The following is a 576,716-nucleotide window of genomic DNA, read 5'->3' on the forward strand; positions in this document are numbered from 1 at the left end:
AATTCTGTTTTAATACCTGTGTTGGAACAAAGGAGTCCATCAGGCATTGTTACCGGTACTTCTGTAAATCCCGAGAGCAAAGTAAGCTACTCCGGTCAGAAAGAATATTCTATTGCATGTCGCTAGCTACGACACATTACGGGTTAAACCACTGGCTTCGCTAACCAGCAAAAAAACCCGCGTTATAGTTTCTGCACAGAACAGAAACAAAAGATCCGCCGTGATCTCTCAAGAATTTATTTGCAGTGTAATTTATGTGTTTGCAAAAGGTCTGCGTGACCTTTTTAAAGAATTTAGTTGCAGTGTGATTTTTTTTGTGTGTTTGTAAAAGGCCTGCACGCGTGAAATTGCGATTGCTGAAGTCAATCCTACAGGCGTGTATTGTTCTCATGTTTTAAATTTACCACCTCGTGTCTTTGTTCCGCGTAAGCGCAACACTGCCACCGCGTGGTTGACGACGGGGTAAACACCCGTCGGCCATTTCCTTCCGCCTTGATTTTTGGTGATAAAAAATAAATAAATAAATTCGCGGTCGTAAGTATCTAAGACGCTGTTTAAATACATATTTGTATTTACAGCTCGCTAAGTTCGTTTAAAACAACCCTTGTATTTTGAACTGAGACATTTTATTGTGAATTTAGATTCCCAGAAAGGAAACCGGAAATTATAGAGTGTCTCAATCCAAAAGCACTGATAGTTCACCCGGAAGAGGACAGTGCCCCACGTGGCCACACCCCTCCAGGTCAACTATCCCTCTTCTCCTCGGGGTCACTATACCCTGCTGTGTTTTCCACTTTTAAATCTACATTGATGATTCTGTTTGGGTTTACTCCCGTTTTTAAATAATCATTTAATAACGACTTCAATGTTATAGTGATTATTTTATTTTGTTGTTGAAATCCTTCCATTTCTAAAAGAAAAATTTTTTTTTTTTTTTTTTGTTATTTCCAATCATCATACCCCTGAGAAAGACAGAGCCCCCTAGTGGAAGCTCCCTGTCCAAGTCAGCTTTCTACAAATTTACTCTGTTGAATTTCATTCCATAGATGCTGATTTCGAATGATTAGTTTGTAATCATTACAAAATAACTTAAGTGTTGTTTGATTGTTATAAATCCCAGTGTGATCCAAGATGGCGCCGTTCAATGGCGACTCGGTACTACTCTCTGTTTTGGTTGTTTGTTTGGTGTTGTCCTGCACGTTCCTAGAACCCAGCCTTGGTATTGTTCAGTATGACAGATTTGCATTACTTCATATTCGGGACAGCATGCCCGTTTTCCTGCCCGATCTACCGCCGGATTGCCAACTACATAAGGAGCGGCTTAAACAATGCTGGAAGACTCGGAAGCGGGGTGTGAGGGGTGGCACTCTTGTCCGGCTTAGGCGTCGCATCTACCGCCCAGCTCTACCTAGCCTGATTCTTTCCAATGTCCGCTCCCTAGCAAACAAAATGGATGAACTTTCTATGCTCATTCGTACACAGAGAGACTTCAGGGACGCCGCCGCTATCTGCCTGTCTGAGACCTGGTTGGTTGAAAGTTTCCCGGACTCCATGGTACAACTAGCCGGCTTTTCTCTGCACCGTGCAGACCGCACTGCGCGCTCACAAAAACTACGTGGAGGTGGGGTTGGCTGCTATATCAATAGCAACTGGTGTTCGGACTGCAAAAACTTGTCACAAACCTGCTCTCCAGAGTTGGAATCTCTCACTGTGATGTGTAAGCCATTCTACTTGCCTCGAGAGTTTTCTTCTGTTGTCCTGATGGTTATTTATATTCCGCCGGACGCTTCTGCTCCGGCTGCTCTGCAGCAACTTGTGGATAATATCACGGAGGTTGAAAACAACAATCCCGACGCTGCCATGTTTGTGCTGGGTGATTTCAACCATGTTTCCTTGAGGAAGGCACTCCCCAGATACAAACCCCAAATCCAGATCGCTACCAGGAAGGATAAAACACTGGATCAATGCTATTCTCCTATTCCTGAGGCATATCATGCTGTAGCCAGGGCCCCTTTGGGTGAGTCCGACCACAACACTATTTTTCTTATACCAAAATATCGCCAGAAACTTAAGATGGCGAAACCAACTGTCAAACTTTTTAGGAAATGGTCCCCACAAGCCATAGATACATTACAGGACTGCTTAGACTCCACGGTATGGAGTAATTTTTGGTCTGATGGTCAGGATATTAACAGCTTTACTGATACCGTCACATCCTATATTCAATTCTGTGAGAGTGTTTATATTCCTACAAGAGCTGTTTATGTATTTAATAACAGTAAGCCCTGGTTCAATAATGTAGTGAGAGTGCTATGTAAGAAAAAACAGGCTGCTTTTAAGAGTGGTGATATGGTACAATACAAATTGCTGAAATATGAATTTCAGCGAGCTGTGTTGAAATCCAAGGCTTCCTATAAAGCTAAGCTTGAAAATAAACTATATGCAAATGACATCAAAGGTGTCTGGCGTGGGCTGCAGGACATTACTGACTATAAGATCAAACACCATGCTCCAGTTAGTGACCCCTCTCTTCCTGGGAGGCTTAATGACTTCTACTGTCGTTTTGATAGTGGAAATCACCTGCCCCCCCGCTACAGAGAGCAGGGTGACCCTTCACCCATTATCTCTGAGCATGCTGTAAGAATCTTGCTCCGTCAGCAGAACATCAGGAAGGCGGCGGGGCCTGACGGCATAATGACTGCCACTTTAAGACACTGTGCTGATCAATTAACATCTGTCCTAACTTTCATCTTTAACTGGTCTCTCCAACTTGGTATTGTGCCTGCTTGTTTTAAATCTGCTTTGATCATTCCAGTTCCGAAGAAAAATATAATTTCGTGTCTTAATGATTATAGGCCTGTGGCCTTAACCTCTGTCATTATGAAAGTGTTTGAGCGTTTGATATGTAAACACCTGTCCAGTATTTCACTTGACCCCCACCAATTTGCTTATAGAGCAAATAGGAGTGTTGATGATGCAGTTTCACTTTGTTTGCATTCTATTCTTCAACATCTGGAGTTAAAATCTACATATGTACGTGTCCTCTTTGTGGACTTTAGCTCTGCGTTCAACACCATCGTTCCTGTGAAGCTGATCAACACTTTACAGGAGCTAGGTGTTAGAACATCACTTTGCAAATGGATTTTCAACTTTCTATGCGATAGGAAGCAGGTGGTTAAAATGGGTGATTACGTCTCACAGTCAAAGTTTTTGAACACTGGCGCCCCTCAGGGCTGCGTCCTTTCCCCACTTCTGTACTCTTTATACACACAATTCTGTCAATCACACACCAGTTCAGTTTTGTTGTTTAAGTTTGCTGACGATACCTCTGTAGTTGGTCTTATTACTAACGGAGATGAGTCTGACTACCGCAGAGAAGTGGAGGGGCTGGTGAAATGGTGCGAAAGCTATAACTTGATTCTTAACATCTCAAAAACCAAGGAACTGGTTGTGGATTTTAGAAGGACCCCTAGTCCCCTCCCTACGCTCTCCATTAATGGGGTGGAGGTGGAGAGGGTCACTTCCTTCCAGTTCTTGGGGACCACAATCCAGGAATCCTTATCATGGGAGCTCAACACTAATTTTAAGATCAGTAAAGCTCACCAGCGACTCCACTTTCTGCGGCAGCTTAAAAAGTTTAGAGTCAGTCGAGTTGCCATGACCCACTTTTATAGGTCAACTATTGAAAGCGTGCTCACTTTTTCCATGCTTGTCTGGTTCGGTCACACAACCGCTCAGGACAAAACTAGGTTGGAAAGAGTAGTACGCAGAGCATCAAAAATTATAGGCTGTAGTCTCCCTTCACTTTCTTCACTTTTCTCCACCAGAATAATCAGAAAGGCTAAAAACATCATAGCGGACCACTCTCACCCTGCTTACCATCTCTTTAATCTCCTTCCATCAGGAAGAAGATATAGGAGCATTAAGACCTCCACATCACGTTTTAGAGACAGCACTTACCCTCTGGCTATCCGACATCTGAACTTGCACTGACTGGTAGCAGCACTCTATCAACTGTATGCACTGTGCACTTTCTCTGCCGAGGGGTATTGTCTTTTTTCTGCGGGGTTTTGGTCTAATGTCCTACTGTTTGCTGGGTATTGTTGCTGAACATTGTCTGTTTTTTTTTTTGTACTTATGATGTTTGTCTTTTAGGTTATTTATGTCTGAGAGTTGTACCAAGACAAATTCCTATCAACTTGTTGACATGGCAATAAATTTATTGAATTGAATTGAATTGAATTGAATAAATAACCATTCGAATTCTCTGTTAAGGTACCCCAGGATTATTTGGATTTGATTTTAAGCCAATTTTGAATTAAAAGTTTAAGTGTGTCCAACAGTTAAGGCGAACCGACGAGAGGAAGAGCGCCCCCTAGAGGCTCTATTAAACCACTACAGTGGTCTACCGCACCGCTTCTCCTGTTTCCACCTACATCGAGAAACCGCTAACCTTCTTCTGTTTCACCTTTAACTGACAAGACCATACACCCTTTTTAATTCGGTTTTTCCGTTTCAAGGTTGGTTTAATTTTACTTTGTTTTTTTTTCTCTCTGCGAAGTTTTACCTTGTTATTATTGTTTTACCACATAACCCATTTGGTGTAAGCAAGAAATCTTAATTCACTCTAGAGTCCCTTGTTTCACTCCATGTTGTGGCTTTTATAGGCAAGAATCTCAGCACTTGCAGTGGACCACAGGAGTCCCGGTTCGCCCCCTGTGGGTGAGTCTCCCGACTGACGTTTCCGACACTGACCGTGCGGTGACCCTTGAGTTTCTCTTACCTCTGCCACGGGCGACGGCACGCAGTGCGTGACCTCAGCAATCCGGTGCTTCGGAGTGTCAGCCATAAAAACCGACGCAAGAGTCAATTGTTGGGACCGCTGCGCAAACACTAGGCAGACCCTGCCACCGTTCTGTGACGCACCCACCTTTGCATTGCGTTTGGTTGGTTGATATCTCCGGAACTACTAGGATTGTGTTAAAAGTCACCCTGTTTGAGGGGTCGTGTCCGTGAGCAGAGTAACGGAGAATCCAAGGTCACGGCGGCCAGGTGTTCGGGGCGCCAGGAAGGTTGACCGCGCTCGGGGAGGGCCGGCCGGGGCGACCTCCGTCCATTTCAGGTAAGACTAAATCATTTGGAAAAAAAAAAGAAAACTCTGCCTCCCACTATAAGCCACATAATCTTAAATATCTCCCCCAAGGCACATCCTTTGTGCTATTAGTGTCCAAATTACAGCTCAGATCAAATCACTGATATTTTTTGTTTTTGTTTTTGTGTTCAATTTCTGTTTCTTCCTCCCCTTTAAATCCTCGCCTACTCGTGCCTTGCATGTTCTGTGGTAACTTGTTTTTCAGTGCACCAACGAGACCCCAAAAAGCTAAGTAATAGAGGGACAACTGAACAGTCTCTATTCCGGGTCCTATGCTGACCCGCCTAACTGTCTAAAGTCAGTTAGCCCAAAGTTCTATAGACGGCATACCGTCCTATAGTTTATTAGCTTCACGACACGATTGCATTGGCCCTTCTTGTGTGTGTGTGTGTTGTGTTTTCTCTCGCCTACAGTGAGTCAACATGTCGCGCTCATCCAGCCCTGCGGCTCACTGGAGTAGCCTAGAAGCTTGGCTGTCCGCCATGACTTCCGGATGTCTATCCAAAGACTTCGGTGACCCAAAACTCCTGACCCAACAGGAACTGGACAACAACGTGGACCAGATCATGTCCCAGGACCCCACGCAGGCCTACAGTTCAAAAGAATGGAGTCGCCTCATCGGGAGTCTCTCTCACTACCTGGTGTCCCAGGCACGTCTGCTGGAGGAGGACAAAGCCCAGCTGGAAAAGGACAAAGCCAAGCTGGAAAAGGACAAAGCCCAGCTGGAAAAGGACAAAGCCAAGCTGGAAAAGGACACCGCTGGACTAAAGACTCAGCTAAAGGAGGCCTGCAAACAAAAGGAGCTGGCACAACAACAACTGGACGAGCTACTTCTGGGAACTGAGGAGGAAACACACCCGGAACTACAACAGGAAGTGGAAAGACTGCAACAGGAAGTGGAAAGACTACAACAGGAAGTGGAAAGATTACAGCAGGCCCTGGAGGACCTGCGTCTGGACACGGACAGGACAGTGGAGGCGGAGAAACAGACCACGGCTGCCCTAAATTCCAAGCTGCTACGTGGAGAGGATCTGCTAGCAAGAGCACGCACAGAATTAACGGACAGAGACGCTAGAGTCAAAGTTTGTGAAACATTTTTGCAGAAAGCCCGAGCTGAAATTGACGAGCTCATCCAACAAAGACATGAGCTTAAGGGCGAGCTGGACATGGTCCACTGTGAACTCAAACATGTGTACGACCTACAAGATAAGCGGGAGGGGGAGACACACACCACCCCGTCTCTCCTCACCCGCGAACCTGCACTTCACAGACAAACTATTAAAGCTAAAGAAGAAGAGGAAAGCCCACGCCCTGACACTACCTCACCTGCTGGCCCCGTCCCGGAAAGACGAGCCACCAGTCACCGCACAGCCTCTAAAGAACTGGACAAGCTGGCAAGAAACATCCCTACATTCAACCCAAATCCAGCAGGTGGCAACGACGTGCACTCTTATTTAACCGATATTGAATTTCACTTGCAAACTGTGGACAATGTCACGACTTGGGACAAGTTATATCTCCTTCGGACCACTTCTGGGCGCATCGTGAGAAGTTTCCTGGATCGCCAGCCAGAATCCGTTAAAACGAACTATCCACAATTACGACAAGCCCTGATCCGTGAATTCTCTGATCCAGACTCGGACCAAGGCATCATTGCGGCAATGGACCTCAAACAAGCTCGTCTGGAAACACCGCAAGCCTACTACGAACGTCTGCGGCTCGCCTACTTCGGACCGAGGAATGAGGCACACATGGAAGAGGACGTGAGTTTCAAAACGCTTTTTCTGCGGAATCTCCACCCAAGTCAAAGTGCGCACCTGGGCGTTCTAGTCTGTCCACGGACCCTGTCAATTCAACAGTTACGTGACCTGGCCCACAAAGCGTACGTAAAACAAAAGACTGTGTCTGAAAAACCTGTAAAATACCCCACAGTGTGTGCCGTCGCTGCGCCCGGTCCAGAACTTGCCCTGGAGGGTGCACAGCCTGCCAACTACGAACCCGGCAACAAACAGTCCCGACCGTTCCAAGCCGGCAGAGGACAGCGAAACCGGGGAGGTGTCCGCCCAAGGCCGCAAAATGATAGTTTCGGTGGATCCTGGGACCGGCATCGCTTCCCCCACAACCAAAAAGGCGGAGTCAGCTGGGAAGCCGACCGCAACCCCAGAAGGGGCCGACCCCGATCTCCCCGAACCACAAGCCCAGATCAACGGCCAAGGGACCCATCTCGACATGACAACGGTAAAGTCAAAATGGAGCCCACACCCGACAGAAACAGTGCAGCCACGCCCGAAGAAGCAGAACTCATAAGAGCACTGAGAAATCTTGTCCAAAAGAAACCTCACAAGGAAGACAAAGATAAACCAGACACCGCATGACTAGCCCACAGGCCTGAAACCAATGCTCCTCACGCTGACAGCCCACCTGAAACTAGTGTTAAACCTCAGACTGCTGAACTCGCTGTCACATCACAAAATGACAGCTCCACTCACTCCCTCAAACTGACAGCCCCGCAAAACACTGCTGTCAAACCAAAGACTATCGAACTCGCTGTCACATCACAAAATGACAGCTCCACTCACTCCCTCAAGCTGACAGCCCCGCAAAACACTGTTGTTAAACCTCAGACTATCGAACTCGCTGCTGCATCACCAAATGACAGCTCAACTCACTCCCTCCAGCTGACAGCAACACTTCCTGCACAAGACTGCAGCAGCTCTCACAACAAAATGCCAGACAGCGCTGTCCTAGTAATCTGCACCAACAACGAGACACTAGAGACCTACCCCCACTGCTTGTCAATCAACACACAAGAGCCCATGCCACAACTCCTGGGCAACCTCATTGAGAGAGGAGTGGCACGAAAACTGTACTTAACCATCACCTTAGAAAAGGAAATGCAGCTCGAAGCCCTGGTGGACACAGGTTCTGACCTAACGCTAATTTCTGCTCAACTATTTCAAAAACTCAAGTGTGAAGCGCAAAGACAAAACCGAACTCTTAAATTCCACACTTGTGAGCTGAACGTGCAGTCATACAGCCAGAACGACATCCAGCTAAAGAACTTAGCTCCCATTCACCTGGCAATCGGTCCTATGAGCGTAGTCCACCCTGTGTATATTTCCCCTGTGAACACTTATCAATTTCTCATAGGCAAGGACCTGCTGGACCGTTTTGAACCCTTGTTGGACTTCAAGCATCTACAAATTTGGGCTCAGGTGCGCGAACCCCTCCCCCTCCAGCCGCACAAATCCATTGAGCCAAAATGCCAAGCCACAAGGATCGTGGAAATTTCCTCAGCCAGACATGAGGATGAAATCCCCACAGCTGTTCAGGGTTCAAGTTCGCTACTCTGCACGTTCAGAACAACGCCAGACTCCGATAATTACTGCCCCCAGGTAAAAACTCCCCTGCAGCTGCAGGACGTAACCGCAACAGACATTATCCTGGCACTATGGGCAGACAACTCAGCTATAAGCTTGTCACTATTCAATGCAATTCTTGAACAGACTCCAGACCTGCCCTACACCTGTAAACGCACCCGTTTCCCTTTGAACCCAGAACCAACCTCATTGACATCTGCCAAAGGGATCTGTGCCTTGAACTTGACATGGAATCACCGGCACTTGACCCATTACTTCCTGATCCTGGAAGACCCAGCTCACGACGTCTACATTGGAGCAGACATCTTGATTCGCCTCAAGGCTCATGTGGACATGTTTAATGAGGTTGTATGGGCCCCATTGATTTCACTGCCACCTGTTCCCATCAGTCATGACAATCTACTGTCAGGTCAGACCATCCCTGAAGTCTGCACCCTCATCAACGAACAAGGAACAGTTGTACCTGCTTACACGAAAGGCGTCGCCGTGCGCCTCAACCTGCGACAGGGCCAAACCCTAAACCACACACTGGCTTTCTTCCAACCTTCACCTGAATGTGTAGAACTCGGACTCACCCTCGAAGCCACACCCCTCACTGAAGTGTCATCTCGGGTAGTCTACATTCTGTTCAACAATTGCACAGCAGCTGACATCAGCATCCCCAAAGCCTACCGACTGGGATGGCTAGTCAGTAATGACTTTCATGACTTTGAACTGATACTACCCGTAATAGGGCCCATTCCACCTGCACTGATACCTGAGGGACATACTGACAATACATTGTTCACAGCACCCTTCCAATTCATTGCCATCACATCTGTCATGTCGGTAGCCAAACACCGTGTGTGCAGAACAGAGCTGACAGAGGATCAACACCTCACAGTGTACACAGTCTCCCACCAGCCCGTCAGTGAAGCTGACGCACCTGCCATGCCGGTTGAAACCAACCCGACTGATGACAAACCAACAGAGGAACCATACCAAGGTTTCGAATTGCAAGTGCAACAAATTCTACAGGATGCTGATGCCCTTCAGGATGATGCAGACCGCCAAAGACTAAAACAAGTCCTATACAAGTTCAAAGAATCATTTGCGAAAGACTCTTTAGACTGTGGTCTGACGGACCTCCACACAGTGCGTATCCCCACGCACCCTGAGGCTCCGCCCACCTTTGTCAAGCAATACAAGATTCCCATCGCCTCACACGAACCGGTGCGGGAAATCATCGAATCAATGCTTGAGAAAAATGTCATTCGAGCCTGCAACAGCACATACTCTGCGCCACTATGGCCTGTTCTCAAGCCTAATGGAAAGTGGAGACCAACCATCGACTATCGCAAATTAAATCAACAGGTGCCATTGTCACGATGGCCCATGACTCAGCTGGAACAGGAAATCCCACAAATCAGAGGAGCCACCATCTTCTCTACACTCGATGTGGCCTCTGGATTCTGGACCATTCCAGTACACCCTGACGACCAACACAAGCTGGCATTCACGTTCGGCAACCGACAGTACACCTTCAACAGGTGTCCGTTCGGATATGCAAACTCACCAGCTGAATTCAACATATTCCTGAACAAAGCATGCCCAGACGCCAGGATGAGAGGTAACCTGATTTACGTCGACGATGTGCTTATGAAAAGCACGACGGTGGCAGACCACCTAAAAGAAATTGACTATGTTTTAAACCAGTTATCTGCTGCCGGCGCCAAAATAGCCCTCCACAAGGGACAATGGTGTAAAAGCAAGGTCAATTACGTTGGCTTGCTCATTGGACCACATGGCATTGAACCACAATCAAACCGTATTCATGCCATTCAAAACATCAAGCCTCCCACTAACGTCTCAGAACTTCGAAGCTTTCTGGGAGTTTGCAACTACTCCCGACAGTTCATCGAAAACTACTCAGACATCGCCAGGCCTCTAACGACTTTATTGAAAAAGGACTGCCCTTTCGTCTGGTCAGATGCTCAAGAACACGCTATGGTAGAACTAAAAAGACATTTATGCACAGCTCCATGCCTTGCTTACCCTGATCCACAGAAAGAATTCCACCTGGAAGCTGGGTTTTCAAACCAATGTCTCAGTGCTGGCCTATACCAACAACATGACCAAGACAAGAAGGTAGTCGCATATGCCAGCAAGACACTTCTCCCTCCAGAATGTAAATTCTCAGACTGCGAAAAAGCTTTGCTCTGTACAGTGTGGGCAATTCAGCGCTTCTCCAACTACATTGGTGCACAGAAAGTCATCATAGAAACATGCCACCAGCCCGTCATGTTCCTCAATAGCCAGCGAATCCGCGACGGCGTTGTCACTAATTCACGCATTGCTACATGGCTAATGGCTCTCCAAGGACGAAACGTCGAGGCAAGATATGCACAAAACCACAAATCCGCTCTAGGTAACGGCTTGGCGGCCTGTCAAAACTGCTCTGACAACTCTCCTGCCGCAACGCTGAACACACCTGAGCCCCAAGAACCACCACTGACCTGCCACAGGTACTTTGACAAGAATGCGTGCGAAGGCATGCCCACAGCCTACGTGGACGGATGCTCCTACAACAGCGAGGGCATCCTAAAAGCAGGTGCAGGGGTACTGTGGGTGAACGACCACCCATGCCCACCACAACACTTCAAGCTAGGCCCCAAGTCATCACAGTATGCAGAAATCGCGGCAATTCTCATAACTCTGCAAATCGCAGCATCAAACAACATCAAAGAACTTCTCATCTGCACAGACTCTAACTATGCCAGACTCAGTTTTGTATGCCATCTCCAGACCTGGAAACAGAATGGTTTCAAAACTGCTAACAACAAGCCTGTAAAACACCAACACCTGTTCCAGGAATGTGATAACATCACAACGACACACGATCTCGCCGTGTACTGGAAAAAGGTAAAAGGACACTCCAAACTCCCAGGCCAAGACAAAGACTTCAATGACCACACTGACGCCCTCGCAAAAGCGGGCGCCCTACACGGTGAACCGTGGAATTCCCCGAAACCCTCACCCACCCCCGATGTAGCAGTGCTAACCCGAAGCAAGAAACCATCACCTGCTACCGCACCTGCTTCGCAGATGCTGTCACTAACCCCACAAATTTCAAACAATGACCTTGCAGAAATGCAAGGCTCGGACACTGCCATAAAGACTATGATTCTCCACCTCAAAGACCCCTCCACCAACCCAATCGCACCGTCTGACACCACTGATAACTCAGATCTCAGACACTTACACAACAGCAGACACATGCTGCGTGTGCGGGACGACATTTTATGGTTTGTCACCGATGACACCACTTCGCCCAAGCTTGTCGTGCCCCGATGTCAAAGGGGGGAGATGATAAACCACGCCCACAACGCACCTTACGCGGGGCACCACGGTACCAGAGCCACGTATGAGACACTTAGACAAGTGGCATACTGGCCAGGTATGCAGCAGGATGTGGCAGAGTATGTGAGAGAATGCCTGGTCTGTTGCCAGTTTCACCCAACAAACCTGACTCACAGAGCCCCGTTGCAACGCAGAGGAATCACATTTCCCTGGTCAGATCTCCAAATTGATTGGGTGGGACCGCTGCCCAGATCGAGCAGAGGTAACAAATACTTTCTCACGGTGGTGTGTCAGTTTACCAAGTGGGTAGAGTGTTTGCCAGCACCTAACGACACCGCCCAAACAACGGCATATCTCCTGATGAACCACATCTTCTCCCGATTCGGGTTGCCACTGAAAGTCAATTCAGATCGAGGTACCCATTTCACCGCAGAGATCATGCAAAAGATCTGGAGAATTCTAGGGGTACAAGCCAAACTTCACATCAGTCACCATCCGATCTCATCCGGACAGGTAGAAAGGTCTAACCGAACGGTGGTCGCCATGTTGAGAAAATATGTGTCGGCTAACCAGAAAGACTGGGATGTGAAACTTCCCCTGGTGCTGATGGCTATCCGAGCCACACCACAGGAATCCACCAGAGTGGCTCCATTTGAACTCATGACTGGGAGGCAGATGACTCTGCCCTTACACCTGTTGTACCAACCAGGAGACAACAACCTCGTCACCGCCTATACCACGTCCCAATATCTGGACGAGCTCCATAGACACTTGAAAACAACTTTCGCTTTCGCTCAGCAACACCTGAAAACCAGCGCTGATGGCCAGAAAGCATACTATGATCGAAAGGCATCCCACCAAGAACTCAGTGTGGGCGACAAAGTCCTGTACTACAGTTTCGCCTTGCCACCCAAGCAACTGTCAAAAAAGTTTCTGCCTCACTGGACTGGACCACATGAAATTGTGAACAAACTCTCTCCTGTAGCATACCAGATCCAGCTTAAACGGGGACCAAGAGAACCCGTTCTCAAATGGGTCCACCGAAATCAAATTAGAAGATATGTGGCCCGTAGTAGGGACAGACAAGAAGAGGCCAATACGAACTAAACTCAACCGCCGTCCCTACAGGAAAGAAGACTGTCCCATCCCCCGGGACAACCCTCGCTGACCTATGACCAACACGACACTGCTACACGTGTCAGCCTGCTCAACCAAAGCATGTGGATTCAAGTCCCACGAGGAGCCATCCTCCACCTAGAGGACCTGGCCTCGTACCACCTCCCAAGTGAAGAGTACCAAGCCGAACTAGAAATTCTGTCTTTCTTCAAGAGCCGCAATTTCACTCTAGATCCCGAACTGGAAGATTGGATTGCAAAAAGGGGGTCACAAGTCATCGACATAGCTCCCCTGGACTCAGCCCTTCAAGCATTGTCTCGACTACCCATTCTGAACACTTCACCTGTGGTACAAACATGGACAGCCGCTGATACCGCACTGTGCATTACCAACATCCTCGGACACGCCCTAGCTTTGGGTTTGGCCTATATCCTGTACAGAAGGATCAACGCAATTCGAACCTCCACAGCCAAGCTCACAGAGGCAGTCTCCGTCGGCTTCAGGAGAAACCTCCGGAAGGATGACTCCCCACTAGAGCAAGCTGAAGACCTCATCGAGCTCACGCTGCAGTCCTAAGCAACACCCGTGTGCAGCCTCCGCCCATCCATGCACCTGCCATCTGACCGTTGTTACCGTGATGACTCGACTAGGCCCATACACGCCCGGTCGACTCATCAAAAGGGGGAATGTAACGGAGAGCAGATCACCAGTTGCATGGTGATTAAATCAAATTAATTAATGCAGTCTAGATCTACAAAACCCCTGTCTCGCTCTGACTCAAGCTATTCTCACATTCCAAAGCACTCTCATTTACGACACCTCTGTTGTTTTGAGATTGCTCAGCGCAAGACGTGCAGCCCAAACGGCGCCGAAAAATGGTGTAAATCACCATTCTCCCTCTCACTCTACATGATCTCTTACGTCTAAACCAACAGAGACCGTCTGTTTATGGCCGGAGAGCCTGACGCTGACCAATGAGAGCGATCCCGAAAGCGCCCCCCCCCCCAGGGAGTCTCTCGGACACTGATTTACACATAGACACCAATTAACTCTTCACGACAATAAAACAGTGTTTTAGAGACCAGATACCCAAAACATGTGGTCTGTGCCTAATACATCAATCCAAGGACTCAAACGCACGTACACACATTTACACCCTCACCCTCCCCGGCTCGGAAAGCCAAAAGTTCAACGCATGGTGTGAACTCTGTTTGACACCACACTCACACACACACACACACACAGAAACGCACGCAGGCCCACCACGTGGGACTAAAATCCTTGTATAAAACATTTTAAGTGTATTTTCTTGATGTGTATGATCCCCTGTCCCAAATATTATGCCTATGAAGTTTGTTGGCTTGTAAATCACCCTGTGGTGCCCACAATTACAAGAAATGATGTACCTCCTTGATTTTAGATATTAGAACTGTCATTCGCGGTATTGCCGTGTTCCACCAACCCCAACGATGCTGAATCTTTAACACAAAATATCAGAGAATGCATTGTTTTATTAAATACCAGTGTTAGTAAGTTATGGACGAATTCATCGTTTCAAAACCCCGCGGAAAGAAGGCGTATAGACCTCAAAACGTCAGGAGGTGGGCCCATACGTTGTTAAAGACGATTGGCCCACGTACGTGAGGGAGGCGTGAGTTTAGCCCTTTAAAATTGCGCGCCCCCTTTCCTCTCATTGCAGTCCGCCAGAGAGAAAGAAGACACGCCTCCTTCCCTCAAGGAAGCTCCGCTCGCTTTTATTTCCCTTTTATTTCCAAGTCTTTTCTTAGAACTACCATTACTTCAGTATAGTCTTCTGAAACCAACCCACAAAACCAACTTAAGGCTAAAGATAATCTTTGCTGAGTCTTCGCTCGCTTCAAGTCGCCATAGCAACCAGAACGCTGTGACCACGTGATCCAGGTGTCTTTTCCAACACAGACGAACGCACCCACAGAAGGCCGATCTTTCAAACAGAGTAACGTAGATCTTTTAAATTTGCAATCTGAAGGAAATGCTGTTTAAAGTTGCCTAAATATTACTGAGAAACGTTGGGGTTTTGTGGTGAATGACTAAAACTGTTTCTATCTCTCTCTCTAAATTCTCTTTCACACACACCAACATATACGTTCACACACACACACACACACACATACTCTCACCCACGTGTGCCGAGATAAACACACTACCACGTGCTCACGGAGCGACACACCCACCTTACAAACGCTACCATCTCCACCTTTCACACACACACCTAAAATCATTCGTATCTCAACTATTAGTTTCCTCTCGCTGAGTTTCTCTCTCTCTCTCTCTCTCTCTCTCTCCCAAATCTCTCTCTAAAACCTTTTTATTTTGTTGTATTTCTGTATTACGATCGTTATATTGCCTGTTTTGTTTATGCATTTTTACTCCTGCGTGATTTAAAATAATTGTGTAATCGCTAGCCTGTTTAAATAAACTTTGTTAAATCATTTGAATTAAGTTTGCCTGCTTTGTTTCAAATTCTGAGTCCCTGATGAGTGCAGATTTTACCTTATAAGCTCTACGATTGGTTACTCTTAAAAGAAACCTAAAATTGTCTAAAACACGGAGATAATTATCTTCTTTGTGGCCACAAGAAAGTGTTATCTATCAGTGTTAAAGACGCCCGATTTCTGTTCATAAAGAATACATTCTGTCCGCTGGACGGCCAGTCTGCATGGTAAATGAACAAACTCAACTTCTACCTCAAATTCCCCCAAATTGAGTAAATGCTACCCGTCTCTATCAGTGATTATTACAAGTAATTGTGTAATCGCTGATACAAGCCGAGATTTTGACCTATTCCCTAATTTGAATAAATTAATTTATGGAAGCAACAGATGCATATTCACATTGATGAATATTACCGCTAATTTGAGCTAATTAATTCCCCAACACAAAGTCATTGTTGTTACAGTGGTCAATTTAAAAAGGGCAGATTCTCCCTTTAAACTCAGATGATGATTGAAGAGTCTGTGATTTGTGTCTTTTGTTCAGTTTCAGTGTCATCATCATTATCATCATCATCTTCATCATCATCATCCTCACAGACTGAGATCAGTCCAGGCCGCTCTGTGACTCTCTCCTGTCCGTTGTATTCAGATGCTGGATTCTCCTGTGTTGATTTGGTTCGTTCTGTGGGAGTTGAGCTGTTGTGGGTGAATCAGGCTGGTGTTGATCTGAAGACAGACTCCAGATATCAGATATTATCATCATCAGATCAATATCACTGTAACATCACTCTGACTACAACACTCCTGAATGAAGATGACAACAGAGAGTGGAGATGTCAGCTTACTCACAGAAATCAACTCAAGACCTCAGTCAGATACACTGTCAAGTATTCAGGTGAGAAAACAGTCTCATGAATCAGTGTTAGAAGTTATCCTGTGTTAACTAGTTAACATATGATGATAATATTGTACAGTATGAATCATCTGAACAAACATTCATCCTTTACAGCTCAAGCTGATTCAACGACAGCAGTGAATCCTTCTACACAAGGTACATGATGATGCTGATGCTTTTACGCCATTGATGATGTTATTCACAGAATAATCTCTATTCTAGAATAATTCACAGCTCGATCTCTTCTTCAGTCATAGTGATTTCTGTCGCTGCAGTCGCTGTTCTCCTTCTTGCTCTTCTCTGGCTGATCTGTAGAAAAAGAGCTGGTGAGTTTTCAGATTTACTCCTTTACAACAATTAAAAACAGTTCAGATGAGCAAAAAAGCACATCATGTTCAGACTGTAAGTATCATAGAAACGTGGATTATATGAAATTCTCAAACAGAAGTTTATTCCTGCTAAGTATTCCTGTAAAGTGAATATCACAGCGTTATCAAGTGAAACAACAATCGTTCCCTTTCGAAGCGTTTACTCGTATTGCGTCTTTGCAAGACACTAAGGAGGAAACTCCTTTTCTCCGAATTTTGAAGCCTTTAACCTGATAAGCTTCACCAGTGCACTGACGCACTGAATCGTAGTTCAAAGTTAGATTTAATGTTATTACCTTGACAAACTATACATCATTAAAAAGATATAAGATTCAAGTTTCAGTATTTGACCACTATTGTATTCTGAGAAACTTATAGGGACAGTTATGTCTTAATTTGTGTCAGGAGTTATGTAATGAAAAAATGAGTCGATACCTTTAATATGAATTATGACCGTCAGTTGCTCCCATTCAGAAAAAAACTCCTGTGCGGTCGTCATGACAGCGCTTGACAAAACAACGTCCCTCAGGGCCTTTAGCTCAAAAATGTGCAGATTTGGAGAAATATTGATAGATTATCATAGGTTTATGTCAGATTTCTATAGAGAGGAATAATATTTATTGAATTTATACCCAAAATGGGCCAATATAATCAATATGAGTGCTGGATACTCTGATGTACTGTGTTTTCAGTCCACACTGGCAGCCTGAGGACGCCCTATGCACATTTAGTCCATATATGGAACACATGAAGAAGAGCCATAATCATGTGACATTCCAGGAAGTCCCTGACATAAACAGAGATCACTGTAACAAGCAGATAAAGGTGTTTTGGAGACAATAAACATGATTGCAACGATATATGATTTATCTGTGTTCTTCGAGCCATGTCAGGTATTTTCATAATAATAGATTATATTTATAATGTAATGCTAATCGATATAGACTTTATCATTGTGCAGAATACTATAAAATAATAGATTTTTTGATTTTTTTATCCGAAGCCAAATCAGATCACAGAAGGTTATTTAAAACACTCGACTTGCGTTATAAAGTACGTTTGGAGCAAAAACATGGTTTTAATCTAAAAAATGTCATGTATTGATGGTGTGCTAAGCTAACATGCTACCTAGCCCAAGATGCACCTGCCACCTAGCTGTTATTTTTATGAACATTTTTAAATAGGAATTCTTACTGAAATGTTTCTTTTTTCAAGAAGGGCATTTGATACAGTTTCAAATGTGAAGTGATCTTTGATAAAATAAATTAGGGATTGAAACAGCGTTAGTAATTATAATGCAGACAAAAGAAATGCATATTTAGAGCCATTAACAGGCTGGAGAGGAGTGAATGTGTGCAGGAGAGACTGAGACTGAATGGGGCTCGTTTGCACACACAAAACAATAGAGACAATAGACTGAATAGATGCTTAGAAGATGACAATAAACATCAGTTTGCATTTTAGAGTCTAATCAAAATAAAGTCATATGACACGATATTTAGAAGTTTAATTAAATACAGAGTTTTAGACTTTTCATCTTCAGATTTTAAACATAACATGGTCAGACATGTGGCTTTAGCTGCAGTGCATTTCTAGATTGATACAATGCCAACTTCAATATTATTTTCATGAAGATATTTCATAAAAATACATTTCTAATAACTTTATAAAACTTTGAAGCTATTTATAACAATTTTGTTCATTATGACTGTATTTAGTTTGGGTATGCCATTTCTGGGCATTTTTCAAAAGTAGGCTAACATGCTAATTCAAAAACGCAGTTCCACTGCACACCTATAACAGTGCAGCGATCTGAGCGCGTCTGTTGGTTTTTCAGTGGGAACTGCATGAATCTATGGCGAAGCAGCGTGTCTGCGGAAGCCAATCGCAGCTCATCCCGCAGAGAGAGCACAGAGCCTGGCGAAAGGGGTGGGGCATCTGCCTATAAAAGCAGCTCATATTCATCATAGGAATTAGATTTATTCTCCTTCAGCGAAAAACTTACGTCATTGATTCTCGAAGAAGCCTTCTCGCCGTCGAAGAAGCCAGGCAGCTGCTGCAGCTGACTTAACTGTCTCCCCTGCCCTGAAAATTTTCTGTGGTGTCAAATGTCGCGTGGTGGTTGCGGCACGTGCAGAGTCCTTCTGCACCCCACTGACGAGCACAGTGAGTGCATTGCATGTATGGGGAAATGCCACGCTCACCGAGACGAGCTGCTCTCACTGCGAGAGTGTGTCTCTCCGCTCTCTGAAAAGGCTCCGACCCTCGGGCTCTCCTGTTTCCACCGCGGGGTCAGAGGACTGGACGATCGGACACAAGCAAACTCATGCCGGCCCAGCCCCCGTGTACCTCACTCTGCCCCATCTCTGGCTAAGCAGGCTCAGCTCTTCATACATGGTGGTCCTCCAGGTATTTCAGGCCAAACTCCTCCGGCCTAAGGACGAGCCTGGACCAGATACAGCCACATTTCGTGACCACCACAGCGCTAGACAATGCAGACAGGACTGCCTTCCTTGAATCCCCAATCTCCACCAATGGTCTCTTCGCCCCTGCAGTTGATGGCTTTGCAGAGCGATTCACGATGGCACAAAGTCTTCGCAAGCAATGCGCCACTCCAGCTCTGCTACATTGAGTCACCAGAAAATAGTGCAGACTCTGCAGGCAGCCTGCAGCAACGACAGCAGCCTAAGCGCTTCACTCCCTCGACCCCGGCCTAAGATAACACTGTGCCCTGTGCCTCAGAAGCAATCCTGATCCGCCAGGAAAGAAGAGGGGAGGGTTAAGTATCGCTGTGGCTAGACCACCCTCCAAAAAGTCTTGAGTGTTCCTCCAAACACCATGTTCAGTTCCGGCTGGTGGGAGTAAATGTTGCAGTTGCAAACTATGGGCCTGCTCGCTGTTATAGCTGAAATACTTATAGTTATAATTGAAAAGAGAGAACTTTACTCTTCCATACTCTATGGACGTTGACTCCCTGCCCAGATGCAGTGAATTGTGTCCTGAAATGATTTAGCCACTAGCCGACCAGGCCGAGGCATGGAAAGCCATCCCCGTTGTCAAAATGGGTACTGGACAAGGTGACATGAGGTTACTCGCTCTGAATTCGCTCGCAGACCACCCTGCTTTGCGTGCATAGTCAATACTTTGGTAAGGAGCATTGTGGCTCAAGTCCATCATGCCAAAGTAATCTTACTAACAAAGGGAGCCATGGAAACAGTTCCTCTTCCCCACAGCGAGTCAGGCTTCCACAGCCGCTACTTCCTCGTTCCTAAGAAGGATGATGGCCTCAGGTCCGTCCTAGACCTCAGACATCAGACATCCGTGGTTGATTTCATGAAGAAAGGTGGTTAACACGGATGCTTCCAACACAGGTTTGGGAGCTTTGGGAGTGCGAGGGCAGACATACTTTTGGCTTCTGTTTGAGCACGGAAAAGTCGCTGCAAATCAACTGCCTGGAAATGATGACAGTTTTTCTGGCCCTCAAAACCTTCCTACCAGACCTAATAGGACACCATGTCCTATTCTGGTCGGACAACATGACGGTAGTGGACTCAGGTCACGGCCTCTGTACAGACTAGCCCAACGCCTTCTATTATGGGCACAACGCAACGTGTTCCCAGGGGAATGGTCCCTCCATCCCCAGAGCATCAATCTGGAGCATCTTTGGCAAGGCAGAGGTCGATGCCCAATATCCTTTACAAAGAACACAGATGTGCTGGCCCACAAATGGCCCATCCTCCCCCTTTATGCCTTCCTCCGGTCGTGCTGCACCCTCAGGTCATTAAACGGATCAGGGAAGACAGGCGTGCCATCCTTCTGGTGACCTCTCTCTGGCGGACCCAGCCTCGGTTCCCCAAGTTGCAGCAGCCCCATGGCCAATTCCCCTGAGGAAAGACCTCCTTTCCCAGGCAAACATGAAAATCTGGCACCCCTGACCCAAGATGTGGGCCCTCCACGTATGGTCTGTTTTCTCTGACTGGTGTTCAGTCCAGAACCAGGACCCTTTATCATCCGAAGTACCTCTGATACTCTCCTTCTTAAAAGAGCTAATTGACAGGGGTCACTCCCCCTCCATGCTAAATGTCTATGTGGAGACCATAGCAGCACACCACGCTCCCTTGGTCAGCCCGTCTCTGGGTAGAAGCGACCTGGTCGTCCGCTTCCTGAAAGGGACAAGGAGGTTCAACCCGCCTCGTCCTCTTACCGTACCCTCTTGGGATCTATCTACGGTCCTTAGGGCCCTCAAAAGGTCCTCTGATCGAACCACTACAATCGGCCGGGCTCCTGCCACTTTCGCTTAAGACCGCACTATTGCTAGCATTAGCATAGGTAAAGTAAGTGGGTGATCTGCAAGCTCTCTCCGTCAGCGCTTCCTGCCTTGAGTTTGGGCCTATCGACTCCAAGGTCGTCATCAAGCCAAGGCATGGCTATGTGCCCAAAGTGCTCTCTACTCTGTTTATAGCTCAAGTTCTTACGCTGTCCGCTCTTCCCAATTCGGAAGACGAGCGTCAACCTAACTTACGGCGCTTTTCCAGTACCAGCTCAACTCGACTCGACTCGTCTCGGCTCGGCTCGGCTCGCTTTTCGCTCCGTTTTCCATTGCAGAGAGTACCTCCACAATAGTACCTGGTCGTCATAGCGACGCCGCAGGAAACTGTCGTGACTTAATCTTCTACGCGACACACCCCCGCTACCCACACACACAGGACAATGGAGGAAAATCGAGTGTATGCTGTTTTTGGATGTTTTTGTTTTTGCTGTTTTTTATTCAGGATACTCCGTCTGGCCCGTGCAATGATGACGCAGTTAATAGTGATGATTCTCTCTGACCAATCAGCAGTCTGCCGTGTTTTCACGTCACATTTTAGTATCGCCTCTGCTCGCTCAGAACCTCGCCGGAGGTGATACGAAAAAAAGTACCTGGAAGCAGGTAAAGGTACAACTTTTACACAGTGGAAAACCAAACAAAGGCGAGGTAAGTCGAGTCGAGCCGAGGCGAGCTGGTACTGTGTAGTGGAAAAGCGCCATTACTCTGCCCTGTTCGGGCCTTAGGAGTATATATACAGCGCTCTGTCTATTTCAGACAGTCAGAACAGCTCTTTGTATACTTCGGTGGGTTTACGGTCAAGAATCAGTGATCCTGCTACATAGTGAGCACTATCACGTTGGCTTATGCTTTGATGGGCCTTCAATGCCCCATCGGAGTCAGAGCACACTCCACCAGAGGCGTGGTGTCTTCCTGGGCATGGTCCAGTGGTGTGTCTAATGGCGACATCTGTGCGGCAGCGGGCTGGTCCTCGCCTCCACCTTCGCCAGATTTTACAAATTGAAGATCACTGCGCAGCAGGAACAAATCCTCTCTGTCTATTTGGAGTTGACCTCAGAGGGAGCTCAACCCACTATAACCTCTCCAGAGGCTCCGACCTCAGTCCGACCTTTTGCTCGGCATAACTTGCCCTTCCCTAGGCTGGGAACATGTCGTTATGCTCACATAGCACAGCATGATTGGATTGGTTCCCCATAGTGTCTCGCAAAGATGCAATATGATTAAATGTTTCGAAAGGGAACATCTCGTTTCTTGCGTAACCTCGGTTCCCTGAGATAACGGGAGTATTGCATCTAGACGTATGCGCTATGTCGTTACAAGACTGGTGTTTGTCGCTTCAGTCAAATTAAACCTGATTCCTATGGTGAATATGAGCTGCTTTTATAGGCAGATGCCCCACCTCTTTCGGCAGGCTCTGCGCTCTCTCCGCAGGATGTGCCGTGATTGGCTCGCACAGACACGCCACTTTGCCATATGTTAATGCAGTTCCCACTGACCAGCCAATAGACACGCTCAGATCGCTGCACTGTTATGGCTGTGCAGTGGCACTTTGTTTTTGAATTAAAGGCTTCAAAATTCAGAGAAAAGGAGTTTTCCCCATAGCATGTAGCAAAGACGCAACACTCATTTCCGTTATTTCAGGGAACCGAGGTTATGTAAGTAACCGAAACGTTTTTATTACTCACATTAATGGCTGAAAAAAAAAAACGTATTATTAAGATTCTGTGTTTTGCACGTGTGTTTTATCATAACTCATATTTCATGAGGCACTTGTTTTCAGATAATAAAAGAGGGACTTACGACTCTGTGGTGAGTTCAGTAATGCATTGATTTAGATTTAATTATTATTGATTATTGTCTTTAAAGGTCAATAAAGTGTCATTCATGCAGTTTAACTGTTTGTTCTGAAGGTCAAAGATGAGAATGATCATAAAGGGATGAATGAGACGATCAACATGTCCATTCCTCCCGCTGAAAGAGCCAATGTGAGTCCACTAAATCATCAAACATTACGTTCACTGTCTGTTCAATAATGTGATTCAAAAGCTTTTGTGTTATTCTACATATTATAGTGAGAGGTATGTCTGTTCTGTGTGTTAAACTTGACTCTCTGCACGTTTGCATTGATGTTTAGGAGCAGACAAATGATCATGTGACTTATTGTGTCCACTAAAACCAGTCCTATTCAGAGAAAATCACAGCAGCTTCTCTCATCTATGTGAGTTTGACTGTGTCAGAAGTTTAGGAAATAAATTAAGCTCATGCTCTAATAATAATAATAATAATAATCATCGCTGGGGTTCAAACATTGATGGACAGAATCTGTTCTTTCAGGATCATGATGATACAGTGACTTATGCTGCCATCAGAGGAAGAGAAGATCAACCGCAGGATGAACTATAGCCTCTGTCAACAAGAACAAGACCTTCACAAATAAACATTAATGATACAGATCATGCCCTTACGGAACAAAAATATATGGGATATACTGCAAAATATAATGCGATATATTCCATAATACATTTCCATATATGGGAAACTAGTGCTTATATTTTTTTAATATACTGCAATATATGCATTGACCATGTATGTCTATTAATACATATTTACATTTTACATTTAGTCATTTAGCAGATGTCTTTATCCAAAGCGACTTACAAATGAGGAATACTCATCAGTAATGTCTGTGCTCTCCTCAGCACAGTGATAGTCTCTTGGCTAAATACTTTTGTACATTCAGGTGTGCTTGTGCTTTTGTTAAAGGAGAACTCCGGTCAATTTTAATTTCATTTTTTTGTACATTTGGAGTGCTGTCAATACAGAGAACAACGACAAAACTTGGTGTTGCCTACAACGTGTTATCCTCTTTTTAAAATTTGCACCCTGTTGACTTCAATGGGGCAAGTTTTAAACCTGCTTTTAGCCTCTTAACATCCTTGATGTGTCATTACAAGTGCACAGGTCATGTGAGTGATTCCTTCGGAGTGAACGCGGGTCAATCTGACTGCAGTAGATGTGAAAGATATGAATAAAAATGATGTTTATTCAGCCAACGCACATACCTGTATTTACATCCTGTTTTCGGTCGAAGTCCATAGTAATCGATTGTCGAGTTCACGCGCATTGGTTTAGTACCTATGATCACGCGCGTGAACTCGACAATCGATTACTGTGGACTTCGACCGAAAACAGGATGTAAATACACATCAAGGATGTTAAGAGGCTAAAAGCAGGTTTAAAACTTGCCCCATTGAAGTCAACAGGGTGCAAATTTTAAAAAGAGGATAACATGGTGTAGGCAACACCGATTTTTGTCGTTGTTCTCTGTATTGAGAGCACTCCAAATGTACAAAAAAATGAGCTCAATGTTAAAATTGACCGGAGTTCTCCTTTAACTAGCTTGAAAAAATGGAACATTGCATTATATATTACATTATATATTTCTCTATATATGTGTGTTTATGCTGCATGAGTAACTATATCTGCAATATATTACAAATGCAGTACCATATCTGATCACATATACATATTATGAAGTGTATTACTGAATATAAAATACATACATTATATTGTACTAGTAAATATATTGTTACATATTTTCAGTATTTGAAAAGCAGCAATTCCTTATGTATTATTCAATATACTGTAATATATTAAAGAAGTATTCTTGAAATGTAATATTCAATTTTGTATCTTATTAAACATTGTGTTCCTAGATTGAAGATCGATTTTTATGTTGGCTGTACATTTAGCTAAAAGGTTAATAGAAATAAAATAAATATAGCTAGACTTGAGGGCCGTGAAGCATATGTGACTAATAAACTGTAAATTAAGTAACACTCCCAGTCTACTAATACATGTTCCTGGTCTTGCTACTAGTCTCAGAGCACACTTGTCCTCTTTTTTTTTTCTTTAGTGTGACACATGGCTGGTTTCAGACTATTGGGCACTGTGGGCAGAATACTTTTTACCTTTTGATTAAAACAATGTGGATTTAGTCCATCCGAAATTATATTCCATCTAAATTATTCTCACAACTGCACTGTTGTACATGCATTCACATTTTCTTTTTGAGGTGGAGATTCTATGTGTAAATTTAAAAGGAATAAATAAGACAAGCAAATAGGTGAGTGTTTTATTTTTAGCAAACCTGCAAGGGCAACTCCATTCCCACGTTTAAAAGCACATAGAACTAGAATATTCACTAGAATATATGATTGAGATAAATGCACAAATGGCCTTAATACTGTGGGGGGGAAGAGAGCAGGGGTGCACAGATATTCTAGTCACGTCGTTTGATAAAAAAAAAAAAAAAAAGAATACACAGAATAATTTGGGAAATTAATTATTTTATATAAAAAAAATAATAATAATTCTGCAATCAGTTTGTCCCCCTTTAGGCATCTGAGGGTTTGGAAAAAAGTAAAGCTCATTATACATGGAAATTTCTTACTTACAAAATGAGACACAAGAAATTTGTTATACACAAGATAAAAATATACGTCACTGTTTTTTTTTTTTTTTTTTTTTTTTTATTATTATTATTATTATAAAAAAAAAATTCTTCATCTATGTTCTTTAAAAGATCTACCTCCAGGGAAAAGAAAATGGTAAAATGCCAGACTTATTTACAGTTGACCTGTTTATTGTCTGTAACATGCTTGGAAGTTTGCACAATAAACATATAAAAAAATAAAAAAAAGATAAAAATATACACCATGTATTTTTTTCACTTATATTTTTTTATATATTTCAAAAATGAAAAAAGGCAAAAAATATATTTGCTAAAATGTGTTTCAAAATGTTTATGTAAATGTTTTCTACTAAAAAATGTTTGGCCATTCATACATTTGGTATAGGAATGGACAAATTCATGTAGTCATATATTTAAAAAAAAAAAAAACATATTTTGCCCTCCATATACGTATATATCTAAACCAATATATATATATATATATATATATATATATATATATAGGTATATATATATAGGTATGTGATATATATATATTATGTAAACAAATCAATGTACTTAAAAAAAATATTATACTCGATCCAACAGATGTATCTAAACCAATAGTTCAACAAACCAATATATACCTGAGCAAACCGATGTATCTAAACATATACAGTCATTGAAGAAATCAATGTATAGTTGAACAAACCCAATAAGTACTTAAAGGGATAGTTCACTTAAAAATGAAAATGCTGTCTTCGTTTACTCACCCGAATGTTGTTCCAAATCTGTAAGAGTTTCTTTCTTCTGAACACAAAAGAAGAAGTTTTGAAGAATGTTTGTAACCAGACAATTGACAGCAGCCATTGACTTTCATAACAGGAAAAAATAATACTATGGAAGTGAATGGGGTCCATCAACTGTTTGGTTACCGAAATTCATCAAAATATCTTCCTTTGTGTTCAGCAGAACAAAGAAATGAATGCATGTTGGGAAAAAGTAAATGAAGTGAATAAATGAAGACAGGATTTTCATTTTTGGGTGAACTGTCCCTTTAATGACTCTTAATGGCAGACACTAGCCGCGGTTCCATTACCCTTCAAATTGCACAAATTGAAATTGCGCATTGAAAATACGCCCAATGGAAACACGTCAATTTTGCACAAACTCCCATTTATCGCAAAAAAGTTTTTACGCTCGCATGAGGTGGTTTTTCAGGCAATTCGAAAAAGAAATATTTTGCAAAACTGCAATGGAAACAGTTTTTGCGCACTTACAGTCACCTGACGTAGACGACGCGGTGTGTTTGGACAGAATACGAGACAGAGTTCTTTATTAAATTCATAAAAGACAAAAGAATTACAGGAATAATGGATTCTAAACCTCAAATAAATGCCACAATCAAGACCTCGAAGCAGAACTGAGGGAGAAACACCCAGAAACACCTCATATGTGCCGCTCACAGTATAAAGGGTCTTTCCTCACCATTAATGCTTGGATAACACACATACGTCTCCTTCCATTAATAATAATAATGGCCAGTGCACTGGCTGGGATATACATAAACCTACCAACGACCGTTGCCATGATTTTTGGAATGACTTATCGCAAGAGTAAAAATGAAATGTTAGTCGCATAACATAGGTTAATGAAAACGGAGTCATTTTGCAATAGTTCTTTGTCGACATTTAGGGGGAAAAAAAGAAGAAAAAAAATTGCAAATGTTTTGCGCAAATCTGTAATGGAAACGCACCTACTGATGTTTGTGTGAAATAGCTTGTTTAGAAGCTCTTTACTGGCAAACCTAATACCGTAGGCCGTTTTGCTTGGTCTAAACTAGTAAAATGCAGTGTGTTTTCTTTCAAATAAATTAAAGCCTCACTGTTTTTTTTGTTTTTACTTGGCCAAAAAAACAAACAAAAACTCCTTGTACTAGTGTTAATTATATAAAACAGCACATTGAATGGTTTGAGAGATACTGCTGTGGTAAAACACATCTTTAAAATATGTGTGCTATTTCTGACAATCATTGTCAATGATTAAAGCTGTGAGAGTCAACTTAGTATTATGTTAAGAGTAACACTTTAAAGGTGAGGCATGTAGTGAAGAAATAATACAATTATATATGGCAGTGTTTCCATCAACACATCTAAACCCAAAGAAGCTTTTCACACAAGACTTTAGCAGCTCAAAAGACACTGATTCTTTCTCACTTTCACTGGATGGTGTCTAGAAGCTTATAAAAGACTGAGCTGAAATGCTGATGATGTCACGGTGATTGACACTGGTGGGCGTGTCTTATCTCATCAAACTGAACTCTTCTTCTACTGCTCATTCTCTCCATCCTCATCTATTTGGCTAATAGAAGGTGTTTCTTTTCCTGATGATTCTGGAAGGAATTAGAGACAATCACAGAAATGAATATAAGAGAGAAATCTGGAAATCAATTCTGAAGCCGTTCATGAGAAATCAAAATGAATGTCAATAATTTACCATCAAATTACCAATAGAAATTAAATGTACAAAATAATTTAACATAGGCTTAAGGCTTAAAACACACTTTCCACTCAATGGCATGGAGATTTGTATTTCAGTGTGATCAGGTTATGTGGACAAACAGGCTGTTTTCACCTGGCAGTAACAATCGTAACTATACACGAATACTATTGAATGAACAAACCCTTCTTACATAAAAAAAAAATCAAAAGACTCACCATGATCTCCAGCACATATAGTACTGGGGTTACGGATTGCAATGCTCCTCCTGCCCTGTCGGTCTATGGATGTCATGTTAGCACCTATCGCTCGACTTAAGGCAGTCTCTGCAACAATCATGCGCCGTACCCCTTCACCTTTCTCCATCTTTGAGACATCAGCACCTAGAAATAGAGAAATACAAAGAAAAAGTAGACATTAGATCAAGTGTGTGTTTGCACGCGAACCTCAACGATCGAAATTACTACACAGAAGTCACAGAGGATCACCAGGATTTTTAGGACTATAAAACACGGTGAGTAAGGCTTAACTCTTTTTTTAGCTTGTCCACAAACAAATTTGATGAAAAAGACATTGCTTTATCGAAGTTCTGTTGCTTGGAAAATGGTTCCCATCAATGTCCGAAAGAGTAAAAGCACTCATGTGTTTATATAAAGATATGTTTTAAAATATGTACAGTAGATGTATGTTGTAACTTGTATGTTTGATGTGCTGCTACTGCTAAGATGTAGTTTGATGATTTAATTTGGAATAATTGTATTTTTTGTCTTGTATTGCTCTGTGGACCCCAGAAAGATTAGCAACCACTCAGTGGAAGCTAAAGGGGATCTGAATAAAGAATAAAGAAAACTAAAGGATAGGAGATTCAGAGAGATTTAAAAGGAATATCCTGTCACGTGAGGAGCCTGTTCTTTCTCCATATTCTGTGTGAAGACAAAGACTTCATATATAGGGACACGGCACACTCCGGTTACTTATGAATGGGAGAAAGTGCAACGTCCAATATTGCGAATAAGCCCCGCCTTCTAAATGACAGCCAATCGTTGATTAGTAAAGTCATCGCATCACTGCAGCTGAAGCTCCGGTTGCTATAGAAACAGGCAGACTCGCGCTCATGCCTGCGCATTGGCTGGTCTATCATGAAAAACAAGCTTGTTTTAACACTATTTGAACATAATAAACAAGCTTTATGAGACTGTTGTTGTTGTTGTTGTTGTCAAGTTTCATTAGTGTTTTCAAATATGAAATGTACTCATAAGCTTAGTGAACATTTTTGGAGAATTTGATGTTTCCTCATTCAAAGAGATAGGAGCTGCACTTGATGCCCAAGAGGCGTTTCAAAGATTACAATTTAAAAATAAAATAATATATTTATTAAGGGTGTCACGATTCTCCAAATCCTCGATTCGATTACATTTTCGATTCTAAAGTCACGGTTCGATTCGATTCTCGATTTTAAAAAAATAAATTGAAAGCACAAGCTATGCCATTTTAATACTTTTATGCAATATAATAATATCTGACCTTTGTTCGCAATACCACACACTACATTGTCAAATTTAAAACGTTTATTAACAACATAATGTAACAATAACTTATATCTTCAGTCAATTGGAAACTTAAACAATATAACCTATTACAGTCCCGGGGCTCCCTGGACTCCTCAGAGCAGTCACAGGCGAATAGCACGGCGTTTTAAATTGGGTTCCCACAGCGTTTGCAACGCAGTACGAGAGAACATTCTCGTAAGGGAACGAAGGCTACTTGGTTACTTGTGTAACCTCGGTTCCCTTAGAGATAAGGGAACGAGTACTGCTTTGCCTTGCCGTGCTATTTCGCTCATATCAGGTACTTTTCGCTTCAGTCGATTTAAACCTAAAATCCTTTGGCGAGTCTTTTGTGAATTACACTCTCCAGCCGCGTCCAAATTGGCGCGCTCGAAGTTGGCAGGGCGCCATGCGCTCCCATTGGACCGTACGCCACTGCTAACTTGCCATAGGTTCGTGCAGTTGCCGCAGCACAGACAATCAGCTCGCTCAGACGAGATATGATGCTCTCGCTGTGCAGCTGCAATGTGTTTTAAAATAAAGGCTTCAATATTCTCGAGAAAAGGAGTTTTACCTATTACAGGCAAGACGAGCTGCCGTGACATGGGGGCGTGGCAGTAGAGGTCGACCGATAGTGGATTTTACCGATAACGATAGTTAGGTTGGGCCATACTTGCCGATAACCGATTAATCAACCGATAGTTTTTAAAATTGATACTGGATAAAAACAAACATAACACTCCAAGTAAAACAGTGCTGAACTTTATTATAAAAATAATAAAACTGTATTGAACCATGAAAACATGCTAAATGAAATAAATATATAATATGAATAAATATTGAAGTCAATAAAAGACATTCATTCAAACTGAAGCAAAAAGTAATACTCTAAATAACAAATAAAACCAGTTACATTCAAAATGTAACTATTAAACTGTTATTTTTCAAGCGAACTTAATGAATAAAAAAGTAACAAAATTTGATCGGTATAATATTTGAGCAATACAATTGCACCTTGATCATTCATGTTAGTTTGATAGTGCATTAACTATGGTTAACAAATAAAAACCTTAATTTAAAAATGTATTAGTAGCCTACATGTTAATTAACAAATAATGAACAATCCTTATACAGAAGTTATTAACCTTAGTTAATGTCACATATGGAATTTTATTGTAAGTGTTATCATGTCATATAAATCCAAACAGTCATGCTTAAATATCTACAATGCCAGAGCATTGAAATGACATAAATATTAAATGTATAGTCTCACACTTTTGCTTCTATTTTATAAACACTTGATGATTATCTAATCAAAATAACAAAACATGTATTAAAGTGATGACGAAAAAATTACCGAAATCGAATGCTTTTCTGATTTGTTTATATGTTTCTGTCGGCTGTATGAACATATCAGTTTGCTATCTTACGTCTCTAGCTTTAAATATGCAACTTCTCTGCATATTAAATGCATAAAAGTGACCAGCTGGATATAAACTAATGCAAATAGAGGTAACAATTGTGACATTAAACATTCGGGTCGGACTTACGTTTATTTTTGTCAGTGTTTTAACAGCTTGAGGTAGCCTACTAATGTTAGCGTCCTCTCAGCCTCGAAGGCAAACAAACATACTGTTGTGCTGTTCTTTCTCTACTAATGCAGCATTTAGTCAACAAATTAATCGCTTTATAATGATATGACAAAATGTACTGTAATACATAGGCTGCCTTTTAGCTGTCGGTGCTATAAACACGCATCTGATGTCAGCGCTCTCCACGCAGCGTGTGCTCTCAGTGCAGCACGCAGCATCACGTGTCGAAATAAACAACACGAGGCATCAGCGATAGTTTTTATTACACCTCTAGAGGCCGCTCTTGTACTGCATGATGCTAGCAGACCCTTCTCAGCTCTCTCTTACTGTGTAATGAATGACAGCGCGCGCTTCTCAGCTGCTCCAGCAACGGACGCAACCAGGAAAAACTATCGGTATGTATTTTGCCGATAACGATAGTTCCACCAATCAACTATCGGTGCCGATTAATCGGCAAAACCGATGAATCGGTCGACCTCTACGTGGCAGCATCGACGATTCCATTTTTTGATTCGATAATCGAGATTGAGCATTATTTTCGATCAATTTCGATTTAAAATCGAAATCGTGACACCCTTAATATTTATGTTCTGTGTGACTTCTCATTTCAGTAAATGCATCATTTTAACCACGACTATACAGATTTGTATTATTATTTTAAGATTTTAAAAAGCAATCATTTAACCATTAATTAACATGCAAAATGTATTTTGTTTGACACACACAGCATGTGTATTGTGGGCTATAGCAGCTATAGAGATCAGACTTTATCAAGCTTATGGGTTTTAGCAAAGCAACACACTTCTTTTTCCTTGAACATTTATTGTCGCACAGCATAACACATTTTACACTTGATGTTTTAGTTGTAATACTCACATATTTCTTTTTCAGAGTTCTCCAGTTCATCAGTCAAGGCTGATCAGAGAAACAGAGAAATTAGATTATAGTGAATGAATAGATGATGTACAACGACAGTGATATGTAATGATAAACACTTTTTTTAAAAGGGGTTAATAGGCTAATACTTTAGCTTTTCATTTATTAGAGTTGAAAGAAATGTCTTCTCACAAAATTTTTTTAAACAACCATGTAGGAATATGTATCATGACCATATTCCAGGACGTCAATACACTGCAAAAAAAATGCTTTTCTTACTTAGTATTTTTGTACTATTTTTCTTGTTTCCAGTCCAAATATCAAACATTTATTGAATCAAGATCCATTTACTAAAGATGTAAAATTACATAAGATATTAAGTAAATAAAAATTAAGTGAGTTTTGCTTAAAACAAGCACAATTATCTGCCAATGGGGTAAGAAAAATAATCTTGTTGCTGTTTGAATTAAGATTATTTTTCTGACCCCATTGGCAGATAATTGTGCTTTTTTAAACATCAACTCACTTAATTTTGATTAGTTCCCCCGGAAAACAGGACATACTATCTTATGCAATTTTACTCATCTAGTAAATGCTTCTTGATTTAAGAATTTTTTGATATTTGGACTGGAAACGAGACAAAAATACTAAGTAAAAAAAAAGAAGAAGCATTTTTTCCAGTGTCATCAATACTGACCAAAATCTGATGAATCTTTTGATGGAAATAACATCACAACATTTATTTCCATCAAGAAGTGCATCAATTTTTGTTCAAGATCTTGAATTGACAATGCAAGAGGTGAGCACTCTGTAAAGTCTCCTCCAGCACATCCCAAAGACTGTCTCTGAATATCCTATCAACACCTATCACTTGACTTCTTCAACATGAATGCACCTTTCTCCATCTCTGATCTCGATGTCTCTTCTTGTGTGACATCAGCATCTAGACACAGAGACATACAAAGCCAAAGTAGACATTAGATCAAGTGTTTGCATGTGAACATCAGAGATTGAAATCACTACACAAAGATCACTGAAGTGACTTTATCAGTTTGTACATGATTTGTGTTCTTCATATTATGGCCTCCATTTTGGTTTGCGGCATTAAAAACAAAAACACAAAATGTATCTAAATAGCTCAGGAAAACAGTTACGAATGCAGGTCAGCAACAGAACAGTGTAAAGTTTTAGCTGCGTGATTATCACAAAAACCATTAAAACACCATAGTGGTAAAGATTTTAAAAATAAAACATGTAATTTACTACTATAAACAAATATTATAATGATGACAACCCAGTTCCCTACCTTGCACAAATAGCAGTTTTAACAAAGGAATGAATAATGTTTGTATTTTATTGCATTTTCTGTTGAAATTCTCATTTCCGCAACTTATGTGTCATTACCGCAACAGGTGTTCATTTAATAAATGTAGTCATTTGATTTGAAATGCACATGAAGAATATACATTATGTTCTTTCAGGTTTGCCACATCATTTTGAAAATATGTCAGGTTTTAATACAATATATTAAAAAATTAAGTTGTAATTTTGCAATAGCCATTTTGCAAGTAATGAGAGAGAAATCAGTCAAAATTATTAGAATGATTTCATAGTTTCAAGTTTAAAAGATGATGTGAACTGTATTAGCTTTCTTAATGGTAGTGATTTCTTCAGGCTGTTGCGGTAATGAGAAAAGCCAAAAACATATTTAATTCCAGAAGTCCATTTCTGAGTCTTGTGTGTGGCGATTTTCAATGGTCTGCCATGAATAAAAGTGTCTAAAGTATCTAAGTCTATTTGATACGACACTAACAATGACCCACAGCTTTTCTTGCAGGTGTTGTTTGCAGTCACACATGTAATTAAAGGGTCTGGAGAAAAGTATCAGAGTAAAAGTTTCAGTTTTGTCTTAAAATTGAGTTAATTCAACAAAATATTTATACTATAAATGTCGGCTCAACATCGTGATGTCTGTTAGCCTATCGGCCCAACCCTTCAACAAAACACATTTCACACTTGCAGTTTAATTTGTAATACTTACGTATTTCTTGTTCAGAGGTCTCTTCTGCACCGGTCAAAGCTGCACATAAAAACAGAGAAATTCAATTATAAGTGAGTGATCAGATGAAGAGTTCAGATGCAAAAGCCTGTAAGACAGGAGAGCTGTCAGTAAATAATATATGTAAATATAAATGAACAATAAATGAAAAAGTAATTTAGATATTTTGTTGTAAATTTAAAAGTAATGCGTTACTTTACTAGTTACTTGAAAAAAGTAATCCGATTACATAACTCAAGTTACTTGTAATGTGTTTCACCCAACACTGTTAATAAATGTTAATTTCATCAAATTTTGGGTTCATTTTAAGCGAGCAATATAATCATTTTTTAAACAATAGTTGAGCTAAATAAAACAATTTCAAACATTTAACCCAGCTATCGTTAATGTGAATGAACAATATCAGCAGCTGGGTTAAATGTTTGAAATTGTTTTATTTAGCTCAACTATTGTTAAAAAAAAAATATTATATTGCTTGCTTAAAATGAACCCAAAAATTTTAATGGGAATTAACATTTATTAACAGTGTTGGGTGAAACACATTACAAGTAACTTGAGTTATGTAATCGGATTACTTTTTTCAAGTAACTAGTAAAGTAACACATTACTTTTAAATTGTACTGAGTTATTTTTCATTTATTTTTCATTTATAGTTACATATATTGACTGACAGCTCTCCTGTCCCATGTTGAGAGAAATCGTGAGTAAGCGCAGAGCGGTGTGTGTGAGTGTGTGAGTATGTGTGCGTGTGTGCTGCAGTTCTAGACTAAATGTTAGCATTTACTCTTCTCACTTGTACAAAAACAGATTCAGTTTTCATCAAAGTCAATAAAAACTTATAATTAAATATTTTAAATTAAACAAATATAATTAATGTATTTAATCTCACTTTAACCAGTTCGAGGATCCAATTCAAACATATTAATAAGCAGAAATAACTTTAGACAAACATAACATTTGTGATCAGTCTAAAGCTTATTTCACTTTTGGTGTGAAAGGGTACTTTTTGTAGTTATTAAAAACAATAACAATAATTGGCGATCAGCAAACAGTCTCCTCATTTTACACTTGCTGTCTTAGTTGTAATACTTACGCAGTCGCTCTGAATAATCAGGTTTCTTGCTTTCAACTGTCACAGCAGAAACAGAGAAATGAGGACATTATAAGTGTGTGAACAGATAAAGAAACACTGGGAAGATACTGTGTGATTCTTCATGTGCTTCTAATAACTTTTTATTAATGATCAGTAAAATCCGTTAAATCCATCACCAACATGAATTATCAATAAACAATACTTTTCATAGCAATGCATTTATTGGTTCAGGAGAGTTTCACACCTGTGATGTCTTAATGTTAAACCCTACTGTCAATCAAGCGATTTTTTCTCTCATTGCATCAGCTGTGATACTTACACACTTTCTTTATGTTTTCAGAGATCTCGGCTACGTGTCACAGCAGGACGTAGAAACAGAAATGAGGAGATTATAAGTGAATGAACATGTCAGAAACACTGAGAAGATTCTGTGTGATTCTTCATGAGCTTCTAATAATCACTTCATCTACATGACTTCATATTAATGATCAGTAACAGTTACAGTAATGTTGTAAATCACATGTTGTATGTGATTCAGTCATCAGCATATTAATGTCTCACAAGCAGAACATGTGGTGAAAAATTATACATATTGACTAAGAAAAAGAATTTCTGCTGTAGCACAATAAAGCTTATTATCATCAGGTTTAATACGTACACAGTCGCTCTGAGATCTTCTCTTCTTCTGTTACAGCAGGACATAGAAACAGAGAAACTAGATTATAGTGATTGATCAGATGAACATGTCAGAAACACTGACACACAGCGCAGATCAAATCTCAAAATAACAGATCGAGAGTCAGCAGGACTGTGACTTTAGGCCAACTGGCACTGACTTTCAGCAGTTCTGTGAGATTTACTGGCAGAAACACAGATATTATTATTATTATTATTATTTAAATCAACATTTTAGCAATCAGTAACGATTACTGTAATGTTGTGTATGATTTAGTCATCAGTATATAAATATCATGCAGCTCAATACTGGACAATCACACACATCACACAAGCAGAACATGAAAATGATAAATATTGACTCTGAAAAATCATTTAAAATCTACAGTAGCACAATAAAGTTAAATTGTTTTGTTGTATCAGCTGTAATACTCACGCAGTTGCTCTAGTTGTTTGGAGATCTCCGCTTCATGTCACATCCAAACAGAGATGAATGAACAGATGAGACACTGAGTGATTCTTCATGAGCTTCTAATAATCACTTCTACATAACTTTATATGATCAGTAACAATTACAGTAAAGTTATGTGTGAACATTAAAGCATAATGTGAATTAATAAACAATACTTTCCACGGTATTTTGTTTTGAAATTAGTTAAGTGATGATGTGTCACTGAATGACGAACTATTGACTATGAACAATTATTATTTATTTTGCTATATCTCATCCTGGACTGCATTTCCCATAAGCCATTGTGGCTGATTAACTTCAGGTGTTTCTCTGCCTAGATACAAGTCTATACATTACACTTCATTTCTGAGCTCTCGCTAGGATTCCCTATATTATGGTATTGATCTTTAGCCTGGTTTCCTGGATTTCAATGTTTGCCTTTGGTTTTGACCTTTTCCCAGCTATTTGTAACATGATTGTGGATTACGCTTAATAAAGCTGCGTTTCCTCAGCACTAGTCTCTATTGTAGCACAATAAAACTACACTTTCTCTTGCTGTATCAGCTGTGAAACTTACGTATTTCTCTTTCACAGTCCTCGGCTTCGAGTTACAGCAGAACATAGAAACAGAAATAAGGAGATTATTAGAGAGAAGATACTGTGTGATTCTTCATGAGCTTCATCATCTGTATGACTTTATATTCAACATTGGACACAACTAAGGGAAACGGTCATGCAACAACAAGCATCACAACAGTAAAAAAAGGAACCTCAAGGTTGTCAATGTGTGCAATTGTATTGGGCCCCATTCCTGTATTACGCCCAAATCACTAAATCCGTATGTCCCATGTTTTATGTGATTCAGTCATGAGTATATTAATATCATACAGCTCAATACTGGACAGTCACACAGTTCATTAAATACTGTACTAAATCAAATGCAGGCAAAACATATGATTTCAAAAAATAAGAAATCTTGCCTATGAAAATTATTTTGTACATTTAAACTGTACCGTCGCACAATAAAGCGAACTTTTTCTCTGTATCAGCTGTAATACTTACACATTTTCTTTAGTTTTTCCGAGATCTTTTCTTCGTGTGACAGCAGCACATAGAAACAGAAATGAGGAGATTATAAGTGAATGAACAGATGAAAGATCATTTCTACTTTAAAAATACTTACCTATTTCATTTTCACAGCCCTTCGCTTCATGTCACAGCAGCACATAGAGACAGAAATGAGGAACAGATGAAGAAACACTGAGGAGATACTGTGCGATAATCACTTCATCTTAATGGTCTGTCACAATTACAGTAACGTTGTGTGTTAAAGTCACCATGAAATAAGCAATACTTATTTGCATATTTTATGTCTTCAGTCAAATGCTCCGAACAAACATAATCCTCTGATGTGATCCAAAATTTCATAAAAAAAGGAACAAGTGAATATTTGATTTTTAATGTTTTTTTGACATTTTTTTTTATATATACTCCAAACTATTGTCCAAAATACCGGATGAATGTGTAATGCACTAGACACACAGAAGTATTAAAAAAAGCTGTGGTTTTCAGTTCAGTTGTTTCAGTTTTAACACTTACCCAGTTTTGTTTCATTGATCTCGGCTTCGTGTCACAGCAGCACGCAGAAACAGAAATGAGGAGATTATAAGTGAATGATCAGATGAACATGTCAGAAACACTGAGAATGATTTCCATCAGTTAAATCCATCATTAATGTGATTTAACAAAATAAACAATGCAGTAAAACTTCTCAAAACAGCTCCATTTGTTAACATTAGTTCACTAGTGCATACTAATCATTTACTAATGGGACTATATTATAAAGTGTCATCAACAATACTTATCACTTAAGTTATTGGTTAATATTAATTTATATATATTTGAAAATTACTTCAGTGATGTGTGACACCTGTAATGTTTTTATATCAAACAACAAAGCAAAGTTTTCTGTTGCTGTATCCGCTTTAATACTTACACAGGTGTTTGGAGAGCTTCGCTTCATGACACAACAGCACATAGAAACAGAAAAGAGGAGATTCAAAATTACTGATCAGGTGAACATGTCAGAAACACTGAGAAAATACTGTGCGAATATATAAATAAAAATGTATTTATATCTTACAATATATAAGACTATATAATACGCAGTTGCGAGTTGGAAAGTCAGAATTGTGAGTTTTTAATAATTTCTGCTTCGCATTTATGACTTTATAATTCACAATTGTGAATTAAAACAAGAATTGTGAGATGCAAACTCACAATTGCGAGGGAAAAAAGGCAGAATAGTGCGATAAAAGAGTGAAAATTACCTTTATTTATTTTATTTTTATTTAGTGCCGGAAACACTTCCATACACGGGTGAGGATTTACAAATAAAAATACAAAATGTACTAAAGCACAGTAACGAAATAAAAATACTTTGTTAATATCTACCACTGGTTGTATATGATTCAGTCATCAGTATATTAAATTCATGCAGCTTAATACTGGACAATCACAAATGATTAGTGATTTATTTATAAGCAGAATTAACAGCAAAAATAAAAAATACTGACTATGAAAAAATCATATTAGGGACTGTTCGTTTTTTATTTAAGGGGCCACCGGAGGAGTTTTGAGATCTGTAGTCAAAAAATACATGACCCTCCCTTCGCCAGCAATAAATTTTTCTATGACCATCCAAAATGATTGTGAAAAAAGGCATGACCCTCCCCGATAATTTATTGATTAGCCTACTTCTGTACTGGTTTGCGCTTGGCAAAGATGTTCCATTGTTTTTTTTTACAACCATAAACTCTTGCTTTCTCATCTTACTGTAACGATAGACCAAACCTACGATTCGGTTCGTATCACGATTTTTGATTTTAGATTAGAAAAAAATCATGTTTTCGGTGCTGATGCGGTGTGACGCGTTCAACATGTGGGTGGCGCTGCCAATAAAGCATCTAAAAGCTGTCACAAAGAACCGGCAAAAGTAATGATTATGAATATGTCAAATATAGCAAGGAGACATTTTAATTGTTTATTAATAAACAAGTGTTTTCTGTGTCGACTGCAAAGATGAAGTTGACGATGCGTCGTGACCTTCGCAGAACGCGCCAGAGAGAAATGCACATTTTGGATTACATAAGAGCAGTCTGTTTTCTTTCGTTTTGAATTGTTCTGTTTAAAAGTAGACATTTCAAGCTTTCTATATATTTCTCAGGTCTGTGAGGCAAGTAGCCTACCTTACGCTGAGTCTCGGTTCATTTATGAGACAAGAGTCCACTCGCCGGCGCCTCCGTGTGATGATTATCTATTTTCTACTATATTTACTTATTATTTATTAAATCCAGGCAATTGGTTGATGAAACATTGATTAAAATTAAGATACAATTAATAAAAAACGAAATTCACTTTAAAGACAGGCTTTGTGCTTTCTGTTTGAGGTCTCTGTGATTTTTTTAAATGTCGCTTTCAGAGCAGTCATGTCTGTAATGGAGAACTGTCTATTTTATGAATATTTTATGTTCTGTGGAGGCCGACCCTTCTTCATCCGGTGGGTATACAGTACCAGTCAAAAGTTTGGAAACATTACTATTTTTAATGTTTTTGAAAGAAGTCTCTTATGCTCATCAAGCCTGCAGTTAAAAAAAAAAAAAAAAAGTAATATTATGAAATATTATTACAATTTAAAATAATGGTTCTCTTTTTTAATATACTTTAAAATGTAATTTATTTTTGTGATGCAAAGCTGAATTTTCATCAGCAAGTACTCCAGTCTTTGATGTCTTATGATCCTTCAGAAATCATTCTAATATGCTGATTTATGATCAATGTTGGAAACAGTTGTGCTGCTTAATATTTTTTTTATAACCTGAGATACTTTTTTCAGGATTATTTGATGAATAAAAAGTTAAAAAGAACTGTATTTATTTAGAATAGAAATCTTTTGTAACAATATACACTACCGTTCAAAAGTTTGGGAACAATAACTTTTTTTTTTAAAGAAATTAGTACTTTAATTCAACAAGGATGCGTTAAATTGATAAAAGGTGATGGTAACGATTTATATTGTTAGAAATGTTTTTATTTTGAATAAATGCTGTTTTTATGAATAAATGCTGTTAACGTTTTACTCATCAATGAATCCTGAAAAAAGTATTCCAAAAAAATATATTAAACAGCACAACTGTTTCCATCATTGATAATAGACAGGGTCAATTTTCACAAAATCAGAACCCTGAAGGCATTTTGTGATTATTTATATTGTACAACATTTCTAGGGGTATTAAGGGGTGCTGAATCCAAATCTGCTGTATATGAAGCTCAAAAATGTCCCAAAATGCCTCAAAATTAATTAATTAATTATTAATTAGTTAATAATAGTTCATAGTTAAAAACAACTATTTTTGCAATATCTAAGCAGTTTCTTCACATGACATCTAAAATCTGAATATGGCATTGAATTGCCCATGTAGGAAAACTTACAAAAGCACATTTATTTCATGTTTGTACCTTGTTTAGTCAAAAAGATATACTGAAAAATAGATTTCAGCCTGGCGGTGGCGGCCATTTTGAATTTCTCAATTTTGAGGCATTTTGGGACATTTTTGAGCTTCATATACAGCAGATTTGGATTCAGCACCCCTTAATACCCCTAAGAAATGTTGTATAATATAAATAATCACAAAATGCCTCCAGCACTTTAAATAAGCACATTTTCAGAAATTTCATAGTCTATAATAACTGAGTATCAAATCATCATATTAGAATGATTTCTGAAGGATCATAAGACATCAAAGACTGGAGTACTTGCTGATGAAAATTCAGCTTTGCATCACAAAAATAAATTACATTTTAAAATATATTAAAAAAGAGAACCATTATTTTAAATTGTAATATTTTTTTTTTTTATTTTTTTTTTTTTAACTGCAGGCTTGATGAGCATAAGAGACTTCTTTCAAAAACATTAAAAATAGTAATGTTTCCAATCTTTTGACTGGTACTGTATATATTTTGGTTTGCACAGTGTAATTCATAGAATTACTAAAAAATATTTTGCCACCTAAAAGTTAAAGATTTTTTTTGTGTCACGTCACATGTGTATTTCCCTCATATTAAATATAAAACGCATGTGTAGACTGATATTTTTCTAATGTCTTGACTCCTTTATTAAGGGAGTATGGATATATTAACAGACGTTTCAATATATTGGTATTAAATGCATTTTCTGTATATTTCAAGTTTTGACTGCAAATGTCACGTCCATAACGCTGGAATTGCCCAATTTTAACGAATTTATCCTCAACTAGTTTTTTGGTGTAGGTCTACGTATTTTATTATGTTAACTTCAATAATACTAATAGTAATTTAAAGATGTGGTAGCCCTACATCTTACACATCACACTCCACTGTTATGGTGGCAATTTCAGTATATTTACTCACTAACATTATTGTGGAAACAAAATATGGTAGTATCGCGCGCGCTACAGCGCACATTCTATCAGCTGCAGTTCTGGCGCCTCAGTCCCAATACTGTAAAACTCGCCGTACATACACATCACATGTTAATGCAGCGGTAGAGTTACACTCACAGGACACTGCACTTATTCGCAATCACAAAAGTTCATTATTTGCTCGTGCTTTAAAGCTTTGCCGGGTAAACATTTCATTGGCGTTCTGTTCTGACATGATGCACTTTTTCTGAGTGCGAACTGAAGTGCGTGTGCACTGTCAAACAGCGCCAAACTGGATTTTTGTTGGGTCAGACCCATCTGATATAGATGGGGGGCTGATACCGCGAGAGCAACATGGAGCTACATGTAAAAGATATGCAGCAAACAAGCCACTTTGAAATGTTGCTGTTTTCATGAATATAAAAGTTGGATGACCCTCCCCTCAACAAAGAATAAAAATACATGACCCTCCCCTATTTTCCTCCGGTGGTCCTTTCCATAAATACCGAACGGTCCCTTACACATTTAAACTATGTGTATCAGCTGTAACACTTACACAATTGCTCTAGTTGTTTGGAGATCTTCGCTTCATGTCACAGCCGCACATCGAAACACAAATGAGATTATAAGTGAGTTTGTTGTAAATTCAGCATTTTAAAACAGCGATTCATTCATGAGTTTAATAATATTGACTCTGAAAAAGCATTTCAAATCTACAGTAGTACATAAAAGTAAATTGTTTTGTTGTATCAGCTGTAATACTTACGCAGTTGCTCTAGTCGTTTGGAGATCTCCGCTTCATGTCAGCGGCACATCGAAACAGAGATGAATGAACAGATGAGACACTGAGAAGACACTGAGTGATTCTTCATCATCTGCATGACTTACGTATGACTTACGTATGAGTTTCTTGAGTTCAGAGTCTCTGCGTCGACAGTAAATCCCGACACCAGCCGCCGCAGCCACAGCCGCCAGCATCAGAACCACACATATCCCTGCCACCACTCCTGGAGGAAGACCTGGCACTGAAGAAAACGAAGAGACACCTGGATCAACTCAAGTACTAGCAGACGCTAGTGTTTCAGAGCTGTGCTGACAGAATAATAAAACTCACCAGAGACAGTAACAGTGAATCTCTTGAATAAGATCCGTCTGTCACTAATGATCTTTAGTCTGAATTCTCCAGCATGTTCAGTTTCAAGGTCACTGATGGTCAGAGATCCAGTGTTAATGTCCATCTTCAGTCTGTTTCTGAATCTCCCATCGTCACCATCATAGTGTGACGCGTGACTGTCTTCTGTATCGCCTTTAGCGATGAGAGATCCTTCAGCTCCAAATCTCCACAGTATTAGATCGCGTTTCTGCAGTTCAGTGTCCGTGTGTAGAGTCTCAGAGTTTCCCTTTGTGGCCAACAATGCCTTTATTTCCTCATTATCTTCAACAGACTTGAGTGGAGATTCTGCAAAAATAATATCTCATAATGTCATAACTGTCGGTTATTTATTTCAGCTTGCATATTCTCACAAATAGAGATCTAACGGTGTGAAAATGTCATGTCACGATTATCAATATTATCACGGTTTTGTTCAAATGAGATGAAAATGGTCAAAAAGGACTGATACACACCAGTGATGCGCGGGTCAATGTATAAACAAACGGCCGTTTCAAGATATTTGGGGGCCCTAGGCAAAAGAGTGAAGTGAGGTCCCAAGTCCTCCCTCATGAAAATTTTTAAAATTCAGATGGGATTTCTTGTTTTCTGGTGCATTTTAAGAGTCATGAATTACTCTGTAGTACGCTACACAAAGTGGCCACTAGAGTGTAGTAAAGGACACAGTGTCTTCAATGAGGCATTGTTGATGGGAATGACACAATTTGATTAATGTTTATTTTTGTCAACAAGGCAAAAACAAGGTAAAAAAAGTATAATTATTCATATTACTATTATCATTCTTAAGAACTGTATTCTCTTTATGCAGAGCAGTGTTTTAATCTTAAGCTATACAATTTATGTTGAATTAAAAGAAAAGTATTAAAATGGTGTATAACACAAACTATTTTAACAACATTGTACAACAAGGATTTTTTTTTGTTTTTTTTTGCCATTTATACTTGGGAAAAAATCTTATGCGATCGTAATCTGGGCTCGTGCATCAAGAGGATTTAGCTCAAAGGAAGTTTTCGAACGCTAGTAACTTAGTGATGAGGAGAGAAGTTGTCTCGTGTGTATTTTATGCTTAAATTCTGCAAACAGAACAAAGTTGTGTATGACTATTAGTTTAACTTTTTCACCCTTTAACAACGCTCACATCTACCGTTGTGTTTGGTCACTGATGTCAAGGTTTATGTTCGCAGAGATGTGAAAACACGTCAGACAGAATTGGAGATAATAATGGTTTACTTACCGCTGTCTTAGGCGTTTTTCTTATTTTTCTTTCTTTCTCTGTCTTTTGGAAAATCCTGAAGAGTATGAGCGCTTCATGATGACATTTTTAAATTTAAATGCCCACGCAGCGCTGAGTGTGGGATCGACAGTTTCTCCTCCACTGACAGCTAGTGGGGGACCTAATGGGGGGTGCGCGACGGTTGATGTCACTTCAACATTACAGTGATTAGGGCACTCACAGTGTTTGTTTTTGCATAGGGGGAATCCCTCTAGTTTGGGGGGCCCCTCTCACGGAGCAGTAATGGAGAGCGATAGCGCTGTCTCACTGTGGTGGTTTGTTTACAGTGGTTGATACTGTTTGACGAGGGAAGATACACAACCAAACGACCGTGCGGCCATCGGGGGCCCCCTTCAGCTGGGGGCCCTAGGCAGCTGCCTACCTTGCCTACCCCATTGCGACGGCTCTGAGTTACAAACCGCACCCGACCGACGTTTTCAACTAACCCGCCCGCAACTCGGACCGCAAAAAAAGAAAAAGAAAATATTGTACCCGACCCGCTTCCTGACCCGCATTTTTTAAAAGAAGTAAATGCTCATCGTAGCGTCTTAATATAACTTAATATATTCTAATTTTGTCAAGAATTATAAAAAATCGTCAATAAGCTCATAAGTTGTCCTAAAATAGTCTAAATGTTTAGCTTTAAAAACAATTTTAAAAAGCTGGCTATGTCTATTTTGATGTTTCTGCGCAAGTTCAGCAGACAGTGCGGAACGACCCTTATTATACTTGTGAGCGCCACATGAGGTGTTTCTGGGTGTTTCTCCCTCATTTCTGCTTCGAGGTCTTGATTGTGGCATTTCTTTGAGGTTTAGAATCCATTATTCCTGTAATTCCTTTTTGTCTTTTATGAATTTAATAAAGAACTCTGTCTCGTCTTCTGTCCAAACACACTGCGTCATCTACGTCAGGTGACTGTAAATGCACAAACACTGTTTCCATTGCAGTTTTGCGAAATATTTATTTTTAGAATTGCCTGAAAAACCACCTCATGCGAGCGTAAAAACTTGTTTGTGATAAATGGGAGTTTTTACGAAAATTACGTGTTTTTACGGAAATGACATTTTCAATTTGCGCAATTTGAAGGGTAGGCTAATGGAAACGCGGCTAATTTAACAAAAACTACCATATATCGCAAAAATGTTTTCACGCTGGTTTTTAGGTGGTTTTTCAGGCAATTCGAAAAAGAAATGTTTCACAAAACTGCAATGGAAGTGTTTTCCTATTTACAGGTCACCTGACGTAGGTAGAAGTCAATAATTCTTTAAGGATGGTGCGGTGTGTTTGGAAAGAGCTCTTCATTAAACTAATAAAAAGACAAAAGAATTACAGGAATACTGGATTCTAAGCGACAAAGAAATGCCACAATTTATCAAGATCATGAAGCAGAAATGAGGGAGAAACGCCAGAAACGCCTCATATGTGCCGCTCACAGTATGGATTTACTTGCCATTAATGATTGGAAAACACGCGTACGTCTCCTCCATTAATAATAATGGCCAGTGCAGTGACTGGGATATACATAAACCTACCAACATCCATTGCCATAATTATTGGAATGACTTATAGTATCGCGAGAGGAAAAAAATACGTTTCAGTCGCATAACATCGGTTAATGGAAATGGTGTCATTTCGCAATAGTTTTTTTATCGACTTCTGGAAAATATCGCAAAAGATTTGCACAAATTTGTAATGGAAACGCGGCTATAGACATTAACAGAGAGAAGTTAGTTACACATGCAAAAGTTACATATTGAAGCTTTAAATCCATGTCTCTTGTATCACCGCGGACACACTCTCTCGTTTCATTCAAATGCAGTTTGCCTACACACAAAGAAGTTCAGATTTAATTTACTTACCTTTCACAATAACTTTGAATTTCTTGGCTTTGGTCCCTACACTGCTGATACTCTCTACTGTATATTCACCAGAGTGTTTGATTCTGACGTTCCAGATGGTGAGAAAGCCAGTTTGATCCAAATTAAGTCTGCCACTAAACATCATCATCAACTTCACATCACTATATTCCACTTTGCCAGTTGCTTTGTTAATTATTGCTATCCTAGTCTCATTAACTTTCCACTCTGCCAGACCATCTCTCTGTGTTTCAGTAAAATCAGCCTGTAGAGTGAGAGAATCTCCCTCGATCGCCGTCTTCACTTCATCTGGATCGACATCAAACACGCCTGCAGAACAAATGGAAACAAAAATGAAAAATTAAACTTCTCTCATCATTTACTAAACTTGTTGGAACTTGTTGTTCCAAACCTGTTTTCCAATTTTCTGTTGAACACAGCAGATATTTTAAAGAATGCTGGTAACCAAACAGTTGTCGGTGGCCATTGACTTCCATAGACTTTGTAGGAAAAATATAATAGAACAAGTTTCCATAAACTTTTTATTCATCAATGAATCATGAAAAAAGTAACACGGGTTCCAATCAAGCAGCACAACTGTCGAATCTGAAATTGATATTAAATCAGCATATTATACTGATTTCTGACACTGAATACTGGAGTAATGATGATGAAAATCCAGCTTTGCACCACAGAAATAAATAATATTTTAAAGTATATTAAAATAGAAATCCATTATTAAAAATTCAATAATCCATATTCACCTTTCAGATTTCACTTCCAAAATATTCATTCTGTTTAAAAATACAACCTATAATATTCGACAGGCAATTTTCGGTCAAATTTTTTTCGCTTCCACAAAATAAGTGTTTCAATTTGACAGAAAATTCACCATTTGACATCCGGGAACGGCAGGAATATCAGTAGATTGCCGATTGATAATGTCCATCTGCTGTTAGTCGATCTCACCAGCAGGGGGCGCAAGCGGCTGTTGACCTTGACGAAGACAACTATAGATAGAGCCATAGATAGCCTATCATATAATCATAGACAGTATATAAACTGGACACAGCGACCCCATTGGATTCAACGGAGAAAAGTGAAATCAATTAGAAGCTCTTACTTCCTGATGGCTGAGCGTACTGCGCAGACTCAAACTGAGCTTGACGACGTAGATGTGACGTGAGCAACCCATCTGTCTTCTAGTAGCTGTGCCATGAGAAATCTGAATCATTCCCTTCCGAAACTTGCAGAGACGGAGAGTGTGAGTAGGAGGTGTCCATGAGCTAGGAGCAGGAGCAACTTTTGGTAAGTATTCTGATGAATTATTTTGTCATTTTGCCTCCACGTCCCCCCGATTGCGCGCGAGCTTCTGCTCCTGTCCATACGGTAATCTCTCTACTGTGCGGCAGAGAGTCGCGTGGTTATGACGCAATCGTTAGCCTATTTTTACAAAAACTGCATCTACGGTGCCATAACGTAAGATACACGGTAATGGAGCCTTTTATACATTGTCGTGTTTCTTTAGAAATAAATAATGGACAAATGGAGTCTTTAAACGCCTCAGATGTAAAGTTATTCGCTGTCAAAGTGACGCCAAAATGAATGGGAGTCAATGGAATGCTAACAGCAGGTGATGGTCCGCTAGCCAATGGCGGCGCCCGGGGAACCTTCAATATTTTATGAAACCCTGCCCCCCTGCATATAATAAAGGCTAGATGTCTTACGGCGGAGTCACTTCCGGCATCACCGGCGGCCATCTAACCACAGGGAAGCTGTGAATTATCGTGGCTATAATTATTTCATATGGAAGTCCATTGTTATAATTATTCATATGTATGCAATGTCATAACTACATCTCTGACGTTTATAACAAACCAAACCGTTTGAAAATCGGTTGAAAATTGAGCAAGTTATGGTTATTTAAAAGTACATGCACCATGTTATGAGTGAGTGAGCACCCTGTGGTAAGATGGCCGCCGTGTGCGGACGTCGACCTCCATTGGCCAGCAGCGCGGACGAGACATCTAGCCTTTATTATATGATATCTATGGATAGAGCAACGGGTGAGAGACTCATTCATTCATAAAAACAGGTTTACAGAAATGGAGCAAGCGTAAGTATTTGTGATGATTATCAGGGCCAGTATATATATGGAAAATCTGATAAAGACGGTGTTTACATTTAAGTCTTCACAGTTAGTTTTGTACATCTAGAAATCGGATGTGTTCCTGTTTGGGTCCGTGCAGGCCTTAATAGGGCCGGACCGGCAGCCTAAATATTCTGTGTGAGTAATGTTAGACAATATATAAAAAACACAATCACCCAATGCTTGACTGAATAATTTCAATCTATTTATTAATAATCAGTCTATGGTTAATTTATAGAGCGAAGACTTAATTTCTTTTTTGAATGCTACTGTTAAATAGACTTATTGTAGCTGTTTATTTTATTTGTTTAATTTTATAGTATTTGTCATATTGTTTGTAATTTGCATTTTTGCTTTTTTTAATAACAAAGATAAAATTAAATTAAATATCTGTATGTAATTCTAAAACTACATTTACATTTTTTTAAATGACTCCTATCACGAAATATGATTTTGGTCATCCAAACCTGTTCAAAATTGTAAAAGGTTAGCGAATGTTAACATGATTGATAATAATGTGCTTGTTGCAAACCTCTCTGTTAGCTCGTTCACACTGACATGTAATTATTATTATTTATTTATCATTTATTATTTAAAATAAAGGGGAGGGAATTGTCAAAAAGCAGGGCAGGAACATGCTGGTCAAATGAGTTGTTTTTTTTTATTATAAAACAATGAATTGTAAATTCTGTCATATTTTTCAATTACTTTTACTGTTTCAGTTTTTATTTTATTTTTTTGTGGTATCGATTCAGTATCGAGGTATTTTAGTCTGATATCATATCACAGTCATAATTTTGGTATGGTGACAACACTAATCTGCAAGATGTATTTTTGTTTGTTGATCTGCACTACGTCTTAGTGCTATGACATTTAGAAGATTTATTTAAGATGTTTGAGATTTAAAATGCATGTAAAACTGCTTTTCTAACTGAATTTAGTGGCAATACAGTGTGTAACATTGAAGTTATTGATCCGGGAAACTCGAATCTATGTTGTCAACTTGACTAAACTAGTTTCCTTTAAAGCAGAACATTTCGTTTATATTTGGAGGATAGGTTCCTATAAAATTCTAAATGAATGAGTCAAGCACATCATCAATCATAGGTCTAATGTGTAGTTTAAAATACGTACTTCATAAGCAAAGGCATTTAAAGACAGCACTTGTCACGCCTGCCAAGTAGAAAGAGAAACCGAAAGCATTACAGAAAACCAGAATTCAAACACTTACCTTCTATGACGAAGCAAAATACACAAATAGAAAACACGCTCTTCATTTTGATGAGAAGTTGAGTGAAAGGTGAGTTTGATAAGGACGATTGTGTCTATAAATCTCCACCGTTGTGTCTGTGTTTTGAGTGTTTGAGATTCCTGAACCGCACCCACAGCAGAAATCCCGCAATCGCTCCTGTGACTGGACTGTCTTAAATGTTGTTAGTTTGGGGGAGAGCTGGGAAAACAAGACCCAGGTTAATGAATGGCAATGAATATTATATATGTTCTGTTGTATGATGAATATTTATATATGTAATGATGCTGAATATTATATGATTATTGTGTATAGCCTACTGTATACAAATATAAAGTAATTCATGTTAATATTCACCTCAGGAAGCAAATGGTAGACTCCATGTGGGGGAATGTGAGCATTTCTGTGAGTGTGTTACCTTTTAGTAGTGATGGTTGAACAAAGCTTTGTGAAGCACTGAAGCTTTCATATCATTTAGCTGGGTGCACTAACAAGGGCGCTAAACAAACAGTAAACACAGCATTCTCAAGGAGTCGACTCTCACGAGCTGGCCTCCATTACACACGCAATGTATGTCTATTTACAGAAGAAGCGCAACAAATTAAAGCGAAGATGATGAACGAACGACAAGGAAGCACATAAAACGAACATACATACACAAGAATAAATACAAACAAGGGATTGTTGTTAGTTTCCAACAGCACAGCAGCTCCAGACAAACATATAAAACATAAAACTGACACATAAAACTGTCCTGTTACTATAGCTAACATTACAACAACAGCATATCTTGTTTCTGTGAAAACCAGTGTTACTAACGTATGAAGCGGAATCAAAGCAACATCCGCGTCGGTTATCAGGCCTTCCCGCTTCACTCTCTCCAGCGCTGGAAAGCTTTGCTAATATTAACACGGGTGCTAAAGCTCTTTCTGATCTTAACCCTTCATTTTCCAGTGATTTCTCCTGAGCTTTTCTCTTTGGTAATGTCTCTCAGCCATCTCTCTTTCTACAGTCTTTCTTCAAATCTCCCTCTTGCTCGCTCTCTCTCCTCCACAGTCATAGATACGCCCCCCTAATGCTGATTGGCTACACATTTGTTGTTGTGTCTGGCAGGCACGTGCACAGGTAGGGCTCAACCTGTGCAGAGCACATGCCCTTTTTGCCCTTACACTCCAAAGTGCCCTTTAAAAAAAAAAAATGTTATCAATGCTATTGGTCACCCTTTACGTCTGTCTGTCTGTTTTACAAATATTTAGCCAATGAAAGTTCTTAAAACGAGCTTGTGGGACGTCGCCTGAGAGAGAGGTCTAGGCTAGCATTTGCCATCTAGTCATATGCCTACACTTAAATAGCCTGTGCGTGCATTCAGTAGCATTTCATCTTTTATAAAATGCGATTTTGGCCAAATGTATTTTACAACAGGAAAAACTGAGAGCCCCACCTATATAGCTAGTTTGTAGCCTGTTGATGAAAATGTAATGTGATGCCGGTGTGGTGAATAATCCGGTCACTTCGGTGTGAATAGTCCGGGCGTAGGACCCAAGCAATCCGATTGGTTCAAAGCACGTTTTATGGGTAATCGCTTTAGTGCCTGGTTACAAATCATACGAAATCACTTTATTATAGAAGACGTTTGTACTACGTTATAACGAGTCATTAATGTATTTAATGTATTTTAAATTATACGTTTCATATACTAGTATTTAACCGAAGCTATAATTCACCACACCGGCAGGCGCCGGCGCCGTTTTAATGACGGACAAAAAAAATGCACATTTGCACACATTTGCTGGTCAAAAACTATGTATTGATAAGTAATACAGCAACATATAATTAGTTTTTACCATCGGAAAATCATGACAGGTGCGCCCCGCGCTGTTTCGTACTGGAACTTACACAAAGCGACGAGTGATCCTCGTCACCTAGGTAACATATATTTCTAAGAAATTTCTTCTTTGATTTATGATTGCTGATACACTTAATTTATTAACATTTATGCTAACCATGTTATGATAATAATATTCAATTATGGTTAATTCAAGGCTGTTAATTTGCACGTATTCGCTATCTAGCTATTTTTTTAATCTATAGTATTCTATACTCTCCGCTCGTCCTCACATGTATAAAATGTCGTAAAACATGGTTTTACTACAGTAATGTTGTAGTAGTAACTAAAAAAAAAAACATTACAGAAGATCACTGTGAAATCTTTATATTTTATCATGCAGAATGTAATTCATGATTTAATTCATTCCAAGGCTTCATTTATTTGATCCAAAATACAGCAAAAACAGTAATATTGTGAAATGTTTTTACAATTTTAAATAACTGTTTTCTATTTGAATATATTTTAAAATGTCATTTATTTCTGTGATCAAAGCTGAATTTTAAGCATCATTACTCCAGTTCAGTACTCACGTGATCCTTCACAAATGCTCTTTTTCAGTTTCAGCACATGCCCCTCAAAAGGTCTGTGCACGGCCCTGGTGTCTGGTTGGTCCGAGCAACTTTCAAACAGCGTTTTTCAAATATCGCTTACCCCACCTTTAAAGGGTTTACAACTGGAAGCTTTCCAACACGGTGTACGTTATGGCCATCTAGTGGTCAAACCAAACCGATAACATCCGATGTTTCACAGCTAGTTCTACAGCTGGTTCTCTTATCTGTGATTTTATTAACTATTCTGTAAAGCACTTTGAATTACCCCTGTGTATTAAATGTGCTACATAAATCAACATGCCTTGCCTACAGTTTTACTATAGTAAACCTATGGTTAATTTCCGTAGGCTAAGGGTACATATCCCACATGAAAAAAAAAATATAATAATTTATAGTAAAATTTCTCTAGTAAATACAATAGTGATTTTGAATCATGCTATAGTTAAGGTACTACAGTAATTAAAATACTATAGTCTATAGTATACTTCAGATTTTACTAAAGTAAACTGTGTGGTATTCTTGACTATAGTTCTAGAAAACTTACTAGAGTAGTGGGTAAAGCCGTTTATATTACCACATATTTACCACAGCATCTATAAAATTACCACAACAAATTAATTCAAGGATGGTTCAAAAACAATATAGTATTTACTAAAGAATTTTTTAACCACATTTTCTATGTTAAGTTTACTACAGTACAGTAGTTATTACAGTTTATCAGTTCACCATGGTTAATACTACAGCATGCTGTAACAAAGTGCAGTAAATTCTATAATATACTACAGTATACTACAATTGACTACATTTTACTATAGAAAATAGGCTACTAAAGTTTACTACAGGCGGATTTTTCACGTGTACACTCTTCAGTTATTCTCATCTCTTATAGCATGCATTTCAGAAACTAAAGCAAAAGGATTGTTTTCTCATTTCCTATTACAACTATCTCTAATAAAAGGGAAATGACACCAATATAAGTCGTGCTTTGTGGTTTTATGGGTGTAACTCGACACGAGAACAGCACAGGAGTTTATTCTGACTGCCAACTCTCACAAACATCACTTCATACAACTTTTGTTCTCATTTAATTACAAAACTTGTGGGCTTTGAAGAGTTTTCAGGAGATTAATGCCGATTGATAGGCTATTAGCTACTGGAGACGTCTGCGAACTTTTGAGGAAAATGCTTCGTCTGTTTGCTTTGCTCTGTTGTTTGTGGAATCCCGTTGGTAAGCATATTTTGGCTTCAGTAATACAGAGAAAAAAATAAATAAATACTATGTCCTCTAAGCAACGTACTTTTTTTATTAGCTAAAACACATCTGTTATTTAGATACCTTTGTTAATGTCTTTTGTTTTGTCGTTATCTATTTTTTTATTTTTTTTATTTACCCAGCAAAAACAGATCCTGGCCTTAACGCTTAATGCATGGTAATAGATATTGCAGGGAAAAATTCATATCCTTATGGGAACAAATTTAATTCTTTATAGGCAACTTTTGTCTTCATTTAATCTACTGTATGTAATTCTGTAGACTTTTATATGTATGTATAATCCTCAGGCCTATGTGTGTGTGTTTAATTTAAAGTTAAATTAGTAGTGGCTAGTGCTCATTTGTCTATAAGTTTGTTTTGTTTTGCAGGTGTGTTTGGTGATATAGATGCAGTGAAGTCCGTGTCAGTGATGGAGGGAGATTCAGTCACTCTAGAGCCTGGTGTTGCTATACTACTGAGAAATAAGGTACTGTGGAGGTTTGGAGATCAAGGTGCTCTCGTAGCTCTCATAGATGCCGGTCAGATCTCATTATTCGATGGTCCTGATGGGAGATTCAAAGACAGACTGAAGCTGAATCACACTGGATCTCTGACCATCACAAACATCAGAACCACAGACACTGGAGCTTATGAAGTAAACATCAAGGGAGGAGCAGGAGACCAAGTCAGGAGATTTAATCTTACCGTCTATTGTGAGTAACTTGACCATTTCAAATTATTTTTATTTGAACAAAACCACAATATTGAAATATGATTTAAAATAATAAAATAGATGGGATGAGATACAGAATCAACAATTTGTTAATTTTTTTGTAGCATTGGTCTTAGGATGTGTTCACTTACTGTACTTGTTAGTATTGTTATTGCTATATACAGTAACAGTTTCTAGAACTGAGATGTTTCAGTTCAAGAAACATCATTTTCGTGGGCTCATGCCGAGTCACGTGCACGTGGTTTTCAATTTTTGCCTGAATGGACTTTCTTCCTTTTTATTTTTCTGGAAAACCTACTTTTTAAAACCTTTATTTGGATAGCTCTTTTTTACAATACAGAATGTTTCAAAACAGCTTTCCAGAGATAACAGGAAAATAATGCAACAAAGATTGTTTCCAGAAGAAAATTAGCGTTACAGTCCAGCTGAAGTAAGCTTTGTTGTAAAAAACAAAAATAAAAATATTAATTTAGTTTATATATATATATAGCCACTCTGGAGAAAACCGTGATGTCATTGTCCAGCTCAGTTCAGTTCTCATATAATGGTGTCAATGCAGGCAGATCAATAATATTGTTAAAAATTAAATTAAATGTCCCCAACTAAGCAAGCCAAAATCCAAGAGCGACAAAGACGAAAAAACTTGAAAAAGGCGACAGTGGCAATGAACCAAAACTCCATCAGGTGACAGAATGGAGAATAAAACCTTGGGAGAACCCATGCTCAGTCGCTCAGTTCTCCTCTGGCCAATGAAAGAACAGTGTATGATTATGATCCAGGCAGCATTACAGGTCAGAAATCAGATTGGATTGGAACAATCAGTACATTATCCAGTTCCATCTGGTTGAAGATCGGAATCATTACGCTGGTATGGAGACGAGTTTGTTAAGGATACTTTATATTTTATACTCGTGTCGAGTATAAACAAAACAAAATCGTATCTTGGTAAAATGTCAACATTTGAACCACTTTATACATATATATTTTTTCACTTTTACATTATTCGAGTAAATATAACCTAATACTTAAATTAAAAAGTCCTAGACAGCCCACATCTAGTACCAGATGTGGGTCTAAGGTGTAATTTGGCAATTTCTCAAAAAAATTTATAAAATAAAATCCTTTCGTCACTGGCGCACAATGAATTCTGGGATAAGGGAGGCCGCACAGGATCCATCTGTTGTATCATTCATTAGGCTACATGTGAAATGCACTTTGAATTGGAACAGAATTCATTGTGCCACAGTGACACAGTCGGCCTTCAAATGTGGCCTTCGAAGGACGCAGCCTCTGAATTCGGACACAGATACGGTGTCAATTGATACCCAGTGATTACTGCAAATGAGTCATTTTTTTAAATTAATGCTTTTCTGTATTTTACAAATACATTGGTTTATCAGCCAAAAGTGATTATTTACGTTTATTCTCCAGCTCGTCTGCCTGTTCCTGCCATCACCAGAGACTCTTCACAATGTTCTTCGTCATCATCATCAAATTGTTCATTGCTGTGTTCAGTGTTGAATGTGAATCATGTGACTCTCTCCTGGTACAAAGGAAGCAGTTTATTGTCCAGCATCAGTGTGTCTGATCTCAGAAGCAGCATCTCTTTACATCTGGAGGTGGAAAATCAGGATAAAAACCCCTACAGCTGTGTGCTCAACAATCCCATCAGAAACCATACCAAACATCTGGACATCAGTAAATTATGTCAGCCATGTCCAGGTATGTCAGCGTTTCTTTGGTAACTGCAGTAATATAAATTCCAGTAAAAAAAAAAAAAAAACTGAAGTTCAATTTTTTTTCCTTTAGAAATCTACTGTTGTGGTTTTACTGAACCTGTGACCCGATTGGTCATCACTGCTCTGGTGGGCGTGGCTGCTGTTGCTTTTGTGGTTTATGACATCAGATCCAGGGATGCAAAGTAGGGACGAGAGAACAGACATCATCACGAGGACCTCGATGATAAATCATACTGTACGTTCTCACAGAAAGTAGGAATATTCTCAAACAGCTGGTTGTAAAACCTCTCTCTTAGAATTCTGATGTCACATAAAATAAGGGACCAAAAATCAATCGTCAAACAACTGGATTCAACACCAGTCCACCATCAATGCCCAATCTTTGGTTTTAAGACATTTAGAAGTCATTTCTTGCTATAATTGCTCCACCTGAGGGATGGACAGACACACCTCAGAGGCTAATAATTCTAATTGAAGTAAATGTGAGTGATTCATCAATGATGGGATCAATGATTGGCATTCTGTTTGTCTGTTGAATTAAGAAGACCACTCTTAAGAATTAAACGAGTGCTTCAATCAAAGATGTGTTTTGTGTCATGTTTGGCTTGTTTTGTCGTGTTTTGTAGCCAACTTCAGTTATTTGCTGGTTGTAGTGTATGTGAAGGTGGCTTACGCTGAAAAATAAAGTTTCTATTTCATTTCACGCATATGCTTCATAATCAACATATTTTAGTCACATTATTCAGGCATTTAATCATTTAAAAGCATTTTAGACATGCTTCAGCTTCATTTAACAATTGCTTACATTTTTATTAGAAAAGCACGTATTTAAAAATGCATATTTCAAAAGACTTTTGGGGAATCACATTGCTGGTCAAAGCACATGGGTCTATGCCTCCACAGATCCCTTCCAATGCCTCGGATGCCCAAGGATGGCCAAAGCTTTCCCTTCCTCTGTACTCAGAGGAGGAGCAGAACTGGTACCTCCACAAGTCTTGTTTGCTTCTCTTTTTTATGCTGTAACCCTCCGCTTTGTGACATTTCCAATGTCCCTCCACTTATTTCTTACCTCTTCAGGGCTTCGTTCATATCCAACACCATGAGATTCCATCAGGCTGTAGGGTACAGTTTCAGGCGCTTCATAGGGCGAACACTTTGTCATCCACAAAGTACAGGAGTTCTGCCATTGGAGAGACCACTGAGCCAGCTGGCCAGACATGTTTGGGTGAGACATTAGCCATTTCAGGGTGCTTTAACACCTGAGCGTTTGTTTCGGGATCTGGTGCATTGTCTCGCTTGGTTCGGTTCATTTAAGCATACGGCAATAACGCTCAGATCTGCACCAAAACAATCGCTCTTAGACCGCCTGAATGAGGTGGTCTTGGCCCGATTGCAAATGAACTCTGGGGCGGTTTGCTTGAGGAGTGAAACCAACCCAACGGACTAACGAACCAAATGGTATTATTATTCATAACAAGAATAAATAAGATATACAACTCTATTTAAAAAATAGATATACTGGCATAGAATCCTGCTGTACATAAAGCAAGACTGATTTGATATTGTTTTAATGTTGATTCAATGTAAATGAAAGGATTTAATTTAAGTTGAACAAATATCGATTTTATGTTGATCTTGATCTATTTTGTTAAGTTGTTTGTTATCTTGTTTGTCAATGTTGATTCAATGTTGGTCTGTTGTTAGGGTTGCATGATCCGCAAATAGGGTTGCCAACCGTTCCGTATAATACGGAATCGTCCCGTATTTGACATAAAAGTCTTGTTCCGTATTGAACTGATATGGAACGCACTTTGTTCCGTATTTTTGAGAATCAGTTCAGTGCAAATCCATGACAGACACATAACTTCTAATATATGTCAGACTATGAACGAAGACATTTGTAGGCTAAGATACTAATTTCTCCCCCTGTTTGTCTATGATCAGCGTAGCGTTTTTAACATCTTGGAACATCATCAGAGAATGCCCTTTTAATTGGTCGTTTCAGTCATTGTGAGTCACGTATCGTAGCAACGATGACGACAAGTGACAACAGCGGGAAATGTAAAAATGACTACCTCCGAGCAGCCGGCGAAAAAGAAAAGAGCACAAAAATATAGAATTGAATGGGAAAATGACTACCCGTGGCTGGAATGCGTGAGGGACAATGGATACTGTTGTGTTTATTTTTCTTCAAATGCAGTCTAAGCCGATGAGTTTTGAATGTACTCATTCATCACAGAAGTCATCACAGAAGTCCCCCCCCCCCCCCCCCCCTTCAGTTTAAGTTCTTCAATTTCTGGGCTTGAATATGAGGGGCCAGTTGCAAACCAAATTGTATGCTCTTTGGTAATATCTGGAACTGACGTACATTGCCCAGTGACACCCACGCCGGAGGTTAAACCTCTTGACGGGAGACCCTTTTCCATAAATTTACCATAATTCCTGACTTACCTTTGAACCTCTTAGGAAGAAATTTTATGCATAAGTTATGAATGGAATCTACATTTGATGAAGAAACAGTCTGTTTGTCTTGCAGCTTTCTGTTGAGCCATTACCAAATTTAGAAGATGCGGTTGAGCTGACTGCTGAACAGGAAACCACAGGTACTGAGCACCATTCACACACACAGGGGCCTACAGCTGAGGAAGTGAATTCAAAATTATGGTCAAAATTTAAAGATGACACAGTTAATGTTGAACCCTACCAAGCTAAATTAAAAACCACAACACCAGTGTATGTCAAACAGTAGGGGTGCACCGGGCCCGATACTGAGCTCATGTACTCGTACTCGTAAAAATGATCCGATACCAACAACCGATACCAGGCAGCATTTGTATACTTCCCAGCTAACATGAGTCCAGTGGTGGACCACCTGTGGCAAAGTTGGCGGCCCAACTGGATCACTGGCGTTTTGCTCATTGTTCTTCTAGCGGACCTCCAGCGGCAGCCGCCGAGACGTTCTCACTGTCCTCTTTAATAAACTCAGTCTTAGCAGATTTCAGCTCTTCCAGATGCTCTGATGCTCGTCTTGTAGCTGATTGGAATATTCCAGCATTTATTGGATAATTGATGTGGGAGGAGCTTCACTGATGATGTGACTGATGTGGGAGGGGCTTAACTGACCATGTGACTGATGTGGGAGGAGCTTCACTGATGATGAATTACAGTGTGGGAGGGGCTGATATGCCAAAATTTTAAATATATCAGTTACTGGGATTGTTTTTATACTTAATATAACATATAAGCATTTATTTCTGTTTGTCTGTCAACTGTAAAGTAACTGATGCTAATACACAACTGTTTTTTTGTTTTTTTTGCGCACAAAAAGTATTCTCGTGGCTTGATAAACTTAAGATTGAACCACTGTAGTCACTTGGAATATTTTAAACATTGTCTTTTCTAAATTTCTGGGCCGGGAAGTTTCAATTACAATAGAAGCCAATGGAGGAGTGAGACAGCTCTCAGATTTAATGAAAAAATATCTTAATTTGTGTTCTGAACATGAACGAAAGTCTTACGGGGTTGGAACAACATGAGGGTAATTACTGACAGAATTTTCATTTTTGGGTGAACTAACCCTTTAATGCCCTAGTACAGCCGTTGCCACTTTAAAAGTATTCATGTGAATTAAATGAGGGACAATGGCCTCATCATCACTGTATGCTAATGCTGTGAATCTGATGCGAGGGAATCGAATCGTCATTATGCAGATTGAGGACTGTTGTGTCTCTTACATCTCTAACACACATCGCTGCCATTTGCTTCACAGGACAAACACACTTCTTCCCATTACATACTATTGATCTATTCCCAGCCAGCAATGACATGTGGGGCCCAGATGAGGGCTTCATGGGCGGCAAATGTGGGCCCCATTATGGGCTTGCACCCGGGATCCACATTGGGGCAAGCCGTGGAAGCCCAGACGTACTAAAAGTGGGACCTGTAAGGGTACTGCATGGGTCTTAATTGGGCAATTCATGTCAGACCCATTTGGGCCCCACATGTCATTGCTGGCTGGGTGGTGACTAGCGTGACTTGAAATGTATTGAGTTACAATTACACTGTAAAAAATAAAATCGTAAAAAAACGGTCAGAGCCAGAGAAACATTAAAGTTAAACACTAAAAGGTCAAGAGCCCAACTAAAGCAAACACTGATCTCCATCATGGTGACATCAAACTTTATTCTTTTCAATAAAACTTCAACTTCTAAACCTCTGTTAATTCTCAATAAGAATGTTAGTATGAAAGAAATAAAGTCTGGATTGTAATAAGTGAAGATGCTGAGATCCTGAGAGATCTGTTAGTGTTTAATGTTCTGTTGGGGTTTAAAGTGTTTCTGTATGGTATGTTTTGTGTGTCACCATTGTGTTGAAGAGTAGAGCCTGAGCTTCAGTTCAGGATGAGCAGAGAAACACTGATGATATGCTGCAAGTTGCTTTATTTAACAGACAGTAACTGTGTAGTTGCTGATGCAGTGACGTATAGTCACAACAAATCATGCATATAATTAACTGCATGTTTTTCAGTAAAAAAATCAGAAAATAAATGTGAAATAACTGTGTTTTAACTGTGTGTTTCTGTTCAAAAAGATTAATGAAGATTTCTGTAAAAGTATTTTGCACTTATTTAAATTAGGATATTTTACATAAATTTTACGGTTTTTGTATGGCAGCCGTTGCTGACAGTCATTTGACTGTTATTTTATGGGATTTTTTTTACAATGAAGGTGTTTGATCGTAATAATTCAGGAAATAGCTGTAAAATAACAGTGTTTTTCTGTAAAACATTTAAGGAAAATTTCTGTAAAAGTTTTTTGCACTTCATTTAAATTAAGATATTTTACTTTATTTTTACGGTTTTTGTTTGGCAGCCGCAGCTGACAGTCATTGACCGTTTTTTTACGATTTTATTTTTTACAGTGTACTATCTCTTTAATAACATTACTAACAGTACATTTTGTACTTTGCAGGGACCTCGGTAAATATAAGTTTGAACAAGAATAAAAATCCTCCTGTAGACCTGAAAATCACTGAAGTGCCGGACCATCCACCAGAAAAGAGGAAAAACAAAATGGAAAATTAAGCTGCTGCATCTTTTCACTTTTCTAACTCGTTAAGTACCTCACATGTCCCTTGCGAAGATTCTATTATTGATTGCATTTTATGTTGCAGCGAGTAAAGGTGCGTCACATTTGTGAATTTCATGATGAAGCACAGCTCACACAGGAGTCACTTTCACACAGATTTCTGTTGGTCAAATCCAGAGAATTCCAGTGACCAACTTGGTCCCATAGTGACATTTTTTACCACACATGAAATTGCAGATCATGTGGATTCTTATTGAAATGACTGGAATTCACCAGTGAACATTCACAGAACAACAGGTCATTTTACTCCACCTTAACTCTGTTATAATGGAAAATGTTTTCTGCTTTGTGACATAAGGAATAGTGTTTCAGGGTCGAAGCCTCTACTTCCTCTATCTTGTTTCTAGTGAGAATATCAACAACCATTATAGAAGTTAATGGTAACCATAGGAACAACATGAAAATTAATAAGAAATTCAAATAAAATCCCAAAACTGTTCCCCACAGTGCCTCATATAAGAGTTCCTCAGGAAACCTGTGTGGTTCCTCAGAGAACCGGCCCTTTTTAAAGGGTCCTAGAGGATCTACAGACGGTCCCGCCGGTGTGGCAAAGTGAAGAACCCCAAAAGGTTCCTCCAGGCATTCACCAGTCCCGCAGAATCAGAGGCCCAGCTGTCTCTCCCCATCACTCCAAGGATCATCATGCTCGATAAGTTTCACATTCAATGTTAACGAATCCTTTGAATGTATAAGCACAAGCAAATAAAGTCTAGTCTGGAAAACACTAGTGAATGCAGTTTGTGTCGTGTCATTCACCAGTCAGGAACAGCACAGTCACTTCAAAAACTGAAGTTATGTGGAGTACTCTCTCATCCTTAGTAGCCACCTCTAATGTCGTTATTGCTATTTCAGATCGCTTGCTATGCCTGTGTCACTTTTTCTGTTTTTCTATCACCAGTTACTGCTGCTAATGCACTGCTTGGAAGATGTGTATGCTCCCTGCCCTGTTTTACATTTACAGTCATTTATGTGGAGCAAATCTTTTAGAGAATGTATTGCTATGAAATATAATTTTTGTGATGACTCTTGTCTTTACTAAGGAGAGACAATCCTGACTGCAAACAAATGGATGCTGTGGATTGAGGGGAGGGTCGTAATCCCACCTGGTGTTCACATGACTGTCTTCACCACTGCCTTCCGCTCTCCTCGCCTGTTACTGTGTATTCAACCTAGAGTATCAGGTGGAAGCCAGCACAACACTGGAGTTTGTTCAGAAGTATTTATTATCTTAAATAGTTCGATTGAAAGAAATATTGAAATGTAAAATCAAATTGACAATTGAAAAGCTGTTCAAAATCACTCTCTTTCTTTAAAATGTTATGTAAATATCTGAGTGTCTAAATAGTGTAGGTTGAAGCCTCCTTACAACTTGAATGCTTTAGAGAACAGAAGGGCTGTTGGGCCGAGGGCATGTACACACTATATTCCTTTTCACATAAAAACCTTTGGGAGAAATTGAGAGAACGCAATGCGTAGATGGCTGGGGAATATGATTTGCCCTGATAAAACAAACAAGGAGAGTGGTTTATGTCCCGTAAACAGTTGTGATTTGCTAACCAGTTACTCATTATATTTTAATAAAAAAAAATATAAATACATACGAAAATTTCCCCTGAACTTGAATCATGATGGCAGCCTCCATTTATAGAAAAGTCTGGATTTAGGCTCATTTGTCTGCGGTGTTACGGTCTTTCCTGGTAACACCACAGACTCTCCACAGACAATATACAACCAGAAATGTTGTATTTTTAATAAAACACATAGGACATCCACAATCATCTCTCTTGTCAGGTATGGCAAGATTAACTGCTGCTGAAAGGCAGTGTCTTTATAGACAGCGCAGAGATGCAGACCCAGTTTGAAGAGCAGAGTTCCTTCAAAAGAAACAGCAGACCGTTAATAAAAGAAGAGGAGATCTCCCAGCGAGGGGAAAGAGACCAGCAAGGAAGAACTGGAGAATATATACGGCAGAATACAGGACAAGAAAGCACAGAGAGTCACAACAGGGCACCTTGACTCCACCAGACACACCATTCAGTTCAGATACCCAGCACATCCAGCTTAGGTTTTAGGCGAATAAAAGGGATTGGAACTGAATATCATATTTAGTATGTAAATAATTCAAATTCTTTACTTAACCATTTGTAAGTGATGGCGATTCATGTCCAGAGGAGATGGGGGAGAAATACTGGAAATACCGTGTTCAGCTCTTAAAGTGTCAGTTCTTCCAGAGGCCAGTTGCTTTAGTTCAGTTCAGTTTGCTCTCCTTTGTCTACGAGCTTGTTTTTGCATTACAAAGTCGGGTTGAGAGTGAGAAACAGGTTGCGGGTTGTTTTAATTATATTTTTAATGCAGTTTTTCTCTAAATGTTCTTTTATCAGAGTAGATACTTCTTGTAATCCGACTCGTGATGAATTTCAGTATTTTGATCTGTAAACTTTTAATTGTTAAACCTTATGCAATATTACATCTGTGGTGTTACTTCAAAACATATCTGAAATGTCTTTGCTTCAGAGCCATTTAAATCTTATAATTGAATGTTTTTAGACTGTGAAGTGGTTTTAATTGTTTTATATTGAGCAATTAAACATTTCTTTTAAAAATTAAATTTAAATGATCAATGAAACTGAGTCCTTCCCCTTAACTGCCACCGTCCCACAGGTGGGACGTTTGCCCATATATATTTAAAACAATAATATCTTAGTAAAAACCTAAAGTAATATTGACAAACTATATATCATTTGAAAGCTTACAATCTCTAGTTTTCATATTTGGTGGCTATTTTTTTTAAATAAATTACAGAGGAGCAGTAATTTATCAATTTGCAACAAGAATATTGCATATTCATTAGGCGTGTTTAGGCCTTTATTTTGAAATAGAAATAAACATGAAAAATCATGAAAGATTGGAAGAAACCTCAGTTTGTTTTCATGCCAAGAGTTCAAAAGATAACACCAATTCAATTTTATGAGAAAAAAAGGTCTGAAAATGTTTAGAATATAAAGAAAAATATTATGGATTCTCGATTTGTGATGGGGCACGCAGCGAGCTATAGCGCACATGTGCTCTTTTTATGTTTATTAAAGGTTTAAATCAAATCAAATACTGCCAAAACACCCATACTATTTCTGAATAGGATGTATCCTTCATACATTGTATGAAATTATGGAAATACATGGTTCAGATCACTCAAAACATATATGAAAATGGAGACGCCCTTATATGGTCAGTAAGAAAGCTGGCTGTCCATCTAGTGAAAAAGTTTGGTACTGCGCCCAAATAAAATCTTACTGAAAGCTCATTTTTTGAGATATCAACCTAAAATTTGGAACACAACTTGTTTATATTTTTGGCTTTAATTTTCTAGCAGTTTTAGAGTAAAATATATTTTGTAATATATATATTTTATATAAAATATAAATAATAATATTTTTACATTCTATATTTTCATAAACTCAAACTTATATAATTTTTTTTTCTATTTCACTTTCATAATTTATTTCACTTCTACAATAATCTGGCAAATGTCTTCTTAAAAACAAGACCAACCATATGTTGGTCCCTCAGGTAAAGGGTTTTTAAAGTAATTTATTTATTTATTAATTATTACCTAAAGTTGCACATCCCTGCTCATTTTAGAACGAACCAAAATTTGACTTCAAATATTGTTAACACCATAGACAAGAAGGACTTGCTATTTATGTTCGGGGTAACGGGGATCAGCCAATCAGCGCCTTCGTTTTGAGTTAGTAGCAGCAAATCGTAGATATTTCTGAAGTGCATAGTTGTCGTCTGTGTCGCTATCTGTGCATGTGTGTGTTCAGAGACATGTGAGTACCCTGGTGTAAATGTTTACAAATGTGTTTTTTGGTGCCTTAGGTTTTTTATGAGTGTTGTCTATTCTGGGATACTCAGTTGAAATGCTGAATGTTAGCATAAAGTTCGCTAGCATTATACCTAGTATTATAGTGTTACACTACTAGTGTGTTTATGTGTGTACTCACCTGACATTGTACAGTTATTATCGGAGTGTTTACAATGGTTGTGTAATAGAGAACTATGTTTTTTGGGTTGCTGAACTGAGACCCAGCAGTAAAAGGCTGTTCCAATTTAATAAGGAGCTAATGTGTGCAGAGGCGGCCTTACCTATGTTTCACCCGTTTCAATTGAAACGGGCCCCGCCCTCCAAGGGGGCCCCCAACAGAGCAGGAAAATCCCATTCATTTTCTCAATAGGATATTTATTTTCAGACATAATGTCTAAAGTGGTCTCCAACACGTCGCTCGCGAGAGTAGCTCGTGGCCTGATTGGAGGTAGCTCGCCAAGGGCCGTTCACATATCGCGTCTTTTGCACGCTCAAGTTCGTTATTTCAAATAATTGAAGCGACGCACTAATTTTTTCCAGGCGCCGCGCGAGTCAATATGAAGGATGGGGGTGCACCCAAACTACGGGTGTTTTTTTCTTCTCCGTAAATAAATCTTCTAGCAGAGCTACAGCAAGCGTTTATCGGTAGTGGAAATCCATTAGCTATTCAAACTTCTCTGTCGTTGTGGAGAGCGCATGCATGGTACATATAGCAACGACAGACGCCACGGGAAAATCGGACCGAATTTTACTATTAATAATAAAAGATAAGCTAATGTGCATTGTAAATGTCAGTATTTTGTCTTTTTTGAATCATTCTTTTTATAAAAATGATTTAAAGGCTGAAATATGCGAGGTTTATCTTTTTATAAAAACTTTTTTGTCAAAACTTTATTTGAACTTGTACATGTTAGTAGATAACATGTTGCAAGACACTCCTTTCAAATTTGGCCATCATTTTTAATGTTACTATTTTAATGTTTATGCAAACAAAAAGTGCATATTGATGGTAAGTTTATTTGTTATTTGCTGGTTTTCGACATAAAACTTGGTGAATTGATTTTATTGTGTAGTATTAGTACTTTTCGAACAGGATTATGTGATAACCATGCTCATTTTGGTCACTATAATCATGAAATTACATGTTCATACCATTTCATCTCTAGTTATGATGCACTATAAAATCAACAATAATTATGTGTTTTTACAGTATAATATTTTTTTTATATGTCAATTAAGGGTGACATATATAGGCCTAGGAGTTATGAGACATTATTTAAGAGATTTAATTATTGCATATAGGCTAGTATATTGTTTTATTGTGTATTAAGTGGAATACATCAAATTGTCTTTACTGCGTCTGCATGCTTAAAGTGATTCTCAGTTGTAGCGGGTATGGGTGAATATACGATTTAATATTAATGGCGTGCATCAAAATCTTTTGTTTATTTGTGATAATCTTAGCACTTTAGTATTATTGCCTAACCTGTATTATGACTGATATTTGACGAACTGCTTTGTTCCTTTTTTGTAAGTTTTGGACAAAAGCGTCTTCTAAATAATAATAATAATTATTATTATTATTTGTGTTTAACTATAAATGAGTTCACTTAGTAATACAGTAATATGTTTGTCATAAAATAATTGATGCTTTATTTTTATAGGCTAACCTAACCTTTTACAGTTTGGGATAAAATAGGCCTACATTTTTTGCATAATTTTTGCTTAAATAAAGCGTTCATAAATTATTTTATGATAAACATATTACTGTCTTAAGTGAACTCATTTATAGTTATAAACTTTAATAATAATAATAATTATTATTATTATTATTACATTTTATAGGCTACATTAGAAGACGCTTTCGTCCAAAACTTACAAAAAAGGAACAAAGCAATTCGTCAAATATACCGTACTACCGTGCTAAGATTACCACAAATAAACAAAAGATTTTGATGCACGCCATTCATATTAAATCGTATATTCCACCCCATACCCGCTACAACTAGAATCACTTTAAGCATGCAGACGCAAAGACAATTTGATGTATTCCACTTAATACACAATAAAACAATATACTATAAGATTCGTTAACAACGTACCTCCTGGTGTTCTTCTAAAATGAGGGTGAGCCACAAATCCGTGAGTACAGTTTACAAACCCGTGGGAACGGATTGCGAAAGCGTGAGCACGGTTTATGAATTTGTGGGTACAGATTGCACAAACTGAAGGCACGGTTTACAAGTCTGAGAGCGCGGAATAGAAACTCGTGGGTACGGTTTATTAATCCGTGGGCACGATTTGTTAAACCGAGGGAACAGTTTGAGAATTCGTGAGTACGGTTTATAAACTGGGCGCACGGATTGCAAAACCGTCGCCACGGATTTTTTTTTTTTTTTTACTCACACAGTTGACTTCCCGGGCTCCGTAATAATTCAAGTTGAGGGGATGTTTTAGCTGTTTTTTTTTTTTTTTAAGTCAGTCCAGACAGCTGAAAATATACTGTGCAAATCAATTAAGCAGTGAAGTTGCCCTGCGTGAAAGGGCGAGCATTATTCCAACGTAAAACGCTGTATTGTATATAGTTTTAATCAAATAAGGTTGGATTATTTCTATGTTGAGCTGCCTGTTAATGAAGCTGAAAGTGCACGTAATAAAATAATATGATGCAAACCAACAGGAATCCTTGCTTTTTCTGCTCTATTATGTTTATATTTTATGTGGGTAGGGCCCCATATTAGTTATTGAAACGGGCCCCCAGATGCTTAAGGCCGCCCCTGAATGTGTGTTATCTGGTATATTATTTGGTTATTTGATATAAGCAGCTAAAGTTACTTGAAGGGAAAGTTGTTCTAATTACCATTTATTAGCTTTACTTGTTGCATCATGTCAGCACTGTCGTTTATGCTGATATTTTTCTTTGTATTGTTTATTGTAGAACCACACATACTGTACACTCAGGAAGACAGATAATCATCTGCTGTCTGTCAATAAATCCACTGAAGAGCATTAGAGCATTGGATTGCCTTCTTACCGACACCACAGCGGTCACCTATTCTCAACCAGCTACAGTTACAGTCCTAGCTATCAAGTCACCATTACAGACATAAGTGGTTGTTTCACCAGTGTTTGATTAAAATGATTTAAAAATCTTAATGTTATTAAGCTGCAATTTAATATAGAATATTAAACTAATTTTAAATGCATAGCAGTGCTTTATTAAAGGAAAAGATACTGCTAAATGCTTTACATTGAGCCTATGATGAGCCAATTGAGACATTAAATCAATACTAATAAATATGAATAGTGTTTTACTCTGGGAACAATAGTGCTTTGTGGTGATCTTTATCTGATCATTTTCAGTTTCTGCGCATATAAAATGTTATTATTTTAATGACTACTTTGAGAAAACCACTTTTATGATCCCAGACTAAGGTTACAATTTAAATTTCTGGACAGTTTTGAAAGAGTAATATAAAGTGATGTGTTTATTTCAAAGTGAATTTATTTTTTTCAGATTACATGATTTGTCAGTGTATTTTACAGTTCTGTAAAGTAGGTAATGCAGAATTGGTGTTCATATTTTACTCTCTTAGTGTTGATGTTGTAACTCTGTGTCGGTGTTGCGAGAGGCAACACTCTTGAAAGTGTCGAACTAACATTTTGAGGGTTGTTCCCATATTTACACTTTTAAAGTGTTGAAATTAAGTATATTGGTGTTGATTTCCGGATTTCAAATTTACTGTGTAGTGATTAATGTAGTTATTATAAGATCAAACTATATATTTAGATTAATTTGGACATTATGCTGCTGTAATTATTTATCTGTAGTGGTTGATGAAGATGAGTGTCATTGTTTTGTGTTATTGATGTTTTATCCATGTCATACTGTGAGAAATAACAGTATTGTCTTTCAATAGATCAGTTTTACAGGCTTTTGTCATGTATCCTGTCTCAAATAATGTGTTTCTAACAGCAAACACTCAGAATAAAGTGAGATGATCTGCTGATGATCCTGAATGGCTTGTTGAATGAGTGTTGATAGTCTGAGGCTCATCAATATTAACAGATCTGCTGAAAACACTCTTTATTTCATGACAATAGTTCCTGTTTTCACCTCATTTATTATGCTGATGTCTTCAGATCTCCTGTAAATTGACACTTAAAGCTCATTTCATTGGTGTCAGCAGACTGAGGGGATTTGTTGGCTACTATGTACATTTATTTCTGTGTTGATGATTTTAACTTTTTTTTTTTTTTTTTTACCATTATTCATATTTGGATGAATTTAAATTAGCCTAGTTATATTCTTTTATTTATTTCTAGATACCTGTATTTTAATGAAGAAGTAGAATAATGTTAGGATTAGCAATACAAATAATGAATGAATTGTTATTTCTCGCAAGGAAAAGTCTAGTGTGAACATCCATTTCAAATGGCAATTCAAAACGTTTTTAGTACAATAAATATCAAAGTTGGTGTCAAAATATGGCAGTATTGTAACAATGGGATTCGTGCCTGGATTCAGATTCAATAATGTTTGAGAAATAATAATTGGAAGATAAATTTACATGGAAAGTTTCAAGGACATATAATCAATTTATTAAAAGGCATTCTGCAAATGATCATAATATTTTAGAAGTGCCATTTATTTGTTGCATAGAAGTGTCATTTAGTATAAAAACAAACTCAGTAACTGATATATTTTAGACTTTTGGGCAGATCAGTGAAGCTCCTCCCACACCAATTGCATCATCAATGAAGCTCCTCCCACATCAGTCACATGGTCAGTGAAGCTCCTCCCACTGTAATTCTCCAATAAATGCTGTAAATTCCCATCAGCTACAAGTGAAGACGAGCATCAGAGCATCAGGAAGAGCTGAAATCTGCAAAGACTGAGTTTATTAAAGAGGACCGTGAGAACATGAGTGATCCAGAACCCTGCAGAATGAAACACACTGAAGATCCTGAAGAACAAAGAGGTTGGTGTTTATTCTTCATTCATTCATGATGCTGAAGAACATTCATGTTAGAAACATTCAAGCACTTCATCACTTTTAGATAAACAGTTAAACAATGAAATGGTACAGAATGTTCTGGGTTTTCTTCAACAAATGGTCAGTAAAGGGAGGTTTGAGAAATGTTTATATTGATTGTCAACATCAGATCAAGCTAATACTATTTTAACTGTTTTATTTTACATTTATTTTATATCTGGTTCCCAATTTGCAATTTTGCAACGTTAGCATAATTTTAGAAGATTCTTCTTACAATTACATTGATAACAGCGTTGATGAATCTGAGTGTGTCAGATAAATTTACCTCATTCATGGAAAGTTTCAAGGACAAATAATCAATTTATACAGTTCTACTTTCTACCATTACATCAGGGCTCACTTTCATGTCCTTTCACTTTATATTTCTCTCTTTGAATTATTTTAATGTAATGAGCATTAAATTTAATATTTGTTTCTTTGATTTCAGACCTGATGGAAGAGAGCGAGGAGAGTGAAGAACTGAGTGAAGTGGAGGAGGAACATCATGTCAAACCTGGAGAAAAACCTTTGAGTCGCTCAAAGACTAAAAAGACATTTTTAAAGAGAAGAAGAGCCAATAAATCTTTCACCTGCACTCAGTGTGGAAAGAGTTACACACGCAAACATAGTCTTGATGTCCACATGAGAGTTCATACAGGAGAGAAGCCATTTAAGTGTGATCAGTGTGAAAAGAGATTCTCATGTAAACTAAATCTTGCGCATCACATAATGATCCACACCGGAGTGAAGCAGTACTCATGTGATCAATGTGGAAAAACATTTCTTAGGTCATCAGTCCTGAAGTCACACCTGACAGTTCATACGAAGGAGAAGCCGCATTCATGTTCTGTGTGTGGAAAGAGTTTTTCACAGCTGCCATATTTACATAAACATGAGAAAATCCATACTGGTGTGAGAGAGTACATGTGCTTTGAGTGTGAGAAGACTTTTACTACAGCGGACAGTTTAAAACGGCACCAGAGTATCCACACTGGAGAAAAACCTTACAAGTGTTCACACTGTGACAAGAGATTCAGTGACTCATCAAATCTGAAAACACATGAGAGGATCCACACTGGAGAGAAGCCGCACACGTGTGATCAGTGTGGAAAGAGTTTTGCTTTTGAAAGTAACCTGAAGCGACACATGATGATCCACACTGGAGAGAAGCCGTTTAAGTGTGATAAATGTGGGAAAGATTTCAGTCGATCTTCAAACCTTAAAGGACACATGAGGATCCACACCGGAGAGAAGCCGTTCACATGTGATCAATGCGGCAAAACATTTAGCTGTTCATCAGACCTGAAGAAACATCTGAGAGTTCATACGAAGGAGAAGCCACATTCATGTTCTGTGTGTGGAAAGAGTTTTTCACGGCTGCCATATTTACATAGACATGAGAAAATTCATACTGGTGTGAGAGAGTACATGTGCTTTGAGTGTGAGAAGACTTTTACTACAACTCAACATTTAAAATGGCACCAGAGAATTCACACTGGAGAAAAACCTTACAAGTGTTCACACTGTGACAAGAGATTCTGTCAGCCAGGACATCTGAGAGCACATGAGATGATCCACACTGGAGAGAAGCCGCACACGTGTGATCAGTGTGGAAAGAGTTTCTCTTTTAAAACTAAACTGAAGCGACACATGAAGATCCATGCAGAGGAGAAACCACATCAACACAGTCTGAGATCACAGTAAGTAGTTTATTTTCATGTGCTGAGCAACAAAGTCTCTTCTGTGTAAGTTAGACACACATCACTCTATAGCCAAATCTCTCCTCTCCACCTATAGCCGGTGTGTGGTGAGCACAGGACACTTTGTTGATTGATTGATATCTATTAACTTGCGCTCTCTGACAGTAGGTGGCGCTCATGTAAAGCAGAAATAAAGCACTATACAGGGCTCTAGACTGCAAGTAAATGGAAATTCATCATAATCCATTATACAGCTTGGAAGAGCCAGGACATTTTGTTTTAATATAACTCCGATAGTATTTGTCTAAAAGAAGAATGTCATACACACCTAGGCAGGGCTGGACTGGGACAAAAAATTGGCCCGGGCATTTTGGCCCAGACTGGCCCACTATATGATCATAAACACCACCCATCTTTGCACGCCCTTAATTATATGCATACGAACTCCTATTCATTAAAACCACTAATGCCATGTCATGAGTGAGTAGGAACGAGTGAGAGTTAACAGATGAAATAAGTAAAAATTTGACATTTATTAATACAGTTGAACTATACTACACAGTGATGAATCCTGAAACAAGCTATAATCTGCATTGGCATAGCAATACAAGTGTTTCTTACAGGATTTTTGGTAAAAATGTGGTGGGTGGACCTCGGTCCTTCTAGGGGGGTTTTGGGGCATGCTCCCCCGTGAGAAAATGTTGTGCATTTTAATTTTAAATTCATCAATCTGGTGCACTTTGAGAGTTAAAAATTAAAAGCTCCAACCCATATTCAGTAACAAAGAAAAATTCAAACCTCTTTTAGTTACAGTGTCTATTTACATTACACCTACTACATAATAATAGGTATAATATTAATCCAATGACAGTAATAGCCATATTTTGTAAAACAAATGCACTAAAAAATAAAGGAAACTTTCATACCAATTTCTATACTTGAAACAGATAACCACATGATCTTTTATTTTGACACAAACTGCATCAAGCTTTTATTTTGTCGGAAAACATGGTTTACAAACGCCTCTCATTAAATTTCTAGTGAATTGCGGTAATCGTCATCTATGCAGATATGGAAATAATCTGTAACTGGGTTATGTGTTCCTACACTCATGACATAGCCTAAGTGTTTCGAAAGTAGTTCTGCTTACCGCGGACTCTACACTCTCTCATCTCTCTCCTGATCCTCCTCACTATCATCATCATCACTGGAGCTGATGAAGGTCAGAAAACATATATTTTGACACATAAAGTGTCTGCTTTAAGGGCCTGGCTCTATTTTTTCTCGCTATTTCTCTGCACATTCCTTGCGTTTCTTCTCCATCTCGCTGTCTATTTTGACAGATACACACTGACACTGCTGCACGCTCGCTCACTCGTTTAAAGTTGTGATTGGGCCAGCCCAGTGTCAATCAAGAAAAGAACCAATGGGCCGCTGATCTACGTGTTTCATGGGCTGGTCTGTCAGAAAGAAAAAAAACGAACACTGACTTTTTTTGACCAATGCATTACACTGGCACTAACCCAGCACCGCCAATTAAGCAAAACAAAACAAAACGAATGGGCCGCCGATGTACAAATTTTATGGGCCGTAAAAAAAGAAAAAAAATTATGGATGAGTATGAGATGTATCAGCCCAAAAAGCACGTCGGCCCACCGGGAAAATGCCCGGTATGCCCGATAACCAGTCCAGCCCTGCACCTAGGATGAGTTGAGAGTGAGTAAATCATGGCCACTGACTTGGAAACCAGGAGAAACATTGTGCCTTGAACGGACAAGTTTGTGAAGTTTTAAGTTATAAGGCTTTTAACTCCACAAATCACAAATATTCACTGTGGATTTAATGTAGTAATGCTAACTGTAACCAGTGTTGTGCCTGAACGCGTTCATTGAACGATAGTTCATGAACTCGTTCATATTTTGGGCGAACGTGAACTGAACGTACTGTATTACTGCCTGATGAACGTTACTGTGAACTCGTTCATTCTGGTGTCGGTGAACGCCACGCTCTCTCAGTTTAACTTCGTTCAATAGAGTGCCAGATTTCTATAGAGAAAACCCGGCTAAAACACACCGTAAACCGGCCTTAATATGTAGTGAAAAAAACACCTAATCTGGCAACACCAGCCTCCAGTGTCTACTGACTCTCTTGAACAAATCTTTTTTCGAGTCACAAGTTCATGAAGTTTTAAGTTATAAGGCTTTTAAGTTCACAAGTCACCAATATTCCCTATGGATGTAATGTAGTAATGCTAACTGTAACCATGTGTGGCAGAAATAGACAAATGTTTTTACATTATTCATTTCATGGTTCGTACATCCTTTTGAGAGTAAAATTCAAGCACTAATCAAGAACTTTCAAGTCCTCCACACTTTTCCCAGCACTTTTCCATTTTAATGTTATTTTTAATGTGATGACCAAAACCATGATTTGTTCATCCTTAAAAGATTGTTAAACTAAACATTGATTATTAAACCATTTGTAAATCTAAATGTTTCAAAGTGTAGGAAAGCAGTAGACCGAAGATTAGTTACAGTTTATGTGTTATACTTAAGAGTAAAGAGAATGGACTAAGCTGGAATATATATATACATTGTCAGAAAGTAAACAAAACAATGAATACATAATCGCAATTACCAAGTCCATCTCATCTGGCATGTTATTAGAATTATTGATAATGTTTTAGAACTCATCTCTGTTTATATGACACATTAGTTATAGTTTCTGTTTTCATAGACGTTAAATGTAGGTTTTAAATCCTTCATGTTAATCTTCTATGAACAATGTAGATTAATGTAGAATAAACAAATGTATATTTTAGTCTGAATTATTGCTCTTCATCAACTTGAGGTCCTGGAGCTCGTTCTGTAAAGTTGAACAGAGACTCACTCGCTCTCGGGACAAGCATTTAAGGAAAATGGAAATACACACATGACTTTCTAACATTTACTGATAAAGATATAACCATTAAATATAAGAATGTGATTCAAAAGTCATTGAAATTACAATCATATATTTCAATCTCTGCATTTAATAAACTACTAGTGAGTGTTTTTATCACAGCTTGTAAATGTTTTAAATGAATGTGTTTGTGTGTGTTTTGTAATGTATGATTTTATTTCTGTCAAGCTGTTGGTGAAAATAAGAGCTTGTTCTTCAGTGATTTTCCTGGTTAAATAAAGGTTAATAAGTTACACAAAGGGAATACCACATCAGAGTAAACAACACATGCATCTGAACGACGTGTTAAACTGTATGTTTATGAGTTTATTTGAAACGCTGAATATGAAGCACTTTCAGGTTTAGGAAACCTTGGCTTGTTTCAGCACTAGGAGATTTATGTTAGTTTTGTTTGTTGTGTTGTTGTGGCTTCGACAAAACCTGATAATCTTAAGTTACATGATCAAGGTCACTATATTTTTTCAACATGTGATTAGCTTTAGTACTTAGTTCAGTGTATGTAATATTGATTATTCTTCTCTCATCATGTCTGTTAGAAATGAAACTTGTTTGTTTTTAGCAGAACTGCCAGAAAGCATCTGGAAGGAGAGGACGGAGAGAACGCCAGTGATCCAGAACCTGCAGAATGAAACATCATGATACTAAAGAACAAAGAGGTTGGTGTTTATTCTTGATTCCTCATTCATTCTTCATGATGAAGAACATGCTGATGCTCACCAGATTTACATTGTCTCATGACCAAACTAGTGTTTTATAACACAAATCATCTTCATGACATTAAAATAGATCATAATCGTGCACAGCCGTTGTTGACCAGATTTGATGAGATTAAAATTACTATTGAACTCAGTGATCTTGACTTTGAGCTTCACTTTTCATTTCATGTTTGTCTCTCATTTGAAATCTCACTTGATTTAATGTTTCTTTTAGACCTGATGGACGCGAACGAGAAAGGAAAAAATGTGTGTAAATGTAAATCAAGTCTAAAGAATCTCATGAGGATCCACAGTGGAGAGAAACTTTACACATGTGATCAATGCGGGAAGAGTTTCACTCGGGCCTTCGTTCTGAAATCACTTCTGCCTTCTCATTCAGAAGAAGAGCACCAGAAAAATTACACCGGAAAAACACTTTCATGTTCAGGAGCTGAAGAAGAGGCCGTAACACTTTCAACGGAGACATGAATCTGATATTAATTTTAACTCATTCATTGTTTTTCAGAGATCAGTCTTGTTAGTTTTAATTTTTATAAAAATTTTTGTACTTCAAGTAATGATTGATTAAACTCATTATAATTTTATCAACAGCTTGTTGTTTTTGTCCAATTTTATTTTCTGCTGATTCTTCTTGCTTCAAGAATAATTCCATAATTTTCAGTTCTGAAAGTATTACGTTTGCTTCAGAAACTTCCCAGTAAACACAGAACATTCCCCTAACGTTAGTTTTTGGTTCCTGTCTTTTTATTGTTTTGGGAACTAAATAATAATATTCTAGGAATGCTCTTTTTATTTTTTTGCAACAATAATATAATGTTCCCAGAAGGTTGCAGGATAGTTATTTTTAACAACATAGACATTTTTAATATTAACAAAGAAATAGTTACCAAATATAGAACGTTCCCCAATGGTTATTGTTTATATAAATATGTAAACTAACTTTCCAATTAAAACGCTGCAGATGTTTTTGTATAATGACCTGTACAGAGCTCTGAAACTAGTTTATGCAGCATTTAATAAAATTTAGCAATTAGTTAAATCCAAGCGCATTACATTGTGAATGTGAAAAGCACAGAAATCATAAATTCTTGGGTTTGTTTATATCTTCATTTACTGCTCCTCTGCACACGCTTCTCCAACACGTGTTGTTGTACACAGTGCAGTGTTTCCGGGATCTACGTCAGAACGCTGCCTCGTTATTGGCCAGTTCTGCGTCAGGATAGTCTTGACCACTATTTCAAGGACAATTAGGAAGAAAACAAATAAAAAGCTTTTATGTAACTCAAATATATAATTTTTTTTCCACAAATAGGCCTATAATTATAATTTTTTATTTATTTATTATTATTCCAGAATATAATGAGGGCCCAGTTGTGCAGACCGGACCGGAGCAGACCGGACAAGTATCCAGGGCGCAGCAGGCCAATTATCAGGTGGCCAGGGCGGATCTGACAGTCCATCGGGTGGTAATAATTCACAGTAATAATATGCTCACATTATTAGCACGTTATAAATATTAGTTTAAATGTTTAATAGCAGTTGGCCAAATTAAGGCAGTCGGGTTCTGCAAATGAAATAAATTCACTTGAGTTTAAATTTAGAGCATGTTTTTTTTTTTTTTTTACAGCAACATACTGTAGATTACAGTAAAGAACTGCACAAGTAACAGTGCATTATATTGCCAGTATTTACCATTAATCTACAGGTCAATGTATTACAGGGTAGAAATGTTTTTTAAAAGCCATAAAATCTGTCCTCTGATCTGTGTCACAGACACCCAGGGTTCTGATGTACTGCAGGAGTTGATGATGCCAATCGTGATCAACAGTGTCTGTGACAATGCTTATAAAGGGATCAGCATAATCATCACCAGCAATATGATTTGTGCTGGATTTTTAAATGTGGGAGGGAAAAGTATATGTCCGGTAAGATAACACTCATTTACGGAAGCGTATTGCATTCACTTGAAGAAAAAAAATCTACTCTGTTTTTCTGAATTAACGAGTTAATTATCTCAGAATTACGAGATAATTTTTCATAAATAAAAGTTTTTGCTCTGTTTTTCTGAATTATTGACTTAATTATCTCAGAATTTTGTTGTTTGTAATGTTGATAACTTGCAGATTTTAGATATTTTAATCAAATTTTTTATAAACTCATTTGTCTGTGGTGTTACTGTCTTTCTCAGTAACACCACAGACTCCCCACAGACAATATACAACCAGAAATGTTGTATTTTTAATAAAACACATAGGACATCCATAATCATCTCTCTTGTCAGGTATGGCAAGATTAACTGCTGCTGAAAGGCAGTGTCTTTATAGACAGCGCAGAGATGCAGACCCAGTTCGAAGAGCAGAGTTCCTTCAAAAGAAACAGCAGACCGTTAATAAAAGAAGAGGAGATCTCCCAGCGAGGGGAAAGAGAGCAGCAAGGGAGAACTGGAGAATATATAAGGCAGAATACAGGACAAGAAAGCACAGAGAGTCACAACAGGGCACCTTGACTCCACCAGACACACCATTCAGTTCAGATACCCAGCACATCCAGCTTAGGTTTTAGGCGAATAAAAGGGATTGGAACTGAATATCATATTTAGTATGTAAATAATTCAAATTCTTTACTTAACCATTTGTAAGTGATGGCGATTCATGTCCAGAGGAGATGGGGGAGAAATACTGGAAATACCGTGTTCAGCTCTTAAAGTGTCAGTTCTTCCAGAGGCCAGTTGCTTTAGTTCAGTTCAGTTTGCTCTCCTTTGTCTACGAGCTTGTTTTTGCATTACAAAGTCGGGTTGAGAGAGAGAAACAGGTTGCGGGTTGTTTTAATCACCATTTCTCTTTGTTCATCTGGCTGTTATAACTCATGTACAGCAGCCAAACAAAACTTAAAGTTAATAATTTAAGGTCAAGAGCCCAACTAAAACACACACTGATCTCCACAATGGTGACTTTAATTATGGTTTTCTCCTTCAGTGATTCTGCTTGTTAACATCAGGTGTCTTCAATGTTGGCAATAAAATAAATTTTGTACATTTTACTCATTTTAAATGGTTACCTTTAAAGGAATTCATTTGATTAATTATTACTCAATTCTAATTTGTTAAATTTAATTAATAATATTGCTTGTAATCTGTTGCCTCATTTTTATTAATTAGATATCAATAAAATCAATGTATTCTTTTTTACAGTGTATATTTTTTTAATGCAGTTTTTCTCTAAATGTTCTTTTATCAGAGTAGATACTTCTTGTAATCCGACTCGTGATGAATTTCAGTGTTTTGCTCAGTAAACTTTTAATTGTTAAACCTTCTATGCAATATTACATCTGTGGTGTTACTTCAAAACATATCTGAAATGTCTTTGCTTCAGAGCCATTTAAATCTTATAATTGAATGTTTTTAGAATGTAAAGTGGTTTTAATTGTTTTATATTGAGCAATTAAACATTTCTTTTAAAAATGAAATTTAAATGATCAATGAAACTGAGTCCTCAAAGTAATTTATTTATTTATTAATTATTACCTAAAGTTGCATATCCCTGCTCATTTTAGAACGAACCAAAATTTGACTTCAAATATTGTTAACACCATAGACATTGTAAAGAAGGACTTTACTATTTATGTAACGGGGATCAGCCAATCAGAGCTTTCGTTTTGGGGTCACCGAGAGGACACTTGTTTGCGCTGACTGATAGGTTTCGTTTTACAGAAAATACATTGTCAGTAAATAGCATATTTCAAAACGCACAGAAAGAGACAAGGGTTTATGGTGCTTTAATGAGGCATATAAGGGAAACAGGATTGGTTAACTGAATAAAGTGTAATATATCTTTTTTTTTTATTATTATTATTAATTTACTTCACTCGTTTAACGCTTCACACTCCTGTCCAGTTGGTGGCGGTAAATGCACCTTTCAGCTGGTTTGGCAACCGCCATAAAACTCCAAAAGAAGAAGAAGATCGTTTTGATACTGTCTATGGTCAAAGCTATGGTTTTGAGTTAGTAGTGAGAGTGACCACGGGCAGCACATCGTAGATATTTCTGAAGTGCATAGTTGTCGTCTGTGTCGCTATCTGTGCGTGTGTGCGTTCAGAGACATGTGAGTACCCTGGTGTAAATGTTTACAAATGTGTATTTTGGTGCCTTAGGTTTTTTATGAGTGTTGTCTATTCTGGGATACTCAGTTGAAAAGCTGAATGTTAGCATAAAGTTCGCTAGTAGGGCTGGGCGATTTAAATCGCGATATTGTTATGCGCATCTCGTCAGTAAAGCCGGTTCCTTGATTAGTAGTAAATCACCATCACCTGCTTTCAGATGAAGCGGCATTTAGGGCTGAGGAGATAATTAAGTGATTAATTTAGTGATGATTGAGCATTATTGAAGACACCTGATGTTAACAAGCAGAATCACTGAAGAAGTTACCATTAAGGTGATGGGTGTTTGCTTTAGTTGGGCTCTAGACCATTAGGCTATATGTTTACTTTAATATTTATTGTTGTTTGTCTGCTGTTATTGATTTATAACAGTTAAATGAACAACGTAAAATGTTAGTTTATAGTGTTGGTTATGTTTTGACATAATCATGCTGTGATCTGAAAAAGGAAACTTATTGAGATAGCTTGGTTTAACTTGTTAGCAGCAGTTTAGTGATTCTTCAGCCTATGATTATCAGTAGCCTACTTTACTTACAATTCAAAATATTTAATAAACATTGTTCTGATCATAAGACATTCAGATAAATTCATTTAAAACACAGACATCCATCAGCCTGTGAATCTCAACAATGGTGACAATAATAAAGCATGTTGCAGTGGCTGCCACCAATCACAACTCATTAATGGCTCCCATCATGCATTGCGGTATGAATAAATTATTATCTGAATTGTCTATGTAATTTACTTTTCCTAATTGAATATTCTGCTCGTCACCATTGTTGAGATGCATAGACTGAATCTTGACATCTGTGTGTGCCTAAAAGAATGATTTTTTTTTTTAAACAACTTTTAAGAAATCCTTCATATTATATCAAAAATTCTGGGCATTTATGCAGATTCACTAACCAACAACATAAATCGAAGTCAGAAAGAAGGATTTTAATGAGTTCAGTGATCAAGTTCAAATGATGATTATCATAATATAACCAACACCATCAGATCACTTTTTTCTTTGTTCAACTGGTGATTATAATTCAGAAACAACAGTAAACAAAATCGAAAGTTAATAATATAAGGGTCAAGAGTCCAACTAAAGCAACCATTGTGCGTCATAACGGTAACTTACAATTTGTGATTTTCTCCTTTAGTGATTCTGCTTGTTAACATCAGGTGTCTTCAATAATGTTCAATCATCACTAAATTAATCACTTAATTATCTCATTAACTTAAACACTCTTGAGTGTGGACTCATACACTCCCAGGAGTGTTAATTTAACACTGGAGTTTTTGCTGTGTACAAAGAGCCGTAGTTAACTGACAAGCTGAGCCATATCGCAGTAAATATCGCTGGCGATACGTCCGCGATATTAATGCGATATGGCTCAGCTTGTCAGTTAACTACGGCTCTTTGTAGCAATGTTGTTTTCGTCAACGATGACGATAACGAAATGATTTCGTTGACGCACCTTTTTTTTATGACGATAACGCGACGATGACTAGCTAAAAATGGCTCTAAGGTGACTAAAACATGACGAGACGTTTTCGAGTTTTCGTTGACGAGACGAGACGGAACGAAAATGATTATAAGTCTGACGTTCACAATGAATGTCATTTCTGCCTAATTTGCGTGAAATCTGTCTGTTTTGAGCAAAAAAAAAAAAAAAAGTATCAGCAATGCTGCAGCTTCCTATCCTTGTTTTGGGTACGCCCACCACCCGGCTGCCTATGCCGCGCACCAGATTCCACACAACAACACACCTGCGGCTGCGGCTAGTCACGAGTCGCCACACATCTTCGATATGAGGCGCCGGACTGGACAAAAGCGAAACGAACTGCGCGAGCGAGCGACAGTGCGCGTATGGCAAGCCAAGAGGCTCAGAAATACGCCATAGATTAATCGCGTTTAAAGCCAAACGGCGTAAAATACGGCGTTTTAAACCGTATTGGACGCCGTAAAATACGCCGTTGTAATTACAAACGCCGTAAAAGACGCGCGAAATACGTCAATGACGCCGTATTTGACGGCGTTTTAGTGTGCATGGAAGCGCCGCTTTTTACGCCGTTCATCTCGCCATATGACGCCGTAAAAAACGCCGTTTTGGTTGCACAGAGCGCGCGCTATTTTACGGCGTTCTGCTTATAGTATAATGAGACACGCCCGCTGATTTCCACAGCCAGTAAGTTTGAACTGTTCTCTCCCAATCAGTGATGAACTGAGTCAGACCAGACGAATTCAGCACGTCTCATTTAATCCAATTCTTATGCTCATATATGAGGAGTTATTAAACAAGGAAAATAATCCAGGTCGTATTGGCTTAACTCGGCACATTTCCATCTAAGTGCTGAATAACACAAAATATTATAACCCATAGAATGCCCTATGAATTTGTGTTTTAAATAGGCCTATTTGAAAAAAATAAGACGAATGTATTTTTTGCTATTTCTAAAAAATGTGGCAGGTTTGTTGGTATGTCTATAAACTATCTCCTTCCAGAATTAAATAGTGTTCCGATTTTGTAGGCTAATTAAATTTGTGTTTTATTCATATTACATTGATTATATATTCATTAAATAGCATTACATTTCGTTATATCCAATATATTTTTGTAAAATGAAGATTCAAATATTTTGCCCTTTCGATCGTCCAGTTCATAGTGAAATAAACGACTTGGGGGAAAAAGTCCTTTGTGGGTATAGAAGTTCAGTGAGTAAAGCCGTTTTTAAAATAGCCTACGACTTTTGAAATAATTTCCGTCATTTTAAAAGATAAAACATAAGGTGCAAGGGGAGCAAACTCAGCAAATGACAATAAATAAATAAATAAATAAAAATAACATAGCCTAGTTATTTCTTTCCCACATTTGAGTCATTATTCTTAAAAGAAATGTAAATTATGCTTGCAACAATAGCTGTAGGTTAATTGGCCTGGATGAGTGTGATTGGCCTAATATTGACCGGCATTAAATAATTCGTGAATATTTGTAAAAATTCGTGGCTTGAAAGAGTTGGAAAATTGACAGTTCTGTCGATGTTTTGCCCAGGCAGGGTTAGTAAAGTAAAACTAAAACTATTAAAAACATTTAAATGCTAATCGAAATAAACCTGAAATAAAGGAAAATATAACTATTAGTTGAAAAACTTAAACTAAACGGAAATGAGAAATATAATTTTTTTATCAACAAACTGGATTCATTTCGGGCGTATCCGGCGACTCAAAACGGGGGTTGGAGGTAACGGAACAAACAAAAAAATTACACTGCCTACTGCAGGGGCGGCGCCAGAAAATTTTTAACGCATGTGCTGAGGGGGTGTTAGATCATTGACAGGGGGAGCAGCGCAAAACTTGGCCACTAAATATTTAATATTCAATTATTTTAATGATCACAATTAAAGTTTTATTAAATTGAACAAGCGCAACATTCAGCATTCAGCACAATCAAATATTCTAAAAGATGTAGGCTATATTATTAATAATAATGTTACATCAACATAATATCTCGTTATTTCGACATAATATGTGTGCGTGCAACAAGCAAGATGTGCATTTGTAAATCCGGTGACGCCTGCATTGATTTTTATTAATAAACTAGTGTTTCTGACAGTCTGCTGCAAACATGAAGTTGACAATCGCCATATTCGTAGTTAACGCACCTAGAGAGAAATGCACATAATGGATTACATAATCAGAGAGTAGGCCTAGATTTTTTCTTTTTTTTTTTGAATTATTTCGTTTAAAGACATTTCAAGCTTTGTGTATTTGATTTCTCATGTCTGTGTGAGGCATACACTGAGTTTCGTTAAGTTAGGATGAGATGCGCTCCAGTTCACGTGCAACGCGAGCGCCTCCATGATTATATTGTCCGTTATATTTGCTTCTTATTCATTAAATCCAGGCAATTGGTTGATGAAAAATTTATTAAAATTAAGATACAATTTATACAAAACGAAATTCACTTTAAAGAAAGGTTTTCTACAAAACAAAACTTAAAGTGGTCAAAATCATGTCTGAACTAGGGATGTCAATTTTCACAAATTCCCATGATCGATCGTCGTTTAAATTAACGATCAATTAATCGATTAATCGTTAGCCTTAATACTGCGATATGCGTCTACTGCAGTGGCTATGACAGCATGACAGTGTCTGCAAATGCTGCTCAAAATGCTATGTTCCTCACCAAAGCAATTAGAATGGTTTTAAATATAAATAAAGGGCTAGTAGGATTGTAAAATGTTTCGATGTGATTGATAATTAAATTAATTATTTAATAATCAAATATAACTACTAATACAACGTGTCACCAACGCCGCCTCATATGCGCTTAGAATGTGTGACTGTTGTGGACGCGCTCTTCCTGGAACAACCGCACGCGCTGAATGAATCTGCTACCGTTAAACTGGAGCACTTTGCTAGCACGTTATTTATCTAAAAGAAACGCGTCCTATATGAGATTAATCAGGTATATTCAAAATAAACATAATATTACAAATGATATCTGCACAAAATGACGCAAATTCATGCACAAGTGAACTTGAACTAAGTTACGTGCCATTCATTCAGAACTACTCATGTTGTGGACGCGGTCTTCCTGGAGCAACGCGACACGGCAACTAAACCCAAATAATTCACAATGTTTTATTACAATATTGTTCTCTTTATAATGTTATGTAATATTACAGTCCCAATAGTCATTATTAGTCGTGCACTGCCGTTTGAGCTGCGCGCGCTGAAGCTGACGCTTTACTACAGAGTTAATTCTTAACCAAATGCATCCAATATGAGATCAATCAGATATAGATAGGCCTACAGAAAATAAACAGTATTACAACTTACATTTGCACAAAACAAAAGGCTGCGAATGCACACGCAAACTTATAGTCATGATGAAGGTGTAAAATGGTCCCAAACATAACTCCGGCGCGCTCGCTTTACATGTTTCGCGGTTGAGCAGCACGCACACGCATGAAGACCTGCTTAATCGATGATCGATAAGTTGTATCGATTAAATGTATTATCGACAATTAATCGATCGTCGATTAATCGTTGACATCCCTAGTCTGAACCAATCCATGTCTCATATTGCGCATCCTATCTTACTGGTGCTGTTCACTTTTCATAAATCAACATAAATGGAAAAAATAACATATATTTATATATAATATTTTAACAAATATGAAACTAAATGCACTTATTTAATGGCTACAACAGTACAGTAGGCCTACAGATTCTCTATTTGTACAAATTGCTGCACATTCATTTAATTCTGAATTTTGCACACACAAGTTGAAAGGCATTTGTTCAAATCAAGTTCGGATAATTGTGCTTGCATTTATTAATCATTATGATACTAAAATCATAACAATGTGGGCTATGCTATGTACAAAAAAAAAAAAATCAGATGAGCCCAGAACGCAATTACACGTTAAGTATTTCCCCCCATAGAAAACCATTATAAGAACGCTTAATGTGGCTTATTGCAGATTATTGCCCCTTATTATGTCGAAATAACGAGATATTATGTCGATACTACTGCTGTGTCCACCATGGTCTCCACCATGGTTAGGGATCTGACTGGCCAGCGTATTTAACTTTGCTGTCTTTTTGACATTTTTCCCCTGAGTGAAACGATCGAGGCTAACAGAAATCTCAACTAGCACAACAAGCGGGCAAGTCATGTGTCACCCATGTTCACATGTTCCGGCTCAAATTAAGCCCTGTGTAACACCCTTTTAAAATGTGAAAATCCTATTAATTTTGCTTTATTGATTTGAATGTTCTTTAATATTTTCTTTAATTTCAGTTTATTATTTAGCTTGGATTAGTTTAATACATAAAATTAATAATTCCTTGGGAGCATACGAATTGGATTACCACAAATGATCCGTGCTGAATTCGTCTGGTCTGACTCAGTTCATCATTGATTGGGAGAGAACAGTTCAAACTTACTGGCTGTGGAAATCAGCGGGCGTGTCTCATTATACTATAAGCAAAACGCCGTAAAATAGCGCGCGCTCTGTGCAACCAAAACGGCGTTTTTTACGGCGTCATATGGCGAGATGAACGGCGTAAAAAGCGGCGCTTTCCATGCACACTAAAACGCCGTCAAATACGTCATTGACGTATTTCGCGCGTCTTTTACGGCGTTTATAATTACAACGGCGTATTTTACGGCGTCCAATACGGTTTAAAACGCCGTATTTGACGGCGTTTGGCTTTAAACGCGATCAATCAATGGCGTATTTCTGAGCCTCTTGGCTTGCCATAGTGCGCGAGAGAGACCGAAAGTGCGCGTGAGAGACCGAGAGAGACCGAAAGTGCGCGCGAGAGACCGAGTGTGTCTGCGCGCGAGAGAGACCGAGTGTACGCGAGAGAGACCGAGTGTGTCCGAGCATTAGTTTAGTGGGCTAATTGGTACAAAGTAATATATCATTATTATATAACTTAGATTATAACATAAATGATTATTTAACTAATTATATAATAAAGCCACAATTGCCAAAGTAAGAATGTTTTTATTCCTGGCTTTTTTTGAGTAAAACAGTGATTCCACTGTTACCACTTTATCTGTGTGTAATGTTGTAGTAGCTCAAAGTTTTTTGCTGTTTAAACTGTAAACCATTCCTTTATTACTGTGATTACTGGTGAACATAGCCAATGTGCTGAAATTTTAGAAGAGCATCAATTCATGGAAAAAATATAACTTGAAATATGGGGATAAAAGGTTTCTGCCCAATGCGACAATGAAGTACAGCTTGGCAGCACTGCATCTCCATCAATGAGAAAGTCTAGTTTATTATGCAAAGGTTTTAAGGTTAACTGTTGTTTTATGAATTGCAACACTTGCTACAGTACAACCTGTCAAACCTAAGCCCATTTCCAATACTTTTTAACCTAAATTAATTTGTTAAAGACTACTTTTTTTTTTTTTTTTTTTTTTTTAAATTGACTAAAACTTGACTAAAACCTTTTTGCGTTTTCGTCGACTAAAACTTGACTAAAACTATCAAGTTTATAAGTGACTAAAATGTGACTAAAACTAAAAAGCATTTTCGTCCAAAAGACTAAGACTAAAACTAAAAGGGCTGCCAAAAACAACACTGCTTTGTAGTAATTGCCGCTCCATCTGAAAGCAGGTGATGGCGATTTACTACTAATCAAGGAACCGGCTTTACTGACGAGATGCGCATAACAATATCGCGATTTAAATCGCCCAGCCCTATTCGCTAGCATTATGCTTATATTATTACTAGTGTTACACTACTATTGTGTTTATGTGTGTACTCACCTGACATTGTACAGTTCTTATCGGAGTGTTTACAATGGTTGTGTAATAGAGAACACCTATTCTCAACTAGCTACAGTTACAGTCCTAGCTATCAAGTCAGACATAAGTGGTTGTTTCACCAGTGTTTGATTAAAATGATTTAAAATTCTAAATGTTATTAATCTGCAATTTAAATGCATAGCAATGTTTTTAAAGGAAACAATACTGCTAAATGTTTTACATTATAATGAGCCACGTGAGACATTAAATCAATACTAATAAATATGAATAGTGTTTTACTCTGGGAACAATAGTGCTTTGTGGTGATCTTTATCTGATCATTTTCAGTTTCTGCGCATATAAAATGTTATTATTTTAATGACTACTTTGAGAAAACCACTTTTATGATCCCAGACTAAGGTTACAATTTAAATTTCTGGATTGTGTTGAAATAAAGTTTTGAAAGAGTAGGCTAATATAAAGTGAAGTGTTTATTTCAACGTGAATTTATTTTTTCTCAGATTACATGATTTGTCGGTGTATTTTACAGTTCTTTAAAGTAGGTAATGCAGAATTGGTGTTCATATTTTACTCTCTTAGTGTTGATGTTGTAACTCTGTGTCGGTGTTGTGAGAGGCAACACTCTTGAAAGTGTCGAACTAACACTTTGAGGGTTGTTCCCATATTTAGGCTACACTTTTAAAGTGTTGAAATTAAGTATATTGGTGTTGATTTCCGGATTTCAAATTTACTGTGTAGTGATTAATGTAGTTATTATAAGATCAAACTATATATTTAGATTGATCTGGACATTATGCTGCTGTAATCTGTAATGGTTTATGAGGATGAGTGTCATTGTTTTGTGTTATTGATATTTTATCCATGTCATAGTGTGAGAAATAACAGTATTGTCTTTCAATAGAGCAGTTTGTGCTTTTATCATGTATCCTGACTCGAATAATGTGTTTCTAAAAGTTAAATACTCAGAATAAAGTGAGATGATCTGCTGATGATCCTGAATGGCTTGTTGAATGAGTGTTGATAGTCTGCGGAGAATGCTGATGTCTTCAGATCTCCTGTAAATTGACACTTAAAGCTCATTTCATTGGTGTCAGCAGACTGAGGGGATTTGTTGGTTAGGCCTACTTGCATCTGTTTGTTCTATGTACTCATCCATCCTGGTACTTGGCGATTTCAATATGTAGATTCTGGAAACTGTAATTTTGCTGTACAATTTCTGAATCTGTTAGACTGTTTTGACCTCACTCAGCATGTTGATTTCCCTACCCACTCAAAAAGCCATATATTAGCCTGAGCCTCTCCATGACCAACGTGATTCTCGCTCCATCACATATAGGAACACTAAGAATATTATAGGGCTGTAGTCAACCAAAGAAATGCTTAGTCGACCAAAGTCCTGTCCTGCACAACGATTAGTCGACAAAAAAACCAAAAAAAACCCCGCGATGTTTTGCATTTTGATTGAACATTTATTAAACAATTGTCATAGAGCATTTATAAAACAACAACGAAAAACGTGTTTTTTTTTATTTATTTTTTTATTGACACCTGGGATCCCCCGCTAAACGGTTCTCATTCGCGCTTGAATAAGGCCGGCGACACACTGGCTGCTGGCGTGAGAGTCTCAGCTGCGTTGGGTGTCTGTTTTTATTTCGGCTCCCATGTTAATAGGTTGGAGTACACTGCCTGCGTGAGACACGCGGCTCGAGCCACGCGGAAAACGCGTGCATGCTAGAAATAGAACCGACGCCTGAGTGTTCCAGCAACAGGAGTGTTCTCTGGCTAGAGCACAGAACAGCGGAGTTTGTGTGAACCGAAGTGCATGCCTTAGCTTGTATTGCTGCTGTTGCTTTGACATTGTGGAAAATAGAATAATAGAAACAAAATGTATTAGACTTTTTACCCGTTATTATCAATCTAAATTAATCTTGTTTTTAATTTAGGTTTAGAACTTAATTTCGTTTTTCTTTATTTAAATTTCGTTTTTTCTTTATTTAAATTTAGTTTTTCTTTATTTAAATTTCATTTTTTCTGTATATATTTTGTTTTTTTCTTTATTTAAATTTCGTTTTTCTTTATTTAAATCTACCCTTTACTGTGTCAGTAATTTTTTTGTCAGAAAAATATTAGACTACCTTAAAAGTATTGCTTAATTAACAGACTGTGTCCGTTTTATATCACTAGTGCAGTGTCCGTTCTTCTCGGAGAATATAGCCTAAGCCCTGCTCGCGTGAGGTGCACCGCTTCCCGCTCGCGCTGTTCTGTAGTTTACTATTAATTCTGAACGTGTCGCGTCTCGCGTGTTTGTCTATATTGCACCAAATGCGACACTGCACTCCCTTGTGAAGTCGATTGAATGAACGGTTCTCGAAATAATCAAAATGCAAACGGACAGACAGACACATAGAGATTACTACCTATATCCTTACTGAGCGCGAAGCAGCAATGCAGCCAGCCACAGGTGCGGTTCCCGAGTGTTCTACGTGGTGCGCTAAACTGTGGCACTGTTACAAAATAGCCTAAATTAAAGCATTTAAAGTTGGGGATAAAACATAGGCTAATTATATTTAGAATACAGTAATATATAACTGCTTATAAAGGAATAAATATCAAGGAGTAAATCAATGAAAATTTCTTTATTGGTAAAAAAAAAAAAAAATTATGCGACTGGTCGACCAATGAGAATGTCAGTCGACCAAGACGGCATCGACCGATTAGTCGACTAAACGACTAAAGTTGACAGCCCTAGAATATTATTGCAGCTGCTCTGTTAGAAACTCTAAATTCGAAATCCATCATGGAGCCAATGGATATTTGTATTGACGACTTAGTCCTGCTGTATAACACACATCTTGCTGACTCTTTTAATCTTCTTGCACCCCTGAGGACACGCCTAGTCTCCTTCACTCACTCTGCCCCATGGTTCACACCTGAGCTTCGTAAAATGAAGGCGGCTGGACGTCAGCTAGAGCGACTTAGTCGGAAGACTGGCCTAACCGTCCATGCCCTGGCATACAGTGATCATGTCTCCACTTACAAGTATTACACCACCATCATTGACAGAGGTTATAACAATCCGAGAGCCCTCTTCTCCACTATTAATAAGTTAACCCAAACTCCCACTTACCCCATCCACTAAACTCTGTTGTGAATTCCTTGAATTCTTCCATTGCAAAATTAGCTTTGATTTATAAACAGCTTCAGATTCTTGGGGCAGCTACAGAGGATTATAAGAACTATCGGCCCATCTCTAACCTCCCGTTCATTGCAAAGCTACTTGAACGTACAATATCCAAACAGCTCCAAGAGTATCTGAATTGTCATGGCTTTTGGGAAAAGTTTCAGTCTGGTTTCAGGGCCATGCACAGTACTGAGACTGCCCTGGTTAAGGTAGTCAATGACCTACTGTTGGCCGCTGACTCAGGCCAAGTCAGTATTCTCATTCTCCTCGATCTCAAAGCTGCCTTTGACACTGTTTGCCACAACCACTTACTTTCTCAATTGGAGACCTTGCTTGGTATCACTGGTGTTCCACTGTCCTGGTTCAAATCATATCTCACTGATATACAACAGTTTGTTTCAGTTGGGAATTTCAGATCTCCAAATTTACCCCTCTTACATGGTGTCCCCCAGGGTTCTGTCCTAGGTCCCCTGCTGTTCATAATTTACATCCTTCCCCTTGGCCAGATAATACAACATTATGGTCTCAATTACCATTGTTATGCAGACGACACTCAGATTTACATTCACACAAATCCCGCTCACATATTATCATTATCCAATCTGGTTAGCTGCTTAAATGCCATTAACAAATGGATGATTCAAAATGTTCTCAAACTTAATCAAGATAAGACAGAAGCTATTCTTATTTCCACCCCTAACATTAAAAAAAAAACTTAAACATCTGCAGCTATCTATCCCTGGCTATTTCACTACAACTTCTGCTGAAGTTAGAAATCTGGGTGTAATCTTTGATCCTACTCTTTCTTTTAAATCACATATCAAAAATATCACCAGAACATCTTTCTTCCATCTCAAAAGCATCTCCAAACTACGCCCCTCCCTAGACTCATCTGCAGCAGAAACACTTATGTATGCATTTATCACATCAAGGCTTGACTACTGCAATGCTCTATTTCTTGGCATCCCGGAAAAAAATCTTAAATAGGCTGCAGTATGTCCAAAATTCTGCTGCAAGGATGCTCACCCGCACCAGGCCCTGGGATCATATTACTCCTCCAGCAGTTGCATTGGCTTCCTGTCCACTACCGCATCCATTACAAAATCCTTCTCCTTGTTTATAAATCCCTACACAATTTGGCCCCATCCTACCTATCAGATCTCCTCACCCCATACCTGCAATCCCGCACCCTTCGCTCTAGTGATGCATGTCTCTTAACAGTTCCTTCATCTCGGCTTCGCTCCATGGGTGACAGGGCCTTTAGTGTGGCAGGTCATAAAATGTGGAATGCCCTGCCGCTTGAGATGCGCCAAAGCACAAGTGTATCCATTTTTAAAACGTGTTAAAAACACATCTTTTTGGTTTAGCTTTCTTGTCAGCCTGCTGACTTTGCTGGCACTGTCTTCACCTCGTGCTCAGTGCACTCATGTATGTCATTTAAGGGTGTTTATACTTTGTCTGCACCTTGGCATTTTATGTACCTTGTATGTAATCTATGTCCCAAGCCGACTGTACTGTCTATACTGTCAGTGAATTCCGTCATGGATGTAGCTGCATTGTTTTTAGTTTTTTTTGTATTTCTTTGTTCTTTACTATACCAATTTGTACAGTGTCCTTGGGTACAATGAAAGGCGCTTTTCTAAATAAAATGTATTATTATTATTATTATTATTAAAGAGGTTGGTGTTTATTCTTCATTCATTCATGATGCTGAAGAACATTCATGTTAGAAACATTCAAGCACTTCATCATTTTTAGATAAACAGTTCAACTATGAAATGGTACAGCATGTTTTTTGTTTGTTTTCAACAAATGTTCAGTAAAGGGAGGTTTGAGACATTTTTATATTGATTATCAACATCAGATCAAGCTAAATACTATTTTAACTGATAAATAATCAATTTTAAAAAGGCATCAAATTATCATAATATTTTATAACGGTTGTCTACTTTCTACCATTACATCGGGGCTCACTTTCATGTCCTTTCAATTTATATTTCTTTCAATGAATTATTTTGATGTACTGAAAATTTTATTTAAGACATTTTTCTTTCATTTCAGACCTGATGGAAGTAAAGGAGGAGAGAGAAGAACTGAGAGAAGTGAAGGAGGAGAGTGAAGAACTGAGAGAAGTGGAGGAGGAGAGTGAAGAACTGAGTGAAGTGGAGGAGGAGAGAGAAGAACTGAGTGAAGTGAAGGAGGAGAGAGAAGAACTGAGTGAAGTGAAGGAGGAGAGTGAAGAACTGAGTGAAGTGAAGGAGGAACATCATGTCAAACCTGGAGAAAAACCTTTGAGTCGCTCAAAGACTAAAAATACATTTTTAAAGAAAAGAAGAGCCAAGAAATCTTTCACCTGCACTCAGTGTGGAAAGAGTTTATCAAGCAAAGATGGTCTTGAGCGCCACATGAGAATTCATACTGGAGAGAAGCCGTTCTCATGTGATCAGTGTGGAAAGAGTTTTTCATACACATATAATCTTGCGCGTCACATGAGGATCCACACTGGAGAGAAGTCGTTCTCGTGTGATCAATGCGGCAAAACATTTCTCAGTGCATCAGCCCTGAAGACACACCTGAGAGTTCATACAAAGGAGAAGCCGCATTCATGTTCTGAGTGTGGAAAGAGTTTTTCACTGCTGGATAGTTTACATAGACATGAGAACATTCATACTGGTGTGAGAGAGTACAAGTGCTTTGAGTGTGAGAAGACTTTTACTACAGCGGAGTGTTTAAAACGGCACAAGAGAATTCACACTGGAGAAAAACCTTACAAGTGTTCACACTGTGACAAGAGATTCAGTCAATCATCACATCTGAAAGCACATGAGATGATCCACACTGGAGAGAAGCCGCACACGTGTGATCAGTGTGGAGAGAGTTTTGCTTTTAAAAGTCACCTGAAGCTACACATGAGGATCCACACTGGAGAGAAACCATTTAAGTGTGATAAATGTGGGAAAGATTTCAGTCGATCTTCATACCTTAAAGAACACATGAGGATCCACACCGGAGTGAAGCCGTTTACATGTGATCAATGCGGCAAAACATTTTTCTGTGCATCACACCTGAAGTCACACCTGATAGTTCATACGAAGGAGAAGCCACATTCATGTTCTGTGTGTGGAAAGAGTTTTTCACGGCTGCCATATTTACATAGACATGAGAAAATTCATACTGGTGTGAAAGAGTATGTGTGCTTTGAGTGTGAGAAGACTTTTACTACAGCGGAGCATTTAAAATGGCACCAGAGAATTCACACTGGAGAAAAACCTTACAAGTGTTCACACTGTGACAAGAGATTCAGTCACTCATCATCTCTGAAAACACATAAGAGGATCCACACTGGAGAAAAACCTTACAAGTGTTCACACTGTGACAAGAGTTTCAGTCACTCATCATCTCTGAAAACACATGAGAGGATCCACATCAGAGAGAAGCCACACACGTGTGATCAGTGTGGAAAGAGTTTCTCTTTTAAAACTCACCTGAAGCGACACATGAAGATCCATACAGTGGAGAAACCACATCACCACAGTCTGAAATCACAGTAAGTAGTTTATGTTCATGTGCTGAGCAACAAAGTCTCTTCTGTGTAAGTTAGACACACATCACTCAATAGCCAAATCTCTCCTCTCCACCTATAGCCGGTGTGTGGTGAGCACACAACATTTTTTTGATTGGTTGATATCTATTAACTTGCGCTCTCTGACAGTAGGTGGCGCTCATGTAAAGCAGAAATAAAGCACTATACAGGGCTCTAGACTGCGAGTTAATGGAAATTCATTATAATCCATTATAAAGCTTGGAAGAGCCAGGACATTTTTTTTTATATAACTCCGATAGTATTTGTCTAAAAGAAGAATGTCATACACACCTAGGATGACTTGAGGGTGAGTAAATCATGGGCACTGACTTGGAAACAAGGAGAAACATTGTGCCTTGAACAAACAAGTTCATGAAGTTTTAAGTAATATGGCTTTTAAGCATAGAGCGGGTAGGGCTGTGACGGTGGCAGTTTTTTACCACCGCGGTAGTAATGGACCCAAATACCGGTGGTGTTGCGGTGGTTGGGGGGGTTGTTTAAAAAAAAAAAAAAAAAAAAGATACAACACACTAAAGCCTGTAAAGCATTGAAATAAATATCAGTATACTGGTAACTTACATAATATAATAAAGTTGAATCTATTTTTTTATTTTTTTTTATTTCGTTTTATTTCCACACAAAGGCGCGTGATATAGCCTACCGCTCTGCCCTTTGAGAGGGATGTGGGACACGAGCAGGAAAGAGACCATCGATCTCTTTTCTGATATCTTCATGTTTTCTACTTGTAAAAGGTATGAAGAGCGAATTTATCTTCTACAAGGGCAAGGCATTTAGGCTGTTTGCGCGCTGCCAGAGAAAGCAAAACTTAAATCCCCCGCGCATGTGTAACGCGGTTTATAAAAAGTATTTGACGCGCCTTACCAATTATCATATGTCTAATTAAAATGCACAAACTGTGTTAAAAAGAATTTGATGTACAAGTAAAAATGTAGGCTATCTGACCTACAGCGTTTTTCTAGGCTAGCCTACTTTACCACAGTAAAGAATACGAAAATAATCGACCTAAAAGCAAAGAAAGGAAGAAACGTTTATAACGCGTCTTTGGGTGAGACGCGAGTGAAGATATGGCAAAAGAAAAAAGAGATTCCATGCAGGGATGAGTCACGATTTTTGAATATTTGATTAGTTGATTTAATTATACAATATCTAATGTTCTAATGTCTGTTGTGCGATCGCTGCCATAACAGCTGTCACAAAGAACCGGCAAAAATAATGATTATGAACGTGTCAAATATAGCAAGGAGACATTTGAATTGTTTATTAATAAAGTGTTTTGTGTGTGTGTGTGTGTGTGTGTGTGTGTGTGTGTGTGTGTGTGTGTGTGTGTGTGTGTGTGTGTGTGTCAGTGTCGGGCTGCAAAGATGAAGTTGACGATGCTCACTCTTCGCAGTGAACGCGCCTAGAGAGAAATGCACACTTCATACGGAATAGAAGCATATGCTAGTCGGTTTATTTTCCGTTTTGAATTGTTTGTTTAAAAGTAGACAATTCAAGCTTTCTATAAGGAATAACTAATGGAATATTTTTAAATTCGCTGATAATCGGGTGACCAGATCGCAAACCAGAATTCAAAGCCGACAAAGCTTAAGTTTATGGGCTCACGTACAACTCTCTCATTCGTCGTGAATTAAAACTTTTCCATGGCTGCGTCGCGATATAACATTTAATTGCTAACCTATTATTTCTTTTGTAAACAAAGCTTTGTGTGTCATAATATTAATGTAAAACAGCATTCATATACAACATTTTCTTTTAGGCGAACAACCGCCGGTACTACTCAGCCACCGCGGTGGCGCTTTACAACCGCGGTGGTGCGGTTGTCAAGTTTACCGGCACAGCCCTAAGAGCGGGCAGCAGGGTCAGACGTGGGCCAGCGCATTCCTGCTCTTGGAGAAAAACTCCGGGCAGTGAGCGTTTTCTTGAGACAGACAAAGCAAACAGGTCTATTTTCTGCTCTGCCGAATGTCTCCCACAGCAGTTGGACTGTCTGCGGGTGTAGAGACCACCTTCACACTCGAGGAAATACCCAGGCTTACATCTGACTGGTACCAGTCGGTCACTCTCCAAGGTTTCAGTGCTGACATGCATTTCTGATCGACCTGAGGCGAAAAAGACCGGAAGTCCATGCCTGGCGCGGTACTTGCGCTTTTAGCCAGAACTGCAGCGGGCACATGCGAAGCAGACCCAGCTGAAGAACTGCTGATGCTGAGGCCATGAGACCCAGCATCCTTTGAAACTTTTTGAGCGGGACTATAGCGCCGCGGCGGAAGGTTTCCATCATGAGTTGAATAACCAGTCCGGGCCCTAGATTCTCGAGATGCTCGAGTAAAATGGTCCTGTGTTCAGTGTTGTGGGTAAGTGTTGTTAGAGTACTCTAATTACCTTTTTCGTGAAATGTGTAACTTAACGCGTTAGTTTCGTGCGTTAAGTAATCAGTAACTTCGTTATTTAAAAAAAAAAGTAATCCGTTATTTTAAGGAAAGGAAAATCCCGACTGCAGCCTGCTTTTTGTCAGACAGTATGCCTAGGTCTACTGTGCCACCTGCGGATGTATCAGCGGAGCCGAAGCGCTGTGATCGTAAAGTCAATGGCTTTGATACGTCTGTGCCCTGCGCCTGACCCTGTGTGTGTGTGCAAGATGGCTGAGAGGACAGTGTTTGGATTATGGAAGTACGCACATTATTTTCAATTTGTCAACGAAAAGGAAAATAACATAATGGTAAAATGCACACTCTGCGTTGGTGAAAAGCTTCTGTCGACCGGCCAAAATTTAATTTGGTTTGTAATCATTTTTGTTTGACAGGCAGCTGTTAATTTCTGTTAGATGGTTGACTGGTTGTTCATTTCTAAATGGATTTAAATCTGCAAGCCTGTTTACCTCAGGTTGTGTTTACAAGTAAGCACACTTGATGCTCTTTGATAACTGCATTAGAGTTAAAGAAAAAATCAGGAGTTATCTTGTATGGTGCTCATATACAGTAGCCTAGGCTACCCGGGCTGGGTAGGTGCGAATTTTGATTAATATGTTCTGTGATAATAAATAAATAAAACACCATGTGAAATAGCCTATTGCTGACTGTCTTTCCTGTTATTGTTATCCTGCAGTGTTAATTTAGTCGGATGACTGACGTTATTCATTGTCAGGAGTCACGACTTCTAGGTGCATTTAAAGGGGCCGGGGGCTGTGACTGTCATGTGTGAGCCGCTGCAAACGGCTTTTAATTTTTGGTAACGCATGAGTACTCTAACGCGTTACTTTTATGAATAGATAACGCTGTAACGTAACTGATTACTTTTAATTGATGGTAACGTTGTAACCTAATTAACTACTTTCCAAAGTAACTATACCCAACACTGCCTGTGTTCTATGAGCTCTGAGTGTGACTGAGCTAGAACCAGCCAATCGTCTAAGTAGTTCAAAATTCGTATTCCCAGAACTTTCAGGGGAGGGAGGGCTGCGTCCATGCACATCGTGAATGTACGGGGTGCTAGGGACAGGCCAAACGGCAGGACTGTGTATTGATATGCCTGGCCCTCGAAGGCGAATCTCAAAAATCGCCTGTGACGTGACGCTATTTGTATTTGGAAATACGCGTCCTTCAGATGTATTGACACAAACCAGTCCCCTTGGCGAATTTGCGAGAGGATTTTCTTGGTCGTGAGCATTCTGAACCGGCATTTTGAAAGCGCTTTGTTCAGCTGTCTTAGATCTAGAATGGGTCTGAGACCCCCGTCTTTTTTCGGTACCAGAAAAAATCTGCTGTATAGCTCCCCTTTGCTCTGAGCTTGAGATAAAGGCTCTATGGCCCCTTTGCTCAACAGTTTTGCAATTTTGGCACAAAGTAGATGTGCTACTTCCTTTTCTACCGTGGTTTCGATTCGCGCCGCACAGCGGCGGGGGCGTCAAGCGAACTGTAGCGAATAGCCTCTTTCTATAATGTTCAGCACCCATTCTGCTACCCCAGGAAGCTTTGCCCACACATTTGCATGAATAGCTAGGGGTTGAATAAGATCTGGGCTCTGGCCGTAACATAGTGGCGGCCGGAGAACTTCGGTATGCTGTAACATAGACACTGCACTTGCAGCGTTCGAGGCGAGGGGGGCGCTGATAACAGCAGGCAGCTCGCCCGCGCTCAACTCTCTCACGGCGGGTAGCTGAGAGATGGCGAGCGCTTGTGGCCCGTGGGATTTGTCATGTCTGTGAGTGAATGTGGGCGCGGAAACACCGTCGGCCTGAGCTGACTGTATGTGTGTTGGTTTCATTTTTATGGAAACTGAGAGACATGCAGTGTGTAGTGTTTGTGGGCACTGGGATGTGGGCACGTTCACTACATTTAGAGCGCAACCGACATGAGTCGATGTTTTTTTTTTTTGTGAGCGAGCCCTGTGGGGCGGGCTGTGTCTGTGTGTAGGAATGTGCACTGGGCAGTGGGCATTTTTACTACACTCAAAACACCATCGGCCGTGGCCGGAGTAGCAGAAAATACATGGGATTTTCTTTTTTACATGGGATTTTACTTCATGGGATTTATCTGGGTCGCCGTAAAAACAGCGTTTGTGTGCAGGCAAGCAGGCTGTGTTACCGACTTGTTTACTGCAGAATACACTGGAACAGTCGCATTTACTGGAACTGAACGAGCGAGACGTTTTGGTGTAAGTTCGGCCGCAGCGGGACATGAACACCCTCGTTTCCCTAGACTGGCTAGGAAGATTTGAGTTGCCATAGAAATAGTGTTTGGGTACAGGCGAGCAGGTTGTACAACGTGCTCGTTGGCTGCAAAATACACATCTGCAGTCGCCTTTTAAGGGAACTGACAGAACGAAAGCATCGACGGCATAATTTCATCTGCCGGCAGACCCGGGATTCGAACACTTGTCTCAAGTGCGAAAGCCTAAGATTCCGCCACTGAGCCACAGGGGGGGAACACATAAGTTTTCAGTTTGCGCGAGCATATAAGAGAGCGTCAACATGCCTTGTGACGGCGTTTGTTTGCAGGCGTGCATGTATTACAACGGGCTCGTTTACTGCAATATTGACATTTCCAGTCGCCTGAACTTCAGAGGGGAATGAGAAATGTGTGAGAAATGGAGGTTGGACCAGCCTCAGCGGGACTAAAAACACTCTCTTCCTCCCTCCGCCGGTGAGTGACGCACGTGAGGGGGCGGGGTAGCTTTCTTGTAAAGTAAAAAAAAAACTTTTTTGGGACTAAAACACTCGTGAGTGACGCGCGTGAATTGAGCGCGGGGAAACTCTCCTATGACGTAAAGAGAGCTAGCCGCGTGACCGTCCGCTTCTGACATCCCATGTGAGCGGCACAGTTTGCACGGCTCGAACAGAGGGAGAGGGGCGACCATTCAGCAGCTGTAATCCTCCATAAACGTGGCTTCTTTGTTGTCATCTATGATGGAAGCGGCGGCAGACGGCGGCCGCTGTCCGTTAATGAGAGACTCGAGCAAAGCAGGTGGCGAAGCTGGCGGGCGAACCGGCGAGCTTTTGCGGGTTGGAGGAGGTTTCGGGACCCGCTGAGTACGGTGCTTACGGCGTGGCACCGCAGCGGGCGGAGGTGCAGTCTCGACGAAAGAAGCCAGGCGAATCCTCAGAGTCGCCACGGACATCAGCTCACAGTGTGGGCAGCCGCCGTCGGCGAGCGCGAGAGCTGCATGTTTCTCACCCAGGCAGGAAACGCGATGACATGGCGGTCCCTGTCGCTGAGTGGGGCTCGGCACGAGCCACAGGAAGGGGCATCTTGAAAAAGACGCCCGGCTCTTTTAGTGCAATGAGAGCGTGTGTCGCGGCGGCACACACACACACACACAAACACAACAGAGGAGAAAAGGATATAACGCCGGATAGCGCAGCAGGAACGGCGACTGAAGGCGGCGCGGCCAGCGGCTTCAGATGCAGTGGCTCGTCCCGCTGAAAAGGCTTTTTCTGACGGCGCGGCTTCTTTCTCTAAGAGGATCCAGCGCTGCGTGAGCTCAGCTGAAGAGATAAAAAATCAGCTAGCTAGCCCCTCGAAGCTAAATTTATAGCCCAAGGTCACGTCCGTTTTGGGCCCTATCGATAGGCTGCTGCAGTTGCCGCATGGCAGCCAATAGGCGCAAGTCGTCTCGCCTGGGTCTGCATGCTGACGCAACGCGTTTTACATTTCAAAAATTAAGGATAATTTTTTTGCTTCGGTATCTCGCGGAAAAGAGATTTCCCCTAGCGTAAGACTTGCACAGTACGAGAGAACCTCTCGTAAGAGAACTTGGCTTGTGTTTCAAGCACCCCTAGTTTCAGCACTAGGTGATTTATGTTAGTTTTGTTTGTTGTGGCTTCGACAAAACCTGATAATCTTAAGTTACATGATCAAGGTCACTATATTTTTCAACATGTGATTAGCCTTAGTACTTAGTTCAGAGTCTGAAATATTGATTATTCCTCTCTCATCATGATTGTAAGAAATGAAACTTGTTTGTTTTCAGCAGAACTGCCAGAAAGCATCTGGAAGGAGAGGACGGAGAGAACGCCAGTGATCCAGAACCTGCAGAATGAAACATCATGATACTGAAGAACAAAGAGGTTGGTGTTTATTCTTGATTCCTCATTCATTCTTCATGATGAAGAACATGCTGATGCTCACCAGATTTACATTGTTTCATGACAAAACTAGTTATTTATAACAAAAATCATCTTCATGATATTAAAATAGATCATAATCGTGCACAGCAGTTGTCCACCAGATTTGATGAGATTAAAATGACTATTGAACTCACCAGTGATCTTGATTCAATCAGTGATGAGCTTCAATTTTCATTTCATGTTTGTCTCTCATTTGAAATCTCATTTGATTTAATGTTTCTTTTAGACCTGATGGACGCGAACGAGAAAGGAAAAACAGAAGCCTAAAAAACTCTTCACATTTAAATCAAGTCTGAAGAATCTCATGAGGATCCACAGCAGAGAGAAACTTTACACATGTGATCAATGCGGGAAGAGTTTCACTCGGGCCTTCGTTCTGAAATCACTTCTGCCTTCTCATTCAGAAGAAGAGCACCAGAAAAATTACACTGGAAAAAGCCTTTCATGTTTAGGAGCTGAAGAAGAGGCTTTCAACTGAGACATGAATCTGATATTAATTGTAACTCGTTCATTGTTTGAGATCTGTCTCATTAGTTTTAATTTTTATGATTTTTTGTACTTCATGTTATGATTGATTAAACTCATTATAATTTTATCAACAGCTTGTTGTTATTGTCCAATTTTATTGTCTGCTGATTCTTCTTGCTTCAGGAATAATTCTATAATTTTCAGTTCTGAAAGCCAAGTATTACGTTTGCTTCTGGGGCTTCCCAGCAAACACAGAACGTTCCCCTAACATAAAAACGTTCCCCGAACATAAAACACGCAGATGTTTTTGTATAATGACCTGTACAGAGCTCTGAAACTAGTTTATGCTGCATTTAATAAAATTTAGCAATTAGTTAAATCCAAGCGCATTACATTGTGAATGTGAAAAGCACAGAAATCATAAATTCTTGGGTTTGTTTATATCTTCATTTACTGCTCCTCTGCACACGCTTCTCCAACACGTGTTGTTGTACACAGTGCAGTGTTTCTGGGATCTACTTCAGAACGCTGCCTCGTTATTGGCCAGTTCTGCGTCAGGATCACACGCATATTTATATTCTGACGTAGAACAACTTAAACAGCGTAGAAAGAAAGAGTAGAAATTGATAAATAAAGTTGTTATTTTTGTTTTGTTTAGTTTTTGCGCATACAAAAATATTATAGTTGCTTCATATTCACAGTCTGTAAGTTTTGCCTCTTTGTCGCCATCTCTGTTTGAAATCTGCTATTGCATTTATTTGTGGAATTATCTTTACGTGCATCAACACGGATGAATAATGTCTTGAGGTGTATGTGTGGGCTGTCAGCCAATGCACCAGTGTGGATATTCACTGTACTTCAGAAATACAGATACGACCTCCTGGAATTATTTCCAAAATAAGAAGGAAAATGTCATCTGAACAAGTAAGTAACATATCAGCCACTTTTGTTCTGATCAACTGATGATTAAATCTTACGATCACAAAGTTAGATAACGTCAAACCGTGTAAATTGTTGTTATTTTTTGTTCTCAAATTGTTAATGTTATCAACACTACGTGACTATGTGTATTTAAGGCTATAAATGATCCGCCACCTGCAGCAACCTCGCACGCAAAATAGCCTACTAGCCGGGACTCCTTCTTTATGAATTCAGATGTGATGTAATGATGCAGAGATGAACCGCGGCTAGCTCGTATTTTCCGTGGAAACCTACCAGTACCACTCAAATTAGAGCATATTAAAAGCTCACCGCTGTGAATCAGGCTACGGTAAGGAGATGAAAATATTGTAGGGGTGGGTCTAAAAGACAATTTTCACCTGAGATTCAGACCCAGACAGCAACCTATAGTGCAACCAGATGTGGGCCGTGTCAAATAAGTCTCTTACAACGACTTTGTTGCTAAGAACTTATTTATTTAACAGCTTGCAACAGACACAGTCTTAACAGACACCGTCTCAATATGTCTCTGGCTACTGGATTCATGTACCGCCCCCTCTTACTCTCAACTTATCCTATTACCTGGCTAGGTTGTCAATCAACATATGTAAATATCTATTCTCTATGACAGGCCGGATCACTCACTCACTCACTCACACTCAATCACTCACTCACTTACTCATTTTTAATGACACCTTTTCAGTGTTTTAAAGGATGCGGAGTGGGTGGGCCGTGTCAGTAGCGTGATACTGCGAGCACAGAGACAAACCTCGGTTGGTATGAGGGTTGCCTTGAGCCAGGCTGAGGAAGCTGTAAATTTCATTGCGACACAAAGAGTAGTTTGCTTACCACCAATGTTTTAAATGTAATAACTTGTTGGACTTTTTTTCATACATATTGCACCAGTACTACCAGACAATCAGGCCCCACAGTGTTCAGGAAGAGAAAGGCTGCAACCGTTTTTTTCTTTCTTGTTCTGGTGATGCGGTCCACAGTGTCTCTCAGGACATGAACCACCTCCATTCGATGTGCATACCTACACAGATACATGTGCACATATCTGAGTGTATACACTCAGTTACATCTTGTCAGTCACAGTCATTTCATGATTAACATTTCCTTTTAAATTTTATTTCAACAGGTATAGACTGGGCATGTCAACCAGCCAGGGTGTGCGTAGGGTGGTTGGGGTGGACGCCAAACTTTTATCAGCACGCCAACAGGACTTAATAAAATTTATACTTGGCCCGTAGCGCCGGTGCGGTCCTTGATGAGGACTTGGTGGAGGCAGCCGAGCTCTTATCCTCTATGGCTGGGTATGTCTCTTCATTTATCAAGGACATAACACAAACTATTTGTACATTATATTACTATACATGTTGAATTCCTCACTTATACAGGACATGTTCGGACGAGGGGACAGCAGCAGTTGCATCTTGTCAATCACAGTCATTTCACGATTAACATTTCCTTTTAAATTTTATTTCAAATGTTGTATTCCTCACTTATACAGGACTTGTTCGGTCTTTCTGCCAGTTTTTGGAGGCATTTCCTGTCTCACTGCAGGGCCAGCCTCCATCTAAGAGGCAGCGCAGTGAATCCGGCTTTTCTGGAGACAGAGCGTTCTATGATAAGTGGCAGCTTTCACAATATGCTCAAAAGAAAGACTATCTTCTCGGTTATTCTCCAAATCTATCAATACAGCATTGGCACCCATTAATTCTACATTGATTAACTGTGACAAATGACTTGCATGAGTAAAGTCTTGTCATTCTGTCTTTCAGGTTACTTCAGTCTGCGGAGGCCTATAGCTGCAAAAGTGGCAAGGGTGATTGGTCAGGAGGGGTGGATGACCTATTGCCCCAAAGCAGAGGAGGGAGTCAAGATGTGGAAGCCGTCCACCAAGCAGAAGGTCGAAACCTTCTGGGCGCCACAGCAGTCATTCTATTCTACATCTCTCACCGATCAAATAAGGCTTTGGCGACCGCCCAAAAATTTTCAGTGCAGGAAAAACCCTGTAATGGACGTTAACATTAGAGCTGGCCTGTTAGGTTACGTTACAAGGCTCGTAAACGTTGGCTGTGCTGTTTCTTACCTTGCTCTACATTGACTTTTCTAGTTCCAGCTTCATCGTCACCACTTTTTTTTTTTTTTTTTTTTTTTTTAATCTCTAAGGCCTCTATTTTCTTCTTCTCTTTTCTTTTCTTTCCTTTTCTGAGCACCGGACTTGTCCTGAGCGGACATTTTGAGCGTACTGAACAACATCAAATTTTGATCAGTGGCCAAACCATTTTTGTGTTCTTGACCACTATTTCAAGGACAATTGACCCTTCGCTAAGCCACGCCCGAAAACCACCACTGGCCAATCGTGGCTTAGCAACCGTAACTAGGCGCGGGAGGTCTGGCAAGCTTTCGAGCGAGGGAAACATGCCCAAGCGTTATGCGTATGGATTGTGCAAATCTGATACCTGGTATCCTAAAAGTTTGGACGGGGTGGTGGATTTTGTTCCCTTCCCGAAACCTAAAACCCAAGGGGAGAAATGCCGGGCGTCATCTTCATTTATATAGCGTTTTTAACAATGTAGATTGTTCCAAAGCAGCTTTACATTGATAATAGGAAATTAAAAGTAAAGTGTTTTGGCTTTATAGCAGCTCTAGAATAAAGTTATTGTCCAGCTCGTGGATCAAGCAGTGTGATTAAAGGCAAGACGGAGGCTCACTGACATAACTTAACGTTACTTAAAAATATATTTAAGCATTTTGTTAATCGACGGCTAAACTAGTACCCCAATCCGATCGCGACTCTCCCGGTGTTAGTTCTAGTATAAGTAAAAGGTAGTTAGTAAAAGGAGGGAACATCAGGGGGCTTGCCGGAGATCTCCAAGGAAAAGGTTGGTATGCAAACTTAATCAGTTCATAACAGTAACGTTAGTCACTTATGTGACCCACGACGTGTGAGCTGTAAGTTAGCCTGGCGCACTAAAAATATAAGCGGGAGAATGTTATCATTGCAAAGTGGTCAGGCTAATGTCTTGTGTTTATTCCACAATACTTATGGATAAGCTGTTTGATTTATAAATATTAGATTTTCAAATTTCACTCACCCTGCTGTGCATGCACATAGCTGTTCCTCAATTTGTGTGTTTCCCATTTGAATGGTCAGCGTATGAGGCGCTGCTGCTTGCGCTGGGACCTAACGATCTAGGCTTTAGCTTCAATTTTGATGAAATTATTCTCTAATCGTTTGCATATTATGTCGTGGATATATCCCTCGAATGCATACTGCAGTCCCTTTTGTCTTGCTCTCACAGATTTTCACCTGTTCGCCAAAAATGACTAATTATCTCCTTGGGAATGTCTGAAACCGGTGCATACATACTGTAATAGACGTGCCAGGCGCAAAAGCTTGACAGGCGTAGCAACAGTAACTAAGGAGGGCGGGGCTTAGCGAAGGGTCAATTAGGAAGAAAACAATTAAAAAGCTTTTATGAAACTCAAATATTACATTTTCAACGCGGCCACTCGGAGCTGTGGGCCGTAAGGTCTCCGGTGCCTGTCGAGGCGGCAATCCCCGAACCCGGTGGTGGACACCGGAAGTAAGGGATGCCGTCAAGCTGAAGAAGGAGTCCTATCGGGCCTGGCTGGCTTGTGGGACTCCTGAGGCAGCTGATGGGTACCGACGGGCCAAGCGGACTGCAGCCCGGGTGGTTGTGGAGGCAAAAACTCGGGCCTGGGAGGAGTTCGGTGAGGCCATGGAGAAGGACTATCGGTCGGCCTCGAAGAGATTCTGGCAAACCGTCCGGCGCCTTAGGAGGGGGAAGCAGTGCCCTACCAACGCTGTTTACAGTGGAGGTGGGCAGCTGTTGACCTCGACTGGGGATATCACCGGACGGTGGAAGGAATACTTCGAGGATCTCCTCAATCCCGCCGTCACGTCTTCCATTGAGGAAGCAGAGGCTGAGGGCTCGGAGGCGGACTCGTCCATCACTCAAGCTGAAGTCACCGAGGTAGTCAAGAAACTCCTCGGTGGCAAGGCACCGGGGGTGGATGAGATCCGCCCTGAGTACCTCAAGTCTCTGGATGTTGTGGGGCTGTCTTGGCTGACACGCCTCTGCAACATCGCGTGGCGGTCGGGGACAGTACCTTTGGACTGGCAGACCGGGGTGGTGGTCCCTCTTTTCAAGAAGGGGGATCGGAGGGTGTGCTCCAACTATAGGGGGATCACACTTCTCAGCCTCCCTGGGAAAGTCTATGCCAGGGTACTGGAGAGGAGAATCCGGCGGATAGTAGAACCTCGGATTCAGGAGGAACAGTGTGGTTTTCGTCCCGGTCGTGGAACACTGGACCAGCTCTATACCCTCTACAGGGTGCTGGAGGGCGCATGGGAGTTTGCCCAACCAATCCACATGTGCTTTGTGGATTTGGAGAAGGCATTCGACTGTGTCCCTCGCGGCGGCCTGTGGAGGGTGCTCCGGGAGTATGGGGTCCGGGGCCCTTTGCTAAGGGCTATCCGGTCCCTGTACGACCGGAGCAGGAGCTTGGTTCGTATTGCCAGCAGTAAGTCAGACTTGTTCCCGGTGCGTGTTGGACTCCGGCAGGGATGCCCTTTGTCGCCGGTTCTGTTCATAATTTTTATGGACAGAATTTCTAGGCGCAGCCAGGGGCCGGAGGGGGTCAGGTTTGGGGACCACACGATTTCATCTCTGCTCTTTGCGGATGATGTTGTCGTGTTGGCCTCATCAAGCCAGGACCTCCAGCATGCAATGGGACGGTTTGCAGTCGAGTGTGAAGCGGCTGGGATTAAGATCAGCACCTCCAAATCCGAGGCCATGGTTCTCAGTCGGAAAAGGGTGGTTTGCCCGCTTCAGGTTGGTGGAGAGCTCCTGCCTCAAGTGGAGGAGTTTAAGTATCTTGGGGTCTTGTTCACAAGTGAGGGAAGGATGGAACGGGAGATTGACAGGCGGATCGGTGCAGCTTCTGCAGTAATGCGGTCCCTGTACCGGTCTGTCGTGGTGAAGAAGGAGCTGAGCCGCAAGGCGAAGCTCTCGATTTACCAGTCAATCTACGTTCCTACTCTCACCTATGGTCATGAGCTGTGGGTCATGACCGAAAGGACAAGATCCCGGATACAAGCGGCCGAAATGAGCTTTCTCCGCAGGGTGGCTGGGCGATCCCTTAGAGATAGGGTGAGAAGCTCGGTCACTCGGGAGGAGCTCAGAGTAGAGCCGCTGCTCCTCCACATCGAGAGGGGTCAGTTGAGGTGGCTCGGGCATCTTTTCCGGATGCCTCCTGGACGCCTTCCCGGGAAGGTGTTCCGGGCATGTCCCACCGGGAGGAGACCCCGGGGAAGACCTAGGACACGCTGGAGAGACTATGTCTCCCGGCTGGCCTGGGAACGCCTCGGTGTCCCCCCGGAAGAGCTGGAGGAAGTGTCTAGGGAGAGGGAAGTCTGGGCATCCCTGCTTAGACTGCTGCCCCCGCGACCCGGCCCCGGATAAGTGGTAGAAGATGGATGGATGGATGGATGGAAATATTACATATTTTTTCCACAAATAGGCCTATTTAATTTTTTTTTTTTAAATGTATTATTCCATAATTTAATGAGAGCCCAGTTCTGCTACCCACCCCCTGCCCTCATTCTCTCAAAAACCCTTTTAAAGCCCTTTACTGGCCAATAAATATTATGTTGGAAATGGATCTAATCAGCTTTGTTCTTTTGTTTCCCCAGAACAACCAGTACATTTCTAAAATAATCTGAACATTTCAGAGGCAACATTGAATTACAGTAAGTTACCTGTGAAGGGGGTGGATTGGAATCCACTGCTGCTTCAATGTGTAATGAGTGATTGTAATCAAGGTATTCATCAACATTTTTCCTTCTAAATATCGAATGAGTTGAATGACTTCTCTGGAGATTTTACTTTGTTTTAGAAGTTACCAGTGTGATTACTGAAATGTTCTTTTCATGTACTCTTTAATGTCAGTATTTGATATCTGGATGCAGTAACAGTGCTTGCTTATTTAGGCCGGCTTCCAGAAATGAAATAAGGACTTGGTTTGTGTTTGAAAAAGGTCTTCAACGTGTTAAATCATATAGGGGTCATTGAAGCCAATAATTTAAGGGATAATTTCTCAGTTAAAGCCTATATTTCCAGTTAGACTAAAGTGTCCTATCCCTGAGAGAAAGAACTTGTTACCTTGATGTTTTGAGATGACACTCCTGTTTATAGTTAGAGCCTGGCCAAATCCTAACCTTGGAAAAGCTGTGTGTCGGTGTGTGTGTTAGTCTTCTTGGCTATTTTTACATGTAAAATAATATCACAGGTTTGGCAAATTGGCGCCAATAATGCTATGCATTTTTTCTTACCTTAATCATTTGCATTTGATTATAAGACATTTGACCTCTGAATTATAACTTCAAGTTTAGTCTTTTTTAGACAAAAAATAAACGAATAAATAAATAAAAGCTATTATATGGTTTCAGAACAGTTACAACACAACCCATAAAACAAGAGTTGTGGATTCATTTGATTATCTTTAGGAACTTTTCTGGGACATTTTTGGAGCTTAACAGAATATTAATCCATTTTTACATAAATTGTTGCATTGAATTGAACTAGACAAGTGTACATAAGAATGGTTTCATGAATGATTTACACATTTTTTTCTACTTGTTTCATGCAGTGAAAGCGAACGGTGACTGCGGTTGCATTATGCCTGAGATCTGCTTATGGTTCCACAGACAGAAAGTCAAACAGGTCTGGAAAGTCACAAGACTGAGGAAATTTTAAGTTCACTACTATCTCTTTAATAACATTACTAACAGTACATTTTGTACTTTGCAGGGACCTCGGTAAATATAAGTTTGAACAAGAATAAAAATCCTCCTGTAGACCTGAAAATCACTGAAGTGCCGGACCATCCACCAGAAAAGAGGAAAAACAAAATGGAAAATTAAGCTGCTGCATCTTTTCACTTTTCTAACTCGTTAAGTACCTCACATGTCCCTTGCGAAGATTCTATTATTGATTGCATTTTATGTTGCAGCGAGTAAAGGTGCGTCACATTTGTGAATTTCATGATGAAGCACAGCTCACACAGGAGTCACTTTCACACAGATTTCTGTTGGTCAAATCCAGAGAATTCCAGTGACCAACTTGGTCCCATAGTGACATTTTTTACCACACATGAAATTGCAGATCATGTGGATTCTTATTGAAATGACTGGAATTCACCAGTAAACATTCACAGAACAACAGGTAATTTTACTCCACCTTAACTCTGTTATAATGGAAAATGTTTTCTGCTTGTTGTGACATAAGGAATAGTGTTTCTGGGTCGAAGCCTCTACTTCCTCTATCTTGTTTCTAGTGAGAATATCAACAACCATTATAGAAGTTAATGGTAACCATAGTAACAACATGAAAATTAATAAGAAATTCAAATAAAATCCCAAAACTGTTCCCCACAGTGCCTCATATAAGAGTTCCTCAGGAAACCTGTGTGGTTCCTCAGAGAACCGGCCCTTTTTAAAGGGTCCTAGAGGATCTACAGACGGTCCCGCCGGTGTGGCAAAGTGAAGAACCCCAAAAGGTTCCTCCAGGCATTCACCAGTCCCGCAGAATCAGAGGCCCAGCTGTCTCTCCCCATCACTCCAAGGATCATCATGCTCGATAAGTTTCACATTCAATGTTAACGAATCCTTTGAATGTATAAGCACAAGCAAATAAAGTCTAGTCTGGAAAACACTAGTGAATGCAGTTTGTGTCGTGTCATTCACCAGTCAGGAACAGCACAGTCACTTCAAAAACTTAAGTTATGTGGAGTACTCTCTCATCCTTAGTAGCCACCTCTAATGTCGTTATTGCTATTTCAGATCGCTTGCTATGCCTGTGTCACTTTTTCTGTTTTTCTATCACCAATCCAGTTACTGCTGCTTAATGCACTGCTTGGAAGATGTGTATGCTCCCTGCCCTGTTTTACATTTACAGTCATTTATGTGGAGCAAATCTTTTAGAGAATGTATTGCTATGAAATATAATTTTTGTGATGACTCTTGTCTTTACTAAGGAGAGACAATCCTGATTGCAAACAAATGGATGCTGTGGATTGAGGGGAGGGTCGTAATCCCACCTGGTGCTCACATGGCTGACTTCACCACTGCCTTCCGCTCTCCTCGCCTGTTACTGTGTATTCAACCTAGAGTATCAGGTGGAAGCCAGCACAACACTGGAGTTTGTTCAGAAGTATTTATTATCTTAAATAGTTCGATTGAAAGAAATATTGAAATGTAAAATCAAATTGACAATTGAAAAGCTGTTCAAAATCACTCTCTTTCTTTAAAATGTTATGTAAATATCTGAGTGTCTAAATAGTGTAGGTTGAAGCCTCCTTACAACTTGAATGCTTTAGAGAACAGAAGGGCTGTTGGGCCGAGGGCATGTACACACTATATTCCTTTTCACATAAAAACCTTTGGGAGAAATTGAGAGGACGCAATGCGTAGATGGCTGGGGAATATGATTTGCCCTGATAAAACAAACAAGGAGAGTGGTTTATGTCCCGTAAACAGTTGTGATTTGCTAACCAGTTACTCATTATATTTTAATAAAAAAATATATAAATACATACGAAAATGTCCCCTGAACTTGAATCATGATGGCAGCCTCCATTTTTAGAAAAGTCTGGATTTAGGCTCATTTGTCTGTGGTGTTACTGTCTTTCCTGGTAACACCACAGACTCTCCACAGACAATATACAACCAGAAATGTTGTATTTTTAATAAAACACATAGGACATCCATAATCATCTCTCTTGTCAGGTATGGCAAGATTAACTGCTGCTGAAAGGCAGTGTCTTTATAGACAGCGCAGAGATGCAGACCCAGTTTGAAGAGCAGAGTTCCTTCAAAAGAAACAGCAGACCGTTAATAAAAGAAGAGGAGATCTCCCAGCGAGGGGAAAGAGAGCAGCAAGGAAGAACTGGAGAATATATAAGGCAGAATACAGGACAAGAAAGCACAGAGAGTCACAACAGGGCACCTTGACTCCACCAGACACACCATTCAGTTCAGATACCCAGCACATCCAGCTTAGGTTTTAGGCGAATAAAAGGGATTGGAACTGAATATCATATTTAGTATGAAAATAATTCAAATTCTTTACTTAACCATTTGTAAGTGATGGCGATTCATGTCCAGAGGAGATGGGGGAGAAATACTGGAAATACCGTGTTCAGCTCTTAAAGTGTCAGTTCTTCCAGAGGCCAGTTGCTTTAGTTCAGTTCAGTTTGCTCTCCTTTGTCTACAAGCTTGTTTTTGCATTACAAAGTCGGGTTGAGAGTGAGAAACATGTTGCGGGTTGTTTTAATTATATTTTTAATGCAGTTTTTCTCTAAATGTTCTTTTATCAGAGTAGAAACTTCTTGTAATCCGACTCGTGATGAATTTCAGTATTTTGATCTGTAAACTTTTAATTGTTAAACCTTATGCAATATTACATCTGTGGTGTTACTTCAAAACATATCTGAAATGTCTTTGCTTCAGAGCCATTTAAATCTTATAATTGAATGTTTTTAGACTGTGAAGTGATTTTAATTGTTTTATATTGAGCAATTAAACATTTCTTTTAAAAATTAAATTTAAATGATCAATGAAACTGAGTCCTTCCCCTTAACTGTCACCGTCCCACAGGTGGGACGTTTGCCCATATATATTTAAAAAAATAATATCTTAGTAAAAACCTAAAGTAATATTGACAAACTATATATCATTTGAAAGCTTACAATCTCTAGTTTTCATATTTGGTGGCTATTTTTTTTAAATAAATTACAGAGGAGCAGTAATTTATCAATTTGCAACAAGAATATTGCATATTCATTAGGCGTGTTTAGGCCTTTATTTTGAAATAGAAATAAACATGAAAAATCATGAAAGATTGGAAGAAACCTCAGTTTGTTTTCATGCCAAGAGTTCAAAAGATAACACCAATTCAATTTTATGAGAAAAAAAGGTCTGAAAATGTTTAGAATATAAAGAAAAATATTATGGATTCTCGATTTGTGATGGGGCACGCAGCGAGCTATAGCGCACATGTGCTCTTTTTATGTTTATTAAAGGTTTAAATCAAATCAAATACTGCCAAAACACCCATACTATTTCTGAATAGGATGTATCCTTCATACATTGTATGAAATTATGGAAATACATGGTTCAGATCACTCAAAACATATATGAAAATGGAGACGCCCTTATATGGTCAGTAAGAAAGCTGGCTGTCCATCTAGTGAAAAAGTTTGGTACTGCGCCCAAATAAAATCTTACTGAAAGCTCATTTTTTGAGATATCAACCTAAAATTTGGAACACAACTTGTTTATATTTTTGGCTTTAATTTTCTAGCAGTTTTAGAGTAAAATATATTTTGTAATATATATATTTTATATAAAATATAAATAATAATATTTTTACATTCTATATTTTCATAAACTCAAACTTATATAATTTTTTTTTTCTATTTCACTTTCATAATTTATTTCACTTCTACAATAATCTGGCAAATGTCTTCTTAAAAACAAGACCAACCATTTGTCTATATTCCAAAGCATTCTTGAATTACAACCATTTAAGTTTGTATAGTGATTTTTTTTTGTCTATGCGAAAAAAGGGGGGGTGACAGTTAAAGGGTTTTTAAAGTAATTTATTTATTTATTAATTATTACCTAAAGTTGCACATCCCTGCTCATTTTAGAACGAACCAAAATTTGACTTCAAATATTGTTAACACCATAGACAAGATGGACTTGCTATTTATGTTCGGGGTAACGGGGATCAGCCAATCAGCGCCTTCGTTTTGAGTTAGTAGTGAGAGTGACCACGGGCAGCAAATCGTAGATCTTTCTGAAGTGCATAGTTGTCGTCTGTGTCGTTATCTGTGCATGTGTGCGTTCAGAGACATGTGAGTACCCTGGTGTAAATGTTTACAAATGTGTATTTTGATGCCTTAGGTTTTTTATGAGTGTTGTCTATTCTGGGATACTCAGTTGAAATGCTGAATGTTAGCATAAAGTTCGCTAGCATTATGCTAATACCTAGTATTATAGTGTTACACTACTATTGTGTTTATGTGTGTACTCACCTGACATTGTATAGTTATTATCGGAGTGTTTACAATGGTTGTGTAATAGAGAACTATGTTTTTTGGGTTGCTGAACTGAGACCCAGCAGTAAAAGGCTGTTCTAATTTAATAAGGAGCTAATGTGTGTTATCTGGTATATTATTTGGTTATTTGATATAAGCAGCTAAAGTTACTTGAAGGGAAAGTTGTTCTAATTACCATTTATTAGCTTTACTTATTGCATCATGTCAGCACTGTCGTTTATGCTGATATTTTTCTTTGTATTGTTTATTGTAGAATCACACATACTGTACACTCAGGAAGACAGATAATCATCTGCTGGCTGTCAATAAATCCATTGAAGAGCATTAGAGCATTGGATTGCATTCTTACCGATGCACCACAGCGGTCACCTATTCTCAACTAGCTACAGTTACAGTCCTAGCTATCAAGTCACCATTACAGACATAAGTGGTTGTTTCACCAGTGTTTGATTAAAATGATTTAAAAATCTTAATGTTATTAAGCTGCAATTTAATATAGAATATTAAACTAATTTTAAATGCATAGCAATGCTTTATTAAAGGAAAAGATACTGCTAAATGTTTTACAATGAGCCTATAATGAGCCACGTGAGACATTAAATCAGTACTAATAAATATGAATAGTGTTTTACTCTGGGAACAATAGTGCTTTGTGGTGATCTTTATCTGATCATTTTCATAAAATGTTATTAGTTTAATGACTACTTTTTAGAAAACCACTTTTATGATCCCAGACTAAGGTTACAATTAAAATTTCTGGATAGTTTTGAAAGAGTAATATAAAGTGATGTGTTTATTTCAAAGTGAATTTATTTTTCTCAGATTACATGATTTGTCAGTGTATTTTACAGTTCTTTAAAGTAGGTAATGCAGAATTGGTGTTCATATTTTACTCTCTTAGTGTTCATGTTGTAACTCTGTGTCGGTGTTGCGAGAGGCAATACTCTTGAAAGTGTCGAACTCACATTTTGAGGGTTGTTCCCATATTTACACTTTTAAAGTGTTGAAATTAAGTATATTGGTGTTGATTTCCGGATTTCAAAATTTACTGTGTAGTGATTAATATAGTTATTATAAGATCAAACTATATATTTAGATTAATTTGGACATTATGCTGCTGTAATTATTTATCTGTAGTGGTTGATGAAGATGAGTGTCATTGTTTTGTGTTATTGATGTTTTATCCATGTCATAGTGTGAGAAATAACAGTATTGTCTTTCAATGGAGCAGTTTAACAGGCTTTTATCATGTATCCTGACTCAAATAATGTGTTTCTAACAGCAAACACTCAGAATAAAGTGAGATGATCTGCTGATGATCCTGAATGGCTTGTTGAATGAGTGTTGATAGTCTGAGGCTCATCAATATTAACAGATCTGCTGAAAACACTCTTTATTTCATGACAATAGTTCCTGTTTTCACCTCATTTATTATGCTGATGTCTTCAGATCTCCTGTAAATAGACACTTAAAGCTCATTTCATTGGTGTCAGCAGACTGAGGGGATTTGTTGGCTACTATGTACATTTATTTCTGTGTTGATGATTTTAACTGTTTTTTTTTTTTTTTTACCATTATTCATATTTGGATGAATTTAAATTAGCCTAGTTATATTCTTTTATTTATTTCTAGATACCTGTATTTTAATGAAGAAGTAGAATAATGTTAGGATTAGCAATACAAATAATGAATTAATTGTTATTTCTCGCAAGGAAAAGTCTAGTGTGAACAGCCATTTCAAATGGCAATTCAAAACGTTTTTAGTACAATAAATATCAAAGTTGGTGTCAAAATATGGCAGTATTGTAACAATGGGATTCGTGCCTGGATTCAGATTCAATAATGTTTGAGAAATAATAATTTGAAGATAAATTTACATGGAAAGTTTCAAGGACATATAATCAATTTATTAAAAGGCATTCTGCAAATGATCATAATATTTTAGAAGTGCCATTTATTTGTTGCATAGAAGTGTCATTTAGTATAAAAACAAACTCAGTAACTGATATATTTTAGACTTTTGGGCAGATCAGTGAAGCTCCTCCCACACCAATTGCATCATCAATGAAGCTCCTCCCACATCAGTCACATGGTCAGTGAAGCTCCTCCCACTGTAATTCTCCAATAAATGCTGTAAATTCCCATCAGCTACAAGTGAAGACGAGCATCAGAGCATCAGGAAGAGCTGAAATCTGCAAAGACTGAGTTTATTAAAGAGGACAGTGAGAACATGAGTGATCCAGAACCCTGCAGAATGAAACACACTGAAGATCCTGAAGAACAAAGAGGTTGGTGTTTATTCTTCATTTATTCATGATGCTGAAGAACATTAATGTTAGAAACATTCAAGCACTTCATCACTTTTAGATAAACAGTTACACTATGAAATGGTACAGAATGTTCTGGGTTTTCTTCAACAAATGGTCAGTAAAGGGAGGTTTGAGACATTTTTATATTGATTATCAACATCAGATCAAGCTAATACTATTTGAACTGATAAATAATCAATTTATAAAAAGTCATCAAATTATCATAATATTTTATAACTGTTGTCTACTTTCTACTATTACTTTAGGGCTCACTTTCATGTCCTTTCAATTTATATTTCTTTCAATGAATTATTTTGATGTACTGAAAATTTTATTTAATACATTTTTCTTTCATGCCAGACCTGATGGAAGAGAAGGAGGAGAGTGAAGAACTGAGTGAAGTGAAGGAGGAGAGTGAAGAACTGAGTGAAGTGGAGGAGGAGAGTGAAGAATTGAGTGAAGTGAAGGAGGAGAGTGAAGAACTGAGTGAAGTGAAGGAGGAGAGTGAAGAACTGAGTGAAGTGGAGGAGGAGAGTGAAGAACTGAGTGAAGTGAAGGAGGAGAGTGAAGAACTGAGTGAAGTGAAGGAGGAGAGAGAAGAACTGAGTGAAGTGAAGGAGGAGAGTGAAGAACTGAGTGAAGTGGAGGAGGAACATCATGTCAAACCTGGAGAAAAACCTTTGAGTCGCTCAAAGACTAAAAAGACATTTTTAAAGAAAAGAAGAGACAAGAAATCTTTCACCTGCACTCAGTGTGGAAAGAGTCTCACACGCAAACATGGTCTTGATGCTCACATGAGAGTTCACACTGGAGAGAAGCCATTCTCATGCAGTCACTGTGGGAATAGTTTCAGTCAATTAGCAAACCTTAAGATTCACATGAGGATCCACACCGGAGAGAAGCCGTTCACATGTGATCAATGCGGCAAAACATTTCTCTGGGCATCACACCTGAAGTCACACCTGAGAGTTCATACGAAGGAGAAGCCGCATTCATGTTCTGTGTGTGGAAAGAGTTTTTCACGGCTGCAAACTTTACAGGCACATCAGAAAATCCACACTGGTGTGAGAGAGTACATGTGCTTTGAGTGTGAGAAGACTTTTACTACAGCAAACTGTTTAAAACTGCACCAGAGAATTCACACTGGAGAAAAACCTTACAAGTGTTCGCACTGTGGCAAGAGATTCAGTCAGTCAGGACATCTGAAAACACATGAGATGATCCACACTGGAGAGAAGCCGCACACGTGTGATCAGTGTGGAGAGAGTTTTGCTTTTGAAAGTAACCTGAAGATACACATGAGGATCCACACTGGAGAGAAGCCGTTTAAGTGTGATAAATGTGGGAAAGATTTCAGTCGATCTTCACACCTTAAAGGACACATGTGGATCCACACCGGAGAGAAGCCGTTCTCATGTGATCAATGCGGCAAAACATTTATCTGGGCATCAGACCTGAAGAGACACCTGACAGTTCATATGAAGGAGAAGCCGCATTCATGTTCTGTGTGTGGAAAGAGTTTTTCACGGCTGGATAGTTTACATGCACATGAGAAAACTCACACTGGTGTGAGAGAGTACATGTGCTTTGAGTGTGAGAAGACTTTTACTACAGCGGATAGTTTAAAACAGCACCAGAGAATTCACACTGGAGAAAAACCTTACAAGTGTTCACACTGTGACAAGAGATTCAGTCACTCATCACATCTGAAAACACATGAGAGGATCCACACTGGAGAAAAACCTTACAAGTGTTCACACTGTGACAAGAGTTTCAGTTACTCATCATCTCTGAAAACACATGTGAGGATCCACAGCAGAGAGAAGCCACACACGTGTGATCAGTGTGGAAAGAGTTTCTCTATTAAAAGTGACCTGAAGCTACACATGAAGATCCATGCAGTGGATAAACCACATCAACACAGTCTGAGATCACAGTAAGTAGTTTATGTTCATGTGCTGAGGAACAAAGTCTCTTCTGTGTAAGTTAGACACACATCACTCTATAGCCAAATCTCTCCTCTCCACCTATAGCCGGTGTGTGGTGAGCACAGGACACTTTGTTGATTGATTGATATCTATTAACTTGCTCTCTCTGACAGTAGGTGGCGCTCATGTAAAAGCAGAAATATAGCACTATACAGGGCTCTAGACTGCGAGTAAATGTAAATTCATTATAATCCATTATAAAGCTTGGAAGAGCCAGGACATTTTTTTAATATAACTCCGATAGTAAATTTGTCTAAAAGAAGAATGTCATACACACCTAGGATGAGTTGAGAGTGAGTAAATCATGGGCACTGACTTGGAAACCTGGAGAAACATTGTGCCTTGAATGAACAAGTTCATGAAGTTTTAAAGTCCCTGTAAAGTCAAAATTAAGTATGTGTTCTGAGTTTGTCACACCACAGAAACATGTGTTATTAGCCACCCAGCCAAATTTGAATGATAAAAAAAGCCGGCAAGTCCATAAAATAAGCTATCAAAATCTTGAAAAAATGAGCAGTAGTTTCTGCTCTCAAACGCTGGGGGCGTGTCCGCTGGCTGCGCTGAAACCACGCCCACTCGCGGGAAAGCTGCCGTTGCCACACTCAACTGTCACCGCTACAGCCGGAATGGATGCTCCCAGGTTTTACAAAGCCATGTTCAAGCCTGGACTAACGTTACCTACTATAATTATAATAACATAAGCACACAAGGCAACTTACACTCATTGGTGGGCTCGCACTGCCGACAATGGCACCAGTTGTCGGCGTGACGGGAGGATGAAGGCCGAGGCGGGAGATAATCGGTTCGGCCCCATTCACCAGTAACAGCGAATTATCTGTGAATCCCAGTTGTCTCCGACGTAAGTTTATAAAACTATCCTGTGTAAAATGATCACTACAGAGGCGGGTTTTGGCGGTGATCCTCAGCTGTCCATCAAGGTGGCTCTTCACAAAATTAATCCACCTCTTCTTGATGTGATCGTTTTTCGTAAATTTAAATAAGGACACCGATCTGTTTTGTACATGATCGCATCCAGGTAGTACTCATTTCCGTGACGAAGGCATAGCTAGCTAGCAAACTGTAGGCTGTAGTAACTAATAGTACTGACAGTAACTCTCGATCGGCAAACTGATGTGAATGAATGTGCTATATTGTTAGGGGAGGGGCAGCGTCAGGGGCTCCAGTGCGTCATCAAGTAGGGGCGTGTCCAGGAGCTCAGGGGCTTCAGTGCGTCATCGAGCCCCCGTTTAGCCCCGCCCAAAAAATCCGGAACACAGCAATGGTGAAAAACTGTTTAACGGTCTAACTCGACAATTCAGTACTTCACAGTTCACAGTCTTTGTAATATGTTTTAGTAATACATTTCTAACATTTCTAATGTGTTTAGAATTTTTTTTTAGAATTGCCTTTACAGGGACTTTAAGTAATATGGCTTTTAAGTCCACAAATCACCAATATTCACTGTGGATTTAATGTAGTAATGCTAACTGTAACCATGGTATTGTGGCAGAAATAGACAAATGTTTTTACATTATTCATTTCAGGGTTTATACATCAAGCACTAATCAAGAACTTTCAAGTCCATCACACTTTTTACAGCTCTTCAATTTTTTAAATATTATCCCGTTTTAATGTTATTTTTAATGTGATGACCAAAACCATGATTTGTTCATCCTTAAAAGATTGTTAAACTAAACATTGATTGTTAAACCATTTGTAAAATTAAATGTTTCAAAGTGTAGGAAAAAACAGTAGACCGAAGATTTAAAACTACAGTTACAGTTTATGTGTTATATTTAAGAGTAAAGAGAATGGTATATTCGCTGGGATATATATATACATTGTCAGAAAAGTAAACAAAACAACGAATACATCATCGAAATTACCAAGTCCATCTCTTATGGCATGTTATTAGAATTATTGATAATGTTTCAGAACTCATCTCTGTTTATATGACACATTAGTTATAGTTTTTGTTTTCATAGACGTTAAATGTAGGTTTTAAATCCTTCATGTTAATCTTCTATAAACAATGTAGAATAAACAAATGTATATTTTAGTCTGAATTATTGCTCTTCATCAACTTGAGGTCCTGGAGCTCGTTCTGTAAAGTTGAACAGAGACTCACTCGCTCTCGGGACAAAAATTTAAGGAAAATGGAAATACACACATGACTTTCTAACATTTACCGATAAGGATATAACCATTAAATATAAGAATGTGCCTCAAAAGTCATTGAAATTACAATAATTTATTTCAATCTCTGCATTTAATAAACTACTAGTGAGTGTTTTTATCACAGCTTGTAAATGTTTTAAATGAATGTGTTTGTGTGTGTTTTGTAATGTATGATTTTATTTCTGTCAAGCTGTTGGTGAAAATAAGAGCTTGTTCTTCAGTGATTTTCCTGGTTAAATAAAGGTTAATAAGTTACACAAAGGGAATACCACATCAGAGTAAACAACACATGCATCTGAACGACGTGTTAAACTGTATGCTTAAGAGTTTATTTGAAGCGCTGAATATGAAGCATTTTCATGTTTAGGAAAACTTGGCTTGTTTCAGCACTAGGAGATTTATGTTAGTTTTGTTTGTTGTGTTTGTTGTGGCTTCGACAAAACCAGATAATCTTAAAGTACCTATAGAGTAGTATTGCATCCTTAATATCTCCAAAAAGTCTTTAGTTTTATTATATTTATAAAAGAAAGATAGGCTGTACCGAGTCTTTCCGGAAAAAAACGAGCGGCTGGAGGCGTGCCATGTGGGTGAAGCAAAAGCTGTGCTTACCCGCCGAGCTAACAACACACAGAGACATTTGAAGCAGTTTTACTCACCGCCCGGTTCCAACGCACGACCGCGAACCTTTATCATTGTGACTGCTCGATCCTTAAACATTAGACGATCTGCAAATCCGTCGATCTGGGCTTTGTTTATAAAACAAGCATCGTCGAAATGCAGGGAACAAACAGTCTTGCACAACCTCCGTTGATGCTCTGAAAAAACAAACTCCATCCACTGCTCCCTTAACGCTGGGTTCTTTTGGGAATCTGTGCAGGGTTGTCTTGCCCTGGCAACCAAAAACCCACTTCTTTGGTGACATTGACTTCCCTAAAGCCGAGCATAGCACTTTGATGGGCGTACTGCTTTCGCTCTGTCGCTCTGGTCTACGAGTGCGCGCGCGCGCGCGGTTCTTCCGGCAGAAGTGCCCTTAGGACCCGTATAAGGAAATTCCGTTACATCTGACGTCACACAGGCCCATACTCGAAAAAAACTTTCCGAAACTTGTGACAAACCGGAAGGAGCATTTTTGGAACAGAAATACCCCTTCAAACGTACAATTTAATTTTTGAAACTTTGTCCATGTTTAGCATGGGAATCCAACTCTTTAACAGTGTAAAAAACTCAGTATGCATGAAATAGCATTTCACCCCCCCTTTAAATTACATGATCAAGGTCACTATATTTTCAACATGTGATTAGCTTTAGTACTTAGTCTGAAATATTGATTATTCCTCTCTCATCATGATTGTAAGAAATGAAACTTGTTTGTTTTCAGCAGAACTGCCAGAAAGCATCTGGAAGGAGAGGACGGAGAGAACGCCAGTGATCCAGAACCTGCAGAATGAAACATCAAGATACTGAAGAACAAAGAGGTTGGTGTTTATTCTTGATTCATAATTCATTCGTCATGATGAAGAACATGCTGATGCTCACCAGATTTACATTGTTTCATGACCAAACTAGTGCGAGAAAGGAAAACAGAAGCCTAAAAAACTCTTCACATGTAAATGAAGTCTGAAGATTCACATGAGGATCCGCAACAGAGAGAAACTTTACACACATGTGATCAATGCGGGAAGAGTTTCACTCGGGCCTTCGTTCTGAAATCACTTCTGCCTTCTCATTCAGAAGAAGAGCACCAGAAAAATTACACCGGAAAAACACTTTCATGTTCAGGAGCTGAAGAAGAGGCTGTAACACTTTTAACAGAGACATGAATCTGATATTAATTGTAACTCGTTCATTGTTTGAGATCTGTCTCATTAGTTTTAATTTTTATGAATTTTTGTACTTCATGTTATGATTGATTAAACTCATTATAATTTTATCAACAGCTTGTTGTTATTGTCCAATTTTATTGTCTGCTGATTCTTCTTGCTTCAGGAATAATTCTATAATTTTCAGTTCTGAAAGAAGGAAATATTACGTTTGCTTCTGGGGCTTCCCAGCAAACACAGAACGTTCCCCTAACGTAAAAACGTTCCCCGAACATAAAACACGCAGATGTTTTTGTATAATGATCTGTACAGAGCTCTGAAACTAGTTTATGCTGCATTTAATAAAATTTAGCAGTTAGTTAAATCCAAGCGTATTACATTGTGAATGTGAAAAGCACAGAAATCATAAATTCTTGGGTTTGTTTATATCTTCATTTACATTTATTCATTTAGCTGACGCTTTTATCCAAAGCGACTTACAATTGCTATATATGTCAGAGGTTGCACGCCTCTGGAGCAACTAGGGGTTAAGTGTCTTGCTCAGGGACACATTGGTGTCTCACAGTGGATTCGAACCCGGGTCTCTCACACCAAAGGCATGTGTCTTATCCATTGTGCCACACCACCCCCCATTTACTGCTCCTCTTCTCTGCACACGCTTCTTTACGTGCATCAACACGGATGAATCATGTCTTGAGGTGTATGTGTGGGCTGTCAGTCAATGCACCAGTGTGGATATTCACTGTACTTCAGAAATACAAATATGACCTCCAGGAATTATTTCCAAAATAAGAAGGAAAATGTCATCTGAACAAGTAAGTAACATATCAGCCACTTTTGTTCTGATCAACTGATGATTAAATCTTACGATCACAAAGTTAGCTCAGATCACGTCAAACCGTGAAAATTATTATTGTTATACTTTGTTCTCAAATTGTTAATGTTATCAACACTATATGACTATGTGTATTTAAGGCTATAAATGATCTGCCACCTGCAGCAACCTCGCACGCAGAATAGCCTACTAGCCGAGACTCCTTCTTTATGTATACAGACGTGACGTAATGATGCAGAGACGAACCGCTGCAAGCTCGTATTTCCCGTGGAAACCTACCAGTACCACTCAAATTAGAACCCATTAAAAGCTTACCGCTGTGAATCAGGCTACGGTAAGGAGATGAAAATGTTGTAGAGGTGGGTCTAAAAGACAATTTTCACCAGAGATTCAGACCCAGACAGCAACCTAGTGCTACCAGATGTGGGCCGACACTATGTTGCTATCTGGGAGATAAATTACAAGGGGGACAAAATGACTTCAGAAAGATGGCAGCTTCATTATTTATTTTTACAGAGAGATTGGTAGGTCTGTTAGTAAAATCTGTTGACTTTAGCGATCTTTGTTGCATAATAAACAAATGGAGACAGTTCTCTCCAATAAATGGAGAGAGGCACTTTTCATGTTTTTATTTTATTTTTTTATGTTAGACCGACAAATAAAAATACATTTATAATGTGTAACAGACTTTGCTGGATTATGTTATGATGCATTCATTCTGGATGTACTGGCAGTCATTGTATATGTGTGTATGCAATGTATTTTTCCCCTCGGGGCATGCCGTAGATAGGCATGTGTCATGTGCACTTTTGGTACTGGAGTGTCGCAGGGTTTTTGGAGTTGGCGATCTTATGTGTTGCATATAATAAAGTGGAGAAGAGTTCAAACGGCTATCGTTTATTGTTTTCTTATTTCTGAGTTTTAGGCAAACCCTGTACGAATGCTTGGTCACAAATGCTTTTTCCTCAGTGTCCGTCTGTCTGCTGGCAGAAACCATTGTTTTGTTATTTCTCTGTTGTTTTGTGTGTCTGCCTAGGAAAGTCATCTGATTGGTTCCAGCAGGCTGATTGATGCTATGTCCTGATTGGTGCACAATACTTTAAAGAGGCACGTCATAACTTGAAGTGATTATTCCGTTCGCTCTGCTTCAGCTTAAGGTTTTTTTTTTTTTTTATACACATTTTGTATTGTTTTCAACTAAAAAGAAATCTCAAGATATAAGTGTAAGCTTGTTGTGTAGTCTGTATTTGCTGTTCATTAGCTTGTTCAGAAATGGTGACAAAAGTGCAATGACTAAAAATAACGTCTTTCTCATTAAACTTCATTTCAATAAACAAATATTTGAATCAATATCTTTTGAAAAATGCCCATCCCAAGAAATAAGCAGAGCCGAAGTGAAATGTAGAAAATAACATATTATTCTTGGAAAGTGCCTTGTTTTGTAAGCTTGTGTAGTGGTGAAGTGATTGCGAAGAGTCTTCAGCTGCTTGATTAAGGTTGTGATGATCTCAGTAGATCAGATGGAGTTTAGCAGGTCATTTCACCACAGAGGAACAAAGGGAGTAAAGGGTCTGGAAATCAGCTTTAATCCTCATTGTGAAGAAACAAGGTGCCGCTCGTTCACACACTATAGAGTATTGATTTAGTGAATCAGGATCATCAGATTCCTGCGGAGAAAACAGATTCAGATGTTTGATTATATGTAATTTAAATGTTGGATAATACTTTACTTAAAGCCTTTATAATGCATTATAAAAGTTTTTTAATGCATTAATTATGCCTTGTAATGCACCTTATAATGTATTGCATGGTCTCATGACTAATTGTGATTAATTGATTCATTGATTTTTCATGATTAATTGTAACCAGTTATAATATAATACTTATGTTATGCCTTTAGAATGTATAGTGCGTTAAAAAAACATGACAAATAACCAATTTCACTCCAACAAGAAATTCCTGATGTTCTGGAAGATGTGAGAGATGAGAGAGAATACACTTTTACGAGATTCATCATCTTCATTGTCTGTCATCAGGATTCTTTCGAAGTTGTGAACCCACTGGGCTCAGGCAGAAAAAAAACACACAAAATACTGGCTATGTACATGACACTTGCAGAGACTGCACCACACAACAGGTCTTCCATTGATCCAATGCAACTTATGTTGTGCAGAGAGAAGGATGTCTCCATTTTAGTCAGTGACTTAAAAGAAATGGAGGAAAATGGAATTGAACATGTGATGAGGAGAAGGTAAAAAGCTCTGTGATTGCCATTACTGGATATAATCTGGGATTACACAGTATTAGCAGGTTTACTGAAAACATTAGTAAAAGCAAACATTTTTGTCGGTACTGTGTCATAGACAGAGTGTCTCTTCAAACAGATCCCACCAAATCTGGTCCTAAAAGAACCACAGAGAGTTACAAAAACTGTGTGGCACAAGTAGACCAGGTAATGAACAGTGGAATAAAGTTTGACTCAGTTTTCAATCAGTTTAAATATTTTCATGTTTTCCAGCCAGGACTCCCTCCATGCCTGGGTCATGACCTCTTTGAAGGGGTTGTTTCAGTTGATCTTGCTATGGACATTAAACACTTAGTGACAGTGGGCAAACACTTCACCTATGGTCAACTGAATCGGACTATATCACAGTTCACATACCTAGGCAGTGATGCAAATAACAAGCCATGTGAGGTCAAAACTAATGGGGAGAAGCTGGGAGGGCATGCTGCTCAAAACTGGTGCCTATTATAATCAATTTGGTCTTAATCTTGTTGTTCTGCATCATTCTGTGTTTCAGAAGAATGAGTAATGGACTCCATTGAGAAGACAATACAGGCCGTACTACCACAGCTAGATGAAGCAAAACTTGAAACTTTGATCAATGAGTTGGTGAAAGTAGGTGTTGAAGGACCAGATGATCTGCAGTTCATTCAAGAAGATGACATCAAACATCTGCACACCCATTCAGTGCAGAAAGATTCTTCATTGAGATTACAGTTGTTTTAATTAACATATTAGTTGAGCTGCAACAATTAATAACTAAATAAATCAGCAATCATTCAATTATAATTTTGTAAAATTATCTGATTTCAGCTTATTAGATGGAAATGTTAGTGTATACCTTGTCCAAGATTCTATCCCCTTTGGTCGGGCAGGCGACATGTTGATAGAACTTGAGGAGTACAGACTTGAGGTTGGAATTATTGAAATCCCCTGCGGCAATAAATGCCCCTTCTGGCTGTGCAGTTTGCTGTTTGCTAATGGCAGCATATAGTGCCAAATGTGTTTTTTTTTTAAATGATGGTATATCCAGGAAAAAGAAAAACTATATTTATGCCTCTGCTATGCTGTCTCTGTACTAGATATAGTTATTCTTCCACACAAAACTACAGACCCTCAACTTTCCAAAGAGCCCAAGCACTTGATTACAGGCCCAAGTATGTGAGAACAGTGCCATACAGAATAGAAGGACAGTGGGCGCATTGCAATTTGGAGAAAATGGCCTGAAGATGAAGTGGTTTTAAAGCATATGACCTCTAGATGAAATATAACACCATTTAAAATATTTCCCATATTCCCCCATCCATGCAGATCACATAGTCATGCATTGCATTTGCTCTTTATTAAAACGCATTGATTTTAATATACACCTGCAATGCGGCTAAAAAAGGCAGATCATCAAAAATACTTCAATGTTAACATGTAAAATAATTTTCTTGTTTGTTCTGACCATGAAAATGACCCTTTTCCCAAGGTCAGATTTTAATAGATTTTTAGTATGTTATTTAGTATGTCCAACTGTCAATTTTGTTGAGGTTTAACCCTATATTGACCCACCTAAAAGGATCTGACGGCTACTATTTTCTTGGAGTCAAACTTTTGTTAGATTAAAAAGTTCGTCGAGACAAAGCTGGACCAGACAGTTTGAAGAAGTTTGAAGTTTAAGTAATTTTGAAGTTTAAAGTAGTTTAAAGTAGTTTAAAGTAGTTTAAAGTTTAAAGTAGTTTGACGTTTAAAGTAGTTTGAAGTTTAAAGTAGTTTGAAGTTTAAAGTAGCTGAAATGGTTTAATGTGGTTCCTATGCTGTTGCTAGGGTACTCTGGGTGGTTGCTAGGGTGTTGCTATGTGGTTGCATTCAAACACAAGCTTCCATATTTTATGCACTCCGAGACTGGTGCAAAAGATGTGTCTCTGGTAAAAAACCCACAACAATTTCTGTATTTTTTAAATGAAGGAGCAGGAGTTGGTAAACCATACATTATCAAATCTATTTTTTTTAATTATTCCCCTACATAATCAAAATTAATCTATTACGACTGTTACTATTGAAGTGAAAATGTGAAAATAAAGGAAAAGTGTTGCGGCATTACAGTTAAAGATGCTCACGTGGCATGATTCCCCATTGGCAGATAATTTTGCTTGTTTTAAGCAAAAATTACTTAAATTACTTTTTATCTTAAAACAAAACAGAATTTCTTATGTCATTTTACTTCTCTAGTAAATGCTTCTTGATTTAAGAATTTTTAGATATTTGGACTGGAAACAAGACAAAAATACTAAGTAAGAAAAGCATTTTTTGCAGTGAACAGAGCTGAATGAATGATGATCTGCTTTTATGTCATTTTTCCTTTTTTATTCAAAATATTCACAAATTTGTTGGATATGGCATGAAATATCTGATATTCCGATTGTCAAATATATGCAAGTGGAAGTGTTTTGTTGTTTAAACACCTTTATAACGATCGAGTTAGTTGAGCTGTATGCGCGATGGGCGCCGCCATCTTAGTTTGTGCCGCAGACGCAGTTCAGAGAATTGGATCTGTTGGATTTACAACACGTGATCCACTTTTCCCGAAATACATAAAAGTAAGTGGCTGGTGAACTGGGACTCTGGTTTTTCATTTTGAAAAACTTTTAGTTTTTTTAAGTACATCTGATTCTACGGTAAGCCACTGTGAAACCTTTTGTTAGAATTTTTTTAGGGTCAAACCTTATTTTCACCTGACTATTCTGTGCTTTCAATCATACGTGAGTAATGCAGGTCCTGCCAATTCCCAGCTGAGCGTTATATCAATCTATATTTCAGCGTTATAAATCAGCTCAAAACCAGAGTAGAATATTTGAATCGAGACAACACTCTTTCCTGTCTGAGGAAGCACAAACGCACCCAGAGAGATGACGAGGATGGTGGTGATGACCAGCCAGCAGTAGCTACATTTTCAAGAATCGACAGTCATGGGTGTGTTCGTTGGCAGCCAGAGGACCATCCAGATGGGGAAACATCAGCATCATTAAAGGGAAAAGAGGCTTGAGATGTTGGATATATTCAGCCGAGAGGGAATTAAGGGCACTGAGAGAGGACGAGTAGAAGACCTAATGGCAATCACTTATGCCAAACAGCGGGAATACATCAACGCAAAGCCTTCCCCGAGCATTCTGGATGTGGGTAAAGAGTGGCCATTTCTCTTTTCACATAAGTTTTTATTGTCACACTTCACCACTCTCACCAATGTTGAACTATACTCAAGACTGAATGAAGATTTGGACAAAAATGGTAAAATACTCCTGAATTTCTTCAGTAGTCAGATTACAAGGTGGAGGAAGGAAGTAAGAGCTGTTCTGAAGGAAGCCCTAAAGAAGGACAGAGAAGGAACTGATGGCCTAGCATTGAAGCTTGTGATGTTGGCACACTTCAAAGAGCAAGAGGAGTCACCTTTTCTCATTGCTGATGTAAGTTCCTTAATTACTTAAATCTTTTAGTTTTTAATTGTCACATTTATTGCAGCAGAATAATTTTCCCTGATTAGAGTGAAACATTTTACACCCCCCAAATTGTATTGCAGGTTGACAAGCCTCCAATGGCATCTTGTACTTGGGTTCAAGTAAATGCAGGTTTGCGTCTGGCAATCCTGTCTTTAGTAAAAAACTAAAGGTGCCTCAAATATCCTATCGGATACTCAATGAACTTAAAAATATAATTTAAGTGCCTCAAAGCTCTTTCTCCTATAGTAGGGTTACTGGTGGAGCATTGATAATCTTTGCAGTTCTTGCTGGAACTTATGGGATCCTTTAAAGGAGAACTCCGGTCAATTTTAACATTGAGCTCATTTTTTTGTAAATTTGGAGTGCTGTCAATACAGAGAACAACGACAAAAATCGGTGTTGCCTACACCGTGTTATCCTCTTTTTAAAATTTGCACCCTGTTGACTTCAATGGGGCAAGTTTTAAACCTGCTTTTAGCCTCTTAACATCCTTGATGTGTCATTACAAGTGCACAGGTCATGTGAGTGATTCCTTCAGAGTGATCACGGGTGAATCTGACTGCAGTAGATGTGAAAGATATGGATAAAAATGATAATAATTCAGCCAGCGCACATACCTGTATTTATTTCCTGTTTTCGGTCGAAGTCCATAGTAATCGATTGTCGAGTTCACGCTCGTGATCATAGGTAACTAAACCTATGCGTGTGAACTCGACAATCGATTACTATGGACTTCGACCGAAAACAGGATGTAAATACAGGTATGTGTTCCTCTCCTCTTCCTCACCTGTTCCTCTGCTTTTCCTCTCCTCTTTCTCACCTGTTCCTCTGCTCTTCCTCTCCTGTTCCTCTCCTCTTTCTCTCCTGTTCCTCTGCTTTTCCTCTCCTGTTCCTCTCCTCTTCCTCACCTGTTCCTCTGCTTTTCCTCTCCTCTTTCTCACCTGTTCCTCTGCTCTTCCTCTCCTGTTCCTCTCCTCTTTCTCTCCTCTCCTGTTCCTCTCCTCTGCTCTTCCTTCTTGACCACTATTTCAAGGACAATTAGGAAGAAAACAAATAAAAAGCTTTTATGTAGCTCAAATATTACATATTTTTTCCACAAATATGTCTTTTTTTATTTTTTATTATTATTAGTTTAAGTTCGCGCTAAAACTATATTTACCTTTTTTGAAATAATCCATTAAACCTGCTGAGAAACGAGGAGCGTGAACTAAAATGATTAGATCCGCGCGCATGCCCGGGAAACTCATGAATATTCATGCAGGCTCCGCCCTCTGCCTCTACAGATGCACAGCTCACTTTTGCTCCACATTTTACATTGATGAATGGTGCAAAAGGGAGAGCGCACGAAACTTGTCACTTGTAAGCGAAAAACAGTGTTTGAGACTCGTCGCAGCAGATTCAAGCAGTTGTAGTTATGTACTTGTGTTTGTGCTAGAAAAATATACAAGACATTTGTGTGAAGATATTCTACAAGTGTGCAACTCTCATCGGATGAATTCACATACTGATTTGCGGATGAGCAAAACTTCTCCGTGACTTCACATTTTTTGATGCAGGTGTGTGAATGCGTTTTGCACCATATTCACTGCAGCAACTGTAGCAAAAATGTGAGCGTCCGAGTTTCTTAATTTGTGATTTGTAGAATAGGATTTGTGAACCTGCAATGAAGAATTTGAGAAGGTGTAACTGTTGTGTTGTGTTTGTGGAAAAGAAAAAAAAAAGTCTACAAGTTTGCAACTCTTAAAACATTTCTCTCTGTGACTTCAAATTTACTGATATACATGTGTGGCTATTCTCTACAACTACACATTTCACTGTCACAGGCGTTCAGTTGTTTTGCACCAAAAATACCTTCATACAAAACGCACAGAAAGAGTCAAGGGTTTATAGTGCTTTAATGACGTATCAGGAAGGGAAACAGGATTTTTAAAATTATTATTAGTTTATTTGCTTCACTCGGTTAACGCTTCACACTCCTGGCCAGTTGGTGGCGGTAAATGTGCCTTTCAGCTGGTTTGCCAACAGCCATAAAACTCCAAAAGAAGAAGAAGAAGATCGTTTTGAGTTAGTAGTGAGAGTGACCACGGGCAGCAAATCGTAGATATTTCTGAAGTGCATAGTTGTCGTCTGTGTCGTTATCTGTGCATGTGTGCGTTCAGAGACATGTGAGTACCCTGGTGTTAATGTTTACATATGTGTATTTTGGTGTCTTAGGTTTTTTATGAGTGTTGTCTACTCTGGGATACTCAGTTGCAATGCAGTATGTTAGCATAAAGTTCGCTAGCATTATGCTAATGCCTAGTATTACTAGTGTTACACTACTATTGTGTTTATGTGTGTACTCACCTGACATTGTACAGTTATTATCGGAGTGTTTACAATGGTTGTGTAATAGAGAACTATGTTTTGGGGTTGCTGAACTGAGACCCAGCAGTAAAAGGCTGTTCTTTAATTTAATAAGGAGCTAATGTGTGTTATCTGGTATATTATTTGGTTATTTGATATAAGCAGCTAAAGTTACTTGAAGGTAAAGTTGTACTAATTACCATTTATTAGCTTTACTTATTGCATCATGTCAGCACTGTCGTTTACTTGTATGCTGATATTTTTCTTTGTATTGTTTATTGTAGAACCACACATACTGTACACTCAGGAAGACAGATAATCATCTGCTGGCTGTCAATAAATCCATTGAAGAGCATTCCCAGCTAGAAATGTTACGTTCCCAGGACGTTCTCAGAACGTCCCCACTGGTGTCAAGGACGTCGCCTAGTAACGTTCCGGGAACGTTCTGAGACGGTCATGATGTGGAGTTCTTTAAAGGGTCGGAGGACGTTATTTTGCGGACCTTCACGGAACATTCGGGACGTTCTCGGGACGTTTAGGGGACCATGTTTTATTTGGAAATGTAATGTTTCCAGGACGTTCTCAGAACGTCCCCACTGGTGTCAAAGACGTCGCCTAGTAACGTTCCGGGAACGTTCTGAGACGGTCATGATGTGGAGTTCTTTAAAGGGTCGGGGGACGTTATTTTGCGGACCTCCACGGAACATTCGTGACGTTATCGGAACGTTTAGGGGACCATGTTTTATTTGGAAATGTGATGTTCCCAGAACGTTCTCAGAACGTCCCCACTGGTGTCAAAGACCTGTAGGGACCTATAGGGAACCAAACTAGAATACACTTGTTCTTGCAGAACCTTAATCAGGAATAAGCATTCACGTTTAACACATTCAAAGATAAAACACAAAGCAGGGATCCGTCATTTATTTATTTATTTTGTGTGAACAAAAACAGATAAATTATATATTATATACAATTATATATATATATTTATTTATTATTTTAATAATATATATATTTATAATTATAAATTAATATTAATGTGGTCATGCATAGGAAGCATATACACGGGTTTCTTGTATACAAACAATACCGGATGCGCGCGCATCCAGGAGGCAAAAAACCGCTATCTGTTATGCCGAGTTCTGTAATAAAAGAATAAAATAACATTGTAATTAACGTAGATTTCGCATTGTTTGTAATTTTTTGTTGACTCAATAATAAACTGCAATTTCAGAGTTGGATCTGTTTGTTTGTGTTTCATATTAATATAACATTATGTAAAATGTCCAACTGTTTACGAATCAAAATCCGGACATACTGTGATGCATGTATGAATTATCTTAGACTAAGTTAGTAATGTAATAGCCAATGTTAGCAGTGCAGCATCGCCCGAATTTGCTTTTATATAAGTTAACCTTGTTTACGTTACTTTACGACCTGCAACATTTCATGACTGCACACATATAACGTTACTTTACTGTAAATCAAAGATTTGACGATGGATTATGTGCTGTCATGAGCACATACTAGAGTTTAACTGCTCAACCAGTTATGAACTGTGAAAAAAATACGTTTATTTTTTCAAACAGCCATTTAGATCGCAAATTAGACATTTAGTATACCAAGTGTGTTGTATACTACAAGAAAACATTCAAATAAATGCTGTTCTTTTGAATTTTCTATTCATCAAAGAATCCTAAATAAAATATGTCACAAAAATAAGAAGCAGCACAACTGTTTTCAACATTCATAATTATCAGAAATGTTTCTTGAGCGTCAAATCATCATATTAGAATGATTTGTGAAGGATCATGTGACACTAAAGACTGGAGAAATGATGCTGAAAATTCAGCTTTGATAAATTACACGTTTTCTTTTTGAATGCATTTTAAAATGTATGTTCCAATAATATTTCATAATATTCCTGTTTTACAGAGTTTTTGAGCACAAGAGACTGCTTTCAAAAACATAAAAATCTTACCAACCCCAAACTTTTGAACAGTAGTGTATACATGGATTTCGAATAAGATATTTATATATATCAGGCCATACAATTGCTGGCCACTTCTTGTCATCCACAATCCAAAGATCGTCATGTATTGCGTAGGGATCCGGCAAGATCTCACCATTGCTGAGAGTACGTTTTTTTTATATAATCGCCACGTTATATGTGTGCAGTCATGAAATGTTGCAGGTCGTAAAGTAACGTAAACAAGGTTAAATTATATAAAAGCAAAACCGGCTCTATAGATGCTGCACTGCTAACATTGGCTGTTACATTACTAACTTAGTCTAACATGATAATTAGCATTTTGACTTAGCGACAACACCACCACTATGCTACTAGCCTAAACCCTTTACTCTGGTACGAAGACCGCGGGTCTTTTCTGCCTCCTGGTTGCGTGCGCAAGCAGTGATGACGTCGCCGAGAAATCCATGTATAGGCCAGTAGGTTACAGTCCAGCTTTCGTTTGGTTCTGTCTTGACCATCACCCCAAAATGGACTCAGGAGCTGAAATTAGAAGAATACACACCACAAAGGGATATAACTACAGACACTGAATTCAATCTTAAATGCATAAATAATAGTGGTAATAAATCGCGCGTATTCTGTGTATAGTGAGCAGTGGTGCTGAGCACATTCATACAAGAAGTGACGACACCCAACATCACTTAGAGCACCTTTAAAAGTATAACATTTAAAGCCCCTTAAATTAACGAAATGACTTGAAAAAAAGATTTGTTCATTTTGATGAACGAGAACAAACAAGAGAGCCAGTAAAATTATCCGGACTTCCCATCACTAAGACTAAGCTGCACAGGTTGTTGCTGGGATCCTCTTCCACTCCTCCATAATGACATCACAGATTTGCTGGCTGTTAGACACATGGCGCTTCTCCACCTTCTGCTTCTGGAAGCCCCACAGTTGCTCATTAGGGTTCAGATCTGGAGACATACTGGCCACTCCATCACCTACACCTTTATCAAGGCAGTTGTCATCTTGGCGGTGTGTTTGGTGTCGTTATCATGCCGTTAATACCAATACTGTATGTTTGACATTAGTTGAAAGTTTTACTTACAAGTCATAGGGTTCACAGCGCCATAGAGATGTTGATCTGCTCCAACTCTGCTACTGTGCAGGCCATCAGCATGGAAGGATCTAGGAACACAACAAACCGCTTGCCAGGTTTATTTAAAGGCAAGGAAAATAGAAAGAATAAATTAGCATAACAGAATTTATGTTTTTAGGTTTACTTATTCATATTGCTCCAACAGTGTCACTTACGTTTGGATGTCAAAACCTTCTTAAAATAAATTAAACAAATAAAATAAATAAGAAAACAGATGCATGGTGATATAACGTTAGGTGAAAAACATTGTGAGAAAATGGATTTAAAGTTATTTAATGGGCTTCCTCAGTTTACCTGTGTCTTTCTCTGGCAGCAGCTTTCTTCAGCAATGTTGCAATAGTAGAGCTTCCCCTCTGTTGTTATTTTGTTGCTGCTGAAATCACAGATCATTTGTTTATCAATATTTGTTTACCATTGAACTAGTTTCAGCCGATTTTAGCGCTCCATGTAAGTGACGTCACCGATTAACAGCACATATGTTTCTGTTAAATAATACATACGTTTATGTTAAATAAATGAGCTCACTTCCAAGCAAAACCCTTAACAAAACTATTAAAAACATCTAATCTACATATAAGATGTGATTAAAACCCCAAACTTTCATAAACAAAAGCTCAAGCTAGTTAGCCTACGTTACCTTTTCTGAAAACGGTTGAGATGCTAACGGATTTTTTTTCGAAGACAATAAAGCATTTCTATAAGTAAAAATTCAACAGAAGCGTGTCAATTACAAATAAGATAAATGTCAAGCACACTTGTGTGTATTATTCGTGTGATTTAAGAAACTAAACTCACCTGAAAGCAATAAAAACACCACGAGAGAGGGTTTAGCTGCTCGTCAGTTGCAGTGGTGGCCCGCCGTTTCCATGGCGACTCTATGCCCTCCAGTGTTTGAAAAAGCGTCTCGGACGTTCACGAGCACGCGCATTAAAACACGTCAAAGTCACGCAGCATTTACAAACATAAACATCTAGAATTAGAACATTACATAAATACAATTCGTATAAAAAAAATTATTAAAAAAATATATATTATTATTTTAAAAAAATATATATATTTAATTGGAAGAGTAATAACAACATAAATTGATTTTGCACTAAATCCTAATTGTAATCGTATTGCCCATATAAAAGAGTTGTTTTTAATTTTCTATTCTGATACTGCCTCGTTCAAACTCCTTTTTTGGTTCTGTTAACGTCCCGAATGTCCTCTTTGTAACGTTGTTGTGTGACCATATACTAACCAATATCGAACGTCCCCCTAAAGCAATAAAGGGAACGTTATTATATGACCAACAGAGGACCATGCGAGAACGTTCTGTTAACGTCCCGAATGTCCTCTTTGTAACGTTGTTGTGTGACCATATAATAACCAATATCGAACGTCCCCCTAAAGTAATAACGGGAACGTTATTATATGACCAACTGAGAACCGTATGGGAACGTTCTGTTAACGTCCCGAATATACTCTTTGTAACGTTGTTGTGTGACCATATAATAACCAATATGGAACGTTCCCCTAAAGTCACATTGGGAACGTTATTATATGACCAACAGAGGACCATGCGAGAACGTTCTGTTAACGTCCCGAATGTCCTCTTTGTAACGTTTGTTATGTGACCATAAAATACCCCAAATAGAACGTCCCCCTAAAGTCATATAAGGAACCTTGAACTGCAGCACTTTCATAACCAAAAGAGGACGTTCTATGAACGTCCCTAATGTTCTGTAAAGGTTCGGAACTTTCGTTACCTTTAGACAACTTTTAGGGAACGTTCCACAAGGTCGCGAGAACGTCCCCTCCTACGTGGGTTAGAGCATTGGATTGCATTCTTACCGATGCACCACAGTGGTCACCTATTCTCAACTAGCTACAGTTATAGTCCTAGCTATCAAGTCACCATTACAGACATAAGTGGTTGGGTTTTTCCTAATTTTTTTAATTAAGTTCAATTTCCAAAAGATGATTTTTTAGTCCTCTTTTTAGTCAACTTTAGCATGGGTGTCTAAACTTATGCATAGCACTGTAAGTGGTTGTTTCACCAGTGTTTGATTAAAATGATTTAAAAATCAAAATGTTATTAAGCTGTAATTTTAATAGATATAGAATATTAAACTAATTTTAAATGCATAGCAATGCATTTTATTAAAGGAAAAGATACTAAATGTTTTACATTGAGCCTATAATGATGAGCCACGTGAGACATTAAATCAATACTAATAATTATGTATAGCGTTTTACTCTGGGAACAATAGTGCTTTGTGGTGATCTTTATCATTTTCATAAAATGTTATTATTTTAATGACTACTTTGAGAAAACCACTTTTATGATCCCAGACTAAGGTTACAATTAAAATTTCTGGATTGTTTTGAAAGAGTAATATAAAGTGAAGTGTTTATTTCAAAGTGAATTAATTTTTTTTTCAGATTACATGATTTGTCAGTGTATTTTACAGTTCTTTAAAGTAGGTAATGCAGAATTGTTGTTCATATTTTACTCTCTTAGTGTCCATGTTGTAACTCTGTGTCAGTGTTGCGAGAGGCAACACTCTTGAAAGTGTCGAACTAACACTTTGAGGTTTGTTCCCATATTTACACTTTTAAAGTGTTGAAATTAAGTATATTGGTGTTGATTTCCGGATTTCAAATTTACTGTGTAGTGATTAATGTAGTTATTATAAGATCAAACTATATTTAGATTGATCTGGACATTATGCTGCTGTAATTATTTATCTGTAGTGGTTGATGAAGATGAGTGTCATTGTTTTGTGTTATTGATGTTTTATCCATGTCATACTGTGAGAAATAACAGTATTGTCTTTCAATGGAGCAGTTTAACAGACTTTTATCATGTATCCTGACTCAAATAATGTGTTTCTAACAGCAAACACTCAGAATAAAGTGAGATGATCTGCTGATGATCCTGAATGGCTTGTTGAATGAGTGTTGATAGTCTGAGGCTCATCAAGATCTGCTGAAAACACTCTTTATTTCATGACAATAGTTCCTGTTTTCACCTCATTTATTATGCTGATGTCTTCAGATCTCCTGTAAATTGACACTTAAAGCTCATTTCATTGGTGTCAGCAGACTGAGGGTATTTGTTGGCTACTATCCATCCATCTTCTTCCACTTATCCGGGGCCAGCAGTCTAAGCAGAGATGCCCAGACCTCCCAGCCGGGAGACATAGACCGTCCAGCATGTCCTAGGTCTTCCCCAGGGTCTCCTCCCAGTGGGACGTGCCCGGAACACCTTCCCGGGAAGGTGTCCAGGAGGCATCCGGAACAGATGCCTGAGCCACCTCAGCTGACCCCTCTCGATGTGAAGGAGGCTCTACTCTGAGCTCCTCCAGAGTGACCGAACTTCTCACCCTATCTCTAAGGGATCGCCCAGTAGGGCTGGACCCGAATATTTGTTCGGTGGGTTGGTATTCGATTTGAAAATTTGACATTTGAAATTTTATTTTTTATTTTATTTATTTTTTTTGCACACCTGGGATCCCCCGCGAAACGGTTCTCATTCACGCTTGAGTCAGTGTTGTTTTCGTCAATGATGACGATAACGAAATGAGTTCGTTGACGCACCTTTTTTTTATGACGATAACGCGCCGATGACTAGCTAAAAATGGCTCTAAGGTGACTAAAACAAGACGAGACTTTTTCGAGTTTTCGTTGACGAGACGGAACGAAAATTATTACAAGTCTGATGGTTGCCAACCGTTCCATATAATATGTAATCATCCTGTATTTGAGAATCAATTCAGTGCAAATCCATGACAGACACATAGCTTCTAATATGTCAGACTATGAACGAAGACATTTGTAGTCTTTGAGAAAAAAACCCGACTGTGCGGTAGATACTAATTTCTCCCCCTGTTTGTCTGATCAGCGTAGCGTTTTTAACATCTTGGAACATCATCAGATAATGCCCTTTTAATTGGTCGTTTCAGTCATTGTGAGTCACGTATCGCAGCAACGATGACGACAAGTGACAACAGCGGGAAATGTAAAAATGACTACCTCCGAGCAGCCGGCGAAAAAGAAAAGAGCACAGAAATGTAAAATTTAATGGGATTAAAATACCCGTGGCTAGAATTCGTGAGGGACAATGAATACAAGGCCAATTGTACCATATGCCGTCGCGTTTTTTTCATTTGTCACGGCGGAGTGTGTGATATTAAGCAGCACACATCAGGAGATAATCTATTAATTCTATTGAATAAATTCGCACAGAAGGCTACAGAAAACTGTTGTTTATTTTTCTTCAAATGCTGTCTAAGCCAGTGAGTTTTGAATGTTACATGTTGTATTTGTTTAAGTTAAAAATAAAACGTATTATAAACTAAACAAACCCATGGTTCATTGTTGGCAAAATGATCATGATAGCCTTTATATTTCACATCTATGTGGTTCAGTCTTGTATATTGATTAGGCCTACTTTGCTATTCTATGTCAAACCTAAGCCCATTTCCAATACTTTTTAACCTAAATTTGTTAAAGACTACTTTTTTTAATTTTTTTACTAAAACTTGACTAAAACTTTTTTGCGTTTTCGTCGACTAAAACCTTTTTGTGTTTTCGTCGACTAACATTTGACTAAAACTATCAAGTTTATAAGTGACTAAAATGTGACTAAAACTAAAAAGCATTTTTGTCCAAAAGACTAAGACTAAAACTAAAAGGGCTGCCAAAAACAACACTGGCTTGAATAAGGCCGGCGACACACTGGCTGCGTGGCATGTCCGTTTTCATTTTGGCTCCCATGTTAACAGGTTGGAGTTTGCATACTGCCTGCGTGAGACGCGCGTCTCAGGCTCGGCTCGAGCCACACTTTTCCGACTGAGGACCATGGCCTCAGATTTGGAGGTGCTGATTCTCATCCCAGCCGCTTCACACTCGGCTGCAAACCGTCCCAGTGCATGCTGAAGGTCCTGGTCTGATGGGGCCAGCACGACAACATCATCCGCAAAGAGCAGAGACGAAATCGTGTTGTCCCCAAACCTGACACCCTCTGGCCCCTGGCTGCGCCTAGAAATTCTGTCCATAAAAATTATGAACAGAACCGGTGACAAAGGGCAGCCCTGCCGGAGTCCAACATGCACAGGGAACAAGTCTGACTTACTGCCGGCAATGCGAACCAAGCTCCTGCTCCGGTCGTACAGGGACCGGACAGTCCTTAGCAAAGAACCCCGGACCCTATACTCCCGGAGCACCCTTCACAGGATGCCACAAGGGACACAGTCGAATGCCTTCTCCAAATCCACAAAGCACATGTGAATTGGTTGGGCAAACTCCCATGAACCCTCCAGCACCCTGTAGAGGGTATAGAGCTGGTCCAGTGTTCCATGACCGGGACGAAAACCGCACTGTTCCTCCTGAATACGAGGTTCTACTATCGACCATATTCTCCTCTCCAGTACCCTGGCATAGACTTTCCCAGGGAGGCTGAGAAGTGTGATACCCCTGTAGTTGGAGCACACCCTCCGGTCCCCTTTTTTAAAAAGAGGGACCACCACCCCGGTCTGCCAGTCCAAAGGCACTTTGTCCCCAACTGCCACACGATGCTGTGTGTGTCCTCTGTGTGTCAGCCAAGACAGCCCCACAACATCCAGAGACTTGAGGTACTCAGGGCAGATCTCATCCACCCCCGGTGCCTTGCCACCGAGGAGTTTCTTGACTACCTCGGTGACTTCAGCCCAGGTGATGGACGAGTCCACCTCTGAGCCCTCAGCTTCTGCTTCCTCACTGGAAGATGTGACGGGATTGAGGAGATCCTCGAAGTATTCCTTCCACCGTCCAATGACATCCCCAGTTGAGGTCAACAGCTCCCCACCTCTACTGTAAACAGTGTTGGTAGGGCACTGCTTCCCCCTCCTGAGGCGCCGGACGGTTTGCCAGAATTCCTTCGAGGCCAGCCGATAGTCCATCTCCATGGCCTCACCGAATTCCTCCCAGGCGCTGAGTTTTTGCCTCCACAACCACCCGGGCTGCAGTCCGCTTGGCCTGTCGGTACCCGTCAGCTGCCTCAGGAGTCCCGCAAGCCAACCAGCAACCCTCTCATTCACCGGGGTGAACTCCAACACGTGGTGGCTGAGCTGGGGGGCTATAAGCAAACCCACACCAGCCTGCTGCCTCTCATCATGGGCAACTCCAGAGTGGTGAAGAGTCCATCCTCTCTCATCAAGGAGTGTGGTTCCAGAGCCCATGCCGTGCGTAGAGGTGATACCACTTTCACATGCGTATGAATGGAAGTCAGTACAAGGAAAAGTCTAGTGTGAACGGCCATTAATAATTCAAAACGTTTTTAGTAAAATAAATATCAATATCAAGGTTGGTGTCAAAATATGGCAGTATTGTAACAATGGGATTCGTGCCTGGATTTAGATTCGATAATATTTTAGAAAATAATAATTGTAAGATAAATTTACCTCATTCATGGTAAGTTTCAAGGACATATAAGCAATTTATAAAAATTCATTCTGCAAATGATCATAATATTTTAGAAGTGGCATTTGTTTGTTGCATAGAAGTGTCATTTAGTATATAAAACTCAGTAACAATATATTTTAGATTTTGGGCAGATGCTCCTCCCACACCAATTGCATCATCAATGAAGCTCCTCCCACAGCAGCACATTATCGTTGAAGCTCCTCCCACAGCAGCCACATCATTGGTGAAGCTCCTCCCACATCAGTCACATGGTCAGTGAAGCTCCTCCCTCATAAATTCTCCAATAAATGCTGTAAATTCCCATCAGCTACAAGTGAAGACGCGCATCAGAGCTTCAGGAAGAGCTGAAATCTGCAAAGACTGAGTTTATTAAAGAGGACAGTGAGAACATGAGTGATCCAGAACCCTGCAGAATGAAACACACTGAAGATCCTGAAGAACAAAGAGGTTGGTGTTTATTCTTCATTCATTCATGATGCTGAAGAACATTCATGTTAGAAACATTCAAGCACTTCATCACTTTTAGATAAACAGTTAAACTATGAAATGGTACAGAATGTTCTGGGGTTTTTCTTCAACAAATGTTCAGTAAAGGGAGGTTTGAGAAATTGTTATATTGATTGTCAACATCAGATCAAGTTAATACTAATTTAACTGTTTTATTTTACATACGTTCCCAATTTGCAACAACGTTACCAAAATTTTAGAAGATTCTTCTTACAGTAACGTTGATAACAGCGTTGATGAATCAGCACTGAGTGTGTCAGATAAATTTACCTCATTCATGAAAAGTTTCAAGGACAAATAATCAATTTATAAAAAGGCATCAAATTATCATAATATTTTATAACAGTTGTCTAGTTTCTACCATTACATCAGGGCTCACTTTCATGTCCTTTCACTTTATATTTCTCTCAATGAATTATTTTGATGTACTGAAAATTTTATTTAATACATTTTTCTTTCATTTCAGACCTGATGGAAGAGAGCGAGAAGAGTGAAGAACTGAGTGAAGTGGAGGAGGAGAGTGAAGAAATGAGTGAAGTGGAGGAGGAGAGTGAAGAACTGAGTGAAGTGGAGGAGGAGAGTGAAGAACTGAGTGAAGTGGAGGAGGAGAGTGAAGAACTGAGTGAAGTGGAGGAGGAGAGTGAAGAACTGAGTGAAGTGGAGGAGGAACATCATGTCAAACCTGGAGGAAAACCTTTGAGTCGCTCAAAGAATAAAAAGACATTTTTAAAGAAAAGAGGAGCCAAGAAATTCTGCACTCAGTGTGGAAATAGTTTCACATGCAAAGATGGTCTTGAGCGTCACATGAGAGTTCATACAGGAGAGAAGCCGTTCCCATGTGATCAGTGTGAAAAGAGATTCTCATGTAAACTAACTCTTGCGCATCACATGAGGATCCACACTGGAGAGAAGCCGTTCTCATGTGATCAATGCGGCAAAACATTTACCTGGGCATCAAACCTAAAGGAACACCTGAGAGTTCATACGAAGGAGAAGCCACATTCATGTTCTGTGTGTGGAAAGAGATTTTCACTTCTGCAAACTTTACATAGACATGAGAAAATTCATACTGGTGTGAGAGAGTACATGTGCTTTGAGTGTGAGAAGACTTTTATTACAGCGGACAAGTTAAAACGGCACGAGAGTATTCACACTGGAGAAAAACCTTACAAGTGTTCACACTGTGACAAGAGATTCACTCGATCAGAAAATCTGAAAAAACACGAGATGATCCACACTGGAGAGAAGCCGCACACATGTGATCAGTGTGGAGAGAGTTTTGCTTTTAAAAGTCACCTGAAGCGACACATGAAGATCCACACTGGAGAGAAGTCGTTTAAGTGTGATAAATGTGGGAAAGATTTCAGTCAATCTTCATACCTTAAAAGACACATGATGATCCACACCGGAGAGAAGCCGTTCTCATGTGATCAGTGTGAAAAGAGATTCTCATGTAAACTAAATCTTGCGCATCACATGAGGATCCACACCGGAGAGAAGCCGTTCTCATGTGATCAATGCGGCAAAACATTTACCTGGGCATCAAACCTGAAGACACACCTGACAGTTCATTCGAAGGAGAAGCCGCATTCATGTTCTGTGTGTGGAAAGAGTTTTTCACTGCTGCAAACTTTACATACACATGAGAAAGTTCACACTGGTGTGAGAGAGTACATGTGCTTTGAGTGTGAGAAGACTTTTACTACAGCTGGACATTTAAAACGGCACCAGAGAATTCACACTGGAGAAAAACCTTACAAGTGTTCACACTGTGACACGAGATTCAGTTACTCATCATCTCTGAAAAAACATGAGAGGATCCACAGCAGAGAGAAGCCGCACACGTGTGATCAGTGTGGAAAGAGTTTCTCTTTTAAAACTCACCTGAAGCTACACATGAAGATCCATGCAGTGGAGAAACCACATCAACACAGTCTGAGATCACAGTAAGTAGTTTATTTTCATGTTCTGAGCAACAAAGTCTCCTCTGTGTAAGTTAGACACACATCACTCTATAGCCAAATCTCTCCTCTCCACCTATAGCCGCTGTGTGGTGAGCACAGGACACTTTGTTGATTGATTGATATTGAGCGTCAGCGTCAGTTCTGGCAGGCCAGGTAGTCAAGATGCTGCTAATGCTGTTTGCTAACAACACTGTCCCGTCAGATGATCTGCTCCAGCTGAGCTGTATTAGCTCGTTAACTCCCCTAGCTGCTCAATGGCCAAAGCTCAAACAAGGCGCCCTATTTAAAGCATATTCAGTTTGCTCATACATGCTTGCTGCTCGCTTCTGCTGCCCGCCACCTCCCCAGCTCCTCCTTATGCTAACGTGGCATTTGCTTATGTCATGTTGCCTGCTCTGTTAACAGGGGGATATTTTAGCTCTCACAGTCCTAAACTGTGTGAGCGTCCCCTAATGCTGCTGCTGCTGTCCTCTGACTCTCTGCTATTTCATGGTGCTCATGAAAGGTCAGAGGACTCCCTGAACAGAGCCATACCGCCAAATTTCAATTCAGGAACATCAACCTGTTTGCAATCTATTCAATATAATTCTTAAATATTTTTATTGTCTGTGTTCTTGACTTAATGGACCTGACAGAAATCTATTAACTCGTGTTCAACCAGCAGGAATCTGTAATTTGTCAATTCAGATAAAAAAATTCGCTCTCTGACAGTAGGTGGCGCTCATGTGAAAGCAGAAATAAAGCACTATACAGGGCTCTAGACTGTGAGTAAATGTAAATTCATTATAATCCATTTTAAAGCTTGGATGAGCCAGGACATTTTTTTTAATATAACTCAGTTTGTATTTGACTAAAAGAAGAATATCATATACACCTAGGATGACTTGAGAGTGAGTAAATCATGGGCACTGACTTGGAAACTGTTGTGGCAAATTCAAAGTTCTTTTTGGTTCAGGTCTTAAATAAGTTTCTCAGAGTCGAGGTTCCAGGTCAGAAGAATGAACTTTATTGTACAAACAATAAACGAGAAGCCAGCTGGTCATTCTGAAGTTATAATACCCAGCACTCATTTTTTATACCTTTTTCATATCATCAAGTCTCCAATGGGTACCCTCAAATCTATCTCTTCCCCTCTGTCACGCCTGGTGACCCTGGCACAATTAGACATGTCTTCTCTATTGGTCAAACCTCACATAATGGTGCTTTGTTTCATACAGTATTTTGACACTTTGGATTTGCATACTGGTTATTTTCAATTCTCTCATTGTGAAACATTGTGCCATGAACGAAGTTTTAAGTTATAAGGCTTTTAAGTCCACAAATCACAAATATTCCCTATGGATTTAATGTAGTAAAGCTAACTGTAACCATGGTATTGTGGCAGAAATAGTCAAAAGTTTTTACATTGTTCATTTCAGGGTTTATACACCCTTTTCAGACGAGACCACTTTGGCAAGTTTACTTGAGTTTATTGAACTCGAATATGAGCTATGAGCAAGAATATGCTTGATACTTATAGTGGTGAGGGTGGGGGGGTTGTGAGTAGTTTAAGCATGTTTCCCAGGCGGAAGTGCCGCGTATATATATCCTTCCGGTCTAATAGGAGAACGGTAGTGGTTGGAGCAAATTGACAGCTGACAGCAGCCTATGCCTACGTGGCCTGTCTGAACTAACGCTGTGCTTGATTTGATTGTAAAATCCAAGCACTGATCAAGGACTTTTAAGTCCTTCACACTTTTTCCAGCTCTTCAATTTTTTTTTATATTATCCAGTTTTAATGTTATTTTTAATGTGATGACCAAAACCATGATTTGTTCATCCTTCAAAGATTGTCCCAAATTTTGTAAAACTAAAAGTTTTAAAGTGTAGGAAAACAGTAGACCGAAGATTTAAAACAGTTTTAAAAGATTTATGTGTTATACTGAAGAGTAAAAAGAATGGAATATGCTGGAATATATGTATGTATTTTCAGAAAAGTAAACAAAACAACAAATACATCATCGCAATTACCAAGTCCATCTCATCTCTGTTTATATGACACATTAGTTACAGTTTCTGTTTTCATAGACGTTAAATGTATTAATGTAGAATAAACCAATGTATATTTTAGTCAGAATTATTGCTCTTCATCAACTTGAGGTCCTGGAGCTCGTTCTGTAAAGTTGAACAGAGACTCACTCGCTCTCGGGACAAGCATTTAAGGAAAATGGAAATACACACATGACTTTCTAACATTTACTGATAAAGATATAACCATTAAATATAAGAATGTGCCTCAAAAGTCATCGAAATTACAATCATTTATTTCAATCTCTGCATTTAATAAACTACTAGTGAGTGTTTTTATCACAGATTGTAAATGTTTTAAATGAATGTGTATGATGTGTATGTTTTGTAATGTATGTTTGAATGTCTTTCAGGAGATTTTAACTCTCCTGTCAAGCTGTTGGTGAAAATAAGAGCTTGTTCTTCAGTGATTTTCCTGGTTAAATAAAGGTTAATAAAGCCCCTTTCACACAGAGATTCCGGAAAATACATGGATAAAGTGGCCCGGGATTTGACCCGGGTTCGTTTGATTTTGGTTCATTCACACTGCCAGTGATTTTCCGGAATCAGAGAGTGCGTTCACACACAACCCGTAAAAATCCCGTAAAGACACGTAGGGATGCACGATATTGGATTTTGGCCGATATTCGATATGCCGATATTTTCAAACTAATTTTGTCTGATGCCGATACCGATATATATATATATATATATATATATACTAGGGCTGTCAAAGTTAGCGCGTTAATAACGCGTTAACGCAAAATCATATTAACGGCACTAATTGTTTTAACGCGCGATTAACGCAGCGTGTATTTTCGGTTTGACCCGTGGCCCAACCCCTAGTTGGAGAAATGGAGATACACAGTGTTGCCAACTTAGCGGCAATGCAGACCCCTTTAGTGATTTTTTTTTTCCCTTCAACAAAGCGCCCAAACCTTATTTAGTTTCTGAGAATCTACCGGTACTGCCGGTACTACTCTCTCAGCACGCGCGCGCCTCCCTCTCTCTCTTTCTCTCTCGCTCTCTCTCTCTGCGTCTCGCGCGGAGGAGCAGCGCTTTAATTCAGTTAAACACAGATGTTGCTTCTCTAATTTTACAAGTATATCCGAAATCAGAGCACGGATATTGTCTTTATCTTATGTGTATTTGATTTCACCAGACGACGGCTCGATTATCAGAATTTTTGTGCAGATTAACTTAACATCTTGGAAGGTAGAGCTGGTTATGTCTTAATGCGTATAGCGTTCCAGTCACCATTTCAAATTCATTCCGTTGTTTGACAACAGAAACAGTAAAATATACCAATGAAAACAGTTTTATTGAGAATTTAGCTTCATCAAAATGGGCACAGAGAGAGACAAACTACAATGTAATAATAAATCCTAAATGTACATTTAGCATTTTCAGAAGAGCTGCCCTGTCATGCAAAATCTAAACATGTTTGTGTTAGTAAATTGCTCAGTGCAAAGAAAGAGAAGTAATGGGAACCTGGTATTTCTTTGTTCTTTCTACATGCATCTAATAGACATGAACAAGTTCTTTGAAAAACATCTATGACCTTTGAAACATGTCTCGTCTTCATGCTCTATATTGACTATGGTTTCAATAATAAACATACATTTGCATAAATCATCCATATTTATCCATGCCCATGTTGATTTAGAATATTACAAACTTGAAAAGTATTAATTTAAGGTACATTTAGAACAAATAAAAAAAAGTGTGATTAAAGGTGCTCTAAGTGATGTTGGGTGATGTCACTTCTTGTTGACGTTCGAAGTATTGTCAAACAAAACAGAGGCTAGCTAGACACTCCCTCCTCCTCATCCGCGCACTAACCCCCCAAACCCCACCCCCAAATCATTCTTGTCAGTTATTGGCTGGAACAGTTTGTTATGTTTTCGTGGTGCGGGTTAGCCCAGTTTGCTTTTGTTGCTGTTTGTGGAGCCTGTGGTGTCTAGAGAGACCGTGTTTTTTTACAGTGTGTTCAGGGGACAGGCAGCTAGCGGATAGTGAGGAAATGTTTGCTGTATGTGACAAAAAATATTTTGGCCTAAAAAACGCATGACATCACTTAGAGCATTGGTTCCCAACAGGGGGGTCGCGGCCCCCTCAGCGAGCTCTGTGGGGGGTCGCGTCATATTTTGAAAAGTTTTGAGCAATTTGCATTAAATAAAAGTCCTTAACTTTTTTCTGTTCAAAATTTATATAATGAGCGAGTTCATTATGAATCCATTTTCCAAACCGTGTTTTTGTCTTATCCTGAATCACAATGGTACACCTATAATAAGTGATTACATTGGGACTATTTTACCCTGGTTCGGATCGCTGCCGCTGCGGAGTAGCCCAGTAACTGCGTGACTCGTCATAGACGCACACAGAGAGAGAAGTAGTTCCGGCTACAATGTTCTTCCGAAAGACGCATTATTCTGTTAATAAACGCAAGTTTATTATCGCTCGCTATAGCGCCAAAAGCCTCAAAAGTAAAGCCTCACATTGATAAAGCCTCACAAATAACATGCAAGTATTGAGGCCCCAGACAGAAGTCATTTAGTAGCCTAATAGCCTATATTCATTCTTTTTTTACCTACACACAAGTGTGAATACTGATATTTTTGTTATTGCATTTAAAAAAGGGCAAATTTATAGGCTACTCCTAGGCTTACATTTTTAAATTACAAAGGGCCTACTGATGTTTTTGTTATTGTATTTTCAATATTATAGGCTATTATTTGTGCATAAACATATCTGTTTATAGTAAACATGCCGTTTGTTTGAAAACATCATATTTTGTACAAGAGCGAAAATATCATTAAATGTGAAGGGGGGCCCTAAAATATTTTCTTGGGAAAAAGGGGGTCTCAGACAAAAAAAGGTTGGGAACCACTGACTTAGAGCACCTTTAAATGTGATTAATCGCGAGTTAACTCTGCAATCATGCGATTAATCGCGATTAAAATTTTTAATCGATTGACAGCCCTAATATATACACATTTTTCGCCTGATATATTTACACTTTAATTTTACTGAAGAGAAATCCAAGTCTCTCTCCTGTTCTGATTCTACCATAAATGTATCATTTTACAAATGTAGACAGTTATTCACCCCTGAAAAACAGGTAAATTATTTCACTTGAATAATAAATGATATGCCAGTGCCACATTTTATTTTTAAGTTTAGACTTCGAAACTTCAGTCCTTAAGAGTAAAATAAATACAAATACATTTTCACAGATTTTTTTTTACATCTTTTCCTACTGGAACAGGTCTACCAAATGATCCCCCAACATAGGCATTGTACTGAAACTTACAGAAAAAACTTCAAGTGCACAAAACAAGCAGCTGTCCAGACCTCCACTTCAGTCCTGAGGACCCACTTTAAAGTATAATCAAACTTAAAACCAAGCTCCACATATTATCTTGTGAGCCACAGACAGTCCAGTAATAACTCAGTGACAAACAATGTGCTCTCTGTATTGCAACAAAATAAAATAAAAATACAAGGACATCTTATCCTTTACTTGAACTTGAGTCATGCAAACCTTTTCAGTCCAACTAACTAGGATGACAACTTCGGCTGACCGGTAGGCTTCTGTTCAACTTTTTTTTAATACCAGAGGTAGGTTTTTCTTCACAAAAATGAGCATCTCTGCTTTTTCACCGTCCATTCGATTTCTCTTGTCATCTATCACATCAGAGGCAACGCTAAAAAGCCGTTCACTGTCAATGCTTGTGCAGGGCGCACACAGGTACTTGCGTGCAGCAGGACCGAGGGCAGGGAAACGGGCCTGGTTGCATTTCCAGTACTCCAATGGACTGTGGTTCCTGGGAATTGTGGGTTCGGCCAGGCATGAGATGACCTATAAAGTAACAGAATACCAAAATTTCACTTACAGATTTTTTTTCTTTTTTTTACTTTATGCTTTAGGCATTAACAGAGCACTAACGTTTTTTTTTTTTTAAATCAAATCATTTATTAGTTGCACGTTTATTATTACTACCGTACACATAGCGAATTATGATAAATATGTGATTATATATATGTTAAGTTATGTTATATATGATATAATGTTATGACATTTCAGAATAATAATAGCGAAAGTCGCATTATTAATTAGGATGATTGCGGTCCAAAAAAATTGAAGAATGAGAATATTCGAAATATTCACACAAAATAAATAACCTACATTTGTGCATGTTTGATGCTTACCTGTGACGCTGATGCGGTCTTGTCTTGCTCCTCAAACATGACATTCTCCTCCAGAATTTCGTCATACATATCCAGCAGTGATCCTGTTCGGGTCCTCTTCTCTGGGGGATCCTCTGTGCTGGCATCTGCACTGCCGCTCATGTCATCCAAAACTTTGAGCAACAGGTCGCGAGCACTCCTCTTTTTTTCCTCGTCAAAGTACCGGCCTTTGTAGCGGGCATCAAGCATGGTTGCAACAGAATAAAGTGCCTCACAATGCACACCGTTGAAGCGACGATTGACGGCTTCCAGCAGGGTAGTTTTGGTAGTCTGCACTCCTCTGTCCGTGTCACTCGGCCGGCCAAGCAGTCGTGTCAGTGCCACAACCGCGGGGATCACATCAGCAGCAGAGGCCTCTGCTGAACTTATATCTCTGGTCAGCTGCTCAAAGGGGGGAAAGAAGTGTGATCATATTTTCTATAATTCCCCACTGATTTGCCGTCAAAGTTGCAGGAAGCTCGAAATCAGCGGCATAAGCACCTAGTGCCCTTTTCTGCTCGACCAAGCTTCGCATCATATAAAATGTCGAATTCCATCTGGTAGCGACATCCTGTTGAAGTCGTTTAACCGACATTCCGAGCTCTTTCTGTACATCCTCCAGCTGACTGTATGCCAACTAGGAGTGCATGAAATGTCCAATTATTCTCCGTCCCACAGCCACAACATCCGCCACGCTGCGCTGAGACAGGACACCGTCATGCACCGCCAGTTGCAGTGTGTGTGCCATGCACGGTAGAGTTGCCACACCAAACTCCATCATAGCTTTAGCCATGTTACGGCCATTGTCACGTAGCACGACATGCACTCGTTCTCTTTCTATTTTCCATTTCCCAAACATACTTTCAAATGCGGACGCAATTGCAGCTGCTGTGTGAGAACCGGAGCATTCCTGTGAGTGTAGGACAGCTTTTTTAAGGGTGAAATCTTCATCTATCCACTGGGCAGTGAGGCACAACATGCTTACAGGACTCACGCTTGATGTCCAAATGTCCGTGGTGAAGCTAATGTGACAAGCGCCGGCGAGGAGCTTTTCAATGTGACTGGCGACAACACTCTGAAGTTCAGGTAAGGCCACGTCAGAAAAATAGCGCCGGCTAGGCATAGCATACCACGGCTCTAGGTACATCATTAGCCTCCTGAAGCCAACGTCTTCCACCACGCTAAACGGCTGGTTATCAAATGAAATAAATTCAATTATTTTGTCGTTAAGATCTTTTACCTTTGGGTGGTCGCTGCTGTATTTTCTAGCTTTGTCAAAGGACTGAAGTAGAGGCTGCTGATGGGTTTTTGCCAGCATTTTCTTCTTCTTACTTTTCAAAAAGTCTTGGTGCTGCTCAGGATGACGGCTCTTAAGATGTGTAATCATATTTGTAGTGTTGAAAGACTGTTGTTTTACGCCTCCTCGCATCACTTGTGCTTTACAAATATTGCAAATAGCAAGTTTGTTATCTGTTTGACAGATTTCGAAATGCCTCCACACAGCTGACATGTTGTAAGTTTAAGTTTTTGGCGCTCAAGCTACGTTCATGGGCGTCGCACGCGCACATGAAACACGCCCCCCCTATCGGTTTGGCTCATCGGCATAAATATTCATATCGCCATTTTAAGCTTTTATCGGCCGATACCAATGTTGTGCCGATATCATCGTGCATCCCTACTTGTAATGTCTCAGCAGCGTCTTAAGTTTGCTTATGAGCTGCGATTTCTCTCTCTTGTGAGAGACCACGCTTGTGCATTTTTTTTCTCTGATTCGATCATAAACTTGCGCATTACGTACCGTTTCACAGCTGGCGAACGATCCCGGCTTCAGCGTCATCACTACGACACGGCATTATTACGGCTTTTGTTCACACAGCGCGCGTTCCGGGACTGAACACGGCAATGTTACTAGGTCCCCAACCCGGCATCGATACCGGCATCAATCCCGGGTCGTGTTTGCGTTCACACAGAAGGCGCTCTGGCAATTTGCCGGCAATTTCCCAGATTCAGAGCGCTGTATGAAAGGGGCTTAAGTTACACAAAAAGGAATACCGCATCAGAGTAAACATCACATGCATCTGAACGACGTGTTAAACTGTATGCTTAAGAGTTTATTTGAAGCGCTGAATATGAAGCATTTTCATGTTTAGGAAACCTTGGCTTGTTTCAGCACTAGGTGATTTATGTTAGTTTTGTACACAACCTGATAATCTTAAGTTACATGATCAAGGTCACTATATTTTTCAACGTGATTAGCCTTAGTACTTAGTTCAGAGTCTGAAATATTGATTATTCCTCTCTCATCATGATTGTAAGAAATGAAACTTGTTTGTTTTCAGCAGAACTGCCAGAAAGCATCTGGAAGGAGAGAACAGAGAGAACGCCAGTGATCCAGAACCTGCCGAATGAAACATCAAGATACTGAAGAACAAAGAGGTTGGTGTTTATTCTTGATTCCTCATTCATTCTTCATGATGAAGAACATGCTGATGCTCACCAGATTTACATTCTTTCATGACCAAACTAGTGATTTATAACACAAATCATCATGACATTAAAATAGATCATAATCGTGACAGCAGTTGTTGACCAGATTTGATGAGATTAAAATGACTGTTGAACTCATCAGTGATCTTGACTTTGAACTTCACTTTTCATTTCACGTTTGTCTCTCATTTGAAATCTCACTTGATTTAATGTTTCTTTTAGACCTGATGGACGCGAACGAGAAAGGAAAAATGTGTGTAAAGCTCCCTGAACATGAAAGTGTTTTTCCGGTGTAATTTTTCTGGTGCTCTTCTTCTGAATGAGAAGGCAGAAGTGATTTCAGAACGAAGGCCCGAGTGAAACTCTTCCCGCATTGATCACATGTGTAAAGTTTCTCTCTGCTGTGGATCCTCATGAGATTCTTCAGACTTGATTGAAGAAGAGGCTGTAACACTTTGAACAGAGACATGAATCTGATATTAATTTGAACTCATTCATTGTTTTTCAGAGATCTGTCTCATTAGTTTTAATTTTTATAAAAAAAATTTGTACTTCAAGTTATGATTGATTAAACTCATTATAATTTTATCAACAGCTTGTTGTTTTTGTCCAATTTGATTGTCTGCTGATTCTTCTTGCTTCAGGAATAATTCTATAATTTTCAGTTCTGAAAGCCAAGAATTACGTTTTCTTCTGGGGCTTCCCAGCAAACACAGAACGTTCCCCTAACGTTATTTTTGGGGTTCCTGTCTTTTTATTGTTTTGGGAACTAAATAATATTATTCTAGGAATGCTCTTTTTATTTCTTTGCAACAATAAAATAATGTTCCCAGAACGTTGCAGGATAGTTATTTTTAACAACATAGACATTTTTTATATTAACATAGAAATAGTTACCAAATATAGAATGCTCCCCAATGGTTATTGTTTATATAAATATGTAAACTAACTTTACAATTAAAATGCTGCAGATGTTTTTGTAAAATGACCTGTACAGAGCTCTGAAACTAGTTTATGCAGCATTTAATAAAATGTAGCAATTAGATTGAATGTGAAAAGCACAGAAATCATAACTTCTTGGGTTTGCTCTGCACACGCTTCTCCAACACATGTTGTACACAGTGCAGTGTTTCCGGGATCTACGTGAGAACGCTGCCTCGTTATTGGCCAGTTCTGCATCAGGATCACACGCATTGGCCGATGCTGGTCATGTGATCAGCACAACGCATGCTGAGTCTGCGTTCTGACGTAGAACAACTTAAACGGCGTTGGAGAATGACAGGGAAGAGAAGAAATTGATGAATAAAGTTGTTTATTTTGTTTTGTTTTTGCGCACAAAATGTATTCTAGTCGCTTCATAAACCGCAGTCTGTACGTTTTGCCTCTTTGTAACCGTCTCTGTTTGAAATCTGCAATTGCAGTTATTTGTGGTATCATCTTTACGATTGTTGTGCATCAGCACGGCTCCTCAGCACGGATGAATAATGTCTGTGGATTGATGTGGACCGAGTGATGGTCATCCAGAAAAAGAACCCATTGAGAATGGCATGTCAACTCTGTAGGAATTGTAATAATGGCAGTACAAAATGCCTCTCATTCTCGTCATGATCCCACTCCGGATGTGTCCGCTTGATGTCCGATGTTGGCACTCTACCACTCACTTCATGCCAGTCGCTCGCTCCCAGACTCACAGATAACAGTGGCCTGAGCTCCTGTATGGTGGGAATAAATTCTTTACAGAAAGTTGTAAGGCCCAGGACCAGATATGATGAAAGAAGACCAGGAGTCGTGAAGTTCAATCAAATAAGTAAAAGTTTACTGAAGAATAGTTTGCAGTTAAATTGGTAGAGCCAGCATCAAACTCTCACGAGGAGGTCGCAAGCCAACTCTACCTTACACAAAATCTCACACCAATTATACCTTTTCCAAGGACATACATTACACAATCGTTTACTTCTGATTGGCTAAGAGAACATAAAGTCTAAACAATAATAAATTTTTGATAGATAAGTGGGTATATCATTCGTTAATCAGAATAGTTGTCGCCCAATTCAGAGATTTAAGTCCGTGGTGACCTTCCAGGGTCCGAGAAAGACGAAGAAGGCCTGAGCTCATTATCAGAAGAGCAGTCCACCAGAACAGGCTGTAACGACTGCGAGGATGAACCAAACACAAACTAATCTTCTTCCAGAAGATTAATTCAACCTTTCCGCTTCTTGCCGAATGAGGGGGGAAGATTTGTTCAGAACGTCTCATGATCATCATCAATCTTGCCATCGGGGCCGGCGCCACTGGTCTGGCTATTTAAAATTGACCCCCAGCACTAACGAAATAACTGGTCAATGCTAGCTTTGTTGCCGAACACTGACTGGTTAAGAGAATGACCGAGACCAAGGTCCCACGAGAGAGATACAAAACAGACCATGGTCTTCTTAAGGACCTCTGAATGACCTCAGGGTGTAAAATCTTTTCAAACCACAGAACTGAGATTTTACCTATAACTATACATAAAATCATTCAAGAACAATTTTCAATGGACTTATAATCAAACATCATGCAACTACATCATTCTATGTGCTTCCTGTCAGCATGTTCGTATGTTCTTAATTCAAAAGATGGCTGGAATTAAATCTGTGTAAAATGTTTCGTATTCTGATAAGTAGAAATCATGTCTAAACGGTTGCATCTGGTCTCCACTAAAAACTAGAGAACCGACACCCCCAGGGAACACATGACTTTGAAAACAAAGCAGCAGTCAGAACTCCCCTTTTGTAGGAGGAACAAACCTCTTTTTGTTTAAAAAAAACCCTTTAAAAACCAGCGCAGAGCGTTAGTTAACCCTTATGTGGTGTTCATATTTTTGTTACTCAGCCAGTGTTCGTGGGTCTGGTGGACCCGCTGCATTTTTGGGTTTTTAATTCAACACAATCAAAAATGTTATGTTAAAATACTCAACAGATGTTTACTTCATCCCAATTACAAGCAATATAAACAGCATATATGGTCAATATTTTCTCTTTACCTTTGTTAGATCACATTTAAGAATTGCAACCTCGTGTGGGAATGGCAGGAGTAGAAACACAAAACTCACTCTTGCACTCTTTCACACTTACACACAATCTCTCTCTCACACGCACGCACACACACACACACTCATGCAGACACATACACACACCCACAACACACACACAGACACACACAAAACACACACACACACACACACATGCACATACACACACACACACACACACACACACACACACACACACACACACTCACTTGGATATGTGGTGTACGGTCACTCTCCATAGGCGTAATGGTTTTTCTAATGTACAAACTGTATAATCTATCCCCCTACACTAACCCTACCCCTAAACCTACCAATCACAGAAAACTTTTGGCATTTTTTGAATTTCAAAAAACACCATTTAGTATGTTTTAGTATGAGGACACAGATGTCGTCATAAACCATGTTTACGTTGTAATACCCATGTCATTATACACATTTGTGTCCTCATAAACCATATACAAGAACATACACACACTAACAGCAGGCTCTGACAGGAGGAGGACAGAGTACAGAGACCTTCGACTCCTTCCTGAGATCGCCAAAACACCCGAGGCTATGCACTCTGCCCGGCCGGGCGGAAGTGCTCGCAGGCGGCGTCGAGATCGTAAACAAAGGCGGGGGAAGCGCGGAGGACTAAGAGCTAAGCTAAAGCTAACACCACACCGGCTCTCTTTACCCAGCATTTTCCTTGCCAATGTACGGTCGCTGTTGAACAAAATGGAGGAGATTCGACTCAACATCACATACAGCAAGAGACTTTTGAACTGTAATGTTCTAATTTTCACGGAAACATGGTTAAACAGCGGAATACCGGACAACGCTATTGAGCTAGCGGGACGCCATACATTCCGGGCGGATAGAACATTAGATGGCTCCGGTAAGACCAGAGGTGGTGGATTGTGCATTTACATTAACAAAGCTTGGTGCACAAACTCTGCTATTGTTGGGAGACATTGTTCAGCTAACCTTGAGTTTCTCATGGTTAAATGTAGACCGTTTTATCTACTGCGGGAGTTCACTTCCACTATTTTAACTGCAGCCTATATTCCCCCGGATGCTGATGCCAAGTTTGCAATGAAAGAACTTCACGCAGCCATCAGTAAACAACAGACCGTTCACCCGGAAGCTGCGTTTATTGTTGCGGGTGATTTTAATCATTCAAACTTAAAGTCAGTGCTACCGAAATTTCACCAGCATGTTTCCTGTCACACCAGAGGAAACAAAACCTTAGACCATGTTTACACAAACATGGCTGGAGCTTACGTCGCGACACCCCTCCCCCACCTGGGACAGTCAGATCACCTTTCTTTGTTCCTCACCCCCAAATATGCACCTCTCATCAATCGCGTGAAGCCATCAGTGAAGACCATCAAGGTGTGGCCTGTGGGGGCAGATTCCTCACTCCAGGAAAGGTTTCTACACACAGACTGGAGTATGTTTGCTTCTCAAGCCACCAGTGGCTCTCACACGGACATTGACTGCTACACCTCCTCTGTACTGGATTATATCAATACCACCATTGACAGTGTTACAACCCAGAAGCAGATCACCACATACCCAAATCAGAAGCCATGGATGAACAGGGAAGTGCGACTCCTATTGAAGACACGCAACACTGCCTTCAGATCAGGAGATGCACAAGCCTATAGCACATCCAGAGCAAATCTGAAAAGGGGCATCAAAGAGGCCAAGCACTGCTACAAGCTTAAGATAGAGGGACACTTTTCCAACGCTGACCCTCGGCGCATGTGGCAGGGCATTCAGGCCATCAGTGACTACAAACCCTCTCACTCCACCCCCGCAGCCACTGATGTCAACTTCCTGAACGAGCTAAATGACTTTTATGCTCGCTTTGAAAGAGACAACAGAGAAACTGCCACCAAGCTCAAATCCTCAGCTGACCACCCGCCGATCACACTCTCCTCCACAGATGTCTGCAATGCACTGAGCAGGATCAGCGCGCACAAGGCTGCTGGACCAGACAACATCCCTGGACGCGTACTCAGGGCATGTGCGGAGCAGCTCGCTGGGGTTTTTACAGACATTTTCAACCTGTCTCTTGCCCAAGCAGCTGTACCAACATGCTTTAAATGCACTTCCATTGTGCCAGTGCCAAAACACTCCAGCCCGAAGTGCCTTAATGACTACCGCCCTGTAGCACTCACACCCATCGTAATGAAGTGCTTTGAGCGGCTGGTCCTGGCACACCTAAAAGACTCTCTTCCATCCACATTGGACTCACACCAGTTTGCCTACCGTAGCAATAGGAGCACAGAGGATGCAGTTTCCATGGCACTGCACTCTGTGCTCACACATCTGGACAATAAGAACACTTATGCACGCATGCTGTTTGTTGACTTCAGCTCAGCATTCAACACTGTCATCCCAACTAAGTTAATAGCCAAACTTGGAGACCTGGGCATCAACACCTCCATGTGCAACTGGATTTTGGACTTTTTGACCAACAGACCCCAGAATGTTCGATCAGGCTCCAACTGCTCCACGTCCATCACACTCAACACTGGTGTACCACAGGGCTGTGTGCTAAGCCCGTTTCTCTACTCCCTCTTCACCTCCGACTGCAAGCCTGTGTACGGATCTAATTCCATCGTCAAGTTTGCGGACGACACTACGGTGATTGGTCTCATCAGCAACAACGATGAGACTGCCTATAGGGAGGAGATCAAGCACCTGGCCACATGGTGCACTGAAAATAACCAGCTCCTCAACACCACCAAAACGAAGGAGCTCATCGTGGACTTCAGGAAAGTGTCAAGAGGCACACACGACACCATCCACATCAATGGAATGGCTGTTGAGCGTGTCTCCAGTTTCAAGTTCCTGGGGACCCACATCTCGGCGGACATGACCTGGACAACCAACACCTCCAGCCTGGTCAAGAAGGCTCACCAGCGCCTTTTCTTCCTGAGGACACTGAGGAAGAATCAGCTTTCCTCCACTATCCTGGTGAACTTCTATCGCTGTGCAATAGAAAGCATCCTGACCAACTGTGCTACAGTGTGGTATGGGAGCTGTTCTGTTGCAGAGCGCAAGGCACTGCAGCGGGTGGTGAAAACCGCCCAGCGCATCACTGGGACTCCACTACCTGCCATCGAGCACATCCAGAGGAAACGCTGTCTGCATCGAGCTCGCAGCATCCTTAAGGACTCCTCTCACCCAGCCCACAGACTGTTTTCTCTCCTGCCCTCCGGCAGGCGTTTCAGGTGCCTCCGGACCAGGACCAGCAGACTAAAGAACAGTTTTTTCCCCAGAGCTGTCTCTTTATTAAACTCTAACCCTCATTGATCCCACTCCCCTCATATACTGATTGACTCTCCTCTCCCTCCTCACACCTGCCTCCATTTTGTTATTTGCAATACTATAATGTTCATTTGCACTGCTGACTGTTATTATAGTAACAACTGTTTACATATGCATCTTGCACTACTACCTTGACTGGAATATGCTCAATTTGCACTGCCGACTGTTTATTTACAGTACCGACTGTTTACATATACATTTGCAATACCGTACTTTAACTGTAATATGCAATTACTTCCACTGCACTTTTACTCGGATAGCTTCTGTCCAAACTTTATTTGCACTACTTTAAATCCATTGTTATACTGCTCATTTTAGCCTAACTTATACATATATCTATTTGTAAAATTCTGTTTATAGTAATAGCCATCTGTATATTATGCTCACATTCTGCTTATAGTAACACCCATCTGTATATATATTCATAGTACATATCTATCTGTAAAATTCTGTTTATAGTAACAGTCATCTGTATTATATTCAGTACATATCTATCTGTAAAAATTCTGTTTATAGTAATAGCCATCTGTATATTATATTCAGTACATATCTAGCTGTAAATTCTGTTCACAGTAATAGTTATCTGTATATTATATTCATAGGACAAATCTATCTGTAAATTTTTGTTTATAATAGTATTCAACTCTATATTTATTCAGTACATATCCATGTTCTGCACTTATGGAACCACTGTATATCCTGCACTTGCTGCTATTGCACTTCTGGTTAGACCTAAACTGCATTTCGTTGCCTTGTACCTGTACTTGTGTAATGACAATAAAGTTGAATCTAATCTAATCTAAAGGTACACAGGACCTACAATTTCCACACTTTTATTAGCCCCGGGTCCAGTGGACCCAAACATCCTGTGTGTAATATAAATGTGTAGGGGGGGGTGTACAGTGTGTTTTCATTAAAAATGTGTTCTGATATATATTCCTCACAGAAAATGAGCCAAGGCCAATGAGTCTCAGTTTGAAAAAATAATTAATTGTATCATTTTTCTTTTGATAAAAAATGAAAACGGGTCCAACAGACCCGAACACCATACAAGGGTTAGAATCTTGAGATTTCATCATCTCACTCTTAAACTCATTCTTTCCAAACTCTTTCTTTCTTTCTTTCTTTCTTTCTTTCTTTCTTTCTTTCTTTCTTTCTGTAACTTGTATGAATGTGTGTGTATGCGTGTGCGTGTGTTTGTGTTAGATATTAGTTTTATGTGTTAGTATAAACAGAGGCCCAGCTGTCTCTCCCCATCACTACTTCGCCTGTTACTGTGTATTCAACCTAGAGTATCAGGTGGAAGCCAGCACAACACCGGAGTTTGTTCAGAGGTATTTATTATCTTAAATAGTTTGATTGAAAGAAAGATTGAAATGTAAAAGCAAATTGACAATTGAAAAGCTGTTCAAAATCACCTTCTTCCTTTAAAATGTTATATAAATATCTGAGTGTCTAAATAGTGTAGGTTGAAGCCTCCTTACAACTTGAATGCTTTAGAGAACAGAAGGGCTGTTGGGCCGAGGGCATGTACACACTATATTCCTTTTTACATAAAAACCTTTGGGAGAAATTGAGAGGACGCAATGCGTAGATGGCTGGGGAATATGATTTGCCCTGATAAAACAAACAAGGAGAGTGGTTTATGTCCTGTAAACAGTTGTGATTTGCTAACCAGTTACTCATTATATTTTAATCAAAGAATTTTATAAATACATACGAAAATGTCCCCTGAACTTGAATCATGATGGCAGCCTCCATTTATAGAAAAGTCTGGATTTAGGCTCATTTGTCTGTGGTGTTACTGTCTTTCCTGGTAACACCACAGACTCTATAGTAACTCCACAGACAATATACAACCAGAAATGTTGTATTTTTAATAAAACACATAGGACATCCATAATCATCTCTCTTGTCAGGTATGGCAAGATTAACTGCTGCTGAAAGGCAGTGTCTTTATAGACAGCGCAGAGATGCAGACCCAGTTCGAAGAGCAGAGTTCCTTCAAAAGAAACAGCAGACCGTTAATAAAAGAAGAGGAGATCTCCCAGCGAGGGGAAAGAGAGCAGCAAGGAAGAACTGGAGAATATATAAGGCAGAATACAGGACAAGAAAGCACAGAGAGTCACAACAGGGCACCTTGACTCCACCAGACACACCATTCAGTTCAGATACCCAGCACATCAAGCTTAGGTTTTAGGCGAATAAAAGGGATTGGAAGTGAATATCATATTTAGTATGTAAATAATTCAAATTCTGTACTTAACCATTTGTAAGTGATGGCGATTCATGTCCAGAGGAGATGGGGGAGAAATACTGGAAATACCGTGTTCAGCTCTTAAAGTGTCAGTTCTTCCAGAGGCCAGTTGCTTTAGTTCAGTTCAGTTTGCTCTCCTTTGTCTACGAGCTTGTTTTTGCATTACAAAGTCGGGTTGAGAGTGAGAAACATGTTGCGGGTTGTTTTAATTATATTTTTTTAATGCAGTTTTTCTCTAAATGTTCTTTTATCAGAGTAGAAACTTCTTGTAATCCGACTCGTGATGAATTTCATTATTTTGCTCAGTAAACTTTTAATTGTTAAACCTTATGCAATATTACATCTGTGGTGTTACTTCAAAACATATCTGAAATGTCTTTGCTTCAGAGCCATTTAAATCTTATAATTGAATGTTTTTAGACTGTAAAGTGGTTTTAATTGTTTTATATTGAGCAATTAAACATTTCTTTTAAAAATGAAATTTAAATGATCAATGAAACTGAGTCCTTAAAGTAATTTATTTATTTATTAATTATTACCTAAAGTTGCATATCCCTGATCATTTTAGAACGAACCAAAATTTGACTTCAAATATTGTTAACACCATAGACATTGTAAAGAAGGACTTGTTATTTATGTTCGGGTAACGGGGATCAGCCAATCAGCGCTTTCGTTTTGGGGTCACCGAGAGGACACTTGTTTGCGCAAATTGCGCTGACTGATAGGTTTCGTTTTACTGTCAAATAGCATATTTCAAAACGCACAGAAATAGACAAGGGTTTATAGTGCTTTAATGAGGTATCTAATGGAAACAGGATTGGTTAACTGAATAAAGTTGAATATATCATTTTTACATTTTTTTTATTATTTTTTTTTATTAATAATTTACTTCACTCGGTTAACGCTTCACACTCCTGTCCAGTTGGTGGCGGTAAATGCAACCTTTCAGCTGGTTTGGCAACCGCCATAAAACTCTAATAGAAGAAGAAGAAGAAGAAGAAGAAAGGTTTCGTTTTGAGTTAGTAGTGAGAGTGACCACGGGCAGCACATCGTAGATATTTCTGAAGTGCATAGTTGTCGTCTGTGTCGTTATCTGTGCATGTGTGCGTTCAGAGACATGTGAGTACCCTAGTGTAAATGTTTACAAAGTTCGCGAGCATTATGCTAATGCCTAGTATTAGTGTTACACTACTATTGTGTTTATGTGTGTACTCACCTGACATTGTATAGTTATTATCAGAGTGTTTACAATGGTTGTGTAATAGAGAACTGTTTTTTTTGGGTTGCTGTTATTGAGACCCAACAGTAAAAGGCTGTTCTTTAATTTAATAAGGAGCTAATGTGTGTTATCTGGTATATTAATTGGTTATTTGATATAAGCAGCTAAAGTTACTTATTGTAGAACCACACATACTGTACACTCAGGAAGACAGCTATAATCATCTGTCAATAAATCCATTGAAGAGCATTAGAGCATTCGATTGCATTCTTACCGATGCACCACAGTGGTCACCTATTCTCAACTAGCTACAGTTACAGTCCTAGCTATCAAGTCACCATTACAGACATAAGTGGTTGTTTCACCAGTGTTTGATTAAAATGATAAAAAAATCTAAATGTTATAGATATAGAATATTAAACTAATTTTAAATGCATAGCAATGCATTTTATTAAAGGAAAAGATACTGCTAAATGCTTTACATTGAGCCTATGATGAGCCACGTGAGACATTAAATCAATACTAATAAATATTTATAGTGTTTTACTCTTGGAACAATAGTGCTTTGTGGTGATCTTTATCTGATCATTTTCAGTTTCTGCACATATAAAATGTTATTATTTTAATGACTAGGCCTACTTTGAGAAAACCACTTTTATGATCCCAGACTAAGGTTACAATTAAAATTTCTGGATAGTTTTGAAAGAGTAATATAAAGTGAAGTGTTTATTTCAAAGTGAATTAATTTTTTTCAGATTAAATGATTTGTCAGTGTATTTTACAGTTCTTTAAAGTAGGTAATGCAGAATTGGTGTTCATATTTTACTCTCTTAGTGTTCATGTTGTAACTCTGTGTCGGTGTTGAGAGAGGCAACACTCTTGAAAGTGTCGAACTAACACTTTGAGGGTTGTTCCCATATTTACACTTTTAAAGTGTTGAAATTAAGTATATTGGTGTTGATTTCCGGATTTCAAATTTACTGTGTAGTGATTTAATGTAGTTATTATAAGATCAAACTATATATTTAGATTAATTTGGACATTATGCTGCTGTAATCTGTAGTGGTTGAGGAAGATGAGTGTCATTGCTTTGTGTTATTGATGTTTTATCCATGTCATAGTTTGAGAAATAATAGTATTGTCTTTCAATAGATCAGTTAAGTGCTTTTATCATCTATCCTGACTCAAATAATGTGTTTCTAACAGCAAACACTCAGAATAAAGTGAGATGATCTGCTGATGATCCTGAATGGCTTGTTGAATGAGTGTTGATAGTCTGAGGCTCATCAATATTAACAGATCTGCTGAAAACACTCTTTATTTCATGACAATAGTTCCTGTTTTCACCTCATTTATTATGCTGATGTCTTCAGATCTCCTGTAAATAGACACTTAAAGCTCATTTCATTGGTGTCAGCAGACTGAGGGGATTTGTTGGTTACTATATGTACATTTATTTCTGTGTTTATGATTTTAACTGTTTTTCTTACCATTATTCATATTTGGAAGAATTTAAATTAGTTATATTCTTTTATTTATTTCTAGATACCTGCATTTTAATGAAGAAGCAGAATAATATTAGGATTAGCAATACAAATAATGAATGAGTTTTTATTTCTCACAGGGTTATTCACTTGAGCTTGTGTTTCTGGTGTCCCACTTTCACATGCGTATGAATGGAAGTCAGTGCAAGGAAAAGTCTAGTGTGAACGGCCATTAATAATTCAAAACGTTTTTAGTAAAATAAATATCAATCTCAAAGTTGGTGTCAAAATATGGCAACAATGGGATTTGTCCCTGGATTCAGATTCAATAATGTTTTAAAAATAATAATTGGAAGATAAATTTACCTCATTCAAGGAAAGTTTCAAGGACATATAATCAATTTATAAAAAAATATTTTAGAAGTGCCATTTATTTGTAGGGCTGGGTATCGTTAAAAAAAATTCGATACCAATACCGATACCTTGATTTCGATACCGGTTCCTGAACGATACTTTTTTCGATACCAATTTTATGAAATCCATTTTAACAAGATTACATAACACATTGACTCAGAAAAACTTTGGTTTTATTTTTTCAGTTTGACTCATGCTCCTTAGTCAGTGCACAAAGGAACAAAAAAAAAAGCACAAAGGAACTAAATATTCCTTATACATACATATACATAAGGAACAAAATATTTTTTTATAAAGAGCTCATGCTCACCAAAGCTGAATTTGTTTGGTGGAATAGTATTACAATTTAAAATCTTATTTGAATATATTTCTTTCCTGTGTTGTCAAAGCTGAATTTTCAAAATCATTACTTCAGTGTCACATGATCCTTCAGAAATATGAAAACAGTTTTTGGAAACTATGATACATTTTTTCATGATTCTTTGATTAATAAAAATTTCAAAAGAACAGCATTTATTTGAAACAGATATCTTTTGTAACATTACACATGTTTTAAGGTAATTTTTGATCACTTTAATGCATCCTTACTTAAAAAAAATTCTGACCAACACATTTTTGAACGGCAGTGTACATTCAGTAAATTGCAATATAAGCACTGTCAGAGTGATCAACAAGGTATCTCTTCATTTACCAGTCAAAGACGGAGCAACTTTCTGCTCTTATGTTTACTCCGTGCACTGTCAAGGGCTTCATCATATCTGTCGTGGTACCGGTCTTTGCAGCAATTATTTTACCGCAAATACTGCATCGCGCGCTGTTGGCATCGAGCCTGGAGAAATGTAGCCACACTTTTGATTGACTTTTCCACATCTTTAGGGTATTGTGAGTGTGTGTGCTCGCGTCTCATTGAGTATGTGCGCGAGTTTGTGTGTGTGTGCTCGCGTCTCATATGAGAATGTGCGTGGACAGTTTGTGTGCGCGCGCGCGTCTCATATGACTATGTGCGCAGAGTTCCGCGCGTCTCGTGTGTGTAGAGTTTGCGTGTATGTGCGTGAGCGACTTTAGGCGTGTCGTTGTGCATTTCATATGTATTTGTTTGAGCACTGACATTGACGAGTTAACCCCTTAGGTATCGAAATCTGGTGCCGAAAAACAAGTCATTTTTCGATACTCGATAGTATCGAGGCAATTCGGTCGGTACCTAAAAAGTATCGAACTCGGTACCCAGCCCTATTTATTTGTTGCATAGAAGTGTCATTTAGTATAAAAACAAACTCAGTAACTGATATATTTTAGATTTTGGGCAGATCAGCTCCTCCTACACCAATTGCATCAACAACGAAGCTCCTCCCACATCAGTCACATGGTCAGTGAAGCTCCTCCCACATCAATTCTCCAATAAATGCTGTAAATTCCCATCAGCTACAAGTGAAGACGAGCATCAGAGCATCAGGAAGAGCTGAAATCTGCAAAGACTGAGTTTATTAAAGAGGACAGTGAGAACATGAGTGATCCAGAACCCTGCAGAATGAAACACACTGAAGATCCTGAAGAACAAAGAGGTTGGTGTTTATTCTTCATTCATTCATGATGCTGAAGAACATTCATGTTAGAAACATTCAAGCACTTCATCACTTTTAGATAAACAGTTACACTATGAAATGGTACAGAATGTTTTTTGTTTTCAACAAATGGTCAGTAAAGGGAGGTTTGAGAAATTTTTATATTGATTATCAACATCAGATCAAGCTAATACTATTTTAACTGATAAATAATCAATTTATAAAAAGGCATCAAATTATAATATTTTATAACAGTTGTCTACTTTCTACTATTACTTTAGGGCTCACTTTCATGTCCTTTCAATTTATATTTCTTTCAATGAATTATTTTGATGTACTGAAATTTTTATTTAATACATTTTTCTTTCATTTCAGACCTGATGGAAGTGAAGGAGGAGAGTGAAGAACTGAGTGAAGTGAAGGAGGAGAGTGAAGAACTGAGTGAAGTGAAGAAGGAGAGTGAAGAATTTAGTGAAGTGGAGGAGGAGAGTGAAGAACTGAGTGAAGTAGAGGAGGAGAGTGAAGAACTGAGTGAAGTGAAGGAGGAGAGTGAAGAATTGAGTGAAGTGAAGGAGGAGAGTGAAGAACTGAGTGAAGTGAAGGAGGAGAGTGAAGAACTGAGTGAAGTGGAGGAGGAACATCATGTCAAACCTGGAGAAAAACCTTTGAGTCGCTCAAAGACTAAAAAGACATTTTTAAAGAAAAGAAGAGCCAAGAAATCTTTCACCTGCACTCAGTGTGGAAAGAGTTACACAAGCAAAGATGGTCTTGAGCGCCACATGAGAGTTCATACTGGAGAGAAGCCGTTCTCGTGTGATCAATGCGGCAAAACATTTCTCAGTGCATCAGACCTGAAGAGACACCTGAGAGTTCATACGAAGGAGAAGCCGCATTCATGTTCTGTGTGTGGAAAGAGTTTTTCACGGCTGGATAGTTTACATGCACATGAGAACATTCACACTGGTGTGAGAGAGTACATGTGCTTTGAGTGTGAGAAGACTTTTACTACAGCGGATAGTTTAAAACGGCACGAGAGAATTCACACTGGAGAAAAACCTTACAAGTGTTCACACTGTGGCAAGAGATTCAGTCAATCATCACATCTGAAAACACATGAGATGATCCACACTGGAGAGAAGCCGCACACGTGTGATCAGTGTGGAGAGAGTTTTGCTTTTAAAAGTCACCTGAAGCTACACATGATGATCCACACTGGAGAGAAACCATTTAAGTGTGATAAATGTGGGAAAGATTTCAGTCGATCTTCACACCTTAAAGAACACATGAGGATCCACACCGGAGAGAAGACGTTCACATGTGATCAATGCGGCAAAACATTTATCTGTGCATCACACCTGAAGTCACACCTGACAGTTCATACGAAGGAGAAGCCGCATTCATGTTCTGTGTGTGGAAAGAGTTTTTCACAGCTGAGTAATTTACATAGACATGAGAAAATTCATACTGGTGTGAAAGAGTACGTGTGCTTTGAGTGTGAGAAGACTTTTACTGCAGCGGAGAATTTAAAACGGCACCAGATTATTCACACTGGAGAAAAACCTTACAAGTGTTCACACTGTGACAAGAGATTCAGTCACTCATCATCTCTGAAAACACATGAGAGGATCCACACTGGAGAAAAACCTTACAAGTGTTCACACTGTGACAAGAGTTTCAGTCACTCATCATCTCTGAAAACACATGAGAGGATCCACAGCAGAGAGAAGGCGCACACGTGTGATCAGTGTGGAAAGAGTATCTCTTTTAAAACTCACCTGAAGCTACACATGAAGATCCATGCAGTGGAGAAACCACATCAACACAGTCTGAGATCACAGTAAGTAGTTTATGTTCATGTGCTGAGCAACAAAGTCTCTTCTGTGTAAGTTAGACACACATCACTCTATAGCCAAATCTCTCCTCTCCACCTATAGCCGGTGTGTGGTGAGCACACGACATTTTTTTGATTGGTTGATATCTATTAACTTGCGCTCTCTGACAGTAGGTGGCGCTCATGTAAAAGCAGAAATAAAGCACTATACAGGGCTCTAGACTGCAAGTAAATGGAAATTCATTATAATCCATTATAAAGCTTGGAAGAGCCAGGACATGTTTTTAATATAACTCCGATAGTATTTGTCTAAAAGAAGAATGTCATACACACCTAGGATGACTTGAGGGTGAGTAAATCATGGGCACTGACTTGGAAACCAGGAGAAACATTGTGCCTTGAACGAACAAGTTCATGAAGTTTTAAGTAATATGGCTTTTAAGTCCACAAATCACCAATATTCCCTATGGCTGTAATGTAGTAATGCTAACTGTAACCATGGTATTGTGGCAGAAATAGACAAATGTTTTTACATTATTCATTTCAGGGTTCGTACATCCTTTTGAGAGTAAAATTCAAGCACTAATCAAGGACTTTCGAGTCCATCACACCTTTTCCAGCTCTAAATTTTTTTTTTTATTATCCAGTTTTAATGTGATGACCAAAACCATGATTTGTTCATCCTTAAAAGATTGTTAAACTAAACATTGATTGTTAAACCATTTGTAAAACTAAATGTTTCAAAGTGTAGGAAAACAGTAGACCGAATATTTAAAACTACAGTTATACTTAGGGGTGGCCGGTATGACCAAAATTCTGTTTCACGGTATGACTAATTTTATTTCACGGTAACAATATATTTCATGATATAGTTCTTTAGTTGTAGTTGTTCTCGAAAAATCGACAAAAAGGGCTTTGTATAATAAATAAACCCAAATACTTTAGAAATGAAAAGTACTTCACTTTGTTTGAATTTTCTTTTTCTTTTATTTGGTAAATTATTTATTTGGTAAACTATTTTTTATAGCTAAATATAGTAAACAAAACACTCATCAACTTTTAGATGACCTGCCCCCAACTGGTTGATATTAAAGCTGCCGTCGGCAACATTTTTTTGATCATATTCAGTGTAATCGACACTATAATCCGACAGAACAACATAAATAAGGTGGTTTTAGAAAAAAACCCGAGCTTCTAACTCCACCTGGAGCGTGTTATTTGTTTTGCAAAAATCCAGCGCTCCCGCTTCATCAGGTCCAATCAGCGCAGGGGGGTGTGAGATCTGACTGTCAATCACAGGTCGTGCACACGCCACAGATCCCCCCTCACTCGCGCACGTTAATATCACATGCACACGCCACGCCTGAAGTTCGCCTGGAGATTGCATGAAGCGTGATGGCGGAGAGAAAATCTACTAACAAGCTCCCAATTCCTCGGTTATTGCTATCTATGTCTAGATTAGCCAGGGCAGCCTACCTCCGAGTCCATGTTGTTGATAGATGCTGAAGAGACGGACGCGTTCACAGAAAATCAGGTACACACGCACAGTGACGCACTGACGAGCACGACCTCGATGGGAGGGTGCTCGCTGGTAGTGGGGAGGGGCATGAGAGTTGTAAACATTCAAAATTTTGGCTAATCGACCCAATCTGCCAGACTTGCCGACGGCAGCTTTAAATACAATTCATAGCAATTCAACTTTAAATAAAGTGTTTCTGAATAATTTTTCAATCTCATGTTATTGCTTTACTTCATCAATCAGTTTATAATATCTGAATATTTTATATTGAACTATTCTATTCATTATAAATTAGCTTGTTTTGTTATTTTTGTGATATCTGGCAACCCGTCACCTAAAGCTTTAATCAAGAGATGTTCAGCAGTGTCAAGTTCATCAAGTTCATATAAGTGACTAGGAGAACAGCAGTATGAAAACCGAACAGCAGCTACTGTTAGTGTTGACTAAGTAGTGTAAATTATACACACCTTGTAACTGCTCCATTATTTTACATAGCTCGGTGAACACAGACACACCGCGCTCCCTCTCAGTGCGTGTGCATGCGCGCGTCTTTTGCATCAGTAAAATGCGATCGGTTAATTTGAGTGACAAGTTGTAATCACGCATTGAATCGAAGCAAGATTTTATCAGCTGTTTCAGTGGCCAATTGTTTGGAGTTAGAAATATATAACTCGTGCTGCATATTTAGTAATTTTACCTCAGATACAGGATTATACATTTGCTTTAACAAGCAGGATGTTCATTACCACGGCAACCGCTCGCGTGTCATGCTGAATGCGAGTTTCGTGTTTAAAAAGTAACTATACATAAAGAGACAGAAAGATGCAGATAACTATACATTATTTAATGTTATTTCTATTCGTTACGATATTGACATATGGACTGTTGTTGTCAAGTAAGCTTCATGCTTTCCCCGTTGCGATCGTGCACTCCTCTAAACTGTAGCCTACGGGTGCTGCTCTGCTCTAGTTGACTGCTGTGCCTTTCCCCCGAAAATATCACGTTAACAACAACCCTTTAGAAAACGTAATTCCTTTGTGGATCCTCTTGATCTGCTTTCTCCATGTTTCTTTGACAAATCTCAGTGTCCCATGCATGCGAGTTAACCACGCCCACTTATTTACATGTCGCGGTATCACGGAATTAAAAAATCTGTTACGGTTGACATTTTCTACCGCGGTAACGATGTATACCGTCATACCGCCCAGCCCTAGTTATACTTAAAGGAATAGTTCACTTTAAAATTAAAATCCTGTCATCATATACTCACCCTCATGTTGTTTCAAACCTGTATGAATTTCTTTCTTCTGCTGAACACAAAGGAAGATATTTAGAAGAATATCAGTAACCAGACAGTTTCTGGGTCCCATTGACTTCCATAGTATATTTTTTTCCTACTATGGAAGTCAATGGGCACCTTTCATGGCCTCCAAGACCGTAGAAAGGTCCCACATGGGAACTGAGGGAGGTCTGGGAGGATTTAACCTCTTAGCTCCTCTAAGGAAGCGAATGACCAGATCGTTCCTTCCAAGTGACTGGCCAAGCGTTGGTTTAGAAAACGCTGCTATAGCCGCCACATAAACTTTGAGCGTGGATGGGGCCCTGCCCTTATCCAGTAGCTCTTGTAGGAAGGAGAGAACCTCCGTCACTCCACAGTCTGGGGGTGAAAAGCCGCGTGCTGTACACCAGCTAGAGAACACAGACCATTTCGAGGAATAGAGCCATCTCATAGAGGGGGCTCTAGCCTGCACGATCGTGTTTAACACTCCCTCTGGGAGGGCAGTGAGTACCCGTTGATGGCCCACGCATGTAGGGGCCAAAGCTCCGGGCGAGGATGCCAGACGCGGGGGGGGGGGGGACATAGAGCGGGCAGCGGGGCCAGACGTGGGCTCTTGGAGAAAAACTCCGGGCAGTGAGCGTTTTCTTGAGACGCAAACAGGTCTATTTCCGCTCTGCCGAATGTCTCCCACAGCAGTTGGACTGTCTGCGGGTGTAGAGACCACCTTCACACTCGAGGAAGTCCCCAGGCTTACACCTGACTGGTACCAGTCGGTCACTCTCCAAGGTTTCAGTGCTGACATGCATTTCTGATCGACCTTGAGGCGAAAAAGACCGGAAGTCCACGCCTGGCGCGGTACTCGCGCTTTTAGCCAGAACTGCAGCGGGCACATGCGAAGCAGACCCAGCTGAAGAACTGCTGATGCTGAGGCCATGAGACCCAGCATCCTTTGAAACTTTTTGAGCGGGACTATAGCGCCGCGGCGGAAGGTTTCCGTCATGAGTTGAATAACCAGTCTGCGCTGCGGCGATAGTTGAGCTGTCATAGACAGCGAGTCCAGTTCTGTGCCCAGAAAAGATATTCTCTGACTGGGAGACAGTGAACTTTTCGCCCAATTGACTTCGAGACCCAGATTCTCGAGATGCTCGAGTAAAATGGTCCTGTGTTCTATGAGCTCTGAGTGTGACTGAGCTAGAACCATCCAATCGTCCAAGTAGTTCAAAATCCGTATTCCCAGAAGTTTCAGGGGAGCGAGGGCTGCGTCCATGCACATCGTGAATGTACGGGGTGCTAGGGACAGGCCAAATGGTAGGACTGTGTATTGATATGCCTGGCCCTCGAAGGCGAATCTCAAAAATCGCCTGTGACGTGACGCTATTTGTATTTGGAAATACGCGTCCTTCAGATCTATTGACACAAACCAGTCCCCTTGGCGAATTTGCGAGAGGATTTTCTTGGTCGTGAGCATTCTGAACCGGCGTTTTGAAAGCGCTTTGTTCAGCTGTCTTAGATATAGAATGGGTCTGAGACCCCCGTCTTTTTTCGGTACCAGAAAATATCTGCTGTATAGCCCCCCTTCGCTCTGAGCTTGAGATAAAGGCTCTATGGCCCCTTTGCTCAACAGTTTTGCAATTTTGGCACGAAGTAGATGTGCTACTTCCTTTTCTACCGTGGTTTCGATTCGCGCCGCACAGCGGCGGGGGCGTCAAGCGAACTGTAGCGAATAGCCTCTTTCTATAATGTTCAGCACCCATTCTGATACCCCAGGAAGCTTTGCCCACGCATTTGCATGAATAGCTAGGGGTTGAATGAGATCTGGGCTCTGGCCGTAACATAGTGGCGGCCGGAGAGCTTTGGTATGCTGTAACATAGACACTGCACTTGCAGCGTTCGAGGCAGGGGGCGTGCTGATAACAGCGGGCAGCTCGCCCGCGCTCGACTCTCTCACGGCGGGTAGCTGAGAGTGAGAGATGGCGAGCGCTTGTGGCCGGTGGGATTCGTCATGTTTGTGAGTGAATGTGGGCGCGGGACAGCGAGCACATTTGCACTGAAAACACCGTCGGCCTGAGCTGACTGTATGTGTGTTGGTTTCATTTTTACGGAAACTGAGAGACATGCAGTGTGTAGTGTTTGTGGGCACTGGGATGTGGGCACGTTCACTACATTTAGAGCGCAACCGACGATTCGATTTTTTTTTTTTTGTGCGCGTGCCCTGTGGGGCGGGCTGTGTCTGTGTGTAGGAATGGGCACTGGGCAGTGGGCATTTTACTACACTCAAAACACCATCGGCCGTGAGCGGAGTACCAGAAAATACACTCTTCATGGGATTTATCTGGGTCGCCGTAAAAACAGCGTTTGTGTGCAGGCAAGCAGGCTGTGTTACCGACTTGTTTACTGCAGAATACACTGGGAACAGTCGCATTTACTGGAACTGAACGAGCGAGACGTTTTGGTGGAAGTTCGGCCGCAGCGGGACTTGAACACCCTCGTTTCCCTAGACTGGCTAGGAAGACTTTGAGAAATAGTGTTTGGGTGCAGGCGAGCAGGTTGTACAACGTGCTCGTTGGCTGCAAAATACACATCTGCAGTCGCCTTTTAAGGGAACTGACAGAACGAAAGCATCGACGGCATAATTTCATCTGCTGGCAGACCCGGAATTCGAACACGGGTCTCTTGTGCGAAAGCCTAAGATTCCGCCACTGAGCCACAGGGGGGGAACACATAAGTTTTCAGTTTGCGCGAGCATATAAGAGAGCGCCAACATGTCTTGTGACGGCGTTTGTTTGCAGGTATTACAACGGGCTCGTTTACTGCAATATTGACATTTCCAGTCGCCTGAACTTCAGAGGGGAATGAGAAATGTGTGAGAAATGGAGGTTGGTCCAGCCTCAGCGGGACTAAAAACACTCTCTTCCTCCCTCCGCCGGTGAGTGACGCACGTGAGGGGGCGGGGTAGCTTTCTTGTAAAGTAAAGAAAAAACTAGCCCCTTTGAAGGAAAAACATCCATCCAGAGAGCATCATCATGTCTCGTGATGGCGATCGTTTGCTGGCGTGCGTGTATTACAACAGGCTCGTACACTGCAATATTGACATTTCCAGTCGCCTGTACTTAGGAGGGAACTGAGTAAAGTGTGAGAAATGGAGGTTGGTCCAGCCTCAGCGGGACTAAAACACTCTTTTCTCCTTTCACCGGTGAGTGACGCGCGCGAACTGAGCGCGGGGAAACTCTCCTATGACGTAAAGAGAGCTAGCCGTGTGACTGTCCGCTTCTGACATCCCATGTGAGCGGTGCAGTTTGCACGGCTCGAACAGAGGGAGAGGGGCGACCATTCAGCAGCTGTAATCCTCCATAAACGTGGCTTCTTTGTTGTCATCTATGATGGAAGCGGCAGCAGACGGTGGCCGCTGTCCGTTAATGAGAGACTCGAGCGAAGCTGGCGGGCGAACCGGCGAGCTTTTGCGGGTTGGAGGAGGTTCCGGGACCCGCTGAGTACGGCGCTTACGGCGTGGCACCGCAGCGGGCGGAGGTGCAGTCTCGACGAAAGAAGCCAGGCGAATCCTCAGAGTCGCCACGGACATCAGCTCACAGTGTGGGCAGCCGCCGTTGGCGAGCGCGAGAGCTGCATGTTTCTCACCCAGTCAGGAAACGCAATGACATGACGGTCCCCGTCGCTGAGTGGGGCTCGGCACGAGCCACAGGAAGGGGCATCTTGAAAAAGATGCCCGGCTCTTTTAGTGCAATGCGACGGCGGCGAACACACACACACACAAACACAACAGAGGAGAAAAGGATATAACGCCGGATAGCGCAGCAGGAACGGCGACTGAAGGCGGCGCATCCAGCGGCTTCAGATGCAGTGGCTCGTCCCGCTGAAAAGGCTTTTTTCTGACAGCGTGGCTTCTTTCTCTCAGGATCCAACGATGCGTGAGCTCAGTTGAAGAGATAAAAAATCAGCTAGCTAGCCCCTCGAAGCTAAATTTATAGCCCAAGGCCACGTCCGTTTTGGCGGGACGTGACGTAGTGGGCGCGAAGCGCCCCCATTGGAGCTGACGTCACGATAGGGCCCTGTCGATAGGCTGCTGTAGTTGCCGCAGGGCAGCCAATAGGCGCGCGAGTCGTCTCGCCTGTGTCTGCATGCTGCCGCAACGCGTTTTACATTATTTAAAAAATTAAGGATAATTTTTTGGCTTCAGTATCTCGCGGAAAAGAGATTTTCCCCTAGCGTAAGACTTACGCAGTACGAGAGAATCTCTCGTAAGAGAACTTGGCTTGTGTTGTTTCAGCACTAGGTGATTTATGTTAGTTTTGTTTGTTGTGGCTTCGACAAAACATGATAATCTTAAGTTACATGATCAAGGTCACTATATTTTTCAACGTGATTAGCCTTAGTACTTAGTTCAGAGTCTGAAATATTGATTATTCCTCTCTCATCATGATTGTAAGAAATGAAACTTGTTTGTTTTCAGCAGAACTGCCAGAAAGCATCTGGAAGGAGAGGACGGAGAGAACGCCAGTGATCCAGAACCTGCAGAATGAAACATCATGATACTGAAGAACAAAGAGGTTGGTGTTTATTCTTGATTCCTCATTCATTCTTCATGATGAAGAACATGCTGATGCTCACCAGATTTACATTGTTTCATGACAAAACTAGTTATTTATAACACAAATCATCTTCATGATATTAAAATAGATCATAATCGTGCACAGCAGTTGTCCACCAGATTTGATGAGATTACTATTGAACTCACCAGTGATCTTGATTCAATCAGTGATGAGCTTCAATTTTCATTTCATGTTTGTCTCTCATTTGAAATCTCATTTGATTTAATGTTTCTTTTAGACCTGATGGACGCGAACAAGAAAGGAAAAACAGAAGCCTAAAAAACTCTTCACATTTAAATCAAGTCTGAAGAATCTCATGAGGATCCACAGTGGAGAGGAACTTTACACATGTGATCAATGCGGGAAGAGTTTCACTCGGGCCTTCGTTCTGAAATCACTTCTGCCTTCTCATTCAGAAGAAGAGCACCAGAAAAATTACACTGGAAAAAGCCTTTCATGTTTAGGGTGCTGAAGAAGAGGCTGTAACACTTTCAACAGAGACATGAATCTGATATTAATTATAACTCGTTCATTGTTTGAGATCTGTCTCATTAGTTTTAATTTTTTATGAATTTTTGTACTTCAAGTTATGATTGATTAAACTCATTATAATTTTATCAACAGCTTGTTGTTATTTTCCAATTTTATTGTCTGCTGATTCTTCTTGCTTCAGGAATAATTCTATAATTTTCAGTTCTGAAAGCCAAGTATTACGTTTGCTTCTGGGGCTTCCCAGCAAACACAGAACGTTCCCCTAACGTAAAAACGTTCCCCGAACATAAAACACGCAGATGTTTTGTATAATGAACTGTACAGAGCTCTGAAACTAGTTTATGCAGCATTTAATAAAATTTAGCAATTAGTTAAATCCAAGCGTATTACATTGTGAATGTGAAAAGCACAGAAATCATAAATTCTTGGGTTTGTTTATATCTTCATTTACTGTTCCTCTGCTCTGCACACGCTTCTCCAACACGTGTTGTTGTACACAGTTCATTGTTTCCGGGATCTACGTCAGAACGCTGCCTCGTTATTGGCCAGTTCTGCATCAGGATCACACACATATTTATATTCTGACGTAGAACAACTTAAACAGCGTAGGAAGAAATTGATAAATAAAGTTGTTATTTTTGTTTTGTTTAGTTTTTGAGCACAAAAAAAAATTGTACACAGAGATCGGTAAGTCTGTTAGTAAAATCTGTTGACTTTAGCAATCTTTGTTGCATAATAAACAAATGGAGACAGTTCTCTCCAATAAATGGGGAGAAGCACTTTTCATGTTTTTTTTTATTTTTTATGTTTGACCGACAAAACGACAAATAAAAATACATTTATAATGTGTAACAGACTTTGTTGGATTATGTTATGATGCATTCATTCTGGACTTACTGGCGGTTGTTGTATAATGTGTGTGTGCAATGTATTTTTCCCCTCGGGGCATGCCGTAGATAGGCATGTGTCATGTGCACTTTTGGTACTGGACTGCAGTGTAGCAGGGTTTTTGGAGTTGGCGATCTCATGTGTTGCATATAATAAAGTGGAGAAGAGTTCAAACGGCTATCGTTTATTGTTTTCTTATTTCTGAGTTTTAGGCAAACCCTGTACGAATGCTTGGTCACAAATGCTTTTTCCTCAGTGTCCGTCTGTCTGCTGGCAGAAACCATTGTTTTGTTATTTCTCTGTTGTTTTGTGTGTCTGCCTAGGAAAGTCATCTGATTGGTTCCAGCAGGCTGATTGATGCTATGTCCTGATTGGTGCACAATACTTTAAAGAGGCACGTCATAACTTGAAGCGTTTATTCCGTTCGCTCTGCTTCAGCTTAAGGTTTTTTTTTTTTTTTTATACACATTTTGTATTGTTTTCAACTAATAAAAAAACTCAAGATATAAGTGTAAGCATGTTGTGTAGTCTGTATTTGCTTTTCATTAGCTTGTTCAGAAATGGTGACAAAAGTGCAATGACCAAAAATAACGTCTTTCTCATTAAACTTAATTTTAATAAACAAATATTTGAATACAATATCTTTTGAAAAATATCCATCCCTAGAAATAAGCAGAGCTGAAGTGAAATGTAGAAAATAACATATTATTCTTGGAAAGTGCCTTGTTTTGTAAGCTTGTGTAGTGGTGAAGTGATTGCGAAGAGTCTTCAGCTGCTTGATTATGGTTGTGATGATCTCAGTAGATGGAGTTTAGCAGGTCGTTTCACCACAGAGGAACAGAGGGAGTAAAGGGTCTGGAAATCAGCTTTAACCCTTGTGCATTGTTCAAATTCACTACCCTTTCGTTATCTCCGTGGCTGAAAACAGCCACTACTTTAAACTGCTGTAAAAATGTATCAGATAAATATTTTTTTTCAATTTTTTTTGCATAAATCTATTAATCAACCTCAGTCCTGCTCAAAAATACTAAATGTTAAAAAAAAAATCAGGATTTTAACTCTTTAATTGCCAAATTCGTAAATGATGTCACTGATGTCACAAAATGACTCATTTTCAATATAAAATGTGATTGTGGACTGGATTTTTTTTTACCTTTTATCACAGTCTTGGACATGTCAAAGATTAGAAACAACATTGGTTTTGATGCATTGTTAGTTTTTGTGCAGATTTTAACTTTTTCTCCCTCATTTACTGTTCGTGGCTGTTTTTGCCCCATTGACTTCCATTATAACCACATTTTTTGATTGCAAAGCCATGACACCATATAATCATGCATTTTTGATTGTTGGTGGTTTTCCCTGTTGGGAAGAGGTAAAATTTGTAATTTTTACTGTTGATAACCAGGTGGCACCATTAACCCTTTAGATAGGCCTGTGCAAAAAAAAAAAAAAAGCTTAGTTTCTGGCTTTTACATGGAGTTATATAGCCTGACTTCGCCAGACTTCGTACTTCCGCTCTATTTCATTTCGCTCCTGTACTCAGTCTGAGATAGCGACCTATCTCTCAGTTTTCCTCCGGCCTGAAAACAGCCGGGCCAATCAACGAACAGAGGGCGGGCTGAGATCCGTGACGTAGACGCTGATTGTACCGTGGATGCGTAGATTTACTTCACATAATCTGCAAAAGTCGTTCACAGCCATATTCACTCCGGTATTTCGCTCGATGGTTTTGTTTCCGCATCATACATGTGTTTACAGTGGAAGTTAGATGCGGCTGAGCATGCGCATAACACACGCCATAACCAAACGTTATGTGATTGGCTTACGGGTAACCAATGATTTTAAGCTTCAGACTAGCGCCCCCAGGCAGTAAAGAAAACACTTTTCAATTATGCCCTTCCAGACTCTCTCTACGAAGCAGACTAACGGATTCTGGCAAGATACCAAACAGTACTGTTAATGGGTTAGGGTCTATTGTTAAAGAAAAAATAACAGAGAAGCACCCAAAGATTTTCCCCCAGATCAGAGATCGGGGAATATTCTGCTTAGTTTAGCTCTAGACCAATGAACTGTGGACGCACTGAAGGGGACTGTTTTGCATTGATTATGGTAAATATTTTAGAAATAGCCCCTTTCAAAGATGTATGAAGGTCTAATATGTTATCGAGTATATTTTTAGTTGGCAGAGAGGGAAAGTTTGAAAACTGCTTTCAAATAAAGTTCCGTATCTGAAAGTATCTAAATAGATGTGAATTGGGTAGGTCAAATCCTTCTTGGAGTTGCGTAAAGGATGCAAAATTGTTATCTATGTATTAGGGCTGGGACAACGCGTCGAAGTCATCGATGACGTCGACGCAAAAAATACGTCGACGCAAAATATGCGCGTCGATTCGTCGACCTGTTTTCATTTTTCTAAAAAACGTGTGCAAATTACTTCACAGTGTGTACCTTATGTTCGCTGATACGCGATGGCCATCATTCTATCCAACGGTATATAACCAATCCAGGGGTTTTCCTGCATTGAATTTTTTTTTGGGCGGCCGCCAAAGCCTTATTTGATCGGTGAGTGATGTAGAATAGAATGACTGACTGCTTGACAGGGCGCATATAAGTACGAGAGAGAGCCCCGGCCGCGCGCGCGCGCACTCACCGTCTTCAAACAACACGAGCGCTGTCTTGCTCTCTCTCTCTCTCCCTCGTGCATATTAATCAAAATCATTAGACACGATAGAAAAAGGGCGGAAGACCAAAGTTTCACGTGGAGCATTCGGAGATTTTTTTCTCTTGAATTACCGCGGAGTGTGAATTGTGGTAAAAAAAATAAACTGCCGGGATAATCACACAACGCTTGCCGTAGGCTACACGTCCACTATTGACACGTCCGATTCGCGAACTAATGACTCATTTGAACCGATTCACTTTAATGAATGGTTAAAACCTATGGTTAAAACAACTGATCTGTCCAACACTGAACTCACGAGACGTCTGAATCGGTGTATAACAAATCGGTAACACTTTACAATAATGTTCCATTTATTAAATTCTAGTTAAGTACTTTTTTTATTTTTTATTAGTATTTATTTTATTTCTTTTAAGAAAAAGGTGAGTGGCAGAGTGTATTACTATACGTTGTTGTTATTTTTATGTGAATGAAGAATTCAAAGATGCACTTTTTTCAGTAAGCTAGGACTATGTGTTTTCAACATAAATGTTCAATTCTGTTGGTTCAGGAAGGACGCCATGACAGGCTGCTGGCTCCCACTGTAAATTGTTTTTGTTTTTTTTTTGTTGGAAAAGCACTCTCTGTATTAGCTTAAAGCCCCCAAGTTTACATTGGTTACTGTATTCTTTCAATTGCTCTAAACAAGTATTTTGGGTGACCTTTTTATTTTTTTATTGAATGCTAGACATCAAGTTGTTGTTATTTTCATCTGAAAGAACTTTTTTTTCAGTAAGCTCGGCCCTATGTGTTCAGTAAGCTTGTTTCAGTAAGCTATGTGTTTTCAAGGCTTTAAGGTTTTATTGAATGCTACCTCTGACTAAGAATGTATTACTATGCACTTGTATAGTCTTTTATTTTGGAATTTTAAGAGCAATAAACATACATTGCAATGTTAAGGAATTCATGTTTTTTTCATTCAGATATGTAAATTAACATGTATAAATTGCTATTAGTCAATTAATGGGGATTGGGGAGATAATCGATAATCGAATCGAATCGAAATCGAATCGGACTGGAAAAATGAATCGTTAGATTAATCGATGCATCGAAAAAAGAATCGCTAGATTAATCGTTTAAAAAATAATAGTTTATCCCAGCCCTACTATGTATAGTTGATCAATTGTAGATAGGCCTTTTTCCCTCCAGATATTAAAAGCCCCATCCATCAGAGAGGGTGGAAATAATATATTGCAAAAAATAGGCGCTGTAATACAAGGGTCCTTAAGGTCTAATGCCAAACGTAATTGAGACCAAATCCTTAATGAATGTTTGACAACAGGTTTTTTTTTTTACTAAAGTAGTATGTTTATAGGGAATTGGTACACATAATAAGGATGTTAAAGTTGCTGGAGTACAAGAGTCAGATTCCAATAGTACCCACTGAGACTTCTTTAATTGCAAATCCTGCTGCACCCAACATAACAGATTCCTAATGTTTGCTGCCCAATAATAGGTTTGAAAATTTGGCAAAGCCAGGCCGCCCAAACACTTTGGTTTCATAAGATGACTTTGATTAATTATTTTTGACTTATCATATATAAAAGAAGAAATATTCCGTTGCAAAACTGTGAAAAAGGATTTTGGAATAAATATAGGAAGGCATTGAAAAAGATCTAAAAATGTAGGAAGTACATTCATTTTGATGATATTCACCCTTCCTATCAAAGAAAGAGGGAGACATTTCCAGGACAAGAAGAGAGACTTGACATGATTATAAAGAGGACTAATGTTGGCTTTGAACAGGTCAGAGTATTTACGAGTCACCTGAATCCCCAGGTATTTAAAACGATTTCTGACAACCTTAAATTGAAAATCTGAATATGAAATCTGAAGGGAATATAAATTCAGAAAGATAGATATTTTGAAGAATGTCAGTAACCAAACAGTTAACTGGAGCCATTGACTTCCATAGTACATTTTTTTTTCCTACTATGGAAGTCAATGGCTCCAGTTAACTGTTTGGTTGCTGACATTCTTCAAAATATCTTCCTTTCTGTGCAGCAGAAGAAAGAAATTCATACAGGTTTGAAACAACTTGAGGGTGAGTAAATGATGACAGAATTTTCATTTTAAAGTGAAGTATCCCTTTAAACAATCTGGGTAGGATTAATGTTTTAATGTTAAGTTTAAATATTTATTTGTTCATTATGAAGCTGTCACAGGCTAGATTGGCAGGTCGTCAGTCTAGTTCAGGGGTCGGCAACCCAAAATGTTGAAAGAGCCATATTGGACCAGACGCAAAAAATTAAAAGCCTTATATAAGCCTTATAATGAAGGCAACACTGTAAGTGTCTATATTAGCTTTATTAGCCCCCTAGTATCAAAATGATAAATAGGCTACAATGAGCATTCATGACTAAATGTTCGTTGACAGAAATGTTGAAATTAAATATTTACTATACACATTTTTACAACGTTGAACAACTTTAACCCTTTCACAGGTAAGTTTAAAATATTCTGGCTGACCCCCCAGCGTGAGTTTTTCAAGGCGACCGTTATTTAGAATGTGTCACTTTATGGTTTCCATGGTGACGCGTCATTGCGAGTCACGTGACACACCGCAGCAACAACAGAGCTGAATGAATGATGATCTGCTTTTATGTCATTTTTCCTTTTTTATTCAAAATATTCACAAATTTGTTAGATATGGCATGAAATATCTGATATTCCGATTGTCAAATATATGCAAGTGGAAGTGTTTTGTTGTTTAAACACTTTTTTAACGATCGCGTTAGTTGAGCTGTATGCGCGATGGGCGCCGCCATCTTAGTTTGTGCCGCAGACGCAGTTCAGAGAATCGGATCTGTTAGATTTACAACACGTGAATGCATCCACTTCTCCCGAAATACATTCAAGTAAGTGGCTGGTGAACTGGGACTCTGGTTTTTCATTTTGAAAAAACTTTTCGTTTTTTTTTTTAAGTACATCTGATTCTACGGTAAGCCACTGTGAAACCTTTTGTTAGAATTTTTTTAGGGTCAAACCTTATTTTCACCTGACTATTCTGTGCTTTCAATCATACGTGAGTAATGCAGGTCCTGCCAATTCCCAGCTGAGCGTTATATCAATCTATACCGAGAGGGAATTAAGGGCACTGAGAGAGGACGAGTAGAAGACCTAATGGCAATCACTTATGCCAAACAGCGGGAATACATCAACGCAAAGCCTTCCCCGAGCATTCTGGATGTGGGTAAAGAGTGGCCATTTCTCTTTTCACATAAGTTTTTATTGTCACACTTCACCACTCTCACCAATGTTGAACTATACTCAAGACTGAATGAAGATTTGGACAAAAATGGTAAAATACTCCTGAATTTCTTCAGTAGTCAGATTACAAGGTGGAGGAAGGAAGTAAGAGCTGTTCTGAAGGAAGCCCTAAAGAAGGACAGAGAAGGAACTGATGGCCTAGCATTGAAGCTTGTGATGTTGGCACACTTCAAAGAGCAAGAGGAGTCACCTTTTCTCATTGCTGATGTAAGTTCCTTAATTACTTAAATCTTTTAGTTTTTAATTGTCACATTTATTGCAGCAGAATAATTTTCCCTGATTAGAGTGAAACATTTTACACATTTTACACCCCCCAAATTGTATTGCAGGTTGACAAGCCTCCAATGGCATCTTGTACTTGGGTTCAAGTAAATGCAGGTTTGCGTCTGGCAATCCTGTCTTTAGTAAAAACTAAAGGTGCCTCAAATATCCTATCGGATACTCAATTAACTTAAAAATATTATTTAAGTGCCTCAAAGCTCTTTCTCCTATAGTAGGGTTACTGGAGGAGCATTGATAATCTTTGCAGTTCTTGCTGGAACTTATGGGATCCTTTAAGCACTTTGTATTCAGTTCAGAGATTCTGGAGTCACCTTTTCATTACAATGAGACCTTGATAAGACTTTGCCAACTTTTGCCAAGTTTTTCTCTCTGACACAGAGGTTCTGGGTTCTAATCCACACTTGTATAAGTGTTTTTTTTTCATTTTTTTTTTCATCAAAAGGAATTATGTTTATCAGTGGTTGCATATCAGGCAGGGCAGGCTTAAACAGTCTCTCCTCTCCTCTTCCTCTCCTGTTCCTCTGCTCTCCTCTCCTCTTCCTCTCCTGTTCCTCTGCTCTCCTCTCCTCTTCCTCTCCTGCTCCTCTCCTCTTTCTCTCCTCTCCTCTGCTCTTCCTTCTTGACCACTATTTCAAGGACAATTAGGAAGAAAACAAATAAAAAGCTTTTATGTAGCTCAAATATTACATATTTTTTCCACAAATATGTCTTTTTTTATTTTTTAATATTATTATTATTTCATAATTTAATGAGGGCCCAGTTCTGCCCCACAAAACATTTCAGAGGCAACACTGAATTACAGTAAGTTACCTGTGAAGGGGGTGGATTGGAATCCACTGCTGCTTCAATGTATATGTAATGAGTGATTGTAATCAAGGTATTCATCAATATTTTTCCTTCTAAATATCGAATGAGTTGAATGACTTCTCTGGAGATTTTACTTTGTTATAGAAGTTACCAGTGTGATTACTGAAATGCTCTTTTCATGTAGTCTTTAATTTCAGTATTTGATATCTGGATGCAGTAACAGTGCTTGCTTATTTAGGCCGGCTTCCAGAAATGAAATAGGGAAATGGTTTGTGTTTGAAAAAGGTCTTCAACGTGTTAAAACATATAGGGGTCATTGAATAATTTAAGGGATCATTTCTCAGTTAAAGCCTTACTTTCCATTTAGACTAAAGTGTCCTATCCTGAGAGAAAGAACTTGTTATCTTGATGTTTTGAGACGAGACTCCTGTTTATAGTTAGAGCCTGGCCAAATCCTAACCTTGGAAAAGCTGTGTGTCGGTGTGTGTGTTAGTCTTCTTGGTTACAAGTTAATGAACCACTGGCATTGTTGGAGATTGACTGAGTTGTTGTTCGGGACATGTTGGCGCCTAGCAACCCAAATCTGCAACCTGGAGGGTCACGACGTGCCTGACTTCAGGGTCTGAGCGTCAGCTGCATAATCTATGGAGATATGCTTCAGTCTATCTGTATATGTGTGGAAAATTACTATGTTTATCTATTTCTTAGCCAATCAGAATCATTCAGCCTGCAAGTAGCTTAGAACTTGGAAATGGTATAACTGCTGTGATCTTTGTTACTGTAAACGGGGCGTCCTACAAACTCCTATGTGAGTCTTGAAGCTGACTTCTGCTGATGAAACTGCAAACTATCTTCAGTAAAACTTTTCTTCAATTTTTTATAATTCTGACTCTGTCTTCTTTCAAACGGTTAACCCCTAACACCTGCACCACAAGCAAGTACTTTATTACTATGAACTTTTCTGTGTGAAATTGTATTGTTTGACTGTTTACTTGTGTTTTTTAATCAGTTATTCTCTGAAAATCTTCCCTCATGCTCTCAAATCTCATTCATATTATTTTTACATGTAAAATAATATCAAAGGTTTGGCAAATTGGCGCCAATAATGCTATGCATTTTTTCTTATACCTTAATCATTCAATCATCAACACAACCCGGCCATAACACAAGAGTTCTTGTGATCTTTAGGATCTTTTCTGGGACATTTTTGGAGCTTAACAGAATATTTTTATTCAATGAAAAATATGTATCTTTCAGAAATGTGTACATTTAAAAAACAAATACCATTTTGAAAATATAAATAATAGAAACAATCACCATAAAATTACCATAACACAAAAAAGACTGTCAATATCTCATTCCCAACTAAAGTAAAATATAAATATATTTTACAAATTAAAAAAATTCTGTAAATGACATGTTACTTTTCTCAATACTCCTATTTGCTGAAAGTGATATACTCAATGGTGATTGGTTAATTATTTTACCAATGGAGGCACAAGTCTCTGCCTATGCATTTGCTTCCACCTCCCCTTCTCTATCCCCTCAGACTCGTGTTTCACAGATCCAGCACATCAAGGGAAGACGCGCACGGTGGTTAAACTTACAGTGGTGAAATTAAAGACAAGAAACACACATTCTGACATATAAAATTAATAACTGGGAATTTTATTAACATTAAATCGTCCCTCTCCCATTTTGCATGATTCTTTTGCAGGAGACAGATTTTTCTTTCTTGATCACGTCCATCAGGTCTAAAAGACAGATTAAATCAAGTGAGTTTCTATGGAATATTTTATGCAAACAACCAGCTAATCATGGTTTACTCATGCAGTTTAAAGTGACGTTCAAGACATTCTCCTGACTCTACCAATACTCTACTAACACTCTAATGAGAGTTAGTCAGACATGAAGGTACAACGTTACTTATACTCAACAGAATGTGTTAAAGGGACCATCAAAATAAAGTGAAACCATGTTTTGTAATCTTTTAAACTAGTTACATCGATCTCTTGACCCCCTCGCTTGTCAATGCAGGCGTCTGTTGTTGTTGTTCCTTCCCTTTAGTTTGGTTTTATACATAGACAGTAAAATAAATGGACACAGCGACCCCACAGACTTCAACGGAGAAAAGTGAAGTCCATTAGAAGCACTCACTTCCTGATGGCCGAGCGTACTGCACAGACTCAAACTGAGCTTGATGACGTAGATGTGACGTGAGTAACCCGTCTGACAGTTGTAAGTCTTCTAGTAGCTGTGCCGAGAGAAATCTGAATCATTCCCTTCCGAATCTCACAGAGACGGCGAGCGTGAGTAGGAGCTGTCCATGAGCTACTTTTGCTAAGTATTCTGATTAATTATTTTGCCTCCACGTCCCCCCGATTGCCTGCGAGCCTACTTTTACAAAACCGGCTTCTACGGGGCCATAGTGTAAGATACAAGGTAATGGAGCCTTTTATACATTGTCGTGTTTCTTTAGAAATAAATAATGGACAAATAGAGTCTTTAAACACCTCAGATGTAAAGTTATAATATAGAAGGTACGCTTTCCGGATGCTGGATTACCCCCTTGGTTTTATACTGGGAATAAACAGCCCAGGCCAGTGCTGCCACCTTGTGGAACAACTGATTACTGCAAAACAATGCAATTCAATGTGCGACCTGCGTGGCAACGTTAAATCAGGTGGCGCACGTTCTTTACTGATTGATTTTGTATCACATGCACTGTATGCAGACCCTTGTGTACACATATAAACCAATATACACTTGATTAACAGAAATAATCTTGAAGCGTCTCTCTCATCTCTGTATCTTAAAGGGGTGGTTTACTGCTTTTTTTCTTTGCATGATTGTGTTTATGGGGTGCAATATAACATGTCTTCGTTTTTTTTTTTTTTTTTTTGTCTTATTTTTCATAAATTTCACCTTTATTGTAAGCCGCTTTCTCCTCTGTCATTTGAACGACCGGTTGACTTCCTGATTATATGAAAACACTCCCTCGGAAACAGGCAATGGGCTCAGATTGGTTAGTTGGGCAGGTGTGTTGTAATTGGCTAAACTGTGTAGTGCACGTTGTCCGGAAACTTCACGCCCATTACCTTTACGGGCGAACGTTGCATGTGCTCCGGTCAAATGTAAATAATGGTGTCAATACTGCCGTATCAGTTTGAGCCAGAATCAGACCCAGAAAGCGGCAATGAAGAGAGTCAAGCAACCTCCGCAAACACGGCTCTTACAAAACGTTTCTGAATGGTACATTTTTTATTATTATTATTATTCTATTCTAATCTACTATTATTATATATGAATTTCGATATGCTGTTACTTGAAAATGCTACTGCTGCTTGTTAGCTTTTGAGATACGGTTTTCTCCTGATTAAACATTTAATATAACTAAATAAATGACTGAGTAATACCGTTTTTTAAAGTTATTGTTTTAACTTTTTTTACTTTATACACGTTTGTCTTATACACACAAAATAGCATCGAACTAACTGGCTATAAACAAACAGCGTTGGCATTGGTTTACGTTCCTGATCAAATCGATCGTCACAAAATATACATGGAAAATACATTTACAAAATTAGTACATAATTACAAATTCAGGTTCAAAATGTTTGTACGCGTTTGTACGTGTAAGTGGCTACTAAAGCCAGCGCTGGCATTTGTTTACGTCCTTGATAAAACTAAAACATTACGTCTGAAATTATACATGCAAATACATTTAAAATGATTAAGTCTTACTTACAGGTTGTGGCCCAACTACTGTTGTCTCTGGTTGTATGGTTGGAACTTCTTCATGTTTTAGTAAGAGTTTCTTGTTGAATCCGGCATTGAATTCGTGGAGATTCTGGAAGCTGTAGTGTCTTCCGTAAAATGCGCAGCACAGAGAGCTATTACGATTGAAATTTTCAGGAACATAATCAAACATAAATTTGAGCCATTTTTGACGAACTACAGCGTCCGTATGAAGCCCGAACACAGAAGACCTGGCAGCTGGGTGAAAATAACACACTTTCGACGGCATGGCTACAGCTCAGTCTCCACTATAACTCTTCCTCTTCGACAAAGCCGCAGAAATATGGCCATGCCCCCTTTTTTGCATGGGTTAGTTACGTATAAAACCCAGGAAGTATCTCGTTGTAGTCCCATTCGAGTCGTTTTTGTAGGCATTAAACTTCCTGATTTTTAAAAGTCGATATCTCTGCTTACGTTGAACTTTCAGCGCAGCAACTTTGCAGATATTGTTCATGCACCAACAGCAACATTACACACTATTTAAAATGAAAAAAGTGAAATCACAATCAACCACCCCTTTAATAATCCCCATAGCAAATACAAAATTCTGAACGGATGTTTGAAAACATGAAAACACTGTTTGACATTCTTCTCCATAACAAGTCAATGTCAGAAACAGAAAGTTGTGCTGCGCTGCTTTATATAGTGCTTTATTCCTGCTTTTCCAGGAGCGCCACCTACAGCGAGAGAGTGAACTTGCATCTACTGCTATTTTTTGCATTGGTCTGAACAGAGAAAATGCATGTGAAAATCAGACTGAACTTTCGTGTTGGTGTGAACATGAGTTAGTAGATACCAATCAACCAACAAAATGTGCTCTCGCTCATCATGGCTGTTGGGAAACTAACTTACACAGAATTGTTTCTCAGCACATAAAGATGAACTACTTACCGTTATCTCAGATTGTGTTGGATGGTTACACACGTTACACATGGATCTTCATGTGTCGCTTCAGGTGACATTTAATAGAGAAAATAATTCCACACTGATCACACTTCAACTTCTCTCCAGTGTGGAGCCTCTCGTGTTTTTTCAGATTTGATGACTGACTGAATCTCTTGTCACAGTGTGAACACTTGTAAGGTTTCTCTCCAGTGTGGAGCCTCTCGTGTTTTTTCAGATTTGTTGAGTGACTGAATCTCTTGTCACAGTGTGAACACTTGTAAGGTTTCTCTCCAGTGTGGAGCCTCTCGTGTTTTTTCAGATTTGTTGAGTGACTGAATCTCTTGTCACAGTGTGAACACTTGTAAGGTTTTTCTCCAGTGTGAATTCTCTCGTGCACTTTTAAATTGTTCGCTGAAGTAAAAGTTTTCTCACACTCAAAGCACATGTACTCTCTCACACAAGTGTGTATTTTCTCATGTGCATGTAAATGTTGCCGCTGTGAAAAACTCTTTCCACACACAGAACATGAATGCGGCTTCTCCTTCATATGAACTGTCAGGTGTCTCTTCAGGCCTGATGCCCTAAGAAATGTTTTCCCACACTGATCACATGTGAACGGCCTCTCTCCAGTGTGGACCTTTATGTGTTTCTTAAGATTTTGTTTGTCTGAAAATCTCTGTTCACACTGATCACATGAGAACGGCTTCTCTCCAGTGTGAACTCTCATGTGAATCTCAAGTTTATGTTTGCTTGGGAAACTCTTTCCACACTGAGTGCAGGTTGTAGATTTCTTGGCTCTTCTTTTCTTTAAAAATGTATTTTTAGTCTTTGAGCGACTCAAAGGTTTTTCTCCAGGTTTGACATGATGTTCCTCCTCCACTTCACTCAGTTCTTCACTCTCCTCCTCCACTTCACTCAGTTCTTCACTCTCTTCGCTCTCTTCAATCAGGTCTGACATGAAAGAGAAAATTTAACTTTTATTTTCAGTACATCAAAAGGACATAAAAATGATGTAAGACTGCTACATAATATTATCATGAGGTACACCGATCTTGAAATTTTTATTTTTTAAAACAATATAGAAAAATCTTACGGTAATAAGCAGGTTTTCTACTGATACAAAGCTTAATGCTAATCGGTGAACTATCATTTTAAGTTCACAGTGTCCATATAAATTCCCAGCCTGATCTCACGGCAATTCGTACGAATTCATACGACCTCACTCGTACGATTTTTGCTAAATCGTATATATTTTACGAATTGCCCAATTCGTATGAATTCATACGAATGACCTACCCCTGACCCCGCCCCTAAACCTACCCATCATGTGGGTTTAGACAAATCGTACAAATTCGTACGAGTGAGGTCGTGGGATAGCGTTGAAATTCCACATACTGAAAGTCAAGAGTGACCGCAGCTTTAACTAGTTTTAAATTAGCAATTTTTATTAGCATTATCTGTGTCCTACATGTGTCACTCAACCCTGTTACTCCTGACATGATTTTCCTCATAGTTACTGATAAGGTTGTATTTATTATAAATAATATAAGTGTCATATTTATTGAGATAATAGTTCTTATAATAACTTTGGTAACAGAGTTGATGAATATGATCAACACTGTACAGTTTGTGTAAAAACAGAGACAATGGATTGAGATTATTTTCTAGTCCTCCCATCATGCAGCAGAAAGAGCCCAGATGATGTCACTTCCTGTGTCACAATTTTAAGAAATGCTCTGTTTTTAAAATGAGTCAAGTTTTGCTTAAGTTATGCTTACAACCCTGTCAGCCATTCTGGAAAATTAATTTACTTGTTATAGTTTGTTGTTTACTCTGTTAATTGCTAATGTAATTATAATGATAACTATATTGAAAAATGCCAAACATATTGCCAACATTGTTGCAAATAAATGTTACATAGCTCAAATATTTAGTTTGACCTGATGTTGACAAACGGTATAAAAGTGTATAAACCTCCCATTACTGACCATTTGTTGAAAACTAACAATAACATTTGACCCATTTCATAGTTGAACTGTTTATCTAAATGTGATGAAGTGCTTGAATGTTTCTAACATGAATGTTCTTCAGCATCATGAATGAAGAATAAACACCAACCTCTTTGTTCTTCAGGATCTTCAGTGTGTTTCATTCTGCAGGGTTCTGGATCACTCATGTTCTCACTGTCCTCTTTAATAAACTCAGTCTTTGCAGATTTCAGCTCTTCCTGATGCTCTGATGCTCGTCTTCACTTGCAGCTGATGGGAATTTACAGCATTTATGGGTGAATTGCAGTGGGAGGAGCTTTACTGATGATGTAATTGCTGTGGGAGGGGCTTCAATTATAGTAAATTTTAGTGGGAGGAGCTGATCTGCCCAAAATAAAAATAAAATATTTCAGTTACTGAGTTTGTTTTTATACATATATCACATATAAGCATTTATTTATGTTTGTCTGTAAAGTAACTGATGCTAATACACAACTGTTTTTTTTTTTGCGCACAAAAAGTATTCTCGTCACTCACTAAACTTATGGTCGAGCCACTGAAGTCACTTGGACTATTTTAACAATGTCTTTACTAACTTTCTGGGCCGGCAAGTTTCAATTACAATAGAAGCGTATGGAGGAGTGAGACAGCTCTCAAAAAAATTTCTTAATTTGTGTTCCGAAGATGAACGAAAGTCTTACGGGGTTGGAACAACATTAGGGAGAGTAATTACTGACAGAATTTTAATTTTTGGGTGAACTAACCCTTTAATAAATAAATACCTCAGCCTGTTGACGCCAATGAAATGAGCTTTAAGTGGCCATTTACAGGAGATCTGAAGACATCAGCATAATAAATGAGGTGAAAACAGGAACTTTTGACGTGAAATATGGGTATAACTAGCCCATTTACTGCCCTAGTACAGCAGTTGTCACTTTAAAAGTATTCATGTGAATTAAATGAGGGTCAATGGCCTTATGATCACAGTATGCTAATGCTGTGAATCTGATGCGAGGGAATTGCAGAGTGAGGACTGTTGTGTCTCTCACACCTCTAACACAAATCTGTGCCATTTGCTACACAGGACAAACATGCTTCTTCCCACTACTATGCTTGGTCTAATCTGACAGTTTATGAACTGAACAGAATTATGTTGAACTAGAGATATTAAAGTATTGTAATGTACAGTCTAGGCACAGCTGCTGAAAGATGCACTGAGGAGAATATGTTAATGTACTTCTCCTTCCGTCTTTAGGTTTCGGTGTTGATATTGCAATCATCTTTAACAATCCCTTGCTATGGGTATAATAAGAAAAGGAATGTTTTCCTATACAGTATGTTGTCCCATTCTACAGTGTTTGACCGTTAAAAACAGATTCCTGACTTTCAGTGTGGCGATGTAGGAGAATGCAGCAGAACGGACGGTCTTCTGATTTTTTCCTTTTCATACACACTTTTTGCATTGAATTTCACTTTTAAAAGCCACTTTAAAACCAATTAAACAACTAAGGAAGAGTTTACAAACTATCCGGTGCACAATGAGTAACATCAATCCTAAACAGAGAAGTGCAGCGTGTATATGAGTCTGGAAGTTTGGGTGTAGATGAATCTTCAGAGTCTACCTTTATTTGAGGACGCTTAAGTCCCAGATTATCACGAGAGAGCTGATTTGTAGCACTCAGTGCAGTTCCCTGGAACTCGTCCTGTGAGAAGTTTCCTTTGCTCTGGCCATCAAGGTTGTCAACATCATAAGTGGTAAAGACATGCTGACGAAGATTAGTAGGAAGAACAATGAACACTGTGCGTGCCAGTGACTGTTTCACTTCCATGTTTCATTTATATGACACAGAGAGCCCTTGTGCATGTGCTTCATCGATGTCCCCTTTCCGGCATCCACTTCCATGCAATTTCAGGCAATCAAATTGAGGCAAAATCTCAGTCCTTGCTATGGCAAATTGTTGCTGGACACACTGTTTGAGCAAAGTTCTGTGTTGAGATTGCCCCATATGAAATACCCAGGGGCGGATTAAGGTGGTCAGGGGCCCCTAGGCTGCTCTTTGTGTGAGGCCCCCCCCTAAAAATGTATTTAGTGCCATGCATGGTCCACACGCAACTACGATGAACTGGCATACACACATTGGCCCTCATTTATCATTCTTGCGTAGAAACGGGCGAATATGTTGGCGTAAGAGAGAGCCAACACTACAATGTTTCCTTTAAATTCCTTCAAGTGGTGGCCAATTCACATCTACCCAATCACCTACTTGTTTTTTTTTTTCTTTGTTTTTTTTTTCTTATGGGCCAATTAGGGTCTTTTTTTGTTCGCGGCGCGGTTATGAGTTTGTTTTTCTTCAAAAAAAAAAAAAAAAAAAACTTTTAATGTATTCTAATTTGTCAAGAATTATAAAAAATCGTCAATAAGCTCATACTTTGTGCTAAAATAGTCTAAATGTTTAGTTTTAAGAACAATTTTAAAAAGCTGGTTATGTCCATTTTGATGTTTCTGTGCAAGTTCAGCAGACAGTGAGGTTCGGGTTTGTTCCGATCAGAGCTCGTGAGCGGAGAGCACATTTCTGAATATTCCGCTCCGCTCGCTCATTCCGCAGGGTCGCTCGCTCAACCCAGAAGAATGGCCTGCTGCCTGGATCGAAAATATGTGGAATAAGGGCTGCTTCCGACAAAAAAAATTTCTAGTCGACTAGTAGTTGTTCATTTAAGCCATTCGTGGACAAATCGCCCCCTTTACATTAATTTAATTACTTAGGCTATATAACCTATAAGAGCGTTTACATATAGCCGCATTCAAGCGCACGAACGCACGCATAAAGCTTGCCACAAAGAACCGGTAAAAGTAATGATTATGAATGTGTCTAAAAAGCAAGATGACATTTGCAAAGATGAAGTTGACGATGCGGATTCGCCATGAGCGCCAGAGAGAAATGCACATTTCAGATGACATATTCAGAGAGTAGCCTATTTCTTTTGGTTTTGAATATTTTCGAAACATTTCAAGCTTTCTATAATAGATAGCCTATATTTCTCAAATCTGTGAGGCACAAGCTGAATTTCGGCGCCCTCCAGTTCACGTGCAATGCAAGTGATCGTGTTGGCGCCTTATTACATTGTCTGCTATATATTTTCTTCTTATCTATTAAATACAGGCAATTGGTTGATAAAACATTGATCAAAATTAAGATACAATTTATACAAAACGAAAATCTTTTAAAAAGAGACTTTCTACAAAACAAGACTCAATGAAGTGGTCAAAATCATGTTTTACCCACTCCATGTCTCCAGACATTGCGCATCTCATGATGTATAATATCTTTCTCATGCTGCATGCTCACTTTCATAATCAACATTGATTAAATTAAAAAACATAATGACGTCAAATATTTTCTAACCCAGCCCTCGGCCCCTGTTGCAACAGTCGTTGTTTAGGTAGGCTACCTTAAACGCGCACACAGTCTCAGAGTCATCGCTGCAACCAGGAAATGAAGAGAGCTGAGATCCACATCACCAAGCACATCTTCGTCTCTGCCACCCCAGGATGATAGCGCGGCCGTTGCTAGGAGGGCGCCAGCGCCTCTGCCTTTCAGCGCCTCTGCCTTTCAGCGCCTCTGCCTCGCGAGTGGATGATAGCTCTGAAGACGCCTAGCAATGGTATACCTTTAGTGGTAGACTAGTATACCTTTAGTTAAGTTATACCTATGAGTCTTCGTAGCGCGCTAAGAGACAGCGTTATCGGGAAACGCAGCTCAGGTATGATGCGTAATGGAGATTCCAAAGCACTCTTCTTTGGTCAGAACCACAGAGAGCGATCGCGGATAGGTCCGTCCTATGCACCGAAACTTTTTACAATGCAACAAAATATTTAAAGAGCATCAAGCTATTAAAATCTATATTATCTATACGCACAGATAATATAACAGGCCTATCAGTCAGTAATTTTTATTAGGTTAAACAGTGATTCGATAAGGTTTTTAATTTAAGGCCCACCCACAATTGGTCTGGCCCATTCAAAACTGGAATCCTGGCGCCGTGCCTTTGCGCTTAAGTAAATAAAAAAAATAAAAAATAAAAATTGTCTGGCCAATCCGAGGCCCCTGCACACGTGGGGCCCCTAGGCTGCAGCCTAGGCAAGCCTGTGCATTAATCCGCGCCAGGAAATACCAAATGAAGTTCTATGCTCTACGTTGACTTTACTAGTTACAGCTTCACCGTCACCACCTTTTTTTAACCTTTTGTTTAGAAAATCTCCCAGGGCTCTATTTTCTTCTTCTCTTTTCTTTCCTTTTCTGAGCACCGGACTTGTCCTGAGCGGACATTTTGAGCGTACTGAACTTCAATGACAACATCAAATTTTGATCAGTGGCCAAACCATTTTTGTGTTGGGGTTCTTGACCACTATGGGGTTCTTGACCACTATTTCAAGGACAGTTAGGAAGAAAACAAACAAAAAGCTTTTATGTAACTCAAATATAACACATTTTTTTCCACAAATAGGCCTATTTAAAAAAATTGTTTTGCATAGTAGGATTGTTTTGCATTGACTTCCATAGTAGGAAAAAAATATACTATGGAAGTCAATGGGACCCAAAAACTGTCTGGTTACTGATATTCTTCTAAATATCTTCCTTTCTGTTCAGCAGAAGAAAAAAATTCATACAGCTTTGAAACAACATGAGGGTGAGTATATGATGACAGAATTTTCATTTTAAAGTGAACTATTCCTTTAAGCATTGCCCACACATCCTCATTATGAGCAGTCTTTCTCAGCAGAGCCTTGAGAGGTACGTACTGGAAATGCGCACCATGTCGTTCTGTTTGATCCAGCGGAATTTGTACAGGTGCAATGTATTCAAGTTCATCTTCACAATAGTGCTCAAGCATCCATTCACTACTGATCTGTTGAAGGCATTCATCAAACATATTTTGCTGATCAAGTAGTTCAGATAAGTTGTAATCGGCATCCTTGTTTACAGAAAAGATGGTGTTAAAATTTAGAGAACAATGTGCTATCACATACATTTTCTTAATATGGGGATAAACAATTAATCATGATCAGGATCTAATATGGGTAGAAGAATGTCAATGAGATTTATAGCAGTGGTTCTGCAAGCCTGTTATTTTTGTACTGATTTTAATCTTTTTTTTTTTTGCCATATATTTGTCCTCCGATTACACACAAGCTCCTCGGCGCCGCGTTTGCGGGACTCATGTTTCGCGCTGTAGGGGATTTTAAAAAAGTGACGTGAGTGGAAGGGCGGCGCCGGGGCGCGTGTGTGAGCGGGAGGCAGAGCGGCAGAGAGATGCGACAGAGTTGCGAAATGGCTGTTATTTCAAATAGCGCGCAGCATATTTTAAACTAATCGGTTAACTGGTTTCAACCGGCTAATGAGGCTCGGTGGTCGGTTAAGAACATTTTTTGTTTTCGCCATCCCTACCCCAGACCTGCTTGGTTTACAAATATTCGTCAAAATGTCTTCCTAGTGTTCATCAGAACAAAGAAAATGATATAGGTCAGACAATTTGCGTAACTGATGACAGAATGTTAATTTTTGGGTGAACTATCTCTAAAAAAATGTGTAATACAGCCAATTATATCAGGGTTTCCGCGGGGTTGTAAAAGGTAGTAAAAGGTAGTAAATTAAATTATGCCAAATTAAGGCCAGTAAAAAGTAGTAAAAAGTAGTAAACGTCATCTGACGAGGTAGTAAATTTTCGAAGCCCCATCTTACTGGGTCTATATCATGGGTGTCCAAACTTCGGCCCGCGGTCCAGTTTTTATTGGCCCGCAGCCAGGGTCCGAAATTAACACCCGCCAAACGCTATCCGCCCCACTGGCGGGTGAATGTTCATCATACCAAAATAGTAATAAAAAAATATTACAATTGCCTTTTGTAATGTTATGATGCCTGGAAATTAGTTAAAATCTCCTGCGAATCTAGAGCGAGCGAGCGAGCAAAAGCGCGCATGCAAACCGTGTAGCGAGCGCACGGCAGAGAGGGAGAGACCTTGCGAGTGTGTCTCTCTCTCTCTCTCTCTCATGCAGTGGTGACGCGTTCATATAAACGGCACCTAAACGCTGTAAAAAAAAAAATTATGACATTTTAATTGTTTATTAATAAACAAGTGTTTCTGTGTCAGCTGCAAAGATGAAGTTGACACTGACTCGCGATCTTCGCAGTAGTGAACGCGCCGGAGAAAAATGCATTTCTTACGGATTAGCCTATAGCCTACTTTTATTTAGTTTTGAATGGTTCTGTTTAAAAGTAGAAATTTCAAGCTTTCTGTAGATAATAGATATAGGATATTTCTAATTTGTTTAGGTCTGTGAGGCGAGTAGCCTAGGCTACCTATACGCTGAGTTTCGGTTCATGTCTGAACGTGTTGTGATTATACAAAATAATGAAACATGGATTAAAATTAAGATAAAATTAATACAAAACGAAATTCGTTTCAAAGAGAGGCTTTGTGTTTTCTGTTTTATGTCTCTGTGAAAGTTTTAAAAGCATCCTTACCTTAATGGAGAACGAACGGTTAGGCTATAACATGTTTTTTTCCTCAAATGCAAACACGAAATAAAAGACAAAATACTTTTTTTAAAAAGACTGTTTTTGGGGGAAAAATATGGATTTATAGCTTTTGAAAAAAAATATGGATGGATTAATAGCGCTTTGGAAAAAAACATGGATGGATTTATAGCGCTTTGGAAAAAAATCTGGATGGATTTATAGCGTTTTGAAAAAAAATTTTGGATGGATTAATAGCGTTTTGGAAAAAAATATGGATGGATTTATAGCGTTTTGGAAAAAAATATGGATGGATTTATAGCGTTTTGAAAAAAAAAAAGTAAGTTATTTGTTTATTAATGAAATACTGTTATTATAGTGTACAATTGCACTTTATTATTACACATTGTGTAGCTGTTCATTCTAAAGGTCCAGTCTGTCTTCTAATTTTTATGTAATTGTTACTCTTTGACATATTGAGTAAATCCTATGGACCAAGGCCTGTTGTGATATCTTGATTAATCCAAGTCCTATGGTAGAGTTCCCTCTTACTTGAATGTAGCTCACTCACTTGCCCTAACACACATGCACACTCACATACACCTACAGAACCTCTCCTGACTTTTGTCTTTCTCGCTCTCTCTGGTTCTCTATCTCTCCCTCCCAGTGTTGAAATTAAGTTATAATTGCCTCATTAAATTGTGATTAAATATGTTATTAATTCATTTTGGAAAGATATTTCATGTCTTTACTTGTCACTTTACTTAACACTTAACACTGCACAGTTGAAGTTTGAAGCCGTGTTGGTAGTAAAAATATTGTGATGGTAGTAAAATAGGTGGTAAAAAGGTAGTAAATTCAATTTAAGAATCTCTGTATAAACCCTGTATATACATGTATAACGTTATAACGTTATACCGTTAAGTTTTCTGCGTTCAAAACGGTTATACTGGTTGTACGTTAGATGGCGCTATGGAGAAATTTTCCCTGAGCAATTGTGCAAAAATAACACTAGGGAGTTTGATTAAAATCTTCAATTTAGTTTTATATATTTCTTTATTTTAACTCGACATTAAAATGAAACTGAATAACGTTAATTAGCTAGAATTAGTAATGAATTTTATTTGAGAACCACTGATGTAAATAATTTAAAAGAATATAGCTTAGGCCTTATATCCATAAGCCAACTAAAAATACCTTTTATTACCTTATTGTTACTAAAATAAAAATGAGGAGGTAGAGGTAAAAACAAACAAAACAAATATAAACCACAAATTGTTCGGTTTTTTTCTTACCTTTTTTCAATGTTCTGAATCCAATCAATTTTGCGATCTTACTGTCGATAGAAGAGTCACAAAATGAGCTCACTACACTCATTATATTATCGTAATTAAATTATTAATGTATTGTTATTAATTATTATTGTTACAATTATAGTGGCTAAACATTGTGTGTTCTGATTTTTTTGTGGAAACAAATACATTGTTACAATTTTCAAAACTTTTAATAATAATAATAATAATAATAATAGGTAGGCTATGCATGTTATTAACCTACTATTAATATATAAAAACAAATATAAAAAAGATAGTAGGCTAATCAGAACAGTATTATGCATAATTGATATATTACTACTGTCATTTTTGCTATAAGAATCCAAGAGTAATTAATTTATAGCGTAACGTTTCAATAGATTAGGCCTATATCTGTATCAAAAAAATTTATAAAAATATAGATAGATAGATAGATAGATAGATAGATAGATAGATAGATAGATAGATAGATAGATGGATAGATAGATAGATCTCTGCTCTCCTTCCAGTGATCTACAGGAGCACTTTCACAGATGTCCCTGATGATTTCTCTCACATCTCTCATTACATCAATGTCTTTGATTGGAGGAGTGTCTGTGAATATCTTCTTCACACTCTGTCCCCAAAACAAATTAAACTCTTTCTTCAGTGTTTCTTCATCTTTGTCTTTGTCTTTTAGTTTCAAGGCAAGATCTTTGCTCTTTTCATAGAGAGTGTTTTCATGATTTATTCTCTGAGCATCAATCTTTTTCTTCAGGTCTCGCTGCTGAAGAATCTCGTTTAATTTCCTCTTTGTTTCTCTCACAATGTTTCCTGAAGCTCTTTGATTTTGTTTTCAAATGATGTTTTCCAGTGAATCACTATATCTTTATCTTTGTCTTTCTCAAAGAACTCTGCCATTGATTTTTTCACTTCTTCACTTGTCGTCTTCAGTTCTCTTTGAAGATCAGTTTCCTCAACCTCATTAACCGCTTCATTGTCTATTTTGTTGTGTAGTTTGTTCTCAGTTTCCCTCATGGCACTGCGAATACTCCAGGGCCACTTGCCGTATTCGGTCTCCAGTTTCCTGTAGGCTGAAATCTCCAGAGAATTTCTGAAGCTGAAGACGAATCGTTCCTTCGGTAAACAAATCGTTCCTTCAGATCTTTTAGGTCTCTCAGCTTCATTCCATGTGTTTTTGAGGCATGAGATATAAGAGTTTTCTTTAGTTCTTGTATATTCTCACAGTAATTTGGGTTTGGTGGTGCCATTGGTGGGCTTCCCTCCCAGAGCTGAGCAAAATACTTCACATCATTCTGAACATCAAATCTAATGACATCACTGAAACTTTCTGCATCACAGACTTCCTCTTTAGTAGCGAGTTTTGTCATATCATCCAGTGTCTCCTGCAGTCGTCTCCTTCCCTCCATGTTTTTCTCTCCAGCTTTGATGTCTGAGTGTCACGCTACCACACACAGGAAACAGGGGATCCAATAGCAGTATATTTTAATAGGGTAATCCGTAATCATACATCCAGTCCAGGCAGGGGTCAAAATCCAAATAGGCTATCCAAAAGCAAGAAACAAAACAAGAACAAGCAAGAAAACAGACCTCAGAAGTGGTGTGACAATAAACAAGGACTCCATAACAAACACTAAACAGGCAGGGTATTTATACACACAGAAACTAACAATCATAATGGGGAACAGCTGGATGCAATTAACAGTGATGAGTGCAGACAAGGATTGTGGGGAATGCAGTTCCTAATGTGAATGACACCGTGGGGAAAGAGGACCTCTAGTGGACACCAGGGAACATAAACCAACACCGTGACACTGAGACGTTCTGATGCACAAACACACAGCTGGGAGACATATTTACCTTCTTCATCCTCAGGAAGGCCTGAACAACAATCCGAAGAACGTCCTGCATCTCAGATGGGTTTTCTCCAAAGATGTTGATCAATGTCAGATTTCCAAGACCAACAACAAATGTGGCCAATTCATTGTCATGATGCTGTGTTGATCTTCTAGCCAGTTCTAGAGCACGAAGACCCTCAGTATCGATGACCAGAATATAGTCAAAGTTCATCTGTGTTTTCATCTCGTCTGAGACTCTGACCAGCTGCATTAAAGCTCCTCTGGTGCACCTGCCAGCACTGACGGCAAACTGGAGCCCAAACATGGCGTTCAGCATGGTGGATTTCCCAGAGCGCTGAAGCCCTAAAACTGACAGCACAAAGACTCTGGTCTGGTGTCCCAGTTTCTGGATGAGTTCTTCTAGAACAGCAGAGATCCAGACATGAGGAACATGAGCAGCATCTCCATCCATCAGCTCCAGTGGAAATCCAGAGATCATCATCTCTGCGGCAAGACTCGGGAGAGAAGAGAAGTCAAGCTGCAGGCCTTTCTTGTTCTTCTCCACAGATGAACATGATTCATAGATCTGACCGATCTCCCTCATGATGTGCTCCAAACCAAAGGCAGCTTAAAGTTCCTCAGATCATTTCTCAAGGTGTGTTTGTTAAGCTTTATGTTGTTCAGATTTATTACTGTCTTTCAGTTTCAAGACTGTTGACCATGTTTCATCATACTTGTGGAGTAGAGCAGAAAGGTCAGCTGATGTGTGTTCATCCAGGAGGATTCTGAGCCATTGGAGAAAAAACATCTTCTCATGTTTAACATTTGAGGTCATTTCTTCAATTAATTGCATAATAAATATGCTGATGTCACATTCATGCTGTTTTTTATGGATTATCTTAATCTGTTTTTTTTTTTTGCACTTGATACCATTTCTATATTTTCTCCTTGAGGTCAATGTAGTTCTTTGTTCTTCTTACTCCACTGATACCACAGTTTCCCTTGACATACAGTATATATACAGAGGCAGGTTCTTATATGAACCCTTCTGCCACAACAAAGGTTCTAAAATGAACTGAGAACATGTGCCAAATAAACAGTGGATCATTATAGCACCTATAGGTTCAACTTTGTACCTTTTTTATAGTTAGAGGTTATTTGCACTTAAAAGTTATTTTTTGAACCCCAAAGGTTCAATCTCTTTTAAGAGTGCAGTTTAATAGTCTTTTTATCATGTATCCTGACTCAAATAATGTGTTTCTAACAGCAAACACTCAGAATAAAGTGAGATGATCTGCTGATGATCCTGAATGGCTTGTTGAATGAGTGTTGATAGTCTGAGGCTCATCAATATTAACAGATCTGCTGAAAACACTCTTTATTTCATGACAATAGTTCCTGTTTTCACCTCATTTATTATGCTGATGTCTTCAGATCTCCTGTAAATTGACACTTAAAGCTCATTTCATTGGTGTCAGCAGACTGAGGGGATTTGTTGGTTACTATATGTACATTTATTTCTGTGTTTATGATTTAACTGTTTTTCTTACTATTATTTATATTTGGAAGAATTTAAACTGTATATTTTGTATTTTAATAACGCCTGTATTTTAATAAAGAAGCAGAATAATGTTAGGATTAGCAATACAAATAATGAATGAATTGTTATTTCTCACAATAAATTCACTGTTTTTCAATCAGTGATCAGAATAATCAGAATCAGAATAATCAATTTATAAAAAGGCATTCTGCAAATGTATCATAACATGTTAGAAGTGCTAATAATATGTTGCATAGAAGTGTCATTTAGTATAAAAACTCAGTAACTGATATATTTTAGTTCCCTTTCGAAAGGGAACTCTACACTACGTCAGAATGACGCTATGGGGAACGCCTCAGGCGTGACAGGTGTCTGAAATCAAATATCAACTCACGTCAATCATGTTGACCGGCGACAGCCCGTGAATCATCAGCTTGAATGATTAACGCGCGACCTGGATGTATAAAGGGGAGCCTTGCACACATGACAACATCTTTTCGTCTTCAGGGACTGTTTGTCTGTTTTGAGAATATCGCTGAAGCGCGCGGGAGGCTCTCGAGAGAGCCTCTTGTGCAAACTGTGAGCGTTTTTCATTTAAAAATGCTCCGCTCTCGTCGGACCCTTTTCTCGAGGGAAGAGGGTTCAGCATCTGAGCTGTGGTGCGTGCGATCTGTGAAACAATACTGTTTGGGTACGAGGCGTTCACAGTCAGTTCCTGAGGGTGCTGGCAGTGTTCATTAAGAAATATCTCGGCGCGCGTGAGAAAGAAAAAATCCGTGCGCTGTCGGATGTTTCAACCTCGCACCTGGTGACTTTCTTCTCAAGGGATGAAAGCCAAATATATTTTAAGGGCTCGTTTCTCGAGCTTGCCGAGGCAGTGTGTAGATTACGAGAACGTATAAATGTTAAAACAGTATTGTCTGGTGATTATGGCGGAATTTAATTCTATGAATTAAAATGATGGAATATTATCTGACTTTTTAAGAAGTTAGATATTTAGTAATTCAGCCTATCATCCAGATCGCGTTATCCAGTGTTTTTGGCTGCATTTTAATTGAGGAATTAAAATGATGAGCAGTGAACAAAAAGAGCAGGTGTAATTCTGGTCTTTTTGTAAAATGTGAAATTAACATATTTCTGTTTCTTTTCAGACCACGTCTCCTGTTTTAGAGTCTGGGGCAAAATGTTGTGGGTAAGAAAGTAAATCTAAAGATTTTTTCTTGGTCAGGTAGTAGGTCCTATCAGGCCTCCTTGACCAGACAGTCCCCATTTTGCAACCGGACAGCGCTTGGGCCTCCCTGAGGTGAGCTCCCAGGATTTGACTGTGGTTATCAGGTCAGAGGCCTCACCAGGCCTTCCTGAATATGAGCTCCCACATACTGTGGTTATCAGGTCAGAGGCCTCACCAGGCCTTCCTGAGGATGAGCTCCCACATACTGTGGTTGAATATGAGCTCCCACATACTGTGGTTATCAAGTTATAGGCCTCACCAGGCCTTTCTGAATATGAGCTCCCATACACGGTGGTCGCCAGGTTACAGGCCTCGCCAGGCCTTCCTGGTTATGAGCTCCCACATACTGTGGCGCCAGGTTACAGGCCTCACCGGCCTTCCTGGTGATGGGTTTCTACATGTCAGGTTGCAGGCCTCACCCGGCCTTCCTGAATGTGAGCTCCCACATACTGTGGTCATCAGGTTACAGGCCTCATCCGGCCTTCCTGGTTATGAGCTCCCACATACTGTGGTCGCCAGGTTACAGGCCTTACTAGGCCTTCCTGAATATGAGCTCCCACACATGGTGGTCGCAGGTCTTCCTAGTTATGAGTTTCCTCATGTCAGGTTACAGGTCTCATCCAGCCTTCCTGAATGTGAGTTCCCACATACTGTGGTCACCAGGTTTCAGGCCTCTCCGCCTTCCTGAGTATTAAGCTCCCACATTCAGTGGTCACCAGGCTTCAGGCCTCCTAGGCCTTCCTGGTTATGAGTTTTCACATGTCAGGTTACAGGCCTCTCCAGGCCTTCCTGAATGTGAACTCCCACTCACTGTGGTCGCTAGGGTATAGGCCTCACTGGTTGTGAGCTTCCACATGTCAGGATGCAGGCCTCATCAGGCCTTCCTGAATGTGAGCTCCCACGCATTGTGACTCACATGCTGTGGTTGCCAGGTTACAGGCCTCACCAGGCCTTCCTGGACTCAGAATGGCTAAGTACACGCACTTTCGTTTCGTGCACTTTCTAAAATCCATATTTATGGTAAGGGTTATGCGCTGTACGCTTTGTTCCCTTTTTTATGTGGTTCAGACTCCGGGTCTTCACCTTGGGTCCCACTTTAGATGCGTCTTGCTGTCGCAATGGATTACGACAGACGCTTCCCTCTTGAGCTATCTCCCACATTCAGGGGTGATCAGGTTACAGGCTTCATTAGGCCTTTCTGAAAGTAGCCCCCACATGGTGTGGTTGTCAGGTTACAGGCCTTACCAGGCCTTCCTGAAAGTAAGCTCCCACAGGTTGTGGTCACTAGGTTTCAGGCCTCACTGGCCTTCCTGAGTATGAGCTCCCACCTGCTTTGGTCGCCAGGTTACAGGCCTCACCGGCCTTCCTGAGTACGAGCTCCCACATGCTGTGGTCGCCAGGTTTGAGGCCTCACCAGGCCTTCCTGGATTCGGACTGGCATAAGTACACGCACTTTCGTTTCGTTTACTTTCTAAAATCCATATTTATGGTAAGGGTTATGCGCTTCCGCTTCATTCCCTTTTTTACGTGGCTCAGACTCCGGTTCTTCACCTCGAGTCCCACTCTAAAGGCGTCTTGTGGTCACAATGTTTTACGACAGACGCCTCCCTTTTAAGCTATCTCCCACATTCTGTGGTTACAGGCCTCGTTAGGCCTTTCTGAAGGTAGCCCCACATTGTGTGGCTGTCAGGTTACAGGCCTCTCCGGCCTTCCTGTAAACGAGCTCCCACTTACTGTGGCAGGCCTTCCTGAGTATGAGCTCCCACATACTGTGGTTGCCAGGTTAGAAGCCTCACCAGGCCTTCCTGGATTCGGAATGGCTAAGTACACGCACTTTCGTTTCGTGTACTTTCTAAAATCCATTTTTATGGTAAGGGTTAATGCGCTGTCCGCTTCATTCCCTTTTTTACGTGGCTCAGACTCCGGTTCTTCACCTTGAGTCCCACTCTAGATGCGTCTTGCCGTCACAATGTTTTACGACAGGCGCCTCCCTTTCAAGCTATCTCCCACATTTTGTGGTAACAGGCCTCGTTAGGCCTTTCTGAAGGTAGCCCCACGTTGTGTGGCTGTCAGGTTACAGGCCTCTCCGGCCTTCCTGTAAACGAGCTCCCACTTACTGTGGTCGCCAGGTTTTAGGCCTCACAGGCCTTCCTGAGTATGAGCTCCCACATACTGTGGTCGCCAGGTTAGAGGCCTCACCAGGCCTTCCTGGATTCAGACTGGCATAAGTACAGGCACTTTCGTTTCGTGTACTTTCTTGAATCCATATTTATGGTAAGGGTAATGCGCTTCTGCTTCATTCCCTTTTTTACGTGGCTCAGACTCCGGTTCTTCACCTCGAGTCCCACTCTAAATGCGTCTTGTTGTCACTATGTTTTACGACAGACGCCTCCCTTTTAAGCTATCTCCCACATTCTGTGGTTACAGGCCTTGTTAGGCCTTTCTGAAGGTAGCCCCACATTGTGTGGCTGTCAGGTTACAGGCCTCTCCGGCCTTCCTGTAAACGAGCTCCCACTTACTGATTTAGGCCTCACAGGCCTTCCTGAGTATGAGCTCCCACATACTGTGGTCGCCAGGTTAGAGGCCTCACCAGGCCTTCCTGGATTCAAACTGGCGTAAGTACACGCACTTTCGTTTCGTGTACTTTCTTGAATCCATATTTATGGTAAGGGTAATGCGCTTCTGCTTCATTCCCTTTTTTACGTGGCTCAGACTCCGGTTCTTCACCTTGGGTCCCACTCTAGATGCGTCTTGCTGTCGCAATGTTTTACGACAGGCGCCTCCCTTTCAAGCTATCTCCCACATTTTGTGGTAACAGGCCTCGTTAGGCCTTTCTGAAGGTAGCCCCACATTGTGTGGCTATCAGGTTACAGGCCTCTCCGGCCTTCCTGAATACGAGCTCCCACTTACTGTGGTCACCAGGTTTCAGGCCTCTCAGGCCTTCCTGAGTATGAGCTCCCACATATTGTGGTCGCCGGGTTACAGGCCTCACCGGCCTTCCTGATATGAGCCCTCATGTACTGGAGCTCTCCATATGAGGAGGTCATCAGGTCTTCGGTCTCAGTAGACCTTCCTGGTTTGAACCCTCTCTTACTTCACCAGTGTTCGGAGCGAGCACTGGGTAGACCCGTGGATTGAGTGGACGACTTCCGTCGTTTCTTGAGGTTGAGTCACACTCTCCGGGAGATCCCGTCTCTGTGTTCCGGAACTGAATGGTTTCTGCCAGCTTCGCAGGCCTTTGGTTTCTGGATGCCTTATCCAAGGCAACTTCCAGAGGCTCTGTCTCGGACAGACAGGCTATGGCCAGACTGTGTGTCTTAGTATAGATCACCAGGCCAGCCTGGTGGTATTTCAGGTGGCACGCTCCCCTGAATAGTGACTGGCTGGGGGTCCCTTGGGTCCCCTAGCCACACTCCCTAGAAGTGACCCCTTCTATTGGAAGCTGTGGTCCTAAGCCTTTGAGCTGGCCCAGATTTACCCCCCATTGACTATGTTCTGGCGGTTTCTTGGTTCATTAGCTTGGGCTATGACCGGTAGGGAGTGCTGTCACTGACAGCCTGATGTGACCTAGGGGTGAGTGGTTCCAGTGTTTTCTGAATTACTGGTTCGGACAGTTGTCACTGCCTTTGGGCATGCACTCCCCTCAGCATGGTGGCGTTGGTATATCGTTCCCCATAGCGTCATTCTGACGTAGTGTAGAGTTCCCTTTCGAAAGGGAACGTCTCAGGTTACGACTGTAACCTATGTTCCCTGAGAACAGGGAACGAGACACTACGTCTCCCTGCCATGCCTCGGGGCCTGCCTGCAACAGTCCCTTCAGACGATAGGATGTTGTCATGTGTGCAAGGCTCCCCTTTATACATCCAGGTCGCGCGTTAATCATTCAAGCTGATGATTCACGGGCTGTCGCCGGTCAACATGATTGACGTGAGTTGATATTTGATTTCAGACACCTGTCACGCCTGAGGCGTTCCCCATAGCGTCATTCTGACGTAGTGTCTCGTTCCCTGTTCTCAGGGAACATAGGTTACAGTCGTAACCTGAGACGATTTTGGGAAGATAAGCTCCTCCCACACAAATTGCATCATCAGTGAAGCTCCTCCCACTGCAATTACATCATCACTGAAGCTCCTCCCACTGTAATTCCCCAGTAAATGCTGTAAATTCCCATCAGCTACAAGTGAAGATGAACATCAGAGCATCAGGAAGAGCTGAAATCTGCAAAGACTGAGTTTATTAAAGAGGACAGTGAGAACATGAGTGATCCAGAACCCTGCAGAATGAAACACACTGAAGATCCTGAAGAACAAAGAGGTTGGTGTTTATTCTTCATTCATTCATGATGCTGAAAAACATTCATCTTAGAAACATTCAAGCACTTCATCACTTTTAGATAAACAGTTAAACTATGAAATGGTACAGAATGTTCTGGGTTTTTCTTCAACAAATGTTCAGTAAAGGGAGGTTTGAGACATTTTTATATTGATTATCAACATCAGATCAAGCTAATACTAACTGATAAATAATCAATTTATAAAAAGGCATCAAATGATCATAATATTTTATATCAATTGTCTACTTTCTACTATTACTTTAGGGCTTACTTTCATGTCCTTTCAATTTATATTTCTTTCAATCAATTATTTTGATGTACTGAAAATTTTATTTAATATACTTTTTTCTTTGATTTCAGACCTGATGGAAGTGAAGGAGGAGAGTGAAGAACTGAGTGAAGTGGAGGAGGAACATCATGTCAAACCTGGAGAAAAACCTTTGAGTCGCTCAAAGACTAAAAAGACATTTTTAAAGAAAAGAAGAGCCAAGAAATCTTTCACCTGCACTCAGTGTGGAAAGAGTTTATCAAGCAAAGATGGTCTTGATGTTCACATGAGGATCCACACCGGAGAGAAGCCGTTCACATGTGATCAATGTGGCAAAACATTTATCAGTGCATCACACCTGAAGAGACACCTGACAGTTCATACGAAGGAGAAGCCGCATTCATGTTCTGTGTGTGGAAAGAGTTTTTGATGGCTACAAACTTTACATGCACATGAGAAAATCCACACTGGTGTGAGAGAGTATGTGTGCTTTGAGTGTGAGAAGACTTTTACTACAGCGGACAGTTTAAAACAGCACCAGAGGATTCACACTGGAGAAAAACCTTACAAGTGTTCACACTGTGACAAGAGATTCAGTCGATTATCATCTCTGAAAAAACACAATATGATCCACACTGGAGAGAAACCGCACACGTGTGATCAGTGTGGAAAGAGTTTTGCTTTTAAAAGTGACCTGAAGCTACACATGAGGATCCACACTGGAGAGAAACCATTTAAGTGTGATAAATGTGGGAAAGATTTCAGTCTATCTTCACACCTTAAAGGACACATGAAGACCCACACCGGAGAGAAGCCGTTCTCATGTGATCAATGCGGGAAGAGTTTCACGCAATCATCAAACCTTGATGTTCACATGAGGATCCACACCGGAGAGAAGCCGTTCACATGTGATCAATGTGGCAAAACATTTATCAGTGCATCACACCTGAAGAAACACCTGACAGTTCATATGAAGGAGAAGCCGCATTCATGTTGTGTGTGTGGAAAGAGTTTTTCACTGCTGCCATATTTACATAGACATGAGAAAATTCACACTTGTGTGAGAGAGTACGTGTGCTTTGAGTGTGAGAAGACTTTTACTACAGCTGAACAATTAAAACGGCACCAGAGGATCCACACTGGAGAAAAACCTTACAAGTGTTCACACTGTGACAAGAGATTCAGTCGATCATCATCTCTGAAAACACATGAGATGATCCACACTGGAGAGAAGCCGCACACGTGTGATCAGTGTGGAAAGAGTTTCTCTATTAAAACTCACCTGAAGCGACACATGAATGTGACTAATTGACACATCACTCTATAGCCAAATCTCTCCTCTCCACGTATAGGGATCTCCCAGTCACGTGACCCCTAGCCGCGTGTCAGCCATTTTGACGGAATACTATTGCACAAGCGCACATACATGAGAATGCGGATTATCACGTTTTATGGCTGCGAATTGATTAAAATAATGAATAATGGTCACTGTATTAATTATCTTGAGCCTGCTGAAATGTTCCTATAAATATATTTTCTTTCCAACTGTGCAATCTTAATAATAAATAGGCTAAACATATTTATCCACTAAGCTGCAGCAGTCTATGCCATACTTGCCAACCTTGAGACCTCAGAATTAGGGAGATATTTAAAAGGACCGGGGGGGGAATCTGAATCTGCAGTAGATGTGAAAGATATGAATAAAGTTAATTCGGCCAGCGCTCATACCTGTGTTTACATCCTGTTTTCGGTTGAAGTCCAAAGTAGTCGATTGTCGAGTTCACGCGCATATGTTTAGTTACCTGTGATCACGCGCGTGAACTCGACAATCGACTACTTTGGACTTCAACCGAAAACAGGATGTAAATACAGTCCAGGTGGAAATCGGGAGAAATTCGGGAGAAAGGTCGGTCCGGGAGATTTTCGGGAGGGGCTTTGAAATTCGGGAGTCTCCCGGAAAAATCGGGAGGGTTGGCGCTCGTCTTCCCATTAAGTTTTTTTTTCTCTTTCTGACATTTCATACCTGTTGTTAAATTTTTTTTATTAAATTGACTATAAAAAAGATTGCTTGTGTGTGCTGGTGTTCATTCCAGTCTTTTAAAATAGTTGAATGAATGAATGCTCGCGAGGTGCCTGTAACGATTTTAAATAGGCTAACGTTAGGCTATTTAATCAATAAAGTACACAGGGTAGAGGAGAACGACAGTCAACTACTTTGAATATTATAGCATTTTGGGCATAAACATGTAAATAGTGAAAATACATTGAAAAATGACACAGAATGATTAAAATTTAATATTTAAAAATTTAATCCAAATAAATACATTTTCGTGGTTCGCACTGATGTTATTCATTTGTTCTCACACACTTCAGCGTCGCGGTCACTGGCCACTATCTATTATTAGCGCAGCGGCCGTCAGCTAACTCTTCATGTCATGTCATCATAAAAAGAAATATACAAGAGGAAGATAAAATAATTAGGAATCATAGATCCATATGAAGCACCACGAGTTCTTTTTACAGGCATTACATGTGTAGAAAAACTTCCTGACATTGAGTTCGGTGACATTTACAGCTACCTTATTCACTTCCCATCACGCTACACCGGAGCTTCATTAAAAGCATACAAAAGCTTAGCAGGCTATCGGTATCACGAGTCCGGATGGGTCAGCAACTCTTTGATTTGGACGCCAGCGGGGAAGGATTTTTCAATCATCACCGCAAAGGTTGGTAAATAGATGAATATTTCGCGACGAGCTGTATTATCACCAGCGATTTAGCATTTTCTATTCCGTCAAGATGGCTGCTCCAAATGGCGTGACGTCACGCGGGACGTCCCTATAGCCGTTGTGTGGTGAGCATAGGACACTTTGTTGATTGATTGATATCCATTAACTTGCGCTCTCTGACAGTAGGTGGCGCTCATGTAACTCAGTTTGTATTTGTCTAAAAGAAGAATGTCATACACACCTAGGATGACTTGAGAGTGAGTAAATCATGGGCACTGACTTGGAAACCAGGAGAAACATTGAGCCTTGAATGAACAAGTTCATGAAGTTTTAAGTAATATGGCTTTTAAGTCCACAAATCACCAATATTCCCTATGGCTGTAATGTAGTAATGCTAACTGTAACCATGGTATTGTGGCAGAAATAGACAAATGTTTTTACATTATTCATTTCAGGGTTCGTACATCCTTTTGAGAGTAAAATTCAAGCACTAATCAAGAACTTTCAAGTCCTTCACACTTTTTTCCGCTCTTCAATTTTTTAAATATTATCCAGTTTTAATGTTATTTTTAAACGTGATGATCAAAACCATGATTTGTTCATCTTTCAAAGATTGTCCCCATTTGTAAAACTAAACGTTTCATAGTGTAGGAAAACATATAATTGGCAAACCAACGTTTTTATTTAACATTTTTAAATTCGCACTATATCCAGTAGACTGAAGATTTAAGACTACAGTTTTAAAAGATTTATGTGTTATACTGAAGAGTAAAGAAAATTGAATATGCTGGAATATTCGCTGGAATATTCGCTGGAATATATATATATATATATATATATATATATATATATATATATATATATATATATATATATAGTTGGGGGCCTTAAGCACATAAATAGGTAATTTCGCGCAAATTCATCTAAAAGCGCCAAATTTGGCACAGATGTAGCTCAGGTCATACCGAAATGATTTAGCTAGGGCGCCGGAGCCAGCGACCCTCGGGGCCAAGATGGCGGCCAAATCCAATATGGCCGCCGCCCGAAAAGGGTCCCGGCTTTAACTTTTGAACCACATGAGTTACAAATACAAACTTGATATGTTTTTCAGCTTAATTGATCATGAGAAACACATAGGAATGTTTATATTTATGACCCAGTATATCTGGACCCCTCGATCCTCCAATTCCAATATGGCCGCTGTCCAAAAAAGCAGTTTGGGCTGTAGTATGGAGCCTTACACACCATTGTTCGCGCAAATTCATCTACAAGCACCAAATTTGGCACAGATGTAGCTGAGGGGATACTGAAATGATTTAGCCAGGGCGCCCGAGCCAATGGTCCCTGGGACCAAGATGGCGGCCAAATCCAATATGGCCGCCGCCTGAAAGGGTTTCGGCTATAGCTTTTGAGCCAGATGAGATACAAATACAAACTTGATGTCTATTTTACCTTCTTTGACCATGGGAAACCCATAGGAATACTTACATTTATGATTGGGTATATCAGGACCCCCCAAATTCCCTAAATTCAATATGGCTGCTGTCCAAAAAAACGGTTTTGACTACAAATTTTGAACCAAATGCGCTACAAATGAGGATGTGGTGTCTATGTTATGTTTATTGACCACAGGAAGTCCATTGGCATATTTATATTTATGCTTGTGTAAGTCTGGAACCTGTATTCTTTTCAAGACTGTGGTTGAAAATCCTATTTTTTTTTACCACAACTTTGAAGGTATTCTCAATGTTGATTCATTTCCTTATAGAAGTGAAATGGTTTTCAGTTTACCACAGGTGAATACATTTCAAAGTGTAATCATATAAGAAAAAATAAGACACAATTAATATTGCAAGGCAATATTTATATTATGTCAAATTGTTAAAATAATAATATAGTAAATTTTTCCAAAACTCTTAAAGGTTTGCTTAGCATAACAAAAAAACAGCAATAACATAAAAAACAACAGTGAATTCTCATGGTCTCTCACATGAATTATCATTATCACTCACAATCACCGGATCTCTCATTATCTTCACCATCATTGTTTGTACAAGCACCCTCACATGCACATATAGAAGTGCAACGAACTCCGGCTTTACAGCACTTACAGTGCCATCTACATGCTGTCTTGCAGCCACAGTGGAGGAGAATGGTGCAGGCTTTACTGGCGTCTCTGAGATTAGTCCAGTAAGGTTCCCAAGTCTTGCTCGTAGAGTCCCGAAACCATCCCCATGCATTAAACTCTGGGATATCTTGCTGGACAGCGGTTGCCTGATTCCAGTAGAAGCTGGCCTGCAGAAGTGCTCTTTTGATGTGCTGAATCAATGCAGCTTGGGTGGGTGGCAGGTTCTCGAGAGACTTGGTACCATTCGAGAAAAGGTGATGTCTAGCTTCATCTACACGGCTGGAACCACAGCTCTTGCTGTACATGATGAGCTCAAGTGACAGATTCATAGCTCATGGTCCAAATGGTCCGGCCAACTACTGAAAAAACATTCCATGACTACGTTAACACCAATATTGCTGGGTTTGTGAGGTCACACATGAGCTATGAATCTGTCACGTGATTGGATATTGTGTTTGATACATATCCAGAGGAGAACCTCAAAACACAAACTCACCAACGCAGAGGAACCAGATCAAGAACTAAAGTAGATGGGAGAACTCCAATTCCAAAACGTAACTGGATATATCTATTATATATATACTGGATATATTGTTATATATCTAACTATTTGGATATATCAGTGAAGAGATAACCAAGCATGGCATGTCAGGTAAACTCCTCCTTTCCACCAAGAAAGATGCTCTACTCTCCAACAGACCAGGGTATGACATGTCTGCCCTTCAGCCTTGTAATCATCCAGAAGCAGATACAAGAATAATCCTGCATCTTGCACATGCTGGGGCCAATGGCCATAAAAAGGCATTTGTCCGGACTGTCGACAGCGATGTTGTCATCCTTGCCATCCGCTTCTTCAACACACTCGGCCTCACAGAGCTCTGGATCGGCTTTGCAGGTGGAAAAAACTATAGGGACATTCCTGCTCATGAAATCAGCAAGGATCTTGGTCCCCAGAAGTCACTAGCCTTACCACTCTTCCACGCTTTAACAGGCTGTGACACAACCTCAGCCTTCCTGTGCCATGGGAAAAAGAGTGCATGGGCAGCTTGGGAGGCAACACCAGATCTCACAGAATCTCTGGTTACCCTCACCTTGGAGCCTGAACAGATCAACAATGACGTCCATGTCCAAAGACTGGAGCGTATGGTCGTCATCATGTACAGCAAGAGCTGTGGTGCCAGCCGTGTAGATGAAGCTAGACATCACCTTTTCTCGAATGGTACCAAGTCTCTCGAGAACCTGCCACCCACCCAAGCTGCATTGATTCAGCACATCAAAAGAGCACTGCTGCAGGCCAGCTTCTACTGGAATCAGGCAACCGCTGTCCGGCAAGATATCCCAGAGTTTAATGCATGGGGATGGTTTCGGGACTCTACGAGCAAGACTTGGGAACCTTACTGGACTAATCTCGGAGACGCCAGTAAAGCCTGCACCATTCTCCTCCACTGTGGCTGCAAGACAGCATGTAGATGGCACTGTAAGTGCTGTAAATCCGGAGTTCGTTGCACTTCTATATGTGCATGTGAGGGTGCTTGTACAAACAATGATGGTGAAGACAATGAGAGATCCGGTGATTGTGAGTGATAATGATAATTCATGTGAGAGACCATAAGAATTCACTGTTGTTTTTTATGTTATTGCTGTTTTTTTGTTATGCTAAGCAAACCTTTAAGAGTTTTGGAAAAATTGACTATATTATTATTTTAACAATTTAACATAATATAAATATTGCCTTGCAATAATAATTGTGTCTTATTCTTTCTTATATGATTACACTTTGAAATGTATTCACCTGTGGTACACTGAAAACCATTTCACTTTTATAAGGAAATGAATCAACATTGAGAATAACCTTCAAAGTTGTGGTAAAAAAAAGGATTTTCAACCACAGTCTTGAAAAGAATACAGGTTCCAGACTTACACAAGCATAAATATAAATATGCCAATGGACTTCCTGTGGTCAATAAACATAACATAACACCACATCCTCATTTGTAGCGCATTTGGTTCAAAATTTGTAGTCAAAACCGTTTTTCGGACAGCGGCCATATTGAATTTAGGGAATTTGGGGGGTCCTGATATACCCAATTATAAATGTAAGTATTCCTATGGGTTTCCCATGGTCAAAGAAGGTAAAATAGACATCAAGTTTGTATTTGTATCTCATCTGGCTCAAAAGCTATAGCCGAAACCCTTTCAGGCGGCGGCCATATTGGATTTGGCCGCCATCTTGGTCTCAGGGACCATTGGCTCGGGCGCCCTGGCTAAATCATTTCAGTATCCCCTCAGCTACATCTGTGCCAAATTTGGTGCTTGTAGATGAATTTGCGCGAACAATGGTGTGTAAGGCCCCATACTACAGCCCAAACTGCTTTTTTGGACAGGAGCCATATTGGAATTGGAGGATCGAGGGGTCCAGATATACTGGGTCATAAATATAAACATTCCTATGTGTTTCTCATGATCAATTAAGCTGAAAAACATATCAAGTTTGTATTTGTAACTCATGTGGTTCAAAAGTTAAAGCCGGAACCCTTTTCGGGCGGCGGCCATATTGGATTTGGCCGCCATCTTGGCCCCGAGGGTCGCTGGCTCCGGCGCCCTAGCTAAATCATTTCGGTATGACCTGAGCTACATCTGTGCCAAATCTGGCGCTTTTAGATGAATTTGCGCGAAAATGTGCTTAAGGCCCCCAACTAATATGCATTGTCAGAAAAGTAAACAAAACAATGAATACATCATCGCAATTACCAAGTCCATCTCATCTGGCATGTTATTAGAATTATTGATAATGTTTTCGAACTCATCTCTGTTTATATGACACATTAGTTACAGTTTCTGTTTTCATAGACGTTAAATGTAGGTTTTAAATCCTTCATGTTAATCTTCTATGACCAATGTAGATTAATGTAGAATAAACAAATGTATATTTTAGTCAGAATTATTGCTCTTCATCAACTTGAGGTCCTGGAGCTCGTTCTGTAAAGTTGAACAGAGACTCACTCGCTCTCGGGACAAGCATTTAAGGAAAATGGAAATACACACATGACTTTCTAACATTTACTGATAAAGATATAACCATTAAATATAAGAATGTGCCTCAAAAGTCATTGAAATTACAATAATTTATTTCAATCTCTGCATTTAATAAACTACTAGGGAGTGTTTTTATCACAGCTTTTAAATGTTTTAAACGAATGTGTATGATGTGTGTGTAGTGTAATGTATGTTTGAATGTCTGTTGTAATGTATGTCAAGCTGTTGGTGAAAATAAGAGCTTGTTCTTCAGTGATTTGCCTGGTTAAATAAAGGTTAATAAGTTACACAAAGGGAATGCCACATCAGAGTAAACAACACATGCATCTGAACGACGTGTTAAACTGTATGTTTATGAGTTTATTTGAAACGCTGAATATGAAGCACTTTCAGGTTTAGGAAACCTTGGCTTGTTTCAGCACTAGGTCATTTATGTTAGTTTTGTTTGTTGTGTTGTTGTGGCTTCGACAAAACCTGATAATCTTAAGTTACATGATCACGGTCACTATATTTTTTCAACATGTGATTAGCCTTAATACTTAGTTCAGAGTCTGAAATATTGATTATTCCTCTCTCATCATGATTGTAAGAAATGAAACTTGTTTGTTTTCAGCAGAACTGCCAGAAAGCATCTGGAAGGAGAGGACTGAGAGAACGCCAGTGATCCAGAACCTGCAGAATGAAACATCATGATACTGAAGAACAAAGAGGTTGGTGTTTATTCTTGATTCCTCATTCATTTTTCATGATGAAGAACATGCTGATGCTCACCAGATTTACATTGTTTCATAACCAAACTAGTTATTTATAACACAAATTATTAAAATAGATCATAATCGTGCACAGCAGTTGTTGACCAGATTTGATTTAAAATTTGATTTAAAATGACTATTGAACTCATCAGTGATCTTGACTTTGAGCTTCACTTTTCATTTCACGTTTGTCTCTCATTTGAAATCTCACATGATTTAATGTTTCTTTTAGACCTGATGGACGCGAACGAGAAAGGAAAAACAGAAGCCTAAAAAACTCTTCACATGTAAATCAAGTCTGAAGATTCTCATGAGGATCCACAGCGGAGAGAAACTTTACACATGTGATCAATGCGGGAAGAGTTTCACTCGGGCCTTCGTTCTGAAATCACTTCTGCCTTCTCATTCAGAAGAAGAGCACCAGAAAAATTACACCGTAAAAACACTTTCATGTTCAGGAGCTGAAGAAGAGGCTGTAACACTTTCAACAGAGACATGAATCTGATATTAATTTTAACTCGTTCATTGTTTTTCAGAGATCAGTCTTGTTAGTTTTAATTTTTATAAATTTTTGTACTTCAAGTAATGATTGATTAAACTCATTATAATTTTATCAACAGCTTGTTGTTATTGTCCGGCACGGATGAATAATGTCTTGAGGTGTATGTGTGGGCTGTCAGTCAATGCACCAGTGTGGATATTCACTGTACTTCAGAAATACAGATACAACCTCCAGGAATTATTTCCAAAATAACAAGGAAAATGTCATCTGAACAAGTAACATGTCAGCCACTTTTGTTCTGATCAACTGGTGATTAAATCTTACGATCACAAAGTTAGCTCAGATCACGTCAAACCGTGTAAATTATTATTGTTATACTTTGTTCTCAAATTGTTAATGTTATCAACACTATATGACTATGTGTATTTAAGGCTATAAATGATCCGCCACCTGCAGCAACCTCACACGCAGAATAGCCTACTAGCTGAGATTCCTTCTTTATGTATACAGACGTGACGTAATGACGCAGAGACGAACCGCGGCAAGCTCGTATTTCCCGTGGAAACCTACCAGTACCACTCAAATTAGAACCCATTAAAAGCTCACCGCTGTGAATCAGGCTACGGTAAGGAGATGAAAATGTTGTAGAGGTGGGTCTAAATGACAATTTTCACCTGAGATTCAGACCCAGACAGCAACCTAGTGCTACCAGATGTGGGCCGGATCTGAGCCGACACTATGTTGCTATCTGGCGAACCAAATTACAAGGGGGACAAAATGAGTTTAGAAAGATGGCAGCATCATTATTTTTTTTTGCTAGGTCTGTTAGTTTTATCTGTTGACTTTAGCAATCTTTGTTGCATAATAAACAAATGGAGACAGTTGGGGAGAAAAAAAACTGTGGGAGAAGCACTTTTCATGTTTTTATTTTTATTTTATGTTAGACCAAAACGACAAATAAAAATACATTTATAATGCTTTTTCCTCAGCATCCATCTGTCTGGTGGCAGACGCCAGTATTTCACAATATGACATATAATATAAAACTTCCTTGCAAATGGCCCGTAACTAGACAGAGGCCAGAAAAACCCGGTGCATGAGCACTACCTATAAAAACAAAAGGCAGATTAGGTAACCTAGATCAAACTTTATTACATTCATGAATCAGGTATGATTGAGATGAGTTCACCAATAGCCTACATCTTAATGCGGTGGTAAACAGATGTCATGGCTTTTCAGATAGTAGGAAAATCTTGCATAGTACACAAAATCCCATGGCTTAAAATTAGGTTATTGACCGGGCAAGTTATTGAGCTTATTGAATGGCTGGTTGAATTCCGGGTAAGAAACACCACATATGGTGATGATCCATTTAATACATTGCAATTGCAGGGGCTCGGCAGTGTTCAGCATGGTTCAACCGGTCATTTGCCCACTTTAGTGAGTAATCAGACAAATAGTGGGTTCGTGGGATGGGGGCGTGGCTTGGGAGTGGTCTGCGGGGGTCAACCGTACATTTGGCCACTTTAGTAGGTAATCGGACAAGTAGCGGGTTAGTCGGATGGGGGCATGGCTTGGGAGCGGTCTGCGGGGGTCATTTGCCCTCAATAGTGGGTAATCGGACAAATAGCGGGTTCATAGGACGGGGGCGTGGCTTGGGAGCGGTCTGCGGGGGTCGGGGGTCATTTGCCCTCAATAGTGGGTAATTGGACAAATAGTGGGTTCATGGGACGGGGTGTGGCATGGGTGCAGTCTGCGGGGGTCAGGGGGTCATTTGCCCATTATAGTGGGTATTCGGACAAAAAAACGGTTTCATGGGACGTGGACGTGGCTTGGGAGCGGTCGGGGGTCATTTGCCCTCAATAGTGGGTAATCAGACAAATAGTGGGTTCATGGGACCTAATATATATATATATATATATATATATATATATATATATATATATATTGTTTTATGGTGCGTAATTTTAAACACCTTTAACCTTATTTTAATTATTCTCAGGTTAGGTAAAGTAAGTCAAATCTGTCCTAAATAATAAGCATTTTGAATTTCCATACTTACAATATTTAGATCACAGAAGACGTCTCAGTGGTCAGTTCAGCTCAATCTTTTTGTAAACAGAGACATATGGCAGGCAAGTTTCTTAATTTAAATTATATATATATATATTTTATTAAATACAGGTAAACTAGTTTACATAAAAGGTACTAATATATAAAATAAAAATAAAAGTAAATCAAAACCAAATAATTTACAAGCTTTCATCTTTATGAGGCGCAATGGCAAGGCATCCAACACCGGAGAGGCTGTCCTTGGTGAATCAGCGTCTGACTGGACATGTCATTCCAGCTCTTTTAAAGTCCATCAACTTTTTGACATCTTCAGAAAACCCTCCTGGATACTCCCTAAAACTTGTTCATTGGTAATCCCCTCCTTGAAAGGATTTGGTCATTAAAGCCTTTGCCTCTTCGTCCTCCTCCTTCTGGACCTTTTCTTCATCGCTGTATCTTCTGTATCTCGTCTGCAACACACAGACGGTAATGACTGCATTTTTCTTCTTTATTTGGCAAAGCTCTTCACATTCAGTGTGGTATGTTTTTGGTATGTTTTTCTTTATAAACCATTTTCTCAATAAATGATTTTACAACAACAATTGCAGTGTTTTTCTTTATAAAACATGGTTACAATAATTAATACAAGTGTCTTTCATTATTTAACACTTTCTTTTAACAACTCCTGGTAACTTCTTTTATAAAACCACTTTTCAATAAGGTTACAACTGTGGTTCACTGCCAACACATCAGCACTTCATATACCAAAAGACATAATCATAATAGAATAATTGCATATTACATAACAGCCCCTTCATGCAATTTTTCTATTCCACAATTATTCATTTATTCTCAAACTCAGGTACTGCCTGTAACATTGTCTGTCTTATCATACTTTCTTAGTTTAGTATATATTTGCCCTGACTCTGTTAGGACATTCATCTGAAAAACATTAATGTAACGTTCCACCCAGGGTCGTTCATTTTTCGGCTTCATTACTTTACTTTCAATTATGTTTCCCTGTTCTAAATCTCCAGAAGGCCAGGTGTTTGTAAAACTTTGTTTTATTATGGTCAAATAACATCCAAATTTACTTTGCATCAGTCTACCATTTGTAATCTCATGATAACATGCTCCAATCAATTGTCCCTTAGAGTCTTCACACAGAAAGGTACGGCCTTTTCCTTTAATCAGAAAAAATCTTGCAAGAACTGATCATTGGAATTAAGGATTGGGGTATTACTACCTTCCCTTGGGCCGCTTGTTTCTTCTCAATGCTCAGATGAGACAATTGTGTCTGGCGTGTTTGATCTTGTCTCTTGCGGGACTCCATCAATGTTTTTGTCTATAAGATAAAATACTTCATCAAATTTGATCACTCTTATTACATCCATGGTATATTTACCATGAAACTCATGTATAAACAGCTGGTCATCTTTAATCCAGTCTAAATGTGCACATAAATCGTTGTAAACTTCTTTGACCGCTGGGTGGAGCATTTTCAACGTTTCTATATCTCAAACACATCTGTGCTAAAATACATTATCAACTCGAATGCTTTCACACAATATTCCATCAGTCCATCACTGTCATTGTACCACATATATTCTTCACTTTACCAAAACCATTCTTTACATAGATCTGCCATCTCAAAATCAGCTTTCTGTACAAATAACATTTTAAAGACAACTCATGCATTCATCATCTCTACTTGCAATCCAGCACTTCTGATGTCTTAACAACAGTCGTCTTCTTGCAGTTTTTCTAAAGTCCTATAAATACATTATAGTCCAAAGTATATTGATCCATTTCATAACTACTTCTACTTCTTCTCATTAATTACAATGTTCAATTGTTATTAATGAATAAAGTTATATTTTTCTAGATATAATAAATGTATATCTACCAGTATGTTGTGCATGCCATGTTCCTCCTGTTAAGGCTGTAAGGACTGATTTTCCTGATAAAACAAAGCTCATCCTGCAATAAAGCCATAAAATGCAGCCTGGACAGGAGATAGCAAAGACAGAGCACAGGACATAGCCCTGACCAAACTTATCTCCTTTTCCCCTTGTGTGACTTCAACTCATCCCCCCTCTCCCTCCTCAAGACACTGAAAGATCATTAAGAATGTCTATATATCACATATGGTGTATCTTGTGAATGTGTTGTTTTTTCATTTTCATGTTTGGTATCATTTTAAGTGTCTCAGTGCGATTGGTAAAATGGTCTTAATTTCATTGCCGTCATTGGTTTAATGAGAAAGATTGAGAACTTAGGAGAATCCTGTTTCTCCTCTCTGGCTGATATCTCTTTACGATATCTCCTGAAACAAGGTGAAACTTTTAACCTCCTAAAGTTACTTCAGCTTTTTATTGGATTCACTATACCATTCAAATAGGAATGGGATTTCTTAATTTCTGCAAAGTTTCATATAACGTAAACTTTTCTCTTGTAGACTATTCCTTGCAATCTTCATTAAATGTCTTACATTTACATATTTTCCACCTATCAATGATAATTCATTAGGTTCTAAATCAATAGTTTTTTTTTTTTCTTTTAGATCCCCCATATCAATCTCTTTGTCTATCACAAAGGCTGCTTCCATTTTGTAGCCAGGATCTGTATGTCTCACCTTTTTTCCACAGTGTTTTATTGATTTATTATAGTCAAATTCTTATTAAAAATTTGACTACAACCCAGAACACCACCATGACTACTGCTTTGTTTATCAATGTTACGACAACACTTGACTTAAACAAGCCTTTCTCTTGTCATTGTGTTATTCTGGGACACTCTGTTAGCCCAACATCTCGATCCAGACTCTATCTCCTGAAAGATATAACATAAAGTTGAGCTCTCCGTAAGGCATCTCTTAGTCATTAATCATTCCTTCTTAAACTCTTCAGTATTTGCTTCTGAAGTTCCAAGTTCTTAAGATTCCAACTTCTTGTTTTATGATTTTTCTCTTTAAATTTGGCTTTATTCCCCTTCTTAAAATCCACTAACACATATTCCCCTTCCGTTAAGGGTTTTCTTCATTCGTATACTTACGGTGTTAGATATCCAAGCCATTGCCAACAAGTTTACATTATTTGTTTACAGCCTCATTTACTTGCTCTGTCCAGTCTCATTTCATATTTAGCTTTGTTTCATATATGACACGTTATTAAACACTTTTATTCATATTAAACTTTGTTTATTTTATTTTCTTTAAATTTGCTCCATCCAGAGACACGCTATCAGTAGTTTATTACCCCATAAATCTACATTCTTGCTCTCTCTCTCTCTCTCTCTCTCTCTCTCTCTCTCTCTCTCTCTCTCTCTCTCTCTCTCTCTCTCTCTCTCTCTCTCTCTCTCTCTCTCTCTCTCTCTCTCTCTCTCTCTCACACACACACACACACACACGCTGGAATGAGTTTGTTCTGCTCCATTCTAGGATCTTTAACGCAGTTATCACAAATAAAGGTAAGAGACCTATCTCTTTATATCGTTTTACTCTTTTTAATTAAAAGAGCATGTTAGAAGTATTTTATACTCTTTCTTTTTCTTTCTTTTCTTTGGTCTTTAATTAGTTATTTTACACTGTTTGTAAGATACAATGTCTTTTCTTTTTTTTCCCCCCAAAGGTAATTCTTCCTTCCTTCCTTTCTTATTCCACTAATATCAAATTCTTCTTACTCCAAAGCTCATTTTCTCAAACCATACTGCATGTTTATCAACTCTTTTTTTTATACTTTATCTCTCTTAGTAATTAAATCCTTAAAACATTTAATTGATAATATGTTTAATTTACATTGCGTCTTTCCCAAGCTCAAAGACGCTTCACGGTAACAGTAAAGAACAAACAATCAGTTCATACTTAGATGGACAATATACATTCACCCAGTCTAAGAAATGAGCGATTGCAGTTGCATATCATATTACAATTAAAATACAAACAGAAAAACAATTACAAAACAATTACAAAAACAACACTATATAAAGTTATATTAGTAATACTATTAGTAACACTATTTAGTAATTAACTTCTTATCATCAAATTTTATCCACACAACCTGACGTTTGTCATTATTTTTCTCTTTATCTTTTTGATTTACATTAGTTAAATTATTATAATTTAATGACTCCTCAATCTTTTCATCCCATCTTATGTCCTTATGATTTGCTCTAAAGAAACTTTTTAAAGTTCCTACTGCACATTTTCCAGTTACATTACTTTCTGGCGCATATACCGCAAATCTGTGTGCAAAACAGTTTGTTTTCCAGATAACCTCTAACTTTTATTATATTTGTTATATTATCAACCCTAATATTCTCGGGTCTAAAGCATGCTGTCAGTAACTCCTCTATTGCTTTTATAAAGGGATTTACAATAGTGTCTTTTAAGGTATTTACCAAAAGACTATCTACTGCTACTAATATATATTTATTTTCCTACTTTAACCTATGATTTAATGTCCAGCTATTTACAATCAACACCAATGGACGACTCTTTCTGGTGTGATTCTAACATAATCACTTCTTATCATTTTTGTTTCCCCTATTAATATAATTATCTATATTATCATTTTTAGGTTTTCAGAATATTTCCTATAATCGTGTATTTTCTTAATACAACTGTCTCACTTTCTTAAATTAAATTATGATTCTTCTTATTCTTGCTAATTTATCTACTTCTTTGTTTCCTAAAGCTATCTCTGTGTTTCACGTTGAATGTTCATGCTGATAAATCACTGCTAGGTCCAAATTCATCACTGGATCATTAATCTTCTTCCATAAGTCACTCTGTGTTCAACAGGTTTTATGTTAAACTTAACGAACATGTTCTCTCTCCAAATGTCTAAGTTTTCATTTAAACTTGTCTCAACCTTTTTGCTCTCCGTGATAGTAATAACTTGTGCAGCATTTATTTCTTTTAGCCTTTCTAGTTCTTTTAATACAGCTATAACTTCTACATATTGAATAGTACTCAGGACTAAGCCCCTGTTTCTTATTTCTTCACACTTTTTATGTTTTATAATATACACCCAGTGAGCATTATACTCTTTGAGAGTTTTTGATCTAGCTGTATATCGTACCTTTAAATACATTCATATTTCTTCTGTTGCATTTTACGCTCTTTATTTAATATCCTCACATTTGGATCTAATAGTAGTATTATCTTGTTGCTCAAATAATTTGGGGTTTTTGCATTTTATACTTATCTTTAGTTTAATGCCTCTTTATTGTTTTATCAAAGGTTTATTTTTTGTTTCTATATTAATTTATTCTGTTTTCCTCACTATTCTCACGGCGTTAAATCATACTCAGCTATATTGTCCTTTTTTAGTTACAGTATTCAGGATCGTTACTAATGTATCAACTTTGTGATTTTCCGACCTACTTCACTTAGTAACCTTACTCTATCTGTTATAGGTATTTTATCCTCTATTAATAACCATACACTTAATAGTGGAATCTGGTCTTTAAATGCATTAACTAACATCTCCTTTCATTGCGAATATTTCTCCTCTGTCCCTGTTAAAGGGTTAGTTCACCCAAAAATGAAAATTCTGTCAGTAATTACTCACCCTCATGTTGTTCCAACCCCGTAAGACCTTCATTCATCTTCAGAACACAAATTAAGATATTTTTGATTGAATCTGAGAGCTGTCTCACTCCTCCATAGGCTTCTAAGGGACTGAAACTTCCTGGCCCAGAAAATGTATTAAAGAGATCGTTAATATAGTCCAAGTGACTCCAGTGGCTCGATCTTAAGTTTATAAAGCGACGAGAATACTTTTTGTGCGCAAAAACAAACAAAAATAATGGTTTTTGACGTGCAACACAGACGTGGTTTCACAGACAGGGCTTAAGACTAGTCCTAGACTAAAATGTAAGTCTGAGCTGTTTCCACTGAAATAAACTTGCACTGACTGATCTTAAAAATATATCAGTGCCTTTTTAGTTTCAAGATGCACATCGGTAATGTTTTTTTCTAAGCATGTTTATAAAAATTACTTAAATGTCCTAATTGATCTATGATCTAATCCTGGCTTAGTCTAAGCCCTGTCTGTGAAACCGGGCCTACGTAAACTAACTCGAGGCCCAGAGAAAAGGAAATGAAAAGTGGAATAAAGTCGTTATTTTTGTTTGTTTTTGCACACAAAAAGTATTCTCGTCGCTTTATGAATGCAAAATGCTTGTTATTTTTCACAGGGTTATTCACTTGAGCTTGTGTTTCTGGTGTCCCACATTCACATGCGTATGAATGGAAGTCAGTGCAAGGAAAAGTCTAGTGTCAACGGCCATTAATAATCAAACATTTTTAGTAAAATAAATATCAATCTCAAAGTTGGTGTTAAAATATGGCAGTATTGTATATTTTAATGTTAATATCATGTTATATAATTGTCATTTATCAAATATATTTAATAGTTCTTGCTAAAGAAACATGGTATTCTTGCCTATAATATTTTAAAAATAATAATTGGAAGATAAATTTACCTCATTCATGGAAAGTTTCAAGGACATATAATCAATTTATAAAAAGGCATCAGATTATCATAATACTTCATAACAGTTGTCTACTTTCTACAATTACATCAGGGCTCACTTTCATGTCCTTTCACTTTATATTTCTCTCTTTGAATTATTTTGATGTACTGAACATTAAATTTAATTTTTTTTTTTCTTTGATTTCAGACCTGATGGAAGAGAGCGAGGAGAGTGAAGAACTGAGTGAAGTGGAGGAGGAGAGTGAAGAACTGAGTGAAGTGGAGGAGGAGAGTGAAGAACTGAGTGAAGTGGAGGAGGAACATCATGTCAAACCTGGAGAAAAACCTTTGAGTCGCTCAAAGACTAAAAAGAAATTTTTAAAGAATAGAAGAGCCAAGAAATCTTTCACCTGCACTCAGTGTGGAAAGAGCTGTACAAGTAAATGTAGTCTTGAGATTCACATCAGAGTTCACACTGGAGAGAAGCCTTTTAAGTGTGATCAATGCGGGAAGAGTTTCACAAACAAACAAAATCTTGAGCGTCACATGAGGATCCACACTCGAGAGAAGCCATTCCTGTGTGATCATTGTGAAAAGAGATTCTCAAGCAAACGACATCTTGATGTTCACATGAGTGTTCATACTGGAGAGAAGCCGCATGTATGCCATCAATGTGGGAAGAGTTTCACCCGATCAGATCAACTTAAAGGACACATGATGATCCACACAGGAGAGAAGCCGTTCTCATGTGATCAATGTGGGAAGAGTTTCCCATACAAACAAAGTCTTGAGGGTCACATGAAGATCCACACCGGAGAGAAGACGTTCACATGTGATCAATGCAGCAAAACTTTTCTTAGGGCATCAGAGCTGAAGACCCACCTGAGAGTTCATACGAAGGAGAAGCCGCATTCATGTTCTGTGTGTGAAAAGAGTTTTTCACAGCGGTGTCATTTACGTGCACATCAGAAAATTCACACTGGTGTGAGAGAGCACATGTGCTTTGAGTGTGAGAAGACTTTTACTACAGCGAGCAGTTTAAAACAGCACCAGAGAATTCACACTGGAGAAAAACCTTACAAGTGTTCACACTGTGACAAGAGATTCAGTCGACCAGAACATCTGAAAACACATGAAATGATCCACACTGGAGAGAAGCCGCCCACGTGTGATCAGTGTGGAAAGAGTTTTGCTTTTAAAAGTCACTTAAAGCAACACATAAGGATCCACACTGGAGAGAAGCCATTCCCCTGTGATCAGTGTGGGAAGAGTTTCTCAAACAAACAGACTCTTGATGTTCACATGAGAGTTCATACAGGAGAGAAGCCGTTTAAGTGTGATCAATGTGGGAAAGGTTTCAGTCAATCTTCACACTTTAAAGGACACATGAAGATCCACACTGGAGAGAAGCCGTTCCCCTGTGATCAATGTGGGAAGAGTTTCTCAAGCAAACAGACTCTTGATGTTCACGTGATGATCCACACTGGAGAGAAGCCACATGTATGCCTTCAATGTGGGAAGAGTTTTACCCGATCAGAACACCTTAAAGGACACATGATGATCCACACGGGAGAGAAGCCATATATGTGTGATCAGTGTGAAAAGAGATTCACATGCAAAAGTAATCTTAATACTCACATGAGGATCCACACCGGAGAGAAGCCGTTCTCATGTGATCAGTGTGGCAAAACATTTCTTTGGTCAGCAGCCCTGAAGACACACCTGACAGTTCATACGAAGGAGAAGCCGCATTCATGTTCTGTGTGTGGAAAGAGTTTTTCACTGCTGCAAAGTTTACAAACACATGAGAAATTTCACACTGGTGTGAGAGAGTACATGTGCTTTGAGTGTGAGAAGACTTTTACTACAGCGAGTGATTTAAAAGTGCATCAGAGAATTCACACTGGAGCAAAACCTTACAAGTGTTCACACTGTGATAAGAGATTCAGTCAGTCTGCAAATCTGAAAACACATGAAGGAATTCACACTGGAGAAAAACCTTACAAGTGTTCACACTGTAACAAGAGATTCATTCAGTCAGCACATCTGAAAACCCATGAGAGGATCCACACTGGAGAGAAACCTTACAAGTGTTCACACTGTGACAAGAGATTCATTCAGTCAGCAGATCATAAAAAACATGAGATGATCCACAGCAGAGAGAAGCCGCACACGTGTGATCAGTGTGGAGAGAGTTTCTCTTTTAAAAGTCACCTGAAGCTACACATGAAGATCCATACAGTGGAGAAACCGCATCACCACAGTCTGAAATCACAGTAAGTCGTTTATTTTCATGTGCTGAGCAACAAAGTCTCTTCTGTGTAAGTTAGACACACATCACTCTATAGCCAAATCTCTCCTCTCCACTTAAAGCCGGTGTGTGGTGAGCACAGTGTTCAACCAACAGGAATGTCTAATTTGTCAGTTCAGACCATTGCAAAAATTCCACAAATTTGCTCTCTGACAGTAGGTGGCGCTCATGTAAAAGCTGAAATACAGCACTATGCAGGGCTCTAGACTCAAGATCAGCTTGGAACAATACTAAACAGCAGTTTACTCGTGGGCCGATCTTGATCACGAAACAACATTACTGCGCAGCGCTGGGAGATCCATTGAGAAAGCATTTTAAAGGGATAGTTCGCCCAAAAAGGAAAATTAGCCCATGATTTACTCACCCTCAACTCATCCTAGGTGTATATGACATTCTTCTCTCAGACGAATACAATCGGAATTATGTGAAAAATGCAGTGAATTGCTGTTTCTATTTTAAAGTCCATAAAAGTGCATCTATCCATCATAAAAGTGCTTCACACTTCTTCGGGGGTTTAATACAGGCCTCTTGAATAGAATGTCAAATACACATAAGATGACTTAAAGCAGCACTCAGTAGCTTCGGGATTTCTTCGCTGTATTCTCGCTTTTTGCTCGCAGGTTTCTCTCTAGAGCTCCCCCCACAGCTTCGGAATAGATATTTGACAACACTGTTGTAAAAACTCGTTGGTGATTCTCAGACACCAGAGGCTAGTAGATCAACGACATCAAAGCAGATGGGACATTCTTTAAAACGTCTTCTTCATTCGGGTTCGGACAGCGTGATGGAGCGCAATAATGACAGTATTTGAGCAGATTTCTTTTGGCCGTAAAGCAATTGTTTACATCGCGAGACCTGATATCACGTGATACTTCCTGATGCGGCGGCCGCCGGCCCACCGGCTCAAAGTTGCTAGTGCGGATTTTCCGCTCACGGGCACCAGGGTGGTGCGAGACCTAATTTCTAATTTCAGAAAAAACATAACATCCCTTAGCCATTGAGCGCTGGAGGGGGCTTTTGTAGATTTCCAGTAGAGAAGGAGATGTCGTCTCGCCAGTAAAGATGTGAAAGCAAAGATGTCTAATTGTTTTGATGTAAATCTATTGTAATCCTCTGGGCATACGACTATGGCAATATGGGGAGAGAAAGTAACAGTCGTCACAAGTGTTTCAGAGATAATATCAAAGTACCTCTGCCAGAAGGAAAAAACTAACGGGCAAGAATAAAAACACATGAGTTAGATTGCAGGGAGAGGTATGGCATTTGTCACAGCTTTCGGTGACAGTGGGAAAAATTTGCGACAGGCGTGCCTTGGAGAAATGGATCCTGTACAATACTTTGAATTGTATCAAAGTTAGACGGGCACAGGTTGAGCTAGAGTGGATTTTGTTGAGGGCAACGTCCCACCAAGTGTCATGCAACTCCAACCCAAGTTCACCCTCCCAGGCAGCCTTAACTTTAGTGATGGAGGAGGTATCATGATTCAGGAATTTGTTATAGATCTCTGAAATTAAAGACGTCTGAGCGGGGTCCGGAGAGAGAAACTCTTCCCACAATTGGAGTGGGGGTGATGAGGGAAAGGCTGGGAACAAGGATTTAGCGCTGTGTCTGATTTGGAAATAGCGGAAGAGGTGAGATGGCGGAGTCGGATTTCACTTGACAAGTCTGCAAAGCTACGGAAAGTACCATCTCTATAGAAATCTTTAAAAGTTTTCAGGCCTTTGTCATACCATGTAGAAAACGTGGGATCAGATCGTGTTTTTTTTTAGTAAAGGAGCTGAAATAGATGGAGAAGTACATTTAAGATATCTTCTAAGTTGGTACCAGATTTTTAGAGTGGAAATTACCACTGGGTTATTTGTAAAGCCAGAGAAGTTGGTAGGGATTGAGGAGGTGAGCAAAGCCGACAGAGAGGATGAGCCACATGAATGTGTCTCTAACTTGCACCATGGGGGATGCATAGATTTGGACCAAAATGAGATTTTATGAATATGTGTTGCCCAGTAGTATTGGATATTTGGGAGAGAGAGAATCCGGCATTAAGTTTACATCTCTGAAGAATTGATTTACTTATTCTGGACGCCTTTCCACACCATAAAAAGCTAGATATATCCAGATCAATAGTCTTAAAAAAGCGCTTAGATAGGAATAGAGGGAGACATTGGATTAGAAACAAGAACTTGGGAAAAATGTTCATTTTAACTGTGTTGATCCTACCTATAAGCAACAATGGCAAGCCCCTCCATCTTTGAAAGTCAGACTTAATTTTAGACATTAAAGGGAAGAAATTGGCAGAAAAAAGGGAGGTTAGCTTTCTGGTTACATTAATTCATAAATACTTAAAACCTAAGGGGCTCAATTTGAAGGGGATATCAGACTGACTCAGTTGACAGGCCAGAGCATTAACAGGATAACATTAGCTTTTGGAGATATTAACTTTGTAACCTGAAAATGAGCCAAATTTCTGAATAAAGGACACAATTACTGGTATAGAGCGGCCGGGGTCGGAGACATTTAACAACATTATATGTGATATACCAGAAAAAATGGAGGAGGATCTCAGATAGACAAAGGCTCTATGGCCAGCGCAAAGAGTAAAGGAAATAAAGGACAACCCTGTCGGGTGCCTCGAGATAAAGGAAAATAAGCAGATTGAACGCCATTGGTGGAGATACTAGCTTGTTGGGATGTATAGAGAAGGTGTATCCATGAAATTAATATATCACTCAACCCAAATTTATTTAGTACGGGAAGCAGGAAGTTCCATTCGACCCTGTCTAATGCCTTTTCAGTGTCAACTGAGATGACCTCTTCAGGGGTTATTGTGGAATTTTTCAAGTATATTATATTTAAAAGGGTGCGGACGTTGTAAGATAACTGACGGCCCTTTATAAAGCCAGTTTGCTCTTCTGAAATCATGGCTGGGAGAAATCTTTCCAAGCGGCTGGCCAAAGCCTTAGCAAGGATTTTAGCATCCACGTTTAGTAAAGATAGGGGTCTGTAAGAACCGCAGAGGTCGGGATCCTTGTCTTTCTTTAACAGCAGCCTTATGGAGGCAGATGAATAAAAGTAAAGTAGGGCTGCAGCTATCGATTATTTTAGTAATTTTTTTAGAAGTATTTTACCAATTATTCCACCGATAAATCGAGTAATCAAACCAAAATGTAGTAGCAAAGATAGATCCAAGTGAAACAACAGCCTTTAAAATACAAATATATAATAGCAAGCAATGATTGGTTCAAATAAAGTATCAAAGTAAGTAATCATTTGGGTTTTATTGGACAACACTGATAAGTTACATGATCAAGGTCACTATTTTTTTTTATTTTATTTTTTTACATGCGATTAGCCTTAGTACAACCTCTTTGTTCTTCAGTATCTTGATGTTTCATTCTGCAGGTTCTGGATCACTGGCGTTCTCTCCGTCCTCTCCTTCCAGATGCTTTCTGGCAGTTCTGCTAAAAACAAACAAGTTTCATTTCTAACAGACATGATGAGAGAGGAATAATCAATATTTCAGACTAAATTGTTTATTTCTTGATTCCTCATTCATTCTTCATGATGAAGAACATGCTGATGCTCACCAGATTTACATTGTTTCATGACCAAACTAGTGATTTATAACACAAATAGATCACAATCGTGCACAGCCGTTGATGAGATTAAATTGACTGTTGAACTCATCAGTGATCTTGACTTTGAGCTTCACTTTTCATATCACGTTTGTCTCTCATTTGAAATCTCACTTGATTTAATGTTTCTTTTAGACCTGATGGACGCGAACGAGAAAGGAAAAACAGAAGCATAAAAAACTCTTCACATTTAAATCAAGTCTGAAGATTCACATGAGGATCCGCAGCGGAGAGAAACTTTACACATATGATCAATGCGGGAAGAGTTTCACTCGGGCCTTCGTTCTGAAATCACTTCTGCCTTCTCATTCTGAAGAAGAGCACCAGAAAAATTACACCATAAAAACACTTTCATGTTCAGGAGCTGAAGAAGAGGCTGTAACACTTTTAACAGAGACGTGGTTTTCGGTAATCAACTTAATTTGACTTCTGCTAAGCATGTTCCATTAATTAAAATTGTCATTAATGAAAATTTGTTGTCAGGTTCTGGAACATTACCCTTGTTTATGGTATGGCCTCAATATGGGAAACGTAATATTATGACAGTTAGACAATTCCAATCAATGGGGGTTAGACAAGGAAATTCAGTAATTAGATTAGGAAAGAATGGATATTGGGCTGAAGGTGATACACCAATGATTTCTACCACAGACTGTTGTGTTGAGGAACATGAGTGGGTAATTTGCTCATGCTCTACAATGTTCAGTTTATCTCTTAATGGATCTGCAGTTTGGGAAGTAGTTCCTTTAGATCAAGCCACAGGTGCATGGCAGGTGTCAGAAGCACAGTGGTGCATATTACATGATGGAATAAGTGAAAATATGATTTACGGAGGGAAGTTATGTCCAATTCCTCCTGATCCATTTTGCGTTGAGATTCTCTATCCTCTTTATTTGGGTGGAATTCATGTTCCACATGTGCAATTGTTGCAGTTAGAGGCACAGTGGTGGAATAATGATTTGGTGGAGGAGAGGAATTATGAACTCTTTGAAATGGTTAAGAGAGTTAAAGGAAGTGTTAAGGCAGCCCAAGAGGAGGGAATTCAAGCAATGGGTCATGTCATCGTAGCGAATGGAATAGCTAAATTGATGTCTGAGACAAAATTAACTAAAATTCCAGGAAATCTGTCATGGTCAGAATGGATAGTTTTGACTATGGTAGTAGTCTTGGTGATTCTGTTAGCAATAAATATCATCATATGTGTCACTAGGAAGAAAAGTACCAAACCTGTAAAATTGGTTATTACTAACCAAATGGATAGAACCGGGAACGGGAAATTCGGTGTGAAATAGAAGATTTTACACATTCTACACTACATACAAAACACAACCTCACAAACAATGAACACCCGCTTACTGATTTTCTACCCCAAGGGATAGGATCCTTTAACATCAACGTTTATTTTAGTTTGTTGTTTTGGCCAGGAACTTGAGGAGTTAAGTAATTAACGAGTCAAGGCACTGGCAGAAGACTTATTACTTTTTCTTTCCTTAGATGATTGGGGTTTATTTTTAAATACATACACATAGATGTTAAATGACACATAGTATGCGGGGACATAACATGGGTTGGGGTTCTTTGTTCTTTACTTTTTGTTTTGTTTTCATTTCTGTTTCTAGTCTTCTATTCTTTATATCTATTTCTTGGTCTGCTTTTCCTCCTCACTATCACTTCTATAGGTTGGCCACCTGGGAATGATGGTGGAACTGACGGCCGTAGTTCCAGTGGAGGGACTGAAGACTCAAATTTCATCATTTAATGTTTTTAGTATTATTATTACTTTTTTTACCTTTCATTAATATTCGTAATCAGTAGTATTATGTATCTCTTTTATACTCTTTATATACATTCATAATTATTTGTACTCATTGTATTTTGTGAATATGTGGGAGAGACTTTGGGAGACTTTGGACTTGAGTGTGCTGCTGGACTGAAATGTATATGCAGTTTTTCATCAAGCATAGTATAAGGGGAATACATTCCAACGTTAATGGAAACCATATGTTCTTCTGCTAAATGTATGTGTTCCTATGGTGATGTAGTTTTTTTCCTTGGTCAGGGATATAAAAACCAAGCCCTGTTTGTCCGAAAATTAGAGAAGAGATGGAAATAATGGAAAGATGACTGAGCAGCTGAATTAGATCTTCGCTAGTCCAATGTCTCTCTCTCCTATGTTTTATATTAATTAAATAAATACGAGATATCTTTTGGCAAAATCACTGGTGTCTGTTTCCATGAAATTAAACAACAGCTATTATTCCTTAGACCTGTTTAAAGCTGCAATGGAATATAAATAAAAGCAGTTTACATGAATAGTATTCATGTTACGAGTTTGACAGTATATGGTATGATTCTTCGGCTAGCAGTTGTGGAAAAGACATAACATACACTGTTAGACTTTTTATCGTATTTTTGCGGTAACTTACTGGCAGCACTATTGCCAGTAAGTTACCGTAAGTTCCCCTTTACAGTAGCTTACTGTAAATGTGTCTTACGGTATGATGCCCTTACCGCAATTTAATTTTAAAGTAAGATGCCCTTACCGCAATTTCATTTTACAGTAAGATGCCCTTACCGCAATTTCATTTTACAGTATGATGCCCTTACCGCAATTTCATTTTACAGTATGATGCCCTTACCGCAATTTCATTTTACAGTATTATGCCCATTTTACACTTTTATTATTTATATTTTACATGAATGCTATTTAATTTAATAAATTTCAAAAAAGTGACTTGAGTCCATGTGCATCAGCATATTCTTTATTCACTCTCACAATCAATTACATCCATTTTATTTATTTATTGTGATGCAACATTAGGCAAGGCAGTTTTATTTATATCGCACGTCATACACTTTGGCAATTAAAAGTGCTTTACACAGTAAGGAATTAAAATAATTACAAAATTACAAAAAAGGAAAATTAAAGTGCCCCTATTATGGATTTCTGAAAATTACCTTTCATGTAATGTGTAACAGCTCTAAGGCCTCGTTTACAAGTGAAATGTAACCCAATTCTGATTTTTTGCTTATGTGTGACACAGATCAGATGTGTTCTATGACAGTGTAAACAGGAAAAAAAAAACACATGCATTCAGATATTTCAAGATCGGTTTCAGGCCTCATTCATATGTGAAAATAAATCAGATATAAATCAGATATGTGCCAATGCGACTGTCAAGTAAACAGGCTGATCGGATTTTCTGAGGCATTAGGCTACTTCTCCGCGGTTTAATGACAAGAGCAACCCCGATGCGCGTCTGCAAAGGGACGGATGGCCTGTCGAAACGTTGTGTCGTCATAGGAGAGGAATGTGGACAAACGTTGACACAACATATCAAAGGTTGGCTTGCTCATCCTAAAATTTCGGACCCACTGCTTCTCGTTAAAGCTCGCCACAATATGCTCCTACCAGTCCTGAGATCTCTCTAGCACACAATAACTGAAGCATATGCGTGCACTGCAATGATGGCACTTTTCGTCCTCCTCTGCCTCATAATCATGGTGATGTTTGGCGAACTTCGCATATATCGCAGAGCTATCATCAAGCATATTTCGCATTTGTCCATCTGTGTAAGATCATTGAACCCTTTAAGCATGCGCAATGTTTCAGATAGTATGGCAATTGTAAACACCTGAATCGGATATGGGTCACAATTGAAAGAACATGTAAACCGACGGTCAAAAAAAAAAAAATCAAATATATAGCCAACAAATCAGAATTGGGCATCAAGACCTGCAGTGTGAACGAGGCCTCTGAGGCCTAATCGTTTTTCAAACGAGTCATAAGCCATTTAGTGGTGACGTCAAGACGGAACATTAGCATATTGCCGACACCAGGGAAAACTTGAACCCCTTCAAACACTACAGCTGATCCCTGTGGATGCTGGATAGCATCATGTTGAGAAGACGCTGTGCTGTACAATGTGACGGTAAAGCCAGTTTTATTTTCACTGCCCAAGGATGAGCATGTGAAGAATCAGTGGTTAAAGTTCATCTTTACCATGATATCATTGCAGTTTAATCCTAAACTTTTGCTGTGTTCCCTTTATTTCACTGACGACAGCTTCTCAAATCTCGGAGTTCAATGCAGGATTCGCAAACCGCTTGCTTTTGAAAGATGGTGTTCTAAATAATTAGTTTTGAGTTTTATATTGTGTTGGTCTCCTGCTAACTGGCTAACTCACATTATCACTGTCTTACTTAAAGGGTTAGTTCACCCAAAAATGAAAATTCTGTCAGTAATTACTCACCCTCATGTTGTTCCAACCCCGTAAGACCTTCGTTCATCTTCAGAACACAAATTAAGATATTTTTGATGAATCTGAGAGCTGGATCACTCCTCCATAGGCTTCTAAGGGATTGGAACTTGCTGGCCCAGAAAATGTATTAAAGACATCGTTAATATAGTCCAAGTGACTACAGTGGCTCAATCTTAAGTTTATAAAGCGACAAGAATACTTTTTGTGCGCAAAAAACACACAAAAATAACGACTTTATTCCACTATTCGCGTACAACACAGAAGCGCTGCGCAGTTATACTACGTGAAAAAAACTCGAGGCCCAGAGAAAACTAAATGAATAGTGGAATAAAGTCGTTATTTTTGTGGGGTTTTTGCGCACAAAAAGTATTCTCGTCGCTTTATAAACTTAAGATTGAGCCACTGTAGTCACTTGGACTATATTAACGATCTCTTTAATACATTTTCTGGGCCAGCAAGTTATAATGTCTTAGAAGCCTATGGAGGAGTGATCTAGCTCTCAGATTTAATCAAAAAATATCTTAATTTGTGTTCCGAAGATGAACGAAGGTCTTACGGGGTTGGAACAACATGAGGGTGAGTAATTACTGACAGAATTTCCATTTTTGGGTGAACTAACCCTTTAAATACCTATGCTAATCAGTTTATGGGCCAGGATTATCTATAACTGTGTCTATTAATGCAGTGTATCACTAAGAAACGTCCTGCTTGAGTCGTCCTTGTGATGGAGGTTCGGGTTGAATAACTAGTTCTTCCAGTGTTTCATTATTGTACTTGCGTTCGGATTGATTTGGTAAAATCGACGTCATTGTTTGTTACTGTGTTTAGTTTACAGCGTAGGAAGCCTCAGGACAGCTGATGTTGTTATGGCAATGGGTGTTTTTGTTTAAGACGCGGGCTGTATGCAGTAAACCAATCACAACAGACTGAGCTGTCTGGCCAGTAGCATGTGGAAAGGAGGGATTTAGAGAGATTGATTCATCTGACGAGCCGTTTAAGAATCTTTGAAAAAATTTGGTGATGTGCAAATGTATATTATGAGAAAAATAAACCGTTTTTTTTACCTTTGATGCATGTAAACCTGTTGTAGGTAAGTGTTGTAGTAAATAGCATAATAGGGGCACTTTAAAACAGTTATAAAAACAATAAAAAAAATTTACAGTACAGTTATAAAATAAATTAAAAGAATAAAAAGATAATATATAGATACATTTCTCATCTGGCAATACACCGGTGTATCATATTTTTCTCAACTCCCAGTTTTACGCTGAGATTTTCCCATGGTGATTACACTGTGTCTGTGGTGTTCTTGCGGCACGCCTAAGAAATCAACTTATCCAAAAAAACTGATTTTTCCCTAAAGTCGTACATGAGAAGCTCTAGGACTGACTCACGGGGTAACCTCGGGTTCACTGCCCCATCAGTCCGCACCCCAAAGATTTGTCCAGAAGCTCTAGGAATGGAATCGATCCAGTCCGCACCCCACAGAACCTCGAGTTTAATTACACGTCAAACTCACTACTTCACCACAGACAGAGGTCGTCAGCATGGTTTCATCTCTCAATTTCCCCAATTTAGTAATTTATGTTTGTCTCTTACCCAATTGCATTTGAGTTCAGTTTAGAATCAAAAGGAGGATGCAAAAAGAGAACTGAATTCATAACAAATCAAAGCAGGGATCATGACAATACGCAAAAAAAGCATCCCAGCTGGTCTTGACTGGCCTCCATACCGGTAAACCACTGATGGCTGATCTGAAAAAACAACAACAACAACAACAAAAAACAGAGAAAATGTGTGAGAAATGGTCATGAGTTTATTTAATCTAAATTTGTTCATGGACAGACGAGGAATCAACTTGTGCAACAGAAGTTATTACCAGTCGAGTTAGTTTAAATAGTATAGCTTTATTGCACATCCCTTGTTAGGGAACTCTATTAATTGCCTGAATGTACAATTACGTTAAAGGTACACTGAGTAACTTTATGGCCCTTCAAACTTAAATCTGAAATAGAAAGCTTTTGTAACATTACAAATGTTTTTACTGTCACTTTTAGCTCAATTTAATGCATCCTTGCCTTGCATCCTTATTCATTTCATTCAACAACCAAAAAAAATAATAAATAAAAATAAAATACTGACTGAACAGTAGTGCTTTCTATTTCAGATAAATGCTGTTGTTTTGAACTTTCTATTCAAAGAATTCTGAAAAAAAAGTGTACAACTGAAAATAATCAGAAATGTTTCTTGATTCACACAAGTGCCCCTAAAAAAGTTATGCTGCAAGTTCTGCATTACAATATGTTAATCACATAATGCATCTGATAGTTAGTCAAAACATACTTACAAAGTCAAAGATGCTCAGTGCTGAGGCTCTTAAAAGAGCCTTTGGGCTGTTAGCTCCTGTTGACAGGGAAAAGAGAGAAATAGAAGCAAGAAACATTATTTTTCAGCAATGATTATTGGCAAATTACTATATGTTAAGAACATGATAAATGACAGATCTACGATGAATGCTAGATTGATCAATTTCACAATCAGATGACAGTTTTACCAACAATTGTCATAGAATTTAAAAAAAATTATATTTTGCAATGAATATTTTTTAATTAGTCGGCTTTTACATTGCTTTAAATGCCTTACTATTTTAACATGTCATATTTCGATCCTGTGCAAAGTGAATCCAGCATTTATACGTAGCTGTCACATCTCTTACATCGTGTCTACATTTTGTTAATGAGAGTTTTCGCGAGCCTGCATAATTCGGCACTGAATAAAAACTCCTGCGTTCTCCAGAGCGCGAAAACAAATAAGCAAATATGCACTGGAGCGTTTGGCAAATCTGTTTCGCCAATATATTATAACAGTATCAATCGAGGCTGCTCTTTCTTGCGTTTGAGAACTCGCATAGAACCGGGCCTGGGGCAGAGAGAGCGCGAGAGAGTGCCTTTGAGAAAACGCGCTAGGCCAAACTTACCTCAAAACGCCACACATTTAACTGAAGAGGAAAATATGCCATAACTGGTCGTAAAAAGGACAGAAAACCTTTGTTTGTGTAAATATTAGATTGGGTCCATCTACTGGAAAAGGCAGTCAGTCAATTCTATGGCATTTAATGGGATATTAAAGCGGCAGTTTCGAGGAAAATTTGACTGTCCTGTGAGCTGTTATTAAAAGCCTATTCGATTTTATTATTTACTTTCTTCATAAATTTAGCTATATTTAATTGATATTGGTAATGGTTTACTTTATAAAAGTAACTTATAAAATAAATGTGTTCAGTAAAAAGTACTTACCTCAGAAAAAAACCCAGCTGGCATCTAGCGATAGCGATCCACTCTCAGCAGGGACGTCCGTTATGAGCGCACACTCGACACGTGACGTCACACAAACCTCAGTTTACATTCTGCCAGGTTGTTGCGCGGGCTTTGCAACAATTAAAATTTTGTGAGGTGTAAGCAAAGTTTATATATATATATATATATATATATGTTAATTTAAAATAAAATAAAAATACATTTATATAATTTATATTGCCTGTATGGGAACCAGTTGTGAATTTTTGTATATATATATATATATATTATTTTTTTTTATTTTTTTTTTTTGTTATTGGACAAAATGCTCATATAAAAAATTACTCTGGTCTCTCACTAAGAACTCATTTTAATCCTTCCATCAACGTGTTTTTTATTTTTATTTATTTATTATTTAACTTTTAAACATCCAGTGTTTGCATAGCTTAAAAATAAGAATGCAGATTCATGATTTTCATCTGCAGAACAAGATGGGGGAAAAATTATCATATAATATAAAACATTATCATATGATATTTTAATATGCCTAAAACATGAATACAATATGCATATATACAAACTTGAAAAAATCTGTGTTCTTCATTTACAGTAGCACTACTGCTTTTGCGTAAACAGTAAAGTACTGTAAATTCCATATACAGTAAGTTACTGTAAATTTCATACAAAATACCCATAATGCAGTGCATATTACAGTAGTTTACCGTAAATAATATAAGTGGTATTTTACTGGGCTTTTTTGCGGTAAGTAACTGTAAAATTACGGCAAAGTCTAACAGTGTAAGCAGCTTATAAATAGTAGGCTAAACGTAATCTACATATTGTAACATTATGAACAAATAATTGCATAGGCCTATAGCCTATATAAATTATGTATTATGATTTTATATATTTTAGGGACAACAACTCTGTGGTGAAATGTCCTTGTCCTCCTTCCTCTTTTTTTCTTTTTTCTTCGGGATACCTCCCTGAAATGAACTTTTGTAGGTTGGGATGTCTGCAAACGCGAATAGAGCGTTTGGCGCAAGTGATTTCAATGTTAAAAGTCAATGTATCTGGAGGTCTTGCGGCGCGAATGAGGAGTCACGCTCTCTGTGCATAACGGTTTAAATGAACAACAACAATAAGCAAATGTTGAGTGCTGATCTAGAGTTTTGTGCAAGCAATTTAAGGTCGTGACTCTCATATAGCAGGCTTCATTCAGTGATTGAAACAATTATTATATTCATTGAAGTTTTAGAACGCTCCGAGCGAGCTGTGCTGTGGTAAACATGGAACTTTTCCTTGACATGAAACGGTAAATAATCAAACCAGTGGATGCCTGCAGTGTATGAAACTGCTGTATCTAACCTACCTTATTCATTCAGTATCTATTCAGTCAGTACAGTAGCCTACACTTTAGTAATGTTTCTGTTTAATGTTAAGCTTCTTCCTGTTACCTGTCCCTGACCCCTCAGGCAGCGCGCCCACTCGCAAAGCAGACAGCCGCGCCTCTGCTACCACGGGCGTTTTCCACATTCGAATATTCATTTTCACCTTCGAAATTCTGTTTTTTTAAACTATTGGAATATATTTGAATTTAGAATATTCGTTGACAGCCCTAATACTCACGGGAGTTGTAGTGTTGTAGTTTCACACTTATTTCAGATGCCTTTTGAAAAGACTACAATTATTCAACACGCCAAAGTGGCTAGTTGGAGTGACTGTGTTACCCGCCATGAGCAAAATCCACCCGCATTTGGCGGGTTGGCGGGTGTTAATGTCAAGCCCTGGTCATCTATGTTGTATTTTGAATAAAATATTGAAATTTGAAACTTCCAGATCATTGCATTCTGTTTTTAATTCACAATTTTCACAGTGTCCCAACTTTTTCTGATTTGGGGTTGTAAGTAACTGGAGTGTTAATGCAGAACTACTCATTAGTCCTTCATTACTTCCTGCATAGTTCTTTATTAATGATGGAGCATTATTGTAAAGTGTTACCCATGAAGGATTAAAAACCTACATTTAACGTCTATGAAAACAGAAACTGTAACTAATGTGTCATATAAACAGAGATGAGTTTCTAAAACATTATCAATAATTCTAATAACATGCCAGATGAGATGGACTTGGTAATTGCGATGATGTATACATTGATTTGTTTACTTTTCTGACAATACATATTCCAGCGAATATCCCAGCATATTCTCTTTACTCTTAAGTATAACTGTAGTTTTAAATCTTCGGTCTACTGTTTTCCTACACTTTGAAACATTTCATTTTACAAATGGTTTAACAATCAATGCTTAGTTTAACAATCTTTTAAGGATGAACAAATCATGGTTTTGGTCATCACATTAAAAATAACATTAAAACTGGATAATATTTAAAAAATTGAAGAGCTGGAAAAAGTATGATGGACTTGAAAGTCCTTGATTAGTGCTTGAATTTTACTCTCAAAAGGATGTATGAACCCTGAAATGAATAATGTAAAAACATTTGTCCATTTCTGCCACAATACCATGGTTACACTTAGCTTTACTACATTAAATCCAATGAGGAATATTTGTGATTCGTGGACTTAAAACCCTTATAACTTAAAACTTCATGAACTTTTTTGTTCATGGCACAATGTTTCTCCTGGCTTCCAAGTCAGTGCCCATTATTTACTCACTCTCAACTCATCCTAGGTGTGTATGAGATTCTTCTTTTAGACAAATACTATCGGAGTTATATAAAAAAAATGTCTTGGCTCTTCCAAGCTTTATAATGGATTATAATGAATTTCCATTTACTCGCAGTCTAGAGCCCTGTATAGTGCTTTATTTCTGCTTTACATGAGCGCCACCTACTGTCAGAGAGAGCATTGATCTGAACTGACAAATTACAGATTCCTGCTGGTTGAACACGAGTTAGTAGATATCAACCAATCAACAAAGTGTCCTGTGCTCACCTCACACCGGCTATAGGTGGAGAGGAAGGATTTGGCTATAGAGTGATGTGTGTCTAACTTACACAGAAGAGACTTTGTTGCTCAGCACATGAACATAAACTACTTACTGTGATCTCAGACTGTGTTGATGTGGTTTATCCTCTGCATGGATCTTCATGTGTCGCTTCAGGTGAGTTTTAAAAGAGAAACTCTTTCCACACTGATCACACGTGTGCGGCTTCTCTCTGCTGTGGATCCTCTCATGTGTTCTCAGATATGATGGCTGATTGAATCTCTTGTCACAGTGTGAACACTTGTAAGGTTTTTCTCCAGTGTGAATTCTCTGGTGCTGTTTTAAAGATTGCGCTGTAGTAAAAGTCTTCTCACACACAAAGCACATGTACTCTCTCACACCAGTGTGAGTTTTCTGATGTCTTTGTAAATTTGACAGCTGTGAAAAACTCTTTCCACACACAGAACATGAATGCGGCTTCTCCTTCGTATGAACTCTCAGGTGTTTCTTCAGGTGTGATGTACTAAGAAATGTTTTGCCGCACTGATCACATGTGAACGGCTTCTCTCCGGTGTGGATCCACATGTGTCGTTTAAGGTGTGAAGATCGACTGAAATCTTTCCCACATTTATCACACTTAAACGGCTTCTCTCCAGTGTGGATCATCATGTGTATCTTCAGGTGACTTTTAAAAGAGAAACTCTTTCCACACTGATCACATGTCTGCGGCTTCTCTCCAGTGTGGATCATCTCATGTGATTTCAGATGTCCTGACTGACTGAATCTCTTGTCACAGTGTGAACACTTGTAAGGTTTTTCTCCAGTGTGAATTCTCTGGTGCAGTTTTAAACAGTTCGCTGTAGTAAAAGTCTTCTCACACTCAAAGCACATGTACTCTCTCACACCAGTGTGTATTTTCTGATGTGCATGTAAATTTGACAGCAGTGAAAAACTCTTTCCACACACAGAACATGAATGCGGCTTCTCCTTCGTATGAACTGTCAGGTGTTTCTTCAGGTTCGATGCACAGAGAAATGTTTTGCCGCATTGATCACACGACAACAGCTTCTCTCCAGTGTGGATCCTAGGGCTGGGCGATATGGCTGAAAACTGTATCACGATATAAGTGTTTCATATCGGTCGATATCGATAATTATTGAATTTTTTTATAACATATTTAAAATAAGGACCAGTCCAGGAGACAAATATATTACATTTAAAGATTTTTTATTTTAAATTTAACCTACCTCTGATTATAATCCCATCAGTTAAAAAGGCAGAAATGTCAACACGACCATGGAAAACTCAAAAGTCTAAAATCACAATGAACACTTAACAATTATCTCTTAACATTAAGGTGCAAAATTAAAGAATACGTAAGAAATGCTTTATAAAGGGGTGGGCGATATGGCAAAAATATAATATTACGATTTCTTTCTATAAATTATATAAATCTATTTCTTTCTATTTTCTATAAATTATACATTGATACTTATTAAAGCTATTAATAAAGTTATTAGTCAAGAGCAGTGAGTGATTTTCTCTTTACATTTTGTTGTTTTATTAACATTAAAGGGATAGTTCTCCTAAAAATTCTAATTTTCATAATTTACACTCTCACGTTGTTTTAAACTCGAATAAGTTTCTTTCTTCTGTTGAAAATAAAAGTTATTTGGAAGAATGTGGGTAACCAAACAGTTGATGTACCCCAGTGACTTCCATAGTATATTTTTCCTCCTATGGAAGTCAATGGGGACCAGCTACTGTTTGGATACCCACATTCTTCAAAATATTAATATTAGAAAATATTAGAAGGCAATTAATACAGGTTTGGAACAACATTAGAGTGCGTAAATAATGAGATAATTTTTATTTTTGGGTGAACTATCCCTTTAAGGACAAGCGGCAGCGTGTTTACTATTACTACTGTCTCTTAAGAGCTGCGCGCGACGCGTCTATTATACACGCATTTGACAAGCAGATTTTCTCTCAATTTTCTCAAGTTTGCTTTCACTTTAGACATATCCGACTAGTTTATGTAAACCTTGTGTGTATAACAGTATTAGCAAAATAAGACTCGAAAGATAACTTAGTATTCAGGCGCTGGTAGACAGGCTTTTAGTGCATGTGAGCTTCACATGTATGCGCTGAGAAACTAGCTAAAACAGCGCATAAGCACGCGAATAACAGAAAAACTGACGACGGTCTTGCATAATCTGCAGACGACATTGGTCTGACTACGGTCAGACTTTAAGTCAGGCGAGCTGACTTTTTCTGTTTTATCTAGTTACTAGAGAGTGAGTGCCTTTGTTCATGCAATCAAACTTGCTTTGCTGGTTTCTTCCAACGAAAAAAATAAATAAATAATTATCGAACGTTTTATCGAACGCATTTTTTATTGATATTGATTACGTGTCTATCGCGATACATATCGTTATCGTTTTATCGCCCAGCCCTAGTGGATCCTCATGTGAAGTTTAAGACTTTGTTTGGATGTGTAACTCTTTCCACACTGAGTGCAGGTGAAAGATTTCTTGGCTCTTCTTTTCTTTAAAAATGTCTTTTTAGTCTTTGAGCGACTCAAAGGTTTTTCTCCAGGTTGGACATGATGTTCCTCCTTCACTTCACTCAGTTCTTCTCTCTCCTCCTTCACTTCACTCAGTTCTTCACTCTCCTCCTTCACTTCACTCAGTTCTTCACTTCACTCAGTTCTTCACTCTCCTCCTCCACTCCACTCAGTTCTTCACTCTCCTCCTTCACTTCACTCAGTTCTTCACTCTCCTCCTTCACTTCACTCAGTTCTTCTCTCTCCTCCTTCATTTCACTCAGTTCTTCACTCTCCTCCTTCACTTCACTCAGTTCTTCTCTCTCCTCACTCTCTTCCATCAGGTCTGACATGAAAGAAAAATGTATTAAATAAAAATTTCAGTACATCCAAGTAATTCATTGAGAAATATAAAGTGAAAGGACATGAAAGTGAGCCTTAAAGTAATAGTAGAAAGTAGAACTGTTATAAAATATTATGATAATTTGATGCCTTTTTATAAATTGATTATTTGTCCTTGAAACTTTCCATGATGAGGTAAATTTATCTGACACACTCAGTGCTGATTCATCAACGCTGTTATCAACGTTACTGTAAGAAGAATCTTCTAGAATTCTGCTAATGTTGTTGCAAATTGGGAACTAGATAAAAAAAGTAAAATAAAGCAGTTAAATTAGTATTAGCTTGATCTGATGTTGATAATCAATATAAAAATGTCTCAAACCTCCCTTTACTGAACATTTGTTGAAGAAAAACCCGGAACATTCTGTACCGTTTCATAGTTTAAAGGGATAGTTCACCCAAAAATGAAAATTCTGTCAGTAATTACTCACCCTCATGTTGTTTCAACCCCGTAAGACCTTCGTTCATCTTCGGAACACAAATTAAGATATTTCTGATTAAATCTGGGAGCTGGATCACTCCTCCATAGGCTTCTATGTGACTGAAACTGGCTGGCCCAGAAAAGTTATTAAAGAGATCGTTAATATAGTCCAAGTGACTACAAGTGACTTATTGGTTCACTAGTGTTTTTGTGCAGTTTATCAAGCGACGAGAATACTTTTTGTGCGCAAAAAACACAAAAATAATGACTTCCACTATTCATTTCCTTCTCTCTGGGCCTCGAGTTGGTTCACTATTGTTTTTGCGCAGCGCGTCTGTGTTGCACGTCACACGCATTACACACATGGCCAGCGTTGGCCAATAGTGAGCCTACGTGTGACGTACAACACAGAAGTGCTAAAACCCTAGTGAACCAACTCGAGGCCCAGTGAGAAGGAAATGAATAGTGGAATAAAGTCGTTATTTTTGTTTTGTTTTTGCGCACAAAAAGTATTCTCGTCGCTTGATAAATTTAAAGGAGACCTTGGTAACTTTTTTTAACTTAATAAAACTGTCTAGAAATCATTTGGATGGTTAAACAACCTGTTCTGGTGATATTGGTGACTTTCCCCACTCCCCCCAGCGTTCCCAGGCGGAAAACCAACCTTGCCACTTGGGGACTACCGTCCCGGCAAGATAGAAATTGGAAGTCTCGTGAGAAGCGAGAACGAGCGCGAAACACGAATTGCTTTACGGCAATTCGACATAAACACACACGCATGTATGATGTATTACCAGATTACCCACCTCAGTAGACATAGCTCCACACGATACAGTTGGCTTGCTCCGATCAAAACAAACGCACATGAGCAGCGGTAGAGAGGGGGAGGAGGCCGCCGCAAGTGAGTTTTTTACGACCGTGTTGTGAAATATACGCACGCCCCCCCACAGCTGTAGGGGGAGCTCGTGGGGAAAACATGCGACAACAAAAGGGAAAATCAGCGAAGAAGTGCCTAGAGTTCACTAGAGTTGCCGAGTTCTCCTTTAAGATTGAGCCACTGTAGTCACTTGGACTATATTAACGATCTCTTTAATAACGAAGATGAACGAAGGTCTTACAGGGTTGAAACAACTTGAGGGTGAGTAATTACTGACAGAATTTTCATTTTTGGGTGAACTAACCCCTTTAACTGTTTATCTAAAAGTGATGAAGTGCTTGAATGTTTCTAACATGAATGTTCTTCAGCATCATGAATGAATGAAGAATAAACACCAACCTCTTTGTTCTTCAGGATCTTCAGTGTGTTTCATTCTGCAGGGTTCTGGATCACTCATGTTCTCACTGTCCTCTTTAATAAACTCAGTCTTTGCAGATTTCAGCTCTTCCTGATGCTCTGATGCTCGTCTTCACTTGTAGCTGATGGGAATTTACAGCATTTATTGGAGAATTGATGTGGGAGGAGCTTCACTGACCATGTGACTGATGAGGGAGGAGCTTCGTTGATGATGCAATTGGTGTGGGAGGAGCTTCACTGATCTGCTCAAAATCTAAAATATATCAGTTGACACTTCTATGCAACAAATGGCTATTATGATCATTTGCAGAATGCATTTTTATAAATTGATTATATGTCCTTGAAACTTTCCTTGAATGAGGTAAATTTACCTTCTAATTTTTTTTTTTTAAACATTATCAAATCTGAATCCAGGGACAAATCCCATTGTTGCCATACTTTGAGATTTTGAGATTGATATTTATTTTACTAAAAACGTTTTGAATTATTAATGGCCGTTCACACTAGACTTTTCCTTCCACTAACTTCCATTCATACGCATGTGAAAGTGGGACACCAGAAACACAAACTTAAGTGAATAACCCTGTGAGAAATACAGTGCTATGCATACGTTTAGACACCCATGCTAAAGTTGACTAAAAAGAGGAATGAAAAAATCATCTTTTGGAAATTGAACTTAATCACGGAATCGCGGACGGAATCGCGGAATTGCCAAATTAACGCGGAATAGTGTCAACGCGGAATTTCGCGGAATTTTACATATTTGGAATAAAATTCTGTTTTTGTGTGGGAGAAAAACGTAGCCTATGTCTGAGGAAAATCGCATATTACTGACAGAACGAGCAGAGAGAGAGGCCCGGTCGCGCGCGCGTCTTCAAACTGTCTTGCTCTCTCTCACTCCCTCGCGCTTATTAATATAAATCAGTTGAGAATTGACACAATGGTAAAAGATCGGAAGAACGAAGTTTCACGTTGAGCATTCGGATATTATTTTCCTGAATTAGGCTAACACTGGGTGTGAATTGTGCAAAAAAAAAAAAAAAAAACACTTTTTTACCTTTCCTTCTTCTCTGAAAAGCGTTCCGCCCATTCAGCTGACATAAAAAACACTTTCAATAAACTAAACAAAACCTATCCAATGATGAAATGTTTTCTGTGTTGACAAATCTTGTGCGATGTCCTAAAACTGTCACGGTTCATAAATTCATTGTTTCCTTCGTGTCTCGTGTAACTGTTGTTCTGTGTGTGTGTGTGTGTGAGTGGGCGTGGCACTCATTCCGGAGGATCAGCGATCCAGCTGATCTCATTCATCACCCCAGCTGCAGCTCATTCAGTCTCCTATAAAACCTCACCGCATTATTCTCTCATTGTCAGATCGTTGGTTGATGTCTCCCGTTTGTGATCCCAGTATTGTCGACGTTCCCGTTTCCTGTTCCAGTTCCTGTTCTCTGTTCTTCGGATATCGTCTTCACTTGGGTTTCACGGTTACGGCACTTCACCACGGACCTCGCTGACCATCCAGTCCCTGTGTCACCAGCGTCTCTCTCATCATCGGACTTTCACCTGTTACATCATCGGACTTTCACTTGTTATTTCTTCAATAAACCTGAGTTACTTGCATTCTGCTTCCGTCGCCTTGATTCATCATGACAGAACGATCTGACCACGTTATGGAAGCAGCAAGTGATCCTTCATCTCTGGAAACCTTTGTCAGCACCAGTATACAACGCATGGATCACCAAGAGAAAAACCTCAACGACACAGCTCGGGCAGTTCAAGCGCTGGTGACACAGGTGTCCGAGCTCACCCAGCAACTTCAGACCTTGCGTAATCCCACTGCGCCACCCACACCGCCCGTTCCCCCCACACCACCGGAGAACACCTCCCAGTCGGAGCCGCGCCTTCCTATACCTGAGGCATATGCAGGTGAGCCAAGCTTTTGCAGAGCGTTTTTGACTCGCTGCTCGATGCATTTTTCCCTGCAGCCGAGAACCTTCGCCAATGAGTCGGCCAAGGTGGCTTTCGTTTTGACTCTCCTGACTGGGAAGGCAGCACTCTGGGGAACGGCGGTGTGGGAGAATCAAGACCCATGCTGCACCTCGTTCCAGACACTCTCCGCCGAAATGAAGAGGGTCTTCGACCGCGCCAGCACCGGGAGAGAGGCGGCCCGCATCTTAGCTGAGCTAAGACAAGGAGAGAGGTCAGTTTCTGACTATTCTATTGAGTTTCGTACTTTGGCGGTAGAGTGTCATTGGAACGAGGAGGCGCAGTGGGACATGTTCCTGCATGGGCTGGCTGACCGCATCCAAAAGGAGATCTACGCCCTGGACCTGCCCAGGTCTCTAAACGGACTTATAGAACTGGCACTTCGAGTAGACGCTCGTTTATCCCGTGTGGAGCGGAGAAGATTGCCTGGTCGAATGGCGGAAGGAGCAGAGCTTCCACGGTCCAGCGGCGGGGATGCGGTCAGCCCCGTCTACGATCACGAGCCCATGCAGGTTGGGCGGGCTCGGCTTACTCGGGAGGAGAAGGAAAGGCGGAGGTCCCAAGGACTTTGTCTTTACTGTGGAGCAGCTGGTCACTTTGCGTTCGGTTGTCCGGTAAAAGGGCAAGCCCGACAGTAATTCTGAGGCTACTGTCGGGTGGGATCTCCGCCGAGAAGACCTCACCAACATCTACGCTCCTCCCAGTAAGACTGAGGTGGTCAGCTCACGAGCACGACGGACAAGCACTGGTGGATTCAGGGGCAGAAGGCAATTTTATGGACTGCACGTTTGCTCACAAGTTTCAAGTCCCCTTATTACCACTCACCCGCAAGATAGAAGTCCGCGCACTCAATGGTCAAGATCTACCCAACATTTCACACACCACCGGACCCGTCACGCTCATCACATCTGGCAACCACATTGAGACCCTATCATTTTACATTCTGGACTCCCCTCTTGCACCCATAGTTTTAGGACATCCCTGGCTCATCAAACATAATCCCAAGATAGACTGGCAGCAGCGCACGGTGTTGGAATGGAGTACTAAGTGTCATGAGTCTTGTCTTGTCTCTGCTTGTCCGTCTGTTTCTGTCTCTGTGTTTCAGGAGGAGACAGGGGATTTATCTAACGTGCCCACGGAGTACCTGGACCTGAAGGAAGTGTTCAGTAAGTCTCGGGCTGCTTCTCTTCCTCCGCATCGTCCCTATGACTGTGCAATAGACTTACTGCCAGGTAAAGCTCCGCCTAAGGGCAAGTTATATTCGCTTTCTGTTCCAGAGAGGGGGGCCATGGAGAAATATATTTCTGATTCTCTGGCATCCGGGTTCATCCAGCCTTCCTCATCTCCTGCGGGGGCGGGGTTCTTTTTTGTGGGGAAGAAGGACGGTTCTCTGCGACCTTGTATTGATTACCGAGGGCTGAACAACATCACGGTAAAGAATACTTATCCTTTGCCGTTGATGTCTTCAGCCTTCGAGAGGTTGCAGGGAGCGTCCGTCTTCACTAAATTGGACTTACGTAATGCTTATCATTTGGTCCGCATCAGGAAGGGGGATGAGTGGAAGACTGCTTTTAACACCCCCAGGGGGCACTTTGAATACTTGGTCATGCCCTTCGGGCTGTCCAACTCCCCAGCAGTCTTCCAAGCACTCGTCAATGACGTGCTGCGAGATATGGTCGACCAGTTTCTATATGTCTACCTGGATGACATATTGATTTTTTCGTCTTCTCTCCAGGAACACGTGCAGCACGTCCGACGAGTGCTCCAGAGGTTGTTAGAGAATGGGCTTTTTGTCAAGGCGGAGAAATGCGATTTTCATGCACAGTCTGTTTCTTTTCTAGGGTACATTGTGTCGGCTGAGGGAATTCGGATGGATCCGGAGAAGGTTAAGGCTGTGGTGGAATGGCCAACTCCAGATTCCCGTAAGGCCCTACAGCGGTTTCTGGGGTTCGCCAATTTCTACCGGCGGTTCATTCGCAATTTCAGCCAACTAGCCTCGCCTCTGACTGCCTTGACCTCCCCCAGAACTACGTTCAGGTGGTCAGACGCAGCTAAGGCTGCGTTTGCCAAACTCAAAAGTCGCTTTGTTTCGGCTCCCATCTTGATTACCCCTGATCCATCACGTCAGTTCGTGGTGGAGGTTGATGCGTCAGAGGTGGGGGTAGGTGCAGTGATCTCTCAGCGTTCTCCCTCAGACGATAAAATGCACCCGTGCGCGTTTTTGTCCCATCGTTTGTCTCCTGCCGAATGCAATTATGACATTGGTAACAGAGAATTGTTGGCGGTCAAGTTAGCATTGGAAGAATGGCGTCACTGGTTAGAAGGGTCGGGGGTACCTTTTATCGTTTGGACAGACCATAAGAATTTGGAATACATTAGAACTGCCAAAAGATTGAACTCCAGGCAGGCTCGGTGGGCACTTTTTTTCGGACGTTTTGACTTTACACTCTCGTACCGCCCGGGTTCCAAAAACATCAAACCCGATTCTTTATCGCGTATTTTTGATCGTTCCGAACGCCCGTCTACTCCCGAGTGCATTTTACCCGAGAATCTATTTGTCTCCACACTCGTATGGGAGGTCGAATCGAAGGTCAAGAGAGCCTTAGAAGGGGTAACGCCCCCGGTCGGTTGCCCACCGAACCGCTTATTTGTACCGGAGGGATTACGGTCCGACGTTATTCAGTGGGGGCATTGTTCCAATGTGGCTTGCCATCCAGGAGTTAATCGAACCAAGTTTTTGGTCAAGCAACGATTCTGGTGGCCTCTCATGGCTCGTGATGTTCACAGTTTTGTTTTGGCTTGCTCAGTTTGCGCCACTGGTAAGACTTCCAATCGCTCCCCAGATGGGTTACTCCAACCGCTGCCTGTCCCTTCGAGACCCTGGTCCCATATTTCGCTAGATTTTATCACCGCCCTCCCACCCTCTCGGGGTAACACGGTAGTTTTGACTGTGGTGGACCGGTTCTCGAAGGCGACCCATTTCATCCCCTTGCCCAAATTACCCACAGCCAAGGAGACAGCGTTGGTCGTCGTTGATCACGTCTTTCGCTTACATGGCCTCCCGACAGACGTGGTTTCCGACAGGGGACCCCAATTTGTGTCCAAATTTTGGCGAGAGTTTTGTAGATTGTTAGGGGCGACTGTAAGTCTGTCCTCAGGGTTTCATCCCCAGAGCAATGGACAAACTGAGAGAGCCAACCAAGATTTGGAGAGAACGTTGCGATGTTTGGTTTCCAAGAATCCTTCCTCGTGGAGTCAGCATTTGTCTATGGTGGAGTACGCACACAATACGTTACCAGTGTCATCTACGGGCCTATCTCCGTTTGAGTGTAGTGTAGGTTACCAGCCACCTATATTTCCTAGTCTGGAATCCGAAGTCGCGGTTCCCTCTGCCCACGCATTTGTCCAGAGGTGTCGTCGCACCTGGACTAGAGCCCGTGAGACTCTACTCCAGGCGGGAGCGCGCACCAAGGCCAAAGCCGATCGCCACCGGTCTAGGCCTCCCGTATACGTCGTTGGTCAAAAAGTGTGGCTTTCTACTAAGGATATTCCGCTCCGCTCCGTTTCTAATAAACTTGCTCCTAAATTTATCGGCCCGTTTACTGTCACCAAGATCATTAGTCCGGTGGCAGTCCGTCTCAACCTCCCTCCAGTGTACAGGAGGATTCACCCCATGTTTCATGTATCCAAAATTAAACCCGTGTTTTTTTCCCGTATTAATCCGCCAGCCCCGGTTCCCCCACCGCCGCGTCTCGTAGACGGGGAACCAACCTATTCGGTAGATCGTATTCTGGACAAGAGGCGGAGGGGACGCGGATTCCAGTACTTGGTGGACTGGGAAGGTTACGGTCCGGAGGCGAGAAGTTGGGTACCTGCCAGAGACATTCTGGATCACTCCCTTATTGATGATTACAATCAACAGGTAAGGGAGCCTAGGGACGCCAGGAGGCGTTCTTAGGGGAGGGGGTACTGTCACGGTTCATAAATTCATTGTTTCCTTCGTGTCTCGTGTAACTGTTGTTCTGTGTGTGTGTGTGTGTGAGTGGGCGTGGCACTCATTCCGGAGGATCAGCGATCCAGCTGATCTCATTCATCACCCCAGCTGCAGCTCATTCAGTCTCCTATAAAACCTCACCGCATTATTCTCTCATTGTCAGATCGTTGGTTGATGTCTCCCGTTTGTGATCCCAGTATTGTCGACGTTCCCGTTTCCTGTTCCAGTTCCTGTTCTCTGTTCTTCGGATATCGTCTTCACTTGGGTTTCACGGTTACGGCACTTCACCACGGACCTCGCTGACCATCCAGTCCCTGTGTCACCAGCGTCTCTCTCATCATCGGACTTTCACCTGTTACATCATCGGACTTTCACTTGTTATTTCTTCAATAAACCTGAGTTACTTGCATTCTGCTTCCGTCGCCTTGATTCATCATGACAAAAACTGCCTGCTAATGATACGTCCGATTCGCGAACGAATGACTCATTTGAACCGATTCACTTTAATGAATGGTTTAAACAACTGATCTGCAACACTGAATCGGTTCGGTGTATAACAAAATCGGAAACACTTTACAATAAGGTTCCATTTATTAAACTCTAGTTAACTAGATCAGTTAACATTAACTATTAATAAACTGCACTTCTACAGCATTTATTAATCTTTATTAATGTTAATTTCACCATTTAGTAGCCTACATTATTTAAATGAAAAGTTGTATTTGTTAACATTAGTTAGCTTAATGCACTGTGTGAAGTAACATAATAAAAATACAGAGTTAGGGTTAATTAAGATTAACAAAGATTAATAAATACAGTAACAAATGTTTTGCTCGTGGTTCATGTTAGTTAGCCTAATACATTCACTAATGTAAACAAACCAAACCACATTTAACACCTCTTAAAATGAGAATTGTGTGTTACCTCAATAAATTTAGGGTCATTCCTATTTTATTTGTGTACATTAATTTTAATCATTAACATTAAAAACGCTCTTTTTACGACTAAAATTACAGTAAAGGGTAAAAAAAAAAAAAACTGAATTCCCAAAAATTAAAACGGAAAAAACGGAATTTGGGAAAAAATAAAACGGATTTTATAGGGCAGAGGGGCCCTCACTGGAACTGTTTGATCCTACAAAATGTGCTGAAAATTGGCTGTCTGCTGGAAAGCGGTCAAGGCGACCAGGCTACAAAGCTTGGCCAAGTGACTCAGACATGATCTTCATTTCAGATAAATTGTAAAACATACATAGGGCCTACATACAATGATAAATGAAATCTACATGACGATAAAATAGAATTAAATGAAAATCTTTTGTTTGAAAGTTTTAGTCTGATGTTCTTAACCTTACAATGAGCATTGTAAATTTAATTGTTTAATAATTCTAATAATAAAACTATAATGATAAACTTATACAACAAAAATGACTGTGCCCCCAAATATTTGTCTGTGCTCCTACATTTTTTTATTTAGGCGCACCAGTGCTCCTTGTTCAAAAAGTAAGTGTAGAGCCCTGATTTATGAGACACTGAATTAATTAGTGTTTGAATTAATGATTCAAACGAGTTTAAAAAAAAAATAGACTATGCTATTCTGAGTAGGCTAGTTGTCTGATGTATGTAATCGTGATCTCCATTTAAAACAGAACACAAATTATTTTAAGCCACATAGATTCCTGAATTAGGGACCGTTCACATATACAAATGCATGGAAAAGCACGGCTGTGCTGCTTTCTCCTTCTTTCCACAAACGCTTGCGCTACTGTGGCGTCTGTCGTTGCTATGAACTGCGCTCTCCATGATGACGACGAGGAAGTATCAGCAAAGAATGAATTGATTTATAGCCCTTGCACTAGCTTTACTAGGCTACTAGATATATTTATGGAGATGAGAAATAAAAACCCGCCCTGTTCAGCTATGATCAGCTGTTCGGCCGAGCTTTCGTTGTTACAGAAAAAGGTTGGTTACATTTGAAATAACGAATTTGCAACTGTCCCAAAGTCAGGAATCGATAAGAGGAATCGTAATGCGTGCGTCTTATCGAATCCCCGGTTTTTGGAAATTTGTTACTGGTTCTAAAATGGAACCAGTTCTCGATACCCTAGTCTGGGATCATAAAAGTGGTTTTCTCAAAGTAGGCCTAGTCATTAAAATAATAACATTTTATATGTGCAGAAACTGAAAATGATCAGATAAAGATCACCACAAAGCACTATTGTTCCAAGAGTAAAACACTATTCATATTTATTAGTATTGATTTAATGTCTCACGTGGCTCATTATAGGCTCAATGTAAAGCATTTAGCAGTCTCTTTTCCTTTAATAATCATTGCTATGCATTTAAAATTAGTTTAATATTCTATATATATTATTAAAATTGCAGCTTAATAACATTTTGATTATTTTAAATCATTTTAATCAAACACTGGTGAACCAACCACTTATGTCTGTAATGGTGACTTGATAGCTAGGACTGTAACTGTAGTTGAGAATAGGTGACCGCTGTGGTGCATCGGTAAGAATGCAATCGAATGCTCTAATGCTCTTCAATGGATTTATTGACAACAGCAGATGATTATCTGTCTTCATGAGTGTACAGTATGTGTGGTTCTACAATAAACAATACAAAGAAAAATATCAGCATTAAACGACAGTGCTGACATTATGCAATAAGTAAAGCTAATAAATGCTAATTAGAACAACTTTCCCTTCAAGTAACTTTAGCTGCTTATATCAAATAACCAAATAATATATCAGATAACACACATTAGCTCCTTATTAAATTAAACAACAGCCATTTACTGCTGGGTCTCAGTATTATAAGTATAATTGTAATTCTATATCTATAACATTGATTATTTTAAATAATTTTAATCAAACACTGGTGAAACAACTACTTATGTCTGTAATGGTGACTTGATAGCTAGGACTGTAACTGTAGCTAGTTGAGAATAGGTGACCACTGTGGTGCATCGGTAAGAATGCAATCGAATGCTCTAATGCTCTTCAATGGATTTATTGACAGCCAGCAGATGATTATCTGTCTTCCTGAGTGTACAGTATGTGTGGTTCTACAATAAACAATACAAAGAAAAATATCAAGTAAACGACAGTGCTGACAGTGACATGATGCAATAAGTAAAGCAAATAAATGTTATTTAGTAAAACTTTCCCTTCAAGTAACTTTAGCTGCTTATATCAAATAACCAAATAATATACCAGATAACACACAACAGCCTTTTACTGCTGGGTCTCAGTTCAGCAACCCAAAAAACATAGTTCTCTATTACACAACCATTGTCACTCCGATTATAACTATACAATGTCAGGTGAGTAGCCTACACACAATAGGCTACTAGGTATAATGCTAGCGAACTTTATGCTAACATTCAGCATTTCAACTGAGTCTCCCAGAATAGACAACACTCATAAAAAAACCTAAGGCACCAAAATACACATTTGTAAACATTTACACTAGGGTACTCACATGTCTCTGAACGCACACATGCACAGATAACGACACAGACGACAACTATGCACTTCAGAAATATCTACGATGTGCTGCCCGTGGTCACTCTCACTACTAACTCAAAACGAAAGCGCTGATTGGCTGATCCCCGTTACCCCGAACATAAATATCAAGTCTCTTTACAATGTCTATGGTGTTTACAATAGGCTATTTGAAGTCAAATTTTGGTTCGTTCTAAAATGATCAGAGATATATGCAACTTAAGTAATAATTAATAAATAAATAAATTACTTTAAGGACTCAGTTTCATTGATCATTTAAATTTCATTTTTAAAAGAAATGTTTAATTGTTCAACATAGGCCTACAACAATTAAACCCACTTTACAGTCTAAAAACATTCAACAATAAGATTTAAATGGCTCTGAAGCAAAGACATTGCAGATATGTTTTGAAGTAACACCACAGATGTAATATTGCATAGAAGGTTTAACAATTAAAAGTTTACAGATCAAAATAATGAAATTCATCATGAGTCGGATTACAAGAAGTATCTATTTAGATAAAAGAACATTTAGAGACAAACTGCATTAAAAAAATATATAATTAAAACAATCCGCAACCTGTTTCTCTCTCTCAACCCGACTTTGTAATGCAAAAACAAGCTCGTAGACAAAGGAGAGCAAACTGAACTGAACTAAGCAACTGGCCTCTGGAAGAACTGACACTTTAAGAGCTGAACACGGTATTTCCAGTATTTCTCCCCCATCTCCTCTGGACATGAATCGCCATCACTTACAAATGGTTAAGTAAAGAATTTGAATTATTTACATACTAAATACGATTTTCAGTTCCAATCCCTTTTATTCGTTTTTATGTGAAAAGGAATATAGTGTGTACATGCCCTCGGCCCAACAGCCCTTCTGTTCTCTAAAGCATTCAAGTTGTAAGGAGGCTTCAACATTTAGACACTCAAATATTGCAACATTTTAAAGGAAGAAAGTGGTTTTAAACAGCTTTTCAATTGTCAATTTGCTTTTACATTTCAATCGTTCTTTCAATCAAACAGTTTAAGATAATAAATACCTCTGAACAAACTCCAGTGTTGTGCTGGCTTCCACCTGATACTCTAGGTTGAATACACAGTAACAGGCGAGGAGAGCGGAAGGCAGTGGTGAAGTCAGTCATGTGAACACCAGGTGGGATTACGACCCTCCCCTCAATCCACAGCATCCATTTGTTTGCAGTCAGGATTGTCTCTCCATAGTAAAGACAAGAGTCATCACAAAAATTATATTTCATAACAATACATTCTCTAAAAGATTTGCTCCACATAAATGATTGTAAATAGCAATCCACATAGCAAGCGATCTGAAATAGCAATAACGACATCAGAGGTGGCTACTAAGGATGAGAGAGTACTCCACATAACTTCAGTTTTTGAAGTGACTGTGCTGTTCCTGACTGGTGAATGACACGACACAAACTGCATTCACTAGTGTTTTCCAGACTAGACTTTATTTGCTTGTGCTTATACATTTAAAGGATTTGTTAACATTGAATGTAAAACTTGCAGAGCATGATGATCCTTGGAGTGATGGGGAGAGACAGCTGGGCCTCTCCGTCTGCGGGACTGGTAGTGTTGTGGCAAAAATTCATTAAACACTCATCACTGCGTAAGAGACACTCTGAAATTCAAATGATCATTAAAAAGTATTTTATTCTTGCAAGAAGGCCCAGTTGCCACACAGAAGTCACAAGTACAGTCTGTGGAACAAGTGCAACAACGAGGAAGAGAAAAACAGAGCCTTTATATCTTTTCCAAGGTCTCTTACAGGCCGGCTCTTATCTATAGAAGGAAAGGTTTTTCTAGTGATCTAATTCTGCCGAGTTTATTCTTACAAACTCAGAAGTCCCAAATGTGACCACCTCTGATCCCAAGGGGTCAGAGGTTCTCTTTTCAGCTGTCTCCCCCTTTGTCTCAGTGTTCACATTAGTTCAGAAACACAAGTCAGCTATAATATTATTTCAAAGTATTACTGCAAATGGAGATTCATACTGCAATCAATGAAAATCAAAATTTTCCATTACAGTAGTCACCTATGAATGCCAGCAAAGATAAGTGTTACTTGAAACAAGCTAGACGTTATATTATATCTAGGATAGAAACAGCTTTTTGAAATTTGTTGAAATTTTTGTTGCTCCGAAGTACCACACTAACTTTATGCCAGGCTACATCAATTTTCTCTTAATTAAAATATTGTGCACACAGTGGACAACAGTAACTTTACCCAGCATGCTCTACCACAGAATTGAGACAGAAGCTTGCAACATGTGGATTATAGTGTGAGGTTTATCAATGAAAAAGTGCTCAACCACCAATAGCATAAAGGTGCCCTCAAACAATATACCTGGCCTGAAACCCATTGCGTCAAACTATTAACAAACTACAAGCACCAACACTGTAAAAATAAAAGGTGCCTGGAGGAACCTTTTGGGGATCTTCACTTCGCCACACCGCCGGACCCATCTGTAGATCCTCTAGGACCCTTTAAAAAGGGCCGATTCTCTGAGGAACCACACAGGTTTCCTGAGGAACTCTTATATGAGGCACTGTGGGGAACAGGTTTGGGGTTTTATTTAAATTTTTTATTAATTTCATGTTGTTACTATGGTTACCATAAACTTCTATAATAATAAACAAACTGAACCAAATACAAAATAAGAATTGTTTATTACATATTTTAGATACATTTTAATACATACAGTTCAATGCACTTGGGAAAAAAAAGCTAGTAATAGATTAACATCAATGAAAAGAATACACAAAGAAATTGTATAATACATAGGCAACATGAACAATCAACCATGTGTATACAATAAGCTATATAAGAAAAGACATCTCAACAAAATGCATGGAAACACATATGTTCCATGTAATAAATCAAAAAAATCTTTTAAAATTGACATTAACATTTTGACTCCCCTAATTAAAAATGTGGATCTTCACTTAACTTGCTAAGTTTTGTTAAGCTTGTTAAATCTGACGTCACTGTTTCCAAGTCCAAAAGCTCTATCAGATGCCAAAAACAAACAACAAACAGTGCTAATATACACTCATTGTGCTGTAATATTCCTGAAAATTATGATCCTAACCTTTATCTCTATTCCGAAATCTCAGATGGTTAGTTATTCAGCTATTGTGAATCGTACAATGTTGAAGTCTGGGATACCGTTAGACTGGAGACTGTAATGTACACTACAGCTTTTGAAAAGCTTAAATGTGTGACTTGAATCAACAGTGCTATTAAATGGTTTTTGATATTCTCACTAGAAACAAGATCGAGGAAGTAGAGGGTTCGACCCGGAAACACTATTCATTGTGTCACAACAAGCAGAAAACGTTTTCCATTATAACAGAGTGAAGGTGCAGTAAAATGATCTGTTCTTCTGTGAATGTTCACTGGTGAATTCCAGTCATTTCAATAAGAATCCACACGATCTGCAATTTCCTGTGTGGTCAAAAATGTCACTTTGGGACCAAGTTGGTCACTGGAATTCTCTGGATTTGACCAACAGAAAGCTGTGTGAAAGTGACTCCTGTGTGAGCTTCATACATCGCTACACTGTAAAAATAAAAGGAGCCTGGAGGAACCTTTTGGGGATCTTAACTTCGCCACACCGGCGGAACCGTCTGTAGATCCTCTAGGACCCTTTAAAAAGGGCCGGTTCTCTGAGGAACCACACAGGTTTCCTGAGGAACTCTTATATGAGGCACTGTGGGGAACAGGTTTGGGTGCCTCCAGGAACCAAATTTTTTATTTATTTAATTTCATGTTGTTACTATTGACTTCTATTATAATAAACAAACTGAACCAAATACAAAATAAGAATTGTTTATTACATATTTTAGATCCATTTTAATACATACACTTTCATGTACATGAGAAAAAAGCCAGTAATAGATTAATATCAATGAATACACAAAACACTTTTATAATACATAGGCAACATGAATAATCAACCATGTATATACAATAGGCTACACAAGAAAAGACATCTCAACAAAATTTTCAGTTAAGCTTGTTAAGTCTGACGTCCCTGTTTCCACGTCCAAAAGCTCTACCAGATGCCAAAAACAAACAACAAACAGTGCTAATATACACTGATTGTGCTGTATTCGTGTGTGGTCAAAAATTTCACTATGGGACCAAGTTGGTCACTGGAATTATCTGGATTTGACCAACAGAAAGCTGCTTGAAAGCAGTGGCGGTTCTACATTGAATTACACCCTGGGCGAGACCTCTTTCGTACTTAATACTTAAGTATCAAAAGTAAATGTCAATGCATTGTTTTATTATTGTTGCATTGTTGTATGTAATACTTAAAGTACCGTATGCCTCTGAATCTACGCCTGCCTACCCTCATATCAATATCAAATTTATTTCTAGAACACAGTTCCAGTAGTGGGATTGAATGTGAGATTGAATAAGTGCACTCAATAACGTCCACAATGGTTTCGGACACCCAAATGGCTGTTCCCTCAAATATTGCCCTATTTAAAGTTTTTTGAATGTTAGTATGAATATGTTAGCCTTACTGTTATCTATAAGCTAGTGTGCTCCAAAAAAGTGACAAAAGTCGCATTTAGAAGACCAAACCCAACGTTGAAAATGAAAATCAGGTTTATATCAGAATCCAATGTCACATTGATGTTGATCTCCAACATTGGACAGACGTTGTATTGTGGTTGAAAATAAAAATCGGGTTGACGTCAGAATCCAACATCAGTCGGGTTCTGACATCAACCCGATTTTTTTTTCAATCAATATCCAATGTCAATCTGACATCGGGTTCTGATGTCAATCAGATGCAGGGTTCTGACGTCAACCCGACTTTCATTTCCAACCAAAATGCAACCCCTGCAACCAAAATCATCCACTGACTGATGTTACTTTCTACTCAAGGACCTTGACAGAACTGTAGTTGAGTAAAAGTACAATATTTGTCTTTCAAATGTAGTGAAGTTAAAGTAAAAAGTTTCCAGAAAAAATAATACTCAAGTACAGATACTCAAAAAGTGTACTTAAGTACAGCACTCAAGTAAATTTGAGTGTCCACTTTGTTACTGTCCACCTCTGCACATGGAGAAGAAGCACGGCGGAAGGAGGAACGCTGCCGTCGATTTATCCCCCTTCTAAAAGCAGGGCCGTCAACGCATTCAGCGTGAGACTCCCGCAATTCACACACTCTCCCGCCACACATCTATTTTCTCACGCAGAGAAAAATCACGGAGCAAAGACACTGATACCGACAGACTAGAAAGAGCAGGCTACTTTTGAAATGAAAAAAATTCTCAGCTCTCAGATTCTGTCCATTTTATTACGAAATTCAGACAATAAATACCGTTTTGGCGCCTCAGTTCAAGTAAACCGATCATCTGTTACTTTTTATTTAAAGATACAGTAAAACTTACTGAAAGGTTTTAAATGCCTCATACATAATATCGATCAATCAGTGTTTTTCAACCATGGAAAGAGGTCAATAAAACTGCAGGTGAACAATTATGTCACAGAACGTTACATTTACCTCATTTAATGACCAACACGTTAGTTGACTAGAAAAAAATAGCTATAGAGAGGAGTATTTTGCTAAATAACTTGTGTCTTAATTGTTATTATAATGAAAACGCCTCGGTTACGACTGTAACCTCGGTTCCCTGAAGAGGGAACGAGCGTTGCGTCGAGAAAATGACGCTGTGGGAACGCTTTGCGTGATGACGTCTTGAAGCACATGTAAAATCAGTCCAATGGTGTGGCGGAACGTCAGAGGCGGGTGACGTCACGTACCAGGAAACTATAAAAGCCGGCCCAAAACAGAAAACGAAAGCTTCGTAAAAGTCTGAAGTCGAGCTGACAGGCATGAAGGAGATATGGCAGGGCGACGCAACGCTCGTTCCCTCTTCAGGGAACCGAGGTTACAGTCGTAACCGAGGCGTTCCCTTTCAAGGGAACTCCCGTTGCGTCGAGAAAATGACGCTGTGGGAACGTCTATACCAACGCCTCCATAGCTACAAATGTCTGTCCTGTGTGAAATCCGTAGAGCAGCACTAGGAAGACAAAACATGAGACCCTGGAGCAGAGTCTAGATCCAGAGAGTAAAACCTGACGAAAGTGTGCGGTGAGGACCAGCCTGCCGCATCACAGACGTCCTGTAAAGAAACTCCTGAAATAAGGGCCTTAGAGGCCGCCATACTCCTCGTCGAGTGCGACCGGACAGCCAAAGGAGAAGGCTGCCCAGCCGCCTCATAAGCAAGTGAGATAGCCTCGACCACCCACTTGCTCATCCTTTGCTTAGACACCGGGCCCCCTTTGTTAGGGGACCCAAAGCACACAAATAATTGATCACTTTTACGCCACAGGGCAGCTCTGTGGACGTAAGCGTCTAACGCCCGCACAGGGCAAAGCAAATTATTAGCCTCCTGGTCAGCATTTTGAAAGGGAGGAGGACAGAAAGCCTGCAGAACAATAGGTCTAGCCACATTAGTGGGGACCTTGGGGACATAACCCGGTCTCGGATGAAGGAACGCTTTAACCATACCCGGAGCAAACTCTAAGCATGACGGAGCCACCGACAATGCTTGAAGATCCCCTATTCTCTTAAGAGAAGAAATAGCCAGAAGGAAAAGAGCTTTCAGAGTAAGAAACTTCTCAGGAACCTCCTCAATGGGCTCAAAGGGGGCCTGGGATAAGCCTTGTAGCACAAAGGACAAATCCCAAGGTGGCACCCTAGAGCGAACTGCAGGCCTCAGCCTCCAAGTGCCACGAAGGAAACGAGATACCAGAGGGTCTTTCCCCACAGACATTCCACCCAAAGGAATGTGGTAAGCACCTATGGCCGCCACATAAACCTTTAAAGTGGACGGGGTCAGACCTGCAGTGAACCGGTCCTGCAGGAACTCCAGCACTGTACCAATTGGGCAGTGGACTGGGTCCAACCGACGGTCACTACACCAGGAAGTGAATACTCTCCACTTCAGGGCATAAAGTTTCCTCGTGGAGGGAGCTCTGGATTGTAGAATGGTCTCAACAACCTCGGTTGAGAGACCTGACTCTATGAGCTGGGCCCCCTCAGAGGCCAAGCCCACAGGTTCCACAGTTCTGGCCGAGGGTGAAATATCGAGCCCTCTGCCTGGGACAGAAGGTCCCTCCTGACGGGTAACTCCAGAGGATGCCCGTCGAGGAGGGACACAAGATCGGGAAACCATACTCTGCCCGGCCAGCGCGGGGCTATAAGAAGTAGATGGACCCGGTCCCTGCGAACTCTTTCCAGAACTCCCGGGAGCAGAGCAACTGGGGGAAAGGCGTACAGACGTAGCCTCGGCCACGTCTGTACCATAGCATCCAGTCCGAGAGGAGCTGGATGCGTGAGGGAGAACCAAAGTGGACAGTGAGACGTCTCTCGAGACGCAAACAGATCCACTTGTGCTTGGCCAAACTCCCTCCATATCAGCTCCACCACCTCGGGGTGGAGCCTCCATTCCCCGGGCCTCGGCCCCTGCCTCGACAGAGTGTCTGCTCCTATATTCTGTACCCCGGGGATGTAAGCTGCCCTGAGTGACAGTAACTTCCCCTGGGACCACAAGAGGATATGGCGTGCCAAGTTGGATAACGGGCGCGAGCGCAAACCCCCTTGGTGGTTGATATAGGCGACTACCGATGTGTTGTCCGTATGTACTAACACATGGTGCCCCCTGAGATCTGTGATAAAGCTCCTCAGAGCCCGGAAGACAGCTAACATCTCTAGGCGATTGATATGCCAGGAACGATGATGGTCTTCCCACAGACCTTGAGCCGAGCGACCCTCCAGGATCGCTCCCCAGCCCGTGAGGGAAGCATCCGTCGTTAGCAATTTGCGACGACAAGGAGCTCCCAACACTGGGCCCTGGGACAGGAACCAAGGCTTCTTCCACATAACCAAGGCACGTAGGCATCGCCGCGTGACCTTGATTGTGCGAAATGGGTTGCCCCTCGGGGAAAACCCCCTGGTCCTGAGCCACCACTGCAGGGGCCTCATGTGTAGCAGTCCAAAAGGTATCACGTTGGAAGCTGCTGCCATGAGACCCAACAGTCTCTGGAACTGTTTGACAGTGAGTAGCTGGCCTAGCTTTACACTTTTCACAGCTGCAAGGATGGAATCTATCCGTGGCGGTGACAGGCGCGCCTGCATCGACACAGAATCCCAAACCACGCCTAGAAAAGTGGTCCTCTGTAATGGAGAAAGCACACTCTTCTTGGCGTTCAGCCGTAACCCCAACTCTTTCATGTGGGCGAGAACAACATCTCGATGTTGAACCGCCATCTGATGCGAATGAGCTAAAATCAACCAATCGTCGATGTAGTTCATAATGCGAATACCCTGGAGGCGCAGTGGCGCCAGAGCTGCATCCATGCATTTGGTGAAAGTGCGGGGTGATAAAGCTAGGCCGAATGGAAGAACTCGATATTGGTATGCTTTGCCCCCGAAAGCAAACCTCAGGAACTTCCAATGACACGGACGGATGGATATGTGGAAATATGCGTCCTTGAGGTCTATCGTGACAAACCAGTCCTCGGACCTGATCTGAGGCACGATCTGCCTCAATGTTAACATTTTGAACTTGAGCTGCATGACTGACTCGTTCAGAACTCGAAGATCTAAAATGGGACGCAATCCCCCGTCCTTTTTTGGAACTATGAAGTACCGGCTGTAAAACCCGGTTTCCCTGTTGGAGGGGGGTACATATTCTATGGCCCCCTTCTCTAACAGAGTGTTCACTTCCTGTTCCATAACCAGAACCTGCTCGGGGCCCACCACTGTGGGCAGGACCCCCATAAACCGAGGTGGGCGTTTCTTGAATTGTATCTGATACCCTTTTTCCACGGTCTGCAGGACCCAACGAGAAACATTTGACAGTAGCTTCCACGCTGTCAAAGATTCTACTAGAGGTACCAGCCTCTCGAGACTGGTTTCTGGATTTTGTTGCTGTTGAGTAGTCGGTTCGGCGCCCTGTAACGGCGAACCGGCAGGGAACGACCGAACAGACTGCTCTAGCACCCTCCTCGGAGGGGGCGGGCATCCCGAGGCCACTACGTTTCCGGGTGGACCTTGAGATATGTGCTCGCCGGAGACCGCTGCGCCCTGTAACACCAGAGGTGGCAGGGTTGGCAGAACGGTCCCCTGAGGGCACCGAAGAGAGACGGGCACCGTAAAATGAGGTGTTAACCGCTCTACTTCGGGGGGGACTACCCTCATTTGTCCTGGGTCCTCGGACGTCAGGACTTTTTCCCAGCAGCCTTCTTGGCGGTAATAACGGTCCGCAGATCCGTTCTACCCCTCGAAGACTGCTGGGTTTGAGCGCGCCCTCCGTGTCCCCGAGGTTTTTGTGGGGGAGCACGGGAGGAAACGCTCTGTTTTTGAGTGGCACGGTGCTCAGCGCTCTTTTTAGAGGAGTGAGGCTGCTCCCGCTCAGCAGCCTCATAGAAAGAACGGCGGGGGAGGAGTTTCTGCAATGCAGCTGCCTGTTTAGCAGCTTCTTGAGATTTAGCTACTGCACTGTTTACTGCATCGCCAAATAAACCCACAGTGGAAACCGGAGCATCTAAAAGAACATGTTTTTCTTTCTCTTTTATATCACTCAGGTTGAGCCACAGATGCCTCTCAGTGGCCACCAGGGCTGCCATAGACCGCCCGATTGATTTAGCGGTCTCCTTGGTGGCCCTGAGAGACAAATCTGTGGCTCTGCGTAGTTCAGCCACTGTATCGGGACCAATTCCCCCGCCCTCCTCTAAATCCCCCAATAATTCTGCTTGATATGCTTGCATAATGGACATCGTATGCAGACACGCTGCTGCTTGACCAGCGGCTGCATAAGATTTATGAACCAGGGATGAAGTATATTTTACTGGTTTAGAGGGAAGTGAAGGAGCTTTCAGGGAAGATGCCGTTGCTGGAGAGAGATAGCTCGCAAGCGTCTCCTCCACCTTCGGCATCTCCCCATAACCATAATCTTTATATTTCTGAATAGATGAATAATGAGATGTTTGTGGTGCATAAACTCTGTATGAAACCGGTTTTCCCCACGATCTCGACACCTCGGTGTGGAGATCGGGGAAAAACGGCAGGCTTCTTCGCTGAGGCTGAGCACGAGATGGCAGGAAGCGTTCGTCGAGCTTACTTTTCGAGCGAACGTCCTGCCTATCCTCTGGCCACTCAATAGAAAGTCTGTCAACTGCTCTAGTAATCACATCGAGCAGTTCCTCAAACGCATGAGACTGAGGTGGCGAATCCTCAGACTCAGCTTCAACACTCACAACATCCAACTCCTCAGAGCTGGACAATTGCAGTATTGGTGCCTCTATCAGGGGGGAAGAAACCGCAGCGCGTGCTTCCGCACCCTGATGAGAGGCACTGGATCTGTCAGATTGATGCTGAGATAAGGCAGAGCCCGTCTCAACATCCACTGACAGATCCATTTGCGAACCCCAGGTCTGAGATCGCCGCCGAGCCTCAGCCGCGGCGGGACCCGAGCCCTGGGGAACGTGGTCGGGATTGAACCGAGCCAAACGGGATCGGAGCGTACGCAATGGAAGCGCACAGCAATGCTCACAGTCACCACCCTCGAGTGCTGACTGGGCATGCTCCTCTCCCAAACAAACAACACAAAGAGTGTGTGTGTCACCTCCCGTTAAATAACGCGGGCAGGGATGGACACACACTCGATACTGCTGCTTGCTCGCCATAACTGAATCAATATATATATATATAGAGACAGACAACACCAAATAACAAGGACAGATTTCAACACAGAGCGCAACTGAAGACTCAGAAAGCTTTCGTTTTCTGTTTTGGGCCGGCTTTTATAGTTTCCTGGTACGTGACGTCACCCGCCTCTGACGTTCCGCCACACCATTGGACTGATTTTACATGTGCTTCAAGACGTCATCACGCAAAGCGTTCCCACAGCGTCATTTGACGCAACGGGAGTTCCCTTGAAAGGGAACCAAATTATATTTAATTTCATTTATTTTTTAACCTTTAATAATACCAGCTGACAAGGCTCTCTGTATGTTTACAGCATTATGTGAGATATAGTTTTTCTTGAGAAAAATTAACATGTAGGCTATCTACTGTAGCCTAATATTTATCCAAAGAGTAAATATTGAATCAAGATTGAAATCAAATCCCAAGAATTGAAATCGTGAAAATTGTGTAAAAGTCTGTTTAGTTACCAAATGTTTTGACAATCACAATTACACCTATTGTGATGCAAGTTTTTTTTTTTTTTTAAGTATGAAAATTTGATACCGGCACATGCCTAAAGGGACATGTGAGGTACTTAACGAGTTAGAAAAGTGAAAAGGTGCATCAGCTTCATTTTCCGTTTGTTTTTCCTCTTTTCTGGTGGATGGTCCGGCACTTCAGTGATTTTCAGGTCTACAGGAGGATTTTTATTCTTGTTCAAACTTGTATTTCAGCTTACCGAGATCCCTGCAAAGAACAACATTTACTGTCAGTAATGTTATTAAAGTGATAGTTGTGCAAACTTGTATTTCAGCTTACCGAGATCCCTGCAAAGAACAACATTTACTGTCAGTAATGTTATTAAAGTGATAGTTGTGAACTTAAAATAATTTCCTCAGCCTTGTGACTTTCCAGACCTGTTTGACTTTCTGTCTGTGGAACCCAAAGCAGATCTCAGGCATAATGCAACCGCAGTCACCATCTGCTTTCACTGCATGAAACAAGCAGAAAAAAATGTGTAAATCATTTATTAAACCATTCTTATGTGCACTCGTCTAGTTCAATTCAATGTAACAATTTATGTAAAAATGGATAAATATTCTGTTAAAGGTGCCATGTGTAAAAATTGAGGTAAAAATATCCCAAAAATGAGCTACACGCATCAAAAGAATGAGAAGAAATAAGGGCGATGATGTCATTAAAAAAAATGTCAAGTTAAAGAGCTGCGGAGATATCAACCTTAATTAGCATTAGCATTACTAGCCACGGCCCGACAGGTGTCGTAATACCAGTTTCGGCCATGGGAGGCGGTATGCGGGCAACATAAACATGCAATACACGAATAAATCGCACGGCTTGTGGGCGTACTTGAACCTGATGTCAATCGTGTGGAAAGTACAGCCCACTACTACATTTCAGTTCAGGGAAGAGAGCGGAAGGATGGCTGAAGCCCTTAGCAAGAGACCCCTTTTCCGCTGCAGGGAAAAACCGCGCTCTGAAGCACAAATAAAATCAGATAAGAAAAGGAGCCGAACCCGAGTAAACATCGGCACTGCTTTCCATCGCTGGAGACAACTGATGGACATGAAAGAAATTAGGTTCGACTCCGAACTTGCAACATTTCTTTTGGATTGGCAAGTAAGATGCTGTTAGTATTTCGCTAGAAGTTTGTTTAATATGTTTGTGTAGTTTTTTCGGGAAGTTATAACATAGAAATGTATCGAAGGCTGTTCGATAAACATGCTAATGTTAGCGATGGCTAACCGTAGCTGCGTTTGATAATTAGCTTTAACTTACCCACAGATCCGATCCGGTTTTCACCTGTTATCTACCAGAGCCCGTCTCTACCAAGCTGATGCTAAAATGTAACATTACCTAAGAAGCTTGAAATGTCTTCGATGATAATGAACCCCAAATAGATGCACGCAGGGTCCAAAACTAACACCCGCCAAGCGCCATATGCGGGTAGATTTTCTGTTTGGCGAGTAAATCTCAAAAGGCTATCTGCCACACTGGCGGGTGAACGTTCATGCCAAAATATGACATTTTAAGCGCGCAAGCGCTCTTCTGCCTCTAGCAGAGAGAGCGAGAGCGAGCCCCGGCCGCGCGCGCGCACACACTCACTATATTCAGAGCGGTCAAGTTTCCCCGTACTTTTTGACAAGCGTCCTTGACAGGGCGGCCAGAGCTTCTTTGCAGCTCAAGTCAGCGACGGTGTGTACAGTTTTAGTAACGCTCTATCTGTTGACGGCGCTGAGGAAAAAGCTCCCGCCACTGGAAGAAGCTATTGCCGCTCATTTGTGTCATCCTGTGCACCCATCAAAGCCGTGCAGAACGTCTTCAGCACTCACGGATCGCGCATACTCCGCCGCTGGCCAGGCTGCTTCTGCTTTACACACCCTGGACGCACGAAACGTAATGGAAAACAGTGCAAGGTGTAATGAGACCGAATGTTTTTTGGTGACTAATGATAACTTCGCTAGAAGTGGTATTGCTAATGAAAATCAATCTTGATATATGCAGCTAAATTAGCTTCAGGCGGGCAGCATACGAAACACTCTAAATAGATGTTGTCCCTATTTTCACTTGTATATGTGCAGCTAAGAAGGTAGGGGCGGAGCATAGAGACTATGCCGTTTCTCGTTTGTTACTCTAGAGTAGACCAATTCACTTTCTGGAGGTATACTGCCCCCATCTGGTATGGAATGTGGAGTATGACTTGATTTTTTTTTGCCAGACATGACACATGGCACCTTTAAGCTCCAAAAATGTCCCAGAAAAGATCCTAAAAATAATCAAATGAGTTCACAACTCTTGTGTTATGGATTGTGTTGTAAGTGTTCTGAAGCCATATAGTAGTCTTTTTTTTTTTTTTTTTTTCTAAAAAGACTAAACTTGAAGTTATGTATACGAGTACATAAAGAAGGGACTCCTTCTTTATGTATACAGACGTGACGTAATGATGCAGAGACGAACCGCGGCAAGCTCGTAGTTCCTGTGGAAACCTACCTCACTATTTTGCGTGTGAGGATGCTGCAGGTAGCCGATTCATTTATAGCCTTAAATACACAGTCATATAGTGTTGATAGCATTAACAATTTGAGAACAAAGTATAACAATAATAATTTACACGGTTTGACGTGATCTGAGCTAACTTTGCGTTTGTAAGATTTAAGCTAAACCTATTTTTAAAATAAAGGAAATATCTGAAACAGAGGTTATAAAATTCATAACCTCGTTAAAGAATTCAAAAGCAAGGGATTCACATGGTTTGGATACCTCATTTTTAAAATTACACAGGGACGTACTCGCTCGCCCTATTGCACATCTGATTAACCTGTCAGTTAGGCAAAGTATTTTTCCAAGTTCTTGGAAAAAAGCAGTAGTATCTCCGATTCATAAGTCTGGTGATAAAACAATGGTGTCAAATTATAGACCCATTGGTATTTTATCAGTGATATCTAAGGTGACAGAAAAATGGGTAGCAGAACAGCTGAAAAAACATCTAAATTTGGGCTACACACCTTTGCATCCAATGCAATTTGGATTTCGCACAAACCATTCTACAGAGACAGCTAACTGTTTCCTCCTTGAAAATATTAAGTCACAATTAGATGAGGGTGGTATAGTAGGTGCAGTGTTTCTGGACCTTAAAAAGCTAGAGACTAGATTACTGTAATGCTTTATTAGCCGGTTGTCCAGCATCCTCAATAAACAAGCTACAGTTAGTCCAAAATGCCGCCGCTAGAGTTCTTACTAGATCAAGAAAATTTGACCATATAACACCAATTTTATCATCACTACATTGGTTACCTATAAAGTTCCGTATTAATTACAAGGTATTGCTACTGACTTATAAAGCCCTAAACGGCTTAGCTCCAGTTTATTTAACGGATCTTCTATCGCCCTATAATCCATCGCGCTCTTTAAGATCACTAAATTCGAGGCTTTTGGTCATACCTAGGATATCCAGAACCACCAAAGGAGGGAGGGCATTTTCACATTTAGCTCCAAAACTCTGGAATAGTCTTCCTGATACTGTTCGTTGCTCAGACTCGCTCTCCCAGTTTAAAACTAGATTAAAGACGCATCTCTTCAGCCAGGCATTTATATAACATTTTTAATCTTACAGTTTAATCCGGTCTCTACTTCATAAACGCCAGAGGAGAACTGGCCCCCGACTGAGCCTGGGTTCTCCCAAGGTTTTTTTTTTTTTTCTCCATTAGGTCACCTGATGGAGTTTTTCGGTTCCTTGCCACTGTTGCCTTTGGCTTGCTCAGTTGGGGATACTTAATTTGATTAATCGATTCAACAGTGCTATTGATCAGCATTACCAAACGTGGATGTTTTACACCAGAAACAAACACTGATGTACTATTTTATTTAATACTGTGAAGCTGCTTTGATACAATCTGTATTGTGAAAAGCGCTATATAAATAAAGTTGACTTGACTTGACTTGACTCTTAGATCGACTACAAAATTATACTGGTGTTCAAGGGCAAGCATTAAGCTGGTTTAGATCGTATTTATCTGACCGCTACCATTTTGTTTATTTAAATGGAGAAAAATTTATCACAACTCCAGTAAACTATGGAGTGCCGCAGGGATCTGTCTTAGGCCCTCTATTATTCTCAATATATATGCTGCCACTTGGAAATATTATAAGGAAACATGGAATTAGTTTCCATTGTTATGCTGATGACACTCAAATATATATTTCATCACGGCCAGATGAAAACGCTAAATTATCCAAATTGACAGAGTGTGTTAAAGATATAAAAGATTGGATGACGCGCAATTTCCTTTTATTGAATCCAGACAAGACAGAGGTAATACTTATCGGTTCAAAAAACCACCCACAAAACCTCTCACAATACAACTTTAACATAGTAGGATGTCCTGTTACTTCATCCTCTACAGTAAAAGACCTGGGTGTTATACTAGACTGCAACCTGTCTTTTGAAAATCATATTTCATATGTTACAAAAACGGCCTTTTTCCACCTTAGAAACATTGCTAAGCTACGTAATATGCTATCTGAGAGAGTGACCACGGGCAGCAAAAAGAGAGCCTAGAAAGATAAATATATATTTATATACCCTTGGGGAGGGTGGAACTGAGGGAAAGGGTTAAAGAACGCTTAATTAAAGAATGGCAGAATGGATGGGAAAAGGTAATCAAGGGTAGACACTATTTTTCTATTCAACCAAAAGTTAGTAAAAAATGTTTTTGTACCTTTCCGTCCCCTACGGGACTCAGTTAAATTGTGCAGATTGAGGTTGGGGCATTGTGGGTTAAATTATTTTTTGCATATTATAGGAAAGCACATTTCTGGTCTATGTGAATGTGGGAATATGGAAACAATATGACATGTTTTTTTAGAATGCAGGAAGTATAATGTAGAAAGGAGAACTCTTTTTTTGTAAATTGGCAGAACTTGGACTTAAAGTCTTTTCTGTTACTTCTTTATTTGGACACAGTGACAAGCATAAACAGATCTCTGAAGCAGTCATCCAGTTCTTGCATGAGACAGGACTGTATTTAAGAATTTAGTTTATAAGTTGACCTGTGGAGGGCAGTAATACGCCCAGTAGAGTCTACACTGCCGGAAAGAGAAGAAGAAGAAGACCACAGGCAGCACATTGTAGATATTTATAAAGTGCATAGTTGTCGTCTGTGTCGTTATCTGTGCATGTGTGCGTTCAGAGACATGTGAGTACCCTGGTGTAAATGTTTACAAAGTTCGCTAGAATTATGCTAATGCCTAGTATTACACTATTGTGTTTATGTGTGTACTCACCTGACATTGTATAGTTATTATCAGAGTTTTTACAATGGTTGTGTAATAGAGAACAGTTTTTTGGGTTGCTGAACTGAGAGACCCAGCAGTAAAAGGCTGTTCTTTAATTTAATAAGGAGGTGTGTTATCTGGTATATTATTTGGTTATTTGATAAAGCAGCTAAAGTTACTTATTGTAGAACCTAGGGCTGTGCAATTAATTGAATTTCGATTTCGATTTTGGCTCCCAACGATTACCAAAATAGTACAATCGAGTAAAACGATTATTTTGCCATATTCTGTTTTGAAAGAACGCTCTAATTTTATCTTATGTTCTGAATGACGCGCGCACGCGCACATCCGCCCCTCCCGATGCCATACTCTCTCAGCTCGAATGTTTAAACTGATAAGACTTAAAAGAAGTGAAAATGATAAACTTTAGTTATGATGCAATGCTGGCCCGATTGTGCAACTGACAATTCCGTCATGTCCCGACTCCTGAACGCGAGAGTGTAGTTTCGACGCTTGCCTTATCCAACACATTCAGAGAGAGAGAGAGAGAGAAGACGCAGCAGCGCTGAACACTCGCGCGGTTTGTGAAATTGCGACTTGGAGAAAGTTTTAAAATGATTGATTTGATTTTATAATCTGTGTGGATTAATTTAGGCTACTCATACAATCTACATGCTAAAGTGAGTCAATGTTACTTTGCGGGGGAATTTCCCGCATTATAAGTGGTAGACCTGCGGGAATTATTAAAATACTCATTGAAGTATTATCTGTTATATTATTTATTTTAATAGTTCAAAAAGTAGGCTACAATAAATGTTAAAATTTCGATTTTTTTTTTAGCACTTTACAATAAGGTTAATTAATTAGCATTAGTTAACTACCTTAGTTAACATTAACTAATAATGAACAATACTTCTACAGCGCTTAGTTAATATTCATTTCACCATTTACTAATACGTTATTAAAATGAAAGGTTGTATTTGTTAACATTAATTAATGCACTGTGAACTAACATGAACAAACAATGAACAGCTGGATTTCTATTAACTAACATTAACAGAGACATGAATCTGATATTAATTTGAACTCATTCATTGTTTTTCAGAGATCAGTCTCAGATTAGTCTCAGTCTCAGATCAGATCAGATTTCAGATCCCTGAAAGGGCGAAGGCCCTATTGTTTTCGGTAGGATTATTGTTTATTAGGGCCCAAGCCCTGAAAGGGCGAAGGCCCTATTGTTTTCGGTAGGATTATAGTTTATTAGGGCCCAAGCCCTGAAAGGGCGCAGAGCCCTATTGTTCTTCTAAGGATTATTTATTATTATTTTTTATTAACCTTTCAGGCACTTTTGGGGCCCTTAACGTGCTCGAAAACTCTTGAAACTTTGCACACGGGTCAGAACCCACGGCCATTAGGGCCGGGCTGAAGCTGGGACACGAGCGTGGCAGGGAGGCTCGACAGCGCCCCCTGGAACAGGGTCCAAAAACTTGGTCCATAAATCAAACACGCTTGCATGTAATAATATGAAACTCGGTACACATTAGGGCTGGGCGATATGGCTGAAAACTGTATCACGATATAAGTGTTTCATATCGGTCGATATCGATAATTATTGAATTTTTTTATAACATATTTAAAATAAGGACCAGTCCAGGAGACAAATATATTACATTTAAAGATTTTTTATTTTAAACTTAACCTACCTCTGATTATAATCCCATCAGTTAAAAAGGCAGAAATGTCAACACGACCATGGAAAACTCAAAAGTCTAAAATCACAATGAACACTTAACAATTATCTCTTAACATTAAGGTGCAAAATTAAAGAATACGTAAGAAATGCTTTATAAAGGGGTGGGCGATATGGCAAAAATATAATATTACGATTTCTTTCTATAAATTATATAAATCTATTTCTTTCTATTTTCTATAAATTATACATTGATACTTATTAAAGCTATTAATAAAGTTATTAGTCAAGAGCAGTGAGTGATTTTCTCTTTACATTTTGTTGTTTTATTAACATTAAAGGGATAGTTCTCCTAAAAATTCTAATTTTCATAATTTACTCTCTCACGTTGTTTTAAACTCGAATAAGTTTCTTTCTTCTGTTGAAAATAAAAGTTATTTGGAAGAATGTGGGTAACCAAACAGTTGATGTACCCCAGTGACTTCCATAGTATATTTTTCCTCCTATGGAAGTCAATGGGGACCAGCTACTGTTTGGATACCCACATTCTTCAAAATATTAATTTTAGAAAATATTAGAAGGCAATTAATACAGGTTTGGAACAACATTAGAGTGCGTAAATAATGAGAGAATTTTTATTTTTGGGTGAACTATCCCTTTAAGGACAAGCGGCAGCGTGTTTACTATTACTACTGTCTCTTTAAGAGCTGCGCGCGACGCGTCTATTATACACGCATTTGACAAGCAGATTTTCTCTCAATTTTCTCAAGTTTGCTTTCACTTTAGACATATCCGACTAGTTTATGTAAACCTTGTGTGTATAACAGTATTAGCAAAATAAGACTCGAAAGATAACTTAGTATTCAGGCGCTGGTAGACAGGCTTTTAGTGCATGTGAGCTTCACATGTATGCGCTGAGAAACTAGCTAGAACAGCGCATAAGCACGCGAATAACAGAAAAACTGACGACGGTCTTGCATAATCTGCAGACGACATTGGTCTGACTACGGTCAGACTTTAAGTCAGGCGAGCTGACTTTTTCTGTTTTATCTAGTTACTAGAGAGTGAGTGCCTTTGTTCATGCAATCAAACTTGCTTTGCTGGTTTCTTCCAACGAAAAAAAAAAAATAATAATTATCGAACGTTTTATCGAACGCATTTTTTATTGATATTGATTACGTGTCTATCGCGATACATATCGTTATCGTTTTATCGCCCAGCCCTAGTACACATATAGATCTCATTGGGCCAAACAACTTTCGTACTTTTACTTTTTACTCCAGCCCAACAGGAAGTCGGCTATTATGGGTTGTTTGGAAACGCATGCTGTGGAATTTAATGTACTCCTCCTAGGGAATTCATCCATTCGCCTCCAAACTCAGTCAGCATGAAGTCAAGACATTGAGATTTTTGATATCTCGAACGGTTTGGCTGTGGCGAGGACACGAATTTATGGCGAATAATGGAAACAGGAAGTGTGTTATAACTTCTGCATACATTAACTGATCTTGATTAAACTTCAGCAGTGTGTTTGTTGTAAGAGGCCGATCACATGGATGTGACTATTGTGAGTCAAAGTTATAGCGCCGATACGATATGACTACGGGTTTGGTGAAAACCAAGCATTTCTCAGAAAAATAAAAAGATCATAATACAAAAAAATGTGGAAAGTATAGTTAGACAAATGTTTGGAGCGTAAAAAAAAAAAAAAAAGACGAGCAAGCAAGCCGAGCCAACAGCGAGTAAAACATGTTTGATCAATTTAGCCTCTCAAATCAACGCTAATACTTTACTATTTTTAATAACAACGCTAATACTTAAAATCCATAGATATAAAACACTTCAAGCATATCACACAGACAGTTTAATGTTTATTTATTAAACCACAGTGAGTACATTTTTTTGAAATACTGAGGCAGGCTCAGGCTGCTCGCAACAGCGCTTGCAAAGGAAATGAGCAATAGTCAATCTATACAAATTAAATTAAATAAATCAAAAACAAACTTGCAGGTTATCTTACCTCAAATGCACCACAGAACATGGCCATTCTTTTTTCCAGTAGGCTAGTTTCCAACAGTTAAATGAAAATAAAGTCCAATCAAACGAAAAACCAAAAACACCAGTAGGCTTCCAACAGTTAAACGAAAATAAAGTCCAATCAAACAAAATGTTAGAACAGTCTCTTACAGAGCATCTAGGAGAAAAAGAATAGCATCCACAGTGGAAGATTTTAACCCAGTCCTCTCTTCTATCACTCGCGATTTTTCTCTTAATATTCTCCATTATTTGCACGAGGTGAATCGTTGGTTCCGCTGACGGGAAACCACCTGTGTGTGTGCGTGCGTGCGACTGTCATGTCAGTCAGTGTAATTATAAGATTATGAAAGTTATGAGGTTATTAAATGTCTTTCTATGTTTGTTTTTCTATCGTCAACGTCTCATATTTTTTTTAATTAATGTCTAAAAATATAAAAAGAAAGATAACTCAAAAAAGGCCCGAGGCCCGGCCCGCATGTGAACTATGATGTGAAAATTGGCCCGAGGCCCGGCCCTAGAGGCGTAAAAAAGTCGGGGCCCGTCGGGCTCGGGCTGAAATGCAGGGCTTTAACTCTTCCTATTCTCCGTGGGAGCGCAACAAGACCACGCCCCCTTTTTTTGTGTATTCCTGTAGGCAGAGGTTAGTCAAAAAAACTGTTTTAGTGACATCATTAAAGCAGGAAGTAGAGGGATGTAGTCCAAACTGACCGTTCGCTGTAGTCTTTGAAAGGAGACTTCTGTTAAATAAAATATCTCGCTTGGCATTGAACTTTATAATTTTACAGGTATTATTTATACTCTAACAGCAACATTACACACTAACTATAGTTTGAAACATGAAATAATGAAGAGCAGGACCTTTAACTGTTTTTCTTACCATTATTCATATTAGGAAGAATTTAAATTAGCCTAGTTATATTCTTTTTTTTATTTCTAGATACCTGTATTTTAATGAAGAAGCAGAATAATGTTAGAATAAGCAATACAAATAATGAATTAGTTGTTATTTCTCACAGGGTTATTCACTTGAGCTTGTGTTTCTGGTGTCCCATTTTCACATGCTTTTATTATTATTATTAAACCTTTATTTTTACAGGCAAGAACAAGTTCTTATTTACAATGGCGGCCTGACAAGTGGAATAACCACTTAGGGAAAGGGAAGGAGGGCTAAAATAAATACATTAAATACATACAAGATACAGTTTAAAACACAACACAGTACAGACAACAGACACTTATAACCAGCTAAGTGTATAGGTACATACTTATTATTTTTTTTATCATCCATTATCACTTCTATGTAGAGAAGCAGCTGCATATATCCGTGAACAAGGATGATATAATAGTTTTGAATGATGCAATTGAAATGAATGTCTCCAGTTTGATAATATTTTGGAGCGTGTTCCAATCGCGAGCGGCAGCAGATTGAAAAGATGCTAGACCAAAGGCAGAGTTGGTTTTGGGAACGCTTAATTGAAGATGAATTGAGGATCGAGTATTATAAGTGACAGTCTTTGGCTGCAGCAGGTATGAATGGAAGTCAGTGGAAGGAAAAGTCTACTGTGATCAGCCATTAATAATTCAAAACGTTTTTAGTAAAATAAATATCAATCTCAAAGTTGGTGTCAAAATATGGCAACAATGGGATTTTTCCCTGGATTCAGATTCGATAATGTTTTAAAAATAATAATTGGAAGATAAATTTACCTCATTCAAGGAAAGTTTCAAGGACATATAGCCTAATCAATTTATAAAAATGCATTCTGCAAATGATCATAATATTTTAGAAGTGCCATTTATTTGTTGCATAGAAGTGTCATTTAGTATAAAAACAAACTCAGTAACTGATATATTTTAGATTTTGGGCAGATCAGTGAAGCTCCTCCCACACCAATTGCATCATCAACGAAGCTCCTCCCACACCAGTCACATGGTCAGTGAAGCTCCTCCCACATCAATTCTCCATTAAATACTGTAAATTCCCATCAGCTACAAGTGAAGACGAGCATCAGATCATCAGGAAGAGCTGAAATCTGCAAAGACTGAGTTTATTAAAGAGGACAGTGAGAACATGAGTGATCCAGAACCCTGCAGAATGAAACACACTGAAGATCCTGAAGAACAAAGAGGTTGGTGTTTATTCTTCATTCATTCATGATGCTGAAGAACATTCATGTTAGAAACATTCAAGCACTTCATCACTTTTAGATAAACAGTTAAACTATGAAATGGTACAGAATGTTCTGGGTTTTTCTTCAACAAATGTTCAGTAAAGGGAGGTTTGAGACATTTTTATATTGATTATCAACATCAGATCAAGCTAATACTATTTTTTTACTGATAAATAATCAATTTATAAAAAGGCATCAAATTATCATAATATTTTATAACAGTTGTCTACTTTCTACTATTACTTTAGGGCTTACTTTCATGTCCTTTCAATTTATATTTCTTTCAATTAATTATTTTGATGTACTGAAAATTGTATTTAATACATTTTTCTTTCATGCCAGACCTGATGGAAGTGAAGGAGGAGAGTGAAGAACTGAGTGAAGTGAAGGAGGAGAGAGAAGAACTGAGTGAAGTGAAGGAGGAGAGTGAAGAACTGAGTGAAGTGAAGGAGGAGAGAGAAGAACTGAGTGAAGTGAAGGAGGAGCGTGAAGAACTGAGTGAAGTGGAGGAGGAGAGAGAAGAACTGAGTGAAGTGGAGGAGGAGAGTGAAGAACTGAGTGAAGTGGAGGAGGAACATCATGTCAAACCTGGAGAAAAACCTTTGAGCCGCTCAAAGACTAAAAATACATTTTTAAAGAAAACAAGAGCCAAGAAATCTTTCACCTGCACTCAGTGTGGAAAGAGTTTCACACGCAAAGATGGTCTTGAGCTTCACATGAGAATTCACACTGGAGAGAAGCCGTTCACATGTGATCAATGCGGGAAGAGTTTCACGCAATCATCAAGCCTTGATGTTCACATGAGGATCCACACCGGAGAGAAGCCTTTTAAGTGTGATAAATGTGGGAAAGATTTCAGTCAATCTTCAAACCTTAAAGAACACATGAGGATCCACACCGGAGTTAAGCCGTTTACATGTGATCAATGCGGCAAAACATTTTTCTGGGCATCAAACCTAAAGAAACACCTGACAGTTCATACAAAGGAGAAGCCACATTCATGTTCTGTGTGTGGAAAGAGTTTTTCACGGCTGCAAACTTTACATGCACATGAGAAAATCCACACTGGTGTGAGAGAGTACATGTGCTTTGAGTGTGAGAAGACTTTTACTAGAGTGGACAATTTAAAACTGCACCAGAGAATTCACACTGGAGAAAAACCTTACAAGTGTTCACACTGTGACAAGAGATTCAATCAATCATCATCTCTGAGATCACATGAAATCTTGATCCACACTGGAGAGAAGCCGCACAGGTGTGATCAGTGTGGACAGAGTTTTGCTTTTATAAGTGCCCTGAAGCGTCACATGATGATCCACACCAGAGAGAAGCTGTTTACATGTGATCAATGCGGCAAAACATTTATCTGGGCATCAAAGCTGAAGTCACACCTGAGAGTTCATATGACGGAGAAGCCGCATTCATGTTCTGTGTGTGGAAAGAGTTTTTCACAGCTACAAAATTTACATAGACATGAGAAAATTCACACTGGTGTGAGAGAGTACATGTGCTTTGAGTGTGAGAAGACTTTTACTACAGCGGACAGTTTAAAACTGCACCAGAGAATTCACACTGGAGAAAAACCTTACAAGTGTTCACACTGTGATAAGAGATTCAGTCGAACATCACATCTGAAATCACATGAAATCTTGATCCACACTGGAGAGAAGCCGCACAGGTGTGATCAGTGTGGACAGAGTTTTGCTTTTATAAGTGCTCTGAAGCGACACATGATGATCCACACTGGATTGAAGCCGTTCTCGTGTGATCAATGCAGCAAAACATTTATCTGTGCATCAGAGCTGAAGTCACACCTGAGAGTTCATACGAAAGAGAAGCCACACTCATGTTCTGTGTGTGGGAAGAGTTTTTCACTGCAGTGTAATTTACGTAGACATGAGAAAACTCACACTGGTGTGAGAGAGTACATGTGCTTTGAGTGCGAGAAGACTTTTACTACAGTGAACAGTTTAAAACTGCACCAGAGAATTCACACTGGAGAAAAACCTTACAAGTGTTCACAGTAGCCGCGTTTCCATTACCCTTCAAATTGCGCAAATTGAAATTGCGAATTGTAAATACGCCCAATGGAAACACGTCAATTTCGCAAAAACTCCCAGTTATCGCAAAAAAGTTTTTACGCTCGCTTGAGGTGGTTTTTCAGGCAATTCGAAAAAGAAATATTTTGCAAAACTGCAATGGAAACAGTTTTTGCGCATTTACAGGTCACCTGACTTGGAAGGCGCGGTGTGTTTGGACAGAATACGAGATGGACTTCTTGATCCAGAAATACTGGATCCTAAACCTAAACTGATTCTAAACCTCAAAGAAATGCCACAATAGAGACCTCGGAGCATGAGTGAGAAAAACCCAGAAACACCTCATATGTGCTGCTCACAGACACAGTATAACTTTCCTTGACATTAATGCTTGGATAACACGCCTGTTTCCTTCCATTAATAATGTAACGACAATGACTATGACGTACGGTCACATGCTGTTCAAATTAGTGAATCCTGGTCTCCAAACACATCCTTCGTTGTCTCCTTAGACAACGGGTCTGTCCATGGCGCCTTTAAATCTGCTCGGACTGTCAAAAGTGCAACCTTGTTGCTCCCCAGAGGGACATTTGAGTCACAAAGGAAACCCTGTTTTTGAGAATCCCCTCTAAAACCCCCCAGCTCAGCATGGACCCCTAGTGACTTTATAGTCGCGTGACAAGCCTCAAAGACATTCCAGAGCACACACACACACACACACACAAAACATCCTTTAAGTGCAACTTCATATAGAAATATGGCTCTTGAATGTATACCTTCCGATATATGTATGTGCTTGTATTTGCTAGAGTATAGTTTTGAATTCTAAATGTTCACTGAAAGAAGGTTCCTCAATAGTGTCTTGTAAACCGACCTCGACATGGTCATAAACTTTATGACCCCAAAGCTGCAGCTCATCCAGTTCCTCTGCAAGCCAACATTCCAACACCTTAACACACATGGAACTTTTCATGGAACATTTCAGAGAAAACTCTTCAAATGTTTGATACGTATTCCTGTGTTTCGCAAGTGTTGTCACTGGCCATAATGGAAACACTGACAATTTTATTGTGTGTTTAATCCAACGTAAGTTGTGTGTAATTATGCATATAAATGTAACATTATGTTTCCTCGACCTTTACCTGTCATAATTGGTACCTGTCTGACCGTCCGGTTTTAATTCAACCAGTCACACATAGATTACAGTAAAATGTATTGTTCTGTGTGTACAAGCTTAAGAGGAAATATGAATTCTTTCCCTCATAAGACGGTCAACGGAGGCGGGTTTTCTTTACACAAATAAACTCTTTCCCGCTTCAGAAAAGACGATCTGATTGGCTGTTGTCCCAACAGGAGGGCGTAAACAGAGGTCTGTTAAAAGGCAGAAAGGCTTCCTTTGCAACAAAGATTTGCAGCCTCTCCCATCCCGGGAGATGAATCTGAACTTTCTCGGTAACGTTACATTCAGTGAGCCTTTTTAAACTTCCCGCAGCACCGGATGACGCAGCAGAAACAGGATACCGTCCGCGCTGTCCTGCCTCAGCCTCAGCCTCACCCGAAAGAGCACAGAAACTCGCAAGTATATTATCTGATAAAAGCTGTTCCAGGTGTCTCGTAACTGAGGTTTCTGTATGTAATAATTACTAGCTTTTCCCTTCTCTCTATTTCTTTCTTTCTTTCATTTCATTTTATTCTGATCACGTATGTTATTGTTTGGTTAAATGTTTGTTTGTGTTTATTGTTTGCATTTTTACGTATGTTTATATTTGTAGCCCATATAATCTCTAGTCTTACATTTATTAAAATTCATTAATACTTTTCACTGTCTCTGTGTTTGAAAACCCACCTTATAAGTCAATGAAACTAAAAAGATCCAATTATAAGCTACAGAGCTCGATATATAGACTACATAGAGTAGTTCTTAATTCATAAACTCAGAAAGTTTGATGTTCGTGGCCAGAAGATAAAACTTTCCTGGAGTTTGTATTTTTTTGTGGATCTTACATTTATTCGCTGGACGAATGACTGATGACCAGACCAGTTACAGAACAAGGTAATCTCGATAATTGATAAAATAAATATACATGCGACTTATGAATTATGACCATGAGTTATGATTATTAATATTTCCAAAATTCCCTATATCCTTCAGCTAATTCACATTTACCCAGAGTCGTATTTGTTACAATATTAATGTCTAGTGCGGTACGTGGCTGTGATATATATATATATATATATATATATATATATATATATATATATATATATATATATATATATATATATATATATATATATAAACTTACCAACGTCCGTTGCCATGATTTTTGGAATGACTTATCGCGAGAGGAAAAAATGACATTTTAGTCGCATAACATCGCTTAATGGAAACGCCATCATTTCGCAATAGTTTTTTTATCGATATGTAGAAAAAATCGCAAAAGTCTTGCGCGAATCTTTAATGGAAACACGGCTACTGTGACAAGAGATTCAGTCAGTTAACAAATCTGAAAACACATGAGAGGATCCACACTGGAGAGAAACCACACACGTGTGATCAGTGTGGAAAGACCCATATGAAAAAAACCTGCATGGTTCATAAACAGCAACCATACATCTTCCTTACTTAAATCGGCCAGAATTACCTTCTGTGTTTCATGTAAGGCCAATATATGTCCTATACAAAATCAGACCGATTATGGTCCATTTCATACTAAATAGCACACATACAACTTGTAGGGGATGTTTGCATTGTATATGAATACTGTTAAAAGTCTTATATGAGTTTTACATGATAAAAGTATATGCAAATGTGTATGGTATTAGGATAAATATATAAAACTCATATAAAATTCATATATAAATCATTTAAAGTTCTTATATTGAATCATGTGCTAGTCAAATTAAAGTCATATAGAATTTATACACATTTTTTGTCATTTGTTTATGTGTTTCATACAGATTTCATGTTTTGATGACCAACATCTGATTCACTTATATGCAGTTAGCAGATTTGTAAATTGTACAGTGCAGAAGCCGGTTTGAGGATTACTGTCAGAGTATCACTGACCTTTATGAAGACTGTTCATTTTCCCACAGGATTTGAAAGAGCAGTTATAAAGCAATGACTTTGTAAGACCGTGTATTTACATTAATTGTGAACTGTCTGGGCCTGTTGTTTGTGAACAAATCATAACATATTATTGCAAATGAACAAAGTTGAGTCAAATATGTTTCTAGAACAGTGATTAAAATGTTGAAAATTGACTGTAATATGTTTTTGTATATGTGGCATGAACTCTGGTGGTGATGCACTCTAAAAACTATGATTTAACATTTTTTATAAACATTTTTAAGCAGTGAAATCAATTACATGCACTGTATATCAACTGAGTAAATGTAAGTAAAACCAATTAAATGATCTGAGTAACTGCATTTGATACATTAACAAATAAAAACAAACGGTGTACATTAACTGTGTTTATATGCCAGTAATATTAACTTTATTTCCTCTAAACCTTTGTAAAAATATTCCATACAACCACCAGTATAACTATGTTACATGACATTGGCCTTTATTGTCTTTGAGTAACGTTAGCCTAACGAAAGCATATTTTGCAGCGATTTTTGTGTGAGCAAATCAGTGAACACCCCTGACCACTCGGTGAGTTTCACGTCTTTGTAAACAAAAGTTTAATGTGTTTTAGGAAGGAATGTTCCAGTGCACCTAGACAACCATTGTGGGGGTGGGGGGGAAAGCGAAATAAACCTAAAATTCTCAGGACAGGAGCATGTGTCCAAATTTTAATCTTAACTGTTCTATTTCATCAGATACGATCTGTAAACAGGGCTTTAAGTGTAAAATACAGAACTTGTCCTTTAAGAGAAAACTCCTAGCTGAAATCTTTTAGTGCGATTTAGGAGTACTCCTAGTGGTAAGATAAAATGCTTTGGGAATACGGCCCCTGGGGCTTATACCATGAAGCCGGTTTAGGTGGCTAGCCAGCTATGTTCCAGTTTAGTTACTGCCAACCCTGGGTTTTAGGTACTATGAAAGTAGCTCGGCTTTAATCGGTGTTCGTCGCCATGGTATCTTACGTTGCACGGCTAACCTGCTCCGAGGCAGGTTATGTTCTGGATTCCAGGGCCCGTATCCATAAAGAATTTTTGTGCAAAAAGTGGCTCCTAGCGGACAAATTCTAAGAAAATTCTCAGAGTCATGACATTTTCTTAGAATTTCCCCTAAAAGTGACACGAAAATCCCAGTTAATATAAAAGCTATTCCTCAAGATTATACGTATTCTCCACTCTCCAATGTCCAATGAAGAGCCTGCTAATGCTGGAAGAGCCTGCTAATGCTGGAAGGGCCTCCTACTGCTAGTGAAGAGCCTGCTAATGCTGTGAGTTATACGTATTCTCCACTCTCTGCCTGAGGCTAGTGAAGAGCCTGCTAATGCTGGAAGAGCCTGCTAATGCTGGAAGGGCCTGCTAATGCTAGTGAAGAGCCTGCTAATGCTTGAAGAGCCTGCTAATGCTGAAAGGGCCTGCTAATGCTAGTGAAGAGCCTGCTAATGCTGTGAGTCACGCGGGCGGAGGGGTGGGCGGCCCGCTGGCGCTCCACCCCGACCTGTGACACCTTCATAAATAGACCAGCCAGCAATCACAGACATTGATAAAAGCTGAGCCGTGTTACCCTCGTTAAGACCACACTGAGTTGTAACGTTGCAATTAATTAATTCTACTTCATTAAGGACAGCCCCTTGAGATAGGCCATCTTGTTTTCAATGGGGTCCATATGGGAGTGAAAGTACAAAATATGCCAGCTAGGATATTAATATGAGCAAATAAGACACAAATCATTATTTGAACAGGGTGTAATGAGCTTAAGTTTTCACATATTTTAGATTCTAATGTTAGGCTATAACCCCTACAGCTTACTATTCATTTTCCAGATATTTTCTTGAATGTGAAATATTATTTACAATTACAGTCTGCATAAGATTAGAGTGTATAATTATGTTTATTGATTTGAGGGTACATCTTTTGCTCATTTTCACCAAAAGTTCATTTTCATCAAACTTGTAGGATCAACCAATCACGGCTTTTGAAATGATGACTCATGCCTAGCAACGGGGTCAATCACACCTCCTCACTAAGATAGGATTTTCCATTCTTTCCTTGCTCAGAGTTCACTGAAAATGTTCTGGAATCACTTCTAAGCTAAAACTCCTGGCAAGGAATTTTTAGGTTAAGTTAGGAGCTCTCTGAGAGGATTCTCAGAATCTTTAGGGATACGGGCCCTGATCTCAAACTGAAGTTTGACCAATCAGCTGAGAGCAAAGAAACATATAGGTGACGTAACTTATTCCCAGTGTCTGTTGCAATGACTTCTCCTTTTCTTCCAAATCCGGTGGACATCTCAGCGCAAATTGTTTGATGAGCACTTCGTGGAGAAAGAGTTTTTAGCCAGACAAAATCCCCTTGCCTTAACTGATAGTTACTTGTATGAAAGATACAGATTTTCCGCGGAAGGAATGTCTTATCTTTGCGAACTTCTTGAGCCGCACATAAAGAATTTAACATGTCGAATTCATGCACTTACTGTACCGCAAATGGTATTGCTTTGCCTTTTTTAGCGCAATTTTCCACCGGACAAAATTGCGATTGTTAACTCATGATTTCTGTTCTGTCTGTGCGCACCAATCCTGCACTTCTATCTACTCCTCAACCAGACCACCTAGAGACTTCGGGTTTTCGGCATTATGTTAAGGAAGGTCTAATCTCGGGAACGCACAAAAAAAATCCAGGAAAAGATTTACTATCTCTTAGTGTTGTGATCCCTTGACGTCAGAAAATTGCGCTAAAACACTCACTGAGTTTTTATTACTTGTTTTTTTGCAAGTGGTACATACTTGCACGGTGGGTGACGCACAGAAGCTAGGGGAAAACACGGGTTGTCGAACCATTCGCAAGGTGGTCCTTGCTCTGCAGGAGAATAGTTTCATTAATAGTGTTCCCTGGACATTTATCGACCATGTCCATAAAAGAGGGCTTTTATAAAATTGCCGGTAAGATATATTGATAGGGTGACATCACATGAACACATTTTTTTTCAAAAAGCAAATTTCACAAATGTACAATATAATACATGTTAAGAATTATTTTAAATCTTTATTATTCTGTTAATCTTATGATAGGATTCCCAAGTCATTGCAACATGTATGCAGTCTATTGCTCCAATCTCCACTGCTCTAGGAGAACATGAGGAAGATTATGTTAATAGGAAATCCTATCACAGCCATAATGTTCAGGTAGAGATGATGTGAATATGTGAGATGATTATTTTCTGTGAGATGAGTCTTTAAATTAATAGTAACATTAAAAGATATAACAATGATCTACTAAACATTTCATCTGCAGACGACTTGTGGTCATGAACGTATGATCACAAGTTTGGATGCCGAATGGCCTGGCTCCAGTGCTTGTCTCACAAATTTTCTGTGAGTCTGTGTTGTGTCAGCGCTTTGAGGAAAGCAAGTTAAATTTGGTACAATACAAAACACTGTTAATTTGAACTGAGATAGAAAAACCTACACAATAACACCCTATCATGACCCTCAGACAGGGCCACAGCACCGCTTCAGTGTGGCCCTCAGTAAAACCAGAGTGAAGATAGAGATGACCTTTGGCATCCTAAAGGCACATTTCAACTGTGTTCGGCGCTTGAGTCACCAGAGCGGGCATCACAGATAGTGGCTGCATGTGCCATTCTGCACAATATAGCCACCAGTAGAAAGGAGCGAGAAACGCCACAAAACCAGCTTCTCCCCGATGAAACTGACCCGATCACACTTGACCACTCAGCTGATGCAGATGTAGATGCAATCACCATACAATATTACACTTAATAAAAGCACATTGAAACTGCAGATAGGTCTCAAACTGTTTTATTGGTTTTGTGGGATGGGAGGGAGAAAGAGAGCAAGGGAAAGTTGCATTAATAAATATTCATACTAAAGTGTTACTTGGTTAAATAAGTTCACATACTGATGTCACAGGTCGGGGTGGAGCGCCAGCGGGCCGCCCACCCCTTCGCCCGCGTACCGCCCCTGAGGAGCTGACCGTGGACACAGGAGACAGACACAGAATTAAAAATAAATGTTCTTTATTAAATAAATAAAAAAATTGCTTAAGAAGTCTCTTCAGCGTTCTCTTCGTGTATCTCAGCACTTTTAGACAGAGGGAGGAATGAACATAATTCACAGCTTCCGCGTTCTCTTCTTCAGCGTTCTCTTCGCGTGTCTCAGCACCTTCAGACAGAGAGAGGAATGAACATAATTCACAGCTTCCGCGTTCTCTTCTTCGGCGTTCTCTTCGCGTGTCTCAGCACCTTCAGACAGAGAGAGGAATGAACATAATTCACAGCTTCCGCGTTCTCTTCTTCGGCGTTCTCTTCGCGTGTCTCAGCACCTTCAGACAGAGAGAGGAATAGAATAGAATGAGGCATTTATATAGCGCTTTCATATGTACTACTGTACACCCAAAGCACTTTACAATCATATCAGGGGTCTCTCCTCAACCACCACCAGTGTGCAGCATCCACTTGGATGATGCGACGGCAGCCACAGAACAACGGCGCCAGTGCGCTCACCACACACCAGCTATAGGTGGAGAGAGGAGAGAGAGTGATAGAGCCAATTCAATGTAAGGGGATTATTAGGAGGCCATGATTGGTAAGGGCCAATGGTGGAATGTGGCCAGGACACCGGGGTTACACCCCTACTCTTTACGAGAAATGCCATGGGATTTTTAATGACCACAGAGTCAGGACCTCGGTTTTACGTCTCATCCGAAGGACGGTGCTCTTTGACAGTATAGTGTCCCCGTCACTACACTGGGGCGTTAGGACCCACACAGACCACAGGGTGAGCACCCCCTGCTGGCCTCACTAACACCTCTTCCAGCAGCAACCTGGTTTTCCTCAGGAGGTCTCCCATCCAGGTACTAACCAGGCTCAGCCCTGCTTAGCTTCAGTGGGCATGAACATAATTCACAGCTTCCGCGTTCTCTTCTTCAGCGTTCTCTTCGCGTGTCTCAGCACCTTCAGACAGAGAGAGGAATGAACATAATTCACAGCTTCCGCGTTCTCTTCTTCAGCGAGCTCTTCGCGTATCTCAGCACAGCATTAGCCGGCTCTTCACTGGACTCAGGCAGAGAGAGGAATAGATACATGTAACTCACAGCATTAGCAGGCTCTTCACTAGCCTCAGACAGAGGGTGGAGAATACGTATAACTCACAGCATTAGCCGGCTCTTCACTGGACTCAGACAGAGAGTGGAATAGATACGTGTAACTCACAGCATTAGCAGGCTCTTCCAGCATTAGCAGGCTCTTCCAGCATTAGCAGGCTCTTCCAGCATTAGCAGGCTCTTCACTAGCCTCAGACAGAGAGTGGAATAGATACATGTAACTCACAGCATTAGCAGGCTCTTCCAGCATTAGCAGGCTCTTCCAGCATTAGCAGGCTCTTCCAGCATTAGCAGGCTCTTCCAGCATTAGCAGGCTCTTCCAGCATTAGCTGGCTCTTCACTAGCCTCAGACAGAGAGTGGAGGATAATGGTATTTCCCCAATGCAGCTGTAACTTCACAAGGCTCAGATAAAGGAGAGGTTAATGAACAGCTGTGACTGCGAGTGAACAGCAGAAACAATTCCCACACTCACATATCCACCACACACTGCAAGGTTCCACTCGTGCTCATTTCCATAATAAAACTGCAATTCAACAGACTCACGGTGCAACCAAGGCTTCCGCCCGCAATCCAGCCGAAGTTTTCTGTTTCTCTCTTTCTCTCTCTCGCGGCCTCCCTCCGCATCAGCGGTCGCGCCTCGGCCGCTCACGTGCCGCGTGCCTCACATGTCCTCTCTGCTCGTGCCTCTCGTGCCTCTCGTGCCTCTCTCTCCCATCTCTCCTGCCGCCTGCGCGCGCGCCCCCCACCTCCGTCTCTCTCGAGCGTCAGCTTCTTTTATCTGCCACTCGGTCCAATCGCCTGTCGACATTTTTCCCCGTGCAGCTGCCAGCGATTACGCTCATTCGCGGCGTTTTTCCGGCTTCCGTGTATCCCCGGAACTGTGTTCCTTTCTTGAAAGAAATGATATCTGCGAGGATTTCCAGTCAGGATTTAGACCGTACCATAGTACCGAAACAGCTCTCGTTAGAGTCACAAATGATTTGCTCTTATCATCCGATCGTGGTTGTATCTCGCTATTAGTGTTACTCGATCTTAGTGCTGCATTTGACACCATCGACCACAACGTTCTTTTAAATGGATTAGAACATTATGTTGGCATTACGGGAAATGCACTAGCATGGTTTAAATCATACTTATCTGACCGTTATCAATTTGTAGCAGTAAATGATGAGATGTCTCATCGATCACAAGTTCAGTATGGCGTACCACAAGGCTCAGTACTAGGACTGCTGCTGTTCACTCTGTACATGCTACCCTTAGGAGATATCATTAGGAAACATGGCATTAGCTTTCACTGTTATGCCGATGATACTCAGCTCTATATTTCTTCAAAACCTAACGAAACTTATCAATTCACAAAATTAACGGAATGCATAGCGGATATAAAAAATTGGATGACTTGTAATTTCCTACTTCTAAATTCTGAAAAAACAGAGTTTCTAATTATTGGACAAAAAACTTCCTCACGTAATAATCTAGAATACTGTCTAACACTCGATGGCTGCTCTGTTAAGTCTTCGTCGTTGGTTAGGAACCTGGGTGTGCTCTTTGATACCAATCTTTCATTTGAAAGTCACGTGTCTAGTATCTGTAAAACTGCATTTTTCCATCTTAAAAATATATCTAAATTACGTCATATGCTCTCATTGACAAATGCGGAACAATTGGTTCATGCGTTCATGACCTCAAGGCTAGATTATTGTAATGCTCTACTGGGTGGTTGCCCTGCACGCTTAATAAACAAACTACAGCTAGTTCAATACGCAGCAGCTCGAGTTCTTACCAGAACCAGGAAGTATGACCATATTAGCCCAGTTCTGTCAAAACTGCATTGGCTCCCTATTAAACATCGCATCAATTTTAAAATATTGCTGATTACTTACAAAGCACTGAATGGTTTAGCTCCGCAGTACTTGAGCGAGCTCTTAACGCATTATAGTCCTTCACGTCTATTACGATCTCAAAATTCCGGCCAGTTGATAATACCTAGAATATCAAAATCGACTGCTGGCGGTAGATCCTTTTCCTATTTAGCACCAAAACTCTGGAACAGTCTTCCTACCATTGTCCGGGAAGCAGACACACTCTGTCAGTTCAAAGCCAGATTAAAGACACATCTCTTTGACCTAGCATTCACATAATACATTATAGACTTCTATAATTTAATGTTAGGCTGCATATAGTAGGTCAGCCGGAACCGGGAACACTTCCCAAAAATCCTGATGTACTCGTTACATCATGAGAAGAATGGCATCTACGCTAATTTTAGTGTCTGTGTTTATCCCGAGGTTTTCCTGCAGCCTGCCGGATCCAGGCCGTATCCAGATCTGACGAAGGACCTTCATCTGGACCGATGACAACGCAGTGCTGAAGTGCCAACTAGTCTCTCCCTATGGAGGATCCCTCTACCACTATACAGATAAGGCGTTGTCGGGAAAATTCGTCTCGCGGTCCTACCCCAAAGCAACAAATAAAATATAATTCCTTATCAAAATTTATAAGGAAAGACAAGTACTTTGTTTAGGCTTGGCTTGTAGGGAATTCCAAACCTGCATATATTCAAACGCACATAACTATAGAACCCATTCTAAATGCGCATGTGACCGCCATCAGCGTTTCTCACAGGTTCGCGTTTAAAGTCTGTGTAGAGGGAATGGTGTCGTCTTAGCGGCCCCTAATTTAATAACAAATGATCGTTGCGACGGAAGCAAATCAATCAAAACTAACTTTAGATGGAAAATAACTTAACTCTGCTATAAAGCCAAAACAATCTCTGTTACCTTAAATTATACGCTTATCTCTGTAAAGCTGCTTTGAAACAATCTACATTGTTAAAGGAGAACTCCGGTCAATTTTAACATTGAGCTCATTTTTTTGTACATTTGGAGTGCTGTCAATACAGAGAACAACGACAAAAATCGGTGTTGCCTACACCGAGTTATTCTATTTTTAAAATTTGCCCCCTATTGACTTCAATGGGGCAAGTAGTAAGCCTGCTTTTTAGCCTCTTAACATCCTTTAAGTGTCATTACAAGTGCACAGAAAATGTGAGTGATTCCTTCCGAGTGAACACGGGTGGATCTGACTGCAGTAGATGTTAGAGATATTAATAAAAATGAAGTTAATTCAGCCAGCGCTCATACCTTTGTTTACATCCTGTTTTCGGTGGAAGGCCATAGTAATCGATTGTCGAGTTCACGCGCATAGGTTTAGTACCTATGATCACGCGCGTGAACTCGACAATCGATTACTATGGCCTTCCACCGAAAACAGGATGTAAACAAAGGTATGAGCGCTGGCTGAATTAACTTCATTTTTATTAATATCTCTAACATCTACTGCAGTCAGATCCACCCGTGTTCACTCGGAAGGAATCACTCACATTTTCTGTGCACTTGTAATGACACTTAAAGGATGTTAAGAGGCTAAAAAGCAGGCTTACTACTTGCCCCATTGAAGTCAATAGGGTGCAAATTTTAAAAATAGAATAACTCGGTGTAGGCAACACCGATTTTTGTCGTTGTTCTCTGTATTGACAGCACTCCAAATGTACAAAAAAATTAGCTCAATGTTAAAATTGACCGGAGTTCTCCTTTAAAAGCGCTATATAAATGAAGATGACTTGACTTGACTTGACTTGATAAATAATCAATTTATAAAAAAGTCATCAAATTATCATAATATTTTATAACAGTTGTCTACTTTCTACTATTACTTTAGGGCTCACTTTCATGTCCTTTCAATGTATATTTCTTTCAATGAATTATTTTGATGTACTGAAAATTTTATTTAATACATTTTTCTTTCATGTCAGACCTGATGGAAGAGAGTGAGGAGAGTGAAGAACTGAGTGAAGTGAAGGAGGAGAGTGAAGAACTGAGTGAAGTGAAGGAGGAGAGTGAAGAACTGAGTGAAGTGAAGGAGGAGAGTGAAGAACTGAGTGAAGTGGAGGAGGAGAGTGAAGAACTGAGTGAAGTGGAGGAGGAGAGTGAAGAACTGAGTGAAGTGGAGGAGGAGAGTGAAGATCTGAGTGAAGTGAAGGAGGAGAGAGAAGAACTGAGTGAAGTGAAGGAGGAACATCATGTCAAACCTGGAGAAAAAACTTTGAGTCGCTCAAAGACTAAAAAGACATTTTTAAAGAAAAGAAGAGCCAAGAAATCTTTCACCTGCACTCAGTGTGGAAAGAGTTTCTCAGACACATATAATCTTGATGCTCACATGAGAGATCACACTGGAGAGAAGCTGTTCTCATGCCATCAATGTGGAAAGAGTTTCATTCGATCTTCACACCTTAATGTTCACATGAGGATCCACACTGGAGAGAAGCCGTTCTCATGTGATCAATGCGGCAAAACATTTATCTGTGCATTAGAGCTGAAGAGACACCTGAGAGTTCATACGAAGGAGAAGCCGCATTCATGTTCTGTGTGTGGAAAGAGTTTTTCACGGCTGGATAGTTTACATGAACATCAGAAAATCCACACTGGTGTGAGAGAGTACATGTGCTTTGAGTGTGAGAAGACTTTTATTACAGCGAACAGTTTAAAAGTGCACCAGAGAATTCACACTGGAGAAAAACCTTACAAGTGTTCACACTGTGACAAGAGATTCAGTCAGTCATCACATCTGACAACACATGAAATCTTGATCCACACTGGAGAGAAGCCGCACTCGTGTGATCAGTGTGGACAGAGTTTTGCTTTTAAAAATGGCCTGAAGCGACACAAGAGGATCCACACTGGAGAGAAGCCGTTTAAGTGTGATAAATGTGGGAAAGATTTCAGTCAATCTTCATCCCTTAAAGAACACATGAGGATCCACACCGGAGAGAAGCCGTTCTCGTGTGATCAATGTGGAAAAACATTTATCTCTGCATCAGAGCTGAAGAAACATCTGAGAGTTCATACGAAGGAGAAGCCACATTCATGTTCTGTGTGTGGAAAGAGTTTTTCACTGCTGGTAAGATTACATAGACATGAGAAAACTCATACTGGTGTGAGGGAGTACAGCGGACAAGTTAAAACGGCATGAGAGTATTCACACTGGAGAAAAACCTTACAAGTGTTCACACTGTGACAAGAGATTCATTGATTCATCATCTCTGAAAAGACATGAGAGGATCCACAGCAGAGAGAAGCCGCACAAGTGTGATCAGTGTGGAAAGAGTTTCTCTTTTAAAACTCACCTGAAGCGTCACATGAAGATCCATGCAGTGGAGAAACCACATCAACACAGTCTGAAATCAAAGTAAGTAATTTATTTTCATGTGCTGAGCAACAAAGTCTCTTCTGTGTAAGTTAGACACACATCAGATCACTCTATAGCCAAATCTCTCCTCTCCACCTATAGATGGTGTGTGGTGAGCACAGGACATTTTGTTGATTGATTGATATCTATTAACTTGCGCTCTCTGACAGTAGGTGGCGCTCATGTAAAAGCAGAAATAAAGCACTATACAGGGCTCTAGACTGCGAGTAAATGTAAATTCATTATAATCCATTATAAAGCTTTGAAGAGTCAGGACATTTTTTTTTATATAACTGATAGTATTTGTCTAAAAGAAGAATGTCATACACACCTAGGATGACTTGAGGGTGAGTAAATAATGGGCACTGATTTGGAAGCCAGTAGAAACATTGTGCCTTGAACAAACAAGTTCATGAAGTTTTAAGTTATAAGGCTTTTAAGTCCACAAATCACCAATATTCCCTGTGGATTTAATGTAGTAATGCTAACTGTAACCATGGTATTTTGGCAGAAATAGTCAAATGTTTTTTACATTATTCATTTCAGGGTTCGTACATCCTTTTGAGAGTAAAATTCAAGCACTAATCGAGGACTTTCAAGTCCTTCACACTTTTTCCAGCTCTTCAATTTTTTTTATATTATCCAGTTTAAATGTTATTTTTAATATGATGACCAAAACCATGATTTGTTCATGCTTCAAAGATTATCCCTATTTGTAAAACTAAACGTTTCAAAGTGTAGGAAAACTTATACTTGGCAAACCAACATATTTATTTAAGAATTTGAAATTAGCACTATAAACAGTAGATGGCGGCAGAGGACCGCTTATTGACTTATAAGCCATTTCCACTCCATAATATTTTTTTCTAGCGCTGCCACTTATGACTATTTTTGTATCGATTAATCTATTGACTAAATTGGTAAAACATTGTATATAAACAAAAAAAAGATGGTAAATATTATTAATAATAATAACAGCAATAATAAGTCTGAGAAAGTCAGCATGTTCTGGATGTCAATATATCCACATGTTCTGGGCTTCTGTTCAGGACAGCTGGATGAAAATATTAAACAGAGGACTTCAGTAGTGAAACTCCACATGAAATCCAAATTTCTATGAAATCCTTTTTTAAAGCAAAAGTAAAGTAGGGCTGCAGCTATCGATTATTTTAGTAATTGAGTATTTTACCAATTATTCCACCGATAAATCGAGTAATCGAACATAAATGTGGGAATAAATATAGATCCAAGTGAAACAACAGCCTTTAAAATACAAATATATAATAAGCAATAATTAGTTCAAATAAAGAATCAAAGTAAGTAATCATTTGGGTTTTATTGAACAACACTGTTACATGATCAAGGTCACTATTTTTTTTTACATGTGATTAGCCTTAGTACTTGAAATATTGATTATTCCTCTCTCATCATGTCTGTAAGTAATGAAACTTGTTTGTTTTTAGCAGAACTGCCAGAAAGCATCTGGAAGGAGAGGAAGGAGAGAACGCCAGTGATCCAGAACCTGCAAAATGAAACATCATGATACTGAAGAACAAAGAGGTTGGTGTTTATTCTTGATTCCTCATTCATTCTTCATGATGAAGAACATTCTGATGCTCACCAGATTTACATTGTTTCATTACCAAACTATTGATTTAAAACACAAATCATCTTCATGACATTAAAATAGATCATAATCGTGCACAGCCGTTGTCCACCAGATTTGATGAGATTAAAATGACTGTTGAACTCATCAGTGATCTTTACTTTGAGCTTCACTTATCATTTCACATGTGTCTCTCATTTGAAATCTCACTTGATTTAATGTTTCTTTTAGACCTGATGGACGTGAACGAGAAAGGAAAAACAGAAGCCAAAAAATCTCTTATTTATTCTTATTTATTAGATACTAGTGCTTATTCATTAGTTACTAGTACTTACAGTATTATTAGATACTTGTACTTATTCATTAGATACGAGTACCTATTAAATAGATACTAGTGCTTATTCATTAGATACTAGTACTTATTCCAATAGTGACTTGTAACTATTCTTTTGTTACTAGTAACAAATAAAAAATAAAAATTCCCATTGACTTCTATGGGGATCTGTCATTCAGATATCAACTATTCAGTTCTGACTAGTATGTATTCCAATTGTGACTAGTACTTATTTATTAGATACTAGTAGTTATTTATTAGATACTAGTACTTATTTTTTAGATACTAGTACCTATTACTAGATACTAGTATTTATTCAATAAAAACTAGTACTAAGTCATTAGATACTAGTACCTATTAAATAGATACTAGTAACTATTAAATAGATACTAGTACTTATTCATTAGCTACTAGTACTTATTCAATAGATACTAGTACTTATTCATTAGATACTAGTACTTATTCATTAGATACTAGTACCTATTAATTAGATACTAGTACTTATAAATTAGCTACTAGTACTTATTCAATAGATACTAGTATTTATTCCAAATGTTACTAGTACGATTTTTTATTTTACTAGTAAGATTTTTAATTGAACTATCCAGTGGCCGTTCTGACTAGTCATAACATAAGACGAGTAAAAAAGCAGTTGTGACTAGTAAAATAAAAAATCTTACTAGTAACATTCGGAATAAATACTAGTATCTAATAAATAGGTACTAGTATCTATTGAATAAGTACTAGTAGCTAATTTATAAGTACTAGTATCTAATTAGTATGTACTAGTATCTAATGAATAAGTACTAGTATCTAATGAATAAGTACTAGTATCTAATGAATAAGTACTAGTATCTATAGAATAAGCACTAGTAGCTAATGAATAAGTACTAGTACTTAATGGAATAGATACTAGTATCTAAAAAATAAGTACTAGTAGCATGAAAATAGATACTAGTCGGTTGAAATGATTAAATGTTAAAACGGCTTGCCATAGTGAGTTTCAGTGCTGAAGTCTGATAGAATCTGATATTAATTTTTAACTCGTTCTTCATTGTTTTTCATCAGAACATCTAGTTTCTCTTCCACTTCTGCTCTTCCATGCAAATGCAAGATATGCTTTCATGTATCTGTGGCAGTATAGGTGTTTGACTTCAGGCTACTATTGGTTGCTTCAGGTTTATTTATTAAGCCTATCACAGCTAAAGGCGGAGCATATATATACCTGCCCTGTATTGAGTCCCGTCACAAAGCTTCCTTGCTTTTCCGGTTCCGCATGCTGAGCTGCATGCGGGAAATTTGTCTGGTTGGTCCCCTGTATGGCACGTAGGAGATTGAGTGCTGTTTCCCACGGCTGACGTTCTGGTGTAGATTTTCCACAGCGTGCACATTGATTTCACCTGTCGGACTGCTGTGACTGGGATTCATTGCACCCCAAAAGGGCAGTGCATTCTGCCGAGTGGCGGGGAGGATTCGGTTGCTGGGGTAACTTGTCGTTCGCTCGTTAATCACGGAGCGCTGCTGTTTTGCTGTTGTTTCAACTGGATTTAAACCAACGGAGTTATGTTAACTTCATTCAACTCTGGCTATAGCCGAATCGAAACTGCTAGTGCTTAAAACCGTATGCAGGTTGGCAAGGAGAGGAATATCGCCTTCCTGTAGTTTTAGTGTGTGTGTGGGCGCGTGTGTAAGTGTGTGTGTGCGTGCGAGCGTGTGTGTGTAAGCGTGTGTGTGTGGGGCTACGTGTGAGTGTGTATGTTTACAAGGAGAGTGTTGTGTGTTTGCTAATTGTATTGTTTTCTTTCAAATGTTTACTGTTTAATTAACTTGTTATTTTGTATCCGTTTATTGTGAACTGTATTTGATCAATCTATGTGATTTCTTTCTTTGATTTCATTTTGGGTTGAGTGTTTAAAAGCAAAGGGGTGGGGCTTGATTTGCTGATTACTTTTGTGCTGTGTATGAGCACCAGGGTGTGAAGGTGATATTAATTGTGTGTTTGGTTTTCTTTTGCATTTATTGTGCTATTTACTGAGTGTTTTGGTGCTCACTGAGTCCCCCCCTGCTGGTCACACTCGGTCCTATCATCTGAAAAAGTTGAGATTGTCTCTCTGTGTATTTATTGTGTATTGATGTTGTGAAGTCTCAGTGTTGAAGTATTATTTTGAACATTTTCCTTGTATCGTCTTTGTCTTGAATTAATTATTATTACTGTGACTAGAAAAATAAAACAATTATTTATTCATCCACGTCTTTGGTCTTATAAGAGGGAATTAAATCTGTGCAGCCTATTTATTAGGTTGGTATTCCTGGGTTAAGAACTCCCAGGTGGCGTAGTCATTACACTAGAAGATCTTTAAGAAAAATACTCTCAATGCCACATATCAATGAAACTGGACACTTTTCTGATGCTTTGGCTCTCATAAGTCAGTAAAGAGAGAGATCTGTCTCATTCGCTTTCACTTTTACTTAATGGTTGTGTTTGCTTCATGTATTGATTGATTAAACTCTTTACTCATTTGATCAACATTTCATTGTTATTGCCCATTTTTATTTTCTGCTGATTCTGCTTGAATCAGGAATAATTCTAGTTCTGAAAGTCATGAAGTATCCTGATATGTTTGCTTTTTGAGCTTTCCATGTTTTATTTTTCTCAATAGAGCTTTTAAATGCCTAACTAAATTATACATTTCTAGTCAATTTGATGTTTCAATCACACCATGAGGCTTCATGAATCAGAACAATTACAATGTACTTTAAACAACACAGTTTTTACAAAATACACTAAAATTATCTCCGTCTCAACATAGCTTTACAAAACCAGAAGAAAGAGAGCAGCGTGAACAAAGAGAAGTTGCGTGTAATCCTTATTGGTGTTTTGACGAGTTATATATGAGAAATATAATATTTCTTTGATGAGAAAATACCATTTACTGCAGATGACGTCATCATTAGCAATGTTGTATCCATGTCAGTGGTTCCCTTTCGTCCTTGGAACTCCGACGTGTCGTCGGGGGAGTTCCCAGACGAATTGGGATCACGCTAGGGAGACCAATTGCCTACGAGTGAATTAAAACGAGCCAATGAAAATTGGCATGCAGGATTTAGTGGAGAATTTAATTTCTGTTCCGCCGCTGGTCATCCAGTCAGCAGTACCCAAAGTTTGAGCAGTCCATTTCCTCTGAGTCACTCACGGACCCCAGTGCTCAGATGACAGTGAGGGCTTCGGCCTTGTCACTCTCGCTGGGTGAGGAGGTGGAAACCAGGACTCGATGCCCCCGGGCCTTGCTCCTCGTTTCCCCTCACGGTCGAGTCTGGCAGACCAGTAAGACCAGTCTCCTCCATCCGAGAGGGTCAGAATGGCAGTGTGCGCCGTCCCCGAACAGCGCCACACCCGTTCCCCTCTCCCCAGCTCGCGGATAGCAGTGATGCAGCCTCGGCTGCGTCGCTCCTGTCTGCAGCTGGACACGGAGGCGCAGAGACCAGGTCACGAGGAGTCAGGGCCTCGTTCCTCGTCTCTCCCCCTCCCCTCGCCACCGGGCAGCCCGCAGCAGAATGCCCACGGGCCTTCTCTGCCGTCTGCCCACAGGTGGAAGCAGGTTGGTGTCAAGTTAAAACACCCAGACCCCGCTCTCGGTCGCTACACGAGACGATATCTGGAAGCCTGGCTAGAGTGCTTGTATAGAAGAATTGTGCTTGTATAGAAGAGACCAACAAGTTAGAGCCCATTTATGGAATATTCGCTTCTTATTTATTAAATCCATGCAATTGGTTGATGACAAATTGCTTAAAATCAAGATACAATTAAACAAAATTCACTTTAAATAAAGGTTTCCTACAAAATCATGTCTCCCGATATAGCCTATTGCAAATCCAATCTTGTGTATCAGGCGTCTTATTAGGCGACGTGCCTGGTTCAGACCAAGTGTGCCGCACAAGCCCTGAAAAGTGAAGCCAAAACGTCTCGATCGCCCCCCGGTGACTGGTCCTAGTATAGGTCATAAGCCTCGCCTCCCATGTTATTCAATGGGAAGTGAGACCAACTAACCAATTAAATTACACTTCAAATATCTTTTTTCCAAAGGTGGTGTCTTTCATTTGCTGTCGTTTCTATCACGCTTATGTACGTTCAAGTGTCTGTTTAAAAATAAGTTGGTTTTTAGTTAGTTATGTGATGCAGTGGTGTAACGTCATGATTGACAGCTGTGATTGACAGGTTCTCTGATCGAAGTAGTCACTGAAGCACCAATGGCCATTTTTTCCGGGATCTTCGGAGGACTGAGGAGATTATATTTACTTTATTTTAACAAGTCTCTTGTCGTACTGCAATCAATTTTTTAAAAAGAACTCTGGAGGCTTCAGTTCTCATCAATGGAAGAGAGCGAAGGGGCGTCGTCCATCTTTTTTTACAGTCTATGGTTCAGACGTTATGATTTTTTATACATTTCTCACGTACGCCCTCGCCACGTCGCCGTAAGGTATACGTTACTACTGTGACGTCGCCGTGACATCGTCGCCGGTCTGACGTCTCTATCAATCCCATTCAAAAATAGACACGGACTGACGGCGACAGAAGAGTAGACTACTCCTTCGCCTTCTTCAGTGTAGTCTTAGAAAAGTCACGTTTTACTCGCCATACTCCTCCTGCGTGTGTCTTCTGTAATGTCTCTGTTGGAACCAGGATCGTTCAGAAAAAAATTTAACTGAGGAATAACATCACGATACGTGCCGTCACATTGTGATCTGGTTAGTAGTGTAAAGGAATTTCCGTCTGGATTATTGTCAATGGACAGGCGCCAGTTTTGAGAAGAATATTATTAAGAATGATTGTCAATATTTAAAACTTTAAAAATGTAGACTTACATGATACCCTACCATGCATGTCATCTTTCATTTTATTGTGTAACATTATCTAAGCGTGGCGATCATCAGCACTGCCAGTCAGGAGATTATACGAGCAGCTTTGTTGGTTTGTGAGTTTTAATGTTAAAGACACTATCAACATAACAGTTTTATTGCCTAAATGTTGACAATATTAGTCCAAAGTACTCTTTTATTAGCCTACTATAATTCAGTTTTCAAATACTGAATATAAATAGACATTTTGTTTGCCACATTTATTCATATTTGGTAATGTTTGCAATAAACAAATTTGATACTTCCACAAAAAAAGCTTAAATTGCATGTTAGTTATATTGCAACACTCTGTGATAATGTGTAATAACAGGTATTTACGAGTATCTGTTGACAGAAATGCAATATATACATAACTATGTTTACAGTGGTGTATAAAGACTTTACTTAATGAAAGTTATGTTTTTATTACCTTAGAAGTATACATAGTATAATTGTAATAATTGTATACAAAAAATTATTAAAGGTGCAATGCACAACATTTCATGTTAAAAATACCCGTTTTTCTAACCCATACATGCTTAAACAATTGCCTGATGGGCTGAATGAGCCCTTCTCTGATCACTGCGATTGCCTCTATAATCCTGTACAGTAAAATAAATAAGAGGGATTCGGGACAGAATTTGAGACTGGGCGTGACGTCATGCGCGTTCACGCTCACCTGGCTATGTCTGGCAGGTTTGTGTATTCGCCGCCATTCTCCGTATCAGCGAAGACAACTCGAGTGACAAAACTTTAGTCAACTTTCGACAAAAGTAGAAGATTGATTCAAAGAGACTGTGTGGTCCATGAGCGTGCACACCTCTGGTTGCAGTTTTAAGGCAATGAGACACGAAATAACCCAGCACATGAGTAAGACTTAACCCAGCAAGAGGGTTCATTTCACCCACTGGTTGGGTCAAATGAATGACCCAGAAATATGGGTTAAATGATAAACATAAAAAAAAAAAATGCAACATTCGGTTTTTCGGTGCGCTTACTCAACCCTCTCATGAACGCGCAGGTGACAGTTGGTCGGAAGCGATAGTCTACAGTTTAAAAGTGTAAAATATTTGGTATCTTTATTACAAACGCTTATCGTTTCACTTCAGAAGACATTGATTCATCCATTGGGGTCGTATGGATTACTGTAGTTATTGTTGTATGTGTTGTTGTCAACTTTTAGGAACACATGAGCTTGCATTATATGCATTCACAGAGATTATTTATTTTTCTAAAAACTTATGTTTGTGTTAATCTGAAGAAGGAAATTCGTATACATCTTGTGTAACCCCTATCACCGGTCCTTCACACCCTGCTTCGTGCGGGTCTCGAACCCGGGTCTCCGGCATGAGAGTCAGGCGGTCTAACAAGGAGGCTAAAGACTGCAGCCTCTAGCATCTGTCGCTAGAGCATCTATTGAGATCAGAGGAGTGAGGTTTACTCGCACAGCAACTACACTCGGTTGACATGAGGGTAAAAGATGAGTAAATGGTGAGGACATTTCTGTTCTGTATTTTCTTTTAACACATAATACAGAATAGCAAGAGACATGTCATGGGATTCATTCTTAAGATTCATGATTCATCAGTGGAAAGAAAGAAAAAGACAAAGAGGAACAAGAGGAGGAGGAAACCAAGCAAGATAAACAAATTGCTGTAAATCCGTTTTGAAATAAGTTGTTTTTCAAATAAAGATTTCCGAGTGATATCAGATTGTGTGTGTGTGTACATGTGTTTTTATAGTACTTACCCTGTAACTACATGAAACAAGAGGGTAAGAAGCACCACTTTAATTTACAGCCTGCAATGCCATACTTTACCTGTAACTACATGGAACAAGTGTATATTTTCCCAGCATCAAAAAAAAAATAGTTTTACTTGCCTTGAAACTTAATCAGTGCACCTTTGCAATAATAACAAATTAGCCTACTTTATAAATGCACTGATATGTACCCCGTCATTTTAAAAAAGCCTTTATGTATTTTTATACACTATTATTACAAAAAGGTGCCATGTATGTACTCGTTAAATTGCTCCCAAAAGTAAGATTCTAAAATACTTAGTCTAAATAATTTGCCTAAATAGTTTGCTATTTTCCTGGTTGTTACCCCTTGATTCCCAAAACTTTACATATTATTCCCCTATACTTACACGTACGCACTTTATAGGTACTCTGTAATTACCGAAAGTTACACTGTACTTTTGTTTTAATTTTTGCAGTAATGAAACTGAGTCTTTAAAGTAATTTATTTATTTATTAATTATTACCTAAAGTTGCATATCTCTGCTAATTTTAGAACAAACCAAAATTTGACTTCAAATATGTTTAACACCATAGACATTGTAAAGAAGGACTTGCTATTTATGTTCGGGGTAACGGGGATCAGCCAATCAGCGCTTTCGTTTTGGGGTCACCGAGACGAGAGGACACTTTTTGTGTTGACTGATTGTGGATAAAAAAAAAAGTCATTGCTTTTATGGTGGAAGTGGTTAATTGTTCAGCCCAAGTAACAAGTAGAAGTGATAGAATTAAAATAATTAAAAAGCAGCCAAAAAGTATCTAGATAATCATGATTTAGTTGCTAATGGTCAGAAATTAAAACACTTTATCGAGGAACAAGATGTCAAACCAAACATTGATGGTTCATAAAAATAAGAACCGGTTCTCGAGTGGAACCGGTATCAATTCTCATCCCTATTAATATTTATAGCTAATATTGAGGTTTTAAACCTCTTTGTGTGAGGGGCAAAACAATTTGGTACATGGCAGATTGCTAACGTTAGCTATCCAGCTTTGCTAACATCACTTACTCACTTAAAAAAGATGGGTTAAAAACGACCCAACAGCTAACCCAATAGTGGGTTGATATAGCACCGACCTATTGTTGGGTTATTTTAACCCAATAAATTAGGTAATTAGTTTTACCCAATAAATTGGGTTACAAAAAAATAATCTGTTGGGTTATTTGGTCAAAATGCTGCCATGTAAATAAATCACAACTTAAGTATATTAACAATTCTTTATTTACATTCAATTAGACATTGCATTCAAAAGTTATTGTTGCAATTGTTTTAATGTATTTCCTAAAGGTAAGAAATTGTTTCAATAAAAATTTAAAAAGTAATGCAATTATAAACACCTCCAGGCACAGAATATTAATGCTAAAATTACAATTATGTTTTAAGTTCTAAGAAACATGGAATACAAAAACAAAAATAAACAAACAAAACAAACCAAAGCTTGTCCAGCTTATCCAATTATAAACTGCCTAAGTAGGCGACAGTGAGTTGATGGAACTCCTTCATGGCACAGAATATTGTGTGTTGTAGAAACTGCCAAACAGCTGCTGAAGGCTTTGGATACTCAATGTCTAAAACATAAAATAATTTAAAGCATGTATCCACAGCTTGTAAAAGGCTGTCTTGCTCTAGTGCCGCTCCTCCCACAATAACGAAAGCTTGTGAGCAGTTGAATTTATCCCCAAGCTGCAGGACATGAGGGAATTGCCTCCGTTGCTCCTCCTCCTCCAAATATTAAATGATGTTTGTTCCAACCTTTAAAAATAATTTTTAAATGGTAAATATGCACACATGGATCAAATATTACCCAAAACGTGTTGTCATAAATGATGCACCTACAGGCTGTATCAACAAATGACAAATAACAAATAACAATTATTATTTGAGGTGTTTTAAAATTGTCTGGTTTTGCAATAACACCACAAATTTGCAAAAATATAACTTAAATGCCACTAAAAGAAAAGATGTAGAGTTTTGATTGTCAAATTATATTAATTTTAATGAACCAAATGCTGAAAAAAAATAATTTTAAATTAAAAAAAATATTTAAAAATGTGTATATAAAACCAACACCAATTAGCAGAAATGAAGTTGTGTATGCATGTGTGTGCACTGCATTTGTGTTTGTGTGGGTGTTAGGTCTCACCCCTTTATGTGCATTTGAGGCTGTTCTATACAAATGCATGTTTGTGTGCATGTATGAGCAAGCATGTTTGTCCCAAAATGCATTTGTGACTCAAGGCTTTATTTCTGTGTGAAAATGTTCTGGTTTATTTTGGATTTATTGATGTAAAAAAAAAAAAAAACTCTTGGGAATTGTGTTCCAAATAAGAACGAAATTCATACAGGTTAGTAGGGACATGGTGAGAAAATTATGACCGATTTAAAACATTTTGGTGGACTACTCCTTTAAGGAGAGGTGTCATTTGAATAATTTATTATCCTTCATTAGGCCTAAGTTCTAATTTTCATGAAGTCAAAAAAGGTTTCACTATATTAGTGATGCTGCTATATGCTTGTTACATTATCTCTCACCTGCAAATCTGTCGATTAATGTTTCAAGGTTCCACTTCTGAGGTGTTTCCCTTACATGAATCCATAGCTTCCTGTGTAAAAAAAAGTTTAGTTAATATAAAGTGAATTAACAAAAATAAAGCCTATTGTCAGTGACAATAGAAAAGATCTGAAAAGTGTTATGTTACTTAACTGGCTATTAACTTACTATCTTATTGAGTCATAGTTATATTTTATAACTTTTAATCTTTATAGAGTTGTATAGATAAAATGTTTAATTAGGGTGTCCATATTTCAGGCTTTTAATCGGGAACACGGGAAATGTCTCGGTAAATAGTTTGTGAAATTACATTTGGGCTCTTTTTTAACGCAGTTCAGGAGCCATGTGCCACTGTTGACAAGCCGTGGTGCAGTTTGACCAATGTTTTGCGTTACGTACTACATGACCGACCGAACAATGGCGCGAGAAGGCGCGATCTAAAGCAATGCAAAAACGCACACAATGAATGGTGTCCCGGCCGGGCGCATTTTTTTAGGTCCAAAAAGAGGACATGTCCGGGAAAAAGAGAACGTATGGTCACCCTAGTTTAACACTTTGTAGTATTTTAAATGCACACTGTAGTTGGGATAAAACAAGTAAACATTTGCGCTACAATATAGGCCTTTATATAACTCAGCATACCTTCTTCCTGTAACGTTAAGTGACTGCAACACTGGATGGATGGACCAGGCTTCTGCTGGGTCTTGAAGCCGAGCGCGTCGGTTAATATATGAAAATATGAATAACTTTCCCAAAAAGAATGGGAAAGAACATAGAAAGTTAGGAAGAGTATCACAACCAAGTATTAAGAAATTGGCTGGCTATATGCTATATTGGTGTCGTTAGTCGCAGATAGCGGACAAAAAGCAGTCAAATGGGAGATATAAACATGGAAATAATTGGCTGAACATTTTAAAAAAAGCGGCAATAATACTATGTAAGAGCTTAAAGTCACTTTATAACGAAAAAACAAACAAACATGTATACAATATACTGTATAGTGTAATATTAACTCACCCGTGTATCTTCTGTTAGCTGCGGGGATCAACCGTTGAAATTTGAATTTTAACCTAACGGGCTGCGTTGTTATAGAAACAACCCAATAAATGAGCCGAATAACCCAACAGAACGACCCAATATTTTTAACCCAGCTATTGGGTACACATAACATTAGCTTACCTTTCTTTGTGCTTCCTTTCCAAGTGACGATAAAAGTTTGACGTAACTTAGTCCCCACCGTCTCTGAAAGTGAAGCACTGCAAGAATTTACAAGAAGCTGTATGCTTTCTTCTGGAATCGATGTTGTTTTACAAATATATTCTTTATGATTTTTGTAGGCGAATTTTATTACTGAAGATTTTGCAGACATCATCTCCCGCTCCCTGACAACCACAGCTCACTTTCTTGGGAGTGCGAGTGAAAGGGGGCGGGGATGGGTGCAGGGCTGGACTGGGACAAAAAAACGGCCCGTGCATTTTGGCCCAGACCGGCCCACTATATGATCATAAACACCACCCATCTTTGCACGCCCTTAATTATATGCATACCAACTCCTATTCATTAAAACCACTAATGCCATGTCATGAGTGAGTATAGGAACGAGTGAGAGTTAACAGATGAAATAAGTAAAAATTTGACATTTATTAATACAGTCGAACTATAATCCACAGTGATGAATCCTAAAACAAGCTATAAGCTGCGTTGGCATAGCAATACAAGTGTTTCTTACAGGATTTTTGGTAAAACTGTGGTGGTTGGACCTCGGTCCTTCTAGGGGGGTTCGGGGGCATGCCCGTGCAATTTGTGCATTTTAATGTTAAATTCATCAATCTGGTGCACTTTGAGAGTTCAAAATTAAAAGCTCACCCATATTCAGAGTGCAAATTAAACAAAGAAAAATTCAAACCTCTTTTAGTTACAGTGTCTATTTACATTACACCTACTACATAATAGTTATAATATTAATCCAATGACAGTAATAGCCATATTTTGTAAAACAAATGCACTAAAAAATAAAATAAACTTTCATAATTAGTTTTGTACCAGTTTCTATACTTGAAAGAGATAAGCACATGATCTTTTATTTTGACACAAACTGCATCAAGCTTTTATTTTGGCGGAAAACATGGTTTACAAACGCATCTCATTAAATTTCTAGTGAATTGCGGTAATCGTCAACTATGCATATGTGGAAATAATCTGTAACTGGGTTATGGGTTCCTACACTCATGACATAGCCGAAGTGTTTTGAAAGTAGGCTAGTTCTGCTTACCGCGGACTCTACACTCTCTCATCTCTCTCCTGATCCTCCGTCCTCACTATCATCATCTGCCGCTGGAGCTGACGAAGGTCAGAAAACATATATTTTGACACATAAAGTGTCTGCTTTAACCCTCTGGGGTCTGAGGTGTTTTTGGGGTCCTTGAGATGTTCTGACATGCCCTGACATTTGTGCTTTTTTCAGTTGCTTATAAACATAGTAATGGCAAAAAAAAATTACACACTATTTAGCACAAACAGGGCTACCATAATATGTGAGCAACAAGAATGTACATGTCTGCATTTTTGAGAGAATAATGTTTATGCGTGGTTATTGAAAAAACAAAAAACTAAAGTTTCTGAAATAAGACCGGGGATAGGTCTCTCACTGTCGTTTGTGCTTACGGGCCGAACGGCAGTGCAGAGTACCCGGCCTTCTTGGAGTCTCTGGGAGGGGTGCTGGAAAGTGCTCCGACTGGGGACTCCATCGTTCTACTGGGGGACTTCAACGCCCACGTGGGCAGCGACAGTGACACCTGGAGGGGCGTGATCTGAACCCGAGTGGTGTTCTGTTATTGGACTTCTGTGCTAGTTACAGCTTGTCCATAACAAACACCATGTTCAAGCATAAGGGTGTCCATCAGTGCACATGGCACCAGGACACCCTAGGCCGGAGGTCGATGATCGACTTTGTAGTCGTTTCATCCGACCTCCGGCCATATGTCTTGGACACTCGGGTGAAGAGAGGGGCGGAGCTGTCAACTGATCACCACCTGGTGGTGAGTTGGATCCGATGGCGGGGGAGGAAGCTGGACAGACTCGGCAGACCCAAACGTACTGTGAGGGTCTGTTGGGAACGCTTGGCCGAATCCCCTGTCAGAGAGATCTTCAACTCCCACCTCCGGCAGAGCTTCGACCAGATCCCGAGGGAGTCTGGAGATATTGAGTCCGAGTGGACCAAGTTCTCCACCTCCATTGTCAACGCGGCCACTCGGAGCTGTGGCCGTAAGGTCTCCGGTGCCTGTCGAGGCGGCAATCCCCGAACCCGGTGGTGGACACCGGAAGTAAGGGATGCCGTCAAGCTGAAGAAGGAGTCCTATCAGGCCTGGCTGGCTTGAGGCAGCTGATGGGTACCGACGGGCCAAGCGGACTGCAGCCCGGGTGGTTGTGGAGGCAAAAACTCGGGCCTGGGAGGAGTTCGGTGAGGCCATGGAGAAGGACTATCGGTCGGCCTCGAAGAGATTCTGGCAAACCGTCCGGCGCCTCAGGAGGGGGAAGCAGTGCCCTACCAATGCTGTTTACAGTGGAGGTGGGCAGCTGTTGACCTCGACTGGGGATATCACCGGACGGTGGAAGGAATACTTCGAGGATCTCCTCAATCCCGCCGTCACGTCTTCCATTGAGGAAGCAGAGGCTGAGGGCTCGGAGGCGGACTCGTCCATCACCCAAGCTGAAGTCACCGAGGTAGTCAAGAAACTCCTTGGTGGCAAGGCACCGGGGGTGGATGAGATCCGCCCTGAGTACCTCAAGTCTCTGGATGTCGTGGGGATGTCTTGGCTGACACGCCTCTGCAACATCGCGTGGCGGTCGGGGACAGTACCTTTGAACTGGCAGACCGGGGTGGTGGTCCCTCTTTTCAAGAAGGGGGATCGGAGGGTGTCCTCCAACTATAGGGGGATCACACTTCTCAGCCTCCCTGGGAAAGTCTACGCCAGGGTACTGGAGAGGAGAAACCGGCCGATAGTAGAACCTCGGATTCAGGAGGAACAGTGTGGTTTTCGTCCCGGTCGTGGAACACTGGATCAGCTCTATACCCTCTACAGGGTGCTGGAGGGTTCATGGGAGTTTGCCCAACCAATCCACATGTGCTTTGTGGATTTGGAGAAGGCATTCGACTGTGTCCCTCGCGGTGGCCTGTGGAGGGTGCCCCGGGAGTATGGGGTCCGGGGCCCTTTGCTAAGGGCTATCCGGTCCCTGTACGACCGGAGCAGGAGCTTGGTTCGTATTGCCAGCAGTAAGTCAGACTTGTTCCCGGTGCGTGTTGGACTCTGGCAGGGCTGCCCTTTGTCACCGGTTCTGTTCATAATTTTTATGGACAGAATTTCTAGGCGCAGCCAGGGGCCGGAGGGTGTCAGGTTTGGGGACCACACGATTTCATCTCTGCTCTTTGCGGATGATGTGGTCGTGTTGGCCTCATCAAACCAGGACCTCCAGCATGCACTGGGACGGTTTGCAGCCGAGTGTGAAGCGGCCGGGATGAGAATCAGCACCTCCAAATCCGAGGCCATGGTCCTCAGTCGGAAAAGGGTGGCTTGCCCGCTTCAGGTTGGTGGAGAGTTCCTGCCTCAAGTGGAGGAGTTCAAGTATCTTGGGGTCTTGTTCACGAGTGAGGGAAGGATGGAACGGGAGATTGACAGACGGATCGGTGCAGCTTCTGCAGTAATGCGGTCGCTGTACCGGTCTGTCGTGGTGAAGAAGGAGCTGAGCCGCAAGGCGAAGCTCTCGATTTACCGGTCAATCTACATTCCTACTCTCACCTATGGTCATGAGCTTTGGGTCATGACCGAAAGGACAAGATCCCGGATACAAGCGGCCGAAATGAGCTTTCTCCGCAGGGTGGCTGGGCGCTCCCTTAGAGATAGGGTGAGAAGCTCGGTCACTCGGGAGGAGCTCAGAGTAGAGCCGCTGCTCCTCCACATCGAGAGGGGTCAGTTGAGGTGGCTCGGGCATCTTTTCCGGATGCCTCCTGGACGCCTTCCTGGGAAGGCGTTCCGGGCATGTCCCACCGGGAGGAGACCCCGGGGAAGACCTAGGACACGCTGGAGAGACTATGTCTCCCGGCTGGCCTGGGAACGCCTCTGTGTCCCCCCGGAAGAGCTGGAGGAAGTGTCGAGGGAGAGGGAAGTCTGAGCATCCCTGCTTAGACTGCTGCCCCCGTGACCCGGCCCCGAAAAAGCGGTAGAAGGTTTAGTTACCTATGATCATGCGCCCGAACTCGACAATCGACTACTGTGGACTTCAACCGAAAACAGGATGTAAATACAGGTATGAGCGCTGGCTGAATAAACATAATTTTTATACATATCTTTCACATCTACTGGTGTCAGATTCACCCCTGTTCACTCTGAAGGAATCACTCACATGGCTGAGCACTTGTAATGACACATCATCCATTGAAGTCAACAGGGTGCAAATTTTAAAAAGAGGATAACACAGTGTAGGCAACACCGATTTTTGTCCAAATTTACAAAAAAAAATAGCTCAATGTTAAAATTGACCGGAGTTCTCTTTTAAATCAATACTAAATATGAATAGTGTTTTACTCTGGGAACAATAGTGCTTTGTGGTGATCTTTATCTGATCTTTTTCAGTTTCTGCTCATATAAAATGTTATTATTTTAATTTCTACTTTGAGAAAACCACTTTTATGATCCCAGACTAAGGTTACAATTTAAATTTCTGGATTGTTTTGAAAGAGTAATATAAACTGATGTGTTTATTTCAAAGTGAATTTATTTTTTTCAGATTACATGATTTGTCAGTGTATTTTACAGTTCTTTAAAGTAGGTAATGCAGAATTGGTGTTCATATTTTACTCTCTTAGTGTTCATGTTGTAATTCTGTGTCGGTGTTGCGAGAGGCAACAGTCTTGAAAGTATCGAACTAACACTTTGAGGGTTGTTCCCATATTTACACTTTTAAAGTGTTGAAATTAAGTATATTGGTGTTGATTTCCGGATTTCAAATTTACTGTGTAGTGATTTAATGTAGTTATTATAAGATCAAACTATATATTTAGATTAATTTGGACATTATGCTGCTGTAATCTGTAGTGGTTGAGGAATATGAGTGTCATTGTTTTGTGTTATTGATGTTTTATCCATGTCATAGTGTGAGAAATAACAGTATTGTCTTTCAATGGAGCAGTTTTACAGGCTTTTATCATGTATCCTGACTCAAATAATGTGTTTCTAACAGCAAACACTCAGAATAAAGTGAGATGATCTGCTGATGATCCTGAATGGCTTGTTGAATGACTGTTGATAGTCTGAGGCTCATCAATATTAACAGATATGCTGAAAACACTCTTTATTTTTAATGACAATAGTTCCTGTTTTCACCTCATTTATTATGCTGATGTCTTCACATCTCCTTTAAATTGACACTTAAAGCTCATTTCATTGGTGTCAGCAGACTGAGGGTATAATTGTTGTTTACTATATGTACATTTATTTCTGTGTTTATGATTTTAACTGTTTTTCTTACCATTATTCATATTTGGAAGAATTTAAATATTCTTTTATTTATTTCTAGATACCTGTATTTTAATGAAGAAACAGAATAATGTTAGGATTAGCAATACAAATAATGAATGAATTATTTCTCACAGGGTTGTTCACTTGAGCTTGTGTTTCTGGTGCCCCACTTTCACATGCGTATGAATGGAAGTCAGTGCAAGGAAAAGTCTAGTGTGAACAGACATTGATAATTCAAAACGTTTTTAGTAAAATAAATATCAATCTCAAAGATTCGATAATGTTTTAGAAATAACAATTGGAAGATATATTTACCACATTCATGTGAAGTTTCAAGGACATATAATCAATTTATAAAAATGCATTCTGCAAATGATCATTATGTTTTAGAAGTGCCATTTATTTGTTGCATAGAAGTGTCATTTAGTATAAAAACAAACTCAGTAACTGATATATTTTAGATTTTGGGCAGATCCGTGAAGCTCCTCCCACACCAATTGCATCATCAACGAAGCTCCTCCCACATCAATCACATGGTCAGTGAAGCTCCTCCCACATAAATTCTCCAATAAATGCTGTAAATTCCCATCAGCTTCAAGTGAAGTCGAGCATCAGAGCATCAGGAAGAGCTGAAATCTGCAAAGACTGAGTTTATTAAAGAGGACAGTGAGAACATGAGTGATCCAGAACCCTGCAGAATGAAACACACTGAAGATCCTGAAGAACAAAGAGGTTGGTGTTTATTCTTCATTCATTCATGATGCTGAAGAACATTCATGTTAGAAACATTCAAGCACTTCATCACTTTTAGATAAACAGTTAAACTATGAAATGGTACAGAATGTTCTGGGTTTTTCTTCAACAAATGTTCAGTAAAAGGAGGTTTGAGACATTTTTATATTGATTATCAACATCAGATCAAGCTAATACTATTTTAACTGATAAATAATAAAAGGCATCAAATTATTATATATTTTATAATAATAAAATAAAAAGGCATCAAATTATGCTATTACTTTAGGGCTCACTTTCATGTCCTTTCAATGTATATTTCTTTCAATGAATTATTTTGATGTACTGAAAATTTTATTTAATACATTTTTCTTTCATGTCAGACCTGATGGAAGAGAGTGAGGAGAGTGAAGAACTGAGTGAAGTGAAGGAGGAACTTCATGTCAAACCTGGAGAAAAACCTTTGAGTCGCTCAAAGACTAAAAAGACATTTTTTAAGAAAAGAAGAGCCAAGAAATCTTTCACCTGCACTCAGTGTGGAAAGAGTCTCACACGCAAACATGGTCTTGAGCTTCACATGAGAATTCACACTGGAGAGAAGCCGTTTAAGTGTGATAAATGTGGGAATAGTTTCAGTCAATTAGCAAACCTTAAGATTCACATGAGGATCCACACCAGAGAGAAGCCGTTCTCATGTGAGCAATGCAGCAAAACATTTATCTGTGCATCAGACCTGAAGAAACACCTGAGAGTTCATACGAAGGAGAAGCCACACTCATGTTCTGCGTGTGGAAAGAGTTTTTCACGGCGTCAAACTTTACATAGACATGAGAACATTCATACTGGTGTGAGAGAGTACATGTGCTTTGAGTGTGAGAAGACTTTTATTACAGCGAACAGTTTAAAACGGCACGAGAGAATTCACACTGGAGAAAAACCTTACAAGTGTTCACACTGTGACAAGAGATTCAGTCGATCATCACATCTGAAAACACATGAGATGATCCACACTGGAGAGAAGCCGCACACGTGTGATCAGTGTGGACAGAGTTTTGCTTTTAAAAGTGACCTGAAGCGACACATGAGGATCCACACTGGAGGGAAGCCGTTTAAGTGTGATAAATGTGGGAAAGATTTCAGTCAATCTTCACACCTTAAAGGACACATGAGGATCCACACTGGAGAGAAGCCGTACACATGTGATCAATGCGGAAAAACATTTATCTGTGCATCACACCTGAAGACACACCTGACAGTTCATATGAAGGAGAAGCCACATTCATGTTCTGTGTGTGGAAAGAGTTTTTCACAGCTGGCATATTTACATAGACATGAGAAAACTCACACTGGTGTGAGAGAGTACATGTGCTTTGAGTGTGAGAAGACTTTTACTGCAGCGAACAGTTTAAAACGGCACAAGAGAATTCACACTGGAGAAAAACCTTACAAGTGTTCACACTGTGACAAGAGATTCAGTCAGTCATCATCTCTGAAAAGACATGAGAGGATCCACACTGGAGAGAAGCCGCACATGTGTGATCAGTGTGGAAAGAGTTTCTCTGTTAAAAGTGACCTGAAGCGTCACATGAAGATCCATACAGTGGAGAAACCACATCACCTCAGTCTGAAATCACAGTAAGTAATTTATTTTCATGTGCTGAGCAACAAAGTCTCTTCTGTGTAAGTTAGACACGCATCACTCTATAGCCAAATCTCTCCTCTCCACCTATAGCCGGTGTGAGGTGAGCACAGGACATTTTGTTGATTGATTGATATCTATTAAACTTGCGCTCTCTGACAGTAGGTGGCGCTCATGTAAAAGCAGAAATAAAGCACTATACAGGGCTCTAGACTGCAAGTAAATGGAAAGTCATTATAATCCATTATAAAGCTTTGAAGAGTCAGGACATTTTTTTTAATATAACTGATAGTATTTGTCTAAAAGAAGAATGTCATACACACCTAGGATGACTTGAGGGTGAGTAAATAATGGGCACTGACTTGGAAACCAGGAGAAACTTTGTGCCTTGAACGAACAAGTTCATGAAGTTTTAAGTAATAGGGCTTTTAAGTCCACAAATCACCAATAATCCCTATGGATGTAATGTAGTAATGTTAACTATAACCATGGTATTGTGGCAGAAATAGTCAAATGTTTTTACATTATTCATTTCAGGGTTCGTACATCCTTTTGAGAGTAAAATTCAAGCACTAATTCCTTCACACTTTTTCCAGCTCTTTAATTTTTTTAATATTATCCAGTTTTAATGTTATTTTTAATGTGATGACAAAAACCATGATTTGTTCATCCTTAAAAGATTGTTAAACTAAACATTGATTGTTTAACCATTTGTAAAACTAAAAAGTGTAGGAAAACAGTAGACCGAATATTTAAAACTACAGTTATACTTAAAGGGAAAAGCTATTTCATGCATACTGATTTTTTTACACTGTTAAAGAGTTGGATTCCCATGCTAAACATGGACAAAGTTTCAAAAATTAAATTGTACGTTTGAAGGAGTATTTCTGTGGCAAAAATTGTCCTTCCGGTTTGTCACAAGTTTCGGAAAGTTTTTTTCGCGTAAGATGGGGCGGAATTTCCTTATATGGGTCCTAGGGGCACTTCTGCCAGAAGAACCGCGGGCGCGCACTCGTAGACCAGAGCAAGAGAGAGAGAGAGCGAAAGCAGTGCGTTACCTCATCAAAGCGCTTTGCTCAGTTTTTGGAAGTCAATGTCACCAAAAGAAGAGGGTTTTTGGTTGCCAGGGCAAGAAAACCCTGCACATATTCCCAAAGAACCCAGCGCTAAGGGACCAGTGGATGGAGTTTGTTTTTTCAGAGCATCAACGCCGCTGTGTAAGACTTTGTTCCCTGCATTTCGACGATGATTGTTTTATAAACAAAGCCCAGATCGACGGATTTGCAGATCGTCTAATGCTTAAGGATCGAGCAGTCGCAATGATAAAGGTTTGCGGTCGTGATTGGAACCGGGCGGTGAGTACAACTGGTAAAACTGCTTCAAATGTCTCTGTGTTGTTAGTGTGGCGCGTTAGCACACAGCTTTAGCTTCGCCTGCCCCCAGCCGCTCGTTTTTTTCCAGAAAAAGACTCAGTAAAGTCTATCTGTCTTTTATAAATATAATAAAACTAAATACTTTTTGGAGATATGAAGGATGCAATACTACTCTATAGGTACTCAAGATTAACAGGAGATTGAGTGAAAATGAGCATTTCACCCCCCCTTTAATAATATCAGCAGCCTCTAGCATCTGTCGCTAGAGCGTCTATTGAGATCAGAGGAGTGAGGTTTACTCGCACAGCAACTACTAGCTGGCCTCCGTTACACTCGGTTGACATGAGGGTAAAAGATGAGTAAATGGTGAGGACATTTCTGTTCTGTATTTTCTTTTAACACATAATACAGAATAGCAAGAGACATGTCATGGGATTCATTCTTAAGATTCATGATTCATCAGTGGAAAGAAAGAAAAAGACAAAGAGGAACAAGAGGAGGAGGAAACCAAGCAAGAGAAACAAATTGCTGTAAATCCGTTTTGAAATAAGTTGTTTTTCAAATAAAGTTTTCCGAGTGATATCAGATTGTGTGTGTGTGTACATGTGTTTTTATAGTACTTACCCTGTAACTACATGAAACAAGAGGGTAAGAAGCACCACTTTAATTTACAGCCTGCAATGCCATACTTTACCTGTAACTACATGGAACAAGAGTATATTTTCCCAGCATAAAAAAAAAAAGTTGCAATAGTTTTACTTGCCTTGAAACTTAATCAGTGCACCTTTGCAATAATAACAAATTAGCCTACTTTATAAATGCACTGATATGTACCCCGTAATTTAAAAAAAGCCTTTATGTATTTTTATACACTATTATTACAAAAAGGTGCAGTGTATGTGTGACAGGATTAGTTAAATGATTGACAGTTGTGGTGTCCTATCAGGGGGGAGTATGGTCTATTTAATGCGGGTTGGCTGTATCCTGAGATGCGTCACGTCTTTGCTCCGCCCCCTCGTGCGTTATTCACTGGAAGCTCAGGTATGTGATTGTAGCGGCTGGTTTAAATCCTGTGTTTAGAACACTACTGATGTTGTCATCTCTTCAAATTGTAGCTTTCTCTTAGCACTTTTCCGACGGTGCACTTATCAGCTCAGTGAGTGTCTGCTCACCCTTCAGGTATGTGCTGTGTTCAGTGATTGAGGGCGGTCTAGTGGGTTATACGTTACTTTTTAATGTGTTGCTTCCTGTACCCTTCAGCTAATCTGCGGTTTTGATGAATGCTGTAAACAGTAACGTTAGCCTGTGAGAATTATATATGAGGGATATCATCTTGTGGTAAGTGTTATGTAAGATGGCTGGAAAATTGTAGTAAAATGAGCATTAGTAACATCTCGCTTCCTTTAAGGTTTTCGTGAGGCGTGGGTCTCCTCTCTCGTCCTTCGGACCGTTCTTTTTGCTCGTCCTTCGGACCATTTCTCTGATCTTCAGCACGATCTCCCTCTCGTTACCACAGTAATTGCACTTCGTATAAACCTGAGTCCATTTTAAGAACCACAGGTTTGCGCTGTGATCGCGCCATGGGCCAGCAAACACGTCAACAGGATTTGTATTGTCTACTTCCTTCCTTTTAGTGACAGAGTTACAATTTCTTTCTAGAGTGACAAAGTTATAACGTTAATCTGACTGACTGTTAATGTATGAAAAAGTGTTGGTGTTGCAGTGGGTGACACTTTTGAAGTGCCTGCATGTGTGATCCAAGTGCACGGTGATGTGTGTGTGAGTAGGATTGCGCTTTTGGAAAAGCCATTAAGTGGTCCTTCCGCCGGTCGACTCAGCCTGGTTGGTTGGTACATTTATTGTTTTGTTTGAACCTTCCTTTCTTGAGACTCCTCCTACCCTCGTGGGTAGAGGACTGTGTTGGTGCTGCCATTTCATACTGCTCTGTTATTTCTCTTGTTACGTGTCATTAAATGTAGCGCTGGGCGCCTTTTTAAAGCAGAACATTTTAACTTTTGTATATTAATAAAGACTGCTTATTATATTATTTGCATTTATGTCTCTGACCTCCCTGGCACACACGAACCTGTGACCTAGTGATTGTTACTGGGTTATTTAGATATTCCCTGATTGATTCAGGGTGGCGTAGTCGACAATTATCACCATAAGATAGATTATTTATTGAGAGCCCTTACTGCTTCATGCCACATATGTACTCGCTAAATTGCTCCCAAAAGTAAGATTCTAAAATACTTAGTCTAAATAATTTGCCTAAATAATTTGCTATTTTCCTGGTTGTTACCCCTTGATTCCCAAAACTTTACATATTATTCCCCTATACTTACACGGTACGCACTTTATAGGTACTCTGTAATTACCGAAAGTTACACTGTACTTTCATTTTAATTATGCAGTACTTAATGAAACTGAGTCCTTAAAGTAATTTATTTATTAATTATTACCTAAAGTTGCATATCTCTGCTAATTTTAGAACAAACCAAAATTTGACTTCAAATATGTTTAATACCATAGACATTGTAAAGAAGGACTTGCTATTTATGTTCGGGGTAACGGGGATCAGCCAATCAGCGCTTTCGTTTTGGGGTCACCGAGACGAGAGGACACTTTTTGTGCTGACTTAATTGTGGATAAAAAAAAATGTCATTGCTTTTATGGTGGAAGTGGTTAATTGTTCAGCCCAAGTAACAAGTAGAAGTGATAGAATTAAAATAATTAAAAAGCAGGCGAAAAGTATCTAGATATTCATGATTTATCAGTGGACTTCATTCATAACATGGCATTAGGGGTATCTGATAGTAAAGCATAATGTGGCAGTTAGTAATGACTTTAGCTATTCTGCAGTGGAATGCTGGAAGTTTAGTTGCTAATGGTCAGGAATTAAAACACTTTATTGTGGAACAAGATGTCAAACCAAACATTATATGTATACAGGAAACATGGTTAAAGCCATCACTTGATTTCATAATGTATGGATACACAGCAATACGTAAAGACAGGTATACTGCAGGAGGTGGAGTGGCCACATTCATTCAGCAGGGGATTAATTACAGAAATTGAAATATAGATAAAGAAATTGAAGCAGTTATGGTTGAGATTTGGGTAAGTAAAACTAAAATTAAAATTGTTAACTTCTATAACCCTTGTAAAAAAATAGTAAGAGAGATGCTAGATGATATGTGTGAGGGAGGAAATAGAAAGTTAGTAATATGTGGAGATTTTAATGCACATAACACTTTGTGGGGAGGTACTAAGATAGATGGAAATGGGACCACTATTGAGGAGTTTATGGATGATTATAAGTTGGTTTGTTTAAATGATGGAAGGAACACTAGGTTTGATGCATCTCATGAAACAGAGTCTGCAATAGATCTCACAATAGTATCGAATCAGATAGCAGGGGTAAGTGAGTGGGGGGTTAAAGGAGCTGTTTGTAAGATTGTGGCCAAAACTGGTACTGCAATCACTTTCAAATGACTGTAGAGCGGTGTATCCCCTCCCCCTCCCCCCTGACTCGAGGTTGCCAGATAGGCTGCAGGATCCAGCAGGAACGTAGGCTGCTACGTAACTGTGGTAACTAGAGCAGAGCTGGCAACCCCGATGCCGAAACACTACTGACTTCGTGATTGGTAGATAGGTGGAGGGTGGGGCTTCTGGCCAAAACACAACATGACAACATCAACATCAGTTGAGGGCTGCAACTTCACTTTTAAATGACAATATCCTGGCTGGACTACTGTTGTCAGTGATATAAGTATTTGAAATGAACATGATTTCTTAATGTCTAGTGACATATCAGGGCCATTTTATGATTAATTGAAATACATTTCTTACATACAGCTCCTTTAATTAAAATTCTCTTGGCAGTGATCACTATTATTATTTGTTTAAGTATTAGGAATCAAAATGTGTGCCTTGAAGAGAATTGGTTTCCAAGATGGAAAATGAGAGAAGCAAACTGGGGGTTATATTGCATGACGGCAAGTGCTAGGCTGATGGGAATAATGTCAGATATGAGTAGGCCTAATGATGTTGATGAGTTAAATTCAATAATTACAAATATATTGTGTAAGACAGCAGAGGAGGTGTTTGGCAAATCTTCTGGGATGAGGAATGGTCAGTTGATTGTAAGGAAGCAATTCAAGTTAGAAATAAAGCTTTCAAAATTGTTAAATCAAATCATTCCTATACCAATTTAATGGAATACAAAAAATCAAACTCAAAAGTTAAAAGAATCATAAAAGAAGCTAAAAGGAAATATTGGCGTAACTTTTGTTGTAAAATAGAAGAGTGTATCAGAACATAGAGCAATATTTAGAAAGTAGGTACTAATACAACACAGATTTATACAGATGCATCTAAAGATTCAGAGGGTAAAACGGGTATTGCAGCTTACATCCCTGATTATAAAATCTCAATTAAAAAAAGAACATCAGATCATTTGTCCATATTTGCAGCAGAAATGACAGCCATTAATATTGCATTGCATTGGATAGAAGAAGTTAGGCCCCCTAAGGCAGTTATTTGTTCTGATTCTGTCATCTCTCACATGGTTTGTTGCCTTGTTTCTTGGAGAGCGGTTGTTGACACTTTGAGTGGCGGCGTATGGCGGCCAATTCAAATAAGTCAAAGAATACGTATAATACGAGGAATCAAGGAAATCGAACCGGGAATGGATCAGAGACTCTAAGAATGGGAGAAACAGGTGAAGAGGAGGCTGATATGGAGGTAGGATGGGACATAGATATCATATATAAACGCTAGATGTCTTATGGCGCAGTCACTTCCAGCATCACCGTTCGGCCATCTTGTCTCAGTGCTCTGTGCATTAAGGTGAATGATCAGCATGCACACAAATCCTCATATCTCGCTGAAATATTGACGGATTTACAAACGGTTTGGTTTCTTACAAACGTTATTAACGTGGCTATAATTCCGAATGCTTGAACATGTATGTTATAATTTTTCATATGTATGCAGTGTATGTATGTAGTGTCATAACTACATCTCTGACGTTTATAACAAACCAAACCGTTTGAAAATCGGTCGAAAATTGAGCAAGTTATGGTTATTTAAAAGTTTTTGCACCATTAAACAAGTGAGCGAGCGCACTGTGGTAAGATGGCTGCCACGTGCGGACGTCGACCTCCATTGGCCAGCAGCGCGCACGAGACATCTAGCCTTTATATATGATATCTATGGGATGGGATATGGCCAGAACAGGAAAGAAGGTTAACAAAAAGAGGAAAAAAGGTAAAGAGGAAATATCAGAAAGCAGTTCAATAGCTAGTGAGGAAGAGGGGGATGAGGGAAATAATGTCAAGAGGGAATTTAGGATAATACTGAAGTTTAAAGGAGAGGTAGGAGTTTTAGGAGTTAATCCATTGACGTTGACGTATGAACTGAAAAAGCTGGTAGGAGAGATAGCCTTTGCAAAACTGCTACAAGATGGAGCTTTAATGATAGCATGTAGGAATGAAGAACAAAAAAATAAAGCCATAAAATTAAAGACAATTGGGAAAAAGATAGTAATGAGTTACAAGATTGTAGGACAAGAGTCATGGGTGTATGGAGTAATAAATGGAATTCCGTTAGGAGTTAGGAGTAGTGCCGCATACTGGATGTTTTTCCCTTTTCACACCATTCTTTGTAAACCCTAGAAATGGTTTTGCGTGAAAATCCCAGTAACTGAGCAGATTGTGAAATACTCAGACCGGTCCGTCTGGCACCAACAACCATGCCACGCTCAAAATAGCTTAAATCACCTTTCTTTCCCATTCTGACATTCAGTTTGGAGTTCAGGAGATTGTCTTGACCAGGACCACACCCCTAAATGCATTGAAGCAACTGCCATGTGATTGGTTGATTAGACAATTGCATTAATGAAAAATTTATCAGGTGTTCCTAATAATCCTTTAGGTGAGTGTATACAGAAATAATATCAGTGATACAGAGTGCTGCTAGAGAATGCATTCCGAAAAACAAAGGAAAGCGGGAGGGGAAAATAGTTCCATGGTGGAATGAGGAGTGTGCAATAGCAGTTAAGAGGAAAAGGAAAGCATTTAAAATTCTAAGGAAAACTCACAATTGGGAAAACATGATAATATATAAAAAGGCACAAGCAGAAACTAGAAGAACAGTAAGGGAAGTGAAGAAAGAATATTGGAGATCATATTGTGAAGAAATTGGAAAAAATACTCCAATTGGGGAAGTATGGAGTATGATTAAAAAGATGAGTGGCATTAGAAGAGAATATGAGCATCCTGTGTTAAGTAGTGGGGAAGAAATAGCAATAAGTGATGAGGAGAAAGCAGAAATGTTTAGAAAAGAATTCTCAAAAATTAATAGTTCGAAAAATTTGAGGAAGGAATGTAAAACTCTTAAAGTCATTCTAGAGTTTTACAACAGGGTATGGGAAGAAGGGACGTTACCTAAGAATTGGAAAGAAGCTGTAATAATTCCTATTAGAAAACCAGGTAAGGATCCAAGTATTCCACTAAACTACAGACCGATAGCGTTAACAGCACATTTAGGTAAAGTAATGGAAAAAATGATTACAGATCGTTTAATGTATCATATGGAGAAGAATATTTTTTTTTCCCCATATCAAAATGGTTTTAGACAGGGACAAAGTACAATGGACTCAATTATTAATTTGGAGTCAGATATAAGGAAAGCTTTGATAAATCGCTGCTGGTGGGCTTTTATCGCTCTGCCATAGAGAGCACACTGACGTACTGCATCACAGTGTGGTATACAAGCTGCACTGTGGCACAGAAAAAATCCCTTCAGAGGGTTATCCGTTCTGCCGAGAAAATCACTGGCTGCTCTCTACCCACATTGGACAGTATTGCCTCATCACGTTACCTCAGCAGAGCAAAAAATATAATCAACGACCCCACCCACCCAGGCCACAAACACTTTCAATTACTCCCCTCCGGAAGGCGTTAAAGGTCGTTCAGAACACGCACATCCAGATTCAGAGACAGTTTTTTTCCCACAGCCATCACAACTTTAAGTACTCACTTACTGAAATAGGACTATTTCATGATGAAATGATTGCATTACTTGCACTGCATCTGCACTTTCTACCATGTGACCAGTCTTATTATGTGTATGTGTCGGTATGATTCTGTGTGAGAGTATGACTTGAGAAAGTGTATGAATGTGTTTTTTCTTTTATATATGCACCAGGAGTAGCACTTTTAATTTCGTTGTAAACAACGTTTTTACAATGTTTTTTATGATGACAATAAATCAATCAATCAATCAATAAAGAAACTCTAATAGCAGTTTTCTTTGACATAGAAAAAGCATATGATATGCTATGGAAGGAAGGTTTATTGATCAAATTAGATCAAATTGGAATAGACGGAAAATTATATAATTGGATTAAAGAGTTTTTAATGAAAAGAAATATTAAAGTAAAGATTGGGGATTATATATCAAGGAAAGGAATAATTGAGAATGGAACTCCGCAGGGTAGTGTCATAAGTCCTTTGTTGTTTATTATTATGATAAATGATGTATTTGCAACAATAGATAAGAATATAAATAAATCACTGTTCGCGGATGATGGAGCGCTGTGGTTTAGAGGTAGGAATGTAGAGTATATTGTTAATAAAATGCAAGCAGTTTTAAAAAGTGTTGAGAAATGGTCTTATAAATGGGGTTTTAAATTTTTTACAAATAAAAGGTCAAGTATTGATTTAAAGATGAAGTTATATAATAAAGAAATAGAACAAGTTAAAGACATAAGATTTTTAGGTATGTGGTTTGATGCCAAAGCTACATGGAGTACATATAAACAAGATGGAGGGAAAGTGTAAGAAGATCTTAAACGTAATGAGGTGTATTTCAGGACGAGAATGGGGGGCTGACAGAATGGCATTAAAAACAATTTATTCGACAATGATAAGAGCAATATTAGATTATGGTTGTATTGCATATGGAACAGCAGCTAAGTCACAGTTAGGAAAGTTAGAGCGAATTCAATCACAAGCGTTGAGAATATGTTGTGGAGCTTACCCTTCCTCTCCTGTTTCAGCATTACAGGTGGAGATGGGGGAGATGCCAATTCACTTAAGAAGGAAGCAATTGACACTGGCATACTGGGTTAATCTAAAAGGGCAGAAGGATAGTCATCCAACAAAAGGTATACTTGAAACATGTTGGGAACATGGGAAAGGGAAAGTTAACAGTTTTGGTTGGATTATTGGTTGGATAAGGATTTAGTTCAGGATATGAAATTAAATGAGTACAGCGTTATTCCAGCAGTAATATTACCAACAATACCATTATGGATATTTACTCAACCTAATGTAGATCTATTCTTATTGGAATCAATGCAAGATAAAAATCAGAGGATGTTGGAGGCAGAGATGACAAAAGAGTATATTGGGAGTAAGTATGAACAATATGTACATGTTTTCACAGATGCGTCTAAGGATCCACAAAAGGAACAGGTGGGGGTAGCGTACATCATACCCAGATTGAAAGTGGCGAGAGGGGAAAGAATATCAGATCATGTATCTGTGTTTACAGGAGAGTTAATAGCAATTATGGTAGCAATAAATAAAATAAATGAAATGGGGTTAAGTAAAACTTTAATATGCTCAGATTCAAGTTCGGCCTTGATGTGCCTGGAAGCTCAGAAATCAGATACTAGACAAGATATTGTTTTGGAAATCCTACAGATATTGTTCATAATGCAACAGGAAAACAAGATTTTCAGTTCAGTTTTTATGGGTTCCGGCACATACTGGAGTAGCAGGAAATGAAGCAGCAGACAAGTTAGCCAAACAGGCTATGGCAAAGGAAACTATAGATATGGAAATGAAATATAGCAAATTAGAAATCAAATCAATAATTAAAAGGGAGATAAATAATAATTGGCAAATGTACTGGGACAATGAGGAAAAGGGTAGACATTTACATTCAATACAACCAGTGGTAGGTAGAGGAAGGAAGTCAAGTGAAAGAAGGAAGAAAGACTGTATTATTTCTAGATTAAGATTGGGACATACAGGACTTAATTCAACAATGCAAATAATAGGGAAACATCATACAGGTTTGTGTGAATGGTGTGGAATAAGAGAAACAGTGGAGCATGTACTAATTAAGTGTAAATCTGAAAACACATGAGAGGATCCACACTGGAGAAAAAACTTACAAGTGTTCACACTGTGACAAGAGATAAGAAGATAAGTCGGCAGATAAGAAAATACACGAGAGGATCCACACTGGAGAGAAGCCATTCCATTGTGATCTATGTGGGAAGAGTTTCTCAAACAAACAAAATCTTAATGTTCACATGAGATTCCATATCGGAGAGAAGCCATTCATGTGTGATCAGTGTGAAAAAAGATTCTCAAACAAAAGTTATCTTAAAGAACACATGAAGATCCACACCGGAGAAAAGCCTTACGCAAGTGATCAATGCGGCAAAACATTTCTTAGTGCATCACACATGAAGATTGAAAATTGCGCGTCATCCAATCTTTTATATCTTTAACACAATTTGGATAATTTAGTGTTTTCATCTGGCCGTGATGAAATATAGATTTGAGTGTCATCAGCATAACAATGGAAACTAATTCCATGTTTCCTTGTAATATTTCCAAGTGGCAGCATATATATTGAGAATAATAGAGGGCCTAACACAGATCCTTGCGGCACTCCATAGTTTACTGACGTTATGATCGATTTTTCTCCATTTAAATAGACAAAATGGTATCGGTCAGATAGGTATGATCTGAACCAGCTTAAAAAATACTTCAATGTTAACATAAAATAATTTTCTTGTTTGTTTTGACCATGAAAATGACCCTTTTCCCAAGGTCCGATTTTAATAGATTTTTAGTATGTTATTTAGTATGTTCAACTGTACCAGAATCCATTAAAAATATATATTTGTGTCAATTTTGTTGAGGTTTAACCCTATATTGACCCACCTAAAAGGATCTGACGGCTACTATTTTCTTAAAGTCAAACTTTAGTAAACTTTTAGTTTTTTTTAAGTACATCTGATTCTACTGTAAGCCACTGTGAAACCTTTTGTTAGAATTTTTTTAGGGTCAAACCTTATTTTCACCTGACTATTCTGTGCTTTCATTCATACGTGTGTAATGCAGGTCCTGCCAATCCCCAGCTGAGCCCTTCATTGCCTGAGCCACTATCAGTTGCCTCTTCCAGCACATGCCCCATATCACCTATCAGTCCCATCTCTGCATAGGTGAACAATTTTGAGGTGCCATGGAACAAAGTGAGGCTGACTCTTTGAAGAGCAGTAGATGCTGGTGAGAGGCCAGCTCCGGATGACTGCAGACACTTGATGAGAGTCACCGTTGATGTGATGAGAGAGCATTCCTTGAACCCTACTCGCAGAGAGTGCGTGGTAGTGGCAAAAGCTATAACTCAAAAATATCCAAATAGCTTTTTAGACAAAAATGAAGAGGGGGGGCTAATTGGATGTGGGTATTTCAGCATTCTAAATCAGCTCAAAACCAGAGTAGAATATTTGAATCGAGACAACCCTCTTTCCTGTCTGAGGAAGCACAAACGGACCCAGAGAGATGACGAGGATGGTGATGATCAGCCAGCAGTATGTACATTTTCAAGAATCGACAGTCATGGGTGTGTTTGTTGGCAGCCAGAAACATCAGCATCATTAGAGGAAAAGAAGCTTGAGATGTTGGATATATTCAGCCGAGAGGGACTCAAGGGCACTGAGAGAGGACGAGTAGAAGACCTAATGGCAATCACTTATGCCAAACAGCGGGAATACATCAACGCAAAGCCTTCCCCAAGCATTCTGGATGTTGGTAAAGAGTGGCCCACTACTTCTCTTTTCACATAAGTTTTTATTGTCACACTTCACCACTCTCACCAATGGTGAACTACACTCAAGACTGAATGAAGATTTGGACAAAAAGGGTAAAAGACTCCTGAATTTCTTCAGTAGTCAGATTACAAGGTGGAGGAAGGAAGTAAGAGCTGTTCCGAAGAACAGAAGGACTGCGAAGGAACTGATGGCCTAGCAGTGAAGCTTGTGATGTTGGCACACTTCAAAAAGCAGGAGGAGTCACCTTTTCTCATTGCTGATGTAAGTTCCTTAATTACTTAAATCTTTTAGTTTTTAACAAATAATTGTCACATTTATTGCAGCAGAATAATTTTCCCTGATTAGAGAGAAACATTTTACACCCCCCAAATTGTATTGCAGATTGACAAGCTATTTGGGTTCAAGTAAATGCAGGTTTGCGTCTGGCAATCCTGTCTTCAGTAAAAACTAAAGGTGCCTCAAATATCCTATCGGATACTCAATTAACTTAAAAATATTATTTAAGTGCCTCAAAGCTCTTTCTCCTATAGTAGGGTTACTGGAGGAGCATTGATAATCTTTGCAGTTCTTGCTGGAACTTATGGGATCCTTTAAGCACTTTGTATTCAGTTCAGAGGTTCTGGAGTCACCTTTTCATTACAATGAGACCTTGATGAGACTTTGCCAACTTTTGCCAAGTTTTTCTCTCTGACACAGAGGTCCTGGGTTCTAATCCACAGTCGTATAAGTTTTTTTTTTTTCATCAAAAGCAATTATGTTTATCAGTGGTTGCATATCAGGCAGGGCAGGCCAGCTGACAGTCTTGCTTCCGTCTATCTGTATATGTGTGGAAAATTACTGTTTATCTATTTCTTAGCCAATCAGAATCATTCTGCCTGTAAGCAATGACGTAGCTTAGATCTTGGAAATGGTATAACTGCTGTGATCTTTGTAACTGTTAGCGGGGCAGCCTACAAACTCCTGTGTGAGTCTTGAAGCTGAACTTCTGCTGATGAAACTGCAAAACTATCTTCAGTAAAACTTTTCTTCAATTTTTTATAAATCTGACTCCGGGTCTTCTTTCAAACATCTGGTCCTTGGGTCCTAAACGGTTAACCCCTAACACCTGCACCACATGCAAGTACTTTATTATTATTACTATGAACTTTAATGTGTGAAATTGTATTGTTTGACTGTGTACTTGTGTTTTTTAATCAGTTATTCTCTGAAAATCTTCCCTCATGCTCTCAAATCTCATGTTATTTTTACATGTAAAACAATATCACAGGTTTGGCAAATTGGCGCCAATAATGCTATGCATTTTTTCTTATTAATCATTCAATCATCAACACAACCCATTACACAAGAGTTGTGGATTTGATTATCTTTAGGATCTTTTCTGGGACATTTTTGGAGCTTGTAATGCTTGGACCGGATAACGCGAGAAAAATTGAGGGAAGAAAGAGCTTGAAGGCGGAAAAGGCTGTATCACGCACATTTAATGAGTGCACAGGCAATGCAATCCTCTCATACATGAGAGTTACTCTTTCTTAGCGTCACAAAACTTTGTCAACAAATAAAATATACAGGAAAAGGGTAGAGCACGTCTAGCATCTACAATGGTCTCAACTCATCTCGTACAACGTCATCACGCATAGTATACACTCACCTAAAGGATTATTAGGAACACCTGTTAAATTTCTCATTAATGCAATTATCTAATCAACCAATCACATGGCAGTTGCTTCAATGCATTTAGGGGTGTGGTCCTGGTCAAGACAATCTCCTGAACTCCAAACTGAATGTCAGAATGGGAAAGAAAGGTGATTTAAGCAATTTTGAGCATGGCATGGTTGTTGGTGTCAGACGGGCCGGTCTGAGTATTTCACAATCTGCTCAGTTACTGGGATTTTCACGCACAACCATTTCTAGGGTTTACAAAGAATGGTGTGAAAAGGGAAAAACATCCAGTATGCGGCAGTCCTGTGGGCGAAAATGCCTTGTTGATGCTAGAGGTCAGAGGAGAATGGGCCGACTGATTCAAGCTGATAGAAGAGCAACTTTGACTGAAATAACCACTCGTTACAACCGAGGTATGCAGCAAAGCATTTGTGAAGCCACAACACGCACAACCTTGAGGTGGATGGGCTACAACAGCAGAAGACCCCACCGGGTACCACTCATCTCTACTACAAATAGGAAAAAGAGGCTTCAATTTGCACGAGCTCACCAAAATTGGACAGTTGAAGACTGGAAAAATGTTGCCTGGTCTGATGAGTCTCGATTTCTGTTGAGACATTCAGATGGTAGAGTCAGAATTTGGCGTAAACAGAATGAGAACATGGATCCATCATGGCTTGTTACCACTGTGCAGGCTGGTGGTGGTGGTGTAATGATGTGGGGGATGTTTTCTTGGCACACTTTAGGCCCCTTAGTGCCAATTGGGCATCGTTTAAATGCCACGGCCTACCTGAGCATTGTTTCTGACCATGTCCATCCCTTTATGACCACCATGTACCCATCCTCTGATGGCTACTTCCAGCAGGATAATGCACCATGTCACAAAGCTCGAATCATTTCAAATTGGTTTCTTGAACATGACAATGAGTTCACTGTACTAGAATGGCCCCCACAGTCACCAGATCTCAACTCAATAGAGCATCTTTAGGATGTGGTGGAACGGGAGCTTCGTGCCCTGGATGTGCATCCCACAAATCTCCATCAACTGCAAGATGCTATCCTATCAATATGGGCCAACATTTCTAAAGAATGCTTTCAGCACCTTGTTGAATCAATGCCACGTAGAATTAAGGCAGTTCTGAAGGCGAAATGGGGTCAAACACAGTATTAGTAGGTGTTTCTAATAATGCTTTAGGTGAGTGTACGTCATGAGTGACGTAACCATCTCTCTTAAAGGGCACACTGCACTATAATGTGATAAACATGAATACACAGTAACAATCGTTACAAGCTTAACAGAATATTTATCCATTTTTACATAAATTGTTGCATTGAAATGAACTAGACAGGTGTAAATAAGAATGGTTTCATGAATGATTTACAAATTTTTTTCTGCTTGTTTCATGCAGTGAAAGCGGATGGTGACTGCGGTTGCATTATGCCTGAGATCTGTTTTGGGCTCCATAGACAGAAAGTCAAACAGGTCTGGAACGTCACAAGGCTGAGGAAATTATTTTAAGTTCACTACTATCTCTTTAATAACATTCCTAACAGTAAATTTTGAACTTTGCAGGGATCTCGGTAAGCTGAAATACAAGTTTGAACAAGAATAAAAATCCTCCTGTAGACCTGAAAATCACTGAAGTGCCGGACCATCCACCAGAAAAGAGGAAAAACAAACGGAAAATGAAGCTGGTGCACCTTTTCACTTTTCTAACTCATTAAGTACCTCACATGTCCCTTGTGAAGATTTTATTATTGGTTGCATTTTATGTTGCAGCGAGTAAAGGTGCGTCACATTTGTGCATTTCATGATGAAAGGTCAGCAGTGTAGCGATGTAATGTATGAAGCTCACACAGGAGTCACTTTCACACAGCTTTCTGTTGGTCAAATCCAGAGAATTCCAGTGTCCAACTTGGTCCCAAAGTGACATTTTTGACCACACAGGAAATTGCAGATCGTGTGGATTCTTATTGAAATGACTGGAATTCACCAGTGAACATTCACAGAAGAACAGATCATTTTACTGCACCTTCACTCTGTTATAATGGAAAACGTTTTCTGCTTGTTGTGACATAATGAATAGTGTTTCCGGGTCGAACCCCCTACTACCTCGATCTTGTTTCTAGTGAGAATATCAAAAACCATTTAATAGCACTGTTGATTCAAGTCACACATTTAAGCTTTTCAAAAGCTGTAGTGTACATTACAGTCTCCAGTCTAACGGTATCCCAGACTTCAACATTGTACGATTCACAATAGCTGAATAACTAACCATCTGAGATTTCGGAATAGAGATAAAGGTTAGGATCATAATTTTCAGGAATATTACAGCACAATGAGTGTATATTAGCACTGTTTGTTGTTTGTTTTTGGCATCTGATAGAGCTTTTGGACTTGGAAACAGTGACGTCAGATTTAACAAGCTTAACAAAACTTAAGTTAAGTGAAGATGCACATTCTTAATTAGGGGAGTCAAAATGTTAATGTTTTTAAATTGATTTATTACATGGAACATATGTGTTTCCATGCATTTTGTTGAGATGTCTTTTCTTCTATAGCCCATTGTATACACATGGTTGGTTATTCATGGTGCTTATGTATTATACATTTTTTTTGCGTATTCTATTCATTGATGTTAATCTATTACTAGCTTTTTTCCCAAGTGAATGGAAGTGTATGTATTAAAATGTATCTAAAATATGTAATAAACAATTCTTATTTTGTATTTGGTTCAGTTTGTTTATTATTATAGAAGTGAATGGTAACCATAGTAACAACATGAAATTAATAAAACATTAAAATAAAACCCCAAACCTGTTCCACACAGTGCCTCATATAAGAGTTCCTCAGGAAACCTGTGTGGTTCCTCAGAGAACCGACCCTTTTTAAAGGGTCCTAGAGGATCTACAGACGGTTCCGCCGGTGTGGCGAAGTGAAGAACTACCTTTGGTAGGGGTTCTACCAAAACAGTGTAGGTGCTTGTAGTTTGTTTGTTAATAGTTTGACGCAATGGGTTTCAGGCCAGGTATATTGTTTGAGGGCACCTTTATGTTATTGGTGGTTGAGCACTTTTTCATTGATAGACCTCACCTCACACTATAATCCACATGGTGCAAGCTTCTGTCTCAATTCTTTTGTAGAGCATGCTGGGTAAAGTTACTGTTGTCCACTGTGTGCACAATATTTTAATTAAGATAAATTAACAATTAACAAATGATAACAAAAGACAGTTTAAATTGAAATGTACAAAGGAAAAGCACAACGAAATTAACGAGTGGAAGTTTGCTGTGCTTTATATAGCCTAGGTCTACACGAAGTGAATGCCTGCAATCATTCACTCATTGATGAATGCACAAAACGTGCAAATTAATAAAAACATTATAAACCCTACGAAACGATACACAATTGTAGTTTAAGTTCGCGCTAAAACTATATTTAACCTTTTTTGAAATAATCCATTAAACCTGCTGAGAAACGAGGAGCGTGAACTAAATGATCAGATCCGCGCGCATGCCCGGGAAACTCATGAATATTCATGCAGGCTCCGCCCTCTGCCTCTACAGATGCACAGCTCACTTTTGCTCCACATTTTACATTGATGAATGGTGCAAAAGGGGGAGCGCACGAAACTTGTCACTTGTAAGCGAAAAACAGTGTTTGAGACTCGTCGCAGCAGATTCAAGCAGTTGTAGTTATGTACTTGTGTTTGTGCTAGAAAAATACATGTACATGGACCAATACATACAAAACGCACAGAAAGAGTCAAGGGTTTATAGTGCTTTAATGACGTATCAGGAAGGGAAACAGGATTTTTAAAATTATTATTAGTTTATTTGCTTCACTCGGTTAACGCTTCACACTCCTGTCCAGTTGGTGGCGGTAAATGTACCTTTCAGCTGTTTTGCCAACCGCCAAAACACCAAAAGAAGAAGAAGATAGGTTTCGTTTCGAGTTAGTAGTGAGAGTGACCACGGGCAGCACATAGATATTTCTGAAGTGAATAGTTGTCGTCTGTGTCGTTATCTGTGCGTGTGTGCGTTCAGAGACATGTGAGTACCCTGGTGTAAATGTTTACATATGTATATTTTGGTGCCTTAGGTTTTTTATGAGTGTTGTCTATTCTGCGATACTCAGTTGTAATGCAGTATGTTAGCATAAAGTTTGCTAGCATTATGCTAATTACTAGTTTTACACTACTATTGTGTTTATGTGTGTACTCACCTGAGATTTATTGTTATTATCGGAGTGTTTACAATGGTTGTGTAATAGAGAACTATGTTTTTGGGTTGCTGAACTGAGACCCAGCAGTAAAAGGCTGTTCTTTAATTTAATAAGGAGCTAATGTGTGTTATCTGGTATATTATTTGGTTATTTGATATACGGTAGCAGACCGGGTTACTTGAAGGGAAAGTTGCACTAATTACCATTTATTAGCTTTACTTATTGCATCATGTCAGCACTGTCGTTTACTTGTATGCTGATATTTTTCTTTGTATTGTTTATTGTAGAACCACACATACTGTACACTCAGGAAGATAATCATCTGCTGGCTGTCAATAAATCCATTGAAGAGCATTAGAGCATTCGATTGCATTCTTACCGATGCACCACAGTGGTCACCAGTTACAGTCCTAGCTATCAAGTCACCATTACAGACATAAGTGGTTGTTTCACCAGTGTTTGATTAAAATTATTTAAAAATCAAAATGTTATTAAGCTGAGATTTTAATAGATATAGAATATTAAACTAATTTTAAATGCATAGCAATGCATTGTATTAAAGGAAAAGATACTGCTAAATGTTTTACATTGAGCCTATAATGAGCCACGTGAGACATTAAATCAATACTAAATATGAATAGTGTATTACTCTGGGAACAGTAGTGCTTTGTGGTGATCTTTATCTGATCATTTTCATAAAATGTTATTATTTTAATGACTACTTTTTAGAAAACCACTTTTATGATCCCAGACTAAGGTTAGCCTACAATTAAAGTTTCTGGATTGTTTTGAAAGAGTAATATAAAGTGATGTTTATTTCAAAGTGAATTTATTTTTTTCAGATTATATGATTTGTCAGTGCAGTTCTTTAAAGTAGGTAATGCAGAATTGATGTTCATATTTTACTCTCTTAGTGTTCATGTTGTAACTCTGTGTCGGTGTTGTGAGAGGCAACACTCTTGAAAGTGTCGAACTAACACTTTGAGGGTTGTTTCCATATTTATACTTTTAAAGTGTTGAAATTAAGTATATTTGTGTTGATTTCTGGATTTCAAATTTACTGTGTAGTAATCAATGTAGTTATTAGAAGATCAAACTATATTTAGATTGATCTGGACATTATGCTGCTGTAATTATTTTTCTGTAGTGGTTGATGAAGATGAGTGTCATTGTTTATTGATGTTTTATCCATGTCATACTGTGAGAAATAACAGTATTGTCTTTCAGTGGAGCAGTTTTACAGGCTTTTATCATGTATCCTGACTCAAACAATGTGTTTCTAACAGCAAACACTCAGAATGGCTTATTGAATGAGTGTTGATAGTCTGAGGCTCATCAATATTAACAGATCTGCTGAAAACACTCTTTATTTCATGACAATAGTTCCTGTTTTCACCTCATTTATTATGCTGATGTCTTCAGATCTCCTGTAAATTGACACTTAACCCTAGCCTGACGTCGTCATACTCAATTCTAGTCAGAATGTGAGTCTGATACTTCTCCATAGAGATTTGATTATGGGGCGTGTTTCAACCGAACCAGGAAAAAAAATTCCTCTGCACTCAATTGGATAGACCTACAACCAATCAGAGCAACGGAGTAAGTGACGTATGTTTTTCATTCATGTTTCCGATCGCGGTTCTCTGTTCCTCTTTTAAAATTAATGCGCTGTCGATATCTTCTATAACAGACGCGATGGCGGAATCTACACATGATGTTTTATAAACAAATTTCAGGAGGAGCACATTCAAATAATCAATCCAATCAACCGTCTATCAGCATGAGAGGAAAGCATATATTTATTCACTCGGTCAACTCACCTAACATGACAGTTTTCAGCATCCCTGCACTCACTCTTGGCTTGTTCTTCCACAGCCAGGAATACGGGGGGAGTACTTTGGGTTCGGGCCGAATACCGAGCCCGAAGCCTCTCCTCAGACAGCACGCCAAATATGCATTTATTCTATCTGACTTATTTGTAAGCGTGAACTCGTGAAATCTCAATTCTTCAGCGGCAGTCATTTGAATTCAACCCAAGCGCTCGTTGATGACGTGGATGATGACGTTACCGTTGCTTATCTGTCCATCATCGTATAAAGCCCGCCCTGACAATTTGATTGGTCCGAACAATTTTTGTTCGGGCATAATAGCTCCTCAACGGAGCGAGTCCAGACCGAACTTCCCGACCAAAAAATATTGTGGGCGGGGTTCGGGCAGGCACCCAGGCTAACTTAACCCTTAAAGACCTAGAACATTTTTGGGGTGCCTGACTCACCTGTACTTTTCTTTGTTTTTCTAACCCATTCTAGCAGCAAGCATCAAGTGCCATATATCATTTTAAACAGGAGAACCTAAAGTTTCCAGCTAGCTCATTTAAAGTCCCAGTTTTACATTTCTTTTGTCAGAGAATTTATTAAATTAACAGGATTTTAAGAAAAACGGCAGCAAAAAATGTGGTGTTTTCAGTGTGAACTCAAACAGAACTTCCTGAAGTTTTGTTTTTTTCTTTTAGAAAGTTAGACTTGGTTGTTTTAGACTTCCAGATGAAAATTTGTCTACATGTAACAATCCCTCAGCAAGTTATAGCCATTTATTATAATATTATTCTAGGCGTTTTTGAGTAAAAACAGGTGTATTACATTTACTGACAATGTAGATGTGTCCAAATAAGTTCAGGAGGTAAAGTAAATAGAAAAGTTGTTATATTACAACAGAACACTGAAGCAAACATTTTTCTTCAGAAAATTATATTATAATTTGAACATGAACAACAAATGCAAACAATATAACAAGTAGTGACAACTGTGCAATATAAATACTAACAATACAATATACAGAGTGTAAATGAACAAATGGTTCAAATAATCTTCACAAACTAAATACAAAAAGAAATAAACTGTGCAAATGGAGAAATTGTTCATTGAGGGTAATATACTGAGTGCTAATGAACAAATAGTGCAAATAATCTTCACAAACTAAATACAAATAGATAAATAAACAGTGCAAATGATTCAAACAATCTTCTGAATCGGAAGGTTCCACAAGGTCTAATGACTCGTTTAAAAAAATCAATTCTAACACATCCTCCGATTTGTACTGCTGTTTTTTTTTTTACATACTCATGCTCTTTCGTGTTTTATGCTCTTTCATGTTTTGCGCTCTTTCGTGGTTTGCGCTATGGTCAAAAACTTTGCATCCGTTAGTTTTCATGCGTAGTTTTCAATGCATTGCGTTTGTTTAAAATGTATAAAGAAACGTGATTGGTTGTTAAAATCACCAATCACTATGTTTGTTGGTTGAGTTGATGACCGTTTGGACGAATCTGGGCATGGGGGTGGGACTAAGCATCAACAATCGTTCCTGTTTGGCTCAGAGAAAGAAACCATATGTGTTTCCTTGACGAATCACTGCTGCAGATTTTGATGACGCAATCACCGGCACTACGCAGCCTATGAATGACCAATAGAGACAACCGTGATAACACGGGAAAGCTGTGAATCTCATCTTTACGGTGCATTTTAAAGCATACAGATTGGATTAGCGACTCAAAAGTTATTAAACTTTTTAGAACGATAGTTATTTTATGCCGCGGGCGGCCGTATCGGTCTTTAAGGGTTAAAGCTCATTTCATTGGTTTCAGCAGACTGAGGGGATTTGTTGGCTACTATCCATCCATCTTCTACGTCTTATCCAGGGCCAGCAGTCTAAGCAGAGATGCCCAGACCTCCCTCTCCCTCGACACTTCCTCTAGCTCTTCCGGGGGGACACCGAGGCGTTCCTAGGCCAGCCGGGAGACATAGTCCTTCCAGCGTGTCCTAGGTCTTCCCCGGGGTCTCCTCCCAGTGGGACGTGCCCGGAACACCTCCCCGGGAAGGCGTCCAGGAGGCATCCGGAACAGATGCCCGAGCCACCTCAGCTTCCCGCTCGCGCGCTGTTCTGTAGTTTACTAAAAGTTTATTCATTCTGAATGTGTTGCGTCTCGCGTGTCCATCTATATTGCACCAACAATGCAAACGGACATACAGTAGGAACGTAGAGAGTAGGAACGTAGATTGACCGGTAAATCGAGACCGCTCTTTCACTCTTTCTTCACCACGACAGACCGGTACATCGACCGCATTACTGCAGAAGCTGCACCGATCCGTCTGTCAATCTCCCGTTCCATCCTTCCCTCACTCGTGAACAAAACCCCAAGATACTTAAACTCCTCCACTTGAGGCAGGAACTCTCCACCAACCTGAAGTGAGCAAGCCACCCTTTTCCGACTGAGGACCATGGCCTCAGACATGGAGGTGCTGATTCTCATCCCAGCCGCTTCACAATCGGCTGCAAACCGTCCCAGTGCATGCTGAAGGTCCTGGTCTGATGGGGCCAACACGACAACATCATCCGCAAAGAGCAGAGACGAAATCGTGTTGTCCCCAAACCTGGCAAACTCCCATGAACCCTCCAGCACCCTGTAGAGCAGGGGTGCCCAATCCTGCTCCTGGCGATCGACTGTCCTGCACAGTTCATCTCCAACCCTAATCAAACACACATGCCTTCAATTTTCAAGTGATCCTGACGTGCTCTGAAGACCTTAATTGGTTGCTTCAGGTGTGTTTGATTAGGGTTGGAGATGAACTGTGCAGGACAGTCGATCGCCAGGAGCAGGATTGGGCACCCCTGCTGTAGAGGGTATAGAGCTGGCCCAGTGTTCCACGGCCTGGACGAAAACCGCACTGTTCCTCCTGAATCCGAGGTTCTACTATCGGCTGTATTCTCCTCTCCAATACCCTGGCATAGACTTTCCCAGGGAGGCTGAGAAGTGTGATCCCCCTGTAGTTGGAACACACCCTCCGGTCCCCCTTCTTAAAAAGAGGGACAACCACCCCAGTCTGCCAGTCCAAAGGCACTTTGTCCCTGACTGCCACGCGATGTTGCAGAGGCGTGTCAGCCAAGACAGCCCCACAACATCCAGAGACTTGAGGTACTCAGGGCGGATCTCATCCACCCCCGGTGCCTTGCCAACGAGGAGTTTCTTGACTACCTTCGGTGACTTCAGCCCAGGTGATGGACGAGTCCACCTCTGAGCCCTCAGCTTCTGCTTCCTCAATGGAAGACGTGTAGGTGGGATTGAGGAGATCCTCGAAATATTCCGTCCACCGTCCAACGACATCCCCAGTCGAGGTCAACAGCTGCCCATCTCCACTGTAAACAGTGTTGGTAGGGCACTGCTTCTCCCTCCTGAGGCACCGGACGGTTTGCCAGAATTCCTCCGAGGCCAGCCGATAGTCCATCTCCATGGCCTCACCGAACTCCTCCCAGGCGCCGAGTTTTTGCCTCCACAACCACCCGGGCTGCAGTCCGCTTGGCCTGTCGGTACCCGTCAGCTGCCTCAGGAGTCCCACAAGCCAACCAGCGACCCTCTCGTTCACCGGGGTGAACTGCAACACGTGGTGGCTGAGCTGGGGGGCTATAAGCAAACCCACACCAGCCTGCCGCCTCTCACCATGGGCAACTCCAGAGTGGTGAAGAGTCCATCCTCTCTCGAGGAGTGTGGTTCCAGAGCCCAAGCCGTGCGTAGAGATGATCCCACTTTCACATGCGTATGAATGGAAGTCCGTGCAAGGAAAAGTATTAATAATAATTAATAATTCAAAACGTTTTTAGTAAAATAAATATCAATATCAAGGTTGGTGTCAAAATATGGCAGTATTGTAACAATGGGATTCGTGCCTGGATTCAGATTCGATAATGTTTTAGAAAATAATAATTGTAAGATAAATTTACCTCATTCATGGAAAGTTTCAAGGGCATATAAGCAATTTATAAAAATTCATTCTGCAAATGATCATAATATTTTAGAAGTGCCATTTATTTGTTGCATTGAAGTGTCATTAAGTATATAAAACTCAGTGACTGATATATTTTAGATTTTGGGCAGATCAGCTCCTCCCACACCAATTGCATAATCAATGACACTCCTCCCACATCGGCACATCATCGGTGAAGCTGAAGAACAAAGAGGTTGTTGTTTATTCTTCATTCATTCATGATGCTGAAGAACATTCATCTTAGAAACATTCAAGCACTTCATCACTTTTAGATTAACAGTTAAAATGAAATGGTACAGAATGTTCTGGGGTTTTTCTTCAACAAATGGTCAGTAAATGGAGGTTTGAGAAATTGTATATTGATTGTCAACATCAGATCAAGTTAAAACTAATTTAACTGTTTTATTTTACATACGTTCCCAATTTACAACAACGTTACCAGAATTTGATGGTTGATAACAGCGTTGATGAATCAGCACTGAGTGTGTCAGACAAATTTATCTCATTCATGAAAAGTTTCAAGGACAAATAATCAATTTATAAAAAGGCATCAAATTATCATAATATTTTAAAACAGTTGTCTACTTTCTACGATTACATCAGGGCTCACTTTCATGTCCTTTCACTTTATATTTCTCTCTTTGAATTATTTTGATGTACTGAAAATTTTATTTAATACATTTTTCTTTCATGTCAGACCTGATGGAAGTGAAGGAGGAGAGTGAAGAACTGAGTGAAGTGGAGGAGGAGAGTGAAGAACTGAGAGAAGTGGAGGAGGAACATCATGTCAAACCTGGAGAAAAACCTTTGAGTCGCTCAAAGACTAAAAAGACATTTTTAAAGAAAAGAAGAGCCAAGAAATTCTGCACTCAGTGTGGAAATAGTTTCACATCCAAAGATGGTCTTGAGCGTCACATGAGTGTTCATACAGGAGAGAAGCCATTCTCATGTGATCAGTGTGAAAAGAGATTCTCATGTAAACAAAATCTTGCGCATCACATGAGGATCCACACCGGAGAGAAACCATTCACATGTGAGCAATGCGGCAAAACATTTATCTGGGCATCAAACCTGAGGGAACACCTGAGAGTTCATACAAAGGAGAAGCCGCATTCTTGTTCTGTGTGTGGAAAGAGTTTTTCACTGCTGCAAACTTTACATAAACATGAGAAAATTCACACTGGTGTGAGAGAGTACTTGTGCTTTGAGTGTGAGAAGACTTTTATTACAGCAGACAAGTTAAAACGGCACGAGATTATTCACACTGGAGAAAAACCTTACAAGTGTTCACAATGTGACAAGAGATTCACTCGATCAGAAAATCTGAAAAAACACGAGATGATCCACACTGGAGAGAAGCCGCACACGTGTGATCAGTGTGGACAGAGTTTTGCTTTTGAAAGTGACCTGAAGCTACACATGAAGATCCACACTGGAGAGAAGCCGTTAAAGTGTGATAAATGTGGGAAAGATTTCAGTCGATTTTCATACCTTAAAAAACACATGATGATCCACACCGGAGAGAAGCCGTTCTCATGTGATCAGTGTGAAAAGAGATTCTCATGTAAACTAAATCTTGCGCATCACATGAGGATCCACACTGGAGAGAAGCCGTTCACATGTGATCAATGCGGCAAAACATTTACCTGGGCATCAAACCTGAAGACACACCTGGTAGTTCATACGAAGGAGAAGCCACATTCATGTTCTATGTGTGGAAAGAGTTTTTCACTGCGGCAAACTTTACATGCACATGAGAAAGTTCACACTGGTGTGAGAGAGTACATGTGCTTTGAGTGTGAGAAGACTTTTACAACAGCTGGACATTTAAAACAGCACCAGAGAATTCACACTGGAGAAAAACCTTACAAGTGTTCACACTGTGACAAGAGATTCAGTCTGTCTGCAAATCTGAAAAAACATGAGAGGATCCACAGCGGAGAGAAGCCGCACACGTGTGATCAGTGTGGAAAGAGTTTCTCTATTAAAACTCACCTGAAGCGACACATGAAGATCCATACAGTGGAGAAACCGGATCAACACAGTCTGAAATCACAGTAAGTAGTTTATGTTCATGTGCTGAGCAACAAAGTCTCTTCTGTGTAAGTTAGCCACACATCACTCTATAGCCAAATCTCTCCTCTCCACATATAGCCGGTGTGTGGTGAGCACAGGACACTTTGTTGATTGATTGATATCTATTTACTCGTGTTCAACAAACAGGAATCTGTAATTTGTCAGTTCAGATCAATGCAAAAAACAAATTCGCTCTGTGACAGTAGGTGGCGCTCATGTAAAGCAGAAATAAAGCACTATACGGGCAGGCCCGGATTAAGAGGACTTTGGGCCCTGGGGCTATAGCAACACCAAGGGCCCCCTTTCATCTGATTGCCACGCCAGTCTTCTACCGCAATAAAAATCTAAATAAATTGTTATTAATCATTGTATTTAATTAATGTTTTTCTTTATCATTATTTATTATTATTATTGCACACTAAATAGTCCAGGCTATTTAACACATTAACCTTCTACTGCACAGATTTTGATGGAACATCGTGATAAAAATTACTCCACATAATTTCTTGGTTCATTTTAGGAACATTTTATTGGTAAAACAGTGCATTTACTCCAGATATGAACTCAAAAACATAAAGGTTTCCAAAATCAGCAAAAACATTACTCATACGTCAGTCATACTTCCTCAATAAGTACTTAGGCTAACCATTAATAATTTAAAGGGATGGTTCAACAACATCTCCCTCATGTTGTTCAAAACCTGTATGAGATCATTAAAATTAGAAATCAGTTCATATTTAACATTCTAATTAAAGGGTAGGCTACTTTAAATGTGAGACTAAAGCCGGCCGCACACCGGACGCACAGCTCAGCGCCGCGCCGCGCCACGTAGGACAACTGCCACCTGAAAATCCGTTAGCATCAGCAATTTTCTGATTTCTGTAAATAAATATAAAACTAAATGTATATTGCAGCACGGGGTTAAGTCCGTATATACATTAACTACGATTTGAGACACATAAATATAAATTTAATATAAAACTATGTAAATGGCGCTGTGTGGCGCGGCAGGGTTTTGAACACGGTCCTGAGCCATTGCTGGGCGCCGCGGACAGACGCCGCCGGTGTGTGTACTCTCATAGAGAATAATGTGTTCGAATTTAAAAGACGTGGCGCTGCGCTGAGCTGCGCGTCCGGTGTGCGACCGGCTTAAAACTGCCAGTAGGTGGCGGCAAGTCACTGTCTTAATAAGTGAGTTGAGGGAGTCATTCATTCAACCGATTTGTTCAAATGGTTGATTCATTCGGGAAAGCAGCAAGTTGTGTTGTTCATTGAATCATTAAATTGATTCGTTCAAAACGCGGATTCTGTTCAAAAATGCATCGCGTCTGTTGCATTGAGACTCTGCTATGGCTTAATTTTGAAAACAAACAATATTGATTTAAATATGAGACAAAAACTCATTTGGGAACATAGGCCTACCTATAACCGTACACATCACGCAGTGAAAGCACGAGAGACAAAAGCGATGTCAGCTCACCATGCCTCGTACATCGTTAAACAATGATTACAAAATCATAATAGACAATACACATCGCACACCCCTACGCATATAAAGAATGAACTTAGATATGAACTGACATTTACCAACTTGCTTCTTCTCTCCTCCTGTTTCGCGTGCAGGAGACAGACGTAATGCTGCCACGAATGTGACGCGCAATGTCACATAAACAAGCAAATAAAAAGTACGCTAATTAGATTGTTCTAATTTTGGAAAACATTTAGATATGTCTAAGTCAAATTGCCATCGAAAATGTAAGACTTTTCATAAGTAAAAAAAGACTTTTTAAGGATCCGCGGACACCCTGAATAAGACAAAAACTCATCGGGGCAAAAATGTCCATGTACCTTGGATATTGGACCTTTATGTTCGTCAAAAAAACAGTAATTCAGCCGGGTGGGTGGTGGGAGAAAAAACACTGACATTCTGGATTCAGACTGCAATAAAATAACCGACTATTAGCCCCTATAAATTTTGAAAATACCTTACGACTGCACGAGAAACAATTACCATCCAAATAGTGCTTAACTCATTACAGCTGCTTGCTTACCTTCTTCGACGGATAAAACAAGCGGATCGGTGACGGGAGGGTGAAGCTAAATGTGGGCTGCTGCCGCTGCACTCAGGGTCTTCCACGGGCACAGATGAAAATGATCCAAAGAAGTTAGTTAGTTTAGGAATTTTTGCATCCCTTTTCTGCCTTTCGAGTTTGTTTTTCCTTTTTTGTGCACCACTATCACTTTTTTTTAATTTATTTTTTTATCATTTTTGAACTCCAGCATCAGCGAGTTTTTCATGGCGCAAATTGTAGAGTTAATTTTATTGGGTGGTGAATTTTATAATTCAGGCACATTTTCCAATAACTTCTTGTTATTTTATTATACACAAATCAACCACATATGATTTGACAATCTCATTTCCTCCAGCCAATCACGGGCCCCCTAATCCCGCGGGCCCTGGGGCTTCAGCCCCACCTAGCCCTTATAAAATAAATTCATTTATGTGCACATTTAGTGACTGTACACTCATCGGCCTGTAGATGGAGCTGTTGAGCGAAGGGTTGCTGGTTTAGGATGATACTGTCACACACACACATGCAGGAATACAAACAAACGCAAGCATGCACACACACTGACATCCACACGCACAGACACACACCCATACACACACATACAAATCCACATGCACAGACACACACACACACACACACACACGTACGCACGCATACATACACGCACAGACACACACACACACACACAGACACAGACATACACAAACACACACACATACACACACACACACACACAGACAGACATGCACATACTACTACTTTTTTTAGGTATCAGCCAGGGTGGGAATTATGTAATTTTAGGGGCAAGGCCATTTGGCCTCCACCTTTTTTTTTTTTTTAGGGGCACCAAGGCCATATGACAGGGCACAAAGGCCATCGTACAATTCGATGGTTTTCCCATTCAGATTGCTACCATAACATCCTAATTTGGAATAAGACATGGATTATGACTTTTTTAATTAAAAAAAACCCTTTTTTAATGAGAGAGAGAGCGCCATTACATCCAGAAGGTATACACCGTCACACAACAATAGAAACAACATAAATGCCAATAAAAGCATTCAGAAACACCACAAATGCCAATAAAAGCATTCAGAAACAACACAAATGCCAATAAAAGCATTCAGAAACAACACAAATGCCAATAAATTAATAATTTCCTGCATTGTCGAACGCTCTTCTTCATGTGTTTCAAATACCCTCAGGCTGCTGGTATGAATTGAAAACACAGCACATCAGTATACAGCACTTATAATGATTACATCGACGCATTTGGCTATAAATTCAATAAAATATTATTCCTGTCAATAGAAATCTGATGTAAACAGAATAAATATTTCTCCAAATCTGCACACTTTTGAGCTAAAAGCCGTGAGGGACGTTGTTTTGTGAATCGCTTTCATGACGACAGCACAGGAGTTTTTTATGAATGGGAGCGTCTGACGCTCATAATTCATATTAAAGGTATCGACTCATTTTTGCATTTCATAGTCACGGTCTCAAAGAGCATCCACAGAGTCCAAATTAAAACAATTCCCCATCGTCCAAATTAAACAATTCCCCATCGTAAGTACACATTGATGGCCTAAGACACGAAACGAGCGGTTTGTGTGAGAAAACGAACAGTATTTATATCGTTTTTACCTCTTGTAACACAGCGAAGTCCAAGTGATCTGAGGGCGCCCGCGCTTCCTGCTGTGTGACGTGTGCGCAGACTGGTGCATAGATAGACATATAGATTTCGCCTTGGCTACGGCAGTTCATGAACGAATGCCGTAGCCAAGGCGAAATCTAGTGTATATATCTATGCACCATAGTGTCGTTCTTCTGTTTGTACTGACGTTACATGCTTCTTGCACTGCTGTTTTGATGCGTGAGATCGTCGATGTGATTATGACACTGCACCTCCGCGAATCCACAAACTAATTGAAGGTCAGAGACTACTTGGGTGGAACTTGGACAGGGCCAGGGCACACAGGCCACTGTGGCCGTACGATGATTTTTTTTTTCACGGGGCATGAAGGCCAAAGTGTAGGGCAACGGCGGCCATGGCCGCGTGGCCGCGGTATAATTCCCACCCTGGTATCAGCCATATACCCGATTTACCAATACCCAATGTGTTTTGCTTGGGCAGTATACTAATGAGGTGGGTGGGACATGTTTCATGCCATGTTAGATCACATCCTGAGAGTCTACGCTTTCAGAAAATATATTTCATGGTACAGACCAAAATGTATTATGTGTACACTTTCTTCACCTAAATCCATAAAATCCCATTAATTTCAATGGGACATTTACTTAAGTACAGTGGGAATGAGTTTAATTATACAACAGTTTCAGCATTTGGGACGTGACAGTTGGACTTATATTGGTAGATACAATGCCTTAAACATAGATAAAATTAGTATCAGTGAATTAAATTACATAACTTTTAATGTAACCTCTGTCCTCTGATTCTTGAAAAATCCTCACATTTCATATAATATTTTACATCCTATGAATACATTTTATCAGCGTTATGGACATAACATGAAATACACACACTTTACAAGTGTCCTACAAACTCTGTGAATTATTAAACAACCTGCCGATATACATGAAAAAGACTTGCTTGAACACAATAAGTGTGTTTTTGAAACTCATTTTTGTAATACATTATGTAGGGAAAACGTACTCGGTTACTAACGTAACCTCGGTTCTCTCTAGAAGAGGGAACGAGTACTGCGTTGAAAACGCTACGGGAAAAGTCTCTTTTCACGAAACACTGAAGCAAAAATTATCCTTTAATTTTTCATATATGTAAAACGCGTTGCGGCAGCAGCAGACAGCTGAAGCAAGACGGCTTGTCTGCTCATTGGCTGCTCTGCGGCAACTGCATAAGAATGCGGGGCAGTGAGCGTTTTCGCGGGACGCGAATAGGTCCACCTCCGCTATGCCGAATCTCTCCCACAACAGCCAGACTGTTTGTGGGTGTAGAGACCATTCGCCCGTAGGAACGTTGTTCCTGGACAGTCTGTCCGGGCCCACATTCAGCAGCCCGGGCACATGTACTGCTCTCAGCGAGCGCAGGTTGTGCTGAGCCCATAGCAGGAGGCGTTTCGCCAGCCTGTACAGGGGTATGGAATTCAGACCGCCCTGGCGATTTATGTAGGACACCACTGCCATGTTGTCCGAACGGACTATGACGTGTTGGTCCTTGATGTGGGGACAAAAACGCGTCAGCGCGTTGTGCACTGCCAGCATTTCTAGGCAGTTTATGTGTTGGAGCTTTTCCCGTTCCGACCATAGGCCGAAGGTCGGTCTGCCCTCGAGCAGCGCTCCCCATCCCGAGGTGGATGCGTCCGTAGACACCATCCTCACCCTCGAGGAAGTCCCCAGGCTTACACCTGATTGGTACCAGTCGTTCGCCATCCAAGGCACCAGGGCTGTGACACAGTCCTGATCGACCTTGAGGCGTAATGACCGGACACCCACGCTCTGCGCGGAACCCGCGCTTTCAACCAGAACTGCAGCGGGCGCATGCGGAGCAAGCCCAGCCGGAGAACTGACGATGCTGAGGCCATGAGACCCAGCATCCTTTGAAATTTTCTGAGCGGGGTGAAAGCGCCGCGGCGGAAAGACATCGCCGCGCGCTGAATGTTCAGCACGTGCTGTGGCGACAGCCACGCTGTCATAGACTGTGAGTCCAGAACTATACCCAGAAACGGAATCGTTTGGCTGGGGTTCAGTGAACTCTTCGCCCAATTGACCGTGATACCAAGATTCTCGAGGTGATCGAGTAAAATGGCTCTGTGCTCTATGAGCTGAGATCGTGATTGGGCTAGGATCAACCAGTCGTCCAAATAGTTCAGCACTCGCATGCCTCTGAGTCTGAGAGGAGCGAGCGCTGCGTCCATGCATTTCGTAAACGTACGAGGTGCCAGGGACAAGCCGAAAGGCAGGACTGTATACTGGTATGTCTGACCCTCGAAGGCGAATCTCAAGAATCGCCTGTGATGTGACGCTATCTGTATTTGAAAATACGCGTCCTTCAGATCTATCGACATGAACCAGTCTTCTCGGCGAACATGCGCGAGAATTTTGCTGGTTGTGAGCATTTTGAAACGGCGTTTCACTAATACTCTGTTCAGTCGTCTTAGATCCAGAATGGGTCTGATACCGCCGTCCTTTTTGGGGACTAGAAAGTATCTGCTGTATATCCCCTGTTCGCTTTGAACTCGGGGAACAAGCTCTATCGCCCCTTTGCTTATCAGTTTTGATATTTCGGCGCGAAGTAGGTGTGCTACATTCAGCGGTACCGAAGTTTCGACGCGCGCTGTGAAGCGCGGAGGGCGTCGATAAAACTGTAGCGAGAAGCCTCTCTTTATAATGCCTAAGACCCAGTCCGAAACCCCTGGAAGCGCTGCCCATGCATCTGCATGGTTGGCTAAGGGCCGGATACAGAGCGCGCTCTGTTCGCCGTGCGACAGAGGTGCTACGGGGCTCACAAACATAGGCGTTATGCCTGCGGCATTTGAGGCGGGGGGCACGCTTAATACAGCGGGCGGAGCGCTCGCCCTCGACCTTACAACAGTGTTTGACTGAGTGAGGGAGGGTTGCGCGAGCCCCGTGGGACTCATGTGTGCGAGTAGATGTGGGCTGGGAGCGGGCACATTTACTGCTTGGGGCGCGCTGCTTGTGTAAGCAGCGCGCGCGCTCACAGGTCTCGTTTTTACAGAGAGCCTGTGATCTGATAGACATAGTGTTCGTGGGCACTGAGTAGTGGGCACTTTTACTATGTGGGGGGCGCAATCGACCTGAGTCGATTTTATTTGCGCGAGCCCTGAGTGCAGGGCTGTGCTTATGTGTATGGATGGGCACAGAGGAGTGGGCATCGACACTACATTTATAGCACCATCGGCCGTGGCCGGGACACCAGAAATCACACTCTTTTCGAGACGTATCTGGGTAACCGTAAAAACGGCTTTTGAGTGCAGGCAAGCGGGCACTTGTACAGGCTTGCGCTTTGCAGAGAACGCTGGGACAGCCGCGAAGCTTGGGGCTGAGACAGCGAGGCGCTTGGGTGGGAGGCCGGCCGCAACGGGACTCACACACCTGCGCTTTCCTAGGCGGGCTAGGACTTCTTCGGGGCCTCTGGTTTCACCACAATCCTCGGTCGCGGTGCGCGTGCGGGGCGCCGGGCGCTCGATCGAGAGCGGGGTCTCGAGCTGCGCTGTTGAGGCTGCTGCGAAGAGGCGGCCGAAGGCTGGGGCTGAGGCTGTGAGGTTCGCGGGGTCCGTTTGTCTCGACCCGCCGCGGAACCAGAGCGCTTCGGTAGGAAGTGCTTGAAGGCTTGAGACGCTTTCTGGGCTTCGGTAAATCTCTCCACGAACTCGGAGAGAGAAGAACCAAAGAGGCCAGCGGAAGACAGCGGGGCGTCGAGAAACGCGATGCGCTCGGAATCGGCCATCTCCGTGAGCGTCAGCCATAAGTGCCTCTCAGCGACAGTGGCGGAAGCCATACAGCGTCCCATGGCTTGTGCGGCAGCTTTGGTGGCTCGGAGCGTGAGGTCCGAAGCACTCCTCAAATCCGCAATACAGACAGCATCAGGTCCAACCTCGTCCCATTTACGGAGGAGATCACCCTGGAAAATCTGTAATGTAGCCATGGTGTGTAGCGCTGACGCGGCTTGCCCAGCGGCGGAGAATATTCGCGCGAGCAGCGTCGACGTCATGCGGCAGGCTTTTGAAGGCAACACCGGTTTAGTCCGCCGTCCAGCAGAGGGCGGGCACAGATGGGTCGCTATAGCCTGTTCCACCGGCGGCAGAGAGAGGTAGCCTCGTTCATTCGCCTTGTCCAGTGAGGAGAATGCAGGCGACACAGATGAGTGCGTACGCGCAGAGTAGGGCGCGTTCCAGGCCTTCGCAACTTCTTCATGTAACTCAGGAAGAAAGGAGCGGGCTTAGATTCCGGAGAATTGCGCTCGCCTGGGAGGAAGCTACCATCGAGCCGGGTGCGAGAGGGGGGCTCCGGTGCAGACCACTCGAGGACGAGGCTCGTCGCGGCCAAAGCGAGTACTCGCATGAGCTCCGTCTCAATGTTGGCTCTCACTGAGGGCTTCCGGGCAGGAGGCGCGAGGTCCTCAGAGCTCACCCAATCCTCGCTGCCTGAAGCGAGGAGAGAACAGGAATCCTTTTCCCCCGACGCGGCCTCCGAAACAACTTCCTCTGATGAAGCGGCGGCAGGCTGCGGGCGCTGAGCATCAGGAAGTGATTCGGGGGAGGTCGGTGAAGCTGGCGGGCGAACCGGCGTGCTTGATCTGGGTGGATAGGGTTCCGGGACCCGCTGCGAGCGGCGCTTCTTACGGCGCGGCATCGCGGCGGAGAATGCAGGCTTCGAGAAGGATGCCAGGCGGGTCCTCAGAGCCACCATAGGCAAAAGCTCGCAGTGAGGGCAGCCGCCGTCAGCGAGTGCGAGCGCTGCATGGTCCTCACCGAGGCAGGAAACACAGATGACGTGGTCGTCTCCCCCAGCGAGTGGGGCTCTGCACGAGCCGCAGGATTTAGGCATCTTTAGAAAGACGCCGCTCTTTTAGGGGGTGAGTGCTACGAGAACACTCACACACACACACAAAACAGAGCACAATAAAGGATATGGGCGTCGGAAAGCGCAGCAGGTACGGCTGTAGAAGGCGGCGTAGGCCAGCGGCTTCGAGGGCTCGTCCCGCTGAAGTGCTTGCTTCGAACGACGCTGCTTCCGTGATCCAGCGATGCGTGCACTTCGCTGAAGAGATTAAGATCAAGTGAGTCAGCCTTCTCGAGCTCATTTTATAGAGGTAAGCCACGCCCGTCTCGGCGGGAAGTGGCGAGGAGGGCGCGAAGCGCCCTCATTGGTCTGATGTTGCATCAGCCTGCGCTCGATAGGCTTATGCAGTTGCCGCAGAGCAGCCAATGAGCAGACAAGCCGTCTTGCTTCAGCTGTCTGCTGCTGCCGCAACGCGTTTTACATATATGAAAAATTAAAGGATAATTTTTGCTTCAGTGTTTCGTGAAAAGAGACTTTTCCCGTAGCGTTTTGATAAAACGCAGTACGAGAGAACTCTCGTAAGAGAACCACTGTACACACCCAAATCAAGACTACATAAATATATAACAATACAGGTCATTATTATTAGCTCTGATAAGGTTGTGTGTAAAGCTCCTTTTTTAAAATAAAACCATGTATTATGTATTATATGTCACCACATAGCTCCCATAGCCGCAAGCGCAAGGCAACACTGTGTGCATGTAATACTCATTAGGGCTGTCAAAATTGCTCAAAAATGACGTTCGAATATTCCCTCTAAAAAAAAACCACAGCCTATATTCGAACTATTCGAACATCTGGTTTGCGTATTTTGTCAATGTTGCATTATGTAACAAATGTTGCATTAAATCAGTAACAGGACAAATTAATACAAATAATAAATTAATACATAATTAATACATAACTACTTGTATAGGTAGTTTATTTAAGTTTAAACATATTTGACTACGTATTACCTACTACACAAAGCACAAAAACAAGTAAATCAACTAATGGCCAAGACCAGACCTCACTCGCTCGCTCGCTTGCTCACTCGCAGGCACTCTTTCTCTCTCTCTCGCCCTCACCCTCATACTGCGTTTACACCAAAGGCGAATACAGCGTCTGGCGCGAGTGATTTCAATGTTAAGTCAATGTAAAGACGCGTTTACGCGCGTCTGGAGGTCTTGCGGCGCTTTCTGCGCATAATAACGGTTTAAATGAACAACAACAAATAGCAAATGTTGAGTGCTGATCAAGAGTTTTGTGCAAGCAATTTAAGGTTGTGACTCTTATATAGCAGGCTTCATTCAGTGATTGAAACAAATATTATTAACATTAATTGAAGTTTTACAGTATATAGAACCGACATTGAATGCTCCGAGCGAGCTGTGCTGTGGTAAACGGAATTTTCCTTGCCATGAAACGGTAAATAATCAAACCAGTGGAAGCCTTCAGTGCATGAAACTGCTGTATCTAAGCTACCTTATTTCTGTTTAACGTTAAGCTTCTTCCTGTTAGCTGTCCCTGACCCCTCAGGCAGCGCGCCCACTCGCAAAGCAGACAGCCGCGCCTCTGCTACCGCGGGCGTTTTTCCACATTCGAATATTAATTTTCACCTTCGAAATTCTGTTTTTTAAAACTAGAATATTCGTTGACAGCCCTAATACTCATGGGAGTTGTAGTGTTGTAGTGTCACACTTATTTCAGATGCCTTTTGAAAAGACTACAATTATTCAACCCGCAAAATTGGCTAGTTGTAGCGACTATGTTACCTGCCACGAGCAAAATCCACCCGCATTTGGCGGGTTGGCGGGTGTTAATGTCAAGCCCTGATGGTAACCCCTCCTACTCAGCTTTCTTCATCCATGTTTTCGGCAGGTTTCTGCTGGTGAAATCAAACGTACTCGCACTGATCTGTGATAGGTCTGTTAGCGCATTAGCTCCAACCCCCTATGGGTTGCGTCCAACCCACACAATTCTGACTCTATATCTCGCTATTCTGACTTTATAACACGCAATTGCGACTTTATTTCATGCAATTCTGACTTTATATCTCGCTATTCTGACTTTATAACACGCAATTGCGACTTTATTTCATGTAATTCTGACTTTATATCTTGCAATTCTGAGAAATAAAGTCAGAATTGCGAGATGTAAACTCGCAATTGTGAGATGAAAAGTAGCAGTTATCTTTTAAAATGTTTTATTCTGTGGCGCTTCCATATGACAACATTAAAACATGGATGTAAATGATTTCGTGCAAATTCTATAGCATTCTGACCACTGTAATATTACTTCAGAAAGCTGTTCATTAACAATAACGGAAAACATACCCGTGATGTCCGTTAGCAAATAATGCAGTTATAATCCAAGTGTTAATATCCTGCATTTTACAGTAATATTACCTGAAAACATCAATCCAGAGTGTAAGTCGTTTTTCGGCGTGCTCCTGAAGACCGCTGGGTTTCAAAATGCACATCAGGATTGGTTAGAAAAGAAAAGGCAATGCTTAGCAGCGGGGTGATTTGAATACACAATTTAGATATCTTTAGAGTAATTTTGACAAGCCAGAATGTTATTTCCAGATATCTACATTGAAATCCTTCCTAGTTACAAAGCTAAATGCAGATATCTCCAAAGAAAGGACTTCCTAGTCAAAAATAAGTTAGAGAAATACATAACAGAATTGCAGATATCTTTAAATGAGATTTGACTAGGAATAATTCCAATTCAAGATATCTCTTATTAAGTTCTGCCTATAGTCAAAAATCCAATTCAAGGTATCTACAATTGTAATTTGACTAGTAAACAATTACTTTCAGATATCTACAAATGTATTTTGGATATATTTAAAAAATATGAACTATAGATATATTCAATTTGATTTTCACTAGTAAAAAAACAGTTAGAGATATCTTGAGTTAGAATTTTTACTAGTAATAATTCAGTTAGAGATATCTCTAATTGAATGATCACTATTGTAATTTGAGATATCTCTAGTTAGGAATATGCCTAGTACAAAATCAATTTTAGATATCTTTAAAAACTCAAAACTCATTTGAAGATATCAGGAAATATTTTACAATGGAAGAATATGACTAGTCAAAATAGTATTGTAGATATCTTGAATGTATTTTATGACAAGTCAAAATTGGAATTAAGATATCTGGAATTTGAATTTTGACTAGTCATAAAATACATTTAAGATATCTAAAATACTGTTTGTAGATCACTTAAGATATCTGTAATTTTAATTTTGACAAGTTAAAACTAAATTACAACTAGTCGTGCCAGGGGTATTTAATGCTAAAACGGCTTGCCATACTAGCGAGGACAGTCTCGAAGAAATAAGAATGGAGCCGCCGCATGTCCTTGTTTTATGCCCCGGGTATTTGCCGCATTTTTTTTATTTTTTTTATTATTTACTTTATTTTATTATGCTTGCAAACAGTACAGAGATGACAATCATGGTATAGGCCTACAATACAATTTTGTAACAAATTTATAAAAAAGATGTACAAAATGTAACAACAATATCTACAATGTTATCTGAACATACAGAATAAAGGAAGAAGTTAGCAATGCGTAACTAACTAAAACAAAGATAAAAATAAAATAAAGGAGAAATAGTTGATAGAAAAAACATTAAAAAGTGTAAGATTTAATTTTATACATTTTATACATCATTTAGTGTAAACCAATTAAAGTAATTACAATTTGAAATAGTTTTAATTGCTTACTTATTTACTGAGGATTAAATATTTGGCGCGTCTTTGATCATCCACCATTGGCGGCCGATGACGTCACAGCGCGCGCCGTCTCTTCCGTCATTGAGTTTCAGCGTCGAGTCTTCTGAGGTGAGGAGAGAGCAAGGGTGCAGGGATTTGTATTATTTTGAAGGTACCCCCGGACACCGCCATTGGCTAACGTAACCCCACCTGCAGTTAGCATCCCATTGACTCCCATTCATTTTGGCGTCACTTTGACAGCGAATAACTTCACATCTGAGGCGTTTAAAGACTCCATTTGTCCATTATTTATTTCTAAAGAAACACGACAATGTATAAAATGCTCCATTACCTTGTAGCTTATGTTATGGCCCTGTAGAAGCAGTTTTTGTAAAAGTAGGCTAATGATTGCGTCATAGCCACGCGACTCTCTGTCGCACAGTAAAAAATTACCGTATGGACAGGAGGAGAAGCTCGCAGGCAATATTTTATGAGCATAGACGTCTATGAGGCAATCGGGGGGACGTAGAGTCAAGGGAGAAGCCCATATAGAGTCCATAAAAGCAACGGGGAAAAATTGTGCAACAACGTTTTGAGGAATTGGAAATAATTCGGTAGGCTATGTGGCAAGTATACATGAAGTAGCCTAACATTTATCCACAATCTTTAAATAATGTATCTACTTAATTAAATAATGAAGTATGGGTAACGGGGTATTAACGGGGGATGGAGAAATTATCATGAAATTATGCAATGGAAAAAAAAAACATCTCAATGTCAATCGCGGTTAACTTTATTCCTTTATTTATTTACAGATACGCTTGAAGATGAATGTGATCCCTTTCATCCTGGTCGGAAGCCATATACAACATGTCCTATCCTACATAACCTAATGTAAAAAATAAAGAAAACCGTTTCTGTTCAAGTGTGTTTGTCCATGATTTATTAGCCAAAACTGCATGATTTAACAGCTCATCATTTTTTATAAATTGGAATATTATATGGTCAATGTATTACGTGAAGAGATGAACTGTACAATGAGTCATTTTAAGAGACTATTTAAAATTAATATTGAATGGATACGAAAATGACTCGAGAGGATAGTATATTGTATAGGCCGACTTACAGTATGGTTCCTTGGCTTATATAGTATTGTTTTGAATGGGTTATTATTCGGTTTAATGTAGATAGAGGGAAACGGAGAAGATAGGATTTTTTTGGTAAATGTGCTTTTTGGTAAATTTTTTTGAAAAAATTCAAATATGATTCAAATAGGAATTTTTGGAATTCAAATTAAAAAAATTTGACCAGTTTATGCACACATATGCATAAACGGGTCTAATTTTTTTAATTTGAATTCCAAAAATTCCTATTTGAATCATATTTGAATTTTGGAAGATTGTGCTGAGATTTAGGCCTACATTTAGGCTACTTATTTCTCTGTTATATATTTTATTTTGTGTGTTTTATTATAATTTATAGTTTATTATAAACAAACTAAAATTACTAAGAACAGGCTACTCTCACGATTCCAATCCAAAGTAGGCTATATTTTAATGTCGATTTTAGCCACTTCTTGTGTCAGGCCTATAATGTAAATTATCATGTTCATTATTGTAATATGAATATACATTTAACTTCTTAATAGTATGCAATGCATTAACTTAATATGGCGTACTGGCATTACATTTTAAAATAAATAAATACTATGCAAAATGACAAAAAATAATTAATCAGAATATGCTTACTTATCACAGGTTCTATCATAACTTCTTAATATTATGCATTAACTTTAAAGATAGCGTACTGGCGTTAAATTTTAAAATAAAGAAATAAATACTACGCAAAATGACAAAATAATTAATCAAAATACTTGCCAAAATTTGCTGCTGTTCACGTTCGCCGTCTCTGCAAGATTCGGTGGGTGATTCAGATTGATTTCTCTTGGCACAGCTTTTAGAAGACTTACAATTGTCAGACGGGTTGCTCACGTCACTTCTACGTCATCAAGCTCAGTTTGAGTCTGCGCAGTACGCTGGACCCCCAGGAAGTAAGAGTTTCTAATGGGCTTCACTTTGTCTCCGTTGAATCCAATGGAGTTGCTGTGTCCATTTCTTTTACTGTCTATGGGAGAGAGCAGTTCACGGTATTTCTCATATTTACACAACCATCAAACACACTTTACACAGTTTGATTAAGCGACAGGCTCATTTCTGTATTGTTTTCATCGATCACAGCGATACTTGTGCGTCTTTTCTGGCGTCTTCCTACTGAAGACTTCAGTCTGAAGTAAACATTTAGTGCAGCAGTAGCGAGCATGAGGAGAATATGTTGAGTTCATTCAGACCTGAGCGATTTTGTGTTTGTTTGTGTGATTGTCTCGATGTTTGGAGTGAGAACTGTTACTGAATGTCGAGTATCAAGTGAAAATCAAATAATTCACAAATCAAGTGTCATACTGGAACAGAGACTGTTTATTTCTGTGTTTATGATTTTAACTGTTTTTCTTAACATTATTCATATTTGGAAGAATTTAAATTAGTTATATTATTTTATTTATTTCTATAGATACCTGTATTTTAATGAAAAAGCAGAATAATGTTAGGATTAGCAATACAAATAATGAATGGATTGTTATTTCTCACAGGTTATTCACTTGAGCTTGTGTTTCTGGTGTCCCACTTTCACATGCGTATGAATGGAAGTCAGTGGAAGGAAAAGTCTAGGCTAGTGTGAATGGCCATTAATAATTCAAAACGTTTTTAGTAAAATAAATATCAATCTCAAAGTTGGAGACAAAATATGGCAACAATGGGATTTGTCCCTGGATTCAGATTCGATAATGAATTAAAAATAATAATTGGAAGATAAATTTACCTCATCCTCATTCAAGGAAAGTTTCAAGGACATATAATTTATAAAAAGGCATTCTGCAAATGATCATAATATTTTAGAAGTGACATTTATTTGTTGCATAGAAGTGTAATTTAGTATAAAAACAAACTCAGTAACTGATATATTTTAACTTTTGGGCAGATCAGTGAAGCTCCTCCCACATCAGTCACATGGTCAGTGAAGCTCCTCCCACTGTAATTCTCCAATAAATGCTGTAAATTCCCATCAGCTACAAGTGAAGACGAGCATCAGGGCATCAGGAAGATGAAATCTGCAAAGACTGAGTTTATTAAAGAGGACCGTGAGAACATGAGTGATCCAGAACCCTGCAGAATGAAACACACTGAAGATCCTGAAGAACAAAGAGGTTGGTGTTTATTCTTCATTCATTCATGATGCTGAAGAACATTCATGTTAGAAACATTCAAGCACTTCATCACTTTTAGATAAACAGTTCAATTATAAAATGGAACAGAATGTTCTGGGTTTTTCTTCAACAAATTTGTCAGTAAAGGGAGGTTTGAGAAATTTGTATATTGATTATCAACATCAGATCAAGCTAAATACTATTTTAACTGATAAATAATCAATGTATAAAAAGGCATCAAATTATTCTAATATTTTATAACTAGTGGTGGGCATAGATTATTTTTATTTAATCTAGATTAATCTCACTGTAATCTTGGAATTAATCTAGATTAAAATGGCTCATTTGAATTCTGCCGAAGGCATTCAGAATATGTGTGCTACCCAAATAATGACTAAAAGGCTGTTTACACCTGGCCACTTCATGCGTTTTCTCAGATGGGATAGCTATCCGATCGTGAAGAGACCAGGTGTAAGTGCCCTCCGAAACGCATTCGAGACGGATTTGAATCCGATCGCTCAAACCACTTCAGGAGATCTGAGACGCATTCCAGACGAAACTGGACAAGTGTAAATGCATCTGGTTGTTGAAACCACATAATTATATAAATTGTACTCCTCCCTAAAAAACTAAATAAACGTGTGAGAGCGTGTAATAGGCTATATGTAATGTTATAGCCAGATATGACGACGCTACTGCAACACGCGCGTCACCGCAGATGATGAGCATTCATTAAGCCAACGTGCAAACTAACGCAAATCAAAGTGAAAGTAAGTCACAGACGCTTAACCCCCAATCATCGTCATTAAAAGTAAAGAAACTAAATGATCTTACCAGGGCTGTTGCCGCTCTCTCTTATTGCGGTCTTTGATTTAGACATTTTAGCTGATCAATACAATGCAGCTTATATCTGTTGCTTTCGGTGACGTGCGCTCCATTAATCTGCATATAGCGCGGGCATTGAAGATCGGATTTAAATCCGTTTCGCAAAAACACATTTATGTGACCCGGTGTAAATGGAATCGTTTTGTTAAATCACATAGCTATCCGATCTGAGAATCTGAGAAATCCATATTCCCTGAAGCAAACCCGGCGGCTTCATAGCTGCATCCATGTTAGCACGTCACGTTTGATGTGGTAATTTCACAGTAGTCGTACACACAGGTTCGAAGCCCCCTACAGTGCACTTCTGCTAGGTATACATCCACGCTAAAATATCAAGGTGAAAGTCATCATAGCTTGCGTAGTATAGACCCAGCTCACAACCCAACTTTGAGAATAGATTAACAGCGATATTTTTTTTTTATCGCCCGCTAAGAGTCTCACGTTAACGCAGCACGTTAACCAACTTTCAAAACCCCAAACACTGACCACACGTAAAGCAAAACCGTGTTAAAGACCCACTCCAATGAAAATCATGTTTTTCTAGGTGTTAACATGTTCTTGTGGCATTTTTCTGATGTTAGAGGACATATCTTGAGAAAAATAAGCTCAAAGTTGTATTTCTGAGTATTTCTGCATTCAAATGGCTGTGAATCAGTAGCAGACGCTAAAATGCCGGCTAAAATAGACTGGAGTTGTGACGTAGTAACTCCACTGGGCGGTGCCACAAGCTCATACTCCCCTCCGCCTCCGCCCGCGTGGCTCAGGTTCTGAGGAGTAGAGAAGACGATGGCGGATCAACACCTATGTGCGGTAGCGGGTTGCAATGCTAACTGTACGTTCACACCGCCGCCGACTTGAGCGGCAAAGAAGCTCTGGCCGCCCTGTCAAGGACGCTTGTCAAAAAGTACGAGGAAGCTTGTTGACGCTTTGGCCGCTCTGACGTAGCAGCATTCTATGTTCGATCATGGGAGAAGAGAAGTGTCACACCATGAAAAGTAAACAAAATAAACAAGCAATACATTGACACTAGAAACCTTTTATAATGACAGAATTTGTATAACCATTTTGGTCACATTATTATTTATTATTATTAATAGTGAGTGCGCGCGCGCGGCCGGGGCTCTCTTTCTCTCTCTCTGCGTTCTTATATGCCCTGTCAAGCGCGCCCTGTTAAACTGGCAGGACCTAAAAACACATGCAAATGATAAACTTTCACTCTGATGGTTAAACTGCAATTAATCCGATAATGATAGGAAACCCAGCGATGATCAGCTTCTCCTCCGTTTTCTCGGAAGCTCAAGTCGGCGGCGGTGTGAACGAGGGGGAGGGTCGTCTCGTCTCCGTGCCAACGGCTCCGCCCACAACGCAGAGGCGGATTGCTAATGAGCTACTGCCGCTCTGCTGAAGCAAAGTCCCAGAAAACGGCACAGGTTTTGTGATTTTGTCTAAAAACGGCATAATCATCATTTAAAGACCACTGAGAATGTTTAAAAATAGCTCAAAATATGATCGGAGTGGGACTTTAAGCTGTTCATGTGTTTGTAAATTTGTTTCGGGGCTGGTAAAAGTGTTTTGTGTCTTGTTAATTTGTTTTCTAAAATGTTAATTTGTTTTGTCCTTGGTAAAAGTGTTTAGCCCATGTAATTATGTTTTATGGTAGGTAAAAATGTTTTCCAAAATGTAAATTTGTCTCAAACTTTGTAAAAGTGTTTCATTTATTGTAATGTTGCTTTGCACTTCCCGGCCACTGTACTATAGACACGATAATCACTTGTTCTATCAGAGGAACTGTTCACTGATGACAAGACCTTCAGATTGCGGAGTTACCACACATTCAGAATGTTTTTATTTTTCATTTCTATTTTGTTGTGTTTAATAATTCAGATTTGATCCGTATAGCTATACTCAGTCCAGTTGGTCTTGTTTGGAATTGCAGATTGACTTCTTATATGTTCAAGTACTGTATAACTGAGCAAAGTACTTTTAAGTTGTAAAGCTTTCCTGTAGCTCAAACGGTAGAGGGTTCGATTCCCAGAGAAAGCAAGAATTGTTGAGACTGTGAATGTGTGTGGACCTTGAAATGCAATGTAAGTCGCTCTGGATAAAAGTGTCGGCCAAATGTGTGAATGTCTGTAAAGTATGTTTGCAAAAAAAGAAAAAGAAAAAAAGAACACTGAAGGTTTCAATCTATCTTGAATTTCTTGTGTTTAAAAAATAACAACATGGAGTTGAAATTAATAATACTAGCATAGAAATGTTTTTGTGAATAAAAAACAGTATTGATTTGGAGTAATAAAGGTTGGGAATCACTGATCCATGTCATACTATGAGAAATAACAGTTTTGTCTTTATAGGCTTTTATCATGTATCCTGAATCAAATAATGTGTTTCTAACAGCAAACACTCAGAATAAAGTGAGATGATCTGCTGATGATCCTGAATGGCTTGTTGAATGAGTGTTGATAGTCTGAGGCTCATCAATATTAACAGATCTGCTGAAAACACTCTTTATTTCATGACAATAGTTCCTGTTTTCACCTCATTTATTATGCTGATGTCTTCAGATCTCCTGTAAATTGACACTTAAAGCCCATTTCATTGGTGTCAGCAGACTGAGGGGATGTGTTGGTTACTATGTGTACATTTATTCTTTAGTCTTTATGCGTTGAACTCTTTTTCTTACCATTATTTATATTCGGAATAATTTCATTACATTATTGATATTCTGTTACCAATAAGTATAAAAAACAAACTCAGTAACTGATATATTTTTTTAGTTTGGGCAGATCAGCTCCTCCCACTAAAATTTACCATAATTGAAGCCCCTCCCATGTCAATAACATCACCAGTGAAGCTCCGCCCACACCAATTCACATCATCAGTGAAGCTGATGGAATATTCCCATCAGCTACAAGTGAAGACGAGCATCAGAGCATCAGGAAGAGCTGAAATCTGCAAAGACTGAGTTTATTAAAGAGGACAGTGAGAACATGAGTGATCCAGAACCCTGCAGAATGAAACACACTGAAGATCCTGAAGAACAAAGAGGTTGGTGTTTATTCTTCATTCATTCATGATGCTGAAGAACATTTATGTTAGAAACATTCAAGCACTTCATCACATTTAGATAAACAGTTCAACTATGAAATGGCTGCAAAAGTTTCATTTTTGGTTTTCAAAGAATGGTCAGTAAAGTGAGCTTTGAGAAATATTCATATTTATTGTCAACATCAGATCAAAGTAATTATAATTTTAGCTCTTTTATTTTAAATTTCTATCTGGTTCACTTTTTTGCTTCTATATTAAAATGTTGGACTTTTCATAGTTTACAACAATTTCTTTTTTTCTTTTTTTTTCTTTTTGTTGCAATAAACATACTGTATCAAGTAAATGAATGGCAGACAGAGTTATAAGCGTAACCGGTTTAATAAAGTATCGACTTGGCACCGGTAGCATAAAAAACCCAAACAATACCCAACCCTAATTATTAATAGTTGTAGAGATTAGTCTTATAATAACTTTGGTAACAGGGTAGATGAATGTGGTTGTAAAAAAGGAGACAATGGATTGAGATTATTTTCTTGTCCTCCAATCATGCTGTAAAAAGAGCCCAGATAATTATTGATCGACAACACTGTTTTTTATGATCAATACCAAGGGATGCACCGATATGAACATTTTGTCCTATAACTGATAATTCTGTATATTTGAAAGCCGATATATTTACCGATAAATCTAAATCCAAATGTGTTCATAATTTTTGATAGCCTGATTACAAAAGTCTCACCGTTAAAAGCCATGACCCAAACACACAATTATAATGTTCTATCATAATTTTATGTAGCCTATATGATAGAGTTGCACTGCAGATGTTGCACTGAACTGTGTTTTCCTTTTGGAAGTGATCCAATCATATTTTAAGCAATCTAAATCTCTCATCACTCATCTGAAGGAAATAATCCTTTATTTATCGGCTTTATTTATTGGCCAAATTTTCTTATTGGGCCGATACCGATAACATTAAAAATGAACATATATCAGTCGATACGATATGGTGGCCGATATATCTTGCATCCCTACCAATGCCGATTATTTGCCTATTTATGTCCCTGATAACTGATATTCAGAACAAATACTTATTTATTGTTTTATTTCTGTTTTTGACAATTACAGCAATGGCATTGAACTATAAAACTGGTTAACACTCGTTTTCAATGCTGTAATTTCAGTACCGGTAATTTCACTTGCATACATAACCAGATAATAAATAGTATTCAAAAAGAGTAAATAATTAAGTGCACGGTCACTAAAGCGTCTTTTGTAAATAACACGTAACAAATAAAGCATTTAAAACTAATTCAAACACATTAAAAAAACATTATAAACCACCTGAATAAAAAACATTGCTACTTCAATGTACCTTAATGCTGATTATTTGCCTATTTATGTCCCTGATAACTGATATTCAGAACAAATACTTATTTATTGTTTTATTTCTGTTTTTCACAATTACAGCAATAGCATTGAACTTTAAATCTGGTTAACACTTGTTTTCAATGCTGTAATTTCAGTAATTTAACTTTCATGCGAAACCAAATAAAAAATAATAAATAGGAGTAAAAAAGAGTGCAAAAATAAATAAATAAGTGCACGGTCATTAAAATCGTGTTTTTTAAAATAACACGTAACATATAAAGCATTGAAAACTAATTAAAACACATTAAAAAACATTCTAAACCACCTGAATAAAAAACATTGCTACTTCAATGTACCTTAGTGCTCTCAGTTGCATATTTTATTTATAACAACAGCATTTATATTATGCATTTACCATTCAAATGGAGAACATAAATAAATGACAGGGAAGTCTATCAACTTTGCATAAATAAAGAAAAGCATTTGTTTTCAACTACAGTTTTAAAAGGTTTATGTGTTTAATAGGCTAGTTTGGGAAGTTTGGGAAGAGGGAAGAGAATGGAATACACTGGGATATGAACTGCAATATGGCATACATTGTCAGAAAATTAAACAGAACAATGTTCTGTATCACATTATCACAATTACCAAGTCCATCTCATCTGCCATGTTATCAGAATTATTGTTTTTGTCTGTCTAGATTGTAAAGCTTCTCTTGCGGAGATCATAATCTCCACACAGCTGTTATAACAGGGAACTACACTGCAACCAAAATTTTGAAATGCCATTGCGACCCTAATTTTTAATGGGTCGCAAATGTATGACTGATTATTTTTGTACCTACCTACCTTATGTTTTAGGCAATATGCTATGATTTACTATGAGCATTTATTAAAACAGAAATGTGTATTTTGAGAATACGTTTTATAACGTACTCTGAGCTAGAGGTCTGCGCGGGACTGTTTTTTAAGTCCCGCTCCCGCCCGCTCCCGCTGGGGTTAAATCCCGCACCCACCCGTTCCCGCTATACACTATTTGTTCACCCGCTGTCTGCTTAGAATAATTTTCTTCCCGACCCGACCATCCCGCTTAATATAGATCTCCCAGAATTGCACATGTACATTTTCACAGAGAAAATAAAAATGTAGTCTGCACAAACATTTTTTTATTATTATTTTATTCGCCTTGTCAATATAGGCTACAAAATTTAATATTTTGCTGCAGACAGTAGGGGAAAAAATGTCGCAGCGAAAAAAAAAGAAAGAAGTGTAGGCTATTATTTTTATTCGTATTATCAAAATAATTTGTATTATCGTAACATTTTGCTGTCAACACAGGAAAAGTGTCAGAGAAAGAAAGAAAATATGACATGTCATTAAGCAAAATATGTAGGCCTTAACCGAACAATATGTAGGACAGACTGTAGCCTACCGGGTGGTCGATAAGATTAAGATTAGGTAAAGCGAAGATATGCTGTTCTGAAAGAACGTCGGCGTCGGGAACGTGATATTGAATGACCGACCGCTCCCGTTCAAATTACACCAGAGTTACCGACCGCTACCGTTTTTTAGTCGGAAATTTAATCCCGCGGCGCAAAATATCTGGTCGGGTCCCGCAGGTCCCGCGGGACAGCCGTGGGAATGCAGACCTCTACTCTGAGCATTCAACACATCAAGTTCAGTAAGTGAGGAAGTGAGGAATCGATAATTAAGTTCAATGTAGCTTATAATATAGCCAAAGAGGAAATGTCCGAAAAGTCAATAGCTGCTGAAAATCTATTATATTATAATATGGATTATATTTATTTTATTTTTCCTTAAGAGTTCAGGAGTCTGCCCATCTGTGCCAACCATAGCATGTTGAAATCCAAAAGAAATTCATTTTGCACTTTATTGTGTACTTTTAATTCTATTACAGTAAATCTATCCCAACCAATGTTAAAGAAAACAAGAAGGCATGTGGTTTAAAAGATGGCAAGTAAAATAAAAAGCACATCTGTACGCAATACAGTTTCATTATTGTTCATTATTATCCAGAGCGGCTTACTATAATTAATTTGTGCGACCAAATCATGTTTTGCGCCAGTAAATGAAAAAGTTAGTAGCACAAGTGGCACCAGTGGAAAAGGTTAGTGTAGTTCCCTGAATAATTTAGATGTTTAATAGTGAAATAAAGGTTATATGTTAATACAATATGGGGAGTTTTAAAAGAGAGGATCAGTCTAGACTTTCAGCTTATGAAATTTCCCAGACACTGTCGTGATATGTCACACTCTGTGGTGTTTTTTGTTAAGATAAATTCAATGTATAACAAATAATAATAAATCCAAAATTTTATAACTGCTCCACTGGACTGCAAAAAGCTTGTGTTCTTGTAATTAAACTAAGAGGCCACTGTGTGACGTTTCTGTGGCAAGCAGAGCGAGAATTGAGTTCACCAAACTCAAACTGGAACACAGGGGAACTCGCTTTATTTAATTAATATTATTTTTTTAAAACAGCAAAATGGTCATATTTTATAGCAGTTTTCTACTTTAATGTCCTTTCACTTCATTTTTTTTCTCTTTGCATTATTTTGATGATTTTTTTTCTTTCACTTCAGACCTGATGGAAGAGAACGAGGAGCGTGAGGAACACTTGAGTCGCTCAAAGAATAAAAAGACAATTTTAAAGAAAAGAAGAGTCAAGAAATTTACAACTTGCACTCAGTGTGGAAAGAATATCACAACCAAGTATCTTAATCTTCACATGAGAGTTCACACTGGACAAAAGAAGCCGTTCACATGTGATCAGTGCGGGAAGAGCTTCACACAAAAACAACATCTTAATGCTCACATCAGAGTTCACATTGGAGAAAAGCCGTACGCATGTGATCAGTGCGGGAAGAGTTTCACACGATCCGCACACCTTGAAAGACACATGAGAGTTCACACCGGAGAGAAACCGTTCTCATGTGATCAGTGCGGGAAGAGATTCTCAAACAAACAACATATTAATCTTCACATGAGAGTTCACACTGGAGAGAAGCCGTACACATGTGATCAGTGCGGGACGAGTTTCACACAAAAACAACATCTTAATGCTCATATCAGAGTTCACACTGGAGAAAAGCCGTACACATGCGATCAATGCGGGAAGAATTTCACACAATCATCATCCCTTAAAGAACACATGAGGATCCACACCGGAGAGAAGCCGTTCACATGTGATCAGTGCGGGAATACATTTCGTAGGGCATCAGACCTGAAGATACACCTGACAGTTCATACAAAGGAGAAGCCACATTCATGTTCTGTGTGTGGAAAGAGTTTTTCACTGCTGGATAGTTTTCATAAACATCAGAAAATTCACACTGGTGTGAGAGAGTACATGTGCTTTGAGTGTGAGAAGACTTTTACTAGAGCTGAACATTTAAAACAGCACCAGAGAATTCACACTGGAGAAAAACCTTACAAGTGTTCACACTGTGACAAGAGATTCAGTCAGTCTGGACATCTGAGATCACATGAGAGGATCCACAGCAGAGAGAAGCCGCACACGTGTGATCAGTGTGGAACAAGTTTCTCTTTTAAAACTCACCTGAAGCGACACATGAAGATCCACACTGTGGAGAAACCACATCAACACAGTCTGAGATCACAGTAACTAGTTCATCTTTATGTGCTGAGCATTAAAGTCTCTCCTGTGTAAGTTAGTTTCCTAACAGCCATGATGAGCAACAGGACATCTTGGTGGTTGCTTGCTATCTACTTCACATTTTTAACATTATTATGAGATATTATGAGTTAGAATTATAAGAAAGTATCTCATTATTATGAGAACATTTCTCATATGAGAAAGGATCTCGTTATAATGCAATGTTAAGTTATTACGAGAAAGTTTCTAATTATCATAAGATACTAAGTCATAATTATGACAACATTTCTCATTATTGTGACTTCCATATTTATATTATTTGCACAACTGTGATGGAAACAGGCTTTCATACTTTGTCCCACAGACATCATGTGACTAAACAGATGAATATAAATCAGCTTTCTGTTTCTAACATCTGCTAGTTATAATTAATTTCATGAATTAGTTGCAGCCCTAGTTTATTTAAGTTGGTTTTGATCATTAAAAACAATTGAAGAAAAAGAGTTTGTTGCTGTGGCTTCGACAAAACCTGATTATCATGTTATACTGTCATGTCACTTTTCAGCAGAGCGGTTGGTTTCATTTGCCTATCTTGTTTGTATTACCTTCTGAATGGATTATTAAAGGAGCATTTCACCCGTGGGAACATTGATCTTTATTGAAAGTGGGTCATATATGTAGTCGAAATGTATTAAAATTTGGAGCCTTTTTGACCGAGTTATGTCAGAAAGTAACTTTAGTGCACATTTGTATAGAAAACCACAACTCCCACAATGCAACACATTTGCACAGCTCCACAAGCCACTCCCACTAATCCAGAACACCGCTTATGCGAAATCCGCCTATCAGAGAAAGCACTAGGCTTCTTAGCTACCGCTTGAGTTTGAAATTAATTTTGCATAAAAAAAAATGTGTTGTTTGGCGATCTCATTATTGAATTATTCCTTGTTACTATTTATTTTGAAATAGTGAACTATTGCATTGTACCGGGATGTTCAGTCAAATCAAGGAAAGGGCAAAAAGTAAGTTTTCATTCCCTCCCAAGAGACGCCTCTGTCCATATGCGGTGCGAAACTAGGATGGTTCAAAACGCAAACATCCGTATCCTTGTCTGCCTCAGACATTTCTTCCAGGAGAAATTGGCATCTTTGAAATTCTTTGCAGCGGACGGACTCTAGCTCTGTGTCCGTAGGCGCATAGTGAGTTCACCGGCGCCACCAGTCCGCACCAGCTCGAGCCAGCGCCGGGCTTCTCGGACGCAACAGGCGGGTCTTCTGCCTCGGCTGCAGCCTCCGCCTCCTGTTCCTCCATCAGCCTCAGCTGCTCTTCGCTATATTGCGGCTCGTACAGATAGCCACGAACATCTGTTTCGAGCAACAGACTTTCAAAATCCTCTTCCTCCATATCATGTGTAGTTCCTTCAGCCATTCTTGTAAATTCCCATCTGACTCCATAAGCGCTTGTTAGCTTAGCTTGATAGCTTCCAAACAAGATGGCGGATATTTATTTTAGTTTCTGTAAGTTTAGTCCCACCCACTGATCTGTAATAGGTCCTTTGTCTCTGGTAATAGGCCTGTAGGGTGAGTGGGTCCCACCCCCTGGAATAATGAGGAGCTAGTTTTTGTAGTCTCATACACTTTTCAATTAAATGTGACTTCCTGCTTATTATGACGCAAAATGACGATTTTTACATCATAATAAGCAGGAAGTGAAAAACTCAAATCCTTATTTCTCCCATCTCAGGGAAAAATAAAGGAAAAATCCACGATCTTTATAATATATGATTGGTTTTCTAACAATACAAAGCTTAATGCAAATGGGTGAAGTGTCCCTTTAAAGATGTTATACCTGATCTTCATCTTCATCATGTGTTCCTTGCAACCGTTGGTGACACAGGATCAATGTCACTATTAATATTATTATTGTAGCAGGAAGGGTTATGACCCCTCCTACTTGTTATGGTGTGGCCAATGGCCTGGCGTCCGGTGCGTATAAGAGCATGGGTTACCAGTTCCTTAGTGTGCGTCACTATTCGGGGCCGTGACGTCACCCACGCGCCCTGCTGCTTTTGCTGGAGTGCCGTGTCAAATGTGTTGTTAAAATACATGGTATTTGGATGTATGAAGAAAATGCCAACACAGCTGTTACAAATACATAATACGAATATTGGAAAAGTTAAACATTTTACATTTTTAGGGATGTGGTTAGATGAAAGAATGACATGGAAAAAGCATATTGAGATGGTTTCGCTTAAATGTGGGAAAATAATTAATGTCTTAAGGTGTGTGGCTGGGTCTGATTGGGGGGCTGATAGTGAAACTATGATGATGATATATAGAGCAATGATTAGATCAATTATTGATTATGGCTGTATGGTATATGGGGCAGCAGCCCCTTCAGTAATTAGACAGCTTGATATAGTCCAAGCAAAAGCTCTTAGAGTGTGTAGTGGGGCGTTTCATACAACTCCAATACCTGCACTATTAATAGAAACAGGGGAGATGCCATTAGAAATAAGAAGACATAAACTTGGTTTAAAGTATTTAATGAAACTAAAAGGACAGACTGGAAAATTACCAACCAAAAAACTGTTGAGTCAGCATTGGGAGTTTATGGGAACAGCAGGATTGGTTAAAACAAACTTTATAGAAACACTCAAATCCATGGCAGGTGAAATTGGTATTATGAATTTGAATGTATGTCCAACAATATGTCGAACAGAAGTACCTTTGTGGTTGATTTCAGATCCCAATGTTGATTTATATTTTTTGAAAACAAGTAAAAGAAAGATGTCAGAGTTTGTAGTGGAGGAGATAAAAGCTCGGCAGAGTCAGTTGTGGGGAGGTCATCTACAAATTTATACTGATGGATCAAAGGATCCTGAGAGTGGTAAAGTGGCTTTTGGTATAAGTATACCTGAAATAGGATATAAAAAAGGGTGTAGGATTCCTGATCATTTGTCAGTATTTACTGCAGAGTTGGTAGCAGTCCTATGGGCAGTAAAGTGGGTAGAAGATAATAAACGGGAATATTCAGTTATTTGTAGTGATTCAGCCGCGACTCTTAATTACAATTAAAGATATGAAATCTAAGTCAAGACCTGATTTACTTGTGGAAATTTTGCAGGTGTTGTATAGAGTTTACAAAGCAGGGTATAAGGTGGGTTTTTTGTGGGTCCCGGCGCACATGGGTGTGGAGGGTAATGAGGAAGCAGATGAGGTGGCAAAGAAAGCTGTGCAGGAGGAAAGGGTTCAACTTAATTTGCAATATGGGTCTCCAGATTACACAGAAATAATAAATAGGTCAGTAAAAGAAATGTGGCAAAGGTCATGGGATTGTGAAAGGAAAGGGAGAGATTATTTTTCAGTACAAAGAATGGTAGAGAAAGACAGATGTAATTTTAAATGTCAGAGAAGAGATGCCGTAGTCCTATCTAGATTGAGGTTTGGACATTGTGGGCTGAGGAGTGGGCTGGCTCTGATTGGTAAACATCCTGATGGGCAGTGTGAATGTGGAGATAAGGAAACAGTGAAGCATGTATTAGTGCAGTGCAGGAGGTATTCTTCTCAAAGGAAGAAATTGTTTAGGGAACTGGGAGCAACTGGAGAAACTGTTTTTAATTTATGTTCTTTATTGAACTTGGATAGGTGGATCAAATTGAAAAAATTGATGGAATATCTGAGAAACATTGGCGTACAGTATATAAAAATATATAGACAGTATTAAATAAGATGTAAATAGCGATTAGAGAACAGAGGAGGGCAGCAATACGCCATAGATGCGTCTAGTCTGCCGGAAATTACAAGAAGAAGAAGAAGAAATGTGTTGTTGCTCGCAAAAGAAGCTGCTTACCCACTGTCGGTGCTGGTTGCCGGTCTGTGTGCTTTCTGGAGAGTTGAATGTGGACATTTGAGACGAGTAAGAGAAGCATTTGTATGCAATGGTGTTTTGTAAGTTAAGTTTCTATGGATTGCTTGGCTGAGCGGATAATCTGACTAACCTGTATGCTTATGGTAGTGTAAGATCCATCTGCACTTTCTGCCAACGAGCTTTGTCGGAGACATCTGGCTCCAGCCACCGCGTGGTTTGGGGATAGTAATCCTGGGACCGCATGTTTTGTTGTGAGTATACTGCTTGAGCGTGAAGCCAAGGGAGAGGGAATCGCGGTGTAACACCTTATGTTTGTTTTTAGGCGCGGTAAGGACAATAGCGGTGCCCTGCAGGAGAATTATCTGCCCTGTGCTTCATCATAAAGTCCTGTTTGCTGTGCTCCTCGTCGGCTGCTGTTCTGTTTCGAGGGAACCGTTTTGACTGTTCTGTTTGACTGTTCTGTTTCGAGTGAATCGTCTTGAGTGAACTGTCTTGAGTGTTCTGTTTCGAGGGAACCATTTCGAGTGTTCTGTTTGACTGTTCTGTTCTGAATTCTGACTCGAGTGAACTGTCTTGAGTGTTCTGTCCCGAGTGAACTGTCTTGAGTGTTTTGTTTTAAGTGAACTCTTTCAAGCGAACTGACTCGAGTGAACCGTCTCGAGCGAACCGTCTTGAGTGAATCGTCTTGAGTGAACTGTCTCGAGTGAACTGTTCTAGTGCACTGTTTCCAGTAAATTCTGTTCTCAGTGATCTGCTTTGAGTTTCTTTTGTTTGCTTTTTCTTGTTTATTTCTTTAATTGATTTATCTTTTTGAATTTAAATTTTTATTTTGGTTTGATTATTGTATTAGTGACTTATGGTTATATTATTTTGTTCTTTTTGCATATCACTGTTTGATGTCTTTTCTTTTGTTTGTTGGCAGGGCCTGGGCACCCGGGGGCAGACGATTGACCATTTAGGTGGGGACGTCCTCACTGTGTGTCGTGGTCTTCTCTGACATGAGTCGTTGAGTGTGTGTTAGTGTGTGTGTGCACTGTGAATAGAGTATTTTTCTTAAGGGTGATATCTTGAGACTGCCCCTGTGGGTAAGCCCAGGTTCCTCTGCTGCCAACGATAGAATTAAGCAAATAGATGAGAGTGATTGCTGGTCAATGCCTTTTATGATCATTATGTCTTTTAAGATATCTACAATACTATTTGTAGATATCTTAAGATATCTGGAATTTGAATTTTGACAAGTTAAAACTAAATTACGACTAGTAGAGCCAGGGGTATTTAATGCTAATGCGGCTTGCATTAGTAGCAAGGACAGTCTCGAAGAAATAAGAATGGAGCCGCCGCATGTCCTTGTTTTATGCCCGGGGTATTTGCCGCATTTTTTTATTTACTTTTTTATTTACTTTATTTTATTATGCTTGCAAACAGTACAGAGATGACAATCATGAAAATCATTGTATACAATGGTATACAATTTTGTAACAAATTTATAAAAAATATGTACAAAATGTAACAACAATATGTACAATGTCATCTGAACTTACAGAATAAAGGAAGAAGTTAGCAATGCGTAACTAACTAAAACAAAGATTAAAAAATAAAAATAAAGGAGAAATAGTTGATAGAAAAAAACATTTAAAAAGGGTAAGTTTTAATTTTATACATTTTAAACATCATTTAGTGTAAACCAATTAAAGTCATTACAATTTGAAATTGTTTTAATTGCTTACTTATTTACTGAGGATTCAATATTTGGCGCGTCTTTGATCCAGGGGGGCAGCGTTTCATATAATGTTGAAGGTACCCCGGGCGTCAGACCATCACCTGCTGTTAGCATCCCATTGACTCCCATTCATTTTGGCGTCACTTTGACAGCGAATAACTTTACATCTGAGGCGTTTAAAGACTCCATTTGTCCATTATTTATTTCTAAAGAAACACAAAAATGTATAAAAGGCTCCATTACCTTGTATCTTATGTTATGGCCCCGTAGAAGCAGTTTTTGTAAAAAATATGCTAAATGATTGCGTCATAGCCACGCGACTCTCTGTCGCACAGTAGAGAGATTACCGTATGGACAGGAGGAGAAGCTCGCGGACGATCGGGGGGACGTGGAGGCAAAATGGCAAAGTAATTAATCAGAATACTTAGCAAAAGTTTCTCCTGCTCCTAGCTCATGGACACCTCCTACTCACACTCTCCGTCTCTGCAAGTTTCGGAAGTTAATGATTCAGATTTCGCTCGGCACAGCTACTAGAAGACAGACGGGTTGCTCACGTCACATCTACGTCGTCAAGCTCAGTTTGAGTCTGCTGAGTCTGTTGTGTACATATAAATTCAAAAAAAAAAAAATTATTAAGTGATTTTAGTGTTTTTTCATCTAGATGAATTGTCCATAGGCTTAAACAATGTCATGTGGGGCGACCGTGATTTATCTTAAAATTAATTAATTTCCTTAACATAAATGTATTTTTTTTACATGTTCTCAGTAATTAAAGTGTTTAAAAACAGAGTATTTGAATTTCTTTTGAGTTTTTGTATATAATGATCTCATATTTTTGTTCTGCAATTTCAGTCGCCTTCTAAAATGCAGTTAATAGACTTATTTTTCCTGTAAATCGCATAAAACTGATAGAAATGTTTTAAAAATATAATTTACTAAAGCATACTGTATCAGTGATTCATATTTCAGCCACAGAAATAAGCTATTTTATTTTACATTTAATACAGTGATAGCTTTTATTGGTCGCACCACATGATAAGTGGTCGCTCCAAATGACACAACCTTATAGTTAAAAATATATTTAAAGAGATCAATGAACAATACATTTTATACAATTTTTTTTTAATTTAAACCAGATTTTATACAAATTTCACAGAATTTTCCTGAACATAAACATTTTATAAACTCACTTTTATAAAAAAAATACTCTTCACAAACACAAGTGCACCATTTAATTTAACTTGACTTAGAATTTCTTTCTAACAAATAATAATGTTATAGATATAAATTATTTCATAAAAGTATTGTATACAGGTAACATTTGGGGTCAATAGTTTTTTTTAAAGTAATTAATACTTTATTAATCATGGACAAATTCAGTGTCACATTCAGGGGCAGACTATAATATCCCGAAAGATTCTATTTCAAATAAATGCTGTTCTTTTGAACTTTATATTCATCAAATAATCCTGACATATAAAATGTATCACAGTTTCCCAAAAAAATATGAACATTGATAATAATCAGAAATGTTTCTTTAGCAGCAAATCATTAGTGACCCTGGATCACAAAACCAGTCACATGTCGCACGGGTATATTTGTGGTAATAGCAGAGAATGTCTAATATGGCGAGAAGTTTCACTCTCACTACACTTCCGGCTTCTGAACTGGTTGCAGTTCCACTTTGATTCCATATGAGGGCGCTCACAGGACGAGTGCAGAATGAATGGAGGTCAATGGCGGTATACCCCTCAAAATCCACTTTTCTCAGGATATAATTTTTTGTCTAGTAATTTGAATGTTGTATTCGAAAGGAGATGCAAAGAAATTACACATTGCTGGGTGTTAGATTTTTTAGAGTCACTTATTTGCTTTAAAAAAGTCTTTCAAAATGTCAATGACGTCAGAATGCTGACGTCATTAGCAGAATGCTAGCGTGTTATGGGCAACAACAACTCAACCTGTAAGAAATCAAAACGACATAAGTACTCGTTCATTCAACTTTCGACCTAAAACCCATGTTGAACTTGCAAAATCTACAATCACATCTGAGATTTCTCAACGGCAATCGGGTGAGGGAGACAAATTTAGCCGTCTAGCCCCATTGACTCCCATTCATTTTGCACTCATGGCGAGCGCCCCCAGTGGAACTCTGGTGGTACTACAACCAAAATTCGGTACAATAGGGCTTAATAGGGAGTGGACAGGCTCTCCGTAGACGGGCTCTGGTAATAGCCAACAATACATTGAATGGGTCAAAATTATCGATTTTTCTTTTATACCAAAAATCATTAGGCTCTTAAGTAAAGATCATGTTCCATGAAGATGTTTAGTCAATTTTCTACCGTAAATATATATGTAACCGGGGCAGGAATAGCCTGATATTTGATTAATTCCCTTGGTGATTTGCCCTTATGTTTGCTTTGACTCAGCCGCGCGCTGTCCCCTTTAAGAGTGTGCATGCGCAGATGAGAGAGAGCGCGTCAGACTGAAAGAGAGCGCAGTTTGAGACAGATGCTGAGTCCCAATTCGCATACTATCCGTCCTAAATAGTATGCGAAACAAGAATTAGTACGTCCCAAATCGTAGTATGTTGAAAAGAGTATTCCAAAGATACCCGGATGGTCTACTATTTCCGGTTAGAATTCGAAGTGCAGATCAATGCACACTCTAACGGCTAATATTGCCCACAACCCATTGCGTGCGGGAGGGAGAAGCTTTGTGGTGATGGTGGTATCTATGGTGATGTAAACATGGCAGCCGGATGCAGCCGCGGAGATTCGCCCTCAGTTTTTAAGTGTAAGAATTCAAATGTTTAACCCTTATTAAAGTTATATTTTATTGCCTCGTAATACTAATGGGGTTATGTTGTGCCAAAAAGTACCGTGTTTATCTTGTACGGTCCGATGAAATAAAAAGTACAGTCACAGTGTCATGCAAGTGTCTTTTTTTTATGTATTTCTTCTGATGTTTCTGTCTTAGATAAGTTACCTTACTATAAACTCTTATGAAAATAAACACCTTTTACTACACTAACCATAGTTTAACCACACTGACTTATTTGTAGTAATACTGTGGCTGTACAAATATTAACTTTATCAATCCAACCAAAGAAATATGGTTACTACACTTTTACTATAGTAAAAGCATGGTTCATTTTCATCGGGGTATTTTTGAGTATTATACATAAGTATAAAATACGTTAAACAATAGTTATACTATAAACTTTAAATATTTTAGCTTTCGTTACACACATTGCACATGAACGTCAGAACCAGCCGCCTCACAAACGACCTGCGTTTGGTTGATCTACGACGACAGCCTGCTTCACTCCTCACTTTGGTAGGACACATTGTAAATGTATTTTGGAAAAAAAGATGGGAATAGTAAATACATTTATATATGACATATAAGAATGAATGAAATGTAAAATGTTTTGTTAACAGTCATGGTGTGCGTAACTAAGCAACCACGTTCTCGTTCACGTTGCATGACCTCATCGAAGTATGTCCCAGAACGTGCATACTTTTTTGCTACACACTCAAAAGTATGTACTTTTTCCTCACAAAAAAAGTACATACTTTTAGGTCGTAGTATAAGTAGGCGAATTGGGACTCAGCCAGTGTCACACAGAGGGAGAAGTAGTCGATTAAACGGTTAGAGAGAACATTTCCAGTTTGATTTTGACTTGTGAATCTGTGGTGATAACAGTCGTGTGATATTGTCGAGTGTATGGTTGATTTTGCTGCTCATACAAGTGTGGTGTTCCTGCACGTGAGAGATCTTCCGTGGGGAAAGGAAATACAGAGATGTTGGGGAAGATTGAGCGTGAGTTAATCTGAAATATGTTATAACACTGTTTATTTCATATATTAATGTAACATTGAGTAATTATTGTTCTTTATGCCGTGTTAGAGGGGAGAACAGCCTCACGTGATATTGCACTCATTTTATTTGTTTCTGAGATTAGCAGTGTGAAAACCACCTTTTTATTTGGTTTGTTTTGTAAGACTCTTATTACTTTGTTTTCTGCACTCATTGAAGTCAGTTGATAGTTTATTTTGCTATGCCAATTTCACTTATTAATTTGAATGTTTTTCTAAAACGTACTCGGTTACTAACGTAACCTCGGTTCTCTCTAGAAGAGGGAACGAGTACTGCGTTTGAAAAACGCATTGGGAAAAACTCTTTTTTTCACAAAATACTGAAGCAAAAATTATCCTTAATTTCTTATTATTGTAAAACGCGTTGCAGCAGCAACAGCTTATGGCAAAACGGCTCGCTTGCCCATTGGCTGTTCTGCGGCAACTGCATAAGCCTATCGAGCGAGGCCTGGAGTGACGTCAGGCCAATGAGAGCGCTTCGCGCTCTCCTTGCCACTTCCCGCCGAAACGGGCGTGGCTTATCCCTATATAAGGAGCTCGAAAAGGCTGATTCATTTGATTTTTATCGCCGAAGCGAACCAAGTGAAACGTACACACGGCAGGGAACGCAGTACTCGTTCCCTCTTCTAGAGAGAACCGAGGTTACGTTAGTAACCGAGTACGTTCTCTTACGAGAGTACTCTCGTACTGCGTTTGAAAAACGCATTGGGAACGCATTGTAAAACGCCGTGTGTGCTGGGGTGAAAACACCGATACTGGAAGCAACGTCCAGATAAACAGTGCTCAACCACCATATAGACTCACAGAGAGTCTGGGAATGAAAGGGGGGGGGGGGGAGTCCCTTCATTCTTATATTATAGCGTTCATAGACGCAACACAACATCACATATAAAGGCAGATAGCCTGAATTAATGTGGGAAAAAGTGGGTCTTACACAATTCTGCCCATATGACAGCCGGTAGCGCTCTGCGCTTGAGATGTCAGTGTTCTGATGGAACAGCTGACTCCGTTACACCGACAAAAGCTTAGCCTGCAAAGCGGGGACCTCTAGGTTGTAAAACCTAATAAACGTAGACGGCGAGGCCCAGCCTGCCGCCATACATATGTCCTGTAAGGAAATCCCGCTAGACCAAGCCCACGATGAGGCAACGCCTCTCGTGGAATGCGCTCTAACACCCAACGGACACTGGAGGCCCTTGGCAGTGTATGCTAGCGCTATAGCGTCAACTATCCATCTGGATAAACTTTGTTTCGAAACAGCCATTCCCTTGGAACGTCCACTGAACGAGACAAAGAGCTGCTCAGTCTGTCTGAAGACAGCAGAGCGAGACACATAAGCTCTTAAAGCCCTAATGGGGCAAAGAAAGCTCGAGTCCCCTTCCTCAGTTGACCCCGGCAGGGCAGACAGGGAGATAACCTGAGCCCGAAACGGTGTGTTGAGGGATTTTGGCACATAACCATGCCTAGGCTTGAGTATAACTTTAGAGTCGTTAGGCCCAAACTCTAAGCACGCCGCGCTCACTGAGAGTGCGTGCAGGTCGCCTATGCGCTTCACTGAAGCGAGAGCCAATAAAAACACTGTTTTAAAAGACAGATGTTTAAGGCTAACGGATTGGATAGGCTCGAAAGGGGGACCTTTCATGGCCTCCAAAACCGTGGAAAGGTCCCACATAGGGACTGAAGGAGGTCTGGGAGGATTCAGCCTCCTAGCTCCCCTGAGGAAGCGGATGACTAAATCATTCCTTCCTAGTGACCGGCCTAGCGCTGTTTCAGAACACGCTGCAATAGCCGCCACATAAACTTTGAGCGTGGAAGGGGTTCTGCCCTTATCCAGCAGCTCTTGAAGGAAGGAGAGGACCTCCGTCACGTCGGTATCGAGGGGTGATCGACCCCGAGCTGTACACCAGCTGGAGAAAACCGACCACTTCGAGGCATAAAGCCGCCTAGTCGACGGTGCTCTAGCCTGCGTGATAGTATTTATCACTCCCTCTGTGAGATCAACGGGTACCCGTTGAGCGCCCATACGTGAAGGGACCACAATTCTGGGTGAGGATGCCAAATCGAGCCCCTGGCCTGCGAGAGGAGATCCCTCCTCAATGGCACTGGCCACGGAGCGATGTCTGCTAGTTGCATTAGGACTGAGAACCACGCTTGGTTCGTCCAGAATGGTGCTACAAGCAGTAATGAGCATCTCGTTTCCTTGACCCGCTCTATCACCTGAGGAAGGAGAGAGACAGGGGGAAACGCGTAAAGCGGGCGGCGCGGCCACGCTCAGGACAGCGCGCTCTCGTCTTTGGAAAAGAACACGGGGCAGTGAGCATTTTCGCGGGACGCGAATAGGTCCACCTCCGCTCTGCCGAATCTCTCCCACAACAGTAGGACTGTTTGCGGGTTTAGAGACCATTCGCTCATGGGAATGTTGTTCCTGGACAGTCTGTCTGGACCCAAATTTTGGAGTCCGGGCACATGCACCGCTTTCAGCGAGGCAAATTGTGCTGAGCCCATGTCAGGAGGCGCTTTGCCAGATAGTACAGGTCTTTGGACCTGAGACCGCCCTGGCGATTTATGTAGGACACCACAGACATATTGTCCGACCGGACTAAGACGTGTTGGTCCTTGATTCGGGGACAAAAGCGCTTCAGCGCTTTGTTCACTGCCATCATTTCCAGGCAGTTGATATGTTGGAGCTTCTCTTGTTCTGACCACAGGCCGAAGAACAAACTGCCCTCGAGCAGAGCTCCCCATCCCGAGGTGGAGGCGTCTGTCGACACCACCCTCACCCTCGAGGAAGTCCCCAGGCTTACACCTGACTGGTACCAGCCGTTCGATATCCAAGGCTTCAGAGCTGTAATACATTTCTGATCGACCTTGAGACGCCGTTGGCCGGACACCCACGCTCCACGCGGTAACCGTGCTCTCAGCCAAAACTGTAGAGGACGCATGCGGAGCAACCCCAGCTGAAGGACTGGTGATGCTGAGGCCATGAGACCTAGCATCCTTTGAAAATCCTTTAGTGGGGCGGTCGCGCCGCAGCGGAAAGAGCTCGCTGCCCGCTGAATGCTTAGCACGCGCTGTGGCGACAGCCGTGCCATCATAGACTGTGAGTTCAGAACTGTGCCCAGAAACAAGGTTACTTGACTGGGATTCAGTGAACTCTTCGTCCAGTTGACTGTTATACCAAGATTCTCGAGGTGGTCGAGTAAAATGGTCTTGTGCTCCACGAGCTGAGATCGTGATTGAGCTAGAATCAGCCAGTCGTCCAAATAGTTCAGTACTCGCATGCCCCTGAGTCTGAGGGGGGCGAGCGCTGCATCCATGCACTTCGTAAATGTACGAGGTGCCAGGGATAAGCCGAACGGGAGGACTGTGTACTGGTATGTCTGACCCTCGAAGGCGAATCTCAAGAATCGCCTGTGACATGACGCTATCTGTATCTGAAAATACGCGTCCTTTAGATCTATCGAGACGAACCAGTCTCCTCTGCGAACATGCGCGAGCATTTTCCTGGTCGTGAGCATCCTGAAACTGCGTTTCATTAAAGCTCTGTTCAACCGTCTCAGATCTAGTATGGGTCTGAACCCGCCGTCTTTCTTGGGAACCAGAAAGTATCTGCTGTATAACCCCTTCTCGCTTTGAGCTTGTGAAACAGGCTCTATAGCCCCTTTGCTCAACAGTTTTGATATTTCGGCGCGAAGTAGATGTGCTACTTCTGAGTTCACCGTAGATTCGACGCGCGCTGTAAAGCGGGGAGGGCGTCGGAAAAACTGTAGCGAGTAGCCTCTCTTTATAATGTTCAGCACCCAATCCGAAACCCCTGGAAGCGCTGTCCTTGCTTCTGCATGAATGGTTAAGGGTTGGATGCGAAGCGCGCTCTGGTCGCTGGGCGACAGAGGCGCTTCGGTGTGCAATAGTGCAGGCGTTATGCCTGTGACATTCGAGGCAGGGAGCGCGCTTGTTACGGCGGGCAGAGCGCTCGTCCTCGATCCCACTACAGTGTTTAACCGAGCGAGGGAGGGCTGAGCGAGTTTCGTTAGACTTATGTTGTCTGTGAGCAGATGTGGGCGTGGAACGGGCACATTTACTGCTTTGAGCGCGCTGTCTGCTTGAGCAGAGCGAGCGTGCACAGGTCTCGTTTTTACAGAGAACCCGTGATCTGTGTGACATAGTGTTTGTGGGCACATCGAAGTGGGCACTTTTACTATGTTGGGTGCGCAATCGACCTGAATCGATTTTATGTGCGCGAGCCCTGACTGGAGGGCTGTGCTTGTGTGTAGGGATGGGCACTGGGCAGCATCAGCACTACATTTATAGCACCATCGGCCGTGGCCGGGACTAGCTGTAAAAACGGCTTTTGTGTGCAGCCAAACAGGCACGTGTTGTACCACGTGATTGTCGGCTGTAAAATACATATCTGCAGTCGCCTCTCAAGGCACTGGCAGAGCGATGTATTTGACGGCATAAAACTTTTACCGTCAGACCTGGGAATCGAACCCGGGTCGCCCGCGTGAAAGTCTAGAATCTACCACTGGACCACAGTGGAAGACACATTAACTTTCAGTTAACGCGAGTATTTGTTTGCAAGCATGCGGGTAGCATAACATGCAATATCGACATTTCAGACGCACTCGACCTCGCCGCGGTGACAAACCGAGTGAGGGAGGGCTGGGCGAGTCCCGTAGGACATGTAATGTCTGTGAGTGAATGCGGGCTCGGAAGAGCGGACACATTTACTGCATTGAGCGCACTGTCTGCCTGAGCAGAGCGAATGCGGACAGTCTTCTTTTATAGAAAACCCATGAGGCATGCAGAACATAGTGTTTGTGGGCGTCAGCAACGGGCACGTTACTATGTTGTAAGCGCGATCGACCTGAGTCGATTCTATGAGCGCGGGCCGTGCATGAAGGGCTGTGCTTGTGTGTATAGATGGGCACAGACAGTGGGCATCTTCTCTACACACATAGCACCATCGGCAGTGGCCGGAACACCAGAAATACATCCCAATGGGATCTTTCTGGGTAGCCGTAGAACGGCTTTCGTGTGCAGACAAGCGGGCACGGGTTGTACCACGTGCTCGTCGGCTGCAAAAATTCACATCTGCAGTCGCCTTTCTGGGGACTGATAGAGTGAATTGTATGTGACGGCATAAATTTCTCTGCCGTCGGACCTGGGAATCGAACCCGGGTCGATTGCGCGAAAGGCTATGAATCTACCACTGGACCACAGAGGAAGACAAATAGGCTTTCAGTTACCGCAAATTTTAACCGCACTAGCGTTTGTTGCAGGCATGCGTGTAGCACAACATGCAGTACTGACATTTTCAGACGCCTGAAAAGTGTCAGAATGTGAGAAGAGTGGATATCGCCCGGTTTCAGCGGGGCTAAAACACTCCATTTCTCTTTTCGCCAGTGACGCACGGGAACCGTAGAACGGTGTTCGGTTGCAGGCAAGCGGGTACTACGTGCTTGCTGGCTGCAAAAAATGCACCTCTGCAGTCGCCCCAGGGGACTGACCGAGCGGAGCATTGGCGGCATAAATATATGCCGCAAGACCGGGAAACGAACTCCGATCTCCCATGCGGAAAAACCTATCATTCCACCACTGAGCCACAGGGGGATACAGGCTTTTGGTATGCGTGAGCGTCATGTATTCTTCGGCGTTTGCTGGCAGGCGTGCGCTTGCTGCTAATGACATTTCCAGTCGCCGACAGGGGAAGTGGCAAGGAGAGTGCGAAGCGCCCTCATTGGCCTAACGTCACTCCAGGCCTCGCTCGATAGGCTTATGCAGTTGCCGCAGAACAGCCAATGGGCAAGCGAGCCGTTTTGCCATAAGCTGTTGCTGCTGCAACGCGTTTTACAATAATAAGAAATTAAGGATAATTTTTGCTTCAGTATTTCGTGAAAAAAGAGTTTTTCCCAATGCGTTTTTCAAACGCAGTACGAGAGTACTCTCGTAAGAGAACTGCTGTTTCTCCTGAACAAAAATATACATTAACGGTGTGTCTCATTTGAGGCTCAGTCAGGAATAAAAGAACCCGTTTTCTTTAGATGTTATGGCTGTGTCTTATTTCCTGACATAACATTTGAACGGCCACATCTAAAACATTTATTTTTATGAGTGAATGCAGCACAATCGCGAACATTAATGGACAACTTTAAAGGCGATTTTCTCAATGTTTCGATTTTTTTGCACCCTCAGATTCCAGATTTTCAAATAGTTCTATCTCGGCCAAATATTGTCTTAATAACCTAAGAAACCATACATCAATGAAAAGCTTATTTATTTAGCTTCCATATTATGTATACATCTAAATTTCAGAAAATTGACCCATGTGACTGGTTTTGTGGTCCAGGGTCACATATTTGTAGAAATAACTTTAATATTATTTTTATGTCATACCACATGACATCCAAATGTGGCAACTACATACCAACCATTACATAGGTTTATTTTTTTTTCCAATTTGAGAGAATTAAAAACCTGCTTGCTGCTTCCATGGGTCCTTGGTAAATTGGTATATAAGTCCCAACATGGTAGTTCCTTGTAGATTGTTTCAAAGCAGCTTTACAGAGATAAACGTATAATTTAAGGTAACAGAGAATGTTTTGGCTTTATAGCGGTTCTTTAATAAAGTTATTTTACAGCTAAAGTTAGTTTTGATTGATTCGCTTCCATTGCAACGATCATATGTTATTAAATTAGGGGCCGCCAAGACGACACCATTCTCTCTACACAGACTTTAAACGCGAACCTGTGAGAAACGCTGATGGCGTTCAGATGCGCATTAAGAATTGGTTCTGTAGTTATGTGCGTTTGAATACATGTGTGCAGGTTTGTAATTCCCTACAAACCAAGCCTAAACAAATTACTGGTGTTTCCTTATAATTTATTTTATTTTATCAATTTGGGGAAGATACGCAAATTGAGTTTTCCCGACGACGCTTTATCTGTAGAGTAGGAAAGGGATCCTCCATAGGGAGAGACTAGTTGGCACTTCAGCACTGCGTTGTCATCGGGTCCAGGCGAAGGTCCTTCGTCACATCTGGATACAGCCTGGATCCGGCAGGCTGCGGGAAAACCTCGGGATAAACAAAGACACTAAAATTAGCGTAGATGCCATTCTTCTCATGATGTAACAAGTACATCAGGATTTATGGGAAGTGTTCCCGGTTCCAGCTGACCTAATCTATGCAGCCTAATATTGAATTATAGAAGTCTATAATGTATTATGTGAAAGCTAGGTCAAAGAGATGTGTCTTTAATCTAGATTTGAACTGACAGAGTGTGTCTGCTTCCCAGACAATGTTAGGAAGACTGTTCCAAAGTTTTGGTGCTAAATAGGGAAAGGATCTACCGCCAGCAGTCGATTTTGATATTCTAGGTATTATTAGCTGGCCGGAATTTTGAGATCGCAATAGACGTGAAGGACTATAATGCGTTAATCAAGTACTGCGGAGTAGTGTTGTCAAAAATATCGATATTTCGATAAATATCGATACTGAAATATCTGAACGGTACCAATATTAATTTCCCGAAGTATCGATACTAGCCGCGCTTTCACTTTCACTTCTCTCCAAAGCCGCGTTGAAAAACACCACACGCGCACTCGTCTCATTTGCTCTGGTTAAATAGCAAAAGTGAAGTGAATGGGGCCGATCACATCTGACGCGTTTTTTTTGCAATGAGAGGCGCCTATTTTCAACTGGTTTCCAGCGAGCGTTCTGCGCGCTGTTTATGCGCCTCGCGGGCCTTCCGTTTTAGTGATGAAAGCTAGTTGCTTGAACGCCCGGAGAGTGCGATGATGGAGGATAAACTTGTGGTGCTCTCGCGGGTTACCAGGAGCTTAACGACTTCATGAACCATAACTACCACAATGTTAACAGAAAGTAAATAAAGTTAATAAAAGGCTTGTTTGATGTTTACTTGACTGACAGGACAGCTGTTTCAGTGGTTGCCTAGCAACATAAAAACGCAGCGCACTGCTCGTTCTGAGTGATCTTATACAAGTACATTTTAACTGTGGTCAAATGTAAATTAACTTGTGCTTATTTAACTTTATTCAAGAATTTTTATTTAATTCTGCAATTTGCCTTCATTAGCAAATATCATCAATTTGATTACACAGATACTAATTAAACTAAACTGAGCTAGACAATGACATCTCTGAATTCAATAATGAAATGCCTTTAACTGAAAATTGAATGTTTAATCTTATTATTATAAATTACTGACACTCTCCTCCAGTTTGATACTGTAAAGTGATTTGACACAATCTATTGTTAAAACCACTATATTGAAATAAAGGTGACTTGACTTGACTTCATGTCGATCCAGTGAGCATTGTTTTCGCGTGTGATGCACACACGTTTGCATTTAAATCTGTTCATCAAATAACGTTAATGTATTAACCAGCATTTATGCTTTTGAACAAGTGCACTACCTCAGGACATTTTTGTTCATGTAAAATATACCTTATTGTCATGTTCTAAACTTGTTATATTTAGCTTTAAATAAAAAAAATACCCCCTTAATATTGTGGCAGTTTTTTCTCCGTGGTATCGAAAATGGTATCGAATATCGATATTTTTCAAGGTATCGTATCAAAGTTAGAAATTCTAGTATCGTGACAACACTACTGCGGAGCTAAACCATTTAGTGCTGTGTAAGTAATCAGCAATATTTTAAAACTGATGCGATGTTTAATAGGGAGCCAGTGCAGTTTTGACAGAACTGGGCTAATATGGTCATACTTCCTGGTTCTGGTAAGTACTCTCTTAGTGTTCATGTTGTAACTCTGTGTCGGTGTTGCGAGAGGCAAGACTCTTGAAAGTGTCGAACTAACACTTTGAGGGTTGTTCCCATATTTACACTTTTAAAGTGTTGAAATTAAGTATATTGGTGTTGATTTCCAGATTTCAAATTTACTGTGTAGTAATTAATGTAGTTATTATAAGATCAATCTATATATTTAGATTAATTTGGACATTATGCTGCTGTAATTATTTATCTGTAGTGGTTGAGGAAGATGAGTGTCATTGTTTTGTGTTATTGATGTTTTATCCATGTCATAGTGTGAGAAATTACAGTATTGTCTTTCAATTGAGCAGTTTACTAGTCTTTTATCATGTATCCTGACTCAAATAATGTGTTTCTAACAGCAAACACTCAGAATAAAGTGAGATGATCTGCTGATGATCCTGAATGGCTTGTTGAATGAGTGTTGATAGTCTGAGGCTCATCAATATTAACAGATCTGCTGAAAACACTCTTTATTTCATGACAATAGTTCCTGTTTTCACCTCATTTATTATGCTGATGTCTTCAGATCTCCTGTAAATTGACACTTAAAGCTCATTTCATTGGTGTCAGCAGACTGAAGGTATTTGTTGGGTACTATATGTACATTTAGTTCTGCCTTTATGATTTTAACTGTTTTTCTTACCATTATTTCTATTTTGAAAATTTTAAATTAGTTATATATTCTTTTATTTATTTCTAGATACCTGGGTGACAAAATTCTACGAAAATTCTTAGAAATGTGGGCGTTTACTCTTAAATTTAAAGAAAAATCCTAGTAAAGAAAAAAGTAATTCAGAAAGCATCTTAACCCTTAAAAGAGGTCTTAAGGTAAAAAATATTAGGAGCACAGACGAGGACTTTTAAAGGGATAGTTCACTTTGAAATTAAATTTTGGTATGTTTTAGCTTACCTGAAGGGCATCCAAGATGTAGGTGTCTTTTTTTCCACAGTAGTTTCAATTTTGATATTTTTAGGTCAAACCGTTCTTGTCTGACAGTCATATAATGCAGGTATATGGATACTGTCTCAAAACACAAGCACAGAGTCCAAATTAAAACAATTCCCCATCGTCCAAATTAAACAATTCCCCATCGTAAGTACACACTGATGGCCTAAGACACGAAACGAGCGGTTTGTGTGAGAAACCGAACAGTATTTTTATCGTTTTTACCTCTTATAACACAACCACGTCGAAGTGATCTGAAGTCGCGGGCGCTTCCTGCTGTGTGACGTGTGCGCAGACTGGTGCATAGATGTATATACACTAGATGTCGCATTAAAGACATTCGTTCCAATGAACTGCCGTAGCCAAGGCGAAATCTAGTATATATATCTATGCACCAGTCTGCGCACACGTCACACAGCAGGAAGCTCCCGCGACTTCAGATCACTTCGACGTGGCTGTGTTATAAGAGGTAAAAACGATAAAAATACTGTTCGGTTTCTCACACAAACCGCTCGTTTCGTGTCTTAGGCCATCAGTGTGTACTTACGATGGGGAATTGTTTAATTTGGACGATGGGGAATTGTTTTAATTTGGACTCTGTGCTTGTGTTTTGAGACAGTATCCATATACCTGCATTATATGACTGTCAGACAAGAACGGTTTGACCTAAAAATATCAAAATTGAAACTACTGCGGAAAAAAAGACACCTACATCTTGGATGCCCTTCAGGTAAGCTAAAACATACCAAAATTTAATTTCAAAGTGAACTATCCCTTTAAGAGGCTTAAGAGTTTCTTTAGCAGAGGAGAAAATGGCAGAAAGATGAAGAGGGAGAAGAAATGTGTTGCAGACAATGGATGACAGTGAGGTAATAAGACATTATGGATTAGATCGTGCAGGGATCATGTTTGTGACGGATCTTATTAGAGACACGGTAACATCTCCGACACAGCACAGAAATGCCATAGCACAAGAAATTAAAGTAATCACTACATTACGATATTTGGCAACTGGGAAAATTCCATGTTTGATACATTAAAACCAACATTCAAACCACCACTTAAATAGACATGCCAGCAATGAGTGTAATTGGAAAGAGTGGAATTTTTTTTATCATTCTAAGCCAATCAAATACCTTATAGGAAACTAACAGCATGGTAAAAAAAAAAAGGATTTATATACACATATATACAGTAATGTGTGTGTGTGTGTGTGTGTGTGTGTGTGTGTGTGTGTGTGTGTGTGTGTGTGTGTGTGTGTGTGTGTGTGTGTGTGTGAACGATCAAATAGGAAAAATGATGCATGTAATTTCAAAGTGAAATTTTAGAATAGACCCTATACTTAAAATAACTTTTTTTTTCCTTCTTGGACAACCAGCCAATCACAGTCTTCAAAAGATTGTGTCATACATAGCAACGGGGTCAGCCCCGCCTCCTCACTAAGATGAAAGTTTTTGTCTTTTCCTTACTCAGAGTTGCTCTCAGATCGGTCCCGAATCGCTTTTAAGCTAAGACTCCTACGTAAAACTTTTTAAGCTAAATTAAGAGTTTTCTTAGAGGATTCTTAGAATCTTTATGAATACGGGCCCTGTATTTTAATGAAGAAGCAGAATAATATTAGGATTAGCAATACAAATAATGAATGGATTGTTATTTCTCACAGGGTTATTCACTTGAGCTTGTGTTTCTGGTGTCCCACTTTCACATGCGTATGAATGGAAGGCAGTGCAAGGAAAAGTCTAGTGTGAACGGCCATTAATAATTCAAGACGTTTTTAGTAAAATAAATATCAATCTCAAAGTTGGTGTCAAAATATGGCAACAATGGGATTCATCCCTGGATTCAGATTCGATAATGTTTTAAAAATAATAATTGAAAGATAAATTTACCTTATTCATGGAAAGTTTCAAGGACATAGAGGGTTTTCACCTACGTCACGGTTTGGTCAGTTACCCGGATGCGCGGCCATAATGGAGGTACTCGGATGTAAACAATGGCATGGATTGCACTGTTTATGTACTACTGAACACATTGTTACACTAATTTCTGATGTCTAAACCACAGAAAAAAAACACATGGAAGCTGCGAAATCATATAGAGAAGGACTTAGTAAGTAGGAAAGAGCTCAAAATTTTGACAAACTTAAGATAATATGACATGTGGTAAAGATCTGGGCCCGTATTCATAAAGAATCTTAATGCAAAGAGTAGCTCCTAGTGACAAAATTCTAAGAAAATTCTTAGAAATGTGGGCGTTTACTCTTAAAATTACAGAAAAACTCCTAGTAAAGAAAAAAGTAATTCAGAAAGCATCTTAACCCTTAAAAGAGGTCTTAAGGTCAAAATTGTTAGGAGCACGGACGAGGACTTTTAAGAGGCTTAAGAGTTTCTTTAGCAGAGGAGAAAATGGCAGAAAGACGAAGAGGGAGAAGAAATGTGTTGCAGACAATGGATGACAGTGAGTTAATAAGACACTATAGATTAGATCGTGCAGGGATCATGTTTGTGACTAATCTTTTTAGAGACACGCTAATATCTCCCACACAGCGCAGAAATGCCATAGCGCCTGAAATGAAAGTAATCACTACATTACGATATTTGGCAACTGGGAAAATTCCATGTTTGATACATTAAAACCAACATTCAAACCACCACTTAAATAGACATGCCAGCAATCAGTGTAACTGGAAAGAGTGGAACAATTTTTATCATTCTAAGCAATCAAATACCTTATAGGAAATCAACAGCATGGTAAATAAAAAAAGGATTTATATACACATATATAATGCAATAGTGTGTGTGAGAGAACGATCAAATAGGAAAAATTACGCATGTAAGTTCAAAGTGGAGGCTTAGAATAGACCCTATACTTAAAATCACTTTTTTTTTCCTTCTTGGACAACCAACCAATCACAGTCTTCAAAAGATTGTGTCATACATAGCAACGGGGTCAACCCCGCCTCCTCACTAAGATAAAAGTTTTTATATTTTCCTTACTCAGAGTTGCTCTCAGATCGGTCCCGAATCGCTTTTAAGCTAAGACTCCTACATAAAAGTATTTAAGCTAAATTAAGAGTTTTCTGAGAGGATTCTTAGAATCTTTATGAATACGGGCCCTGGACGAGCTAGCTTCTCTAGTCCTTACTGCAATTCTTCCTTCTATTTCGTATCGCGACATTGGCTAAACGTTCAGATTGTCAGTCCAAAAAAAAAAAAAAAAGCACATGAAATCCAGTTCAAGCTACATCCATATGTGGTTTAAAATCCTATTCAAATCACATATCAGGAAATCCACTTCAGTCTGAACGCTCTTTCACGTGGTTTATGTGACATGCCACGTAAAATGTAAACATCAGATGTTGTTAAAGGGAACATGCTGAAAGTTGCTGCCGAAACAAGGCTGTGTTGTTGCAAAGTGCCGGACGAGCAGGAAATTATTATTGTAGCCCTATGGAAAAAAAATAGTATTTCCATAAGCCAATATTTTATTTTGGTTATTTTCATTGTAATATATATTTCATTTTGATAAAACTGTTTATACAATGTTCATATGTGTTAATATATTAAGTTGTGTGAAAATGCACTTACCCGTGAGAGTGTCCAATCAGGCGCGGGGTGAGAGGTGAAGATGAGAGAGAATGAACTGAAATGAGATGGAGACACACGTGAAGATTGTGCTGTGACAGAAATGAGTAAAAAGTTGGTAAAACACCAAGTTTAATGTTTGTTATGAGAAGTGATATTGTGTACTGCACGAAGAGTGAGTTACGGACACTAAAATAAGTTACAGTGTGATAGTTTATGTCGTGGACTTTGCGGTTATATTTAGCACCACGAGGAGAAAGTGTGGACGGCTAGTTAACACGCGCGAGCTAAAAGGACTTTGCCAGTGAGTAGCCTGCTCGGTTGCTGGGTTGAGTGCATCGCCTGAAAAGCCTAATCTTCAAGGAAGAGACTGTTAATGTTCGGAAGGATTCTTCCCGGCTGTTGAGCATTGGAAGCATCGTGTTCTGGAGCGTGGAAGGACGACTCATCGACTCATCAGTTCTGTTGCGTGAGTTTTATTTTGTTTGTTGCGCCGAGGCGTGAAGTGACCATTGTGTTTTAGGTCTCAACGATCTCAAGCTACACAACAGGCCTGCCACGTGTATTCATTTGACTTTCAGGGTATTCATTTTGTTTATTCATTTTGATGGCCATTTAGTCATTTGCTGGCATTAGATTTAGAATTGCAATTGGTTTAATTTGGGGAATTTAATGTGATTGAAAACTGATTATTTGAATTTGTTTACTTGAATCTACTTACATTTGTCAATATTTTATATTTTCTTTAAGTAAATATTTAATAACTATTTCCTGTGAAGATTGTCTTTAAATTTTGGGTTTTATATATATTTATACGAGTGATATATAACATAAATATTATCATTTAGGGTATAATAAGTTGGTTTAGAGTGGATGTAATTATTTGTGTTAAAGTAACATAATATTTCCTTTCCGGTCAAAGTAATAGTAGACTTTGGAGAGTATAGTCATTTAAGTAGGTGTAATACAAAAACGGATATTAAAGTGAGTGTTTAATTTAATTAGCATGTGAGATAGCCATATAGTTAATATTTTACTTTATTTTAGCTATACAGCTATTGTGTGGTTATTATAAATTAAGTAAAGTGACTATTAAGAATAAAAGTGAATATATAGTGAGAAGTTAGTAATTTACATTGGTGCATTAATTAATAACAGAAAGAGAGATATTTCGCAAAGTAGGAATTCGGGGAGCGCACTTCAATAAAACAGCTAAGACATGCTAAGGGGGCGCTACATAAAATGGGGGCTCGTCCGGGATAATTAATTAATGCAAGTGATTAATTTGTGATTTTTTTTTTTTTTTTTTGCTAATAACGATAGCAATTAGAGAGAAGTTTGTTAGTTTTCAGAGAACTTAAGCACTAATTACTGAGAAGCTAAAAACCTAATAGAAAATGGAAGCTAAGTGTAGTGCAGTGGAGTTAGTCCAAGAGCTCAAAGACTGGTGCAGAAGAGAAGAGTTGGATGATGCCCATGCTCTCATGGTACTGATACCAGAAGATGTTGCAAATGACCAGGTCGAAGACGCTCTAGGAACCATCAAAGCATTAGGGCGGGTACGAGTGAGAGGACGGACAATCAGTCTGAAGCTGGATAGCCACAGAGTGCTATGCGAGTCCAAACAGATGGTGGATCCCACCAAAGTCCCTCCTGAGCTGTTGCCCGAAGGTAAAACGAAAAGTTGGAGGATTGTCGTTGCTTCTGAAAGTCATGCTCTTCCAAACCCGTTAAAGAGCTTGTTGGAGGAAACACAAGAGAGTGGCTCGGCTGAGTCTATTATTCGTGCAGTAGGTGATTTGCTTACCAAGATGGGGAAGCCGTCAGGGGAAAGCAGCAGTTACCGTCGACTGAGAGTGTTCTCAGGAATTGTGCCAACTCCCGTGGGAGAAGAGTCTCTTGAACATTGGTTGGAACATGCACACCTAATGGTCGAGGAGAGCGAGTGTTCAAATAAGGAGAAACAACGTCGCATCATGGAAAGTCTGAAAGGCCCTGCGCTAGCTGTTGTAAAGGCTGTGCGGAATGCTGATCAAGAGGTCAGTCCTGCTCTGTGCTTGGAAGCCATCGAGAGGGCTTTTGGTTCTGCTGAGACTGGCGAAGACTTGTATTTTGCCTTTAGATTGCTACAACAGCAGCCAAAGGAGAAGATGTCTGACTTTCTAAGGCGCATAGAACTGTCATTGACCAAAGTAGTACATCGGGGAGGTTTACCCACAAGTCGTACTGACTGTGCCCGAGTGGAGCAGCTGCTAAGAGGAGCTATCCACGCAGATATGATGCTTGTTTAGCTCAAACTCCGTGAGAGAAAGGAAAACCCTCCGTCATTCTTGGAACTGCTGAGTGAGATCAGAAGTGAAGAAGAATATGAGTCATCAAGGATGAAGTTGAACACCTCTGTCCGAAGTGTCCACACAAATCCGACTACAGACAGTAGGAAGGATGATGTCGAGCAGTTGAGAACTGAAATTCAAGAACTCAAGTCAATGTTCACTGCCATGAGTACTTTGCCTGGCCATGTAGTAGCAGACCGCATAAGACCTGAGGCTATGACAAAGATGCATACTCCAGAGATAAGTAACGAGAGTGAAGTAGCTGTGTTGAGAAAACAAGTGAACGACCTGCAAAAGCAACTGGCAGGCCAGAAACTTAACTCTGAATCCCCTATTTCAGTACGTCGGGTGGAGTCATCGAGACAAGCACCTAGTGATAGTAGAAGACAATCCTATAACGACTCAGATGGGAATTTCTGTTATCGCTGTGGTGAGAGCGGCCATTACTCTGTCAAATGCCAGAACGCAGAGAATCAGGCCAAAGGGATACAAAAGCTGATACACGCTCTAAAGAGAGCTAAACAGAGTGATCCATCGTCGGAAACGGCAGAAGGTCGTCACACAGTTTGTTCAGCTAAGAAGAGCGAAGTAATAACCCTTGAAAGAAGCATTCCTCAAGGATTGATCGGCCCCTGTTCAATCATACCAGTGAAGATAAATGGCCAATACTGTGAAGCACTTCTGGATAGTGGCTCTCAAATTACCATTATCTTCGAGACCTGGTACAAACACCACTTACCTGATATCCCCATTCAGCCAGTGTCAGGGTTGGCGATATGGGGGCTGAGTGACACAAGTTACCCTTACTTGGGATATGTAGTGGTGGAAATGGAGTTTCCAGAGAAGGTCACGGGTGCGAAGGAGACCCTCTCCGTCCTTGCTCTGATTTGTCCAAGTTCCAAAAGCCCTGAAAAGACGCCTGTGATTCTAGGCACCAATGCCAATTTGTTCCAGCGATTGTCTATGCTCTGCCAAGAGACCACAGGAGTAGACCTTGCACAGACCCTTGGCATTAGAACCAAAAACTCCCATGTTCGCACAGACACACCAATCACCGAGAGTGATGAGGGTGAAGTGGCATCTGTGAAGTGGATGGGCCCAGGCTCACTAACCCTACCTCCAGGGGGTGAATGCTGCGCTATCTGCGACGTGGAGTTGAAGAAACCACTGGGTAAAGATATGTTAATGGTTGATGCATCACCCGTTACGCCATTACCAGCAGGAGTACTGCTGCAGCCGATGGTGGTACATGGCACTGCCGTGGATGGTCACATTACTGTACTCATCCAAAATGAGTCTCTGAGAGAAACAGTCATTCCAGTCGGAACGGTCTTAGGTCAACTGTGTCTGGCTGATCCAGTCATTCCATCCATGAAGGTTGAAAATGAAACAGTCACTGTACCAGCAGAGTTAGACCCTCATCTGATCCAGTTTGGCGATTCACCCATATCACCACAATGGAAAGCACGACTACGTCGAAAGCTATGTGAGCGAGCAAACGTTTTCTCATTGCATGAGTGGGATGTTGGCCTGGCGAAGGATGTGGAACATCATATCAGGATGACCGACGAAAAGCCATTCAGAGAGCGGTCAAGGCGCTTAGCACCAGCAGACATTAATGATGTTCGTCAGCACTTGCAAGAGTTGTTAAAGGCTGGGATCATTAAGGAGTCACGGAGCCAGTATGCATCACCAATTGTGATAGCCAGAAAGAAGACAGGGCGTATCAGAATGTGCATTGACTACCGGACCCTTAATCAGCGTACCACTCCAGACCAGTACACGACTCCTCGCATAGACGACGCATTGGACTGTTTGACTGGGAGCAAATGGTTTTCTGTCCTTGACTTACGTAGTGGCTACTATCAGATCGCCATGGCGGAGGAGGATAAAGAGAAAACCGCCTTCATATGTCCGTTGGGATTCTTCCAATTTGAAAGGATGCCACAAGGAATAACTGGAGCACCAGCTACGTTCCAAAGACTCATGGAGAAAGCTGTCGGTGATATGAATCTCCTTCAAGTGTTAGTCTATCTGGATGATATCATAGTCTTTGGACGGTCACTGGAAGAACACGAAGAACGCCTCATGCGAGTGCTGGACAGACTCGAAGAGGTGGGACTAAAGTTATCACTGGACAAGTGTCAATTCTGTCAACCAAGGGTGAAGTATGTTGGTCACATAGTGTCCGCTGATGGTGTTGCTACTGACCCTGAAAAGCTAGAGGCAGTTTCGAGATGGCCTAAGCCCACAGATCTTAAGTCCTTGCGGTCTTTCCTGGGGTTCTGTGGGTATTATCGACGTTTCATAGCAAACTACTCTGCTGTCGTTAGACCTCTAACTGAACTGACCAAAGGATATGCACCCACGCAGCGAGGGAAGAGACAAGTCCCAGACAAGACCAAGACGTACTTGAAAGACTCAGAACCATTCAATGACCGATGGGATCAGTCCTGCACGGATGCATTCCACCGTGTCATTCAGTGCTTGCTAAATGCACCTGTACTGGCATTTGCTGATGCACAAAAGCCATATGTGCTACACACGGATGCAAGTTTCAAAGGGCTCGGTGCAGTACTTTATCAGGAACATCCGGAAGGGTTAAGACCAGTGGCGTTCGCCAGCAGAAGATTGAGTTCATCTGAACAGCGATACCCTGTACACCAGCTAGAGTTCCTAGCATTGAAATGGGCAGTCGTCGATAAATTTCACGACTATCTCTACGGAGCAAAGTTCACTGTACGCACCGACAATAACCCGTTGACTTACGTACTCACAACGGCAAAATTAAACGCGACAGGTCATCGATGGCTTGCAGCTTTAGCCACCTATGATTTTGATGTCAAGTACAGGCCTGGAAGAGCAAACATAGACGCTGATTTGTTGTCTCGCAACTTACCTGAAGGAGAGGAGTGGGATGGCATGGCTCAGAGCGTAGTGAAATCCATATGTCGGAGGGTGGAAGTGAATGTAAAGCCGAGTTCGTCCCCTAGATATGTGGAACAATTAGGAGCTTCAGCAGACTGTATTCCCGAAGTGTATACTTTCCCGTCTCAGTTACATCTCAGTTCACTGGAGCAACTATCTAAAGCAGATTTGATGAAAGCTCAGAGGAGGGATGATGTGATTGGATGTGTGATGGATGCAATGAAACAGGGAGTCTGGCCTAGTAACAGAGACTTAAACCCAGAGACAAGGTTGATGAAAAGAGAAGTGGATAGACTTGTGATGAGAGATGGACTTCTGTACAGAGTAAGCAAGAAAGCTGCTGAGGAGGCACAACAGCTTGTGTTGCCTGCTGAGTTCAGAGACACAGTGTTGCATTCTCTTCATGATGACATGGGACATTTAGGTGTGGAGAGAGTAACTCAACTCCTGAGAGCAAGATACTACTGGCCCAAAAGGGCTCATGACACCGAAGAATATGTGAGGAATTGCGGATTGTGCGTCATTCGCAAAACACCTGCCAAGAAAAGCGCCTCTCTACATCAAATCACAAGCAGTGGCCCGATGGATCTGGTGTGTATTGACTTCTTGTCAATGGAGCCCGATGATGGAGGCATTGGTAATATTCTGGTAGTGACGGACCACTATACCCGATACGCACAGGCTTTTCCTGCAAGGAATCAGAAAGCACTGACAGTGGCTAAGATCCTAGTTCAAAAATACTTTGTTCACTATGGATTACCTGTTAGGATTCATTCTGATCAGGGTAGAGACTTTGAGTCGAAACTGATAAAGGAACTGTTGACAACCATGGGCATACGGAAGTCACGGACGACTCCGTATCACCCTCAAGGAGACCCACAACCGGAGCGGTTTAACCGTACACTGCTCTCGATGTTGGCTACGCTAGGACAAGAGAAGAAAAGATCCTGGAGTCAACATGTAGCTGCATTAGTACATGCGTACAACAGTACCAGAAGTGATGCCACAGGATACTCACCTTACTACTTGATGTTCGGTAGAGAGGCGAGACTGCCGGTAGACCTGTGTTTCGAAATGTCGAAAGATGGAACCGACGAGAGGAAACATTTCCAGTATGTTGACAGTCTGAGACGTGATTTACAAAGAGCATACAGACTGGCTGGTCAAACTGCAGACAAGACTCATCTGAGGAACAAGAGAGCCTATGATCAGAAGGTCAAGTTTCAGAAAATTCAGGAAGGAGACCGAGTTCTGTTGAAGAATCTAGGACACAAAGGGAAACATAAGTTGGAAAGCCGATGGAGTTCCATCCCTCATGTAGTGGTTGGACAAATGCCGAACTTACCTGTATTCCGGGTGAAACCTGAGGAAGGAAGAGGTAGGGAAAGAACCATACATCGAGACCATATCTTACCAATTGGACAATCGGTGAGGATTCCAGTGGAACATGGGGGTGAGGAAACCAACGTGAGACCTAGAGCATGTTCAAGCAGAACAAGACAAAGACAAAAGAATGAGAATCAAAGAGAAGAAATACCAGAGGTAACTGATTCATCATCTGAAGTGGAGTATGAATATTCTAGTAGACCATACATGGAGTATGTTCAACGTCTACCGAAGAGGAGAGAAACTCGTGATGGAGTCTCAGTACGTTCGCAATGTGAAGAGGACAGAGAACCTGATACTGGGCAATCAGTTGAAGAATTTGATTCTGATGAAGGAGATAATGATGGAAGTCAAGCAGCAGAGAGAGATTTGGATCCTGATGATTCTGAAGTAGACCTGGCTGCTGGAAGAAATCCAGTTAAAGCACCTGGAGAGAGTCTGACCTCTATGACAGAAGTTAATAGAGTACCTAGCACCAGGGTAACTGAGAAGAGAAGAATAAAACCAGTGTTAAGATTAACATATGATGAACCTGGAAAATTCAGTGAGCAACCTATTACTATAGTTCATAGAGGAGTAACTATTACAATAGGCAAAAACTAGGTTTCCACTTAGTTATAAGTAGGAGCTGGTAGTTCTACTTGGAACAAAAGTTAATCTATCTACATTGCCTAGGTGGGTTATGTGTTAGGCTATGTCTTATGAGGACATGTAGACAATTAGTAAGGGGGGGATGTAGCCATATGGAAAAAAATAGTATTTCCATAAGCCAATATTTTATTTTGGTTATTTTCATTGTAATATATATTTCATTTTGATAAAACTGTTTATACAATGTTCATATGTGTTAATATATTAAGTTGTGTGAAAATGCACTTACCCGTGAGAGTGTCCAATCAGGCGCGGGGTGAGAGGTGAAGATGAGAGAGAATGAACTGAAATGAGATGGAGACACACGTGAAGATTGTGCTGTGACAGAAATGAGTAAAAAGTTGGTAAAACACCAAGTTTAATGTTTGTTATGAGAAGTGATATTGTGTACTGCACGAAGAGTGAGTTACGGACACTAAAATAAGTTACAGTGTGATAGTTTATGTCGTGGACTTTGCGGTTATATTTAGCACCACGAGGAGAAAGTGTGGACGGCTAGTTAACACGCGCGAGCTAAAAGGACTTTGCCAGTGAGTAGCCTGCTCGGTTGCTGGGTTGAGTGCATCGCCTGAAAAGCCTAATCTTCAAGGAAGAGACTGTTAATGTTCGGAAGGATTCTTCCCTGGCATTAGATTTAGAATTGCAATTGGTTTAATTTGGGGAATTTAATGTGATTGAAAACTGATTATTTGAATTTGTTTACTTGAATCTACTTACATTTGTCAATATTTTATATTTTCTTTAAGTAAATATTGAATAACTATTTCCTGTGAAGATTGTCTTTATATTTTGGGTTTTATATATATTTATACGAGTGATATATAACATAAATATTATCATTTAGGGTATAATAAGTTGGTTTAGAGTGGATGTAATTATTTGTGTTAAAGTAACATAATATTTCCTTTCCGGTCAAAGTAATAGTAGACTTTGGAGAGTATAGTCATTTAAGTAGGTGTAATACAAAAACGGATATTAAAGTGAGTGTTTAATTTAATTAGCATGTGAGATAGAGCCATATAGTTAATATTTTACTTTATTTTAGCTATACAGCTATTGTGTGGTTATTATAAATTAAGTAAAGTGACTATTAAGAATAAAAGTGAATATATAGTGAGAAGTTAGTAATTTACATTGGTGCATTAATTAATAACAGAAAGAGAGATCTTTCGCAAAGTAGGAATTCGGGGAGCGCACCAATAAAACAGCTAAGACATGCTTAGGGGGCGCTACATTATTTTTGACAAGTATTTTGAAACGGCGTGGAAAAAGAGTTGTGCATACCAGCAGGGGCGTCGGACTGGGGGGATAAAGGATACCGAGTACCCAGGGCCCGAGGCAGGGGGGGGGCCCTTAGAAGTCAGTTTTCTATACATACATATACATGCACTAACATTTGCATAGCATTTATATACAAATACTGGTTTGGTATAAAAAAAAGTCATTTTCATGCTGTGCAGGGCCCCACCACCCCTCTCGAATCAATGTAAATGGTACGACCCGCAGGTCAGGTGCTTCTGCTACGGACCCGCGGTGAATCAGTTGATGAGACAGGAGCTGGAGTGATCCGTGATAGGAACTAGGAAGACAGGGGAAGAGTCGTGTCTTTCCTTAAGAAAGGAAAATAAGGGGCTCAAAAACAAAAAGAAAAGAATATTAAAGAGAGAAAGGCAAATGAGGGCAAGCAGTTGCTCACTCAGTTTTTTTAAAAGAAAGGTGAGCTCCAAATGCATCATCGAGCATTGACATTGTTTTAACATAAATATCTAGGCTACTCCAGGTTGAATAGCATACATTTATGTTCGTACTCTGTTTGAATAATATACCAATACTTTATAGTATCACACCCTACATACAGGGATGCAAACAGCGCACTTTTCGGCGCCTCGCGCTTTTTTCACGTCAGTTTTGGTGACAAAGTCATCTGAAGCCATTCCATAGCTTAATGTGAGGGACAGATGTCGTATTACATCATTAAAGTTTACGGAAACTCGTTTTCCCTCCTCTGCGGCTGTCAATCTCCATTCAGTAACAGCTAACTAACGTTATTCAAACAGCGCGCGCGCCTCTGCAGCGCGCCGGTTACAGCAGGATGCACGGTAAAACTCTCTCCAATATGATATATTAACATTATAATGCATGATCTGTAGAGAAAGGCTGTGGATTTGCATAAAATGACTTTATTTTGTTGGAGTTTGTTGCTGTTTTTAAACGACACGCTACCCGTGTGCCTGTTAGATCACAAACATCACAAGGACTATGAATCGGCATCAAACGCACAATAACTGGAATTTAAAACTGTTGAGAAACAAATGATCAATTAACTGTTGGACAGATATACACTAGGATTTGTGCGCTCGACATGTCTTCGCTTTGTGCCGTGAACTTTTAAATGCACACTTGCTGTGACTCCATGTCGCTTGGAGCAGATCATTCTGCACCCGCGATGCGCATATGCGCTCTGTTTTGAAGCGTTTCATATTATCATGGTTTTGCGCACTGAAAGTTTATTAAAAGCCTATATATTTTTTTATACCTAGCCTGCTCAATACATTTAAAATAAGCATGATTTAATTGTGTATTATTTCTGTTTAGTGTAGCGTAGGCTATATACACTTCTAAATTCTTGACATTAATATATAAATATAAAATTGAGAAATGTATGATTGCCTGATTGAATTTTATAAGAGTACTAATAGCAATTTGTTTTTATTAACGTGTAGATTTGATAAAATTTTTGTGCAGATTTTTTCAAGAATTACTTTTTGCTGCTGATTTATACACTCAATAAGTTTAATAAAAATACATAATAATACATTTATGTAATATTTAAAGGTGTTAACCGTAATCTTACACTGCAAAAATCAGAAGTTTACATAAAAACACTGTATATTTCCCTCCATTGTCAAAATCGAACACCCGCAAAAACACAGATCGTTAGCGCCTATCATTGCTATGCAAATTAGATCGGGCACGCTCTTACATTAAGTACAAGATTGTTCTCAGTTTAATGCAAATCTTAATGATTGAAAATGACTTATTTTAAAAACGTAATTCAAAGACTGAATGTCTAGTTTGGCGGTTAGTGTACCCTGTGATTCTATAGTCTGCATTTATTTTAAACAGACAAATAATCATCAATTAACTTGTACTTTTGACAATAAAACAAAAATATATTAATCAGAATGTGGCTTATTTTGTTTACATTTTAAGTGTTTTTATGATAAAAATGCAATACCCCACCTATTGATATCACTATGGTATTTGGTACGGGGGCCCAGCAAGATGGTTTGTACCCAGGGCCCAAAATTTGGTGCTACGCCCCTGACCTTAACTGAACAGCTTCGGAGTCATTGGAATGGTTGTATTACTTATTTTGGGTTGAATGGTGGTCGTTTCGCACCCCCCTGGTGCCCGTGAGCGGAAAATACGCACTTGCAACTTTGAGCCGACGGGCTGCCGGCCGCCGCGTCAGGAAGTCTCACGTGATATCAGGTCTCGCGATGTAAACAATTGCTTTACGACCAAAAGAAATCTGCTAAAATGCTGTCATTATTGCGCTCCCTCACGCTGTCCGAACCTGAATGAAGAAGCCGCTTTAAAGAATGTCCCATCTGCTTTGATGTCGTTGATCTACTAGCCCAGGGGTCGGCAACCCGCGGCTCTAGAGCCGCATGCGGCTCTTAAGCGCCGCCCTAGTGGCTCCCTGGAGCTTTTTCAAAAATATGAAAATGGAAAAAATATTTTTTGTTTTAATATAATTTCTGTAGGAGGAAAAACATGACAAACATTCTTAACCCTTTCGCACCTACGATCGCATCGGTGTGATCAGAACAGTCAGTGCATGACGTGATCAACTGCTAAATTCAAATGTGCTCTCGCGCGTTGGCTGGCGCTGAGCCAGAGACAGGCGCGCTCAGAGCTGTCATATATCACAACTTTTCAGTGTTTTCAACCACATAATGTTTATTTTAGGTTTCAGACATATAACGTTAAGTACTAAAAAAACAATACATTTAGAGTTTGTAAAATACACACTGATGTTAAAGGAAGAGGCAATAATCCTTTCCATTATAATTAGACACGTTTTATTCATATCAGATACACATTGTGTAAGTAACTTTAAAGTTTACTCTATTCTTCTCCCAGTTCACCAGCCACTTACTTTGATGTATTTCGGGAGAAGTGGATGAATTCACGTGTTGTAAATCCAACAGATCCGATTCTCTGAACTGCGTCTGCGGCCATCGCGCATACAGCTCAACTAACGCGATCGTTATGGTGTTTAAACAACAAAATACTTCCACTTGCATATATTTGACAATCTGAATATCAGATATTTCATGCCATATCTAACAAATTTGTGAAAATTTTGAATAAAAAAGGAAAAATGACATAAAAGCAGATCATCATTCATTCAGCTCTGTTGTTGCTGCGGTGTGTCACGTGACACGAAATGACGCGTCACCTTGGAAACCATAAAGTGACACATTCTAAATAACGGTCGCCTTGAAAAACTTTGAAAAATATTTTAAACTTACGTGTGAAAGGTTTAAAGTTTTTCCACGTTGTAAAAATAATACACAAATAAATAAAACGTAATACATTAAAATTATAATGGAAGTTAAACTTAAAGCACCATCGTACAGCAGAGTAGTCACGTGGTGCGTCATTCTCTCCAGGATGCGCTGCATGGAAAATAAACATTTAATCATGAATGCTCATTATGTATTTGTAGGCTACTTATCATTTTGATACTAGGGGGCTAATAAAGCTAATATAGACACTTACAGCATGTGTTGCCTTCATTATAAGGCTTATATAAGGCTTTTAATTTTTTGCGGCTCCAGACAGATTTTTTATTTTTTTTCGGGTCCAATATGGCTCTTTAAACATTTTGGGTTGCCGACCCCTGTACTAGCCTCTGGTGTCTGAGAATCACCAACGAGTTTTTACAACAGTGTTGTCAAATATCTATTCCGAAGCTGTGGGGGGAGCTCTAGAGAGAAACCTGCGAGCGAAAAGCGAGAACACAGCGAAGAAATCCCAAAGCTACTGAGTGCTGCTTTAAAGCTCATTTCATTGGTGTCAGCAGACTGAGGGTATTTGTTGGTTACTATGTACATTTATTTCTGTGTTTATGATTTCAACTGTTTTTCTTACCATTATTCATATTAGGAAGAATTTAAATTAGTTGTATTCTTTTATTTATTTCTAGATACCTGTATTTTAATGAAGAAACAGAATAATGTTAGGATTAGCAATACAAATAATGAATAGATTGTTTTTTCTCACAGGGTAATTCACTTGAGCTTGTGTTTCTGGTGTCCCACTTTCACATGCGTATGAATGGAAGTCAGTGCAAGGAAAAGTCTAGTGTGAACGGACATTAATAATTCAAAACATTTTTAGTAAAATAAATATCAAACTCAAAGTTGGTGTCAAAATATGGCAACAATGGGATTTGTCCCTGGATTCAGATTCGATAATGTTTTAAAAATAATAATTGGAAGATAAATTTACCTCATTCAAGGAAAGTTTCAAGGACATATAGCCTAATCAATTTATAAAAATGCATTCTGCAAAAGATCATAATAGCCATTAATTTGTTGCATAGAAGTGCCATTTAGTATAAAAACAAACTCAGTAACTGATATATTTTAGATTTTGGGCAGATCAGCTCCTCCCACACCAATTACATCATCAGTGAAGCTCCTCCCACATCAGTCACATCATCAGTGAAGCTCCTCCCACTGCAATTCTCCAGTCAATGCTGTAAATTCCCATCAGCTGCAAGTGAAGACGAGCATCAGAGCATCAGGAAGAGCTGAAATCTGCAAAGACTTTTTTTAGTTTATTAAAGAGGACAGTGAGAACATGAGTGATCCAGAACCCTGCAGAATGAAACACGCTGAAGATCCTGAAGAACAAAGAGGTTGGTGTTTATTCTTCATTCATTCATGATGCTGAAGAACATTCATGTTAGAAACATTCAAGCACTTCATCACTTTTAGATAAACAGTTCAACTATGAAATGGGTACAAAAGTTTCATTTTTGGTTTTCAAAAAATGTTCAGTAAAGGTAGGTTTGAGAAATATTCATATTTATTGTCAACATCAGGTCAAGCTAAATACTATTTTAACTGATAAATAATCAATTTATAAAAAGGCAACAAATTATCATAATATTTTATAACAGTTGTCTACTTTCTACTATTACTTTAGGGCTCACTTTCATGTCCTTTCAATTTATATTTCTTTCAATTAATTATTTTGATGTACTGAGAATATTATTTAATACATTTTTCTTTCATTTCAGACCTGATGGAAGTAAAGGAGGAGAGTGAAGAACTGAGGGAAGTGGAGGAGAGTGAAGAACTGAGTGAAGTGAAGGAGGAGAGAGAAGAACTGAGTGAAGTGAAGGAGGAGAGTGAAGAACTGAGTGAAGTGAAGGAGGAGAGTGAAGAACTGAGTGAAGTGAAGGAGGAGAGTGAAGAACTGAGTGAAGTGAAGGAGGAGAGTGAAGAACTGAGTGAAGTGAAGGAGGAGAGTGAAGAACTGAGTGAAGTGAAGGAGGAGAGTGAAGAACTGAGTGAAGTGAAGGAGGAGAGTGAAGAACTGAGTGAAGTGAAGGAGGAGAGTGAAGAACTGAGTGAAGTGAAGGAGGAGAGTGAAGAACTGAGAGAAGTGGAGGAGGAGAGTGAAGAACTGAGAGAAGTGGAGGAGGAGAGTGAAGAACTGAGTGAAGTGAAGGAGGAGAGTGAAGAACTGAGTGAAGTGGAGGAGGAACATCATGTCAAACCTGGAGAAAAACCTTTGAGTCGCTCAAAGACTAAAAATACATTTTTAAAGAAAAGAAGAGCCAAGAAATCTTTCACCTGCACTCAGTGTGGAAAGAGTTACACAAGCAAACATGGTCTTGAGTGCCACATGAGGATCCACACCGGAGAGAAGCTGTTCACATGTGATCAGTGCGGCAAAACTTTTATCTGGGCATCAGACCGGAAGAGACACCTGACAGTTCATACGAAAGAGAAGCCGCATTCATGTTCTGTGTGTGGAAAGAGTTTTTCACTGCGGCAAACTTTACATAGACATGAGAAAATTCACACTGGTGTGAGAGAGTACATGTGCTTTGAGAGTGAGAAGACTTTTACTACAGCGGACAAGTTAAAACGGTACGAGAGAATTCACACTGGAGAAAAACCTTACAAGTGTTCACACTGTGACAAGAGATTCAGTCGATCATCACATCTGAAAGCACATGAGATGATCCACACTGGAGAGAAGCCGCACACGTGTGATCAGTGTGGAAAGAGTTTTGCTTTTAAAAGTGACCTGAAGCGACACATGATGATCCACACTGGAGAGAAGCCGTTCTCATGTGATCAATGCGGCAAAATATTTATCTATGCATCAGAGCTGAAGACACACTTGACAATTCATACGAAGGAGAAGCCATATTCATGTTCTGTGTGTGGAAAGAGTTTTTCACGGCTGCCATATTTACATGCACATGAGAAAACTCATACTGGTGTGAGAGAGTACATGTGCTTTGAGTGTGAGAAGACTTTTACTACAGCAATCTGTTTAAAACAGCACCAGAGAATTCACACTGGAGAAAAACCTTACAAGTGTTCACACTGTGACATGAGATTCAGTCAGTTAACAAGTCTGAAAACACATGAGAGGATCCACACTGGAGAAAAACCTTACAAGTGTTCACACTGTGACATGAGATTCAGTCACTCATCACATCTGAAAACACACGAGAGGATCCACAGCAGAGAGAAGCTCAACTGAAGCTATACATGAAGATCCATACAGTGGAGAAACCACATCAACACAGTCTGAGATCACAGTAAGTAGTTTATTTTCATGTGCTGAGCAACAAAGTCTCTTCTGTGTAAGTTAGACACACATCACTCTATAGCCAAATCTCTCCTCTCCACCTATAGCCGGTGCAGGGCCGTGCACAGACATTTTAAGGGGCAGTGGCTTAAACCAAAAAAGGGGCACTATTTTGTTTTTTTGGGGGGGTTGGCACACTACGAAGTGAAGCCTAAAACAAGCTATAATCTCCATTGGCATAGCAATACCAGTGTTTCTCACAGGATTTTTGGTAAAACTGTGTTGGGTGGACCTTGGTCCTTCTAAGGGGGTCCGGGGGCATGCTCCCCCGTAAGAAAATTTTGTGCATTTTAATGTTAAATTCATCAATCTGGTGCACTTTGAGAGTTAAAAATTAAAAGCTCCAACCCATATTCAGTGTGCAAATTAACAAAGAAATATTCAAACCTCTTAGTTACAGTGTCTATTTACATTACACCTACCACATAGTTATAATATTAATCCAATGACAGTTATAGCCATATTTTGTAAAACAAATGCACTAAAACAATAAAGGAAACTTTCATAATTAGTTTTGTACCAATTTCTATACTTGAAAGAGATAAGCACATGATCTTTTATTTTGACGCAAACTGCATCAAGCTTTTATTTTGGCGGAAAACATGGTTTACAAACGCCTCTCATTAGATTTCTAGTGAATTGCGGTAATCGTCAACTATGCAGATGTGGAAATAATCTTTATATATATACAGTAAAATATACAGTAAAGTGTAATTTATTCCTGTGATCAAAGCTGAATTTTCAATTCAGAAATCACTCTAATGATTTGATGCTCAAGACACATTTATGATTATTATCAGTGTTGAAAACAGTTATTTACATTTTTATTTCAGGATTCTTTGATGAATAGAAAGTTCAAAAGAACATAATTTATCTGAAATCTAAAGCTTTTGTAACATTAAACACTACCGTTCAAAAGTTTGGGGTCAGTAAGAATTTTAATTTTATTTTTGGGGGAAAGAAATAAAATAAATCAATACTTTTATTCATCAAGGATGAGTTAAACTGATCAAAAGTTACAGTAAAGACATGTATAATGTTAGAAAATATTCTATTTTAAATAAATGCTGTTCTTTTGAACTTTCTATTCATCAAAGAATTTTGAAAAAAAATTGTACACAACTGTTTTCAACATTGATAATAATAATGAATGTTTCTTGAGCATCAAATCATCATATTAGAATGATTTCTGAAGGATCATGTGACACTGAAAACTGGAGTAATGATGCTGAACATTCAGCTTTGATCACAGGAATAAATTACAATTTAAAATATATTAAAATAGAAAACAGTCATTTTAAATTGTCATAATATTTCACAATATTACTGTTTGTTTTTTATCAAATAAATGCAGCCTTGGTGAGCAGAAGATACTTCTTTTAAAAACATTTAAAAAATCTTACTGACCCCAAACTTTTGAACGGTAGTGTATATTTTGACACATTTTACAGTGTCTGCTTTAAGGGCCTGTTTCTATTTTTTCACGCTGTTTTTCTGCTCATTCCTTGCGTTTCTTCTCCATCTTGCTGACTATTTTGACAGATACACACTGACACTGCTGCATGCTCGCTCACAAGTTTAAATTGGTGATTGGCCCAGCCCAGTGTCAATCAAGAAAAGAACCAATGGGCCGCTGATCTACGTGTTTCATGGGCTGGTCTGTCAGAAAAAAAAAAGAAAAAAAAACATTTTTCTGCCCAATGCATTACACCGGCACAAACCCAGCACCGCCAATTAAGCAAAACAAAACAAAACGAATGGGTCGCCGATGTACAAATTTTATGGGCCGTCAAAAAGAAAAATTAAAATAAAAAAAAATAAAAATAATGTTTGAGTATGAGATGTATCGGCCCAAAAAGCACGTCGGCCCACCGGTAAAGTGCGCGGTATGCCCGATGGCCAGTCCAGCCCTGGTTGTACAAGTTGTTAGCACTAGTAGAAAGAGCCAGAAGCCAGAAGACCAAGAGCAAAACATTTACATTACCGACATAAATACAAAAAAAATACAAAAACAAATGACTAATTTCGCAGATTCAACCACTGTCTTGCATAGCCTACCTGTTAATGCGACAGCTTTCGTGAACTGTCGTATACTGTGAGTGATGCTGCGGAGCGTGCGGGAAAACCTGGAGCGGATTAGCGGAATCAGCGGAATGCTTTGAGCGGAGCGGTGGGGGTGGGGAAGAGGGGCACCTCAGTCAATGAGGGCAGAGGGGCAGTGGCTCTAGCCACCGGGCCACCCCCCTGTGCACGGCCCTGAGCCGGTGTGTGGTGAGCACAGGACATTTTGTTGATTGATTGATTGATATCTATTAACTCGTGTTCAACCAACAGGAATCTGTAATTTGTCAGTTCAGATCAATGCAAAAAACAAATTTGCTCTCTGACAGTAGGTGGCGCTCATGTAAAAGCAGAAATAAAGCACTATACAGGGCTCTAGACTGCAAGTAAATGGAAACTCATTGTAATCTATTATAAAGCTTGGAAGAGCCTGGACATTTTTTTTAATATAACTCCAATAGTATTTGTCTAAAAGAGGATTGTCATACACACCTAGGATGACTTGAGGGTGAGTAAATCATGGGCACTGACTTGGAAACCAGGAGAAACTTTGTGCATTGAACGAACAAGTTTGTGAAGTTTTAAGTTATAAGGCTTTTAAGTCCACAAATCACAAATATTCACTGTGGATTTAATGTAGTAATGCTCAGTGTAACCATGGTATTGTGGCAGAAATAGACAAATGTTTTTACATTATTGATTTCAGGGTTCGTACATCCTTTTGAGAGTAAAATTCAAGCACTAATCAAGGACTGTAATGTCAAGCCAGCAGAGGGAGCCATCACCCGAGTACTGACTGAGCGCTCCCTCTGCTGCTTCTACATTCACTTCCTGTTTGGGACTACTTAAGCTGTGACCATGTGCTTCCACATCGTGAAGTATTGCCAGTTTAACCTGCCTTACCAAGCGTTTTTCCTGATATTCTGATTGTCTGCATGTGTATGATTCTGCCTAGTTCTCTGACCATTGATTTTACGGATTTCCCTTTCTGGATTGTTTGCTTGTGTGGACTGATCTCAAGGTTTGACTTCTCTGCCTGGTTTCTCACTAACGTCTCTTGGATTATTACATGGATTGTCGAAAGATCGGACTGCTGTACTGTTATCGACCCTCTGCCTGTTTCCACGTGTTTGTTGTTTGATATTTGCAATAAACTTCCGCATATGGATTCTAATGCCGCCTCAGCGTCCACGTTACAGAATACTTCGCCTACCATGAATCCAGTGGAGGTTTCCAACTTGCAAGCCGCATTCGCTAACCAAAGCGAGGTTCTGAAGAATTATCAGGAACAACTTGCAAAGCTACAATCAGTCAACGAACACCTGACGCACTACGTACGATCTCTTCCTCCTCCCACGCCTTCAACGGTAAGCTTTGCTCTTCCTAATAAGTTTGATGGCTCTGCTGAACAATGCAAGGGATTTATTCGACAAGTAAAGCTATATTTTGAATTCCAACAAGATCGATTTGAATCTGAGGAGAAAGAGATGTGCATTTCTCATGACTTTGCTTGGGGAAAAGCCCTCGATTGGGCTTCAGCGGTGTGGGATAGCGATACAGAACTCAAGAAATCCACTGAGTACTTTTTGCATCAACTTCAAGAAGTTTTCGAATATCCCGCAGGGGGCAGGTATATTTCAACACAACTTATGCAAAACAAGGTAACCGCACCGCAGCTGATTATGCTATTGAGTTTCGCACACTGGCAGCTCAGAGTGGATAGAATGATGTCTCTCTTAACCTTCTGGGGTCTAAGGTGTTTTTGGGGTCCTTGAGATGTTCTGACATGCCCTGACATTTTTGCTTTTTTCAGTTGCTTATAAACATATTAATGGCAAAAAAAATTACACACTATTTAGCACAAACAGGGCTACCATGAAATGTGAGCAACAAGAATGTACATGTCTGCATTTTGGAGAGAATAATGTTTATGCATGGTTATTGAAAAAACTAAAAACTAAAGTTTCTGAAATAAGGCCATAAAACACATTCTAAATATGTGCCAATAAGACTTTTGTCTAAAAGATGTCATCGCCTAGTGTTTTTTCTTCAGAATGAAGTGAAAATCACCCTGCCTTATCATTCACATAACACAATACATTGATTTGAATTTTGCAAAGCACTTTCTGTTTGGAAAGGCAATATGCGGAGTGGGCGTCAACGGTCATGCATATATAGTGGTTCACACCTGAGGAGACAGTGGGGCCCGCATACTTAATGAGCCATTCATTCAGGTGAGTCACTGAGCCACAAGAATGCAAGAGCAACAGTTGGAAGCATCTCAATTCTTTTTTATTTTTCCACATATTGTGCTTGCAATTTGGCCTATAATATCCAAGGAAAACATGTCTAGTAATTGTGCAGTTAATTCTCATACTGTATTTTCAGTTTTGGAATATTTATCCTCTCCCCAAATTTGTCAATAACAAAACACAAAAGTTATTTAAAGAAAAGGCTTATATTTACCTTTTAATAGTTTGTTTACATCTACCTTGTAAATATATTTTTTTTATTAAAAGGGTTACAATTACAACAACAATTCAAGTGTAATCTTTCTTTGTAAAAACTAAAGTATACATTTTATCATACATATTTCAAAGTTAAGGATTTGATTGATTATTTGATAACTTTATTTTTGACAAAACATATTATATTTAACATAAGGAAATATTGGCAAACAAAAGCTTATTTGAGGTGGCAGATATTTTACATTAAAAATGTATAATCTATCCAAAACTAATCAACGACATGTTGTCTTTCATATATGACTAGGGATGCAACGATTATAGATTTTGTTGGTACGATTATAGTCTGAGGAATAATCACGGTTTCACGGTTATCACGATTATTTTGCATTCATTAATTTCACAACACTATTAGTTTATAAAATCACACGAAAACTCCTTATATTTTAAAGTGTTATTTATTGCTGCTCAGCAACCAAATAATACACCACAAAATAATAATACAAACAAACAAAAGTCAATTTCTCTCTTTGGAATTAAAGAAAAGTGAAAAAAATATTTTTGACTAAAACATAAGTAATACTTTAACACTGAAAATAAATAATCTAAATAAAAATAGCCTTTGTCTATTTGGAATTAAATATAAGCTACATATTAGCTAAGAATTTCCATTTAAAGAAAACAACTGTAGTCAAAGGCTTCTGGACCTCTTTTGATCAACTATATTACAAAATTTTGTATTTTCATTGTGTATTTTTTTTTTTTTTTTGGACCCGAGTAGAAACACCAAAGTGAAAACTAAAAAACTCTAGCTGGCTTTTGACTTCAATGGTATAGCTGCCTTTTGAAAAATGAGTAATACAGTACAGTGAAAATAAATAAAAAGAAACAAGGTCCACATCTCTGGAATTGAATATTAGCTAGCTATACATATCCTTTTGGAACAAAACAAGGAGTCAAAAGCTGCAGGACCCATCATGTACATCAGGGCCTTTTTTTTTTCTTTTTTTTTTACAATTTTCTCTCTTATTTCCAGTCCTTTCAGTTCATATTATAGTGCAGAAATGTAAGCATGTTCACATTCTCGGTGCTCAGTCTTGACCGATGAGGAGACAGGATATGGCCACTTGCACTAAACACCCTTTCAGAGGGCACACTTGTTGCCGGGATACAGAGGTACTTTCTGGCCACTTTTGAAAGCACTGGCATTTCTTCCACATGTGTCTTCCACCAAGCCAGTGGGTCAGAATCAGCACTGATTGCAGGAAGGGACAAGTATAGTTTTACCTCTGAGTAAATTTTTTCTTGGATTGATGGCATTGCATGTCCATAAGCTTGTGACCTGTTCTTCTTTGCACTGGTGATTTGCTGTAACAGTCCAGACAGGCTCTTTTTGGTGGTGATGGATGAGGTGCTCTCACTGCTCTGTGTGGTTGATGCTAGAGGATCTTCGGTGTCTGGATGTGATGCAAGTGTCATTGCTTCATCGCTGCATGCCTTGATTGTGTCATCCACATTCTCAGCAAAGCTTCCTTTGAACCTGGGATCCACAAAACTGGATATGTTCAGAGCATTCTTCATTTCCTCTGTATATCGCAGCTGCATTAACAGGTCTTCTCTTATTACAGATTTCATTTGTTTAGTGAGAGCACAGTCTTCCTCTTGATCTTGAATAATCTCACTGTTAATGTGTTCCAAGACTGGCTTCAGGGAGGAAAGTGTGACTTGTTTCTCTGAGGCCAGGACATCAGTGAAATCATGGAGAGGACAAAGAAGTTGGCTGAGTTTCTCCAGGACAGTGATGTCAGTGTCTTTAGGCATAAGATGCCAGGTGCTTCTGTCTCCTGCTAGCACCCCACAGATGGCCTGCTGCTGCTCCAAGAACATGGAAATCATTTCATAAGTTGATCCCCATCTGGTGACCACATCATGTATCAGTGAATGCTCAGGGATGTTCAAATCTGCCTGCTTCTTTTGAAGTTCACGTTTCCGTTTCCAGCTTCGAGAAAAGCCTTGAACCAAATGTCGGCATGCTCTGGTAGCGGATTCAACCCTTGGTATCTTAAAGTGATACTTCACCTCTGGGAAGATGAATGTGTATTTAAAATAGGTCATTTAAGTAGAAGAAATGTGCATTTTTTTTTGAATTTGGAGCTTTCTAGACTGAGAAAAGCCAGAAAATGTATTTTTGGCTTATGTGGATGAAAGACAACAACTCCCAGAATGCACTTGCTTCGCTGCCTTAGGAGGCCACGCCTACCGGTAAGAGTGCGCAGTTGAAAACAACAAGGCTAGCTAGCCTACGTGATGAGTTTGCCAGGGATCTCTAGAGATCGCCCAAAATGTCCGGGATTCGGCTTTTGCGTTCTACAGTCGCCATTCATTATGTTTACTGTGGCGAGCAGGACGAGGCTGACGGCCGCGGGAGAACGGCGCGAGGCCGGTGGCGTCATTACTGAGACGCGCCGGGTCTCGCATCTCTCACGGAGGAGCGGGAATTTTCTTAGCAAGGGTAAAACGCACATCAACCGATCACTTGTTTAGCGTTCATGTAAACACTACATTCAGATTCACCGATCGGAATGAATTCAGTTAGATTGAAACAAAAGGGGTGCATGTAAACAATGAATGGCGACCGCAGAAAGCAAAAGCTGAATCCCGGACATTTTGAACGATCTCGCCCGCCGGACAAGTCCGGGAAAAGGAGGATGTAACCCCTACTTACTCAGCTTTCTCCTACTATTCAGCTTTCTCCACAGAACAAGAGCTTGCTAGCTTAGCTTCCAAAGAAAGACGGCTGACACTGTGTACATTCTGTGAGTGAGATCCCACCCTCTATGGGCGGGCTGAAAACATGCGGAACAACGCCTTCTACTGGCTGTAGTCTTTAGCCTCTGGCCAGAAAATCCTCCGATGACGCAAAATGACGATTTTTGCGTCATCGGAGGATTTTTTCCAGACAAAAAATACATAAATCTCTCCTCTCAGGGGGATATGAGGGGGGAAAGCATGGTAATTCGAAAATACTACAGGTTTTCTACTAATACAAAGCTTAATGCTAAATCCTGAAGTAACCCTTTAAGGACTTTGGAAATGGCCAAATTTAAATTATGACCAAAACAAGGAAACCAAACACAGGGAAATGATGCGAAGGCTTTCTTCATGTTACTGGCATTGTCTGTTGTAATTCCAGACAGATTCTCTTTCTTTATCTTCCAGTCCAGAAGCATGTTTTCCATCATTTCAGCTCTGCTGTGTGGTCTTCTGGAAAATAAAGAGTCTCAAGAGAGTGAGTCTTAAGCTTCCAATCAGTAGAGAGGTAGTGCACTGTAAAGCTCATAAAGGGTTCTCCTCCACCACCATGGCTGGTCCACAGGTCTGTGGTTACGCCAAACCACACACCCTCTGCCAGCTGTTCCTCCACACTTGCTCGTACTTCCTTGTACATGGCTGGGATTTTGTTTGTGGAGAAGTAGCTTCTTGTTGGAACTTTGTATTGTGGCACTGCCTTTTTCATCAGATGAAGGAATCCAGGTTTCTCTACAATCTGAAATGGCATCATATCTTTGGAGATGAAATAGGCCACTGCTTTATTCAAATCCTGGGCTTGTTTTGAAGAGGGAGCATAAGTCACACACTTTGCAAAGGATTCTGCAACAGTTGGTTGTTGAACTGCAGCTACACCACTAGTCTTGAGCTAAAAGTGAATAAGAAAAATTTAAAATAATCCATACCAAGATGAACTTTGTCTTGACTTGCAGTAATTATTTAAGTTGATTTTCAGTATTTAATTATATTAACAATTATATTTCTATAATTTTTAATATTATTATTATTAATATAAAACTAATATTAACTTAACTGAACTGCTATTGTCATCAGCTTTAATCTATACATAATCATTTTAATAATTCATCTAATTTTACACGTGTCTTTCTTTACACGTGACACATTGTTTGTTTACACTGCACTGAAAGCCCACAACTCTCACCAATACGGCATTCATTTGTGACACATTTATATTTAATTCCCTACCAACATATTTCATTAAAGGGGGGGTGAAATGCTATTTCATGCATACTGAGTTTTTTACACCGTTAAAGAGTTGGATTTCCATGCTAAACATGGACAAAGTTTAAAAAATTAAGTTGTACGTTTGAGTATTTCTGTGCCAAAAATACTCCTTCCGGTTTGTCACAAGTTTTGAAAAGTTTTTTTCGAGTATGTGCATTCTAAGGGCACTTCTTTCCGGAGGGCGCGCGCGCACCCGTAGTAGACCAGAGCGAGAGAGCGAAACCATCAAAGCGCTGTGCTCGCTGCTAGTGCATTTCGACGATGATTGTTTTATAAACAAGGCCCAGTTCGACGCCGGATTTGCAGATCGTCTAATGCTTAAGGATGGAGCAGTCCCAACGATAAAGGTTAACGGTCGTGCGTTGTAAACGTGAGTAAAACTGTTTCAAATGTCTGTGTGTTGTTAGCTATCCGCCCGTAAGCACAGCCGACACGGCACGCCTCCAGCCACTCGTTTTTTTCCGGAAAGACTCGGAACTGCCTATCTTTCTTTTATAAATATAATAAAACTAAAGACTTTTTGGAGATATGAAGGGTGCAATACTACTCTATAGGTGCTCAAGATTAACATGAGATTGACTGAAACTGAGTGTTTCACCCCCCCTTTAAGTAATTTGCCACGGAATTGAACTTTGATACATTTGCCACGGAATGTATTAACTTACCTTTACTTGAGCGTGCAAAGCTGGGTGGTGATCCCGCAGGTGCTGCATCAAATTTGATGTATTCGATCCTTTAGCAGCAACCTTTTTACTGCACGTTTTGCAAATAGGTGATCCGTCATCTTCAATGATGCCCTGGTCATTCTTTGTGTACCCAAAATAATCCCAAACTGCCGACTTCAGGCGCTTCTTTGGAGGAAACAGAGTTTCGCTGCTAGGTGCCTCTGCCATTGTTAATCCAGCGTGCGTGCGTAATGGCCTATGAGCTCCACCTCCGTGTCTCTTATAAACTCTTATAATGAATTTGTTTTCATTTTGCGCAAGATGCATGCAACATTTTCGTTCCGTGAAACACAAACGCGGTGTTGCGGAGCCTTTACGATTAATTAACCGTGACGAATTAAAGCACTTTCCACTTGAAATTTTATTTCAACATATTTTTGTCGATATTTACTGAGTGTAGCAATACAGTTTGCTAAAACCGAAACATTCATACACAAACAGAAACGCCTGACTGTAACGTTGTTTTTATGAAATATTAGGGCATATAAATGTTAATTTTCAGTTTAAAACGTTGCTTATACAAATAGCCTACATTTTTATTTCAACATATTTCTGTCGATTTTTACTCAACTCAGTACGGCAATACAGTTTGCTAAAACATCATCATTCATTCACACATAGACGCAATTTAAATTTAAACTGTCTTTTTGCGAGCTGTGGTAAACAGCGCGCATCTCTGCCGTTCATTCATCAAAAACAGAAACCCGATTCACGTGAGAAGAAAAAAAAAACTTACAGTATTCCTCAGCTCGCTCCTCGATATACCCGCACTTTTGAGGTACTTTTTTCATTATTGTTATTCCTCACAGCGCTGCGAGACGGTGTAAACAAGTAATGATCTGAATAAACTTGTTTCTCGAGCTGATATGGGGGCGTTCACAGGATTGCGCGGATTGCCTCATTCATTTGCGTTTGAATAGCGCGCGCTCTCCGTAGGCGGAGTCACATTACATTTGAATTAGTTGTAATGAGGTCGACTGGAATCGCTCTCTTTTAATACAGATTTCACAAGATGAGAATATTTGTTTTTTAGATAAATTACTTCATTTAAAAGAAGAGAATTCAAGCTTCATGCCTGTGTGTCTGTTTGCCTGTTTGACTGAGTATTCGCTGAGTTATTGTTCATTTTCGGACGCGTTTCAGAATGGACTACACTGGCAGAGAGAAGGCAGAACTCGCATCACGTTTATTTTTCTTTATTTGGCAAAAAGCACAACACTTTGTTTTTATTGTGAGTATACACAAAAATAATACACATTTAACAGAATCGATTGATGTATGAAACTTGCTTGTAATATCAAAGTCCACAGAGCAAAATTAATTTCTTTTGAACTGAACTGAAAAAAAGCGAGCTGGTATCGCCGGCGATACCGTCGACCCCAGGGGGTTAATAGAGTCGTCTGCATAGACATCAAACACAACATCAATTCTGTGACTGTTGGGACAATGAAGCAGAACCACTGTTAGCAAATATTCTGCAAGTTCCTCAAAGGTTTTGTTGTCACATTTCAGTTTGTTGATGATAGTCATGCCATCAACAATTGATGCTGAAAACTGTGGAATTGTTTCAGCTGGGGCGACATTCTTCTGTAGTACAGACGCTAATGCAGCTTTGTTGGTTTTTCTTAGGAGACCATCAGAAGAAGCCAGAGACCATGGAATTGGTCCCAATGGGCGTGACAAGACCTCTCGCATGTCAAGTCTTCTGCTTTGTGCAATAATAACCAATATGAGCAAATAAGTACCTATCAGCTTTGAGAACAACTTCCTGTGTTCCAGCTTTTGATACTTTCTTTTTGCTCAAGCTTGAGAATGTCTTAAGATTTTGCTTAGGAAGTCTATCGTGGAATTGTTTGATAGGTGCTGCACTTAGTCTCTCTGATTTGAAAAGCTGATATGCACTGTCACCTTTTTCAAATGCTGTTGTCAGGTCTCTGATAACTTCATCTGGAGCTAAGCGGCCTGTTGAGAGGGATACCAAGTCTTGTGTCTCTCCACTGAAAGGGTCTATCCAGTTCTTCTCAAGTAGCTCTACTACTGATCTAACTGCATTCTCATCATGCTGCAGCAGTTTTTGTGGCTCACCATTTCTCTGAGATACCTCAAGAAAGATATGCGGAATTCTGAAGTCAGATAATATCTAGCTAGTGTGGACTGTTTCAAGCTGAAGCCTTTTGTTCCACCAGGTGTCTGGGTATCTTTATTCACTGTTTCCTCCACAGCCTGGTCAACAGGAATACGACCAAATGGGTTTTCTGATCCTATCTGGACTGAGAATCCACCATTCAGAAGGTATTCTTCTGCTCCCGGATGATCCCTGTGGAGTAATTGCATTTGTGCATAATATACTGGCAAATATCTGGCATAATTTAAGTGGTCATAGGCAAACACCCATGGAATTATTATCCTTACTGATGCCAAATGAAGATGCCAGTCCCCTTCCCTTGAGGCTCTGAGTGTTGCCAGTAAAATTTCTACCATGTCAATGTACGACATCCAGAATTTGGAGAGGTTACCATTTGTGTGCCGCTGTATGGCCATGTACTTCTCAAATTCTTCAAACAGCAGGATCAATGATGGGCTTTGGACAACCATCTCAAATGTGTCTGGTGAAATGTCATCACTGAGGTCTTTCAGTAACTTGAATGCATCTTGCACTTCAGAACTTAGGTTTTCCTGTTCACTGAAATGACTCCAAAGTATTCCCAAGAGGGCCTCATAAACCAGTTTATGAACTCTTACACCTCTGTTGTAGCTTCGCCCTTCCAGTGTTTTTGAAGCTGAGCCTTCCGCAATCAAACTTGCTTCAATGCATAAATCTCTCAAACCTGCATCCTGAAAGCGTTTGCCTATAACTGCCATCCACGTGCAAATTGTGTGGAATGTTCCAAGTCTGAGGATGATCCCACTAAACTTGTCCTCATGCTTCCACTTAATTTCCATAGCCTTGGCACATAAGGCCTGATCGAATGCAAGTATGATCTCTTTCAGATCAAGGGTTTTCATGATTTTGTGAGACTACACAAATATCTAATGTACAGTTGCCATATCAGAGGCAGGGCCATTGATGGTAGGAAGATATCCAATACTACTTTGAGTAACTGTCACATTCTGTCTAGTACGTATGTTGAAGCCAGTCCACCCAGGAATAGGTTGATTCTGTTGAGCATGCAGTCTGGTGACTAACCATACTAAATTCTTCATTCTGGCCTTGTTCCAGCATTCTTGATAATCTACTTCTTCATGGACCATGGTAGTAGCTGAGGCCTTAGCGCCGACATTGTACACAGGTAGGTTCTCAGGCATGACATCTTTGATACTTCTTTGCCTTTTGGGCACTTCATAGGACATTGGTGGAAGTGATGGACCCTCTGTCAAAGGCTGGACTGCAATTCCATTGATCCTATGTGATGTTCCCTGTCCAGTCAATGTCTCTTCGTTTCTGTCTATGTTGTCCCATCTTAATGTCGTAGGCACATTGGGCTTTATGTTGCTAGGAAGAACAGCCAAACCTGCAGCATCTGCCATGGTTAATTTCTGCAGGCACAAGGCTGTATCTATCTCCTCTAACAAAGTGTAAGATACAGAGTGTCCCAGGCGATTCATCATTTGGATCAATTCAACATTTCCTGTAAGCGCCTTAATAGCATAAGGAATCAAAATATGCTTGGGCATTCTTATTCTTCCTTGAGTCACTGCATAAGTTATATCTTGTCCAAAAGACATGACAAGTCTTTGTACCTTTTCAGAAGCCTTTTCAAATGAGTCACCACTCAGCAATACAGCCAAAAACTCTTTGATTTCACCTACCAGCTTTACTGATTTCTGATCAAGTTCTGAAGGATTAGGTGGCCATGATACTGACGGCCGCTCTTTCTTGATGGTCGTGCGTAGAATCAAAGCGGTTTCCGCTATGCGGTCTGTATTGGTTGTTTCTTGACTAAGCTTGTCACGTATTTCACTGTTCTCCACAACAAGATGCTCCATAGACAAAGTGTCAGGATACATCAGTATCCTGCCATTGTTAGACTTGCAAAAATGTAGGGAATGACCAAACTCTGCCTCTAGTCTTCTTCTGAGGTTCTTGATCGTTGATTCCATCAGAGTATCAACACCACGTTTGTGCATGTACTCTCTGATTCTACATGTGAGAATTGTAAACTTCATAACACAAGGATGTTCCATCAGTTCTTCCCGTATGTATTCAAACAACTCGTCAAATGCAGCTGTTTCTGTGGTTTTATACCTGTTTTCTTCATCAGACACTTCTGACCTCTCTGAAGGGGCATCACGAGATGTAAGGACTCTAGTATAGTTCCTTCAACAACTCTTGTGGTAGTGAGCTTCTGCTGCTATCAGCTCTCTGCTAGTAACTGCAATCATTCTTTTATCCTGGTTGGCTAGAGCTGCATTTCTAACTGCAGTATCAGACTGCCAAGACACAGACTGCATTAACGGCTCTCTACTTTTTGTTCCTGGTCTGAACTTTGAAGACTTCTCACAAAAGATGCAGATTTTTTTCATACACCAATGAACTAGAGCTCTGAGTTCGTATGGACCTTCTAGCCATTGTTTCTGTTGTAGTGTCTAATGGCTTGCTTTTGAGTGTTTCCAAATCCCTTTTCATTGTAAAGAGACTCCGGCACCTCCTGTGATACCATATTTGTGGAACCTCTTCTTCAGAACAACTCTCAGCCAAATCTAATATGTCTTTATGATTTCTTATTTCTGCTGCCTTAACCAATGTTGTCCACGAATTCCAGTCATTTGGTGTTGTTAAATTCTTGTCTGGGTCCTCTTCAGTGCAATGTATTAAACACTTGTTTTCAATTTTAGGCCATTTCTTTTGAGGAGATCTCTCTTCCTGAGCCTTATACATATTTCTGCAAGCTGTAAATTAATTTAATGTTTATTGTCTGCCTTCAGGAGTGTAATATAGTAAATGTCTGCTTATGTGTGTTTCTGCATATAATGTGCTTCTATTATAAAGATATCTCAAGAACCAGTACACAGACAGTCAACAAATGTACAATTTGGGCAATTAGCATTCACTTCACTTGTTGTTTAGTTATCCATGGTAATTAGCATACAATGAATTGACTTGATAGATAATCAATAATTGTATAATATATAACATTGCAAAATCCATTCTTACCTGTTACATGGAAGCATACAGACTGGTCTTCAGTTTAAAACAATGAGTGAAAGCTGTACACTGTTTTATGCAGAAAAATAATCATAATAACTATATTATTGAAACAAGTTAAAGTTTTGACAATATTCCAACCTAGATATCACCAAGTGTAAATGTTTTGGTACCAAAAATAATGAATTAAAGAAATAACTGACCTTACGTGGAATTCGCCAAATTTTGGGAGGGTCATACATAAAATTGGTGATTTTTGTACCTTAAGCTACCCACTAAAAATTGCTATCATGCATTTTTGTGGTCCAGGGACATCCCTCTGTTAAATAAAAAAGAGTAACATTGGTGCCCTCTTATGATACTAATTTCTGAAATTTGGGGGTCTGCCTCACGGACTACTAAGCCAGATGTCATGCAACAGGGCTTAGAAGGCAGAGCCGGGGCTTTGAGGGATGAAGCCACGCCAGGAGAAAGATAGCGACCTTCAGATCGCGGAGTTACCACACATTCAGAATGTTTTTATTTTTCATTTCTATTTTGTTGTGTTTAATAATTCAGAATGGATCCGTATAGCTATACTCAGTTGGTCTTGTTTGGAATTGCAGATTGACTTCTGCTTATATGTTCAAGTACTGCATAACTCTGCAAAGTACTTTTAAGTTGTAAAGCTTTCATGTAGCTCAAACAGAAGATGGTTTGATTCCCAGGGAAAGCAAGAATTGTTGAGACTGTGAATGTGTGGAGCTTGAAATGCAAGGCAAGTCGCTTTGGATAAAAGATTCTGCCAAATGTGTGAATGTTTGTAAAGTATGTTTGCAAAAAAAAAAAGTATGTTCCTGTTTTCACCTCGTTTATTATGCTGATGTCTTCAGATCTCCTGTAAAATTGACACTTAAAGCTCATTTCATTGGTGTCAGCAGACTGAGGGTAATTGTTGGCTACTATATGTACATTTATTTCTTTATTCTGTCTTTATGCATTGATCTGTCCTCCTTACCTTAATAATATTTGGAATAATTTTATTACATTGTTTAAAATCCGGTTATCAGTAAGTATAAAAACATTAACTCAGTAACTGATTTTTTATTTTATTTTGGGCAGATCAGCTCCTCGCACTAAAATTTACCATAATTGAAGCCCCTCCCACAGCAATCACATCATCAGTGAAGCTCCTCCTACAACAAGCACATCATCAGTGAAGCTCCTCCCACTGCAATTCTCAGATAAATGCTGGAATATTCCCATCATCCTACAAGTGAAGACGAGCACCAGAGCATCAGGAAGAGCTGAAATCTGCAAAGACTGAGTTTATTAAAGAGGACAGTGAGAACATGAGTGATCCAGAACCCTGCAGAATGAAACACACTGAAGATCCTGAAGAACAAAGAGGTTGGTGTTTATTCTTCATTCATTCATGATGCTGAAGAACATTCATGTTAGAAACATTCAAGCACTTCATCACATACATGTATAGATATGCAGTTAAACTATGAAATGGGTACAAAAGTTAAATTTTTGGTTTTCAAAAAATGGTCAGTAAAGTGAGGTTTGAGAAATATTCATATTTATTGTCAACATCAGGTCAAAGTAATTATAATTTTAGCTCCTTTATTTTAAATTAAATTCTATGTTAAAATGTTGGACTTTTCATAGTTTACAACAATTTTTTTTCTTCTTTTTTTTTGTTGTTGCAATAAACATACTGTATCAAGTAAATGAATGGAAGACAGAGTTGTAAGCGTAACCGTTTGGCACCGGTAGCATAAAAAACCCAAACAAAACCCAACCCTAATTATTCATAGTTATAGAGATTAGTCTTCTTATAATATCTTTGGTAACAGGGTAGATGAATGTGGTCAACACTGTGACATTTGTATAAAAAAAGGAGACAATAAATTGAGATTATTTTCTTGTCCTCTAATCATGCTGTAAAAAGAGAACAGATAATTAGTGATCGAAAATACAGTTTTTTTTATAACCAATACAAGGGATGCACCGATATGAAAATTTTGTTCAATAACTGATAATTCTTTATATTTGAAAGCCGATAACCGATATATTTGCCGATAAATTTAAATCCAAATGTGTTCATAATTTTTGAGAGCCTGATTGCAAAGGTCTCACCGTTAAAAGCCATGACCCAAACACACAATTATAATGTTCTATCATAATTTTATGTAGCCTATATGATAGAGTTGCACTTCAGATGTTGCACTGAACTGTATTTGCCTTTTGGAAGTGATCCAATCATATTTTAAGCAATTCAAAACTCTCATCACTCATCTGAAGGAAATAATCCTATATTTATTGGCTTTAATATATTGGCCAAATTTTCTTATTGGGCCGATAACGATAACATTAAAAACGAACATATATCAGTCGATACGATATGGTGGCCGATATATCTTGCATCCCTACCAATACCGATTATTTGCCTATTTATGTCCCTGATAACTGATATTCAGAACAATATACTTATTTATTGTTTTATTTCTGTTTTTGACAATTACAGCAATATCATTGAACTATAAATCTGGTTAACACTCGTTTTCAATGCAGTAATTTCACACAGAAATGTGTATTTTAAGAATACGTTTTATAACGTGCTCTGAGCATTCAACACATCAAGTTCAGCCCCGCGACCCCTGAATAATTTAGATGTTTAATAGCGAAATAAAGGTTATATGTTAATATAATATAGGGAGTTTTAAACGAGAGGATCAGTCTAGACTTTCAGCTTATGAAATTTCTACAGACACTGTTGTCATATGTCACACTCTGTGGTGTTTTTTGTTAAGATAAATTCAATGTATAACAAATAATAATAAATCCAAAATATAATAATATACAATCTGCTCCACTGGACTGCAAAAAGCTTGTAGTGAGAATTGAGTTCGCCAAACTTGAACTGGAACACAGGGGAACTCGCTTAATTTAACTTTGTTTAATTTTTTTTTTTACAGCAAAATGGTAATATTTTATAGCAGTTGTCTACTTTTATGTCCTTTCACTTCATTTTTTTTCTCTTTGTATTATTTTTATGATTTTGTTTCTTTCTCTTCAGACCTGATGGAAGAGAACGAGGAGGGTGAAGAACACTTGAGTCGCTCAAAGAATAAAAAGACATTTTTAAAGAAAAGTAGAGCCAAGAAATCTTTCACCTGCACTCAGTGTGGAAAGAGTTACACAAACAAGCATAATCTTGATGTTCACATGAGAGTTCACACTGGAGAAAAGCCGTACGCATGTGATCAGTGCGGGAAGAGTTTCACACAGTCATCACACTTTAAAGAACACATGAGGATCCACACCGGAGAGAAGCCGTTCACATGTGATCAGTGTGGAAAAACATTTATCTGTGCATCAAACCTGAAGTCACACCTGACATTTCATACGAAGGAGAAGCCACATTCATGTTCTGTGTGTGGAAAGAGTTTTTCAGTGCGGCAAACTTTACATGCACATCAGAAAATTCACACTGGTGTGAGAGAGTACGTGTGCTTTGAGTGTGGGAAGGCTTTTACTACAGCGAACAGTTTAAAACTGCACCAGAGGATTCACACTGGAGAAAAACCTTACAAGTGTTCACACTGTGACAAGAGATTCAGTCACTTATCAAATCTGAAAAAACATGAGAGGATCCACAGCAGAGAGAAGCCGCACACGTGCGATCAGTGTGGAAAGAGTTTCTATTTTAAAACTCAACTGAAGCGACACATGAAGATCCATGCAGTGGATAAACCGGATCACCATGATCCATGTGTAGAGAGGTTCCTTCAGTTATCTTCAGTTTCTCACTCAAATGGAAAACAATCACAGTCTGAGATCACAGTAAGTAGTTCATCTTTATGTGCTGAGCATTAAAGTCTCTCCTGTGTAAGTTAGTTTCCTAACAGCCATGATGAGCAACAGGACATCTTGGTGGTTGCTTGCATTCTGCTTCACATTTTTCACATCATTATGAGATATTATGAGTTAGAATTATAAGACAGTATCTCATTTATTATGACAACATTTCTCATTATGAGATGGTAAGTCGTTATTATGTGAAAGCATCTCGTTATAATGCAATGTTAAGTTATTACAAGATACTAAGTTATAATTATGACAACATTTCTCATTATTGTGACTTCCATATTTATATTATTTGCGCAACTGTGATGGAAACAGGCTTCCATACTTTGTCCCCCGGACATCATGTGACTAAACAGATTAATGTAAATCAGCTTTCTGTTTCTAACATCTGGTTGTTATTATTAAATTCATGAATTAGTTGCAGCCCTAGTTAATTTAAGTTGTTTTTTTATCATTAAAAACAATTTAAGAAAAATATTTTGTTGCTGTGGCTTCGACAAAACCTGATTATCTGAAGATCTTGAGTTACAGATGTCACAGTTCTGTTTAGTTAGTTTAGTTTAGTTAGTCACCCCAAAGTGACAAATAAAATAAAATTCTGTATCAAAATTACAAGGAAACACCAGTACTTTGTTTAGGCTTGGCTTGTAGGGAACTCCAAACCTGCGCACATATATTCAAACGCACATAACTATAGAACCAATTCTTAATGCGCATGTGAACGCCATCAGCGTTTCTCACAGGATCGCGTTTAAAGTCTGTGTAGAGAGAATGGTGTCGTCTTAGCGGCCTCTAATTTAATAACAAATGATTGTTGCAACGGAAGCGAATCAATCAAAACTAACTTTAGCTGGAAAATAACTTTATTAAAGAACCGCTATAAAGCCCAAACAATCTTACCTTAAATTATACGTTTGTCTCTGTAAAGCTGCTTTGAGACAATCTACATTGTTAAAAGTGCTATAAATGAAGATGACTTGACTTGACCAGGGCACCATACAGACTTTATCAAAGAATTTGCTGACTTTATACCTGATTTTCATCTTCATTGTGTGTTCCTTGCAACTGTTGGTGACACAGGATCAATGTCACTATTATTTTTGTTATTTATTAGTACTTATTGTAGAATCTGAAATATTCATTGATCATTTCTCCTCACGTATATTATAATTTTTAGCAGAACGAAATGAAAAACAGAAGCCAAAAAATATGTCACCTGTAAATCTGTCACCATTTCACATGTAAATCTAGTCTGAAGGTTCACATGAGAGTTCACACTGGAAAGAAGCGGCTTAGGCTTTCGCTCTGGAATCACATCTTCTCATTCTGGAGAAAGACCATTTAACTGTGATCAGTGCGGTAAACAGTTTCACTGGGCATCAGTCCTGAAGAAACACCTGAAGATTCATACAAAGGAGAAGATTCATTAGTAATATTACAACAGAAAAGACACAGCGGTGTGTGTTTCAGTGCAGAAGTCCTTTACTACAGAAGATGAACTGAAAGAGTGTCAGAAAATTCACACTGGAGAAAAAGGCCATAACACTTTTAAGAGAAACGTGAATCTGATATTAATTTTTAACTCGTTCTTCATTGTTTTTCATCAGAACATCTAGTTTCTCTTCCACTTCTACTCTTCCATGCAAATGCAAGATATGCTTTCATGTATCTTTGAAACTGGACACTTTTCTGATGCTTTGGCTCTTATAAGTCATTAAAGAGAGAGATCTGTTTCATTTGCTTTCAATTTTACTTAGTTTGTATTTGCTTCATGTAATGATTGATTAAACTCATTTTATCAACATCTCATTGTTATTGTCATGAATTTTCCTGATATGATTGCTTTTTGAGCTTTCCATGTTTTATTTTTCTCAATAGAGCTTTTAAATGCCTAATAAAATTATACATTTCTAGTCAGTTTGATGTTTCATTCACACCATGAGTCTTCATGAAGTCAGAACAATTACTATGAACTTTAAACAACACACAGTTTTCAATCACTAGGGGGCCACGAGATAACTTGAAATTTATGTAAATATATTAATATAGCTTAATTCATTGATTTTTATTATTAATACTTTGATTGTTAAAAAAAGTATAAATAAAATTAATAAAAAAAAATCAAACAAAGCACCTTGTGTAAGTGTTCTGTAATACAGACTGAACGGTGGCTCAAATCACCCGACCGCTTCATGAACATAGGATACTTAAACTACATCTCTCAGTTGGATAAAGACAACAAGTGTCCCAAATAAAGCTTTGATGGATGACGATTGTAATGAAGGTAAAGATGAATACACAGTCACCCTGAACTAGGCCAAAACAGGTTTTATTATTGGTACCAATTCTCAGCCATACGGTACCAATAATAAAACCTGTTTTGGCCCAGTTCAGGGTGACTAACTGGCTGAGATTCGGGCCAGTTATGGCCCATGTGTGACCCTTGTCTCTAATCCAGTACTGGGCCACTTCAGGGCCGTCATTCTTTGCGGTACTTGGGCCGAGGGAAAAGTGATTGTATGGCCCGGAGCTGGGCCAGAAAAAGTTTGCTATGTGGGTATAATAGTAACAGCGCCCGAGATCCGCCCACAAAGTTACCTGCGTTTCGCGTTTGATACTTGCGTTTCAGATCGTTAAAATAGGGCCCATTCAGTAATTTAACAAGTCTGAAAACACTGGAGAGGATCCACACTGGAAAGAAGCTGCCCTCATGTGATCAGTGCGGATCTAGTTTCAAACTCAAACCAACTCTTAGGCATCACACGAGAGTTCACACTGGGAGTCAGGTGTGAATCACAGCATTATTCATGATGTTTCACGCCTCCCCACATACAGCCATTATGACAATAAAGGCCCTATTTTAACCATCTAAAGCCCTATTCAGATGTGATTAACTTTACAAGGGTAGATGGAGTAATGTAATTTTACCACAGGACGTCTGTAATATTAATGGCCAATTCGCACAGGATAAGATATCTCAGTAAAACTAGCAGAAGTGGGAGAGTAACTCGATTTGCGCATCGCTGTCACCATGTGTACAATACAATGTGTGTATTACTTTGCTTCCTGATATCATGTGCGCAAACACATATAACCTATATTTATATATATAAAACAGGTATGTCCGGTCGAACGATGTATTAATTAACTTCAGATTGGATTGTGTTGGTAATAGGCACTTACCTAACGCTAAGATTTCGATCTTCTTTCTGATCTGAATGGTGTGTGGAAAACACTTGAGTTTTGCCACAGACTCGTTCCAGCGTCTAGAACGCAACAGAATGCTTTTTCAAGCGTCTCCATACTTGAAAAAACGCGGAAAACTACTTTTAAACAGGAAATGAAGAAATATTTACATACATATTTACAGCGGGTCTATTCGCACAGGATTATTACCTGAGGTCATTTTTCCTGACCTTTTTACTGAAGGAAAAAGTCGCCGTAATCTTTACTGACAGATCTTTACTGTCCGTGATGATCACTGAGATGCACATTCGGACGGGACTAAAATCACAGAGAAGTTCTGGTAATTATTACTTTTCCCCACCTCTCCATGTTATACTAGTCCCGTCTGAATAGGGCTATAGACACAATAATCGCTTGTTCTATCAGAGGAACTGTTCACTGATGACACCGACCTTCAGATCGCGGAGTTACCACACATTCAGAATGTTTTATTTTTCATTTCTATTTTGTTGTGTTTAATAATTCAGATTTCAGAATTGATCTGTATAGCTATACTCAGTCCAACTGGTCTTGTTTGGAATTGCAGGTTGACTTCTGCTTATTTGTTCAAGTTACTGTATAACTGAGCAAAGTACTGTTAAATTGTACAGCTTTCCTGTAGCTGTGGTCATGGGTTTGATTCCCAGGGAAAGCCAGAATTGTTAAGGCTGTGAGTGTGTGGACCTTGAAATGAAATGTAAGTCGCTTTGGACAAAAGTGTCTGCCGATTATTTGTAAAGTATGTATGCAAAAACAAAAAGATCACTGAAGGTTTCAATGTATATTGAATTTCTTTTATTTAACAGTAATAACATGGAGTTGAAAATTAATAATACTAGCATATAAATGTTTTTGTGGAAAAAAAAACAGTATTGATTTGGCGAGGAGGGGGCCTTGGAGTAATAAAGGTTGGGAATCACTGATCCATGTCATATTGTGAGAAATAACAGTCTTTATAGGCTTTTATCATGTTTCCTGACTCAAATAATGTGTTTCTAACAGCAAACACTCAGAATAAAGTGAGATGATCTGCTGATGATCCTGAATGGCTTGTTGAATGAGTGTTGATAGTCTGAGGCTCATCAATATGAACAGATCTGCTGAAAACACTCTTTATTTCATGACAATAGTTCCTGTTTTCACCTCATTTATTATGCTGATGTCTTCAGATCTCCTGTAAATTGACACTTAATGCTCATTTAATTGGTGTGAACTGTAATAGAAATTTTACATTTAGATGTGTTTTTTACTCTTAGATGTGTTTTTACTTTTAGAAGTGTACAACTTGTATTAACATCTGTCACTTTATTTTTTACTCATGAGCATTTAAAGAAATATATTCATATAAGCTAAAGCACGTTATTAAAGATGTGTAATCAAGTGTTTCAGAAAAGCATAAGTTAAGACAAGCTTGCAGGGACAAAATGTTTTGAGTGACAAAATGTTTTGAGTTATAGGAGACTTAGTAGCAAAGAGACTAAGTACTCAAGTGACCTATTGTTGGTGAACTTCAAGTGTGAAAATATGTGCGCAGCTTCAGATCAAAATAGAGATAGACAAAAGGTGTGAATTTTGAGCAGCAGCTAAAAACAGGAACTTGCATGATATTGTTCTGTTTAGATATAATTTATGCAAGACAAAGATTAAGTTGAGATGTCCTTTTAAGGTAAACGAATGGTGAAGCCTAATCAGGATGTGTTTTGTGTATATAAGCTGGGCAAAAAGCAGAGGTCGGGGCCTTCCCATACCAGATGCGTTCTGTATGTGAATGTCAATTTCTTGCAAGAAATAAAGCTGATCTTTATAACCTTTGAAATCTCCAGCTGTCTTACAATTATTATTTAAAGTTGAGAAAGAATTTTCCACGACAGAACAGACTGAGGGAATTTGTTGGTTACTGTGTAGGCTACATTTATTCTTTAGTCTTTATGCGTTGAACTCTTTTTCTTACCATTATTTATATTCAGAATAATTTAATTGCATTATTTATATTCTGTTACCAATAAGTATAAAAACAAACTCAGTGACTGATATATATTTTTTGTTTGGTCAGATCAGCTCCTCCCACTAAAATTTACCATAATTGAAGCCCCTCCCATGTCAATCACATCATAAGTGAAGCTCCTCCCACAGCAATGACATCATCAGTGAAGCTCCTCCCTCTGCAATTCTCCAATAAATGCTGCAAATTCCCATCAGCTACAAGTGAAGACGAGCATCAGAGCATCAGGAAGAGCTGAAATCTGCAAAGACTGAGTTTATTAAAGAGGACAGTGAGAACATGAGTGATCCCGAACCCTGCAGAATGAAACACACTGAAGATCCTGAAGAACAAAGAGGTTGGTGTTTATTCTTCATTCATTCATGATGCTGAAGAACATTAATTTTAGAAACATTCAAGCACTTCATCACTTTTAGATAAACAGTTCAACTATGAAATGGCTGCAAAAGTTTCATTTTTGGTTTTCAAGAATGGTCAGTAAAAGGAGGTTTGAGAAATATTCATATTTATTGTCAACATCAGGTCAAAGTAATTATAATTTTAGCTCTTTTATTTTAAATGTATATCTGGTTCACATTTTTTGTTAAAATGTTTTTTTTTTTAAATAAACATACTGTATCGAGTAAATGAATGGCAGGCAGAGTTATAAGCGTAACCGTTTTAATAAAGTATTGATTTGGCCCTGGTATCGTAAAAAAACCCAAACAATACCCAACCCTAATTATTAATAGTTATAGAGATTAGTCTTCTTATAATATCTTTGGTAACAGGGTAGATGAATGTGGTCAACACTGTGCCATTTGTGTAAAAAAAGGAGACAATAGATTGAGATTATTTTCTTGTCCTCCAATCATGCTGTAAAAAGAGCACAGATAATTATTGATCGACAATACTGCACTCTAAAAACTGCTGGGTTAAAAAATAACCCAACCTTAACCACACGGCTGGGTCACTATTGGACAGAACACGCGCTGGGTTGGTTTGACCCAAGTGCTGGGTTTTACTAGCCTGGCAAGCCAGACTACATCAAGATGTTTAGTCTGGCAACTCACCATAGACACGCTCACTCCGAGGGGCGGGATAAACGGCTGTCTTTCAAATTCCCTCTGCACGCAATAGGACAGCGCTTCAACCAACCAGAGCGTTTTCCCAACAGCGGAGCTAGTTGATAGATTCATTCAACTTTTGCCATATCTGGCCGGCAAAACGACGAACACATCTTCCTTTTTTAAAGAATGACTTAGTTGCCGTTCTTTGCTCTTTTCTCAAAGAAAAACTTAACTCCAAGTCCTCTAGAGTCGCGGACAAAGCCGATTCGAAAGACTGTTCTCCAGCAGCCGTCATTCTTTGTTTTCAAGTCGCAGGCAGGTAACCGTCGCAACTCTGTCGTCATATGTTAAGCCCGCCCCACCTACTCTATAAGCGACGTGATTGGCCTGACCCAATTTAGGTTTTTGCAGCTAGAAGGTCTATTGAGAGTTGCTAGACCCACCTGGCTGCAAAATACATTTTGCTGCCGCTAGGGTGCGTCTAGATTTCTAGGCTAGGGTTTTACCATTTAACCCATATTTCTGGGTCATTCATTTGACCCAACCAGTGGGTGAAATTAACCCTCTTGCTAGGTTAAGTCTTACTCATGTGCTGGGTTATTTCTTGTCTCATTGCCTTAATAAAATTAGAAACAAATATTTGTTATATTATGAATGTAAAATAATTATTATCTCTGTAATACAATAATCCAGAGAGGCCACTGTATGATTTAAATCTCATTTTTTTATTTTATACATTTCTTTAATACTTTTCTTTATCGAATACAAATGTTAATCAATGTCAAAGGTCTGACATGTCCCCCTCATTTCATCCCTGAGGCACAGAATGTGCAGCAATTCACCAGTCATCTCATTTAGTAAATATTCAACCATGTTGGTCCTCACCTGTTGATTACACAAGTCAAGTCATCTTTTTTATAGCGCTTTTTACAATACAGATTGTATCAAAGCAGCTTCATAGTGATACTGTAACATGAATATAATACAACAAAGTTTGTTTCTAGAAGAATATTGCATCATCATCCACCTTAAGTAAGGCAGATCAATAATATTGTTGAATATTAAATGTCCCCAACTAAGCAAGCCAAAAGCCAAGGCAACAGTGGCAAGGAACCAAAACTCCATCAGTGACAGAATGGAGAAAAAAACCTTGGGAGAACCCAGGCTCAGTCGCTCAGTTCTCCTCTGGCCAACGAGCGAACAGTGTATGATTATGATCCAGGCAGCGTTACAGATCAGAGGTCAGATTTAATAAGAACATTCAGAATATTTATCCAGTTCCATCTGGTTGGAAGTTGGAGTCATCACACCGGTATGGAGACGAGTTTGTTGAGGATCAGTCGTGTCGATGAGGCCTTCGCAGGGCTGATGAGGCTGGCCCTTCAGGGATGCGTCATGGATGGGTCCAGGCGCAGGTCCACCTTCTGATCTGGATACGGCCTGGATCCGGCTGACTTCAGTAAACTTTAGAATGAACAGAAAGACAAACATTAGCATAGATGCCATTCTTCTTATTAAATAATGAGTACATCAGGTGTTATAGGAAAGCATCCCTGGTTTCAGCTGACCTTAAATGTTGACCTATGTCAAGTTAAGCTTTTTTTGTGGAAGTATCAATTTATTATTGAATATGCAATTAAAATTATTGCAAACATTACCAAATGACCAAATGTGAAAAACAAACAAAATGTGTATTCAGCATTTGCAAACTGAATTATAGTAATAGTAATAAAATAGTAATTTGGACAAATATTATCAACATTAAGGCATTAAAATAAAACATTATTTTATTAAAAGTAAAATATTACTGTAATGTTGAAAGTGTCTTTAACATTAAAACTCACAAACTCACAAAGCTGCTCGTTAATCTCCTGACTGGCAGCGCTGATGATCACCTCGTTTAGATGTTAACTTACACACAATAAAATGAAAGATGACATGCATTATGGTAGGGTATAGGCTATCATGTAAGTTTACATTTTTTAAGTTTTAAATATTGACAATCATTCGTTCAACTAAACGGGTATAGCCTACTTTTATTCTCAAAACTGGCACCTGTCCATTTATTTCTCCTTTCCTCAGTCGATGTTTATAAAGATTGCAAGTCATACATTTACACAAAAAAAAAACTAGGCTATATCAACCTCTTGAAAGCCTTTTTTTTTTTTTTTTTTTCAGAAACGATGGTTCGAGACATTACAGAAGACACACGCAGACTGCTGGAACTTACCTCAGTCATTTCTTCTGACGAGTATTTCTAAAACTACGCCAGCAGACTTTTCACTCACAACTCACTAGCTAGCCTAACGTACATTAGAGACTCATTTCCCGCTGATTTTACGTGCGAGCCCTGTGAGGGAAACTGCACGTGTGGATTTCATACAAAACGCTTTTCTCACTTTTAAATACAACGTCCACAATGAATAGCCCTACGATAATTACGTGATGAATTTAGAATTTAAACTGCATATTTCAAAAATATAGCTGGTTTAAATTCAACTAAGGATTTAACAATGCGGCATATTGTCAAAAATTCTAACCGGCTAGCTGTGGCTAATTAATGTTTCACAGAATAAATACCTTACCCCTCACACTTATATATCAAAGACTGTATCTTGAACAGTGAAATTTGCTTGCTGCTACCACCACAACTTATTAAAAATATAGGTAAACATTCACTTACCATAAAACACTGCCTGCTCCGAGTGGCTTTCTCCTCGAGTCAGAAGTGAAGAATCCAGAAAGTTCCGCAAAGAATGAAAAAAGTAACCAGTTGCTGGGTCAAAATAACCCAACCAGCGGTTTATTTGTGAATGACCCCCTTACAACTCATTTGACCCAGCATGAGCAACCCAATAATGTGTTTACAGTACCCCAAACAACCCAACTTTTTGACCCAGCACAATCAACCCAACAATTTGTTTACAGAAACAACCCAGCATTTTTTTTAGTGTGTTTTTTATAACCAAGGGATGCACCGATATGAAAATTTTGTTCAATAACTGATAATTCTTTATATTTGTAAGCCGATAACCAATATATTATCCGATAAATCTAAATCCAAATATGTTCATAATTTTTGAGAGCCTGATTACAAAAGTCTCACCATTAAAAGCCATGACCCAAGCACACAATTATAATGTTCTATCATAATTTTATGTAGCCTATATGATAGAGTTGCACTGCAGATGTTGCACTGAACTGTGTTTTCCTTTTGGAAGTGATCCAATCATATTTTAAGCAATTTAAAACTCTCATCACTCATCTGAAGGAAATAATCCTTTATTTATCGGCTTTAATATATTGGCCAAATTTTCTTATTGGGCCGATAACGATAATGTTATGTCCCGTATTATAAGGACGTTTATAAGGGCATCTTCAGTAAGCGCGGCCTTTTTAAAAGCGGCGAATCAGTAGATCCACCAATCAGACTCCACCGATGACAGTCAATCCCTGCTCACATATACAAAACAACACCCACACAAAACAGATACCTAGGACCGTAACAGATAACATTAAAAATTAACATATATCAGTCGATACGATATGGTGGCCGATATATCTTGCATCCCTACCAATGCCGATTATTTGCCTATTTATGTCCCTGATACAAAACTTGTAAACTTAACAAATAAACGTATTTATTGTTTTATTTCTGTTTTTGACAATTACAATTCTGTTTAGAAATAAAGCAATAGCATTGAACTATAAATCTGGTTAACACTCGTTTTCAATGCTGTAATTTCAGTAATTTCACTTGCATACAAAACCAAATAATAAATAAACTAAATCCTATAGGAGTAAAAAAGAGTGCAAAAATAAATAAGTGCACGGTCACTAAAGCGTCTTTTTTAAATAACACGTAACATATAAAGTATTTAAAAATATTTCAAACACATTAAAAAACATTCTAAACCACCTGAATAAAAAACATTGCTACTTCAATTAACCTTAGTGCTCTCAGTTGCATATTTTATTTATAACAACAGCATTTATATGAACTATAGGCAAAATATGAACTATATTTCACAACATAAATAAACGACGGGGAAGTCTATCAACTTTGCATAAATATAAGCATTCACTTTCAACAATAGTTTTAAAAGGTTTATGTGTTTAATAGGCTAAAGAGGGAAGAGAGTGGAATATGCTGGAATATGAACTGCAATATGCATACATTGAAAAATAAACAGAACAATGTTCTGTATCACATTATCACAAATACCAAGTCCATCTCATCTGGCGTGTCATCAGAATTATTAATGTTTTTATCTGTGCGTTTACACAGAACTTGTCTCGTGGAGATCATAATCTCCACACAGCTGTAATAATTTAGATGTTTAATAGCCAAATAAAGGTTATATGTTAAAGGGATAGTTCACTTTGAAATTAAATTTTGGTATGTTTTAGCTTACCTGAAGGGCATCCAAGATGTAGGTGTCTTTTTTTCCGCAGTAGTTTCAATTTTGATATTTTTAGGTCAAACCGTTCTTGTCTGACAGTCATATAATGCAGGTATATGGATACTGTCTCAAAACACAAGCACAGAGTCCAAATTAAAACAATTCCCCATCGTCCAAATTAAACAATTCCCCATCGTAAGTACACACTGATGGCCTAAGACACGAAACGAGCGGTTTGTGTGAGAAAACGAACAGTATTTTTATCGTTTTTACCTCTTATAACACAACCACGTCGAAGTGATCTGAAGTCGCGGGCGCTTCCTGCTGTGTGACGTGTGCGCAGACTGGTGCATAGTAAGGATGGCTGACGCGAAACAGTCGTTCCGAAGCTTTGCGAGATCCCGAAGCGCAGATGTTTCGAAACACTGATCCGAAGCGTGATTCAAAACACCTATGTCACGTGACTATGGCCAAACGAAGCCTCGAAGTGTTTCACTAAGTGTTTCATCAGGTGTGGTCCGCCGAATCAGCGTTTGATTGACACGGTCGGGAACAGACCACACAGTCGCACATCTGTATAAAAGTGAAATCAACGCATCTTGACCTCGTGGGTTTTTGTGAAAGGAGTTTGATTTTGAGATAGCGGATTTTTGGTGATATAGTGACATAGTGCGATTTGATTAGTTATAGGCTATTTAGGCTTGCATTTAAATTTAACATGAATTTAAATGAAACTGGAAAGAGATAGCAGTAATCTTTCCTCATTTGTATGTCCTAGCTAAAAAAATATCTCCGCCGTCGGCATCAATGGCCTCGTGGTCAGTGCGCCGACATGTAGCGCCTTTGCACTCGGGCGTCCCGAGTTCGAGTCCCGGCTCGTGGACCTTTCCCGCCTCGTTTTTTTGTCATCTCTCTACTGTCCTGTCACAATAAAAGGAAAATCACCAAAACAATATATATATATATCTTTGCATGCCAGTAACAAGTGTCCCTTGTGAGAGGATTTTTTCAAAGGCTGGAGAAATTATCTGTAAAAAAAGAAGTAGTCTAAGTCCTTCCACAGCAGAGAAATGAATATTTTTTAATAAAAATCTCTAAAAAAGTGAGACATTGTGGCTTGATTTCTTTTATTAATATTCATTTTGCAAGACCAAAATGCACAGTGAGGAGCCTATAGGTTACAATCTTCACATATTAGAAAATTATAATAATAAAAAAACAACACATTTTTTTAATGGCTCGTCAAGGTTGTTTCAGATCAACACCTGCAAGTGACCACTAGGTGTCACCGTTGAGACGGGTGTCGGATTGATTCGAAGCCTCGAAACAATATGGCACATTTGGTTCAACTGTTTCAATTGCTTCACGAGGCCTCGATCTGGCCATCACTAGTGCATAGATGTATATACACTAGATGTCGCATTAAAGACATTCGTTCCAATGAACTGCCGTAGCCAAGGCGAAATCTAGTATATATATCTATGCACCAGTCTGCGCACACGTCACACAGCAGGAAGCGCCCGCGACTTCAGATCACTTCGACGTGGTTGTGTTATAAGAGGTAAAAACGATAAAAATACTGTTCGGTTTCTCACACAAACCGCTCGTTTCGTGTCTTAGGCCATCAGTGTGTACTTACGATGGGGAATTGTTTAATTTGGACGATGGGGAATTGTTTTAATTTGGACTCTGTGCTTGTGTTTTGAGACAGTATCCATATACCTGCATTATATGACTGTCAGACAAGAACGGTTTGACCTAAAAATATCAAAATTGAAACTACTGCGGAAAAAAAGACACCTACATCTTGGATGCCCTTCAGGTAAGCTATAACATATAACATACCTAAACATACCAACATTTTATTTCAAAGTGAACTATCCCTTTAATATAATATGGGGAGTTTTAAACGAGAGGATCAGTCTAAACTTTCAGCTTGTGAAATTTCTACAGACACTGTTGTGATAGATAAATTCAATTTATAACAAATAATAATAAATCCAAAATTTAATAATATACAATCTGCTCCACTGGACTGCAAAAAGCTTGTGTTCTTGTAATTAAACTAAGAGGCCACAGTGTGACGTTTCTGTGGCAAGCAGAGCGGGAATTGAGTTCGCCAAACTCGAGCTGGAACACAGGGGAACTCGCTTTATTTAACTTTATTTAATTAATATTTAAAAAAAAAAAAAAAAAAAACAGCAATATGGTAATATTTTATAGCAGTTGTCTACTTTAATGTCCTTTCACTTCATTTTTTTTCTCTTTGTATTTGATGATTTTTTTCTTTCACTTCAGATCTGATAGAAGAGAACGAGGAGAGTGAAGAACACTTGAGTTGCTCAAAGAATAAACAGACATTTTTAAAGGAAAGAAGAGTCAAGAAATGTACAACCTGCACTCAGTGTGGAAAGACTATCACAACCAATTATCTTAATCTTCACATGAGAGTTCACACTGGAGAGAAGAAGCTGTTCACATGTGATCAGTGCGGGAAGAGTTTCAAAGGATCAGCAAACCTTGAAAGACACATGAGGATCCACACTGGAGAAAAGCCGTTCACATGTGATCAATGTGAAAAGAGATACTCGCACAAACATGATCTTAAGCTTCACATGAGATTTCACACTGGAGAGAAGCCGTTCTCATGTGATCAATGTGGGAAGAGCTTCACACAAAAACAACATCTTAATCTTCACATCAGAGTTCACACTGGAGAAAAGCCGTACGCATGTGATCAGTGCGGGAAGAGTTTCACACAATCATCACACTTTAAAGAACACATGATGATCCACACCGGAGAGAAGCCGTTCACATGTGATCTGTGTGGGAAAACATTTCTTAGGCCATCAGAGCTGAAGTCACACCTGACAGTTCATACGAAGGAGAAGCCGCATTCATGTTCTGTGTGTGGAAAGAGTTTTTCACTGCGGAAACATTTAAAAGGACATGAGAAAATTCACACTGGTGTAAAAGAGTACATGTGCTTTGAGTGTGAGAAGACTTTTATTACAGCGCAATCTTTAAAACAGCACCAGAGAATTCACACTGGAGAAAAACCTTACAAGTGTTCACACTGTGACAAGAGATTCTGTCACTCATCAACTCTGAAATCACATGAGATGATCCACACTAGAGAGAAGCCGCACACGTGCGATCAGTGTGGAGAGAGTTTCTCTTTTAAAACTCACCTGAAGCAACACATGAAGATCCATACAGTGGAGAAACCGGATCACCATGATCCATGTGGAGAGAGGTTCCTTCAGTTATCTTCAGTGACTCACTCAAATGGAAAACAATCACAGTCTGAGATCACAGTAAGTAGTTCATCTTTATGTGCTGAGCATTAAAGTCTCTCCTGTGTAAGTTAGTTTCCTAACAGCCATGATGAGCAACAGGACATCTTGGTGGTTGCTTGCTATCTGCTTCACATTTTTCACATCATTATGAGATATTGAGTTATAATTATAAGACAGTATCTCATTATTATGACAACATTTATCATTATGAGATAGTCGTTGTTATGAGAAAGCATCTCGTTATAATGCAATGTTAAGTTATTACGAGATACTAAGTTATAATTATTGAACAACATTTCTCATTATTGTGACTTCCATATTTATATTATTTGCGCAACTGTGATGGAAACAGGCTTCCATACTTTGTCCCACGGACATCATGTGACTAAACAGATTAATGTAAATCAGCTTTCTGTTTCTAACATCTGCTTGTTATTATTAAATTCATGAATTAGTTGCAGCCCTAGTTAATTTAAGTTGTTTTTTTATCATTAAAAACAATTTAAGAAAAATTGTTTGTTGCTGTGGCTTCGACAAAACCTGATTATCATGTTATACTGCGCGATCTGAAGATCTTGAGATACAGATGTCACAGTTCTGTTCAGTTAGTTTAATTTTCATGGACTTTTAGTTTGTTTTCTCAGTCACATGTTCACCTTTGTCTTAGTTTACCCGCCACTCATCTGCCATCGTGGTCATTAATTTCTTTTGCACGTTTGTTATTTTACCCTCATATGCCTTGTATTTAAGTGGCAGTCTTTTCAGTTCTCATTTGTCTGGTTTCATTTGCCTATCTTGTTTGTATTACCTTCTGAGTGGATTATTAAAGACGTTATACCTTGTCTTCATCTTCATCGTGTGTTCCTTGCAACCATTGGTGCTTAATGTAACAATATAGTGTAAAAAAACACATTTGAGATTTGTGCTGGCTACAGGGCACCATACAGACTTTATCAAATAATTTGGTGACTTTCTATCAGAGTTAGTACTGGGCACAGATAAAGTCCTAATTGTTAGTGATTTTAATATTAATGTAGATAACGTTAAGATGCATTGAGTATATGGGTGGATTCTTAAGCCTGGAACACACCAAGCCGACGGTCGGCTGTCCGGCAGTTTCCGTGCGTCGGCCGACTAAATCTTCCAAGTGTGTTCCGCACCGTCGGCTGAAATTGGTCCTCGACGGCTTTGTAACGGCCGATTCGACATGTTTAATCGGCGTGGGGCCGTCGGTGAAAGAGGGAACTCTGATTGGCTGTTCAGTTTAGTGAACGAGTCAGTGCACGAGAATAATAGCAAAACAGCGAGCATAGTCAAACGGTACAGATAGAAGGCTGTTCTAATGTTCTGTTATCATACCTGAGTGTTCCTTGGCGAATATTTCAATATTAACACGAGAGGAGTGGAATAAAGAAAGTGTTTAGCAGGATTGATATTCAAAACGGTAAGCACGCACTGCTTTGTTTACGGTTTGTGTATATGCAGCCGCAGCTTCGGTTTCCCTTTTTGAATAATGAATATTGACGAATATATCTTCAGAAATAGACAGTTGTCTCATTTACACATTTACACTCTCGGTGTGTTCAAGTGCAGCTTTTTACCCCGACGCGAGGCGACAACACAGTCGGCTTTCATCAGCGCTAGTTCGTTGGCGTCGGCTTGGTGTGTTCCAGGCTTTAAATACATTATACCTGATCTTCATCGTGTGTTCCTTGCAACCGTTGGTGACAAAGGATCAATGTCACTATTAATTATTATTTTTTATTTTTTTTATATGTGATTAGTCTTAGTAATTTTTGTAGAATCAGACATATTTATTGATCGTCTCTAATCATGTATATTATCATTTTTAGCAGAACTGCCAGAAAGCATCTGGAAGGAGAGGACGGAGAGAACGCCAGTGATCCAGAACCTGCAGAATGAAACATCAAGATACTGAAGAACAAAGAGGTTGGTGTTTATTCTTGATTCCTCATTCATTCTTCATGATGAAGAACATGCTGATGCTCACCAGATTTACATTGTTTCATGACCAAACTAGTGACTTATAACACGAATCATCTTCATGACATTAAAATAGATCATAATCGTGCACAGCAGTTGTTGACCAGTGATCTTGATTTTGAGCTTCACTTTTTATTTCATGTTTCTCTCTCATTTGAAATCTCACTTGATTTAATGTTTCTTTTAGATCTGATGGAGGCGAACATTCTTCTCATTCAGAAGAAAGACCATTTAACTGTGATCAGTGCGGTAAACAGTTTCACTCGGCGTCAGTCCTGAAGAAACACCGGAAGATTCACACAAAGGAGAAGATTCATTAGTAATATTACAGCAGAAAAGACACAGCGGTGTGTGTTTCAGTGCAGAAGTCCTTTACTACAGAAGATGAACTGAAAGAGTGCCAGAAAATTCACACTGGAGAAGAAGCCATAACACTTTTAAGAGAGAACACTTTTTTTGTTTTTCATCAGAGCATCTAGTTTCTCTTCCACTTCTACTCTTCCATACAAATGTAAGATATGCTTTCATGTATCTTTGAAACTGGACACTTTTCTGATGCTTTGGCTCTTATAAGTCATTAAAGAGAGAGATCTGTCTCATTCGCTTTCACTTTTACTTAGTTTGTATTTGCTTCATGTAATGATTGATTAAACTCATTTTATCAACATCTCATTGTTATTGTCCTTTTTTATTTTCTGCTGATTCTGCTTGAATCAGGAATAATTCTAGTTCTGAAAGTCATGAAGTATCCTGATATGATTGCTTTTTGAGCTATCCATGTTTTTTTCTCAATAGAGCTTTTAAATGCCTAATTAAATTATACATTTCTAGTCAATTTAATGTTTCATTCACACCAAGAAACTTCATGAAGTCAGAACAATTACTATGAACTTTAAACAACACAGTTTTTAATAAATAAACTGAAATGATCATCTCAACACAGCTTCAACACATGAATGGAATGTGTGTGTTTTATAACGGATGCTCGTCTAAAGAGAAGTTTGTGAGGATCAGTGGTGTTTACATACACATAAACATCAGAAGCTCCAAACATAGACCTCATTTTTCCGGACCTCTTTACTGAAGGTAAAAGTCGCCGTAATCTTTACTGACATAGTCCGTAATGACTACTTAATGATTACTTAGATGGCACATTTGGACAGGACTAAAATCACGGAGAAGCTCTGGTAACTATTACTTTTCCTCACCTCTCCATGTACAGTGGGTACGTAAAGTATTCATACCCCTGGTAAATATGATCAAAAATGGCTGTAAAAAAATAAATCTTTCATTCAAAAAATTGTATCTTTCATTCAAAAAATTGGCAACAATCTAACCTTTCATTGAAGAAAATGAATTCAAACTGGGGAAATAATTATGAAAATAAATGTTTTTCTCCAAAACATGTTGGCCACAATTATTCATACCTCTAGAATGTTTTATGAATAAAATATCTCTGAAGTATATTACCATTAATATTTACCTTTTTTAGCACACCAGGGTGACTAGGAACATGAAATTGTCCAGCCATGACTTCTTGTTTCACAGGATTTTAAATATGAGGAAGCACAAAGGCCAAATTCCCTTAATCATCAATCACAATGAGTAAAACCAAATAATACAGTTCTGATTTGCAGCAAAAGATTGTTGAGCTTCACAAAATAGAAAGTGGCTGTAAGAAAATAGCTAAATAATTGAAAATACCCATTTTGACCATCAGGGCAATAAGAAAGAAGTTATAATCAAGTAAAAATGTTACAAATCTACCAGGAAGAGGACGTGTGTCTATATTGTCTTAATGCACGGTGAGGAGGATGGTTTGAGTGGCCAAAGACTCTTCAAGGATCACAGATGGAGAATTGCAGACATTAGTTGAGTCTTGGGGTCAGAAAGCCTATTAAAAAAAAAATCAAACAACCCCTACATCCCCACATGTTGTTTGGGAGGGTTTCAAGAAAAATGCTCCTCGCTCATCCAAAAACAAACTCAGCATATTCAGTGGTCAGACACGACTGGATCTTCAGACGGCACAGGGTTCTGTGGTCAGATGAGAATAAAAAAAAAAGAGCCTTTTGGCAGCAAACACGCTAGATGGGTTTGGTGCACACAAGGATAAAAAGTACCCCATGTGTACAATTTAATATACCACTGGATCTTTAATGTTGTGGGCATATTTTTCTGCTGGAGGTCCTGGACTTCTTGTTCAGATACATGGCATTGTGAATTCTATCAAATATCAACGGATAAAAAAATCAAAACCTGTTGGCTTCTGCTAGAAATCTTATAATGGGCCGAGGTGGGATCTTCCATCAGGACAACAATCCAAAACAAACATCAAAATCAACACAAAAATGTGTTAGGGAGCACAAAATGAAGCTTCTGCCATGACCGTCCCAATTCCCTGACCTGATGAGTGGAGTGAACTGAAGAGAAGAAGCACCAACATGGATCTGGGAATCTGAAGGATCTGGAGAGATTCTGTATGGAGGAATGATCACTGATCTCTTGTCAGGTGTTCTCCAAACTCATCAGGCATTATAGGAGAAGACTCAGAGCTGTTATCTTGGCATAAGGAAATTGCAAAAAGGTATTTACTAAAAGGGTATGAATAATTGTGGCCAATGTGTTTTGGAGAAAAACATTTATTGTATAATGTGCTTTAGTGAGACTAAACCAAGTTTTGAGAGAAAGTATTTTCTCATAGAACATAAAAAAATATAAATTTGAAATTTTTCAAATTATTTCTGAGAAAAAAAATCTCTCTCAAAATACTTTGAAAAAACTCTCAAATATATATTTTTTTTGCTATCAGTGTGAAAACATTATCTAAAAAAAAAAGTGTTTCTCTCAAAACGCTTTTCTTTGCTCTCAATGCAATTTCTTGCTCTCGTGTCAGGATTTTGCTTTCACTGTGAAAATTGTGTCACAGACTTTCAGCTGTTTGCAATGAACAAATCAAGCAAAAGTAATTGAAATAGCTCAATACAACAAAGTTTCACTTGAAACATATATCTTATTATTACAAAATAAACTTTTAAACAAAAACTTTTGTTTCAAGAGGGTTCCCCAAATTCAACAGAAAATGGAACTCTTAATGACTTCTGCTGTCTCAAAATTATTCAACCCCATCATGTCAAGCATCTTTAGTAATTAATAGAAAACTCTTTTGCTGTTCTGACCTGCTGCAATCGAGATATATAACCAGTACAATTATTGTACATAATAAGATATATGTACAATAACAATTTTAGGGAAAAAATAACATTATGAAGTCTAAAAAAATCAATTTCAATAGTAATGTGACATTGCGTTTAATTTGTCTTTTAATGAGATCTACTAATATATTGTTAGTGCCGAGAATTTTCACATGGATAAATGCATAGATTCGCGAAGTTTGCTTGTGGTATCTACCGTAATGGTCTGGTGGTTAGAACTTTTGCCAAGCATGTCAGAGGCTACGGATTCTAATCTGCACTCGTTTAGTTTTTAGTTTTTTTCATCAAATACAAATATGTTAACCAGTGGTTACAGTATATATCAAGCGTGTCGTTTGTGTGCATTTTGTTTTGTGATTATTTCACTTGAACAAATAGAGTCTCTGCAACGGCGTTAAGTGACAGATTGAAGCGCAGGTCCGTGTGAAGACTGTGTGCGAGCCACAAGAAAACACTGTATCCTAACAGAAAAACAACAACATATTTTAGTGCTAGATCGTCTCTTATTTAATAACATACTAAATTATTCTCTGCTAGTTAACTGGATATGTTTTATTTATTTGTATGAGGTAGCCTACATCCTACATGTCCCACCCGCAAATTATGCCTATGGTTTGTATGCTGCAACTGCCTTCTTCAAATCCCACCAGATATTTAAGGTGCAGTGTGGAGAAAAAAATCTCTGGTAGCCGAGGCACTCCTTAATTAAAATGTCTTTATTGAAGAAATGACATGTCCTAACTGGACGACTTTAAAATGCCCACGCGTAGCGGCATGGGGCCTTCTTCAGGGCATAATGAAGCAGATAGAAAACAGGTCTTATAATGACAGAGACATACAAGTAGAAGCAAACACACAGGTGCTAACAATCAATGTTGAAGATCTGCAGGTAATTGCTAGGACACGCCTCTCACATAGCTCTCAGCACCAAAGCTACAAGTCACAATAATTAACAAAAACACAGGCACCAAATAGCATGCATATATATTCATGCATATATTGCTAAGGCACACCTCTCACATGGTTCTCAGCACTAAAGCTGTTGGTCACAATAATAAACAAAAAACAAGCAACAGATAGCATGCATATACACTCACATTTACATTTACATTTACATTTAGTCATTTAGCAGACGCCCTTATCCAAAGCGACTTACAAATTAGGACTAAGTTCAGCGAGTCATCATAAAGAGGCAAAAGCAACAACAACGCAGGAAGTGCTCAAAATACGAAGTTCTGGTATTATTCAGAGTAGCATAAGCCTGATAAGTGATGTTTCAAAGGGAAAGGATTTTTTTTTTTTTTTTTTTATTTTTTTTTTTAGGTTAAGTGCTCACGGAAGAGATTGGTTTTCAGCTGTTTTTTGAATGTTGTCAGGGATTCTGCATTCCGGATGAGGGTGGGGAGAGCGTTCCACCAGCATGGAACTGTAAATGAGAATGTTCTGGAAAGTGATTTTGTGGCTTTCTGTGATGGAACCACGAGACGTCGCTCGTTGACCGATCGTAGGTGTCTGGTAGGGATGTAGACTCGTAGGAGTGAGTGAAAGTAGGAGGGAGCTGAGCCTGTGATAGTTCTGTAAGCAAGCGTCAGTGCCTTGAACTTGACTTGCCAGGTTGAGCTGCAGGTGGTGTTCCTTCATCCATGTGGAGATGTCCGCCAGACAGCTTGAGACCCGTGCAGCTACTGTGGGATCATCTGGTTGAAAGGAGAGGAAGAGCTGTGTGTCATCAGCATAGCAGTGGTAGGAAAAACCGTGTGCCTGTATGATGTGTCCCAGTGATGTGGTGTAGATGGAGAAGAGGAGGGGACCAAGAACTGAACCCTGGGGAACCCCTGTGGTCAGCTGATGTGCTCTGGATACCTCGCCTCTCCATGCGACCTTGAAGGACCTACCTGTGAGATAGGACTCAAACCAGTGGAGTGAAGTTCCTGTGATGCCCAGTGATGAGAGGGTGGACAGAAGGATCTGATGATTCACCGTGTCGAAGGCAGCAGACAGATCCAGGAGAATGAGGACTGAAGATTTGGAAGCAGCTTTTGCGATCCGTAGGGCTTCTGTGACTGACAGTAATGCAGTCTCAGTTGAATGTCCTTTCTTGAAGCCAGATTGGTTGACATCCAGCTGGTTGTTTAGAGACAAGAAGGATGTTAGTTGGTTGAAGACAGCTCTTTCAAGTGTCTTCGCAATGAATGGTAGGAGAGAGATAGGTCTGTAATTCTCTACCAATGATGTGTTTAGCGTTGGTTTTTTGAGCAGTGGAGTAACCCGAGCCTGCTTGAATGCTGTAGGGAAGGTGCCAGTGTGGAGGGATGAGTTGATGATGTGTGTGAGTGATGGTAGAAGTGTGGGAGAGATGGCTTGTAGAAGGTGTGAGGGGATGGGGTCAAGCGTGCAGGTGGTAGGGTGACTGGAGAGGAGAAGTGTAGATACTTCTTCCTCTGTTAGCGAAGAAAAGGAGGACAGAGGGGTATTGGCTGTGGAAGGGGTCGGTCTGGGTTCCTGTGTGTGTGGAGCTGAGAACTGACTGCTGATAGCTGTTGTTTTGTTGGTGAAGAAGGTCGCAAAATCGTCAGCAGTTAAGGAGGAGGCGGGAGGTGGTGGAGGTGGACAGAGGAGAGAGTTGAATGTCTTGAAGAGTAATCGTGTGTTGGAGGAGCTGTTGATCTTGTTGTGGAAGTATGAAGATTTTGCAGCATGAACATCAACAGAAAAGGAGGAGAGGAGAGATTGATACATACTCAGGTCAGATGCGTCTTTTGATTTGTGCCATTTCCTCTCCGCTGCCCTGAGTTTGGTCCGGTGTTCCCGAAGAACCTCAGATAACCAGGGGTTAGAGGGAGTAGTGCGTGCTGGCCTGGAGGAGAGAGGGCAGATAATGTCTAGAGAAGAGATTAGAGTGGAGCATAAGGTGTCCGTTGCGGTATTCACATCCAGAGATGAGAATTGTGAGGGTGGGGGAAGAGAGGATGACACGGCAGAGGAGAGATGGGAGGGGGAAAGTGAGCGCAGGTTTCGTCTGAAAGTGACAGGTGGTGGGGGTGGGGGTGCAGGGGTAGAGAGTTGTAGACTGAAAGTAATGAGGAAATGATCTGAAACGTGGAGAGGTGTCACCAGGATGTTTTCTGTGGTGCAGTTGCGTGTGTAAACCAGGTCCAGTTGGTTGCCTGATTTGTGAGTAGCTGTGGTGATGAGTCGTTTGAGATCGAAAGAGGCTAGGAGAGAGGTGAAGTCTGTTGCATGTGGCTTTTCGAGATGAATGTTGAAGTCACCGAAGACTAGAAGTGGGGTGCCGTCCTCAGGGAAAGTGGACAGCAGCACATCCAGCTCATCTACAAAGTTACCCAGCTGACCTGGGGGGCGATAAATGACTACAATATGGATTTTAATGGGGGTTGTAAGTGTAATAGCATGATATTCAAATGAGTTGTTGTTGCATAGAGAAGAGAGCGTGGAGTATTTGCAATTGTTAGAAACGAGAAGCCCTGTACCCCCACCTCTCCCAGACTGGCGAGGGGAGTGGGAGAAGGAGAAATTGCTAGAGAGAGCAGCAGGGGTTGCTGAGTCTTCTGGACGAATCCAGGTCTCAGTCAGCCCCAAGATACTAAGAGTAGAATGAGATGCAAAGGCTGGAATGAAGTCAGCTTTATTGACTGCTGACTGACAATTCCATAGACCCACGGAAAGAGAGAGAGGAGTATGTGAGGATGTGGGGATGGGACGCAGATTGGCAGTATTGCGCTGCCTATTGCGCGTGATGAAAGGACGGTGCCGAGAGATAACAGGAATGTATTGAAAGCACATGTTGATTAAGGTGAACAATAAGGTAAGTAGAGGGAAGAGAAAGGGAAGAGGCGATACGTAAGTGCCTTTCTGGTGTCCTTGCTCGGTGGAGTCGCGCAGGTAGAGTCGCTGGTCTTTTCCCGAGTCGGTCTTCACACGAGGAGGCTGAACACGAGAGCTGAACGCTTCCGCTGACGCTTCCGCGACAGCGCGCAAATTACAAAGATATAGGATAATGCTTTCACCGCTTGAGTGAGTACAGCTGTTTCGGTCGGGCAATTAAGTGTAAATAACGCGAAAATGTGGCAATTCCAACCTGCTAGGAGCAAAGGCTTAAGTGCAAATGTAACAATAATTTTAATTTTCACTCGCGGCTGTTGTTAATTGTGCCAACGCGTCTCTCTAAAATACAGGATTATGTGAAGTTAAAAATACAAAGTAACAATAGAATCGAAGATAGGCTTACCTTGACTAAAAACAACAATGAAATAACAGGGTGAACAGAGTATTCTGGCAAAAACACTTGCGCGTTCTAGCTGTGCCTCTAGTATGCTTGTCGCTGGTCCTCACGCTGTCGCACTCATGCACACATTGCTAGGACACGCCCCTCACATGATTCTCAGCATTAAAACTGTTAGTCACAATGTAAGCAGGAAACACAAGCAGCAGATAGCATACATATATTCATGTATACACATTCATGCATACATATACATATACAATACACACACAAAAAAAAGTAAGTAGTCACAGGAAAGAACAATGTTACAAAATCACAAAAAAGGTCTATAATCTATCTCCTCATTTAATCCTGGATAGTCCATTGCTTTAAAGCTCCATATCCAAAAGGTTTCATGTTGCAATAACTGTTTTAAAATGTCACCTCCACGTATTGATTTTTTAATAATTTCAATGCCCTGAATTCTCAAAGATGATGGGTCACTATGGTGTATTTCTTTATAGTGTTTTTTCAATAGTTTAGTTGGTATAGGATCTAATAAACATGTTGTTGTTTTAGATGAAATTATAAGTTTATGTAACTCTTTTTGTTCTATAGTTGTAAAGCACTGTAATTGTTCTTGCGGGGTGATAATTGAGGCTGAATAATAAGGCGCGATTGAAGATTGAACGTTTACAATTGTGGTTCTGATGCTTTCTATTTTCTCAGTGAAGAAGTTCATGAAATCATTACTACTAAACTGTAACAGGATATTTTGTTCAGGTGATGTCTGTTTATTTGTGAGTCTAGCCACGGTGTTAAATAAAAACTATATTTTTTTGGTTATTTTCTATTAGTTTGTGGAGGTGCTCAGCCCTGGCCACTTTTAGGGCCTTTTTATAACGTGACATACTGTCTTTCCACGCGATTCAAAAGACCTCTAAATTAGTTTGTTTCCATTTACGCTCTAAATTACGGGTTTCTCTCTTTAGAACACGCGTAGTATTGTTGTACCATGGTGCTTTAATTTTCTCTCTGACCTTTTATTAATTTAATGGGTGCAACAATATCCAGTGTTCCAGAGAGAATGGTGCTCATAGTGCTAGTTAGTTCTTCTAATTCATCTGTTTGTTTGGGTTCAGGCAGCAGCTGAGACAGATTAGATAAGCAATTTGAGAAATTATCTATCGTGGATGGAAGGATTGTTCTGCCTGGTCGATAACGCGGCGCCGCATGACATATTACAGCAGTACGTAATATGCAAGTTACCATATAATGGTCAGTGACATCATCACTTTGTGGAATGATATCTATATCGGTTGGATCGGTTCCATATGATATAATTAAATCGAGTGTATGATTAAGACGATGAGTTGGTCCGGTGACGTTTTGCTTGACCCCAAAGGAATTTAATAAATCTGTAAACGCAGCCCCTAACGCATCATTTGTATTATCTACGTGTATGTTAAAATCTCCAACAATTAATGCTTTATCGACATTGACCAATAGATCTGAGAGAAAATCTGCAAACTCTTTTAGGAAATCAGCAAAAGGCCCAGGCGGTCTATATATGGTAGCCAAGGCTAGAGATAATAGGGATTTTTTTCTAACATCTAAGAGGGTAACATTTAGTACTTCAAACAAGATAAACTTATAACCCGTTTTCTGAGTAACATTGAGAATATCTCTATAGATTGTTGCAACACCGCCGCCACGACCAATCAGCTCATGCTTATAGGAGTATCCAGATGGAGTAGACTCATTTAGACCGAAATAATCATTTGGTTTAAGCCAGGTTTCAGTAAGGCAAAGTACATCGAAGCTATTATCTGTAACTATTTCATTTACAATAACTGAGAAGCGGTTTTGTGTGGATATCTCGAAAACCGGGAGGGTCGGAGAGAGTAGAGAGAGTTCTTGGTCTAGACCTGACTCGCGTCTTCCGCTGCGGAATCATCCAGGCTTCGTAGTGGCGTGTTGGAGCCGGAGTGAACGAGACCATGGCTGATCGCGACCTCGACGCTCGGGACCAATGTTGAGAAACGCACGGAGTAGACGAGGTCGGAGTCAGCGGGTTAGTAACGTTAATCACTGATTTGTGTGCATCGGCGCGTGATGTTTCAAGAGCCAAACGGTGGTCTATCAGCTCGGCCTGTCTCACTAAAAGGTCGTGGATCTGTTTCTCAACAGCTTCCAGCTCAGACTGCAGTGCATGAAGTTCAAATGTGTCCTCACCTGCACCAAAAGGTAGACTACTTACATCTGATATATTCGCCATTTTAATAGATGGACAGTAACGTTAAGTTAGCAACGACGCTACCAGTGATGCTATCAATATTAATACTAATTTATGGCTGAAGTCTTGGATATAATGTAGAGTAGACGCACGACAGGTGAAAAAATGTTTGTTTGTAAGTGAGTGTGGAGAAGACGCGTTCAGCCATGATTCAAAGGAGTAACCTTTAAGAGTATCCGGCATTGGATCACTAATAGGCTTGAGACGCGTCTGCTCAACAGTCCGCGTTGTAACTATGAGGTGAGGAAAAGTAGAAAATGTTCGTTGTAAGTGAGTTTAAAGAGAAAATCAAGAATTATAAATCAATCGATGGAGCTCCAAAGACAACAAAGCGTTCAGACGCGACGCATCTCTAACAACACAAAACACTGCATTGACACACTGCTACAGTCATAAATCACATGGAACAGACATGATCATGCTCATATTAATGCTCATATTCAATGACTATGTTTACATGCAGCCAATAACCCATTCAAAACCAGAATATTAGCAATAACCCGATCGCACGGCTATGTAAACACCGGCAAAAACCCGAATATGCTCATATTCCGGTTATTAAAAACCCGAATATGATCCCTGGGGTACCCCTTTTCTAACCCGAATATTTGGTCATGTAAACGCGTATCGGCATATCCCCATCAAAAGGAACATTGATTTGTGTTCTGCACATGTTCTATTCACAGGGAATCTTGGTCTTTTGAGTAGAAACGGCGCATACAAAAACCCGCTTGCAGTATACCGGAAGTAAACAAGAAGTAGAGGTAAACATTGCGAGACGCAGCACAGCACCACACTTTTGGAGCGAGGAGGAAAGCGCAAACAAAGGCGATTGCTATCTGCCCCGAACTATTCATTATCCGCGTGTTGCTGCTGATGTTGTTGTCTTTGGATACAGGAAGAAGAATCGGAAATGACGCATATTGCATCTTAAGGTTGTCCGTACGTCCAGATGCTAACCGTGCGTCGCCGTTTACATCGGGATATTGCCAATTGATTACAAATTCTATGTATACAGGAGTAACTCTCTCAGCTCACGCATGTAAACGGGTTATTCCGAATGTTTCAGAAACCCAAATAGTGACCTTAACCCGACCATAACCCGAATATTGACAGCTTGCAAACATAGTCATTGTAACACTGTAATTTCTCTTACTTGTAGGCTGTTGGTGATTGTATCGAGGAGGAGGGCCTGTTCTATGTCGCTGACTGGCTTGTCTGGGTCCTTCAGCAGGAGGAAATAATCCAGGCCTGTCCACACTGTGAGGTGCTGCTGTTGGGTGACCGACATCAGGACCACAGCTATGCCGCAAGTGTGGACCACCCCTTCCTGGAAGCCAAAGAATAAATGGCATCGACGAACCTCATGAAGCCATCAGTTTTTTTCATCAATTTTTTTGCTGCAATCCAGCTTTTGGAGGGGGAATTTGCGAGGCACAAAGACACTTTCTGGCCTCACAACAAGATCACCCAAAACATGGAAAGGACTCTGGGCAGTCTAGGGGTGTTCAACAGCCTCTTTAGCTCGCACCCTGAGCATGCCAGTCTATTGGAGACAATAGCGATTAAAAAATTTGTAATGTGCAGGCTCGGGGCGGAAATCCGCGAGAGGAACAGGAGGCTGAGCAAACAGCAAAGCGCCATAGCAGCTCAGAGAAAGCTGCCCTCCTTCACGGCCTGAATGGAGCTGGGGCTAGAAGACCATATTGCTGTCGCTGTTCCTGTGGAGAGGTTTTTTTCTAAACATAAAAAAAGTTTAAAACAAGTATTCTAAATACTTTTTTTTTACCACATGGAACGATTGTTATTTTCCTTTTTACATTAGCTAACTAGAACTCTTTGTAACTTGTGTATTAACCGAAAGAGCCTTACCTCATTTTGAGGGGTACAGCGTCATAGACCTCCATTCATTCTGCACTCGCCTGCAAGTGCCCCCGCATGGACAGAGACGTGTTACTGCAGCCAGTCCAGAAACCGGAAGTAACCAGAGAGTGCTAATTCTTGCTATTAGACGTTATCTTATCTGATGCAGCCGACGTAAACATATGCCTGGAAAAAAACACCACTGCTGATAATGTGTGGTCAGATGCTGCATCTGATTGGCCCATGTCCTATGAATCAGACGAGTTAGAGACTGAGTTTAATGTTGACATTAACGTGATTGATGGATTTTGGTCAGATGCTCTGACAGAAACTGACTCAAGTGATGACGAATTTGTTGAGTGTCTTGGGGAGGAGCTCAGAGGTTGGGCAATAGACAGCCAAATACCACAATGCCATCTAAATGGGCTGTTGGGCATCCTGAGAAAACATCATTCATTCATATCTCCCAAAGGATGCCCGCACTCTTTTAGGCACTCCAACTAATTATGAGGCCCAGCAGATTGCTGGTGGCACCATGCCTTATTTTGGAATTGGGAAAGTCATTAGGCATGTGTTAAACAAGATAGAGTTAAACCTCTCCCAAAGGCCATTTATTTACAAGTAAATATTGATGGACTACCTTTATTCAAAAACAGCAATAAGCAGTTCTGGCCCATTCTAGGCTTGGTAGAGGAAGACAAAGCACAGCAACCATTCGTCATTGCTTTGTATTTTGGATCTTAAAAAAAAAACAGAGAATGTCAATCTGTTCCTAGAATCATTTGTGAATGAATATGGAAAGCTTAAATTAGAGGGTGTGAATGTAATTGGCGAATGTGTAGATATTAAAATTTCAAATTTGGCTTTCGTAGGGCTTTCGTAAAAAACATTAAAGCCCACAATGCATACCACAGCTGTGAAAAATGCACACAGGAGGGAACATGGGCAGAGTGATCTTTGGGTTCTTCTTTACCTGTCTCACCAAGGCTCTTCTCCCCCGATAGCTCAGTTTGGCCGGGTTCTGGTCGTCCCAAGCGTCTTCCATTTAAGGACTATGGAGGCCACTGTGCTCTTAGGAACCTTAAATGCAGCAGAATTTGTTTTTTATAACCTTGGCCAGATCTGTGCCTTGCCACAATTCTGTTATGATTCTCATTTGCTCTGACATGCACAGTTAGCTGTAAGGTCTTATATAGACAGGTGTATGGCTTTCCTATTCAAGTCCAATCAGTATAATCAAACACAGCTGGACTCAAATGAAGGTGTAGAACCATCTCAAGAATGATCAGAAGAAATGGACAGCACCCAGTGGCGGAGCCAGAGGGGGGTCCGGGGTGGCACTGGACACCCCAGACATGCGATTGGCCACCCCGGGTGCCACCCCAAAAATGTATTTGCTACTGGCAGTTGCTGATGCTGATTTAAAAAAATATATATACGTTCGCCAGCAGCGAGTGCGCACAGTTTTCAAACGGAAGAGCAGAGGGTGAGAGATGGTTGCAAGATACCGAACTTCACAGAATAAGAAAACATCACATTTGAAGTAAGTTTTTAAGGTTTAGCATCAGGGTGCCATCAAGCTGATGGAGTCCTATCGGGCCTGGCTGGCTTGTGGGACTCCTGAGGCAGCTGACGGGTACCGACAGGCCAAGCGGACTGCAGCTCGGGTGGTTGTGGAGGCAAAAACTCTGGCCTGGGAGGAGTTCGGAGAGGCCATGGAGAAGGACTATCGGTCTGCCTCAAAGAGAATCTGGCAAACCGTCCGGCGCCTCAGGAGGGGGAAACAGTGCCCTACCAATGCTGTTTACAGTGGAGGTGGGCAGCTGTTGACCACGACTGGGGATATCATTGGACGGTGGAAGGAATACTTCGAGGATCTCCTCAATCCCGCCGTCCCGCGGTTCATGGGAGTTTGCCCAACCAATCCACATGTGCTTTGTGGATTTGGAGAAGGCATTCGACTGTGTTCCTCGCGGCATCTTGTGGAGGGTGCTCTGGGAGTATGGGGTTCGGGGCCCTTTGCTAAGGGCTATCCAGTCCCTTTATGACCGGAGCAGGAGCTTGGTTCGCATTGCCGGCAGTAAGTCAGACTTGTTCCCGGTGCATGTTGGACTCCGGCAGGAATGCCCTTTGTCGCCGGTTCTGGTCATAATTTTTATGGACAGAATTTCTAGGCGCAGCCAGGGGCCGGAGTGTCAGGTTTGGGGACCACACGATTTCGTCTTTGCTCTTTGCGGATGATGTAGTCGTGCTGGCCCCATCAGACGAGGACCTTCAGCATGCACTGGGACAGTTTGCAGCCGAGTGTGAAGCGGTTGGGATGAGAATCAGCACCTCCAAATCCGAGGCCATGGTTCTCAGTTGGAAATGGGTGGTTTGTCCGCTTCAGGTTGGTGGAGAGTTCCTGCCTCAAGTGGAGGAGTTCAAGTATCTTGGGGTCTTGTTCACGAGTGAGGGAAGGATGGAACGGGAGATTGACAGACGGATCGGTGCAGCTTCTGCAGTAATGCAGTCGCTGTACCGGTCTGTCGTGGTGAAGAAGGAGCTGAGCCGCAAGGCAAAGCTCTCAATTTACCAGTCAATCTACATTCCTACTCTCACCTATGGTCATGAGCTGTGGGTCATGACCGAAAGGACAAGATCCCGGATACAGGGGACCGAAATGAGCTTTCTCCGCAGGGTGGCTGGGCGATCCCTTAGAGATAGGGTGAGAAGCTCGGTCACTCGGGAGGAGCTCAGAGTAGAGCTGCTGCTCCTCCACATCGAGAGGGGCCAGGGCATCTTTTCCGGATGCCTCTTGGACGCCTTCCCGGGAAGGTGTTCCAGGCATGTCCCAAAGGGAGGAAACCCTGGGGAAGACCTACGAAACGCTGGAGGGATGATGTCTCCCGGCTGGCCTGGGAACGCCTCGGTTTTCCCCCGGAAGAGCTGGAGGAAGTCTCTAGGGAGAGGGAAGTCTGGGCATCCCTTCTTAGACTGCTGCCCCCGTGACCCTGCCCCGGATAAGCGGAAGAAGATGGATGGATGAATGAATAGGCGTACACTGCATTAAAGGGCACCTATTATGACTCTTATCACAAGATGTAAAATAAGTCTCTGATGTCCCCAGAGTATGTACGTGAAGTTTTAGCTCACAATACCCAACATATCATTTTTTACAGCATGTTTAAATTGTCATTTTTTGGAGCTCAGAAAAACATGCTGTTTTAGTGTGTATCCCTTTAAATGCAAATGACTGCTGCTCCCGGCCCAGGGGGCGGAGCCTCACGAGCTCACGCTCAGAGCCAAGACAAACTCATGTAATAATATCAGAACAGAAACTCTCAGTTGCGATGTTCATTTAGACTCTGAGTCTGACAATAATGCCCAAGGAGCCAGATAATATATGCTGTATGGAGATAGAACAGGTATCGTTTAGTTTAATTTTGGTTATAACTTATTTGTCATCTGCTTTTATCCACTATTAACACAAGTCTGCTGTAGCAAATCCCGTCCGAATGATGACCAAAATATGCTGACGAGTTCAGTGAAGTTTATTGTACATCACACAAAAGATGAGCGTTAGTTTTACTCCAGAGAATCACTGTAAGAGCTGAATAAACACAGTAAAAGAAGTGTGCATTGAAGTCTTATCCATAAACTCTCTCTCTCCCTTTCATTATCATCAAAATCATTTCATACACAAAACACTCGTTACAACTAACAGTAAACAAATATATACACACTTTTTCAGTGGGTGCTTAATAAACTGGTAAACTTTATATCCGTAAAATGACTCGATGAGCTGTCATAAAGTGCATGCTCTCACTTTCATTTCTGCCGTGGTCAGTAACGTTAGGCCTGTCGCTCCTCTGGATACTGTAAGCTGGATCACAAACAGTACAGATTCATCCTTGAGTAACAACAAGAGTAAATGAAGACTGCTATGTTCATTCTTACAAATAACAACAAAACACCTCAATCGCTTAGGAGACATTATTGTCTACAGCTGCTCAAGCGTCGAAACAATGGCAGATTCTGTGTCCAGTTCACTCAGGGCGGGGTCTATGCTCAAACTGCAGTGTCAATCAACAGTCGTGGGAGGGGCCTGTGCAAAGTGACGTCACATTGCCCTGAATCCGAGAACAGCTTGTCCTGAGACACTGCTTATGATTTATGGGGATTATAAAAAAGCACTGGGTGGATTTTTATCATTATAGGATGGTTGTGAACACACAATGTCAACACACATTTATATTCAAACACCATGTAAAAGGGAATTTTGCATAATAGGTGCCCTTTAAGATGTATAAAAAATCTTCTCTCCGCTGTGGATCTTGATGTTTCATTCTGCAGGTTCTGGATCAATGGTGTTCTCTCTGTCCTCTCCTTCCAGATGCTTTCTGGCAGTTCTGCTAAAAACAAAAGTTTAATTTCTTACAGACATGATGCGAGAGGAATAATCAATATTACAAGTACTAAGGCTAATCACATGTTAAAGCAACACTGTAGTTTTTCAACCTTCATAATATATTTCCAAGACCCTTGCAATAGGTTGAATGACACGTCTGCCATAGCCTGACGAGGTCTGTATCGCTTTTACTGGCACTATGGAACTTTGGGGGTCGGGTAGTAACCCGAGCACAAAAAGAACTACAAAATTTGACTTGCAACTTGAAAATCGATTTTTTCAACTTTGCAGATTCATCTATGGTAGCTTGATATTATAATATTGACGATATATGGCTATTACCTACCACAGAAACATTGAATTGAATTAGCATATCCATTCTGTAAAACAGTAGCCAATAAGCTACTATGATGACGCTGGCTTGTAAACGTGAGCTACGCGATCTTTTGGCATTTAAAAAAAAAATAAAACTCATGAAATTATATTCATTTGACATGCTGAAATATATGCCACTGTACCTGGGATAGGGCTGTCACTTTATGTTCGAAAATCGATCGGACCAACCAACACAAGTTTCGAAAACGAAAATAGGGAACCAATTTTAATGGTCTTTTCTCGAAGTGCGCCCAGCTCGTAATGATACGCCCGCAGCGAATGCACGTCACACAGCAACTGCAGGCTCTGACAAACACGCATAACAGCAGATTATACTTCTGCATAATGTTTCTCTTTTTACTACAAAAATGTGAATTCTTCCAGTATTCAGACAGTCTCATGCTAATCCTAAACACAGGCACGTTGAAGCCTACAGTAATGTTTTTCATTGGCAGTCTACTGCTTATTGTTTTTCGAGAATGTTGCACTCCTGTTTGTCATTGTGCACGAAACTTCACGGCAATAAATCATCAGGAATATTTGCTGACGTGTGCGCGTCTCAAGCCCCCTCTTCACGTTCGTCCTAATGCCTGTTAGTTGTCCGTGGATTTGCCCATATTTGGCGTTTAAAATGGAAACGTCTTTAGACATGGAAATCGATTTTACAATCGATTCAATGAACACTTATGTCTCAAAAATCGTGAGAACAAGATGTGAGAACTCCTGCAGAGTTCGGGGGTATCGGCTTGTCAACAAATGCACATGTATCCTCTGGTGTAACCATGACAGATTTTACGACAGTACAACAGTGTTGTTCAATAAAACCCAAATTATTACTTACTTTGATATATTATTTGAACCAATTATTGCTTGTTATTATATATTTGCATTTTAATGGCTGTTGTTTCACTTGGACATCTTTTTTGTTCAATTACTCGATTTATCGGTGGAATAATTGGTAAAATACTCAATTACTAAAATAATTGATAGCTGCAGTCCTACTTTACTTTTTCTTTAAAAAAGGATTTCATTTGGAGTTTCACTACTGAAGTCCTCTGTTTATTTATTTCATCTAGCTGTGCTGAACAGAAGCCCAGAACATGTGGACATATTGACATTCAGAACATGCTGACTTTCTCAGCCTTACTATTGTTATTACTAATATGTACTGTTCTTTTATTTTTATTTTATGTTTGTATACCATTTTTTACTAAATTAGTCAATAGATTAATCGATACAAAAATAGTCGTTAGTGGCAGCCCTAGAAAAAAACTATTATGGAGTGGAAATGGCTTATAAGTCAATAAGCGGTCCTCTGCTGCCATCTACCGTTTATAGTACATTTTTAAATAAATATGTTGGTTTGCCAAGCGTAAGTTTTCCTAAATTTTGAAGCATTTGGTTTTACAAATGCGGACAATCTTTGAAGTATGAACAAATCATGGTTTTGTCATTGTTGTCAATGACAAAACCATGTTGTCCTACTTTAATCCTATGTTGTCCTACTGTTAGTTTAACTGCTTCTATTGTTCTCATTTGGATAAAAGCGTCTGCTAAATGAATAAATGTGTAAATGGTTTTGGTCATCACATTAAAACTAGAAATCACATTAAACTATATAAAAAAATTAAGTGCTGGAAAAAGTGTGATGGACTTGAAAGTCCTTGATTAGTGCTTGAAATTTACTCTCAAATGGATGTACGAACCCTGAAATGAATAATGTAAAAACATTTGTCTATTTCACTCACACGTTTATTTTTTTTGCGTTTTTGGGAGGAGTAAAATTTACATATGTGGTTTCAACAACCAGATGCATTTACACTAGGGCAGTAGTACTCTGAACTCGAGATTGTTTTTCTATGGTCTCGGACTCGCTGGTATTCGACTCGGACTTGTCTCGGTCTCAGCCACTGGTCTTGCCAAATATGGCTTTTGGTCTCAACCGAGTCCAGGTGTCTTTATTATGTTCCCAGTAAGCACACTCGCTGCAACGTACAGTATGTGTGCTTACTGGGAACATAATAATATTGGAGGGAAAGTGAAACACTGGCCACCTAATAACTAGTGATGGCATTTTGGCTCTTTTTCGGCCGGCTTGTTTGACTCAGTTCACTGAAAAGAGCCGGCTCTTTTGACTCACAAATGGCTCTTTAAAAAATAAATGTTTTAACTTGCTGAAAGTCCACCGCTAGTGCAACCTGAATATTCACATTTTGAATTGTCCATAACAACAAATGTGCCTGCTTCCCTTGCATATCTAATTAATGGGCAAAATTTTCAGACTTTTTTTTTCTTACCTTCTTTTTTTATATTTTATTTTTATGTGGATGTTATTGAGCTTGTAGAAGTTTAGCTCTTGCTTTCTTCTGAACATCTCACTCTGAATGACATCTGAACATTGCCCAATGTAATTTCTGAGTCATATCACTCCATAATCTGCATTTCTTTTAAATGCCTATTCCACGAGTGGTAGGTTCCAATGTCTGGCTGTATTAAAATATAGCTAATACCGAAAAAAAATAATAATAACCCAGGCAGTCTCATCTACGAGACGTTTAGGCCTCCTCCAATAGTTGACAGCTGGGCACATAGCTTGTAGGTTTGCTTAGAGGCAAACTTTTTTCCATTTGATTGGTTCAACTGTCACCCGCCCGAATTTAATTACAGGGGTCATGACATGTTTTTTTCTTTTCTTTTATTATGTTCCCTTAGGTGCAATTATAGTATTACTATAGTTTTTTGGACAAAAAAACGTTTCAAATTGAGTGATTTATGACCTTTTCCCATCCTGTTTCTCATGCTCTGATTCAAACAGTCTGTTTTGGGGGTGTTTCCCCTTTAGGAGTTCAGTGTTAACGCCCACTGTTATGATTGGATAACGTCAGTGCCTATGCATCAATTGTTAACGCCCCCTTGTCAAAACATGTGGATTTTGCGGAGCTGTGTTTACCTTTACCATAGTAACGGGTGATGCGTGCGAGGCTTACAGTCTATGGTGCGAGACGATGGCGATTGCAATGATGTTTGAGTCGGAATCAGAGGAAATGAACCATCAACACAACTAAGAATGCATCAGCCCGTGTGAAACTATTTTGTCAGTTTCACAGCCTACATCTTTTAATAGCCTACGGGGCATGAACATGACGGTAATGAAAACAATAAGTAGGCTAAAAAACACGGTGATTATTCATTATGAATTAAACTGCAATTAACGTTTTAATAAAGTTTAAAGTTTTAAATAGCCTACATTACTTACAGTTTGCGTCATCGTTGTTGAGCCCAGAATAGTCCACACGGCCTTATCTTGTACAAAACTTTTCTGGCAAAGCCAGCATCATACTGCGATTGTTCTCAACTGTCACTCATCCTTGAAATGTGGAAAACACACACTTAAATTAACACTGCCGTGACTGGGACGTCCACAAAAAATAAACTGCATCCATCTTCCCCTGACGTCTGGATCTTTCAGCAGCGTATATTATTCAAACATGTTGTTTGTCCACAGCCAGGAACAGCACATCTGTGTGACATCGCAATCTTCTTGTAAACAGACCCACTCGCTGCACGTCGACTGAACACATGTGAAGCGCGTGACAGACGCGATGATGAAATGAGGTAGTTATCTTGCGCTTGAAGCGTAGTTGTCAACGCTGGAGGCGGTCATATGCAAACGACTGCTACGTCACTTCGTACCGTGACGTCACTTCGTACCGTGACGTCACTTCATACCATGGATCCAGAACGAGCTGTATTTAGAGCTTGATTAAATAAATGATTCGTTTATAATGGGGAGGACGTCTTAAGCTATGAAACTAGCAGGACGTTTTAATGGTACAAAGACCTCTTATATACCAAAAGATCAAGGCAAATTTGGTTTCTCGTGTCATGACTCCTTTAAAGTATTATTTTTCGTCACGTCATCCGCCCGATCCGCATCTCTAGTGTGTGTGTGTGTGTGTGTGTGTGTGTGTGTGTATGTGAGAGGGAGAGATTTGGCTCGGCCCTCCCTCATTCATGCAGTTTAATTGGTTGACATCACGTGTATGATAGACAGGAATAGAATGTGAGGCTGATCAGACAGTCGAAACAAATGTGTGTGCGCCTTTAGGCCTATATAATTATTTTGTTGTTGTTCTTTGAATTAGTCAATTATTTTAAATACAATTAAACTCATTCATTATTTTATAATACAATTTTTTTTCAGGGAAGGCATAAACCAACCATAGGGGTACACTCTGTAATACTGGTCACTTCTTTTCTACCCTACTGTACATCTGGAGTGAAGCTATATTGTCATTTAGTTGCTCAAAATGTTCAGTACTAGTACCTAGGAGTGGTAATAGTAGTGGGTTGGTGTTTATATATCAGTTCTAACACTGCTATTGTGAGGTATCACCATATGTCATCATTCTGTTTTCTTTAGATTAGAAGATTATATGATATCAAGGGAATGTCTTTATTTAAAAGTCCTGGGTGTTGTGACACTGCTTTTGCTTTTAGATCAACAAATAATAACCCAAAATGATTGTCTTGATAATGTCATGCATACATTTTATTTATTTTTATTTTTTTCTGTTCTGGACTCGGTCTTGGCTCGGACTCGAACCTTTTTGGACTCGGTCTTGACTTGGACTCAACAAAGGTGGTCTTGACTAAAGCCCTAATTTACACTTTTCCAGACCTCCTCATGAAGTTGTGACCACCTGTGAGTTGCCGGGGAAAGTTCAAATTGCCGTCTAAAGGTTACACGGTTGTTGATGGGCCATGTTTCTCATGACATTTTCTTTTTACTTTTTTTTTTAAGATTTATTTTGATTGTATCTAACATGTCCTGTTCTGTAGACATGGTTATTATGTATTTAGTCATGTTGTACCAGTCCAATATGACTGTCAGTTGAAATAAACCTTGTGTTGTAAGAAAACTTGTTTTATTTGTTATGAATCTATTTGGATGCGTTTTCCCATAACTTTTGTAATTTTACATATATTTAAAATATCAAAATGAATATCAATGTCACAATATCAAATTTTGTCAATAACGTGCACCCCTACCTTGATCTCAGACTGTGTTGATGTAGTTTCTCCACTGTGTGGATCTTCATGTGTCGCTTCAGGTGACTTTTAAAATAGAAACTCTTTCCACACTGATCACACGTGTACGGCTTCTCTCCAGTGTGGATCATCTCATGTGTTGTTTTATCTGCCGACTGAATGAATCTCTTGTCACAGTGTGAACACTTGTAAGGTTTTTCTCCAGTGTGGATCATCTCATGTCTTTTTAGACTTGCCGACTGACTGAATCTCTCGTCACAGTGTGAGCACTTGAAAGGTTTTTCTCCAGTGTGAATACTCTGGTGCCGTTTTAAACTGTCCGCTCTAGTAAAAGTCTTCTCACACTCAAAGCACATGTACTCTATCACACCATTGTGAATTTTCTGATGTTCATGTAAAGTGTGCCGCACTGAAAAACTCTTTCCACACACAGAACATGAATGCGGCTTCTCCTTCATATGAACTGTCAGGTGTCTCTTCAGGGCATATGTACAGAGAAATGTTTTGCCGCATTGATCACATGTGTATGGCTTCTCTCCGGAGTGAATCCTCATGTGAAGATTAAGAGTTTGTTTGTTTGAGAATCTCTTTCCACACTGATCACATGTGAACGGCTTCTCTCCAGTGTGGATCCTCATGTGTAATTTATGGTGTGAAGATTGACTAAAATCTTTCCCACATTGATCACACTTAAATGGCTTCTCTTCAGTGTGAACTCTCATGTGAACATTAAGAGTCTTTTTGGTTGTGAAACTCTTCCCACATTGATAGCATACATGCGGCTTCTCTCCAGTGTGGATCATTATGTGTTGCTCAAAACTGTGTTTGCTTGATAAACTCTTCCCACATTGATCACACTTGTAAGGTTTTTCTCCAGTGTGGATCCTCTCATGTCTTTTCAGATTTTCTGACCGACTGAATCTCTTGTCACAGTGTGAACACTTGTAAGGTTTTTCTCCAGTGTGAATTCTCTGGTGCAGTTTTAAACAGTTCGCTCTGGTAAAAGTCTTCCCACACTCAAAGCACATGTACTCTCTCACACGAGTGTGAATTTTCTGATGTTTATGTAAACTATCCAGCTGTGAAAAACTCTTTCCACACACAGAACATGAATGTGGCTTCTCCTTCATATGGACTCTCTGGTGTCTCTTCAGGTGTGATGCACAGCGAAATGTTTTGCCGCATTGATCACATGTGAACGGCTTCTCTCCAGTGTGAATCATCATGTGTAATTTATGGTGTGAAGATTGACTGAAATCTTTCCCACATTGATCACACTTAAATGGCTTCTCTTCAGTGTGAACTCTCATGTGAAAATTAAGAGTCTGTTTGGTTGTGAAACTCTTTCCACATTGATAGCATACATGCAGCTTCTCTCCAGTGTGGATCATCATGTGTTGCTCAAAACTGTGTTTGCTTGATAAACTCTTCCCACACTGAGTGCAGGTGAAAGATTTCTTGGCTCTTCCTTTCTTTAAAAATGTATTTTTAGTCTTTGAGCGACACAAAGTTTTTTCTCCAGGTTTGACATGATGTTCCTCCTTCACTTCACTCAGTTCTTCTCTCTCCTCCTCCACTTCACTCAGTTCTTCACTCTCCTCCTTCACTTCACTCAGTTCTTCACTCTCCTCCTCCACTTAATTAAAAGAGAAATATAATGTGAAAGGACATGAAAGTGAGCCCTGATGTAATAGCAGAAAGTAGACAACTGCTATAAAATATTATGATAATCCGATGCCTTTTTATAAATTGATTATATGTCCTTGAAACTTTTAGAATAGAATAAACCTAGAATTAGAAAAGGGATTAGAATAAACTGCTGCTTCGATGTACAGTGAGGAAAATAAGTATTTGAACACCCTGCTATTTTGCAAGTTCTCCCACTTGGAAATCATGGAGGAGTCTGAAATTATCATCGTAGGTGCATGTCCACTGTGAGAGACAGAATCTAAAAAAAAAAATCCAGAAATCACAATATATGATTTTTTAACTATTTATTTGTATGATACAGCTGCAAATAAGTATTTAAACACCTGTCTATCAGCTAGAATTCTGACCCTCAAAGACCTGTTAGTCTGCCTTTAAAATGTCCACCTCCACACCATTTATTATCCTAAATTAGATGCACCTGTTTGAGGTCGTTAGCTGCATAAAGACACCTGTCCACCCCATACAATCAGTAAGAATCCAACTACTAACATGGCCAAGACCAAAGAGCTGTCCAAAGACACTAGAGACAAAATTGTACACCTCCACAAGGCTGGAAAGGGCTACGGGGAAATTGCCAAGCAGCTTGGTGAAAAAAGGTCCATTGTTGGAGCAATGATTAGAAAATAGAAGAAGCTAAACATGACTGTCAATCTCCCTCGGACTGGGGCTCCATGCAAGATCTCACCTCGTGGGGTCTCAATGATCCTAAGAAAGGTGAGAAATCAGCCCAGAACTACACGGGAGGAGCTGGTCAATGACCTGAAAAGAGCTGGGACCACCGTTTCCAAGGTTACTGTTGGTAATACACTAAGACGTCATGGTTTGAAATCATGCATGGCACGGAAGGTTCCCCTGCCTAAACCAGCACATGTCAAGGTCCGTCTTAAAGGGGTCATATAATGCCATTTTTGTACAAGCTAATATGATTCTTTAGGGTCTAAATTAAAAGTTTGTAATATACTTTAATTAAAAATTCTCATTAGTATTGTAAGAAAACACTCATTTTACCTGGTCAAAAACAGCTCTGTTTTCAGCACGCCGTTTCAGTGCATGTGTCTTTAAATGATAATGAGCTTTGCTCACCCCGCCCCTCTGTTCTGTGGGTACACCGTATTAGACATTCTCTGACCGTATCTAACACAATAACCACGTGTTATTCGTTATAAACGTGGGATTATGAATTATATTGAGAACGTCGTACATAGAAAACATGCCGTAATGTACCCTGAGTGTAAACCTTAGACGCATTCATCGTGAAGCCTGCAGCAAGGTTTGCAAATTTCGCAAAGATTAATATAAATACTAATATAAAGGTTAATAAAACATTACACTCACATCTTCTGGAGGTTCAGCAGGAACACGTTGGTACCGATCCGTTTTTTCTCGTTTGTGAAGCTGTCTGGTGTGAAATGATTCGCGCAAACATGAAAGCACAGACGATCGTGGGGAATCCCCGTGAGGGAATCCCCGCGTCAATCCTTTGGGCATATTGCTTCAAAAACAAAACTCAGCCACTGCTTCTTCAACGGCTCGGATTTAGGAACATCCAAATGACTGCTGTGTTCCTTATTACATCTAAGAACAGAACACCACAATCGCTTAGACGCCATTCTACTCCAGCATATCAACAATGGCGGACTACTATGACGACGGCTGTCACAGCTTGCTCAGGGCGGGTCTTGTGTTGAAACACGGCTGTCAATCACAATAGCGGGAGGGGCGTACGATCTTATGACGTCACAATATCGAACGGCTTGATTTCAGAGATGGTCAAACATATAAGGAGATTAAAACAAAACCACTGGATGGATTTTTATCATGATAGGATGGTTGTGTACAGGCACTGCCAACAGACATTTCAGTGCAATCAACTTGTAAAAGTGCATGTACCATTATATGACCCCTTTAAGTTTGCCAATGACCATTTGGATGATCCAGAGGAGTCATGGGAGAAAGTCATGTGGTCAGATGAGACCAAAATAGAACTTTTTGGTCATAATTCCACTAAACGTGTTTGGAGGAAGAAGAATGATGAGCACCATCCCAAGAACACCATCCCTACTGTGAAGCATGGGGATGGTAGCATCACGCTTTGGGGGTGTTTTCCTGCACATGGGACAGGGCGACTGCACTGTATTAAGGAGAGGATGACCTAAGTTTAGTGACAACATGTTACAATGATTACATGATACAATGACTAGTAGGCTAACTGTTTGTATTGCTTAACACAAATTTAACGATTTCAATTCAATACTTGGGATTTGATTTAAATCTTGATTCAATACTGACTAATTTTGGATAAATATTAGGAAGGCTACAGTAGATAGCCCACATGTTATTTTTTTCTCATGAAAAAAAAAAATCACATAATGCTATGTAACCATATATGAGCCCTATCAGCTGGTATTATTAAAGGTTACAAATAACTAATTAAATCAAATATAATGTGGTTTTCATTATAATAACAATTATGTAATGACACAAGTACAAATATAATAAATATGTAAAAAAGTGCAGTGCACATATTCAGCAAAATACTCCTCTTTATCGATTTGTTTTAGTCATCTAACATGCTGCTGGTCATTAAATGGTTTAAATGTAACGTTCTGTGACACAATTGTTCTCCTGTTTCATATCAAAAGTAACCTGCTCTGTCTTGTTTGACGGTCTTCGTGTCCTCTTTGCTCCGCGATTTTTCTCTGCGTGAGAAAACGGATGTGTGGCGTGAGCGTGTGAAGAGTCTCAAGCTGAATGCGTCGAGTTGGCAGCTCTGCTTTTCATTCATTTCATGTTTTATTTCATTCTTTTGAGAAAGAAATGAAAAGGAGCAGAAAGAAGATAAACTTATAATATCTGCCCCTTATCAACATAAATTAAATTACAATTCCAAAGAGGTGCGCTTACAACACGTCTACTTTGCAGCACATATACAAGGTCATAAATCAAATATCACATTTTCCTGCTAAATAGCAGCATTATATTTCTCTATTAGTAATGCTTTTACACACTTCTTGAAAACAAAAAAACGATGTTGAGGTTTTAATTTCAGGTTTAGATTGTTCCACAGACTGACACCTTGTATTGAGACACATCTTTCCTTTGATTTTGTTCTAAACTCGGGTTTCTGAAATACTTCAGTTCCTCTTAAATTGAATCTACTAACTCTCTTGATGAATCTGTTTTGCAATTTATCAGGTAATGTTTTCAGGTGAGCTTTATACATTATTTTTAGAAGACTATAATCTAATAAATCATTGAATTTTAAGGTTTTTAATTGTATAAATATTGGATTTGTGTGGGCCCTATGTTCACTTCCATTTACAACGCGAATGGCACGTTTTTGTAATTTAAAAACTGGTTCTATATAAGTCTTATTTGCACTTCCCCATGCTTCAATGCAATAGGTCAGATGTGGAACAATCAATGAATTATATAACAAAAACCAGGCACATTTATTAACAGATTCTTTTACCTTGCTTTTAGAAGCGGGATGGATCCGGATAGATCGGCGGCGGTCATGTAGGCGGCGTTCCTCCTTCCACCATGCTGCTTCTCCATGTGAGGACTGTTTACATTAGACTAGAAGTGCACACCGGCCGCATGCTTATACATGCATTTTTTACATCAGAGTGCGCACGTGTTTCGCGCAGCATATACGCAGTGTTTGTTTAAGCGGTTGATGGAAAATAAGCTATAATGCGCGTTCTAAAAATCTCAATTCAGATCTATTATTTTTCACGGTATTTTGAAGTACCGTGTATTATTTTTTCACGGTATTTTGTTTGTAAATGAGAAGTGGTTCTCAAACAGTTTACCTGGATAAATAAAGGTTAATAAAGGTTAATAAGTGCCCGCGATAACAATATCGTGCATATTCATTACCGCGATTTATCGCATTACCGAATACCGGCACATGTCTAGTCGAGGCTGGGTCTTCCAACATGACAATGACCCGAAGCACACAGCCAGGATAACCAAGGAGTGGCTCTGTAAGAAGCATATCAAGGTTCTGCCGTAGCCTAGCCAGTCTCCAGACCTAAACCCAATAGAGAATCTTTGGAGGGAGCTCAAACTCCGTGTTTCTCAGCGACAGCCCAGAAACCTGACTGATCTAGAGAAGATCTGTGTAGAGGAGTGGGCCAAAATCCCTCCTGCAGTGTGTGCAAACCTGGTGAAAAACTACAGGAAACGTTTGACCTCTGTAATTGCAAGCAAAGGCTACTGTACCAAATATTAACATTGATTTTCTCAGGTGTTCAAATACTTATTTGCAGCTGTATCATACAAATAAATAGTTGAAAAATCATATATTGGGATTTCTGGATTTTTTTTTTTTAGATTATGTCTCTCACAGTGGACATGCACCTACGATGACCATTTCAGACCCCTCCATGATTTCTAAGTGGGAGAACTTGCAAAATAGCAGGGTGTTCAAATACTTATTTTCCTCACTGTATATGTATTGAGTGATTATAGTCAAGGTATTAATCAATATTTTTTCCTTCTAAATATCAAATGAGTTGAATGACTTCTGTGAGGATTTTACTTCGTTATAGAAGTTACCAGTGTGATCACTGAAATTTTATTTTCATGTATTCTTTAATGTCTGTAGTTGATATTTGAATGAAGTAACAATGTTTGCTCATTTAACTCTGCTTCAAGAAATGAAATAAGGAAATGTTTTGTGTTTGAGAAAGGTCTTCAACATGTTAAAACACATAGGGGTTATTGAAGTCTATACTGAAGTCTGATGGCAGAACAATGAACGAGTTCAACCCAACATAGTTGCACAGTTACTTTTCGAGAGAGAACAGGTGGATATCGAGCGGCTCATGCAAAATTGTAACACTGATCTTGCACGTAGAACATTAAAATATACCTTTGTGTGCTATCGATTTGCTGTACATTTCACACGATGGGAGGGGTTGTTGAGGTGGGGTGGGGGAGGTGCGGGGTCACGGGGCAGCAGCGCATGTATCATGGGGGTCGCGGACTAAAAAAGTTTGGGAACCCCTGGTTTAAGGGACCATTTCTCAGTTAAAGCCTTACTTTCCATTTAGACTAAAGTGTCCTATCCTTGAGAGAAAGAACTTGTTATCTTGATGTTTTGAGACAAGACTCCTGTTTATAGTTAGAGCCTGGCCAAATCCAACCTTGGAAAAGCTGTGTGTCGGTGTGTGTGTGTGTGTGTGTGTTAGTCTTCTTGCTTACAGGTTAAGGAACCACTGGCATTATTGGAGATTGACTGAGTTGTTGTTCGAGACATGTTGGCGCCTAGCAACCCAAATCTGCGACCTGGAAGGTCATGACGTGCCTGACTTCAGGATCCGAGTGTCAGATGCATAAGCTATGGAGATATGCTTCAGTCTATCTGCATATGTGTGGAAAATTACTATTGTAATGGAAAATTTTGATTTTCATAGATTTATAGTATTGATTTTCATTGCTTTTAGTAAGATATTGAAATGACCTTTGCTGGACAGTACGTGGTCTCAGCTTTAGTTGACTCAATGTGTGAGTGTGTTTTTAAACTGGGTTACAGGTGGGACAGCAAGGAGGTGGCAGATCAAAGAGAGACCTCTGACCCCTAGGGATAGGTTGTCCAATTTATAACTTGTGAGCTTGTAGGCACAAGCTCAGCAAAAGATGAGACCATGAGCTAGGGAATCTTCCCTTCTTTAGATAAGTCAGAAACCTTGCAAAAATTATATACAAGCTGCTCTGCCGTCCCTTTCTCTGTCGCACTTGTTTCACAGACTGTACTGGACTTCTATGTGGCAACTGGGCCTTCTTGCAAGAATAAATACCTTTTGAAAAGACTATTTGACTCAGAAAATGTCTCTTACACAGTGATTGATTGTTTATTGAATGCTTAATGATTTTTTTGCCACAACATTTCTATTTCTTAGAGATTGAGAATCATTCAACATGTAAGCAATGACGTAGCTTAGACCTTGGAAATGGTATAACTGCTGAGTGTGTGTGTGTGTGTGTGTGTGTGTGTGGAGTGTAGTGTATAACTACTGTGTTCTTTGTAATTGTAAGTGGGGCGGCCTACGAACTAATAAGGGTTATTTAACAACAGAAACTGAATGATCAAATCTGAAAATAAAACATGGCTTATTCATTCTGATTCTTATTAAAGCTACAAAAGTTATTCAGCCAAAAGCAGTGAGTGATTTTCTTTGTCTTTTGTTCATGACCACAGTTATTGCAAGCCGTTTCGATATGCATATTGCGATATATACCTCTGTGATAGGGCTGAGCGATTAATTGCATTTGCGATAATATCGCAATATGATGAAACGCAATTTTTAAACCTGATTACACTCTGGTCACGTGACAGTCTGCAGACGTAGCATCAACTTGGCGCGCTACGCATATATGCCTGGCATGCAGGAAAGATCATTTTGTTTAATTTATGTGATTTTATGTTATAATATATATTATTAATATATAATGATATATTAAGTTATAGATTCTCTCTTCAACGATTCTGGATCAATTCAGAGAATTTCAGAATCGAGTCCTCACACACACACACACACACACACACACGACACCACTCAAACCTTCCGAAAAATAATCTTTCATAAAGTTTGGAAAGGTCTAAGCAAATTACAAGGACATTCGCGGGCTTTATCGCACAGGTTATGTCGCTTTGATTGATGTTACTCTTGCAGTGTTACTCTCGCCCGCCAGAATTTTCCTCACAAAAGCTCTGCTAAGGCATCATTTGTATCTTTTGATATGCAGTTGGCTTATAAATATATAAAAAATATGAAAATCACTGCGAAGGCTGCTTTCAATTTAAAATACTCTCGGGTGCTTTGTGAATAGCGCTTGCACATGCAGCTGTGAGCGACTCGTTGGTTAAATGTACTTGCATCTCAAAATACTTTTATGACGCAAAATTAATGTAAACACGGTCAGTTATATCTTAAACCAACAGGACAAACTACATCTTATATTTCAAAATAGATGATGGACGTGAACAGTATGCCGTCCATTGACTTTCAATAGAGGGACAGAAAGCTCTCAAACAAACTCTAAAATATCTTAAACTGTGTTCCGAAGATGAACGGAGGTCTTACGGGCTTGGAACGACATGAGGGTGAGTCATTAATGACATAATTTTCATTTTTGGGTGAACTAACCCTTTAATGAAGTGGTCAAAATCATGTCTGACCCACTCGTCTCATATTGCGCATTCCTATCTCGTGCAGTTCACTTTTCAGAAATCAACATAAATGGAAAAAAAATAACATTATAATATTTTAACAAATATTTAATTCTGAATTTTGCACACACAAGTTGAAAGGAATTTGTTCAAAAAAAGTTCACGGATAATTGTGCGTACATTTATTAATCATTATGATACTAAAATCATAAAGTAGGCTATGTACAAAAAATCAGATGAGCCCAGAATATATACGCAATTACACATTAAGCATTTTCCTCCCATAGAAAACCATTATAAGAACGCTTAATTTGGCTTAATAAGAATGTCCCCTTATTATGTCGAAATAACGAGATATTATGTCGATACTACTGCTGTGTCCACCGTCTCCATTCTTGATCAGCGGAAACGATTTTTGCTTGTTTGGGATCTGACTAGCCAGCGTATTTGAAAAAGTTAAGCAAACTTTACTATCTTTTTGACATTTCATCGACATTTGACGTCATTTTTGACATGCTTGAATGTTTCTAACATGAATGTTCTTCAGCATCATGAATGAATGAAGAATAAACACCAACCTCTTTGTTCTTCAGGATCTTCAGTGTGTTTCATTCTGCAGGGTTCTGGATCACTCATGTTCTCACTGTCCTCTTTAATAAACTCAGTCTTTGCAGATTTCAGCTCTTCCTGATGCTCGTCTTCACTTGTAGCTGATGGGAATTTACAGCATTTATTGGAAAATTGCTGTGGGAGGAGCTGATCTGACAAAATAAAAAATAATATCAGTTCCTGAATTTGTTTTTATACTAAATATCACATCTAAGCATTATGTCTGTCTGAAGTAAAGTAACTGATATGTATATCTTATGTTATGGCTATGGCTAACCACAACACTCTCCTGCTTTTTACATTACAATATAGACAGAAACATAGAAATGATAAAGAATATGTGGGTCAATGACGTGACACCTAAATTTTCTGTCCGATCGCATTTTTTCAGAAAAAGATAGGGGTAAACGTACCTATTAAGCTCAAGTACCCATTAAGCACACTACCATCTTGGAGCTCAGATTATAAAAAGAAACAGCAATGTATTATCCTATTTGATGTATTAACCAATTGATGTGTTTGTTACTATATACCTCCTGTAATTTTAAACCTATCAGACCATTGCACACTGAGATATGTGTATCCATGTGTTCACACTGTCTGGTGGCTATTTTCAAAGCTGTCTGAAAACTTTCACCAGAAGAGGAGCCCCTCAAATGTGCATTTTTTATATGTTTAAGCCTTTATTTTGAAGAAGTACATCATCTTATTGCAAAATTAAGAGATTAATGTTTAGACTTTTGCATATTATAACCTGGAACCTGGATGTGGGAAATAATTACAGTTAGATCTAAAAGATAGTTTTAGCAACATAGCCCAGATGCTACGAACATAGCTAGCTTACTAGCTGTATAAGATTGTGTGCTACACTAATATATTACTTCACAGGCATTAATGGCTTGTACTTTTTTAAATACATAACATTATAATTTTACATTTTATTGATACTCTGTGGTTTTAAACTGCTGTAATTTTTAAAGAATTCATATTATTGTATTATTATAGGTGAGCTTAAAGGGTGCACTACTATGACAATCACACAGCTTCAGTGTGACATCAATTAGAAAAAGCATAATTTCAAAGATATTGTCAATAATAGTTGTTCATATTAAAATTGGTATAAACTTAATACATTACCTAGATTATTAATTTAGCTAATTATTTTCCTAAAAAATGTAATTTAATATTTATTAATTAAAAATAGTTTTTGCTCCAATTAAGCACAGTGTGCTCCCTTTAAGCTCACCCACATTGAACATCTATGTAAATACTTAATAATCAGAATTTAAATATTAACTGATGGTTGTCACTATGTTAATCTTCAAAAAAAAAAAAAGATTAATAAACATATTTTCACAGTCTTAAGATGACAAAAGCTAGACGAAACTAAAGTGTATGCCCAAAGATGAAAGAGGCATGTCATCTATACAAAGAAGGAGCCATCAGAAACCTGTCGTATCTGTCCAAGAAGTTTGGAGTAGACAGGAAAGCTCTGATCCAGTCCCAGAGAGTTAAAGGCAGGGTAGGTAGGACTTATAAAAACAAAAAATGCAAATTTGTTTAAACTTTCTATATATATCAATACATAATTCAAATGTAAGTACTTTGAAAAAAAGAGTATAAAAATCAAGTGACTCTAGACCGTTTAATCTGCATTAAACACAGCTCATTATTTCCATTCGGGACGAAACAAAGGATTGGCTTAGGCGACTGTCACTCTCTCGCAACCATGGCAACCACCCTTTTGCCACGGGATCTGCCCACTTGTGCGCGCACGTTTGATTTGAGGAATTCAAGAGGCATGGAACCTGGGAATAGCAAAACAATGGCAGAGAAAGAGCAATCAAATTTCACATTACCGGCATGCAGTTAGTGAAGGCAAACAAGGCAAAAAAAGAAGACAGTACAAGAAAAGGTAATGAACAAAAAGTCTTTGGATAAACAAAGAAATAAAACGCCTGTCAATATCATCGTGGCTTTCCAGCGACCACCCCGTCCTCGGCCTCTACTTCCTCGGACCCTAGTTGCACGCCACGGCGTCTTGCACGACCTCCTCTGCTTCGCCCTAAAATTATTTTTATTTTACAAAAGGACATTTTACAAACCTACGTTTTGCGCATGTGCTCCTGCACGCACTTTTCCAGTCACAACACAGCAATCAAAGGAGGACGCGCTGAAAACTGTAATGCTGTTCTCTTCCTTAATAACTCGTACTGAGAAGTTGCAGAGGAATTTGTGACTGTTTCACCTGTTCAACCACATCAAAGTTTCGTAATTAGTAAGTCCGTGCTTTTTCTCTTTTTGTTCTTATGTGCTGAAGGGCCGCTGTGCCTTGGTGAAACGGTGTTTACGTGAAGAGCTCTTTTCCAAAACGCCATAAACCTAAAAAGCTGCCTCAAAGATCCAGCAAAAGTAATGATTATGAATATGTAAAATATTGCAATAAGACATTTTAATTGTTTATTAATTTCTGTGTCGGCTGCAAAGATGAAGTTGACGATAGACTCGCGATCTTCGCAGTAGGCTAGTGACCGCACCAGAGAAATGCACGTTTATTAGGCTACATAGTTTTGTTTTGTTTTGGATGGTTTTGTTTAGAACCAGCTTTCTGTAAATATATTTCACATTTTTTAGGCCTGTGAGGCGAGGCTACGGTTCGGTTCATGATGATATAATCTTCAGTTCAAGCACCTTGTGTTGTGATTGATAGCCTATATTTATTTTTATGTATGTAATCCAGAAAATTGGTTAATGAAAAAAATATTAAAATTAAGATACAATTAATACAAAACGAAATTCGTTTTAAAGAAAGGCTTTGTGCTTTCTGTTTTGAGGTCTCTGTGAAAGTTTGAAAGTCTAAGTGCCGCTTTTTAGAGCGCTCGCGTCCATAATGGAGAACTGTCACATAATATTGTTTTTTCCTCATAAATGCAAACACGAAAAATAAAAGACAAAAGACGTTTTTAAAAAGACAAACCATACATTTAAAAAAAAAAAAAAAATTATGGATTTATAGCGTTTTGGGGAAAAATGGATGGATTTATACCATTTTGAAAATGTTTTTTTTTTTACTTTGAATTGATCATCAACAATATTGTTGTTTGATTTAATAATCAGTTGCAAGAAGTGCCTAGTTAAGTTGTTTTTTTTTTTTTTGTAAGTGGAAAAAGTAGGGGCTGCCAAAGATTCTGTTTAGTTAGCTCCTTTTTTGTTTTTTATAGCCTGCAATAATATAGGTCAAATGCAGCAAGTCAAAAGACCAACTGGACCTTCTTTGCCAGTTTGCACACATTTCTTTGAAGGATGGCAAAAATATCGCCTGAATATCGATATCTAGATATTGGAAAAAAATATCGAGATATTCATTTTTTGTCAATATCTCCCACCCCTACATGCAGAACACCATACTGTATATGTTATGAATCTTACACGAAATTCATCTTCATCACAATGTAACTGATGGTAATGTAAAAAAGTGTATCAATGCAACCTGTTTTTAGCTTATATAACTAGCTCGTTAGCGAATCAAAAAATATATATTTTAAATTTAAACTTTACCAATATCAATATGTTAGGTTGATAGTGAGTACTAAAATACATCTTATTTGTTTATATTCATAAGCAATTAGCATTAGATTTTTTTATTACATGTGATTCTGACATGATGTCACTACTGTGCTCCTTCCTCTCTGCTTCTCTCAGGTAAATAATGGGTCTTCAGCTCAGCGGTCGGAGTCGCGCGTTCATGTGTTTTGGGGGCGTGGCTTTGAAAGGAGCTCAGAAGGGAGGGGGTGGAGTGAATGGAAATAATGAGCTGTCTTTAAAACAGTCGTGAGAGGTCTACAGACACTCGATTTTTATACTTTCTTTTTCAGAGTACTTACATTTTAATTATGTATTGATGTATAAATAAAGTTTAAACAAATTTGGAAAATAATTTTTTTAGACAAATCCTACCTACCCTACCTTTAAAGGGATACTCCACTTTTTTTGGAAATAGGCTCATTTTACAACTCCCCCAGAGTTAAACTGTTGAGTTTTACCGTTTTCAAATCCATTCAGCCGATCTCCGGGTCTGGCGGTACCACTTTTAGCATAGCTTAGCATAGATCATTGAATCGGACAAGACCATTAGCATCTCTCTCAAAAAAATGACCAAAGTTTCGATATTTTTCCTATTTAAAACTTGACTCTTCTGTAGTTACATTGTGTACTAAGACCGACGGAAAATGTAAAGTTGCGATTTTGAGAGTATAGTTCTCTTACGAGAGGTTCTCTCGTATTGCGTAAGCTAGCTTACGCTGCGGGAAAGTCTCCTTTCTCGAGATACTGAAGCCAAAAATTATCCTTAATTTTTTTAATCTTGTCAACGCAGTGCGGCAGCCTGCAGACCTAGGGCAGGCGAATCGCGTGCCCATTGGCTGCTCTGCGGCAACTGCAGCAGCCTATGGCTGAGCCTTGCGCGTGACGTCACGTCCAATGAGCGCGCTTGGCGCGCTTAATGCGTCACAGCCCGTCATTAGGGGTGTGGCTTAGCGTATATAAGCAAGGTACAGAGGCTGCTTCGCTGATTTCTGTCTCTTCAGCGAAGCTCTTCGCATCGCATCTCTGAGGAAGCCGCCGTCAAATCAAGCGACCAGCACGCCGAGGATTTCAGCCTGAGGATGCCGGCCGCTTCGCCGCCTTCAGCCTTCCCTGCCTGCTACGCCATCCGGCATACATAGCCTTTACTTGCTCTGTGTTGTGTGTTCTGTGTGTTCGCCCCGCGACACACTTGCATCTAAAAGAGCGCGAGGCGTTGTTGCAAATGCCTCGCTCATCCTGTGGCTCGTGTGAGCCACGCTCAGCGACAGAGACCGCCATGTATCTGCGCTCTCTGCCTGGGCTTCTATGACAGCTGAGCGCTCGCCGGAGCCCCTCCCGCGAGCCTCGCTATTTCCTTCTCCCCCCCACCTCCTGACGCGCAGCGGCCGGCTTCGCCCGCACTGCCGTCGCCTCAGGGGATGAAGCAGACAGCGCTGTTTTCTTAGACAGCTGCTTTCTCCCCTCTGTCAAGCCGCGCAAACGGCGCCGCTCACAAGGGATGTCAGAAACGGACGGTCTCGGGCTATAGCTTCCTTTACGTTACAAGAAAGCTACCCCCCGGACGACGCACGCCCCTCCCTGCGCTCTCCCCCTCTGTTCGAGCCGCGCAAACGCGCCGCTCACAAGGGATGTCAGGAGTAGACGGTCACGGGCTGGCTTCCTTTACGTTATAAGAAAGCTACCCCGCGTCTCGGTCGCGCGCGTCACTCTCCGGCCACCTCCGTTTCTCACACATTTCTCAGTCCCCTCCTAAGCTCAGGCGACTAGAAATATCAATATTGCAGTAAACGAGCCTGTTTTAATACACGCACGCCTGTAAACATACGATGTCATAGCACATGATGACATCTTCCCGCTCTCTCTCCCTTGTTCGAGCCGCGCAACTGCGCCGTTCTCAAGGGACATCAGAGCGGACGTCACGAGCACCGGCGAAAAGAGGAAGAGAGAGTGTTTTCGTCCTCGTATATTCTCAGTCCCCTCCAAGTTCAGGCGGCTGGAAATACTATACTGCAGTAACGAGCCTGTTTTATTACACGCGCGCGTCTGCAAACAAACGCCGAAACGAAACATCGCTCGGTCATATGCTCGCACTAACTAAAAGTTTATGTGTGCTCCTGTGGCTCAGTGGCAGAGCATTGGACTTCCACACGGGAGACCCGTGTTCGAATCCTGCTCTGGCGGCAGATAAATATTTTTTCTGCTGGCTTCTCCGAGCTCGCGGCCAGCTTTCTCACATACAGAAAGCGAACCCGTATCTCGCAGGATGGTGCTTGAGTATTTATGAGCGTCTAAACTTATGAGCCATCAAAGCTTCTCGCTCTATCAGTTTCCTATAACACCGATGGCGTTATACGTGTAGAAAATGTGCCCACTCCCACGTGCTCACTGCTACACACAAACACGGTCTCCCCGGTAACGTCCACAGAGCGCACTCTCTTAAAGCGGTCACACGCCGCTTGAGTACTAAGTGTAGGAAGTGTGCCCACAACTCTGTGCTCACACCTACCCGTTGCTCGCTCTGTCACTAAGTTACCCCGGGTTGCAGATCCTCTAAAGCTCACTAACATTCCAGCTCTAGCCAAAGATAAGTGTAGAAAATGTGCCCACTCTCATGTGCTCACTGCTTCACACAAACACGGTCCCCATGGTAACGCGCTCAGAGCGCTCTCTCTTAAAGCGGACACGCGCCGCTCGAGTACTAAGTGTAGTAAATGTGCCCACAACTCTGTGCTCACACATACCCGCTGCTCGCTCTGCCATTGTTACCTCGGGTTACAGACCCTCTAAAGCCCCGAAACACTCCGGCTCCGGCCGAGGGTGTCATAAGTGTAGAAATGTGCCCACTCCCATGTGCTCACTGCTTCGCACAAACACGGTCCCCATGGTTACGCGCTCAGAGCGCTCTCTCATAGGCGGACACTCGCCGCTCGAGTATTAAGTGTAGTAAATGTGCCCGCAACTCTGTGCTCACACCTACCTGCTGCTCGAGTTGCAACGGCTCAGGCCGAGGGGATATTAAGTATAGAAAATGTGCCCACTCCCATGTGTTCACTGCTTCACACAACATGGTTCCCATGGTAATGCGCTCAGAGCGCTCTCTCATAAAGCGGAAACACGCCGCTCGAGTATTAAGTGTAGTAAATGTGCCCACAACTCTGTGCTCACACCTACTCGCTGCTCGCTCTGCCATACGGTTACCCCGGGTTACAGACCCTCTAAAGCTTCCAGAACACTGGCCGTGTTATAAGTGTAAACCCTGCGCCCGCTCACGAGCACGCGCACTCACTTTCAGACACTATATCCCCCACGCCCGTGTTCGAGCACCGGCGGCGCGCGCGCCGCCCCATCCTCTCTGATACAGGTTCTCCATCCCGCGCAGCGCGGCGATCTGAACCCAGAGACCATTCGACCCCTAGCTATGCGTGCAAAAGCATGGGAAGCTATTCAGGGCGCGTCAGAATGGGTGTTGAACACTACAAAACACGGCTATTCGCCTCAATTCGCTCGTCGCCCCCCGCGCTTCTAGCGCAGACGGAGACGAAAGTGGGTTTAGAAGCAGCGCACCTGCTTCGAGCAGAAATAGCGAAGCTGCTGCGCAAAGGGGCCATAGAACAGGTTCATCCTTCCTTGAGCGAGTCAGGCTTTTACAGCCGTTACTTCCTCGTTCCCAAGAAGGACGGAGCATTAAGACCTATTTTAGATCTGAGACATCTGAACACGGCTCTCATGAGACGGCCGTTCAAGATGATTACAACTAGGGGTCGACCGATTAATCGGTCGGACGATTAATCGGCCGATTTTTTGAATTTTTTAACATAATCGGCATCGGCCAATATCCAGTATATCAAGCCGATTATTAGGCGGGCGCATCTGTGGGCAGCCTAGTGTTGTTGTTGTTGTGGAACACGTGTTCGACGCACGCTGCGTCTAGAGTCATTCTCCAGCAGAGTGAGCAGACCTCATCCAGTGCCTAAGGAAGGAGCTAAGTTCCTTGGAGAAAACTCCTTTATATTTAATTAAAACCTTTTGATATGTTACTGCCAACTTCGAGAAAAAATATGAATAGGCGACATGACGTTCGGCTACTTTGGATATTGATAGCGTAGTTGAGGTTGCATTATCACAGCAGAAGGGTTGCTATCATGTCAAAATAAGTAAGCAAGAATTTTGCAATTACAAACAGAGAATCTGATACTTTTATTTGTTCTGTTTTGTGTGTCTTATATTTGAGAGGGTTGTCACTCAATGCAGAGAAATAAGTAATAAAAAAGTGACCATAGGTTAGTGAAGGGCTGGCTTTGCTTTTCTAGCGTCGTCGCTAGGGTTGGGTAGCTACAGACAGACCCGGTGCTAATACGGCACTGGTGCCTTAACGACCGTTATTTACCGGACCGAATATCAATGCGGATTTCTGTGCTTCATTTCAATGCTACTGTTATGCCTGTGCTTCTCTTGGATGCTCTGAAAACGGACGTTAGAAACGTGACGCTAGTCAGCTGTTAACTTTAGCATACTAGTAGCTGGATTAAACACGGTTAAAATGTTGGCCAAACAGTGTAATGTGTGACTGTATTTCACTGTAGACTAGGGGTGGAACGGTACATGTATTCGTATTGAACCGAAACGGTACGGGCGTCACGGTTCGGTGTATAAATTTACACGGAGAATACATGGTATAAAAATAAATAAAACTCGCGTGCAAATTAATTCATGTAATGCGGAACTACTGTTAGATACGCGGGTTCTTTGGGGACACCTAATCTGTAGCCCCGCTTTAGCTCTGAAGCAGGTTGCGATCATAGACTGTAAAAAATAGGCTGCGATGTAAAGATTGCATTGCTGGAATATGGTGTGTGGGAGAGGGAGAGGGAGAGGGAGAGAGGGGCGCGGGTGCGGGCGCGATCGAAAAGTCGCGTGTGTTTAAAGTCGCAAAGTGTTTACTTATATTTGTGTGTGTGTGTGTGTGTGTGTGTGTGTGTGTGTGTGTGTGTGTGTGTGTGTGTGAGAGAGGCGCGGATGCGATCGAACAGTGGAAACATAAAAACATACTCTGTCATTTTGTTTATAAAAGACATCATTCAAACTGCAAAGTGTTTAAGTTACTTAATTAAAATTTTAAGGAAAACAAATATATTAGTCTGAAATGTAGCAAATAAATTTTCAATTCATTCAGGTACAATTACCAAACATATCTCAAGGTCACAACAAGTGCAGATTGATCAAGTGTTCAATAAATGTTTTTGTTGAGAAATCTTGTCGATCTTAAGTAATAATTTGTGTTATATTTTATCTTTCAAATAGAGGTTAAAAACAAGCACATAATCGGTCAAATATCGGCCAAAATAAATCGGCAGCATTAATCGGCCATCGGCCGACCCGGATTTCAAAAGATCGGCATCGGCATCGGCCTGAAAAAAACCATATCGGTCGACCTCTAATTACAACCAGACAGATCCTTGCGCAGATCCGCCCAGGAGACTGGTTTATCTCTCTCGATCTGAAAGACGCGTATTTCCAGATCCAGATAACCCCCCGTCACAGGCCATTCTTGAGATTCGCCTTCGACGGTCGAGCTTATCAATACACAGTCCTGCCGTTCGGCCTGTCTTTAGCACACCGTACATTTACGAAATGCATGGACACGGCTCTCGCGCCCCTGAAAAGTCAGGGAATGCGAATTCTGAACTATCTGGATGACTGGCTTGTTCTAGCGCAGTCAGAGACAGACCTTGTGTCTCACAGAACAGCGCTTCTCAGCCATCTGGAAGGTCTGGGTCTAGCGGTCAATTGGACCAAGAGCTCGCTCTCGCCCCGTCAGTCAATTTCCTTTCTCGGAATAGAACTGGACTCGGTGGCAATGACGGCCAGATTGTCGGAGCAGCGCGCGCGCCGCATCCGGCGCCTCGCCGCATCCTTCAAAGAAGGCAATCGGGTTCCTCTGAAAGCATTTCAGCGCATCCTGGGGCATATGGCCTCAGCTGCAGCAGTGCTTCAGCTGGGTTTACTGCGCATGCGCCCGCTTCAACGCTGGCTAAGAGCGCGCGTATCCCATTGAGCCTGGGCGACCGGTGGCTTGCTAATCAGAGTGACTCAGGGCTGTGTCTCAGCCCTGCTGCCCTGGCTAGCAGCTAAATGGTATCACACTGGAGTGATTATGGGAGTGATTTCACACCGGAAAGTTGTCTCAACAGACGCGTCCAACCTAGGTTGGGGAGCGCTCTTCGAAGGCAGACCGGTCTATGGCCGCTGGTCAGACCAGGAGAATCTCCTACACATAAACTGTCTAGAGATGCTCGCGGTCGAGAAAGCGCTCATGCACTTCCTCCTATTTCTCCATGGTCACCATGTTCTAGTCCGCACGGACAACACATCAGTAGTGGCCTATGTGAACCACCAGGGCGGTGTCAGATAAAAAAAAAAAAAAAAAAAAAGCTCTGCGCCCTGACGGAACGCCTCCTCGTATGGGCTCAGCACTCTCGGCGCTCTCTGAGAGCATCGCATGTGCCTGGCCATCTGAACGAGGGCCCCGACAGACTGTCCAGGGACAACGTTCCCCTGGGGAGTGGTCTCTACACCTCCAAACAGTCCAGTCGCTGTGGCGCCGCTTTGGCAGAGCGAAAGTCGACCTCTTTGCGTCAAAAGACAACGCACACTGCCCAGTATTCTTTTCAAGAGCGAGGACGCGCTGACCCAGACGTGGCCCAGCGGTAGGGCTGGGCGATATGGCTGAAAACTGTATCACGATATAAGTGTTTCATATCGGTCGATATCGATAATTATTGAATTTTTTTATAACATATTTAAAATAAGGACCAGTCCAGGAGACAAATATATTACATTTAAAGATTTTTTATTTTAAATTTAACCTACCTCTGATTATAATCCCATCAGTTAAAAAGGCAGAAATGTCAACACGACCATGGAAAACTCAAAAGTCTAAAATCACAATGAACACTTAACAATTATCTCTTAACATTAAGGTGCAAAATTAAAGAATACGTAAGAAATGCTTTATAAAGGGGTGGGCGATATGGCAAAAATATAATATTACGATTTCTTTCTATAAATTATATAAATCTATTTCTTTCTATTTTCTATAAATTATACATTGATACTTATTAAAGCTATTAATAAAGTTATTAGTCAAGAGCAGTGAGTGATTTTCTCTTTACATTTTGTTGTTTTATTAACATTAAAGGGATAGTTCTCCTAAAAATTCTAATTTTCATAATTTACTCTCTCACGTTGTTTTAAACTCGAATAAGTTTCTTTCTTCTGTTGAAAATAAAAGTTATTTGGAAGAATGTGGGTAACCAAACAGTTGATGTACCCCAGTGACTTCCATAGTATATTTTTCCTCCTATGGAAGTCAATGGGGACCAGCTACTGTTTGGATACCCACATTCTTCAAAATATTAATATTAGAAAATATTAGAAAATATTAGAAGGCAATTAATACAGGTTTGGAACAACATTAGAGTGCGTAAATAATGAGATAATTTTTATTTTTGGGTGAACTATCCCTTTAAGGACAAGCGGCAGCGTGTTTACTATTACTACTGTCTCTTTAAGAGCTGCGCGCGACGCGTCTATTATACACGCATTTGACAAGCAGATTTTCTCTCAATTTTCTCAAGTTTGCTTTCACTTTAGACATATCCGACTAGTTTATGTAAACCTTGTGTGTATAACAGTATTAGCAAAATAAGACTCGAAAGATAACTTAGTATTCAGGCGCTGGTAGACAGGCTTTTAGTGCATGTGAGCTTCACATGTATGCGCTGAGAAACTAGCTAGAACAGCGCATAAGCACGCGAATAACAGAAAAACTGACGACGGTCTTGCATAATCTGCAGACGACATTGGTCTGACTACGGTCAGACTTTAAGTCAGGCGAGCTGACTTTTTCTGTTTTATTTAGTTACTAGAGAGTGAGTGCCTTTGTTCATGCAATCAAACTTGCTTTGCTGGTTTCTTCAAACGAAAAAAAAATAATAAATAATTATCGAACGTTTTATCGAACGCATTTTTTATTGATATTGATTACGTGTCTATCGCGATACATATCGTTATCGTTTTATCGCCCAGCCCTACCCAGCGGCCCGCTATATGCTTTTCCCCCGGTCTCTCTGCTGCCTCAGGTCATCGAGAGAGCCAGGAAAGCGCGCCACACAGTGCTCATCATAGCCCCGTTCTGGGAGAACCAAGCTTGGTTCCCGGAACTCATACAATTGGCAGATTCAGCCCCTTGGCCGATCCCGGTGCGGAGAGACCTTCTCTCTCAAGCCCGCGGCTCGATTTGGCATCCCCACCCAGAGCGCTGGTCTCTGCATGCGTGGAGCCTCAACAATTACATGCTGATTTACCAGAAGGGGTGATGAACACGATCATACAATCTAGAGCTCCCTCCACGAGGCGGCTCTACACGTCTAAATGGTCGGTGTTTAACAAATGGTGCACTGCCAGAGGGCTCGATCCACAGACATGTGGGGTCTCGCAAGTATTGTGCTTCCTTCAAGAGCTACTGGACGCGGGCAGGTCCCCCTCCACGCTCAAAGTCTATGTCGCGGCCATTTCAGCGCTCTCTGTCTCAGAGCCGGGCCGCGCATTAGGAAGGAACGAGTTTGTCATCCGCTTCCTTAGAGGAGCGAGAAGGATGAACCCCCCGCGACCCCCTCCGGTTCCTATGTGGGATCTTTCACTGGTCTTAGACGCCCTGAAAGCACATCCCTTTGAACCCCTGGAAACTGTGGATATGAAGTACCTCACGCTCAAAACTGTTTTTCTGATAGCACTGTCTTCAGTAAAACGTGTGGGAGACCTTCACGCGTTATCCACTAACGCTGCGTGCCTCGAGTTCGGACCCAATGACTCTAAAGTTATTCTCAGACCGAGGCATGGGTATGTCCCCAAAATTTTGGGCACTCCCTTCAGAGCGCAGGTCATTTCCCTTTCAGCCCTGCCGAATGCTGGCTGCGAGGCAGATAGTAATCTCCTCTGCCCAGTCAGGGCGCTGAGAAGCTATATTTCGCGCTCCGCCGCCTTCAGGCGTTCAGAGCAGCTCTTTGTTTCGTTTGGTGGGCGCACCAAGGGTCTCGCCGCCTCGAAACACACCCTATCCAGATGGATAGTTGACGCTATCGCAGCTGCTTACGCATCTAAAAACCTGCAGTGCCCTTTGGGCATTCGGGCGCACTCCACCAGAGGCATGGCCTCATCGTGGGCGTGGTCCAGTGGGATTCCCATTCATGACATTTGTGCAGCGGCAGGCTGGGCCTCCCCTTCCACATTTGTTAGGTTTTACAACCTGGAAGTTCCCGCTTTGCAGGCCAAAGTGTTATCAGTCTAAGTCTCGCGTAGCCAGCCCACTGTCTGTGCGCGGGCTATGTTGCTGATTTAGCTCTACTGGTTGAGCTGCACTATGTGGAAAGTGTCAGTTGGACCGGCTGTGCCGCTCCCTGCCCCATATTATGTGCTTGTGTACTGTGGTATCTTGGCCGCCCAGCTCCGCCTCGCGTTCCCTGGGCTCCCCATGGGATTCATTCAGGATGCTGGGCGCGCGCACGGCATTGACAAGGGTGTTCCCGCAGCGTAAGCTAGCTTACGCAATACGAGAGAATCTCTCGTAAGAGAACGTACTCGGTTACTAACGTAACCTCTGTTCTCTCTAGAGAGGGAACGAGTATTGCGTAACCCGCCGTGCTCTCGCCACGAGCTCATTTCGCTCCATGCGACAGAAACCAGCGAAGCAGCCTCTGTACCTTGCTTATATACGCTAAGCCACACCCCTAATGACGGGCTGTGACGCATTAAGCGCGCCAAGCGCGCTCATTGGACGTGACGTCACGCGCAAGGCTCAGCCATAGGCTGCTGCAGTTGCCGCAGAGCAGCCAATGGGCACGCGATTCGCCTGCCCTAGGTCTGCAGGCTGCCGCACTGCGTTGACAAGATTTAAAAAATTAAGGATAATTTTTGGCTTCAGTATCTCGAGAAAGGAGACTTTCCCGCAGCGTAAGCTAGCTTACGCAATACTCGTTCCCTCTCTAGAGAGAACAGAGGTTACGTTAGTAACCGAGTACGTTCCTAGCCATATCAGCCCAGAAAATCACAACTTTACATTTTCCGTCTGTCTTATTACATGATGTAACTACAGAAGAGTCAAGTTTTAAATAGGAAAAATATCTAAACTCTTTGGTCATTTTTTTTAAAACTCAAAAGAAATGCAAATATTTGATTTCTAAACACTTTAATAACTAAGAACTTGTAAAAAGAAATTTAAGCATGTTAAGGAAATTAATTCATTTTAAGATAAATCACGGTCGCACCACATGACAGTTTAAAGGCTACGGACAATTCATCTAGATGAAAAAAAACACTAAAAATCACTTAAATTACATTTTTTATATGAATTTACGTACACAAAATCCTTAATGTTCGAATAATTGCAACAGGTTTTTTTTTTGGTATTTTAAAATTGGCCTGTCGAAAATCCTATGTCATTGACCCATAAACATCATAATATGTCTTCCAAATATTAACAATGGTCAGAAAAAAAAAACTGTTGAAAATAGTCTATTGACACCAATGAAATGACCTTTAAGTGTCAATATACAGGAGATCTGAAGACATCAGCATAATAAATGAGGTGAAAACAGGAACTATTGTCATGAAATAAAGAGTGTTTTCAGCAGATCTGTTAATATCGATGAGCCTCAGACTATCAACACTCATTCAACAAGCCATTCAGGATCATCAGCAGATCGTCTTACTTTATTCTGAGTGTTTGCTGTTAGAAACACATTATTTGAGTCAGGATACATGATAAAAGCCTGTTAAACTGCCCTATTGAAAGAAAATACTGTTGCTTCTCACCATATGACACATAAACAAACCAAACATAATTAACCACCTCATCTAAATAACTACAACAGCGTAAGTATGGAGCGAATTATGTGCCATAATTTAACAAACAAATCCAGCATTTTGCAAACAAACTCAATCTACTTCGCAAAGGAAAACTCGACTCGCAAACAAACTCGATCCGCTTTGCAAAGGAAATCTCGACTCGCAAACAAACAGAAAGCAACGTGCAAGCACAAAGGTCAGTTTGAGTGAAAATACAGTGGAGTAACAAATATGTATTGTGTTTTACAAATATAAATAAATGAGCCAAGATAATACTTCACAAATTTATACAAACCATCCTTCAAATTGCATGTAACCTTTGAACAAATACCAAATCTAGTGCATACAAATGCATCTGTCTGTTATGATTGTGTGACACTTCGCTTTGAGATCTCTCGGCTTGATTTTCTCACAAATGCGTCCAGGCAGATTTTCTCACAAATGCAGTTGAGCAACTTCCTCTTCTAAAACAGTAGATGGCGCTAAACTAGAGGCTAATTTAGTGCTAGTCTCCCAGGAGAAGCACTGATTTGAAACTTGCCTTTGCCTACAGCTGAGGAAAATGACCGGTGAACGGGTGTGTTTCTGTCTTATTTGATCTATAATTAACCTTTTTGAGGTTTTCTCTTGCTAAATGTTTATTGCATATCTAGACAGAAATCCACATTAGCACTTAGTAGCACTTCACTCTCTCTAGGATCGGGGAATCTATAAGCTGAAAGCTCTGCCATCATATATATGTTGCTTTTTGTCATTTTTTTCTGCATCGGACTCATGCGAAATTACTAAATTAGTGATTATGTCTACACTTGAACGAATCTATTTATTTCGTTCTCCATAAATGAATGAGAACATTTCATTTAATTGAGCGGCGGGTTTCATTTGTGTGTCCAAAATAATAATTTGGGCACTGCATAGGCTACGTCACAGGCAAGTTAAGAAACAATTGTATATATATATATTTTTTTTCATTAATTATTTTATTACATTAACAGTTAAGCTGACTGAATTCCAACTAAATAAATAAATAAGTGGGACCCTCCTTTCAATTAAATTAAATGTTCTCATTAATCTATGGAGAACGAAAGAAATAGATTCGTTCAGTGTCTGATGCAGAAAAAAATTACAAAAAGCAACATGATGGCAGAGCTTTCAGCTTATAGATTCCCCGATCCTAGAGAGAGTGGAGTGCTACTAAGTGCTAATGTGGACTTCTGTCTAGATATGAAGAGTTCAGATGCAAAAGCCTTTAAATGCCATCTGAAATTTTCTTATAGAATGATCATTTTTATCAAGCTCGTATATTTAAATTCAATAATTTCACTTAAATGGAAATGAAGATTACCTATTTAAGTGAAATTACTGAACTTAAATATACAAGCTTGATAAAAATGATCATTCTATAAGAAAATTTCAGATGGCATTTAGAGGCGTTTGCATCTGAACTCTTCATATGCAATAAACATTTTGCAAGAGAAAACCTCAAAAAGGTTAATTATAGTTCAAATAAGACAGAAACACACCCGTTCACCGGTTATTTTCCTCAGCTGTAGGCAAAGGCAAGTTTCAAATCAGTGCTTCTCCTGGGAGACTAGCGCTAAATTAGCCTCTAGTTTAGCGCCATCTACTGTTTTAGAAGAGGAAGTTGCTCAACTGCATTTGTGAGAAAATCTGCCTGGACGCATTTGTGAGAAAATCAAGCCGAGAGATCTCAAAGTTAAGTCATAACAGACAGATATGCATTTGTATGCACTAGATTTGGTATTTGTTCAAAGGTTACATGCAATTTGAAGGATGGTTTGTATTTGTGAAGTATTATCTTGGCTTATTTATTTATATTTGTAAAACACAATACATATTTGTTACTCCACTGCAAATGCATTTTCACTCAAACTGACCTTTGTGCTTGCACATTGCTTTCTGTTTGTTTGCGAGTCGAGATTTCCTTTGCAAAGCGGATCGAGTTTGTTTGCGAGTCGAGTTTTCCTTTGCGAAGTAGATTGAGTTTGTTTGCAAAATGCTGGATTTGTTTGTTAAATTATGGCACATAATTCGCTCCATACATAATGCTAATATCTAAAATATATTTTGATTTTCTAGTAATTACAATCATTGCAATAATGTTATTCAAAACTGACAATGATCCTAAAAAAACTCATCAAATCAATTCATCGGTATAAGCTCATCAATTCCTCTCACAGATTGACATTCAGTATCAGTTCTTACTCCAAACATCGAGACAATCACACAAACGAACACAAACTCGCTCAGGGGTGCGTTTCCCGAAAGCATCGTTGGCCAACTATGGTCGCAAGTTCCGTCGTTACCACAGAGTTCAATGGACATTGCGATCATAGTTGGATAACGATGCTTTCGGGAAACGCACTCCAGGTCTGAATGAACTCCACATATTCTCCTCATGCTCGCTGCTGCTGCACTAAATGTTTATTTCAGTAGGAAGACGCCAGAAAAGACGCACAAGTATCGCTGTGATCGATGAAAACAATACAGAAATGAGTCTGTCGCTTGAGTAAATCAAACTGTATAAAGTGTGTGTGATGGTTGTGTAAATATGAGAAATACCGTGAACTACTCTCTTCTTTATTGGCGGCTCGAGCGCCATCTGTTGTGAGTTTTGGATCAGAGACTCATTTTACTCCTTTTTTTAATGTGATGCATGATAATGAGGAAGAAAGCACTTTTTATTTCAAAAAGTACAGAGATTACATGTTTATGATATACAACTTTGTATACAAAATGTATTAACAATGTGTTCAATGTCATAAATGAGAAAATAAGAGTTAACAGTGATTAGCTGAAAGCTAAAAAAAAAGATAGAGAGAAAGAACACGAGGGTAAGATATTTAACTATACATCAATTACATTGTACTTCTTAACATTTTTATTTTAAATTATAAAAAAAAAAAATTGTAAGTGGTAAACTTTCATTTATGTATGTTTTTATTTTGTATAAAATTTGCCAAGCAGATAAATACATACAATATAACAAAACAAATATTTCTGAGCTGAAGTCACAAGATCATCTGAAACAACAATCAAATATGAAATGTAAATATTAAACCTTTGGTATGTCTAAAATAAAAGGCAAAACAAAAGAAAGTATAAACTTTAATCTTACTGAAAATGTCCTCATACTAGGAATATCAGTGATTGAAGCAACAGATCTGTTCAATACTTGATTTGCACATGCAGCTGTAAACGCACAGACTTTATTATTTTATTTTAGTAGAAGCAACTGTTTCCAGTTGAACTCCAAGCTGGTGTTTTGCTTTTAAACACAGACATGTGTGTAATTGTTCAAGAACAGAACAACTAATGTCAATACAAACATGATTCTGAACCTCATCAACAAGAGATTCATCAGTTACTTTAAACAAACTTGTCAGTTATAGACATACATTTTTGGTTACACTTTACAATAACGTTTATGAGCAAACAAGTTAATAACAATGACAAAAACAATGAGCAATATATTTGTTACAGTATTTATTTATCTTTGTTAATGTTAATAAAAATACAGCGGTTCATTGTTTGTTCACAGTGCATTAACTAATGTTAACAAATACAACCTTTAATTTTAATAACGTATTAGTAAATGTTGAAATTAATATGAACTAAAATTGATAAATCCTGTTCATTCTTATTTCATGTTAACTAAGGTAGTTAACTAATGTCAACTAATGAACCTTATTGTAAACCGGGAACCACACTCCAATGGTGTCACATTCACCACCTTCACCGTCTGTCTTCTCTTCACTACACTTCCCAGCATCCCTCGTGTCTTCACACCTGCACTCACTCTCCCCTGAGTAATCATCATCACCTGTACCTCGTCATCTCACCCCTTTATATTCAGCACTCACCCTCAGGGACGGACTGGGGCTAAAAAACAGCCCTGGACTTTCTCCCAAATAGGCCCATCATCCGGCCATTCGCCCCTGTGCGACAGACACTAGCGAGGATGTCCTGATACTAGTGATGGCCAGATCGAGGCCTCGTGAAGCAATGAAACAGTTGAACCAAATGTGCCATATTGTTTCGAGGCTTCGAATCAATCCGACACCCGTCTCAACGGTGACACCTAGTGGTCACTTGCAGGTGTTGATCTGAAACAACCTTGACGAGCCATTAAAAAAATTTGTTGTTTTTTTATTATTATAATTTTCTAATATGTGAAGATTGTAACCTATAGGCTCCTCACTGTGCATAATGTTATTTTGGTCTTGCAAAATGAATATTAATAAAAGAAATCAAGCCACAATGTGTCTTTTTTAGAGATTTTTATTCAAAAATATTAATTTCTCTGCTGTGGAAGGACTTAGACTACTTCTTTTTTTACAGATAATTTCTCCAGCCTTTGAAAAAATCCTCTCACAAGGGACACTTGTTGCTGGCATGCAAAGATATATATATATATATATATATATATATATATATATATATATATATATATTGTTTTGGTGATTTTCCTTTTATTGTGACAGGACAGTAGAGAGATGACAAAAAAACGAGGCGGGAAAGGTCCACGAGCCGGGACTCGAACTCGGGACGCCCGAGTGCAAAGACGCTACATGTCGGCTCACTGACTACGAGGCCATTGACGCAGACGGCGGAGATATTTTTTTTAGCTAGGACATACAAATGAGGAAAGATTACTGCTATCTCTTTCCAGTTTCATTTAAATTCCAGTTAAATTTAAATGCAAGCCTAAATAGCCTATAACTACTCAAATCGCACTATGTCACTATATCACCAAAAATCCGCTATCTCAAAATCAAACTCCTCTCACAAAAACCCACGAGGTCAATATGCGTTGATTTCACTTTTATACAGATGTGCGACTGTGTGGTCTGTTCCCGACCGTGTCAATCAAACGCTGATTCGGCGGACCACACCTGATGAAACACTAGTGAAACACTTCGAGGCTTCGTTTGGCCATAGTCACGTGACATAGGTGTTTTGAATCACGCTTCGGATCAGTGTTTCGAAACATCTGCGCTTCGGGATCTCGCAAAGCTTCGGAACGACTGTTTCGCGTCAGCCATCCTTACCTGATACTATGCCACTAGTGATGGCAAAATGAGGCTTCCTGAACCTCGCAGTCCATTGCTTCAGCCAAAGGTTCATTACTCGAAGCTTCATTCAGCATTGCTCACTAGTGACACCTAGCTACCGTGCAAAGAAATAGCAGACAAATTAATTCATTCTGAACCAGTGTTCAGAGCCACGCCCCCCCTCCCTCCCTCCCTCTATAAAAAAATATTTTTTTTTAATAAAAAAATGTATATTTTATAAAATACTTTTAGAAATACAAATATTTATTTGTAATGTAAATATACAAATAATTATTTATATTTATTTGTATATTTTTATTTAAATGTATATTTTATAAAAATATTTTTATAAATACAAATATTTATTTATTTATTTTGTAGGCTACTCACTGTTGATGTCTGTAACCTTTCATTTGCAATAATAAAAAGACATGATCAGACATTTGTCCATTACTGTGTATATTATAAAATATGTATCTTTCTCTGTCTGAATTTACTTGTGCAGAGTCACACACACAGTTTATTAATTATTCATAAATTGTTTGGATAGTGACAGTATGAACAACAACAGTGACACTGTGTTGAGTGCAGTGCTTATGGTGGAGGGAGTGTAATAAAGTAAATTTATTCATTTAGCAGATTATAGATAACAGATTATCAAAGTAAACTGCAACAGAATAGTCCGGAAGGAAGGATTACAATAGATTTTTTATTGAGAAACAGAATTATTTCAAGTGTGTTGGGGTTTAGACGATTCCTCTTCTTGGACAAAATCTCTCTAGCCTTGGAAAATATCCTTTCACAAGGAACAGGGGATGCAGGGGAACGTAAAAATGACAGTGGTACAAATGAGGACACTGATGCTTCTGTTGAGCCCAGACAGGGGAGGATCTCCTCTTTCTTGCTTGTCCATTACCAGGAAAAAGAAGAGTCACAAAAAGCAAACACATCCAAAAAGGCAATCCAAATCAAAAAGCAGTCCAGTCCAGATGCAAAAATCCAGAGCAATCCAAATAATCTTATCTAATTAATATAACAAGACTATAATATAGCTAGGCCTACTATAATAATAATATAGGCCTACTTTAACTATTCTAACCTGATAATGTAATAATATACAGCCCTCACATATGACACAACAGTTATCATCTAACTCTCTGACTCTCTGACACTACTACAACTGCTTCTACTACTCCTGCAACACCCACAAGGTGGCGCGAGTTTCGAACCGCCTTTTATCCGGAAGCGACACTCAGACCGAACCGATGACGTATCCACACAAACCGAGGCCTCGTTTGTCATTAGTCACGTGATTTTCACGTTAACAACACAAGCCTCGAATCGCGGCTTCATCTGGCACGCCCACTTTTTCTCGACACACGCTCCGACGCCTCGGTTCAAATGTCCCATCACTATATGCCACCTATCAGACAAAGTATTCACAGCAAGTAACATCTCAAACCAATGATGATAATTGGGGTTGTGTTTATTAATGAAGCCTCAGCCTTCAAATAAAGACAAAAAATGTACAATGCCATAAAATGCAAATAAAGAAATGTCACTGCAGGCTACAGAAACCCGAAATTACACAAACTTGTAATTATAAAACATATAGTTACCATATACCAGGGGTCTCCAACCTTTTTGTGTGCGAGGGCTACCTCAAGGGATAAAATAATACAAGGGATTTTTGTTTGTTAAACTCAAATATTTATTATACATATAACATGATGGTGCTTTTTTACTTACTTTACACCATCATATGCGAAATAATAAAATATCTTGATATGCTGGCTCAGACTAACAAGTGTTTAAAAAAATCAACAATTCCTGAAAAATTATGAAAATATTTATTGATTTTTTTGTTGATTTTCTATAAACCTATTGTATGCGTTATCAAAACAGCAGCCCAAACAAACAAAATAAATAAATAAACTGCCATAACTTCTTAACAAAAACATTAGCCTACTGCATTACATTTAATACATACATGTAATATAACAGTATTTTTAATATGAATATATACAGGCACATTTCTGCCAAAAAAGTTCGTTTTACTAAAGTTAATTCATAAGTCGTGGAGTGAACTGTCTTCTAACCGGTTTGTTCTTGGAACAATGTTTCGCCTGTTTTTTGCGTCAATATGTTAAGAATATTAGCGCTGTTTCATCTAGCTTTTTAAAAGCTTAAATCACATAGTCATCTGTGGGTTTATAATAGAGATAGAGAATTCTGCGCTGAATTTAAATGCTTCTCGGTGGATCGCGCAGCTCTGTGTAATAATGTTCGCGTGATCGAGATCAGCTTTGGCTGCGATCGCTGTTTTTTGGGCCGAGCTGATAATGCTCTGCGCTGCTCAGATCAAGGCAAGGCAAGGCAAGGCAAGGCAAGGCAAGGCAAGGCAAGAGTGTTTTTGAGTGTTTGCCATTTGATTTTTCTCATACGCAACGCAAATAACAGCGTAAGAGAGTTGGGTAATTTTGTAGAGGCAAAAGTGCAAACTGAAAAGTTTAGTTGAAAAGGTCGCAAAATTATTCCATTTAGTCGAAGTCTGGAGCCCCGATTTACAGTGGATCGCTATTGGCAAGTTGGGGCTATTTATAGAGTGTGTTTAGCGGGCAACTTACAGGCACCACGTTGGAGACCACTGCTATAGGCTACTATAACTTAACTATTCAAATATAATGTAAGAAAATGTAAAAGTGCAGTAGCACTTTTTTTTTTTTTTTTTTTTACACGTAGCATATAAGTGATCGTAAGTGCCCCTGCTGTTGGCTGTTCATATTGCTTTAGACTTTTTCTTGTGCCGACGGCCCTCGGTTGGACGGCCGTTCTGGACTTTTCCAGAACGCACAGATTGTCAGTCCGTCCCTGCTCACCCTTCAGTCATCGTCTGGTCTCGTCAATTCAAGACACTCAGATTCCCCGAACACTCACCTGGTTCCTTACCTGAGATGCTATCATCCTTCATCTGTCTGCCTACCTTCTTCATCGATCCTCTGTCATCACCATCTGCAAGAAAGAAAGAATGAGACACTTTACCATTCAGCTAAGACCATTCAAGATTATCTGTGTTGCTGTTACTTACCAATTGTCTTCATCTCCGATTCATTCTGCAATTAAACTTTAAACTTACCATCTTGTCTGTTTCATCTGTAAATAAATCTGATATCTGGGATGTTGTTGATCAAATTGTGATTCCAGTGGGTTATCGAGACATATTAAGTGTGGCTCATGACGGTACAGCTGGTCATTTGGGTGTAAGAAAAACATACCATCGAGTTTTGTGTAACTTTTACTGGCCTGGCTTGAAGAAAGATGTGTCCCGCTATTGTCAAACTTGCCATACTTGTCAAATGGTTGGGAAGCCGAATCAAACTATTCCTCCTGCTCCGTTGTTTCCGGTTCCTGTGGTGACTGAACCTTTGAGCACATAATCATTGATTGTGTTGGGCCTCTTCCTCGGTCAAAGTCTGGTTGTAAATACTTGCTGACCATAATGTGCGTGACTTTTTCTGAGGCGGTACCTTTATGTACTATAACAGCAAGATCGATATCTAAGGTACTTGTTAAGTTCTTTACACTGTTCGGTTTACCGAAAGTAGTCCAGAGCGATCAAGGTACTAATTTTACATCTCGTGTATGTTTTCGCAAGTGCTTAAATGTTTTCACATTAAACATAATTTTTCATCTGCTTTTCATCCTGAAAGTCAGGGCGCTTTAGAAAGGTTTCACCAGACCTTGAAATCTATGCTTCGCTCTTACTGTTTCGAGCTGGAACGAGATTGGGAGGAGGGAATTTCGTGGCTACTTTTTGCTTCACGCGATGTAGTGCAGGAATCACTCGGGTTTAGTCCCGTTGATTTGGTCTTTGGCCATACTCCGCGTAGACCTTTGATAGTCCTGAAAGAAAGTTGGCTATCTGATCAAAAATGTAAATCTCTTCCTGAGTACGTTACTGATTTTCGTACCCGTCTTCATAGAGTCCGTGAGTTAGCTAAACAAAATCTTGAGAAAGCACAAGGTAAAATGAAGGTCTGGTATGATAAGAAAGCCAGAGAATGAAGTTTCAGACCAGGTGACAAAGTGCTGGTTTTGTTACCTGTGCTGGAAGGGGTCGCTGCAAGCCCGGTATAGTGGTCCTTATGTAGTGGAAAAGAAACTTTCCAACCGCGATTATGTTATTCATCTCCCAGATCGCCGTAAAAGTTCCAAAGTTTTCCATATTAACATGATCAAGATCTATCATGAGAGGGAGTTGAGTATTGAGAAGTCTCTGAAATGTATTCCTCCCAGTATTAAACCAGGACCAGCTGACATGACTGCTGCTGTATGCTTGGCTGTACAGGAACCGTTGTATGAAGAGGTTGGACCTTCTAGGTGTGTAGTTGAATGTCGGTTGAGAAACTCTGAAGTGTTACTAACCTTGTCTAGTCAACTATCACATTTATCCGCTGTGCAACAAACTGACGTTTTGGAATTAGTGAAGAACTTCTTGACATTGTTTAGTGATATTCCTACTCAAACGTCTGTTATAGAGCACGATATAGATGTGGGGCTTAACACTCGACCTATAAAGCAACATCCATATCGTATTAATCCAAATAAAATAACTCTTTTGAATAAAGAAGTTCAGTATATGCTAGAGAATCAAATCGCAGAGCCTAGTATTAGTCCCTGGAGTTCACCCTGTTTGCTGGTGGGGAAGTCTGATGGTAGTTATCGATTCTGCACTGACTATCGGAGAGTAAATGCTGTAACCAAGGCTGATTGTTATCCATCGTCGAGAGTAGATGACGTGCAGGTTCCGCTACATATGTCTCAAAACTGGACTTGTTAAAAGGATACTGGCAGGTACCTTTAACAGAACGTGCTAAGGAGATTTCAGCATTCGGAACTCCTGATGCGTTCCTTAATTATAGGGTAATGGCTTTCGGAATGCAAAATGCTCCTAGCACGTTCCAGAGACTCGTGAACACTGTTCTGGCTGGTGTATCTGGTTGTGAAGCCTATTTGGACGACCTAGTTTTATACAGTTCTTCCTGGGATGAGCATTTAAACTTGCTTAGGGAGGTTTTTTCCCATTTGGCAGATGCAAAGCTGACTGTCAATTTAAGTAAATGTGAATTCGGTAAAGCTAACTTAATTTATTTAGGTGAAGTGATTGGTGGGGGACAGGTTCGACCAGTTGCGGCAAAGGTTACTGCCATTTGTGAGTTTCCACCACCTGTCGATCGAAAACAACTGCGTTTTCTAGGGATGGTCGGTTATTATCGAGCGTTCTGTAAAAATGTTGCAACTGTGGTTTCACCCCTTACCGATTTGCTAAGTCCTAAGCCATTATTTCACTGGTAAGATTCGTGTCAGAGTGCTTTTGAGAATGTTAAGTCCTTGATGATTTCAGCGCCTGTTTTGATGGCACCGGATCACTTAAGACCTTTTAGCCTCGCAGTGGGTGCAGGGGCAGTTCTCCAGCAGAGGGGTTCTGATGAGGTAGAACACCCTGTCTGTTACTTTTCAAAGAAGTTCGTTGCTGCCCAAAGGAATTATTCTACTATTGAGAAGGAGGCTTTAGCTTTAGTCCTCGCCATCTGTCATTTCGAGGTCTATTTGACTTGCTCTCATCCTATTGTTGTGTATTGTGATCACAATCCTCTTCTTCTTTTTTTAATTCAATGCGCAACACTAACCAGCGTGTTATGCGTTGGAGACTGAGTCTGACGTTACAACCATATGACCTCTATCAAACACGTTCGAGGTAAGGATAATGTGGTGGCTGATGCCCTGTCCCGGGTGGGTTAGCGGCGTAAACTAGAAAGGTACTGTAAAGGTGAAGGTTCACTTTTGGGGAGTGAAGGTGTTACATATTCATGTATTTGTGATTCGTTTGTTCTGTTATGATCTGTCTGTCCTCTGGGGGGGCGAGTATGTTGTGTCTTTGTTTTATTAGGGACTGATTGCCGGCATCTGTGGATCCTGTATGTTTGGCATAAGAAGTCCAAGCGGCCAAACCTGTGCGGCGGGCGGGGTGTTCGGCGGCGGTTCTGTGTGCTCTCCTGTTGTGTCAAACCCCGGTTCATTTTTCTATCGTTATGTCCATATCATGTTTGTAATAAATCCCCTATTGTACGAGCTGAGTTGTCTATGCCCTCTCTTGTGTTATGGCTGCGGTCGTAACAATTTGATATTATTGATATTTGGAGGGGAAACATTTCCAAACACTACATCCTGTACTTGGAGTAACAAATTGTTCTAGACAGTCCAGAATAGACTACTGGCTTGTTTCTCAATCTGTTAGGGACTTTAATGTTTCTGTTAGCATTCTCCCTTCACCCATGATGGATCATAAAGCAACTCTTATTCAATCCCCTCTATCTTCAGTTATCTCTTCAAAACCTAGAGCCTCTTATTGGAAGCTTAACTCTTCTTTGCTAAAGCATGATCAATTAAGGAAAAACATTTTATATCTGATTGAATATTATTGGATCAAAGCACAAAAGGAAAATAAATACAGCCTCAATTGGGAACTACTTAAACATGAAATTAGCAAGTGTGCTAGGAATTTTGGCAGCGTTCTAGCTAAACGTAAAAGACTTGAAGAGGAGACTGTCATTTCCAAAATAATGATTCTTTCTGATAAAATGCAGGATGGTTTGTCAGAAGCTGAATTGGCAGAATTTATTGATCTGCAAACTCAGTTGGACTCAATGTATAAGAATAAGGCAGAGGGTGTTTTTATTCGCTCTAGAAGAAGGTGGCTAGAGCAAGGAGAACAGAGTACAGCATATTTCTTCAGAATGGAAAAGAATAATTGTAGAAATTTAACTATTAACTCTTTAAATTTAAACCGTAAGATTAGCTCTGATCCTAAGGAAATCGGCACATTTTGTGCAAACTTCTACTCAAATCTTTACAAATCTAAATATTGCAAAGACTCAGCTTTGTCCTTTTTCCAGTCTCTGAAAGATGTTAGGGCATTATCTAATGCAGATAAGAACACCTGCGATAGTGATATATCCATTGATGAAAGAGTCTATTGAAGCTCTTAAGAATAAGTCTCCGTGCACAGATGGGCTGACAGCCGAATTGTACAAAAGTTTTGCTCTAGAGTTAGCACCTTCCTTGCTTGAAACCTATTTGGAGAGTATTGCGTCTGAGACACTTCCACCTACTTTATCACAGGGATTACTTTAATACCTAAACCTAAGAAAGACATTCTTTTTATCGATAACTGGCGTCCAATTTGTTTATTAAACTGTGAATATAAGATTTTAGCTTTGTTACTGGCCAAAAGACTTAAACCGGTTCTAAGTACAATAATAGACGAGACTCAGTCAGGTTTCATCCCAAAGAGGCATATTGCTAACAATATACGCCTTGTGTTAGATTTGTTGGACTATGATGAACTGATTAGAGACGAAAGTTTTTATTTTTTTTATTTTTTTTATAAAGCTTTGGATTCGCTTGAACATTATTTTATTTTGCAATCCCTGTATAAAATCGGCTTTGGTGATTTCTTTTGCAAAATTGTCCGTACGTTATACAAAAATGGAAACTGCTCAATTAATCTGAAATCTGGCACTTCTCCCAGGTTTAATGTATTTAGAGGGGTTTGCCAAGGTTGCCCGGTTTCGCCTTATTTGTTCTTGATGGCCGCTCAACTCCTTACTACTTCCCTGTTGAATAGTCAATTACAAGGGATTAATATAGCAGATAAACACATTATTATAACTCAATTAGCTGATGATTTCACACTCTCTTTAAAAAACGACTTGCAGATCCCTATCGCTCTTGATCATATCAAAGTGTTCTCAAAAGCCTCTGGCCTTTCTTTGAATTTAGATAAATGTGAACTTCTTCCCTTAAAGTCTTGTTCTGCTCCATTCCTGCACAATATTCATGATAAGTCTCAAGTGAATTATTTGGGTGTTTCAATTTGTAAAGATGTCAATACAAGGGGAAAATTAAACTTTGATCCGGTAATTACAAAAGCTAAGAAAAATTTTAATTCCTGGCTCCAAAGAGACTTGTCTTTACGAGGAAGGGCTCTCCTCGCCAAAGCAGAGGGTATTTCTAGATTGACCTACCTGCTCTTTCTCTGCATGTGGATAAGACATTTTCTGTAAAGGTTGATAGAATGCTTTTTGATTTTTTTTATGGAAACACAAAAGACATTACACCAAGAAATCTGTAGTCATAAATATCTTTGAACATGGTGGTTTTAATTTTCTTGATTTTGCTTCTTTAAACAATACGTTTAAGATCAATTGGTTGAGGCAGTTTTTGAACGATTCTGATTCATTATGGAATGCTATTCCCAATTATATTTTTTCTAAAGTTGGTGGTCTCCCCTTTCTGTTAGTATGTAATTATAATATCTCTAATTTGCCCATCAAATTATCAAATTTCCATAAGCAGGTGCTGTTGGCCTGGCATTTGATTTACAAACATAATTTAGCCCCCACAGGTATTTTATTTGGAATAACCATGATATCCGATGCAAAAATAAGACACTCTTCTTTTCAGATTGGTTTAATAATAACATTCTTTTGGTTTCTCAACTTGTAAATTCAAACGGTCATTTGTTTTCTTATTCTGAATTCTTAACAAAATATTGTATTCCTGTCACCCACGAGACTTTGCCAATGCCATAGTGATGGATGCCATCCCCAGTGGTGCTATTGCACTTTTGAAAAACTCAGGTGATTCTTTACTCTCTTCTACCTCTTGGATACATCCTTGTGAGACGGCAATAGGGAAGATCTGTTTTTTTATCTAGTCCCTCTCTTAGGAATAGAAAGATTAGAAAACTTTTTCAGAATGATATTACTGTCCCCTCTATAATATCATATTGGAGTAATTGTTTTAATGATATTCCTTGGAAGAAAGTGTGGTCTCTATCCAACAAATATTTAATCACTAATAAGGTTAAAGAGGTATCATTCAAGTTGTTACATCGATTTTACCCAGTCAATCTTTTTATCAAAAAAATGTTTCCTGAGTTGGATCCCTTATGCTCCTTCTGTGGAGTGGAACCTCACCTTTTTTGGGAGTGTGTTCATGTAGCTACTTTTTGGAAGAAATTTTGTCTATTTGTACGTGCTTCTTTATTAGTCAATTTTTCTTTGGGGTTTAAGGATGTCTTATTTGGTTTTTATAACTCTGACAAAAATATAAAAGACAGGTATTTTCTTGTAAATCCTAATTTTTTGTACACACGTGTAAATTTTTGTCTATCAAACCTCTTTTTATTATTTTTTGTAATGACGTGAAATGTTATTTGGGTACTATCTCTTCTTCCAACAATGCTAAAGCTTTAAAGTCAGTTACATTGTGCACAAAGTATAATATTTATGTTTTTTTTTTATAATGAAAACAAAAAGGGACTCGAGGCATTTCTATCTCTATTGAATTTATACTAATTTATGTTACCCCTGGATCAATCTTTTTTTATTTTTTTCGTGTATTTGATTTTTTTGTTGTTGATTTTTTTACTTTATTTTTGTTGAACTTGCTATTTGTCTACTGTTTATAATTCTATTGTTATTGTAGTTTAAACTATACTTGCTGTTATGTTCAATAAAAAAAAAAAAAAAAATAATAATAAAAAAAGATTGCGCTGTAACATGCAGATACAGACGTTTTGAAGACAATAAACCTGATTGCAATGATATTTGAGTTACCTGTGTTTTTCAAGCCATGCCAGGTATTTTCATAATAATAGATTGTATTTATAATGTAATGCTAATCTATATAGACTATCATTGTGCAGAACACTATACAATAGTTTTTATCTGAAGCCAAATTAGATCACAGAAGATTATTTAAAATACTTGACTTGCGTTATAAAGTAAGTTTGGAGCACAAACATGGTTTTAATCTCATAAATTGTCGTGTATTGATGGTGTGCTAAGCTAACATGCTAGCTAGCCCTGGGTGCACCTGCCACTAGCAGTTATACTTTTATGATTTTTTTTCTACATAAGAATGCTTACTGAAATGTTTCTTTATTCAAGAAATGCATTTGATACAGTTTAAAATGTGAGGTGAACTTTGATAAAAGAAATTAGGGACTGAAACCCTATGAATAGCCTGTGAATAGCCAGTCGTTAGTAACTATAATGCAGACAAAAGAAATGCATATTTAGAGCCATAACCAGGCTGGAGAGGTGTGAATGTGTGCAGGGGGAGACTGAGACTGAATGGGGATCGTTTGCACCACAAAACAATAGAGACAATATACTGGATAGATGCTTAGAAGATGACAATAAACATCAGTTGCATTTTAGAGTCAAATCAAAATAAAGTAATTTGACATGGTCTTGAAAAACTTTTAACTAAATACAGAGTTTTGGACTTCAGATTTTAAACATAAAATGGTTAGACATGTGGCTTTAGCTGTAGTGCATTTCTAGATTGCTACAGTGCCAACTTCAATTTTATTTTCATGAGGATGTTTCATAAAAAATAATTTCTAATAACTTTACAAAACTTTGAAGCTATTTATAACATTTTTTTTTTCATTATGACAATAATTAATTCTACATTTACAAAAAAAGTGTCAGCTTTCAAATGAGATCATACTTGTGCTTTTAGTACAAAGGGTTCATGAACTGTATCTGTTTCAGTTTGGGTATGTCATTTCTGGGGATTTTTCAAAAGTGGGGTTGCAGCTTAACAGGTTAATTTAATAAAATTAAAACTTTAATTGTGATCATTAAAATAATTGAATATTAAATATTTACTGGCCAAGTTTTGCGCAGCTCCCCCTGTCAATGATCTAGCACCCCCTCAGCACATGCGTTAAAAATTCTCTGGCGCCGCCCCTGCAGAGAAGCTAGGCAGTGTAATTTATTTTTTATTTTTTTCATTACCTCCAACCCCCGTTTTGAGTCGCCGGATCAATATTAACAGATCTGCTGAAAACACTCTTTATTTCATGACAATAGTTCCTGTTTTCACCTCATTTATTATGCTGATGTCTTTAGATCTCCTATAAATTGACACCTAAAGCTCATTTCATTGGTGTCAGCAGACTGAGGGGATTTGTTGGCTACTATATGTACGTTAATTTCTGAGTTTAACTGTTTTTCTTATCATTGTTTTTTTATTTGGAAGAATTTACATTAAGATATGAATGTTTTTCTTTATTTCTGCATATTGTAGAATATTTTTATTGATTATTAACTGGAATAAGGGAAATCTATAAGAATATTATCAAAGACATTATACTATTATATCTGGCTCACGGCAGAAGCATAAGAAAAACAAATGTATTGATCTCCTTTGAGGTGTATATATGTTTGATACTGGACTCTGGGGTTGCTTTTGCAAAAGCACTCGACTTTGTTAGATAATATAATTTCTTGGATAGTAAAGTTTATTTTCTGGCATCAAGACTTCAAGATTAAATTTTAATGAAGTGACAGACTCCACAACAATATGCCTATATTTGAATGAAGATGGAGAATCATTTTAGGGTTTTGAATTTAATGAGCATCAGTTACTTTATGATGGACAGAGAAACATGATGGACAGATTTTTTACAGATTTATTCATTTAGTTTAAAAACACTCACTAACTGATTTATTTTTTAATTTGGCAGATAAGCTCCTCCCACAACAATCACATCATCAGTGAAGCTCCTCCCACATCAATTCTCCAATAAATGCTGTAAATTCCCATCAGTTACAAGTGAAGACGAGCATCAGAGCATCAGGAAGAGCTGAAATCTGCAAAGACTGAGTTTATTAAAGAGGACAGTGAGAACATGAGTGATCCAGAACCCTGCAGAATGAAACACACTGAAGATCCTGAAGAACAAAGAGGTTGGTGTTTATTCTTCATTCATTCATGATGCTGAAGAACATTCATCTTAAAAACATTCAAGCACTTCATCACATTTAGATAAACAGTTCAACTATGAAATGGTACAGATTTTCAATGGTCAGTAGAGGGAGGTTGGAAAAACTTTTATATAGATTGTCAACATCAGGTCAAATTATCTCCCTTATTTACACATATTTTATAACTGGTTCGCTATATTTTCTAATATAGTTTACAACATTGTGTTTAAATTCAGTGTATATTTTAAAGATTATTATTTTTTAAGCAGCAAACAGCAAACTACCAAGTAAATGAACTTTCCAGAATGGCTGACAGAATTGTAATTAAATTACTTTGTGCGCCGATAAGACAGAGCATCCAGAAAACCTTCTACCACACCATTGGATTCAGATGTTGGGACAATTGTTGTGTCATTAATCAAATATATTTAATATTTCTCCCTTTAGAAATGTGATTTGTGCCTATTTTTCTATTATTTCTTGAAATATGAATGTACCTCATTCATGCAATTAATTAATGAAACCAACACCAGATTTATCATAATATTTTATAGCAATTGTCTACTAGTACTTTCTGCTATTACGTCATGGCTCACTTTCATATTTCTCTCTTTGAATTAATGATGTGCTGAAAATTAAATGAAACCTTTTTCTTTTATGTCAGACCCGATGAAAGTGAAGGAGGAGAGTGAAGTGAAGGAGGAGAGTGAAGAACTGAGTGAAGTGAAGGAGGAGAGAGAAGAACTGAGTGAAGTGAAGGAGGAGAGAGAAGAACTGAGTGAAGTGAAGGAGGAGAGTGAAGAACTGAGTGAAGTGGAGGAGGAGAGTGAAGAACTGAGTGAAGTGAAGGAGGAGAGAGAAGAACTGAGTGAAGTGGAGGAAGAGAGTGAAGAACTGAGTGAAGTGGAGGAGGAGAGTGAAGAACTGAGTGAAGTGGAGTGAGGAGAGTGAAGAACTGAGCGAAGTGAAGGAGGAGAGTGAAGAACTGAGTGAAGTGAAGGAGGAGAGAGAAGAACTGAGTGAAGTGGAGGAGGAGAGAGAAGAACTGAGTGAAGTGAAGGAGGAGAGAGAAGAACTGAGTGAAGTGAAGGAGGAGAGTGAAGAACTGAGTGAAGTGGAGGAGGAGAGTGAAGAACTGAGTGAAGTGGAGGAGGAGAGTGAAGAACTGAGTGAAGTGAAGGAGGAGAGAGAAGAACTGAGTGAAGTGGAGGAGGAACATCATGTCAAACCTGGAGAAAAACCTTCGAGTCGCTCAAAGACTATAAAGGCCCTTTTAAACAAAAGAGTCAAGAAATCTTTCACCTGCACTCAGTGTGGAAAGAGTTACACAGCCAAACAAAGTCTTGAGCGCCACATGAGAATCCACACTGGAGAGCTGTTCAAATGTGATCAGTGTGGAAAGAGTTTCACAACCAAACAGCATCTTGATGTTCACATGCGTGTTCACACTGGAGAGAAGCCGTTCACATGTGATCAATGTGGGACGAGTTTTGCACAAAAAGCACATCTGACCAAACACAAGAGGATCCACACTGGAGAAAAGCCACATATGTGTGTTCAGTGTGGAAACAGTTTCACAACCAAACAAAGTCTTGTGCGTCATATGATGACCCACACCGGAGAGAAGCCGTTCACATGTGATCAATGCGGCAAAACTTTTTTAAGGGCATCAGAGCTGAAGTCACACCTGACAGTTCATACGAAGGAGAAGCCGCATTCATGTTCTGTGTGTGGAAAGAGGTTTTCACAGCTGCCATATTTACATAGACATGAGAGAACTCACACTGGTGTGAGAGAGTACATGTGCTTTGAGTGTGAGAATACTTTTACTACAGCGAACTATTTAAAACTGCACCAGAGAATTCACACTGGAGAAAAACCTTACAAGTGTTCACACTGTGACAAGAGATTCAGACGATCAGGACATCTGAAAAGACATGAGAGGATCCACACTGGAGAAAAGCCACACATGTGTGTTCACTGCAGAACTAGTTTCAGAGACAAATCATCTTTTAAACGTCACATCATGAGAGTTCACACTGGGAGAAAGACCATTTAACTGTGATCAGTGTGGTAAACAGTTTCACTCGGCGTCAGTCCTGAAGAAACACCTGAAGATTCACACAAAGGAGAAGATTCATTAGTAATATTACAGCAGAAAAGACACGGTGGTGTGTGTTTCAGTGCTGAAGTCCTTTACTACAGAAGATGAACTGAAAGAGTGCCAGAAAATTCACACTGGAAAAGAGGCCATAACACTTTTTAAGGGCTGTTTACACCTGGTCACTTCATGCGTTTTCTCAGATGGGATAGCTATCCGATCGTGAAGAGACCAGGTGTAAATGCCCTCCGAAACGCATTAGAGACTGATTTGAATCCGATTGCACTCAAACCACTTCAGGAGGAGCTCTGTGCCACATTCCAGATGAAACTGGACAAGTGTAAATGCATCTGGTTGTTGAAACCACATATGTGAATTTTACTCCTCCCAAAAATGCTAAAAAAATAATGGCCAGATATGATGATGCTACTGGAACACGCATCACCGCAGATGAGAAGCTGAGCATCTCTTCATCAAGCCAACGTGCGAACTCAAAGGGAATCAAATCAAATCGCAATTCAAAGGGAAAGTCGCAGACGCTTAACACACAATCATCATCATTAAAAGTAAAGAAACAAAATGATCTTCCAGGGCTGTTGCTGCTCTCTCTTATTGCGGTCTTTGATTTTGACATTTTAGCTGATGATCAATAAAATGCAGCTCATATCTGTTGCTTTCGGTGACGAGCCTTCCATTAAATCTGAATATAGGGAATTGAAGATGGGATTTAAATCCATTTCGCAAAAACAAATGTATGTGACCAGGTGTAGATGGAATCGTTTTGATAAATCAGATCAGTTATCCGATCTGAGAAAATGCATGAAGTGGCCAGGTGTAAATAGCCTCTAAGAGAGACATGAATCTGATATTAATTTTTAACTCCTTCTTCATTGTTTTTCATCAGAACATCTGGTTTCTCTTCCACTTCTACTCTTCAATGCAAACTCAAGATATACTTTCATGTATCTTTGAAACTGGAAACTTCTCTTCTCTTCTTCTCTTGAGATGCTTTGGCTCTTATAAGTCAGTAAAGAGAGAGATATGTCTCATTCTCCTTCACTTTTACGTAATGTTTGTATTTGCTTAAAGTAATGATTGATTAAACTCTTTACTCATTTAATCAAAATTGTATTGTCCATTTTTATGCTGATTCTGTTTGAATCAAGAATCATTTTATTTCTGAAAGCCATGAAGGATTTTTTGCTTATTGTGCTTTCCATGTTGTTAATTTCTCAATAGAGCTTTTAAATGCCTAATAAATTATATTTCACTGCACACATGACTGACACTGAATGAGTTTGCTGTCTGTCTACATTATTCCCAGCTTTTACGTTCTGGGAACGTTAGTTTTTGGTTCCCAGAACATTCCCAAGAACGTTCCCTATTGGTTAGCCAGGAAAGTTTTCTTTACGTTAATAGAACGTCCTCTATAGGTTAGGGGAACGTTCCCGGAAGGTTCTCGGAGCGTTCCCGGAACGTTCCCCTAACCTATAAGGAACGTTCTATTAACGTAAAGAAAACTTTCCTGGCTAACCAATAGGGAACGTTCTTGGGAACGTTCTACAAACAACACATTCTACATTGTTTATTGTTCAAACACTTAAGAATCCTATGAATATATATTACAATAAATTGAATTAACAGAAACTATCATTAATAAGTAAATCAATCAGTTTGTATTAAATAAATAAGCACATAATCCATGTTTTTGCTGATTCATTGTTTAATTATCAACCTAAAATAAGTCATTAAAAACAGCATTAGTAAAATGTATTCAGGTATTCAGTAACAGTAATTTACACTTAATAATTTACTTTGTTCCTTCTACATGGTATAAATCAATCATTAAACCTATTCCTAAATCAGCGAAAGATGACCCTCGCATACCTCTTAACTACAGAGGAATCAGTCTCCTAAGTACTGTTTATAAAATCTACTCTAGTATTTTAAATGCTAGATTAAGTAATTTTTTGGAAACAACAGAGTATCTAGTAGATGAACAAAATGGATTTCGAAAACACAGGCCATGTATTGATCATATTTATATAATCTCAACAATTGTCAGAACTAGATTAACTGAAAACAAACCTACTTTTGTTTGTTTTGTGGATTTTAAAAAGGCTTTTGACTGGGTGAATAGGGATTTGTTAAGTTTGAAGCTTCTCCAGGCAGGGGTTGATGGGAAGTTTTACTGGGCATTAAAATCCCTTTATGCAGACTATGTGGGATATGTTCAGGTGAATGATGAGCAGACTGAGTGGTTTCGTATTCCTTTTGGTGTAAAACGGGGATATTTTGTCCCCAAGCCTGTTCTCTCTGTTCATAAATGATTTGGCTCTTGAAATTAAACATCTAAACTTAGGGGTGCGCTTAGACGGTGTCATTGTTGGCATTCTGCTCTATGCTGATGATGTAGCGTTACTGGCTGAAAATGAAGAGGATTTACAGAAAATGTTAGATGTTTTAGAAAATTGGTGCTGTAGATGGAGACTTGTTATAAATCAAGCAAAAACGCAAATTATGCACTTCAGGAAGGGTGTTACTTTACGAAGTATAAAAGTTTTTACTTTTGGTAATACCGTTCTTGAGTATGCAACCCAGTATAAGTATTTAGGAGTTGTATTTGATGAATTTATGTTGTTTGACAGAGGAGTTAAAGTCTTAGCTGCTGCAGCCAGTAGAGCCCTGGGTTCTGTGATAAACAAGTTAAAAATCTGTAAAGATCTTGGTTATGGTACGTTCTCCCAGTTGTATGCTGCCTGTGTGTCCCCTGTGTTAAATTATGCTGCTGGTGTGTGGGGGGCCGTGCAGAGCCCAGCCCTGGACGCTGTAGAAAATCGTGCAGTCCGCTGCTTTTTGGGGGTTCATAAGTTTGTCCCTGTGCTGGCAGCGCTGGGTGATATGGGCTGGGTTCCTGGTTCAGTCCAAAGGAAATGTGAAATGGTTAGACTGTGGAATCGACTTATTAATCTGCCTGAAAATAGAGTAACAAAAAAAAAGTTTTTCTGTGGAGTAAGAGTAAGTCCCCCTGGGCTGTAGAGCTCCAGACTGTTTTTGCTGATGTACAACTCCAGTACGTATTCTGTAATTATTTGCCTTGTAGCGTCAATAACATCAGATCCAATTTGATGTGTCAGTCAAACATGCGCCACAAGCGCGGCAGTTCATCTACATTAGACGGTGTAATGAAGCGTGTGGGTTACTACATCCAACAACCGAACATTTTAACTTACCCTCTCGTAACTTCTGCATCCTTTAGCTTGGACTACAAAATTGCAGCGAGAAATAAAAATGGCGGATTGCTCGAAGTGTTGGGCCGGAAGTCAATGTCCTTATTTGGCAGTTCCGCTGCAAATACTGTGACGTAATAGTTCAAAAAACGTCATAGATAACAGAAAAATCGGAACAGGTTGAAAAATATGACCAAAACAGAATATAAAGATATCAATGAAGCACCTGAAGAGAATAATTTAATCTTTTCTGTACTTCTAAACACTCCAAATATACAACAAAATGCATTTAAGGGCTAAAAAAGTGCATTTAGTATGATATGTCCCCTTTAACATAGAAATTACCATATAGAGAACGTTCCCCAATGGTTATTGTTTATATACATATGTAAACTAACTTTCCAATTAAAACGCTGCAGATGTTTTTGTACCTGTACAGAGCTCTGAAACTAGTTTATGCAGCATTTAATAAAATTTAGCAATTAGTTCAATCCAAGCGCATTACATTGTGAATGTGAAAAGCAGTAATCATAAATTCTTGGGTTTGTTTATATCTTCATTTACTGCTCCTCTGCTCTGCACACGCTTCTCCAACACGTGTTGTTGTACACAGTGCAGTGTTTCCGGGATCTACGTCAGAACGCTGCCTCGTTATTGGCCAGTTCTGCGTCAGGATCACACACATTGGCCGACGCTGGTCATGTGATCAGCACAACGCGGAGTCTGCATTCTTAAACAGCGTAGGAGAATGACAGGGAAGAGAAAAAATTGATGAATAAAGTTGTTTTGATTTTGTTTTGTTTTTGGTGTTGAGATCGTCGGTTTTTGCTTTCTGTGGTCGCCATTCATTGTTTACTTGCACACCTTTTGTTTTCATTCAGATTTAGATTTAGTCATTTAGCAGACGCTTTTATCCAAAGCGACTTACAAAGTAGGACTAGATTAAGCGAGTCATCATGAAGAGGCAAAAAACAAAAGGCAGCGCAAGAAGTGCTCAAGATACAAAGTTCAGGCATTATTCAGAGTAGCATAAGCCCGATAAGTGTGGTTTAGAGGGAAAGGGGAGTTTTTTTTATTTTATTTTTTTATGAGGTTAAGTGCTCACGAAAGAGATGGGTTTTCAGATGTTTTTTGAACATTCATGTTTTCATGTTTCTGAATTCATGTTTTCTGAATTCATTCCGATTGGTGAATCTTACATGAACGCTAAACAAGTGATCGGTTGATGTGCGTTTTACTATTGCTAAGAAAATTCCTGCTCCTCCGTGAGAGATACGGGACCGGTGCATCTCACAGGTGCCGCTCATCAGTAATCACGCCACCGGCCTCGTGTCGTTCTCCCGCGGCCCTCGCCTCGTCCTGCTCGCCACAGTAAACATAATGAATGGCGACCAATTCCCGAGTCCCGGACATTTTGTGCGATCTCAAAAACCCGGGCAGACTCACGGAGACTAGCTTAGCTTTGTTGTTTACAACTGCTCTCTTACCGGTATCCGGTATCTCTTACATCCACATGAGCCAAAAATACATTTTCTGGCTTTTCTCAGTCTAGAAGGCTCCAAATTCAAAAATAATTTCACATTTCTATAAATTACCCAATTTAAATACACATTCATCTTTCCAGAGGTGAAGTGTCCCTTTAAGTTCAGATATCCAGCACATCCAGCTTAGGTTTTAGGGCGAATAAAAGGGATTGGAACTGAATATCATATAGTATTAGTAATTTTAGTAATTCAAATTCTGTACTTAACCCTAAGTGATGGCGATTTATGTCCAGAGGAGATGGGGGAGAAATACTGGAAATTTTTAATTGTTAAACCTTTTATGCAATATTACTGTGGTGTTATATTATGTCTGTGGTGTTACTTCAAAACATATCTGAAATCTCTTTGCTTCAGAGACATTTAAATCTTATAATTGAATGTCTTTAGACTGTAAAGTGGTTTAATTGTTGTTTGTTGAGCAATTAAACATTGCTTTTACATTTTTTTTAAATGAGTCCTTAAAGTTATTTATTTATTTATTTATTTATTTATTAATATTACCTAAAGTTGCATATCCCTGCTCATTTTAGAACGAACCAAAATTTGACTTCAAATATTGTTAACACAATAGACATTGTAAAAAAGGACTTGCTATTTAGCCTAGATTGGGGATCAGCCAATCAGCGCTTTCGTTTTGGGGTCACCGAGAGGACACTTGTTTGCGCTGACTGATGATGAGTTAGTAGTGAGAGTGACTACGGGCAGCGCATCGTAGATATTTCTGAAGTGCATAGTTGTCGTTATCTGTGCATGTGTGCGTTCAGAGACATGTGAGTACCCTGGTGTAAATGTTTACATATGTGTATTTCGCAGAGGTGGAAGTAACGGATTACAACTACTCACGTTACTGTAATTAAGTCGTTTTTTTGGGTACTTGTACTTTTTTGAGTATATTTTTAAATCTGTAATTTTACTTGTACTCAAGTACATATTAAGCTAAGTAATCTACTTCGCTACTTGTAAAATCACATTTCGTTACTGAGTACAATTTGAATTGATATTCAAATCTTTGAATGGCATTTCGGTAGCCAATAAAAATATTCGATCGTAAACGGACCAATAATACCCCTGATATTTGGACTGAATGAAAGCCGCCGCAGTCGCAGCAGGTTTTGAAGAGCTGATCATGAAGGAGGCGAGGAGCTCAGAGTGATTAATGGCTGGACTGAAAGTTTGGAACAACAAACTACATAGTAGTATTGTCAAAATATCTATATTTTACCAGCTGCATTCTCATTCTCTCATCTCAACGACAGCGAGTTTGACACACCCGCCTCCTCTCAGCGCGGGATTGCAGGTAGGCCTATTACGCATAATTTTATTAATACCTGCAAGTTTCTATGGCATATTTTAATGGCAAATGTCACGAACAATATTATAACGCGAGGGCACATTCATGTAATCGCAGAAAACTGGACGCGAGCTCTCAAATATACGAACGAACTGGACTCGGATATTGAGTGTACGCTCTCGGACTGTGTGTCATATCATGTGTAATCGCGAATCTCTCCAAGTGGTTCTCACTGCAGACTCAAATGACGTCCAGCTCCAATCTCTCCATGCTCTTGAATTAAACGCTGTCAAAAGTTATGAAAAATCTATTCTTTTTGCAAATTAAATTCAGTTTGAATTGAAATCAAGCTTCCTTGTGCTGTGTGTGAGCTATTGCAACAGTTCACGTTACCCTATTGTAAAGACAAATACACTGAGTGAGTAAATATTAGATTATTGTAATGGTTATTGATCAATGTTTAAATATGTAAACAAAAGCCTAAATTAAAATATCACCTTATAAAGTGGACGTGTCTCTTCAGAAGACTTGAATTAAACTTTTCCATTCAAATAGATTACTGTTACAATGAGTGTTGTGCTTTTCAATGCTTGAAAATAATGATTGCCTTGACAAAATGGATGGGCAAAAATGTAGATATTAAAATATTTAGTATGTAGTAGTTTTCCCGATGGTATTAAAAATGATAGGCTAGGCCTACTGAATACTGACCCCGCCCCTAAACCTACCCATAGACAAATCGTACAAATTCGTACGAGTGAGGTCGTACAAATTAGTACGAATTAGCCAACTTTTTATCATTCGTACGAATTCGTACGAATTGGTCGTGAGATAGCGTTGAATATTGACATATTTCAAGGTGTCATATTGAAGTTAGAAATTCCAGTATCCACTAATTAATGTCCTTCGACAATAAGGTAAAAACGTGTTAAAAGTAGCTATTTTCTACATAAATCTATGATTTTGTTGAATATTTTTATTGGTAATGCATTAACTATCGCCAGCTAAAAAGTAATTAGTAACTAGTACTCTGAGTAGTTTTTGAGAAGAGTAATTTGTACTTTTACTTAATTACTTTTTTGACACCAGTACTTTTACTTGTAATTGAGTATTATTTCAGCAATGTAACGGTACTTGTACTTGAGTACAAATTTTCAGTACTCTTTCCACCTCTGGTATTTCGGTGCCTTAGGTTTGTCTATTCTGGGATGCTCAGTTCAGTTGAAATGCCGTATGTTAGCATAAAGTTCGCTAGCATTATGCTAATAGCTAGTATAGTGTTACACTACTAGTGTGTTTATGTGTGTACTCACCTGACATTGTATAGTTATTAGCTAATGTGTGTCATCTGGTATATTATTTGGTTATTTGATATTAAAGTTACTTGAAGGGAAAGTTGTACTAATTACCATTTATTAGCTTTACTTATTGCATCATAGCACTGTCGTTTATGCTGATATTTTTCTTTGTATTGTTCATTGTAGAACCACATGCACACTCAGGAAGACAGATAATCTTCTGCTGGCTGTCAATAAATCCATTGAAGAGCATTAGAGCATTCGATTGCATTCTTACCGATGCACCACACAGTGGTCACCTATTCTCAACTAGCTACAGTTACAGTCCTAGCTATCAAGTCACCATTACAGACATAAGTGGTTGTTTCACCAGTGTTTGATTTAAATGATTTAAAAATCAAAATGTTATTAAGCTGCAGTTTTAATAGATATAGAATATTAAACTAATTTTAAATGCATAGCCAGGGTGCGATTTGTGAAAAAAAAAAAAAAAAACAGAGGGGGGGGGGATGTTTTGAAACATTTTTATTCATAAAAATAAATCACATAAACTTCATTCACTGCATTTGCTGCTCTGGACCCTTTTCATTGTTCCCAGCTAGCTAGCTAGAGTTTTCGCGCTGAAAAAATACATAAATATTTGTACTCGGTGACATTCTGAAAAGCCGTACATGGATCAAAGCTAATGGACAGGGTCAGATAAATCAGAGCTTAGATTCTCTGCCCGAGCCCGAACTTGATCGAGCACTTGTGTTACAAAATGCAACACGTCACGTGTCACGCTCAGCGTCTCCTCGCACGCATACCAGGCCCGGGATAATAAACTTTAAAAATATTTATTTTGTTTAAAAAATATTCTATATTCTAAAACCTTGTTGAATTAAATTAGAGTTGTAGCCTAGGCCATCCAAAATTCATTCTTGTTCATTTTCTGTGTTCATCATTGTTCACTTTCCTTTTTCGGTAACACTTTATAATAACGTTCAGTTGTAAGTAATTTATAAGTGGTTAGTTCATGATGAACTAGTCATTTACAGAACATTCATAAATGAGTAGCAAGTGATATAGCCTACTAACATTTTATGTATGTTTTGTAAATTCCGTTACAAGTCAGTAAACTATTCATCACTTGTAAATGATTAATTCATGCGTTTACACATCTATAACAGGTGTTGAACACTGTAGTGTGTACTGTAGTGTAAGTGCTGACTGGTGAGGGTATAGACAGCTTCTCTGAAACACATGGAGTCTTTAACCACTGTGCACCTGATGTGAGCAAAACATGCAAAAAAAATGTAACATCATTTATTAAACATTTATGAAACGCATAGTCATGTTTAGTAAATGATTAGTTAATCATTAGCTAATCAATTGTAAATGACTTATAACTGAATCTACAAAACATGTAATGAACATATCACTAATTTATAATTTATGAATGATTAGTCATGTTTTTAAATGATTAGTTAATCATTAACTAATCAATTGTAAATGACTTGTAACACAATTTACAAAACATACATAAAATGTTAGTATGTCACTTGCTACTCATTTATGACTGTTTTGTAAATGATTAGTTCATCATTAACTAATCACTTATAAATGACTTACAACTGAACATTATTATAAAGTGTTACCTTTTTTTGCTTTTTTTTTACGTTTCTTCATTTGGACCCATTTGCGATCCATTTCATTCTGAATAAACAAACAAGGCAGTTTACATGATTTGTCCTTGTTGCATTATTCATTAAGATAATAATTAATAAATGCACGCACAATTATCCGTGAACTTGATAAATGTTGCAGATATGTTTTACTATGCACAAATGCTACTTATGTGTGCAAAATTCAGAAGCAGTAAATTAATGTGCAGAAATTTGTACAGAGATCCTGTAGGCCTACTATATGTGTTGTAGCCATTAAATAAGCTAATTTAGTTTCATATTTGTTATAATGTTATTTTTTTTTCCATCTATGTTGATTTTATGAAAAGTGAACAGCACGAGTAAGATAGGATGTGCAGTATATCGGGAGACTTGTAGTGGGTCAGACATGATTTTGACCACTTCATTAAGTTTTGCTTTGTAGAAAACCTTTCTTTAAAGTGAATTTCGTTTTGTATAAATTGTATCTTAATTTTAATAAGTTTCATCAACGAATTGCATGTATTTAATAAATAAGAAGCAAATGAATCAGAAAATAGGCTATAATCATGGAGGCGCCGCGGTCACTTGCACTGCACGTTAACTGGAGCGCATCTCATCATAAATTAACAGAGAATATTAAGAAATATAGGCTATATCTAAAGAAAGCTTGAAATGTCTTTAAATGAAACAATTCAAAACGAAAAGAAATAGGCAACACTCTGATGTAATCCATGCATTTCTCCATATATGCGCATTCACTACGGCGGTCGTCAACTTCATCTTTGCTTCATCTCTCCTTCCCTGGCTCCACCCCTGGTTATAACGGCCCACATATTAAAAAATGGTCTGATTTAAATTGGGCTCAGGCTCATAATTACAGTTAATGTGTCGGGCCGGGCCGACAAAGTCAATTCGCCTCATTCAGGCTTTGTGTCTACCACGCCACGCAAAACGCCTTCGCGCCGCAGGACCTCTAGACGCGCGTAAACGCGTCTTTACATTGACTTAACATTGAAATCACTCGCGCCAGACACTTAAGAGTGAGTGAGTAATCAAAAAACCTTTGCTTTAGCCTCAATTGAATAAAACACTGTGTGTAACTTCGGCCATTCTCAGTGGTGTGACTGGGACACTAACTCTGCTTGTCATCATAGAAACAGATAATCAGTTTGTGATGTTTATTCCCGCTTCAGTAATATGCTGAATATGCGGCGTAAAAAAGACCTGCAACCGTCTCACAAGTGTTGATAGGCTATTTCTCGTGAGGTGGAACCAGCGCCGTGGGCGGGACAAGTCTGCAGAGTGGTGATTACAGAGAGGCTGCGGAGCCAAGAAGCGCATTTTTAAATAAAATGGACTTTAATCAAACCACGGATCGTGATAAGTTTTGTGATCCGCCTCGCCACTAGTGTAGTAGCACTGATCACTTTGAGGGGGGGATAAATTTATCCCCACCGGGGATACAAATAATTAAGCAGAGGCAGGGATACATTGACCAGAAAGGGGGAAATCCCACGCATCCCATACACTCCCCCCCCCCGGCAAATCGCACCCTGTGCATAGCAGTGCTTTATTAAAGGGATACTCCACCGTTTTTTCATATTAAACTATGTTATTCCCTTAAAGGGATACTTCAGGGTTTAGCATTAAACTTTGTATTAGTAAAAAACCTGTAGTATTTTCGAATGACCCTGCTTTCCACCCTCATATCCCCCTGAGACAAGAGATTTATGTATTTTTTGTCTGGAAAAAAATCGTCATCGGAGGATTTTCTGGCCAGAAGCTAAAGACTACAGCCAGTAGATGGCGTTGTTCCGCATGTTTTCAGCTCGCCCATAGAGGGTGGGATCTCACTCACAGAATGTACACAGTGTCAGCCGTCTTTCTTTGGAAGCTAAGCTAGCAGGCTCTTGTTCTGTGGAGAAAGGTGAATAGTAGGAGAAAAGCTCAGTAAGTAGGAGTTACATCCTCCTTTTCCCGGACTTGTCCGACGGGCGAGATCGTTCAAAATGTATGGGATTCAGCTTTTGCGTTCTGCGGTTGCCATTTATTGTTTACATGCTTGCACACCTTTTGTTTCAATCTAACTGAATTCATTCCGATTGGTGAATCTGAATGTAGTGTTTACATGAACGCCAAACAAGTGATCGGTTGAGGTGCGTTTTATCATTGCTAAGAAAATTCCTGCTCCGTGAGCGATGCGAGACCCGGCGCGTCTCAGTAATGACGCCACCGGCCTCGCACAGTTCTCCCACGGCCGTCAGCCTCGTCCTGCTCGCCACATTAAACATGATGAATGCCGACTAGTGATCGACCGATATATTGGTCGGCCGATAAATCGGGCCGATATTTGCGGGTTTGACGTGTATCGGCATCGGCCGATACGCGGCTGCTGCGTTCGCCGATAGTTTTTTTCCCGGCATTAATTACAGACAGGCGTCCACAGGCAGCTCTGTGTTGCTGGAGACGCTGCAGTTCACGTGCACCCCATGCACTGCCCCTCCCACACTAGCAGAGTGCTGGAAGCCTCTTCAAGACAATGGCAAGTTTTAAACTTTCAAAGCATCTTTTAACTGTTTGACTTAGCTGAAATATTGCCATACACTTAAAAAGTGGAAACACGTTGCTCTATATGTGCGTGCAACTATAGCTAAGCAAGTTTGTGGGTCCAAATGGAAAACGCAAATGCCTCATCTATAAAACTGCTTGTCATTGTATTTAGGGAGCTGCAAATAGCTAAGTTTGAGGCTGTCCATACGGCAGCTGTTAAGAACACTGGTCATAGGATTAAATAATGCCGACGTTGTTCCGTGATATTTGTGGGAGTTTTATTCAGCGACCACCTGGCTGAGGTTTGGACGTGTGCTCATAAAAGAAGCGACGTGGTTGCGACACAGCGCGCTCGTTTGTCCAGGCGCTCCTATGCCGTGGTGAGATGAAAACATCTAAACTTTTTAGGGCCTGTTCACATATCGCGTCTTTTGCGCGCTCAAGTTCGTTATTTCAAATGTATGCGCGCTTCATAATGGAAGCGACGCGCTCGTTTTTTCCAAGCACGTCCGCGCCGCATCGAGATAAAAACATCTCAAGTTTCCAGAATGCCGCAAGCGTGGTGGAATAATACGACAACATTGAAAGCTCGGCCGAACAGCTGATCATAGCTGGACAGGGCGGGTTTTTATTTATCATCTCCATAAATATATGTAGTCGTAAAGGGCTAGAAATAAATTAATCCTTACTTCCTCGTCATGGAGAGTGCAGTTCATGGCTGCATAGCAATGACAGACGTTTATTATGCTGCTTGCTTGTTGCTACTGTGTGCAATAGTGTAATTATTTTATACATGCTTAAATATTTATTTTCAGAATTTTTAGCACTGAACTTTTTTTTACTTTACCTCACGTTTTTAATATTTGTCAAATATTGTTTTTTAAGTTCAGTAAATGTTCCTTTTTTAAATTGAGACTTGTAACATTTGTTATCATCATTGTGTCATTTTTATGATTTAAATTGAGTGAGCAAAAGCAGTATCGGCTCCAAATATCGGCCCAAGAAAATCGGCAGCCCGTATCAGTCATCGGTCAAGGCTGATGAAAAAAATCGGTATCGGCATAGGCACTAAAAAATCCATATCGGTCGATCCCTAATGCCGACTGTAGAACGCAAAAGCCGAATCCCGGACATTTTGGGCAATCTGTAAATCCCTGGCAAACTCATCACGTAGGCTAGCCTTGTTGTTTTCAACTGCGCACTCTTACCGGTAGGCGTGGCCTCCTAAGGCAGCGAAGCAAGTGCATTCTGGGAGTTGTTGTCTTTCATCCACATAAGCCAAAAATACATTTTCTGGCTTTTCTCAGTCTAGAAAGCTCCAAATTCAAAAATGTCTTCACATTTCTTCTACTTAAATGACCTATTTTAAATACACATTCATCTTCCCAGAGGTGAAGTATCACTTTAACTAAGACGAGTTGATACATACCTTTCTCATCTCAGTGCGTACACACAAAATAAAACACGGCGCTTTTCTAAGTGGGTGTCAGAAATAAAGTTTATTCTGACCCGAAGTGCCTTTTCTTTCCGTCCTTTATTTAGGTAGTGAATGAATAAAACAAAAGAAAAGAAGAAACCAGCGCTGGGAAGCTCAGGAAAATAGCTCAGCTCCCAATATTCTAGACAAAGAATATATACTGAAAATGTATAGGGAGTATCACAATCTTAACCAATAAAATCATACATGACATCATAGGTATCATATATACTGTTGTATAACATAACTATAAATGGTCAATATCCGATACAGTTTCCTTTAGGTCCTTTAGATCCGAAGGGCTTCTGCAACACACAATGCATAGAAAACACACATCTCTCTCCCCCTCTCTACATTGGGGTGCATGAAACAGATGTATCCTTACGTACACACAAAAGGAATGTGCAGACCAAGCCTTTTCTTCTGGACACAACTTATGCTATGGACAAAGCTATTACATGGACAAAGCTGGGACAAAGAAAATACATTTCTAACAGTGGGTTAAAAATGATAACTATAATGTATGGTGGAATAGCACTTTTGGAAGTACTTCGACTGGCGCAGTAAAAAGTCACTTCCTGATCCTCTTTCCACTATTGACAGAAGTGAGAGTGACTTTTTACTGCGCCAGTCGAAGTACTTCCAAAAGTGCTATTCCGCCATACATTATAGTTATCCTTTTTAACCCACTTAGAAAAGCGCAACGTTTTATTTTGTGTCACCATACTTGGTCGTATAACTACTTGTGTAACTGTATTTAAATAGGGAAACTGTTGATGTGTTTGGTCACTTCTAAATTCATTGCTGCTAGATACCATTGACTATACTGGGCTAAGCTAAGTGCTTTCAAAGTGTCCCCGCGCGCCAGAGCGATTGAGTGCACACACTGAGATGAGAGAGGTATGTATCAACTCGTCTTAGTTAAGGGAATAACAGTTTAATATGAAAAAATGGTGCAGTAGGCTATCCCTTTAAAGGAAAAGATACTGCTAAATGTTTTACATTGAGCCTATGATGAGCCACGTGAGACATAAAATCAATACTAATAAATATGAATAAATAGTGTTTTACTCTTGAAACAATAGTGCTTTGTGGTGATCTTTATCTGATCATTTTCAGTTTCTGTGCATATAAAATGTTATTATTTAAAGGTGCCCTAGAATGGATTATTTTATTATTTTATAATGTTTCCTAGGGTGCCCTTATAATGTTAGTATGTTTTTTAGATCAAAATTTGTTATAATTTAGAAATAAAGGGCATATTTCCTAGCCTGATTTCATCCTTTGACTTGAACACTCTGTTTGAAGGGGCGTGTCTGCTGTAAGACTTCAGTGTTGTTGCCCACTGCTGTGATTGGCTGACATGCTTGCATATGAAATATCTGGCATTAAATGTAGAGCTATCTGGAAAACTTTTACTATTACAGCTTTTATACGTTTTTACTATTACAGCTATCGGGATTAACAAATCGTGAGAATTTTTTTAGTATTAACCCACTGGTTCTCCAGAGGCTCGGATGAAGGAGCTAAAAAAATATTTTTGTGTTCATTTGTAACGTTACATCCAAACACTGAGCAACTGCCATGCTTCGTTCGCTCGTTTGCAAGCCACAATGTCTCTCGAGGAAAAAAACAATATCGCGCTGGATCTAAATAACACAATGTAAATTATCGTTAATAAAATCACTACTTACCGCTTGCGGGAATATAACGTTAGTTGAAATCGCCCCCTTCGTCCGTTTGAGACGCCGAGAGAAGCCTGGCTGCTTGATATTGTTCCAGGTTAGAAAAACAGTCCGCGGTGAAATGGGCAGAGCAACTAACAACTTCGAATTAAACTGTAGCGGTATCAGATTATAGATAGATAGATTATAGATAGATCTGCCATTTTCCCTCCTGCTTGTTTCTTCACCTGCAGAACTTCCGATGATTCGGCTGTGCAGTTTCGCCTGGCATTGAACATGGGCTGGCATATGCAAATTTTTAGAGGCGTACATATTAATGATCCCAACTGTTGCGTCACAGTCAGTGTTATGTGGAGATTCGCCTGTTTTTCAGGGGTGTTTTTCGAAAACGAGATTTAAATAAGAAAGAGAAAACTATGGTGTTTGAGACTCATTGTATGTCATGTCCATGTACTGAACTCTTGTTATTTAACTATGCAAAGATAAATTCAATTTCACATTCTAGGGCACCTTTAAATGACTACTTTGAGAAAACCACTTTTATGATCCCAGACTAAGGTTACAATTTAAATTTCTGGATTGTTTTGAAAGAGTAACAGAAAGTGATGTGTTTATTTCAAAGTGAATTTATTTTTTCAGATTATATGATTTGTCAGTGTATTTTACAGTTCTTTAAAGTAGGTAATGCAGAATTGGTGTTCATATTTTACTCTCTTAGTGTTCATGTTGTAACTCTGTGTCGGTGTTGTGAGAGGCAACACTCGGTTGTTTCCATATTTAAACTTTTAAATTGTTGAATTTAAGTATATTGGTGTTGATTTTCCGGATTTCAAATTTACTGTGTAGTAATTAATGTAGTTATTATAAGATCAAACTATATATTTAGATTAATTTGGACATTATGCTGCTGTAAATACTTATCTGTAGTGGTTGATGAAGATGAGTGTCATTGTTTTGTGTTATTGATGTTTTATCCATGTCATAGTGTGAGAAATAACAGTATCGTCTTTCAATAGAGCAGTTTAACAGGCTTTTATCACCTATCCTGACTCAAATAATGTGTTTCTAACAGCAAACACTCAGAATAAAGTGAGATGATCTGCTGATGATCCTGAATGGCTTGTTGAATGAGTGTTGATAGTCTGAGGCTCATCAATATTAACAGATCTGCTGAAAACACTATTTCATGACAATAGTTCCTGTTTTCACCTCATTTATTATGCTGATGTCTTCAGATCTCCTGTAAATTGACACTTAAAGTTCATTTCATTGGTGTCAACAGACTGAGGGGATTTGTTGGTTACTATGTGTACATTTATTTCTGTGTTTATGATTTCAACTTTTTTTCTTACCATTATTCATATTTGGAAGAATTTAAATATTATTTTATTTATTTCTAGATACCTGTATTTTAATGAAGAAACAGAATAATGTTAGGATTAGCAATACAAATAATGAATGAATTATTTCTCACAGAGTTATTCACTTGAGCTTGTGTTTCTGGTGTCCCACTTTCACATGCGTATGAATGGAAGTCAGTGGAAGGAAAAGTCTAGTGTGAACGGACATTAATAATTCAAAATGTTTTAGTAAAATAAATATCAATCTCAAAGCTGGTGTCAAAATATGGCAACAATGGGATTCGTGCCTGGATTCAGATTCAATCATGTTTTAAAAATAATAATTGGAAGATAAATTTACCTCATTCAAGGAAAGTTTCAAGGACATATATATAATCAATTCATAAAAATGCATTCTGCAAATGATCATAATATTTTAGAAGTGTCATTTAGTATAAAAACAAACTCAGTAACTGATATATTTTAGATTTTGGGCAGATCAGCTCCTCCCACACCAATTGCATCATCAATGAAGCTCCTCCCACATCAGTCACATGGTCAGTGAAGCTCCTCCCACATCAATTCTCCAAATAAATGCTGTAAATTCCCATCAGCTACAAGTGAAGACGAGCATCAGAGCATCAGGAAGAGCTGAAATCTGCAAAGACTGAGTTTATTAAAGAGGACAGTGAGAACATGAGTGATCCAGAACCCTGCAGAATGAAACACACTGAAGATCCTGAAGAACAAAGAGGTTGGTGTTTATTCTTCATTCATTCATGATGCTGAAGAACATTCATGTTAGAAACATTCAAGCACTTCATCACTTTTAGATAAACAGTTCAACTATGAAATGGTACAGAAGGTTCTGGGTTTTTCTTCAACAAATGGTCAGTAAAGGGAGGTTTGAGAAATTTGTATATTGATTATCAACATCAGATCAATCTAATACTATTTTAACTGATAAATAATACAATTATAAAAAGGCATCAAATTATCATAATATTTTATAACAGTTGTCTACTTTCTACTATAACTTTAGGGCTCACTTCCATGTCCTTTCAATTTATATTTCTTTCAATGAATTATTTTGATGTACTGAAATTTTTTTTTGATACAATTTTCTTTCATGTCAGACCTGATGGAAGAGAGCGAGGAGAGCGAAGAACTGAGTGAAGTGAAGGAGGAGAGTGAAGAACTGAGTGAAGTGAAGGAGGAGAGTGAAGAACTGAGTGAAGTGAAGGAGGAGAGTGAAGAACTGAGTGAAGTGAAGGAGGAGAGTGAAGAACTGAGTGAAGTGGAGGAGGAGAGTGAAGAACTGAGTGAAGTGAAGGAGGAACATCATGTCAAACCTGGAGGAAAACCTTTGAGTTGCTCAAAGACTAAAAAGACATTTTTAAAGAAAAGAAGAGCCAAGAAATCTTTCACCTGCACTCAGTGTGGAAAGAGTTTCTCAGACACATATAATCTTGATGCTCACATGAGGATCCACACCGGAGAGAAGCCGTTCTCATGTAATCAGTGCGGGAAGAGTTTCACACGATCAGTATCCCTTAAGATTCACATGAGGATCCACACTGGAGAGAAGCCGTTTACATGTGATCAATGCGGCAAAACATTTTTCTGTGCATCACACCTGAAGTCACACCTGATAGTTCATACGAAGGAGAAGCCGCATTCATGTTCTGTGTGTGGAAAGAGTTTTTCACGGCTGGACTCTTTACATGAACATCAGAAAATCCACACTGGTGTGAGAGAGTACATGTGCTTTGAGTGTGAGAAGACTTTTATTACAGCGAACAGTTTAAAAGTGCACCAGAGAATTCACACTGGAGAAAAACCTTACAAGTGTTCACACTGTGACAAGAGATTCAGTCAGTCATCACATCTGAAAGCACATGAAATCTTGATCCACACTGGAGAGAAGCCACACTCGTGTGATCAGTGTGGACAGAGTTTTGCTTTTAAAAATGGCCTGAAGCGACACATGAGGATCCACACTGGAGAGAAGCTGTTTAAGTGTGATAAATGTGGGAATGATTTCAGTCAATCTTCATACCTTAATGTTCACATGAGGATCCACACCGGAGAGAAGCCGTTCTCATGTGATCAGTGTGGCAAAACATTTATCTGTGCATCAGACCTGAAGAAACACCTGAGAGTTCATACGAAGGAGAAGCCGCATTCATGTTCTGTGTGTGGAAAGAGTTTTTCACTGCTGGTAAGATTACATAGACATGAGAAAACTCATACTGGTGTGAGAGAGTACATGTGCTTTGAGTGTGAGAAGACTTTTATTACAGCGGACAAGTTAAAACGTCACGAGAGTATTCACACTGGAGAAAAACCTTACAAGTGTTCACACTGTGACAAGAGATTCATTGATTCATCATCTCTGAAAAGACATGAGAGGATCCACGTCAGAGAGAAGCCACACACGTGTGATCAGTGTGGAACAAGTTTCTCTTTTAAAAGTTACCTGAAGCTACACATGAAGATCCATACAGTGGAGAAACCACATCAACACAGTCTGAGTTCACAGTAAGTAGTTTATTTTCATGTGCTGAGCAACAAAGTCTATTCTGTGTAAGTTAGACACACATCACTCTATAGCCAAATCTCTCCTCTCCACCTATAGCTGGTGTGTGGTGAGCACAGGACACTTTGTTGATTGATTGATATCTATTAACTTGCGCTCTCTGACAGTAGGTGGCGCTCATGTAAAAGCAGAAATAAAGCACTATTCATAGATGCCACCTAAGTCACTACAAATAGAACGCCGCCATATCTGCGACCGACTCGCCCGGTATGGCTGCCCAAACTGCCCATATATCATATGAATAAATAACCATATTAATATAACAGACGAGTCGTATTAGATCACTTTTATTATACTTTTGTGATGTTTTTTTTGTCTTCTATTATTATTATTTTTTGCGTGACAGCCCCCAGTAGGCTAACGTTACTCATTCACTTTCATTACATTGACAAGAAGAGTCTCCATATTTAGGCTACATATTCAAAAATGTCCCTTTGTCTTCCACGGAAAGTAAACTAATGGATTTGCACATGAAGGTGAGTACATGACGGCAGAATTATCATTTTTGGAAGAACTAGTAATATGCATTTCAAGGCTGAGATTATGCATCGTCTGCAGAGCTAACCTTAACGTTACTTACACAAAATAACATCTAAAGCTCATGTGACGAAGACAATATCTTTATGAACTTCAGAAAAATATTTATTAGATTTAGGTAGAGACAGTTATATTTAAAACAACCCCAAATCTTACTAACTTACCATGATAAAGTGCATTTAAACAGATCCAACAATAAAATGAAGACAAAACATTATCTGTCGATATCTGTCTGTATAATGTTGGCCACTGAGAGTATAATGGAAATATAATTAACCACAAACCAACATGAGAATTCAAGTCTTTTAAATAAATGATTCTCTTCTCTCTTCTTTTGGTATAGAATAAAATACCAGTTCAGGGTTCCACTTTCGGCTGTTGTTGCAGCCAACTGCACAACATATTGCAGGCATTACTGAGACCGTCGGTCGCAAAGATGGCGGCGCAAAGCTACAGTGACGTCATGTGAATCGAATGAATACAGGGCTCTAGACTGCAAGTAAATGGAAATTCATTATAATCCATTATAAAGCTTGGAAGAGTCAGGACATTTTTTTTTAATATAACTGATAGTATTTGTCTAAAAGAAGAATGTCATACACACCTAGGATGACTTGAGAGTGAGTAAATAATGGGCACTGACTTGGAAGCCAGTAGAAACATTGTGCCTTGAACAAACAAGTTCATGAAGTTTCAAGTTATAAGGCTTTTAAGTCCACAAATCACCAATATTCCCTGTGGATTTAATGTAGTAATGCTAACTGTCACCATGGTATTGTGGCAGAAATAGTCAAATGTTTTTTACATTATTCATTTCAGGGTTCGTACATCCTTTTGAGAGGAAAATTCAAGCACTAATCAAGGACTTTCAAGTCCTTCACACTTTTTCCAGCTCTTCAGTTTTTTTAATATTATCCAGTTTTAATGTTATTTTTAATATGATGACCAAAACCATGATTTGTTCATGCTTCAAAGATTGTCCCTATTTGTAAAAGTAAACGTTTCAAAGTGTAGGAAAACTTATACTTGGCAAACCAACATATTTATTTAAGAATTTGAAATTAGCACTATAAACAGTAGATGGCGGCAGAGGACCGCTTATTGACTTATAAGCCATTTCCACTCCATAATAGTTTTTTCTAGGGCTGCCACTTATGACTATTTTTGTATCGATTAATCTATTGACTAATTTAGTAAAACATTGTATATAAACATGACAATAAAAAAAAATGACGGTAAATATTAGTCACAATAATAACAGCAATAATAAGTCTGAGAAAGTCAGCATGTTCTGGATGTCAATATATCCACATGTTCTGGGCTTCTGTTCAGCACAGCTGGATGAAAATATTAGACAGCGGACTTCAGTAGTGAAACTCCACATGAAATCCAAATTTCTATGAAATCCTGTTTTAAAGCAAAAGTAAAGTAGGGCTGCAGCTATCGATTATTTTAGTAATTGAGTATTTTACCAATTAATCCACCGATAAATCGAGTAATCGAACATAAATGTGGTAATAAATATAGATCCAAGTGAAACAACAGCCTTTAAAATACAAATATATAATAAGCAATAATTAGTTCAAATAAAGAATCAAAGTAAGTAATCATTTGGGTTTTATTGAACAACACTGTTACATGATCAAGGTCACTATTTTTTTAACATGTGATTAGCCTTAGTACTTGAAATATTGATTATTCCTCTCTCATCATGTCTGTTAGAAATGAAACTTGTTTGTTTTTAGCAGAACTGCCAGAAAGCATCTGGAAGGAGAGGACGGAGAGAACGCCAGTGATCCAGAACCTGCAGAATGAAACATCAAGATACTGAAGAACAAAGAGGTTGGTGTTTATTCTTGATTCCTCATTCATTCTTCATGATGAAGAACATGCTGATGCTCACCAGATTTACATTGTTTCATTACCAAACTATTGATTTCTAACACACATCATCTTCATGACATTAAAATAGATCATAATCGTGCACAGCAGTTGTTGACCAGATTTGATGAGATTAAAATGACTGTTGAACTCATCAGTGATCTTGACTTTGAGCTTCACTTATCATTTCACATGTGTCTCTCATTTGAAATCTCACTTGATTTAATGTTTCTTTTAGACCTGATGGATGCGAACGAGAAAGGAAAAACAGAAGCCAAAAAATCTATCACCTGTAAATCTGTCACCATTTCACATGTAAATCTAGTCTGAAGATTCACATGAGAGTTCACACTGGGAAGAAGCGGCTCTGGCTTTCGCTCTGAAATCACATCTTCTCATTCTGAAGAAAGAGCATTTAACTGTTATCAGTGCGCTAAACAGTTTCACTGGGCGTCAGTCCTGAAGAAACACCTGAAGATTCACACAAAGGAGAAGATTCATTAGTAATATTACAGCAGAAAAGACACGGCTGTGTGAGTTTTAGTGCTGAAGTCCTTTACTACAGAAGATGAACTGAAAGAGTGCCAGAAAATTCACACTGGAGAAAAAGCCCATAACACTTTTAAGAAAGACATGAATCTGATATTAATTTTTAACTCATTCTTCATTGTTTTTCATCAGAACATCTAGTTTCTCTTCCACTTCTGCTCTTCCATGCAAATGCAAGATATGCTTTCATGTATCTTTGAAACTGGACACTTGTCTGATGCTTTGGCTCTTATAAGTCAGTAAAGAGAGAGATCTGTCTTATTCGCTTTCACTTTTACTTAATGGTTGTGTTTGCTTCATGTAATGATTGATTAAACTCATTTGATCAACATTTCATTGTTATTGCCCATTTTTATTTTCTGCTGATTCTGCTTGAATCAGGAATAATTCTAGTTCTGAAAGTCATGAAGTATCCTGATATGATTGCTTTTTGAGCTTTCCATGTTTTATTTTTCTCAATAGAGCTTTTAAATGCCTAACTAAATTATACATTTCTAGTCAATTTGATGTTTCATTCACACCATGAGGCTTTTACAAAATACACTGAAATTATCTCCATCTCAACATAGCTTTACAAAACCAGAAGAAAGAGAGCAGCGTGAACAAAGAGAAGTTGTGTGTAATCCTTATTGGTGTTTTGATGAGTTTTGAAAATACCATTTACTGCAGATGACGTCATCATTAGCAATGTTGTATCCATGTCAGTGGTTCCCTTTCGTCTTGGGAGCTCCCTGATGAATTGGGATCACGCTAGGGAGACCAATTGCCTACGAGTGAATTAAAACTAGCCAATGAAAATTGGCAACAGGTTGGTGTCAAGTTAAAACGCCCAGACCCCGCTCTCGGTCGCTACACGAGACGGTATCTGGAAGCCTGGCTAGCGCTTCCGGGTCCGTCCCAATGACTCATCCGCACCATTCTGTTTGGCTGTGCAATTCAGTTTGCACGCCGGCCTCCCAAGTTCAGAGGCGTCCACTTCAGCCGTGTGCGGTCAGTGGGTGCCCCGTCTTGTGGGAAGAGATTGATGTCCTGCTGGCGAAGGACGCGATCGAGCCGGTCCCTCCTGCCGAGATGAGGTTTGGGTTTTACAGCCCCTACTTCATTGTACCCAAGAAAGGCGGTGGGTTACAGCCAATCCTGGACCTGCGAATTTTGAATCGGGCCCTGCACAAACTCCCGTTCAAAATGCTCACACAGAAGCGCATTTTCGAATGCATCCGTCCCCAGGACCTGAAGGAAGCGTACTCTCACGTCTCGATTCTTCCGCGACACAGACTGTTTCTACGGTTTGCTTTTGAGGGTTGAGTGTGTCAGTACCAAGTCCTACCCTTCCGGCTGGCCCTGTCGCCCCGTGTCTTCACGAAAGTCACGGAGGCGGCCATTGTTCCCATGAGAGAACAAGGCATTTGCATTCTCAACTATCTCGACTATTTTCTTGGAGGATGGAAATTAAATTTATGGGTGAAGTCGTCATAAGTTAAAATTTTATTTGAGTTATTTAATAATTGGGATACCAGTAGAATATCATGTTTAAACCAGTTTTCTATAAAGAGAGTCTTGTTTCTATGTTCATGTTGTTCCAGATAAAACATTTGTGAGGGGAGGAATTGTGCTTGTATAGAAGAGACCAACAAGTTAGAGCCTGTTTATGGAATATTCGCTGCTTATTTATTAAATCCATGCAATTGGTTGATGACAAATTGCTTAAAATTAAGATACAATTACAATACAAACGCTCTGTATAAAACCTGTGTAGAGAATGTGTATAATCGCCAGGCACAGATGGTCTCTCAGTTGAATTTTATCTCTGCTTCTGGGATATTATTGAAAACCCCTTACTCGAAATGTATAAGGAATGTATTGATTCGAATGAATTATCGACTTCGATGAAACAGGGATTAATAACCCTCCTTCCGAAACCCGATAAAGATCCATTGATCTTGGATAATTGGCGCCCTATAACATCATTAAATGTAGATTATAAATTGTTATCTCTTGTTTATGCAGTTCGTTTGAAAAAAGGTCTAGACGAAATAATTAATGAGTGTCAAACTGGATTTATGGCTGGACGGCACATAAGTTGGAACATTAGACTAATTTTGGACTTATTAGACTACTCAAATTTAGTAGATTCAGAGGCTTTAATTGTTTTCTTAGACTTCCACAAAGCGTTTGATACGATTGAGCATCAGTTTATGTATAGGGCTTTTGAATCCTTTGGTTTTGGGGAAAGATTTATTTCTATAATTAAAATGTTCCATAAAGGTATTAATAGCTCGATTAATTTATATCCTAACACCTCTAAACGATTCCCCATCTGTAGAGGAGTGCGCCAAGGTTGTCCTATAGCCCCTGTCTTGTTCCTCACTGTAGTTGAGATTCTTTCCATAAAAGTCTTGAATTCTCCAAATATTCAAGGACTTACCATCTTCAATAAACAGCTTAGACTAGTGCTGCACGATTAATCGTATCGCAATCGCAATCGCGATGTCAAGCCTACGCGATTATATGACGCAAAATGCTGCGATTTTATATTAAATAAACAAATGAATGTAATTAACGCAGCATCTCTTATTTTTTGGCATCCTTTGGCTAGTGTTACATGATCCCCACTCTTATTCATGCAAATGCTTTTAAACCATTCATGCGCGATAAGACAAGAACATCAGTGAATGTCCTCCTGACACACACACACGGCCCACAGATAGACGCGCGCCAGTATCAAGTTCTCTTTCGCGGTAGAACGAACAACACACATGTATGCCAAAATGAACGCGCTGCCTGTGAATGTCCTGACTGTGACACACAGAAAGACTCGCGATAATATTGTGCGTGCGCACAAAACAGCATGCCAGAATACAGTTCTCTTTCGAGCTTGAACAAACAATAACATACAATTATGCCAAAATGTCTTTTTGTCGAGTATCTTCATATCATAAGAGTAGTCTTTTGATGAACGTGAAGAGTTGTGACTCGTGAGAGAATGAGGCGCATGTGAGATCCTCGTCTCTGACAGCAGCGGCTGGTCTTAAAGGGACAGTACACAGTAGCCACTAATTATATCTGTCGCTAAAGTTAATCAAAGAACAAAGGGAACAGAGAAAAACACTCACTGCTCTTGACTAAATAACTTTTTTCTTTAGGCAGAATATCACTAATCTGTGTGTGCATTTATTTTCCTTGTCCAAGCAAGTTGACTCATGAAACCATTTGTTTATTATATCGCATATCGCAATATTGACCTCAATTATCGCAATATGATTTTTTCCCAAAATCGTGCAGCCCTAGCTTAGACTAACTCAGCTTGCGGATGATACTGTTCTTTTTTTGAAAGATAAAGAACAGTTGCCCGCAGTATTGCAGCTAGTAGGTACATTTTCTGATGCCTCGGGATTAAAGCTAAATGTAAATAAATGTGAAATAATGTGTCTCTATGACTCAAAAGAAAAAATGATATGTAATATCCCAGTAAAAAACAAGGTTAAGTATTTAGGATTAAATGTAACAAAAGATATAGCGGAAAGACAAGAATTACATTTTTCCCCCAAACTTAAAAAAACTCAAAACATCTTTAATAATTGGCTTCAAAGAGACTTGACTATCATAGGCAGAGTCCTAATAACCAAAGCAGAAGGGGTTTCTAGATTTGTTTATCCAGCTTTATCTCTTGCTGTTCAAGATTCGATTTGTAAAAAAATCAATGAGTTATTTACAAAATTTGTTTGGAGGAATAAACATCATCATTTAAGAAAGGAGGTTCTTCATGGTCCAAGAAATGAAGGTGGTTTTGAGCTTTTGGATTTTTTCGATTTAAATTATACTTTCAAAGTAAAATGGCTCAGAAAATGTCTTCTTAAATCAGACTCAATATGTTTTTTTATTCCATATAATATTTTTAAAAAGATTGGAGGTTTAAATTTTTTGTTAGTATGTGATTACTCTATTAGCAAACTGCCTGTGACATTATCCAACTTTTACCAACAAGCTCTTAAGGCCTGGAAGTTATGTTATGTACATAACTTTTCCCCGCATAAAGCAATCTTGTGGAATAATGCTTATATTACAGTAAACCGGAAATCTCTTGCTTTACTTACAGAGTTGGAAAGATAAAGGAATTTACTTCTTATCTGACCTTTTAGATCAGTCAGCTCAGTTTCTTTCTTATGAAAATTTCATGAATAAGTGGGCATTTCCTATTAAATATAAAGAGTATTATTATGTAATAAAAGCCATTCCTACTGGTCTAATGATGTTAATGAGAAGTCATATGCTGTCCCTTAACATTTGTAGAATTGATCCCATTCTTTATTTAAATGCTGTAGACATTATCAGTAAAAAGTGCTCAAATAAATTCATTAGAAATATGTTTTATAAAAATAGATTTGTTCAGCCTAGAGGGAAAATTTTCTGGAATATTTGCTTCCAGAGATTATCTGGAAAAAAGCTTGGTTGCTTCCCTTTCAGTTTTGTATATTTAACAAACTTCGAGAAGTACATTTGAAAATACTTCATAATATTTATGTTTGTAATTATACTTTATCAAAATGTATGGATATTGATGAAAATTGTACTTTTTGTTTGGATCAGCCAGAAAAAATTCTACATCTTTTCTTTGAATGTTATCATTCTAAAAAAATTTGGGATGATCTTTCTAGGCACTTTCAACAGAAGTCTGGTCATAATTGTGAACTTGCATCCAAAGATGTTATCATTTATTTTGATTCGAAAATTGCTTCTGTTAATTTTATGATGAATCTTATGATATTGTTAGGTAAATTTCATATTCATAAGAGTAAATTGAGTAATTCTAAACCATGTTTGAAGGTTTTTTTGAGTGAATTTGAATTGTATATTGAGTCTCTCAAATGTATTGATAACAAAAAATGCAGTGATACAATTATATTTGCTAAAGAATTGAAGTTAATTGAAATTTAATTTAATATATGTTTTTTTTTTAAGTAGTACCAATTATTGGTTTCTATACATAACAGATTGGTTTTATCCCCTTACATTTTTTTTTTTTTTTTTTTTTTTTTTTTTTATTCTGACATTTTTCTTTGAAAAAAAAATGTTTTTAGATTATCTTTTTGGATGTCATGTTATTGTGTTTTTTTGATGTTTGTTATGTTTAATGTCTAATAAAAAAAATAAAATAAAATAAAATAAAATAAAATAAAAAATAAATAAAAAAGAAGCTGCCCTCATGTGATCAGTGCGGATCTAGTTTCAAACTCAAACCAACTCTTAGGCATCACACGAGAGTTCACACTGGGAAGAGGCGGGAGTCAGGAGTGAATCACAGTTTCACTCCTCCCCGCATACAGCCATTATGACAATAAAGGCCCTATTTTAACCATCTAAAGCCCTATTCAGACGTGATTAACTTTACAAGGGTAGATGGAGAAATGTAATTTTACTACAGGACGTCTATAATATTAATGGCCAATTCGCACGGGATAAGATATCTCAGTAAAACTAGCAGAAGTGGGAGAGTAACTCGATTTGCGCATCGCTGTCACCATGTGTACAATACAATGTGTGTATTACTTTGCTTCCTGATATCATGTGCGCAAACACATATAACCTATATTTATATATATATAACAGGTATGTCCAGTCGAACGATGTATTAATTAACTTCAGATTGGATTGTGTTGGTAATAGGCACTTAACTAACTCTAAGCTTTCGATCTTCTTTCTGATCTGAATGGTGTGTGGAAAACACTTGAGTTTTGCCACAGACTCGGTCCAGCGTCTAGAACGCAACAGAATGCTTTTTCAAGCGTCTCCATACTTGAAAAATTACGGAGATTACCACACATTCAGGTTTTATTTAAAACTGTGTTTTATTTAAAGTTGTGTTTAATAATTCAGAATGGATCCGTATAGCTGTACTCAGTCCAATTGGTCTTGTTTGGAATTGCAGATTGACTTCTTCTTATATGTTCAAGTTACTGTTTAACTGAGCAAAGTACTTTTAAGTTGTAAAGCTTTCCTGTAGTTCAGACAGTAGAGGGTTCGATTCCAAGGGAAAGCAAGAATTGTTGAGACTGTGAATGTGTGGACCTTCAATTGAGTTGAAAATTAATAATACTAGCATAGAAATGTTTTTGTGAATAAAAAACAGTATTGATTTGGCGAGGAGGGGGCCTTGGAGTAATAACGTTGGGGAATCACTGATCCATGTCATAGCCTCCTGGGACCCAGAAAAAAAAAGTTTTTGGAATTTAGTTTTTTTCCATGTCATCACACTGTTTAGAGCACAATAAACAAATGGTAAAAAAAACATTTTTGAAAAAAAATATTTTATTCATACATTATGCTATGTCCTCTGTAGTGGACACCAGGACTAAGTTGTTTAAAAAATAAAATGACATGAAATTATATGTATAGGCAAAACCAATGGGATTTTTTTTTCAATCACCAATAAATTTGGGGGTTTCAGGATTTTTTCAACCAAAATTTGTATAAAGATTATTCTCAACTATGTTATGAAAGAAATAACGGAATGAATTGATACACCATTTTACTTTATGCAATATGTGGGTAAAATGTCCATAAATTAATATTCCCATTCAATGCAATGTATCTATAAACTGTATCTAATTTGCACCTTAATGTGTTCTTGGAGCAACATTTAATGAAAAAAGAAGTGTAATAATTGGAGTAATAATTGGCAACATTTTAATAATAATATCTAATATTTCATAGGAATATTGATGTATAATTTATTTCCATATTCACTTGTTGTGTCTCACAAAATGCCTGATAAACATGATTTAAGTCTTGATGTCCTCTACAGTGGACATGTATGAAATCAATGCCCTGGTCTGTAACAGAATTTTTTTTTTTTTTTTTTAACCCCATAATATTTTCCTGAGATGTTGTTTTATGAAATACAATTTGAAAAGTAGTCCAATTTAAATTATAATTACAATATATTATCATATTTCCATAAGAATGCTACATTTGATCACTAAATTAATGTCAGACATTTTTAAAGACCAAGGAGTAGTTGTTTTCATGGTGAAACCTCCAAACATTTGGTATCTCTGAAAAGTCCTGAATGTGCTCTTTACAGGACACCCAGATTGTGTCATGTGACATGTATGATGTCAGAGAAATTCACTAAAATATAATGTCCACTACAATGGACAAAAGTCTATTCTTGGGTCCCAGGAGGATATTGGGAGAAATAACAGTTTTGTCTTTACAGGCTTTTATCATGTATCCTGACTCAAATAATGTGTTTCTAACAGCAAACACTCAGAATAAAGTGAGATGATCTGCTGATGATCCTGAATGGCTTGTTGAATGAGTGTTGATAGTCTGAGGCTCATCAATATTAATAGATCTGCTGAAAACACTCTTTATTTCATGACAATAGTTCCTGTTTTCACCTCATTTATTATGCTGATGTCTTCAGATCTCCTGTAAATTGACACTTAATGCTCATTTCATTGGTGTCAGCAGACTGAGGGGATTTGTTGGTTACTATGTAGGCTACATTTATTCTTTAGTCTTTATGCATTGAACCCTTTTTCTTACCATTATTTATATTCAGAATAATTTAATTGCATTATTTATATTCTGTTACCAATAAGTATAAAAACAAACTCAGTGACTGATATATATTTTTTAGTTTGGGCAGATCAGCTCCTCCCACTAAAATTTACCATAGTTGAAGCCCCTCCCATGTCAATCACATCACCAGTGAAGCTCCTCCCACATAAATTCTCCAATAAATGCTGTAAATTCCCATCATCCTACAAAGTGAAGACGAGCATCAGAGCATCAGGAAGAGCTGAAATCTGCAAAGACTGAGTTTATTAAAGAGGACAGTGAGAACATGAGTGATCCAGAACCCTGCAGAATGAAACACACTGAAGATACTGAAGAACAAAGAGGTTGGTGTTTATTCTTCATTCATTCATGATGCTGAAGAACATTCATGTTAGAAACATTCAAGCACTTCATCACACTTAGATAAACAGTTCAACTATGAAATGGGTACAAAAGTTTCATTATTGGTTTTCAAAAAATGGTCAGTAAAGCGAGGTTTGAGAAATATTCATATTTATTGTCAACATCGGGTCAAAGTAATTATAATTTGATCTCTTTTATTTTAAATATATATCTGGTTCACATTTTTTGTTAAAATGTGTTTCATAGTTTATAACAATTGTTTCTTGTTTTGTTTTTTTGCAATAAACATACTGTATCAAGTAAATGAATGGCAGACAGAGTTATAAGCGTAACCGTTTTAATAAAGTATTGATTTGGCACCGGTAGCATAAAAAACCCAAACAATACCCAATTATTGATAGTTATAGAGATTAGTCTTCTTATAATATCTTTGGTAACAGGGTAGATGAATGTAGTCAACATTGTGCCATTTGTGTAAAAAAGGAGACAATGGATTGAGATTATTTTCTTGTCCTCCAATCATGCTGTAAAAAGAGCCCAGATAATTAGTGATCGACCATACGGTTTTTTATGATCAATACCAAGGGATGCACTGATATAAAAATTGTTAGATAACTGATAATTCTTTATATTTGAAAGCCGATAACCAATATATTATCCAATTAATCTAAATCCAAATGTGTTAAATTTTTTTGATAGCCTGATTACAAAAGTATCACCGTTAAAAGCCATGACCCAAGCACACAATTATAATGTTCTATCATAATTTTATGTAGCCTATATGATAGACTTGCACTTCAGATGTTGCACTGAACTGTATTTTCCTTTTGGAAGTGATCAAATCATATTTTAAGCAATCTAAATCTCTCATCACTCATCTGAAGGAAATAATCCTATATGTATTGCCTATTTATGTCCCTAATAACTGATATACAGAACAAATATTTATTTATTGTTTTTTTTCCTGTTTTTGACAACTACAGTAATAGCATTGAACTATAAATCTGGTTAACACTCGTTTTCAATGCTGTAATTTCAGTCATTTCACTTTCATACAAAACCAAATAATAAATAGGAGTAAAAAAGAGTGCAAAAATAAATAAGTGCACGGTCACTAAAGCGTGTTTTTTAAATAACACGTAACATATAAAGCATTTAAAAATAATTCAAACACATTAAAAAACATTCTAAACCACCTGAATAAAAAAGCATTGCTACTTCAATTAACCTTAGTGCTCTCAGTTGCATATTTTATTTATAACAACAGCATTTATATGAACTATAGGCAAAATATGAACTATATTTCAAATGGAGAACATAAAAAATAAACGACAGGGAAGTCTATCAACTTTGCAAAAATATAATCATTCGTTTTAAACCACAGTTTTAAAGGGTTTATGTGTTTAATAGGCTAAAGAGGGAAGAGAATGGACTATGCTGAAATATGAACTGCAATATGCATACATTGAAAAATAAACAGAACAATGTTCTGTATCACATTATCACAATTACCAAGTCCATCTCATCTGGCGTGTCATCAGAATTATTAATGTTTTTGTCTGTCTAGATTGTAAAGAACCAGCTGACAGAGCGCTGTTTTTATCTGTGCGTTTACACAGAACTTAGTAATTAATAATTTAGATGTTTAATAGCGAAATAAAGGTTATATGTTAATACAATTATAGGGAGTTTTAAATAAGAGGATCAGTCTAGACTTTCAGCTTGTGAAATTTCTACAGACACTGTTGTCATATGTCACACTCTGTGGTGTTTTTTGTTAAGATGAATTCAATGTATAACAAATAATAATAAATCCAACATTTAATAATATACAATCTGCTCCACTGGACTGCAAAAATCTTGTGTTCTTGTAATTCAACTAATTCGCCAAACTCGAACTGGAACACAGGGGAACTCGCTTTATTTAACTTTATTTAATTTTTTTTTTTTTTAAACAGCAAAATGGTAATATTTTATAGCAGTTGTCTACTTTAATGTCCTTTTACTTCATTTTTTTTCTCTTTGTATTATTTTGATGATTTTTTTCTTTCACTTCAGATCTGATGGAAGAGAACGAGGAGAGTGAAGAACACTTGAGTCGATCAAAGAATAAACAGACATTTTTAAAGGAAAGAAGAGCCAAAAAATGTACAACCTGCACTCAGTGTGGAAAGAGTTACACAACCAAACCAAATCTTGAGCGTCACTTGAGAGTTCACACTGGAGAGAAGCCGTTCACATGTGATCAGTGTGAGAAGAGTTTCACACGCAAACATATTCTTAAGATTCACATGAGAGTTCACACTGGAGAGAAGCCGTTCACATGTGATCAGTGTGCGAAGAGTTTCACAGGATCAGCAGACCTTGAAAGACACATGAGAATCCACACCGGAGAGAAGCCGTTCTCATGTGATCAGTGCGGGATGAGCTTCACACAAAAACAACATCTTCATTTTCACACGAGAGTTCACACTGGAGAAAAGCCGTACGCATGTGATCAGTGCGGGAAGAGTTTCACACAATCATCACACTTTAAAGAACACATGAGGATCCACACCGGAGAGAAGTCGTTCACATGTGATCAGTGTGGGAAAACATTTCTTAGGGCATCACACCTGAAGACACACCTGACAGTTCATACAAAGGAGAAGCCACATTCATGTTCTGTGTGTGGAAAGAGTTTTTCACGGCTGTATAGTTTACATAATCATCAGAAAATTCACACTGGTGTGAGAGAGTACGTGTGCTTTGAGTGTGAGTCGACTTTTATTACAGTGAACAGTTTAAAACTACACCAGAGAATTCACACTGGAGAAAAACCTTACAAGTGTTCACACTGTGACAAGAGATTCAGTCGATCATCATCTCTGAAAGCACATGAGAGGATCCACAGCAGAGAGAAGCCGCACACGTGTGATCAGTGTGGAAAGAGTTTCTCTTTTAAAACTCATCTGAAGCGTCACATGAAGATCCATACAGTGGAGAAACCGGATCAACACAGTCTGAGATCACAGTAAGTAGTTCAGGGGTACTCAAGTTCAGATGCCAAGGGGGCCACATTTTAACCATATTAAATGTGAAGGGCCACAAATTACAACTCGCATCGTAAAACTTTATTTATGACAATATTTACAGTTTTTACTTGTATAGAAATTCAGTTTATTACCTATTTTGCTATCTTGAGTTCATACTCAAACAGAGTATTAAAAACCTCCTTGCAAGGTAAGTCTTGCTAGCCTTTGTCCAATTTAAAATAATACTGAACATGAAAATAAAAATGTACAATTCTGGAACAAAAAGGTTGATTAACATGAAGTAGATTAAAAAAGTATAGGCCTACTCAGAGTATTAAAAAATGTATGAAGAAAATCATTGAGCAAATACAGGCTATTATATTTTGCTACTGTTTATAACCCATTGACAATTTGAAAATACGTTTTGTTTTTCATGCTGTTAAGAGGATCATCGGGCAATTACACACTGCAGTAGAGATGCGCGGATCAGCTCTATCGTCACCCGAATCAGCGGTGAAAGTGCGCAGCTCTGAATGCACGAGCTATGCATAGCGTGCCGCACACACAAGTTGCCTGACAGTTTTACCGCTTGTTCTGCTATTGTTGCGCTTAGCAAGTTAATGGTACATTTCGGAGATATCAAGTAGCTATATAAAGTCTCACTAAACATTCCACACACATCACAATGACGATGATGAATGTTATTTTTTATTATTACATAGCTTGGTTGAATTCCAATGTAGAATGCGGTCAGTTATTTCTTGATAACAGACCGCTGCGAAGTATAACACACCGCTGCCATGAAAAACAGAGTGTTGCTATGGACGCGGAACAGACTATTTTCTTTAGCGGAAGAAGTACAATTGTTTTTAAATCAATAAACTCCTTTTTAAATCAATATTTTGTGTCAAATTATTTATTTATTTTGTAGGTAGCCATGTAATAAGCGGGATAATGTATAGCGAGGCGGTTGTTATAGTGAATAACAACCCCTTCAGGCTGATTCAAGCTCCGCTTCGCGTCGAGGTCCCGTTCAGCCTGTCGGGGTTGTTATTCGCTATAACAGCCGCCTCGCTATACATTATCCCTTACTTAATCGACCAACGGATTATCGACCGTCCGCAATATACATAGATATAAATCACACTGTCTAATATTCACACAACTTTTGAGCTCAAATTAGAAAAAAAAAAAGTGCGTTCATCTTTTGCATGACGCGGGCCATAAAATTAATGCCAATGGGCCGGATGCGGCTGCCTTTTTATGTGCTGAGCATTAAAGTCGACGAACACAGAGGTCCTGTGATAATATTAGTCCCGTGTGAATCGGCATCTCTGTGATTTGGTGGGGTCGTTTATAATTTTTTCAAGGATTTTGTTTCCTGCGATATTTTTTCCATCTTTCGCGAAGAATGGAGGCTGCGTTGGAGTGTTTTGATAGTATTTTGGGTGCTGGGTCGCTATACCATGATACAATACAACTATACAATTTGCAGAAAGAGAAAGCTGAAAACCATCAGAAGAGCAAAAATAAAAATAATGATTAGATGGAGGTGGACAGCAGCATGTGGTAAGGTGATATATCATACAGCTAAACCTATTATAATGACAAGACATTTCCAAGCAATAGCCTATTGACATCATATCCGGGAGATAAGTCAGTAATTTCGCGTAAAATCACAGGCTTCATTTATCCCGTGCGAATGCGCCACAGATTCAGATCGAAATTCAGATGTGGGGGGGTAATTTCTAAATCACACGAGGTTCCCAGATAATACTAATCCAGTGCGAATAGGGCTTAAGAGACACAGTGATACTTCTCAAAAGTGAATAAGCAATGCTTTATTTCTTGCAAGAAAGGCGTTCTACACACAGACAATGTCTAGCATGAGAAGGCAAAGTGTCCTCCTCTTTTCAAAGTTAATATAGTACTTTCTTCAGCATCCACACCCTAACACCTCTCGTCTTATTTGCTATTGGTGTATCAGTAAACATATTACCCTACATGGCATGTTCAATTCTGCTGATCCTGCTCTTATGCGTGCACAGAAAAAAACAGAGTTTGATATGAAAAACAGAGTAATTATTCATTAGAACACAACACACTTCCTTTCCTTTATGTGGGAACACAGCCCACTAGGGACAAGATATCCCACCATATTTCACTCAAGCCTACGTGCGTTATTCAAGATAAGCAAGAATAAAGTTTCCATTACAAAAGCATAAGTAAGAATACAATTTCCATTACACTGGACATCTTGGTGGTTGCTTGCATTCTGCTTCACATTTTTCACATTATTATGAGATATTGAGTTATAATTATAAGAAAGTATCTCATTATTATGACAACATTTCTCATTATGAGATGTTAAGTCGATATTATGAGAAAGGATCTTGTTATCATGCAATGTTAAGTTATTACGAGAAAGTTTCTAATTATTATAAGATACTAAGTCATAATTATGACAACATTTCTCATTATTGTGACTTCCATATTTACATTATTTGCGCAACTGTGATGGAAACAGGCTTACTTTGTCCCCCGGACATCATGTGACTAAACAGATTAATGTAAATCAGCTTTCTGTTTCTAACATACCGGCAGACCACAAGCTCAGATTTTTTTATATGGGGTACCATATTTCATATATCATACCATCTACATTTAAAATACATTTACAATGAACAGGGACTGCTATACAAAGAATATCATAAAAACATATCTTACCTAATGCAGAAGAAGCTGCCTCTTTTTCCGAGTTGCATAGATGTTCACTATCTTCTCTTCTGATAAATTTGCAGTCAAGTCGTTCTCTATATGCAGTAGGGAAAGATCCGAGAATCTGTCCTGAGCCATTGCAGATCGGAGCCAGTTTCTGATTCTTCTCATAACTGAGAAACGTCTCAGGTTACGACTGTAACCTATGTTCCCTGAGAACAGGGAACGAGACACTACGTCAGAATGACGCTATGGGGAACGCCTCAGGCGTGACAGGTGTCTGAAATCAAGTATCAACTCACGTCAATCATGTTGACCGGCGACAGCCCGTGAATCATCAGCTTGAATGATTAACGCGCGACCTGGATGTATAAAGGGGAGCCTTGCACACATGACAACATCCTATCGTCTGAAGGGACTGTTGCAGGCAGGCCCCGAGGCATGGCAGGGAGACGTAGTGTCTCGTTCCCTGTTCTCAGGGAACATAGGTTACAGTCGTAACCTGAGACGTTCCCTTTCGAAAGGGAACTCTACACTACGTCAGAATGACGCTATGGGGAACGATATACCAACTCCACCATGCTGAGGGGAGTGCATGCCCAAAGGCAGTGACAACTGTCCGAACCAGTAATTAGAAAACACTGGAACCACTCACCCCTAGGTCACATCGGGCTGTCAGTGACAGCACTCCCTACCGGTCATAGCCCAAGCTAATGACCCAAGAGACCGCCAGAACACAGTTAATGGGGGGTATATCTGGGCCAGCTCAAAGGCTTAGGACCACAGCTTCCAATAGAAGGGGTCACTTCTAGGGAGTGTGGCTAGGGGACCCAAGGGACCCCCAGCCAGTCACTATTCAGGGGAGCGTGCCACCTGAAATACCACCAGGCTGGCCTGGTGATCTATACTAAGACACACAGTCTGGCCATAGCCTGTCTGTCCGAGACAGAGCCTCTGGAAGTTGCCTTGGATAAGGCATCCAGAAACCAAAGGCCTGCGAAGCTGGCAGAAACCATTCAGTTCCGGAACACAGAGACGGGATCTCCCGGAGAGTGTGACTCAACCTCAAGAAACGACGGAAGTCGTCCACTCAATCCACGGGTCTACCCAGTGCTCGCTCCGAACACTGGTGAAGTAAGAGAGGGTTCAAACCAGGAAGGTCTACTGAGACCTAAGACCTGATGACCTCCTCATATGGAGAGCTCCAGTACATGAGGGCTCATATCAGGAAGGCCGGTGAGGCCTGTAACCCGGCGACCACAATATGTGGGAGCTCATACTCAGGAAGGCCTGAGAGGCCTGAAACCTGGTGACCACAGTAAGTGGGAGCTCGTATTCAGGAAGGCCGGAGAGGCCTGTAACCTGACAACCACACAATGTGGGGCTACCTTCAGAAAGGCCTAATGAGGCCTGTTACCACAAAATGTGGGAGATAGCTTGAAAGGGAGGCGCCTGTCGTAAAACATTGCGACAGCAAGACGCATCTAGAGTGGGACCCAAGTGAAGAACCGGAGTCTGAGCCACGTAAAAAAGGGAATGAAGCAGAAGCGCATTACCCTTACCATAAATATGGATTCAAAAAAGTACATGAAACGAAAGTGCGTGTACTTATGCCAGTCTGAATCCAGGAAGGCCTGGTGAGGCCTCTAACCTGGCGACCACAGTAAGTGGGAGCTCGTTTACAGGAAGGCCGGAGAGGCCTGTAACCTGACAGCCACACAATGTGGAGCTACCTTCAGAAAGGCCTAACAAAGCCTGTAACCACAGAATGTGGGAGATAGCTTAAAAGGTAGGCGTCTGTCGTAAAACATGGTGACAACAAGACGCATTTAGAGTGGGACTCGAGGTGAAGAACCGGGGTCTGAGCCACGTAAAAAAGGGAATGAAGCGGAAGCGCATTACCCTTACCATAAATATGGATTCAAGAAAGTACACGAAACGAAAGTGCGTGTACTTATGCCAGTCTGAATCCAGGAAGGCCTGGTGAGGCCTCTAACCTGGCGACCACAGTATGTGGGAGCTCATACTCAGGAAGGCCTGTGAGGCCTAAAACCTGGCGACCACAGTAAGTGGGAGCTTGTATTCAGGAAGGCCGGAGAGGCCTGTAACCTGACAGCCACAAAAACGTGGGGCTACCTTCAGAAAGGCCTAACGAGGCCTGTTACCACAAAATGTGGGAGATAGCCTGAAAGGGAGGCGCCTGTCGTAATACTTTGCGACAGCAAGACGCATCTAGAGTGGGACCAGAGGTGAAGAACCGAAGTCTGAACCACATAAAAAAGGGAACGAAGCGTACTGCGCATAACCCTTACCATAAATATGGATTTTTAGAAAGTGCACGAAACGAAAGTGCGTGTACTTCATTCTAAATCCAGGAAGGCCTGGTGAGGCCTCTAACCTGGTGACCCCAGCATGTGGGATTTCACAATGCGTGGGAGCTCACATTCAGGAAGGCCTGATGAGCCTGCATCCTGACATGTGGAAGCTCACAACCAGCGAGGCCTATACCCTAGCGACCACAGTGAATGGGAGTTCACATTCAGGAAGGCCGGATGAGGCCTGTAACCTGACATGTGAAACTCATAACCAGGAAGGCCTAGGAGGCCTGAAGCCTGGTGACCACTGAATGTGGGAGCTCATACTCAGGAAGGCCTATGAGGCCTGAAACCTGGTGACCACAGTATGTGGGAACTCACATTCAGGAAGGCCGGATGAGGCCTGTAACCTGACATGAGGAAGCTCATAACTAGGAAGACCTGCGACCACGGTGTGTGGGAGCTCACATTCGGGAAGGCCGGATGAGGCCTGTAACCTGACATGTAGAAGCTCATCACCAGGAAGGCCGAGGAGGCCTAGAGCCTGGTGATCACTGAATGTGGGAGCTTAATACTCAGGAAGGCAGTGAAGCCTGTAACCTGGCGACCACAGTGTGTGGAAGCTCATATTCAGGAAGGCCGGGTGAGGCCTGTACCCTGATAACCACAGTATGTGGGGGCTATATTCAAGAAGGCCTGGTGAGGCCTATAACTTGACAACCACAGTATGTGGGAGCTCCTATTCAACCACAGTATGTAGGAGCTCCTAACCAGGAAGGCCGGATGAGGCCTGTAACCTGATAACCACCTTATGTAGGAGCTCACATTCAGGAAGGCCGGGTGAGGCCTGTAACCTGGCGACCACAGTATGTGGGAGCTCATATTCAGGAAGGCCTGGTGAGGCCTGTAACCTGGCGACCACCATGAGTGGGAGCTCATATTCAGGAAGGCCTAGTAAGGCCTGTAACCTGAAACCCAGTACGTGGGAGCTCATAACCAGGAAGGCCGGATGAGGCCTGTAACCTGATACCCACAGTATGTGGGAGCTCAGCTCACTACAATACATTACCTGCCTACCAAATATGTCCCAGGCTCTGTACAGGAGACGAGTTCTGAAAAAGAAGAGAAGAAAAAATGTTATTTGCGCACAAAACATTTTCACTCAATATAAAGCCTGCGGCGTGCTTGGAATGAAGCACGCCAGGACTCAGAAACTCAGAAAAACCTAAGTTTTACTGTTTCACCAGCCTGGTTGGAAGGCGCTCCTATCAACCAAGCTGAAGCGGGCCATCAGAGAATTCTTGAACTCATCATGGGCCCTGCCCCAGGCCTGATGTAGGAGGAGCCTGGGAACGATGGTGGTTCGGGGGCAAGATCCAGGGAGGTGATGTCTAGCGTTCAGTCTGAGAACGTTTATTCTGGATCACCTCCCTGAGATCCTGCCTCCTGCGGGAGTTACGCCTCCTGCGCGCCCTGCCCCCTCTATTAGGAGGAGGGGGCGCACGGGAAGCGACACTGGCCCTCTGGGTCTGCCTGTGATCCTCAGACCACGACGGACCAGGCTCTCCCGCCTGCCTGGGCTGAGCCGAGGACCTCCGCGGTATAAAGCTCTTAAATGCCTCAGAGCGCGCCCTCGCCTCCCTGAACTTATCGACCACCGTCTCAACGGAAGGCCCGAAAAGCTCAGAAGGCGAAACCGGCGAATCGAGGAGAAAGGTCTTTTCTTTCTCCCCGATGTCGGCCTGGTTAAGCCACAGATGCCTCTCCGTGGTCACCATAGCCGCCATCGCACGACCGACGGAAACGGCTGACTGTTTGGTGGCCCGGAGAGCCAAATCCGTGGTGCGCCGCAGCTCTGCCATCGCGTCAGGGGGCAGGCCGGCCCCCTGATCGAGGTCCCGCAGCAGGTCGGCCTGGTAGGCCTGAAGGACCGCAAGGGTGTGCAGAACCGCACCTGCCTGACCTGCTGCCGTGTACGCTCTGCCATTCAAGCGTGATGTTGTTTTCAGCGGCTTGGATGGCAGGGTTGGAGCTCCCAGTGACGATGGCCGACCAGAGGCGAGATAGTTAGCCAACGTCTCGTCTACTGGCGGCATCGACACATACCCGTGCTCTGCGGCCCCCTCCACAGCAGCGAAACTGGCCCGCTGATGCAAATGAAGGCGCGCAGAGAACGGGTTCTTCCATGCCTTCTCGATCTCAGAGTGGAGATCGGGAAGGAATGGAAGGCTCGTCCGAGCCGGTGGCCTACGGGTGGGGAGGAACCGATCGTCCAACACACCACGAACAGGTTCCTCCCGGACGCGCCTCCACTGCAGCTGCAGTCTGTTGGTGGCGCGCCCCATAACGTCCACCAGCTCAGCGTACACTGGGCAGGAGGGCTGAAGTGGTTCAGTCTCAACCAGACTGACATCATCAGCAGCCAACTCCTGCCCGGCCCGAAGAGAACCAGTTACAGATCCATCAGAGAGAGACAAAACATCTTCCACATCGACCTGTAACTCACCCTCGTCAGCTGGCAGATCATCCGTGAGGTTAACGCCCCTCTCCAGCTGATCTGCCAGCTCCATCTGAGAGCCCCACGAACTCAAGCGCCGCTGAGCCTCAGCCCGAGCGGGACCAAAACCGCGGGGTTCAGATGCCGCGCTCACTTCCCTCGAGAAGTGAGACAGACGAGAGCGGAGCGTTCTCAAAGAAAAACGCTCGCAGTTTGCGCAGGAAGCTCCCTCGAGAGCTCCCCGCGCGTGCTCTTCACCCAGGCAGAACACGCACAGATCGTGTGAATCCTCCGGTGTCAGAAATCTGGGACACGGGTCGGCACACTTGCGGAAGGTATTCCTCTGCTTCTCTGTACGTTTCATTTTCTTTGATTGCACTCGAGAAAATACTCTATTCAAACAAAGCAGTCCCTGAAGACGAAAAGATGTTGTCATGTGTGCAAGGCTCCCCTTTATACATCCAGGTCGCGCGTTAATCATTCAAGCTGATGATTCACGGGCTGTCGCCGGTCAACATGATTGACGTGAGTTGATACTTGATTTCAGACACCTGTCACGCCTGAGGCGTTCCCCATAGCGTCATTCTGACGTAGTGTAGAGTTCCCTTTCGAAAGGGAACTTCTTTCTGACGTAGCAGAGCCAACTGGCAGTGTGAGTGCAAGCTGCAGCAGTTTGGATATCTTTCCTTCCGTACTTCATCTTGAAGTTTTTTAAGGGTGATCGGCGATGCGATTGCACATTTCACAAGATCCATTTCAGCTGTCACAAGCTGAGGGTGAATCTTAAAGCTCGCATACATGCTTAGAAAAGGACTGATGCCGTTCTTGTCACAATTGAATACAGCATCACATGCCACACTCAGGGCCATTGCTTCAGTTGAAAATCGCCTGTCCAATTCAGCCAGCATAATGTCTAAACCAGGGAGATACAAATGACATTTAAATGTCTGTGATTCTGATCCCCATTGCGTCTCATTTTCATCACGCCGTCCAAGTGCGGTTGGTACTATGTACTGCGAAAGCCCGGGAGGTTGTCGCAAAGTTCTTTTTCGTTTTCCTGCAGTTTGGGGGGCAAACCTGCAAAAAGCGTCATCCTCACAAAACGTTTTCACCTGCATCCACATTGCCTCCCATGAACTCTCCTCTCTGCAGCGCTGGAGATGTGTTATCAGACTATTGACTGCTGAGGCCGCATCAGCCATGGTTGTACTTGCACCTTGCAGACGTTTGTGTGTTACATGTACAACTCTGAGAACTTCCTCAAGAACAATTAAGGACGTAATGAAGCGGAGACTTGTCATATGGTTATACAACCCACTTGCATCCACAGACCACTTTTCTCCTTCTTCTTCCATCTCTTTCAAACAGCGAGTGATGGCAGCATATTGTGATTTGACAGCAGACGGCAGAACAATCCTTCCATCCACCATAGATAATTTCTCAAATTGCTTATCTGATCTGTCTCAGCTGCTGCCTGAACCCAAACAAACAGATGAACTAGAAGAACTAACTAGCACTATGAGCACCATTCTCTCTAGAACATTAGATATTGTTGCACCCATTAGAATAAAAAAGGTCAGAGAGAAAATTAAAGCACTATGGTACAATAATACTACGCATGTTCTAAAGAGAGAAACCCGTAATTTAGAGCGTAAATGGAAACAAACTAATTTAGAGGTCTTTAGAATCGCGTGGAAAGACAGTATGTCACGCTATAAAAGGGCCCTAAAAGCGGCCAGGGCTGAGCACCTCCGCAAACTAATAGAAAATAACCAAAATAATCCAAGGTTTTTATTTAACACCGTGGCTAGATTAACAAATAAACAGACATCACCTGAACAAAATATCCCGTTACAGTTTAGTAGTAATGATTTCATGAACTTCTTCACTGAGAAAATAAAAACATCAGAACCACAATTGTAAACGTTCGATCTTCAATCGTGCCTTATAATTCAGCTTCAATTATCACCCCGCAAGAACAATTACAGTGCTTTACAACTATAGAACAAAAAGAGTTAAATAAACTTATCACTTCATCTAAAACAACAACATGTTTATTAGATCCTATACCAACTAAACTACTGAAAGAAGTGTTACCTATAGTGAAAGAGCCTCTCCTCAATATTATTAACTCATCTTTATCTTTAGGTCATGTTCCAAGAACATTTAAATTGGCAGTTATGAAACCACTCATTAAGAAACCACAATTAGATCATAATAACCTACCAAATTATAGACAATTATAGATTTCAAATCTTCCATTTATGTCTAAAATACTAGAAAAAGTTGTGTCCGCTCAACTGGGCTCTTTCTTGCAAGAAAATGATATCTATGAAAAGTTTCAGTCAGGATTCAGGCCACATCATAGCACTGAAACTGCGCTCGTTAAAATCACAAATGATTTACTCTTAGCTTCTGACCAAGGCTGTATCTTAGTGCTGCGTTCGATACAATAGTTCACACAATACTCTTAGATCTACTAAAAAATTATACTGGTGTTCAAGGACAAGCATTAAGCTGGTTTAGATCATACTTATCTGACCGCTACCATTTTGTCTATTTAAATGGAGAAAAATCGATCATAACTCCAGTAAACTATGGAGTGCCGCAGGGATCTGTGTTAGGCCCTCTATTATTCTCAATATATATGCTGCAACTTGGAAATATTATAAGGAAACATGGAATTAGTTTCCATTGTTATGCTGATGACACTCAAATATATATTTCATCACGGCCAGATAAAAACGCTAAATTATCCAAATTGAAAGATTGTGTTAAAGATATAAAAGATTGGATGACGCGTAATTTTCTTTTATTAAATCCAGACAAGACAGAGGGTACTAATCATCGGTTCAAAAAACCACCCACAAAACCTCTCACAATATAACTTTGACATCGTAGGATGTCCTGTTACTTTATCCTCTACAGTAAAAGACCTGGGTGTTATACTAGATTGCAACCTGTCTTTTGAAAATCATATTTCATATGTTGCAAAAACAGCCTTTTTCCATTGCTAAGCTACGTAATATGCTATCAGTTTCTGATGCAGAAAAGTTAGTTCATGCGTTCATGACCTCGAGACTAGATTACTGTAATGCTTTATTAGCTGGTTGTCCTGCATCCTCAATAAACAAGCTACAGTTGGTCCAAAATGCATCCGCTAGAGTTCTTACTAGATCAAGAAAATATGATCATATAACACCGATTTTATCATCACTGCATTGGTTACCTATAAAGTTCTGTATTAATTACAAGGTATTGATACTGACTTATAAAGCCCTAAACGGCTTAGCTCCAGTCTATTTAACGGATCTTTTATCGCCCTATAATCCATCGCGCTCTTTAAGATCACTAAATTCAAGGCTTTTGTTCATACCTAGGATATCCAGATCCACCAAAGGAGGGAGAGCATTTTCACATTTAGCTCCAAAACTCTGGAATAGTCTTCCTGATACTGTTTGTTGCTCAGACTCGCTCTCCCAGTTTAAAACTAGATTAAAGACGCATCTTTTCGGCCAGGCATTCATATAATATTTTTAATCTTACAGTTCAAACTACAATCCGGCCTCTAGTTCATAAACGCCAGAGGAGAACCGGCCCCCGACTGAGCCTGGGTTCTCCCAAGGTTTTTTTTTCTCCATTAGGTCACCTGATGGAGTTTCAGGTTACCATTAGGTCACTTGATGGAGTTTTTCGGTTCCTTGCCACTGTTGCCTTTGGCTTGCTTAGTTGGGGATATTTTGGGGATATTTAATTTAATTTTATCAATCAATAAATTCCACTAGAAACAAACCTTGTTGTATTATTTTACTTGACTTGACTTGACAGCAGAAACACACCTATATTTGCAAGCCCATCGTGTTTCACTTTGCTGAACTAGCTCTTTTGGTTTAAAGGGGTCATGACATGTTTTTTTCTTTTCTTTTATTGTGTTCCCTTATGCCGAGTTCAGACTGCATGATTTTAGCCCCGATTTTGGCTAAATCAGTGTGAAACCTCCTGTCGCCGATGCATCGTGCAGTGTGAACACACCAGCAACTAAATGTTAACCTGGATAGTCATGCAGTGTGAAAAGAACAGTGACCCGACTACTTAGAAAATCGTGCAGTCTGAACTCGGCATTAGGTGCAATTATAGTATTACTATAGTTTTTTGGACAAAAAACGTTTAAAATGTATAACGTCAGTGCCTATGCATCAATTGTTAACGCCCCCTTTTCAAAACGTGCGGATTTTGCGGAGCTGTGTTTACCGTTACCATAGTATCGGGTGATGCGTCATGCGTGCGAGGCGATGGCGATTTCAAAAGTTTGAGTCGGAATCAGAGGAAATGAACCATCAACACAACTAAGAATGCATCAGCCCGTCCACATAGAAAGTGTGAAACTATTTTGTCAGTTTAACAGCCTACATCTTTTAATAGCCTACGGGGCATGAACATGGCGGTTATAAAACAATAAGTAGGCTAAAAAACACGGTGATTATTCATAATGAATTAAACTGCAATTAACGTTTTTAAAAAGTTTTAAATAGCCTACATTACTTACAGTTTGCGCCGTCGTTGTGTAGCCCAGAATAGTCCACACGGCCTTATCTTGTACAAAAGTTTTCTGACAAAGCCAGCATCAAACTGCGATTGTTCTCAACTGTCACTCATCCTTGAAATGTGGAAAACACACGCTTAAATTAACACTGCCGTGACTGGGACGTCCGCGAAAAATAAACTGCATCCATCTTCCCCTGACGTCTGGATCTTTCAGCAGCGTATATTATTCAAACATGTTGTTTGTCCACAGCCAGGAACAGCACATCTGCGTGTCGTGACATCGCAATCTTCTTTTAAACAGACCCACTCGCTGCACGTCGACTGAACACATGTGAAGCGCGTGACAGACGCGATGATGAAATGAGGTAGTTATCTTGCGCTTGAAGCGTAGTTGTCTACGCTGGAGGCGGTCATATGCAAACGACTGCTACGTCACTTCATACCGTGGATCCAGAACGAGCTGTATTTAGAGCTTGATTAAATAAATGATTCGTTTATAATGGGGAGGACGTCTTAAGCTATGAAACTTGCAGGACGTTTTAATGGTACAAAGACCTCTTATATGCCAAAAGATCAAGGCAAATTTGGTTTCTCATGTCATGACCCCTTTAAGAGCTAGTGTTTTCTGCATCATGAGAAATCTGCAATGGTAAAATATAATTTGTCAATGACATTTAGACAGGTTTTAATGTCCCTATTCACTGTACAACGATTAAACGAGTACGAGATTTAGTTTATGTGCCATGCAATGCACATACACAGCAAAGGGGAATTCCTCTCTGATCCGTTGCTGAACTCCACTCAAATGCCCCGACATTACAGAGGCTCCGTCATATGCCTGAGCAATTATGGGAATGTCCTTCAGCCCACACGACTGCAATCCTTCTTTAATGCCAGAAACAATCCCTGCAGCTTCACGAGAATTGGAACAGTCAACAAAGCAAATAAATCGCTCCTTGATCTGAAGTCCCTTTGTGTATCTAATGCAAACAGAAAGTTGCTCAGTCTTTGAGGACTTTGCTTCATCAGCAATAACAGCAAGAAAACCAGTCTTGTGTACTCGTTCTCGTGTACGAGCTCTGCACACAATGCAATTATTTCATTCTGAAAGTCTCGGCTTGTGCAGTTAAAGGAACACTTCAACTTTTTGGAACTTTAGCTTATTCACCGTATCCCCCAGAGTTAGATTAGTCCATACATACCTTTTTCATCTCCGTGCGTGCTTTAAGTCTGTTTGACGCACCCACCGCTAGCCTAGCTTAGCACAAAGACTTGATGTAAATGGCTACAGCTAGCATACTAATCCCAATAAGTGACAAAATAATGCCAACATTTTCCTATTTACAGGTTGTGATTTGTATAGTCATAGTGTGTACAAATAACAAGGTCATGAGACACAGACATTTTTTAAACATTTAAATACTGGGAAATATATTCTCAGAAGGCGAAGCACTGCTACTTGGGCGGAGTGATTAGCGCAGCACCCGAGAAGCGCCGTGGTGAGGAGCAGAGAGTTTACTCAAAGTTGGAGTAATAGTCAGTAATTACTAAATAGTTAATGCAAAGTTTAAAATCATGTGTGTTTGCTGTATTGTAAAGAGCTGCGACAATAAACAGGGGAATTCCAACCAAAAACGCTGACCTGACGAAGCGTGTTTTGTCAGCTTCTCTGACAGTTTTTTTTCCAGTTCCGAGCTCTCACTTTTGTAAGTAGTTTGTCTGCGTCTGAACTTGAAGAAAAGTGGCGACAGCAAAAACAAAAAACTGAATCCAGTGAAATTGAGTTCTCCATCCATGGGAACTTGTGATAGTAAATGAGAAGGCACGATTAACATTTCCAATTAGGCGCTTAGGGAAAGAAGAAATTATGGGCTGTTTCGGCCCAATAGCTTTCACCCCAAGGTCAACGTATCCAGATCCAGATGCGGCAGGTTGAGCGGGTAACTCCGCTGACACGGTGGCGGTGCTGCTGGATCCCAGGCCGGCTTTGTTGTTCTCAGATGCGGCCTCGATTGCTGTGTCAGTAGCAGCAATGGAATTGATGGTTGAAGTGTCAGAATTAGAAAACTCCACACTTTTACTAGTGGGTTTACTAAAAAAACGACAAATGTACATTTTGTTTAATTAGCATGTAGACTAAAGCAGGAACAGAACGAGAAGAGAGTCCACTCACGTACCGCGATACTTTGAGATCCGCTAGTCGCGAGAATATGAGCTTCTTTTTAAATACAGTAATTAAAAATAATTTATTCTTAACTTACTCATTATACCCACAAAAATTATAAGATAAGACAAATAAAATGAGAAAATATAAATTCTGTAAAAAAAAATAAAAAAAATTCAAAGCACAAGACAGGCATTAATTGGCTCTGGTCTGGTCTTGGCTTCTGTTCATTTCACATGTGTCTCTCATTTGAAATCTCACTTGATTTAATGTTTCTTTTAGACCTGATGGATGCGAACGAGAAAGGAAAAACAGAAGCCAAAAAATCTATCACCTGTAAATCTGTCACCATTTCACATGTAAATCTAGTCTGAAGATTCACATGAGAGTTCACACTGGGAAGAAGCGGCTCTGGCTTTCGCTCTGAAATCACATCTTCTCATTCTGAAGAAAGACCATTTAACTGTGATCAGTGCGGTAAACAGTTTCACTGGGCATCAGTCCTGAAGATTCACACAGAAAAGACACGGCAGTGTGTGTTTCAGTGCTTCACTACAGAAGATGAACTGAAAGACTGCCAGAAAATGCACACTGAAAAAAAAAAAAATTTGAATGCAAAGTTCAGGAGCTGAAGAAAAGGCCATAACACTTTTAAGAGAGACATGAATCTGATATTAAGTTTTAACTCGTTCTTCATTGTTTTTCATCAGAACATCTAGTTTCTCTTCCAGTTCTACTCTTGGAAATGCAGTATATACTTTCATGTATCTTTGAAACTGGACTCTTTTCTTCTCTTCTTCTCTTGAGATGCTTTGGCTCTTATAAGTCAGTAAAGAAAGAGATCTGTCTCATTCTCCTTCACTTTTACTTAATGTTTGTATTTGCTTCATGTAATGATTGATTAAACTCATTTTATCAACATCTCATTGTTATTGCCCATTTTTTATTTTCTGCTGATTCTGCTTGAATCAGGAATAATTTTAGTTCTAAAAGTCATGAATTATCCTGATATGATTGCTTTTTGAGCTTTCCATGTTTTATTTTTCTCAATAGAGATTTTAAATGCCTAACTAAATTATACATTTCTAGTCAGTTTGATGTTTCATTCACACCATGAGGCTTCATGAAGTCAGAACCATTACTAGTATGAACTTTAAACAACACACAGTTTTCAATCACTAGGGGGCCACGAGATAACTTGAAATTAATGTAAATATATTAATATAGCTTAATTCATTGATTTTTATTATTAATACATTGATTATTTAAAAAGATAAATGAAATTAATAAAAAAATTAAGACAAAGCACCTTCTGTCTCGTAAGTATTCTGTAATACAGACCGAACGGTGGCTCAAATCACCCAACCGCTTCATGAACATAGGATACGCAAACTACATCTCTCAGTTGGAAAAAGACAACAAGTGTCACAAATAAAGCTTTGATGGACGACAATTGTAATGAAGGTAAAGACGAATACAGTGATAAAGGAGTTATAGTCCACTATTATTGATGCGCAAACAAACCGTCTCGGCTCACTGATCGCTTAAACATCGTATTTTTGCATAAACACAGTTCAGTATATTCACGCAGTTGTCTAAATGAATGTACTGTGTGTGTTTTATAACGGATGCTCGTCTAAAGAGAAGTTTGTGAGGATCAGTGGTGTTTATATACACATAAACATCAGACGCTCCAAACATAGACACGATAAACGCTTGTTCTAGCAGAGGAACGGTTCACTGATGACATCGACCCGCCTTCAGATCGCGGAGTTACCACACATTCAGAATGTTTTTATTTTTTTGTGTTTAATCATTCAGAATGGATCCGTATAGCTATACTCAGTCCAAATGGTCTTGTTTGGAATTGCAGATTGACTTCTTCTTATATGTTCAAGTACTGCATAACTGGGCAAAATACTTTTAAGTTGTACAGCTTTCCTGTAGCTCAAACAGGAGAGGGTTTGATTAAGTCGCTCTGGATAAAAGTGTCTGCCAAATGTGTGAATATCTGTAAAGTATGTTTGCAAAAAAAAAAAAAAAGAACACTGAAGGTTTCAATCTATCTTGAATTTCTTTTGTTTAAAAAATAACATGTATTGGACATTAATAATACTAGCACAGAAATGTATTTGGCGAGGAGGGGGCCTTGGAGTAAAAACGTTGGGGAATCACTGATCCATGTCATAATGTGAGAAATAACAGTTTTGTCTTTAAAGGCTTTTATCATGTATCCTGACTCAAATAATGTGTTTCTAACAGCAAACACTCAGAATAAAGTGAGATGATCTGCTGATGATCCTGAATGGCTTGTTGAATGAGTGTTGATAGTCTGAGGCTCATCAATATTAACAGATCTGCTGAAAACACTCTTTATTTCATGACAATAGTTCCTGTTTTCACCTCATTTATTATGCTGATGTCTTCAGATCTCCTGCAAATTGACACTTAAAGCTCATTTCATTGGTGTCAGCAGACTGAGGGGATGTGTTGGTTACTATGTAGGCTGCATTTATTCTTTAGTCTTTATGTGTTGAACTCTTTTTCTTACCATTATTTATATTCGGAATAATTTCATTGCATTATTTATATTCTGTTACCAATAAGTATAAAAAAACAAACTCAGTAACTGATATATTTTTTTTAGTTTGGGCAGATCAGCTCCTCCCACTAAAATTTACCATAATTGAAGCCCCTCCCATGTCAATCACATCATCAGTGAAGCTCCTCCCACTGCAATTCACCCATAAATGCTGCAATATTCCCATCATCCTACAAGTGAAGACGAGCATCAGAGCATCAGTGTTACGATATTAAAGTGTCTAGGAAATATACATAACATTAAGGATATTAAAACACCACCGGTGTGTGGAATGTGGTGGAAGGAAACATGACAGACAACTTCTGAGAGAGAAATTTGACTGGAGTTTTATTTTACAACAAGCCGTAGCCACTGAATCCAGTCAAAGCAATTATATGTCTGTGGGCTATGTACAATGATAAATAAAATAAAAAGGAAAAATGGGAAAGAACTTAAGTGGCGCCAAAGGAAATAACAAAACATAACAAAACAATCCTTAACTAATCCCTAAACCTAACCAAAGGAAAATGCAGAAAACAAACCGAAATCTTCGCGCTTCCGGCGCCTAAATAACCTGACTAATAATAAAAATACAAGGGTTGGCGCTCACCTCTTACCTGGTGTGTATATACACAAAAGCAGCTACGGGCAAAATGTATATCGCGATATACTGACCTGATGTTCCTTCCCAAAATAGCTTTGCAGCTGAAAACTCTTGTTATATTCTCATATAGTGATACACACGTAATACGAATAAGTTACTAAATATAAATATAATCACTAAAGCACATAGCACACTTCTCCAGGTAGATTAGATTAAACAGACAAAAACTCAGCACGCCGCATAACAGCTTGCTGCCACAAGAGAGGGAGAGAGAGAAGTGAATGAACCCGCCATCTCTCTTAAACCAGCTGGACTGCCTCTGATTGGTTCTGGTGCTCCGCCCTAAGGATAACTGACAGATGAGTCAGCCAGTCACAGCGACCTAGAGGCGGGCACAAACAGAAAGAAAACTCAATGAACGCACAACACACGTGTAGTGCATCAGCGAGCGAAAACATCATTCCCACGCCAGCGAAACGCACGTGGAACGTAACACCCTCCCCCTTAAGAACCAACTATATGTAGAAAAAAAAACCTAACATATAGTTGTTCAAACGAATGTACTCAGACGCCGCAACAGGCAACTCTAGACAGTGCATCCGCGATCACGTTTTCTACGCCTTTCTTATGTTTGATAATTAAGTTGTATCCCTGCATAATCAGAGACCAGCGCATCAAACGTTGATTCTGATTATACATGCGAGACAAGAAAACCAATGGATTGTGATCGGTAAACACTGTAACTGGGCTAATACTCGATCCAACATACACATCGAAATGTTGAAGGGCCATCAGCAACGCTAATGCCTCCTTCTCGATCGTCGAATAGTTTAACTGGTGTTTGTTGAACTTGCGAGAGAAATAACAGACGGGATGGTCAATACCATCTTTATCTCCTTGAATTAGCACAGCCCCAGCACCCACATAACTCGCATCCACATCGAGTTTGAAAGCAGAATCAAAGTCTGGAGCGGCTAAAACAGGTGCATTACACAAAAGATCTTTAACCGAGTTAAAAGCATGCTGACATTCAGCAGACCACAGAAACTTTCGAGACGGACTGAGGAGTGAAGTTAACGGCTGTGCAATTGTCGAAAAGTTTCTACAGAAACTGCGATAATAACCGGCCATCCCTAGAAAACGACGAAGTTCTCGACGGGTGGTTGGAGCAGGGAATTCGGATATCGCAGTGACTTTCGCTTCGATTGGGCGTACTTGCCCCTGACCCACTTCCTTCCCCAGATACGTGATTGTAGCCTGACCGAATTCACACTTAGCTAAGTTCAAGGTCAACGAAGCTTCCTCTAATCGCTCGAAAACAGTTCTCAATAAAGAGATGTGCTCTGACCAGTCGGACGAGTAAACTACCAAATCATCAAGATATGCGTTACACTTAGGCACCCCGGACAACACAAGATTTACGAGTCGTTGAAAAGTAGCCGGTGCGTTACGCATGCCGAAAGCCATCACAGAGTATTGCATGAAACTGTCGGGTGTCACGAAGGCGGAGATGTTAGAAGCACGAGCCGTAAGCGGTACCTGCCAGTACCCTTTTAATAAATCTAGTTTACTGACATAACGAGCCGAACCGATGTTGTCAATGCAATCTTCCATACGCGGCAATGGAAAGCAATCCGGTACTGTTAAGGCATTAACCTTACGATAGTCAGTACAAAACCGAGCAGTGCCGTCGCTCTTCGGTACCAGTAAACACGGAGAACTCCAGGGACTGCAACTGGCTTGAGCCAACCCATGCTCTAACAAATACTCAACCTCTTTCCGCATAAGGTCTCTCTTCACTGAATTCATGCGGTACGCATGTTGCTTGATCGGAACAGCATCACCCACATTAATATCATGCTCTAAAACTGTGGTGCGAGAAGGTACATCATTCAATAAAGCAGGAAAATCATTGATTAGCTGCACAATATCACATCCTTGTTGTTCAGTTAAATGCGATATAAAAGATGTAAGGTCAGACATTACCTCAGAGTTCTTAAGTCGTGCACATTGCTGGTGAGTATGACGTATAATTACTCCATCCTCGGGATCAGCGAGTTCAACGGCAGCGCATGCTACCGAGACAGAAGCAGGAGATGACATAGGAACAGCAGTTTCCTCTGCCAGCGAAACATCAGGCTGGACAGCTCCTCTGCAATAAAAGGTCTTTAGCATGTTCACGTGACACACACGAGTCTTTCGTTTTCTATCGGGCGTTCCGATTACGTAGTCTGTATTACAAATTTTTCTGACCACCTCATATGGTCCAGAAAACCGTGCTGATAACGCGGAGCCTACCATAGGCAGCAACACCAACACTTTGTCGCCCTTGTTAAAGGAACGCTGTACGGACTTACGATCAAAAAGACATTTCATTTTTCTCTGCGCCACTTCGAGTGACTCTTTTGCCACCGAACAAGCCTTATGTAATCGTTCACGGAACTTGCTCACATAATCCAACACATTCAGTGATGGGCTAGACTCAAAAGACATCAGGTCCTCCTTAAGCATCTTCAAGGGTCCTCTGACAGTGTGTCCAAAAACTAACTCAGCAGGGCTAAATCCAAGACTCTCTTGAACTGCCTCTCTGATCGCGAATAGGAGCAACGGTACACCCTCATCCCATTCCTTATTTGTCTCCATACAATACTTTCTGAGCATTGACTTAAACGTTTGATGAAAACGTTCGAGCGCCCCCTGGCTCTCAGCGTGATAAGCGCTTGCAATCCGATGAGTTATGTTTAAACTGGATAATACTTGAGTAAAAATCTTCGAAAGAAAATTCGTGCCTTGATCTGATTGCACAACTTTGGGTAAACCAAACGTAGAAAAGAATTTCACCAAAGCTCTAGTTACAACAGGTGCTGTAATTTTTCTCAAAGGAATTGCCTCAGGGAATCTGGTTGCGGTGCACATTATAGTCAACAGAAACTGGTTACCGGTCTTAGATTTAGGCAGAGGCCCAACACAGTCAACAATAACGTGTTCGAACGGTTCTCCTATCACTGGAATAGGCACAAGTGGAGCACTGGGAATTACCTGGTTCGGTTTGCCAGTGATCTGGCAGATGCGACAGGTACGACAGAAATGTGTAACATCAGTTTTTAATCGAGGCCAAAAGAAATGTCTTAAAACTCTATAATACGTTTTCTTGATTCCTAAATGTCCTGACAGATCGTGATCGTGAGCTAGAGACAGAACTTGCTGTCTGTAACAGGTTGGAACCACAATCTGATACACATTAGTCCATTCAGCCTCATCAGAAACATCAGAGCACCACTTACGCATCAGTAAACCATTCTCAATAAAATAGGCAGTCTTCCTCTCTCGTGCCTTCTCCGGTGGTACAGCAGCGGCAATGCAATTTTGTAAACTCTCATCCTCATGCTGAGCAGCAATAACTCTCTCGCGCGTCACGCGCGGCTTTACATCAGAAGTGTTTAAAACAGGCACATTTTTAACAGTCTTATTCTCATCGGGTAACGCGTCACTAATAAAAACAGGTGCAATAAAAGATGTAGCTAAATCTTCAGCATCCGTCTTACGAGACTGTGCTCGTGTGACTACACAGACTGAAAAAGTTTCAGGAAAAGACTTTGCCAGTTCATCAGGCTGGTCCGACACAACAGGATTATTAAATACCTCCAGCAATGGCATGACTTTCCCACCGGCTAAATCATTGCCCAAAATGAACTGTACTCCACATACAGGCAAACTCTCACGAACGGCGACCTTCACAAAACCTGTACACAGTTCTGACTCTAGATGAATCTGGTGCAACGGGACTTGAACAAGACCCATCTCTATGCCCTGCACTAGGACATGACTGCCACAAAAAGTTTGATCAGAAAACGGCAGTACATCAGCACAAATAAATGACTGCATTGCCCCAGTGTCACGGAGTAGTTTCACGGGTATTTGCTCCTCCGAGTTTCCTGTAACAGAAATTAACCCTTCCAGCAAAAACGGTGCATAGCTGGAATCAGGTTTATCATTTCGCTCAGTTTCAACAGAATCAACTAACTTTACAAAGCCAGCGCTTTTAGGCACAGAATTCGATTGTTTTCGTTTTAACACAAAGCACTCTGCAATCAAATGACCGGGTTTGTGACAATAAAAACATTCACGATCCTCTTTCGATTTCACAGTAGCAGTTTTCGGACGCGATGAATTATTCGAACTCACTTGAAATGGCGTAGCTCTCTCAGAACGTGCAGGAATAAAAACATTTTTATGTGTCAATGTAAATTCGTCTGCAAGGACAGAAGCTTGTGATACTGATGTCACTTTCTGTTCGTTTAAATAAACGACAACACGCTCAGGTAAACAATTCTTGAATTCTTCTAAAAGGATTAATTCTCGAATGTCTTTAAAATCATTTACCTTACTCGAAGTGCACCATTTGTCAAACAAGACGCTTTTCTCCCTCACAAATTCAACAAATGACTGATTAGAATTCTTCCGATGACTTCTAAACCGTTGCCTGTAGGCTTCAGGTACAAGCTCGTAAGCACGCAATATTGCAGCCTTCACTGCTTCATAAGTCACGCTATCCTCTAAAGATAATGTAGCACAAACATCTTGAGCTTTACCAGTTAGTTTGCACTGTAACAACAACGACCAGACCTCTTTAGGCCACTGAAGTGTGGACGCAATTCGCTCAAATACATTAAAATACGAGTCAACCTCTGTTTCTCGGAATTGTGGTACGAGAGAGATGTGTCTGCTAACCTCAAAAGTGTTCCCTGTCGAGCCAGCATCTGCAGACCTCGAGTGCATGGGTGGTATAGCCGGGGCCGGTGTTCGTTTAGCTGCTATCTCAAGTTCACGCAGCTTAATCTGTGTGTCCGCTTCAATTTCAAGTCTGCGAATTTCAAGTCGGAACTTCATATCTGCCTCCAGCCGACGACTTTCTGCACGTTCGCGTGCCTCTACCTGCACTCGCGCTAAGCGAACTTTTAGTCGCGCACCACTTCCAGACCCATCCGAGCCTGGAGAAAAGGGATCGGAGGGCGGCAAAACAGCCTTGGCTTCGGAGACCACCTCCTCAGCAGTTTCGCTCCGCTCCTCCTCACCAAAGCGACCGTCAGCTTCAGCGGCAATTTCACCGACACCTGCAGACAGCGTTAGAACACCTAATTGCACCAACCCCGAAGATACAGCAGACCTAATCTCTAACTTACGCAACTGTTTCGAGACAGCGATTTTGTAATGAGCAGCGATATACAACAGATCCTCTTTTCTACATTTACAAAGCTTTTCCACTGAGGGTGAACCTACGAAAGCATCCAAATCAAAATCAGCCATGCTTGTTCCTATCAAAATTATTAACCAAATCCCAAAACAGCCCATCCGCTAATCACTACCTTGCGAGCACTAATACTCTACAGAAAAAAAAACTGAACACGGTCTTTCCACCACTCACACCAGCAGTAATCAATATCTCGGGAAAAATATACATATTAATATTTTTATTTATCAATACTTTATTATCCCGGACGAGCCCCCATTTAATGTTACGATATTAAAGTGTCTAGGAAATATACATAACATTAAGGATATTAAAACACCACCGGTGTGTGGAATGTGGTGGAAGGAAACATGACAGACAACTTCTGAGAGAGAAATTTGACTGGAGTTTTATTTTACAACAAGCCGTAGCCACTGAATCCAGTCAAAGCAATTATATGTCTGTGGGCTATGTACAATGATAAATAAAATAAAAAGGAAAAATGGGAAAGAACTTAAGTGGCGCCAAAGGAAATAACAAAACATAACAAAACAATCCTTAACTAATCCCTAAACCTAACCAAAGGAAAATGCAGAAAACAAACCGAAATCTTCGCGCTTCCGGCGCCTAAATAACCTGACTAATAATAAAAATACAAGGGTTGGCGCTCACCTCTTACCTGGTGTGTATATACACAAAAGCAGCTACGGGCAAAATGTATATCGCGATATACTGACCTGATGTTCCTTCCCAAAATAGCTTTGCAGCTGAAAACTCTTGTTATATTCTCATATAGTGATACACACGTAATACGAATAAGTTACTAAATATAAATATAATCACTAAAGCACATAGCACACTTCTCCAGGTAGATTAGATTAAACAGACAAAAACTCAGCACGCCGCATAACAGCTTGCTGCCACAAGAGAGGGAGAGAGAGAAGTGAATGAACCCGCCATCTCTCTTAAACCAGCTGGACTGCCTCTGATTGGTTCTGGTGCTCCGCCCTAAGGATAACTGACAGATGAGTCAGCCAGTCACAGCGACCTAGAGGCGGGCACAAACAGAAAGAAAACTCAATGAACGCACAACACACGTGTAGTGCATCAGCGAGCGAAAACATCATTCCCACGCCAGCGAAACGCACGTGGAACGTAACAATCAGGAAGAGCTGAAATCTGCAAAGACTGAGTTTATTAAAGAGGACAGTGAGAACATGAGTGATCCAGAACCCTGCAGAATGAAACACACTGAAGATCCTGAAGAACAAAGAGGTTGGTGTTTATTCTTCATTCATTCATGATGCTGAAGAACATTCATGTTAGAAACATTCAAGCACTTCGTCACTTTTAGATAAACAGTTAAACTATGAAATGGCTGCAAAAGTTTCATTATTGGTTTTCAAAGAATGGTCAGTAAAGTGAGGTTTGAGAAATATTCATATTTATTGTCAACATCAGGTCAAAGTAATTATAATTTTAGCTCTTTTATTTTAAATTTATATCTGGTTCACATTTTTTGTTAAAATGTTGGACTTTTCATAGTTTACAACAATTGTTTCTTTTTTCTGTATCAAGTAAATGAATGGCAGACAGAGTTATAAGCGTAACCGTTTTTATAAAGTATTAATTTGGCACCGGCATCGTAAAAAACCCAAACAATACCCAACCCTAATTATTCATAGTTATAGAGATTAGTCTTCTTATAATATCTTTGGTAACAGGGTAGATGAATGTGGTCAACACTGTGCCATTTGTGTAAAAAAGGCTCAATAATTGAGATTATTTTCTTGTCCTCTAATCATGTTGTAAAAAGAGCCCAGATAATTATTGATCGACAACACTGTTTTTTATGATCAATACCTAGGGATATGCACCGATATGAACATTGTTCGATAACTGATAATTCTTTAATCCGATAAATCTAAATCCAAATGTGTTCATAATTTTTGATAGCCTGATTACAGAAGTCTCACCGTTAAAAGCCATGACCCAAACACACAATTATAATGTTCTATCATAATTTTATATAGCCTTTATGATAGACTTGCACTGCAGATGTTGCACTGAACTGTATTTTCCTTTTGGAAGAGATCCAATCATATTTTAAGCAATTTAAAACTCTCATCACTCATCTGAAGGAAATATTCCATTATTTATCTGCTTTAATATATTGGCCAAATTTTCTTATTGGGCCGATAACGATAACATTAAAAATTAACATATATCAGTCGATACGATATGGTGGCCGATATATCTTGCATCCCTACCAATGCCGATTATTAGCCTATTTATGTCCCTGATACAAAACTTGTAAACTTAACAAATAAACGTATTTATTGTTTTATTTCTGTTTTTGACAATTACAGTAATAGCATTGAACTATAAATCTGGTTAACACTTGTTGTCAGTGCTGTAATTTCAGTAATTTCACTTTCATACAAAACCAAATAATAAATAGGAGTAAAAAAGAGTGCAAAAATAAATAAATAAGTGCACGGTGACTAAAGCGTGTTTTTTAAATAACACGTAACATATAAAGCATTTAAAAATAATTCAAACACATTAAAAAAACATTCTAAACCACCTGAATAAAAACATTGCTACTTCAATGTACCTTAGTGCTCTCAGTTGCATATTTTATTATAACAACAGCATTTATATGAACTATAGGCAAAATATGAACTATATTTCTACATAAATCAATGACGGGGAAGTCAACTTTGCAGAAATATAATCATTCACTTTCAACAACAGTTTTAAAAGGTTTATGTGTTTAATAGGCTAAAGAGGGAAGACAGTGGAATATGCTGGAATATGAACTGCAATATGCATACATTGAAAAATAAACAGAACAATGTTCTGTATCACATTATCACAATTACCAAGTCCATCTCATCTGGCGTGTCATCAGAATTATTAATGTTTTTGTCTGTCTAGATTGTAAAGAACCAGCTGACAGAGCGCTGTTTTTATCTGTGCGATTACACATAACTTGTCTCGCGGAGATCATAAACTCCACACAGATGTAATAATTTACTGTAGATGTTTAATAGCGAAATAAAGGTTATATGTTAATATATGGGGAGTTTTAAACGAGAGGATCAGTCTAGACATTCAGCTTGTGAAATTTCTACAGACACTGTTGTCATATGTCACACTCTGGTGTTTTTTGTTAAGATAAATTCAATGTATAACAAATAATAATAAATCCAAAATATAATAATATACAATCTGCTCCACTGGACTGCAGAAAGCTTGTGTTCTTGTAGTTAAACTAAGAGGCCACAGTGTGACGTTTCTGTGGCAAGCAGAGCGAGAATTGAGTTCGCCAAACTCGAACTGGAACACAGGGAAACTCGCTTTATTTAATATAAAATATAAAAAATAAAAACAGCAAAATAGTAATATTTTATAGCAGTTTTCTACTTTTATGTCCTTTCACTTCATTTTTTTTTCTCTTTGCATTATTTTGATGATTTTTTTTCTTTCACTTCAGATCTGATGGAAGAGAACGAGGAGCGTGAAGATCACTTGAGTCGCTCAAAGAATAAACATACATTTTTAAAGAAAAGTAGAGCCAAGAAATTTACAACCTCCACTCAGTGTGGAAAGAGTTACACACGCAAACAAAGTCTTGAGATTCACATGAGAGTTCACACTGGAGAGAAGCCAAATGCATGCGATCAGTGTGGGAAGAGTTTCACAGGATCAGCAAACCTTAAAAGACACATGAGGATCCACACCGGAGAGAAGCCATTCACATGTGATCAGTGTGGGAAGAGCTTCACACAAAAACAACATCTTAATTTTCACATGAGCGTTCACACTGGAGAAAAGCCGAATGCATGTGATCAGTGCGGGAAGAGTTTCACACAATCATCACACTTTAAAGAACACATGAGGATCCACACCGGAGAGAAGCCGTTCACATGTGATCAGTGTGGGAAAACATTTCTTAGGGCATCACACCTGAAGTCACACCTGACAGTTCATACGAAGGAGAAGCCACATTCATGTTCTGTGTGTGGAAAGAGTTTTTCACGGCTGTATAGTTTGCATAATCATCAGAAAATTCACAATGGTGTGAGAGAGTACGTGTGCTTTGAGTGTGAGAAGACTTTTATTACAGCGGGCAGTTTAAAAATGCACCAGAGAATTCACACTGGAGAAAAACCGTACAAGTGTTCACACTGTGACAAGAGATTCATTTGTTCAGCAGATTCATTTTGTTTGACCCACCAACTGTTCAAGAGGTTCGTAATATTATTTTATCACTTAAAAATGCAGCCCATGGTCATGATGGCATTAAAAGTGTTCTTATTAAAGAGACAATTGATTATATCATTAAACCTCTCACTCATATTCTCTCCCTTTCTCTTAAAACTGGAATTGTTCCTCGGGATTTGAAGGTTGCTAGGGTTATACCAATTTTCAAGACCGGTGACTCCAAGGAATTCGGAAATTATAGGCCAATATCAATTCTTCCGTGTATATCGAAAATCTTGGAAAGACTCGTCTTTTCTAGATTATTTAATCATTTGGATGCTAATAATATTTTATATAAACATCAATATGGTTTTCGGAAGCGACACTCGACTGAGCATGCCCTCATTCAACTTGTGAATTATATTTCTTCAGCTCTTGACAATAAAAAAATTGGCTCTTGGAGTCTTCCTGGACCTGAGTAAGGCATTCGATACGGTCAGTCACAATATTTTGATTGCGAAGCTTAGCAGATACGGAGTGGAGGATGTTGCCTTGAAATGGTTTAGAAGCTATTTAGCTAATAGAGAGCAATATGTAGACCTGGAAGGCTATACCTCCATGAAGTCACAAATTATGATTGGCGTCCCTCAAGGATCAATTTTGGGGCCTCTTCTATTTTTAATTTATATTAATGATATGGCTATGACTTGTACTAAACTACTCCCAATACTATTTGCTGATGATACAAATCTTGTAGCTTCTCACCAAGACTTTAATATTTTAATTAAAACGGTTAATGAGGAACTATCTTCCATTGTGGAATGGTTTCAATGGAATAAACTTACTCTTAATATAAAAAAATGTAACTTTATGATTTTTTGTAATACTAACAAACATTACCCTATAGAATTATCTAAAATCTTTATAAATAACATTCAAATCGAATTGGTTCAGCATACCAAGTTTTTGGGAGTCATTATAGATAGTGGTCTTAAATGGTCTAACCATATCGACTTTGTATCTAAGAGGTCAGCTAAAATGTTGGGTATATTGAGGAGGGTTTGTCCTTTAGTTCATTTTTCAGCTTTTTTAACCTTATATTATAGTTTTTTGTTCCCATTCATTAATTATTGCAATATTGTCTGGGCAGCTACTTATCCTACTTACCTTAAGAAATTAATAGTCATACAGAAGAAATATCTTAGATTTATTTCTCATTCAAATAGATATGCACCTTCGGTACCCCTTTATAACAAATTCAAAGTTCTCCCTATTGATAAGGTAAATATTTATCAAACATGCCTATTTATGCATAAGTTTATATATAGGAAACAAGATCTTCCAGATTCTTTTCAGAATTTTTTTATCCCCACTTCACATGTACACTCATATCAAACTAGACATAGCAATAATACTTTACTTTTACCTTATTCACGAACTACAAGACATCAATTTAATATTTCTTATAGAGGTCCTAAGCTCTGGAGTGATTTAAGTCCATCGTTGCGATCAATGTCCTCTTTTTCTGCTTTTAAGAAACATTTGAAGAGACTACTATTGCCAGCCTGACGCCTTTATGTAGTCCTGTCTAAGTATTGTTTGCTCTTTTTGCGTTTTTACCCAGATTGATAATTTTTTATGTTATTGAATTGTTGCTTTGTATTGTTTTTTTTTTTTTTTTTTTTTTTTTTTTTTTTTTTTTCTGTTGCTTCTGTTGTTTCTTTTTTGCTTAGGCTTTTGCTTTGTTTCGTTTGTTGTTTGTTTGTTTTTGTTTTCGGTTTTTTTGAGTGTTTAGTCTGCATGTTTCATGAGCTAATATGAGTAGGAGTGGAACTTTGTACAAGCCTAGACTGGCTTCGTTCCCTCCTTGCATGGTTTTGTACTTGTACTAAACATGTGCTAAACAAATAAACATAAACATAAACATAAACATCATAAAACACATGAGAGGATCCACAGCAGAGAGAAGCCGCACACGTGTGATCAGTGTGGAAAGAGTTTCTCTTTTAAAACTCACCTGAAACTACACATGAAGATCCATGGAGTGGAGAAACCACATCACCTCAGTCTGAGATCACAGTAAGTAGTTCATCTTTATGTGCTGAGCATTAAAGTCGACGAACACCGAGTTCTGTGATAATATTAGTCCCGTGCGAATCGGCATCTCTGTGATTTGGTGGGGTCGTTTATAATTTTTTCAAGGTTTTTGTTTCCTGCGCTATTTTTTCCATCTTTCCCGAAGAATGGAGTGTTTTGATAGTATTTTGGGTGCTGGGCCGCTATACACCATGATACAATACAACTATACAATTTGCAGAAAGAGAAAGCTGAAAACCATCAGAAGAGCAAAAATAAAAATAATGATTAGCTGGAGGTGGATAGCAGCATGTGGTAAGGAACATTCTTCTGTTTATGATATATCATAAACAGATCATATATCATATATCATCCAGTGTGAATAGGGCTTAAGAGACACAGTGATACTTCTCAAAAGTGAATAAGCAATGCTTTATTTCTTGCAAGAAAGGCGTTCTACACACAGACAATGTCTAGCATGAGGCAAAGTGTCCTCCTCTTTTCAAAGTTAATATAGTACTTTCTTCAGCATCCATGGGGGATGGGGGATGGGGGGGGGGCGCACCTACCGGCAGACCACAATCTCAGATTTTTTTATATGGGGTACCATATTTCATATATCATACCATCTACATTTAAAATACATTTACAATGAACAGGGACTGCTATACAAAGAATATCATAAAAACATATCTTACCTAATGCAGAAGAAGCTGCCTCTTTTTCCGAGTTGCATAGATGTCCACTATCTTCTCTTCTAATACATTTGCAGTCAAGTCGTTCTCTATATGCAGTAGGGAAAGATCCGAGAATCTGTCCTGAGCCATTGCAGATCGGAGCCAGTTTCTGATTCTTCTCATAACTGAGAAACTTCTTTCTGACGTAGCAGAGCCAACTGGCAGTGTGAGTGCAAGCTGCAGCAGTTTGGATATCTATCCTTCCGTACTTCATCTTGAAGTTTTTTAAGGGTGATCGGCGATGCGATTGCACATTTCACAAGATCCATTTCAGCTGTCACAAGCTGAGGGTGAATCTTAAAGCTCGCATACATGCTTAGAAAAGGACTGATGCCGTTCTTGTCACAATTGAATACAGCATCACATGCCACACTCAGGGCCATTGCTTCAGTTGAAAATCGCCTGTCCAATTCAGCCAGCATAATGTCTAAACCAGGGAGATACAAATGACATTTAAATGTCTGTGATTCTGATCCCCATTGCGTCTCATTTTCATCACGCCGTCCAAGTGCGGTTGGTACTATGTACTGCGAAAGCCCGGGAGGTTGTCGCGAAGTTCTTTTTCGTTTTCCTGCAGTTTGGGGGGCAAACCTGCAAAAAGCGTCATCCTCACAAAACGTTTTCACCTGCATCCACATTGCCTCCCATGAACTCTCCTCTCTGCAGCGCTGGAGATGTGTTATCAGACTATTGACTGCTGAGGCCGCATCAGCCATGGTTGTACTTGCACCTTGCAGACGTTTGTGTGTTACATGTACAACTCTGAGAACTTCCTCAAGAACAATTAAGGACGTAATGAAGCGGAGACTTGTCATATGGTTATACAACCCACTTGCATCCACAGACCACTTTTCTCCTTCTTCTTCCATCTCTTTCAAACAGCGAGTGATGGCAGCATATTGTGATTTGACAGCAGACGGCAGAACAATCCTTCCATCCACCATAGATAATTTCTCAAATTGCTTATCTGATCTATCTCAGCTGCTGCCTGAACCCAAACAAACAGATGAACTAGAAGAACTAACTAGCACTATGAGCACCATTCTCTCTAGAACATTGGATATTGTTGCACCCATTAGAATAAAAAAGGTCAGAGAGAAAAGTAAAGCACCATGGTACAACAATACTACGCATGTTCTAAAGAGAGAAACCCGTAATTTAGAGCGTAAATGGAAACAAACTAATTTAGAGCTCTTTAGAAACGCGTGGAAAGACAGTATGTCACGTTATAAAAAGGCCCTAAAAGCGGCCAGGGCTGAGCACCTCCGCAAACTAATAGAAAATAACCAAAATAATCCAAGGTTTTTCAAGGCTTTATTATTATGGCTTGGTCACATTAACCCACTAAAAAACTCCAACGCGTTTCGGCTACATGCCTTCTTCTGGGAGTTAAACAGATCTCAAACAAACAAAGTTTCTTATGAACTAACAGTCCACCAATCAGAAGTCTCCATCTGTCAACTGTGGTGCTAAGGTTACAATTGTTAGTACACACAAGAGACCGCAGATGTCATCATTTCCACTTCTTACCAAATCAATTAAGTACACACAAAAACTGACTTCATGAAAGGAACATACCAGTACCCAATACGGTGACCCATACAAGTTAAAATACAAGCATAGTATATTTTTTTCAAAAACCACCATAGGACAACAGAACATCAAAGATATACACTAAGGTCAAGTTCCTCATTCAAGCCTGGATATTTAGTAGCCTGCAGACGATATATCCAGAAAGCTTCCCGTTGATTCAGCTGCCTTTGCCTATTGCCTTTTCTTAAGGACAAAGGGATGTGGTCAATCCCACAGACCTGTAAGGTGGATTGGTCACTATTGTGATGTTCCATATAGTGTCTTGCCATGGGATAGTTGGTGTTACCTGTGCGAATTGCGTATTTGTGTTCAGCCAGTCTGTCCAATAAACGCCGCTTAGTTCTTCCTACATAAAAGACTTCACACATAGGACATTCCAATCTATAAATGACAAAAGTAGTTTGGCAGTTTATAAAATGGTTAATAGTAAATTCCTTTTGAGAACCAACACCATGAAAAATTTTGGTTTGTCTTACATTAGCACAATGGTTGCAGTGATGGCATTTGTAAGAACCTATGGGCCTAGGGCCTAACCATGTTTGTTTAACTTCTGGTTTAAGATAACTGTGAACCAGTCTATCTTGTAGGGTGGGACATCTTCTAAAACTAATGAGAGGTGGTTCAGGAAAGACCTGACTTAATACCTCATCACTTTCAATAATTCCCCAATTTTTTTGTATGATTTGCCTTATCTGTTCAGCCTCTGTACTGTATGTAGTGACAAAAACAGACCTCTCTTTTGTTAGTTTCGGTGTATTCCTTTGTAGTAATGATGCCCTATCTACATGTTTGGCTCTGGTGTAAGCTTTTTGGAGAGTAGAGCTTCTATATCCCCTTTCCTTAAATCGTGACATCATCTCTAGTGATTTACTTTCAAAAACATGATCTTGGTCACAGATCCTCTTCACTCTCTGAAACTGCCCATATGGGACATTCTCTTTAAGCCAATTTGGATGGAAACTCTTGGCATGTAAAATTGTGTTTCTGTCTGTCGGTTTTCTATACACTGATGTATGCAAGGTTCCTTGGTTATCTTTTGAAATTGTCAAATCAAGAAAATGAATACACACTTTGCTATATTCTAAAGACAACTTGATGTTTGGATTAATGCTATTCAGATAACCATGAAATTCAATCAACTCTGTTTCCGAGCCAGACCAAAAAAGACATATATCATTGGCCTTGGAGTTCCTTTTTCCTTTTTGATTTTTGGCATTTAGTTTCCCATCCAAAGAGCACCTCGATTTTAACCAAACTTTGGAGTCCAGGAAGCGCTCCTCTACCATTCCTTTTTTCATTGAATCCAAGGTTTTTATTTAACACCGTGGCTAGATTAACAAATAAACAGATAACACCTGAACAAAATATCCTGTTACAGTTTAGTAGTAATGATTTCATGAACTCTTCACTGAGAAAATAGAAAAAATCATAACCACAATTGTAAACGTTCGATCTTCAATCGCGCCTTATAATTCAGCTTCAATTATCACCCCGCAAGAACAATTACAGTGCTTTACAACTATAGAACAAAAAGAGCTAAATAAACTTATCACTTCATCTAAAACATCAACATGTTTATTAGATCCTATACCAACTAAACTACTGAAAGAAGTGTTACCTGTAGTGGAAGAGCCTCTCCTCAATATTATTAACTCGTCTTTATCTTTAGGTCATGTTCCAAGTACATTTAAACTGGCAGTTATAAAACCTCTCATTAAGAAACCACAATTAGATCATAATAACCTAGCAAATTATAGACCCATTTCAAATCTTCCATTTATGTCTAAAATATTAGAAAAAGTAGTGTCCGCTCAACTGGGCTCTTTCTTGCAAGAAAATGACATCTATGAAAAGTTTCAGTCAGGATTCAGGCCGCACCATAGCACTGAATCTGCGCTCGTTAAAATCACAAATGATTTACTTTTAGCTTCTGACCAATACTGTATCTCAATACCAGTTTTACTTGATCTTAGTGCTGCGTTCGATACTATAGATCACACAATACTCTTAGATCGACTACAAAATTATACTGGTGTTCAAGGACAAGCATTAAGCTGGTTCAGATCATACTTATCTGACCGCTACCATTTTGTCTATTTAAATGGAGAAAAATCGATCATAACTCCAGTAAACTATGGAGTGCCGCAGGGATCTGTGTTAGGCCCTCTATTATTCTCAATATATATGCTGCCACTTGGAAATATTATAAGAAAACATGGAATTAGTTTCCATTATTACGCTGATGACACTCAAATATATATTTCATCACGGCCGGATGAAAACGCTAAATTATCCAAATTGACAGAGTGTGTTAAAGATATAAAAGATTGGATGACGCGTAATTTTCTTTTATTAAATCCAGACAAGAGAGAGGTACTACTTATCGGTTCAAAAAAGCGCCCACAAAACCTATCACAATACAACTTTAACATAGTAGGATGTCCTGTTACTTTATGCTCTACAGTAAAAGACCTGGTTGTTATACTGGATGGCAACCTGTCTTTTGAAAATCATATTTCATATGTTACAAAAACAGCCTTTTTCCACCTTAGAAACATTGCTAAGCTACGTAATATGCTATCAGTTTCTGATGCAGAAAAGTTAGTTCATGCATTCATGACCTCGAGACTAGATTACTGTAATGCTTTATTAGCCGGTTGTCCTGCATCCTCAATAAACAAGCTACAGTTGGTCCAAAATGCAGCCGCTAGAGTTCTTACTAGATCAAGAAAATATGATCATATAACACCGATTTTATCATCACTACATTGGTTACCTATAAAGTTCTGTATTAATTACAAGGTATTGCTACTGACTAATAAAGCCCTAAACGGCTTAGCTCCAGTCTATTTAACGGATCTTTTATCGCCCTATAATCCATCGCGCTCTTTAAGATCACTAAATTCAACGCTTTTGGTCATACCTAGGATATCCAGATCCACCAAAGGAGGGAGAGCATTTTCACATTTAGCTCCAAAACTCTGGAATAGCCTTCCTGATACTGTTCGTTGCTCAGACTCGCTCTCCCAGTTTAAAACTAGATTAAAGACGCATCTCTTCAGCCAGGCATTCATATAATATTTTTAATCTTACAGTTCAAACTACAATCCGGCCTCTAGTTCATAAACGCCAGAGGAAAACTGGCCCCCGACTGAGCCTGGGTTCTCCCAAGGTTTTTTTTTTCTCCATTAGGTCACTTGATGGAGTTTTTCGGTTCCTTGCCACCGTTGCCTTTGGCTTGCTCAGTTGGGGATATTTTGGGGATATTTAATTTAATTTTATCAATCAATAAATTCCATTAGAAACAAACCTTGTTGTTTTATTTTAATTTAATACTGTGAAGCTGCTTTGATACAATCTGTATTGTGAAAAGCGCTATACAAATATACTTGACTTTTGACTTGACATTGGCTCCCTATTAAACATCGCATAAATTTTAAAATATTGCTGATCACTTACAAAGCACTAAATGGTTTAGCTCCGCAGTACTTGAGCGAGCTCTTAACGCATTATAGTCCGTCACGTCTATTGCGATCTCAAAATTCCGGCCAGTTACTAATACCTAGAATATCAAAATCGACTGCTGGCGGTAGATCCTTTTCCTATTTAGCACCAAAACTCTGGAACAGTCTTCCTACCATTGTCCAGGAAGCAGACACACTCTGTCAGTTCAAAGCTAGATTAAAGACACATCTCTTTGACCTAGCATTCACATAATACATTATAGACTTCTATAATTTAATGTTAGGCTGCATAGATTAGGTCAGCCGGAACCGGGAACACTTCCCATAAATCCTGATGTACTTGTTACATCATGAGAAGAATGGCATCTACGCTAATTTTAGTGTCTGTGTTTATCCCGAGGTTTTCCCGCAGCCTGCCGGATCCAGGCCGTATCCAGATCTGACGAAGGACCTTCGCCTGGACCGATGACAACGCAGTGCTGAAGTGCCAACTAGTCTCTCCCTATGGAGGATCCCACTACCACTATACAGATAAGGCGTTGTCTGGGAAATTCGTTTCGCGTTCCTACCCCAAAGCAACAAAATAAAATAATATTCTTTATTAAAATTTATAAGGAAAGACAAGTACTTTGTTTAGGCTTGGCTTGTAGGGAATTCCAAACCTGCGTATATTCAAACGCACATAACTATAGAACCCGTTCTAAATGCGCATGTGAACGCCATCAGCGTTTCTCACAGGTTCGCGTTTAAAGTCTGTGTAGAGGGAATGGTGTCGTCTTAGCGGCCCCTAATTTAATAACAAATGATCGTTGCGACGGAAGCAAATCAATCAAAACTAACTTTAGATGGAAATAACTTAACTCTGCTATAAAGCCAAAACAATCTCTGTTACCTTAAATTATATGCTTATCTCTGTAAAGCTGCTTTGAAACAATCTACATTGTTAAAAGCGCTATATAAATGAAGATGACTTGACTTGACTTGACTTGACTTGACTTGACAGCAGAAACACACCTATATTTGCAAGCCCATCGTGTTTCACTTTGCCGAACTAGCTCTTTTGGTTTAAGAGCTAGTGTTTTCTGCATCATGAGAAATCTGCAATGGTAAAATATAATTTGTCAATGACATTTAGACAGGTTTTAATGTCTCTATTCACTGTACACGATTAAACGAGTACGAGATTTAGTTTATGTGCCATGCAATGCACATACACAGCAAAGGGGAATTCCTCTCTGATCCGTTGCTGAACTCCACTCAAATGCCCCGACATTACAGAGGCTCCGTCATATGTCTGAGCAATTACGGGAATGTCCTTCAGCCCACACGACTGCAATCCTTCTTTAATGCCAGAAACAATCCATGCAGCTTCGCTAGAATTGGAACAGTCAACAAAGCAAATAAATCGCTCCTTGATCTGAAGTCCCTTTGTGTATCTAATGCAAACAGAAAGTTGCTCAGTCTTTGAGGACTTTGCTTCATCTGCAATAACAGCAAGAAAACCAGTCTTGTGTACTCGTTCTCGTGTACGAGCTCTGCACACAATGCAATTATTTCATTCTGAAAGTCTCGGCTTGTGCAGTTAAAGGAACACTTCAACTTTTTGGAACTTTAGCTTATTCACCGTATCCCCCAGAGATAGATAAGTCCATACATACCTTTTTCATCTCCGTGCGTGCTTTAAGTCTGTTTGACGCACCCACCGCTAGCCTAGCTTAGCACAAAGACTTGATGTAAATGGCTACAGCTAGCATACTAATCCCAATAAGTGACAAAATAATGCCAACATTTTCCTGTTTACATGTTGTGATTTGTATAGTCACAGTGTGTACAAATAACAAGGTCATATGAGACAGACATTTTTTAAACGTTTAAATACTGGGAACTATATTCTTAGAAGGCGAAGCACTGCTACTTGGGCGGAGTGATGAGCCCAGCACCCGAGAAGCGCCGTTCCGTCAACAAAACCAACATGACTAACTAGCTAGTAGCAAACATGATTCATGATCATGGCTGACTTTGAGGAATTGTCAGAGGATTTTTATTTGGTATCAAACCAAGATCCAGAACCATATCGTTTTGAGCCAGAATACACAGACGAGGAGTTAAAAACTTTGGAAGCTGATAGACAATGCCAAACAGACTGAGGTCGAGGGGAGAATCAGAACGGGAGTAGCCTACTATTTCACAAACAAGGTCACTGTTTCTCAAAAATGAAAACAGCCCATCCCCCCTCCACATCATTAGCAAGTTGAAGGCTTCAGTCCTGAAAGATACCTTTAGCGCCGCTTATTTGTTACTGGGGCGATAGAGCGCGTTTGTGACAACACAATAATAACATCACAGGGGATACATGGAGCCCGGGAAAAACTGTAATAGTAGTGAGCACCCTATTCATGTAATAGTGTCACGAAGGTTACATTACATCTAACGTTAGCTAATGGCACTGTAACAGTAGGCTAGTCATCTAAAAACATAACGGAACACTTACCACAGCCGCAGGTGATCCACTTTGTCCTGTCTTTACTATCGATGGGATGGCCGTAACGTTATCCTTCAGCACACGTTTCATGGTCCGTGTGGCAAATTCAATTTTTTCAAAATAGTCATCCTCAGTGAATTGTTCTGAGCAAATACGATAGTCCTTGATAATGTCTACAGTAGAGATGCTCGGATGGGCTATTATTTCATCCCCAACCGCATCACAAAACCCATCATCCATCCGCACCAACGTTTTTGACCAATTTTCAAAACCGCGCCCGCCCGCCATCTGCTGATTGGCAAGGCACTGCTGATGACTTGGTTCCACAAGTCATATCGTCACGTCATCCGCCCGATCCGCGGAGTCCGCGACTGTAACCGCCAAAAGCGCATCTCTAGTCTACAGATGTGTTTGGATCTATATCCAGAGCAAGTAGCCATTGATTCATCAGGTCAGCGTTTTTGGTTGGAATTCCCCTGTTTATTGTCGTAGCTCTTTACAATACAGCAAACACACATGATTTTAAACTTTGCATTTACTATTTAGTAATTGCTGCCTATTACTCCAACTTTGAGCGAACTCTCTGCTCCTCACCACGGCACTTCTCGGGTGCTGGGCTCATCACTCCGCCCAAGTAGCAGTGCTTCTTACTAGGAAATAGTTCCCAGTATTTAAACGTTTAAAAAATGGCTGTGTCTCATATGAACTTATTATTTGTACACACTGTGACTATACAAATCACAACATGTAAATAGGACAATGTTGGCGTTATTTTGTCACTTATTGGGATTAGTATGCTAGCTGTAGCCATTTACATCCAGTCTTTGTGCTAAGCTAGGCTAGCAGTGGGTGCGTCAAACAGACTTAAAGCACACACGGAGATGAAAAAGGTATGTATGGACTAATCTAACTCTGAGGGATACGGTGAATAAGCTAAAGTCCCAAAAGGTCGAAGTGTTCCTTTAAAATATTTGGACTGCATGGATTCAAAATCAGGGTCGTATTTTGAAAACAAATTACATATGCTTAAATAATTCCCCCTTGCTTCTGCATCAGTATCTTCACGATGTCTGTGGAAAGGGAGGCCTAATTTAGCAAGCAATTTTATAATATTAACGGATTTGTACAGGTACTGTCTTTTTTTTTTTCTACCATGCTTTGATAGCTGTGTGACAGCTGTGCTGCCACAGATCCCGATGCACCAGCCTGTTTGTAGCTCTCCCACATCTTCATGCTATTTAAATGTACCTGTGACGAAGCGTGTTTTGTCAGCTTCTCTGACAGTTTTTTTTTTTTTTTCAGTTCCGAGCTCTCACTTTTGTAAATAGTTCGTCTGCGTCTGATCTTGCAATATTTGAAGAAAAGTGGCGACAGCAAAAACAAAAAAACTGAATCCAGTGAAATTGAGTACTCCATCCATGGGAACTTGTGATAGTAAAATGTACAGAAGGCACAATTAACATTTCCAATTAGGCGCTTAGGGAAAGAAGAAAGTATGGGCTGTTTCGGCCCAATAGCTTTCTCCCCAAGGTCAACGTATCCAGATCCAGATGCGGCAGGTTGAGCGGTGCTGCTGGATCCCAGGCCGGCTTTGTTGTTCTCAGATGCGGCCTCGATTGCTGTGTCAGTAGCAGCAGTGGAATTGATGGTTGAAGTGTCAGAATTAGAAAACTCCACACTTTTACTAGTGGGTTTATTAAAAAAACGACAAATGTACATTTTGTTTAATTAGCATGTGACCCCCCTAGCCCCCCCCCCCCCAAACTCCGCCCATGTCATGGTCATTCATTTGTTCTGCACAGGTGTTTGTCATTTTACCCTCATTTGCCTTGTATTTAAGTGGCAGTTTTTTCAGTTCTCATTTGTCAAGTCACTTTTCCGCAGAGCGGTTGGTTTCATTTGCCTATCTTGTTTGTATTATCTTCTGAGTGGATTATTAAAGACGTTATACCTGATCTTCATCTTCATCGTGTGTTCCTTGCAACCGTTGGTGCTTAATGTAACAATATATAGTGTAAAAAATCACATTTGAGATTTGCGCTGGCTACTGTATACAGGCCACCAGGGCACCATACAGACTTTAACAAGGGATTTGCTGACTTTATACCTGATCTTCATCTTCATCGTGTATTCCTTGCAACCATTGGTGACACAGGATCAATGTCACTATTATTTTTGTTATTTATTAGTACTTATTGTAGAATCTGAAATATTCATTGATCATCTCTCATCACATATATTATCATTTTTAGCAGAACTGCCAGAAAGCATCTGGAAGGAGAGGACGGAGAGAACGCCAGTGATCCAGAACCTGCAGAATGAAACATCAAGATACTGAAGAACAAAGAGGTTGGTGTTTAGTCTTGATTCCTCATTCATTCTTCATGATGAAGAACATGCTGATGCTAACCAGATTTACATTTTTTCATGACCAAACTAGTGATTTATAACACAAATCATCTTCATGACATTAAAATAGATCATAATCGTGACAGCAGTTGTCCACTAGATTTGATGAGCTTAAAATGACTGTTGAACTCATCAGTGATCTTGACTTTGAGCTTCACTTTTCATTTCACATTTCAATTTGTCTCTCATTTGAAATCTCACTTGATTTAATGTTTCTTCTAGACCTGATGGATGCAAACGAGAAAGGAAAAACAGAAGCCAAAAAATCTGTCACCTGTAAATCTGTCACAGTTTCACATGTAAATCAAGGCTGAAGATTCACATGAGAGTTCACACTGGAAAGAAGCGGCTCTGGCTTTCGCTCTGAAATCACTTCTTCTCATTCTGAAGAAAGACCATTTAACTTTGATCTGTGCGGTAAACAGTTTCATTGGGCGTCAGTCCTGAAGATTCACACAGAAAAGACACGGCAGTGTGTGTTTCAGTGCTTCACTACAGTAGATGAACTGAAAGACTGGCAGAAAATTCACACTGAAAAAAAAAAAATTTGAAGGCAAAGTTCAGGAGCTGAAGAAAAGGCCATAACACTTTTAAGAGAGACATGAATCTGATATTAAGTTTTAACTCGTTCTTCATTGTTTTTCATCAGAACATCTAGTTTCTCTTCCACGTCTACTCTTGGAAATGCAATATATACTTTCATGTATCTTTGAAACTGGACTCTTTTCTTCTCTTCTTCTCTTGAGATGCTTTGGCTCTTATAAGTCAGTAAAGAAAGAGATCTGTCTCATTCTCCTTCACTTTTACTAAATGTTTGTATTTGCTTCATGTAATGATTGATTAAACTCATTTTATCAACATCTCATTGTTATTGCCCATTTTTTATTTTCTACTGATTCTGCTTGAATCAGGAATAATTTTAGTTCTAAAAGTCATGAATTATCCTGATATGATTGCTTTTTGAGCTTTCCATGTTTTATTTTTCTCAATAGAGCTTTTAAATGCCTAACTAAATTATACATTTCTAGTCAGTTTGATGTTTCATTCACACCATGAGGCTTCATGAAGTCAGAACAATTACTAGTATGAACTTTAAACAACACACAGTTTTCAATCACTAGGGGGCCATGAGATAACTTGAAATTAATGTAAATATATTAATATAGCTTAATTCATTGATTTTTATTATTAATACATTGATTATTTAAAAAGATAAATGAAATTAATAAAAAAAAATTAAAACAAAGCACCTTCTGTTTCGTAAGTATTCTGTAATACAGACCGAACGGCGGCTCAAATCACCCAACCGCTTCATGAACATAGGATACTTAATAATTCATTACATTTATATAGCGCTTTTCTCAGCACTCAAAGCGCTTTACATAGAAGGGGGGGATCTCCTCAACCACCACCAATGTGCAGCATCCACTTGGATGATGCGACGGCAGCCATATTGCGCCAGAACGCTCACCACACACCAGCTTACTGGTGGAGAGGAGACAGTGATGAAGCCAATCAGTATATGGGGATGATTAGGAGGCCATGATGGACAGAGGCCAAGGGGCAAGTTGGGATTTTTAATGACCACAGAGAGTCAGGACCTCGGTTTTACGTCTCATCCGAAGGACGGTGCTCTTTGACAGTATAGTGTCCCCGTCACTATACTGGGGCATTAGGACCCAGACAGACCACAGGGTGAGCACCCCCTGCTGGCCTCACTAACACCTCTTCCAGCAGCAACCTGGTTTTTCTCAGGAGGTCTCCCATCCAGGTACTAACCAGGCTCAGCCCTGCTTAGCTTCAGTGGGCAACCAGTCTTGGGCTACAGGGTGACATGGCTACTTAAACTACATCTCTCAGTTGGATAAAGACAACAAGTGTCCCAAATAAAGCTTTGATGGATGACGATTGTAATGAAGGTAAAGCCGAATACAGTGATAAAGGAGTTATAGTCCACTATTACTGATGTGCAACAAACCGTCTCGGCTCACTGATCGCTTAAACATCATATTTTTGCATAAACACAGTTCAGTATATTCACGCAGTTGTCTAAATGAATGTACTGTGTTTTATAACAGATGCTCGTCTAAAGAGAAGTTTGTGAGGATCAGTGGTGTTCATATACACATAAACATCAGACGCTCCAAACATAGACACGATAATCGCTTGTTCTAGCAGAGGAACGGTTCACTGATGACATCGACCCGCCTTCAGATCGCGGAGTTACCACACATTCAGAATGTTTTTATTTTTCATTTGTGTTTTGTTGTGTTTAATCATTCAGAATGGATCCGTATAGCTATACTCAGTCCATTTGGTCTTGTTTGGAATTGCAGATTGACTTCTGCTTATATGTTCAAGTACTGCATAACTGGGCGAAATACTTTTAAGTTGTAAAGCTTTCCTGTAGCTCAAACAGTAGAGGGTTCGATTAAGTCGCTCTGGATAAAAGTGTCTGCCAAATGTGTGAATATCTGTAAAGTATGTTTGCAAAAAAAAAAAAAGAACACTGAAGGTTTCAATCTATCTTGAATTTATTTTGTTTAAAAAATAACATGGAGTTGAAAATTAATAATACTAGCACAGAAATGTTTTTGTGAATAAAAAACAGTATTTATTTGGAGAGGAGGGGGCCTTGGAGTAATAAAGGTTGGGAATCACTGAACAACCCCTACATCACCACATGTTGTTTGGGAGGGTTTCAAGAAAAAAGCTCCTCGCTCCTCCAAAAACAAACTCCAGCATATTCAGTGGTCAGACACGACTGGATCTTCAAACGGCACAGGGTTCTGTGGTCAGATCAAACTAAACAAAGAGCTTTCTGGCAGCAAACACGCTAGATGGGTCTGGTGCACACAGGGATAAAAAGTACCCCATGTGTACAATTTAATATACCACTGGATCTTTAATGTTGTGGGCATATTTTTCTGCTGGAGGTTCATGGACATCTTATTCAGATACATGGCATCGTGGATTCTATCAAATATCAACGGATAAAAAAATCCAAACCGGGCGGCTTCTGCTAGAAATTTTATAATGGGCCGTGGTTGGATCTTCCATCAGGACAACGATCCAAAACAAACATCAAAATCAACACAAAAATGTGTTAGGGAGCACAAAATGAAGCTTCTGCCATGACCGTTCCAGTCCCCTGACCTGATGAGTGGAGTGAACTGAAGAGAAGAAGCACCAACATGGATCTGGGAATCTGAAGGATCTGGAGAGATTCTGTATGGAGGAATGGTCTCTGATCTCTTGTCAGGTGTTCTCCAAACTCATCAGGCATTATAGGGGAAGACTCAGAGCTGTTATCTTGGCAAAAGGAGATTGCAAAAAGGTATTTACTAAAAGGGTATGAATAATTGTGGCCAATGTGTTTTGGAGAAAAACATTTATTGCATAATGTGATTTACCCCCCAATTTGAATTATTATACTTAAATGAAAGGTTAGAATTTAGTCAATTTTTTGAACGAAAGATCAAATTTTTTGAATGAAAAATTTATTTTTTACAGCCATTTTTGATCATATTTACCGCGGGTATATATACTTTCCGTACCCACTTTAAAACGAGTCCCGTCCAAATAGACATGCTAATCGCTTGTTCTATCAGAGGAACTATTCACTGATGTCACCGACCTTCAGATCGCGGAGTTACCACACATTCAGAATGTTTTTATTTTTCATTTCTATTTTGTTGTGTTTAATAATTCAGAATTGATCCGTATAGCTATACTCAGTCCAGTTGGTCTTGTTTGGAATTGCAGGTTGACTTCTGCTTATTTGTTCAAGTTACTGTATAACTGAGCAAAGTACTTTTAAGTTGTACAGCTTTCCTGTAGCTCAAACAGTAGAGCCTTGGCACTTGAAACGCTGAGATTATGGAGCTAGAATTGTGTCTTTATTACATGCGAGAAAAGAAAATAAGTGATCTGAGAGAAAAAAAAATATATAATATTTGAGAGAAAAAGTTTTCATACCAATAGCAAACAATAATAATATTTGAGACTAAACCAAGTTTTGAGAGAAAGTATTTTCTCATAGAACATAAAAAATATAAATTTGAAATTTTTCAAATTATTTCTGAGAAAAAAAATCTCTCTCAAAATACTTTGAAAAAACTCTCAAATATATATTTTTTTGCTATCAGTGTGAAAACATTATCTAAAAAAAAGTGTTTCTCTCAAAACGCTTTTCTTTGCTCTCGATGCAATTTCTTGCTCTCGTGTCAGGATTTTGCTTTCACTGTGAAAATTGTGTCACAGACTTTCAGCTGTTTGCAATGAACAAATCAAGCAAAAGTAATTGAAATAGCTCAATACAACAAAGTTTCACTTGAAACATATATATCTTATTATTACAAAATAAACTTTTAAACAAAAACTTTTGTTTCAAGTGGGTTCCCCAAATTCAACAGAAAATGGAACTCTTAATGACTTCTGTCTCAAAATTATTCAACCCCATCATGTCAAGCATCTTTAGTAATTAATAGAAAACTCTTTTGCTGTTCTGACCTGCTGCAATCGAGATATATAACCAGTACAATTATTGTACATAATAAGATATATGTACAATAACAATTTTAGAAAAAAAAAAATAACATTATGATGTCTAAAAAATCAATTTCAATAGTAATGTGACATTGCGTTTAATTTGTCTTTTAATGAGATCTACTAATATATTGTTAGTGCCGAGAATTTTCACATGGATAAATGCATAGATTCGTGAAGTTTGCTTGTGGTATCTACCGTAATGGTCTGGTGGTTAGAACTTTTGCCAAGCATGTCAGAGGTTACGGATTCTAATCTGCACTCGTTTAGTTTGTTTTTTTTTCTCATCAAATCCGAATATGTTCACCAGTGGTTACAGTATATATCAAGCGTGTCGTTTGTGTGCATTTTGTTTTGTGATTATTTCACTTGAACAAATAGAGTCTCTGCAACGGCGTTAAGTGACAGATTGAAGCGCGGGTCCGTGTGAAGACTGTGTGTGAGCCACAAGAAAACACTGTATCCTAACAGAAAAACAACAACATATTTTAGTGCTAGATCGTCTCTTATTTAATAACATACTAAATTATTCTCTGCTAGTTAACTGGATATGTTTTATTTATTTGTATGAGGTAGCCTACATCCTACATGTCCCACCCGCAAATTATGCCTATGGTTTGTATGCTGCAACTGCCTTCTTCAAATCCCACCAGATATTTATTTATGGGGTTCAAGTCAGGTTACTGTGCTGGTCACTGTAGACTCTCCCAGGACTTCTTCTGCAACCAAGCCTTGGTGGAATTTGAGGTGTGCTTGGGATCATTGTCTTGTTGGAAGGTCCAAGCTTCAGCTTCCTCACTGACAGCATTATGTTTTCTGATAATTAATGAAACCATCTCTCCTTTCACACGCTGCAGGTTAGAGCCCTGCGCGGGACTGTTTTCTTCATCCCGCTCCCGCCCGCGCCCGCCGAATTTCTGACCATTACCGCCCGCTCCCGCAACGTATGTGTTTCACTCCTGCCCGCTCCCGCAATATGTATGTCCACTCCCGCCCGCACCCGCAAAACTCTGAGAATTTATTCCCGCACAATAATAGAGATGCATTGATTTTGTGACTTCTCCCGTCCCGCAGGAAAAAACACATATTTGTATTGCTATTATTAAAGAGATTCATGGGGTTG

The 576,716-nt window shown here is 39.6% G+C and overlaps 18 protein-coding genes and 1 long non-coding RNA gene across 37 annotated transcripts; 14 read left to right on the top strand and 5 right to left on the bottom strand.

Annotated features, from left to right (window-relative positions):
- Positions 1-25,560: 25,560 nt before the first annotated feature.
- Positions 25,561-49,621, bottom strand: LOC309500164 (uncharacterized protein). 6 transcript variants are annotated; one of them, XM_082171729.1, is made up of 22 exons: positions 49,436-49,620; positions 47,179-47,341; positions 46,948-47,065; positions 46,059-46,385; positions 42,870-43,214; positions 42,655-42,780; positions 42,522-42,551; positions 42,312-42,341; positions 38,293-38,313; positions 37,896-37,919; positions 37,480-37,503; positions 37,359-37,388; positions 36,874-36,897; positions 36,282-36,311; positions 35,829-35,855; positions 35,490-35,519; positions 35,171-35,206; positions 34,060-34,098; positions 32,914-32,961; positions 32,019-32,057; positions 28,222-28,386; positions 25,561-27,896 (listed from the first exon to the last, which is right to left on the bottom strand). In XM_082171729.1, the coding sequence occupies exons 3-22, from the start codon at positions 46,955-46,957 to the stop codon at positions 27,832-27,834; spliced, it is 1,470 nt and encodes a 489-aa protein (XP_082027855.1). In that variant the 5' UTR covers positions 46,958-47,065; positions 47,179-47,341; positions 49,436-49,620; the 3' UTR covers positions 25,561-27,831. The 6 variants fall into 6 exon arrangements, with proteins under 6 accessions (XP_082027855.1, XP_082027858.1, XP_082027854.1 ...); XM_082171732.1 differs by lacking the exon at positions 46,948-47,065; XM_082171728.1 differs by lacking the exons at positions 46,948-47,065; positions 47,179-47,341 and having other exon boundaries at positions 49,436-49,621.
- LOC309502167 (SLAM family member 5-like) lies at positions 49,410-56,197 on the top strand. 2 transcript variants are annotated; one of them, XM_082174435.1, is made up of 4 exons: positions 49,410-49,504; positions 53,534-53,857; positions 55,309-55,599; positions 55,687-56,197. In XM_082174435.1, exons 2-4 carry the CDS (start codon positions 53,575-53,577, stop codon positions 55,800-55,802), a joined length of 690 nt encoding a protein of 229 aa, XP_082030561.1. In that variant the 5' UTR covers positions 49,410-49,504; positions 53,534-53,574; the 3' UTR covers positions 55,803-56,197. The 2 variants fall into 2 exon arrangements, with proteins under 2 accessions (XP_082030561.1, XP_082030560.1); XM_082174434.1 differs by lacking the exon at positions 49,410-49,504 and adding an exon at positions 52,848-53,120.
- Positions 56,198-64,550: 8,353 nt separating this feature from the next.
- Positions 64,551-75,570, top strand: LOC309500879 (uncharacterized protein). Its single transcript, XM_082172696.1, has 5 exons — positions 64,551-64,593; positions 68,605-69,610; positions 70,113-71,364; positions 74,885-74,981; positions 75,256-75,570. The coding sequence occupies exons 2-4, from the start codon at positions 69,553-69,555 to the stop codon at positions 74,952-74,954; spliced, it is 1,380 nt and encodes a 459-aa protein (XP_082028822.1). The 5' UTR covers positions 64,551-64,593; positions 68,605-69,552; the 3' UTR covers positions 74,955-74,981; positions 75,256-75,570.
- A 3,424-nt stretch (positions 75,571-78,994) lies between these two features.
- On the top strand, positions 78,995-100,490 carry LOC309499889 (uncharacterized protein). Of its 2 annotated transcripts, none has more exons than XM_082171399.1 (4): positions 78,995-79,141; positions 91,722-93,207; positions 99,733-99,829; positions 100,116-100,490. In XM_082171399.1, exons 2-3 carry the CDS (start codon positions 91,727-91,729, stop codon positions 99,800-99,802), a joined length of 1,551 nt encoding a protein of 516 aa, XP_082027525.1. In that variant the 5' UTR covers positions 78,995-79,141; positions 91,722-91,726; the 3' UTR covers positions 99,803-99,829; positions 100,116-100,490. The 2 variants fall into 2 exon arrangements, with proteins under 2 accessions (XP_082027525.1, XP_082027526.1); XM_082171400.1 differs by having other exon boundaries at positions 99,736-99,829.
- Positions 100,491-112,255: 11,765 nt separating this feature from the next.
- On the top strand, positions 112,256-151,104 carry LOC309499501 (uncharacterized protein). Of its 4 annotated transcripts, none has more exons than XM_082170749.1 (4): positions 112,256-114,741; positions 115,123-116,698; positions 120,307-120,403; positions 150,733-151,104. In XM_082170749.1, exons 1-3 carry the CDS (start codon positions 114,684-114,686, stop codon positions 120,374-120,376), a joined length of 1,704 nt encoding a protein of 567 aa, XP_082026875.1. In that variant the 5' UTR covers positions 112,256-114,683; the 3' UTR covers positions 120,377-120,403; positions 150,733-151,104. The 4 variants fall into 4 exon arrangements, with proteins under 4 accessions (XP_082026875.1, XP_082026878.1, XP_082026877.1 ...); XM_082170752.1 differs by having other exon boundaries at positions 114,619-114,741; positions 120,310-120,403; XM_082170751.1 differs by lacking the exon at positions 150,733-151,104 and adding an exon at positions 124,385-125,510 and having other exon boundaries at positions 114,619-114,741.
- On the top strand, positions 128,370-403,032 carry LOC309509052 (uncharacterized protein; the record flags this gene model as incomplete). The annotated part of the gene is made up of 5 exons (XM_082183567.1): positions 128,370-129,818; positions 270,178-275,905; positions 290,052-290,212; positions 398,554-399,436; positions 402,890-403,032. The coding sequence occupies exons 2-5, from the start codon at positions 275,848-275,850 to the stop codon at positions 403,030-403,032; spliced, it is 1,245 nt and encodes a 414-aa protein (XP_082039693.1). The 5' UTR covers positions 128,370-129,818; positions 270,178-275,847.
- On the top strand, positions 138,030-145,872 carry LOC309499928 (uncharacterized protein). The gene is made up of 3 exons (XM_082171476.1): positions 138,030-139,723; positions 140,250-141,729; positions 144,168-145,872. The coding sequence occupies exons 1-3, from the start codon at positions 139,666-139,668 to the stop codon at positions 144,175-144,177; spliced, it is 1,548 nt and encodes a 515-aa protein (XP_082027602.1). The 5' UTR covers positions 138,030-139,665; the 3' UTR covers positions 144,178-145,872.
- LOC309500037 (uncharacterized protein) lies at positions 160,144-173,696 on the top strand. Of its 3 annotated transcripts, none has more exons than XM_082171582.1 (4): positions 160,144-160,277; positions 163,572-165,674; positions 172,935-173,031; positions 173,312-173,696. In XM_082171582.1, exons 2-3 carry the CDS (start codon positions 164,218-164,220, stop codon positions 173,002-173,004), a joined length of 1,527 nt encoding a protein of 508 aa, XP_082027708.1. In that variant the 5' UTR covers positions 160,144-160,277; positions 163,572-164,217; the 3' UTR covers positions 173,005-173,031; positions 173,312-173,696. The 3 variants fall into 3 exon arrangements, with proteins under 3 accessions (XP_082027708.1, XP_082027709.1, XP_082027710.1); XM_082171583.1 differs by having other exon boundaries at positions 164,213-165,674; XM_082171584.1 differs by lacking the exon at positions 160,144-160,277 and having other exon boundaries at positions 162,019-164,313; positions 164,383-165,674.
- LOC309501921 (uncharacterized protein) lies at positions 182,680-192,395 on the bottom strand. Of its 2 annotated transcripts, none has more exons than XM_082174206.1 (4): positions 189,825-192,395; positions 188,333-188,472; positions 186,221-187,165; positions 182,680-183,285 (listed from the first exon to the last, which is right to left on the bottom strand). In XM_082174206.1, the coding sequence occupies exons 2-3, from the start codon at positions 188,388-188,390 to the stop codon at positions 186,255-186,257; spliced, it is 969 nt and encodes a 322-aa protein (XP_082030332.1). In that variant the 5' UTR covers positions 188,391-188,472; positions 189,825-192,395; the 3' UTR covers positions 182,680-183,285; positions 186,221-186,254. The 2 variants fall into 2 exon arrangements, with proteins under 2 accessions (XP_082030332.1, XP_082030331.1); XM_082174205.1 differs by having other exon boundaries at positions 188,333-188,586.
- LOC309509046 (interferon-induced very large GTPase 1-like) lies at positions 196,832-198,486 on the bottom strand (the record flags this gene model as incomplete). The annotated part of the gene is made up of 3 exons (XM_082183554.1): positions 197,836-198,486; positions 197,138-197,453; positions 196,832-197,096 (listed from the first exon to the last, which is right to left on the bottom strand). The coding sequence occupies exons 1-3, from the start codon at positions 198,470-198,472 to the stop codon at positions 196,832-196,834; spliced, it is 1,218 nt and encodes a 405-aa protein (XP_082039680.1). The 5' UTR covers positions 198,473-198,486.
- LOC309498552 (uncharacterized protein) lies at positions 221,838-231,080 on the top strand. Its single transcript, XM_082169319.1, has 2 exons — positions 221,838-225,194; positions 228,997-231,080. The coding sequence occupies exons 1-2, from the start codon at positions 223,042-223,044 to the stop codon at positions 229,064-229,066; spliced, it is 2,223 nt and encodes a 740-aa protein (XP_082025445.1). The 5' UTR covers positions 221,838-223,041; the 3' UTR covers positions 229,067-231,080.
- On the bottom strand, positions 225,199-465,485 carry LOC309500942 (uncharacterized protein). 2 transcript variants are annotated; one of them, XM_082172778.1, is made up of 5 exons: positions 465,312-465,485; positions 244,009-244,268; positions 241,823-242,058; positions 239,480-240,441; positions 225,199-228,687 (listed from the first exon to the last, which is right to left on the bottom strand). In XM_082172778.1, exons 2-5 carry the CDS (start codon positions 244,064-244,066, stop codon positions 228,618-228,620), a joined length of 1,326 nt encoding a protein of 441 aa, XP_082028904.1. In that variant the 5' UTR covers positions 244,067-244,268; positions 465,312-465,485; the 3' UTR covers positions 225,199-228,617. The 2 variants fall into 2 exon arrangements, with proteins under 2 accessions (XP_082028904.1, XP_082028905.1); XM_082172779.1 differs by lacking the exons at positions 225,199-228,687; positions 239,480-240,441; positions 465,312-465,485 and having other exon boundaries at positions 241,829-242,255; positions 244,009-245,209.
- Positions 269,928-281,253, top strand: LOC309499552 (uncharacterized protein). The gene is made up of 2 exons (XM_082170853.1): positions 269,928-269,970; positions 276,290-281,253. The coding sequence occupies exon 2, from the start codon at positions 276,295-276,297 to the stop codon at positions 277,972-277,974; it is 1,680 nt and encodes a 559-aa protein (XP_082026979.1). The 5' UTR covers positions 269,928-269,970; positions 276,290-276,294; the 3' UTR covers positions 277,975-281,253.
- LOC309509063 (uncharacterized protein) lies at positions 308,955-311,497 on the top strand (the record flags this gene model as incomplete). Its single annotated transcript, XM_082183576.1, has 3 exons — positions 308,955-309,920; positions 310,304-311,395; positions 311,490-311,497. The coding sequence occupies exons 1-3, from the start codon at positions 309,863-309,865 to the stop codon at positions 311,495-311,497; spliced, it is 1,158 nt and encodes a 385-aa protein (XP_082039702.1). The 5' UTR covers positions 308,955-309,862.
- Positions 313,841-314,985, top strand: LOC309503474. Its single transcript, XR_014207656.1, has 4 exons — positions 313,841-313,973; positions 314,048-314,111; positions 314,193-314,270; positions 314,341-314,985. It is a non-coding gene; the product is annotated as an uncharacterized lncRNA (long non-coding RNA).
- On the top strand, positions 329,391-350,840 carry LOC309500632 (uncharacterized protein). 5 transcript variants are annotated; one of them, XM_082172289.1, is made up of 5 exons: positions 329,398-329,505; positions 329,965-331,276; positions 335,593-335,686; positions 336,191-337,550; positions 350,731-350,840. In XM_082172289.1, exons 3-5 carry the CDS (start codon positions 335,635-335,637, stop codon positions 350,738-350,740), a joined length of 1,422 nt encoding a protein of 473 aa, XP_082028415.1. In that variant the 5' UTR covers positions 329,398-329,505; positions 329,965-331,276; positions 335,593-335,634; the 3' UTR covers positions 350,741-350,840. The 5 variants fall into 5 exon arrangements, with proteins under 5 accessions (XP_082028418.1, XP_082028415.1, XP_082028416.1 ...); XM_082172290.1 differs by having other exon boundaries at positions 329,965-330,120; positions 331,100-335,686; XM_082172288.1 differs by having other exon boundaries at positions 329,965-335,686.
- On the bottom strand, positions 449,382-462,534 carry LOC309509066 (uncharacterized protein; the record flags this gene model as incomplete). Its single annotated transcript, XM_082183596.1, has 3 exons — positions 449,382-450,420; positions 455,844-457,479; positions 462,459-462,534. The coding sequence occupies 3 exons, from the start codon at positions 462,532-462,534 to the stop codon at positions 450,351-450,353; spliced, it is 1,782 nt and encodes a 593-aa protein (XP_082039722.1). The 3' UTR covers positions 449,382-450,350.
- A 50,021-nt stretch (positions 465,486-515,506) lies between the features above and the next one.
- LOC309501718 (uncharacterized protein) lies at positions 515,507-546,036 on the top strand. Its single transcript, XM_082173906.1, has 3 exons — positions 515,507-515,669; positions 530,466-531,420; positions 545,943-546,036. Exons 1-3 carry the CDS (start codon positions 515,612-515,614, stop codon positions 545,998-546,000), a joined length of 1,071 nt encoding a protein of 356 aa, XP_082030032.1. The 5' UTR covers positions 515,507-515,611; the 3' UTR covers positions 546,001-546,036.
- On the top strand, positions 516,045-520,395 carry LOC309509072 (uncharacterized protein; the record flags this gene model as incomplete). Its single annotated transcript, XM_082183606.1, has 2 exons — positions 516,045-516,690; positions 520,265-520,395. 2 exons carry the CDS (start codon positions 516,045-516,047, stop codon positions 520,393-520,395), a joined length of 777 nt encoding a protein of 258 aa, XP_082039732.1.
- Positions 546,037-576,716: the final 30,680 nt, after the last annotated feature.

The sequence above is a fragment of the Leuciscus leuciscus genome, assembly GCF_965113295.1.
Source record: "Leuciscus leuciscus genome assembly, chromosome: 1".
Taxonomy (NCBI): domain Eukaryota; kingdom Metazoa; phylum Chordata; class Actinopteri; order Cypriniformes; family Leuciscidae; genus Leuciscus; species Leuciscus leuciscus.

Coding starts and splice junctions, on each gene's coding strand:
- LOC309499552 (XM_082170853.1), top strand. CDS start 276,295: ATGGAAGTGAAGGAGGAGAGTGAAGAACTGAGTGAAGTGAAGGAGGAG.
- LOC309500037 (XM_082171582.1), top strand. CDS start 164,218: ATGGAAGTGAAGGAGGAGAGTGAAGAACTGAGTGAAGTGAAGGAGGAG. Junction 165,675..172,934: donor CAACACAGTCTGAGATCACA/GTAAGTAGTTTA, acceptor GTTTGTTTTCAG/CAGAACTGCCAGAAAGCATC.
- LOC309498552 (XM_082169319.1), top strand. CDS start 223,042: ATGTCCTTTCACTTTATATTTCTCTCTTTGAATTATTTTGATGTACTG. Junction 225,195..228,996: donor CACCACAGTCTGAAATCACA/GTAAGTCGTTTA, acceptor TGTTTCTTTTAG/ACCTGATGGACGCGAACGAG.
- LOC309502167 (XM_082174434.1), top strand. CDS start 53,021: ATGCCGATTGATAGGCTATTAGCTACTGGAGACGTCTGCGAACTTTTG. Junction 53,121..53,533: donor TTGTTTGTGGAATCCCGTTG/GTAAGCATATTT, acceptor TTTGTTTTGCAG/GTGTGTTTGGTGATATAGAT. Junction 53,858..55,308: donor ATTTAATCTTACCGTCTATT/GTGAGTAACTTG, acceptor TTTATTCTCCAG/CTCGTCTGCCTGTTCCTGCC.
- LOC309499889 (XM_082171399.1), top strand. CDS start 91,727: ATGGAAGTAAAGGAGGAGAGAGAAGAACTGAGAGAAGTGAAGGAGGAG. Junction 93,208..99,732: donor CACCACAGTCTGAAATCACA/GTAAGTAGTTTA, acceptor GTTTGTTTTCAG/CAGAACTGCCAGAAAGCATC.
- LOC309501921 (XM_082174206.1), bottom strand. CDS start 188,390: ATGAGTGATCCAGAACCCTGCAGAATGAAACACACTGAAGATCCTGAA. Junction 187,166..188,332: donor AGATCCTGAAGAACAAAGAG/GTTGGTGTTTAT, acceptor CTTTCATGTCAG/ACCTGATTGAAGAGAGCGAA.
- LOC309500942 (XM_082172778.1), bottom strand. CDS start 244,066: ATGAGTGATCCAGAACCCTGCAGAATGAAACACACTGAAGATCCTGAA. Junction 242,059..244,008: donor AGATCCTGAAGAACAAAGAG/GTTGGTGTTTAT, acceptor AGTGAAGTGAAG/AACTGAGTGAAGTGAAGGAG. Junction 228,688..239,479: donor CAACACAGTCTGAGATCACA/GTAAGTAGTTTA, acceptor GTTTGTTTTTAG/CAGAACTGCCAGAAAGCATC.
- LOC309500879 (XM_082172696.1), top strand. CDS start 69,553: ATGAGTGATCCAGAACCCTGCAGAATGAAACACACTGAAGATCCTGAA. Junction 69,611..70,112: donor AGATCCTGAAGAACAAAGAG/GTTGGTGTTTAT, acceptor CTTTGATTTCAG/ACCTGATGGAAGAGAGCGAG. Junction 71,365..74,884: donor CAACACAGTCTGAGATCACA/GTAAGTAGTTTA, acceptor GTTTGTTTTTAG/CAGAACTGCCAGAAAGCATC.
- LOC309499501 (XM_082170749.1), top strand. CDS start 114,684: ATGAGTGATCCAGAACCCTGCAGAATGAAACACACTGAAGATCCTGAA. Junction 114,742..115,122: donor AGATCCTGAAGAACAAAGAG/GTTGGTGTTTAT, acceptor CTTTCATGCCAG/ACCTGATGGAAGAGAAGGAG. Junction 116,699..120,306: donor CAACACAGTCTGAGATCACA/GTAAGTAGTTTA, acceptor GTTTGTTTTCAG/CAGAACTGCCAGAAAGCATC.
- LOC309499928 (XM_082171476.1), top strand. CDS start 139,666: ATGAGTGATCCAGAACCCTGCAGAATGAAACACACTGAAGATCCTGAA. Junction 139,724..140,249: donor AGATCCTGAAGAACAAAGAG/GTTGGTGTTTAT, acceptor CTTTCATTTCAG/ACCTGATGGAAGAGAGCGAG.
- LOC309500632 (XM_082172288.1), top strand. CDS start 335,635: ATGACACTCCTCCCACATCGGCACATCATCGGTGAAGCTGAAGAACAA. Junction 335,687..336,190: donor TGAAGCTGAAGAACAAAGAG/GTTGTTGTTTAT, acceptor CTTTCATGTCAG/ACCTGATGGAAGTGAAGGAG.
- LOC309501718 (XM_082173906.1), top strand. CDS start 515,612: ATGAGTGATCCAGAACCCTGCAGAATGAAACACACTGAAGATCCTGAA. Junction 515,670..530,465: donor AGATCCTGAAGAACAAAGAG/GTTGGTGTTTAT, acceptor CTTTCACTTCAG/ATCTGATGGAAGAGAACGAG. Junction 531,421..545,942: donor CAACACAGTCTGAGATCACA/GTAAGTAGTTCA, acceptor TGTTTCTTTTAG/ACCTGATGGATGCGAACGAG.
- LOC309500164 (XM_082171728.1), bottom strand. CDS start 49,481: ATGAAGAGCGTGTTTTCTATTTGTGTATTTTGCTTCGTCATAGAAG. Junction 42,781..42,869: donor ATTCACTGTTACTGTCTCTG/GTGAGTTTTATT, acceptor CGTTTTCTTCAG/TGCCAGGTCTTCCTCCAGGA. Junction 32,962..34,059: donor GACCTCTGAACAAGAAATAC/GTAAGTATTACA, acceptor CTCTGTGTCTAG/ATGCTGATGTCACACAAGAA.